This window comes from Sus scrofa, chromosome 3, assembly GCF_054392235.1.
Source record: "Sus scrofa isolate SSC_HxYL_T2T_F1_AM1 chromosome 3, Sscrofa_HxYL_maternal_Yorkshire_Landrace_v2.0, whole genome shotgun sequence".
NCBI lineage: Eukaryota > Metazoa > Chordata > Mammalia > Artiodactyla > Suidae > Sus > Sus scrofa.
The window spans coordinates 62,919,139-63,445,592 of NC_139385.1; the positions used below are offsets into that span (position 1 = coordinate 62,919,139).

The window sequence follows — 526,454 nt, forward strand, 5'->3', positions numbered from 1 at the left end:
CACAAGGAGCTGTGGCTTTTACAAATCAGGAAGACAAAAGAGAAAACTAGTTAAAAAAAATAGCAAAACTCAAAACTCTAGCCTGGCATCAGAGAACTAGAATCATCAGAGATCTCAGACGTCAAGGCATATAAACACTAAAGTGCCTTAAACTCTGTCCAGAGGAAAGTTAAGCAATGAGTGGGGTGGAAACCCTAAACTCAGAAACTTGCCAACTTGTAAGGTCCTGTAATTGGGCCCTTCTCCCTTTGACGCCCGGTCTTGTGCCAGCTGATGCTTTGGGTGCAGGGATGCATATCTCTAGTGAAGGCTGCAAAGCCACTCCTGCCATGGTTCTCTACACTTGACTACGACACCAACAACTGGCCATACCACATGATGAGCTTTGAGCCAGACCCACAGGAACTTTTGGGCAGACGCAGCTTGTACTTCTCCCTATGCCTTCGATCCTTGCTCTAAGTCTGGTGTAAAGCACTGCTATTTTCGGTTCTCTGATACACTTAAGCTTATTTTAACCCATTTTTGGTGTAGCCTGTACAGTCATCAGTTCAATAGTGTATTATGTCTCACAGAGATTATAATAATACATATTTTAACTTGTAAATGGTGTTGTGATTTCAAAATCACTGCTTTGGAGCCTCATTCACTTGTAACTGTAGTGCTATTAACACTATTCTATCAAATATTGATAAGATTCTTTAGAAAATAATGCTATTTCACCCTCTAGGTACTAACACTTGGTCCCAGATTTTCTGATACAACTACTGTGAGGGGTTTTTTTATTGGAGCAAAAATATTCCAGTTTAAATGATAGTGTTTGAAGATTTCTTATTTATTTATGACTAATGAAATATGGTTGGGAATGAATAGTACATGGATTAGGCATAGAAAACATGCATTTAAAAATATTTATTCTAAATTTTTATAATAATTAAAAGATAAAAATAACTCAAATATATTCTGAAAACCACTGTTTTGGTTTGAATTTTTATTTAGTATACACATCCAGTTTATAGATATACTACCCAGGCCACGAAAACATAATTCAAAATAATTCATTATAACTATAAAAATTGCTATGATGAAATATTGGGGAGTTTTACATATAATAAACTGCAATTCTGCAACTTCAGCAAATATAGCTTTTTTGGCCATAATCTCTTTCAGAAATTGTTTTATCATATATAATTTTACATTTAATAATCAAATACAATTGCATTCTGAATTTGCTCAAAGGCTACTCCTAAATAAGCACTTTTTAAATTTTTAAATTTTTTTTTAAATTCACCCTTCTATTTATTTTTTTTTAATTTTTTTTTTGTCTTTTCAGGGCCTCACCCATGGACGTTCCATGCTGGGGGTCAAATCGGAGCTGCAGCTGCTGGCCTACATCACAGCCAAAGCAACGTGGGATCCAAGCCATGTCTGCAACCTACACCACAGCTCACAGCAACAATGGATCCTTAATCCACTGAGTGGGGCCAGGGATCAAACCAGTATCCTTATGGATACTCGTTGGGTTCGTTACCACTGATCCCCAACAGGAACTCCCAAATTCTTAATTTTTAAAGTCTATAATATTCATTTAAACATTCTCCAGCGTTTGGGCACTTAGAAGTTACCAAGTTTTCAATGTTATTCTTACTTGAATTAAAATTCTCAGAGATATTGACATTTCCTAGTTTCCTGTTAGGAACTTCAGCCTGATTCCCTGCTACACAATGAATAATACTTTCACATTTCTGGATGAATGGAACAGAGTGGCCTCGATAATTTGTTTAATATTCTCCCCAGAATGACAGGGGGTATTTCTCTTAAATGATATGATGGACTTTAGTCCTGCAACTTATTTCCTTTCTATACAAAAGAGTTTTTTGAGTCTCTCAGTATCATTCATATTCTTCACACTTCACTGAGTACAACTACACGATGATATGAAAGAAGGATGTTTTCTAGTCACGATAGCCCAAGGTCAGTCAGGTCACTCATGGGGATGTCAATCGGCCAACTGCTTATTGCTGCCAGGAAATTATCTCAGCCTTGGAAAGGGACACTTGTGTGGACACATGTTTCTCAGGTTTAGGCAAGGATGAGAGTGTGGGTTAGAGACCCCATTCAGTCCTGGCATCTTTTATCTTGCTGTGATTAGACATGTTCCAATCCTGTTTTCCTGTTTGTAATAGCCTGTTATCATTAACCAGTGTTATAAGAATAAAAAACATTAGCAGCTTTTTAAAAATTTTTTATCATAATTTCCCCAATACAATTTTTTTTTCTACTGTATAGCATGGTGACCCAGTTATACATACATGTATACATTCTTTTTTCTCCCATTACCATGCTCCATCATGTGACTAGACATAGTTCTCAGGGCTACACAGCAGGATCTCATTGCTAATCCATTCCAAAGGCAATAGTTTGCATCTATTAACCCCAAGCTCCCAGTCCATCCCACTCTCTCCTCCTTCCCCTTGGTAACCATGTCTATTCTCCAAGTCCATGATTTTCTTTTCTGTGGCAATGTTTTATTTTGTCAGGAAATTATGTTTCTAGCCCTTCATTCCATATCTACTGTTTTCTCATAAGTGTATTTTAAAAGTATATAGAATTTTTAAGCCAAAAAATGTGAAATAAATACATAATAAGGAATGACATGAAATAAATTAAAATCTGGAAATAGAACAAATAGGTAGGTATAACAATTTATAGGTAGTAATACAAACCCAGCAAAGCTATAGACCAGAAGAAAGGATAGGAGTTCTCATCGTGGCACAGTGGAAATGAATCCAACTAGGAACCTTGAGGTCGCAGGTTCAATCCCTGGCCTCACTCAGTGGTTTAAGGATCTGGCGTTGCCATGAGCTGTGTGGTGTAGATCGCAGAGGCGGCTCAGATCTGGCGTTGCTGTGGCTGTGGTGTAGGCTGGCAGCTACAGCTCCAATTAGAACTTCCATATGCCACAGGTGCAACCCTAAAAAGCAAAAAAAAAAAACAAAAAAAAAACAGAAACATGTTTTTTGCTGTATGTTCCATATCATGATGAACATATAATTATGCCAAAATCATCACTTGTTGTTTGTCAGAAATTCAAATTTAATCATGTCTTCCCTTTGACCTTGCAACCCTGTTTAAGACCGACTCACTGGGGTTCCAGTATTTTGACAACTAATGCAATAAAAATTTCATTTAAACCTATATTAACCCCTACCTTCCTCTCTGTATTCTTTTGAATACAATACAGTCAAATAATGACAGCAGCACGTATCGCTTTCATGCTTTTTAAATTTGAATTTATCTTTTCCACAAGTTTTACACTTCCTCGCATTATTTGAACTTATGAATTCACACACACACACACACACACACACACACACATGCAACCATACATGTGTATTTATAGAAGCTAACCAGTTATTTGCAATATTTTGAATATAGTCCTAGGAAGAAATCTATCCCTGTGATTGTTATTGCCTAGTTATTTATATCAGAGGGTTTACAAAAGGTCCTACTAAATAATGAAATGTTAGATGGCTTGTCTGATTCAAATAACCAAACTTTAAAAGAAGCTTATTCATTATTACATATAAAGCATTTCCCCAAGAGCACAGCTGTGCAATTTAATTCTATTGAAACCTCCTCCCACTTAGCAAAATATTTAGATACATAGACATATAGATAGAGCATCATAATAGGGCAGAAAGGAAACAGACAATGATTAAAGGATACATTTCACTTGCCACAACATATTTGCATGATCTGTCCTTCCCTCCCCCAGTCTATTGCCTTTGGGGTGTTTTGTGGCAGAAACAGCAGAGTAGTTGTAGCTGAAGCACATCTTTGAAAATGGTTTATGCCTTGCCTTTCTTCCAATGAACCCCCTGCTTTTTGCATAAAAATATTTCAGTCAAATAATCCATCACACATCAGTATTAGTGAACAGTCACCTTTCTTTCCTAAATACTATCATTTTCAGCCCATAGAGCTGCTCGGCTATAACAGCTGTGTTACAGGAAACAGAGAAATCTGAACAAAGGTCAGTGATACTGATGGCGCTTACTTAGCAGGTGCATTGGCAATCAGTTTTAATGAATTGGAGCCATACTCATTTCTGCTGCTGCTGCTGCTGCTGCTGGTCTATTGAAAAAAAAAAAAAAAAAAAAAAAAAAAAAAGATGGCAGAGGTGTCAAAGACGCCTTAGGCACAGACTTACTTCCTTGATAAGCTTTGATTTAAAGAGCTAAGAGGCAAAACCCAAAATAACTCCTGATGCGCGTGTTTCCGAGACAGCAGCGGTTAGAAGAGACTGAGGAACCTCATCTTCTTTGAGTGATAGTCAGTAATGACTCAATATGACTTTGACCTCATTGTTATTCCATTAGGCACACCTGCAAAGTGCATCCCCAAGGTACAATTTGAAGTGACTATTTTAATCAAGCAGTGCCAAATGGCAGCAACATGGAGACTCACCATTGAAAATTTTAGAACTCCAGTGCCATTTTCAGACAGTCTTATTGTTCCGCTGCAGATACAAGTCAAAACCTGTGTGTCCTGCCCATGGTTGGGTTCTTTATGCTGTTCGTCAATTTCTGTTACAGCACCACGGTTTTCTTAGGTGACGTTGATCGGGGCAATCCATGAAAAGTAGAGTTGTGAGTTGCCACTGAATCTGGTTGTGAGAGCCAGAAAGCATAAAAGCAACAGGACAAGACTTATTCAAACCCTTGCCACTGCAGGAGCAAAATCAGGAGAAAAATCAGTAGTACAGCTGATGAAAAAAACAATGATAGGTACAAACCTCCATGCTATGTACTCTCTTTAGCACATGCATTCATCCGATCAATTGTTCAAAATGATTATTGGAACATTGTGTGCATATGTGTGTGTTGTTTATGTGTGGTAGGCATGCAGTTTGCCAGTAGAGGACCCCTTTGCCCTCATGGAATCTGGTGCTAAGTATGTGTTGACTTCTGTGAGCTAATATAAATTTGTGACCTGCACTGATTAACTCTTTTCTTTCCAGTAATATATATATATATATATTTAAAAATCATACAATTTTAAAGGTTACACTCCATGTATAGTTATTACAAAACATTGGCTATATCTCCAAGTTGGACACTACGTCCTTGAACCTGTCTTTCACCCAATCGTTTGTAGCTCCCATGCCCCCGCCTATATTGCTCCTCCCACCGGCAACCACTAATTTGTTCTCTATATCGGTGGGTCTGCTTCTTTTTGTTACATTCACTCATTTGTTGTATTTTTAGATTCAGTATTTGTCTTTCCCTGCCTGACCTATTTAACTTAGCATAGTGCCCTCCAAGTCCTTCTGTGTTGCTTCAAATGGCAAAATTTTGTTCTTTATTATGGCTGGGTAGTATTCCATTATATCTGTGTGTGTGTCTTCTTTACCTATTCATCTAGGATGGACATTTAGGTTACATCCATACCTTGGCAACTGTAATTAATGCTGTTATGACCATTGAAATGCGTGTTTCTTTTTGAATTAGTGTTGCGTTTTTTGGGGTTTTTTGTTTTTGTTTTTTGGGGGTTTTTTTTTGTCTTTATTTTTAAGGCAACACCAGCGGTATATGGGGTTTCCAGGCTAGGGGTTAAATTGGAACTGTAGTTGCTGACCTGCATGCCACAGCCACAGCAGTGTGGGATCTGAGCCGCATCTGCGACCTACACCACAGCTCATGGAAACGTCAGATCCCTAACCCACTGAGCAAGGCCAGAGATCGAACTAAGGTCCTCATGGATATGGGTCGGCTTCGTTAACCACTGAGCCACAACAGGAACTCCTCGAATTAGTGTTTTTGTTTTTGTTTTTCAGCTATATACCCAGGAGTGAAATTGCTAGGTCATAGGGTCGTTCTACTTTTAGTTTTTTGAGAAACCTCCATCCTCTTTGCCACAGTAGCTCCCCCAATTTACATTCCCACCAAGAGCTGACTTTTCAGGAGTTCTGTGATAAGACCTATTCAGTTTAATAGTGATTTTATATGGATAATTGTTTGCGGATGGATAATCTTTTGTGACCTACTGGAGTGTTAATTGCTGTTTAGTAGATTACCCCGGACCCAAAAGCATGTATCTGAGTCACTTTCTGAGGTGAAGAATTCCAGTGTGAGTCTGACAGCCCTCTTCCATTTTGTCCCCTCTCTGTTCCTTTAAGCTCAAGCTGGTATAAAATTCCCATGAACCTTGTGGGGTTTGTGTGAATTTCAGAGGGACTCCCTCCATAAGACAGAAGCCATGTCTACAAATCTTTATGAGATAATCCCTTCCCTATCTTTGGTTTCTGCTGCATTGGCTGAGGGTCTACACTGAAGATTCCTGTGAGCCTTCAGCTTTGTTAAGAAGATCTGTGAAGCACATCCCTAATCTCTTCAAAGAGCCTTTTGTGTGATTCAAGGAGCTGATCTTTTGATGTCTCTGAGGACTTAGTAAAAAGTTGCCAGGCCACAAATTTAGCTTTGACTCTATGCCACATTTTTTGGAATGAATCCCTTAATTTTATTGTTTTTTGCCATCTGGATAGGCCAAGAATTTCCCAAGCAATCATGCCTTGGTTTCCTTCTCTTTAGCCGTTTTTCACTCAAATTATCTCTCTCCCTGCACATTTCACCATAAACAGCATGAAGAAACTAAAAAATCCTTCATTTGGCTTGGAAATGCCCTCAGCTAGTTATCCAAGTTCACCTTTTTACAAGTTCTGTTTTCCATAGAATTGCAGAACAAAATCCCGTTGAGCTTTCTGCCACTATATAATGATCTCCCCTTCCTTCCTTTCCAGTAACATGGTCCTCACTTTCTCCTGAGCGCTCGATAATAGCATCTCCAATGACCATGTTTCCACTAACAGTCTGTTCATGACAATTTAGGTATTATTTGAGCTGATGTTGATTTTCCCTCTAATTTTTTTTTTAACTGATTGAAGTCGTTATGAATTTATGTTGAAACTGGCGTGGTATATTTCACAAAATAATCTCTCCTTTCAGAAACTCAGTGATTTTATAAATACAGCCCTCACATAATGCTTACCTAAGCTCTATAATATAAATTCATGTGCACTATTCCTTCCAGTCTTGACAGATAGTGTAACTGATAAAAGAATTCTTTCTTTCTAAGCCCAAACACAACCTCACCATCATGCCAAGCAGTGCATCATTAATAACGGCTAAGTTTCGACATGTGAAAGAAAACTATTTGCCAATTATTAGTATTTCATTGTATTATCTGACCTAATCATTGTAATAATAATAACCAGAAACATGTCTAACAATACCAAACCAAAATAATTAAGATGGCTTACATTATCGCTTAATGTAATCCCTTGTTTTAAATTCCTTTATACAAAGTAAAATACTGCGTATGTGTTTTACTTTTAAATTGATTTTTTTAATTTTATTTTTAATTTATTTTTTGGTTGTGCCCAGGCTTGCAGAAGTTTCTGCACCAGGGATTGAACCTGTGCCAGAGCTGTGACCTGAGCCACAGCACTAACACTGAATCCTTAACCTGCTGTGCCACCTGGAAACTCCTATTATTTTTATTTAAAAAAAAAATATATACTCACTACCAAAAAACTTAAGCAAACATAATACCAGAAACAATAAATCAGAAATATTTCCTGCTACCCAAAAATGAACACTCTCAACATTTTTTCTATCATTTTGAATATTATATCCATATACATGAATGGATGATAGATGAATAGATAGACGGAATCATAAATAGAAAAGAAAATTGCAAAAATAAAACACTGTGCATATGTTTCACATAAAATACTAAATTGTATTTTATTAGGAAAACAAAAAAAGAAAATTGAAGCAGTTGTAGATGTTTATTTTCCTAATAAAGTTTATTTTATTTTATTTTATTTTTTTATTTTTACTTTTTGATTTTTAGGCTGCACCTACAGCATATGGAAGTTCCCAGGCTAGGGGTTGAATCAGAGCTGAAGCTGCTGGCCTACACCACAGCCACAGCAACACCAGATCCAAGCCACCTCTGTGACCTACACCACAGCTTATAGCAATGACGGATCCTTTATCCACTTAGCGAGGCCAGGGATCAAATCTGAATCCTCATGGATCCTAGTTGCATTTGCTACTTCTGAGTGATAATGGGAACTCCCCTAATAAATTTTAAAAGGAGACTTCTAATTACGATTTTAAAAAATTGGGGGGGAAGGATTTAAGGTCATGTGCCTTTTTTTGGTAATTAAGTATTTCAACTTTAGCAGTATTTAAGATAACACTTTGAATCACATTTTCTTATATCATCTGGCCTCATATTTTCTGATTTCTGAGAGTTGTAGGTTTATTTTAGATTATCAGCATGTTTAATACTTAATAATATATTGTGTATCCACAGGTTTTAGTCATTTTAAGAACTCCATGTTCACTTTCAGCTCTTGCCGTAGAGTTTAGTTCCTGATTTGATCTATTGGTTGGTTGAATTCCATCCTCAAATAGTATTTTCTTTACTCCAGAAAGGATTATTGATGTCAGTCTGGGGGGTTGAACTTAAAGGAAGTTCCAACTGATTATATAAAATCTTTGATATATTTTTTGCCTCAGGTATTTGTTGACACTTATCTACAAGAATTTAGCATTGTTATAAAGAAGCCTAGCTTAAAATAATGCTGGTTTGTTTTTCTGCTTAATTGTTCATATGAGGCTTGAAAGTAAGTGACTTCACCAGAATTAAATTTAGCTGGTGTTTTGTTTTAACTGAAAAAGAAATCTCTCTTTGGATCTGTAGACACATTTGGCATTCAAAAAAATAACATTTTTCAAAGGTATCTTAATTATTTTTCTGTTCTTTCTTCAATTTTATTTATCGTAAACATAAATTATCATATGTTGACTTAGGTTCAATCATCCTAATCTCCATGTCATTTTTGATTTCACTTCTTTTATATAATTTCCTTAAATTTGCCTCCACAACCCTAAATAATTATATTTGTTTATTTAAATGTATATTTCACCTTCATAGTGGTATTACTTTTGCCTCCTTAATCTTTTCTAAATTCTACCAGTTCACTTCTACTTTACTGTGACATAATTTACATGAAGCAAAAGTCAATTATTTTAGCTTACTGTTCTGTGAGTTAAAAAAAAATGAATAAAGTTGTATAACCACCAATGCACACAAAGATATAGAATAATTAAATCATGCTAAAAGTTCCCATGTGTTTCTTTGTAGGTAAGCCCTCTGCCCACCCCAAGACCCTGGCCACTGCTAGACTTACCTTGTACCTATAGTTTTTCTTTCCCCAGAATAACATATTAATAGAACAATACAAGATACTATTTCTTTCACTTGGCATACTGCCTATTTGACCTATATGTTCATGAAATATTGAGTTTGTATTCATGCAAATTGTACATGAAAAATTTTCTATAGGAGTTAAATTAATATCTTCTGACTTGAGCATCTCAAGGAAGTCTGAGGTCATCCTAAGGGTTGTGCCTTTCCAGGTAGCTTTTTGGGTTTTTTTTGTGGAGGTGGTGTTGGTGGTTGCTTTGCTGTGTAGCTAATTTGAATGTTTTATTCATTCACAGAGATTATATAGTTTTATTTAACTTTCATTCTTAGGTAACAGTTTCAATTTGGGAAAACATTGTTGCTTTGGCTATTGCTTTGTGGTTCTATTGTTATAACTTATTGGTCAGAAACACATGCAAACCTCCACACACTCTTCCCCATGTCTCTAGTCTCCACATACTCTTTTCACACTAGTCTCCATCTGTTCCCTATGAGAGTTCCTCCCATTTGTTCTTCACATTTCTGATTCAACTTCCAGTAGTGTCAATTCTGCTCATATGCCTACAGCACAGATTTCAACATTTAGCTTGCATTGTCACCTGTGCAACTCCTATTCCATCTCACACATTAGCTTTCCTCCTAGATTAAATGAGCTCACACATTTATGCTCTCGTTTTATAGGGGCCTCCTTTTTGTATGCTAATGAAAACATCAATAGCATTTATTACCATTATATTATCATTACAATCATATTCCTCTGATTTCCATATTAACTTCTTTCCACTGGCCTTTTCTTTCTTTAACTCCTGATGCTTTGATTATGTGATTCCTTCATAATATTTTTATAAGCCCCAGGTAGGTAATTTTGGTCCCTTAGTCTTGAATAAGATCTCTCCAGACAAAGCCAACGGACCTATTAAGTGGATTGTTCATATTCCAGTTCTCAACCTTCTCAGATATTTCTGGAACCTCTTCCCACATTAATCTATAAGTAGCACGTTGAATTCCAAGTTTCTAGACAAGTGCACAGCCTTGGGTAGGCATTCCTCTTGTTCAGTTGTCCTACTCTTAGATGGGTCACCTTCTAACCCATTGCTTAAATCTCTGACACTTTGAGAGGTGGAATAAGAAAACTATTTTATAATACTCAGAACCTATGACTTTCAGTTGAATGCCTCTTCACGCTTTTCACCTTTCCTTAACTTGTTTTTCTGGGAAATATGCACCCCTAAATTCAATGTACCAGTGCTGGTCTCCTACGCTCACTCAAATCCTACTATCCTAAACAGTCAATCACTGGCACTTAAAGTTTCTTCACTATCTTTTTACCACCAGAGAGTTACTGATGCATTTAGAAATTGCCACAACACTGACTAGCAAAGCACACTCACACCAGGGGCAGACAGCTTAATATGTGATTTATAGACTTGGACTTTCTCAGCAAGAGACCTGGAAGAGGAGGAAGAATCATTAACAGATTTTGCTCTTTACTGTTAGATGAGCAAGCTAGCTGCGGCTCTGGCAGCCTGGCACCAACGGGTTACATTCAAGGTAAATGTTTCCTGGATCTTGGCAGCATATTTTTCACCTTGTCTTTTTTATACCAAAGTTGGGTTTAAAGAAATTATTACAGTATTAGAGAACATTAGCCAAAGTCACTTTAAAAAGACTTTTGTGGAATTCCCATCATGGCTCAGCAGAAACGCGTCCGACCAGTATCCATTGAGGATGCAGATTCCATCCCTGGTCTCGCTCAGTGAGTTAAGGATCCAGCATTGCCATGAGCTGTGGTGTAGGTTGCAGATGTGGCTTGTTTCTGGTATTGCTGTGGCTGTGGTATAGGCTGGCAGCTGTAGCTCTGACTGGACCCCTAGCCTGGGAATTTCCATATGCCACAGGTGCGGCCCTAAAAGAGACAAAAAAGAAGAAGAAGAAGAAGAAGAAGAAATAACCTTGTTACACCTGAAATTAATGTGATTATAAAAAAAGAAAATTTAGGATTATAAAAAAAGATAATTTAGGATTATAAAAAAAGAAAATTTAGGAGTTCCCGTGGTTAACGAATCCGACTAGGAACCATGAGGTTGCGGGTTCGGTCCCTGCCCTTGCTCAGTGGGTTAAGGATCCGGCGTTGCCATGAGCTGTGGTGTAGGTTACAGACGCCACTCAGATCCCGCGTTGCTGTGGCTCTGGCGTAGGCTGGTGGCTACAGCTCTGATTAGACCCCTAGCCTGGGAACCTCCATATGCTGTGGGAGCAGCCCAAAGAAATAGCAAAAAGACAAAAAAAAAAAAGAAAAAATTAAAAATAAACAAAAGAAGCTTATTTTTATTAGATGTTTTTATCATAAGCTCTGACTAGTTCTTCTTTCATATCATTTTTTGTAAAGGAACTAATTAAATGTTTAAGTAAATACCCTTTATTTTCTGCTAATACCAGCACTTACTTTTCTTGTATTAACATCTTCATATCAACCCCCAATTTTTCCTACCTCAGTTACAATGTGTTTTTGTCTTTTCCCATGGAATAACGAGGTGAATATTTCCCTGTTCTGCTGGCATTTCTATCTCCAGTTTCACATCATGGCAAATCAATTACACTGTATATACTGAAATATTGACGAGCGCTTAATAGGATCCCACAGCAGGCAGAGGTGGACTGGAACACTGTGCTACCACCTCCGTCCAGCCAGTTGAATCTTCAACCTTCCAGATAAATTATTTAGAAAATGCCATTCCTCTTCTCACTGGGAGCCCAAGGTAGGAAGAAAAATGAAATCAGCATCTCTGACTACTCACTTGACATTAATCACTCTTTATTTTGGGCAAATGGACCATTCACGAGGCTGCATTGGAGTTAATTATTTCTCTGTAATATTAGAGAGTCTTTCCAAGGTTTGTATATGGAAGTTCCCAGGCCAGGGGTCAAATCGGAGCCTAAGTTGTAGCCACCGCAACAGCATCACTGGATTTGAGTCACGTCTGCCACTTAAACCACAGCTCACAGCATTGCCAGATCCTTAACTCACTGAGTGGGGCCAGGGAATCAAACTTGCTTCCTCATGGATACTAGTAGGGTTCATTACCACTATGCCACAAAGGGAATTCCAAGTATTTTTAACCTTTACCTGTGTTTGGCTTCTGCTCTAGTCTACATAGAGACGAATCATAGGAAAGAAGCAAAACATGCAGAAGAAAGGAGAAAGGCAATGACACGTGACTTTTCATGATGACCACTGCCCATCCTTTTGGGCTAGAGATTCTTTTGTGTTTATCTCAGAGCTACTCCTGCTGTTCTTTACTTCTTGACAAATTATGAGTTGTCATTGTATTGTAAATAACAGTTGGGGGATATGTAATGGAAAATCTCATGGGCCAAGCAAACATCACATTATTAATTTGTCAGAAATGCTATTACCTAGAGAACCTGTTTCAAATTGTAGCTTTTGTTACATGGCATCAGAGCAACTCACGCTGAGCATTTAGCAATACTAGGAAATGTATTGGGAGAGCCTGACCCAAGTTTTTGCTTTTGTTTTTGTTTTTTTCAGTAATACCAATAATGCCTCATTTTTTTTTGGTGTTTTTCTTAACAATATAAAGACACCAGTGATTAAAAAGAGAAAAAAAATATTTTCAGAAGTTTTCCCAGTTAGAAATCCAGCTTTCTTATTCACATGTCTATGGTTTAGGCTTTTAACCAGGTAGAATTGCTGATATTTGACCAACAAGAAAATAGTGAAGAAATAACCCTATGTTCTTGACTATTCTCACTTTGATATAAATCACATTTGCCTACTTCTAATGAAATATATACTAGTCAAAAAGTAATGAAGCATGTTTAGACTTAACAGAACAGTATGACCTGATAAGAATAAAGTTAAAATATCTGGAATTTTGTCATTTAGCAAATGGTACTCCGTTCTTGTGAAATGCTTTATTTGTGCTCATCAAATGTATATGGGGCCATATGGCAAGAGGTTCTCATAAAAGACAGACAGTTCCAGAAGATCCTTAACCTGACTCCTTTCTGGATGGTCGATGGAGATTTCAGATGATGGAGTTCAGGGGAAAAGGGTAAAGTGCAGGGAGTAAGAAAGGACTCCTGACCTACCAAAGGATACTCAAAGACCCTTGGGACATAGACTCATGAGACCAGGAGAATTAGCTATCTTATATTCTATTCAGGATTTCTACCACATCATTTAGGGTGTAGGGATGCTAAGGGATATTCAATCATTGTTTTTGTGTGTGTATGGGCTGGGATAAGCACATATTCTACCTTCACAAAAGTCTATGGTCATAGTTACCATTGTGGAGCGGTGGAAACGAATCCGTCTAGGAACCATGAAGTTGTGGGTTTGATCCCTGGCCTCACTCAGTGGGTTAAGGACCTTGTGTTGCAGTGGCTGTGGTGTCGGCCAGCAGCTGTAGCATCAACTTGACCCCTAGCCTGGGAACCTCCATATGTCATGAATGGGGCCTTAAAAAGCAAAAAAAAAGTCTGTGATGGGGCAAAGAGATAAATTAGGAGTTTGTGGTTTATGTATACACACTATTATATATAAAACAGATAAACAACAGCACCTACTGTATAGCACAGGAAACTATATGCAACATCATATATGTGTGTGTGTGCATCACTCTTCTGTACACCTGAAAGTAACACAACTTTGTATAGTAACTATACTTCAATTAAAAAAAAAGGGAAAAGAATGAAAAAAAATTCTGATCTGGACACCACATTTGGAGATGTCCTTGGAACTGTGTTTACAACTTCTTAAGAGTCTTAAACCATCTGAAATGAAATATATGTAAAATCTACTATAAAATATTGTAACTTTTGCCTTAACATTTTGAACATGTAGCCATTTGAAGCTATTATGATACTGATTAAATATGCTAATGTAGGTGAACTAGAACCAAAATAAGACCCCTTCAAATATGCCCTAAAAAAGGGGGAGTCTTGTTTCACAATTGAGTTAAATAAAACGCATGTTACAGTTTAGGAACCTTTCTTCTGCTTTGATTTTGGTGAATATAGAAAAACAAGATTGCGTATATTTTGTGTCAAAGCTTTACTGAAATTGGTTATCTTGGAGAATACTGATTTTTATATGAATTTCCACAGAACAAAAGAGAAACATTAAAAACACTGTTTGGTTTTTTTTGTTGTTGTTGTAAGTCACTTTTCTTAATCTAAGCTGGTAATTTCTAATTTCCCTTTGTTGAAGGGCAAGGGGGAGGGAGCTTAAAAACTGTATTGTATATGACAACAATAACAATAAATATTGCTATATTTCTTATCATCAATTTTTACCTTTTATTTCAACCCCCTCAGGAGGAAAGTTATAAATTCTATGACCCCACTACTCTTGATGAGATTTTTTCATTTTGTAACTCTACCAAGTATAAAACTTGCAGAGACATAAACTTAAGTATCAGTCTTTACAAAATACTCCCAATTAAAGGTTCCATTTGAAGTAGGAGTGTTCTTATGCTGGATCCAAAAGACCACTATTTAAAAATATATTTTAAAAGGGTCTTGGAGGAGAAGAAATTTACCTATACAACACACAAAAGAATCAAAACACGTAATGCTTTTTTGGACTTTGATTACATTTGCTTGCATAAACAACATGTTAGATTTACTCCTTTTGCTTTAAAAAAAATTTTGGGGGGGGGTTGTCTTTTTCTAGGGCTGCACCCATAGCATATGGAGGTTCCCAGGCTAGGGGCCTAATCGGAGCTGTAGACGCCAGCCTACACCACAGCAATGTGGGATCCGAGCCACTTCTGGGACCTACACCACAGCTCAAGGCAATGCCGGATCCTTAACCCACTGATGGGAGGCCAGGGATCAAACAGCAACCTCATGGTTCCTAGTCTGATTTGTTAACCACTGAGCCACGACAGGAACTCCAAGTCCATAATTTTTTTTCTGTGGAAAGGTTCATTTGTGCCATATATTAGATTCCAGATACAAGCGATATCATATAGTATTTGTCCTTCTCTTTCTGACTTACTTCACTCAGTATGAGAGTCTATAGTTCCATCCATGTTGCTGCAAATGGCATCATTTCATTCTTTTTTATGGCTGAGTAGTATTCCATTGTGTATATACACCACATCTTCCTAATCCAATCATCTATCACTGGACATTTGGGTTGTATCCATGTTTTGGCTATTGTGAATAGAGCTGCAATGAACATGCGGGTGCATGTGTCTTTTTCCAGGAATGTTTTGTCTGGATATATGCCCAAGAGTGGGATTGCTGGGTAATATGGTAGTTATATGTATAGATTTCTAAGATATCTCCATACTGATCTCCATAGTGGTTGTACTAGCTTACATTCCCACCAACAGTGCAGGAGGGTTCCCTTTTCTGCACACCCCCTTCAGCATTTATTATTTGTGGACTTATTAATGATGGCCATTCTGATTGGTGTGAGGTAGTATCTCATGGTAGTTTTGATTTGCATTCCTCTAATAATCAGGGACATTGAGCATTTTTTTCATGTGCTTGTTGGCCATCTGCATATCTTCCTTGGAGAAGTGTTTATTCAGGTCTTTTGCCCATTTTTCCATCAGGTTGTTGGGTTTTTTGCTGTTGAGTTGTACACGTTGCTTGCATATTTTAGAGATGAGGCCCTCATTAGTAGCATCATTTGAAACTATTTTCTTCCATTGTGTAAGTTGTCTTTTTGTTTTCTTTTTGGTTTCCTTTGCTGCGCAAAATTTGTCAGTTCAATTAGGTCCCATTGGTTTATTTTTGCTTTTATTTCTGTTGCTTTGGGAGACTGACCTGAGAAAACATTTGTAAAGTTGATGTCAGAGAATGTTTTGCCTAATAATTCTTTATTGATCCAACAGGGAGAGATTAGCCATCATTATGAAACACACCTAGAGCATTCTCCATAACAAATGCATATTCTAGAAATGAAAAACATCTAATATTAATACTATAAGATTTCACTTTAGAATACTATGGAAACAAGAGCAAAATAAATCTGAAGTGAGCAGAAGATAATAAAGAAGAAAAATAGAACAGATAGATATCAATTAGTTTGAATACAGGGAAAAAATAGAGAAAAAGACAAAACCAAACCTGATTCATTGAAAACTCAAAAAAATTAATAAATGTATAACCAGACTAAGAAAAAAAGAGAGATTAAACAAAAAGTTAATATCAGAAATGAAAGAGTAGTCATCATTATTGAGTCCATGGACATTAAAAGGACAATGACGGAATATTATGAAAAATTCTATGCACACAAAGTTTATAATTTATATGAAATTGACCAATTCCTTGAAAGATACAAACTACCAGACTCCCACAAGAATAGATAATCTGAATAGCCTGACATACATTATAGTAATCAAATCAATAATTAAAAATCTTCAAAAAAGAAAGGATAATATCAAATAATTTGATTAAAAAATTCTATCAAATATTTAAGAAAGAAATGACACAAATTCTCTACAATATTTTACTTAAAATAGAAACATAGAGATCACTTCCTAATTTGTCCTGTGAGACCAGTATTACTCTAATACCAAAATCAGATGAATACATGCAAAGAGAGGAAAGCTACAGGCCAATATACATTTTACAACCATAGATGTAAAAATCCATGAATGCAGATGTAAACAATCTTAACAAAAGAACAGATCAAGTCTACAATGTATTAAAAATTGTAAAACATGTTCCAGTGGGGCTTATTCCCATATACAACTGATTCAACATTCAAGAATCAATTAATGCCATCCATAACATCCAGAGACTGAAGAAGGAAAACCAGATGATCATATCTGTACATGCAGGAAAAGTCTTTGACATAACCTGACCCCTATTCATGATTAAAAACACCTAAAAAAATAGGAATATTAAGGAATATCTTCAACTTGGCAAAGAATCTCTTAAAACCTACAGCTAATAAAGTTAATGGTGAGATTCCAGATGCTTCCTGCCTGAGATCAGAAACTAAACAAAGATGTCCTCTTTCCCCTCCTCTATTCATCATGGTACTAGAATCCCTAGATACTGCAATAAAACAAGAAAAATAAATAACAGACAGATTGGGAAAGAAGAAATTAAACTCTCTTTGTTTATAGATGGCATTTCTGTCTGTGTGATGCCATGAAGTTGACTGAAAAATAGAGAAAGCAAACAAATAAAATAGTGCTGGATTATTGAGAGTAAGATAAATAAATCATGATGAAAATGCTTGAATAACTAGAACTTCTTTGAAGAATTCCAAATAATTTATGTAGATATGAATGTACTGCAACCTCAGTGGGGGGGAGGCTATACTCCCCCGCTTTTTAAGTGAGTTGCACATAGAAACTCCCTTCCAACAAGTAGAATTGGAAAGAGGGAAACAATCTCCTTATAGCTGAGAGAACATTACCTCAGCTGGGTGGTCAAGATTAGCATCATGTGATTTTTTCACTTTTCTTTTGTTAATGTGGTATATGATGTTGATTGATTTACATATGTTGAACCATCCTTGTGAACCTGGGATGAATCCCACCTGGTCGTGGTATATGATATTTTGATATGTTGTTGGATTCGGTTGGCTAAAATTTTGTTGAGAATTTTTGCATCTAAATTAATCAAAGATATTGACCCATAGTTTTCTTTTTTTGGTGGTATCTTTATCTGGTTTTGGAATTCAGGTGATGGTGACATCATAGAATGTCTTTGGGAATGTTCCTTCTTCCTCAACATTTTGAAAAAGTTTAAGGAGGATGGGTATAATTTCCTCTTTGTATGTTTGGTAGAATTCTCCTGTGAAGCCATCTGGTCCTGGACTTTTATTTGTAGGGAGTGTTTTTATGACATATTCAATTTCACTTCTAGTAATTGGTCTGTTCAGTTGATCTATTTCTTATGCACCTGTATGTTCATTGCAGCTCTATTCACAATAGCCAAGACATGGAAACAACCCAAATGTCCAGTGATAGATGATTGGATTAGGAAGATGTGGTATATATACACAATGGAATACTGCTCAGCCATAAAAAAGAATGAAATGATGCCATTTGCAGCAACATGGATGGAACTATAGACTCTCATACTGAGTGAAGTAAGTCAGAAAGAGAAAGACAAATACTATATGATATCGCTTACATCTGGAATCTAATATATGGCACAAATGAACCTTTCCGCAGAAAAGAAAATTATGGACTTGGAGAAGAGACTTGTGGTTGCCAAGGGAGAAGGGGAGGAAGAGGGAGGTACTGGGAGCTTGGGGTAAATAGATGCAGAATGTTGCATTCAGAATGGATTACCAATGGGATCCTGCTGTGTAGCACTGGGAACTGCCTAATCAATTATGATGGAACATGTAATGTGAGAAAAAAGAATGTATACATGTATGTATAACTGGGTCACCATGCTGTACAGTAGAAATATATATATATATATATATATATATATATATATAAATGATAAAAAAAAAAAGATTAGCATCAAAAGTGATACGTCAGGTTGGAGTTCCCACTGGGAAACAGTGAGTTAACAATCCAACTGCAGTGGCTTGGGTCACTTCAGAGGCATGGGTTTGATCCCCAGCCTGTTACAGTGGGTTAAATGTTGCAGCATTGCCATGGCTGTGACCTACATCTACAGCTGTGACTTGGATTCAATCTCAGGCTGGAAATTTCTGTATGCCAGGAGTATGGCCATTAAAAAAAAAAATCATGGACTTGGAGAAGAGACTTGTGGCTGCCTGATGGGAGGGGGAGGGGGAGGGAGTGGGAGGGATCGGGAGCTTGGGCTTATCAGACACAACTTAGAATAGATTTACAAGGAGATCCTGCTGAATGGCATTGAGAACTATGTCTAGATACTCATGTTGCAACAGAAGAAAGGGTGGGGGAAAAAATGTAATTGTAATGTATACATGTAAGGATAACCTGACCCCCTTGCTGTACAGTGGGAAAATAAAAAAAAAAATATTAAAAAAAAATAAAAAAATAAATTAAAAAAAAGTAATAATGATAGGTCTTGTTGATAGTAGGTGCAATGCCCTCAAAAGATGTAATGAGAATGTCTCTTAGCCTCTGTGGTCTTCTTCCCAACAACTCAAAACCATAGTCTACCCATGAGAAAAATGTCAGACAAATTCCAATTTAGGAACTTCCTAGAAACTACCCAGACAGTATTCCTCAAAATCCCTCAAGGTCCTAAAAACGGGGGAAGTCAGGAAAGCTGTCACAGCCAAGAGGAGTCTAAGGAAACATAACAAGTAAATATAATTTGATGTTCCGGATGGGATCCTGAAACAGAACAAAATGTGGTAAAAACTAAAGAAAGCTAAATAATGTGTGGGCTTTAGTTAGTCAATACTTGTTCATTAATTGCAACAAATGTATTATAGCAATGTAAAATGTTCCTGACAGAGGAAAATGGGTGTGAGGTACATAGGAATTGCTACTATTACTGAATTTTTTTCTTTAAATCTAAAAAACCTAAAATTAAAAAAAAATTAAAGAGGTAATGGCAAATATCATTCTGGACCCTCGTGATCATTCCATCAATCAGATGTGAAATGGTTTGAGATATATGCATTATTGAACAGTAAATCTGATAGAAGGTGACTGGATGAAATTTTGCAATCTATAACTAATGCAATTTTATTTCTAAAGACCATTTTGAATCTGTGTATTTTATCCACAGTCATTACCTGGATATATTTTCACTAACCTAGTGATCTGATGTGTATTTACTGAAAACAGTATATTAAAGGCACTTTAATAGACCCTAAAGAAATTAAAATATATTTCAGACAGGTGTTTTATCCTCAAGGTACCTCTTTAAACCAGATCTTTTTTTTTTTTTTTTTTTTTTTTTGTATCCAACAAAAGCCTTTTTTTTTCAAAAGCTGTGCATCATATTTTGCCTATACCAGCACTCTTTATTATTGGGATGATTCTGCCTCTTTATTGCAACAAGCATCCTCGCAAGCTAAGACAATGTATAATGTGGATCACTGTTTTTTGTTTGTTTGTTTTTTAAACCAGTAAAACCAAGGTGATTTTCCCAAGGTCAAAGAAAAATAAAGAAGAGAAAAACTGAATGCCTATGAATTCATTCTTCTACTCACTGCTGGCTTAGTTGTTTCACATGAAAGTGATTATAGCATAATTAAAAGTCCAGCAGGATGGCACACTGTCCTGAAAAGAATATATCCCTTCTGAAGTTAATCGTAGTTTGTCGTATTTCTTTTTTTAAAAATTGTAGGCAGTGAGTAAAACAAAACTCTAGCAAAAGCATTTTTCATTGTTAATGCATTTTAAAAAGAAAGTATTCCATGTACAAGAAAACATTCATGACATTTTTCACTTAAAACGTGGCACTATGACAAAGTAGAGGTCTACATCTGCTGATATTTTAGAGTTAAGGAAAATCAGCAACTTTCCTGAGAGTCTTTCTAGACTTATGTAATTCAGATGTTTTAAGTAATCCAATCATTTTGTTAACATTCTAACCACACATTTTCTACCTCCTGGAAAGGGAAACTATGAAAAACTACAGAAATTTGTCATTTCTGTTATTGAAACATTGATTCAGTTTTTCCATGATTTTCACATGCATATGGCACCCTTAAGGAAATAATGCCTCTTCCTACATTTCAACATTCCTATTCTTTTGAAGCCTCAGGTGGGATCATAAGCCTTTCAACCATTTGGTTTCTCTGAAATACAGGAATCTTGAAAGAATTCATCTGAATATCACAAGCTAGGATGCTAATCCAGGGCATGGAAAAGTTTAGAAGCTGAAATAAAGATTTTTATTGTAGCCATAGCCATACCGATAAAAACTCAGGTCAAAACACGTTTAATAAGGGAAGGCTGCGTTGAGCATTTTAGACTATTTCCCAAAGTAGTGAGGAAGGAAAGTGACTTGTGAACTGTGTTGTTATCCTCCCTTGCAACCTTGGTACAACTTTATTTTGTTCAAATCTCATAATAATTATAATAATCTATATTATATGTAATCAAATGATTAGGAAGAATAAGGCATATATCTATCAATTTGTTTTCTTGATTTGAAATCTTTTTTAAAATGCTTTATATACACAGTTGGAGAGAACTGATGGGTGTAAGTCCATCATAAAAAGTGAACAGCATGTAGAATTCTCACAAGTTAAATATTTCATTGAAAAATTACTTGGTTCAGATCACTGTAATTTCTGCCACATTAGACCTTGGTGTCCAGGAAATACTCTTCGTGTAGTTTGCTCGCATCGTTCAGTGATTATTTCTGGGTCACAGATTCCTTATTTGTCAAATGGGCTTCACATCAGGGATTTATAAAATAGAGTCACTGTGATATGAAGTGAGCTAATACATTCCACATTTTAGAACAGTGCCTGACACAGAATAAACACTCAGTAAGGGTGAGCTGTTATGATTATCATGAGGTACAATACATTTTTCATTGAGACCCACATTAATTGATGTGTTATGCAATTCTATTTCATGACAAAACGTGTGGCAATTAAGGGCAACTTGTCTTTAAAAAGACTTTAGAAAAAATGTTAAAACCGTCAGAAACCTAATTCCAAGTGAAAGCTAATAAGCATATTGCTGGGTTGCCAAGATTCCAACATGACTTCATACTTTTAGCAGAAGAGGAAAGGAATGAGACCTCACTTTAAAGTGTTCTTTAAAGTTGTAAGAATGAAACTTGTCATAAATTAATTCCAGTATTTCAGGTTAGAATAAATTTCATATGATAACAACTTTGCATCTTTTCATTATTAATAAGATCATTGGACTCTTTCAAACCCCGTTGGATTCAGCTTGATCTTGTCTTCTGTGCCACACGACTCTCCATATTTTGATTGAATGGCCTTTCAGAAGTGATTTGTAATTTTCCTAAATTAATACGTTTTATGCAAACAAAGGACACGGTGATTCTTTGAAAATTCTGAGACCAAAAATGGCTTTCCCTTTAATCTCTGGCTTCCAAACACTGAGTGATCAAAGATATTTTATTTAAAATGAGTCATGTAATGCACCAGGCCACCAGGTACATTTTAGACTGTCCATTGTCCTGACTTATGTTTACATTTAAAAGAGTTAAATAAATGTATCTATGGATGTAACATAGAACTTTCACATTAGAGTCCTACTTTGTTACTCTTAAGACTTGTGGGATTTTCTTTGATTTCCTTTTTAAGATACACACAGAAGGGTCATGAACATCTAAAGGAAGATCTTTCAGTTTTTTAATTCTGCACCCTAATTCCAAACAAAATTAGGCTGTTTTGAGAACACTTTCTCCAGCTTTCCTTATTCATTTTGTCTCTGTTTATTTACATTTTCCTGTTCTTAATTAGTTTTCCTACCTCTTATCCCCAAAGCTTGGAATTATAGATGGAGGAAATTAAAGGATAGCGAGAAAGTAAAGTAAAAAGTTCTGAGGATATTTTCAGTCAGAATCGGGGTTGGGGGAGAGATTTTATAACTGCCTCATAAACAATAGAGGTCAGGAAGCAAAGCTTTTTTAGTTGCTATCCAGGAATATCTATACCTATTGATCTATTTATCTACCTGTCATCTATTATCTATCATCCATTCCACCCCTTTCATTTTTATCTTCCATTGACCTTCCTATTAAATAGACCTACTTAGTGACAGTGTGTGGTTCCTTTGACCTCAGCATGTTCTCCTTCAATATCTTCTATTTGGTATGTGAAAAACAGTAATATGTAAAATTTACTGATGCTGAACAATGGAAAAAAGACAAAAATTTGAGCACTGTTCTGAGAGCTCCTGAGAAAGGATCTTTCAAGAGCACACATCTCTGGGTCAAGAAAACTGTCAGTGGCGGCAAAAAAAAAAGCAGTTTTGTTGATATATAAGCCTTATCAACACTGTTTACCTTGAGAGCCATTCAACAAATATTTATATCCTTGGAGTTCTCATCATGGCTCAGCAATTAACGAACCCGACTAGCATCCATGAGGATTCGGGTTTGGCCCCTGGCCTCGCTCAGTGGGTTAAGGATTTGGTGTTGCCATGAACTGTGGCATAGTTCACAGATGCGGCTCGGATCCCCATTGCTGTGGCTGTGGTGTAGGCCAGTGGCTACAGCTCCAATTGGACCCCTGGCTTGGGAACTTCCTATGCTGCAGGTGCAGCCCTAAAAAGATGGAAAGACAAAAAAAAAAAAAATTTATATCCTTGTTTTCAGGCTGCTTCCAACATATCAATAACCACCCCCCGCCAAGACTCTGCAAGCCACATTCTTCCTTTTTTTTTTAAGGCCTAGTCCAATACCAAGATGATGGTCTCAGCTATTAGAAAAGCAACAAGGATTGGAATACTTGGTATTTTTTCATTCTTCAATCTTTTTTTTTTTCCGTCTTTTTGCTATTTCTTTGGGCTGCTCCTGCGGCATGTGGAGGTTCCCAGGCTAGGGGTCCAATTGGAGCTGTAGCCCCCGGCCTACGCCAGAGCCACGGCAACGCCGGATCCGAGCCGCGTCTGCAACCTACACCACAGCCCACGGCAACGCCGGATCCTTAAACCACTGAGCAAGGGCAGGGACCGAACCCGCAACCTCATGGTTCCTAGTCGGATTCGTTAACCACTGCGCCACGACAGGAATTCCTCATTCTTCAATTCTTTTCTTACTTGTGTTCTTTCCCCAGAAGGTTTAATTTATCGTGGTGTGTATTTGAATGCTTATGTGTGTTTTCTCACAGATCACATACGTTATCTTATAGATATTGAACACTATCTATAATATAGCAAGATATAATTTCAGGCTTGAGAAAATAGAGCTAACATCAGGAAAGAAAAAATCCTTGGTTCTGAAGTTGACTGAACATCAACCATTCCACCAAAACAATATACCTTTGGGAACAAAAAAATGTTTTCTGAAAATAATATTTTATTAAGATTATGATACATGTCATTATACATTTGTCTACTGAATCTTCAATACCAAGGGTGAACCCTAATGTACACTATGGACTTAGAATGATAATAATGTGTCAGTGCAGTTTCATCTTTTGTAACAAATGTACCATTTTAATGTGGGGTATTGATTAATGGGGGAGCCTATACACATGGTGGGGTAGGTGAGGGAGGCTATGGAAATCCTGTACCTTCCTTTTGAATTTGCTGTGAACCTAAAACTGCTCTTTTAAAAACATTTTTAGTAATAAAAAGACAGAATCTTGTTGTTTCTATTTTAAAAAATAATTAAATTAAATTAAGATTAAGAAAAACCCATAAAATTGAAGTTTTCCTATGAGATGCTGCATCAGTCATTCAATATTCAATGTTGGTTGGATGTGTGGTTAAAATGCAATTCTACTAAAAATGTGCACATGCTCATATAACCCATTGTTAAGATGCAATGAATAAATTAGATTGATGCTGCAGTCCACTAGCAGGTCTGTACGATTATATTGCAGTCCACACATGCCAGGGATGAAATGGTTAAGGATCACAGGAAAGAAAAACACTAACACCAGAGAGGAAATGGAGCCTAATCAGTTGTTTCTGAGTCATGTAATCTTGAAGTCATAGTCAGCTTGAAAGGGCTTAGCCTATTGTAGGTGGCCAGTAGATCCTTATTGGATGAAGCTACATCTTCTTATCAGGAGTCTAAAACCTCTCTTAGTACCATGAATCAGCTTGGGTGGGGGTGGGGGTGGGGGGATGGAGGCAAATAAAGGCCACAAAGAAGAAAGAATACCATTAAATGAATAACTGTGGCTGACATTCGCAAAACACATGTAAGAATCAAAATAAATTTTTCAGTTTTGAGAAAAATTTAAGTAAGGAATAAGCAGTGTTTCAGGCATATTGAGTGGATGGTGATCCCAGCTCTGTCCGTCATGGAGAGTGATCCTGAGGATTCAAAAGTTTACTCAGTGTGTCAAGACATGTGCTCTGAGCAGGATGCCAAGTAACTGTAGTAAAATCCCCAACACAAGCAAACGACCATTTTTATAGTAATTACCATGGCACAGAGATTTTTTTTTTTTTTCAAAAGGTGTGGAAAAAACCACCAAAAGTTGCAATGGAGTCTAAAAGACTGGGATATTTCACTTGGCTGCACTTAGCTAAGACCTTCAACAGTAATTTACAGAAAAGGGACTGGACATGAACCTGAAGACAGCAATGATTGTAACTGGCAGCTTAGCATCTATATAATTATGCATATGGTCGTTATTTAGGAAATTGTTCCTAGGCTGTAGTATGCCATCCGTTACAAGCAAAATTTTTGTAATTAGAATTTGGCTCCGGTTAAAGAATCTCTCTCCAGCATTCTTATAGATAACTACCTGAATGAGCTTTACACCAGCTTATAATTTCAGGGAATATATTGGTACCCAATGTATTTAGATCACATATGGAGAGATGGTAAAATATTATACCTAGAATTACAGACTCCAGGACCAGATTCTTCGAATTCAAAGCCCAGCTGTGTCACTTCCTAGCTGGGTAATTTGGGACAAGTGAATTAGACCCTCTATCTCTGTGTTTCCTCCTCAGGAAAAAAATGGGGAAAATTGTCATTTCCCAGGAGTGACATTACTGGTAGGAGCATTAAGTTGTTACTGCACAGAAACTTAGAATAGTGCTCCATATATGCCAAGTGTTTGATGCATAGAGATTCCCATTTTTATATTACCATGGAACACCCATGTGGATTCCAATAAAGCATAGTCATACTGGCATGTGCGAAACACTAACAGCAATGAGTACAAAGTACCACCAATAGAAATAAAGTTTTCCATTTTTCTTTAATCAGATCTTATGAAATCACACTAGATTGAATGTATGTCAAGAAATTTGTAAAGCATTCACCTATTTATAACTTTTTTAAAGAGTCACTTCCAAACGTGTTTCAAACGAATTTCCTATTTTAAACTAAACTTTTGAGACTTTGTATGTATTCAGCACCCAGGGCAGGAAGTAATGGAACTCAATTCCTGAGTCTTTGATAAACCGCAATAGAAAGTATACTTTGAGCCTACCATGAGCAATTCATATTTAACCTGGCTGTTTTTGGTCCATGGGGATGGGAGTCCACCTGGATTCCTTAGCAAAGTAATAGACTCAGACAGCCTTTCAAGCAGTCAAAACCTCAAAGACTTGCTCAACTAACGCAATCTAAGGAAAAGGAAACAGAGATTCAGAGGGAAAAAGTAAAAACAGCTATCATCTAGTGGGTTAATTCAGAAATGAGAACAGAAAAAGCCGACTAGTAAGAGGTTCTCTACATCACCCCACTCTGCCACTAATTGTTCTCTTACGTCATTGTCACATCTGTGCTACTAAAAGTTCCCAATGGCAAATTTGATAAATTTAGCATTACTATGAAGACTTTTGTTTATTTTTGTTCATTTGGTCACAAGAGCAGAGTTTTGATACAATGACCATTCGGATTCAGATTAAGAACAGAAGGTCAATTTTAGGCATGACCACATGCTTTCATTTTTGATGATATAATTTTAGTTAAACTCAATGATTATTAGCATTTAAAATATGATTCATTTGATCATCTAATAAAAATAATAGATGGTTGCTTTCTAATGCATTTAAACCAATACATAAAGGCCAGCAGGAAGTCCCAGTCACACTAAATTAGGATTGTGCATTAATCTTAGTTAGTTTGGCTTTATACAGTGTAGTGGACATGATCATTTTGCAAAATAAAAACAAATGCCTACAGTTGACCTATGACTTATGCTTTACAAAAACATACACAATTAAGAATGTAATTGGACAACTTTTCAGCTGCATTCATCTAGCCATCTGTCCAGAATTCATGTGAACCTCATTTGTCTCCATATTGGCATTTATTTTAATCCAGATTATTTTTATTATTTGTACAAAAGCAAACCTTAGAGTCAAGTTTCATACAGTTTTTTTACATATGCATTGTGTGTTTAGAAACATATGCACCTTATTGTGGAGCACAAAAAATGTCACCCTTATTTATTGTTATCGGTTCTTCTGTTTCCTCAAACAAGAGAGCAAAGTGATAGGAAATGAAATAATTAAGCATTCTGACACATACTGAAAAGCATTAGTAGGTATAACATGGATATTTTTCTTATATGCCATGTGACTGGGGATGCATTCTCCAGTTTTAAAGTCCACATTAATAGAAGTTTTAAAAGTTCCCCCCAAAAGATATTTAATGTGAGATTGGGTTTGTTTCTCTTTTATATTTCAGTGGTAGCACCAATACATTTCCTTGGATCTGATATGCAAGGAGTTTTGCTTACTTTATTCCTGGATTTTTTTCTGAAGCACCAGAATTGACTTTCAAGAAGTATTTTTTCCTCTAAGTCCACACTATCAGAGAAGCATCTTCCCTTCTGATGCTGATTAATTAAAAAATTAAAATCATTTATGAAAGTTATCAGTGTCCCAGGCTTCTGGTTATCTTCTTCTTTGTTTATCTTTTGCTCCAAACAATGCTCAAAGTGTCCAGAACAAGATATTTTTACTTCTACACCCTCCTTGTGTGAGCAAACCCAATAAGGTACAGAATTAAGGCCAATGATTTCCAGTGGAAATTCTCAGCTCTGATACCTAGACCTACAGTAAACAATAAATGAAGCCTAATTCCTAGTTAGATAAACATGAAATCTCAAACTAGATGCCTATTTACCTCAGTTCCTTTTAGCCAGTAAGTCATGTCTAGCATTCAACAAAAAGCCATAAGGCATGCCAAAAGGCAAAATAACACAATCTGAAGAAGCAAAGCAACATCAGAACCAAACTCAGATATGGATGCTGGAATTATCAGACTAGGAATTTTAAAAAAATGATTAAGATACCAAGTGTTCTAATAGAAAAAGGGGAAACATGCTAGAACAAATGGGTAATATACAAAAGAGGTGGAAACTCTTAAGAAAAAAATCAAAAGGAAATTCTAGAATTCAGAAATAATGTAATAGAAATAAAGAATGTTTTTGATGGGTGCATTAGTATGTTGGACACAGTTGGGGAAAGAATGAGTGAGTTTGAAGATATGTAAATAAAACTTTCCAAACAGAAAATCAAAGATAAAATAAAAAAATAAAAAGAATATCCAAGAACTGTGGGGTAACTACACAAGTATAACAAATGGATAACATCAGAAACAGAAGAATGAGAGAAAAGAAAAGGAGAAATATTTAAAATAATAAAGGCTAATGATTTTCCAGAATTAATGACAGACACTAAACCACAGACCCAGGGAGCTCAGAGAACACCAAGCAATAAAACAGGAAAGAAAATAACAGGTGTATGTATTAGGGAGGAATAAACAGAAATGTATTTGTTCACAGGTGACATGGTTGTCTGTGTAGAAGATATAGAAATGTGCCAACATACAACTCTACCATGCAAAAGTCAATTACTTTCCTCTATACCAGCAACAAACAATTAGAATTTTACATTAAAAACACGTCATTTATAATAATGAATAATAATTTATAATAATGTCCCAACAAAAATTTTTGCAACATGTGTGGAAACGCAAAAGGTTCTGAATAGCCAAAGCAATCCTTAGAAATAAAAATGGAGCTGGAGGAATCAGGCTCTCTGACATCAGACTGCACTACTAAAGCTACAGTCATCAAAACAGTATGGTACTGGCACCAATACAATAGTGTCTCAAAACTAAGAGAAGATACAAATTCAACAAAGTATGTATCATATCTATATGAGGAAAACTGTAAAACTCTGGTGAAAGAAATCAAAGATGATCTAAATAAATGGAGAGATATTCCTGTTCTTGGGTAAGTAGAATAAAAATTGCATCAAGTTATTTTTTGCATGTCGACCAACTATTTCTAAAGTTTGTAAAAAGGCAAAAGACTCAGTCAATACAATATTGAACAGGAAAAAGTAAAATTACAAACACTATCTATCTTCAAGAATTACTGTAAAAGTACAGTAACCACAATGGTGCAGATTGGTGAAAGAATAGGCAATAGATCAATGAAGCAGAGTAGAGAGCCCAGAAATAAACCCACACAAATAGAGTGAACTGATCTTTGACAAAGGATCAAAGGCAATTTTCAACTAAGAAGTTTTTCTTTCCAATACACCATACTGGAAAACTAGACACCTACATGCCAAAAAGTCAATCAGACCTTACACTTTTTCACAGAAATCAATTCAAAATAGATCACAAGCCTGAGTGTATAATATAAAATTTTACAACTTCTAGAACATAATATAAGAGAAAATCTAGGTAACCTTGGGTTTAATGATGAATTTTTAGACATAACGCAGAAAAGCATAACCCATGAAAGAAAAAAAAATGAACGATTTGGACTTTATGTAAAAAAGAAAAAATTTAAGTCTGCACTGCAAAAGCAACTCATTGGAAATAAAAAGACAAACTCTATCCTAGGAGAAAATATTTATGAAATACACATTTAATAAAGGACTTGTAACCTAAATATACAAAGAACTCTAAAGCTGAACTATAAGAAAACAAGCGATTCAGTCCCAAACTGGGGAAAAGATATGAACAAACACCTTATCAATGATATAGAGATGGTAAATACGAACATGGGAATTTGCTCACATATATGTCCTTAGAAATTTGCAAGATAAATAACGGTGAGATACCACTATCTACCTATCACTTCTACTCTAATGCTGAAATCCAAAGCAGGTGTAATACCAGGTGTTGGCAAGGATGTGGAGAGACCGCTACATGAATTCATTGCTCTTGGAAGGCAAAATGGTACATCATTTTGGAAGACACTTCCGCAGTTTCCCCAAAGCTAAATATCATCTTACTTTACAATTCAGCAGTCACACACCTTGGTATTTCTCCAAATGAGCTGAAAATGTACATCCACACACAAAGCTATATACAAATATTGACAGCAGTTTATTCAGAATATATTCATGATCTTATAATGCCAAAAATTGCAACCAAGATGTCCTTGGATAGGTGCATGGGCAAACCAACTATGGTCTATCTATACAGTGGGGTCATCACCAACAATGAAAATAAATGAAATATCAAGCCTCAAAAAGACATGCAGGAATCTTAAATGCATATTGCTAAGCTGAAGACAGCAGTCTGCATAGTGCTGTGTAACTTTTTTGGAAAAAGAAAAAAATACAGTCATAGTGAAAAGGTCAGTGGTTGCTGGGCATTCAGAGAGGAAGAGAGTGATTAATAAGTGGAGCACAGGGGACTTTAAGGTCAGTGAAACTCTTCTATGTGATGTTAATGATAGGTACATGACAGTATGCATTTGTGAAAACCTCTATGGTACAACCCAAGAGGGAACCCTAAAGTGAACTGTGAACGTTACTTACTCATTCTTCCATTGTAACAAATGTACCACATTAAGATACGATGGTAATAACAGGAGACGCTGGACAAGAGGCAGCAGTTGTCTATGAGAACTCCTTTGTTTTCTGCTCATTTTTCCCGTAACTCTAAAACTACTTTAAAATTAAAGACTATTAATTAAAAATTAAATATAAAAATATGAGAAAACACTGCAAAGCTTTATTTATGGGATGTGTGGGTTGTTTCAATATCAAGGGTTTCTAGATTGGTGAGGGATGGCATCTTTATTAGCGCATTCAATTCCACTGAGGCAGGCGTTCATTGATTCTATATATTCACAGCTGGGTTATCATCTGCCAATATAGAATATCTCCTATACTCTGTGGTGGCATTGTCCATTGGTTCATTTTTCAGGTATAAAAATGTATTCACCTTCTGTATAGTTTATATATATAATATATGTCACTAGTTCTTCACACTCTAGACAAATTGATCCTGGAACAGCTGCGAGAAGCCTTAAATACATCTTGCGCCCCCAAGGGAATGAATATGACTCATTTATAAACAGACGCTTTATTTTAATATCTAAACTCCCTATCAATTTCATGGCAACTATAAATAACCATTAATTTACAACCCTAAAACTAGTTTCTTCGATTATGCTTCATATAATTATATATATTTTAAATGCAAATATTTGTTTATAAATATTATTCAAAGAACTAATAAGCTCTTTTAAATACCAAAATATCTCACTTTCTCTAATTATGATAATTTTATAGCTGGATAAATAGCATGTCAGACTGTTTGCTCCTCCTTTATCCATTGTGGTAAGCTCAAATGGGAAATCTAAAAGATAAAGTCTGTGGCTGATTTTCCAACTGCTTCTGGTGTTGAACATAGAATGCTAAGAAAACAGAAGGTTTCCTATGCAGTCACTGTACATACAGGGCACTTTAAAATATAAGGTCCTTTATTCTACCACACAAAAGATATTTGTGATGGTTTATCTAGCATGTTTTATTTTATCTACATTAGTTTTCTATCGTTTTTTTCAAACTTTGGACCCTCTATGAGAATGAAATAATTTTTAAATTAAAAAAATATTCTAGATTTCCCTTTGTGGCTCAGTGGGTTAAGAACCTGGCACGGTGTCCGTGAGGATGTCAGTTCGATCCCTGGCCTCACTCAGTGGGTTAAGGATCCAGTGTTGCCAAAAGCTGTGACGTAGGTAGTTCACAGATGTGGCTCAAATCTGGTATGCTGTGGCTGTGGTATAGGCCTGCAGCTGCAGCTCCAATTCAACCCTTAGCTGGGAAACTTCCATATGTTGCAGGTGCATCCATAAAAAGAAAAAAAAAAAGAAAAGAAAAGAAAGAAAAAATTCTGAAATGGAACTTCAGAGTAAAGAGCACAGAAACTGCCAGTTGTGGAGTCCTACAGGGCATGCTGCTCCCTAACCTGTGGAAATTCACTTCTAGTGGAAAATGGAAGTACAATTAAATTAACTTTGCTCAGTGTTGCCTCCTTTGTCTAATATCTAATTGCTATAATAGAGGTGCAAACTTCTTTGGGAGTATGCAAGCAGAAAACTTAAATATATATAGTATTCATATTGAATTTGATATATTCAATCAACTTAGAAAGCTCTGTTCCTTGACTGTTCTACCCTATCCCTCAGGGTTACCCACCCCCAATATTACCTCTTACTTCCAATGACATAGTAGTTGACAAAATCTATTTCTGAAATTTAGCGCTGTGGTCCCTCGTCCCAAAGCACCCCATTAATTGTTAACAACTGGCAGATCGACTAGAATAGTTATTAATCTCATTTTTTGCTCAATGAATTTATATTTTTATTATTTTTAAGTATAGTTGATTTATAATACTATATTAGTTTCAGATGTACAGCTTTGTGATTCAGTGTTTTTATAGATTATGCTCCATTATAAGTTATTTAGAAATAATGGCTATAATTCTCTTTACTGTACAGTGTATCCTTATTGCTTGTATGCTTGATACATAGTAGTTTGATTTCTTAAGCTATACTCATATCTTGCCCCTCCCCATTTCCCTCTCCCCACTGGTAACCACTAGTTTGTGAGCCTGTTTTTGTTTTGCTATATACATTTTTTGTTTTGGTTTTTAGATTCTACATATAAGTGATAGCATACAGTATTTTTCTTTCTCTACTGATTTACTTCAAGATGCATAATGTTCTCTGGGCTCATCTACCTTGCTGAAAAATTGTAGAATTTCACTCTCTTTTATAGGTGAGTAATATTCCATTGTATATATGTAGCACATTTTCTTTATCCATTTGTCTATGATGGACACTTGGGTTGTTTCTTTATCTTGGCTATTAAAATGATGCTCTGAACAATGTGGTTCACATTTCTTTTTGAATTAGTGTTTTTGCTTTTTCCAGATACATTCTTAGGGGTGGAATTGGAGGATCATAGGGTAGTTTCGTTTTTAGTTTTTTGAGGACTCTCCTTATAGCTTCTCATAGCAGCTGCAATAATTCGCATTCCCACAAATAATATACAGGTTTCCCTTTTTTACCACAAACTCGCCAGCATTGTTATTCATAGATTTTTTGACGATAGCCATTCTGACAGGTATATCTCTTTGACAGATATCTGACAGAGACTTCATTATTGTTTTGATTTGCATTTTTCTAATAATTAAAGATGCTGAACATCTTTTCATGTGCCTGTTAGCCGTCTATATGTCTTCTTGGGAAAAATGAATAATCAGATCTTCTGCACATTTTTCAATTATGTTTTTATTGTTGTTGTTTCTGATATTGTGTTGTATGAGCTGTTTTTATGTTTTGAATATTCACCTCTTGTCAGTCAAATTATTTGCAAATATATTGCCAAATTCCATAGGTTGTTTTTTCTTTATGTTGATGGTTTCTTTTGCTCTGCAAAAGCTTTTAAGTTTAACTAGATCCTATTTGTTTATTTTTGCTTTTATTTTACTTTTTTGCCTTAGAGGACAGATCCAAGAAAAACATTGCTATGGTTTTTGTCAAAGAGTGTTCTGCCTATGTTCCCTTCTACGAGTTCTATAGTTTCATTCTTTCATTTAGGCCTTTCATCAATTTTGAGTTTATTTTTGTTCATGGTATGAGGAAATGTCCTAATCTCACTCTTTCGCATGTAGCTGTCCAGCGATCCCAGCACTATTTATTGAGGAGACTGTCTTTTCTCTATTGTATATTCCTGCCTCTTTTGTCATGGATTAATTGACCATAGATGCCATCCTTTAAAACAACGTGACAGTTCATCAGTCAAATTTGTGTAATGGAGTCAAGTATTTCCACACATAGAGGACAATTGAGCATATTCCAGTTATAGTATAATTATATCTGTATGTCAATACCTTCTTTAGTTTATTGAAGCTAGAAAAAAAAAAAGGCTATTTAATGGAAAACTTAGAAGTATCTGCATAGATTTGACATAAAGGATGAATTTAAATGCTGTCAATTTTCTATCCTTTGAAGACCCAATTTTCTATTAAAAAATTATTCCATGCGTATAAAGAAGTCACAAGAATAAATGTTTTAAAAGTTAATTTTATTGATAATTATTTTAAAAATTGATGGCTCCTATATGATAGAAGTTTCTGATGTTTTCTCTGGTTACAGGATCACAGGTCTTTTATCATAGAACTATTAGTACTACTGTTATTAGTTACTAATTAGCAGAGGGCATTATGTTCACACATTGAAATATGCTCTTGCTATAACAGGTCGTTTTTCTAAAGTTAAAAATCAGTTAACACCATCTTCTCTATGGAAATTTTGTTCACAATAAGGCCATCATGTTATTTCTTCTCTACATTCTTGTGTACTGCCTCATATTTTCCTGGCCTCAATGACAGTATCTTTCAAAGTTTGGGCAACCCACAAAGTAGCAAAACTTTGCATGGAGCCTAAACACAATCTGTGTCCGTCTGTCTCTCTCTCTGCCTGTTTCTCTCTCACACACACACAAACACACTTTTGTGTGACACAAACATTTCCCAAAGTGATATTTTAAACTCAGCATGTACAAATGCCATGGTATAGTAATTAAGTAAATTAGGGTTCACGGAGCTAGAACATGTAACATACACTGACACTGTTATAAGACACTAAACTTAAGGTAATTTGTTACACTGGTGATCGGAAACTAACGTATGAGGGATTTCAACAAATTTAGCTCAGGAAAGGGACAACAAAGGTGAAAAGTCACCTGGAAATTCCTGGATGAGTCTCCAAAATTGCCCTAGGTTTTGTGTGTCATTACAAGATAGGCAGTGTTTCTTACCTCTGACCCAGATTCTTGCTGCTTGCCTTCAAGGGCTAATTGCATTTGATAGTTCTAGTTACCTTTGGAATTGTCTCTCAGCCCTGACCAAGGAGGTCACATAAACACAGCCTTCTTGAGATCCTGTTTTCATGAAATGTGTGTGTGTGTGTGTGTGTGTGTGCCTCTTTGCATAAACTCAAAGTGAAGAAAACCTGCTTTAATGGAATAAATGTTGGAGTTGGAAACATGAAAGCTCACTTCCATTTCCTACTTTAGATTTTTCTAATGAAAAGTAGATTTATGAGAGTCCCCGCTGTGGCACAGAAGAAATGAATCCGACTAGGAACCATGAGGTTGCAAGTTCAATCCCTAGCCTCGCTCAGTGAGTCAAGGATCCTGCATTGCTGTAAGCTGTGGTGTAGGTCACAGACGCAGCTCAGATCTGGCGTTGCTGTGGCTCTGGCCTAGGCCCACAGCAACAGCTCTGATTAGACCTCTAGCCTGGGAACCTCCATATGTCACGGGTGCGGCCCTAAAAAGACACAAGACAAAAAAATAAATTAATTAATTAATAAAATAAAGAAGAGTAGATTTATGAATAATTTACACACACATGCATTTAAGTAAAAAAGAAATATGCACAGTATGTACTAAATTTAGATTCTAATTTTATTTTATTTTTGTCCTTTTAGGGACATACCTGCAGCATATGGAAATTTCCAGGTTAGGAATCAAATCGGAGCTAAAGCTGCCGGCCTATGCCACAGCAACAGCAACGCCAGATCCAAGCCACATCTGTGATCTATACCACAGCTCATAGGTATGCTGGATCCCCCGGGCCCTCCCCACCCTCATCCACTGAGCAAGGCCAGGATCGAACCCGCATCCTCATGAGTACTAGTCGGGTTCATTACTGATGAGCCACAATGGGAACTCTTAGATTCTAATTTTATAATCTTATTAATGTTTCGAGATATATCGCAGATATTTCAAAGCCACACTACCAACCAGAAATGCTGGCATTTTTCTGCATGGCCTATGTTTGGGCCAGATGTCAGGATTCAGCTGTGTTTTTTTGACTGTGGGAAGTCAGAATAAGATGTTTTTTTCTTTTGCTTCATCAATAAACAGAACTGAGGGTAAATTGTGGTTCCATAAACCTCAAAATCATATGTTCTCTTAGACAAAGGCAAGTATTGGCAGTTTCATATGGTGCAAACTAATACTTTCTTGCAGAATTCTTGCAAGTCCATCGTGTGTCATTTTATTAAGGTGTGGGCATGGATGGACCCACACTGACATTCTTATTATATGAGGGAAGGCTCTGACAGCTGGGTTCTTTGGTGACAGATCAATGAAGAGGCCTGTAAAGATGAGTGTAATTTAGGCAGCCAGAATCAGCATAAACAAAATGAAAGGAAGAAAAAAAAAATGCACCCAGCCACTGAAATGGGGCTTATCTATTTACTCAGTAGTTGATAAAGCCTGACAAGTTAATTAAGTCACTTTTATTAAGGTTGCAAAGCCATGTGATACTTCAGTGATAATATACTTAGCTGCTAAGGACAATATTTAAAAAAAAACACTCCTTAAAAAAAGATCAATTAAAAGTTACTACTTTAAAATCATTTAAACCGAATGACTTAAATTCAATAAAATGAATTAATAAAATTTTGTTTATCAGGCTATTTTTAGAACATCAAACTGTCCTAGAATGATGGCAGAAGATCAGGAACGGCTTGACAGATTCAAAATGGGAATGAGAATAAATATTTTATCATATAATACAAAGGTATCAATATTTAAAAGCCTTCATACTTTACAAAATTCTTAATGCAATTGATGTTTCTCCAATGATGATATCAGGTTGATACATTTCTTTTCAGATATTTTAGCAGACTGAGGGTATATGTTTATTATCTGAAACCCATCTTAACGAATTTCATTCTCAGGGTCAAAAACTTTCTGAAAATAACTGCTTGGGGATGTTCATTATTAATAGTGTTCCTCTCTCGTTAATAGTTTATGGTGAGCTTCTCAGAATATTATGAGACTGTAAAAATTCTATCCCAATAAATGTGTCTATAGTAATAAATTGAATATAAGTTATAGTCTATGAGTTTCACACTGATTTATGCTCCTTGTAACAGGTAGCTGTGCATGGTCTGTACAACCCAGCAGACTGCAGCATATGGTTTACTATCTGCAGGTGCTTAAGATCCAGAAATAATCCCAGGTTGGAGAAAATAAGTCTAAAATGATATCAGAAACTATTATTCCATTTCTAAACCAAACCTGGGTATAGAAAACCACTTCTCGATCAACAACTTATTTCCCCAGAGTTCCCTTTTACTTGAGATAGGAAACCAGAACGCAAAAGAATGGGCTTCTGGAAGTGATTAAGGGTTAAAGGTGAAAGCCATGCAACAGAGATCTGGGCTTCACGAATTGCTGTGCCCACCCATTTGCATTTGGTGAAGCATTTGCCTGCTTCATAAAACCCTGCATCCTATCTTTTCCCGTGGTTCTGTTACACACATCACTCCAACTTAGGTCAAAATATCAGGATAGATCTCCAAAATATCAGTTTATTGTCACCATACTCTTAAATGTACTAATGGTCAGTGTTTTCATATTGAAGATAAAGTATCAAGATGGTGTATTATTTTTACCCAAGCTTTTTTTTTTTTTTTGTCTTTTTGGGACCACACCCATGGCACATGGAGGTTCCCTGGCTAGGGATCAATTCAGAGCCACAGCCACTGGCCTATACCACAGCCACAGCAACACCAGATCCACTCCAGCTCACGGCAACACTGGATCCTTAACACACTGCGCAAGACCAGGGATCAAACCCACGTCCCCGTGAATACCAGGTAGATTTATTTCCACTGAGCCACGATGGGATTTCTTACCCAAGCTTTCTGATGTATTCACTCAGCTTTGCTTAGTGGCTTTGACATAGTATCCCTTCCCTCTCTCAAACAGAAATGTGAATCAAAATTAGCAGAAGCCCTTTGGCTGAATTTTTTTTTTTTTTTTTTTTTTTTGGTTTTTTAGGGCCACACCCGCAGCATATGGAGGTTCCCAGGCTAGGGGTCAAATTGGAGTGTAGCCACCAGCCTACACCACAGCCACAGCAATGCCAGATCTGAGCTGTGTCTTCAACCTATACCACAGATCACAGCAACGCTGGATCCTTAGCCCACTGAGCGAGGCCAGGGATGGAACCTGCATCCTCATGGATGCTAGTCAGATTTGTTTCCGCTGAGCCAGGATGGGAACTCCCACTTTGAATTCTTTGACATTTAACCTTGGCTGTTGCCAAACAAAGCCTTTTAATTTCTAACCCTATGAGAATGGAAATATTTGTCTTTTTTATATTTATATAAAAATTATATATATATAGATATATGGATATATATCTATATATATATATATAGATATATGGATATATATCTATATATATATATATAGATATATGGATATATATCTATATATATATATATAGATATATGGATATATATCTATATATATATATATAGATATATGGATATATATCTATATATATATATATAGATATATGGATATATATCTATATATATATATATAGATATATGGATATATATCTATATATATATATATAGATATATGGATATATATCTATATATCGATATATAGATATATGGATATATATCTATATATCGATATATAGATATATGGATATATATCTATATATATATATATAGATATATGGATATATATCTATATATCGATATATAGATATATGGATATATATCTATATATCGATATATAGATATATGGATATATATCTATATATATATATATAGATATATGGATATATATCTATATATCTATATATAGATATATGGATATATATCTATATATATATAGATATATGGATATATATCTATATATAGATATATAGATATATGGATATATATCTATATATCTATATATAGATATATGGATATATATCTATATATATATAGATATATGGATATATATCTATATATATATATATAGATATATGGATATATATCTATATATATATATATAGATATATGGATATATATCTATATATATATATATAGATATATATCCATATATCTATATATATATATATATATATGGATATATATCTATATATATATATATAGATATATGGATATATATCTATATATATATATATAGATATATGGATATATATCTATATATCTATATATAGATATATGGATATATATTTGCCTTTTCTAGGGCCGTTCCCACGGCAAATGGAGGTTCCCAGGTTAGGGGTCTAATTGGAGCTGTAGCCACCGGCCTACACCAGAGCCACAGCAACAAAGGATCAGAGCCGCATCTGCAACCTACACCACTGAGCAAGGCCAGGGATCAAACCCGCAACCTCATGGTTCCTAGTCGGATTCGTTAACCACTGCACCACGACAGGAACTCCAATATATTATTTTTAGCATGCTTTTATATTAGATCTAAAAATACCATATTGATAAGTTTAAATGACAGAACATATTTAAGTAAGGATGTAAATTGTGAGATGAATCCTATAAAATATTTAAATAGCTTCATACGGTTTATCTTCAATGCAAGTATGTCATACTATAGTCGCTAGCAAGTAGATTCTTTCACCCATAGGTGAGAGATGACAAAATGTAAAGCCTATTGAACACAACACAATTTCACAGTAGGTCAGCACAAATTTATACAGCACAGGTGTTTCTGTAATTGAGGTCCACTGGAAAAATGCACAGTATTCCACACTCAACAATGTTCGTTCACAGTTCCATCTGGGACTTTGCTGATCTCATAATAATATGCAACTTATTGAAATGTAAAAAATAATATGCGTAAACTCCAGAATTAATTATCTGAAAAATGCTTTGCCTTCCTGGATAAAGATATTTTTAGATCTCTAGTATATGTAAGAAAGTACAATTTGAATTATCTACAAATATTTTTATGAAATTTTGATGGGCGAATGATGTCACATTTCGAGAATAAACTATATTATTTAAATAGTGTGACATATTGCTAGGAAAAAATGTGTAAGATAATTTTAAATCTTATAATCGAAATCCTATTTTTTTAAAAAAAAGATTAGAGGAGTAACCCTGCTTTCTATGTAGGTTGTGTGTGTGCATTTCTGTAACCATTTCTGAGAATTTTTTGTAGCATTATTCATTGATTTTTTTTTTTTAACCCAAACTATGCCTGCTCTTCAGAAAATGATGGCATTGGTCTTTTGCTTTTTTGGAGTCTTGGTTTATTTAGGTTTTTAAAGGGTGTCAGTACACAGTGCTTCTTTCAGAAAATAGAGTTTCTCACAAACCAAAGATGAGATGGTTAATTATTAAATTCAATGGAAAAAAAAACATGATATTTGAGAAAGAAAACATACTCTACAAAATTATCTGGAAGTCCAAGGACACGCCAAGGTCTGAAAGCTGATATGTTTTGTTGGAATTAGCCCACTTCAGCACTGGTCGTCTTCGGAGTCAGGGGGAGTTAGTCTAATCAACCTATAGATTTATTTGATAGGCATAACTTAAAAGGAAAAGTTTGTCGCACCTTCCTTGGTTTTAAATTTGTCATGATGGGCTAGTTTCAGTTCTCCCCTGTGTGTGTCCACCCCCATCTTCCCTCCAGGTCAAGGTTTGGCTAGTTCTGCTTCTGGACTTTTCTTGATCAGAAGACTCCCCACATCTTTGCCCAGGTCAATTCAGCGAGACTGTTTATTTCTCCTCATGGGTCAGCAGGATACAACCCATCAAATAAACTGGGAATGTTGAATAACCTATAAATTATAAGGCTTAAAAATACGGCAAGGTTCTGACTTTACGGATAGCACATTTTGCATATTTTCCAGACATCAACATTAAAAATTAGGCCCTTTAGACAATAGGAGTAGAAAAAACAAGCATCCATCCACAGTGGGGGATTTAGGGAGCGGGAAGCCCTTGTGTGCCCACGTTACTGCCATAAGCAGGTGGTCTGGCTGGTCAGAGGCCAGAACGACCTGCACCTTCAATCCTACTTTGCTGTCCTTGGATTACAGGCTTGAGGCCTTCGGTCAAACAAAGAAGAAAGAAAACACAATCCAGCCCTGGAGTCCGCTCCAGACCAAACTTTTTCCTGAGGTTAAGTCACTTCTGCGCATTTGCATCCTCCTCCCTCTGGTCTTTTCTCTCTTCTCCCATGGTCCCTCCTTCAGCTGCCTGTCTGACAAATATCCACAGTCATGACTGCACTCTCCTCATATGTGAACACTAGCAAGTATTTCAGTCAATAAATATTTCCCCCCCAAACAAATAACTTAAATTGCCAGAAAATAAAGGCTGGGGTTCAGCCAGTGAAGGAACATATATGAATTTATATTTGGAATTGCATTACCTGTGTAAATCATAATTCCTTGACATCAAAGCCATTTTTGTCCCCAACACACTCAGAGATGACAAAAACATGTTTCCTAAGCAATAAATAGTAGCATTAAAAGCAGTGACCCAGGAGGTCCTTTCCTGGCGCATCAGCAACAAATCCGACTAGGAACCATGAGGTTGCGGGTTCAATCCCTGGCCTCGATCAGTGGGTTAAGGCTCCAGTGTTGCCGTGAGCTGGATCCCGCGTTGCTGTGGCTGTGGTATAGGCCGGCAGCTGTACCTCCAATTGGACCCCTGGGAATCTCCATATGCCATGGGTATGGACCTAAAAAGCAAAAAAAAAAAAAAAAAAGTGGTGACCCAGTAGTAAAATAATACCTCTTTTGTATCTTTGAACTACCAAACACAACCATAGAAGCACTATTAAATCAGACCGCATTAAAGTGGCGATGCCTATTCTGGAACTGGAAAATTTTTTCAAACCACATTTGACTTGTACACACCATCAAGAAAGGAGTGGAGGGCTTCACAGACTGAGCCCATTGCCGAAGAAATGAGAAGATGTGGTAACAAGTTAAACTCCAGAAACCCTTGGCCGACCCCACCCCACACCTTAAACTCACAGCCCCCGGCTGAGGTGCTGGGAAGGTGTGGGAGGAACACAGAAGAAGAAGGGTTTCCATAGTGATACTTTTTTACTAATTTATTGAATAACTTAACATTTGCTTTTATTCCCAGTTTTCTTTTGCAAGTACTTTGAAATGTCTCCCCTTTTAAACTTTATAATTATCTTGAACAGAATTAAGAATTATCTGTATCAATGTGGAAAACTGAACACCCATCCATGCAGAGCGACATTTAAAAAATAGTGGCTGGAATGACGTGAAAAATGTGACTTGAAACCCCCACGTCATAATTTGCTGATGTCACTCGTAAAATAGGAAATAACATAAAGTTTTTATATTTAGCGAAGATATTGTTGTAAAAGGTTAATGAAAGTATACTTAGTTTGCAAAATTTTTTTTAAAAGATAACAATGGAGTTCCCGTTGTGGCTCAGTAGCTTAAGAACCTGAGGTAGTGTCTGTGAGGATACGGGTTCCATCCCTGGCCTTGCTCACTGTGTTAAGAATCCTGTGTTGCCCCAAGCTGAGGCAAAGGTCACAGAGGCGGCTTATCTGGCATTGCTGTGGCATAGGCCAGCAGCTGCAGCTCCAATTCGCCCCCTAGGCTGGGGACACCCATATGCTGTAGTTGCACCCATAACAAAATACAACTAAAATAAATAAAAGATAACAACCTTAGGTAGGTATGAACCCTTCATAACATTCAGAGGAACCAGATTTAGTATATAAAAATTGTATTGTTAATATGGTCTTGCTCATTCTGATTATTATGTCTTCTTATACATATTTTAATATAAAAAACTATCTATAAACCCTGCTTCTATACTATGATAACACTCAATTAAAAATGTGGATTTTCTGAAGCAGCCTTTCTGCTTCCTTCTAATAAATCAGAGCAAAAAATGCTCTTAAAGTGTACATTTTGCATCATTAAATTTTTATTTTTCTAACTGATCTAAATAAACCTTAGTCTACAGAAAAGCTTTGTAAAAATGCTAAAGAACATTTTATTTGATATTTTTGTTACCCCTACAAAATCACAATCCTACTGCAAATAACAGAGATCAAAGCACTCCTTGTGATACCTGTGCATTAACCTTATTCTTGTATAGGACAAGGATAGGCTGGCTGAGCTAACATGGATTTCTGAGCTCAGTTAACTCTCCTGCCTCACTGCAAAATCAGATTTCTGAGCACATGAGTTTGGGTATACAAGTGACCTGCCCATGCCAAAACTCAGGGGTAGCCTTGTGTTCAAGATTGCAATTGCTTTAGGAAGCTGATGTCAACTTGCCATCCTACACATGGACTAAAAAAATTCCCTCTCTGTAGTTCCGTAGGTGTGAGACATGCCATGTTCTGATTTTTACCTAACTTCCAACAATGATCATTTTGTGTGTGTGAGTTTCCTGTAAGGTAGCAAGCACCGTGGTTGGAATTGAAGCTTCCAGATGCTCCCAAATTACAACAAAGTTGTGCTCTCCTAAAGACTAGGTCCTCCTCAAGAAGAATGCTTCAGGAATGGTGGGCTTCTGTAGCTAGCTGAAGGGGATGAGGGCTGATTGAGTTATTCCTCTGACTTCCTAAATCGGTGTCTCCTTGAACAAATTATTTAAACCACCCTGGCTATTGAAGCCTCCTGGAAAGGCGATGCAATAAAATGTTAGCCTCCCTTGATGAATCAGTCACATTAGCTGAAGCAGACATCACTCTGTGTGGGTAGATACACTTAAAGATTTTTACACACCCTATAATGATTGAGCATGTGGTAGGTCTAGGCATTCTTTGCTGCTATGGGAAATTCATGGAGAGAAGAGTTCTCCACCTACACTATGGGTGGGATGGGAGGCAGGGCTCCTAGGAACTTTGATGGCAAATGCTTGCTCAGGTTGGAGTTCACTTTCCTGGTAGTTTTACATTATGTACACTATTATGTTTCAGTGAGATGTTTTTACCTCCAGCCTTATTCTCAGGCTAACAGTAGAAAAGATGAGGAGTTCCCATTGTGGTTCATTGTGTCTCTGCAAGGATGCAGGTTTGATCCCTGACCTCGCTCAGTGGGTCACAGATGTAGTTAGGATCCAGCATTGCTGTGGCTGTGGCCTAGGCTGCAGCTGCAGCTCCAACTCCACCCCTGGCCTGGGAACTTTCATATGCTATGAGTGCAGTCCTTAAAAAAAAAAAAAAAAAACAGTAGAAAGGAAAGAATGAATTTCTCGTCATGTCAGGGGATGTGTTGACATGAGTTTTAGAGACTTTCAGCAAAATTGCCTGATAAAAATGGAATTCACTCCAAGCTTCCAAGCTTAGAAGGATGCAATCAAGCTGAATCAGGATTCGTCAATAAATTAAGCATAAAAACTTCAAGACACTTGCTGTAGAAAACATGCTCTTTTAACAATTGTAAAGGACTTAGGTTCTCTTAAGAAAATCCATTTTGGAAGTCTTAAAGAATCTAGTATCCTTGAGAATAATTCTTGCTTTAACAAATTTAAATATTTTAATTTTTTCCTTTTAAACATTAAGGCTTTGCTAGCATGAGCAAGATTGTATTCCTGTGATCTGAGGAAGTCATGATAGTTGTTAGAATGCCTTAGTACTTTTCTTTTTCTTTACTTCCCACTCAGAAGCATAGAGATTTCTTTGACATCTACATGGAAGTTTTATGCAGTAAGTTTTATGCAGCCTGTGGTCCATTATAATAGCTGCTTATTTAAGAAAGGAATCAAATTTAATTATTTTTGGTTTCAGAAGAAAAATTTCTGTTGTAGTCTCCTTCTCATGTTTATCTTCTTTATAATACACCCACACTAATCTAAGAATAATTAGGAATCTGTACTACAATTTATGTTCATTGATTTACCTTACTTTGAAAAAAATAGATATTGAATATTCTAAAGATTCAAAGGTCAGAGTCTAGTAGCAATTTAGTTCTTAAAACAGGCTTCTTGTAAACAATGAAGTTAGATTTTTCCTTGAAAAAATGAACTCAGGATGTCATTTATTTAGAAACAGGGTTAAGCTCTATCAAATCTAAATCCTTCCTTATTTGGGAGAAAATACCCTATAGGTTTAAATATTATATGTAACTGCTCTTTGGGTTTGATTAATAATGTGTAGATGGATCTGGGTACAGGTAAGTCTAATCAAGAGGAATATGAAAATAAATGAATGGGCAATACAACTGTCGTGCATAGTTTTTGTCCTCAAACACGTGTGTGTGTGTGTGTGTGTGTATGTGTGTGTCAGAGAGACAGAGTCAGAGATACCCGAGAAACGGAGAAAGAGCAGGAGAGGCAGAGAGCGAGAATTTTCTGTACTGTAGAAAGGTGGGCAATACAAAAATAAGTGGTTACGTTTTCCAGTAAAGTTCTTTTAAGAACTCAGGGTCCAGAGGTACTGTACCTGGGAGCAGGATTATTCATGTTCCGTAAGCCTGGGCTTTTTCTCTACATGCAGAAGCTAAAAGATGGGCCTGGGATAAATAATATTTAAACCTGATTCTGAGAATTCCTTAATTCATTGTACAATCTAATTACAGCTTGATTTCTCAGAGGGAAAATATATTACCCTATCTTCTCAAGTTACTTTTTGATTATTATCTTCTCTGGCTACTGCAGCACTGGATTACAGCCCAGTTACTACTTGCACTTTCGTTCTCCTGGTATCGAATACTGAATATCGCAGAAGATCTGATCATACAGCATTGCATATTGATCGTGGAGACCGGCAGATAGGATGTAACACATTCACAACACGCATTCACAGTAACACGCTTTGGTTATTAGGGTATTCAAGTTGTGCAGAAGGGTTCACGTCCAAAACTCATTGGGGTGACAATCATAGGATGATTATAGAAAAATAAAACACTCGTCAGCCCCTTTTTTTGAAAACATGTTTATATACAATTATCATTGTCAAAATATATATATTCAACCTTGGATGTTCTTTAAAGCAGGGTACTTAGAATTTTTGCACAAATCTTCTGTGCTGCCCTGGTTAATGATGAGGTGGATGCTGACAAAGGAAGTGAGGCAGGGGCTTCCGTCTCAGAGGGGAGACCGAGTCTAAGCAAAGAGATCAAAACGCAGAGGAAAAACCCTTGGAATTCCTTCTGCTCCTGCTCTCTCTTTTTGATCTCTGAGCCTCTCTTTTCTACCTCCCTGTGCAGGTTTCCAGACCTGTCCCTTCTCTTACTGCACCTCCCTATATAAACTCAGACACGAACACTTCCAGGGCACTGAAGAAGGCCTCTGATGAGCTGTGCACCCTTCACTGTCCAGAAAACACAGTCAATACCACGAGGTGTTCAGGGTTCTGTCTGCTGCCCCTGCCTCTGGTCCCCTTTGCGTCTGTCTTCAGAACCATGCCCCAAAGGTGGCTCTGAGGACTTGGGAAGGCTAAGGTTTCTGCCTGGGAAACACACAACTGCCGGAGTGAAGCCGTGGTCTAACCACCGCCTAACGAGCCTTGAGATCCTGCCGAGGACCTGTGTGCCCCCTGCCACCTGCAGATCACCACCTGTTCCCACTCTGGTGACTTGGATGCAATGTGGGACTCAGCTGGGGTCATGGGCCAGAGGGACTTCCTGGTTTCTAAGGTTTCCAGTTACTCAAAGGTATCTTTATCATAAAGCTACTGTTTTTCTTTTTAAATTAAATTTGCTACCTTTATTTTTTAAGTTAACAGTCAGTGATCAATTTGGCTGTGCTTTCAGAAAGGCATTTTGGCGGGAGAGGGGGGTAGGGGTTAAAGACATAAAGCTAAATATATACCACTTTTACAGACACTTTTTTTAATCCATTTGGGCAAGATTTTTCAAAATTAATTCCAGTTGTGCAAAACATAAAACTTGAACTTGCTCATGCCTGCACTGCAGGAACTTGAGATTACATTTGGCCCTCCAATGATAATTTCAGTTGCCACAGTTTGCTGTGCTTGACCAGAGTCAGAATCTCTGCCCTAATGGAACTGAAAACATCCAATAACTGCTCTGAGACCATTTTTAATTCACCTTAAAAAAAAGGAGGCTTTGATCAAAAAATCGGAATTTCTGTCTTAATCTCTTTGAACTGCATATGGAGATCCACCTTCGAGCTTATTTTTCCTCCTTTTTCAGAGAAAACTCTAAATGGGGGTACATTATGCCCTTTTTAAGTTCTTTAGAATGCTTTAAAGGAATTCTCCATGAACTGAAATTTTATTGCATTTCTGATTGGAGATACAAAGAATAATCAAGCTAGGTGCAAAAAGAAAAGAAGGAATTAATGAAATCCTGAAGAGGCCCAAAGTTGATTCAGTATCACAGGCAGATGAGATTGCAGTGGGGTGAACAGAAAATGAGGCAACTGACTTTTCTCACAAAAAGAAGGGGGGCGGGTTGAAGACTTCCATATCTCCTGTCCAAAAACTCCATCCACACTCCAAACTGGACAAGAACGCCCTGCTCAGGTTGACATGGGTTTGAAGAATTTTGGAGGCCACAACACTTGCCTTTCTCACTGGACACTTTTTTAAGGCTGATTCCTATCTTGTTCCATACATAAATAGAAGCTCTTTGCTATCGTTCAACACAAGTATTTTTGACCTTACAAACGCAGGTATGTAAAAAAGTCTTTTTCTCTATGAAAGACTTTCACTGAAACCTTTGGTTTCATTGTATGCATTAAATCTGTGTTAAAACACCACCACCCCAATGTTAACGAAAACTGTAGCAAGGGACCTCAGATTCACAAGCATATTTTCTTTTAATCAAAGACACCTGGGTCTTTTGAAGCTCTGCCTCCAAATGATGGAAAATTTTTTTTTTCTTTCTCTCCTTCTTATTTTTACTTATTTATTTATTTTTGAGCGAGAAGACCTTCGTTTCCTATAGATGTACCATCAAAATGCATCAGTTCCCTCCATCCCCCAAAGCAAAGAAGTAAACAATATTCATGTAGGGAGAATACAGCTTAGGCATTTCACAGAGTACACAAACATTTATTGGTACAAAACCTGCAACATGAGTGTTTTCTTTTGCTGTTGTTTTGTTAAATTTTTACAGTGTTTTCTCAAATCTTCAAAGCTCGCCTTGATGGTTTGCTGAAGTAATTGAACCATTCTTGAGTTGTTTTATACAGGACATCTTATCTTTCTTTCATTACCCAGGCTGTGGTTTCCTTTTCTATTCCCATGAAATCCATGTACACACTTTAGAAGCTCTCCTGAACATGCCTGCTTCTAACTTTCACAGAGCCCTTAGCACCATTTGAATACGAAAGAGATACTGAATAAAAAGCTTTAATCTCTTGTCTGTTAGGCTGCTTTCTTGCCTCTCTTCATCTCCTCCTCTTCCAAGGGCTTTTCTGTGGGAGGAAAGTGAACACTTTCTGTTTAAAATGAAGTGTAATGCACCAGAAGAGGCATTCGGCAGGGCTGAGCATCGGAAAGGGGCTCCTGTAAATCTCTTCCCTGTCAACATCCAGCTACGTTCCTGCCGCACTGCTTTCTTTTTAAGCCTTTGCAGGTAAAAGATTAGTAAAGAGCCCTCCGTGAACAAAAATCATTCAATCAGCAGAACGGACAGGGAGTATCAAATATGCCCTCCACCTCAAATACTGCGGGGCTCTCCCCTCTGATACCTCTTCCCCTCGGTGAGCTGGAACTGCTTGAAAGGGTTTTCTGTTCTCTGCTCGCTTGTCAATTTGAATGCCAGGAAATGAGCCCCCTTTGTGAGATTAATTAATAGCAGGAGCGGATCGGTCGAGCCCAATCGCCACGCAACCGAGCTGTAATTGCTACTTTGTGGAAAGGAAAGAAAAAAAAAAGGGAAAAAAAAAAAAGTTTGGGTTGCAGTTTAAGAAGAGGGTTTAAGGAAAGTTCTTTGAACTAGAGGTCTCAGTGCACTGGATTAAGGCAAGAAGCAAGGAGGCCTTTGAAGTTTGCTAAGAGGTTTTGGAAGGGAAAAAAGTTGGGTGGCAAATGGGAGCTGGCTACATCAAAAGCGCTCGCAAGTCTCCTCACCTGCTCGGCTTCGGAACAGGCACCACGGGCTGGAGGGCAGCGTGGCGGGTCCACGCGCGGCGGGAGGGGTAGGGTGGGTGGGCGGGTGTGCATTCGCCCTGTTGGTCTACCCCGTGCTGCACCGCATGGGCCAATGTACAGGGCCAGAGTCGAGTTGGGGGTGCGGTGGAAAACGAGCTGGCCAAGCGCCTGCAGAATGAACATAAACGATTGCAAAACAGGTTTCTCTCCTTCCTCCGTGCCACTCTTTCTCCTAAGATCTTTAAAGATGTTTTCCAAAAGTTGCTCTGCTTATCACTTAGCCAAGATGTATTGATAAGAGGAAAAAGAGAAATCACATCCCTAGCCAGTCTAGCAATAAGAATGAATAGGGGCCATCTACTCTCAACAGGGGCAATACCGCCCCCAAGGGGGAAAATTGATTCCTGGGGCTGAAAGAAAATCCTCACTATGTAATGCTTTGTGGTTCTCTCAAAGTCCACAGCGCATCAACATATACGGGCTACGTCTTTGCTAATAAGATTCCATGGGGAAGAAACAATTAGAAAGGGGGAAAAAAAAAACCTAAAACGGGCTCCCTAAAAGATACCACAGCTTTTTTTTTTTTTTTTAACCACACTGAGATTGACTGCTCTGTGCAATTTTTTAAAAAGTCTCAGGAATTTCACTTTATATGAATTGTGTGTTAACCGGAAGTTAACTCAAGACTGTGAATTCCATATCTTGATTTTGAGATACTCCTATGTCAAATATTTTTATACTTCTAAACCTCATTTAGTGTTTTTATTATTTTATTGTTTGTCAGGGAAAATAGTGGATGAGAAGGGCTGCATATTTTAATTGAAAAGTTTGAACGGATTTCAAATCTCACCATTACAGTTTGTGTATAAGCTCAGATAGTTTCGAAAAAAATAATCAAATTAATTTTCTTCAGGGTTTTTTTGAAATATTACAAGTTCTAAACTCAGGATTTTAAAAATGACCTGGCAGATCTACATGTTTTATAAATACACGTTATGCTCTCCATTCTGACCTTGTACTTTTTTTCTAAATGAACAAATTAGGAATTAATTTCAAATGATAAGTAATATTTATGGAGAGAAGTTAAATGCAATGTATCCTGTCATTTATTGCCTGGTAAGAATACTTGAGAAGTTTTCAGACCCTGAAAGTTGAGTTCCTTTTGAACTCAACTTCTATGAGACATACATAAAATTTTAATTTAACCAAATATGTAAATATTTAGGGATATGCCTTAATAATGAGAAAATCTTGAGTTCCTATGCTTTCAAGCTATAACTCTGCTGTATTTTTCTCACATTGTAATGACAAAGAATGTTTGAAAATCAATAGTCATTCTCAGTCTGGGCTGAAAGAACCAGGAACTTTTCTTGGCCTGCATGCTAGAGGACACATTCACCACCATTCAGAGTATTTATTCTCCATTGACCTTGAGAAAGACATTCAGGAGGCTTTGCCTTAAGGAAAATTTATATACATAGCAACATGCATAGGAAGCCAGGTCTTCTCTTTGCTGGTGCCTTTGTCTTTTTACTTTTACTTTAGCCTACTTTTCAGATTACAGCTTTTTTTTTCTTTGGTTTTTGCTTTTATTTTTAAATTTAAAAAAGGCGGGGGGTGGGGGGTGCTGTGCCCTCAGCATGCAGAAGCTCCCAGGCCAGGGACTGAACACTCGCCACAGCAGTGACCCAAGCCAGTACAGTGACAAGGCTGGATCCTTACCTGCTGAGCTATCGGGGAATTCTAGTACCTTTGTGTGTTGTGTTCAGAAAGATACTCAGGAGAGCAGCTGTCCCAGCCAAATGTACAGGTGACATTTCAGAGCCTCCTCTTCATTGACATCCAATACCAATTCACGCTACACAAGCAGATTGGACCAGCCCAGCCTTCAGCCCACAGCGAGCAATCAATAAACACTGTTGACTGAGTTGGTGCACCCAACACATCAACCCATGGACTTGCAACCTCATTACGGCGCCATCTTGGGGGACCTGTCATTTTGAAAGTTTAACAAATATTTTTAATACAATGAGTGAGAGAATGAAGTAGCTAGTAATTATGAGTCCATTGCCAGAATTCCCAATCCCCAGTCCTTCCAAACTTGTAAGAGCACGTGTCCCTATTTCAAACGAAAGTCCATGTCTAATGGCTCACCTCCCTTAGAGGAGGCCTTTCCACTCCACGTACAATTGAAATTAGGTAAACATAGAAGTATGCACAGCATGATTTTCTTGAAATATATTTCTCACAGTCATATCTAGACCCTAGTCTACGAGCTGTCAAAAAGCTGTACATAATTATGCTCATTAAGAAAAACAGACATATATTCAGTTACCTTCCTGCTGCCAGTATAGGAAACAAAATAGTTTCCTCTTTTATTATATCAAATATCCCAGGGTAGGCCACGTATGTCAAAGTTTACCACTCCTCGAGGCTTGCAACTGCAACGTTTTGTAGCTATCTGGAGGATTATAATTGCATGCACACATCCATTACGGATTGGATTCAGCATTTTCAGATCACTTCCCAAATCACAAAGAGAGCACCGCAGTCTCCTGGCATTTCCAGGCCAGTTTGATTACAGGTGTAGTACACGCAGCCTTGTTAGTTCTCCGTGATGAGGGCTTCCTTGCCTGCTGGGTCTCTGGGAGAGGCACTGACCATGGCTTCTCACTAACAATTTCTTCCCTTTCCCCAGAGATGACTTAATGAGCCCCTTGGACATGGCCAAAGGCAATCTTGTTCTCTGGGCCAGTGAGGTGAAAAGCCAAAGCTTTACCTACCAGGCAAGCAATAATTAATAAGGTGTCTTTGATTCATGTTAATTCATTAACAAAGTTATAAGTTTGGCGGCCTTAAGGAGCGTGGCGTAAGTCTGTCATTTCATTTACAAGTATTGAATGAAATGCGTGTGCCAAGGTATGTTAAAAAAAATTAACTTACAACGAAAATAAATGAATGTAGAATACTAATTGGGAGAAAGCAACTGACAGATACAGCAAAAGATTGATTTTAGGGAAAACGGAGAAATCTGTTTTCTGTTTATTTTAAGGACAGGAAATGAATACTGATTAGAAATGTATAGGCAGTTGCGTTAGGCAGCATTTGGTAATGTTTTCACTGGATATTTGATTTGTCTAAGTTTTTCCCCAGATTCAAGATTAGATGCCAGTTATCAGAGTTAGCTTGGGTCTAATAGTTAGTTAGATTTTCTTGGCTACATGACTCTTCAGTCACAAGCATTGCTATGGCTCCCTGCGGGAAAGGAACTAAGCCGAAATGCCGTGTTGTCACAGAAAGAAATGCCTACTTTAAGTAGGGAAAAGGTGTCTGGGTGAGGTGGTTGAATTTCTGCTGGTCTATTTTTTTCCTAAGAAACTGCTGTGAACTTGAGAAATATTACCATTTTGGATTTGTAGGAATCTAAAAATGCTACTATTTTATTTCATAATTGTGTTTCTCTCTATATATATGTTTGTGTGTTTATGTGTGTGTGTGTGTGTGTATATATATATATATATATATATATATATGCATATGTATATGTATATATTTCCTCTTAGCTGGGATAGGAGCACACGCACAACAAAACGAAAGCCATGTTCCAAAATAAGAGGTATTTGCTTTTGAAGATCATGTAAGAATGAGGCTGCCCAGAGGAAGGAAAGGACTATTGGTGACTCTGGGTACAGGAGAAGCTGTTCCATATTCTTGCCATTCCCTGGAGGTGGGGGAGGGGGCTTCTCCTTGGCATCTGTTGTGTTACCATCTTGCTCCAGGCCTGTCTCCCCAGTGAATAAGGTGACTGAGGAAGTGAACTTGTGGCAGGCAGAAAGGCTATGGCAGAGTCAAGCTGCTTCCCTAATCAGCTTTGCTGGGACCACTGCATGATAGCCTCTGTGAAGAAATTTCAATAATCATATACAGCATCTCCTGGAACCATTGACAGTGTATGTGGGCTGGAGTCAAACTCTTCTAATCCTTCCTGGGACTTGAGGAAGTACAGCCGTGAGGTTGCAGTGACATCTAAAGGCGGACTCTTCAACTGGTGCTGCACTTCTGCCCTGCTGGCCCCTTTGCAGAAGTGTGATTGCAGCTTGGGACAAATTTCTCTTAGAATCTGCAGGAAGAGATTCATCTGGGGTCTTCTCTTTGTTTAGTACCTTTTAGCCTGGGGATGCCCTTGCCTCCTGGGAAAACCTCTCCTGTGTTCTGCACTCTATCTCTGCTGACACGGCTGCTATGTTATCTTCTCCTCTGCACCTGACACTCTTAAAAACATCTTTAACCGTATGTCATGAAGCCAAACTAGGCTTAAGTACACAAATCACACCTTGAGTGAGAGCCTCCACTGAGTTGGGGCCAAGATCTAGCCACCTTCTCCTGCCTCTACCTCATTCTCCCTCTCCTACTCTCCTAAAGCCGACAGGATGGTGCAGAGCTTATATGAGTTTCCTCCGAAGGGAAGGCACTGGCCAGACCAAGCACAGCTTCTGTGGCTAGGATATGAATGTCCTGCCAACCAGGATAAGGACATGTGCATGTTTAATGATGGATGCCCACGTCTGAGCTGCAACCTTTACTCCTCCTTGCAACAAAACAATCTTCTCCTTCATCAGGTCGGTGGGCTTCTTTTGCTGGTCCCATCAGAAATGGCAGGGACGTGCCTTTGTCATCCAGCAAGGGAGCCAGCCTCCCACCTCCACCTCTCCAAGCATCAGGGCCTTGGACTTTTCAGCCACCTCCTCTCTCATTTCAGATGTGCCCCTGAGTCTCTTGTCGAGCAGATTCATGAATCTACAATGTCTCGTGCTTTGATTTGGCTTTACCGATGCATCATCGCGTCGGTACATTTGGACAAGGGCAGGGAAATTAGGCCATGTACACAAGGCAGTAGGGTATTTTGCATGCAGGTGTTTCCTAACAATGTTAGAACCTGAATGTCTTTTCTTAGCTCTCCATTGAAGGGATGGGAGTTTTTCTTTTCCTTTCTTTTTTTTTTTTTTTTTTTAAATGGCCTTGATGAAAGACCTATAAAGTTGAATTGAATGGTCGGAAGATAATAACGCTGGTGGTAAAGGTCCCTGCCTTCGTCTACCACCCTGCCCTGGCAGTAATCCTGGCTTTGGAGACCTGAAATTTCCTAAAGATGTATTAGTGTCGTATACACATGTGCTCTTGTACGCTCATAATCCCTTTCACTGGCTTCTTAGCTGCATGCTTTGTATTTAAATTTTCCTTCTGACCAACTAAATCCCTTTGGATGAAGTGACAGGATCTTTTCAGCACCCATGGCTGGTGACAGCTGGTGGAGAGACTCTGAAAGCCTGCAAAGTGTTCCTTCCTTGCTTTCTTCAAGACTAGTGCCAGCCACCAGCTGAGCCATTTGTTAGCCCTCCCTTCAGGCATCCAAGAGTTGAAGAGGTTCACAGTAAATGCTAAAGAAGTATAATAGATATTAATCGAAGAGACAATATCTATGCTTCTGCCTTAACCATGTCTTTTAATTAGGTACTTATTTATTATAGGCGAACATGGAACCTTTTCATTAATTCCTGGGTAACCCTTCAGTAATATTGTATGAAGTATACACCGGCATTTAAAGTGCAGTGAAAATTCGACTTTGAAAGAAAAAATTGCCAATAACCATTGAAAGAACAGCTCCCGGGGCCAGATGTGTGCTGTTTCCCCTCCTTCACTGAAATTTCCTTGTGAAGATCTAACTTGTAATACATTCTGTTGTTTTAAAAGAAAATGGAAGGATGTCCTTTTGAGGAGGGGGCGGGGGTCCTCTCTAGCCAGTTGCCATTGTTAAATTAAGTAATGAGGTAATGAGAAAGATTCAAACTGAGTAAGAGAGTAGAGTTTGGATTAATGCAGGCGTTAGCAGTCGGTTGGCCCTTATGTGGAATTATTTCATTTCAAAGAGTTATCTAACCCAATGTCATTTCCATATTTGCTCAAAGAGCATTGCAAAAGAATTCTCTCAGGGAACAAAGGTTATTAACCATTTAAAAGCAACACTTAGCTGTTGTGAATTTTTTTGTAAACTTAGATCCCTCAGCTCCATCTTTCTAGAAATTAAAAGTGTGCTCACATCAAAAGCAAAAAGAAAAAGGAAATTAATATGTCACTTCTAAAGCTGTCTGGTTATCGATTCACTTTAACATAGCCCCCATTTGTTTTTGCCTTAATTATTCTAAGTGTGAAGAGAGTTGAGAGAATATTTTATCCTTTGCATTACCTATAAATATTCCTAGAAATCAGGATTTAAAGGAGGAGGAAAATCTGTTGTTGTGTGTACTATATCAGAGAGTATAGACTAAATCAAAGGGATGATGGAGTTCCCGTTGTGGCTCAGTGGGTTAAGAACCAGGTTAGTATCCATGAGGATGCAGGTTCGATCCCTGGCCTCACGCAGCAGGGTAAGGATTTGGCATTGCTATATCTGTGGTGTAGGTTGCAGATGCAGCTCCGATTCAACCCCTAGCCTGGGAACTTCCATACGCTGCAGGAGCAGCTATAAAAAGCAAAAACCAACCAACCAAACAAAAGGTCATCTTGGAACTTGAGAAGATCTGCTGGAGACAAATCCTTATTAATAGCAGGCACCACCATCATCATTCTGGTGTGGCAACTTATAAAAAGAAATAAAACTGAAAGCCATGAAGAAATGTGCCTATATATATATACATAATTTTCCTTTTGCATTTCTCATAATTTTAAATTGACAGAACTTTCTATGAAGTGATTCTGACATCCTGAGACTATTTTAAGGAATACTGTCTTTTTTGCTATGATTCCGTTTTACAAAAGCTGTTGCACTTGAAAATGTATTAAGTCAGAGATAAGAACATTAGTACAGAAATAAAAGGTAGGAGTCATCTTATTTGACTTTATAGTTTGGGGTTACTAACAATATGTTAGCAGGAAAACTGATTCTGTGACTTTTAATGAAAGAGCTTGACATGCTTTGGGATTTGCAAACCCGCATTTCCTTTTTTGTCATTCTGAATTTAACATTCCAGTTTTCCTTACCTCTGCACCCCTGAGTGGAGGGAGGGGGAGGCGCACAGAGTGGCGGGGGTGGGGGGGAATTGAAGACTTACAATTATACATATGCTGTTGCCAAACACCCCAAACAAGTACTTCGCAAAACATCAAATGATGCCTTTTTCTGGACTATGACAAAAACTGCTACACTCAATCATCCTAACATGCTAAAAGGACATTAAATAAGATGTTGATGAGTAAAATTTCTCCTACAATCAATTAAAAGCAAGCTCTCCGTTACTAATACAATTGAAATCTGAGCTTGTTGTATTGTTATTGGAACCAAAAATGCCATGGACTTTCAAATATTCCAGTACTACAACACTGTTGTTTTGTTTTGTGTGTGTGTGCCTGATGAATTATTAATTCAGGGCTTATTCTGGGCTCGCTGGTTACTCCTGGATCCCTATTAGTAAGTCACAATTTGATGCGTCACAAGGGTGAAGGGGATGCCTAATGAGACCATCATCTATCCATGGTGAGCACACACTGCTATCTGTTTCTTAATCTACTTCCTTTGGTGCTGGGTAAATGATTTTAAATGGGCTTTGTGTTTTTATGTAAGAAATCGCTGGGGGTTTTTTGTTTCTGTTTTGTTGGGGTTGCTGTTAGGGACCTGTGTGCATGTGTGTGTTTTAATAGGCAGTTTTAGGTGCTGTAAGTTTTTTTGGTACTACTTTACAGCAAATACTCAAAGGCAGCTATACACACACATATAAGGACTGCATACCTGTATGTGTGGTGTCTGTTTACATTTTCTGTCATGTAGTCATTAAGCACACAACGTAGCCTTAAAGGATGTCAAAACTGACAGCCCCAGCATGATGGATGATGCCGTGCTAGACTGATTCTTACCAGGTGTGGTGTGATGGAAATTTAAATGTTCTTCAGAGCTCTTATTTGTGTTAGTAAAGTTTTGCTTTTCTGTACATTTTTTTTTTTTTTTTGAGGGGGGAGAGCTTCTGAACTTGTAACCTTAAACCCTTTTGTAAGATGTTTTAAATATTTGGAGGAAAGAAAAATATAGAGGTTCCTTCCACTAAGTATAGCTGATGTGTGTTATCCATTTTTAGATCACTTCCTCTCTAACACACATCTAAGCAGTCGCAAGGTATCAGGATAAATATTTTCAAAGATGTAAAATGACTGATCCTGTTGTCTGTCTTCTTTGGAGAGGACCAATGGTCCACCGACCCTTTTCACTGGGCAGAGTGAGTACTACCTGCCTGAGTCCATGAAAACACCAAGGCCAAATTAGGATTTCATTTAAATATTAATAAAACATTGGTGTACATATTTTGAGCCAGCCCACATTTGAAGAGACGAATGCAACATTCTCTGGTCTCTCAGCATGCAGAGAACTAAATCTGAGAGCTCAGAGCTCAGATTACTGGGGAATCAACACAAAAGAGTGGGGACTTGCCTGCCTCGTGGTTGTCCCCACCCCCACCCCAGCTCACCAGGTGGCTAAGTGACACTGTTCCCGGGGTCATCCTGAGCATGACCTAGAGATGAAGCTTCCTCATTTTCCGCAATTGAATTCAATGTCTTCTGATAAAAAAAGAACTCTCCCTTCCCTTTGACCGTTTAAGTTGGGAATGACAGAACTACATAGGTGCACTGAAGCTCTGCACAATCACACACAACGGGATGACCTGCCTCAGGATGTTGTCAAATCCAATCTGTCATCAACAGAGGGAAACTGGCAACCTAAGTAATCAGTGGACCTCAGAGACAGTGTTCTAACTTCACTCAGGTCTTGATCCATCTTCCTAACACACACCAGCTTCACGCAGCCTTTGAGGATGGATGGTCTCAAAGGCTTGTCCAATGACCTGCAAGAAAGCATGTTCCTCACCAAATTCCCAAAGAAAAGCATAACACAAAACAACTCACCCAACGTCTAAGGTCTTTACTGCTCTGATGTGTCTTCAGAGTTTCATATATATATGAATACATGTATGTCAGCAAAGCATATACCTAAGAAAAGAGGCAATTCCTTCCGACCAAAATACATTGGTGCTGTTTATGAAGGTCCACCCTGTAGCTCTGACCGTCTTTCCTCAGCAGGGGATATAACTGTTTTATGGACACTATTCTATTCCGGTGGTCAGATGTGGAGAGAGATTTTTAGCAACTGTAGTTGGACAACACTCACTAATACAGACATTGCTTCTTAAATTTTTTCTGCTATGTACCTCCTCTTTGGAGGACTTGTGCATGACCCCTCGGAATCACCTGGTCACCATCAGAATTTCCCATTACATGTTTTTTTTTACTATTATTTATCTTGACACTGTTCTTTGTGTGTGTGTGTCTTTTTAAAAAAAAATATTGTAGGAGTTCCTGTCGTGGCGCAGTGGTTAACGAATCTGACTAGGAACCATGAGGTTGCGGGTTCGGTCCCTGCCCTTGCTCGGTGGGTTAGCGATCCGGCGTTGCCGTGAGCTGTGGCGTAGGTTGCAGACGCAGCTCGGATCCCGCGTTGCTGTGGCTCTGGCGTAGGCCGGTGGCTGCATCTCGGATTCAACCCCTAGCCTGGGAACCTCCATATGCCGCGGGAGTGGCCCAAGAAATAGCAAAAAAAAAAAAAAAAATTATTGTAGTTGATTTACCATGTTCTGTCAACTTCCACTGTACAGCAAAGTGACCCAGTCATACGTATATACACGCTTTTTCCCACATTGTCTTGACTTTGTTCTTGATCTTAATCCTGCTACCTGATACATAACCGCATGTGCCCAACCATGCTGCATCCTTAATCCCATGATTCTATTACCTGTTTCTTCAACACTTCCTTGCCGATTCTGTTTCCTTCGCCTCCTCGCGAACATTTCCCTCCCTGTCCCATCACTGAAGTAAGGAAATATCACAATAAAGTGAGTCACATGATTTTTTTTTTTGGGGGGTGTTAAGCCAAAAACCATAACGTAAAAGTTATGTCTACCACATACTGTGGTCTATTAAGAGGGCAAAAGCATTATCTCTTAAAACAAGTGCACACCTTAATTAAAAAATACTTTATTGCTAAAAAAAAATGCAAAGACAGTTACAATAGTGACATTGAAATCATGGATCATATGTCACCATAATAAATATAATATGGCTCAGTATGTTCAGAACCCGGCTAGTATCTGTGAGGATTCAGGTTCCATCCCTGGCTTTGTTCAGTGGGTGAAGGATCCAGTGTTGCTGCAAGCTGCAGCGCAGGTTGCAGATGTCGCTCGGATCTGGCATTGCTATGGCTGTGGTGTGGGCTGGCAGCTGCAGCTCCAGTTCAACCCCTCGCCTGTGAACTTCCATATCTCACAGGTGCAGCCCTAAACAAAAATAATAAGCATAATGCTGGTTGTTGGTCTTGAAAACTGAAAGTCAATGACCTGCACTTCCAATGTTATGATTATGTGTCATTCATTAGAGTATTATAGATGGGTTTTTGGTGACATGAGTGTAAAGTTAAGAGAAAATATGTAAACATTAAATGAGAAAATGGTCTTCTTATTATCACATAACCAATAAGATTTAGAGTTTTCTAGAAACTTTCTCCAAAGTTATAGTGAGAGACAGAATTGGGAAGTCTCACTCTAATTCTAACCCATGGATGTGGAACACAATGCTATACAGTACATTATTATTTTTACCTTCTGGTCTTAATAGATTTTGGTTTAGTAATCCAGAAGATTATTATACACTAGTCATAGAAAAACAATTTATGTTCACAGCATTGTCAGGCCATATTGAGATGCTCCCATACATAAAGCCACACCAGAGTCTGTGAAATATAGAAATATACTCATGCTTTTCATTTGAGTTTGCTTTTAGAAAAAGAGATTGTGCTATGCATATTATTTTTAAAAACAAAATGACTTTTTGATGAGATCCAGAGGTATTACAGACAGATCTTGCATGCCTTCTGCCTGATCCCCTAACGCTCATGTCTCATTCTCACAAGAGTGGGGGCTCTTCATCAAAACTAAGAGTTAACATTAACTAAATAATAGACTTTCTTTGATTTTCCAGGGTTTTTTCCCCACTAATATTCATTTTCCTGTTCCGGGATCTGATGCAAGCTACCACATTGTGTTAATTTTCTTTAGTCTCCTCTAATCTGTTATAATGTCTCCATCTTTCTTTGTCTCATGTGACCTTCACACTTTCGAGGACTCGAGGTCAGTTATCCTGTGGGATGACCCTCAACTTGAATTTGTCGGACATCTTCTCATGTGTAGGCACATTATGGCTGTAGGGGAAGAAGGTTAGAGAGGTGACATGCCCCATTCTGTGCATTCTATCAGGGAATACTTGGTATAATCATGATTTATTACTGGTGGTATTAGATTTGATAGCTTGGTGAAGGTGCTGTTTGCCGGATTTCTCCATAATGGTTACCTGTTTCACCTATTCACACTCCGTTCATTAAAAGCAACTCATTAGGTCCAAGTCGCACAAAAGAAAAGGGAAATTAAATTCTACCACCTGAAGGGAAGGAATTTCAAAGAAGCTTTGGACCCATGTTAATAGCAATGGCATCTATGTCTTTGTTGCTGCTGCCTTTTTTTTTTTTTTTTTTGCTTTTTGTTTTTTAGGGCTGCACCCACATCACATGGAAGTTCCCAGGCTAGGGGTCCACAGCCACAGCAGTACAGGATCCCAGCTGCATCTGAGACCTACACCACAGCTCATGGCAACACTGGATCCTTAACCCACTGAGCAAGGCGAGCGATTGAACCTGTATCCTCATGGATACTAGCTGGATTCGTTTCTGCTGCCCCACAGCAGGAACTCCGTGCTGCTGCCTTCCAATGGTAACTTTCTATTCTCCTCATTCTTGGGTTCCCCAACATCCTGATGGAATTTATTTTTAATATTACATACAATAAAAGTTATTTTTATGGCATAGAGTTCTATGGGTGTTAAAAACGCACAACCACATGGGTTAAGAACCCTACTGCGTTGGCTCCAGTCACCACAGAGGTGTGAGTTGGATCCCCAGCCTGGTGTAGGTTGCAGCTCTGGCTCAGATTCAATCCCTGGCTTGGGAACTTTCATAAACCACAGGTGTGGCCATAAAATAAAATATGAAATAAATATGAATAAAAGGCACAGTCATGTATCCATCTTCCAGTACAATATGGCAGTTTCATTCTTGTGAAAATTCCCTTTATGTCAGCCCTTCCATTTTGCCTTATTCCTGGCAACCACAGATAGATTAATCCTCTCTACAGATTGCCTTTTCCAGAATGCACGATAAATGGAACTGTGGGATAAGCAGCCTTTTGTTCTGGCTCCCTTCTCTTATCAAAATGAATTTAATATTTATCCATGCAGTTATATAAATTTGCAGCCTCTCCTTTACATTGCTGAGTAGTATTCCATCCTAAAGAGGGGCATTGTTTACCCACTTGTTGAAGAACATCTGGGGCACTTCCTGGTTAGGATTATCATTAACAAAGCTTTTATAAATATCTCTGTATAGGCTGGATAAAAATGTTTATTTCATTTGAATAAAAACTAGGAGTAAGAGGGCTGGGCCCTATAGTCAGGGTATGTTTAACTTTATGGGGAACATGCCAAATTTATCAAAGTGGCTGTACCAATTTGTCTTCCCTCCAGAAACAAATGAGGGTTCCTTCAGCTCTGCATCACTGGTACTTGTCGAGCTGTAATTGCTGTTGTAGTTGTTTAGTTCTCTTTTGCCATTTTATTAAGTGTGAAATGGTATCAAATTGCAGTTTTAATTTTTACTTCCCAATGACTAATGGTGTTGAACATCTTTTCTTATGCTTATTTGCCAAGCATATACCTTTAATGAAATGTCTCTTCAGAATGATTTTTTTTCTCATTTTCTGTTGTTTTCTTTGTGTGGTGCTTAAATAAGAGCTCTCACTACCCTCTGAAGACAATTCTTTATCAGATAGGTGATGTGTCAATATTTTCTCATGGTTTATAAATTGTCTTTATTTTCTTAACAGCATCTTTCACAGAATAAATTATTTTAATTTTGATGAATTATAATTTATCAAGGTTCCCCCCCCCTTTTAGGATTTGTGATTTCGGTGTCATGGTCAACAAATCATTATCAAATCCCAAATTATATAAATTTTCTCCTATGTTATCTTCTAGAAACTTCACAGCTTTATGATTACTTTTAAGTCTAGATCCATTTTTTTTAGTTAATTTTTGTATAAAGTGGAAATGTATATTGAAGTTCACTTTTTTACATATGTATATGTCGACTTGTTCCAGTACCATTTGTTTAAAAAGACTGTCATTTCTCCATTGAATTGTCTGTGCACCTTTGTCAGGAATCAGTTGATAGCATTGGTGAGGGCACATTTCTGAGTTCTCTCTCCTCTTTCACTGATCTATGTCTATCTTTTCAGCAATACCATGCTGTGATGGTTACTCCACCTTGACAGCAGGTCTTATAATTTTAGGTAATGTGAAAACTTTTTGTTCATTTTCAGAATTGTTTTTAATATTGTAAGTCACCTGATTCTCCATATAATGTCAAAATCAGTTTGTCAATAGCTACAAAGAAATCTTATTGAGTTTTTCAGTGGGATTGCATGGAACCTATAAATCAATTTGCAGTATACTGACAACTTAATTATACTGAGAGTTCCAATTGATGAACATAGTACATATCACCATTTATTTAGATTTTTTTTATTTCTTTCATCACTATATTGTAGTTTTTAGCATACAGAACCTGCATTATTTTGTTAATTTTTAGCGTATTTCATTGTTTTAGTGCAATCACAGATAGTATTTTAAATGTCATTGTTCATTGCTGCTCTGTAGGAATATGATTAAATTCCAAATTTGAAACTTGTTACTTGACAACTTGCTAAACTGCTCCATTCTTGAAGCTTTTTGTATATTTTTAGGACTTTTTTCATAGACAGATGTTACTTGTGAATACAGACAATTATTTCTTCCCTTCAGATCCTTATGCTTTTGTTTTTCTTCCTTCTTATATCATTGCACTAGTTACCTTCCAGTATGATGTTAAACAGGAATGATAAGAACATATATTCTTCCTTGGAAGAAAACATTCAGTTTCTTTTCATTCAACACCATTTTAGCTATAGGCTGTGGACCATGCCCTTTGTAAAGATAATAAACTGCTTTTTATTTTTATTTTGCTGAATTTTTTTTTACTGTTATGAATATGTTTAATTTATTAAATAATTTTTTGCATCTGCTAACATAATGTATATTTTCTCTTATTTTTTACCACTAATAGGGTAACTGGAACTGACTGATTTTTAAATGTTGAAGCAGCCTTTTAGTATGAATCCGACTTGGTTGTGATTACACGTTATTAATTTAACTTGCTAACACTTTTGGAGATTTTTACACTTATAAGAGATTTAGATCTACAATTTTTGTTAATTTTGTCTTCTTATGATGTTTTTGTCTGCTTTTGGAATGAATTAGGAAATATTTTCTTTCATTCTATTTTCCGATTGAGAGAGTAGATGATTATTTCTTCCTCAGATGTTTAATGGATTTTATTTGTAGCAGGTTTTTGACTACTAATTCAGTTCTCTCAAAAGTATAGGACTATTCAGATGTTCTGTTTCTTTCTGAGTGAGTTTTGGTAATTTTCGACTTCCTAGGAATTTGTCTATTTCATCTACATTGTCAAAATCATGGGCATAGAGTTTACAATACTCACTTTATCTTGCAAATACCTGTAGAATCTTCCAATCTGTGCTGCTGGGTCTTTGGATTGGAGCACGTCTGCCTTCGGTGCCCTTGCAGGCAGTTTATAGTTCTGTTAGCCTGGACATTCTGCTTGCTCAGAACCTCAGGGTTAGCCGGAGGTGAGAGATCACCTTGACAGGTCTTTCCTGGGCACCTGCACAGTTGTGTGCATGGCTGTCTGGATTCCCATAAAAATATTGTAGCTTTTAAGTCCCATTTGGACAATTGCTGCTTTTAAGCTTTTTTACCCCACATTCTTGTTCTTGTCATTTTCAACTTCTAGAGGCTTCTTTTTATTCCTTGACTTATGACCCCTTCCTAGATCTTCAAAGCCATGAAGGTTGCATCTTCAACTCTCCCTCTCTCACCACTTCCCCATTTTCTTCCTTTTCTGCTTCTGTGATCACATCTTCTGTATAACTGACCCTCCTGCCTTTAAGTCTGAATTCTTCCAGGAAAGTAAACTTCCTCCTAATTTATGTATCACCTTGATATAGTCAGCAAGGGCCTCTTCTGTATCTTTAGATTAGAGATGTCTCACAGTGATCTACAAGTGTGGTGGAATATCAAACCCCATTAACCCTTGGGTTGAAAGGGAATTTTTTAGATGAGTTCAAGACCCACAAATAAGCAAGACACAGAGAAAACAAAAGAAAAGAGCAACAGAGAAGCAACAGGCAAACCTATTACACTTAGTAAAATTAAATATTAGAGTAACTGATTAATATGCTAATACTTTAATTTTTTGATATTAAAATTCTTATGGAAGAAAATGGAAACTCTAGAACTATAAAAATGTATAATGACAACAATTAGGATACTAACAAATGAATTTAATAGTAGGCTGTATGCAGCTAAAGAGAGAATTAATAAACTAAAAGACAATTCCATAGAAACTACCCAAAGTAAAGCACATAGAAAAAGATTAAAATGGAAAATAATGAAAAAGACATAAAATTATATATAGGTTATGTTGAAGAGTCTAACGTGCAATCAGAGTCACACAAGAAGGGGAAGAACAAAGTAGAAGTAATACTTAGAGACACTGATAGAATTTTTAAACCTAGTGAGAGACATCAAATCACATATTTCAAAAGCACTGTAAACTTTAATCAAAATAAATACCAGAAACAAATTAACAAAAAATGTAAAAAAGTAAAATAAAACTTTGTGAGCACATAAGAATGAAGTGATGGCAATCCAAGAGATGGAGCACAGCTTGTGGTTGCCAAGGAGGAGGGAGTAGGAGGGACAGGGAGTTTGGCGTTAATAGATGCAAATTATTGCCTTTGGAATGGATAAGCAATGAGATCCTGCTGTATAGCACTGGGAATTGTATCTAGTCACTTGTGATGGAGCATGATGGAGGATAAGGTGAGAAAAAGAATATATATATATATATATATATATATATATATATATATATATCACTGGGTCACTTTGCTGTATAGTAGAAATTGACAGAACACTGTAAATCAACTATAACGGGAAAAAATCGTAAAAAGTAAAATAAAATTCTTCTGACCTCCAAAAAGAAAAAAAGAAATAAAAACATGATCCAACTAGAAAGAAAGAAAGAAAGAAAGAAAGAAGGAAGGAAGGAAGGAAGGAAGGAAGAAAAGAAATATAGACAAAAGATTTTTTCAGGAATGAGTACCCAGGAGTTTCCTGTGGCACAACAGGATCCATAGGGTCTCTGCAACACTGGAACTCAGGTTCAATCCCCAGCCAGCACAGCGGCATTGTCACAGCTGTGGTGTATGTTGCAACAGCTACTCGTATCTAATCCTTGACCCAGGAACTCTATATGTAGCAGGGCGGCCAAAAAAGAAAAAAAAAAATGAGTACCCCAAAAAGCATAGATTATTTAAGTAACTCAGGCAATTGAAAACCTCAAAGGCAAATAAAATTCTCTATTAGATCTTAATATCAGCAATAGAACAGCTTCTTCATTGGGAACTGTTGAGATGCTTTCAATAAATGAAAAAGAGAAATAACAACTCCTTGATTTGAACTTTACATATCTCTTTTAAGATCAACACACTATTCTTCACACTAGAAATGTTAGAAAAATTGTCATTTGCATCCTGTGAGAAGAAAGGAGACAGACTAACTTACTCCCAGAATCACTGATAAAAATCTTTCAGAGAAAAGTCCTTCAAGCTAAATATGGAAGAGGCTAAATAACCAAATTCTCAAAGAGGAAAATAAAGCATGTTTTGGAAATTTTAGAATGACAGATTCCTCCCAAAATGCTTAGTAGATAATTTGTGAATATTTGAAAAATATAAAGTGATCACAAGTAAGCAACATAGGTTGCATAATTAAGAAAAACAAATCAGCTTTTTCTTTTTCTTTTTTTGGCTATACCTGTGGAATATGGAAGTTCCAGGGCTGGCAATCAAACCTGTGCCCTGGCAGCAACCCAAGCTGCTGCAGACAACACTGGATCCCTAACCTGCTGCAGCACAGTGGGAACACCAGCTTCCTCTCAGCTACGTGAATAAAGGATGTATGCTTTCTCTACAACAGTAGATCTTGAATTCTGCAATACATCTGACAGAAGCCTATCATGATATGCTTAAATGCATGTGATTCAGGAAGGTTTGGGCAAAACCCAGGGAAGGATGATTTGCTCATGCTATTTCAGCTAGAGTAACTCATCATACAACATTTTTGGTGCTATTTCCTAATATTTATCTGAAGTAAGATTTCAATGACTATGAGGAGGAATTGAACATCATTGGGTTAGATCAAGGGTTAGGAAATTACAATTCATGCACTAATTGTATTTTGTTTTGTTTGCTTTTTAGGGGCGCCCTGTGGCCCACACCACAGCCACAGCAATGGTAGATCCTTAACCCACTAAGCAAGGCCAGAGATCTAACCTGCGTCCTCATAGATACTAGTTGGGTTTGTTAATTGCTGAGCCACAAAGGGAACTCCTCATGCACTAAATTTGGTTTACCACCTGCAAATAAGTTTTATTGAAACACCGTATCTTTGGTCTATGAAAATTTTTTCTTATAGCAACAGAGTTCAGCAGTCAGGACCAGGACAGATTTTCTGGCTTTCTAAAATATTTACTTCTGGCGTTTTATAGTAAATGCTTGTTGACACCTGGGTTATATGATACTTGTGGTGCAATTAATATTTTATTGAACAGCCAAGCTTTTTTATTACCCAATATTTACATCCATGATTGGGAGTAAAAGGGTGTCTGTTTAAAATATTATTAATAGAAAATAATAGAAACACAACTGATAATGGCTAAATTATGCAAGAAATTATCTTTTTCAAGTAACATCCTGTCTAGATGCAATAATCCGTGGCTGGAAGTTGTGAGCCAAGACCTAGGCACCTTCTAATTTCTTGCTTTGTCTTATTTTTTTCAGTTTTATCCTCAGAGTCACAGGTGGTTATTGTACCTCTAAGAAACCTTTCACATTCCAGATAGGAAAAAAGAAATAGGATTTTCCTCTGGGTTTTATCTTTTTACTTAGGAGACAAAGACATCCACAAGGACTTTTGCCCACATTGCATTTGTCATGGTGGACAGTTACATATACTGTTACACATTACAATATATGATAGTAATATATTAATATTACATATTAACATATCCAACAATTAATTATTGACTGTCCACCAAACTAAGCACAGTGCAAGATACTAATGGGATAGTAATGAGTAAACATAAACCAGCTCTCCCATTAATAAGATTACAATTTACAGATGGAGGCAGATGGTTAAATAAGTAATTATAATAAATTGGAACAGATTTTATGATCTCGATGAATGGAGTTTAACGGGAGAATGAAGCAATGGTTCCCAGAGGAACTGAAGTCCAAGTTAATCTTTGAAGGATGAATAGGAACAAACATGTGCTAGACTATCCCTGAGGTGAGATGAGAATAGTGTATCTGGGAAGAAATCAGAGAAGTGAATTATTACCGGAGTGTAGAGTCTACATGGGGTGGAAGAGCAGCAGAGAGAGGACAGAGAGGCATCAGGGACTAGATGTGGATAGGACAAGCCACCCGAAGGAGCCACCCCTTCATCCAGAGCAGGGAAGTGATCAGATCCCTTTAGAAGGACCACTCTGGCCACACTAAGCGATAGGAAGGCTAACAGCCCTGGAGGGCGTCCTTGGGATGATTCAGACGAAAGTTTAGATGCCTGGATGTGGGTTCAGTGATACAACAGGCAGAGTAGAGGGAAGGAGGCAGACAGAGGAGGTTCCTAGGAATTGACTCAGGAGGAGTTGGTGGTAGGTGACTGTGGAATGTAGTGCTGGTGTCTGTCCCTAGCAGCTGGCTGTTCACTTTGATACCAAGAAGACATGTGCTAAGGGACCCTCACGGTTTAGTCTGGGAGGTGTAATGGGGGGGGGCTGTTCAAGCTGGGGAATCTGTATATTCAACCTGGGGAATCATACGATGTCTGGATATCAACTTTGAAAACTGTGAGTGGTTAGAGAATGGAGCTAGCATTCTGGGAGTCATCGGGGACTAGCTAGGAATTAAAATCCCAGGAGGAAGTGACTCTCTCTCAGGGTAGCCTTGTGAATTGAAGCTAGACCAGGGCTAGGGGGCAGAGCTGGCGAACACTAACTTTTAGGCAGAGATTCTCAAGGGATTGTCAGACTTAGAATCAAAATGGATGCTTGTGAAATTTTCCAAAGGAAAATCGCTTATAGTGAGACCCCACAGGATTTCGATTGACATGACAGCTTGGGAACCCATGATCTGAGGGAACCGAGAAAGTTAAGGAAAAACCACAGAGAGTGAAATTGTTTCAAAAAGAGGTCACGGTCAATAGTGACAAATGTGTTAAAATGTTTGAGGCAGTAAAGGTAGGGAATTTCTATTGCATCGAACCCAGGCTTTTCATTGGTATCCTTGAGAAATGCACTTTCAGAGGCATCAGGAAAAGAGAGACAGGCAGCCCTCCGTAAAGTGTGGGGATGGAGCCTCCTGTCTGTCCCCCAGTTGCCAACCTCTCCCCACTCCCTCCACCTTTTACATTCTTATTAAAGTTACCTGCTAAAAAAATAAAAATTAAAATTATCCACATCACTGACCTGATGTTAAAATGCTGATTCTTTCTGATTAGTTGGTATAGAAACTCAAATTCTTTAGCTGAACGGTCCCTATTTTAGCCACACTTATCCACACTCCTAACTCAATGCTTTCCCACCACTCAGACCCTCCACCACACTCGTGTTCTAGCCACTCCCCACTCTAGCGCCCCTTGTCTCTGCTTCTACTTAAAATGCCCTTTACACATTCTTCTTCTCACAAATGTCTGCCTGTCCTTTAAAATCCAGATCAAATATTGCCTCCCTAACGAAACTTCTCTCGTGTCCCCAGGCACTAGGACATCACATCTCCGTCCTGTCACTCATCATGGCGCCTTCTTATTTGCCTTTGTAATCACTCAAGCTGTTCCTCAAAGCAGGCACATTCCTCCCCCGTCCCCCACTGTGTCCCCAGTACCTAGAAGTGTCATGTCCAATCTTGGATTAATTTGCTAAGGCTGCTGTAGCCAAGTACCACAGACTGGGTGGCTTGAACAATGGGAACTGACTGTCTCAGAGTTGTGGAGTCTGGAAGTCCATTCCAGGTGTCTCTCCTTGGTTTGTAGATGGCCATCTTCTCCCTTTGCCTTTTAACATCATCTTCACTCTGCACATGTCTCTTTGTGTTCAAATGTCCCCGTTTTACAGGGACTCTAAACATATTGGATGAGGGGCTCGCCTTATTTGGTATGACCTCATCTGAACTGATTGCACCTACATGATCTCTGTTTCCAAAGAAGTTCGTGTTCTGAGGTCCTGGGGGTTCAACCTATGAATTTTAGGAGGCATATTTCAATCCAAGACAAGTGTGCTGGATGGGGTGTGTGCTGACTAATTAGTGAATGAGAGCTTGATGAAGGAAGAAATGAATGAAGTGTGGTCACTCTGTCTTTTGAAATATACCCCATAGTTTCCTTTCTTTCCAAATCCCACCAGCTATGTTCTTCACTCTTACTCAAATAATTTTTTATTGATCTCTGCTATATTGCTCTATTTTCCATTCTAACCTTCATATTGCTATCATATTATTCTTGTTATTTTGGCTGCATTCATGACATGCAGAAGTCCTGGGGCTAGGATTGAACCTCACTATAGCAGTGACCCAAGACACAGCAGTGAAAAAGCCAGTTCCTTAACCCACTAGGCCACAAGGGAACTCCTCTTATTCTTTTTAAAAAGTTGCTTTTTATACCAACTTATTTATTTGATTAAGAGTCTACCATGGACTAGGAGTCTGGGGTTAGTAGATGCAAACTATTGCATTTGGAGTGGAGAAGCAATGAGATCCTGCTGTATAGCACTGGGAACTATATCCAGTCACTTGATGGAGGATTATATCCAGTCACATGATGGAGGATTATGTGAGCAAAAGAATATATATACATATATGTGTGTGTGTGTGTGTCGGGGTCACTTTGCTGTATGGTAGAAATTGACAGAATAGAGTAAATCAAATATAATGGAAAAAATAAAAATCATAAAATAAAAAAATAAAAATTTTTTTTTTAAAAAGTCTACCATGGCTCACTTTCTCCCTTCTAAAACCACCCCACCTTCTTTCAAGAACTATTGTAACCTAACTCTATCTTATTTATTATATTTTAGGCAATGTTTGGCTTGGCCTGTATGATCTGAATTAAGCTGAAGGAGTCGTGAGAGGAACCAAGATCTGAAAATCAATCATGTATTTTTAGGTGAACAAAATATAGAAGTAGAGGGTCAGCAGGTCAAGCAATGTGTCAGAAAAACTCGTTAATGACTAAGGGGCAAATGCACACATAACATTAGAAGCTCTACCAAAAGTAGCAATGAATCCCAACAGGTGGGTAGAACCCAGGCATAGGAAATCCAAGGACAGGTGATCTTCTGAACTGCAGGTGAGCTGGCCACAGAGGAAAGTATATCCGTGGGTTAAAAGACATGAGCCACTGGGATGCAGTTTAGGAAGAGGCTCCAGGTTTTCTGAATGAGTCATTAGACCCATGAAAATAAACAAAATAAAACTTGGGGATAGAAGGATTGAGCACCAAGGAAATGAGGGAAGAGCAAAGAGGACATGGGAACCAAACTGGTCAGCCCCAGTCCATTCAAGCCAGGAGCAAGAACAATGGATCAGCACAGGAATGTGATGAAAAACTAGGTTTATATAGTCCTCCACTCCCAACAAAATAAAATATATACAAATAAAATATTATTTTGTTATTATCCGACAAATATTCTATACATCAACCAAATAGTATTTAATATATTTAATGTTATTTAAAGACTTAAATGTAAGCTCTGAAACAGTAAATCTTCTTGAAGGAAACACAGGCAGTATGTTCTTTGACTTAGGTCTTAGCAATTGTTTTTTTGTTTGTTTGTTTGTTTTTGTTTTTTTGAGATCTGTCTCCTCAAGGCAAAGGAAACAAAAACCAAAATAAACAAATGGGACTCCATCAAATGGAAAAGCTTTTGCACAGCAAAGGAAACCACGGACAACAACAAAAAAGGCTGCCTACTAAATGGGAGAAGATATATCCGATAAGGGGTTAATGTCCAAAATATACAAAGAATTCATACAATCAATATAAAAAAAAATGAACAACCTCATTAGAAAATTGGCAGAGAGTTCTCTTGTGGCACAGTGGGTTAAGGCTCCAGGTATTGTCATTGTAGTAGCTCAGGTCTCTGCTGTGGTGGGGTTCCATCCCTGGCCAGAGAATTTCCACGTGCCACAGGAGCCGCCAAAAAAAAAAGACAAAAAAAAGAAAACAAAAAAGAAAAGAAAGATAAATTGGCAGAGGATCTGAATAGATACTTTTCCAAAGAAGACTTACATATGGCCAGCCAAAAGACACATGAAAAGATGCCCAATGGAGTTCACGCTGTGGTGCCAGGGGATTGGCAGTATCTCTATAGTGCCAGGACATAGGTTCAATCCCCAGTCCAGCACATTGGGTTAAAGGATCTGGTATTGCCTCAGTTGCAGTGTAGGTCACAACTGTTTTTTTGGATCTGATCCTAGCTGATCCTCGCCCAGGAACTCCACATACCATGGGCAGCCAAAAACGAAAATAAATAAATAAATAAATAAGATGCTTAACATCACTAATCATCAGGGAAAGGCAAGTCAAAAGCAGAATGAGATATCACCATATACCTGTTAGAATGGCTATTATCAAAAAGACAACAAATAACAAGTGTTGTTGAGGATGTGGAAGAAAGGGAACCTTGTATACTGTTAGTGGGAATGTGAATTTATGCAGCCACTCTGGAAAACAGTATGAATGCTTGTCAAACAATTAAAAAACACAACTACCATACAATATAGCAATTCCACTCCTGGCATTTATCTGAAGAAAATAAGAACACTAATTTTAAAAGATATATGCACACCTAATTTCATTGCAGCATTACAACAGCCAAGGTATGGAAGCAACTTAAATACCCATCAACAGATGAAAGAATAAAGAAGATGTGGTGCATATATTCATATGCACAGTGGAATATTACTCAGTCATAAAAAGGAATGAATCTTGCCATTTGAAAAAATATGGATGTAACTGGGGGTATTATGCTATGTGAAATAAGTCAAAGGCTGTCTTTCACTCATATGTGGAATCTAGAAAACAAAACAAATGATCAAACATAACAAAACATAAGCAAAGTCACAGATAGAGAGAACAAACAAGTGGCTGCCAGAGGGGAGGGAGCTAGGGGAGGAGAGAAATAGGTGAGGGATATTAAAAGAGACAAATTTCCAATTACAAAGTAAACGAGTCGTGGGTATGAAATGTACACTGTGGAGAATACAGTCAGTACTTGTGTAACATCTTTGTATAGTGACAGATGGCAGCCAGAATTACAGTAGTGATCATTTTGAAATGTATAGAAATATCAACTCATTATGTTGCTTACCAGGAACTAACAATGTTGTAGGTCAGTTATACTTCAAACACAAACAAACAGATTCATGGGGAAAGAGATCAGATGTGTGCTCATCAGAGGTGGAGTGGGGTGAAGGGGAAGGGGGGACCAGATGAAGATGGTCAAAAGATACAAAACTTGCAGTGATAAGGTACACAAGTCCTAGGGATGGAATGTACAATGGCCATAAGCATAATTAACACCAATGTTTGTTATATGTGAACGCTGTTAAGACAGTAAATCCTGGGAGTTCTCAACCTAAGGAAAGGTATTTTTTCCTATGTCTTTAATTTTGTATCTATGTGAGATGATACATGTTTACTGAACTGATTGTCGTCATCATGTCAAAATAGATGGAAGGCAAATCATTCTCCGGTACCCCAGAAATGTGCTGTAGGTTAGTTATAGCTCAATAAAACTGGAAGGAAAGACAAAAGACATTTGTGGCAGATTTTGAAAAGAGCCACAGAGGTTTTGTCCTTTACCAGTTTTGCGACAGGGTTAGGTAAGTGTTCCCTAAAATACCCAGAATTTTTCCTTGTGAGCAAGCACTGCAGGTGGAGAGGTAGCATAGAGGGCTCTGAGAAGTGGACACAGTTTCCAGACCACCTTCCCCTTTTCCTGTATGAGCTCTTAAGCCTGAGAAGGGCCGGGGCTCCCCTCTGCAATGAAGGTGACAGCTCCCAAGTGGTACTCTTACCTTATATGGCTGTCTTAGCGGCAAAGGAAGGAACATCTGTGAAAACTGCTGTGTTGACTGGGAGGTGCTTTTCAAAAGCATGTCACCATGTCAGCATCATGGAGAATAGCACAGCAGTAGATAATGGAACACAAAAGCAACAGACTAGTAGTAGGAGGACTAGTATTTAAAGTCTTTGCCGCTGCAGGAAAATTTGACCTCAAAGAGGTATGCCTTCCCACCACTCTCCGTGAGTCCTACGCCCTTTGGCCCCCGTCCAAGAGGAGTCAAGGGCAGCAGGGATGGCAGGAAGATGGCGAGGGCAGGAGGATGCTTTCCTCCCCGCCCCCAGCCCCCTGGGTGCCTCTCCCCGCGGCGGGCTCAGCTCCCCTGCCAGTACATCAGTGACAATATGAGATTTCGCATCTGAAGAAGCACAGCCAAATATTTGATTTGGACGATTACACTGAAGATGCCTCATCACAACTGTGGGTGTGCAGATTACCAACTCCGTGCTCTTGGCTTCCGTACACTCTGCAGTGAGTACAAACTGCACGGAGAGCTCATTACAACACGGATGGAAGGGATCCCAAATGGCTGATGTGGAGTGTCTTGTTTGGGGAAGAGTTCACTGATGAGGAATAAGCTGAGGAGGCAAGATGCTGTTGTTTTTCCTGTCAAGGCAAATGGTACTAAGAACATGGCAAGCGTGTTTTCTTTTCTTTTTTTCTTTTTTCTTTTTTTTTTCCCCCTTTCTAACTTGGATTCAAAAATCCTTGGCAATGAGAAAGCAATTCCTTTTCAGGGACAAGTCACAATGGCGTTTACCCTTCTCTCCTTGATGTATGACCATCGCCATTTCAGTTATAGCATCCGGAAGACCCAAATCTCAGCCCTTTCTCCCCCTCCCCCTCCAGTATTAGCTCTTTCTGACAGGCTTTTGCGTTCCTGTTTGGATTTGATTGAAAAGTAAATAAAACCACTGTGCCTAATTGGTGGCAAGTAATACCTCCTTTTTATTTATTTACTTATTTTTTTCATTGAAACATAAATGATTTACAGTGTATACAGCAAAGTGATTCAGCTATAAATACCTATATAGCTGTTTTTTTTTTTTTCATTCCACAAGGGCTAGGGGATATTTTAAATTTTATGCAGAAACCCTTAATGCCCTAAAGACGAAAGGAGACTAGGGCTTCAGATTGCCCCACATCTGCTTGCAAAATGAAAGATACACTGTGCTTTTATTTTAAAGGTGTAAAAGTGAATTTCTCATCCCAAGGTCTCCAGTCTTTCTGTCATTCTTTTCCATGATGATAGTGGTAATTAGGAAGCCCAGGAGGATGGCTGGGATGCAAGATTAGTGAGACTTTGGTCATTACACACATACCTACACACACCGCACACTCACAGAGATTAATTATGTGAAAACATAAATAGATGTGCATGCATCAACACACATCATGATGAGGTTCACATTTTATTTCCAGGGTTGTTTGTCTTTGGGTGTATTCACATGCATTCCTGCATGCATACAAACTCAAGTATACCACTCGCCAACTTGTGTATATATACCTTAACTGAAGTTTTTAGAATGATCTAGAAAAAGGATTGACAGGCGTGTGTATATTTTAATGGACTTTTCCTCTGGATTTTCATAGCTTGTCCTGAAAGAAAAAAAATCATAAGAGAGGATTTAGGATAAAATGCTTCTGCTATGGAGTTATAGTTTGTTAACCCCATGCCAATCCTGCCAAGGTCCTGGGTTTGGTCCCCTGGCAGGCCATTAACATCTGCTGTGCTCCAAAGCACCAGACTGCATTTGAACCCCACATCCGTCTGGAGCTGCATGCACCATGAAGGCCTGAGGTTTAGAATGTGAAGTCTGGAATAGACTTCACAGATTTAAAACCCAGCTCTCCACTTCCTGGATATGATTTCAGTCACCCTGAGCATCCATCTCCTTGTCTGTAAAATTGGAATAATAATGATACTTCTCTTCTCAAACTGTTGCGGAAACTAAATGAGAACACGCATAGCGCAGAGCCGAAGAACCTAACAGACAAGGACCACTGGGAATGGAGGCTGGGACCAGGTAGAGGTGCTGGCATAATCGATCACTTTGTCACAGGGGAACTAAGCACTTGCGTTGATCAGATCATATAAATGCCTCCTAGCCATCACTACTTAGTAGGCAGTTTAAAATGCAGGATCATGAGTTTGAAGCATTTGCTTTCTGCAAATTCAAACAAATGGCACACTAACTTGCTTATTTCCCAGCTTTCTACTCCTTGATTATTATTTGAAAGGTTTACAAAACGGATTCCGTGGCTTAAAGCCTAATTAAACCTTCTGTGGAAAAAGGGGGGGGGGGGGGGAAACAACATCTATAGTATATAAACTTCAAAAAAAAAAAAAACCTATATAGTCGACTCGTCAAGGAGAAATATATGCATTGTAGAAAGTTAATTAACTGTATTCTCTATGCATTACTATTTTAAATCTACTTCTCTACAGTCCTTTCCGCTAGTATTGCTTTTATAATTTTACTGAGTCCTGCAGAAGAATTTTCCAGCAGAACATAGAGTCAGATTTAATTACTTTATCCAAGTTCTAATTGATCATAACTATGTTAGTACCATAAATTAAAAAAAAAAAAAACTATGTGATGAGCCTACCTGTTTTTCAGGGGCAGTACACAGTTTGCCTATGTGATGATTTACCTGATAGCCTTAAAACTAATTCTAGAAGGATGCTCAGTTGGAAATGTACCTTGAGTCCCCGACACCCCTTGCCTTTCCTGTGTTCACTAATGTTGTGATTTCTTCTCACAGTATTGGTTTGTGTTGCTTCTCTGGATGAATTTTCCCATATGTTTTTAATTCGGTCTCCAGAGAAATCAAGGTCACATAGAAACAAAACCTCAACTTGTTGAAAAGTAGAAAAAAATTAAACCAATTATTTCCTAGCATTTCCCAGCTTTCTATTTGTTTCTCCCACCAGATAATCATCTAAATGAATTAAACTCATGATACTGAAATGGTCCATTTCATAATTAGCTGTAACATAACCTAAATCTTAAATAAATAAATCATCTTAGAGCCCCTCAAGCATCTCAGGGCCATTTGGACGAAATTCTTTTTTAGCACTTACCAAAATCTTCTCACAGAGAATCCAAGAAAATCATTAAGTGTCTCCCAAAAGCTCCATCCAATGTAAAAGATGTTCATGTTGCTGATTTATTCTACATTTTACATCTACATGCAGTGTTATCATTATTTACACAAATTCATCTTTATACTCCTTCATCTAAATTTTCTGTAAATTTCTGTTTATTCAATCTTTCCCTTCTTATATCAAAATAAAATGAAAATAAAAAAACCACAAAACCTCTACTCTCTGTACCTTTAATAATGCCAAATAATGAAGCTGAATTTAAATTATCTCCTCACCTGATTCTAAATATCAAAATGTTCAAATCAGGCCTAAAACAATGTGTACTAAAGGATAGCACCTACGCTGAACTCAAAATAGTATCTCTTACCTGTTAGTTAATATCATGGAATTACCACTAACTGGGGGTTGTAGCAAGAAGAAAATTTTCCAAATATGGGTTCACCTGAATTTTTTAATAGAAGGAAAGAAATAAATAAAACTACTGCGAGATGTTGTTTACTGAAATGCTGGTTATTCCTCTTGGGAGGTGGTTTTTTTTTTTTTTTTTTTTTTTGACAGTTTAATGAGGCTTCCTGAAAATAGCATCTGGCCTAGAGACCTACACTGACCACACGGCAGAACAAGAATAAAACATCGTGGGGTACAGTGGACCAAATTTCTCCCTTCTTTCTTTTTGCCCCCCCCCTCCATGAATCTCTGCCAGAGCTTAGCTAGCAGGGCTGGTAAATATCTGCCGTCACCCTGTAGGTATGCTCTGAACGCTTTAAGGGCACAATCAAACCAGAGCCCTGTCCTTGTATTGAGTCCATGTGATAACTTTTTTTAAATTTAATTTTATTGAACTATCATTCACCTACCACATTGTATTAGTTGCAGGTGTACAGCAAAGTGAATCAGGCATACATACAAATATATCCATTCTTTTTTTCCCACGTAGGTTATAATGAACTATTGAGTAGATTTTCCGTGCAATCCAGTCAGTTCTCATTAATCATCTATTTTATAAGGTAGTGTTTGTGTGTTATTCCCACCATTCTAATTCTTCCCTCTCCCCAACAATTTCACCTATGCTGACCATAAGATTGGTTCTAAAATTTGTAAGTTTGTTCCTGTTTTTTTCAAATAAGTTCTTTTGTATCATTTTTATTAGAGTCCACATAGAAGTGATACCACATAAGAACTTGAAGGTGTTCCCCCTGCATCCCAGAGGCCAAGCCACAGCCCTTCCCCTCTTCTTTGCTCAGGCGGCCAGAATTTCCCGGTGTGGCTCTATGTGATCTCCCAGCTGTGGTGTATTAGGAGGATGGGAATACACCCAAAGAACCCTTTGATGAAGAACCAGGGAGGGCTAATCTGGAGGATGGAGCAAGTAGGAATCTAGTACTAAGCAGTGCCCTTTCCACTGGGCCAAGACTAGGAAGCACATCATTATTTGTAGCAACCATGGAGTAAATTGTTTTCTGGTTTCATGCTTTGATTCTTAACCCATTAATGTTGCTCATGGCAAAAAAAAAAAAAAAAAAGAATAGATAAATAAATAAGCAAGTAAGTAGTCCGAGAGCAAGCATGAAACCACAGGACAGGTGATGAGGCTTCTCTGAAGAAGTAATGAGTGCTGAGGGTGGATTCCACTTGGGGAAAGAAGTCAAGGGCAACTGAGGAGATGTTTTCTGCATCATCAGTGGCTGGAGTGGCTTCGTATGGTCCTCCCCGCCATCCAGGACCTACTATATTTTGATGCTCGATAAATATTGATGGGACATGAAAAATGCATGAAGAGACAGACAGGAGCCTAGTGCCGAGGAAAGGAGAGTGCAAACAGGGAGAAGCTTTCACTCCCGTTTCAATCTGGATAAGTAGAAGGAGATGGAGGAGCATGAGGAGATCCTCAAAGCTGAAAGGGGGCGGGGAATTGATAATGATTTTTAATTATTCTAAACCTGCTCATTATCCAGTATGGGCTTTGAAAGGCACTTCCTAATGACTTATTCCTTTCAACAATACGGAGGAATTAAATAAGACGTGGGAAATCGAAGTGCAGCAGAAATTCAACATTGTAGAGGCATAAGAAGTTCAGCTTTGGGAAAAATGTAATTAAAAACGAAAAAAAAGGGAAAAGAAATGCATAAACTCCTGAAACATAAATAAGATCTGTGATGCAAACACCAGAGAAAAAAAGAGAACATGCGACAAGTTTGCTTTTGGTTTTCGTCTCGCTTTTTAAATTGGTATTAGAGGCCGTGCTTAATGAGATTGGTTGGGTGGGAAGAGTTTACTGCCATTTCATGCAAAAGAGAGACCTTGCTAGTGATGGTATTGCCTGCAACCAGACCATGGCATCGTTTGTTGAACTTCTGAAATTCTGGGTGTTCTAGAGTCCTGCACCGGTTTTGTTGAAGCCACCAGGGGAGCAGGGACTTGAGTTACTGAGTCTCCATGTTATAAGATCATGGCTAATTCCTTCCTGAATATGCTTGTCTTGTGTATAGTTGTTTGTTTTTAATAAGTTTTTTTTTTTGATGCAGGAAGAGTCATTGTACAATTATAGACGGAGAAAAAGGAAGGTGGGAGAGAGGGCAAGCAGATAGCCTTTAATGATAACAGAAGTGCACCAATGAATTCTTTATTTTGGTGAAACAATTATTTGGATAACAAGAATAACAATAATATTATTATTTATTGTTCCAACATGTCATGAATCTTCAACCAAACTACCACTGTGTTCTTTGCATGTACCATTGAATACTATAAAAATTAACCAATTTTATTTGTTTATTCACTCATTCATTTATTCAATTTATTTTTTTGGCAGTGCCAGCAGCATGCCAAAGTTCCTGGGCCAGGGATTGAATCCATGCCACAGCAGTGGCAATGGCGGATACTTAACTCCCTGAGCCACTTGGGAACTCTAAGCCAATTTTAATTTAATTAGCCAATTCATTAAATGATGAGGGTGATGCCTTTTGTAGATAATACCTATGAGGGGCATTTTAATGCTGGAAAAGTAAAACTACTGGGGCAAAGAGTGCAGAGTTGTCACTGATGTGGGAAAAGGGAAGATGTCAGAAATAAAGCTTCTTGAACATTAATATATAAATAACACACCAAAGCAGTTTTCTAAAGCAATATATTTCCATCCACTGCTTGTTACTAGCTTGCAGTCACCACCCCGATCCCTGTGGAGTTTATCCTCTGAAGACTTCACTTGATCCCTGAAAGCAGCAAGACTGCCTGTGGCTCTGTCCTGGCCCCACCTCTCTCGGATGCCTGTCCTGGGTTTTGTTTGTATAAATCATATCCTACTTGCATGGATCCATAATTCCTTCCTACTTCCTTAGGAGGAATTCTGTTATGTTTTGAATGGGAAATTCTGTAAATATTATCAATGATTAAAAAAAAAAAACTTTGGATATGTTAAAAAGAAAATTAGCTTCCCAAGTCAAAAGACATTTCCCACACGTGGATATGGATAATAACTTTAAAGTGTAACTACTCACCTTATGAATAAATAAATCTAAGCATATTAAAGAATATGGTGTATCATCTTAAATATATAGCTGACATTATAAGAAGGGAAGGAAGAGCTATAGACAAACTGACAACCCAAGTGATGAGTGGGTACTGATGCCTCAACAGTCATGATGGCATTTGCTCATCTGTGTAATCTAGCAGTGTATATTTCTTTTCCTTCTTTTCCTCTTTCTTTCTTCCCTTTTTTTTCCTTTCAGCTTGCTCTTTTTTTTTTTTTTACTGAAGTATATTTGATTTACAATATCGTGCCATTTTCTGCTCTATAGCAAAGTGACCCAGTCATATATATATATACATTCCCTTTCTTAATTTCCACCATAGTCTGTCTAAATAGACTGGATATAGTTCCCTACACTATTCAGTAGAACAGTATATATTTCTAATGCCAGAGAAGTTAAGAAGAAAAGCTGGGGAGATAAAACAGAGAATGACTTAACACTGGGTCTGTGTTTACATTTAGCACAAAGGTGCATTAGAAGAAAACAATGCCTCATCCAATAAGATAAGGGAGTGAATGAAGCTTGTCATAGTCAGTACCTTGCCTGGAAAAAAAAAATTGTCCTCTGGACATTCATAACCTTCACGCTACCTCCACTAGGGTTTGGGGTTCAAATTTATAATACATGCAGGGTCCAGAAAACCCTAAATTGAGAACTTAACATGAAAATCCATCCTGGATTTTAACAAAACTAAAGACATACAGAAGCTCCCCTCCCAAGAAGTTCATGTATTGGAATGTTCAGACACAAATTCTAGAATAATTATTAGGTAAGAAAATTAAGATAGGTTCTAGGAGTTCCTGTCATGGCTCAGTGTTTAACGAATCTGACTAGGAACCATGAGGTTTCGGGTTTGATCCCTGGCCTTGCTCAGTGGGTTAAGGATCCGAGTTGCTGTGGCTGTGGCGTAGGCCGGCGGCTGCAGCTCTGATTAGACCCCTAGCCTAGGAATCTCCCTATGCCACGGGAGCGGCCCTAGAAAAGGCAAAAAGACAAACAGAAAAACAAAAAAAAAAAGAAAGAAAGAAAATTAAGATAGATTCCAAACTTGAGAGAAGAATTCAGTGTTATACATTAAACACATTTGAAAAGGAACCAAAGAAAACTTCTGTGAAAAAAATATATTTCATTAAATTGAAATGCCGAATGTATGAGTAAAACAGCACATTAGTTAGACACAAGGAACAGAAGATTGGTATTTCTACAGATAGATTTTTTTCTTTATAGAGGCACAACGGTCAGAGAAAATAAAAACCACTACTTGAAAGAAGGCCAAGTTAGGGGATTTGCCCTACAAGATAACAAGATCTATTTTATACAGCCATATCCCACATCAATTAAAATAGAATAACATTAGGGAGTTCCCACTGTGGCTCAGGGGTAATGAACCCAACTAGTATCCGTGCAGACATGGGTTCAGTCCCTACCTTATACCTCACACAGACATCAATTTCAGCTTCCCTTCCTGACCTTTCCCTACTGCTCTCTCCTCCTTCCCCTTTAGGAAATACATTTTTAAGAGAATTTGGTTTATCCTGATATCTTATTTATATCTTTTAAAAATATAAATAAATATATATTTATACATACATAATAAATAATAAATTATAAGCATGTATTTGCTTATACATGAACAGTATATATGAATATATATATTGTAGTGTATTGTGTGCCTATATATTCATACTCCTTTTATGGGAGGGCCACACCCAGGACATATGGAAATTCCCTGGGCTGAGGATTGAATCTGAGCCACAGCTTTGACCTACGCCACCACTGCAGCAACCCTAGATCCTTAACCCACCACACCACAGCAGGATCTCCTCATTTTCTGTCTCAGAAAAACACTCATATGCCTATGAATGTCTAATGTCTACCAAGAAATTTAGAAAAATACACAGTCACCTGCATAGGAAAAGGGAAATCGTGGTTTATTCAAATAAAAGAATATTATGCAGCTCTGAGAGTGGCTGAGCTCCCTCGTGTGTAACCTTAGATAAAGTAAACTAAATGCCAATTTCCTTCATGGTTAAGCCATGCTTATAAAAGTTGATAGCAATCAAATAGAATAACAGAAGGGAAATGTTTCATACAATACCCATCACAGATTATGTGTGGTAATTATTGGTCCTTGATGGCAAAGGGATCTGGTAGAGTCTGAAAGAGGGGTGATGCTTATTACACAATGGAAAATAGTTGGTAAAACAGTTGCTTCTATCTCGGAAGTGATGTGCATGTTAGGATTCCAGCTCTCAGGGAGGAGATTGGACCATGGGATGTTAGTACCTTGTGTTGGTGACATCAACTATGTTTAACAGGTTGTCAAGAAGAAAGAGATGAATTCACAAAAGAACTGGTCATTTTGAGTGAAGGGGAAATAGATACCAAGAAAGCAGCATTTACAGGGCTCATGGGGAAAGTTGCTCTCTGTGCCCAGGGAGTAAAAGATAAAACAGATGAGGTCTTGAGCAAGGGGGTCTGTTAGAACTTAAACTTTCAGCAAGAAAAAAAATCAAGGGACTGACTTCCTAGTCTGAACGTCTTAAGGTGTTTCAGAGTATAGACACTCTTTGGCTCGGATGCCCAGTAAATCTGCTCAATTGGACAAAATATTTCAGAGGAGAAAAAAAAAATAGTTTCAAGTGTGGTTCTGAAGGATGGGTTCATAGGTCCAACAATTAGGTAGAGAACAACAGCATCATATAAAGGAGAGAAGAGGGAGTTCCCTCGATGGCCCAGCAGATAAGGATCAGCATGGTCACTGCTGTGCTTCAAGTTTGATCCCTGGGCTGGGAACTTCCTCAGGCCACAGACATGGCAAAAGAAAAAAAGAAAGAAAGAAGAGAAGAGCAAATCACTAAATGTGTCTAGAGAGGAACTATGGGTGTAGCTCTGGAGCCATTGGAACCAAAGTGTCAGATGACAAGTTTACATATTTTAAGGAAGTTTAAATCCAAAGAAGTCATAAGTCTGACTCATCACAGATTAGTCAAGACATAGAAAGTCCAAGGTCTCCCACCATTTCTTGGATGGGAACCCCTTTGAGAAAATGTTTTACCTGCTAGGAGAGCAGGTTCTCCGACACCCGTTTTAGAGATGGCAGAGGGAGTGAAACTGAGAAGGAACAAACTCCCAGCGGGCAGACCTTGTGGTCCATGCCCTCAGCCACATGGAGCTCTGGTTGCTCCCTCAGGGGGTGGCTGAGTGTTTTATGCTCTTTTAGTCCTGAGAGTGTCAGGCAGGGCTGTACGACGGGTGAGTGGTGAGCAGACAAGACAGTGCAGGGTGCTTCGGGACCAGAGCCACAAGGTGCAGCTGAAATGCACTGCTGGACCTTCTGACCATAGAGATAACCACAACTATAACACCCGGAGCCCCGGAGCTAGGAGACCTGGGGGAGAGGCCCTGAATGAACTGTGTCCACAACTCACGTAAGTGAGAAATTAAATGTGCTTGTTTCAAAGCAGGAAGAAGTCCAGGTTGTTTTCCACCACAAAATAACCAGGGCTCTTGTGACTTATTAGTCAGAATGTGGTACAGTAAACAGAAATTATAATAATGAAAATGTTAATGAGTAATAATGCTGATATACGTCTCACTAATGAGAGCCTCCTATCTTACATTACTAAAAGTTTGCATTGGAATGGATAATGGATGAATATATGTATACATGTCTTTTTTAGGGCTGCACCTGCAGCATATGGAAGTGCCCAGGCTAGGAGTCAAATTGGAGCTGCAGCTGCCTGCTGCAGCCACAGCCACAACCACTCCAGATCTGAGCCATATCTGTGACCTACACCACAGCCCATGGCAACACTGGATCCTTCACCCACTGAGGGAGGCCAGGGATTGAACTGCATCCTCATGAACATGATATCGGGTTCTTAACCCACTGAGCCACAACAGGTACTTCTCTATATACATATGTGTATTTAATGTCTTCTTTGTTTAAATGCACCATTTTCCCCCTCTCAGTCTAGTCTCTCCCAAGACCTCCTTTGAGCCTGATCTTTTCGCCTTCTATCTAAATATTAACAACAATTTAATGTGTTCTTCTTCCTTCTGTCATCCCCACTTTACATTAATCCATAGTCTTCCTTGAACAAGGGGAGAATTTTCTTTGTGTTATCCCCCCTTCGGTGTTTTTCCACCAACAAGGAGAAAGTCTTTAGATGAATTCCACACCAACAGAGGGTTTGCTTGAATTCCTTCTGTCCCTCATCTCTGCTGACTGGATGAGGCTTGCATCTTCAGATAGAGATGAGATGTTTGGCGTGCCCCCAGCCTAAAAGGCCAGCTCTTTGGAGGTCAGATATAAAACAGTGTGTGTGTTGAGGAGGGGAGTACAGATTCTTCAAACCCCTGCCTGATTCTCTGACTCTTTGGAGAGAACTGCCTCATTTGATGAACACCTGGACCAACACAGCAATTTCCAGTAGCCCTCCTTCCCTCCTCTTTCCTCCCTCAGTGAAACTCCAGACTCTCTCCAAGGCATCACTTCTTATCCTAAGTCCCTGGCCTTAGGGGAGACCTGTCCTTTTCAACTCTAACTTCCTTGCTCCCGACAAAACGCACAATCTCACACTCATTTACACACAGACATGCACTCATGCACATACACACTCATACACCATGTATATTTCCTGCTCAGCTTTCAGAAGATAAACTTAGGATGACTGCTACTTCCCTCCTGTCTTTCCTATTGCAACTCAGACACAGAGAGGTTATGTGATTTGCTTAAATTTAAGGCATTTGCTCAAATTTATTAAGCACAAGATTGTGGAGACCAGAAAAAAAAAATCACAATGCCCCATTTCTCATTGTGACGCTCAGTGGTAGACTTTAATGTCTCTAGACACCATTCTTGCATGAAACACATTCAATAAATAGAAGGATGAGATCACCTTTGACTGCACAAAATAATTGTACTCGATTTCTTAAGAACCACAAGGAAAAAAAAAATAGGGAGGGAGAAAGAAGCCCTGAGAAGATGTCATTGGCGGATGGTGTCACGCTGTGTCTCTACTACTTTTTTTGTGAAGGCTGCCCTGATAGAGTGTCACTGCCTGACAGTAAAATGCCTCTTGCCATGTAGGACTGAAAGGAAAAGATAACCAGGCGACTGTACACTATGTCAATGGCAGGAAAAACTGTATCTCTTTCACCCCCAAAGCCTGAAAGCTCTTTGAATACTTGAGCCAGGATCTCCTAAGAGGAATCTATTTTCCATGTAATGGTGTGAATTTCCCACATGGAAACTAAATATTCATGACTTCATGAAAGAGCTAAGCTTCTGTAGGAAAAAAAATAAAAAAGGATTCTAAGTCCGTTTTATACATTTTGGACAAGCTAGGATTTGACATACTCTATATGTTCTGAATAGTATTATAATTTCAAATAAATCTCTACTGACATCATTTCAGTTGTGTCAGATCCTTAGAAACCATCTGATAGGTGAAGTGCCCTTTTGTGGATGAACCAAATAGACACATGACAAAGGGAGTAGAAGAGGGAAGAGAAAGCAGGTACAGCAGGCTCCCTCTCATGTTCTGAGCTGGGATTGCCCTTCACCTCAGAGCTGCTTCTCTTTCTAAGAATCTTAAGAAAGTCCTTTGGAACTTCTTTATGGATCGATGCCTGGGGCAATTCTCAACACAGTCAGAACTTTTAGCAGGAAACGTTATTCTCGCTCCCTTTCTCTACCTGGGGAAAATATTAAGCAAAGCAGATGACATGGGGCTGTCTCCTGGACAGACTGAGCCAGGTAGGGAAAACAGGTGCATCATAGGCACGTGGTCACTATGATTCTTTGAAAACAAATGGCCTTATAAAATGGAATAGACCTGGCCAAACCTCAGGAGTATGTTCTCTGTGCATGGAAAACCATACCTGCTTCTCTATGTAGCCTCTCCCTCCTCCACCCCTCCCCCGGAACTCACCTCTAACCCACACCAAACATACTCACTGATTTTGTCCAATAAGATATAAAAGCCGCTTGAATGAGAAATATCATCCTGAGTCTTTAGTTGGTGAACACATCAGTCTTTAACTCTATTTTTGAAAAATAACATCAAAATAACTAAGAAAAAATATATTTTTATGTTTAAATTTAGGAGCAGGGGAAACCAGTAAACCCGAAAAGCCATTGTTCTTTGCTACTTCAGCTGAGCCCTGGTAAACCCCTCAGCCAAATCAATACGCATTTTTCTAATAGCCCTGTTTTATGACCAGTTTTTCTTCAAAAAAGAGTGCATTCCAAATTTCTTGGTTTCCCATAAAGCATTCCATGGACTAGAAGTTGGTCAATGATGACAGTAAACCAAAGCCAGTCCTCACATTAAATTAGGACATAGTAAGGGGGAGAAATAGGGAAATGGTAATTACATTGCCAAGCGAGGAGCGTATATGGGAAATAAGAGGAGACTATTGCCCTCCAGGCTCCAAGCTTGAACTCTGAGGTTTGGCCAGTGTGAAAGGAAGGATGGAAACTTGAGCAACCTGCCCACAGCTGGGTCCTAAGAGTCCAGCTCTATTCTAGACCAAGGCCATCCCCCTGCAGACAGCTGAAACATTCTGCATTACTGCAGCCCTCCCATGCCTCCCAGGCAAAGGTTTTCCTGCCATTTCTCCCAGTCCCAACTTCTTTCTTAATCATCTCCTTCCCAATCTTCCAGAGTAGCCAATATTCCCTCCAAAACTCTTAGGTCTCCAAACCAGGATAGCATTCAGTAATTTTCCCAAGATCAGGGACCATGTGTTTGAACCCCAGATATCCAAGTTAAGTGTCCCAGTAGAGACTTGGGGAAAGGAAAGGCAGCAGTGTGTGAGCAGGAGTGGAGATGGAAGCAGAGGCACCTGATCTAGGCTGCAATTTCCTTTACTCTATGAGAATTAGAATACCATTTTTATGTTGACTCCAGAAGGAAGGTTTTTCATAAATAACCCTTATCAGGTCAATGTGATATCATTGCCACCTGCCTCATCGCAAACCATGAAGTTTTCTCCCAGGAATGTAGTAACTCAACAGCTTTTGCCACAAAAGAATCCAATGGCTAGCATAGCCATTGTGGACTCCCAGGTGATTTCAGTCCATAGGTTTTCATGTGTGAAGACAGCAACCTCCTGAGTCTTTCCTGTTCCCTCCCTCCTGCCTCTACCAGGGTTGGGGCCTCACTAGCAGCATCCCTGCCTGCTACTATTGTACACTTGCAATAAACCAGCCTAGACCTCAGCATTGGTTCCCATGAATGTGTGTGAACTTAGAGCTGTCCCCACCTCAGCTGTGCACCTGCACACTGCTGGCCTGACACCTGTCATAGGTCTCCATGCGTATGTGGGGATGCTACGCACCTACAGGAGTGCATGCCCACAGCCAGGGTTCTTGCAGCTGCTTATGGGCCTGGATTTGGCCCTGTCTTCTATAACTGGCTGTCTCCCAGGGGCTCACTTATAGCTAGTCCTTTGGCTGTACAGCTGCACACCCTAGACTTGACACCTGACCCAAGCCTCCAATGCCACATGCCCTTGGTGAGCCAGCATCCACAGCAGAACACAGCAACAACCAAGGCTCCTGTAGCCAACAGAGTGCTCACAGTGGGCACCTGACATTGCTGTTGAGGATCACAGTATATTGAAGAAAATCATCAATTTACAAAGAAAGACAACAAGCAAATAAACTATGCAACAGCCAAAAACCAATTTCCAAGATTACAATAGAAATTCCTTACATATCAACAATTACTTTAAATGTAAATGGATTAAATTCTCCAATCAAAAGGCATAGAGTAGCTCGGATAAAAATAAATAAATAAAATAAAATAAGGGAGTTCCTGTCATGGCTCGGCAGTAACAAACCTGACTAGTATCCATGAGGATGTTGGTTCAATCCCTGGCCTTGTTCATTGGGTTAAGGATCTGGCATTGCTGTGAGCTGTGGTGTAGGCCAGCAGCTACAGCTATGACTTGAGCCCTAGCCTGGAAACTTCCATATGCTGCAGGTGTGGCCCTAAATAATAAATAAATAAATAAATAAATAAACTCACCTGTAGGCTACCTCTAAGACTCACTTTAGCTTCAAGGCACACAAAAGCTCAAAGTGAATGAATAGAGAAAGATATTCCTTGAAACAGGAAACCAAAAGAAAGCAAAGATAGTCATACCTTCATTATATAAAATAGACTTCGGGTCCAAAACTATAACCCAAGACAAAGAAAGACTCTTGGACAATACTCCCTTGAGACTTCAACATCCAGAAAGTAAATAAAATAAGCAAACATTAGACTTGAACTATATGTTAGACAAACGGACCTAACAGACACATGCAGAATATTCCATCCAATGGTAGCAGAATACACATCCTTCCCAAATGCATAGAAGACACGCTCTAGGCTATATTATCTGTTAGGTCACATAACAAGTCTTAGCAAATTTAAAATGATGGAAGTCATATCAGATATCTTTTCCTACCACAATGGGATGATACTAGAAATCAATAACATGAGGAAAACTGAAAAAATTCACAAGCATGTAAAAATTAAACAATACCCTTCTGAACAACCAGTGGGTCAAAAATATAAAGGTTAAAGTAAGTCAGAGCCTGGACTGCAGTGAGCAAATGAAGTGCCTACTTTGCAAAATTTTAGGACTCACCCACCCTTAGCTCATGCAAATACAGTGGATCCCAGAAACGTCCGGAGGCAGGCTGTATCCAGAAAGCTTTAGGAAGAGTCTGATGCTCAGTGTGCCTGAAGCTTGGATCCAATAGGAAGGCAGTTAGCTGAGGTCAGAGGTGTGAGGGTGGCACTGTTAAGTCCTAGGTATTGGCAGAAGTTGGGTTTGATATGAGTAAGCTGAGTAGTCATAATATTTTTTTGATGGCAGAGCACTCTGATATAACTTTAAAACAGAAAAAAAGAAGAAGAAGAAAGATATAAAAGAATGAGATATAACTGCCATTATTTGCAGATGACATACTTAGAATGGAACATCTAACAAAATCAACAGAAAAAAAGTTGGAAATCAGCAATAAACGTGGTTGTCAGATTTAAGATAAACTTATGAAAACAGTGGTGTTCTTCAATGACAGGAATAGCAACAAGAAAATATTCTAGAAATGAACATGTGATTTTTAAAATAAAATTTTAAAATCTGTACATTATTTGGGCACAACCCCAACAAAAATGCCCATGGTCTTTATGGATAAAATATGAAAATTTTATTGAACACATAAGGCAAGATTGGAATAAACTGATATGAATCTTATGTTCAGGATTTAATATTTAAAGACATGAACTCTATCTAAAGAAGTCAATACATGTAACACAAAAAAGAAAATACAATCTTTCTCTTGCAGAGTTCGGGTAGGCTCATTGCCCATTATAAAAGATTTAGGCTCCTTAAGCCCAGGGTTCCCCTCTTAGAAAACAGCTCACCATGCATGCAGGCATCCTCTGCCTTCTTTGCATTGTCCTCTGGGGACTGGGGCTTTGTGAACAGGAAAAAAAAAAAAAAATGATGACATTCTGGTTCCTTCTAAGGCTGCAACAAATAAGATATTCTTTGTCTATGACCCAGTAGTCTAATGTCTTCTGTCAGCATCTGTGCTAAAACAATTTGTTAACTTGCAAGGTGGCAACCCATATGGGAGAAAATGAAATTGGATTCCTACCTTAAGACATGCATCAAAATTGATTTCAAGTTGACCAAAACTTAAATAAATGCAAAAGCCAAATAATAAAAACCATAAGAGGGAGTTCCTATTGTGGCTCAGCGGTTTAAGAAACCAATTTGTATTCACGAGGATGTGGGTAGGATCCCTGGCCTTGCTCAGTGGGTTAAGGATCTGGCAATGCCACAAGCTGTGGTGTAGGTGGCAGATGCAGCTTGGATCTAGTGTTGCTGTGGCTACGGCTGTGGCTTATGCCTGTAGCTGCAGCTCCAATATGACCCCTGGCCCAGGAACTTCCAGATGCTGTGGGTGCAGCTGTAAGAAGAATTAATTAATTAATTAATTAATTAATTAAAAAATAAAAACCAAAGGAAGAAAATCTTCATTATATCCAGGTAAAGAAAGATTTTATGTCATAAAAATTATAAACTGTAATGAAAATTTATAAATTTAAATCATTTCATATTGAGAATTTCTGCTTATAAAAAGGCCATAATGAGATGGAAAAGAAAAGCCATAAGCTGGGAAAAGATACTGCTAATACAGATAATTGAAAAAGGATTAGTATTCAGAATAAATGAGGAACTAAAATTATCAGTAAGATTAAAAACAAATCAATGTTTAAAAAAAGAAACAATGCTATTAAAGATTTCATAGAAGATATGTGAAAAGCTTATGAATATCTGGAAAAACGCTCAATCTTATTTGAATCATGAAATACAAATTATAGCTACTGTGAGATACCTTTCCCCACCCTCAGAATTGTCAAATATTTTCTTAAAGTCAGTTTACATCAAACATGGATTAGAACATGGACTATCAGATACATCCTTATGCTATTGATGGGAGGTAAATTGGTGCAACAATTTTTGGAAAACATTTGGCTTTACCATTTAAAATCTGAAGATGTGTTTACCTTTCAATCTTCCAAGTCCAGTCCTAAGTATATACCTGGAAGAAATGGTTACACATATGAATCAAGAGACATTTAAAGAAGGTCCATAGTAACATTAATCAGAATGGTAAATTCTGGAACCAACACAAATAACCTATGTACTAACAATGGTTAGGTAAATAGTATCCTAGCCACACAATGAGATACATCATTAAGAATCAATGAACTATTCTGCATCTACATGAGTGGATCTCAAAAGCTTAAAATATAATTACATGCGTAGAAAGTTCTAAAACAGGTGACAATGGATAAAGTAGTGTTTGGGGATACACATCTACAAATATAACTAGAATGAAAAGAATAACCCCAAATCAGGACAACATTATGATTATCCCTGTGGGAAAGGGAGCTAATCACAATATTAATCATATTGATGAGGGCATAGAGGGAACTTCTAAGGGCAGATACTGCGTTTCCTAATCTCGGTGGTGAGTACAAATACATTAATTTTATCTTTATTCTTTAAAAAGTATAAGAATTTTATAGGCATATCCCATTTTGCAGTAAAATCTTGAAAGCCTTTTTAAATGTAAATAGAACAGAGTGCTGACCCCTTCAACACATGCAGTGTGATGTAGAGAAAATCGAATGTCCTTTGTAAGCTAACTGAAATAAATTATTCTTTTTAAATGATGTATTCACATCACTGTTCAAATACCTCTTCGCTAAGTCACTTCCCACACTACTGTAGCCGTTATATCACACATTCTTCTTGTTTCCAAAAATTGGGCTCAATTCCACATTGAAATCACCTTTGTTCTGTTATTTATTCTTTTTTTTTTTTTTTCTCTTTTTGGCGATAACAATGAAATTCTAAAATACGTGTTATTCGTCTGGCAAAATGTAAAAGTACTTCCAGTTCTAATGATTTGGGCTTTTAAGGGTGTCCACTTTTCTGTATATAAATTTCACAATGAGTTAACCTAATCAAAGTGGGTGTGTTTTGGGAGGGGGTTGGGGGTGTTTTTTGTTTTTTTTGGTTTTTTGGTTTTTTCTTTTTTTGGTTTTTAGGGCTGTGCCCGCAGCATACAGGGTTCCTAGGCTAGGGGTCAAATCCTAGGGGTCAAATCGGAGCTACAACTACCAGCCTACACCACAGCCATAGCAACATGGGATCCAAGGCATTTCTGCAAGCTACACCACAGCTCAGGGCAACGCTGGATCCCCAACCCACAGAGAGAGGCCAGGGATCAAACCTGCATCCTCATGGATGCTAATCAGATTCGTTTCTGCTGTGCCATGAAGGGAACTCCCCTGTCAAAGTTGTTTTTTGTTTGTTTGGTTTTTTATCTCACTGGTGATCCTGGTTGACACCTGAGCAGAGAGCAAGGTAATGCCACCCTCAGAAATGGCATTAGCTTATGATATTTTTGGAATGTAGAAATATACTTCTCCAGCAGAGACTTCAACTCTCAACATAAAGACTTCTCCTTGCACAATATATCTTGTCATTTCCCTTTGACCTGAGATCTATTCTTACTTTCGCTTATGCATTCATACAAAGTCTAAAACCAAGGGGTTAAATGATGGTTAAAGTACCTGTGAGAGAAAGAAATAAGGGAAAAGCCACTGGATTGTTCAAACGAATTAGAAATGTTGATTACTACTGCTCTAGGCCCGCAGTGTTTGTGGTGTTTCAGGCCCAAGGGTGCCAGGCCAACTGTGGAAAAGACAAAATTAATTAATGTTTTCTGAGATTAATTAGAAAATTAAATGGAAGTATAATGAAAAACCAGCCTGGCTTAGCTTACTGGATTTAAAACCCCATGCCCCTAAATTTTAGAGTTGTTCAAAAGTTCTGTGTATTATTTGAATAAAAATGTAGTGACATTAGCTGTAGGTAATCATTTGTTTTTTCAACTCTAGCACCTAATTCTAAACAGAACTTCACAGCATTATAAAGCATGGAATCTGAGTTCAGTTTCTCCAGAGTACCTTTATGTGGTATAAATTAAAATATTCCAACTTTCAGGTGTAATTTTGGAAAGTTGCCACAGGTTACTCTGTTTGCCTCACAACTGGGTGGTTCTTCTGGATTCCATGGACCTTGTTCAGCCACAACATATTTGGTCTATGTGTGACATCGTCCATCAACCAGAGGACATGTGGGAAAAAGCATAGCAATAAATGCCAGTGGAGGTGTGGGAAGACCAGAGTACGATGACCTCATATGTGCGGCATGGAAGTCACATGACACGTATTCTTCTTTTTGGACACTGCCTTGTTTTCTGTACAATGCATGTATTTTAAATAGTTTCCCTATGTCCACACTGACCTGTCAGATCATCAAAATAAAGTAGGAATTAGCCAATTCTTAAGTGATATAGTCCCATCAAGGGGGACCTTATTCTAGTTTAATCTGGCCAGCATTTAAAGATATTCAGTAATTGGAAATTACTTTTAGGTGCATATAATTCTGAGCAAATGCAACTTTCTTTCATTTGACCTTGGCAGCATCTTATCTTTCCCATTAGTGTTACTAAAGTCTTGTTGCAACCACCACTGCCCACTTTCCAAAGCCACCTCCCCTGAGCTTGTATTTTCACTAGTCTGTCTGTTGCTTGCACCTCTTGATACCATGAGGTAGAGTGTAAAAGTGGGATAAACAGAAGGCAGCCAAGCTTACCTGCTTGACATCAGGAGGCAAGCATCTCACCTAGGAAGATGCAATAGATAATTGACTATGGAATGTGTTATGCTTCAGAATCCTATCATTAGCAATAGAGCAGGAAACTTCACCTGTTTTCACACCTACCCTTCTTTTCTTTTTGTTTGGGGAGGGGGGGAATAGTTTAGCAGTAGTTTTATTCTGTTTTGTTTTAAAGCACATCTGGTAGGATATCAATGATGGTCACCTCGAAAAATGTTCTTAAGTATTGAGATGATGAGCATTATGCAATTTTTTAAAAAAATCCATCCTGTTGATTTTTAATGTCATTTGTAATGTCATTTTATCTTTCTTCAATTACTGAGTTAAGACCTCTTAAACTCATGCCCCTGCCCCAGCATATGGAAGTTCCTGGGCTAGGAATCAAACCAGAGCCACAGCAGTGACAACTGTTAGATCCTTAACCTGCTAAGCCACCAGGGAACTCCTATAGCCTCAGTCTTTAAATAAAGAAGTGTTAACTTGAGAGTTTCCTGGTGGCTCAGTAGGTTAAGGATCTGGCAGTTGTCACTGCTGTGGCTTGAGTTCAATCCCTGGCCCAGGATTTTCTGTATGCCATGTGGGTGGCAAAAAAAAAAAAAAAAAAAAAAAATTGAGGTTATAAATAAAAATTAAAACTTACCTCCTTTTAAATGGAATAAAGTTCTTTCTCATGAGTTCTTATTAACATTTTTAGTATTAAGATTGTGTTATCTAAAGAGTCCTTAGGGGGACCTCTTTGATAAGATGGTCCTTGAATAACTGTTTTATTATGAAATAAATTAGGGAAATTCCACCTTCTCTTGGATCTGCTTAGCACATGAGAAAAGTAAACCCACAAGAATTCTTGCAAGAAGGAAACTGGTCTCAATTTGTATAAACATACTTATCTTTACATAAAATTTTAGTTTGATACCTATTTAGATCTTTAGATATTGATTCAAAATTTGTGTTCCCCAAACAGGAATGGGACAAATCTTATAAGATTCCTACCAGAGTTCCATGGGTCCATAATAAGTCCTATTGGGTGAGATTTAGGTTCCATCATTCAAGTTTACCCTAGATTATTAAAAAGGGGATTGTAATGCCAAGACATGTGAAGAAATATGATGATATTCAAGCCCCCCATCATAGGTCACATCGCATTGGCTACCTGGACCCTACAATATCCCAGAATGAGTCTGATGTCTAATAGAGTTTTTTAAGGCATTTGTATGTCTCATCCCCACAATAAATCCATTGTGGCTCTTGGGCTAATTCGCCGTTGTTCTCAATACATTTAGAAGTATGGGTAAACGTGGCAGTGGCTGGCATACATTGGAAAGGCAGCAGGGCCTGAGGATTCTCCTATTTCCAGATTCCTGGCCTCTCTCCTCATCTGCTCTCCAGATAATTCTAATAGGCGCCTTGTTTGAGAAGTGCTCAATGTTGAAAAGAGTTTTTTCTTTTTGTTCTTTTATTCTTCAGCTCCCACGACATATCAAAGCCCTGCACCAATACATAACACACACCAATAATACAATTGGCAAAATGCCAAACTACAATGGTGACAAAATTCTCCCCACACATTCCAGAGGTCTGAGATCTTGTGCAAGGAGTTAGTGATACAACAGGAACTTGGTTTCATTGGTAAAACTGCCCCACCCTCTCATCAATTAATAACAGAGTTTAATGCCTGAATGACTTGTTCTGTTTTGTGTCAACCACTCCCAGAATGATGACCTCATCTGTTCTCAATCTAAAGCCCAGTTCAGGAGTTCCCTGGCGGCCCATCAGGTTGAGGATCCAGCATTGTTACTGCTGTGGCTTGGGTCACTGCTGAGGTACAGGTTCCATCCCCAGCTCCCCAGCCAGGAAACTTCCACATGTCATGAGTATGGCCAAGAAAATAAAGTCCAGTTCAAAGATGAGGGTGAGGAGAACAGGCTTCAGTCTTCAAAGAAGAGTGGCTTCAAGGGCAGACAAGAGCAAGCAGCCCAAGCAGGCTGGCTCTATTAGCTCATTGACACAATGGGACATAGTGGCCATGTTCAGCAGCCTGGTGCCCCAGGACTACAGAGCCTGGGGCTCACACCAGCATGAAGGAAAACAGGTGAGCTGAAACTTCGAGTGGAATAAAAGGAGAAAGGGAGTCATTTGTTGTCACTTTCATGCACATCTAGTTGGGTTTTGCCCTCACCTGAAAACGTTATGAGACTCGCTTACATCCCCTACCCAAGGAGGAGAAGTTACGCCCTCACACCCACGTTCCTCTATTTAGGAAGTGAACCCCCAGCTTCCTTGAGTGACTGAATCCCTCACAGGCACCTCATTCTGGTTTATAGGGAAATGAAACATCCCAGTTAGCCTAAAACCTCTTCAACAGGGAGCCCTTCAACAGCTTTGCCAAGATATCGGTGCTTTGATGAAATAAGACCCACGAGAGCTTACATAAATAATTTCAAAAATTCTTCCAAGCAAACTTTCTTGTTTGCAAATAGGATGTAACACCAACAAAAAAAAGGGGGGGGGGGGTTTCCTGCAGCTTTCAAATTATAATGTGTTTTCAAAATTACATGTCAGTTACATGCATCTGAGAGGTAATTTTCTTTTTCTTTCCATCCTCCCTCCCTGCTCCCTGGTAGGACTTTTCTGTGCTTTTATTATTGTTCAGGTAGCACTGTGGATAAAGACATCAGGGAAAAAAAAAAAAACAAATCGCTGCCCAAGACACTTTGATGGCCTTTTCACTGTGTAATTATACTCACTCTTGATAACCCTAAAGGTGCCCCTTATTGGTGGTGGCAGTGAGAGCTTCTTTTTCAGAGGGAGATGGATTGTTTCTGTGGGGGCCTTGATGGTCTGCAAATTATCTGAGCACAGAAAAGAGAGCAGAGTGATTTTTATTTTCACTCATTTTATTTCTGAATTTATTTCCCAGTAGCTAGGAGGTGGTGACTGCCCCAGCCGTCAAGTCAATTGTTTTCTGTGGGACTTGATTAAGTTTGGACCCCATTGCTCATTTTGAGCAAGACACAGTTAATGAGGAGAGAAATGAAAAGTGCGTGGAGACCCAGTGTGTTTGCGGTAATTTGTGACACATTGACTCCCCGGTTCTTTGTTTATTCCTCCCCACTCTGCACAGGTTCTGTGGGAAAAGGAGCAGATAAGAGAATTCACTGGTAGACAGTTAAGGATGGGCTAGGTAATGAATCTCTCGCTCTCTCTCCATCTCCATTGTTGGCAGTAATTGGGGCACCGTTCATCTCTACAGTAAAATGCCAGGGAAGCTCATCTTAACGAAACATCTTTTTTCCCCCATTATCTCACAACATATTTTTTATTGACACTGCTAGTTTCCATTTTCACTACATCTTTTTTCTTCTTTTTTTGGGGGGGGTGCTCATTGCCACTTTTCTAAATAATAGTCCATTAAACAGTTCACAGTGTGTGTTCTGAAGAAATGTAAAAAAGTGATTGGATGATACTAATTAAGGAGAGATTTCGTTTCCACTTACTGCAGATCAATGGTGGGTTACATTAAAGCTGCATTTTGTGATGAGTTTAACACAAAAGAACAGCTGTGCTAAATACATATTTCAAGACGTACAGGTAGGTCAAATAAACATTCCTTTCTTGGAAAAGTTTATGTGCAGAACTGTGGGGAGACATAAAGGCTAATTATTCACTACAATTATTATTAATTTCAGTAGGAACTGTTAAGGATAACATTCAGATATGTTCAGTTACTGCTTGTTCTACGTTAATCTGGGTTCTTCAATGCATTGTTTTTACTGCAATCATTTTCCAGTCTGATTTTTAACAAAATTTCCAACTGAATCAGATTTTCTTTTGTCTTTTTTTAATAATAATTTTGAATTGAGGAGGAAACATGTCAACACATTTTTGTGACATCACCATAACTGCCCTCGTGATTTTCTTTACTGGGTAGTAGGACTTGCTTGTTCTCAAGGAATATGATTGTCCTCTATACAAGTTTGAGGAAATAGGGTTCAGTTCTGTACCCAAGTTTGAAGAAATACAGTTCAGTTCTGTGAGTAACAATCAACATCTGTTAAAGAGTATAATACATTCTGAGGGACACAAATACTTGGATTAATATAATAAGAGAGCAGAGAAGAGAAAAAGGAAATATTTCCAACTGACACATAAGTTTAGCCTGCAGTAGCTTCATGTCAGAGTGAATGCACGCAACGTAGATTTATACACATTCCTCTCAGGAAATGCTATTTTTATAGAAGGATATTCTTTGTGCTACTTTTTTGACATTTAGAGAAACACAATAGACACTTTATAGCAAGCATGTCCTGCTCCAACTGTAGTCACTTTCTTGCAACAATGTTTATTGCAGCTAAAGGTTTACCTAGTTACAGATATTCTCATACATGCAGTTTTGCTATAATTTCAATTTTTATCAACCAAAATTTCTGCTTAGGTTTTGGCTTAAAGCTTGTATGTTCTAATGGAACAGGATTAGTTCAAAGGCTTGCAAAGGAGGAGAGCTCCGAGATCACTTTCCTGCTTCCACATCTGACTTACCAGGTGACTTAGGGCCAGTGGCCCTGCCTTCTGTCTAATCATCACTAGAACCCTCCTTAATGGACATGAGAGGTACACAGGAGCCCAGTGGACAGCTGGCTTCAAAGGGATCACATCTCTTGAGGGAGATGCAAACCAAGCTGACAAGTTAGGGGAGCAGGCTGTGAACGAGAAAATTTCTCTCAACATGGGATGGAAGCCTCTGGAGGCTCTGGTTGGTTATGGAGTTTAGCTTTTCAGAGGATACCACAGTGTTCATATTGGTTCTGAATTAAAGGGAATGGTCCTTCACATTTTTTATATTCTAGCGAAATAAGATGAGACCAAAAATGAAATTCCCTCGTATAATGTAAATAACATTGCATTTGTGTAGATATGACTATATCTGTTTTATGTATACTTTCCTACATCAAGTATATCATATTTTTCATTACCTCCCAGACATGTGAACTCTGCATCTCAATTACCTTATTTATAAAATCAGAAGTTTACTCTCCTTACCCCAGACTTCCCATGAAGGATAAAAGGATCCACAGATAATGCATGGGAAATCCTTTGTGACATACACAGCATTGTTAAGTTAATGCTGTCAGTTCATCATCGCATGACTATGGTGGAAATTGGCACTGCTTGTACATGAGACAGTTGAATTGATTTTTTTAGGGCCATCCCTGCTGCATATGGAGGTTCTTGGGCTAGGGGTCAAATCAGAGATTCACCTGTAGGCCAGTGCCATAGCCATGGCAACACCAGCTCTGAGCCACATATGTGAACTACACCATGGCTTGTGGCGACTTGGGATCCTTAACCCAGGAGGGAGGCCGGGAATCAAACCCACATCCTCATGGACACTCTGTCCACTTTAACCCACTGAGCCACAGTGGGAATTCCAACTGAACTGATTTTAATTGCTGTTTTCAACGAATATGTATTGAGCAGTTTTTTATAAGATAGGCAAAGTGTTTGGCTCTTGGGATACAGCATACAGGTTCACAAAGCAAGCAAATTGTACTGCCCTCAGGGAATTGATGTTTTTACGCACATCCCTGCTCTTAAGATCATCTCATTCCTTCAAGAGGCAGAAAATGGTCCTGTTTGGATTTGTGTATGCGTTGCAACTGAAAAAAAGGAGCAAGCGCAGGAAAATACTGGCTTTTTTTCAACCCTAACTGAGATTTGAGTGAGTGGTAATAAATAAAATGAACATGAAATCATGTCAGAAACTCTCAAGTCCAGAATTGCCTTCTCTTTACTCTGTGTTCTTATGAGGTATCATCAGTAATTCCATATTCCTCCTTCTTTTCAGACAGCTCCCTGTAACTTGTGTGTAGGATGGATACACTTTCTTACTAGACTGGAATGAGAGATTGGAGAATCTCTTCTCTGCAGCTCAGCATCCTGAATCTAGAGATTGGTACCCAGTTGTGCATCAGAAAGGTCTCTGTGTCCCTTTGGCAGGTGTTAAGGGCCAAGATGAAAGTGTGGCAATGTGAGTGAGGGTCCAGGGATCCTGGGGAGGGGATGATGAGTCCATACAGAGAACAGAGACATCAGTCACTAAGTCATGTTACCACTGGTTGCTGAGGATTACTGGGATATTATTATTTGGACCCAACAAATGATTGACCATTTCCACAAGAGAGATGAGGATTGCCAGGTATGAGAAATAGAAAAGCCACAAATGTCAAATGGAAAAATCTGGAATCGGGTATAAATTCTAATCTTTGCTATTTGACTCACTAGAGCTGATTACTGAAAACTCTGACTTTCATTATTTTGATCTTTATAAAGGCAGAGACATCTCAAAGTTATAAGATAGCTGCTGCATAAACCTGATGTCTGCATCCTGTCAAATTCATATGTGGAAATCCTAACCCCCAAAGTGATGGTGTTTGGAGACAAGGACCTTGGGACATGATCTGGCCATGAGGGTGTGAAAGGCCAGTAAAAGAACAATCCCCCTCGTCCGGGCTCGGAAGAGGCGACACCCCAAATCACTCACGAGAAGCGGTCTTGATGCAAACAGCAAGAGGATTTTTATTCCAAGCGCGCTGGGGCCCACAGTCGTACACCACGCAGGGGTAGAGGACTGCGGCCCCGAGTGCGGAATCGGGACAGCTTTTATGGGGTTCACAACAAAGCCTGTGCGTCACAAACCAATCATTTTAAAATATCGAGAGCCCGCGCTCCGTGGACCAATCATTTTAAAATATCGAGAGCCCGCGCTCCGTGGACCAATCATTTTAAAATAGCTCCGGAGGTCCGCATCTGCGTGGGCTCCTGGGCAGAGTGACAGATTGCAGTTGAGATAGGTCACTAGGGCTGTCAATGTGTAATCAATTCTTCTATGGTGCCAGTCAGTTTTACAGAATCCAGATAAGCGATTAGTCAACTCATTTCCTGTTATCTTACTTAGGCCAGGATAGCAGGCCCTGGAACAATAGGAAGTGTGACCTTCTACCTATTTACTGGCAGCCAGCAGGGTCTGGAATTCGGGGGCATTTAGAGCTTTTTATTAACTTCCTGGGTTCTGGGAGGGTTAGGTTGCATTTTCATCCTTTCATTCCCCACTTCTTGTCTTGTTAATAGTTCTAATCTTAGAACTGGGAAGGCTAGAGGTCAGTTTCTCCTTGGCTCAGAAGGCCTTGGTACTGTTGCCTAAGTACCATGATCTGGACTGCACTCACTCGTTCTCTAACAAAGGCAACAAACCTATTAATTAAGCAAGGCCCAACTGTAAGTAACAGGAGCAGGACTACTAGGGGTCCCGTCAGAGCAGAAAGCAGGGTGGTCATCCAAGGAGACCTGTTGAACCATCCTTCAAACCACCCCTGGTCAGCCTCTCTTTCCCTTCGACGCCTCTCTAACCTTTCTCTAAGCTTGCTCATGGAGTCTCTGATGGCTCCTGAGTGATCTACATAGAAGCAACATTCTTCTTTTAAGGCTGCACATAACCCACCTTCTCTTAGAAACAGCAGATCTAATCCCCTCCGGTTCTGTAGAACCACTTCAGACAAAGAAGTCAGGGACTCTTCTAGGTTGCTAACAGACTCCTCTAAGGCTCGGAGATCTTCTGTCATGGCCGCATGTAGTTCACCAAGTCCTTTCTCTAGCTGCTGTGGTCCTGTGATCAGGGCAGCTGTCCCTGTTCCTACGCCAACGGCCGTCCCTAATCCGAGCATTACAGCTAGGGTAAGGGATACGGGTTCTCTTTTTGGTCGGTTATACCGATAGTCATATTCATCAAGGACCACTTTCTCAGGATGGTAGTACACTCGGGGGACGATTTGGACCATGACACAGAAATTTTTGGATTGGTTGAAGACTGAGGTGGAAACACAGGGGGTTAACCCAGTATTGCATGCCCACCACCTGTTATAACCAGGTACTAAATACTGATTTTCTGAGGCCTGCTCATAAACCACAGTACTATAGCAAAGGTGTTGGTGGGATGGGGGAGCTTTTCCTATGCATGTCCCCTTCCCGGAAACTTCAGTGAGGGTAAGCTTATTTTGGGACCCCCATGTACATTGATTTCTATGCTCTTTGGTCACATTGAATTTTCCTTCTTTAGCCATCCCCTCATAATAAGGAGGCCCTGAGGATAGACAAAGCCAACAAGAAGAAGTGGCATCAGGGTCGGTGGAGTTGATGGCTTGGAAAGCTCCCTGGATGAGACTGAAGAGTCTCTGTCCTGTCTTAACAGGAACACCTGGGGAGTTTCTAGGCGTGTTGGTAGGAATCAATCCAGTGGTACCGTTGCTAGGCGGCTGTGTTATGTCAGGCCGCAGCGAGGTTAATTGGGGCACCGGCAAGTTATGCGGTGGCTCCAGGGCCGGGGGCCCCTGTTCAGCCAGTACTTTATCGGGTCCCACTGCCACAGGGGGTTCTGTCCCCGTCTCTATCCTAAGGCGAATGGTTAAAGTGGACCCTGCTCCCCCGCCATATTTATAAAAAACTATTCCCCAGCTCATACCATTTATCCACTTTTGAATATTTTCCTGTTTTCTTTTTTCAGTGAAACTTATCTTTAGATAATCTAAGTCTGATGGGGAGCAGCTCTTATCTTTATATAGTTTCATCACTTTGTACTTGCCCGGGCCGGAATTGACAAAGGAGAATTTTACCCGGTCCTGGAGAGAGATCGGCCATTTCCAGTCTCCATCGTTGGAGGTGACACAGCTCCATCTCCTACAGAAGGATTCCCCAGAACCCCCACAGTATTTCTCTTTCTCTGTGCCTGGGCAGCAATAGAACCCATAACTACGGACTAGGTTGGGAGGTGTGCTTTTAACAGCGGGGTTAATCAATCGGAGGCAGAAATGCAGTTCAGGCCACCAGGTGCCTCTAGGAGCAACACCTCGAGTGCTATTTACAGTGACACCCGTATCAGGGTCAATAATCAGCCAGGTAAGGGATAAAGGTCTATGGGGGTTCGAGCTGTCTATAAGGCGTTTACTACTGGCCTGGGGAGTTATTGTTAGAGTAAGGAACCAGGCGATGGAGGCGAAGCTTAAGGGGATTCTCAGTCTTTTCGGCTCTCCACCCCGAGTCGGGAGGTGGCGCCAGCTTAACGTGGGATGCATGGATCCAGGTGGAGATTCCTTCGACTTTCACAGCCGTTGGTGTGGTCAAAAGTACGAGATAAGGGCCCTTCCACCGAGTCTCGAGGTTTCCTGCACGGTGGCGTCTAACATAGACTGAATCTCCCACTTGGAAGCGATGTGGAACTTGCAAGTCTCCTTCTCCTGAGTAGGCCTCCCGGAGCTGCTTCCACGCTCGTTGCCTCACCCACTCGAGCGCCTTGAGCCTAGAGAACAAAGGCTGGGAAAGCAGCACATCAGCACTATGTACAGAAGCAATTTCTACCAACGGGGGGGGTCCCCCGTAGAGCAATTCATAGGGGGTCAGCCCAAACTGTCCAGGGGTGTTCCTAACCCTAAAAAGCACAAAGGGCAGGAGAGCTATCCAATCATTAATGCCAGTCTCTGTGGTCAATTTGGTAAGGGTCTCTTTAATGGTTCTATTCATCCTCTCTACCTGTCCTGAGCTTTGGGGTCTGTATGCACAATGCAGTTTTCAATCAATCCCCAATATCTTGGCCAGTCCCTGACTTACCTGGGCAACAAAAGCTGGACCATTGTCTGACCCGATTACCTTAGGTATTCCAAATCTCGGAAAAATTTCCTCCAGTATTTTTTTAGCCACCACGGTTGAAGTCTCTTTCTTAGTAGGATAAGCCTCTACCCATCCTGAAAAGGTGTCTACAAAAACCAATAGATATTTGTTTCCGTATTTAGCCGGCTTTACCTCAGTGAAGTCCACTTCCCAGTGAGCGCCTGGGTGGCTTCCCCTTAGTCTCTTTCCTGGAGGTATTCTGGAAGGATTAGCATTAACCAGCTGGCAGGGCACACAATGTTTGACCACCGAGTCAGCCACTCCTGGTAGCCTCAGAACATGATAAGGGGATGTTCTGACCAACTGCTGCAGGTGTTTAGTTCCTAGGTGGGTGAGACGATGTATCTGTTGGACATATTCTAACCCTTCTTTGTGGGGCAGGATTTCCTTCTCATATGAGGTATAGCAGGTCCCCTCCGGAGTCTCAGAGAACTGGTCTATCTTTTTTATCTCTTGCCAGTCTTCTAGGGTGTACTGTCGTCTGGGTTCTGGGGCTTTGGGCGTTTCTATTATAGGCAGAAGGTTAACAGCCTGGGCTGCCTGCTTGGCAACCCGGTCAGCCATCTGGTTCCCTCTAGATATGAGATCTTTGGCTTTCTGATGTCCAGGACAGTGTATAATAGCTAGCCTTTTTGGCAAATGTAAGGCTTCTAATAGGCTTAGAATTTCCTCTTTGTTCTTTATTTCCCTCCCTGCTGAGGTAAGCAACCCCCTTTGTTTATAGATGGCCCCGTGTACGTGTGCAGTCGCAAAGGCATACCTGCTGTCCGTATAAATGTTTATGGATTTCCCTTCGGCCAGCCGCAAAGCTTGCGTGAGGGCCATGAGCTCAGCCTTTTGCGCTGAAGTTCCTTCCGGCAGGCTGCTGGCCCAGATCGTGTGGGTCCCGTCCACCACCGCCGTCCCAGCCATCCTCTTACCTTCCACCACATAGCTGCTTCCGTCAGTGAACCAGGTTAGCACTTCTCCAGTCAGCGGTATGTCTGTAAGGTCCTTGCGGACCCCAGTCTCCTCAATCAATAGTTGATGGCAATCATGAGTCACTGGTTCATCAGTCTCTTCAGGCAGAAGAGTGGCAGGGTTGAGAGCGGCTGGTGGAGCGAAAGTGACCCTCTCTGTGAGAAGCAGGCTTTGATAGTGGGTCATGCGGGCATTGGTCATCCATCGGTCTGGGGGCTGCCGAACGATGTTCTCCAATGCATGGGGGGCTATTACAGTTATATTCTGTCCCAAAGTCAATTTGTCAGCGTCCTTGACCAGTATGGCCACAGCTGCGATAGCCTTCAGGCATACGGGCCAACCACTGGCTACAGGATCAAGCTTCTTTGACAGGTAGGCAACAGGTCTCCTCCATGGTCCTAGGGTTTGGGTTAAAACTCCTCGGGCTACTCCCTTACGCTCATCCACATAAAGGGTAAAGGGTTTAGTTACGTCAGGGAGGGCCAGAGCAGGTGCGCTCAGCAGGGCCTTTTTGATAGCATCAAATGCCTTCTGGTGCTCAGGAGCCCAGGAGAATTCCCCTTTTTCTTTGGTTAGCGGGTAGAGTGGGGCTGCTAAGGTCGCAAACCCCGGGATCCACAGTCTGCAAAATCCAGCTGTCCCCAAAAACTCTCTCACTTGTTTGGCTGTGGTTGGGGCCGGTATCTGGACTACAGTTTTCTTCCGTGCCTCCGTCAGCCATCGCTGCCCGCCCCGCAAACTGTACCCCAAGTATGTTACCTCTCTCCTGCAAATCTGGGCCTTCTTAGCAGAGGCTCTGTAGCCTAGGTCAGACAATTTCAGCAGTAGTGCCTTCGTACCTTCTAAGCAGTCCTGTTTGGTGGCTCCCGCCAGAAGCAGGTCATCCACGTACTGGAGGAGGGTCACCTGAGGGTGTTGGATCCTGAAGTTGGCCAGGTCCCTGTGTAGGGCTTCGTCAAAGATGGTCGGGGAGTTCTTGAACCCTTGGGGCAGTCGGGTCCAGGTGAGCTGCCCGGTTCTTCCCGTACCTGGATCTCTCCATTCGAAGGCAAAAAGCGGTTGGCTAGTGGGGTGTAATCTCAGGCAGAAGAAGGCATCTTTTAAGTCCAATACTGTGTACCAGTTCCGTTCAGGCGGGAGGGCGCTCAAGAGGTTATAAGGGTTCGGGACCGTTGGGTGTATGTCCTGCACCCTTTTATTGACCTCTCTCAAGTCCTGTACTGGTCGATAATCATTGGTCCCAGGCTTCCTAACCGGTAGCAGGGGAGTATTCCAAGGGGATTGGACAGGAACTAGGATGCCCTGTTGGATTAATCTTTGAACATGCGGCCAAATTCCTTCTCGAGCCTCTCTACTCAAGGGGTACTGTCTGACTGATACTGGTGTAGCACTGGCCTTCAGTTGAATAACCTGTGGGGGAACTTGCTTTGCCAAACCCATCCCTGTGGTTTCTGCCCAGGCTTGGGGAAACTGCTCCAACCAGGACTGTATATCTTGATCAGGCTTTACTTGGGGAGAATATAGTCGATATTCATCATCTAATTGGAGGGTCAACACAGTGATGGGTTTGTTATTCACAGACACTTCTGGTCTTCCTTGTTCAAAAGAAATTTGAGCTCTCATCTTGGTCAGTAAGTCTCTACCTAGAAGGGGTACTGGGCACTCAGGGATGACCAGAAACGAGTGGGTTACCCATCCCACTGCCAAGTCAACGGTTCTTCGGGTAGTCCATGGATACTGCCGTTGCCCTGTGGCACCCATCACCCAGGATTTTTTTTCTTTTAGTTTTCCTAATGGTTGTAGCAGCACTGAATGCTCCGCTCCGGTATCAACCAGGAACTCAACTGGTTGCCCCTCCACCTTCAAAGTTACCCTGGGCTCGGGGAGGGGGTCCGAACCCCGTCTCCCCTAATCTTTATCTTCTTCTAGAGCTAGGACCTTCGGTCCTTTGTTTCCCTTCTTGGGGCAGTTCCTTGCCCAGTGTCCTTTTTCTTTACAATACGCACACTGGTCCTTGTCGAGTGGGGTCCTATTGCCCAGGTTCCCTGACTGTCTAGGGCCTGACCTAATTTTCCTAAAATCTCTCTCTCTCTCCCTGCTGCTCTTCCCTTCAACCACTGCGGCCAAGATCTTAGTCAAATTCTTCTCTTGCCGTCTATCACGTCTTTCCTCCCTTTCTTCTCTCTCCTTTTCTTTTCTCTGTTCCTTCTCCTCTTCTGTCTCCCTTCTGTAATACACCTTCTCTGCCTCTCTCACTAGATCACGTAACTCAGCCTCCTGTAACCCTTCCAGTCTCTGAAGTTTCTTTCTGATATCCAGAGCCGACTGCCCAATGAAGGCCAGGGCCACTGAGGCTTTCTGGGCCTCCGAGGTAGGATCAAAAGGGGTGAACCGCCTGAAGGCTTCCATGAGCCTCTCAAGAAATACCGAGGGAGGTTCGTTCGGTCCCTGCATCACCTCTCTTACCTTAGCCAAATTAGTGGGCCGTCTTGAGGCGCCCCGGAGACCCGCCACCAGAGCCTGGCGATAGATTTTCAAGCTCTCCCTACCTTCAGCCGTGTTGTAGTCCCAACCGGGGCGAGTCAAGGGAAATCCCATGTCAATCTCATTTTGCAACTGCGTGGGTCGCCCGTCGGCCCCAGGAACATTTTTTCTAGCCTCTAACAGAATTCTCTCTCGCTCCTCGGTTGTGAAGAGTGTCTGCAGCAGCTGTTGACAATCATCCCAAGTAGGCTGGTGAGAGAACATAAGGGACTCCACCAACCCCGTGAGGCGTTGGGGATCCTCCGAGAAAGGGGGATGGTTAGTTTTCCAATTATAGAGATCTGCAGAAGAAAAGGGCCAATACTGGAGGGGCTGCAATTGGCCCCCCGGCATGGGAGGGCCATAGGTGCGCAGCGGTAATATCGCGATCTCGTCTGTCCGCTCCGGGGTGGCGCCTCTCCGGCTCCGAGTCCCGGCAGCAGGTCCCTCCACCACCGGAGCTCCAGGAGGGGCAGAGGGTCCCCTCACAGCACCCTGTGCTGGATAAGGGGGTGGGGGAACAGGTTGGGGTTCCGGCCAAGTCGGCGGCTCCTCGATCTCGGGGTAGATACGAGGAGAGGGCTCGACTTTTTCGGCCGAGTGTTTGTTTTTCTCTCCAAGAGCCAGGATTCGGGGACCTGGCTTTCTTGGTTTATTTAGCCATGGTTTAACCCATGGCGGAGGATCTTCTGCCAAATCTTGCCACGTAAGGATATAGGGCTCCTGATCAGGATGAGAGCTGGGTCCAGTCTGAAAAATGATTGCCTTAACAGCCAGGATAATTTCAGAATTAAAGGTCCCCTCTGATGGCCATCCAACATCGAATGTTGGCCATTCAGAGGCACAGAAAGTCTGCCAAGGTCCCTTCTTAACCTGAACTGACAAATTATGAGCCCTGGATCTAACTTCAGTCCAATGGTCGAGAGTCAAACTAAGGGGGGTCGTCACCGTCTGTCCCATATTAAAACTGTAGACAAGGACGCACAAGACAAAGACACACGAAACAGAAACCAACAGATCCAGACACACGCGACCCGTCCGCGTCTTCCACAAGCAGGCAAAAGAGTCGGACGGCCGCGGAGGGGGAAGCTTTCGCTTCAACAACAGAACTCGGTCCTCTGACCGACAGTAGGAGACCACCAGGCGTCCCTGGCTCTCCCCACCTCCCGGGGCGTCCCCCAGGGTGGCAGCCTGTGATCCTCCTAGCACGTCTGCTGATCACAGTCCTCCAGTCCTTACGGTCTGAGAGGACAGCTGCAAACCGAAAGCGCGCATCACCGAAAACAGACACTCAGAACAGAGACGCCGGCCGACACACACACGTTCCAAAGGGGATCCCTTTACCTCCAAGTCGGTTCTCGGGTGTAAGGGGTGGTCGCAGGGTTTCCCGGCCAACGCACCAAATGAAAGGCCAGTAAAAGAACAATCCCCCTCGTCCGGGCTCGGAAGAGGCGACACCCCAAATCACTCACGAGAAGCGGTCTTGATGCAAACAGCAAGAGGATTTTTATTCCAAGCGCGCTGGGGCCCACAGTCGTACACCACGCAGGGGTAGAGGACTGCGGCCCCGAGTGCGGAATCGGGACAGCTTTTATGGGGTTCACAACAAAGCCTGTGCGTCACAAACCAATCATTTTAAAATATCGAGAGCCCGCGCTCCGTGGACCAATCATTTTAAAATATCGAGAGCCCGCGCTCCGTGGACCAATCATTTTAAAATAGCTCCGGAGGTCCGCATCTGCGTGGGCTCCTGGGCAGAGTGACAGATTGCAGTTGAGATAGGTCACTAGGGCTGTCAATGTGTAATCAGTTCTTCTATGGTGCCAGTCAGTTTTACAGAATCCAGATAAGCGATTAGTCAACTCATTTCCTGTTATCTTACTTAGGCCAGGATAGCAGGCCCTGGAACAATAGGAAGTGTGACCTTCTACCTATTTACTGGCAGCCAGCAGGGTCTGGAATTCGGGGGCATTTAGAGCTTTTTATTAACTTCCTGGGTTCTGGGAGGGTTAGGTTGCATTTTCATCCTTTCAGGTGGAGCCTTATGAATGGGATTAGTGCTTTTATAAAAGACACCCCTTCAACTATGCAAGGGATCAAAGATCAAATCAGCTGGTGTAGGAGAAAATGTCCCAATAAAATGTAGAAAGGAGAGACCCCAGCCATGATGACTAAGCAAAGTCTAGCCAACTGCCCCAACCAGTCCTCCCCCATGCATCTGCTTCTGTAAATTTGTTTCCACATCTACTACCTTGCCTGACATCACTCCAGTCCAACTAGCCAAGCTTGGACCCGGAAGACGTAGCCCATAAAAGCCTTGTGAAACCCTTCTTCCGGGCTCAGACTCTGGAGAGCGATCTCCTCTGAGCCCGCCGGCGTAATAAACCTGAGTTCTCCAACTCTCCGAGTGCTTGCTTGGTTTCTCACCGGGTAAAAGAGCTGATCCACTACAGCCACAGAGCTGCTGGAACTGGTATGCTACAGCACAGGGCTGCTGGGTATCTGCCGTAACACTGGCATCTTAATTTTGGACTTCCCAGCCTCCATATTTGTTATAAATAAATTTCTGTCATGTATAAACTACCTAGTCTATGTTACTTTTATTACAGAATACTGAAAGAACTAAAAATGGTTGTAAAGAATAAAATATGCGTGCTACCACTTTATGAACCATAAAGCAGTTAGAAGTTGTAATTTGTATACGGTCTCATTAGCATATGCTTTGATGACATTTGAGTCAGATATATGAGATGGCAATACATGGATTTGGAGCAAAGCTTCAGATATTTGGGGGAAAAGAAATATCAACTTTGATGGAAGCATCCCCATGTGTTTGAATACTCATTTTATCCTAATATCTTTCTTCCCTAACCTACCTATTGTTTCAAAGGCTGACTCCTATTCCATTGAAGGTAAACTTACTAGAAATAAGCCCATTAACTCTTAAAGCATCTCAATAATTTCTTATTTTAAATAATAAAAGCATGAAAACTATGGGTTCTGAGTCAATGACTATTTGTAAATTTTATGTCAAGTACCTATGAAAGATAATGAAAGACCTTATATTGCAGTTTTAACAAGGGATAATATGCAGTGTTTCTGTTCTTATCCATTTTGCAGCCACATTATAACCCTGCTCACATTGATCCTACTTTTTTCCTTCTTATTCCTAATGGGGGTTTTCTTATTCCTTTTTTTTTTTTTTTAATAATAGAACATCCTGGGATGCATTATAATGATAAAATTAATAAGACCTTTTCTTCCCCTGAAGGAGTTCCCTAGACTATAAGTTTCTCCAGGGCGAGTATGATGTGGTTTGCTCCTCAGTCACTGACACATTTGTTAGCATGCAACATGCGCTTGACAATCTCTGATGAATGAATGAGCTGCAAATCTAGACATGTATTTTTTAAAAGGAGTAGACACTGATACAAATATCAAATTGCTATGTCGAACTCTCAAATTATTTTAAGACACATTTATTATCTTCATGTAATCATATGGGATCTCTTATTTTAAGCATAAACTGGGTCAGAACTTAGGTTCACTTGAATAAACACGGCACATGGTAGCCAAGTGTGGAATATTAAGTGCGGACAAGTCAAAAATCAACATTCAGTGAAAGTCTAGCATCACCATCATAAGATGATACCATGAGATATAGGAATAAATAGGAAGATTTTTTTCCAAAAAATAATTATTATTACTATTTGATTATGAAAATTGTCGTTGAATTTTAGGTTGGCATTAGAGGACCAGAACAAACATTTGACACTCTATCAGCTTTTCCATTGCTCTTATGATCTCTGTACTTTAAATTCAACTGAGATTCATTTTCTATTAAGATTAAAGAAAGAGTGAGATATTTTGACGTTAGTACATACTGCCTGTGAACTGAAGTTTGGCCCTTACCATCAGCCTCTACATGGAGTAAAACAGGAGCCACTGCAGCTGCCAATGCACAGTATCCCCTGTAGTGGAGCTCAGGGTGGAGACCAGGAGGGAGGCACTCTGTGCTCTGGGAAAACTAGAACAGGTCTCCAGATAGATATTTTTAGGAGAAGATTTCATGCGCCCAATTCTTGCATCTCCTCGTTTCTAGAAAAACACTAAAATCCTTCATGGTGATGTCTGCTCCTTCTGACGGGTAGTCGCCTTCAGGAGATCAGCAACAAACTTGTAAAATGTGTGGAAGCTGCATATACCTCCCCCTCACCTTTATCACATCCTGATAGTTCCCCCTTTTCCTCCTTGGGTGGTATTTTAGCCCAGTCTGTAGTTAAGGATAAAAAAAAGTCACAGTTATCAGTGAATGCCGTCACCTCCAAGGGTGAGAGCTGGTGAGTCCTGCAGACTGTGAAACTCAGGATACTGGCCCGATAGCAGAGGTGCATATCAAAGGAATGATTTCAGTGAACCCCAGGGCTCTTTTGTTCCTGCTTCCTGCCTTGTTGCAAAAACTCCTAAATATCCTAGCTCCTCCCCCATCGCCTTGGGAGCAGTTTCTCAGGGCTACCTGGGATGCTGCCTCCAGGGCTTAAGTTCTAATTTTGCCCTAAATAAAATTTAACTCTCAACTTGAAGTTGTCCATTTTTTAAGTCGATATGCCCAAATAATTGAATCTTTTGTTTACAGTGAACTCACACTATACATTCTTTTTTTTTTTTTTTTTTTTTTTTTTGTCTTTTTGCTATTTCTTTGGGCCGCTTCCACGGCATATGGAGATTCCCAGGCTAGGGGTCCAATCGGAGCTGTAGCCACCGGCCTATGCCAGAACCACAGCAACTCGGGATCCCAGCCGCGTCTGCAACCTACACCACAGCTCACGGCAACGCCGGATCGTCAACCCACTGAGCAAGGGCAGGGACCGAACCCGCAATCTCATGGTTCCTAGTCGGATTCATTAACCACTGCGCCACGACGGGAAATCCACACTATACATTCTTTATTGTGTCTGGATGAAAGATGTTATCTCAAGAATATTGTGCATGCATTTTTAATAATATGGTAATTTTACATACATTATACACATGTGTAAGTCCATCGACTTTTTTATGTCTTTTTAGTTTTTATTTTTTTAAAATATAGTTGATTTACAATGTTGTACTAATTTCTGCTACACAAAGGGACCCAGTCACACATATACATACAAGTGAAACTGTCTACAAAACAGAAACAAACAGACTCACAGACTTTGAAAGCAGACTTGTGGTTTCCAAGGAGAAGTGGGGAGGAGTGGAATGAATGGGAAGTTTGGGGGTTAGTAGATGACTTTGGAGCATTTCTTCTCAGAATGATTTTTGTAAGGTTGGCCTAAAGGAGGAGACCCGAGTTCAGGCATAAAAGACTTTATTAGTGGGGTATACTGCCGGACTCACAGGGGAAGTCAGCAGTCAGCTGTCCCAGGAGAGAGGTTATATGTGGGTGCCAAGAAAGGGGGTCTCTGTGCAGAAGCTGATTGGCTATAGGGCGAAAAGGAACAGACCAATATGGGTACTTTCAACAAACTATGTACATATGGTGAAAAAGGAACAGACCAATCAGTTTGGGAGAATTGTTAGTAGGATATGAACAGAAGTTTAGACATTCTCCTGGGTAGTGGAGTAGTCTTTAAGATTGGGTGTCATGAGTTTGGGGAAGACTTAGTCATGTCTTAGTCGTGTCTCTCTAGGAGTTAGGCAAGAGCCTAGAGCTAAGTCTTGTTTTTCCCGGGATGAACCTCGCAATTTTTCTCTTCACTTTCAAGTGACAAAACGGATCTTCTACTTTCAGTTCATTTTCATCAATGGTCAGGGATTCCCACAAATTGAAAGGCTCATTGACCAATGGAACTAAACAAGTGAAAATCAGGAATGCAATCAATTCTCAGAATTCAAAGTAGTTTCATTCTGTAAAGTCACAAGAAAAACTCTGAACCATCATTCCCAGGGGAAATCCTGTGAGCCTCTGGTCACAACATTTTCATCAGCCTCATCTTATGTGTGTTTCTGTTTAAAGACACTGTTTAATACATAGCATTGAGTCATCAACACTGAACTCAGGCCAACAGCACCATAGCTCATGCCAGAAGGAAGTTAATGTCACAGGTATTTTTTTTTTTTTTTCCCATAAGGCACACTGCAGCCATTTCATTCTTTTGAAACTTAGGAAGCATTTCAGCTCTGCATTTGGGAGCTCTTCTAAAGGGTGAATCCAGAGTTCCCTGGTGGCTCGGCAGGTTAATGATCTGGTGTTGTCAAATGCTGCGGCTCTGATCACTGCTGTGACATGGGTTGGATCCCTGGCCCTGGGAATACTCTGTGCCATGGGCATGGCCCCCCAAAAGGGTGAAACTGATAGGGATGGAGTAGGCACAGGTAGCTGTAGAAGTCCCAATAAGGCACCATAGAGAAAGAGGGAAATTTAAGGGATGTTGGGAGATCACTGTAAGTTCATTATTACTCCAGAAAGCCATCAGCACAAGGCAGGCTTGCTTGACTAGTGGAGGCATGAGAATTGCTCAGGTCATTGAGTGGGGGATGGGATGAGGCCTGCATTCAGATTCAGACCAAGGACAGAAATTTGAGGACTGCCCTTTTGCTGATTTGAATCCAGGAGCCTTCCCAGGTACCAAGGAGGAGCTACTACTCCCAGAAAGGAAGAGGTGTGCCTTTAATTCCCACACCCCTCGGATGATAAAACTGTAGCCCACCTGATCCTCAGATCCTCTGGGCAGCACTTCCTTGCCTGTCTACTTGCATCAATCACAAGCATCCTATCTTAATAAATCTATTTCTTGCCTATCACTTCGTCTCTCGCTGAATTCCTCCTGTGTGGAGGTATGGAGAACCTGAAGCTCAGTGAGTCCAGACAGAGGGTGAGTGATTCTAACTTAAAATGAGGGTTCAACCCCCAAACGTGGTTCTGGCTAGGTTCAGGCCATTAGTGCTGTCAGTTTTAAAGTCACCAGTAACAATCACGAAAATGCAAAAAATAAGGTGCCAAATAGGCCATGAAAAGGAAACTTATGTACTATATGTGAGCAGAAACAGTCAGACCAGACCCTTGTTCATCCTCAGACGGGAATCTATCTGTAAGGTGGCTTAAATATTTCGTTTCACTCCTCTGTTTGCACATGACCCTGAAAGTGCAGGCTTCCCATATTGATTCTGGAGTTACAAATAAATTTTGGCATGTAGGCAAATTTGCAGATATGCAATCCATGAGGAATGAGGATTGATTGTGGTTTCATATATTTTATTTGTTATGACAATGTGGTTTCATATAATATTTTATTGCTTGTTGTTTATTTGTTGTTATGACTCCTACTAGCAAAAATAAAAGTGCTACAAGAAAATAAATATAAAAGGGGAGTATAATATCACTTACAGTTTTGTTAGCACGTTGCTCAAAAAATATGCATTCCTGAAATTAGTGAAGTCATTTTCATCTAGTTTTAACTGTTATTCTATTTCTTTATTTAGTCATCTATCTGAGAGTTCCTAATAATAGGTTCCTGTATAAAATTAATAGTTTTCACAGTTGTCATAAATTATTGCGGAATTCTCTTTTGTAATTACAGCTATACCTTATACTTCAGTGGAATTTTACCACCTGCAACACATACAGAGAATGTTCTAATCTTTTTCTTATTTTCCGAGAGAATCGCAGTGGCATGTCTTGTTTATATATCAGACACTGTGCTAAGTAAATATGATAATTTATGTTCAATACGTGACTTCAACATTGTTGACAGTATAAATTCAGGGGAGCCCCAAATGATGGCCTTTTCTAAAGGAAATGGGAAAATTCAAAGCCAGGTTATAGGGGTTAACCCAGTACTAAGAAAAAGCCAAACACCAATGGATCCCCATTAAAATGCTGAGCCTTGGAGCTACCGTTGTGGGTTAAGAACAAGACATAGTATCCATGAGAATGCAGGTTTGATCCCTGGCCTCACTCAGTGGGTTAAGGATCTGGTGTTGCCATGAGCTGTGGTGTAGGTCACAGAAACAGTTTGGATCCCCCTTCGCTGTGCTGTGGTGCAGGTCAGCAGCTGCAGCTCTGATTTGACCCCTAGTCTGAGAACTTACATATGCCACAGGGATGGCCCTGAAAATATAAAAGAAAAACAAGCAAACAAAACCTCTGAGTCTCTTGGTTCTGATCCATTGTTTCTTCCTTTATAGGTTCCTGCCCCAGCTCAGCCCTACCCTCCTCCTTAAAGAGATCCTTAATTGTATTCAGTACTAGCCAACGTCTTACAATTTAAAATTCATTCTTGCATGATGAGTCCTTTGTATATGAAACAGTTTCTCATCCATGAAGAAATATTCAGATAGTTCCTTGCCCTCAGGCTGGAGACAAGGCAAACTTGGGGATGCAAACCAGGGGAGTTTGCTGGATTTGTTCCACTCCTTTCTTCTGAGAGGCAGTAAAACATGGATGTTAGGCTCACATGCTCTGGAGTCAGACTGCCTAAGTTGGATCCTGGCTCTACCACTTATTAGCTGTGTAGTCCCAGATGAGTGACTTCATCTCTTGGAACTGGAACTCAGTCTGAGTTCCAATTCCTACCCATCAATAAGATGTCACAGTCCCTGTTTTGCTTGCTGTGAAGAATATATGGGCCAATATATGGAAATAGGGTCTGGCATGTGATATGCACACAGTGAGTCTCAGCCATCATTTTATCTCCTCACCAAAGCCCTCATGGCTTCTTCTGCAACCTCAACAATAGTCAACCTCCTTCCTCAACCTCATACCAGTCTCAGCTGAGACCTCCGTTACAGTGAATTTTGTGCCCCCAAATTCTGGCTGAACATTTAATTTTGGTTAGGTCATACCATGTGACAAAAGTAATGAGATAATCACTCCTGTGATTGAGTTACATTTTGTGACTCCATCTTAGTGGAGCAAAGAATGGTTCTCCGGCTGGCATTAAAAATGCTGTGTGGCAAGATGGTCATGTGGGCATATGCAGCATCCAGAAGCTGAGAAAGATCCCCAGGGAACAGACAATGGGAGAATAAAAGCCTGAGTTTACCAGCTGCAGGGAACTCAAGGATTTGAATAACCTGAGTGAGTGCAGGAAAAGGCCTTGCGCTTCAAAGGGGAAGGCAGTTGTGGAGTCATCTTAAACACACTTGGGTAACCCTGAGCAGAGGGCCCAGCTATGCTGTGCTTGAATCCTGACCTACAGAAGCTGTAGGATAATAATAGGTGCGGTTTTATGTGTGGTCACTTATTGCACCACAGAGAAAACTAATACAATGGCCTAAAAAGTGGGAGGGAAGTTTTGGTGACAAAACTGTGGTCACATTGAACATATTCCCTTGTTAGACACAGTCATCAGGTACATAGCTTTGCTACTCAGAGTGCGGTCCATGCTGGTAGCAATAGATGTCCTTTTTCTTATCTGGAGACTTGAACTTGAGGTTCTGTTACCTATTTCTCAGTCCCAAATGCCACATCACTGTGTCTTTCAAGAGAAAGTAAAATATATATTTATATCGATGGCCATGCCAACTTGCCAAATTAGACATCACCCCTGGGCAAGAGCTATAGATACATCTTGGTATTTTGAGCCATAGAGGAGGATGTAACATGGCTAAAGCATCCCCATCACCAAATTCATTTTATACACAATATATATACTGCTGACTTCTCAGAGAACGGACGTCCGTGGAGATAAATGATAGGTTTTCTTCCTTCTTTTTGCCTTCATCCCAAGGAGAAAGGCATGGCTCTGTATTGCCTACAAATGCTCTCTGAACTTCCCTGTCAAAACACTCTGCTACTATTTAAATAAAGGACAGTTTTGAAATGCTTCCCAACTTAAGGTTTTCAAGGGTAATATTTTCTTTCAAGTTGACAGACAAAGCCTTCATCTGACAAATGAATGTGCTCAAGAGATTATATCAATGGCTAATCCAATTAAAATCTTTGATGTTGGGTGATCTAGCTGTGAATTTGATGAGCTGTAGATTGCAGAGAACTGAAAGTTATATTGACTTTTCACTTACATCTGTATTAATCATTTTCGTATTTAACTTTAGGGAAATGATAAATTCTAATTATTTTTTCTTATCTTTAGAATGAAGATGTTAACAATAAAAAAATATTTCTACCCCAAGTCTGTCTTTTGTTTTGTATTACTTTTTCCTTGGTTATCTTCTTACTTGAACAAACTCATTTTTCTAAATCAGTGGATAGAAACAAAAAAGAAACACCTGAGTGGGGTCAACCAAGTGTTCTTTGTGTATAAACGTGTGTGCGTGTGTGTGTGCGCGCGCGCACGCACATGTGTGATTAAAGATACACCTCATGATAAAGCACCATTTCATTAAGTTGACTCAATTTCCAATTAGGTATTTTGGGATTCTCTACACACAGCAGCAAAGTACATGGTCTGTGAGATATAATTTTAGACTTTCAGAAACATTGCAAGAAAAATAGGATAATAACTCAGGTTTTCAGTGTAAGAGCATGGGCTTTGATGTGTTCTTTGATATGACTATTGATTAACATTTGTGGCATAAGGGCTCCAGGGAGTAACAGCCCCACAGGCCTTGCTTACTATAGAGAGTGTGCCTATGCCCAGATGGACATTAATCTTTAATCCCCTGTGACTGAGTTTATAGGAAGAGGTGGGCACAGAAACCTTGAGACTTAGGGGCCATTTCCACCTCTAAAACCCCTATTGGACAAGAACTGATAAAGGGAACTGGGCAAGGCCAATGGGAGAAAACTACATCTTTCTGGACCCCACATTGTTACCCCCCCCATCTTTAAGGGATAAAAACCCCTATAGGACAATAGAGAGGGGGACTCATCTTTCCCTCCCAGCTGTAATAAAGATTTTGGTTGCTTGCTTGCTAGAAAGAAAGAAAGAAAAAAGAAAGAAGGAAAGAAACATTACAAGAAAAATAAGCAATAATCATTTTGGAATAAAAACTTTTTAGGAGTTCCCTGGTGGTTAGCAGGTTAAGGACCCAGCTTTGTCACTGCTGTGGCTCAGGTTGCTAGGAACTCCTGTATGCCATGGGCATGATGGGAAAAAAAAAAGTCATTCAAAATCCTTTAAGAAGTGAAGATATTGAGAAAGGATGGGAACGTGATGACAGAGAGGACCCTTCCCCTTTGTCCTTTAGACAGTGGGGTTTTGCTTTCTTGTTGCTGCATGATTGTCTTAGTGTGAAAAAATGGAAGGGTCAAGCAGTATTTTATTTCATTTCATTTTATCTCATCTTCTTATATTTTAGTTTAGATTTAGTATAGGGAAGGCCAAACCTCAGATTTGTGGTGACTTCCCTTTCTTTCTTTCTTTCTTTTTTTTTTTTTTTTTTGTCTTTTCTAGGGCCATACCCACAGCATATGGAGGTTCCCAGGCTGGGGGTCTATTCAGAGCTGTGGCCGCTGGCCTATGCCAGAGCCACAGCAATGCAGCATCTGAGCCGCATCTCGCTGGATCCTTAACCCACTGAGCAAGGCCAGGGATAGAACCCACAACCTCATGGTTCCTAGTCAGATTTGTTAACCACTGAGCCATGACGGGAACTCCCCCTTGCTTTCTTAAGAGAGTTATTTTTCTTTCTTTTTTTTTTTTTTTTTTGTCTTTTTTGTCTTTTTGTTGTTGTTGTTGTTGTTGTTATTGTTGCTATTTCTTGGGCCGCTCCCGCGGCATATGGAGGTTCCCAGGCTAGGGGTCGAATCGGAGCTGTAGCCACCGGCCTACACCAGAGCCACAGCAACGCGGGATCCGAGCCGTGTCTGCAACCTACACCACAGCTCATGGCAACGCCGGATCGTTAACCCACTGAGCAAGGGCAGGGATCGAACCCGCAACCTCATGGTTCCTAGTCGGATTCGTTAACCACTGCGCCACGATGGGAACTCCCAAGAGAGTTATTTTTCTGATTTACAAGATGTTGCAAACTCTCTCCCAAATCTTTTGATAAATACCAAGATGAGAAGATAATGCACCATAAGAATGCCAGAAGGCTTATGACTCTGCACATCTCCTAATGGCATCAGGGCAGCCTTGCATTCTGTTTGAGAATTTCCAAACTAGATTATGGCATCCAGTTTTCCAGCAAATTCAGTCTACATTAAGGAAAAAACTGATCCTCTATTTCCGCCTCAAACCCTGTTTTTACGTTATCAATTCTACCTTAGAAGGTGTTACAACCAGAAAAACCACATTCCAGTGCAAAGGGTTTCCTTTATTAAGTGCTTGCTCCATGGCTATGACAAGAATTCTTTCCTCCCCCTCGTTTGGCGATGGTAAACTTGGCCCTTCTTTCCTTTACATCCCTAAAGCTCTGCATGTGTGATTATCATAACTCCCTTTTCTGTGGGATTATGTGTAATTAAGTTTTCAATCAATCTGACTAATTAAATGGAAGCCCTGTCTGTGGGCTAGATCGGGAGACTAGAAATCTGGGTTTCTGGGTATTACCACTCATTCACAGTGAATACAGCAGGTTATTTAACGTCTCATTCCCCAGTGTAGGGAGGAGAGGGGAAGTAGGCCAGGTACACAGCTCCCAATTTTTCTAAGAGCCCCCAAATGCTTATCTCTTTCTCCTCCTGCTCTCTTAAGCCTTAAGTTCAAATTCTCTCTTTGCCGGAGTTTGGAACCTCTCCAGGTCCATCTGAAAGGGTAGCCAGGAAGGGTTAGACCATCCTGACGGGTGTGGCAAAGCTTGGCCGCAGGTGCTGAGGGCCATCCTTGCCCTGGACTGGGTAAGTTTCGAGGCTCACAGGGTAGTCCGCATAGGAAGGAGACTGCGTACAATTCGGCAGCAAGGACGTCGACTTTCTCTCACCTCCATTAGGCATGAATTAAGTACGGTACCTTTGCTCTATTCATGTTTCTGGCTTTGGAATAATACAAAATAAGAGGAAATCAGTTCCCGGCGGTGCCTTAGAGACACCCCAGCCCAGCCTCCTTACCTGCAGAGGAGGGAAAAAAAAAAAAAAGGATGGGTTGATCCCACAAGGAGCCGGAACCCCATGCTTCCTTCCCAGCGCTCTCCCTACTCCGGAGCACTGCCACACGTCAGGTACAGCTGCCATGGACAGCCACAGCTGCTTATGCCATCAAGCATGATGTTACTTTGCCAAAATGAGGCAATATTTGAGCCCACGTGACCCTGCCCAGCGGCAGGGCAGTTGGCCACCCTGGAGCGCCAGGTGGGTGGGTGTCCAGAGAAAGAGGATACTCGGGAGCCAGGTAAGACAGATCTGCCATCTGACACCCGCCCCCCGCCCAACCCTCCTTCTATCGCGTTCCCCCAGGACACGGCCTTTTGTCACCCTGTGGAGCAAATGAGGGCAGTGGAAGGAACCCTCATTGGACGCACGGTAATTCCCCAAAAGATAAGCAGCTTTTAAGTGAGAGAAGAAGAATCACCTTCAGGGTATCTGGGGTTCAGTAGCCTCCAGGCTGAGATGAAGAAAGCTTGCTCTTGGTTCTAGTTCTCCCTTCCCCTCTCCTCCACCCCGTCTTTCCTCTAAACCCCCCACCAGCCCTCCAACCTGTAATGGCATCCCTTAAGTCATTTCACCCACCCTAAATGCTTATTTCCTTCTAGGAAAACATCTAAGCTGATCTGAGCTTCCTTTCTTGGCTAAACAAAGCACCGTATCCCTTACTTTAAATTCTTCATTATTTATTTAACTAATCTGCTCTGCACTATCATGCATTATTAGTACGTTGCCCTCGATATGTTCTTTGGCTATTTCTATGTGTTTTCACATCACCCGCAGTATCACAGTTTCCTTGAGGGAGAGGCCCTGACCCTTTATGTGTTTCTAACCACTTAATAAGCACGCATTGAGTTTACATAAATTTCCACGGGACTTAAGAAAAGGGTGAGTGTGTTAGCTTGGTTGTTTTCAGCCATTCTTTCAATGTTCTTGTCATAGAGAAACAAGAAAATAAAACAAGGGCTTCTGGGGAGTATAAACTAGCTCACTTCCCAAGCAGCAATTCATTAAATGCATGTCTCATTTCAAAACAAGAAAAAAAATTTTAAGTGGTTTAATTTTGAAACTTTTTTTTTTTTTTTTTTTTGGTCTTTTTGCCTTTTTTAGGGTCGCTCCCGTGGCATATGGAGTTTCCCAGGCTAGGGGTGGAATCAGAGCTGTAGCCTCTGGCCTACACCAGAGCCACAACAACACTGGATCCGAGCCACGTCTGCGACCTACACCACAGCTCATGGCAATGCCGGATCCTTAACCCACTGAGCAAGGCCAGGGATCAAACCCGCTACCTCATGGTTCCTAGTCAGATTCCTTAACCACTGAGCCACAACCAGAACTCCTGAAATGTTTTTAAAGTTAAAATTTAATTTTTAAAAATTGTGGATTATAGAGTTTCCACTGTAGCTCAGTGGGTTAAAAACCCAACTAGTATCCATGAGATTATGGGTTTGACCCTTGCTCAGTGGGTTAAGGATGGGGCGCTGCCATGAGTTGTGGCTTAGAAGCTGGCCTCACTGTGGCAAATCCATCTTCCATTCAGCCCCTGCCCCAGGAACTTCCCTATGCCACAGGTGCGGCCCTAAAAGGAAAAGAAAAATTTTTTTAATTTAAAAAATAAAATCATGGGTTATGCATTCCTACTTTGAAATTAAAAGTTTAATGTAGATAGATCAATAATTAATAAAATTTTGTAAATTGGTTTATAGTGACCCCAGAATCAATAGTTTTGATCTAGATATATGATCTATCTCTACACTAGAAATGAAACCATCTTGCTTTTCCCTGCTGAACTAATTCTTATTCCGTCATGCTTACTGCTCACAAATGTTTCAGGGAATTATATATATTAGAGCTATTAGGGACAGCTCTGCAATGTTAAGTAGCAGCAAGTCAAAGATGGCAAGTCTTGTCATTTAACGTGTCAAGGATCAGATACTAATATTGTATTAAAATTAAGTGATGTGCACTCAGTCTTCTATTCTCTTTGCCTGTGAAATGTCAGCAGAGGACCAGCAGGAAATAGCAGAATGTGGGCGACAAAAGTCAACTTAAACGATGGCAGCGAGACAAAACAGAAGTTTGTTCTGTTGAAACAATGAATTGTTTAATTAAAAGAAATTCATATCTCCTCTTCATTAAGATAGGCATCATTGGGATTCATTTTAGAATAAAAAATTTAATATCTGCTTGGTAACTTCAGTGATAGTTTTCCATACTGTGTTTTTCAGAATAATACCAGCTTATGGGGGAGGAGGACAAAAAAAAAAAATCTGCATTTGTGTTTCCCTCTGTACTGAGGATGTGCCATTGTCTCCAATAAAATTAACAACTTCAAAAGAAATGCACCAGAGATGATGATTAATCCAGAGATAAAAAGGGAGGCGAGAAGACAAACGACTCAAAAATCTTGAAAGCTTTAAGATTCAAGACTCTGAAAATTTACACTCATCTCTACTGAATGGTGACGGATCAAGGATTCTATAGAGAATGCTGAAAGTGGTTGGCACCTTAGGAACTGCTCTTTTATGGAAAAATTGAGGAGTAGAATTTTTCTAAAAAATCACTATTCAAAACAAAGTTGACCACTGGAGGAAAGAAACTGATTTTATTTTATTTTATTTATTTATTTATTTTGGTCTTTCAGTCTCTATTTAGAGTCAAACCCACGACATATGGCAGTTCCCAGGCTAGGGGTCTAATCGGAGCTGTAGCCGCCAGCCTATGGCCACAGTCACAGCAACGCCAGATCCAAGTCGTGTCTGGGACCTACACCACAGCTCATGGCAATGCCGGATCCTTGATCTCTTGAACAAGATCAGAGATTGAACCTACAACCTCGTGGTTCCTAGTCAGATTCATTTCCACTGTGCCATGACAGGAACTCCAAGAAACTGATTTTAGGCTATGAAATTCAACCACATTTTTTTCTAATTCCATATTGGTTGAAGATCTTCTCTCTAGGATCCTGGTAAAGAGCCATCCAATTTAGTGGTGTGCTACCTGTCTCCATTAAATAGAGTAATGTCCCAGAGAGGAAGAGGACTTTAAACACAGTCAGAGACTTGCCAGTTGACTGGAAGGAATGTTTCCTGACCTGACCATCATTGATGGGACTATGATGTGTTATCCCAGGAGTGGATGGTCTAAAGCATTAATTCATTAGTCTGTTTAATCTTCATGCTTTGCTATGAAAGAGATCCTCCTTGATTTAAAGGCTGTCAAAGCTGTCATCTCAAGAGCCTCCCCCAATCCCGTCATTCTCTCCATCCACAATCAAAGAAAATGACACTGAGCCCTGTTACAAAGAATTAGCACCAAGAATAAAGCGATATAGAAATGGAACCTGAAATTTTCAGCTAAGGACGTCTGCATTGCTATCTCTCCCTACTTTTATTCCCACTGTGATTTTCAGTCATTCAGGTAGATATTTTTCTATCCTCAGTATAATGACAACAGGTTTAAAAAAACCTCTGGGAAAAAAATATATATATGGATAGTGTTGAGTTGATGATCACAGCTTTAAGACTAATCTTAGATTTGTAATCATGATATTACCATTTAGTTTTAAGTTTTTTTTTGTTTTTTGTTTTTGTTTTTTTTTTTTTGCTTTTTAGGGCCGCACCTGTGGCATATGGAAGTTCCCAGGCCAGGGGTTGAATCAGAGCTACAGCTGCTGGCTACACCACAGCCACAGCAGTGCAGGATCCAAGCCGCATCTGCGACCTACACCACAGCTCATGGCAGTGCCAGATCCCTGACCCACTGAGTGAGTCCAGGGATCAAACCCACATCCTCATGGATACTAGTTGGATTTGTTTCCACTGGGCCACAATGGGAGCTCCTGATACAGGAACCCAGACACATTACAAGGAAAGTTGAGAAGAAAGGACTTTGTTGGTGGGAGAAACAGAGAAGCGGTAAAGTTCAATCAAGCTAACTGCCGGCTGCTCTAAATTAACATTTTTGAATAGACAGTGTTGGGTTGGATGAAATTTCACATTAGTTTGAGTACTGCTCTGAAATTTCAGATATATTTTACCATTTCTTAACATGTAGTTTATTAAGTGTCCAAGGTAGGTGTTCCTCCTGTGGCACAGTGGCTTAAGAACCTGACTGCAGCAGCATGGGTCCCTGCAGAGGTGTGGGTTAGATTCCCAGCCTGGTGCAATGGGTTAAAAGATCCAGTGTTGCCCTAGCTGTGGTGTAGGTCGCAACTGAGGCTTGGATTCAATCCATGGTAAGGGAATTTCCTATGCCATGGATGCAACCATAAAAATTAAAAAAAAAAAAATAGTCCAAGGTAAAATCGACACATCTCTTAACTGAATTAATAGTATGAAAATACTATTTTTTTTTTTTTAGCTATACCTATGGCATGTGGAAGTTCCCAGGCCAGTGACCCAAGCGGCCAATAACAACACTGGATCCTTAACCCACTGAACCACCAGGGAGCTCCAGTATTTGGTGTTTTTAATACCAGATGACAACTTTTACCTGGCATGGTAACATTGTAAATCTGGGCAGATACCCATGTTTGTGGACAATCATATTTATACTTGCATGATTATCTTTAGTTATCACCCAGATCATATTGATTGACGGTTAAGATGTGTTCTATTTCACAGATTCCAGGTCCCAATCATTGAATTTGCTGGTGTGATCACTCCACTAATTATGGGCAATGTATCAAGTGGGGATCCTGAACACTAACAGGATGCTCTTGATGGTAGGATTGGAAAAAAGATGCTGAGTCCAAAGGGTTCGTATACTTCTGTGACTGGTGCAGAGTCGTGCACTGTGTTAGCTGGAAGGGAACGTTCCTTCATTCATTTCTGTCCATCTGCTTCTCAGTAGCGTGTTCATGAGATCCTGTCTTCTGTGATCCACATCCTGTTCCCCTTTGACTAGCCTCAGGCCTGGTTGGGATTCCATCTTCAGCCTCCTTCCACCACACCTAAAAGCACTTCTTGCCCACCACCCAGTCTACCTTAGAAATATACCTAGGGTCATCATTCAACATTCTGCACATTCAATATGCTCGTCTAGGCTATTCAAAGGACCTAATTGGGCCACCCATCTTCAGTTTTCTTCCCTTTCTAATTCTTTGTCAGATACTTGTCAGATTGAATGCCACATCTTTTTCCCATTAAATGCCCTAATGCACAATTCTTATCGTGGTTCTCTCCTGTTTAAATATCCTGCCTCCCTCACCACTATTGCCCATTCCATCAAATGCACACTCATCAGCTGGATTATCATCACTGCAGCCCTAAATCACGTAGATTAATTTGTCTGCACAACTTCATTCTCCCATCAAAATGGACAATGGGCCATGGCTACCTTCCCTCATTCTTGCTCTCTTTCCTGCTTCACCTCCACCTGGAAGTGCTCTCTCTTCCTGGCAGCACGTCCTAATTATGTACATGTCAAAGCCCAAAAAGAACATTCTCCTCACTATTTATATGACTCTCTTAACCAGAAATAAATATTTGCTTTTTTCCCCCCTAAACTCTCAAGTCACTATTTCCTGGGGCTTCATTTATGAAATATTACTTGGGCTATCTGATTTAGTCATTTCCATATTCACTCTGAATTCTTACAATTGACAAACATGTCTTCAAGGCTTTCTGACTCAAAAAAGCCACTGATATGCAGGTTTAAGGTGTATATCATCATCTAATGCATGGTTAATTACGAATATTTCCTACAATTTTATTATTATTACTCTCAAAGAAGTTTCAATCTACCCAGACTGACAGTTTTCTGTCATTACATATTTATTCCTGATCTTTGACTCAACTTGAAGAAACAGAAGCGTATTGGGGGGAAAAAAGGGTGTTTCTATTAGAAGCACATATTAGCAAGAACATGGAAGATGAATTTCTTTGGGAGTTGTGGGGGTGAGGGGGCAGAGGGCTCTATATACATTTTTGAAAAGCCTGTGGGTCAATGGAAAAAGCCCACTTTTTCCAAGATGAAAATCAAAGTGCTCAGAACATTCCTGGATTGAAACTGCAATCACTCAATGCCTGACCAATTCACGATGTAATAAGCTGTCATTCATTGTGTTGGGGGTTTGTTGAAGAGGAAGTGTCAGCTGATGCCACCACAGACTCTAGTGTTACACCCAGAAAAATGAACCTCCCCTAAAACATTGTGTTTGCGTAATTAGAATAACCACTGCCAGGTTGGGGATTTTGAAAGGAGTAGATGGTGTAGTACTAGCAGGTGATACTTGGAAGTGGTCCCAGGGCAAGAGGAAGAAAGTCAAGTGACATATACCCCCTGGGACCCCTCCCTTCCTCTTTAAATATAGGACTAATGACGTCAAGACAGAGTGCTTGAATGGGTGAGGTGAGCTCTGGATGGTACCCAACAGGGCTGAGTTGTCTATAGAAGAGCGAGGTAGCCTACCAATGGTGGAAGAGAAGGGAAGATAGTCAAAGGGTATAGTCACCTCGTGTGAAGAAATGAAGTTGAGGGGTTCCCGTCATGGCTCAGTGGTTAACGAATCCGACTAGGAACCATGAGGTTGCAGGTTCGATCCCTGGCCTTGCTCAGTGGGTTAAGGATCTGGCATTGCGGTGAGCTGTGGTGTAGGTTGCAGACTTGGCTCGGATCCCACATTGCTGTGGCTCTGGCATAGGCCGGTGGCTACAGCTCCGATTCAACCCTAGCCTGGGAACTTCCATATGCTGCAGGAGCAGCTCAAGAAATGGCAAAAAGACAAAAAAAAAAAAAAAAAAAAAAAGAGAGAGAGAGAGGAAAGAAAGAAAGGAAGTTGACAAGTATTTTACCTTTTCCCTAAGATTCTCATTTCTAGGAGCTCCATTTTAAGATAAAGATAAGGAGAGCCAACCAAGGAACTGCAATCCTATCTTTTTTTTTTTTTTGTCTTTTTGCTATTTCTTTGGGCCGCTCCTGTGGCATATGGAGGCTCCCAGGCTAGGGGTCGAATCGGAGCTGTAGCCACTGGCCTATGCCAGAGCCACAGCAACGTGGTATCTGAGCCACATCTGCAACCTACACCACAGCTCCGAGCAAGTGAGGGCAGGGACCGAACTCGCAACCTCATGGTTCCTAGTCAGATTCGTTAACCACTGCGCCACGACGGGAACTCCCTGCAATCCTATCTAGATAGGTAGTCATGGAAAGAGATGAGAAAAAGACCTCTAGAGTGTATGGCCCCAGAGAGCTCACACCCACCTCTGACCCCAGCCATAGGCCACAGGCCTGACACAGGAAAATAAGGTTTTTAGACTCATGATCTTTCCTCCCTTGAGTATCTATGAACTCTATGATCTCTGCTTTCATCTCTTCTCTTAGGATCTGATTTTTGCCATTTCCTTCAATCAAGTAGAAATGACAGGTAGGAGCTTAAAATGTCATGCTTCCCATGGATAGCTATATTTTAACAAGGGATTAATCTTTAAGCTTAAGTGCCTTCAATGATGTTTCAAGCAAACTCTGCAAAATGACGTACCACTTAAAAGATATCTAGGTTTCCACGTGATCCCTAAAATCCCTCCTAAGTGGCCACACGGGGTAGCAGATGCTACCCCAGCTCTACCTGTTTGAAGAAGGCGCTATCTTTTATGAGCCAAAGAACAGTTCCTTTTCTGAGGATAATTAGCTTAAGAGCTCTTTGCAATAACTTGGCTTCTTTAAATGCCTTGTTCACTTCAATTTCATGACTTACAATTCATCTCCTTTGTGAGACACATTATTTGTCCCTACTTCAAAAAAAAAAAAAAATTAAAGGTTGCTTTTGTGCAATTGTCACTAATAGGCTGTTGAGTTCCACACAATTCATTTCCAGATAAGAATGTATTAAATATCTTTAATTGACCCTTGTAAGGACAGAAGGGTTTAGTGTTTTTTATAAAAGGAGTTTACAGGAGGAAGTACCTTTTCCAACTCCTTTCATACACTATCATTGAAGGAGGCTGATTTGCTAATTCATCGTAGAAAGTATGATGTTGTAAGGGTCATAGTTGTGGCACATATAGAGACCATCATCTATGCTATGTTCAAAAACAAAAACAGGAGTTCCCGTCGTGGCGCAGTGGTTAACGAATCCGACTAGGAACTGCGGGTTCGGTCCCTGCCCCTGCTCAGTGGGTTAATGATCCGGCGTTGCCGTGAGCTGTGGTGTAGGTTGCAGATGCGGCTCGGATCCCGCGTTGCTGTGGCTCTGGCGTAGGCCAGTAGCTACAGCTCCGATTAGACCCCTAGCCTGGGAACCTCCATATGCCGCGGGAGCGGCCCAAAGAAATAGCAAAAAGACAAAAAAAAAAAAAAAAAAGCCTTATTGATGGCCTCCTACAGGGCAAGCATCATAGCATTTTGCAGGAGAATGCAGCAGGACACAAAGAAGCTGACACTGCATAGGGAGGTTGAGGTCCATTCAGTCCTAGATGAATGAATCCTAGATCTTCTCTGGCAAGTAGAATAGTAACCAGATTTAGACAAATCAGAAACACCATGCTCAAGACTCCACATTCTTTAGTAAGTGCTGGACAACTCTGCACAATAATGATTCACATCCAAAAGTTGAATAAGTATCTAATCTACTGGCTGAATGAATAGATTTTGAATGTTCACCTCTTTTCCTAGGAAGGAATAACATAATAGGCATAAGATCCCTAGACGCAAAGGCTTAGAACAGTACCTGGAACTAAAGTACATTATCCCATTCCAGTCAATTAGTTCTTAGAATGCAAAATCAAGTATTTCACCAATAGTGACATTTTGTTTGTTCTGTGAAAACTGGACAAGATGTGAAAAAATCATGTTTCAACTCCATCCTCTGATGCTTCCTATTGTTTTATTGAAGAATTAACCAAGACCCAGGACCATATCAACAAAAGTTGAACTTTTCTTTCTCTGTAATGTACCATGATTGATCCAGGTTTGATTGAAGGAAAACGGACATAAAAATGTTACATGTTGGTGTTCCTGCTGTGGTGCAGTGGTTAAGGATCCAGTCTTGTCTCAGGTCACTGCTGAGGTGCTGGTTTGATTCCTGACACAGTGGGTTAAGAATCCAGCTTTGCAGCAGTGGTGGCATAGGTGGCAGCTGCAGCTTGGATTCGATCCCTAGCCTAGGAACTTTCATATGCAGAGGGTGCAGACAAAAAAACAAACAAAAAAAATTTACAAGTTAATATAATTAGCATTATCAGTTAATGTGCAGTTACTTCGAAAACTTATCTTGAGAAACAATAAAATGATGGACTATAATCCGTAATCACTGTGGATGAGAGGAAAGAAGTCGTCCGTAGGCATTGCTACAGAATGAACGTCCACCTGCTGTGATCAGACCAGGCTGCTATTCCTGCTATTCCTGCCTGTCTTCTGCTGCTGGATTCCCAGCTGCAAGGTAGTTCATATTCACAATCACTCTGGGTTCAACATCATTCATGTTCACTGTCAAGTCACCACAAATCCCACATTCCCCTCATCTCTCAGGCTTAAAAAATTCATTTAACACCAAGGGCTAATTAATTAACTGGATTTCCTTATATTTAATGGAGAACATTCTAAGCCATTTGAATGCAGCCTTGTTCAAATTTAGGTCACTCAAGAGTTCTACAAGAATGCCTGTCAAGAGAAAACCTAACCATTTTCCCCCTGATTTTACTTTATTAGTAATCGGGTTTTGGGGGGAAAAAAATTTCATGTGGAAGCAGAACAGGGAGGGATGTACTCTAGAATGATTTCATAATTCCTGTCAGCATCCAGGTCCTTATTATCAAGTTGCCTTTATTTTACACACAAAATAAACTTCACCTTTAAAATATGTAGCATCATTAATTTCTGAAAATAGTGTGAACACCTGATGTTAATGTTTGTGTATATTTGATTACAGGAGAGTGCCTCGTTGTCCATGGCTTAAGGCAGAAAATGAACTTCGAGAAACAACGGTTGTCAATTATTTCTATGTTGGAGTTGTCTGATCCAACATTTTAGCTATTCTTTTATTTGAGGCTGGCAAGCTCCTGATAGAAAACAAAAGCATGAAATAAAATAGGGATTTATATCAGTGTATACAAATAAAGTGACCTTATTCTGCAAAGCTTCAAATTTGCAGATATTAGCATATCAGTTTTCATAAACACCTTACCTCTGAAACGAGATCATTTCTCCAGTGCAAATCTAAGGCCCGTTTCCTGAGGACGAAAAATTCAAGTTCACTATTGCCATCAGAAATGTACTTTCTTTCACTTTGTATTACCTGCTCAGAGTTATTTAAAGATTGTTTTCCAAAATAAAACCCAAATGCAGCCGAGGTAAATTCACAGTAGAAAGATTCGATCAAGAGCTAAATCATTTTTTTAGAGATTTGTCCTCACGGATATGAATGAATTCTTCTAGCCCAAGCCCTCTGAAATCCTTTAGGTTAAATCTGATGACAGTAACCAAATCTGATTTCCAAAAATGTTAATTCCCAATGAAACTGCATTCTGAGAAGGTCAAAATAATTAAGAGCTGGTTTGGGATTTTTTTTTCCCCCCAGTCTTCCCCTAGAAATGTGGCTGGAATATTTTTTGAGGTTAAAAACTCCTCAGACTTTCATTTCCTAGGCAAGATCCTTTCTAGAATGAAGAGGAATAGAATGTAGATATCACAGAATAATTCTATCTTATTATTCAGTGAATAAACAGACTGCCCGCGGACTATGTTAACTCACAGTTCTCTCCTATGAGCAGATGTTCATTCCAGAAAATCCAGACACATGTGCCCAGAGCACAGATGTTCTCAGCAGCTCTGGAACATAAACAAACCTAGGCTCCTGTGCAGCTGAGTGGCCAGGGAGGCTGGGTCCGTGACCAGGGGGCTGTGGCTTTGATCAACTCCATCATTTTCAGCATAGACAATGAACCATAAAATTCTCTCATGCCTGCCATGAGAGCTTCATGACGCTTACAGGAAAGGCAATGATCCCAAGTGCTGAAGGTGGTTTTCGAGAAGGTAGCTGGCTTGTGAATGGGTCAGTTCTGCAGCTGATGGTGAGTCTCCAGGTCTGAAGAAATCTGAGCCTGGGGGGAATCACCTTGGTATGTCTGAAAGCCCTCGATATTCCTAACAAAGTACCATCACAAAGACCAAGCACCAGAGGCTGAAGATGCCACAGTTTTTGTCACTTCACTCATAAAGTTTATTTAATAGTGACACTGGGTGACCTGAGTGAAAGGAATGAGATTTTGAGGCGTGCAAGAGCAAATGGACTGCTAGAATCCAGCTTCTGTTAAGGGGACCCTCCTCTAGCTCGCTACCCTTTCATCAGGAGACGTAAATGTTTCTGCAGGCTGTAGACCTTCTAGGACTAAGCATGCTTAATATGAGCGAGCCAATGACCTCCTTTCTGTAAATGATGTCATCTTTCAGGGTAGGACCTACACATTTCTTGATCTACTGAACAGGTATTCCTTATATACTTATTATTACGTTGAAAAGTGAATAAATACATGAATCCATTACTAAAGTAATAATATTCACCCTATCATTCTTTGCTATCAATTCTCTGAAGTAGCTGCAATCACCACAAATATAGCACATTTGTACATTATAGAAAGTCTTAATCCAGATAACGCTTCTATTTAAATTCCTGATGCATGCAATAGGATTCTATTAGTAAGTGTGATTTAATACCTTCTTATTTATTTCATCATGGAATTATATTTGAAAACAAAGTGTAAGTTGTTGCTACCAAATAATACATCTTAACACAATTTGTATATATCCTGAATAGTAACATCATTTAAAAGATGACGGTATTGAATCAGTTAACAATCCAACACTATGAATGCTAAAATCGGTAAAACAAATATTGGATGGGATGGCTGCTAAACTATTTCAAATTTTAAACCCAATAATATTTCAGCTAGAAATCACATATTTACATACAATTGCTATATTTAATTTACTCACATGACTTATTGTGAGAGAAACTAATAATTTTCGAAAAACTTTCTTTCTTCCACATAGTGATTTCTCCAGATATTCCATATCACACTCAAAAGCATGCATTCATTTTTAAAAAGGGAACAATAATCACGGAGTTCCCTTGTGGCTTAGCATCCTGTGCATCGTGACGACATGTCTGTGAGAAGGTGGATGCGATCCCTGGTCTTGCTCAGTGGGTTAAGGATCCCTAGTTGCCATAAGCTGCAGTGTAGATCAGAGATGCAGCTGGGATCCAGTGTTGCTGTGGCTGTGAAGTAGGCCTCAGCAGCAGATCTGATCCAACCCCTAACCCTGGAATATCCATGCTGAAGGTGCAGCCTTAAAAAGAAAAAAAAAAAAAAATAAAGGTGATCAATAATCCTACTACAAGCACTGTGACATTACCTCTACTTTGAAAATGTCATTATAAACTAAAATATTTCTTAAAACAGGGAATTCCTGTCATGGCTCAGTGGTAATGAACCTGACTAGGATCCATGAGGACATGGGTTCAATCCCTGGCCTCACACAGTGGGTTAAGTATTGAGTGCTGCCATGAGCTGTGATGTAGGTCACAGACATGATTTGGATCTCGTGTTTCTGTAGCTGTGATGTAGGCTGGCAGCTACAGCTCTGCTTCAACCCCTAGCCTGGGAACATCCATGTGCCTCAGGTGCAGCCCTAAAAAGCCAAAAAAAAAAAAAAAAAGAAAAGAAAGAAAGAAAGATTTCTTAAAACAGTGTCATGGACCAATTTACATATATTTCAGAGGTACCTGTATGTCAATGGGAATTGCACGTATTTTAGATATCCAATCCAATATAATTAATTATTCAGTATTTGAGACATATTCGTGATTCATTCCTTGCTAAAGCAGCGTGACTTTTTCCTTTATCAGTTGTTTGCTCTCCAAACTGCCAGAGTGAGAGTACAAGAGGAAACTTTACAGAGCGAGTGGGGATCCTCTTAGCACACATTTCCAAAGTTAAGTCAGGGTACAGTTGCCTCGGCTCCACAGAAGATGAGAAGTAGGAGCAGGAAGACAGAGGCAGAGTGGGAGAAAAGAGCCCACTGATAGAGATGCCTATAAAGCCCACAAGGGATCCAGCAAAGCAAAGAGGTGAGGAAGGAAAAATGGGAGTGGGGCGGTATCCCACAAGACAGGTGAGGTGAGGCTTGAGGTGAGGTGAGGCTTGAGGTGAGGTGAGACTTGAGGTCAGACCAGAAAAAGGCAGGTGAACCTAGTCGCTGCTCCTGAATTTGGTTTCCTTGCTGGGGCTCAGGCTGCCTCTGCCAGGCAAGGGTTGGAGTTGAGGTTACATTTTATAGGGGAACAACTCATATTGGAATTATTAATAGGATTTTTGTGATCATTTCATTTATATTATCTTTAGTGCCTATCTTTCTATGTGACCATTGGCCAAAAGTAGCCACTCTCATTACTTAGGCTTATGTTCTTTGTCTTTATGTACTTTGCTTTGCCTAATTTGTGGGTACATTTAAATATCTGTAAGTACATTTTAATGCATTTTCAATAGTACTAGTCTTAGCATTCTGATCACAGTGTCACAACGCTCATGAGTGTGGCATTTCCTTGTGCCTCCTCACGCGTGCTTCCAGCAGCATGTGCCTGGGATCCTGAGCACACTCTGTATTTCTCATGAGACCTGATGCTGTACTAGGCAGTTAATGTCTTTCAATCACATGCCCTCAGTCTGCTAACTGACATTTTCCATCATACATTTAGATGACACTTATTTTCTAATTTCCTGCACCAGGAATTTCTAATTTCTCTATTTTTGTATTGTCTTCATTCTTTTTTCATGTCCAAGTACTCAAGGGTTAGAAGATTTGGTGCAAGCCATCACCATGTCCCTGTTACAAACCTCCTCTTTGGGGTGTCCGCCTTGCTGGTACCATTTTTAGGACTGAGCCCTTTCTCTCTATTTCAGGTCCCCACCCCCATAAGAAGAACTATTCTGTCACTGAATTGCCCCTGGCTTGTTATAGAGACACAGAAACTCAGTAGTACCATTACTTTCCCATTTGAACAGGACCCCTGTCTACATCCTGTTGGACCATCACTGGGAAGACCCAAGGTTTTTCCAGAGTCTTTTGGTCCTTAAAAATTAGCCCAAGACTTCTCTTGTGGCACAGCAGGTTAAGGACACAGTGTTGTCACTGCAGCAGCTTGGGTTGCTCTGTGGCCTGGGTTCAATTCATAGCCTGGACACATTTCACCATGTGTGCAGAAAAAAAAAAAATTAGCCTAAATCAATCTGCATGCCAAAGAGATATAATTTGAGGTGGCGAATTTTGGCCCCCTAAATGTATTCAGTCGCTATGAAAAACAGGGTGAAGATTCCTCAAAAAATTAAAAATAACACTAACGTATAATCCAACAATTCTACTTTTAGGTGTATATCCAATAGAAATGAAAATAGGATATTAAGAAAATAGCTGCACTGCAATATTCATTGCAGCATTATTACAATAGCTGAGATATGGAAATAAACTGCCTGTCAAGGATGAATGGATAAAGAAGATGGAGGATACACATGCACGCGTGCACACACACACACACACACACACACACACACAGGAATATTATTCAGGCATAGAAAGGAGGAAATAATGCCATTTGCAACATCATGAATGGACCTAGAGAGCATTATGCTGAGTGAGACAAGTCAGACAGAAAGGAAAATGTTTCTTATATGTTGTCACTATATAAGTGGATAATCCACTATATAATGGAATCTGAAAAAGTTGAATTTAGAGAAACAGAGATTAGAGTGGTTACTAGGGCTGGGGCCAGGGGGAATTGGGTAGAAGCTAAAGGGTACAAATTTTCAACTAGATGATAAATAAGTCCTGGAGATCTACTACACAGCACAGAGGTTGCAGTCAATAATACTGTATTATCTACTTCAAAATCTCTAAAACTAGGTCTTAAATATTCTCACCCCCCCTACACACACACTCAAAAGAAATGATTACTATGTGACCTGACAATGGGGTTAGCTAAAGTACCCATTATATTGCAATACATAAATGTATCAAAATCAACAGGTTTTACACCTTAACCTTACATAATGTTCTACGCAAATTATATACAAATTGTAACAAAATTTAAATACAGAAAAATAATTAAGGTTAGAGAGGAGAGTCAGAAAACCTAAGTTCAAAGCACAACTTTTTTTTTTTTTTGGATTATTTTTTTATTTTTTTTATTTTTTTTGTCTTTTTGGCATTTCTTTTTTTTTTTTTTTTTTTTTTTCCCACTGTACAGCAAGGGGGTCAGGTTATCCTTACATGTATACATTGCAATTACAGTTTTTCCCCCACCCTTTCTTCTGTTGCAACATGAGTATCTAGACATAGTTCTCAATGCTATTCAGCAGGATCTCCTTGTAAATCTATTTTAAGTTGTGTCTGACAAGCCCAAGCTCCCGATCCCTCCCACTCCCTCCCCCTCCCATCAGGCAGCCACAAGTCTCTTCTCCAAGTCCATGATTTTCTTTTCTGAGGAGATGTTCATTTGTGCTGGATATTAGATTCCAGTTATAAGTGATATCATATGGTATTTGTCTTTGTCTTTCTGGCTCATTTCACTCAGTATGAGATTCTCTAGTTCCATCCATGTTGCTACAAATGGCATTATGTCATCCTTTTTTATGGCTGAGTAGTATTCCATTGTGTATATATACCACTTCTTCCGAATCCAATCCTCTGTCGATGGACATTTGGGTTGTTTCCACGTCCTGGCTATTGTGAATAGTGCTGCAATGAACATGCGGGTGCAAGTGTCTCTTTTAAGTAGAGCTTTGTCTGGATAGATGCCCAAGAGTGGGATTGCAGGGTCATATGGAAGTTCTATGTATAGATTTCTAAGGTATCTCCAAACTGTTCTCCATAGTGGCTGTACCAGTTTACATTCCCACCAGCAGTGCAGGAGGGTTCCCTTTTCTCCACAGCCCCTCCAGCACTTGTTATTTGTCAATTTATTAATGATGGCCATTCTGACTGGTGTGAGGTGATATCTCATGGTAGTTTTGATTTGCATTTCTCTTATAATCAGCGATGTTGAGCATTTTTTCATGTGTTTGTTGGCCATCTGTATATCTTCTTTGGAGAAATGTCTATTCAGGTCTTTTGCCCATTTTTCCATTGATTGATTGGTTTTTTTGCTGTTGAATTGTATAAGTTGCTTATATATTCTAGAGATTAAGCCCTTGTCAGTTGCATCATTTGAAACTATTTTCTCCCATTCTGTAAGTTGTCTTTTTGTTTTCTTTTGGGTTTCCTTTGCTGTGCAAAAGCTTTTCAGTTTGATGAGGTCCCATGGGTTTATTTTTGCTCTAATTTCTATTGCTTTGGGAGACTGACCTGAGAAAATATTCATGATGTTGATGTCAGAGAGTGTTTTGCCTATGTTTTCTTCTAGGAGTTTGATGGTGTCCTGTCGTATATTTAAGTCTTTCAGCCATTTGGAGTTTATTTTTGTGCATGGTGTGAGGGTGTGTTCTAGTTTCATTGCTTTGCATGCAGCTGTCCAGGTTTCCCAGCAATGCTTGCTGAATAGACTTTCCTTTTCCCATTTTATGTTCTTGCCTCCCTTGTCAAAGATTAATTGACCATAGGTGTCAGGGTTTATTTCCGGATTCTCTATTCTGTTCCATTGGTCTTTCTGTCTGTTTTGATACCAGTACCACGCTGTTTTGATGACTGTGGCTTTGTAGTATTTCTTGAAGTCTGGGAGAGTTATGCCTCCTGCTTGGTTTTTGTTTCTCAGGATTGCAAAGCACAACTTTGTTACATCTAAATGGAAACAATGAAGTCCTTTAGCTGTTTTCATCCTTGTTTCTTCCTATGCCAAACAATTAGACCAACACTTGCCTCATAGAAGTATTATAAAAATGATTGAAGAAATGTATGTGAAGTCATACTTTTAAGTACAAGCACTGAACTGTATGATAGTCAGCCTGTGTTTCTAAGTAACATGATTATATTACTGATTATACATTGTGAGTCCTTCCAGTCCAAAACCATCAGAAGTACACGTGGATTTGACCAGTTGGATATGTTACTCATGGAGAAGGGAAACACACATGGCAGGAGCTTCTTTCTAACACCCTCAGTAGATGCTATCTGAAAGGAGGGTAGACTCCAGGGCAGCTCAAGTTAAGCAGCACTGAATTGCTCAAGAAGCAATGGTCATTCATAGGAGCCAAAAGACTGGGGTGTTTGGCCATTTTTGTGGGTTAGACAGTTTATGGCTTTGCTGGAGTTCAGCCATGATTATGCAATGGTCTTGTTTTTGTTTTGATCCATCACAGAGGGGTCTTGATCCATCACAGAGGGATCTTGTCTGATGCAGGTGTTCTATAAAATTGTTTCCATTCAGCAGGAGAACACCAAGCCCTGGCTCTGAGTCCCAGGCCAGGTCCTGGGTGTCAAGAGCTGCTTTTCTCTTTCCTGATGTAAACATGCATATGTGTACCCATGTAGAAGACCCATGTCAACTTCAAATTTGGTAAGACTGAATAAATTCAGTTCTCAACATATTTGCATTAAGAGAAATGAAATCCTTTCCATCAAAAACAATCAAACTAGCTCTTTAAAATTTGTACTTTATATACTTCCTTTATTTTGTTTGTTTAAGATTAAAGCATGATAATATTGCACCAAAAATATACATAATTGTCAAACGGCTACACATGGTATGACAAGTATAATAAAGTGTTCAAAAAATAAGCAAAAATAATACTTTGCTTTCAAAAGGGAGAAAATTCAAAACTTGGAGGAGAAAATGGTACATAAACAAAATTTAAGGATGTTTTCCTGTGTCCTAGGTTTGATCATGTCTTGAGCTACCCTGTCCACCCACTGCCAGAAAGAAAATATATATATATATTTGTGGGGCAAAGAAGAAATAATTATTATTTCCAAAGCATATTTATTCCAATATGCAGCCCTGAATGACGCTGCTTAAACAACCCTACAAATCATCCTTATTCTCCACCATGCTTGCGTTTTGCATGGAACTATCTATGCCAAATGGTCATTTTTCTCACATTTATTATGTTAACAGGATAAATGCCAACATTTGTCAACATCTTGTAAATGATGAGTCTTAATGAGGCAAGCTACTGTTTCACTCCTCCGAGGAATTTCATAGCAGAATAAGCAAAATATCAGGTTAAAGCAAGTGGGAGGGAATCCCAGAGAGCAAACCTTCTCCATGAACGTATATTCTTTGAGGTTTTGCTTAGAGTGTGTTCTAGGATCCAGGCCAATTTGGCCTAAACCTTTATACAACATTTTAATTATAATTTTAACAAATCCTGCAAAATGAGGTTCACGTGTTGATTCAGCCAAAAAAAAAAAAAAAAAAAAAAAAAAGCAGTATCTACAAGCTGCACAGAATGCAGGAGAGAGGGAGTGATTTAGAGATGTTGCCAAAACCCAGTGAATACAGGGCTTTCATAATATCAGGCCACGTTCCACTCACATTGGGAAAGGTAGAAAGACAGGTGGAGCTTATATTGCTGCTCTAGAATAAATAAAACCAGTAAGTTTTTATTTTACACATGTGTGCTAGACTGAGAAGTAGAAAATGTGGCATTTACAAAAACTTGGTGAACATCCTGAAGATGAAAGACCAGACAATGTTAAATAAGATAACGTGTAGGCTTGCCACGATGCAGAAGTCAACAGGAGGTTATGACTAATGCCATCGGTTTCCAGGACAGAAATATTAAGTCTTTGTGTTTAAGTCCTGACTCCAGTAATGACAAAATAAATACACTTGGACAAATCATTTTATTTCCCTTAATCTCAGTCTCTTTATCTGGAGACTAGAGATAGTAATGCCTACTATATAAGAGTATTACAATAATGAAATGTGATAATATACAAAGAACAGTGCTTATTCAAAGATACATGCACCCCAAAGTTCATTGTAGCACTATTTACAAGACATGGACATAACCAAAATGTCCATCAACAGAGGAATGGATAAAGAAGATGTGGTACACATATAAAATGGAATATTACTTGGCCATAAAAAGTGAAATAATGCCATTTGCAGCAACATGGATGTACCTAGAAATTATCACACTAAGTGAAGTTAGACAATGAAAGATGAACATCATGTGACATCACTTACATGCAGAATCTTTAAAAAGGATACAAATGAACTTGCTTGCAGATCAGAAAGAGACTCACTGACTTTGGGGGAAAAAAAATCTATGGTTACCAAAGAGGGGTCAGGTGGGGGTGGGGGTGAATGGACTGCGGGTTTGGGACTGGCCTATGCACACTGAGGTCTATGGAATGACGGGACAATAGGGACCTGCAGCATAGCACAGGGAAATCTACTCACTATTCTGTGATAATCTATGTGGGAAAAAAATATGAAAGAGAAAGGATGTGTGTACATATATAACTGAACCACTTTGTTGTACAGCAGAAATTACCACAACATTGCAAATCAACTCTATTTCAATCAAACTTTATAAAATTTAAAAAAGCAGTTATTGTTACCATTGTATCAGCTAATGAAATAGAAAATTACTAATTCCTGGCATTAGGACTTTATGGAGGTGGCAGGCTACCAATGGTTCTGTGAAGAATAACATACATCTTATTGTATTTAGGTTTGTGGGTTGTAGGAAACAGAGCTTCCTTTGAGAAACCTAGACTCCTTCACAAAGTAATGAGTACAGATTTCAACATCTTTATTCATTATTCAACTCATGGATGTATTTCCTAGTCACCATTCTTAATCTGCTGGTAAAGAAAGATTTGGCAGTGGGATTGACAGTGATGGTAAAATCTTTACCATTAAAACAATTATCTGAAAGTCAAGGTGGCTGCTGCAGCTCTAGGATTTTGTCCAAATACATGGACAAAATGTATTGAAGAAGTAGCATGGCAATTGTATCTAGAAAATAAAATTGTCACAGAAACCATAAGCATATTTCCACATATATATCACATGGCCACTGCTAATTTGTGTTTGTTTCCTTTTGTTTTAAGTTGGACATTCACAACTACAAACAAAACCAGGGCTGTGTTAGTAAGGAAATTAAATTATCTATATTCATCACAGAACCAGAACAAAGTATTTTAAAACTTTTATGGAAACACAAATGACCCTGAATAGCCAAAGCAATATTGAAAAAGAAAAGTGAAACTCATGAATTAGGTGCTCTGACTTTAGACTACACTACAAAGTTACGATTATACTGTAGTATACTATACTACAAAGCAACAGTATGGTACGGGCACAAAAACAGACGTATAGATCCATGGAACAGGATAGAAAGCCCAGAAATAAACCCAAGCACTTATGGTCAACTAATCTATGACAAAAGAGGCAAGAACACACAGTGGAGGAAAGATGGTCTCTTCAATAAGTAGTGCTGGGAAAAATGGACAGCTACATGTAAGAGAATGAAATTAGAATACTCTCTTAACACCATACCCAAAAATAAATTTGAAATGGATTAAAGACCCAATGCAAGTCCAGATATTACAAAACTCTTAGAGGAAAAAAGAGGCAGTGTGCTCTTTGACATAAATTACAGCAATACCATGTTTGACTTCTTGGAATAATGGCAATAAAAACAAAAGTAAACCAATGGGACCTAATTAAACTCAAAAGTTTTGCACAGCAAATGAAACCATTAAAAAAATAAAAAGACAATCCACAGAATGGGAACAATCTTTGCAAGTGATGCAACAGACAAGGGTCTAAATTCCAAATTATACAAACAGCACTTAACAACTCAACAACAAAAAACAAACTACCCAAATGAAAAATGAGCAGGAGCCCTAAACAGACATTTCTCCAAAGAAGACATATGGATGGCCAACAGGAACATGAAAAAATGTTCAGCATTACTAATTATTACAAAAAAGAAAATCAAAACTACAATGAGGTACCACCTCACACCAGTCGGAATGGCCATCATTTACAAGTCAACAAATAGCAAATGCTGAAGAGGGTGTGAAGAATAGGGAACCCTCCTACACTGTTGATGGGAATGTAAACTGGTACAACCACTATGGAAAACAGTATGGAGGTTCCTCAGAAAACTAAATATAGAGCTACCATATTACTGTGCTCCCACTGTGGCTCAATGGAAATGAACTTGACTAGTATCCATGAGGATGTGGGTTTTATCCCTGTCGTCACTCAGTGGGTTAAAGATCTGTTGTTGCCATAAGCTGTGGTGTAGGTTGCAGATGCAGCTTGGATCTGGTGTGGCTGTGCCTGTGGCATAGGCCAGCAGCTGCAGCTCTGATTCAATACCTAGTCTGACAATTTCTATATGCCACAATGCAACCCCCCAAAAAAAAAGAAAGAAAGAAAGTGCAGCCATATGAGCCATGTGATCCAGCAATCCCACTCCTGGGCATATATCTGGACAAAACTTTCATTCAAAAACATACATGCACTCCTATGTTCATTGCAGCACTATTCACAATTGCCAAGACATGGAGACAACCTAAATATCCATTGACAGATGAAAGGATTAAGAAGATGTAGTACATATATCCAATGGGACACTACTCAGCCATAAAAAGGACAAAACAATGACATTTGCAGCAACATGGAGGCAACTAGAGACTCTCATACTGAGTGAAGTAAGAAGAAGAAAGACAAATACCGTATCACTTATATGTGAAATCTAAAATGTGGCACAAATTATCCTATCTACAAAGTAGAAACAGACCATGGATACGGTGAGCTGACTTAAGTCTGCCAGGGGGCGGGGGGGGGGTGGGGAGTAGGTAGGAAGGAAGTGGGATGGATGGGAATTTGGGGTTGGTAGATGCAAACTATTACATTTAGAATGGATAAGCAATGAGGTCCTACTGTACAGCACAGGAAGCTATGTCCAATCTCTTGGGGTAGACCATGAGGAAAGATAATATGAGAAAAGGAGTACACATACATGTATGACTGGGTCACTACAGGGTTAGAAACTGACACAACACTGTAAATTAGCTATACTCTAAAAAAAGTGCTAAAATAAAATTAGCTAATATTGCAATTAAAAAATAAAAGATAGGAGTTTCTGGTTTCACTCAGTAGGTTAAGAATCTTACATAGTCTCCATGAGGATGTGGGTTTGATCCCCAGTGTCACTCAGTAGGTTAAGGATCTAGTGCTATTGCGACCTGCAGAATAGGTTTCAGATAAAGCTCAGATCTGGTGTTGCCTTGGCTGTGGCATAGGCTGGCAATGGAAGCTCCCATTCGACCCCTAGCCCAGTAACTTCCATATGTTGCAGGTGCAGCCATTATATAATAATAATAATAATGTATATTTGTAGTTAGTAAAAACACACCTTGTATATGGGATAAATGGTGAAAAGATTGACAGTGGAAAGGAGAACAGAAGCAACAGAGAGAGAGCGTTCAAAACCAGTGATGCTAATGAAATTGTCTCTCCTTAAAGTTCTGGAGAAGCACAGGCATGAATAGAGAGGTCTATGCTTTAGAAATATCACTCTCCACACAGTGTAAAAAGTTGGACTGGGATAAATGATGGAGTGTGTAGCCATCCATTCACTCTAGTGAACATGTTAGGGGAGATCATGGCTTAAGTTTGGGGCACATGGAATGTGAAGGTCTTTTTAGGTCTTCCAAGTGGAGATGTTCAACAGCAGTTTGGATAAATATGTCCAAAGGCCAGAGAAAGATGTGGCCTGTAGACAGAGAGTTGGCAATATGTAGCATAGAGAGACCCAAAGCCATGAGCATAGATGGGTTTGTAGGAGGAGAATGAATACATTCTGAAAGATGAATGGAATGAAGATCATCTACTCAGAGAGATGTTTGGAATTATACAAATCTTCCCTCAGAATTTTTAAAAATTATTTATACATTTGAAGTTTATTATCTAATTAGAATACATAGTGCAGATGGGACAATAAATGAATTCTGAGCTTAACTTATTTTCCTATTTTTCAAGAAATATTATTTCTTCTGTGTGCATACTCTTATAAAGAGTAAGAGGAAAGCATTAACCATGCAGCACAGGAAAGGCATACACTGGTTAAAGGAGAATGAGATACTGAGGCATTAGCCAAAAAAAGAAGGCTGATAACATCAAGTGTTGGTGCAGCTGTTGAGATTGTATCTTGCTTTATAGACTCTCAAACAAGGCTAATGGAATTATAATCTACTGCAGCCACTTTGGGGGCATCTTGGCAGCATCAGGTATACCTGAAAAGGTGCATGTCCAGAAATTCCACAATTCCAGGAAGAACCTCCAGAGAAAGAAGAAATTAGGTCAATAATCAAACCCTAGCAGGTACATTCCTCTTCCTGAGCAGTGTTCACGGAAATTTTCAGAGAAAGACCACTTTCTGGGCAATTCTGAATGGCACTATACCGGATTAGATATAGTATGGCATTATAGTTACTGTCTTTTTATTTTTTTATGTCTGGACCCGTGGCATAGGGAAGTTTCCTGGCGAGGGATTGAATCTAAGCTGAGGCTGCAACTTACGCCACAGGTTTACCGTTTTTATTTCAGGTTTAGATATATGTTCTTTTCCTGGCTCTGGAATTTAATTAACAGATAGATGTTGGGCATTGGATAAATTACCTAATTTTTCTGTCTTAGTTTTCTCACCTGCAAAATGTCAGCAATAGTAATAGCCACTACATAGACTTATTAAAAGGATTATTTAAGAAGATGTACGCAAAGCATTAAGCAAAGTTCCAAGACGGAGTTAGTACTTGGTTAATATGGTTCTATGGATACAGTGATTAGTATACAGGCTTTTTTTCAGACAAGCTCCTTAAGCATGTTACCTACAATTTTTTTTTTAATAGTTAAGTATTTTTTCTAGAAGGTAAACTACCCTGAGCATTTGGACCACCTGAAGAAAAAGGCATGGCTGTTAAGGGAAGCAGAAGTGTGGAAAGTCAGCATCCTCAGCCACATAGACAGCACTCTTAGTTGAAGACTAGAAGATGCCCACAGCAACTATAAAGCTGTCAATTGCTGTTGTGTTTTTATTTATTTATTTATTTGCTTTTTAGGGCTGCACCTGCAGCATATGGAAATCCCCAGCCTAGGGGTAGAATCAGAGCTACAGCTGTGAGCCTACACCACAGCCACAGCAACACAGGATCCAAGCCACATCTGTGACCTATACTGCAGCTCATGGCAACTCCAGATCTCTGACCCACTGAGTGACAACAGAGATTGAACCTGCATTCTCATGGATACTAGTTGGATTTGTTTTCACTGCACCACAACAGGAACTCCTGCTGTTGTGTTGAGACTTGTGTGTAGTAGATACCCAGATAGAAGAAAAAGGGTTACAGAATGTCTCCTTGACCACTGCACACAATTCCTGAAGGAAGAACTCAAGTCAGTCAGTAGGAAAGTAGAGATGATGATGGTAATGATGATGATGGTGATGATGGTGGTGATGGTGGTGATGATGGTCGTGATGGTGGTGATAATGATGGTGGTGATGATGATGGTGATGATGACGGTGGTGATGATGATGGTGATGATGACGGTGGTGATGATGATGGTGATGATGGTGGTGATGGTGGTGATGATGGTCGTGATGGTGGTGATAATGATGGTGGTGATGATGATGGTGATGATGACGGTGGTGATGATGATGGTGATGATGACGGTGGTGATGATGATGGTGATGATGACGGTGGTGGTAGTGATCATGATAACAGTGCTGCTGATGATGGTGATGATGGTGATAATCATGGAGGTGATGATGGTGATGGTGATTATGATGGTGATTATGATGACAGTGCTGATGATGATGATCTGTCACAATGATGACAGATCTTACTACATGCCAGCCACTGGTCCAAGCACTTGACTATAACTCCCTCATTAACCCCATAACAATCTTCCAAGGTAGGTACTATTATTAGCTTCACTTTAAGGATAGAGTAATAGAGAGACACTGAAAAGAAATAAGTTGCTCACAGTGACCCAGTTATTAAATGGTGGAACCATACTTAGATGGACTGGCTCCAAGTTTCCAGGCTCTTAACCACCAACTCTGGGTGTGAAATCAACAATCTGAGTAGAGGCTAAAAGGCACGGTTCTGTGACAATACCCACTACACCATCTGCCAGATATATCCTGGGAAAGAGTAGTTAAGCTATAGGATAGAAGGTGGAAGATGGTTGTGTTGAGTCCAAGCTGTGTTTGAGTGAGGCCATTTTACTTTTTAAAAAAAATTTTTTTGGTCTTTTTGTCTTTTTAAGGCGGTACCCATGGCATGTGGAGGTTCCCAGGCTAGGGGTCTAATTGGAGCTGTAGTTGCCGGCCTCCGCCACAACCACAGGAAGGCAGGATCCGAGCCACGTCTGCCACCTACACCACAGCTCACGGCAACACCAGATCCTTAACCCAATGAGCGAGGCCAGGGATCTAACCCGCAACCTCATGGTTTCTACTGGGATTCGTTTCCGATGCTCCATGACAGGAACTCCGAGTGAGGCCATTTTAAGTACTAGTGTTCAAGCATGCAAATCAATGTTAGAGTAATTTAAGCTTGAGCTTAACAGGAGCATCTTATTCTGATATTGCTGTCCTCTGGGAGAGAAAGAGTCTTTCTGCATTCTTTCATATGTACAAAGTAATTATTTTAGAAAGCGGAGTGAGCAGAAGCCAAATCTACAGTTTATTTATTTTTTTTCAGTAATCACATTAACTGGGCTCTTGCAAACCACTTAGCTGAGGGGAGGTCCTCACACACCGATATTATTGGTAATGTCCTCATACATTCTTGGCTGATTTCTTGTATTGCTCTGTGCCCCCAACTGCCCCTATGAGCCTGCAATTTCCATTGACTTCATAGAGAGAATTGCAAGCTGGTTGGCTTCTTGGAAGCTGAGAGGCGAAAGGCTCGAAACAGATCCTTGGCTGACACAGAAGGAAAATAATGCTGATAATGGGGTGAATAATAACAGCCCTATTTGGAAGAAGCTGCCAGAAAATAGAAGCAAACAATCCTAAGATGGGTCAAGGCTACTTTCTGCAGAGAGTGGCATGTTATACTCCCTGATGAGAGAAACGCATTTGTTTCTTTTCTCCAGTGCCTGCTGAATTCTGTAGGATTGAAAGGATTGGAAGAATAGGGAAATTCCTGAGATGCAAGCCGAATAGCACCAGGAAGGGGCACTGCACAATTCCAGAGGTTAGGATGTAGAGTCTCTGGCCAAAGGCAGACTGTTTTGCAATTGCGTACACTTGCAAGGGAAATAATGGCTTTCCATTAGTTGGTGTGAGTAACCCTGACAATATATGTTTGAAAGGCCTTCTTTAAAAACCACAAGGAGATTGTTTGTTAGACTGAAACACTTAAAAAATCACTTTTAATAATATGACATAGAGTAAATTGATGGGTTTCATGCCCCCGTATCACGTTCCTGATTTTTCTTTTTCTGTCTCTATGAGGAAAACCCAACGCTGGCATCCTGATGCTTGGATGTTCAGGAGGGGAGAAAGAAGGACCACCCAGAAACTCCAGGAATATGTATTTAAAATCAGTAAAATACTGAAGCATGCATTAGACCAAATAATATTATTTAGATCAAGTAAAAAAGGAAATAGGATTAATGGTTCCTATCCTTTTTTCTCAAGGTGATAATGTGATTTTATAGTGATTTACCAGAAAGTTAACTTTTATTTTGTTGATCATGAATAGGACCAAATTTTTAACTTTTAATTCAAGTTTGTCTATGAAAGGGTTGGTATAAAGAGACATTTAATTTTTAATCAAATAGATGAATAATTTTCTCTATGATTTCAGTCATCACTTTCATACTTAGAAACAATTTACTCATTCTAAAAATAGTTAAATTGTCACTTTTTTTCTTCGAAGTTTTAGTGCTAGTGATATTGATGGTGGGGTTTTCATAGTTTACACTCATTTTTTTAATGTATCTGAAATTCTATCATCACCCATGCTTATTTAAAACAAAGATTTTTGGATCACATTTTAAAAAGGGGAGGGGGAGGAAGTAGGATGGACTGGGAATCTGGCATTAATAGATGCAAACAATTGCCTTTGGAATGGATAAGCAATGAGATCCTGCTGTCTAGCACTGGGAACTCTATCTAGTCACTTATGATGGAGTAGGATGGAGGATAATGTGAGAAGAAGAATGTATGTGTGACTGGGTCACTTTTCTGTACAGTAGAAAATGGATAAAACACTGTAAACCAGCTCCAATGGGCAAAAAAAAAATCAAAAAATAAATAAAACAAAGATTTTTGGATCACATTTTCAAATACATCCTTGTTGAATTCAAAAGAGTATTGATCTAGTTTTTTGTAATGACGACCATCAGCAACTTCCATCCAGGTGATAAACTTTGAACAACAACAACACAATCTGCATTGTTAAGCATTTTTCCTCAGAAAGCCTTTAACCTTTTCAGACATTCTCTAAGAAATCCGATCTATTTGAAACCCTAAGAAATATCACAGAGCACTTGAAAGATTACACTTATTGTGTGATATGTCATTACCAGTATTTTTCACCAGGTGGCTATAGTTTAAAAAAAAAAGGAACACTGCTAAATGTTGGTCATATTAGTGCTTTTTTGTGAGCTATTCTTTGAACCCTTAATACAAATCCTTAACCCTTGTCTTCCAGACCATGGAGTGCATTGTTTGCATCACCACTAACCCCTAAAACAATAGCTCCTGAAATTAGAGCAGCCTGGTACCCAGATTGCAAACTCCCCCAAGCCCACGTGCACTAGTGCACACAGAAGTAGGCACAGCTTTTGTCTTCAACAAGAACTGAGAGAGCACAAGAAAAAAAAAAAAAAAAAAGAGAATTGCAGCAATGTCAGGCTGTCCCAGACCCTAAAGTAAATCTCTTAAAAAGTGTCCCTCACATTAGACTACCCCTTTTTCCACAGGAGGGGGAATAGCTGTTTTATAGAGAACAAAATCTTAAATGATAGAAAATTCACCACCATGCCCTCAATAGTCCTAATGGACAATTTTTGTTCTAAGAACATAGTTCACTCCATTTTTACATGAAACCCTTAATAAATTAAGGGTGTAAATTCTTTTGAGGGAAGTACACTGGACCCACCTTAGAACATTATATTACATTCAGAAAAAACAAGATTTAAATCCATATGAATAAAAAGTAGTTAAATGGGAATGACCTGAGGCTGTCAGTCACATAATCCACCAAAAGAAATTGAAAATTTATACAGAGAAATCCCATATAGCATTTGCGGATTGTTGTACATGCTTATTCTTTTTTTTTTTTTTTTTTTTTTTTTTTTTTTTTTTTGTCTTTTTGCCTTTTCTAGGGCCACACTAGTGGCATATGGAGGTTCCCAGGCTAGGGGTCTAATCAGAGCTGTAGCCACTGGCCTATGTCAGGGCCACAGCAATGCAGGATCCGAGCTGCATCTGTGACCTACACCACAGCTCATGGCAACACTGGATCCTTAACCCACTGAGCAAGGCCAGGGATCAAACCCGCAACCTCATGGTTCCTAGTCAGATTCGTTAACCACTGCACCATGACAGGAACTCCTACATGCTTATTCTTAAATTATATGTTATATGTTAAATATACCTAGTTCTCAGGAGTTCTTATTGTGGAAACGAATCCAACTAGCATCCATGAGGATATGGATTCGATCAATCCCTGGTCTCACTCAGTGGGTTATGGATCCAGCGTTGCCATGAGCTGTGGTGTAGGCCCGCATCTGCAGCTCCTATTCCACCCTTGGCCTGGAAACTTCCATATGCCGTGAGAAAACGAAGCCCAAAAACAAAAAAACCTAGTTGTCTCTCATTAGTGTAGATTTATTTCTTCTCAACAAACGGTTTAGCTGTCATAAACCAATATTGCTATTTTAAGCAAAAGAAGAAAGGAACCTTTGGCGAGTGTAACTATAACCAAGAGCAATTACTATGTCTCAGTCTCTGGTCCAGAAGAGTCCTTCTCACCTCTTGCAGTCTCTTGGCAAACCAGGTGGGCGGTTTTCCTTACAGCATCCTTCCATTACAATGTTCATCACTCTGGGGTGTGAAAACACTGTATTTGTCTTCTCCTGGAATTTAAAATGTGAGATGAGTATGTGGATGAGTTAGTAAATCTCAGAGAGCAGTTACCTGGGCTTTAGGGATCTAAGGCAGCCAGTCCTGGAATTAAGTCATTTCTAAAGCCTCTTTGAAGACAGTCACTTGGTGAAAGAGGCAAATGGCCACGGCAGATGATGTGACAATCGCACACAATAGCGGCAGGAAGTTCCAGAATGGAATTGTTCTCACATGAAATAGCCATTGAAGCGAATCATTTGTCTCCCTAGTCATTGATGCTCAGAGGCACACCAGCTGAGGAAATTGCAGCAAAATGTTAGGAGAAGAAGAAAAATGGGATTTAGTTCATTTTTTTCCCATGAACATGTTTCCCCTGAAAGGTACTCAATGGCCCCCAGATGGATTTCAGAGATATGGGCAAACGTAGCATCGCACGGGGATGTCTGGTCTCCCTGTGTGAATGGGCTGTGGCTTTGATCCAGGCGGCCCCCTCCCATCCCAGGAAGATGCAGGTGCAGATAAAGAGAAACTCTGCACACACACTGGCTACAATGCTGGAGTCTGGGAGAGCTCCAGACTGCTCCCCTCCGCAGTTCTCTGCAGATCGGTGGGACAAAGATTTTCTGCTTGACCAAACTCTACTCAGGCACGTCTGAACTTTCTTCTCAAAGAGGCCCTGTCCAGGGAGCTTCATGATCATCTGTGCATTGTCCAATTTTAACAAGAATCCTGCTTAGGCAGTTTAGCAGAATCTCCTCTCCTGGCTCTCTGGTCAGCCTTTATATGTGAGCAGATTTCTCCTCCACCCCCATCGTCCAGTTTAGCCAGAATCCCTCCTTATCCCCAGTGCTTCCTCTCAGTAAGTTTCCATCCACTGACACTGCCCCCCACCCCACGCCCTGCCCCTTAGGTATAAATTCCCACTTTTCCTTATATTTGGAAATGAGCCTCATCTCTCTGTCCCACACCAAAACCCCACTGCCATGTTTCCTCCATGTAGCCCGAGAGCTCCCCTTGAATAAAGTTTGCTGCTTATTTTTTTTCCAAGAAATCTTTTAAACAGGGGAATGAATTTGACAGACTTGACCAAATTACTGAATACACAGTCTCCCTCATACCCACCATAAAGAACTTTCTGGAAAGTGAATGCAGAGATGCTGATCACCTGCGAAGCCACTACAGCTTGCAGGCAGGTGTTGGAAGTGGATGGATAGTACATAATTGAACTCATATTCTGGAGAGAAAAAGAGAGATAGGGATTCTGAACTCACTAAACTTTCTGAAGAATGAGAACTGCTTTTCCCTGTTTATTTTCTCTGCATAGTTGAATCTAAAAGATACAACAAAGCCTGAACCGTCTTTTTCCTGTTAATATCCAGTGAGTACAGAGTCTAGAATAATCTTCATAAGCTGCAGTGGAGACATACCAGATCTGGTGGCCAAATGTCACATGAAAACAAAGGAATCTGAAAGGATGGGTTGTCATCAAGTAGGGGCAATTATTTATTTATTCACTTGGAAATTTCCAGAGTTTTCTGGATCAGGGCACACAAGCTAAGATTGGTTTACCAAAATGCTGTTAAAGATCACAGATGATTTTGAGGGCTTGTGTTGAAGTCAGTGTGCTTGGTAATTAAAGTACATAAAACATTTGTTTCCAATCACTTCTCAGAAGTTACAACTCCTGGGAGTTCCTGCTGTGGTGCAATGGAATTGGTGGCATCTCTGCAGCACCAGGATGCAGGTTCAATCCCAGCCCAGCACAGTAGGTTAAAGGATTTGGAGGTGGGTTAAAGAATCTGGTAGTGGGTTAAAGAATCTGGTATTGCCACTACTGTGGTGTAGGTCACAACTACAATTCAGATCTGATCCATGGCCCAGGAATTCATATGTCATATGCCACAAGGTGACCAAAAATGAAAAAAAAAAGTCACTATTCATGCAGTTAGATATGAATAAGAATAGGGCCATTTAGTGATACCAACTGCCTACAAAGAATATGTATAAGGAACTTATACTAGATCACTCATGAGAACAAATTAATAGCAAAGGGTAGAAGGAAGCTTGTTACAGGTGTACAGTGACGTGGACAATGCAGCAGAAATAGGAAGTCAGGGAGTTCCCTTCATGGTTCGGGGGTTAACAAACATGACTAGGATCCATGAGGATTCGGGTTCGATCCCTGGCCTCACTCAATGGGTTAAGGATCTGTCACTGCTGTGAGCTGTGGTGTAGGTTGCATATGCAGCTTGGCTCCCACGTTGCTGTGACTGTGGCTGTAGGCTGGCAACTGTAGCTCCGATTCAACCCCTAGTCTGGGAACTTCCATATGCTGCGAGTAAGACCCTAAAAAGAAAAAAAAAAAAAATAGGAAGTCAGAAGACATGCCTAGGAAGAAGAAAACTCATCATAAGGCCTGGGGACCAGGGAGACAGGTTGGGGTCAGGCTGAAGCCACAGGTTAAGATCAGCTGGTGTATAGGCTGGCTTTGGATTTACTGAGCGTTGACTCTATCATGTATTAGCTATGTTAAAAGAAGACAAGTTTATTCAGATGCTACAGGACTCAGTTTACCTATCTGTGGTCAACCAAAATAGTACACTTATTTCACAAATTTGGTTTAAATATTAAATGCAGGAGTCCATATGAAGCATTGCTCACAGCTCCTGAAACTTAGGAAAATGTCCCCCAGTGGAGCCAGTGTTGTTACACATTTTCTAATCAGAAAGGGAAGCTGACCCTGGAATAGCACTACTTCCTGACTCTAAAGATTTCCTCTTGCTGTGCCCTCTAGCTGGAGAATAGGGCGTCAACGTATAAATTTTGAGGGGGACACAATTCAGTCCACGGCGCTGTCCTAACCCTGTTTAATTGGATGTGCACCTTTGCAAATAATTTTTGGCAGTGCTTTTGTGGGGCTATTTTGGAGTTCTCAACTCTGGGTTTCTATTTATCTGATAATATACAACTTTGGCTTCCATGGTTATAATAATAGCACTTCATATCTAAACAGTGATTCATCTCACTTTATTCTTTTCCAAGATTGTTTGAACTACCTTTTCTACTGCTCATTTCCTTATTTTTTATTTTTATTTTTTATTTTTCTGCTTTTCAGGGCCACAGCTGCAGCATATGGAATTTTCCAGGCTAGGGGTTGAATAGGAGCTGGAGCTGTCAGCCTACACCACAGCTACAGTAATGCAGGATCTGAGCCACGTCTGCAAACTACACCACAGATCATGGCGACACTAGATCCGTAACCCACTGAGCAACTCTAGGGATCAAACCAGCACCTTTGTAGATACAAGGGGGTCAGTTATGGCTGAGTCACAACAGGAGATCCTCCATATTGATTTTAGAATAAGTTTGTTTAGGTCTACAAAACCCTTGATAGAAATTGCAATAAATCTATAGATTCCATTTACTATTTGAATCTTCCAACCCACAAACACAGTGTATGTCTTCATTTATTAAGTGTTCTTTGGCTTTGTAATCTTCAATATCTAACAATATCTGTTTTGTTAGCATTATACTTAGCATTCCATTTTCTTTGGGGTGTTTATAAATAGTATGTTTTCAACTTCGCTTACTACATGATTGTTGTTAATATATAGAAATGTGATTGAATTTTGTATGCTATTCTTGTGTCCTGGGATGTCATAGAAATCACTGATTAGCTCTGGAAGAGTTTTTGCTTATATTTTATTCATTTGGGTATCTGTTGTTTAGTTTCTTTTTTAGATTTCCTTGGGATTTTTTACATAAACAAATGTCAGCTTGAAATAGGAACGGTTTTATGCCTTTTTTTCTAATCTGAAACTAATTGAATTAATCTAATCTTTTTTGTTTCTTTTTCTTGCTTTATTGCAGGTGCTAGAACTTCTAGTACCATGATGAGTAAAAGTAGCTAGAGTATGTGTACTTGCCTGGTTCCTAGTTTTAGAGGCAAAGTCTTTCATCATTAAGTGGGATGCTAGGTGTAGAAATCATCTCCCCACTGGATTCTGCAGTTACCAGAGGGGTGGGGAGGAGAACTGAAAAGCCCAGCGTCCAGCCACCTTGTTAAGTCTTCTTGGTGGTAGGTGGAGATGGAGGCTCAGCCTGAGGCTACATCCTGCTTCCCCTATGAGGGCAGGGGGACTCTGAGCACACTTGGTTCCACATGCCGGGGGGGCAGTGAAAGGTCAGTTCCCAGCTTGGTCTACCCACACTGCCAGATGATGTGGTAGGAACGCACTACTTCTTTCTTTTTCCTCTTCTTCCTCTTTCTTCCTTCCTTCTTTTTTTTCTTTGCTTTCTTTTCTTTGCTTTTTTTCTTTCTTCTTTTATTTTTTTTGGAGGGGTCATACCTGTGGCATATGGAAGTTCCCAGGCTATGGGTCTAATCAGAGCTACAGCTCCTGGCCTTTGCCAAAGCCACAGCAAAGTGAAATCTGAGCAGAGTCTGTGACCTACACCACAGGTCACAGCAACACTGGATCCCTGACCCACCGAGCGAAGCCAGGGATCAAACCCACATTCTCATGGATACTAGGTGGTTTCATTTCTGCTGCACCACAATGGGAACTCCGCTACCTATTTCTAAAACAGTGTAGTGAGGATAGAGTTTTCATGGGTATTAGGATGAAGGATGGTTGGGGGGGAGGGGTGTTGCCTGAAAGGTTTTCTATTGATAGGTCTCCCTTTTTCAGTCCTTTGGTTAAGAGGAACAGGCTTTTCTTGGAGCTTTATTTTTGTTTTTTATTTTTGGGGGTCAGTGCCTATTGGTCGTTCTAAATGGAAGTCCCTGAAGAATACTGTCCAGGACTTATAAGAACAGAAAGGAAACCCAGAAAACTCACTACAAGCTACTCTGTTCCTCATGTCCCAAGGACCCCAAATAGTGTGCCTCTTCCCACCCTATTTCAGAGTCTTCTTGGATGGTTTGGCCTCGTAGGTCCATCATTTTTATTTGTAAGAAGGAGTTCCTGAGAAGTATAGGCTACTCTGTTTGGCTGCAATGGGAAATCCTTCCCAGTGTCCTAATGCATGGCTTCCTCCTACCTCTCCAATTTCATCCCCTGCAATGCCCCCTCTCGTTCATTTTCTCCTTTCACTCATTTCCTCCTCACTCTCCCTCCAACATGCTGAGGAAACGCCAACCTCAGGGCCTTTGTAGTTGCTGTTTCTTATGACTCGAGCCAACTCCCTCTAGATGTCCATGTGTTTTCTGCACTCTGTTCACGTGGTCCCCTCCTCAGGACCCTACTTATTAGTGACCCTCATCCCAATATTTGGGGCCCCCACTGCTGTGCTTTATTTGGATTCATAGCAATCACTGTTATTGGACAAGCTACATCTTTTCTTGTTTATTATCTGTCTTCTGTACTAGATTAAGGACAAAGACCTTGTGTCTGTTCATTTTGCCAATAACATTAGTCCAGTGAACGAATACATGAGATAGAAATTATCTTTCCCATTTGCAAATAAAAAACTAAAGTAGAAACATAAGTGAGAGAGATTAATTGACCTGTTCGAGATCAGCTTCTTTGGTAAAGAATTATGCACCCCACACATATAAAATAAGACTCTTTCCTCATTCCTCCTTCACAGATATCAGTCACTTGACCGGACAATCATAAGCTGAGTGTGTTTACAGCATCACCCTGACAGTTGTGCAGGATATGTTCAAAGTTCCTGGCTCCCACACTCAGCAAAATCTTGTCTAGACTTCCCCCTACTGAAGCCATCTTAGAAAGACTCAGAAAGACTCGAGAGAGGATTTTGCCTGGGGGAATTCACACTGTTTCTCAGGCACGTGTTTGACTGTTTAATGTCAATACTCAAGGATCTATGTGCTACCTAAGCTTCATTACTTTATAATTATATTTCAATTTCAAAAGTGTTCATTCTATTTGTTTTCAGGGAATCTCTTTTGAAACTTGTCAAGTAATTAGTTGATCAGCTTACCTTTCAGCATCAAGTGGTATTTTATCTTAATCTAAGATGTCTTTAATAACAAGGTATCAGTGATGTGATAATTCAATTTAGAAGCCTCGGGAGACTGACTTACATTATATTCGTCATACAAAAGCAGAGACTTACTCAAGTGGAATGTGAATATTCAGTTATATTTAGCCCTGCATTGAAGGTATAACAAGGACTCCTAAACATAACATGTACAATACCTGAAAGTAAAATGTGTAATATTTATTAAATGTAATCATACAACTATTTCATGATATAGATCCTCTTTTGCCATAGGTTCTGAAGATCAGAGTCAAACTTAATTTAGTGATCAATTCATTTTGGATGTCTACAAGAACCACATCTTCTGCACCTTTTTAAAGGGATTTTACATGGTTATACTCTCTCTCCCCCTTTCTTTCTCTCTTTCTTTCTTCCTTCCTCCCTTCCTCTCTCTCTTTCTTTTCTTTCTTTCCTACCTTCATTCTCTTAAACTTCTCAAACATCTTAAACCCTCTTAAATCTTTTTTAAACACATAAACATCTTAAATTCCTCCAGTGCATTATTTTTACTATAATATGCTTACTATATTTTATGTCTTTTTTTGTCTTTTTTGAGGGCCGCATATGGAGGTTCCCAGGCTAGGGGTCAAATCGGAGCCGTAGCCACCAGCCCATGCCACAGCCACAGCAACGAGGGATCCTTAACCCACTGAGCAAGGCCAGGAATTGAACCTGCAACCTCATGGTTACTAGTCGGGTTCGTTAACCACTGAGCCACGAGGGAACTCCTTACTATATTTTATAGTAAATGCTATAAATGTAATTAAAAAATGGCTCTACCAAACAATCCCATTTCTTTACAGAAACCTAATTTGACCAAGTAGCCTTGAAGGATCAAGCAAACCCTCACATACCTTGCATTGTTATTTGGGGTACCAAGAAATAAAACCATCTGATAACCTACCTCCTTTATCTTAGGGAGCTTGTGCAGACTTGCAATATATACCAAAGTATAATGATTGTTTAGTCTATTTTCCATCCACATATTTGGGATATTCTCTAAATGTCTGCATCTTTCAGTAAGGGGATGTGGAACAAATATTCGAACAGGTATTAGGTGTTTATTTATAATCCCCTGTCATTATTGACACTTGGGGAGTTCCCATCTTGGCTTGGCAGAAATGAATCTGACTAGCATCCCTGAGGACATAGATTTGATCCCTGGCCTCGCTCATTGGGTTAAGGATCCAGCATTGCCATGAGCTGTGTCACAAGTTGCAGACGTGGATCGGATCTGGCATTGCTGTGGCTGTGGTGTAGGGCAGCAGCTGTAGCTCCAATTCAACCCCTAGCCTGGGAGCCTCCATATGCCATGGGTGCAGACTTAAAAAGATAAAAAAAAAAAAAGAAATGAAACTTGGGATTTGAAAAATTATTGCTAGTGCTAGGTCTGTTTATTAACACCAGTAAGCAACAGAGACTTCCAAGAAATTATATAAAACACAAGGGAAAGAGGCAGAAACACCTGCATGTATCTTCATTCACGACACCAGGACCTTAGACAAGGTTTCCTTGGGTATAACACAGATCTCATAACAGCAGCCAGTTCATGGGACTGATAGAAGGTTTAAATGTGATAATCTTTGGAAAGCACTTGGAATAGTGCCTGGCAGGTAAGTGCTAGCTGTTATCATTTCTGAGCAGAGGTTGACACTATGTTGCAGCAGCATCTATGGGCCAGGAAACCTCAGTTACATTACCTTATAATCATGCCCCTCAACTCATGGCAAACAGAATAAGAATCAGAAGCTACTGAAAATGTCTAAGGGAAGGGATGGCACCACCACTGTTATCAGTTTTTAAGTAACTGTACTAGTTCTGAATCTGCATCTTGTTCATTTCTTTACCGAGTATTATCAGGAATGCTTTTACTTGTGTCTTCATTCATTTGAAACATTTATTTTACTGGACTAAGGTAGGTACTCTTGTAAAATCAAGATGTAATAGATTCTACCTCTAAAGGTGTATGCCTAGTCTCCTAGGAAAAAGTAGAAAATTAGAAAGATAGATGGGTAGATGGATGATAGAGAGATGGCTGGATAGATAGATGATAAACAGATAAGGATCAGGTCTAAAGATAGAAAGATCAGATCTTCAGCTATCTATCAGGATAACCTAAGACAATGGTTTTCCTGCAACTTGCCCTACTCCTTAGGAAGTTCTTAGAAATATCTATTTGTTTTTGTTGGTGATTGATCAGTTTTCACCTTTGATATTTCTAATGGTCTATTTATGTTTAGCTAAACCCTGCAAGCTGTTTGCTTCTCTGTGGAGCTATTTTGCTCAATCGATGCTTGGATCCTGTCAGCAATGGGGAGGAGGCATGTCTTTGCTTTTGTAAACACTCTAAGCCCCTCCTTCCCTCATGGTTGGATTGTTTCGGGATTATTGGCAGAGCTCCCCTGTGTCCACCCAAATCACACCCCCTCCCAGCTTCACCCCTGCTTGGCTTCAGACCACAGGGATGAGTTGACTGGGTGCTCACACACACTTCACCAAGGGCCCTAGTTACCAATTTATAGATTCTTATAGATGATGACTCATCAAAGAAGACATTTTGTTTATTGGGTGGGGTCGGTTGGGGGAGGGGGTTGCCAGCAGATGCATTTGCTATTTTTTTTTTAATTTTCCCACTGTACAGCAAGGAGATCAAGTTATCCTTACATGTATATATTACATTTTTTTTCCCCACCCTTTGTTCTATTGCAATATGAGTATCTAGACATAGTTCTCAATGCTACTCAGCAGGAATATTTGCTATTTTGGCCTAATGTTTTAATGCAAGAGAATTTCCTTGCAGCTTTCTCCCAACACAGCACTTTTCTTTGCCCTCATGTCCCCTCGCCCCTGCTTTTTTTTTGACTCTGCCCCCAGTATGTGGAAGTTTTCACACCAGGGACTGAACCAGCGCCACAGCAGTAGCCAGAGCCACAGCCGTGACAACCCGGGTCCTTAACTCACTGAGCCACCAGGGAACTCCCCCTCCTGCCCTTTTTATTTCCTTACCCTGAGGACTGCTGCCTCCTTGTTGGGCACCGATGCAGCTCCAAGAAGTCTAGTGCCTCCCAGGCCTCCCATAGGACACCCAGCGATGGCAAGGGGCTGTTCTCCTTTCTTCCTTTCTTTGTAAATCTTAATGATCTTTGCTTTGTGACTCCCATGCCCAATTATCTTCTCAAAAGGCAAAGTCTGTGCATATGTACACAACCCAGAGACTGTCTTCTCCTTGTTTTTCTTATGATTGTGCCTGTGAATAAAACCCTGAAATTATCAATTGGATAATAGAGCCATGTCGCTCTTCCAAATGGTTGAGTTAAATTGGCTGTGGCTTCAAGTAGTATTATCATTAATAATAATAGCAATAACCCTCCCACCAATGGAATATTTACTCACACATAATAGCATAGTAGCCCCCTATTGGGGAAGTTTCCAGGGGATTGCTGCCTGGCCAGAATCCTCCAGAAAGGGGGTGCCCAGAGGAAGCCATCCTGTCCACGTTCCTCATGCTGCTGGTCTTTCCTCGAATCCCAGTTCTAGTACCAGTTTCCCTGGTGACTCAGGCCCTTAACGACCCCTCCCCTCCTTGGCGGTATTTATTACCTCTCATTTGTCACTTTACAACACTGCCTTAGATAGTTATTGATCTCTAAAGGGGTGTCCTGTCCCTTATACTTTTTTCTGGCTGCTCCCGTTCCCGCCTTCTACTCCCAGAAGATATATATTTATCAGAGGTAGCTACTGTCTCTCAAGTGTCTTCTAAGTGTCTTAGTTAACTCACATAGTTCCCTCTGCACCTTCCCTTCAAGGTAGGGTCCACACATCCAAAAGAATTTGCCACCGCTGTCGCTCTTGCTGACACAATTCATCGTATGATCAACATCTTCTGTGGTCTGATTCTGTGCCCAGGGGCACACTGAGTCTCTTGAGGGCATTATCTGCTCAACCCTTGTAATGGTATTAAAGCTGATGCATTTGATGAGAGGGGAAGCCCCCCACCACATTATGGATGTTGTAACTAAAGCTCCAAGAAGCCGAGTAAATCCCTCAAGGTCATGCCCCTGGTAATTTTCAGAGCTGATCCAAACCCAGGTCCAGGGTTTGTATGTAACTGGGATGATGATGATGAAAGGAGGATGTAGGATGCATGTCCCTTGAAAACGGCTATTCCATGCATTGTGTATTTCTATCCCATGACACTGAAAAGAAGAAAACAGGGCAGACTCTGTGAAGGAAAAAGTGACTCTGCACATCAAGAGGTTGGGAATCATTGTCGGATTCCTCAGGCCTCAGGACAGCTGGCACAGCGGCCGCCGCTAGTGTGGAGGTTGTTCGAAGAACTATGGAAGCAAAACCAGAGGACCTCTTTCTATGTTTAATTCAGTGGGTGACAGGACCTCTGTTCACAGTGTTGCGGCGGCCCCACATTGCACCGGGCTGGCGGAGGAGGGACGGAACCCTCTTCCCCTCCCAGCGCATCCTTGTTTTTCCCTGTCTACTGCGTCTGCGCAGTTCTGCCTCTTAACTTGACCTCCCTCCTGACAGGGAAACGCTCCAGTTTCAGGGAAGTACTTCCAAAGAAAACTCTTTCATTAAACAATACTTAAATTTATCTAATCCCAGCCACACTTTTCTTCCTATAAGTTACGCCTCACAGGCATGGTGTCAGCCCCTTATAAGCTTAATAAACAGTATTTTTTTTCCCCCATTACAGTTACATTATCGGAGGTCCTCAGTGACACGTGCTTTCCTGGTATTTATCCCAGCACTTTTGTGGCTATCGTACTTTAAGCTTTCTCTGTATTCTGTTACCTTCAGCTGTGTGTCTCTATCGCTTGATTGAATATACTGCCTTCGTTTGGGGCCTATTGTTGAATGACAAGGGGATTGATCCTTCAGCGATTACCTACTTATAGGGGCCAAGCGAGGTCAGGGATAGCTCTGGAAATTTTTTAATGCGGTTAAAATCGAACCAATAAGAATCCCTTGTCTGTCATTTTCCCTTCGATATTAAATGATGAAATTAAAGAAAATGTGATTGTGCCGTTTTGGATAATTGACAATGTCTTCCTGCGACTCCTCATCACGTCCCTATTGTTTCCTGGGGTTTTCCTTTGTTTTGTTGGCGTTGCTGGGTTTCACTGCTTGGCCTTAAGGTCCGTTTGGCTAAAATCTTCCTTCCTTCTCCTCCACAGACGCATCCGTCATGCAACCCACTTTTCACTTTTCCTGCTTTCCCTGGTTCACATTTTCTACAAAGCCTGTTGCTGTTCTGAATTGGAGACCAGATTTCAAGTTCCAGCACGCTCAGAGTTAAACTGCCTTGAAAAAGGTAGAAAAGCAATATATGGGAAAAACGTAAAGATTTGGAAGAAGAGAGAATGTTTGGAAGGCAGGTATGCTAACCTCTATACCACCAACCAGCAGAGAGAATGTTTGTAACCATGAAACAATCCCGTGGCCCCAAGCCCAACCTTCAAAATGCATCATCCACTGAAGTTAGACCATGAGGTTTTCCTCCTTTCAAAACTTTCTAAAACTCACCTGTTTGCTTCCTAACCTACTGATTGTGATCCAGCGCGTGCATATCTCGCCTTTATGATCATGATCATCATTGCAATTCATATAGAGTTAGTTACACAGGAAAGAAAACACTTGTGGGTCAGGAAACATTCCCTCTAAACTTTAAAGACCTTAAAAACCATGTGGCATATTTGAGATTTTGAAACAGAAGTGAAACCCATTACTCTGAAACCCTTTGCGCAGCCAAATGCTCAATTCAGCCTTAAAACAGAATGAAATAATGCCATTTGCAGCAACGGGGATAGACCCAGAGATTATCTGAGTGAAGTTAAGTCAGAAAGATAAAGACAAATATCATAAGATATCACTGATATGTGGGATCTAATAAAAAAATACAAAAGAAGTTATTTATAAAACAGAAACAGACTCAGATTTCAAAACCAATCTTATGGTGAAATCATTGGGGTGGTGGGGGAGGGGGGAAGAATTGAGAGGGTGGGAATAACACTACTGTATAAAATATATGACTAACTGTATAAAATAGATGATGAGAACTTACTGTACAGCACAGGAAAATCTACTCAATAGTCTGTAATAACCTAGATAGGAAAAAAGAATGGATATTTGCATATGTATGACTGATTCACTTTGCTGTACACCTGAAACTAATAAAACCAATAAAGTTAAAAGTAAATAAATAAATAATCCCTTTGTGTGTATCTGACAATATCCAAATGTCACAATTTTGGAGACTCCTATGCTCTTTGTAAATTATTAGCTAGGGAGTTCCTGTTGTGGCTCAGCAGTTAAAGAATCTGACTAGGAACCATGAGGTTGCAGGTTGGATCCCTAGCCTTGCTCAGTGGGTTAAGGATCCAGTGTTGCCGTGAGCTGTGGTGTAGGTTGCAGACACGGCTTGGATCCTGAATTGCGGTGGCTGTGGTATAGGCCGGCAGCTGCAGCTCCAATTAGACCCCTAGCCTGGGAATCTCCATATGCAGCGGGTGCGGCCATAGGAAAAAAAAAAAGACAAAAAAAGAAAAAAACAAAAAAGACAGATGACCGCCTATTGCATTCTGAGTTGACAATTCTTGAGTCTCCATATGTGACCCTCACAAACACTTGCAGTGAAAACTCCAAAGTGCATGCCCACGTTAAAAGAGGACTTTATCTTCAAACATAAGTGTGAACTTCATAAACGAGGTGAACTGTGTGATTCTACATTGATGTCACACACACACACACATACACGCACACGCACACCACACACCTGATGCCCCTCATGATTGGTTTGCTTTAGCCTGTTTTCTGCTGCTGGGGTTTAAGAATATTTTCAGACTTGTCCAAACGTTTGATTTTTGTAATTATTGTTGGAATTTTTTTTATCTTGCTCTACATGGAAAATAAAATTGTGATTTAGAGAGTGTGGTCCCAGCGGTCCTGTCTGCGTGGCAAATGGTTCCATGTCACTCCCTGCATCACAATATGGGAGCCACCGAGCTTGGCGGCAGCTAATCCTCTGAGCCCGTTAATAAGCTTAGGAGCACGTTCATTGAAGGCTGACGCGCTGGGCACAAACAGGGAGAAAATATCTACTGGGGGAAGCTGAATTGGTTTTAATCATCTGCTAATCACCAGTAATGAGACCTACTCTGGGGAAGAAAAGAAAAACAGATAGTCGAAGGGAGGTTTTGTTCTTCACAGCAGAGTAACAGGGAATGAGAGGGCAGCTGTTATTAGGAAAGAAAGGATGGAAAGAAAGAAGGGATTTGGCCAGAGCAGATGAAGCCTCCTCGGCAGCTCTCCGTTTTGTTAGCTGAGTGTTTCTGTCATTCAGTCTCTGAAACTCCAGATCCCGCAGGCTCCCTGACAGCCCACCTCTAAGATATTGCTTCTTGAAGAAAGGAGCCTCCCCCTGGTCTCCCTCCCCCTCCGTTTGCTCCTCTGGCATCCTAACTGCAGCACTTTACAGGCTGTCTGAGCTTGACAGGAGAGAAGGAAAGGAAATGATACCCAAAGAAAAGTGGGGTGTGCAGGGGAGAGGATGTGAGCAGAAAGCTGGGTGAGGGCTGTGAGACCCCTTGTCATGGGGCACATCTGACAAGGAATCCAGAAAGGAAGAGTCAGTTGCAAAATGTCATCCTATGATCCAGCAGTCCCACTCCCTCCTGGGCATATGTCTGGACAAAATTCTAATTCAAAAAGATACATGCACCCTTGTGTTCATAGCAGCACTACTCACAATAGCCAAGATAGGGAAACAACCTAAACATCTATCCACAGGTGAATGGATTAAAAAGATATAGTACATATACAGAATGGAGTACTACTCAGCCATAAAAAAGGAATGAAATGATGCCATTTGCAGCAACATGGATGCAACTAGAGATTCTTATACTAAATGAAGTAAGTCAGAAAGAGAAGGACAAATGCCATAAGAAATCACTTATATGTGGAATCTAAAATATGGAAGAAACAAACCTAGCTACAGAATAGAAACAGACTCACAGACATGGGGAACAGACTTGTGGTTGCCAAGGGGGAGGGGAGAGGGAGTGAGATGGATGGGGAGTTTGGAATGGGTAGATACATAATATTACGTATAGAATGGATAGAAAATAAGGTACTACTGTATAGCACAGGGAACTATATCCTGTCTCTTGGGACAGACCATGGTGGAAAATAACATAAAAAAAGAATGTGTGTGTGTGTGTGTGTGTGTGTGTGTGTGTGTGTGTGTGTGTGTGTGACTGAGTCATTTTGCTGTATTAGCAGAAATTGACACAAGTATAGTAAATCAACTATACTTTAATAAAAATTTAAAAATTAAAAAGAAGTCATCCCAGCCAAATTGGGTAGATGGTCTTTGTAGGTGCTAGCTCTGCTGTAGGAAACATAGGTGCACTTATGACTTAGGCGCCATTTTGGATGCTATGATTCACAGGCCCTTCCTTCAAAAGTTCAGACTCTTGCAGTTGCTAACACTACAACAATACTGAAAGTGGCAGATTGGGGGAATGCTCTTCTCCATCAGACCCGTGTTCTCCATGCTCATGCGAGCAATATTTCTAAAATAATTAATATCATGACTGATTTATTCCCAGAGCTTCCCTGTCCACAATGGCTCGTCTTTCTTCAAACACTCCTGTATGCTGTGCCAGAATGAAAACCACAAAGCACAGCATCTGTGCTTTGCTCTCCTACCCTTTGTTTCCAGTTCAACAATGTTCATCAGCTTCTAGAAACCTTCATACTCAAATCTCAACCCTGTCCCTGAGTTCAGGTTTCATTGTCCCCTGCCCCCTCCTCTTCTTTCAGTCACATGGTCCATACCTCTGCCCACATGTCTCCATTTCACCAAGGCAAGGGCTTGCTGTCCTGACAGCATGGCTGTTATGAGTACTTGCACTCTTGCTGTCCCCTTTACTAACTGTTGCGTTTACCTTTACTAATGTCTAGTGGTTTGCAAGGAAAAGTCTTTCCCAGCCTGAACAATTCTGAGCTGTCGTGATAATTTGCTTTCAGGCATCCTGCAGCACCAACTATGTTCTCTAGAATCATGGTGCTTTCTGTGCCAATCTCTCCAACTCCCGGGCAGTGCTACTTTCCTTTGCATTCCTCACACCATCTCTAAGTGGCCAGGAAATGGGAAATTCTCCATGTGTTGGAATATACTGAATATGAAGAGCTTTAGCAGGAGAAATCAAGTTAAGATGTTTGCATTTGGTAAATATGTGTTTAAACAGTTAGTCGGAACTCTGGGTAGAAGAACTAAGACAAACTTGAATGTTCATATTTATTTTTATTTTTTTAGCCATTTATATTCATTATTCCAGCTACAGGCAATGAGGTGGGACTGAGGATCAGCCAAGGAAAACTAGAAAGCATATTTTTAGAGAAAAACAGAACAAGCAACGTTGGTGGAAAACATTCACTGAACATTTGAGTCATCATTTCAGAAACCTCTTTATAAAGCTCTGAGCTTTTGAGAGCTGACGGAATGCAGGCTCTGCCTTGGGGGAGATCACGGTCTTAGAAGGAAAGGAAAACACTTAAACAAAATGGTAGCAATCAGAGCGATCATATGGCAGGTGCCTGCAAATACCCAGCAGCCCTAGGAGGGAATCCTCCCTCTGGCTGAGGGAGGTCCCTAAGGGAGAGCTTCGGAGAAGAGGTGACCAGAAAATCACAGTCCTGGATGCTAAAATGTTTCCAGCAGAAAGCTAGGACTTCCCAGAAGAAAGGTAGAGGCATCAGATGAAAGATGTCCCTGTTTGAAGCATCCAGCGTGGGTCGAGGGGATTTGTAAAGCCATAACCACAGTTCAAAGAAGCAGTCACTGGATCCAATATTAAGTTCTATCTCTGAGCCTGGTGATGCGCAAATCCAGCAGGGAAGATGGAAAAGCAAGCATGACTCCCCGTCTGATCACTGCCCACGTTTGCTACTCTGGAGTCTGTTTTGCTTTTGTTTTTTTGTTTTATGTCTGCGCCTATGGCATATGCAAGTTCCCAGGCTAGGGTCAAATTTGAGCTGCAGCCAGCCTGCACCACAGCCACTACACTGGATCTGAGCCGCATCTGAGACCTATGCCACACCTTGTGGCAACACCAGATCCTTAACCCACAGAGTGAGGCCAGGGATTGAACCTGCATCCTCACGGACACTATGCTAGGTTCTTAACCCATTGAGACACAGCAGGAACTCTTGGATTCTGTGTTCTAAGGAATGAAACCAGCCCATAGTCTTTCGAAAGTGTGTGATACAGACCTCAGCGCATAGTGAGCATTCAGTTTAAGTGCTTGTCACTAACATCATCGTCATCATTTGTTTCCAACACTAAGACACACTGAAAAAGTAATTAGCCCCATTCCTTTACTTTAAAGGAGGGGATTGTGGTCCCATGAAAGTGACTTATCAAAGATCAATAGTAAATGGTAGTGATAGCTTCTGTGAGCATAAGATATTTTAGAAGGCAGTGACATCCATTCTCTGATGTAGAAAAGGCACAACAGGGAGGGCGTGACACTGCCATTCCCCTCAACATGCAGGTGACATCTTGGGTACCCACTGCTAATGGGAGGCCAGGCCAAGAGAGAATCTGAACTCAGGTCTTGCCCCAGTCGCTGCATCTCCCTCTCTCACTATAGCGGCATCCCTCAGCAATCGAAAGATGAGTTCTAGCCACCTCGGTATTCAAGGCATCCCTATTTAAGTTAGTAAGGAGGTCACTTCTAAAATGAACCATTTAAAATTCTGGATAGGTTGGTGACATCTACTGTTTTTAAACAACGTGCTGCCAGAATACTCATTCTAGGACTTAACTTCTGTGTAGTGGCAGCAGACTGCTCAGGCAACACAAGACCAAGAAGCCCCAAGGTATCTCCTGGTTCAAGCATACTGCAGATTTGAGAACTGAATTCAGAGACATGAAGTCACTTTCCCAAAGTCGCACAGCAAGTGTTTGGAAGATGCTTCCTCCTTACACTGCACCTCCTGGCCTGCCTAGGAGGAGACGAACAGAGGATGCCATGCACAAAGAGCAGCACTGTCTACCAGAGCAATTAAGGGGATCCAGTAGGAAGAACACCCCGCTTCTTCAGGAAGAGCATCTTGAAGAAAAAGGGGGAATGCCCACAGCACCTTCAAAGTCTAGGCGAAAAGAAAATGCCCAGAAAAACACAGGATTTAGAAGCCAAGGCTGTTGACTTGCTCATATCAACCAGTTTCCTGTGCATGGTTCTTAAATGGCCCAAGCTTCAGTTTCCACTTCTTTAAAATGGCAATAAAAATAACACCAGTCCTACCTACTTTTACTGGGTTGTTGCGAAGCTGTGAAGTAACCCTGCAAAGAACAATGTAAAAATAAGCCTGAGGAAGGAGCAGGGGTGGAAAGGCTGAGCTGAGGGCCTCAATGTGATTAGACGTGAGAGGGAAGAAGAGTGGCGGATCCCTGTGAATCCCAGGGCAGAAAGACCTGTGCAAAGTCCCTTGAGGGAGACGAGAGAGAAGGTGCCCGGAGAAAGTGGTAGGCTGGCCCTCACCTAGAGGGCAAGCTCAGGGCAGAAGGGCTGGGTCTGCTGCCAAAGGCTGAGCTTCAATCCCACAAGCTGGGAGGTATCTCTGGAAAGTGTAAACTGAGAGGCTGACTTTAGTCTCAGGTCTTTACAAAGATCCCTCAGACAACAACATCAACACTGAATTTGAAAGTCCATCTTTAGGAGGCCTGAGGGAGACATCTACTGAGAAAATGTCTATGGAAATGGAGGGAAACTGCCAAAATTGGGAGCAATTAGGGAGTCTGAGTCCTCAGGATATGCCGAGTGACAGAAAGGAATGACTCCTGATTGGCTGAATAACAGGATTATGCTGAATTGAAATATCAGAAGAATGAGTTGGATGCAATCAAGTGGAATTACATTTTGGACCTCCAGGTGAGGGAGTTTACCACCCTTTGAAAGAAATGGACTTTGAGGTCAAGATGAGTTTTAATCTTGGCTTCATCACTTTCCACATGTCTGAAATAATGATGGGATGCCTGGAAGATAAGCAGTACCACATAATTCAGGCACAGGATGATGGCAGTGGTGGTGGTGGCTGTGATCAGTGGTGGCACAGCCAACAGTTTGTAGAAGGAGAGAGCTCCTGGTAGAGTAGGTCCCAGTACACTTAGCACATAGAGAGTGATGAAAATATGCAAAATAGATAAATCACCCATGGGTCTGTACAGAGTTAGGAGAGAAAATTGGGAAAGACAGTGGAGAAATTTGCCTTGAGAAACGTGGCGGTGGTATAAGACCAGAAAGTGTTATTGAGAGAAAGATGATGATGGCAGCTTCCTACCTCAAGTCTACTGTTCTTGAGGACAAGGACTATGTAACAATTACCTTTGTGCTGTTAATCATAGCACAATGCCTGAACTGGTGTAGGTGTTATATAAAAACCTATAGAGTAAATGAACTTAAGTAGCCTATCATGTTTATTATGGGTCCCTTACTGGCCTCCAATGTTCTGATCTTAGTATTTCTGTATCCAGAAAACAGAACTCTCAGTTCAGTGGTTTTCAAGCCTTGTCATTATTTTTTTGGCCCTAGGACACAGGCAACACTTTGCAGCCCCAAATGTGGGTATGTGTGTTTGTATGTAACAGGGATGCGAGTACATGAGTGTATTTGGTGTGTTTGGTAGGTAAGGATGATATACATAAAAAATAGAATTATTTCCAAACTTTTGAGGGAGAGAGAACTAAAATAATGACAAATTTGGTTTGCATATTAAACATAGTTCTACACAAAAAAGAGGTATTTGTAATGATGATAGCATACGATAAACAGGTAAAAAGAAAGGAGCTTTAAGAAAGTCTAAAGGTTCATTAAGAAAATAGTAATAAGAATATTTGGAGGGGTGTGGGGGGAATAGGTAGGGACTTTGCTATTGCCATTGTCCTTGGAACTCAGAAGTTCTTTAGGGTCAGTTTTCAAATGCTTCTATTATCCCTGCTCAGGTGGTAGAAATCCCACATTGAAAAATTCAGAATCTTAAGATTCTCCTACAGAGGAGCACTGTGATTGTGACTCTGCTGGACTAAGCACAGAAACGTAGATTTGGGGCTTGTAAAAGCATAAGCAGGGTAGTTCCCCTGTGGCCCAGTGGGTTAAGGACCTGGCATTGTCACTGCTGCAGCTCGGGTCATTGCTGTGGCATGGATTCAGTCCCTGGCCAGGGAACTTCTACATGCCACTGATGCAGCCAAAATGAAAAAAAAAAAAAAAAAAAAAAAAAAGATTTAAGCAGGTCTTATATCTGTTCCCTGAGTTCTAAGATACCTACATAGTTTGCCTTTGCAGGAGGGCGAGGTGATACAAAGCAGAAAACTTAGATTTTTAGAGCCAAATATGTGAAATTTCAAAAAAGCAACTGTATATCCTGGGGCAAGTTGTTTATTTTTTTCTGTGCTTCCTTTCCCTTTTTGTGTAACAAATGATGAGATATCCACATCTAACCTCCCTTTTCCTGGGAGCCCAAAGAGAAACAGCTTATTAAAGCATCTCGTGCAATGTTTACAATGAAGAACACATTCAGTAATTTCCCTTTGATCCTTCCTCTCTGGTCTGGGTATAGTAATGAACCAAATGGTTGGTTGCTGATGTGTAAACCCAAAAGATGTATGCAATTTGGTTACCAGAAATAGTTACCTCTGTGGTTCTACAGAAACCACAGCCTTTCATCAGAAAAAAAGATCCAGTTATGCTGCAGTAACAAAATAGGCCTGACATCAATGGCCTACCATGACAACAGTTTATTTCTTGCTCGTAGTACATATATCTAAGTGTGCCAGCTCCACCAGTTCCTAGCAGACTCAGGAAGTCAGAGCTGCCCCAGTTGATAGATGGCTCAACCATCTGAATTCCAGACCCTGCACTCACCTCAGCAGGAGAGAAACCTGGAAGGTCCCTCTTAAATGTTTTGACTCAAAAATGTCACCTGCCCTCAGCCAGCCACAGCATCCTCTCTGATTACACCAAGACTTGAAAATTAGGAAGTCTATGGATCTTTGGTGAGTAGTAAACATCTCTGCCAAAATCACAGCATGGCACAAGGCATTCAGTTGCTACTACAGACTCCCTGCATTGGAAACTTCAATTAGGACTTTTTATGTATTTCCCACCCCATCCATGACTTTTTAAACTGCAGCCTTATTTCACGCTCAGTTCACAGTGAAAGGAGATTTCTGGAACATACTCAACCAAGCTTGCTCACTATGCTGGGCTTGCTTCTGAGTTTAAAATAGTGAGTTGCTTCTGAGGTTCTGTCCAGCTTTAACCTTTCAGGGCCTCCCAGAAGCTGCTCTCAGTGACCGTGGCTGCCCTGCCCTTCTTCCCCCATGGCTCCTCCTCACTCCTCTTTCCATTTCCCCACTAGTGCTTCTGCCTCTGCATTTTATCTTTCTGTCTGTCAGGCCGATTAGCATAGTTTGACAGATTAAAAGGCTAAGGTCAAACCAACAATCCCCTAAAGAAATACTGCTAATTATTGTCATATGTTTTTTAAATACTCTGCTCTTCAAAGAATTTAACGAGGAATAAAATTCAACTTTGTATCCCAAGGGGTGGTTTAATATTATATTACAAAAATGAATCCCTTAGCTTTCCATGTTCTGTGTTGCAGGAGAGCAGTGATGGGTCAGTGGTGGTCACTGCCATGTCCCATGAGTCTCTTTCTAAAGTGACACACGAGACAGACAGCGATAGTTCAATGAAACAGTCCAGGGAGATGAGACTGGCCATGCGTCCATACATAACACCCAAGGTTAACATCAAGGCAAAAAGTGTAGCTGACAGCCTGAGAGATGCTGTGGTGTAGTGGTTAGTGTTTATTGCCACTCACTAATTTTTTTAAATTTTTTTGAAATATAGTTGATTTACAACATTGTGTTTGTTTCAGGTGTACAACAAAGGGAATCAGTTATACTAAATATATAATATTCTTTTGTTTTACATTCTCTTTCATTACACAATATTATTGAGTAGAACCCCCGTGCTATATAGGAAGTCCGGGTAAGTTATCTACTTTCTATATAATAGAGTGTTATATGTTGATCCTGACCTCCAAATTTATCCCTCTTCCCGCCCCCTTTTGGTAACTGTAAGGTTACTTCCAATGTCTTTGAGTTTCTTTCTGTTTTGTAAATAGGTTCCTTTTTTTTAAGATTCTGCATATAAATGACATCATAGGATATTAGCCTTTCTCTGTCTGGCTCACTTCACTTAGTATGATATCCCTCGGTCCTTCCATGTTGCTGTAAAAGACAACATTTCATTCTTTTTGGTGGCTGGATCCCAGTCTCATCCGTTGTGAGCTGTGAGACACTGCACTCCATGATTCTCCCTGTGCCTCAGTTTCCTGACCTGTGAAATGGGGGCTTGGGGGCCACAGTATCTATCTCATCGGGTGTCACGAGCATTCAGGTGACCTTGAAGAAGGTGTGGAACTGCAGAATCGTTCCACTGGAACTTCCTTGACTTGATATCCCCACTTTCACATGACCACAGAGCAGCTGACCCCTTCAACACTCAGAAGGAAAAAAGCATTTTTTAATTCCTAAAGGATGAGTCATGGGTTGACTGGTGTGCAAGGTAACAATGCCAACCCCACTTGCTGCAGGTAAATCATGCTGTGTGCTGGTCATGCTCGGCCCTGCCAACAGCGGTGCCTGGGACAGTTGAGTAGGGTCTGGAATGGAAATGTTCAGTTTCCAGGCACCCATCAGATTTTTAGGAAATCAATTCAGAAGATAATAATTGAGTCGTGCTGATTGAACTGCCCCTCCAACGGCTGTGGCATCTTGGTGATGAGTTCTGGCTCGGTCCCAAGGGGCTGGTGGCAGGGGGGTGGGGGCTAGGGCTGGGGGGAGTTCCAGAGGAAGCAGGGGAGGGGGGGGAAGGGGGAGAGGAAGGAGGAAGGAGCCAAAGCACTAAACTCAAAAGCTCATTATTCAGCATCCTTTGAAAGACAAGAACAGGACAGCCTGTGAGTAAGAGGCATCTAATAGCGCAGGAAAGTCTCCAGCGAAGCTGTTCACGACAGGTGAAAGGCCAAATTACCAGATCAAGTGGCTACATTATCAAACATTATTCTATTGATTTCAGGGGGGTGTGTTTTCCCTGAGATGATTACCAGCCTCTAAAACCTCCTTTCCTGCTGATTTGGAGCACGCAGCCCCGTCTCCAAGTTTCAAGTTGTTCAAGATGCTTATGCGCCTGTGGGTAAGGGCAGGTCGGCCTGCTGTGAGAGTCTAGTTAAAACTGGCTCAGAAAGGCAGGCAGCCACCCTGGTTCTCAGGGCCAGGGTCTTTGTCACTGTGAAGAAATTTGATGTGGTGTGTGTCCTTTGCACAGGGAATGTTCTCTGTTCTGGCTTTTGGGGTACCTTTTCTATACTGGATCCTATTTTGGGGAAATGTCCCCAGAACTCTTAGGGGCCTCCCAAATTCCTTTGGTCATGGCTGGAAAGCAGAAAGACCAAGTATTTCACTTTACACATCATAGACCCTGCAGGGTGGAGATGCAACAGAGTCCAAGCTGGTGGGCGGTGGGGTGTGGGGAATAGAAGTATTTCTAATTCCATCAAGATTATCAGCTGCAGTCCTTGTCAGGAGAAAAGAGCATTTTAATTGAGATGTAATTGTCATGCCACACTGTATTCATTTTAGGAGTAACCAGCGATATGATATTTGTGTATATCTGGTGCCATGACCACTTAGAGTAAGTTTAGTCAACATCCAGAGAAAAAGGCAAGTTAACAGAACAAAGCTCCATCTAACTGAAACAGGAAAAGAATCTTAGAAGGGCATCCACTTTTTAAGAGGAAAAAACTGTTCTCCCTACAAGTCTGAATATAATGCCAGTTTAATAGTTCGGCTGGATTGTTTCCCAAGAGTGATTTCTTTGGGGCTACAGGGATGGGTGGATAATGCCAGTGGATAAAAAGAGTCACAGATTCTGCCTTACAGCATCGAAATTCTTCTCCCACTTTTCTGACCACTGTTATTGGATTCCCAGTGAGTTCGTGTAAAACCAGGCTAATACGGGGCATCTTATAGTTTCTGCTTGAACCAGAGCCAAGAGAAAGCGTCTTTCAGGCGTTGATGAACTTGCATCTTAGGTGAGTCCAGAGAGCGCCACTGTGTTGTTCATGAATCCGAGCATCGAGGTGGTGGTGCCCTTGAACTTGAAGCCAATTACCCCTACATTTGCTCTCCCTGGCCTGCCCTCTCCTTCCTGGGACCCCTTGGGCTGATGCCGAACACATTCATATCTTCCCCTTAGTCCGGGTTGCTTCTTCTGTACTGTTTGAACATTAAATATGCAAATAATCGTCATTACACTTCCAACAATTACACATGTTTGCAGCACCTCGTCAAGTGCTGGCAGCAGAGCAATCATTTGTGAAGACGGATCTTTCCTTCCAAGAGAGGTCATGTTGCTCAGAAGATTCTTTTCCGCTCCTTCCTAAAGTGAGCTAATGAAAGGGCCAGGGCCAAGCGGCCAATAGCTGTAGGGCCCTCCCCTCAGCAGAGCAAGTGCCAATCACCCACCCCATCCCCGTGGGAGCCCCTCAGGCCAACTATGACCCTGTTCAGTGTGTCCAGAGCGCTGCTGGACCGACAGGCTTCCAGGAACAGGGGCGGGGCCTCCCCAGCCCCCCCACCCCCGACTCCCTCAGCCCCTCCCCCGCCCCCTCACTTCAGAAGGGGCCTCGGGACTCCGGAATATTTTAATCCCTGAGTTCTGCCTGTGCTGTCATGTGTTTATAACAGATGAATTGTCATTTGTCGCTTGGAGGTGATGGGACAGGCTGCCTGAAACCACAGGCCGAGAGCCACAGGGGGGCTGCGCTCTCCACCCCCCGGCCCCAGTTTTTCTCTCTCCTCCCTTTTGCCTCCCTTCCCTTTGCTCCCCGCTCTCCCCCTCCTGAATCTTTTCGTCGTTATGGATAATTTTCCCCCGTTTCCTTTTATCGCATCCAAAGTGGCGGCTTAGAGGGGTCTGGACTGGAGTCAGGACTTAATCTGGCTTCTCCCAAAGTCGGAAAATCCCAAGTCTTGCCGGGCCCAATTGATAACCCTTGTGCTGCTTTTCCATGAAAGACGGATGACTCCGGCAAGCTTGGGAGTCTGCAGATAATGGGATTGACTTGGTACTTAAATCTCAGTGAACCAGGACAGCATAAGTAATTAGTGAATTGGATCCATCCTGGGGTGCTAATGATGGCTAAGTCTGCCCCCACGCCATTCGGAAAACGGCAAGAGGCACATCCATCTCACACAGATAAAAACCAAAGGGACACTGCTCACAGACACCATTTATTCCTTCTTTAGTGCACCATTTATCCCAGGAGGGGAAAAAAAAAAATCTCATTTTCCTCCAGTGATACGCAGAAGACCGAATGACCACGCTCCCACCAGAGTTCATTCTGATCACAACGCTGCTGCTGTTTTTAATTAAGAAAGGCTAATTAAGAGAAACTCGACATTTATCTTCTTATCTACTTGTCTGCACAGACTCGCAGACATTACCCATATTTGTTTACAATTTGGTTACTGGCTTTCTATCAGGGATCCGTCAAGGAACCTCCCTTTATATCTGGGTTGCTGCATTTGAAGGCTTTCAAGGGTGCAGAGAACTTTCAGCAAATCAGACCCTGGTTTGCAGACACATGCATACGCACATATATACATATACATGTCCATGTATATAGAAGCACAGACTTGTACACATGCTGTGTGCAGCTTACCCGTGTATGTATATGAACACTGATTACACAAGGAATGCTTGTATTTTTCCTCAATTAATGCAAGGGTAAGGCATTTAGGCATTTGTGTACAGACAAGCCTTCTCTCCCATTTTTCTTCTCACACAGAGTGACGGCACTTTATGAGGATAATTTAGATAAATGTCTCTTCGTGGGGTTCACTTATCCTCCCAGCAAACCTGATCCACAAAGAGCCACGAAAGACTGATGACACTACATTTTGATCCAACATGTATTCTGTCAATGAAGAAGACTTCAAGGCAAGCACCATCTTTTTTTATCCACCCCCTGCTCCATCGGGTGTGATCAACATTCCCAATAATTAAAATATCCACAGAATACACACTAGTGAAGGCAGTCAGGGACTCTGAGAGCTGAAAGAGAAAGAATGAAGCAAAGGCATTTGCAAAAAAAGCAAAAAGCAAAGCTTAAAATTCACAGCAATCAAAAGAGTGGGTTGATCAGAACTCAAGGTGAGAGTGTGAACCCTTGTCCTTGGCTTCGTCTCTGTCGTAACGGTAACAAAGGGACCTTAAAGCCAAACACGAGCTCTGCCTCCCTGGTCCCTTTCAGCCCCTCTCTGCAGTGACTGCTATTCTATGACCCTTTCACTGGAAGGGCTGGAGCGCTCAGTCAGGAGATGAGCTGAAAACATTGGTCAGCGAGAAGCTGGCTTGTAACTAAAGTTCCTCCCCATCGCCTCCCCCCATCCAATCCTTTTTTGGTCTTATGTGAGAGGTTTCTTTCCATGCTTTTTAGTTTCCCAGTGGCCAGCTTCGCAAAAGGTGAGTTTGCGTACATGTACAGATCGCGTGCACATCAGTACAGGATCCTATCAGGGCCCAACTGCCCTGAAAACTTTCTTAATGTTTGAGAGAAAGCTGATGAGGGGGTGCTCCCTTTTTCCTCAGGGCTGTCCCTGGTGGGGAGGTATTTAGACTAATGTCAGCGGAACAGCAGGTAGGGTCTCCCTGCCATGAGCATAAAGGGAGAAATTTAGCTTCCTCCTAAGTTCTGATTTGAAGGTTTTTTTCCTAGAAATGGATTTTCCTGCATTTCAATCTAACTAAAACTTGACTTTTATGTTCAAACCAGTCCAATCTGTATGAATAGTCTCAGTTCAAATTATGTCTCTCTCCCTTGAGCAAAGGAAGTTGATGTTGATGGTATGTTTTGCTTAGAAAAGATCTTGTGGATGTGCTCTGTATGTGTGTGTGTGTGTGTGATATTCATATGAACCCTCTCCACTAATCAATGTTTTATTCCAAAAATATTTTGTTATTTTAATTATTTTCTATGTGTACCATGTACCAAGGAATAAGGTAGACTGATTTTTTTAAAAACTGCTTTTTTTTATATCAGTTCTCATCATGTGAACCCATGTGTCTGGAATCTCATCATCCTGTACAATTAAAAAAAAAAAATAGGGAGTTCCTATTGTGGCTCAGCAGGTTAAAAACCTGAAATAGTGTCCATGAGGATGCAGGTTCAATCCCTGGCCTTGCTCAGTGGGTTAAGGATCTGGTATTGTCATGGCTGTGGTATAGGTCTCAGCTGCAGCTCGGATTTAACCCTGGGGCCTGGGAACTTATAGGTGCGGCTGTAAAAATAAAAACAAACAAACAACAGCAACTGTGTGTGTGTGTGTGTGTGTGTGTGTGTGTATCTTAAATTACTTTGGGAGAATATGTTAAAAATGTTCATTTTAAATTTTAAAAATAGCAACATATATCAAGTGGACTTAAAATGATGAGGGAACTACTCCTATTTCTGATAAAACTGGCACTTGTACAGGATTTTTTTTTAATTGGATATTTTTTAGGATAAGGCATATATCTAAATTAGCTAAGAAAAGTCCATTTAAAAAGTTATGAGATACTGGGAGTTCCCATCATGCCTCAGTGGTTACAAACCCAACTAGTATCTATGAGGATGCAGGTTCCATCCCGGGCCCCACTCAGTGGGTTAAGGATCTGGCATTGCCGTAAGCTGTGGTGTAGGTCAGACACCGCTTGGATCTGGTGTTACTGTGGCTGTGGTGTAGGCCAGCAGCTGCAGCTCTGATTCAACTCCTAGCCTAGGAACTTCCATATGCTGCAAGCGTGGCCCCAAAAAGCAAAAAAAAAAAAAAAAAAAAAAAAAAAAAAAAGTGGAAGAAGAAGTTATGAGATACTGAAAGCAAATATGTATTAATACATCACAGCAAAGTGGGAACACAGAGGGTGTGGCCCCCTGAGTGCTAGGTGTCAGCCGCATTACTCACTCGCTGTGCTTTCAATTTCCCTGTCTGTGAAATGGGGATAGTAATAGCATCCCCATGTAAAGCACTTTAATAGTACCTGGAGCAGAGTAAGCATGAAAAACCATTATGGTTTTTAAGAAAGTTGTGTCTTATTAATAAAAATAAGTTTTTTTGTTTTTGTTTTTTCCCTTCTGCCTAAAGGAGTTTATGTGTCTACCAGAACCAGTTCTGAGGAGTTCCGCTTGCTATGGAAAGAAGCCCCATCAAGATCATCTTGAGCAGCACTGCCCCCGGCACTTCTCAAAGCTGGCGAGAAGCCAGAAGGCTCAGGCCAGGCGAGGGCTGCATCAGCCATCCACCTGCTGCAATGCTTTGCTCACAATGTTCGTTTAAAGTCAATCTGCTGAGCAGTGACTACTAAACCTAGACTCCTCTCCTGCCCCCTGAGTCACAAAACAACTCTTAAATGAGAGCTGTGATGAAATCTGATTCAAAAAGAAGCAGGTTCCTGCTGTATAGCACAGGGACCTGTATCTAGTCATTTGTGATGGAACATGAAGGAGGATAATGTGAGGAAAAGAATGTATATATGTATGCGTGACTGGGTCCTGTTGCTGTACAGTAGAAACTGACAGAAAGCTGTAAACCAACTATCATGGAAAAAATAAAAATCATTAAAAAAAAAAAAAAAGAAAGAAAGAAAGAAAGAGGCGTTCCCGTCGTGGCTCAGTGGTTAACAAATCTGACTAGGAACCATGAGGTTGCTGTTTGATCCCTGGCCTTGCTCAGTGGGTTAAGGATCTGGCTTGTTGCCGTGAGCTGTGGTGTAGGTTGCAGACTCGGCTCGGATCCCGAGGCTAAGGCTCTGATTAGACCCATAGCCTGGGAACCTCCATATGCCACAGGAGTGGCCCTGGAAAAAGGCAAAAAAAAAAAAAAAGAGACTTTCCCTTCCATGGCACCTTGTGAACGATGACCCATGCTAACTGTGAGATCCCGTGTGTGAAATCAGTGTAGGGTTACGTGAGGCTCACCCAACAGCGGTTGGAAGTTCATGATGGGATGGAAGGCAAGGCCTTCAACGGAAATCCCGTTTTTGTGTGTTTCTACCTCCCATTCCCCCTGGAGGCTAAATACTGGCCACTTAAAAGGTTTTCTGCTCTCCTTCATAGATTCATTTGCATGTGCTAAAAAAAATCTTTTGAGTATTTGGAAAATTTAAGGACAAAATATTTAATAAAACATAAATATCTTTTGGTATGGCCGTTGCCTTGCTACCATTTATTATTACGTTTCGGTGTTGATATTCACTCTGGAAGACTTTCCGCTGCCATGAGGGTCGTGGAGAAGGGATCCTGTTGGTATTTGAACCTCCCCGGTCCTAAATGGAGAGTTCCTTTACTTCATGAGAAAAAGGAGTCTTTCAATGGGATCTGGCAGATGGGGTAGCCACACTCTCTGAGGAGTAGGGTTACATGGGCAGCAAAGATGAAATCTATGAGGTATTCTTTCTCTGAAAGAGACTGGGAGAGGGGAGCTGGGGAGAGTGGGAGTGAATGATTGAATGAACTTGAGGAGCATTTTTATCTGAGAGACAAGTGTGAAAGGAGGAACAATAAATGGCCTCTTGCCTTTCTGGAAAACTCTTGGTATCCATTGTCTACCCTGGAAGCCATCTGATGGCCCATACCATCCACCAATGGGCATAGAAAAGTCCACAAAAAAAGCAAAGGGGTCAGCTCAGCAGAGAGAAGAGGCTTAGCCAAAACGCACCGAAAGGCTTCATGTCACCGAGGTTTGATTAATGGGATATTAGACGCCTCAGACCGTGAAGACAAGAGCTAACTAGCCTCCAGCAAACTGTGCTGCGAATCACACTTCACACATCGAGATGGGAGGTAATGAGATTCTCAGAAACGACTACATTTAGAAACAACCCTTTAAACTCGAACACACAAGTCCCCCGCTCCTGCCAGTCGCTGGCACGATTCCACTGGTGAAGTTGGAAAGGAAACTGGGCATTTTTTTAGGGGTACTTTCTGTTTGTTTGTTCTTGACCAAAGATACCCTGATCGAGCAGCTGGTGTGAGAAGAAAGGAAAATATGTGTGTCCTGGCAGCAGAGATTTATAACACGGCGCGATTATTCTCTCGGAGTCTCAAACACCAGAACGTATGGCTCAAAAATAATAATTTGCATGGACTGCTTTACAACTGCACGTTGAGGTTCATTTGCTGTTGTTATTGGATGTGGGATTAAAAAAAAAAAACTCCCCCCCCAAAGAAAAGATGAGTGTGAATTTGTGACCAACATGATTCATAATTGATCAATCTTGAACATTTTAAATTTTTGTTAAGGATCTCAAAGCCATCACAGGCCTTTTTGAGCCGGGAAGTGGGCGCTTGATAAACCCACATCGCCACCTAGTGGCGATAGGGACCGTTAATGACTTTAAACCACAAGATTGAGTCATAGTCTGAAGCCAGCATCGAAGACCAGGTCGCTGAGTCGCTGAAGCACAATATTTAAAGATAACATTTTAATCTCAGGATATTTTTTTACTTCCTCTCCGTTCCCCATACTTTCCCTTTCCTCAACCCTAAAAGCCGACATTATTACGTCGCAAAAGAGCTGAAAAATATTCCTCCCACTCCATTTTTTATTCTTACACTGTGCTCAAAGACTTTGACCAAAAACTCATTTGGGTAGCAAAGGATCATCTTTTAAGATCCCCTCCCCCTGCTTTCTTATTCTTTGCCAGCTCACTACTTGGCAGGCGTCTCCATTGCTAGAGAGTCCAAAGTCAAGTTTCTCTATAGATGTCTCAAGGCTTATTCTCAGTCGGCCTGAGAAATAACATGAGGCTCCCTCAGCCTTCAGATTAAGGAAGGTACCACCTTGGCACGCCCGGCCTTCGTTCATCTCTAACAGAGAAGCCACATCAAAACCAGTTTCCCTGTAGAAGCCCAGCACAACCCTCTCCCATTAAACCCTGATGCCCCCTCCCCCATCCCCCCATGCTTGCAAAAAAACCCCTTCACCACACTGAGGTATCTCTGGTTTATATGATTTGAATAATCAATAAACAATTAAGAATGTTTTGCTTCTTTAATACCTGAAGGACAGTCGAATCTGGTCACGTTAACAGGAAATTGTTTGTTTTGCCTTTAATTTGATTTGCAAGATCGCAGGGCGACTGCTCCTGGGAGATGTCATTTCGGATCCTGCTATACATTCTCTTTCTCACTGCTGGACTCATTGCTGGTATCATTTGCACTGTAGTAAAATATGAGAGCCAGGGTTTTTCGGCTAGTAGAGGTCTAGAAAAATTAAAGCCAACTATGAGAGGCCCCACTTGCTAATCCCTGTAATTAAACGCTCCTTGTAGGAGGGTGTATTACACTGATTGAAGCTGTTCCCACTGTACTGGACCCCAAAATGTTTCATAATCCTACCCTGCGATGTCGAATTCTTAATACCTATTAATTAACACCATTCACTTCTATAGAAGACAAAAAGAAATAAATGTATTGAGTGTTAGTTTGCTTCTGCCCTTACCTATCTTTTCCTTAAAACTTGGGTTCTGGCATACCGCTCCTTCAAGGGCAGAAATGCTCCATGTGCAAAGAAATATATGGAGAGAAGTTTAGAACAGCGGAATTCTTAGAGCTTTCCAAACTTCCTCCACTTCTAGAGTGAGTGTACACAATTCTTTAGCTCAGGTGTTTAAATTCTCCAGCTACCCTCCAAGACTGATGGTGCAGAAGCCCCTCCCCCCTCCCCCAGTCGCTCCCATTGACAGGTGGGGGGGGGGATTCACTTGGTTAGGTTGTTATGGCATTCTCAAGATTATTCTCTTCCAGTAAGAAAGAACTGTAGTTTACCACCTTTTGGGCAGATATGTCTGCAATTACGTAGAAATAATCAGAACAACCTCTCTCCATCCTTAAACACAAGTGCGAAGTGGGGAACATGAAACATTCAAATCAAGGACAGGAAGCTTCTGCAGAAGGGCCAGTCTAGATGAAGGAGCAAAGAACCAGATTCTCAGAGATTCTGTCACATAAGGAAGACAGGATTTGGCACAAAGGGTAAGAAAAAGTATTTTGAATATGCCAGGTCTCCACTTGGGTGGGGGCTTCCTGGAGTTGGTCCAGCAGCCACATTGGCAGCAGACTCTGCACAAAATCCAGTCTCTCCTGGGCCCACCTATGACTGTGGTGCTTCTGTAAAATGAGCCAGAATGAGCTAATGATGTGGGGACATGAGAGGGTTTCCAATGGTGCCTGTAGTGGGGACACACACACACACATGTACACACGTACACACACACAATGGTCCATCAGCCTCATGTTCAGTGACTCCCTAAATGAATGAGAACCCTGCATTTTAACACTGTTCAGTACCTAGGATGCAAATAAGAGATGTGAATATCACTCTATGGGTGACCTAAAGCTTGGGCGGAAGGAATTGTTTCTGGAATCTCACCGCTTCCTCGCAGATCCTGATGCCTAATGATCTAAGAAGTCAGAAAGGAGTCCAAGTTCTGCAGCCAAACCAGCCCATTTCCCAATGCTGCTACTGGCAGAGAGATGTGGAGGTGTGCTAATAACAGTTCAGAATCCAGGGTTAATTATTGCCAAGGTGAAAGTCCTTCTGATTTAGTCACTGCCTTTGGCCCCTGTGACAGAGGTCACACCAGCTCCTCTGTCCCAGTTGCATAAGGATGGGTGCAGTCTGGTGGGCACTTGTCCATCACAGTGCAGGTGCCCTGGCAGTGAGGATGCTGGGCTTGGAGGCTGAGGCTCTTAGGGCACCATTGCCATGGTCAGCCTCCCAGCACAAGGTAGCAATGAGTAATGAGCAAAGCGCTTCTACCCCCAGCCCACAGGAGGTGGAAGATGGTTGAGGAGGACCCACCCCCAGCACAGACCCTCCCCCAGCACAGACCCTTTCCCTTCATATGTCAGGGAACTTGAACTCCCCACTCTGGGCTGTGACACTTCCTCTCCAGACCCTCATTCCAAGCACTCTTAAAAGGGTAAGGCTTCAGCCAGTCAAAACGCTTCCATCCTGGAGTTCACAAGTGGCTCAGTGGGCTAACAATCTGGTGTTATCACAGCAGGGGCTCACGTTGCTTCTGAGGTACAGGTTCAATCCCTAGCCCAGGAACCTCCACATGCCAAGGTGCAAAGAGTGAGTTATCGTCATTTGGGTAACAAACAAGAGTCTCTTCCAATAGCCAAAGGAGAAAATCGGTGCTTAGAGGAGAGATGATTCCATATCTTCGCCCAAATGTGCCAACCTTGTGACCTTACCCCGAAAGGCCCTGGTTCTGTAATATACATTGCATTATTCTCTGCTCATGCTCTGATTCTCAGTAGCTGGGTGGAACTTAAGAGTGTCATGAAAAGAAGATTCTAACAGCACGGCTCTGCCTGTCCCATTGCCTTCAGTACAAAATGAGTGGCTTCGCTGCTCCAGTACAGGAAAGGTCTGATCCAGAAAGGACTGTGGGCCTTTGGGGTCTGGTCCTGGGAGGGAGATCCTGACACGGGTCCACACCAACACTCTTCCTTAGCAATCCCTCCAATTTTGTTTGTTTTTCATTTTATTGCTAAGGAAATATGCACCGTCAATAAAGGAACACAAGGGAAACCCAAAGAATCAGCTGAATAATGAGCTGATATCTTTTAAAAGAGGACTTCCCTATGTGGCTCAGTAGGTTAAGAATCCAACATAGTATTAGTGAGGATGCAGGTTTGACTCCTAGCCTCACTCAGTGGGTTAAGGATCCAGTGTTGCCACAAGCTGCAATGCAGGTCACAGATGCAGCTCAGATCCTGGGTTGCTGTGGCTATGATGTCGGCCCCAACTACAGCTTTCATTCAGCCCCTGGCCTGGGAACTTCCATATGCTATGGGTGCAGCCATAAAAAGAAAAAAAAAACAAAAAAAAAAACAAAAGCAAACAAACAAACAAAACCCACCGTTCTGGGGCAGGCCATAATCTGCTAACATAACAGGAGGACATTCAAGCTGGAAGATCCAAAAAACAAAACAAAAAAAAAAAACCAACCCAAAAAACAAAAAAGCAAATAAGAGATGGTGTGGAAATAAAAGGGAAGAGACTGAATTTATTTCTAGGACTAAATCTTCTCTCAAGGAAGAAAGATGCTTCACCAAAAAATACTTATTGTCAAAAGCGTCTAAAAACTATCCACTTCACAAAATCAGGGATTTGTTCCTCAAGTCCCACACCTGATTTGAGTAGGTCCATGGTGGGGGGAGGCCTAGTTTTCCTCAAGTTAAGTGTCTTTTTCTAAGGAGGGACTCTCAAGCGTCAATTTTCCTTTCAGTCCACGTGAGGCAGCTAGAGCCTGGTAGAGTGTTTAGAGAAATCAAATAAGGTAGGCTCTTCCTTCTCTTTATTCCCTGAGTAGTCCTTCAGCCCCTCCAGAATTTTAAACTCTAATATGTTTGGAATCACCAGGTGGAGAGAAGGAGAGAGAAGTTCAAATTGCATGATCCCCTTTGAAGGCAAACTGTGTAAACAACGCTCGCCTGGCGTTTCTGGCCACCCTCCAGGGATCCATTGCAGAAGTGCCAGCCAGTCTTTCTCAGGGGTGAACAGAGGACTTCACAGGTAGCTCTCTCATGACGGTCTTGCCATTCCAGTGTTTAAATGATAGAAATACCGTCACCAGCCCCAAACCGGATCTCAGGGTCTAAAAGCGGGCCATAGGAAGAAATTCAACATACACAGGTAAATTCTATAGTTCTCTGCTCTGAGTTGTAGAGCAAACTACATTCAATGCCGTTGAGCCCCTCTCTACGCCCCTGGTTGATGCCTTGTAATGGATTGATGGCTGGTAATTATCAATGTGTCCTCTGTTCATTTATCCATCTCCTTGTCTACATTTTGTTTTAGTTCCAAGAGACAATCACTTCTTACCCTGGAATCTCTCAATGTCATGGCCACGTGTGGCTCAGGGTGGAGGTTCAGCAAGTTGAGTTAACTGTCCTTCATGAAAATAAGATCTTGGGAGTTCCCGTCGTGGCTCAGTGGTTAAAGAACCCGACTAGGAACCATGAGGTTGTGGGTTCGATCCCTGGCCTCACTCAGTGGGTTAATGACCTGGCGTTGCCGTGGGCTGTGGTGTAGGTCGCAGGCATGGCTCAGATCTGGTGTTGCTGTGGCTGTGGTGTAAGCCAGTGGCTACAGCTCCAATTAGACCCCTAGCCTGGGAACCTCCATATGCCGCAGGAGCAGCCCAAGAAAAGGCACACAGTCAAAAAAAAAAAAAAAAAAAAAAAAAAGGAAAAAAAGAAAAGAAGGTCTCAACAGCAGTGACTCTCATTCACTGCTGAAATGTGCCACTTGGTTGTGAATTCCTGCGTGTACTTCTATGTGAATGTGGAGTATTTAAAGACCCTTTGTTGGCCTCCTAGGAATCCAACAGGACAATGTCAATGGAGGTCTAACAGAAGAGGGATTAGAATGAATAAATTCGCCACATCGAAGAATCTCTCCATCATTTCTCACATTCAGTTATTTCAGCGGGTCTATGATTTCATGAATCAACAGTCCTAGGATCGCAAGAATCTGATAGTTTTAGATGAGGTCCAGGCTCAGGCTGGAATTTCTTCATGGAGAGTTCCCTTCATGGCTCAGTGATTAATGAACCCGACTAAGATCCATGAGGATGCTGGTTCAATCCCTGGCCTCGTTCAGTGGATTAAGAATCCAGCATCACTGTGAGCTGTGGTATAGGTTGTAGATGCAGCTCAGATCCTGCGTTCCTGTGTCTGTGGTGTAGGCTGGCAGCTGCAGCTCCGATTCAACCCCTAGCCTGGGAACTTCCATATGCCATAGGTGTGGCCCTTTTATCAAGGAAGTGCCCTGAGTTTTAAGGATAGGGCCTCAGAGAACAGAACAGCTCAGAACGTGCTAATTCCACCTCTCAGTTATCTGAAAGTATACAGAGACCCTTGTATCGCTGCCCTCGTCCAAGGTGAAAATCCTAATGAAGTGGTTGATTTGCAATTGTCTTTTATTTATTTTATTATTATTATTTGCGTTACCTCCAGATCCCCCCCTTCACGCCCAAGGCCCTCTCCTGTCTCATATATTCCTTGATGGTACAGTCGCCAATATCAAGATCTGGGGAGCAGGGCTGGCCCACAGCATCCTCCCCTTTTCTTCTTTACACTCTCTTTTACCCCCATTTTTTTCAAATCAGAATGCAGAGAAGTAAGCTGCTTTATTACACACAAGCCCTTTCTCTTTTCATCTTTTAATTATGGAAAATAATACCAAGCGTGGGGGGTGGGGGAAAAATAGGGTGGCATTAGCACGGGAGGGGAGGCATTTGGGGAAAAGTAGGTTGAGCACCAGCGGCAGTGAAGTGCAGCAGCTAGGACCGCTTTGCAGTGCAGTTACAGCCCATTGGCTTATCTCCTAGACTCCTTGTCTTAAAGAAATGAAAAATGTACTCACTACTCAACTGCAAAGATGATTTAATGAAATGATGCATATGGAGCACCTGGTTCAGCCTTCCTGGGCTGGCAATGCCCGCCAAGAAGACAGCAGTGAGCGTGGTCCTGCAGGAGGTGAGACGGCCAGGTGGCAGCATCCTATCAGACCTCCTCCCACCCCCTCTCATTGCCATCCTCCTGTCCCTTGCCCCCTTCCTACCTCTCCCTCTTCTCTCTACTCCTGATTCAGTTTGGTCGTGGCACACATAAAGTATTCTGTTTCCTTTTTCAATTCAAAAGGACCATGACTGTGTTTGTGTAGTGACTTAAATTGGCTTCCCAGTGCTTCCTCATCTAAATCCCTAGATACGAGCAGACAGAGCCCCAAGAAACACGGATGAAAGCCCTCACCACAGTTGGCTAAAGAGAACAGCACCTTCTACGCTGCCTTGCTGGAGAGCAGCAAAGTTCTTTTATCAATAATAAAACTGTATACCCATCATTCTAGCATGCCAGGAGCTGTTCTAGCTACAGGATCATTTACTACGTACACAACCAAACCATGAGGACACACTCGGGTCAGGTATCAATCCTCAGGTAGGTCTCAGGATGACTCTCTTAAGAGTCACTGAGAATCACCAAGGTCACCAAGGCCACCTGAGACAGAGGATAAAATCAGGTCATTTGGACTCTAAAACCCCCAACATCCCCTATTGCATCTTTTGAAGAAGAGATTAATATCTCAGGGGAAAAAAAAAAAAAGATGTTCTATGTAATTTCTAGACTCCTGAGTATAGATTTCCTTTCCTGAATCCACTGAACATGCCAGGGATGTGATATGAATCTGACATCCTGGCTTTGTTTTCATGGAACAAACTTTTTACCACTTATTGACAAACTCCAAGTGGAAAAGCCAAGCATGGCTGACAGCAGGTGATCCTTGAATGCAGTGGACTGATGTCTGTGTAGCATCTTTATCACCTGGACAAGAATCCAGGGACCCACCTACACGGCTACTGTTCACTGGGTCTCCCTGAACTCTTTCTCCACGCAGGTCAGCCAGCCCAGTGCCTGCCACCCACCCCTGCCCTTCTTCTTCTTCTTCTTTTTTTTGGCTTTTTAGGGCTGCACCTGAGGCATATGGAAATTCCCAGGCTAGGGGTCAAATCGGAGCTACAGCTGCCAACCCACAGCACAGCCACAGCCATGCAGGATCTGAGCCAGGTCTGCCACCTACCCTGCAGCTCACGGGAATGCCTGAACCTTAACCCACTGAGCAAGGCCAGGGATTGAACCTGCATCCTCATAGATGCTAGTCAGATTCATTTCTGCTGAGCCACAACAGGAACTCCAGTGGCTCTTCTTTCCTACATTTTCCTTCAGTCATATACTCATGCTTTCCATCCTTAATTATGGCTTAAAAACATAGCACTGAGCCATTGTTGCAACTGCAATCCATCAGCGCTGGGAGGCTGTGGGAACATGTCCTCACCTCCCATTGGCACTTGGAATGTGGATTCTTGTGCTGTTTAGTTTTCCACAGTCTTTATGAAGTGAAATGCAATATTAGTTTCTAAGGCTTTCCTAAGCAACTGTCTGCTAATGGGAAAACTTTAACAAAAGTATGGATTGCATGCCAAATAGCTAACCTCACTCATAAATATTTATATTTTAGGCAGAGTCGAAACACCCTTTGTAAGACGGATGTGCTTCTTTGCATTTCCAACAAGAAAAGGCCTTGCAAGCTGAAACGGTTTCTCCCATAGGCATGAACCCTCAGTGGTGGGCTACAGGGAGAGAACACAACCACTAAGTGTCCCAGGATGAATTTGTCACAGAAGAAACTCCCCAGCGTCACCCTTTTTCCACTAAAGGAGAGGATGAAAACATAAGAACACTTGTAGGGCTTGGAAGGACCTCAAGCTGCTATTGGAGGGAGCATGTAGTTAGCTCAGTGCAGTGACCACTTCCCAAAGTGTGGTCCCCATGCCCAGTATGCCAGCATCTCCTAGGGCTCCACTACAGACCTGTGGAGTCAGAACATGGAGTGGGGAGATGGGAGGTGTTCTGTGTTTAACAAGCCCTACAGGTGATTCTGATGCCGCTAGATTTTGAAAAACATGGCAGCTTAGATTTTAGAAAAATCTCAGTGTCAATTCTGCCTCCAGGACTACACCTGTGCCCTTTGGTGCATGACTCGGCCTCTTTCAGCCTCATTTTCTTCACCTCTGAAAAGGAGATATGACCTCCTAGAGTTGAGGTAATTCAATGATAAAATCCATATAATGTGAGAATTTACTGATAAAATCCATGTAAATCATTAGTAACAGTGCCTAGAACAAAATAAGCAGACAATATTAATTATCTATTATAATTATTACTGTTGTTACTAAATTCATACGGTTTAATTGAATGATCTAGGTAATGTCTATACCTCCAACAGGTGGATGGGAAAAAAAAAGTAACAATTTCAAACAATGTATTCGCAAAAGTTAAAGCAACTGTCTTTGGTGATTAAATATGATGATGAAAAGTAACCTTAAACTTGATGATTAAAAGTAAACACTTGAGGAGTTCCCTTGTGGTGCAGTGAGTTAAGGATCCAGTGTTGTCCTTGCTCTGCTGTGGCAACTGTTCCATCTCTGGCCCAGCAACTTCTGTACACCACAGGGATATAGAAAAAAAGTAAAAAAAGTAAAAATTTGATGATGAAGTTTAAACTTGGTGATTAAAAGTAAGTGCATATACCGAGTTTCTGTCGTGGCTCAGCGGAAATGAATCTGACTAGTATCCATGAGGACGAAGGTTCAATACCTGGCCTCGCTCAGTGGGTTAAGGATCTGGCATTGCCGTAAGCTGTTGTGTAGGTCGCAGACATTGCTCAGATCTGGTGTTGCTGTGGCTGTGGTGTAGGCCAGTGGCTACAGCTCCTATTTGATCCCTAGCCCGGGAACCTCCATATGCCACAGGTGTGGCCCTAAAAAGACAAAAAAAAAAAAAAAAAAAAGTAACTGCATAGGTAACAGCAAAGCCCTACTGTATAGCAAAGGGAACTATATTCAACATCTTGTAGTAAACTATAATGAAAAAGAGTATGAAAAGTATATATATGTGTGTGTATATATGTAATTGAATCACTTTGCTGTATACCTGAAATCAACACAACACTGTAAATCAACTATGCTTCAATAAAAAGTGTTTAACTGCATGTGAAAATCAAATTTTGCTCTCCTATCAAAACGAAGATGCTTTTTGAGGGAGCATCCAGTGTGATGGGCCACCCCTTGAGGGCCACTGTAAATCCCCCAGGGCCCTTCCTTCCCTCCAGCCCCTGTTGCAAAGATCACATCCCAGCAGGTACCTAGGCTCTGGAGGATGCAGCCCTCAGTGCATTACACTCCCTCCCAGGCTGCATCTCTGCTAGTCACCAAAGTGAAATCTGGAGTCCAGGAGAGTTAAGGACCACAAGGGCACTGCACTGATAGGAACAGGAGCTGGTGGTTCACATGTCCTCCTTCCATCTGCCAGACAGACAGTCCTGAGACATTTCCAAAGATCCTTGGAAAAACGAGGTGCCAGCTCAATAAGACAGTCTTGGGTTAGATTTCTCTCCTTTCCTGTTGCAATCCCCACTTCTCCTGGCCTCCTGCCCCCCCCCCACCCCCCAGGCTCACTTCCAGAATAAGCCACCTGCATCCAAAACTGAGTCTCAACCTCTGTTTGGGGGTCTGGGCTAACAGACAACTTCATCCAAAAGTAATAATGACATAAAAGTTGACTTTTTTTAAAGGTTGCTCAATAATTTTGGATATAGAACAAGATTGTGTAAGCTGAGATCCACTCAGGGCCTTCAGGTTCTGTAGAGCAACTGAATTGTTATCCAAATTTTATACATGTATGTTTTTACTGTATTGTATCTGCAAAAGCGGCTTTTCCAAGGAGTCCGTGACTATGCAAAGTTAAACGGTTTTGTACAGGTCACAGGACAAAGTCTACTATAATACATTTGAATAACTCTTTAAGTCCTTTGGGTACATTCAAACTTCAAAGTTTTAAACATTGTTTAAAAGGGATGGAACCTCAATTAATTCTTGGTTTCTGTTTGATTGATGATTTGATTGTTCCTTTAAGAGGTTCTGAGTCACTCCTTACTCATTACTCATCCCTCTATTTTGCAAGGTGGTCCTTTAACTAGAGGAAATGCATTTGGGGCTGGAGACAGTCTTGGGGAGTCAACTACATATTGAACCCTCCAAAGCTGCAAGGCTGACTTTAGGGACAAAAGAGGAAAGTATTCATGTATGAAAAGGGAATGACTGGGATTGGAAATAATTATGATATCGGTTGTATCTTAGCCTGTTTGGGCTATTATAAGACAACCTGTAGACCATGTGACTTATAAATGACAAGAATCACTTTTTTTGTGATTTATTGTAATTTATTCCACACAATTCTAGAGGCTGGGAAGTCTAAGATCAAGTTACCAGTAGATTCCGAGTCTGGTGAGAACCTGCTTCTGGGATCTTAGAGGACCATCCTTAGACAGCAGAAAGGAGAAGGGATTGTTCTGGAGTCTCTTTTATATGGACACTAAGCCTATTGATGCGGGCCCTGCCCTTATGACCTAATCTCTCTCTCTCTCTCTCTCTCTCTCACACACACACACACACACACACACACACACACACACACTGAAGGCTCCACCTCCAAATACCATCCTAATGGGTTAAAATCTCAACATATGAATTCAGAGGAACACAGTCTAAAGCAAACCGTATATAATGGAATCCTGTTTATTCCCCTGCATATAGTTTACTGACTAAAAAGAATAAAATACAATAATCGTAATCCCACATATTTAAAATCACAAAAAAGTGTCATATCACTGTGCCCCTCAGATTTTGAACAAGGGCATGGTAAAGTAAGATGATGGCCCTTAAGTAACTCAAACTCATCAGCCTTCAAACTTGGCCTTCATAACCCGAAATACTTATGGAAGGAGGTGGCTGGGGAAAGGTAAGTTTTCACACATAAACCATTCTTTCTCTGAAATTTCAGGTCAATTCACCCTAAGAGGAGAGAATCTTGGTACCTTACTACATTTTCTTTATTGTGGGGAGCAGCCACTGCATGTCCAGGATTTGGGTCTAGCACAAAACTCTACTACCGCGTATTTACAACATAAAAAACAAACTGTCCCCTCTCCCCGCAATGTCCTCCTTCCTCATGTGGAGGGTGGTGACTGGTATTTTTACTTAACGATGTGATCGTGGTGATTTCATTTCAGCAATCAATTCAGTCGCATGGCGCTGTCATTTGAGAAGGGCTTTATCTACCTCCACCAAAGAGCTTTCCCAATAATGTCAATTACTTTTGAATTAAGGGAAGATCCCACCTAAATAAGCACTTTTTTAAAAGTTTCCCCATTGCATTATGTGATGTCGTCTTTCCAAGACAAGTACCTTATCCCTCAAAGATAAAAGGCAGTTGTTGGTGGCATTTTTGCTTCTTATCTATTATTTATATGGGGCACAGGTGGAGGTGCAGCCCACGGTGGCAGTGCTGGTGCACAGACAGAACAAAGCCAGACTTTTCCCCTGGAGGATTACTGTATAAACTCACACAAGGACACACGGGACAGCACAACGGGGCTGTGATGCAAGGATGTGGTGAGTGGTTATTGTGATGGAAACGCTTGGCAGAGCAGATGGTTCATAAGGAGGTTTGTGATAAAAGAAAGTGAGGGGGTTTGCTGTACTTGAACAGGGGGCTGTTGGGGGATTCTCGGGAGGAGAGAAAAATGTGGCCATGAGAAGGAATTTCTTTTCCCCTCCGCAGCTCACGGTGCATCTCCTCAGCTCCCCTGTTATCCACATGTCATCATTAGAAAGAGGGCACTTGACCAGAAAATATATTTTTTCTAAACAGAGAAGAATAACTCATGGGATGGGGGAGGGGGAAGAAGGTGGCAAGTAGTCTCCGGGCTGAGATTGGACAAACCTGAGCCACATCTTGGCAGCTGGGAGTCCCTGGCCAAGGAAGGTGGCAAATATCAGTTTGCTGATTTTCAGATGATTGTTAGGGGTTCATACACCCTTGAAGCCGGATGTGTTTTGGAATTCCAAAAACACAATTTGCACCGGTAACATGATCTGCATGGCGTAGGACAGACCACCTGGTACGGTCTGGGGTAATAAAGCACGGACCTGATTTTTCTTTTAGCCAAAGAATCCAAGCAGGTGGAATAAACAAAGACAACAAATCAGTTCAGCCCGGGGCCTTTTCTGCCCCATAAAGTCCTATTCAACTTCACAGATCGGGGAGCCAAGAAGCATTTTTCAGTGTAGAAAACGGAGGCCCAGCACGCAAGTGAAAAAAAAGAGCGGGTCTTAGGCAGCTGAATCAGAGCAAAGGCTTGCGAGATGCCCACTCTTGACGCTTGTGTGTTCTCTGACCCTTCACGCAGAACACACGGTCTTACTCCGCTGCCCTCCTCTTAGCTAGGGCAGCATCAGCACTCCAGGCCAAGTCACCAGCTTTCCTCAGGGTCAGCCCTCCACAGCCACCCAGGCTCCTGAGTCTGCTCATCAGGAGGGGCCACTCTACGAAGCTGTGTCCCTGTTAACTGTCCCCCACGCTGGAGTCCATGTGACCCCCCACCACATGCAAATCAGATACCCCGCCCCTCCGCCCCGGAAATCCTGCAGTGATGCCCAGTGATTCCCAGGGCAGTGGCCCAAGCCTTCAACAAGGTCTACCAGACCAGCCCCAGTCAGGTGGCTCTCAGGTGGCTCTCAGTTCCTGGCTCCCTCTCCTGTCTGAGCCCTTTGCCCTGGCTCATCCCTCTGCTTGAATGCTCCTCATCCTCATCCCCTCTTCCCCCAGTTTCCCATCCTCTTCTTAGAATTTGAAGTTCCAGTTGCTCTGTGCTGCCCCCACCTGGCCACGCTGTCCTGCACCACTGCCCCCAGCCTTCTCCCCCTGAGATCCTCTCCACCGTGCTCAGTGACTATTTCTGGGCTTGTGATCACACAATCCCCGGATAGGAGATGGAGCCCATCTTGCTGGCTCTTGGATGGCAGGGCTCAGCGCCTTGCTTGGCAGTCGGTACCCTGTCAGGCAGGTGCTACCATCACTTTGCGGTAGACTTAACTGCCAAGTCTGAGAAAGATCAAGTAACTTACAGGGCATCGAGGTGTGAGCCCAGGGCTGGGGCAGAGGCTGCCTCCCCTCCCCACACCTCCACCGAGCCAGTGGAGGGGTGGGAGAGACTGTAAATGCACCTTGCAGATTCAGGCCAGAATGAGATGGGGCAGAATTTAACTTTCAAACTGAAGTGAAGTGCTGGTTCAGGACTGGGGGGTGGGGAGGAGTTGCCTAGAACAACTGCTTATCATTAAAGCATTAAAGTGCTTCCTGTCAAGGCAACAGAGCTTACCAAAAAAATAAAAAATTAAAAAAAAAAATTCTTTCTGGCCTGCTACCACCTTGAACCCAAGGCCGGTGGATTATCTGGATGGATTAAGCCTGGCTGAGGCTGGCAGAACTACAGTGCAGTGGAGCCCCAGTCCCATCACCCTAAAACCCCTTCCCCACTGAAAACCCAGGATTACTGTGGCCCTGATGGTAAACATGGTAAGCTCTTTTCACCCCCAACAAACTTGCAAAGTTTATCTTTTAGGGAATTGTCTGCTCTGAGTGAGGTTTCTTACATGAGTTCAGTCAATGTTTCAATTTTGTATTAAGGAATAGTTAGTGATAGTCATTTAATCTTTAGTAGAGATATCATAACAATTACCGATTTCTTTACCCAAATTGTAAAGGTCATACCTCCTATTACATGCATACAATAATATTTAGAAAAGTTAGAAATGTATATGAGACCTAGACATCAAAAAAAAAAAAAAACTCATAAAAAGTTGTTGACTAATTCCTCTCAATTATCAGACTCCTATGAGAAAAATAATGCATATTTTTCATCTTGAAAGAAAAAAGTAACCAGTGATTTGTTGCCTCTTTGGCTCTGTGCGTAGTTCTCAAATCACGTTCTACATTGTAGCTTCTTTAAGAAGACTTATCATGTTTTAGGATGAACATGTCTGATGGTTGTCATTTGTCTAAAGACATGAGCACGAAAGGAGATGTAAAAATAAAGAAGTGTCTTAACAAGCAGGGCTGGGAAAAGCAAGGGGAATTTCATCTATTTCTAACGGTAGTTTTTGGTTGAACAAAGAATTTGGATTAACCCTGAAATGAAGGCTCATGACATTGAAATGGTTAAAAAAAGATGGATCTCAAGTTAGCACAAATATTATGGAAAGAAATTTTTTAAAATACAACTTAATGATGAATATGCCAGAGCTTTCCTCCTGTGTAAGTTGTGATTTTGGTCCTGCCTCCAAAATCAGACAGCTCCCTGGTGTCCCCAGGCTTCAGCTTCATCCCTTGCACAGAGGATAACAGGGCTACTGTCAGAATTAAATAAGATCACACTCACATCCGAGCACTAAATAAAGTGATAGAATTATCCCTTTATAGAATCTCCCGTAATTCCATATATTAGATGATTGGGGAACTTTCCTATTGAAATAAATTCTAATCATTTCATGAACTTGGGTTCTGCCCAACTACAATGTGAAAATGAGAATTGCAAGGGTCGACTGGCCACGACCTTTCCAAATAGGCCTTTGTAGGAATGACCCCTTTCCCCACTACCCAGTCTCACATTAAATTAAAACCGTTATGTTTTTATATATTGGCCCCACTCCTGGTCCCAGTGGATCGATCCAGTGCTGGGCAATTGAGTTAAACAGGCCCAATGAGAAGCTTTCCCCCCGAATTTGTGGACATGGAACCAGTGAGAGCATAATTGAAGTTTCCCCCCCAGGGGCTGAAATAATAAAATGTGAAACGGAGGAGATAAAGAGAGCCAAGATCCAGCCACCTGGGGTGCTTTTGCAGTGAGGCTGAGGGGCAGAGAGAAGCTCTGAGGGTCAAACGCCTGTCACTTGCAGCCCCTGTGGCTACAATGTCTTTGGCAAATGGAGAATCATTTGTGGTCGAATGATCAATGAATTGAGACTATTGATAAGGCTTTTAGGATGTGAAGACAGCATGTGACCAGCACTACAATTCATGTAACTTAGTCTCTTGATGTTTGTATAAATCATCAGATGGAGAGATTTAAACACTTATTTTGAGAAACATCAGGAAATCTGGTTAAGGTAATACCCCGAGGTGAGAAATGAACACCAGATGAGCGATAAAACATTATTCGATTCTTCTTTTTTAAAATGAAAGTGGTTGATTTTTATAGGTGAGCCAAAGAGGTAGTCATTCTTTATTTTTCTTCTTTACCTTAATTATTGATGATCTTTTTTTCATTATAAAAGCTTTACATCCACTAAGATGTAGCTAAACTAGGCACATAGAAAGATTCTAAGTCATACGTAATATATTTGTGGAAAAGTATAGTGAGCCTGGTAACATATTTTCTAATGCTCTTTAATTTAGAAATAACACGGGGCCTCTTTAGAGAGGTAAATACAATGAAATCACTCTGAGTTATGTATCCAGAATTAAAAGCACAGCACATAATATGTGAAAGTTAATTATATCAGCATATAGCTCCCAATGAAAGGAAGTATACTTTATATTAAAGTGAAACACCCAGGGTATCTGTGTGGTGGCAGAAGATTCTATGTCTATACTGTTGCTGAAATCCATTATACTCTTCAACTATAATAATAACCACAGTCATAGTAAGTGGCACTTAAACAGCACTTTTCAAACACAACATCACATGACTTTGCATTTATGTAGGCATTTACAGTTCACAAAGCGCTTCCCTACGTGGTGCCTCATGGGAGATACAGAAGAGGGCCCGTTGAATTAGGCTGGACAGAAAGGATGGAGGCTGATGATGTTCACACAATGGTTTTTTACACAAGCCTGACCCATGGTTAGGTTTCCTGGCAGTGTCAACATCTATGTGGGAAACAAATAAACCCTACACATTACTACTCCACAGAGGACACATGTGCCAGTTTACAGGAAGGATGAATGAGCTGCGGGTGCTTGAAAACATTCTCTTAAGGAGTTCCCGTTGTGGCTCAGCGGTAACAATCCGGACTAGTATCCATGAGACTCAGGTTCAATCCCTGGCCTTTCTCAATGGGTTAAGGATCTAGCATTGCCCTGAGCTCTGGTGTAGGTTGCAGATGCCACTCAGATCTGGTGTTGCAGTGGCTGTGGTGTAAGCCGGCGACTGCAGCTCCAATTCGACCCCTAGCCTGGGAATGTCCATATACCACAGGTGCAGCCCTAAAAAGAAAAAAAAAAAAGAAAGAAAACAAAACATACAAATAAATGAAAACACTCCCTTAAAATGGGATGCCTCTGCTTACACCCATTCAAAATGAAGAATTATACTAATGATTTTGAGTGTGTTTTTAATTTCCATGGCAACTTGCCATTTACAAAGTGTTTTCCTATACCTAATGTCACTTGAACCTGACAACTTCATCATCGGACAAAAGAGACAGATCTTCTATTCCAATTTTAGCATAAAGGGAAAAAGCCTAGGACCAGAGAGGCTGACTAGATCATGAATGTTTTTTTAAGCTTGGAATGGCCAAAGGAAAACGCAGAAGAGGTTTTTTTAAATAAACACAATGTGGTATACAACGCCACTTAACCTCTATAAGATATTTATCAGGTGCCAACCATGGGCTGGGATACAGAATGGCAGGTATATTTAAGGTCACAGAATTGCTTCTCCAAGTCCCGTTTCTAACTCTGAAGCTGCTTCCTTCAATTCCACTTTCCAGATGTCCATGGCCACACCCCTGGTGAAGCAACAGTGATTCTGGAGCGACCGCAGCCCATGTCTGAGTGTCCACTGACTTGAATTTCAGTTGTCACTCTGACCAGCTCTGGGACTTGCACTCCTTAGCTCCTGTTTCTCTGAGTTTTTGTTTCCTCGTTTTACAACTGGAAAGACAATCTCCACCTAACAGATGTGTTTTTTGAGTATTTGGTGAAATAAAGGATGGAGCATCCACAGCCCAGGGCCCATAGATAATAAAACTTTCCAAAACAGTAGCCTTAAAACCAAAGAGCCTTTCTTTCTATGTCATGCTTAAGGAAACAATCAAGCCCTTTCATGAATCAGAGAATCCTTAAAATTCACAACTGAATTCTTATCTGGAACCAGTTTTCCCCACAGCCCTATTTCTCCTTCCACTCTCCAGGTCAGATGAGGCACCTGTCTCCTCAGCAGCGTCTTCACTTCCACCCCTACCCTCCTCCAGCCTCTCCTTCCTGCCCAACAACCAACTACCATGTACAATGTGGGATGAAACAAGGACCAATCAAGTGAGAACAGCAAACGCTACTCATTTAGACCTGGAAAACAAGGGACTCGGCTACCACCACCTGGGTTCTGGCAGGGACTCATAGACAGGCAGAAGGGTGGGAAGAGATTTAGGATAGAAAACAAGGGTGTTTCATACCTACCCCGACTGGAGGCTGTGGGCTTTGGCATCTTAAGGCAGAGAGCCAGAAGTACCACAGCCCATGTGACCGATGAGCGGTGCCTATTTGGCTTTCTCCAGGTCATTCTTAGTTGAAGTAGGAACAACATGTAGGTTGAATGTCAATTATTAATCAAGTCCTGGACATTTGGGGCTGATTGGCATTGGGGTTATTGTTTGTTTTTTTTTTGGACTGTTGCTAGAGATCATGGTTGAGAGCAGGGTGGCTCCCTGGGCTGGTTACTATAGATAATGGGTCGGTCTCCTGGGCTGGTTGCTTTGGATTAGGAGTCAGGGTTCTATTCTTATCTGTGGTCTGGTCCCTGTCCATTTGTACACTTAGCCTCTTGAGTTTCCCATGAATTCTTCCCCCATAGAATTTATTTTGTGGGCCTTCATCCATCCCCTTACTCACTGGCCAGCCTGGCCTCATGCATACCCCACTTTTGTTTACAACTCGTCTTGCCTGCAGTCTCCATCCTGACTCCACAGTGTCATCCCATTGGCACGGAATAGAGGTCTGGAGGACCAGGGCAGTAAATCCTGGCCAGCACGGCTTCCAGCAAGCACCGCCCCTCTCCAGACACCAGCTCTGCTTCCACAACCACCTCTTCTTCCTTTTTTTCCATTGCATATCATCCATCCAAAATCCCCCACATTTCAGAAAATGATAACATTTCAATAAAGACTTGTAGATCTAACTTGCTCCTGGATATGCACTTTGTTATTAAGTCCCCATGAAGATAATTAAACACTTATCATCATTGTTTAGAGAAACATGCTTTTCTGTCCAGGAGGGTTTTTGAAAAGATTACCATCAACCCCATGGAAGCTGTAAGAGGCTCTGCTCTTTGGGAGGTTTTTGTGAGGAATTTCATGGGCCCCTCTGGTCCTGGCTTTCCGCCCCATCCTTTCCTGTAGGCCCTGCAGAGATGCCCTGTTGTACAGGGCTCAAGACCTCTGGGCAGGAATGGGTAACACAAGGCAGCACTTTAAAGCATCTGACATTTAGGAAATTCACTCTGACCTTCAGCTTCCTCTTCCTCAGAGATAGGGTCAAAATCCCTGCCCCCCAAAACACACCTGTTGGCAACAGATGGGAGAGGAGGTCCCCAATTTATGGCACGTCATTGTCTATTTCTTAGGGCTCCTTTGTGTAAGTGATGGAGAGGCTGAAGGGAGAAAATGGGGGTTGGGGAGATAATGAAGGCAGGGGGAAATACTTTGAGGGTCCAAGGTCATTGTTTAATGTGACAAAATAAGACATTTTAATTGTAAGGAATTAGGCCATTTCTGTTGCACAGGAACAGCTCTTCTCTGGGAAAGGAATGTTGATATGATTCCTTTCGGTTTTAAAATGTTTCAGGGTTTTCGAGACACATGCTGAACACTGGAAACAGCATGGCATCTGCATGGCCCAGAGCCCAGGTCCGGGTCACAGTGCTGCCTGCAGATGCTCCCAGGCTCCTCCTTGGGACTTGCTGAGTCAGCCTGGAAGAAGGTAGTAGCATGAACTAGTGTGTTTAGTGCCTGAAAACCCAGAGTTCCCTCTCCTGAGTGAGGACTCCTAAAAAGATGTTTAACCTGCATGGGAGATGCCCTATTGTTTCGACCTTCACGACAATTGGGTGTAAAACTTTGAGTAAACACCTTCCTGACACCTATTACAGGGACCCTGCGGGAGGCGCAGCCATTAATCAGAACAGCCGCGGGGGGCAGGGCTGCTGTTGGAGCCCCAGAAAGATGGCTTGGTCCCCTGCAGTTCTCTCTCTCTTGCTTCAAATTAAAACCCAAGGAAATCGAGGAGGAGAGAAACTCCATTTGGTTCCTGCTCGCCTCCCAGAAGCAGGGGCAGTTGCAACCTGCCCAGGGGGGAGGAGTTGCGGAAGGGATATTATTGCAGCTTGGGTTTTAAAGTCTCAGGTAGAGAAGAGGGAACGCAGCCCAGGATGGAGGGCAGATCAGGCTCATGTGATAGGGCCAGGACCTTTCCAAGGACACACAGATGTGCAGGAGGGAGTGGGGGGGGGGGCACCGCAGGGACGGCCCCCTGCAGAGGCACAGAAGACGGAGAGGAGACAGCAAAGGCGGGACTGTGACCTGGTAGGTGAGGCCCCGCAATGCTGGTGGCTCCTTCTCCACCTGCTGCCACCTTGGGCCACAGAGACCCAAGATGAGAGCAGGGGCTCCAGACCCAGGTGGTGGGTACACCGACCTGGCTCTGGCAGTGGCTCTGGCAGTGAAGGAACTGACCTCACCCAGTGCCCTTCATTTCCCCATCTAGTAAATGGGTTTAATAACACTAATAACTAGCAATTAGAATTTTTGCAATGTTGCCTGTTATGATGAGAATCTCTAAAACTCAGCCAGCCAGCAAGGAGTCATTTTTTGTCCGGGTCATTCCTGAGGCCAAGAGAATGAAGCCTGTTATGAAGGACTGGTGTTCTCTGAATTAGTGGCAGGAAAGAAAGAAAGTCAAAAACAGCTACTAGGGATAAATATCGTCCTTTCACTCTTCCACAGTGAAGGGAAAACATGAGTGCTTCGATTTTGTAAGGGAGAAATGAATACTGTAGTTGCCAAGGATTAAGTTAGCTGGCAGTGTAGAGAGCAGAAGAAAAGCCCAAGTTTAAGTCTGAAGGGCTAAGAAGCATTTGCTATTCAAAAGCATCCTCTGGAAGGCCTCGGAAAAGTGAGCACTACTTTAAAATGCCTCATTTTCTCAGAACTTGACTTTTTAAACCCCTAAGAATAAGTCGTCAAAAAAGAAACTCCAGTACAGTTGGAATTACAGGAAAAATGACAGGAGAGGAATTAGCTAACTTGAACTTGGGTTTCATATAGTTTGGGAGGTTCTCAGTTCCCTCCATGCCAAGTAACTGTATCCAGTTGAGTCCACAACCATAGGGTGCTGGTCCTTGTCGGTGACAGGTGACCCTGGACTGTTGCTATTGGCTGTGGTAAGGGATACGACCTCCTGTCCACTGTTGGGACTGTTCCTTCCACTAAGATAGCACCATCCACTATTTGCGCTAAGGTTAAGGGAACAAAATCACTCATGTAAAGTTTAGGTTTCTTTAACTTCAAACCACACACCCATTTTTTCCTAGAAAAGAAGATGAACACTTATCCAGATCACCTATAATGATTTGATGTGTGGTAGTTTATTAATAACAGATGTAAATTGTGAGCAGGTCAGATACACAAATGTCCATCAGTAAATCTGACTGAGAAACTAACCTCTTTATTAATAAGACTTTCTATCTGTATATATCTTTTTTTTTTTTTTTTTTTTTTTTTTTAGTTTTTTTGTTTTTTTTTTTTTTTTTTTTGTCTTTTTGCTATTTCTTTGGGCCGCTCCCATGGCATATGGAAGTTCCCAGGCTAGGGGTCGAATCGGAGCTGTAGCCACTGGCCTACACCAGAGCCACAGCAACGCAGGATCCAAGCTGCGTCTGCAACCTACACCACAGCTCACGGCAACGCCGGATCGTTAACCCACTGAGCAAGGGCAGGGACCAAATCCGAAACCCCATGGTTCCTAGTCGGATTCGTTAACCACTGCACCACGACGGGAACTCCATATCTTCATTTTTAATTGTTGTTCTTGCTGCCTTGTTATTAGCCTCCACCCTTAAAATAAATAACTTTAATAAAAGCCACTGCCACATTTCCAAATATGTCTGTGAATCTAAGCATGGCCCTGCTTGGAAGCAAAGCCATAAGAGACCCACCAGGCTGGCTTCTCATAGCCATTCTCAGATCTCTTCCTTCCTAGGTCCTATCAGAGAGGCTAAAAGCCAGAAAATTCACATCAGCTTGATAGGGGCCAAAGGACTCAGCCCCAGCCAGTGAGGGAAGTGGGGAGTTGTGAGGAGAATGTTCCTTTTTTGAAAGAGTAAGGAGGAGGAGGTCCCTTGTGGCTCAACAGGTTAAGGATCTGGTGTTGTCGCTGCTGTGGCTTGGGCGATGCTTGCAGGTTGCAAGTTGATGCTTGCAGGTTGATCTCTGGCCTGGAAACTTCTGAATGCCACAGGCAAGACCAACAAAATATTAAAATAAGATAAAATAAAATAAAGAAAGTAAGGAGGAGTAATGGAAGCATCTCTCACCTGAGGGCTAGCACCTGGCCTCTCATCTACTATAAGGATATGATGGCTGTAGTCATGGCTTCCATCTTCTCACAATGAGGAAGGAAACTTCTAGAAAACAAAAATGCCCATCCTGCTGAAGTAGCCCCAGCAGACGCACGGGCAGCTCTTGAGCCTCCAGGATGCTGAGCTACCCACACGCTGGGACTCCCAATCCAGGACTTCTTACCAAGGAAATAATATATGGACTTTTTCTACTCTGGTTTTCTAAAACTCAAAGCCAAAAGCAATCTAGGAGTTCCCATCATGGAGCAGTGGTAAGGAATCTGACTCGTATCCATAAGAATGCGGGCTTGATCCCTGGCCTGGGGGGTTAAGGATCTGGCATTGCCATGAGCTGTGGTGTAGGGCAAAGATTCGGCTCAGATCTGGTGTTGCTGTGGTGGAGGCTGGCAGCTGCAGATCCAATTTGACCCCTAGCCTGGGAACTTCCATATGCTGTGGGTGCAGCCCTAAACAAAGCTAAAAAGCAAAACAAAAACAAACAAAAGCAATCTAATTGATACGCTGGCCTTCTTTTGTGCTTCAGGTTTAAAACTCAAAGCCTGAAAAGCAAATATATTGTTATCAATCCATCCATCACCCATCTTTGTGTGTTTGTATGTAATGGGCCATCCCCACATCCTTTTTTTTTTTTGTGAAAAACAGGTTTGCATTTAATTTTAGGTAAACTAGAGTGAGCACAATTCCTTTGTATCGGTCCTCTGAGACTAATGGAAAATACTCATCCTTTCACCTCCCAGGTGGAGCTGAGTTCTGCATGGAACGGATAGCCATGGGAAAGCTACGTAAAGTCCTAGAGGAGAGATTGAATGTAAGTGCAATACACAAGCAGAAGAGAACATGACAGGTTCCAGCAAGACAGAAACCATGGAGAAGAGAGGAGGGACACCGATAAGGCACCAGCAACATCAAAGACCACTTTAGAAACTAGAGGACAGCACGGTTACAATCTGGGCAGAAGTGCAATGTTGGGAGGGTTGTGCAAAGGCATATGTGGAGATGCTGAGGTCAACAGGGCTTCAGAGCTGAGACCCTGATAAACACACTGAGAGTTGAGGACCACATCTGACACGACTGTTAGAAGGTCCGCACAACTGAGTGACCTAGGGATAAAACAGGCGTCACAGGGACTTAACCACTCTTGGAGACGTCAATGTCCAATGATTGGATTGTTCTCTGCTTGCCTCACTGTGTGACTCAATGTGCAATGGCAGAGATGTCTGAGAAGTCAGAGACTTCTCTCATCTCTCTAAGAGAAGGGGAGCAACAGCACTGGATGTAAATCAGGGCAATGACTGTGTTTGGAGCCTGGCTAGCACCTTCTCTCCCCGATGACAGGTCTGTTTCTGGTGCTTTTGCAGATGAAAGGTACGAGGAGAGTTGTGGATATTATTATTCTCTGGGAAACTTTGAGAATTTGGCACTTTTCTTTTCCCCTTGGCCCTGCTGGCTGACCTGTGGCATCTCTCCACCAGTCTGGTTATAATTAGTGTCCCCGTGCAATCCAGGCAGCCGGCTCTGCAACCCAGGTGCGCCTGTTCACACATGCTGTGCCCATGTGTGAGATGAATATGAACAAATGTTGAAAAAGTTAACTGTTCCCTTCTTTTCTCACCCTCTCTCCAACACATATCATCTACCTCATGTTCAGTACTCTCTTGCACACACTTTTCTGATTACCCCAATTTTAGCCACCAAGAAACATCCATCGGATGTTGAAATTACAGACACATAATTAATTGTATTGTAAAAGGTTATAAACTAAAGTCCACTTTCCACTTTTTCTTCTTTCTCTTGGGGATGTTGACTTCATGAGCTACGGCCTTACGAACACTGGTAACTCTCAGTTTTAAAAAAATTACAGAAAATGAGCATTTTCCCCCAAGAAGTAATCTGATGAAAAATAAAATCTTGAAATAGAGCAGTGAGATTTCTGAGTTCCTCAGAAATGCATGATCTAGCAAGGGGTTTCCCATTCCCTCCCCAAACCGACCAGGCTTTCATTGAACCTTCAGACACAGATCCCATATGGCCTGCAAGTAAAAGATTAATGGGTGCTCTTTTTGGAGAGCTTTCAATCTCTCAGTTTAGAGAGGTTTCTCCATCTGCCTCTCTCTTTCTCTATCTATCTACCTGTCTATCTACCTACTTATCTATCTTTAAAATTTTTTTTTTTGCTATTATGATATTTAAAAGCCACATTTGCCAAGAAAAGTCTATCCCCCAAACTCCTCCCTCACATAAATGCTTCCAACAATTCCTTCATGATTCAGGTACAGTTGGATTTGGATTAAAATTGTCTACGTAAGTGTTCCTAATAAAAGTACTGGAGAACTTTCCAAATGAAGTTGCATAAGAGGTATGAGCAAAGCGTGTCATAATTGTTCAGCCGAAATGCGGTGCCAGGTTGAGAGCAAGTTCATCTGCTTTCGCCAGTTTCCTCAAATAATCAGATTTAAAAATATAGTTGGATCCACAATTGCATGAGTTCTATGTCTATCCTCCTTGAATTTTCTGGGGGAAAGGAGAGCTAAATAACACTTTGCTTTGGGCTGTATGCAGTTGTTTTTCTTATGTCTATGTTTGTTGTAATAGGACATTATGAATATACCTGAAAACATTTAATAGAGCAGATTTAAGACAAAAGTTTAAATCATCTGAGAAATGACCAACATTTGCCCTATAAGTGAAGTAAAAGTAAAAAGGCTAAGAGATGGCAGCTTACATTTATTTCATAACTAATAATATGCTGAGAATGACTTGCTGTCATTGAAGAATCAGCCACAAACCAATCAGTGGAATTAATACAAGACTCCTTCAATAAATTTTATGAGTTTTGACAGAAACAAAGACCTCTTGCAATGGACATAATTGTGATCAATATTTTAAATCATTGATCATCACCAAACTGTGGTTGATCTCCCTTATACAGTGCAAAGTAAGTTTAATGGGAAAATGATGTTACTGGCATATTTCTTTAAATATTTAGAAATATAGTTTTAGCCTTTTGTTAAATTCTTTAAACAACTAGAATCTTTATCCATAATTAGATGTGATTCAGAGAAAAAAAAGATGTCTTCCTTCATCAATTTAAAGAGTTTAAAAAATCAAAATCACCAAAATAATTTTTAATTTAATGTAATATGTACATGCTATACCTACGCTATTAAACTAGGCTTGAAATTCATATATTCTTAAAGTCAAAGGAGAGAAACATTATTACTTTTTTAATGTCATTGGCATTTCTCATGTCATAGGGAAAGGATTATTAAAATTGATTGAGAATATCCTACAAATTTCCATAAAAGAAATGTAGATTTTTGACATACATCGAAATGTAATGTGTCAAAACTCCCTCAATTTTTATTTTCTTTTTAAAAATGAAGAGTATATATTTAAATGCATAAATGCAAAGAAAATTGAAGTCATAGTAGACTGTTATAAAACACGGCTTTAAATGTTCACTTGAGGAATGAATTTTAAACATAAAATTCAATGCTATGTGTATTTCAGTTACAAGGAGTGTCATTTGTAATCTTCCAGCTCATAGAGCAATGAATGCTCTGAGAAGAGTTATATCTTGTGGATAAAGGGTGTGGGAGGGTGTTAGGCGAAGCTTGTTTAACACTTGTTCATGTTTTATAATTCCAAGGACAAAAATGTACATGTCACAATGCTCATTTAACAATCCATGCCCAAATCATTTGAAAATTGTAGAATCGATCTTTTTAATTATACAGTTTACTCCTCTAATGGTTAAGCATTCTGGCTATAATTCATTTACTCTTAACTTTTGACAAGGAATCACTGGATTTTCTTGCTTGTTTCTGTAATATGTATAATGCTATGACAAGGCTCAGGTTTCTTCAACCCATCAGAAAGGGGAACGTTTTATTCACTTGGGGTAAAAGTCATTTTAGTCTGACAATGTTTGGATACTTATTTTTAATGAATTTGCAAAGCATCTTTAACTCAAGCTTTGTAGAAACTCCATAATCCAATTTTAAATGATTGAAACATACAGTGGGGAAATAAGAATGATATGTAATTTATCAACCAGTAAACTTAAGCAGCATTGTTATCCTCCAAACCACAGGTTTCATCTGGTGCAATGCTGCTTTTATCAGAATTGTGATGTAGCTGGACCAGGATGGGAATTGTCCTGGCTTCTCCTCCCTCATCTGTTTCCTTCCCCTCCGGGAGGCCACTGCCCCACTACCACACCATCCTAATCCCCACATTCTGAATTGAAATAGTCACCTGTACTTAAAAATGGAAGCTTTTCAGAAAATTTTCATTATCCCTGTCATCAACTACTCAAATTTCAAAACTTAATAGTTTCTCCATGAACGCACAATGGTTGTATCTAACGATCTTGATGTTTATTAACTGTTTTTCAGGTCTCAGCAGTCCTGGGTAGTACTTTGAAACTGGATCTGTGAATCCCTACTGTCTATTAGGCAGGGGCTGACCCGTCTCCATCTGAGCTGTCCACCCACCCCGCTCCTTTTCCTGGTCTGCGGCAGGCCTCTCCTCTCAGCAGGAAGATTGCAGAGTCTACATCCGTCTTAGGACACCACCCCTGCCCTCCCAGGTCATAGACCACATTACTGTTCCTAGAACAAGTTCAAAGGATCCTTCCCTGCCTGCCACTGTCCAGGATTTTATGACTTATTCATGTCCTATGGAAGTTACATTTATTTAAAATGAAGTTAAATGTATATATAAATTGTGGCAAAATACGCATAACCTAAAATGTACCAACTTAACCACTTTAAGCATATAGTTCACGGGCATTAAGTACATTTGCACTGTTACCCTACCATCACCATCATTTATCCACAGAACTCTTCATTTTGCAAAACTGAGACTCTACCCATTAAACACAAACCCACTACTCCCCCACTTTCATGAAGCTGAATTTCCAAGAGTGTAATACGCTGACAGAGTCAAGGGAGTCCTTCTAAAAAATTTCCCATAAAGCAGTCACACTTCCAGGTGTGACCCAGCAGACCACAGTAAGAGTAAGTGCCAATGGACCCATTTCCATCACATGGGACACTTGGTGGCAGACACAGTGGCAGGCACAGAGGCACACGTTCAGGTCCTCTCTATTTCCTGGATGTTCTGTCTTCCTCCCTCCCCTACCAGAGCCCATTCCCTCCACCCCAAATCATAGTTGTGTTCAGAAAAATCGCTTAAAATTTTACTTGTTAAAAATGTTTACAGACGATAACATCGTTACTGCATTTTTTCACAATTATATAACTCCTTTTATCACCAATTCCATTTATAGAAATAAATATTAAGTGGTATTTGACATATGAATAAAATATGGCATTCTTTTCTCTTTTTACTAATGTTTGAGGAATACGAACAGTTTTTGGATTAAGCATACAGAAGGGAGGGAGGAATTGGAGAATAAAATGCCTTCATCAATGCTAGGAGTATGTTCCTTCGCCTATTACTAGTCTGCTATATCCCAAAATGTAACAAAACTTTTAACACTAGTTAAGATCAATGCTACCTTTAAATCTAAGATGATATATTTATATATGGTATCTGTTTAAAGTTGAAAATGTAATAGTGATTCTGACCTATACACTGGCAGAAAAAAAAACAAACAAACGTATGATGTACTGACAAAACAAGGCTGATATGTTGAAAGGTATCAAAATATTTACTTGGAATCTGTGTATAACATATAGGCTTTATATAATACCAATAATAATAAATTTAATTGTGCAGGAGGCAATTCAAGATCATAATTAAATAATAGGAACGAAGACTGATTGAAAGAGCTCCAGATAAAGGTACAGCTAAAACGATAAAGTTAAAATACCATAATCTCTTAGCCACTGTGTTTTACTTTGGAATCATATCATTTTTATACCACGTTTATATCAAACTGCCAATTCCTGACAAAGTGTTATTACCATAGACTCTGACACATAACATGCTACTTCCTTAGGTAAATACACATTTCCTTTGTGAAGCAGCATTTACCAGTCTGGTTTGGTATAAAATGATGAAACTTTTGTGTCACTATATGGATGTTGATGACTTCTTAGTTTACAAGGTCATCAGATTCAAATGCATCCAAAGAACATCAGTAATATTTTAGATGTATGGTTGTAAAATATCACTATATTCTTATGCTCAAAATTTTAAACAAATAATGCTTATAGCTTAAGCTTCAAATCTAGTTGCTGATTTTACTTAACTGCTCCATTTCTTTTTCTTTTCTTTTTTCCAAATAGTGTACAACTTGTGACTTTCTTTTGTTATTTCTCAGGTCTGGTTGGAATTTAACCATGAAGTAGCACTTTCTCTGGTTAATATAGTTTAATATTGCTTAAGCTAAAAAAGCATCTATTTTCCCTTAACAATTTGGTGTATGTTTCTCCAACAACCCAAATCATTCCACGAAAAATGAGCCTCATTTCACTCAAAACAGAAATTTATAAAACCATTTTAAAAGGTTAGACTTATGATTTCAGTGTGTTTACATGAAACACAATAGGAATTAACTCAAAACACTGATAAAACATCGCATAACATTAATGTCAAACAATATTTCTTGTCATGAAATGATAACCTCAAAACACCTCTCTCAGATTGTAAGGGTGACTGCAGCTGAAGGCTGTGTTTCACTTTTCTACATGGAAGAAACATTTTTATCAGTTGAGAAAGAATTAGTTTTTTTGTACATAAAGTTTATTTTGTGTACTCAAGTCAGATAAAGGTTCCAAGCATTTTATTCATAATTTTCTACATATATATATATATACTGACCTTTTTTTTTTTTTTTTTTTTTACTGGTTTCTTCTAAGTGCTCCACATGAGGATGTCAAAAACTGCTTGCAGAAATAAAAGTATCCTCATTATGCTAATTTAGTTTCTACTGATAGGCATGTTCTGTTTTATAAATTACATCCTCTTGTCAGAAGTCAAAGTGTATTTGAATAACTTCATGGAAATTGTCACCAAGATTTAAAATTGTGTGCCTTAGATGCCATTGTTGATTTAATCCGGGGGCTGAAAACTGGAAAGATATTTATTTTTAAATGTGTGCATGATTTTACTGTATCACAAATGTTATCTAAATGAAACCTAGATGCAAGTGTAATTTTTTATGTATATTTTGATAAAGTTTTGCATGTTATAAATGTAGTTTGAGTTTCAGGTTTAATAAGATATGCTAAGTAGTATCAGTTGCTGTATATTTTAGTGCCAACAAATTTGTTTCCTACACACTTGGAATTTTCCTAAAGGGTAAAATAAATATACATGTTTTCTCAAAATTATTAAAATATCAAAAATTAAAATGAAAAGGAGATTTGATTTATGAAAATGATTTCCTGTTCACCAAGAAGAAAAACATTTCCAATTTGCATTTACATGTCATATACTGGAAAACAAAATGTGGTCTCATTGAAATTGAGAGTATTTACAAATATTCAAACATCGAATAAGTGATTTTTTTAATGTGAGCTAAAAAAAAACTAATAGTTTTAAATTTACTACTTAAACCATCAAAAGAAATCTGGAAAAGAACTGAAGGCATACATGACATGATCATTTTATTAGAGGAAAAAAATGTATTACATTTCCTTTTCAACCATTCCTGATAAAAGATCAGATTTCAGTTAAAAAAAAAAAAAAAAAAAGCATGTCCTTTCCAGAGCAGTTGAGTTTGGGGCTCATTTGATTTTCCTTTCCAGAATGACCAGGACCACTGTTAGAGTAATCTTTGATGTTACAAAAAGTGGAAAAATCAAAGTGAAGAGCTAAATCTGTTCGTTTTTTAAACATATTAATCTTGTCAAGATAATACATAAAAATCAATCCTTGAAATTTTTTCCAGAGCTCTTCTCCTCTCTTTTATCCAAAATATGAAACCACTTAGGAGGATAAAGCAACATAATGTGGATGACTTCAGAAAAACATCCTAAGTTATATTTTGGCTAAATATACTTTAAAATGGCCCAAGCGGACCAAGACGGCATGGTCAGAAATTATGTTGCCTCACCATTGACATGCGTCCTTATGTGCTCAGCTCATATGTATGGCAGACTGAGGATTTCTAATACTGCTTTTTTAAAAATTCAACTGAGTTTCAAGCCCCTGACAGTAACAAATACAAATTGCACCAGCCCCCAAAAAATTGTTGGGGCTAATTTTAATATTAATGAATTCTTTACAATCTCAGTTCAGCGGTTTCGATTAAGCTTTAATTAGTAGCCAGAGGGGAATCCAAAACAAAAATAAGGAGTTGAATTGCTAATTAAGTTAGTTTGATGAGGTAGAGTTTTAGTAAAAGACTGGTTGTTGTTAGCTGTGCAAGTTCTGACAAGCTAAAAATACTAAAGATTATCATTATTGTAACTAACATTCTATATTACCACCAGCTTTCTACACAGAGCAGACAGTTCATTAGAATCCAGTGCTTTTGTCTGCCAGTACTGGAATTAAAGCCTTGTTAATAAGAAAGCACCATACAGGGGACAAGAGCCCAGGACAAGCCCGTGGAACTTTAACTCTGATTGGTTATAAATTAACCAGTTCCTACCCCCAACTGAATATATTTACCCACTAACAGTTCTTGTGCTCATGTGGAAACTACAGTTTCCACAAAGATCTCAGTTATTAGATACTGATGTTGCAAAGGAATCTGCTTTCTACTGTTGATGGTAACTCTCTATTTTTCTTTATGTTTTGGTCCTGAACAACTTCCAGAATTTCACCCTTTCTTAACGAATTTGAAATTTGAGAGTGGAAAACAAGAGCCCACCTACTATTCCCAATAAAATGTACATCTTCATATACTTCTACTGATTCTCATTTTACGGAAGCAATACTTGACTTTTAAAAAAATATTTGAATCCTCTCAAAAGTTGGTTTTGCTTAAGAAAAATAAATAAATAACATGGGTAATGATTATCTCAGACCTGGAAATTAACCCTTTGGTAGAGCAGCCTATTCCAAGTGCAATACGGATGCTCTCTGTGTACCCCAAAGACTGCTAATTATCCCCTTGAAAGATCTCTGGTGACAGGGATTCGCCCAGACTGCAGCAGAGGAATGTGAACCATCTTTTTCAGGATTGTGGAGAATGTAATTTGATTTCTCCATACTCCAATGTTTTCTATAATTTGTATTTTATCCTTTTGCTTAAGGTTTCAAAGCCTGCAAACCCAATAACTTAGGGATAAGAGAAGACAGAAAAATAAATGATATTGTTTCTGAGGTATTAAATGTAAGCCTGGCTATCGGAGCTTCCTGGCACTCACGAATCGTAATCAGGTACTTTGATTTAACACTGTTTTGTTTTATAATAAGGTGGTTGCCATATGTTGGAAAACCTATCTGCCTATATCCGAGGGGCTCCATACCTCTGTAACAAATCCAAAAACTCATTTTATAATACCTTAAATCTACCCATTGTGATGTAGCTCCACAAGTGTAAATCCACATCAAACTTTGCTCATGAATGTGGCTGGAAGATTACGTATATTATCACTGAAAGCAAAAGGGAAGCAGTGCATTAGAATGCAGTGGATCTAGCAAAAATAACTTTCCGTAAATCTTCTTTTAATGCATAGTTTACAATTTTCTTTTGCTCAGCATGAAACTGATTAAGATCCCCCTTCTAAAGAATAGTTTCCCCCTCACACAGACGCATTGTTTAATATAGTTACATCCCCCCATACTTGACAAATCAGAATTTCAATGCCGCAAATGTGATGCTTGTTTAACAGCAGCAGAGAGTATTAATAATTTATCTATTTGAATGTAGAATAGGTTCCAATTATAGTATTTCACATGGTGCAGCAACTGAACACACTTTCTCTTAGAGGCAGAGAGAAATCTTCAGTGTAAGCAAGCCATTGATAACTGCTGGAGGAATTCATAAATTGATACGCGCTGTTAAATGTTTCCATCCATTTTCACTTAGTTACATTTTAAGTGACTAAATAGTAGATGTTAGCATTTAAACAAGTCAAAAAAAGGAAAATAAAATGAGAAAACTTTTCTTTAAACCAACACTCTCGGTTAAGAATACTAAAGAGGTATTCTGGAAGTCTATAAAATTAAGGATGAAATTTAATCTCAGTGTTGACTTTTTAAAAAATATTCTTTCCCCAAAAATGCATACTACAGTTTGATACAAGGTATAAGGACAAAATAATTAGAACAGTAACACTCTTGCTTAAATATCTCACTCACAACAATCCACGGTTGTGTTTCTGAGATGTGAACGTTAATTAGTTCAGTGAGTCAGAGTCAATTAAAATATTAACAAACAAAAAAGGCAAATTTAGTATTGAAATAATCTTTTTAAAAGGTACTGAGCATCTTATTTTACTAAGAAATTATTTTCTGACATTGGTATAGATAAAAATCATAAAAATAAAAACTGATTTTTAAAAGTAGAAATAGGTATCATTTATTTTTTTCTTGATTTTAAAATATCTCAAAAAACTTAGAATTTCAATCTTTTTCTTGCCATTAAGATACTAAATGATATTTCTTCAATTAGGGTTTTTTTTTTTTTTCATCTCACAGGAACACCCCTCACTTCAACACATGAAGTCAAACTGCGGGCCTCCCAGGAAAGAGATATTCTTGGACTTGGATGTAAAGAATATTAAAAATATGGTAAGTCTACGGTGCTATGGGATTTCTTTATTTTTTGGATGCTGTTAATATTTTCTTTCATCTTGTGAAATTCCATCTTTTCATGTCATTCGTGAAGATAACTGATAAGATAAGAATAAAAATATTCACCCACTTAGAAAAAATTCAGATGTGCATCGTCCCGGTGGGGCATCATTGTCCCAATGGGGCATCAGTAGGGCAGAGAGTATGCTCCCTCCTATCCACTCAGTGCTCAGAGGCTTCACCCTGTGGCTCGGGGTCTCCTGTTTCTCACCCTCCTCACCAGAAAGTCTCAGAGTGGACTTCGGGAGGTAGATTCACTTTTATGTTCAAGTGTCTTCTTAAGATTGGGTTGTTTTCACCATTTTAAAAGTAGAGAGATCATTGAGAAAAGAAAATGATAGGAAGCTTTACATTTCATTTGCAATGATTACATGATACTTTCATGTCAAGAACTTGTTCAGGCATAGAGAAATTAAGAAAAATTAGCCCTTTCTCTTTCTTCTTGTCATCTAGCGGTATAAACCTAAAAGAAGCAACTGTTCTCTTTTGTGGGGATATATTGTTTTTAGATTTCTGAGGAGCAGATCTTTGCTGTGATCCCAGAGACACAAACCTACATGAGGTTTTAAAAATGAGTATTATGAAAATAATAGAGTTGCTGGCTGCTTAGCTTTAATGCTTACTTAATCTGTCCTTAAGTAAATAAGACAGCAGCAGCATGCAAAAAGCATCCTTTAAACATAATCACCTGTTTTATGAAACCCCCATAGGTATTAGATTTTTAGCAAAGTGAGAGCAACAAGAATTTTGATTACTATATCCTGATGTTTTTAAAGAGATTTTGGCATTCTTGTATCTTAAAGGTTTATTTGGTCTATAACTTGATAACAACTTAAATATTGTATTGAATTTTTTAACCTATGTTGTTGCATTTTATTTTCAAACCATGGGAAAGAATGATACTAGCATTTTTTAAGCATTTACTGGTGCCTAAATCTTTCAAAGATTTTGTTCTGTTGCTTAGGAGATGTACACAAAAACATAGGCAGCCTGCTGCAAATACCACCTAGAAAATCCAGATTCTGAGTCTTGAATGGTCACGTTACTGTCCGTGATTGCAGTCACCTTCACCCAGCTACGCAGACCATCACTGTAGGACCTATTCTACACAGAAAAGAAGTGAAGGAGGTGGTTCCCAGGAGGGATATTTAGAGCATGAAAGATTTACTTTGCAATATGGTGGTAAAGGTGGAAATTAAGTCTTCAAAAAGATTTTTTTTGCTATTCCATTTCAATATTGGAGAAAAGGAGATAAACAATAGAGTCTTATGAGCCTATTGGTTTTCCTCACCAATATCTGGTGAAGTGTCTGGCACATAGTAGGAAGTTCATAAAGATTTGCTGATAAATGAATGAGTGAATTAAATGAAGCACCTCCCGCTGAAACCAACACGTTTCCACACAAGCACAGGCACTGAAAATGCTACCCTTCCCCTGCATAAAGCAAAGCTAAGGATTAGCATCTTTGGTGACTGGAGGATCAGGCCAAGGCTGGGGGAGCAGCAGAAGAGGCACTTCTAAGTGATGAAGATTGCTGAGTAACCAGGAGTGTTGCCCAGAAGAAGGGGGCTTTGGCACAAACACAGTCTCCATCTATGGAGAAGATCAGCCATCTCCAGTAAGACAAGGCCCTCTTAGTGCCCTGTGTCCATGCACAGAGCTGCAGATGGGGTAAGCAGAGCATGGGGCTTTGATTGGAAGCAGTCCCTCTTTGAGTTGGGTCTCCGTCAAGAACAAGCTACACCTGCCAATCATTTCATCAACTATACAGTGAAGCAAAGTTCCAACCTACCTCAAAGTGGGTTTGAAGGCTTGCTTGAGGTGATATGTATGGCCCATTTATTAAAAGATCAAGTTCAATAGAAATATAATAATTCTTCAGTCAACAATTACTGGGAGCCGTAGAGCCCTGGATAAGTATAGTATCTCACAGACCTGGCTTCCATGCCCAGGTTTTCTACTGCTGTCAGGGTGGCATTTAGCATGTTACCAAACCTGTTTTCTCATTGGTTTAACAGGCAACATGTGTCTGGGCCATTTGTGAAGATGCAGTAAGAGAATGTCCACCCATGCCACAGCCTCTGGACAAATGCTGGCCATGCTGCTGCATGGAGCATATCCTGTGCACCAGGTAGGGAGATAGACAATAAGCCATGGGTGTGGATTACTCTCATGGCACTCAGCACAACCTGGGATGTGGGACCACGTGCATGTGCTTCCCAGGTGAAAGGACAGAGGAACAACTTCACACAGGTTACAGAGGGGTGAAAGTTCTTCTCCTTGCCCTTTCTTTGCCTCTTTGGTCCTTCTCATCACTGGATCATACTTCAAATATGCCTCCAGCCTGGAGAAAGAGAGCAGCCTCCTTCCTTCTCTACTCCTTCTAGAATAACATAGCATTCAGTGTTGTCATTTTCCTACAAGGTGGAGCCTACACTGGAAAAACCAATGATGCTTCCCCTTCACTGAGGGTTCCTTAAGGGGCAGCTTTTACTTCTAGACTGACTCATTCTCTCTTTGCAGCTCACTTTCAGTGACAAGCTCACTCAAGGCCACAGCTCAATACACCTCCTGCACTTAGTCACCAGCCTACCCTCTGAGACTGGATTGTCCCATATCTACTGCTTCTTTCCCCAAAATGTGTGTAAAATAGGGAGAGAGAAAGAGGGTGGGGGGGGCGGTTATTGTCAGCATCTTCACCAATAATTCCTTCAACCTTACAAAGCTGGTGGTGCAAAAGCAAAGGGATCTGTCAGTGAAAGGGGAGAGATGGACAGGAGGAAAGAAACCCTGGAGAATGGAGACTAGATGCCCACCTAACACTTTCAAACATCGACAGGAAAAGCCTTTTGCCTGCATGTGAATTCTCATTACTTAAGACACAAACACAATGCTTAGTGATGCTGTCCTTTCTCAAAACTGCCACCAAGTGAGCCTATAGAACAATTATCTGAAAACAACAAGCTAAGCAACACCACATACTGTAAATCCATGTGAACCATAGGCTAATGACATGCTGAAGTCTATGGTGGGTTTTGTTTAACTTGCTCTATTCAGAAAACTGCTCCTATTTTAAGAAACACCAACATACTAGTTTCAGAAGGATACATGGGACCTGTATTCATCATGGCCTCTCTAGAATCTATGATTTTATTTGAAACGAGACAAGCATATTATGAACCACAATTATGCATCTTCTTTCCAAAAGAGGAGTTGTTAGTTATTGTGGAACTGATTACAAGCAAACATTCTCATAGATCAGTGAAAACTTCCCCCTCCTGGGTTTGTGGAACCAAGGGGTGGAGGGCAGTGTGGGGTCCTCCTGATAGAGGAGATTACTCACACAGAGGATGGGAACAGAAACATTTCCATTAATCGTTTAATGAGCTATGCCATCCCTTGGCTCTAGATAGAAATGGTCTGAGAAAGACAAAAGACATTGTTCTTTTGTCCTTTTTCACAAGCTCTCAGACCCTATGTCTGAAAATTAAGGTCCAATACAATTCTTATTCAGAGATAATTAGCCAACAGTTCTGTGGCCAGGGATAATGGGCTGATGCGCAGCTTCAAAGCTGAGCTACCAGAAGTGTGAAGGGATAGGTCCTGAATTTCCTTCGGAGGTTGTGACCTTTCCTAGAACTTACAATGTAGCAGACAAAATGCAGCTTTCTTACCTGTTGTGATTTTAAAAGCAGCTGAAACCAAATAAATTGTTTAAATCCCTCCTTCATGGTTAAGAAAAATCTAAAGTATATTATTAGTAATAAATGATGACTTCATGAGAATGTTTCACATAACAGGTTTAGAGAAAAATGTGTCAATAATTGGCAAAGGTTTGCTGATCATTAATTAACACCTCTGTATGAATACAAACTTGTTATCCTCACGTATTATAGGTGAAAGATTATCATTAAAATAAGCCTTGACATTTATGAATATTGTTTTTGAACTCTTATAACTTATATTTAATAGGACAAGTCAAAGCCTTTTTGAAAATCTGCACTTAAAAAAAATATTCTCTGGGTGAAAGATGATGGTATCTTAATAGTTAATGCCTGTAACAAGCCCTTAGGAAGAAATTAGATAATTTTTTTAATATATAAAATCATGCTAATTTTAAATTTGCTTTCATTTTCTCACCTGTCTTTGTAAAAAGAAAGCATGAATGTTGTCTACTTACAATGTGTCATTCAGGCTGTTTTTCACCAGAATTACTCTGGCTGACTAACGTGAAATGCTAAGCTCTTGCCAAGAGGAAACGCCAGTCAGAAGAAAAATTGGTAAGTCAAATTCATTGCAAAAACTTCAGTACTGTTTTTTTAAGTCTGTCACAAGTGAACAGTTTAGGCTAAAAGGTTAATAGAAACATAAATATTATTTTCCTGATAGTTACCTCTAATCTAATTTCCACTCAAAAAATAGAATCAAATTCCCTTTTCATATTACTATCCCTTCTAAAATAATACATTTTTTTCATTAAGGATATATTTTGAAGGAACGAGGGATTCATTGTCGTTTGAAATGATTGGGCCAGGATTAAGTGAACAGGAGAAATGACTTGCTATGTTGATCTATTTCTAGTTAGGACAAAGTAGAGCGTTGTTTGCTGAAGGGTGAAATCCCATGTTAGTAGTATCTCCAAGAAAGGCAAATAGAGAAGGAATAATTATGCGGTAAGATTCAAATCACTTGTTTTCCTAGGTAGGTTATTTCTAAGTTTCAGTTTGTTGACATGGAAGCTGGCAAGGCCTCATGTGTGCTTGTATTTAAAATTTAAAAAATTCAAAATTAGAATCACAATGGCTTTAGTTCCACTGAAAATCTAAATACATGGCAAATATCCACAAATCCATCTAAGCGTTGAATTTTGTTGAATTTTTAAAAACGTAGTTTCATTATCAAGCACTCATATGATTTAATGCAAAAATACATGAATTCATGAATCTAAGTCATGGGATACATAAATTACTTATTTTAAGTAATAGATTATTTTAAAAATAAGTGTATATTCTGAAGAGAAATTACAAATAGTCTATATGAAAGCCATATAGGTCTTTAAGGCACGTGTCTCATTTAGGGAAAAGAATTTACACCATTTGTGATTAAGAATGTAAGCTAAAGAGTTCCTGCTGTGCGTCAGCAGGTTAAGAACCAGACATAGTATCCCCTGAGGATGCAGGTTCAATCTCTGGCCTCCTCAATCAGTGGGTTAAGGATCTGGCATTGCCGAAATTTGCAGCCTAGACTACAGGGTGGTTCAGATCCCACATTGCTGTGGCTATGGTATAGGCCTGCAGCTGCAGCTCCAATTCAACACCTAGCCCAGAAACTTCCATATGCCTCAGGTACAACCTTAAAAAGAGAAAAAAGAATGCCAGCTGATGTGAGAACATTGCATATAAATATATACCCATGAGTGCATTTGTGGAGGAATTCTCCACGGCCTTGTTCAGATTACACGGACTTAATGCCACCTTCTATCTTTTCTAAATAATCTGGTAGTTATGTATATATGTTTCTCACTCCATCTTATGCTATACGTTTGTACTAATCAAAATAACAAGATAGGCGTTAAGGACCTGCTGAGTCATTTTTAATTCTATGTTGCCCACATTGAAAGATTAACTCTCTCAGAAGTTTCTTTTCCATATTTGACAACCCCAGTGCTTCATACACGGTAACAATACACCCTGGACTATCTTCAGGATTTCAGAATTCTACCCCAGCCTCAGACAGGCCGCATGTTCAGTTTTTATTTGGAGAATTTAACATAGATTAATGTAGGGTTAATAATTTGGTTCATGCCAGAAGGATTTCCTTATACATTTACCTCACTTGGAATAAATAACTAAAAGAAAGTTTAGAAATTTTCTTAAAATTTGTTTGTTTTTCTTTTTGGCTACACCCATGACATGTGGAAGTTCCCAGCCAGGAATCAAATCCATGCCACAGCAGCGACTGGAGTGGCGCCAGTGACAATGATGGCTCCTTAACCCACTTAACCACAAGGGAACTCCATTTTTTTTTCCTCTTAAGAATTTTTGGGAGTTCCTGTCATGGCACAGTGGGAAGGAATCCGACTAGGAATCATGAGGTTGCATGTTTGATTCCTGGCCTCACTCAGTGGGTTAAGGATCTGGCATTGCTGTGAGCTGTGGTGTAGTTTGCAGATGCGGCTCAGATCCTGCGTTGCTGTGGCTGTGGCAAAGGCCGGCAGCTATAGCTCCAATTAGACCCCTAGCCTGGGAACCTCCATAGGCCGCAAGTGTGGCCCTAAAAAGACAAAAGACAGAAAAAAAAAAAAAAGAATTTTTGATCAATTTATTTTCCTTTTTTCATTTTTATCAAGTTTTAGCAATACTTTCGGTTTATGGTTTTATATTTGGGAAGATTTGCTACCATTATTTTGTTATTCCATATAATAAATAGCAGACATTGCATACTATATATCATACATAGTATTACATACACATTATATATTATAGAGAAACATTACCTATAATGAATGTTTTATTCTATTAAATTGTATAAAATCACTTCTCTAAAATAAAAGCAGAATCTTCAAGTCTAACTAGGTAAAAATGTGTATTATAAATTCTGTAATAACATCAAAGAATAGCCTAGGAAATATAGTTTGAAAGGACAAGTTTAAATATCTATGACATCTAATTTTACCAACTTAAAAGATATATAAAATCTAAAATCTTTTTTTTTTCTTTTGTCTTTTTAGGGCCACACCTGTGGCATATAATGTTGCTGTTATTTTCACTAGTTAATATAAATGTTTAAAATTTAGTTTCAAAGTAAATGTGGATTACGCACTTCTTAAAGTTTTTACAAATTTGCCAATTTCTGTCATATTCTAGCTCCCTAATTTGCAAAAGTTAACACAGCCTTTGCACATAGAGACTATTACAACTTTAAAATTAGCTTGCAGAATTTTTTTCTATGAAGATGCATAAAGATGAATCCTTTGTCTAGGAAAATGTTAGTGAAGACACGTGCCTAGATCAACACACACAAATATTAATATTAATTTTGTGTATTGATTATTAACTATTTGTATGCTAAACTATTTTATTATGTTATTGATAATTTGGCAATTTATGTTACAGCACAGAAAATTTCCTTGTTATTTAATGGTCATGGTTTGGAAAGAAAAACAAAGTGGTGAGAATTTTTCTATTTAATTATAACTAAATTATCCAGCTATAGCTGGAATATTTTGGCAAAAATCTCCAAAATTTAAGCCATATCAAGTATAAATAAATATCCGATATTTAAAAATCTCATATTTTTACAATGCTTCAAGAAATACCTATTAGGAATTTCTAGTTTGAGTTTCAAAGATCCCAACACAACAAGATGGCAACAAGAAATTAATGTTAATACTCTTTAAAGCGTTTGAGTTGGGAATGAGTATGCTTATGCTACACATAATAGATATTTTACTTACATTTCTGTGCCTTCATGCTTATATTCCATTATATGTGATTTTTTGCATTGAGGTATAGGATCTTGGTTACAGCTCTAGGTGCTCATGCCCCTGTAAAGCAATCTCAGTACTTCAGATTATCCTTAGAAATTCACCACTGTGAGTGTGAGGAGTGGGGAAGGAACACCAACTTCTTTGGGGTCCAGCTTCTTTTCTTTGACAGGGCAGAAGAAATCCACTGAGCTTTTATTACTGCATCTGTAAAACTTGTTAATAATAGCTTCCCAGACTACTATGAGAATCAAAGTAGATCATGCATGTTCAGTAGGCTTTATGCTAAAAAAAATTCTAAAAATGCTATAGATTAAGAATTTAATAATCATTTTTTATTAATAAGTATATCCAAACCTTTAAAAATCCCATTTGTATTTTCAGATTGCTGTGTTTCTTTGGGTAGAGTATTCCTTGAGTTTACTACCTCTGTATAAAATGATTATTCTAAAATTGCTTTTTCAAAACTGTATATGTATTTTATGAGATCATTGATCAAAAATCTGCAGGCAGTCTAGAGTGATTATTTTATGTGATATAAAAGATCACCCACTAGATCTATTATATTGGAAAGAATCTCACTTTAAATTAAATACAAAATGTCAGTATAAAATATGACTATGTTTGAAAACAATCAAACAGAACCCAAAATCAAAGTAAATGCTGTCTTAACTAAAAACTTCCTTGTAATTCCACATTTACCCTAATAGTGGTTTTGCTTTAAAGATTTTGAAACCCCTATATTCTGGAAATGGCTTTGTACTTTATTCAATATTTTTGATCCAGGAGTTCCCACTGTACTTCAGTGGTAACAAGCCCAACCAGTATGCATGAGGATACGGTTTTGATCCCTGGCCTCGCTCAGTGGGTTAAGGATCCTGCGTTGCCCTGAACTGTGGTGTAGGTTGCAGATGTGGTTTGTATCTGGCTTTGCTGTGACTGTTTTGTAGGCTGCCAGCTGCAGCTCTGATTTGACCCCTAGCCTGGGAACTTCCATATGCTGTGGGTTGAGGCCCTAAACAAACAAACAAAAACAAATAAGAAAGCAATATTTTTGATCCAGAAAAGAATCAGTTAGCCATGTTGTTAAATTAGTCAATCAAGGTCAAATGACATTTTACTGTTTAAAATGATTTTTTTTTCTTTTTAGGGCTGCACCTGCAGCATGTGGAAGTTCCCACGTTAGGGATCAGATCTGAGCTGCAGCTACCGGTCTATGCCACAGCCACAGCAATGCCAGATCCAAGCCTTGTGTTGCTGAATGAAGGCAAACATGAGATGAAAGAATTCTGGGAATATTTGGTCTGGTTGTAAGATCAGGCTTTGAAATGACAGGTGGGAACTTCTATCCTAGGAGCTAATGTACTTAGTCCGACTAAACTCTTTTTCAAAGTAAAGGTGAAAAGAACTAGAAATTTGAGCAAAGTCTTTGGGGAAAATACTTCAGAGGCCACTAAACTATCAATTACACCAAGAAATAGTTGAGCCAAATATGAATATCATTAGTAAATTACTTTTGTTGCCAACATTCTGAATATTGAATTTAAGGAAAGCATATTTTATAAAGATTTGGAAACTCCTTTTGCATTTAAAGTTATCTCTATGTCTCTAGGCAAAAATCAAAGCAAAACAAAAAAACAATTTCAAATTGATCATGGAAATGTCTTTTTGTCTCTTGCCTACATTTCTATCTTATCAATAATAAGTTTACTGACACTAAACCACAACACATTAATTGTTTTATGAATATGATAATACTAGATTAAAATAAGTTACAAATGAGTTAAGATATGTAATTTGGTATCTCGATATAAAAAAATCAAGTGGGGATATTTTATAGCTTTAAGTAGATATTGTCCACTAGAATAAACTGTATTAATCATGGTGTTAAATAAGAAATATTAAATTAGGTTGCAATTCAGTTCTTGGCATATGTGTCTGACTGCCCTGAGAAAGTACAAAGAATGACTTGCCTTAATTGCTTCTCATTTACTTTTTTGACCAAACCTAAGTCAGGGTGTTGATTTGGGGTAAGAAACTACTCACTTTTTGTAATAAAGTCATCTCACCAATTTGCAAGCTATGCTAATACTGCCTTGTGAGTTCGAACAATACCAGATTCAGTCTAAACCTCAGGACCAATACGGATAACTCAGGATCCAAACATTATTCACGGACACAAATGAACAGCTCCTTTATTTCTTGTCCATTGTAGGTAAGCCTAGACTCTGAAGGGGAACCTATCTTTAGAGAATACAAGCACTCCGAGTCTAGCTACCATTTGACAAATGGCATTTACAGAGCCAAAGAGCCAAAGCTGGTGTCCCTCAAGTCTCTCAACTTCGAAAACACTGTTGAAATTCTGAGCTACCAGATGAGACCTCATTACCTTTGATTTGCCAGCGAAGATTACTGTCTGGATGGGAGTAAACTGCAGACGGTGGAGAGATACTAGCATTTAATTAGCTAAATAAGAATTACCAAAAAGTGATATTTGAGTCTGCTGTTTAGAAATAAAAAAACAATGCTTGTTGAAGTTAAAGTATTGAAGTTACTCATTTTTTTTTCAGTATGTTCAAAACAAGATTTGCTTAAAAACTTTCCTGGTACCCCAAAGTCCTAAGAAAACCCTTAAAACCAGATAGAAATATGTTAGAATAAAGAAACTTAAAGAAAAGGACTAATGCACAATCTGATGAAATAGTGCACCCTCTAAATCAGGGTTTTCATCTATTATCAATATTGTTGTATATGATGTGTATTATTTCTTAAAGGGATGACAGAATTTTTACAATTCGGCTACAATTCAAATATTTTTGTACTCAGTGTGGATGTTAAATACCTCATTCATCTGCTGTCTTCCTATGCCATTGTTCTAGAATCTTGACCATACGATGCTTTTCAAATGGCCAACATCTACAATGTTGAGATCTGCCAACTAGCAAATCAACCTTTATAATTAATGTTGACAAGCTGACAAGAAAAATGAGGGTGTACTTGTATATATATACGAATTTTTATGTCACATTGCAGACTGTACACTTGTTTGCTTTTTGTCAATAGCCGAGGGCTCATTTCTCTGTACCAGAAGCATGTTATATTCCAAGGTCTTCAGACAGCTCCCCTTCGCCCTAGTGAGTCTGTTGATTAATTTTGGATACTTTTTTTAATTAACACCCCAAAGGAGATCCAGATTATCTAGCCTATAGTCCATGAAAAACAAGTGAATCTGAAGAATAATGACCCAGGGAGACAGGCACACTCTCCCCAAATAATGTTATAAGAACACGGGTCTCTCACAAGTCAAAATTGTGTCAGGCAGTGCCTAGGGAGGATGTAAACCTTTAATCAGGGCAAAAATAGAGATTTGTATTAGTCTAATTTAATTTTCTTTTTGACAAGGAGAGAAGTGATAGATGCCCCTTGACAGATGAAACATGGCGCCCCAACATAGTCATGGTTGCCATTGGCCTTGATTAGTAATGGGTCCCATTTTGACCTCCAGGCAGATGAGTTGATGAGTGACAGAAAAGAGTGGAGCAATTAAAATAGTAGGATGAAGGAGGAAACTAGCTAATTGTACCCAAACCTGTGAAACCTAATCATAGAACCAAGAAATGCAATGCTCATGGCAGCTTTCATAAGTATGTCCGAAGACATTAATCCTTTACATGTGAAGATTACAGATGAATAACTCTGACAATACTAGCTCCAGAAAGAAAATGTGAATTCATACCTTTAAAATAAGACCTTTTCTGAGGAGCAACTTTGAGAGTTGTTTGTTAAACCAACTGTTGCATCTGTCAGAGATGACAGGATTTACAGTCCTCCTAACTTCCAGACCACATCAAAAACAAGTGGAAAAAAGTCTATCATGATTTTTAAAGCAAAAAATTTTTCAGTAAATCGAATTAAACCTGACATCCAGTAAAAAAAAAAAAAAAAAAAAAAAAAAAAAAAAAACTCCAATAAATCTAATATATTAACTACAGCTTTCACTGTATTTCATAATGATTTTGCATAGTGTAGTTAAGGAGGATTTTCAACGCTGAGTCATCCAGTTGCTAGTGTCTTCTTAGTTGTACTCAGGACTGAACAGCTCCACATTTAGAAAAGCATATGCCATCCTATCTGTTCCTCTTCAGGGGGATAAATCTTTCAGTTGATACTATATATTCCATTTTTACCCTTACTAACAAAAATGCTGAAATTGTTTCTTCCTCATCATTTAGATGTTTAAAATTTCTAACCTGCAAAAGTCTGTTAAGTAGTCTATTTTTATCACTCTGCCATGATGAAATGTAAATGCATTTTATTGAATTTCTTAATATAAAATAAGAATGAATGGCCATAACTTAAAGTAACAGGCATGTTACCATTTAAGGCAGCTAGTTTAAAAGAAGAAGACAAATAATTGTCTATAAAGTTATTCTTCGATTTGAAATATGAATGTCTGCTTTCACGGTAGTCACTCGTCCATTCTTGTCAGTCAGTTAGGGAGCAAACTTTTTGCTCTTTGGGCGCCTTCTATGGATCAAATGCTGTACAAACTGCTCTGCCTACAAAGTGAACATGGTAACTCCCTAAATGGCTCCAAATCCCCACCTCCCTGTATGCTGTACACCCTCTTTGCAGTTTGATTTTGCTGCTCTTATAAAATAGTGCCATCTATGTCTCCACCCCTTAAATCTGAGATTGACTATACACCTTACTGCGGCCAATGGGCCATCAGAAAATTGAAGCAAATAGCCTTGACAAGCACTTTCCCATTGGTACTGAGAGAGGGAAAACCTGGAACACCAAAGTTTGGGTGTTGACGGAGGAAAGAAGGATGTAAAGGAGACTAAGAGATGGAGATGTCGATCACACTACTGAATTAACGAGGAAGGCATGAGGGGAAAACTCTGACACTGGAGTAGGGATGGAAATAGTTCCAAAAGCCAACCATCCAAAACACTGACACTCTAAGAAGCCAAAACCTAGTTAGAATATTGGAGATTCTCTCCCTCCTTCACACACTCCAACCACACTGACAGGCCTCCAGTAGCAACAGCAAATTACAGCTAGAAGAGCTGTGAGAGTCACACTGTCTCTGAGAAGCAGTATAAAGACAAATCACAAAGCCAAGAAGGGAAGACAAAACAAATTGACCAGAGGAATTTGAACACTCTGGTATTGATAGCTACAATAAACATTAAACATATTCATGTCATAGCTGAATTCAAATAAACCCTAACACTAAAGGTCTATTGCTTCAGGACCATCTTTCAACAAAATGTCCATCTTTCAACCGAAAATTACAAATGCCTTGAAAAAAGGATATATATATGTATATACCCATACAGAAAAAAAAATGTATACACAGAGATAAAGCAACATATATAAAAGGATATATACACACACACACAGAGATAAGTATGTAAACATATAAACACACACACATATATGTATGTATATACACATATGTATATACAGAGATAAAGCAGTTGTCACACCAGTAATAGACGTAACCAACAAAGTCAAAAGCTGATTCTTTGGAAAGACTCTTTGGAAAATTAACAAACCTTTAACTAGACAGAACAAGATAGATAGGGATAGATAGGGAAAAATTAGAAATGAGAGAAGGATAAAAGAATAAGAGAAGTATTATTAAATTATCCTATAGAAATTTAAATTGTCATAAAATAATACTATAAATAATCATATGCCAATAAATTTGATAACCTAGATGAAGTAAACAAATTACATATTTTTACCTAGAGGAAGGCACAAACTACTGACACTGACTCAAGAAGAATTAGAAAATCTAAATAGACTGATAACAAATAAAGGCATTGAATTAGTCATTAAAACATCCCAACAAAGAAAAGCTCAAGGCTAAACTGGGCTCTACTGGTCAATGTTAACAAATATTTGGTGAAGAACTAAATTTAATGTCTTACAAATTCTGCCCCCCAACAGAAGAGCAGGGCATACCTCCTGATTCATCTATGAGGCCAATATAACCCTAATACCAAAAATCAAACAGCAATATCTCAAGAAGAAACTAAGACCAACATCACTTTTGAATACAGAATCAAAAGTCCTCATCAAAATACTAGCAAACTGGAGTTTTCTTATGGCCCAGTGGGTTAAGGATCTGGTGTTGTCACTGCAGCGGCTCAGGTCACTGCGATGTTGTGCGTCTGATCCCTGGCCCTGGAACTTCCGTGGGTGCAGCCAAAACATAAAAAATAAAAATACTAGCCAACTGAATGCAGCAACACATAAAGAAGATCATAAGTCATGACTAAGTGGAATTGGTTAAAATTTGGTTCAAAAAGCAAAAATCAATCAATATAACATGTCTTATTAAAAAAAGGATAAAACCCATATGATTGTATCAATCGAGGTAGAAAAAAAAGCTTGTCACAATTCAACACCCTTTCATGACAAATACATTCAACAATCTAGGAATAGAACAGAACTTGTTCAACATGATAAAGGTGTCTTTGAAAAACCCATAGCTAGCATCAAACACAATGTTTAAAGATTAAAAGACGTTCCCCCCCAAGATCAGAAAGAAAAAGCTATCTGCTCTCATCACTTTATTTACTACTTTACTGGAGTTTCTAGCCAGAAAAATTAGGAAAGAAAAAGAAATAAAAGGCATCCAAATTGAAAAGAAGAAAAAAATAACTTCATTTGCAAATGACACAGTTTTATATATACAAAATACTAAAGAATACATACACATATACACACAAGCTATGAAAACTAAAAATTGAATTTTCTAAGGGTTGAAAAATATAAGTTCGATAAATGAAAGTCAATATATTTATTGATCAAGTAATAATTGCCAAGAAAACAATTAAATTTTTTAGATTAGTCAGGATTCTTCCAAAAATAGAGTTAATTGTGTGTGTGTGTGCGTGTGTGCGTGTGCACGGGTGCGTGTGTGCGCACGTGAGACATTGGCTCATGTGATTATGGAAGTTAAAAGCCTCATGATCAGCCTTCTACAAGCTGAAGACCCAGGAAGACCAGTGGTGAAGTTTGAAGCTGGAGATCCCATGGTGTAGATTCCAGCCTGAGTCTGAAGGCCTGGGAACCAGGAGCACAGAGAGCAGAAGAGTGTTGTCCCAACTCAGTCAGGCAGAGAGCAAATCTCCCCTTCCTTCACATTCTTGTCCTATCCAGGTCATGGCTGCCCAGAATGTGCAAGAGCTTGTGCTTTACTCAGTCCACCAATGCAAATGCTAATCTTTCACCCAGAAACAGTGTTTAATAGATATCTGGGCAACCCAGGATTCAGTCAAATTGACATATTAAATCAACTATCACATTTTTAATAGCATCATAATACCATATATAATACAATATATATTACATATAATATATAATATGTAATATAACATAATAATATATATGCTATTATATACACACATGTTTAGGAATACTAACAAAATCAGCAAACCATTTGTATACTGGATACTACAGAGCACTGTGGAAAGAAATTAAAGAAGACCTAAATCAGTGGGAAAACATCCATGTTAATGGAAGGGAAGATTTAATTTTCTTAAGAACACAATAGTCCCCAGACTGATACACAGACTTACGATGCTTAAGATCAGAGACCATTCCCCAATTTTCCAATATAGCTTTCCACTAAAGAATAGCAGCCTCTTCATGGAAATTTACATTTGAGCAGAGTAAAATTTAATCTGGGTTCCTTTACCTAGTGTGGGATAATTTCAGAATGGTTCAGAAAAGACCAATAAATTTCTCTTGAAAGGCAAGAGTAATGACTGTTTTAATGTTTTGTATGAGAAGGGAATCAATTTCCAGACATAAAATTGTGTACAAGAAAGTGTGTTCATTTCGGTTTGGGGATGAGTATTTAACAAAATTGCTCAAGAAATCCTGTGTTCCCAAAAGGTTAAGAGCCATTGATCTGAATAGTATTTATCAGAGGATTTTTCACACATTTTAAACAACAGCATCTGCCACAGTTTCTCACCTCCCAGTCTTTTATTATCTTTAATTAAATTTTCTAAATGTTTATATGTCGTTCTTATTTCATTTGTAAATAGGGTTAACTTTTTTTTAAAGGAAAACTTCAAAAGTCAAACAGAACCCTTTACTACTTAAATTGGAGATTAGAGAGACAAATGATAACATGATAAAGTGCTAATTGCATGTTCAGTTTTGATCAAAAGAACATATTCTGTTTGGCTTTTACTTGGCACAAATTTAGCCATTTCTCATATGTCAGTAACATTGATATTTCTTCTAGGTGCTAGTCGTTGTTAAGTGATCACAACAAAACACTTCAGAACATTTCATAACACCGATTTCATAATGGTAACTGTAATTCTTACTAATGCAGATAAAAACAGACTTTGTGTCATAATGTAATTCACTATGTTCAAGCTAAAATGGGATTTGGTTTGGCCTCCGGTTAACCAAAGCCCCAGCCAGGATCCTAACTGCTATGGGATGATGTTGGTGGGATAGATGACCTTTGAATGCTGCAGGGGTCAAGCAATACTTGCTGATGAAGACAGCAGACCTAGAAAAGTCACTGGGTTTGAAAAGATGGAGTAAGTTTGTTTTATGTTGAGTGAATGTTGTTTTTGTTGCTTGGGTTTTTTTGGGGGTTTTTTTGTTTGTTTTTTGTTTTTGTAATGGACTTTCTGTTGAAATTATGCTTAATCCCTAAGCAGCATCCTCATTCAGAGATTTTTTTGAGGGTTATCTATTCCTGGATGATTCATTAAAGAAACAGAGAAAAGCAGACCTCCCCCACACCACCACCACCCAGGCTGGGACACTCTTGAAATCTACAACCTTTGAATGCCTCTTTATTCTTGGGCCATATCTTTCCATCATTACAGATACTGGAGAGTATTGTAACTGGATGCAAAGTGGTACTTTCTAACAAGAATTTGGGTAAGCATTATATTTACAGTACCACAGTACTGGGTACTGTGCACTAAAACAGAAGACCCTTTCACAACTTCAGAAGTTCCTTTCTGTTACACACACACACACACACACACACACACACACACACACACACACTCAGACTTCTTAATATATGATATGCAGCCTTGGCTGAATAGAATATTAAACCATGTTTTCCGTCAGTATGATATAAAGAAACAAGAGGCCTCATGTAATTTGGATTTTTCTAGGTATCTAATTTCAATCTAATGTACTGTTGTGAAACTAAGCCAGTAAATCTATATGGCTGGTCCATTTGGGGACTTGGTCTGCTATCTTTGGTCTGTGACAATTTCTGGTTTCCATTCCTTGTTCAGGGATGATAACAGTGTGATTTACAGGTATAACTAACAAATGAGATCAATTAAAATGTCTAAAAGTGGCACCTGTCTGAGGATAGGGTTGCACTAAATGATTCCCACAGCTTCCTTTCCTGTAGCTCTACCATCTGCAAGCCCTCTCCACATGCAAAGTAACAATGAAAGGTTGTTTTCTAATGGGCATGAACCAAGAAAGCAGGCCTTATCCTATGGCCTGGCTCTATGATTATTATCACCAACTGAAAACAACAGGTGTATTTTTCAACTCCATTTATACAAACGATCCCTGTGTTTCTAGCATTCATTAATATAGCTTCTTGAATTGCCCAATTTGTTACAAATTTGTACTGTCAGCTGCCTTTGTGATTGAATTTGTAATGAAATGGAAGCTACCTTTCATTTGTGTACATTATTGAATACTTTGATCATTATAAGACAAATTTGATGCTTTTAAAGTTCCTTGGTCATGAGAAGGGGAATATGTTTACCTTTAGACAAAGGTTAACAACTGGATAAAACACACCAGAATATTTTCACATTTATTCTACTAAAGCTTTGTGAAATAAATAAATAAATAATGGACACATGCAAACTTTATGGTCATAAAGCATTATGTTAAGTAGTATGTAGAAATTATGAAGGGGCAGTTACATTTTTCTTATTAGATTTGAATACAATTAAAGCGTTGAGTTGAACTTTGTAAACATGCCTCTTGCTTTTTGTTCTCATTTGGGGACATGAGCTAGATTGTATAATGAAAGGTGAAACTTTCTGTTCCATGTTATATTTATGAAGTCACAAATTTCATTTATGAAATAAATTGATATTGTGAATATGCATGAAACTATCACTTAATGGGATTCTCAAAAGCTAGCCAGAGTCTCCATTCCTAAAGGACATAAACCTCAAAATTAGAATATACCAGAGAGTGTGAATAGAGAGGTTTCTGCAGTTCTCTTCCTCAAATATCTAAGCTCCCGTAAGTTTGATGGCCCCACATGCCACTGTCCCTGCAAGGGTCCCTGGTTAATGCCAACTGCACATGCATACTTTTCAGTTAGCTCCTTTGATCCTCACAAGTGGGTTTGAAGAACTCTTCATACAGATGTCTGACTTGTAAATCTAACAAAATAACACTGTTAAAGTTAGTTACCTCTTATTTAAGGAAAATAACATCACAGTTATAAAAATTCAAGTAAAGGCACTAATTCAAATAAGCCACTGTTAGACACAAGTGATTTCCTTTTTCTATGAGGCAGCCAGAGCCCCCTCAGCTGTGTAGACTGTGACTTCAGAGATGCTAAATATGATATGATTCTTATGCATTAATGTTCCACTGGTTTAGTCCTTTAAAAACAGTCACACAGAATTGCCATTTAATTATCAATCCCCACATACAGCCCTACACCATATCTTATTCAGCAACAAAGAATAAAATACACGGGAAGGAAATCTAATTATGCCTTATCTCTTATACCATTTCTCTCCTACAGGTTGCAGACAGTAGGATTTCAACCACAGAATCAAAGCTACTCTAATCATTTCTAGCATGAAGAGTGGTATCCACAAAGTTTATATCACAAAGAGAGAAAATGCCCACACATTAAATTTTTAAAAACATAGGCAACTGAGAAGATGGTCATAAACATGCAGGAAATGGTGCACATCTGGGGAAAGTGTCATGCCATTGAAAATCTTATTACAGCTACATCTAGATAAATAGATAGACAGACAATAGATAGGTACATACATCATCTAGATAAATAGGTAGATAAATATAAGATAGAGAAATAGATCCTTTGCATAAAAAAATAATATTGCTGACATTGCTTGAGTCTTCCAGAAACGTCTTAGCTAATAGTGTGTTGGAATAGATAGAATTTGAGAAATAAAAAGGCTCTATAGCTTCCAATAAATCTTAGATACATAGATTCAGAGAGATTAATTTACTCAAGGTCATGGAGGAAGACACTTTTAGAGTTAGGGTTCTGGCTTTTCCTTTCTTTCCTTCCTTCCTTTTTTCCTCCCTCCCTTCTTTCCTCCCTCCCTCCCTCCCTCCTTTCTGTATCTTTCTTAGGCATCTTGGCACCATAGCCCTCCCTGCTGCCTTCAGTGTGTTCAAGGGGCACAAGTGTGCCTCATGTTTATGGGAAGATGACCTGACCTAATTCACACCAAATTATTTATTCTGTGTTTGGTGAATTTAGAAGTTTTTAGACACCTTCATAGCTGGTAAGTGTTTGCTCTAGATGGAGATCTTGACATCACACATTGATTCCTTCACATTCTCAGCATCCGCATTCATGAGCCCCTCAGGAAGCACTCACAGGGAACGGTGGGGATAACTCTTCAGAAGAGTGAGAAGTGACTTAGTTAAGTAATGGCAAAGAAATACCAGATACTAGTAATTCCATCTACTGTCAATGTTCGAAATACAAATCTTTACAACTACATTTGCTGCAGTGGGCTAAGCTTGTAATGTTCTTCACCCTGTCCTCTCCATCTAGACCATAAGCACTTTGAGAATTGAGTCAGTGTTTTATTCACTTCAATTCATCACACCAGGCATGTACTCTGATAAGTAAATATCTAATGGATGGATGGATGAATGGATGGATGGATGGCAGGCAGAACATTCAATGGGACTAAGGTAATTTGATAAAGAGTATTTTAGGAATAATAAAGTTAAGGAATATGAAAAAATAATAATTCAGAGAATTATTGAAAACTAGTATAAATTGAAGTGAGCTTTTGTAGAGCAAACAGATGATGCAGAGAAGGACGTATCACTGAGGACTTTGGATGCTGGACATTTTTTTTAAATGAAACTGAGGAAGCTGTTTAAAGTTCTCAACAAGGGGAGGGAAGAGATTTGATTTGCATATTTTTGAGGTAGTTGATCCAGCAAGTGGATATACAATAATTGTCTCCAGGTTTATTTAAATGTAGGAGAAGTGAACTATGAATGATATTTTCTAGAAGTGTAAATACTATATTAAGAAATTCTATGAGAAATGAGTCCAAGTCAAACAACCAGAAGATTCTTGTCCTGTCTCAATTGGTCACCTGCTTGCCCATGAGACCTAATCACTAGTTGTGGAAGCTCAGGCCTGGATTCAGAGTTTGGGATTTCACAAGCTAGGCCTACACATGCAGCCATCCAAGCATGGCAGCCATCCAAGCATGGCAGCCCAGGATTTGCAAACCCTTCAGGCACATTTCCATCTCAGGAATAGACCTATTATCTTAGGCACCAGTCCTTATCACCTTCTACCAAGGAAAAAGAGAAGTCAGAGATAATAATTATAGCTCATCATGGTCATGAACAAAACAAAATTCAAGATTTTTTTTTTCTCTTTCCCAATAGACTAGCAAGTAGGATTTGCCATAAGTGGGTGATGATTATTAAGGAATAAGAATGGATAAGCAATGAGATCCTACTCTATAGCATAGGGAACTATATCCAATCTCTTGGGATAGAGTATGATGGAAGATAGTGTGAGTAAATGGGTTACTTTGCTGTACAGCAGAAATTGGCACAATTTGTAAATGAACTATAAAAAAAAAATAAACTGGAGGGAAAAAAAAGGAATAAGAAATAGTGTTCTAACAAGGGATTCCAATGTGGGCCATCTGCGGGTCTTAGAGCTACAACTCGTAGGAAAATCATTCTTTCCTCTTGTGAGTCTTTTTGAATCCAGGCGATTAATGTTGTGTGTTGTTCTATTCGGGCCCTGCGTTTTAAAGCATTGTTTACCATCACCTTGTAATCAGCGTCCTCAGCAACCTCCTATTACCCTCCATAACAGTGTGGCTGCAATTTAGACCTGAAAGAAATAGGTCTCAGCTGGGCCCTCTGAAGCTTAAAGCTACTCTGAAGCCCTGTTATCTCCATTTGTAATTTGTTTTCAAGAACAGTGATTTACATTTCAGTTGGATTACACCTTTAATGCATCACAGAGGTAAAGTGGCCACAGTGCAAACCTTCAGCTCTGCCACATTTCAAATGATGTATCTGAGCCACTGTGGAGAGGGTTACAGTTGCAATTAAAACCTAAAGTGGGACAGTTCTTCTCATGGTGTGTCACTGACCATTTGTGGCTGATAGAAAAGGATGTTAGTGCTGTCCACACTGCTATTTTACAGTGGCATGAGAAAAACAACGCTGTTCGGGGAAGTGTTTCCATGACCCCAGCCACCACTGAACAAGTGGAAATGAGAGCGCCTGATGATATTCTCACAAAAACTAAGTAAAGATCAGTGTGTGTGTGTTGGGGGTGGGGGTGCTGCTTCACATTACCTAAGATAGATCAACTTCTGTTCATAAATATATCCTACTAAAAGACCAAATTAAGGAGTTTCCATTGTGGCTCAGCAGAAATGAACCTGAGTGGTATCCATGAAGATGGTGGTTCAATCCCTGGCCTTGCTCACTGGCTTAAGGATCTTGCATTGTGTGAGCTGTGGTATAGGTTGCAGACATGGCTCAGATCTGGGTTGCTGCGGTGGTGGTATAGGCTGGCATCTGTGGCTCAGATTCGACCCCTGGACTGGGAACTTCCATATGCCACACCTACAGCCCTAAAAATAAATAAAATAAAAGACCAAATGAAGCCAAAAGTGAGATAGCAGAGCAAAAATAATATCAATATTATGACAAATTATTGTTTTCAAGAGTACTTATTTATAAAGATATTTCTTAAATGTATTCATATACACTTCATTCTATAATTAAGATTATTCTCTATTTTCAGCTTTATTAAGGTATAAACAATGTAATAAAGTCCATCCACATTTGGTGAATATTGGCAGTTACTTGTAGTCACATAACCATCACAATCAAGACATAAAGTAGTTCCATGGCCACCGGTGAGTTTTCTTGCGGTCTTTGTAATCCGTTCTCTCCCCGACCACAAGCCCTAGGCCACTGTTCATCTGCTTTATGTCACCATATTTTCACCTTTCCTAGAACTGCACAATGAAATTATATAGTATTGTCAGGTCTGGACTAACCTTAACCCCAAAGATGATTGTATTCGGTAGTGGGGCCTTTGGGATGTGCATGGGTCATGAGGGTGGAGCTTTCATGAATGGGATTAGTGACCTTATAAGAGAGATCCCACAGGGCTCCCTAGCCACTTCTGCCAGGTGAGGACACAGCAAGGAGTGGGTAGTCTGCATCCCAACCATGCTGCCCCCCTGAACTTGGATTTCCATCACTAAGAAATGATGTTCATACAGTATCTGGTCCACAGAATTTTGTTATAGCAGCTGAACAGACTAACACAGGTAGTTGGCACCAGGAATAGGGTTGCTGCTATAACAAATACCTAAAAATATAGAAGCAGCTTTAGAACTGGGTCAAGGGCAAAGGCTGGAAGAGTTGAGGTATGTGCTGGAAAAGTCCTGTATTGCCATGAATGAACCATTACAGTGCATCTCCTGAGGGCTCAGAGGAGGCCAGGAGGCCCGTGGAGAAAGCCTCAGTCTTTTTAGAGAATCCCTCTGTGGCCGTGAACAGAAGGTTGGTAGAAATATGTGTGATAGGGGTCATTCTGATGAGGTCAGTCTCAGATGGAAATAAACATCCAGTTGTTGGAAACTGGAAGAAAGATAATCTTTGTAAAAAAAAAAAAAAAAAAAAAAGGTAAAGGGAATGGCTGAAGTGTGCTTGTGTTCCAGTGTTTTACGGAAGGCAGAACTTGTCAGTGAAGAAATTGTGTGCCTGGCTGAAGAAATTTCTAAGCACAGTGTGGAAAGAACAGATTGGCTTCTCTTTAATTCTTATAGAAAATTATGAGAGGAGAAAAATGATGGAGGATGGAATTGTTCATTAAAAGGAAAGCAGACATTTAAAATTTGGAAAATTCTCAGCCTATCCATGTTGCAAAACTATGAAAGCATGTTCTGAAAAAAGTACCAAGGGTGTAGTCAAGTGACCTTTTGATAAGGAGATTAATATGCTGTGAACCATAGATTTAGTCACTCCAGCAGAAAAATAGCCAATTTGAATGGAAGAGGCTGTCTCTATGACATTTCATCCCCTGACCAAATCATGTCCTTTCTCCAAGGTTCCCATAGCACCTGGCAGCCTGTCTCTGTCACGGCACTCATCACACTTCACCACCACCGAAGAATTATCTCCCATGGCAATAAATAACTTTTGTGGATTTTGCAATATAGATACCATAGAGTTAAACAAGAAAGAACAGACTGAGAAGCGATGATCTCAAATGAGAAACTAGAGGGGTTCATTTGGTTCATCCACACAGGCAATTTTTATTTATTTATTTATTTATGTCTTTTTGCCATTTCGCGGGCTGCTTCCATGGCAGATGGAGGTTCCCAGGCTAGGGGTCAAATTGGAGCTGTAGTCGCCGGCCTTCGCCAGAGCCACAGCAACACTGGATCCGAGCCGTGTCTGCAACCTACACCACAGCTCATGGCAACGCTGGATCCTTAACCCACTGAGCAAGGGCGGGGATGGAACCCGCAACCTCATGGTTCCTAGTCAGACTTGTTAACCACTGAGCCACGATGGGAACTCCCCACACAGGCAATTTTTAAATTTCCAAAAATTAATTGAATAAACTTTTTTAGAGCTCCTTCACTTAAAAATTCACAGCAACAAAGGGAGACCTTTGTGAAGAAAAAAACTGCTAAATATGAGTAAGAAAGTATTTTGGCATTTTTACTTACTGGGCTACCACCCTTCATTCCACAGCTTGGCAGTGGCTGTGGGGACATCAGTCTGCATTCCTAACATGGCTTGCTGGGGTGAAGGTGAAGGGGTTATGAACCTTGTTCTCTGAAACTTGTGGTTGTGTGTTTTGACCTGTCTGTTCATTCCCTGAGGGAACAACCTTTGATTCTCCCCACCCCACACACCCTGGTTCCCCAGGGTGGTATCTGTTGAAAGCATTTAAAAACATATGCTACCCATAGCTATTAGGACAAGAGACAGAAGACAGGATAAGCAGAAGATAGACCAAAAACCTCAGAAGAAGGAATCTCAGGAGGAAGATTACCAGGGGAATAAGGGCTTTGAAGGGCTACCACAAACACCAGGGAAACTAGAGTCTAATACATGAGTCTAGGGCTGGACGCATCCACAGAAATGACCAGAAAGGACCCTAGGCTGGCACCTCTGGCTGATCTTTGGGTTCTGCACAAGAAGAAGCTAATGGCTACGGCAAAGGTGTAAGTGGCCTGGTTAAGTGTTAAAAAGCTGCCCCAGCTCAGAGCCAATCTACAAAAATTAGGAAAGTATTTGTTGTTTTCTTTTGGCTACAGTCACTGAAGGAAATCTCTTCAGGTCACTGACTTATCACTGAGATGATGGGACAGAGGATGCAGAGACCCACAAGACAAGGAATATTGCCTTTGCAAAAATAGTTAGAAAAATTCAGTAAGTAAATGATAAGTGTAGCCCTTGAAAAGGGGTGAAATAGAAACTTTAGGAAGTGGTAAGACTCTGATTTCCAGAGTAACCACACTGTAATATTCAAAATGTCCAGTTGTCAACAATAACAACAAAATCCCAAGATGTACAAAGAAAAAGAAAAGCATGGCCAGTTCATAGGAAAAAACCAAATTGACAGAAATCACCTTTGAGGAAAAATAAAGAATAAAGACTAATAATAATAATAATAATAATAATAATAATAATAATAATAAAAAGTAAAGAATAAATAATCATCATAAAATAAAGAAATCTTTAAAAAGGAAACAAAATAGAAAAAGCTGAACCATACCAGAGAATAAAAAGTACAATAACTGAAATTAAAATTTTACTAGTATTTCAATCATAGGTTGGAGCAGGCAGAAGAATTAGTAAATTTAAAGAGGAGACAATTGAAATTGTGGCATCTGAGAGGCAGAAAGAACATGAATGAAGAAAAACAGAGTCTACAGGACCTGTGAGACATCAAAAGTGTATCAATATTCATATGACAGAAGTTTCAGAAAAGGAAGAGAAAGAGAAAGTGGTGGAAGGGACATTGAAAAAATAATGGCCGTATTTTGGTGACAGAAAAAAATCTACACGGTCAAGAGTGAAAGAAAATTCAGAATTCCAAGCAGGATAAACTCAAAATGATTCAAAATAAATAAATTTCACTCAAACTATTTAAAGACAAAGGCAAAGAGAAAATCCTAAAAGCAGTAGATGAGAAACAATTTGTCACTAACAAGGGATTCTCAATAAGTTCAATGGCCAAGCATCATCAAAAACCATAGGGGCCAGAAAGCAACAGGATGACATATTTGAAGTGATGAAAGAGAAGAAACCTGTCAAGCAAGAATTCAATATCCAGTAAAACTATGCTTTACAAATGGAGAAATTAAGACATCTGTAGGCAAACAAAATATAGAAAGTTTGTTAGTAGTAGGGCTGCTCTGCAATAAATGCAAAAATGTGTCCTTCAAGATGAAATAAAAGGATGCTAGCCAAAGCCACACAAAGAAATAACACTAGTAAAGATAATTACAATGGTAAATATAAAAGGCAGAAATATTGTGTGTTTGTTTCAAACCCCATTTTTGTTTTCATATATTTAAAAGACAAATCATAAAAATACAAATTTATGTTAATGATCACACAGTATATAAAGATACAATTTATAACAACAATAAATAAAGGAAGAGAGGGAAGAATTCTGTTGAGGTAGAGTTTGTATATGCTATTGAAGCTAAGATGGTATTTATTGAGGATGGATTGTTATAAAGTTAGGATTTTAAATGTAAACAGCAAGTTAACCACTAAGAAGACAAGGTGAAAACATACAAAGAAAGACATGAGGAGAGAAAAATATAAACACACACACAAAACACACACACACACATACACACAAAGAATCAACCACAAAGAAAAAGTAGACAGTATTAGAGGAAGAGAAGAATAAAAAGATATGGCATATAAAATAATAGCAAAATGGCAGAAGGCCTTGCTTATTAATAATTACTTTAAACATAAATAATTTAAACACACCAATTAAATGCACTGTCTACAAGAAACTCACTTTAGAGCCAAAAATACAAGTAAGCTGAACGTGAAAGAATGGAAAAATGTATTTCGTGCAAATAGCAAAGAAAAGAGAGTTAGAAAGCTGTATTAGTATCATACAAAATATTCTCTAAGTCAAACACTGTTAAAAGACACCAAGAAGAACACAATATATTGATACAAGACTCAATCCATCAAGAAAATATAACATTTATATCTGTGTGTGTGTATGTACACACATATATGTACCAAATAGAGCTGAAAAATATATAAATCAAACATTGACAGAATTAAAATAGTTTCACCATAATGTTTGGGAACTTCAAGACCCCACTTTCAATAATGGATAGAAGATCCAGACTGAAGGTCACTAAAGAAATAGAAGACTTGAACAACTCAGTAAATCTAATAGACCTACAGGCACTCTGCACAACAGCAGCAGGATACACATTTCTCTTAAATACACATGAAACTTTCTCCAAGATAGACCATATGTTAAGCTACAAAATTAACCTCAATAAATTTTAAAAAATTGAAATCATATGAAGTATTTTCTTTGACTACAATGGGAAAGTTATAAATCAGTTAACATAAAGAAAACTGGAAAATTCACAAACTTGACAATTAGACAGCACATTCTTAATCAGCCAACAGATTAAAAAAGTAATCTTGAAGGAAATTAGAAAATTTTAAGATGAATGAATATTAATGGGATGCAGCAATATCACTGTTCCAAAGAAAATTAATAGCTGTAAAAGCCTACATCAAAAAGAAGAAAAATTTTGAATCAGTAACCTAAGATATCTTACAAATAGAAATACAAAAGCAAACTTAACCCAAAGGTAGAAAAAGGAAGAAAATAATAAAGATTACAGTGGATATAAACGAAATAGAGTATAGGAAAATAATACAGAGAACCACTAAAACAAAGAGTTGGTTTTTTAAAAGATTTACAAATACTGGCAAGTCTTTCGCTAGGCTGACTAAGAAAAAAATAGAGAAGATGAAAATAACTAAAATCAGAATCACCATGACCGAGTGAGATTTTTTTCCCAGTAACGTAAGGGTTGTTTAGCATTAAAAAAGTTAATTGATGTAACTTACCACAGTAATATAACAAAGGAAAAAAAACAACAGGTGATTATCTAAATTGATGTGGAAAAAGCATTTGATAAAATTCAACACATTTTCATGATTTAAAAAAACACTCAGAAAACTAAGCATAGAGGAAACTTACTCTTTATGATAGAGGACACTTATAAAAATTCCACAGATAATATCATACTCAGTTGTAAAAGATTGAAAATTTCTCCCCTCATATCAGAAACAAGGCCAGGAAGCTGCCATTCATACCATTACTAGTCGACGCTGCACTGGAAATTCTACCCAGAGAAATTAGGCAAGGCAAAAATATATATAAAGCATCCAAAATTGAAAAAAAGAATTTAACTACTTCTATTTTCAGATGACATGATTCTACTGAAAATCCCAAAGAATTAAAAAGAAACTAGAGGTAAGAGAGATTCAGCAAAATTACAGTTTACAAAATTTTTAAAAATTCATTTTGTTTGTAGACACCTGCAAGGAACAACCCCAAAAAAAGAAATTGTAAAAAATATATATATATATATATTAATATTTAAAAGAATAAAATGCTAAGGGATAAATTTAACCAAAGAGATAAAATTCTTCTATACGTAAAACTAAAAAAGTGCTGAAAGAAATTATGAAAGACCTAAATAAATAGAAAAGCATCCTGCAGTCCTGGATTGAAAAATTTAATAGTTAGGATGATAATACTACTGAAAAAAATTAAACGTAATCTCAAAATCCTTCTTAAAATTTCAGTGACATTAGATTCTTAGATATGACACCACAACCATTAGTGACCCAAATACATACATACATACATACATACATACATACATACATACATAAATAATTGGACTCCATAAAACAATGGTCAGAAAGTTTTGGATTATATTGTGTGTGTGTGTGTGTGTGTGTGTGTGTGTGTGTGTTTAGGTATGACTAGGAGTGCTGGGAGTGTTCATCTTGAAATAGCCACCTTCAGCAATCCCATTCATTCTCTCTGGGCATTTGAATTCCCTGACTGTACCCATCAGAACTCCTGTTAGGGATATTCTCAAAAAGGTAATATCAAAAGAAATAGAAATCTGTTCCAGGGAAAAACAGAAAACGTCCCTGGTGACTATTATTGCAGGAAATCTATCACTCCTGCCAGATCCTACCAACATCACCTTATTTAATGTTCCCCCAAACATGCCAGAGAGTTGTATTATTTCAATTTTACTGAAGAGTAAACAGACATTATTTTGCCCACTGTTACAAGCTAGTCAGCAAGAGTCAAGCTTCAAACTCAGATTTTTCTGTTTCCAAATTCTCGCTGATTCTAGGCTATCAGAACTATCCTCAGGGCAGGTCAGGGGGAGATAATTGTGGCTAAATTTGATGTGATTATGACTTGAACTCAGCATATGCTCCCGGCAAGCAAGGGGTCAGCATCCACAGAGGGATACTTTTTCTCTAGTGCTGCAGAAACGCCCTCTTTTACCAGCTCCCAAACCATCTATTTTACAAATCCTGAGCACCATGCTAAGCACTCAAAACAAATACATAAAGGAAAAGCTTGGGACAGCCTTTTTCTTCACGAGGCCACGCCAAGTATTTGGAGAGATGAGAGAGGCAGAAACTTGAAAAATATAATTAAATACCAAGTTATATAAGGCTAGCAGTTCCTAGAAGGAAGAACCATGGGCTCTGGGGATATCAGACTCAACAGTGGGGCTGAGCACTACCCGTTTCTGGGCACCTCAGCCCATCCTGCACCATTTCTGAGCACCAGATGGACACTAGGCACCTGCTGGGTGTCAGGAGGCATCACCCTGACCTCAAGGTGCTCACAACTGTGCTACGAGCTTGAGACCCACTTTGTGCTGGGATGTGGAATGTACATATTAAAGAATTTAGATGAAAACTGGGGACAAGAGAGCAGGATCAATCCCGATGGTGTAGGGCAGGCTCATCAGACTCAGTATTATGGCATGATCAGACTCAGTTGTTTGTTTTTTGGTAAGTTCATGCCTGTTGTAACTCAAACGTTGGTAGTTTCATGTGGTGTTCAAACGGCACCATCTTGCCAATTTCTATGTAAGCTGAACCCCAGAGGCTGGCACTCCTGGAGTTCCCGTGACTGGGAAATATTGAGTATTGGCAGAAAGGAAAGGAATTGGCTAGCATTCATGCCATTCCAGTTTCATTCTTTGATGAAGCAAAATATATTTTCAATGTGCTCAATCAGAAACTCTCTTGTAGAAACATTCAGACACAGGCACACACACATTGCGTTTTACTCACCTAACTTGTACTGAATGTAGTCTGCCTTCTGATCTGAGAGTAATTTACAGTAAAATGCATTTCAGAAAATGGGTCTCTTCGTGCCTTGTGGCCCCTGCAGATTTTGATGCCTATCTCTGGTATATTCATTGCTATTTTTTTCCAGGGGAACCGACATTGTTTCTTTGGTCATTAACTCTCTTTTCCACGCAGCATAGAAATCCTACGTCTTCTGCCTTCACTCCTTTGGGAGAATTTTATTGATCACAATTCTAGATCATGCTCATTTTTTTCTTTGCTTTTTTTTTTTTCTTTTTAACCTTGCAAAAAAAACCTGTTGCCCAGGAAGGCTTTCCTGCTCTCCTGAACATCCTTCCCCAGTCACTCTGAGAGCTGCCAGACCCAGACTCCAGGACTTAAAGATGGAAAGTGGCGGTGGTAGAGTATTCCACGTGGGCTGCTGGTCTATTTAAGCCCTTTATCTGGAAAGCTTAATTTGCAGAAGAATTCTCAGATCAATCACCATTTCAACAGTGTACAGGCAGCCACAGCCAGGAGGGGTTAAGAACAATCTTTGAAGTGAGGTTGGATAGAGAAAAGGATTTTTTAAAAAACTGAAATATTTTGAAGGTGTTTAAGTTTGCTTATGACATGTCTTTTTCTTCAAGGTAACTGCTTTATATATGGTTGAAATTCTGAAATTATGCCAATTGAAATGTAAAATAATCAGAACTTCCTGCCCCATTCTTATTTGAATAAACCTTATTACATACTGTTTCTCCCCAAGACTAGGTGATGGTGGCATGGAGTCAAAAAGCGTTCACATGATTTAGATTAAATTACAGTAGTGTGGGGCTCCTTTCTTTCTTTCCTCTCTCTCCTGAATCTAAACTCACCATGATTTTCCTTTGGCTGGCATTTGCTCCTTTGACTTTCCCCCATATTCACGAGATGGTGTATGCTCCAAACACATAACATTATCAACTTTAAGGGCTGCAAATGATTGAATATTTTGACAAATATACCTCTCTAATTCCTGAAGCCATATGGACGTGCAGGATATGCCATATGGAATACAGCACTCTGCCTCATGAAATGATCCAAAAGCATTTTTTTTATTAGCGGTTATTTCCTTGAACTGAAAACTGATTAGATTTTGAATATTCCATCACTGGCGACAGTAATCTAGCCAACTCTATATTCTTAGCAGCATCTTCAGTGATGGAAGTAGATTGCTGAAGGAGGAGTCCTCGATGGGGGTCACCACATTTAAAACATTTCAGGGAATGGGCTACTTCCACATTCTTTGTATGTCCTTTAGGACTCCCTGCAGAAAGCAACAGAAAATCTGCAATTAGCTGTCTAAAACAATGAGGAAAACAGTATCATCTTGAATAAGGAGACGAGACGTCTCGGGCATCACAGTGCAAGGGTTGGTTAGTCAGAGGCTCCATGATGTCGTTGGGAATTAGCATTCTTTCTGTCTTTGCACTGGATCCTCCAGGCATTTCACCTCTGCTCTCCAGTCAGCTGCCTTGATGGTGGCAAAATGGTTAAGTCAACCTTGACATGACATCCACATACGACAGTGTCCAGTGGAAACAGATAAACAATCTCTTCCTGACTATCTCCTTTATAAGAAGAACTCCTTTCTCAGAAATAATTCAGCAGATACTCCCTCCCAGCTCCTTTTGAGTTGTCACATGCTGGTTTCAAGACAGAGCATATATAAGGAAAATGAGATTTCTGTGACTGGCCTAGTGAAGTTTGTGGCTGTAGGAGAAAGATAGGGACCCTGAATCAGACTAGTGCTCTCTGAGACAGGAAGCCAGAAGGAGGAGCTAAATGGAGAGCCTTGAAAACAACAAGATTTGCTAACTCTTATGTGCCTTTATATTAAGAAAATTGACTCAGACCCACAAAAACCTGCTAGGTAAATTCTTTCACATGGAGTAAATAAATGAAATTAACCCCAAAGGCCATCAGAAAAATAGTTAATTGAAATCCAAGGCAGTTCAACCAAGGGTATTTGATAAAATTGACCTTTCCAGGGCTACGATTTCTATTTCTTAGAGATCATCTTACCGAAAATAAAAGATCTGTGGAATTGGTTTTCGTCTTTGCTAAAAGGTGGTAAGAGTGTTTTCAAATCACTAAACTCTAATCTGCAATTCTTTTTCTATTTATAGAATATGATGCTTTTGGAACATCTTCTATGAAATATAAATACAGTAAAGTGAGATGAAGGGTATTGATGAAACAATCAGAACTGGGGCTTATTTTGGCAGGTGAAGCACCTGACCTTCCCTGCAGCTGAAGACACCGACACCCTAGCCCCCACATCCAATCCTAAGTCAGCATGGTGACTCGAACAAAATTCTGATTTAAAAAAAAAAAAAAAATTTGCAGAAAGTTTGAACTGGCCTCACTCCCTAAGGAAGTGAAATGTTGGCCGCAGAGTTTGGAATGAAAGGCTTGCAGTTTGGAAACCCTAATCTGTACAGGATCATTCTCTGACTCACTCTGTGAACAAGACCTTATACAAAGTGGAATTCGGAGCTCTTATGCCCAAGGCAGGGGTGGATGAGAATGGTTCTCTGATTTCTGAACAAAAATTCAGCTCTATGGCTCTGTTACTGTCATCTGAATTAAAATAAATAAAATGTCCCGAAAGATCAAATGGAAGCAAATTACGGTGCCCAACCCAACCTCAAAACCATAGGTGATCACCGAGTAACAGTCTGACTCTTGCTTTTGGGCAAACATAGGAAGAAAAGTCAAAGTTTCTGTAAACTACACTTTGCAATTAATCAATTCCAACCCAGGATGGATTTCTTAGACTCTTCTTGCCTCAAATGTTAAAAACTTATTTGTTGGTTTGTTATCTACAAAATCTGACCTTATTTTTGGCTACAAAGTATTCTCTGGTAAGAAACCTAGGTTTTAGAGGTAAACATACAAACAATTGGAAGCCTCTAAAGTTTAGCTTTCCTTGTCTAAGACTGTCACTGAGCAGGACCCTAGGGGGCCTTCCCAGAATAGAGCCCCACCAATGTCTTCTGCCTGCCTTTTGTCTGTAGAAAAACTCTAGTCAAAAAATAAACTTAATCAGAGAAGTGCGAAAATACAGAGAGTAAGGCAAATAGTCAACCAAGACAAAATAAAAATAATTTAGCCATCAAAGTCAAGGACTTTTCGTTCTTCCTCAAGGACTATAGATAATATTCTGAGCCATGTCCTTGGAGCTCTTTTGCAGGCATCATAGCCCCCACCAGGTGGAAGAATTTAACTCTATGCTTCCCGCAAGCACATAGACCCTAGACAGGTTGGAACCAGAAGGTTGATGACGCTGACTCCCGATGACCTCACTACCCACCAATCAGGAAAATGTCCAGGAGCTGACCACTCCCTGCTCCTTGAACACTATTAATACTCCTCACTACCCTCTCCAGGAGGTGGACACGGCTTTTTGAGTCACTAGCCTGTTGTGGCCCCCTTTGCCTGGAAAAGCAATAAAGCTATTCTTTTCTGCTTCATTCCAAGTTCTGTCTCCATGATCCAATTCATTGCAAGTGTACAGAGGCTGAGGTTTAGCAAAAAGATTAAAATCAAACTTCTATCTCTAAAATCTAAGGTAACAAAAGGAATATCCTACATCAATACAATATAGGAGAAAAAGAGACTGTTTACAACCTATTTGCATGTCATCTACTCTCATTTTTTTTGTTCACAATTCATTTTGATTCATCTTCATGTTATGTATTGAATTTCTTTTATCCCATTAACACCCTTTCTTTCAAAAATCTGTAAATGAAGATAATTAAACATATTTTTTTAAGCACAAGCTTCTAAAATATTCATTATTAACCTGCTGGCTACACTTGTCCCTTTTCATATTTATATAATTAATTAAGTATCTCTTTTAATACACACATTTTCAAATAATTTATTAATACTATTCAGGTTTTGACTTGTCTCCTTCTTTCTGCCTTTAAAGGAAATGTTTTTTGCTCATCAGAATCTCTCTCACCTTTTAATTTTCTAGTAGCATTGAAGCACTTGAAGACAGTGAAAGCTGGACCATTTTTCTATTTTGCTAAGACAGGAACATGGCAATACATTTAAAGAACTTGAGGAAAGGAATAGCACTAAATATAAATGTTTTATTACAGAAACAGAAGATGCAGGGCCCAGATGTTATGGGGTTTGGTTAGTGCCAGATCCACATAGTCAAAAGATTGCTGCTTTTAAATAGCATTTGAATTCTAATTTTGTTTGATGAGACCCATCCTCTAGTTTTTCACAGATGATTTAATATGAATAATTCTTGTAAAATGTCCAAGTTCTAATTTTCTCTGTTAGAAAAAGCAGTGGGCCAGGGCTAGTCATGAAGCCACGCCTGGCTCAGAGGATGAACCAGCATCCTTCAGCAAGCTGAGAAAATTTCATCGAAGGATCCTCAGCCCCTACAAACCATCTTAAACTGCCTGGAGTCACTAAGGAAGCACCCTAGTTCTATCACAATTGTTTTAGCAACAAAATAGTTGCTTTTGGTATTTTCATTCAACTAAAAACAATATAAAAAGAGGAAGTAGAGAGCTTGGCACCACTTCTCAAAGTGTCCTCAGAACTTGAGTTTTCTTGAAATGACTACATTACTATGGAAAATTCATTTCATGCTTGTTTACTCTGCAAAATCCCTTAACTGGATGGCTAAGAAAAATGAAACTTGGGCATGGTCATGGTGTTGCCAAAAGCTGCAGCTGATTTTCCTGAATAGGAATTTCCATATATAAAAAAAGTCAGTGAATTTTTATACATATTTGCTGATTCTAGTGAATTATGCTGTCAGATCGAGCCTGAGAGGAGTTATCAGAGAACAATCTAGAGGCACCCAGGGAAGCCAGCTAGGCTCCTTGTTCAAAATATCAAAGAATTACATCAGCCTTGATACTGCATATCTATTGTGCCGCAAAATAATTCTTCCAATTTTTTTTAAAAAGGTATATATCTAAAACTGCCTGGATGGAACTTGTACTCTCCTCCTTTCTTCCAGCCATTTATTTAGCTAATAGTCATTGAATGCATACCCTGAGCCAGACACTAATGTCCCAGTTGGGAGAGACAAATAAGCAAAAAGTAAAGCAATAATGTCAAGTCTTATTTGTTTGCTTATTTGTTTTTCTAGTGTGGGTATGATCAGGCCCAATTGTGGGGCTGACCTTTGGACAAGGTGACAGAAGAGATGCCATTTAAGCTCAATCTTGAATGACAAAAATGAATAAGCCAGTGAAATATCTAAACAAAGGTTCTTCCAAGGAAGGAAATAGCTGGTATGAAGGCCCAAAGACTGGGGAGAAAACTGTTGGTGTGTTCAAAGGTATCAAGAAAAATGTGTGGAGTGAAGGTTGTACTTGGGTGAGGATGGGGGAAGGAAATATGGTAGGAGATAAAATCAAGGAATGAATCAGAATCCAGGTCGGTGGAACCTGTAAGCTCTGCCGAAGAGGTGGCTTTAATTCTAGTGTGATGGTGAGCCGCAGGAAGTATTAGGTAAGAGAATGTGTCATGAATTTTAAAATCCTTCTGACTTTACAGGGAAAGATGACTTATACAGGAACAAAAAAGGGAGAGAGTCCCTTACAAGGCTGCTGCGTATAATTGAGGCAAGGAAAATGGTGACTTAGATGGAGGTAGTAGACATAAGTTGACAAGCATTGATTCAGGGTACATCCTGTAGCTACTTTAGGAAGCACTGGTGAGGAGTCGAATGTGGAGAAATGAGGTAGGGAGGCTCTCATGCATTATCTGGGGCTTTAGCTTGAGATCTTGCTTGCTAGGTAGTGCAGCTAACTGCTCTGGAGGAGGCTGAGTTGTTGGGAGTGTGGGGAGTGAGGCATCTGGATATCTTTCCATTGAATAGACAAAGTTTGGGATGTAAAATAGCCATCAGAGTCCATACTTCAGTAGTTGGTAGTCGGCCCTGTGACTCTGGAGACTTAAAGAATTGAAGTATGGAATTTTAAGTTTAGAAGTTACCAATATTCAGAAAAAATGTTCCCTCATGGAACTAACTGAAGTTACCTGGACCACAAAGTGTAACTGCTCAACATATTGAGGATTCATCGAGGAGGAAGAAAATGAGATCAGAAGTTAAGACAGACTGGCCAGGCAGGACGAAGGGGGTAATTAGCCCTAGATCTATGCATTTAAAGCAAATGCACACATTTCAAATTCTAGGACATATTGGCTGTTACAGAATCTTCATCTGAAATAAAGCCATCTAGGAGTTCCCATCATGGCTCAGTGGTTAATGAATCCGACTAGGAACCATGAGGTTGCGGGTTCGATCCCTGGCCTCGCTCAGTGGGTTAAGGATCTGGCATTGCCATGAGCTGTGGTATAGGTTGCAGACGCGGCTTGGATCCCGTGTTGCTGTGGCTCTGGCATAGACTGGCAGCAACAGCTCAGATTAGACCCCTAGCCTGGGAACCTCCATATGCTGCAGGTGCGGCCCTAGAAAAGGCAAAAAGACAAAAAACAAAAAGCAAAAAAAAAAAAAAATAACAACCCAAAAAACAAAATCAAGCCATCTATATAGTTTTAGTGTGTGTGTGTAGGGGTATGTGTGTGCACTCATTCATGCATATCATAAGACATACTTCAATATAATGAAACATTAAGGAGGGAAGGTACTATGTCTATTTTACTTACCATTTATCTTCAGTAATTAGCTGAACAAACAGCACATACTACATGCTTGATACAAGTGAAGGGATCAATGAAGGAAATGGGAAATTTTTGCCGTGTTGACAAAATTCTCTTGGGGGGTATATGTATCTTGTATGTAGTTCTGAACTTCCAAAAGCTTGATCTCCAAGACCTTTCTCTTATTCAACAATCCTAGTCTCCTGAGTGTTCCCATGATCTGTGATGGCGCCTCGGAAGGGCCATGCAGACATGCAGCCTTCTCCCACAGCTGGGGGACTGATTCTGCCATGACGATGTGTCTGGGATGCTCTCAGGTCCACGGCAGAACCTTTTCCCTCTAGGCCACCTACAATTTAATTTTCCCTCTTTGAAAGTAAGTTATGAGGAAAGCTCTTCCAGTTTGGTGCCTTATTAATATCTTGCATGGGCATATACACCTATCTACCATGTATTTATCACAATGTTCAATCTTTAACAGAGAAAACAAATCTCTCCCTGGAATCCAGACTTCCTGCACTAGGGAACAATATTTTGGATAGCTGGGTGATGTAAAGCACCCTGTCGCAGGCTCTGCTCAGCTCACCTTGGACGCCATCTGGGACTTAGGCAGACGGGTACTCAGGTGGCAGGCAATGGTGCTGCCATTCTGGTTTGTTAAAATACAGAACTGAACCACTTTCATCCAGATGTAAAGAGCCACTGTCCCGAGCCTCCCAAAATAACTTTCCCCCAGGCCTTCATATCTCCCCAAGATGCTGGAAAAAAGGGTTAAGATCTTCAGCTCTGAAGCCAGCATTCATCCAGATGGGTCTGACTGGCCAATGCACATTTTGAGACTTCATCCCTGGATCTCTGACATTCAAACCAGGTGAGAGCGTGAAAGAGTTTCTATTTTAAATATGACTGAAGCTCAAATTCCCTTTTATTTAAGTAAAATAAATAGACAGGAATTAATTATCAAGCTCCCTCCCTGAAGCTCACTTTAAGAGCTCTGGACTTCAGAATATTTAAGATTTCCTTGAGATTATACAATAAAATCTTCTGTGATTTTATAACCCACAAATGAAATTCTTCAAAATCCGAATTACATTTTGAGTGTTACATACACAAAATTCCACTTTATGGACAATCTTTTTTAGAAATATAGCTGCTCTAAATATATCTCCTGATACTTTGATGTGCAAAAACTCTGTTCATATAAACAGGAACTAAAACATGGTGTATAAATTCACATATGATCTTCATTGCTTAGTCTTGTCAACCTGATAAAGAGGAAGCTCAAGGTCACATAATTAAGGATAATTCTGAATATGGGAACTCTCCAGCAGTTGATCATATTTACACATTTGGACTTTCTATTTGGCTGCATACATGGTGGGCAATTTTTCTACTTCTGTTGAATTAATTTAATAATGTCACTGCTTGAAATAGCCTAGGATATAGAAAAATGTCAATGATTTTCAAAAATGTCACCTTTCCTATGTAGAGAATGGCATTTTGTTTTCTTAAAAAAAAAAAGAAACAAAAATAAAGCATTTGTATTAAAATATTCTCTCTGAAGGCGCCTAGAAATCTGTGTGTTCCACACTGGTAGAAACTAATTGATCTTCAAGTGGGCTCGTTGGCCTTCCCAAATGAGCAGAAATATGTCGGACCATCAAAATCTTTAGGGTGGTTGTTTTTGACTCAAATATAGCCGCTTGAATAAAACCCTCCCAGAAGGAACTCATTATATGTAGAACTTCCTCTTTTTAGCTAAGGGACAAAAACTGGAGTTTATTGAAGGCCATCAAATCTTCCAGTTTCTAAAGGGACTGAGAAGATCAGCTAATTTGGAACCCCAAACAGGCCACTTTGGTGTATCCCACTGAATTCGGTTGTTATGACAGAGGATTGGCAAAGAGCATAAAGGTTTCTCTCTGTGCAAACACATTTGAGATTCAGAAAAGTGAAAGCCCCAGATCAATTACAAACCCCCCTCAAACTAGCCCTAAAAGCACTAAGGACATCAAAAGCGATGTCTGGTCCACACATCAAAACAAAACAAAAATCAAATAAAATCCTCCATACGTAGTGAGGTTCTGTTTTAATGAAATAAACCATACACACCACTGTGAATTACACAAATGCGGGGTAAGTGCATTTAAAATTTGTATTTTAACTGTGATTTTGATATCCATAAGCTAATGGAGTAAAGAAGAAAGGATGGAGTGGTACCATGTACCCACCTGTAAAGGGAAGCAGGGGGAAAAAAATGTCAAAACCACATAATAGTAGAGAATGCATTATCAAAGTTATTTTTTACAGTGCTACACTTAGTCCTTCCAACTATGATAAGCGTTAGGTATTACTATGGACCTCATTTTATTAAGGGTCATAGAAACAAAATATATTGTCCAAGGTCAAGCCAGCATGGAGCAGGGATGGAAATCCAGGTCCATCAAGCCATAGCTTATGCAGGCAATCAGGATTTCATGAAGAAAGAAAGATGCTCTCTGCTCACTTGTGCACTTCACAAACTTTCCACACCTATCGTGTCTGATTTGACCTTCGACATTAATCTTTGTCCATGTGGTTGGAAGTTTAAAAGTATATGTTGAAAGAACAAATGTAGGCATGGAAAAGTAACTGCATTTTATGCCTGGGCCAGTGCTGGGAGGACAGAAGGAACCAGCCACAAAAAGCAGAAGCCAGAGGTCAGACCCAAGGTCACTGGGCTAAATGCAGCATCAACACCCACGGCCCAGGAGAACGTCATTTCTACTATATATGGGATACACATTAGAACATTTTTACTTATTCTTTTTTATGATTTTTATTTTTTTCCATTATAGCTGGTTTACGGTGTTCTGTCAATTTTCTACTGTACAGCAAAGTAGTCATACTCTACCCCCCACACACATATACATTCTTTTTCTCACATTATCCCCCATCATGCTCCATCACAAATGACTAGATGTAGTTCCCAGTGCTAGACAGCAGGATCTCACTGCTTATCCTCTCCAAAGGCAGTAGTTTGCATCTATTAACCCCAAGTTTCCAGTCCATCCTACTCCCTTCCCCTTCCCCCTTGGCAACCACAAGTCTAGAATATTTTTACTTAATGCTTAAAAGAAAGGATTACCTCAACAGGCAGGAAGACTTGGGAACATCCAGACATCTAGGTTTAACAAATGAGCTAAGAAAAGTTGATGAAAGTTTGACACAGGTCTTCCTGTCCCTCAATGACGTTTTAACAACTCAACTCTGGTTCTGTTTTCTTTGACATATAAGGTGTTTTTGGAATTCCCCGCTGGCTCAGCAGGTTAAGGATCTGGTGTTGTGACTGCGGTGGCACTGGTTACTGCTCTGGAGCCAGTTCAGTCCCTTGCTTGGGACCTTTAGCATGCTGCAGGTGAGGCCAAAGGAAAAAGTATTTTCTACTAATAAGTTTAACTGAGAATAACTCAAGAAGTATTACCCCAGATTTAAGAATAACACCTTTTTTTATTCTTAGTCTAACAGAGAGCATGTAGAAAAATAGTACTTATTAGTCCAATAGTCACCTTATTGGAAGAGCAATTATAATATCATTGCATTAATTAATCTTGGACACTGGGGCACCATTTGGTCTTATTTCTATACATCATGATTTCCCATTAATTGTAACAGTTAGGCTGCATTTGGCTGCAAGCAACAAGAAACACAAAAGGAGTAAACTAATCAGTCTAGAGCTTATTTCTCTCCAGGACAAGAAGCCAGTGGAAGAAAGGGAATGCAACGGTCTCTTGGCTTCATGATGCCATTGGGAACCAGATGCATAGAGGCTGTTGCATCTTGAGCATCACATGCATATTCAAGGTCAAAAGGAGGAGACAGGACGACAAGAGGATTTTTGTCTCAAGCAATTTTGTCTTTCCATCCAGGAAAGAAATTCCTCTCCTCCAACCCATCCCCTGTCTCATCTCCTTTAGCTCCTCACCCCCTAGTAGAATCCCTTGTATGTCTCATTGACTGCACTGCTCACTCTTTAACCAGTCATTGGCCCATGGGAGGGACAATGAGGGAACTGATTGACATTCATCAGTGTTCACCTCTGGGCTGGCCTGGAAATTCTGCTCACCCCGACTTCAAGTGCTCTCAATACAAAGCGCCACTTATAAGGATGCTCTGTGGGCAGGGGATGGTGCATAGGGGTAAATGACTACTTAGCAACCACTAAGCATCTGCATATCAACTGCAGAATTTTCAGTCCACAAGGGACAGTGGTTTGATTGAAATTGATGCAAATTTCTTTATCTAAAGAGAATCTGACAAAAATTCATTTTAAAACATCTATATTTACCTTTACAAATGAAACACACACTGGGACAACACATCTTGAAGGTAGTTGAGACAAAAGTGTAATTTAGGGAGTTCCCTTCACGGCTCAGCAGGATCCATGAGACTGTGGGTTTGATCCCTGGCCTCTCTCAGTGGGTTAAGTATCCGGCATTGCCGTGAGCTGTGGTGTAGACCGGCAGCTGTAGCTCCGATGCGACCCCTAGTTTGGAACTTCCATATGCCTTGGGTGCAGCTCTAAAAATAAAGCAAAAAAAAAAAAAAGTAATTTAGGATTTGTGATTCTCTTTCCTTTAAAATTAAATGATGTGTTATTTCAGACCAATACATTTTATTTTTTGGCTATGCCCACAGTGTGGGAAAGATCCCTGACCAGGGATCAAACCCTTGCCACAGCAGTGACTCAAGCCTTTGCAGGGGCAGCACCAGATCCTTAACCTGCCATGCCACAAGGGAACTCCCAGACCAATACATTTTAATCTGCAGTTTTGAAATATACCAAGTGTCCCTGAGACTAAGAAAATGGAATGATTAATATAACTACTATACATGCTGCTTCCTATTTCTAATAAAACATCAGTTTTCTTTAGTGTCACCAATGTGCACCATTATTTCAAAAGGCCATGAACTATAACAATACATTTTTGAAAACAAAACCCTAGATGGCAATCCCAATGTGTAAATGTGCTCATTATATATAATGAAATGTTATTCCTAAAAGGCAACCATAATTAAATGGAGGAGGGAGAAACTGTACTGTTAGATTGCATTTACTTGTGATATACTTCAATAAGACACCATTACTTATTTAATGGTTTAAGGAGTTGATGAATGTTTTATTATCCTTATTAGAAACACCAAAGTGGTAACGTCAGAGAATAAATGTTTAGAAAAAGGGGAGAATATTTCAAATAGCCTGAGTTAAAAAAAAAAATCTGCTATTTACAGCTTAATCATTTCAATTCTGTGACATTAATAATTTATCAGAAGCTGCAGCCTGGGGGGCAGTTCAATACATGTAATTTATCTTGTGGAATCGCTGCTGATGGTCAGTTAACCTAATATGTCCTGAGTGACTCAGCTTGTTAGAAGATAATTTAGTAACCGTCCAGCAGTAGGCTCCCTTAGAAATTCCATCATCTGCCATCCTCCCCTTAAAGTTCCAAGACAGTCATGCTGGAAGCAGTGGGGGCTTAGATTAAATACTAAATCGTACACAGGTAGCTCTTACATAAATACACAATGGCAATGCCAGATGTTTCCTTATAGCCACATACCAAGAATGCACAATTACGGGCTCTATTAGGGTAATATGTTTTTATTCTTAAACTATGCAAAAACATCTCCTGCTTTCAAGACCAAAGCTGACTTGTTTTTATAACTTGAGAACCCTGTGCTTCATAGAATTTCATGTGGTATTTATTCTAGGCATCAATCTGAAAGTGTCTCTTTCAATTTAGAACTTGCATGTATATCAGAACCAGAATTTTCTCATAAAAGACTAAAAAGGCAGGGGGAGGAGGCTCCAACTTTTACCAGTAGCCTTTGAGGTGTGACAGATATCAGCCAGGAAGCTGAGAAAGAGGAAAAAACAAAACCAAAACCAAAATAAGCAAACAGGTTGAGATCTTTAAAAAAAAAAGCCCATTTGTAAGATAATTAGTTTTCAACCTTGGTAATGAGTTAACCATTAAGAAATTTCACTACGAAGGAAGCTAGTCTAATTTGGAAACACATTACTTTCATCGGATAGAACAAGAAATTTGAGAAAGCCGTTATCAGAAAGGACATCTTTCCTAGACGAAGATAAGGATCTGGCTAGTCTGTCATCAGAAATCACAGCTTGTTATTATTTCGCAGCCTTAACTGAACATTGGCGGCAAATAACAGAGCACCCTATCACGCAGGGGGTTATTTGGGCTGGATTTTTACCTAATAGTCTGAAGAAAGCATTAATCCTTCCCTTCAGTCCTGAAGGGTGAGGCTGGGCTGAGTTCCTTCTCTCTGGCAAGTCTGCAGGGTAAGATGCAGAGCATCCTTTTGAGTCCCATCTCTCCCAAACTTCAGCAGCACAGGGGATTGTGCACTCTGATGGCTTGACTGGTTGGAGCATAAACTAACTGGGAAAATCCTGAATGGATTTTTCCTCCTTAATCCTTGAGCCAGTTCATTTACATGTACGTGTTTTTAATTTTAGAAAACTGCTCAGGTTTGTTCTTGGAAGCAAGGGTGTCACAGAAACCATGAATAGTTACTAAGTCACGTAAGCCGTCACTCTCTCTAATGCTTCCATCATTTCTCTTTCCACCACACACCTGTCCTGCTTATAAAGTAGAGACACTGGTCTGCATATTTGCAGAGGCTTCAGGAAAAAGGTGGTATTGTGTCTTTCTCGATTCAATTGCTCATGATTTGGAACGTCAGCATATAGCAACATTTTTATCACTGGGGGAAAAAGTTTTAAAGGCATTGCAATACTTATAACCAATGTTTTGTCTATGGTTTGGAAAATCTTTTGGAATCATTCCACAAGTTTCAAAGCAAACCTCACGCCACTGTTTTTTTTTTTTTTTTTTTTTTTTGGTCCAGCAAAAATAAATAAATAAAAGAAGAGGAGGAGAAGAAAGAGAATCTAGGCATGGAAGGAGTTATGTAGGAGAAAGGATATGGAGGAACAGGGGGAAAAATGTGTGAATACAAACAAAAAAGACCAGAATTGATTCACTGAAGAATGAATTGAATTAAAGCCCCAGCAAGAGCCTGAGGTGGAGCAGGCCGTCCTCAATGTGTAAGAATCTTGCCAGTGAACTTTGCAAGAGTCTCTAAAGTAAGAACAGGGATATAAACGCCCACCAGGAACCAGACACAAGGAAAACACTTTAAAAAAAAAATCCAGAAAAAGAAAGAAATGATATATTTAACACGCACCGACCGTCTATATGGTGCCAACTGCGTTCAAAAGCTCATCTCTCAAATCAAAACCATGCTTGCTTGGACTCTGCAGATCAAACAAAGCTGTTTGAAGATAATTACGCTCTAATCCATCTGTGGTCTCCTTGGAGGTGTTTGGGAAAGTAAACTCAACATTCAGTAGGAGAATTCCCTGACTCTTTGGGTGACCAGGGTTGCCAGCTAGAGACCGGGGATTGGGGAACACCGAGCCGTGAGACTTGCTAATCTCTGCACTTTTAGGACCTTTGAGCTTCGCCTCTTTTCTGCCTTTTCCTCCAAGCTGAGATCAGAAAGTGCTTTTCTGTCTCAGTTGTAAGGGCACTTCTCTTTGGACACATTGCCCTGAAACATTTGAGGCTTATTCATGATCCACGAGGTTATGGTTTTCCTCTCTCTGTTTCCTCTTTGCCATATTTGGCGAGAGAGGATTGTCAAGGTGTTCTCTTTTCGGTGTCCTTCTCCCATCAAGGAACTGATGAGCACGTTTTTTTGCCAAGAAAACGGGCTATCATTAGTTCTTAATAATCAGTATATTTTTGCTCTCTCAGCATGCAGTCTCCAAGCCTATGATACTTAAAAACGGTGCTCCATAGCACAGGGATGGCACGTATTAACTTTGGGGCAAATATAGCTTTTCGAATAATGTTTTGAAAGCAGCCCCCTGTAAATAGAAGGTGGTATAGCACCATATGGAGACTGGGTTTCTGACATATGGCTTGAATTAACAAGTTTAAAACTGTTAGGATCAGTTTTTCTTTCACTGAAGGCAAAACCACAAGATTCAGAAGTGAAATATGCTCCAGTCACTGATACAAAGGCTCACCAAAAGCTGGGCCTCTTGGGCTAGGTTTTTTTTGTTGGCAGGAAGTACAAGTTATCAATAGTAAGACAAGTTGTAACATGACGAGGAATTGCAAGGCTGCCAAGGCTTCGAATTTCACTTCAAATGGCGCTTACGTGGGCCCACACCACACTCGCTAGCAAAGGACACTGCCTCTTTGAAAGTGGCTTTTGAATTATGATTATTACATCCTCCAAATAAATGGTTGTTCCCTGGTTGATATAAGAGATATTTGAAAAGACAAACTTGAGTGACAGATGGAAATGGCCCAGGGCGCTGTTCCTTCTGATCTCTCCTAATTGGACCTTGGTAGGATGAATTGAACAGGAAAAGTTCAAAGATCCAGGGTCCGTATTACACAAATATTGTTTCATTTCATCGAAACTGTCTTTGAAGTACGGCACTTGTGGGCCACCTGTAGCTTTGAAATTTAAAGTCATCTAAGAGCTTTAGTAATGCTGAAGAGGATAGTATACAGCTACAGTAAGCGGCTAGACCAAAAAAAAAAAAAAAAAAAATCAAGATGGGAATGAAGGCGGTTTTCATATTCATGTTTCCTTTTATTGCCCTTTTATTTTGTTCAGGGAGCAGAGCTCTCCATAGTTGTAAAGAAAAGCATTATTGCATGCAGACATCCACAGGGCTGATTGTCATCCTTGCAAATGTGTTTGTTTGTGGCTCAGCCTCTCAACTAGAATTATTCCAAGCTCTGCATTATCTGTTCAGAGTTGAGCCCAGCTCATCTGAGTTCACTTCCTCCTCACTCTGCAACTCCCTATAGGACAGATATTACCAATTGTCTCTCTCACAGAAAACAGGCAATAGGGCTTCCTTTTAGAACTTGATTGGAGTGGCATCAAATATAATAGTAGCCAGAATAGGAAACCCCTACAAAGGAAGGATAGTCTCCTAACTAGGGCAAACGGCCATTGTATGAGTATTTCATAATGATTACACAGTTTCCAAAGTACTCACGGGCATACCGCAGAATCCAGAGAGCAGTCTAGGAGACAGTGGGGCTGCTTCCCATTTTATGGATGGGTGAAAAAAAGCCCAGGGCTCTGAAGATGTAAATGACTTGCCTAGTAGATCACCGCTAGTCAGTACCAGAAGGTGGACTTGAACTTGTCCCTTTGACTTGAGGCTCTGAGCTCTGTCCAGCATATCCCTTCCCACAGGCTGGTCCCTCAGGGTGGGAGCGCTGCCTCCTGTGCTGGGCATCTCTCACCTGGAGCAGGAGAGAGACGCACTTCAGGCCCTGCATGAGTGAGCTGGTCCTTGGGTTGGAGGACACGTCCCACCATCCCTGTTGTCCCCTCCTCTGGCTGCCCTGGGAAAGCAGGCAGGGAGCAGGAGCAGGAGGGCAATTGGGTCCCATGAAAACTGTGGAGCATCCTGGGGTCTTGCGTGATTCATCAGGAGGGCACTGATCATGTTAAAAAATATTTTTCAAGTGAATTCATTTCACCTATGGGCCTTTCTTCTGTAAAAGATTTCTGGGTCATTCTTTCTTTCTAGGTCTGTGCACCTTTTTCTCTGTGACCTTCTGGGTCAGATAGCAATTGCATGTGATTCCTCTTGATCCCAAGACCCTGTTCTTTCATAAATATCTTCAGATGGAGGCCTGGAGGGAATCTGGTCATGATTATTATATTTTTCCAAACATTTGTTTCTGCTCCTCTATAACTTTTTCTTTTAGCCTAGTGAGAGAAATTCCACTTCACCCTCTAGTCTAAAAATGAGGAAAGCATCAGAGAGCAGAGAGTCATCTAGGAACGCCTGGTCCAATGCAGTTGTCAGAAATGTGAAAACTGAGGCTGAGAAAGTCCAAGTGACTTGCCAAAAAATCACAGCACTGCAAGGGCGAGCCCCCAGGCCCCTCTCTCTCTGATTCCAGGACCTTCTTAGTCAAATTGCCTTGCCCAAGCATTTGCTACTAAAATGAGGAACTGACAAAGAGTGCATTTCGGGCATTTCAATCCCTCACTCCCCTGCCATGTTCGACTCATCTCCTTAGCAGATCCACCACCTGAACTATCACACATTAATTGTCTGTTATGTCTCTCCCTCCTTCAGGAGGATATAAAGAGCAGCGTGCTGTAGATGCTTAACAACCAGCTCTCTGAATGGAAGGAAAACAACATGACTCATTGCATCCGTGATTTCTGAGGGATAAACCCACCCACCCGTGGCTGATCTTGAACATGCAGCCTGGCTGGACACAGTCAAGGGAGGAAGTGTGGGCAGTAGTCTAGGTCGCTCCAGAGACCGGGGACGTCTGTTACAGAAGCTCTGGTTACTTCCCAGGGTCTAGCACAGGATGTGACACATACTAGCAGCTCCATCACTATCCGGGGACCTGCCTTCCGTGAGTCCTAAAGACCAGCTTTCTGAAAACTGCTGCGATTCTGCTGCCTCTGTGTTCCTCCTACCAAGCAAGGCAGCAGCACCTCTTTCTTGGGGAGAATTTCATTTTCCCAGCTTGCCTCTTTCTGGTTGATGGACATTGGCCAGATTCTGCTTTAACTTAAATTTGAAATGGAAGAAAGCATAAAGGGTTTTTCAGGTGAAATTCTACATGCAGATTGAGAAAAACTGCATTATCATAATGAGACTCTGGTGTTTGGGAACATAGCAATAATAATGTGATTATTCTTCTGTTGCTGTTTTCTCTCTCTCTCTCTCTTTTAATGCTGAGCATGACATCATTCATTCCCTCCTTTGGGGATGCTGGTCAAGCCCCTGGCAGGCATTTCCATAACCTCTCTCTCTCTCTCTCTGCAGCCACTGCCCAGGAGTTTCCTGCAGGAGGCATTAAGCAATTGAGAACCAGGGCCTTTGTAGCAGGATAATGTAGCCCTTTATGACTGGAGTTGTATGCTTTAATAATGAGAAAAGGAAATCCCAGTTCTGCTTTGGTAATTAGCGTAACTGGAACTTAAGTCAAAACCAAATACAGGGAGGTCTTTGCTCAACCATATATGTTTGACATTTTTATCTGCAAAATGCTTTGTAGGAAACACGGCCATCGTGAAGAACATGTCCAAGAATTTCGATGAACCTCAAGTCAAAACATCCATGATGATGTGAAAGAGGAAAAGGGACATAAAATGCAGAAATAAAACTCCCACACATCTCCTGTGTGGGAGAGGAGAGAAGTGTCTTCATATATGGAGCTTCTTTTTCAAAGGGTAGTATTTTTTTTAACCGTAAGTTATGGTGTGTTCCATAGAGAATTCCAACAAGTGACCAATGGGACCTAACAGAAACATAAATCTATGTATCTCACACACAGATACATATATTTTGCATGTGTGTTTTATAGGATTGATGGGCGTCTTTTGCCCTTTTCTCATTATGGCATGAATATGATTCCTATGAAACTGCACACAGGCAGAGAAAATCAATAAGACGTTTAGCACAAGGAGTTTCAGTACTACAACAGGCAGAGGCTACCGGACATTTACACATTCAGGAGTCTCAGGGAATTTAGCTCTTTTAGAAATTTCTATGTTCAGAAATGTCATTCCAGGTCATATGTTTAATTCAGCGGAGTGATGTGAGAGGAAATGGCTTTTCCCAAGGAAAAGTCTTTAGCAATATAAAATCCAGCAAGCAGTGGCTCTCTATTAGGGCACCTTGAATACCTGAGTGTTCACACACTCCTTGGGGCCATGCTCAGATCTGAGATATCTTCTGTCTTCCTCTACCCACTGTCCCACCCCCCTCCCCCCCCTGCATACAATGAGTGCTCAATACCTGCACACTGGTTAGGAAGAAGGGAAAAGACCTTAATGGACTCAAACTGCTAGTGGAAAGCTAGCCCTAACAATTCATAACTATATTGATGGGGGAAGACATTCTGGATTGATTCTTTAGAGGAAAGGCCTACCTTTCTTTACAAACCATCTGACTTCATCTGTATTAGTCAGAGCAACGTTGACTTAGAGCATTTTAGACACTTGCCATTCTTCGAAGCCAGCCCAGTTGGGTTGCCTATTTTGGTTCCAATGGGAACTGGAATATTCGTATTTTCCTCTTCCCTCTAATGAATATCTTGGGCAAAATCTAGAGCATGTTGGGCCATTAAATGAGGAAAGTGATGGAAATATTACCACAGAAGGGTATTTTTCCCCCTATTTACACGAAACTGGCTAATAGCCAGACAGTCTGGTGTTTCACTTAAAACACAGAGTCATTTACTGCACAGAGCATAAGCCAGCGCCTTACCTGAGAGAACCCTGCGCCTTCCAGAGCTGTACTTGGAAGGAGGTTTATTTCAAGCATATTCGTCATCAGCTTCATAGGGTCATTAGTATAGTTATGTGAGGCAAGGAGCAACCCAGTGATTAATTACCAGTCCATCAAAACACTATTAGTAATCCACCCCTAAAAAGAGCAATGGCTTGTTTAATGTGCTGAATGAAAAATGTTGAAGCAGTAAAAATACTTTACAGGCAAGTTTTAAAACATAGATTATCCTGTAACCAGAGTTTAATTCTATGTTTCAGATACTGATGCACAGCAAACCAAAAAAATAAAAGGATTAAAAGAGACACACTCAAGGTTTTCTTATGAAAAACATGAAGACTAAATTCTACAGGTCTAAGAACTTGAAGAAATCCTATTTAAAAGTGATCTTGCCATGAATGAAGGCGATATTAGACATTTTTGGAATTTCTGCATCTTAAGACACCTGTTGTGGGGGACAAGCGTTGTCAGTAACAAGACTGGGGCCATTTTCTATCTTGACTTTTTATACTCCCCTTGGCTGATAATTTTTTTAAAAAAAGTTGTACTTTGAGAAGTTTCAAAGCAAAAAAAAAAAAAAAGTAAAGGTTAGTCCCAAGAGGGATGTATTTAGCCTAAAAATAAATGACCCTTCATAACTCAGATGAAATCCTCTCTCCCTCTTTCTCTTTCTTCCCCCCTCCAACACCCCTTACAGTCGATTTCAGGCAAACAGCTATATTAATAGTCACCTCATAACCACATCATTTTGCTAACAGTCACAGAGCTATATTTAAATTCAGGGTGTTGCTGCCATGAATTCTACAGTATCTTTAATAAGCTTTTTTTAAAAAACATTTGCTTATGCCCATCATCTTTGATCTCTGGGGACTGCAGGGGTCTTGCTGTCATCTCTCCTTCTTTCCCACCTTCCTTGAGAGGCTGCAGGTGGATGTGGCCACAGGTGGCCCTTGCCCTTGACAGAACAGGAAGCACACCCAGGGGTCTGGGATCCAACCTTATCTCTTTGGCTTCCCGGTCAGCCGATTTGGAGGAATTCTGTTTTTTTGAACCCATCACTTAGAAGGCACAAGAGTTTGCATGAAGGGATCTGAAAGGTTGACCCAGGACGGCTCAAGTCCTTCCTGGCTTCCAGTGTCCACCAGCGCCCTCCGCCTGCAGCCAGCCACACATCCATTCACTGCAAGATAATTATGCAAATATATACTCACTCGGCTTAGTTCCCTACTTAGACTTCCTTCCCACTCCCAGCTTCCTAGCATGGGTGCTGACAGTGTTTTGGAAGAGTCACTAAATAGCTGGAAGGCTTTCTGAATATATCTATCCTGGCCTGTCAAAGCTAGAACAGCGACGGTCCATCTGGGCCTGGAAGACAATTTCCATGGTGTAAAATACTCTTTCAATTCTTTCCTACCAGAGACAACCAGCTGGTGCTACAGCAAGGCAGCCAAATCCGCTGTGTGTAGACCTCGGCTCCAAGTGGAAGAGTGGCCTGGGATGACCCTGAAGTCGCATCTTTGGAGCAGCGAGCAAAAGCCATCATAAGGGAAGAAAGCGGTGCCTGGGTTGGTGTCACTGTCTCAGGCTGACGCTGCTGAAGGCAGCCTCAGCAGGATAGCCAAAGCTCTTGAGCAGTTTATACAAATGCGTTTTTCTCTCATCTTTCTGGATATTAAGTGTAGGAAAGGATTTGGGGGAAAAGAGCCTGAAGTTTTTCGAACAAATGCCTGACTTTCTGAGTGTCTATCTTAGCCAGAAGGCCTTTTTGGCACTATTCTGTTGTATGATTGTATATACCATTTAAAAATCATAAACAGCATTTGAATTTGGATACGTGGGAAGAGTGGAGAGAGATGGTTCTCTCTCCAGAAGTCCTGAGATTCTGCTTACCCTCCAGTTCTTCCAAAAACATGGTTTGTGAATGTGTTTCAATCCCAATCTAGGTCTATACAGAGTATTAAGAAGCCACGTGGACCTCCCAGTGACTCAGCCCCTCAGTGCAGATCTCTGCCTTTGTCTGCAGTTTATCTTTTGGGAAGGGTAAGAGGCATAATCCTTTCCTGAACCACCAAGGCAGGGCTGAGAATTTGGTAAATTGTCACAAAGAACCAACTACATTGACTCACTGAGGTTCAACAGTCCTCAATTCCAGCCAGGAATCCGAAGTAAAGGGCCTGAGGAAAGCAGGTGTGTCCACGCAAGAGCCAGAGGTGGTATTAGTTGGTCAAGTCAGTTAGAAAGGGCAAAAACTAACAGAAACACAAGTTGGTCTGCTTATTTGCTTGATAAGGCAAATAAGGATCAAAAGGGAGGGGAAATTTCTACTTCTTGGACGAGGGGAAAGTCATCACAGCATCCCAGAGGGCAGAGAATCTCAGAGACCATGAAAAGGCAACTTAGCTACTATCTGCATTGCTTCTCTCTAAATCCTGCAGTCTCTCTTTTGATCAAGGACACTGCAGGAGATGGCATGCCCCCTCTGGTTGTTAATATCCAGGAGAAGAAATATCCAAGCAATAGATTCTGGTTTAATCAGAAGCTTAGCCAGTTTAGATAGAACTTTAATTTCTGTCAGGGTGGCCAGTGAATTTCTTACCACCCTTGGAGGGGTAGTTCAGGGCTCAGCCAGTGCCTGGGAGAACCTCAGGAGAGGCAAAAATTGGCTGGATTTGCTCCCATGCTCTTGCTAAGGTTATAGAGAAAAACAGCAGAGACTGACAATGTATGTAACCTCACAACGTCCTTGATGACTGTGGTGGTGAGAGCCAGGATGGAGGACAGGGATGGGGTGGCTCAAGCTAGTGATGCTTTTGGACTTGGAGACATCACCTGTTGCCAAGAGTCCACCTGCTTGTTCACACTCAGTCAATAGTGGTCCTTGCCCTTGAAAGTCAGTCTAAGGGAACTATGGCACCCTTATGCACAGTAACAGCTCTGACATCCCCAGAACAATGGATGTTTGAGTTCAGGCTGCTTAAAAAAAAGACTTGCAGGGTAACCACAACCCAAGTCTGCATGGATTCTCACAGCATCGTGGGACACAGTATTAAAATGGGTCCCAGGATAAATTGTAATTACAATGAGATGTCGCTACATATCAACTAGTGCTGTTAAAACTAAACGTGAAAATACCAAGTGATAGTGAGAATGGGGAGCAATTAAAACTCTCATATACACATGTGGAAGTGTAAATGGGTACTACAACTTTGGAAAACTGTCTGAGGTGAATCCACTGAGGCTCAAAGTATCCATATCCCGTAACCCTGCAGTTTCACTTTGTGTACATAACCAACGGAAATCCCCAAGCATATCCATTAAGAAAGAGGTATACAAATGCTTAGCCACAGCAACCAGACAAACAAAAGAAATAAAAGGTATCCAAATTGGAAGAGCAGAGGTAAAATTGTCACTATATGCAGATGACATGATACTATATGCAGAAAACCCTAAGGACTCCACACAAAAACTACTCAAATTGATCAACAAATTCAGCAAAGTAGAGGGATACAGGATTAACATGAAAAGAATCAGTTGCATTTCTGTACACTAACAATGAAATATTAGAAAGGGGTATAAAAATATAAATTTTTTTGGCCCTTTTGTCTTTTTAGGGCTGCACCCATGGCATATGGAGGTTCCCAGGCTAGGGGTCTAATTGGAGCTGTAGCTGCGGGCCTACGCCAGAGCCACAGCAGTGCCGATCAGAGTTGCATCTGCGACCTACACCACAGCTCACGGCAATGCTGGATCCTTAACCCACAAGCAAGGCCAGGGATCAAACCCACAGCCTCATGGTTCCCAGTCGGATTCGCTTCCTCTGCGCCATGAAGGGCACTCCTAAAAATATAATATTTTCAAAAATTGCACCCTCAAAAATTAAATACCTAGGAATAAACCTTACCAAAGAGGTGAAACTCTTATATGCTGAGAAGTATAAAACATTAATCAAAGAAACTAAAGTGGATTCAAAGAAATAGAAAGATATTCCATGCTCCTGAATTGGAAGAATTAATATTGTTAAAATGGCCAACTGCCCAAAGCAATCTACAGATTCAGTGCAATCCCTGTCAAATTACCCATGATAGCTTTCACAGAACTAGAACAAACAATCCAAAAATTTATATGGAACCATAAAAGACCCAAAATTGCCAAAGAAATCCCAAGGAATGAAAACCAAGCAGGAGACATAACTCTTCCAGACTTCAGGCAATACTACAAAGCTAGAATCTTTAAGACAGTGTGGTACTGGTCCAAAAAAAAAAAAAAAAAAAAGACACACAGACCAATGGAACAGATAGAGAAACAGAAACCCAGACACCCATTGGTCAATTAATCTTCGACAAAGGAGGCAAGAATATAAAATGGCAAAAAGACAGTCTGTTCAGCAAGTGGTGTTGGGAAAACTGGACAGATGCATGTAAATCAATGAAATTAAAACACACCCTCACACCATGAACAAAAATAAACTTAAAATGGCTTAAAGACCTAAACATAAGACAAGACACTATCAAACTCCTGGAAGAGAACATAGGCAAAACATTCTCTGACATCAACCATACAAATATTTTCTTAGGTCAGTCACCCAAGGCAATAGAAATACAAACAAAAATAAACCAATAGGACCTAATCAAACTGGCAAGCTTTGCACAGAAAAACAAAACAAAACAAAACAAAACAAAAAAACCCGAAGCAAACAAAAAAACCCATAAAAAAAGGATAACCTATAGAATGGGAGAAAATAGTTTCAAACGATGCAACTAACAAAGGCTTAATCTCTAAAATATACAAACAACCCATACAACTCAAACCAAAAAAACAAACAACCCAATTGAAAAATGGGCAGAAGACCTAAATAGACATTTCTCCAAAGAAGACATGAAAATGGCTAATAAACACATGAAGAAAAATGCTCGACATCACGAATTATTAGAGAAATGCAAACCAAAACTGCAATGAGGTACCACCTCACACCAGTCAGTAAAGCTATCATTAATAAGTCTACAAATAACAAATGCTAGAAAGGGTGTGGAGAAATGGGTACCCTCCTACATGGTCAATGGGTTTGTAAATTGGTACAACTGCTATGGAAAACACTATGAGGTACCTCAGAAAACTAAATATAGAACTATCATATGATCCAGCAATCCCACTCCTGGGAATCTATCCAAACAAAACTTTCATTGAAAGAGACACATGTACCTATATGTTCACTGCAGCACTATTCGCAATAGCCAAGACAAGGAAACAACCTAAATGACCGTTGACATATGAATGGATTAAGAAGATGTGCTACTTATACCAGATAGAATACTACTCAGCCATAAGAAAGAACAAGATAATGCCATTTGCAGCAACATCGATGGAACCAGAGATTCTCATACTAAAATGAAGTAAGTCAGAAAATGAAAGACAAATACCATATGATATGACTTATATCTGGGATCTAATATACGGTGTAAATGAACCTATCTATAGAAAAGCAACAAACTCATGGACATGGAGAACAGATTTGTGGTTGCCAAGGGGGACGGGGAGGGAATACGATGAATTGGGAGTTTGGGGTTGGTAGATGCAAACCCCAGTGGATAAGCAATGAGATCTTCCTGTATAGCACAGGGAACTATATCTAATCACTTGTGATGGAACATGATGGAGGATAATGTGAGAAAAAGAATGTATATGTATGTATAACTGGGTCACTTTGCTGTACAGCAGAAATTGACAGAACATTGTAAATCAACTGTAATAAAAAATTAAAAAATAAACAAATGCTCACAGCTGTATTATTCACAATAATCCCCAAAATATGGAAAAACAAATAAGCTAATGATTGTCTATGATTATGCAAATGGATAAAGAATTATGAAACACTCAAAGAGCCACCAACTATCCCAATTTGCCCAAGACGGAAGACCTTCCAAGAACACAGTACTTCAGCACTAACACAGGATGGTTCAGATTTCGGGGTTTAGCAGGTAAGAAACTTAGAAGCTGCCACTCCATCCTAAGAAGTAAAAAGCAGAACAAACAGAAGAATCACCAACTCTTTTAGGAATAGAGAAATAAGTGAGGCTACAGGCAAAACCACTGCCCTAAAACTGGGGAGACCTATAGGCAAAGACAAAGAATTATAACTTACTAGAGCAGGAACCAATGAGTTGAAACCTCCACAGGAAACAGAACCAGGTAGGGAAACATGAAATGAAACATACTGGACAAATTGCTGGAGGCTTAGTGTGTACAGATCTGAGAGTGAAAAACTCTAGGGGGCACCTAGTGATACATGGCCCCTGTGTTTTTGTGAGTTTTCTCTCCAGGAATCCTGTAACTGTCTCATAGCAAATCAGAAAAAGGCCCTCCTGCTTCTTAGGAGGGTGGGGAGGAGGAGGGAAAAGGAAACATCTTGAAATATAACAGAGGTCTCTTCTTCCTAATAAGGCCTGCCCTCAGGAGAGGCTTTATCTGATGAGATTTTATAGGCTTCTAAATGATCTGGAAGAAGGGAAATATCCAGCTCCAGCCTTCTCTAGCCATCTTGTTACACGTAACAGAGGTGGAGTCTGGCAGGATTAAGAGCTCTTGTGAAGATTAGAGTCCAGATGAATGGACTTATTAAAAGACTGAGACCTAATCAAGGACTGTAAAACACTTCCCCTGACCCCACACCATGCCACTACATTAATAAGACCTATTTATTACAGTTCTCTTTACCTAGCAGATCATATCTATCTTCTATAACAAAAATTATAAGGCATATCAAAGGTCAAAAACTGCAGTTTGAAGACCCTGAACAAGCATCAAAACTAGAGTCAGGAATTCCTGTTGTGGCTCAGCAGAAACGAATCTGACTAGGGTCCATGAGGATATGGGTTTGATGCCTGGCCTCACTCTGTGGGTCAGGGATCCAGCTGTGGTAGAGGTCATAGAGGCAGCTTGGATCTGGTGTTGCCGCCTCTGTGGTGAAGGTCAGCATCTGCAGCTCTGATTCAGGCCCTAGCCTGGGAACTTTTGCCAGGTAAGGCCCTAAAAAAAAAAAAAAAGAAAGAAAGAAAAGAAAGAAAGAAAAAGAAAATAAAACTAGAGTCAGATATGGCAGGGATGTTGGAACTATCAAACGAGGGATTTTTGAAAACTATATTAATATGCTAAGAGATTTAATTAAAAAAGTAGAAAACATGCAAGAACAGATGGATAATGTAAGCAAAGAGATGGAAATTCTAATAAAGAATCAAAAGAAATTCTAGAGACAAAAAAAAAAAAACCTGTAATAGAATAAAGACAATCTTTGATAGGCTCATAAGTAGACTTGACACAGCTGAGAAAAGAATCTCTGGGCCTGAGAATGACAATAGGCACTTCCAAAACTGAAGAGGAAAGAGAATAAAAGACTGAAATTAAGAAGAGAATAGAAGACTGAAATTAAGGAAAGAACAAAATATCCAAGAACTCTAGGACAACTATGAAAAGGTATACCATGTGCATAATATGAACTCCAAAAGGAAAAGACAGAAAGGAACAGAAGCAATATTTGAAGAAATAATGACTGAGTATTTCCTCCAAATTAATGTTGGAAACCAAACCACAGATCTAGGAAGTTCAGAGAACACCAAAAAGAATAAAGGCTAAAAAATTTCATCTAGGCATACTATATTCACATTTCAAAAAGTTAAAGGTAAAGAAAATATTTGGCAGAGGACAGAAATGGAAAAAGAAAAGAAAAATAGTTTGCCCATAAAGGAGCAAAGGTAATAATTACACCAAATTTCTGCTCAGAAATCATTCAAATAAAAGGAGAGTGGAGTAAAATATTTAAACTATTGAAAGAAGAAAACCACTGACCAATAATTATGTACCCAAGAAATTATCCTTCAAAGAGAAAGAGAAATAAAGGACTTTACTGACAAATAAAAATTGAATTTGTTCCCAGTATACCTGTCTTGCAAAAAATGTTAAAGGAAAATCTTCAGGAGTTCCCGTTGTGGCTCAGTGGTTAACGAATCTGACTAGGAACCACGAGGTTGTGGGTTCGATCCCTGGCCTTGCTCAGTGGGTTAAGGATCCAGCATTGCTGTGAGCTGTGGTGTAGGTGGCAGATGCAGCTTGGATCTGGTGTTGCTGTTGCTCTGGTGTACGCCAGCAGCTACAGCTCCTATTAGACCCCTAGCCTGGGAACCTCCATATGCCATGGGTGCAGCACTAGAAAAGGCAAAAAAAAAAAAAAAAAAAAAAAAAAAAAGAAAGAAAGAAAAGAAAATCTTCAGAAAGAAGGAAAATGATTAAGAAAAGAAACTGGGATCTTCATGAAAAAAGAAAGAGTATCAGATAATAAACAAACGAAGACAAAATATAAACTTTTATTTTTCTTATTCTTAATTTATATGAAGGTAACAGTTTATTTAAAATAATAACAGCAACAATGTTTTAAATTATCTTCACATATATATGAATATATATCTATATATACAAAAGTATACATATATAATTATGATTATGTATAAGTGAAATGAATGACAGCAATCATACAAGGGTAGAAGAACTAGGACTATTTTATTATTATAATGCACTTGCACTATATGAAGTAGAATACTGTTCTTCAAAAGTGGACTTGGATTAGTCATAAATGTATGCTGCAAATTCTAGGGCAACCACTAAAAAAAGTTGAAAATGAATTATAATTGATATGATAAGAAAGAAGAGAATATGGAATCATATACAATGCTCAATTAAAACTACAAAAGGCAGTTCGATCCCTGGCCCAGGAACTTTCACATGCAGTGGTGTGGCCAAAAAGAAAAAAATAAAAAGGAAAAGTGTGTAAGAGAAAAATAGAAACAAAGAAGAAGGGCAACAGGCAACAACAACAAATATAGTAACAAATATAATAGATATTAATCCAAATATATCAGTAATCACTTATAGTAAATACACTAATCGAAAGACAGAGATTGTTTAAGTGGATCAAAAAATACGATCCAACTATATATTATCTTCAGGAAACCCACTTTAAATATAAAGAAGCATATAAATTAAAAGTAAAGGGAAGAGATGGAGTTCCTATCGTGGCTCAGTGGTTAATAAATCCCACAAGGAACCATGAGGTTGTGGGTTCAATCCCTGGCCTCCCTCAGTGGGTTAAGGATCTGGCATTGCTGTGAGCTGTGGTGTAGGTCGCAGACACAGCTCAGATACTGAGTTGCTGTGGCTCTGGCATAGGTCAGCAGCTACAGCTCTGATTAGAACCCTAGCCTGGGAACCTCCATATGCTGTGGGTGCAGCCCTAGAAAGAGACAAAAAAAAAAAAAAAAAAAAGTAAAGGGAAGAGAAAGAAATACCATGCTAATACTGATCAACAGAAAGGAGGAGTAACTATATTAATTTTGTACATAGCTGATTTCAGAGCAAGGAAAGCCATCAGGGATAAACAGAACCACAACATAATGATAAAGTGGTCAATATTCCAGAAGATACTACAATCTTTAATGTGTATTCAACTAATAGAAGACTGAAATACATGAGGGAAAAATGAGAAAACTTCAGAGATCATTGCATAAATCAACTATTACACTGGGAGACTTTATTATCCCCCTATCAGAAATTGACAGATCCAGCAGGCAGAAAATCAGTGAGGTATAATTGAACTCAACAGCATCATCAATCAACTGAATAAAATTGACACTTAGATTACATCATATGTGATCCAACAACAGCAGAATACATATTCTTCATAAGTTTACATGGAACATTCACCAAGATAAACCACATTCTGGGCCCTAAAACACATCTTAGAAGACGAGAAATCACACAATGTCAAATCTCAGACCCTAGTGGAAATAAACTATGTATCAATAACAGAAAGATGTCTAGAAAATCCCCAAACACTGGGAGGTTAAATAATATACTTCTAAATAACATATTGGTCAAATAAGAAATCTCCAAAGAATTTTAAAATTACATTGCACTAAATCAAAACAAAAATACAAATTCTCAAATGTGTGGGATGCAAAAAATGCAGTTTCAAGGAAAATTTATACTATTGAATACATATATGAGAAAAGGAGAAAGATCTAAAATCAGTAATTTAAGTTTCCACCTTAGGAAACTAGAAAAATATAAATTAAATTCAAAGTAGCAGAAGAAAATAAATAATAAAAACTAGGGTAGAATCAAAGAAAGTGAAAACTGGATATCAATAGAGAAAATTAACAAAACCAAAAGCTGGTTCTTTGAAAAGATCAATAAAATCAATACTTCTAGTTAGCTAACTAGGAAAAAAGAAAGAAGGCACAAATTACTAATATTAGAAATGAAAGAGAGGACATCACTACATTTTCTATGGACATGAAAAATATAATGAAGAAATATTTTGAATAATTCTATGCCCACAAATGTGATAACCTAATGAAGTGGGCCTATTTCTTGAAAGACATAGTCTGTCAAAACTCACACAAGAATAAATAGTCGGGAGTTCCCGTCGTGGCGCAGTGGTTAACGAATCCGACTAGGAACCATGAGGTTGCGGGTTCCGTCCCTGCCCTTGCTCAGTGGGTTAACGATCCGGCATTGCCGTGAGCTGTGGTGTAGGTTGCAGACGCGGCTCGGATCCCGCGTTGCTGTGGCTCTGGCGTAGGCCGGTGGCTGCAGCTCCGATTTGACCCCTAGCCTGGGAACCTCCATATGCCGCGGGAGCAGCCCAAGAAATAGCAACAACAAAAGACAAAAAGACAAAAAAAAAAAAAAAAAAAAAAAAGAATAAATAGTCAACCTGAATAGACCTATAACTATTAAATAAATTCAATCAACAATTAATAACTTTCCAAAATAGAAAGCACCAGGCCCAGAGGAGTTCACTGGTGAATTCTACCAGGCATTTAAAATAGAAATTATATCAATTCTCTACAATCTCTTACAGAAGATACAAGCAGAGAGAATACTTCCTAACACACTCTATGAGACCAGCATTACACCAATATCAAAAACCTAACATCAAAATGGAAAAAGACAAGAAAGTTTCTCTCAGAGATCAATTTCTCTCATGAGCGACGTAAAAGTTCTAACAAAATATTAGCAAATCAAATCTAACAATAAATAAAAAGTAAGTATACAGCATGACCAAGTGGAATTCTTCTAAGTTACACAGTTGTCCAAAAATCAATGAGTTTAGTCCATTGCATTAACAGGCTAAAGGAGAAAAATCACATGACATATCCAAAGATGCAGAAAAAGAGTTTTACAAATTCCAACACCAATTCATGATTAAAAACTCTCAGCAATAAATTCAAAGCTTTTCTGCCAATATCAGGAACAATTGCAGGATGTCCCATCTTGTACTGGAAGACCAAGTTAATGCAAGAAAACATTAAAAGGAAATATAAAGACTATATATTGAGAAGGAACCAATAGAGCTGTATTTTATTGCAGACAACATGATCACCTATGTGGAAAATCTGAAAGCAAGAAAAACCCTGAAACTAATAAGTAATTATAGCAAAGCTGCAGCATACAAAGTTAGTATAAAAATCCAATCGCTTTCCTGTATACTAGCAATGGACAAGTGCAAGTTCAAATAAACGCATAAAACATATCCTGGGTTCAGTTCCAGACCACCACAATAAAGCAAATATTGCAATAAAAAGAGTCACAAAATTGTTTGGTTTCCCAGTGTACATGAAAATTTTGTTTACACTATACTGTAATCTGTGTGCAACAGCATTATGTCTAAAAAGACAATATACACACCTTAATTTAAAAATACTCAGTCACCAGCTGTACAGTAGAAAAAAAATAATGTGTTGGGAAAATTAAAAAAAATTAAAAAATAAACTCTACCACTTCCAAGCTAAATGATAAAACAAAAAAATGAAAATAAAAATAAATAAAATAATGAATGCAAAAAATAAAAATGCTCTTGCTAAAAATTGCTAACTGTCATCTGAGCCTTCAGCAAGTCATAGCAGTGATATCGAGGACCACAAACCACCGGTCACCATAACAAATAATAAAAAGCTTGAAATATTAAGAGAGTTACCAAAACATGACACAGAGGCACAAAGTGAGCAAATTCTGTTGGAAAGATGCTGCCTATAGATTTGCTTGCCACACTCCTTCATTTGTTAAAAAAAAAAAAAGCATATCTGTTAAGCACAGTAAAGCAAAGAGCAATAAAATGAGGTGTGCCTATATTATCATTTACATTAGCACCCCAAAACTGAAATATTTGGGTGTAAACCTAACAAAATAAGCACAAGATATACAGGAAGGAAACTACAAAACTGATAAAGATAACAAAGAAAAATTAAAAAAAAATAAAGTGGAGTGATATTCCATATTCCTGTATAGGAAGACTCAATTTTTATCGCCAAGATCTTGGTATTTCCTAACTTGATCTATAGATTCAATGCAAATCCAATCAAAATCCCATCAATTTATTATGTGAATCTTGTCAAAAGTTGACTCAAAAGTTTGTATGGAGAGGTAAAAGACCCAGAATAGCCCACACAATACTGTAGAACAAAGCTGGGGGACTAAGGCTACCTGGCTTCAAGGCGTACTATAAAGCTACAGCTATAAAGTATGGTATTGGAGAAATATCAGACAATAGGTCAACAGAACATAATATAGAGGCCCAAAATTTACCCACATAAATATAATGAGTTAATCTTACAAAAAGTGGCAAAGGAAATACAATGGCACAAACAGAGCATTTTCATAAAAACAATACTGGGAGTTCCCTGGTGGCTTAGAGGGGTTAAGTATCTGGTGTTGTTACTGCTGTGGCTCAGGTTCTGTCCCTGGCTCAGGCTCATGCTGTGAGTGTAGCCAAAAAGAAAAAAAAGAAGAAAAAAAAAACACTGCAACAACTGGAAATCCACATGCAAAAAATGATATAGACACTGACTTTACGTCTTTCACAAAAACTAACTAAAAACGGATGATAAACATTTGTGTAAATGCAGGAGTTCCCACTGTGGCTCAGCGGGTAACAAACCCGACTACTATCCATAAGGACATGGGTTTGATTCCTGGTCTCATTCAGTGAGTTAAGGATCTAGCATTGCCACGAGCTGCGGTATAGGTTGCAGATGTGGCTTGGATCCCGTGTTGCTGAGGCTGGCAGCTACAGCTCCTATTTGACCCCTAGCCTGGGAATTTCCATATGCTGCAGGTACGGCCCTAAAAAGCAAAAAAAGTAAAATTAAATTAAATTAAATTAAAAAAGATAAAGGGTCTCATCTGGTTAAAAAAATTAAAAAATAATAATTCTTCATGTAGGACTTCTCACCACTTTAAATACTTCTGATACCAATTTTGACCTTCCAGAGAATATTTGCTTCATTTTACAAATTTATTTTGCCACTTCCTCTCAAACCCCTTTCTCTCTCTCATGACTGATCCATGGAGCACCGTTTGGGAAATTCTACCTAATTTCCACCTACATGATTCTCTGGATATTCACTGAACACAGAAAATAACAAGAACACAGCCCCTCCCCACAGACGCTTCAGCTAGTATCCTCCTCATTGGAGCATAAACCCAGGTGAGGGGGCTCGGAGAAAACTGCCCCTCAGCAAACACCACCAGGCTTGGTTTTTGCTCTGTGTGTTTTTCTAAGAAAAATTCAGAACCTTACCTAAGATTATACTTCAAGGGCAAAAGGCTGAGAATCAAACCGATTTTTAAATCTATACACAGAAACATCTCAGTGACCTCGTTAGTAAAAACCTTAGACCTGGGTGCCCACCAGAATTTCCTACAGAGCCTTTTAAACACACAACCCCCACCTCTGGAGGTTCCAGTGCAGGTGGTCTGTGTTGTTTTGTGTTGTTTCGAAGTACCACGTGTCTAGACCACAGAGCTATGACCCACCGATGGAGGAACTCTGCTTCACTGAGAGCAAAGATAGACCAGTAAATGTTTCCCAGTATTGCCCTGGAGTTCCTCTTTAAAAGGATCATTTTGTGAAGAAGTTGGAAATACCCAAAGGCATGAGAATAGATCATTTATCCAATAAAATGTGGTACATCCTTACAACCCAATGCCATGTGGCTCAGCAGGACTCATGTCACTGAAGAATTTAGAGACTCAGTCGTCCCAGCCCCCAGCTTTCTACCCCAAGTGAGTCCGATCCTTGTGACTCTCCTCTGACCTACTTGCCAAAGTCACAAGTAAATGCTCTCTTCTCCCTTGGGTGCAGGTGGAAAACTCTGGACCTTCTCCAGTGTCTTCCAGCTGACTCCGAGAGGGAGCCCAGATCCCGTCCCCTTGACTTTCCCAATCCCGAAAGAGCTCCCCCCTACTTCCTGTTCTGAGTCACCTCTCTCCATCACCTATAGGAGAACCCAAGGGTGAGATCCACCACTTCTCCATCTTTGTGTGGGTTTTTGTCCTATAGAAACCCCTTCCTTTCCCCACAAAACTTGACCCTTAAAGACACAGCTTTCCTGAAAAAAGAAAATGAGCTTTGAGACTTTTCAGCAGCCCTGGTCTTTTCCTCTTGGCTCCTCCCCTGTACCCTGAGCCTCAGGACTTGGCCTTGGCTCCAGAAGCTTATAGGGAAACATGATGTAAAGAGGAGAATTAAAAGATAGTCTATGTGCAAAATATTGGGTGGATTATAATTTTTTAAAACTTCTTTTTATCAAAATGCAGCTTTACCGTCTGCCCACCTGGTCATTTTCTCACATGGCTAGAAACCTCTATCTCTTCTTTTTCCCCTGTCACAGCAGCACAGGGGGCTCAGGTAGGGCCCGTGGTCGAGGTACTGGCTTGTCCAGCAGGGTTAAAGAGTTGGTCTCACTCTGCAATTCAGGCCACAAGTGCAGGGACCACCTGCTGACTGGGGACAGTGGGTCATCGGGCTCCTGGGGGCAGAGGCAGAGCCCTGTTTCATGTAGGATCCTAGGCTCCGGGCACACAGATTGGATACTTTCAGGGGTCTTTAAACTTACCCTCAGCATCGGCTTCCGAGTTCAAACGATCTACTTTGTTTTGCCCCAGACCCTTATTTTCCGTTTCCTAACTGGGCTATTTCCTTTCTCTCCCTCTTTTTTATCCTGTCCATCTGATGACCAGGTCCAAGGCAATACAGAGCTTTATCATCAGAGGGGATATTGGAATGTACTTGGATATTCCAACCAATCACATCATTACGCACCTGGAAGGCAGAGCAAGACCAGTTCCTTTACATTGCCAGTTGACAGTCAGAGAGGTTTTCTGACTTCTCCGGGGTTACACAGCAAGCAGCAGCAGTATGAAAACTAGAAATCAGGTCTCCTATTGTTTTCTCCAGTCACCCTAATGTGTATTCATGGAAGACAAATACATTTTAATATCAAGCAACGCACAGAGTGCCAGATCTGCACACACACTCACAGGCTGCCCTCTCGAACCGCACATACATGCTTTTGATTATCTGCCTTTAAAAAAAAAAAAAAATGTTCATTTCCTTGCTTATCTTCCACAACTGCATGAGCTCAGATAACTAAAAGTTGACTCCATATCTACATTTTTAAAGCTCCCCTTCTTAGAAGCATTGCCCATTTTGCAACAAGCCTACACATATGTGAAAAATGTCATGCTTTATATCATGTGGTGCCTCTGGGCATTTTGTCAAATTATTTCCATTTTTCTACTCCGGGTCCTAATGATCCTAGACACTCACTCTGCAAGGGAGGGAGAACTGTGCCCTGCCTCTCTCCCCTTGAAATATTCACCCTGGCAAGTAGGAAAGGGCTTTCCAGCTGAGTATGCTCTACTCAGATGCATCACGATCGTCCTCGTCCTCTCTTCCTGTGTGTGACTCTGTTTGTGCTATTATCACATCTACATTAGTGCCCTGATCATCTGCAGCCTGTCTTTTCTCCTTTGGAACAATCTCTGTTCTTTCTACCCAAGCTGCCAACCCCATGCTTTCATTTTGCAGTTCCCACTGCTACTGTGCTAGCTGTATTTGTATCCATGATTGGGAGCAACTAGCAGGAAATAGAGTATATCTGTTCATCATTTTCCCCCCATGGAAACAATAGCAGGGCCCCCTCCAGCCTCATGTAAGACCTCCATTGACAAAGGCCTCCCTGGGTTCCAAAGGGAAAGGCACGCCTACCAGGACCAATCTGGTGGGGAGGGGAATAAGCACGCTCTTCCTTTAATTCTAGCATTCTCTTGCTCTGTTGGCATAGTCTACAGATCTTTGAGCACAGGCAGAAATCAATTCAAACCCTTCCCAGGCTGCAGCAGGTCTCAGGAGGACTGGGGAGCCAGTAGAACCCGGTTTGCTCAGGCTCAGAACTTCTGCTAATTGCCATCTCTGGGTCTGGGGTTGGCTCTAAGACCTGCTTTCAGTTAAATGTGCTAGCGGCCCCCTCATTCTGAGAGGCTCTCTTTAGAATTGATTAGAGTGTCCACAAAATAGTTCCCATAATGCAAAATAGTTCTATTTTCTTAGGATAATGAAAGCATTACCAATCAGATGGAATATATTAGCAAATGGAAGAGTTCAAAAATTTCTTTTATTTCCAAAATAAAAAAATAACTTACTAGGAAAATCATAAAATACTTCATCATTGGTAAAATAGAGGGGATAATGCAAAGTTCCCAAGAAGAAATAAGGGGGAGTTTGCTAACGTCGAGGTCATAACACTCAGGGATGCTTGTTTTTGCCTCCTCTTAGATTCTACACAGGATGCAGGATAGCTGTCCCCCTAGACAGGATTTCAGGGTCCGGGAAGGCCTCGCAGCTGACAAGGGAAGGAGGGAGGAATTCTCTTCCAGCCATTGATGGGAGCTGGAAATTTTACTCTTAGATAGAGATCAATTTTAAAAATTTAAATATCCATGCTCTGCTAAAATGCAAATGACCCCAAGAGAATGCAATATTCCAGGAAGTACTGCTTGTTTATACCTCAGAGTGAAGGATTTGTCAAAATCTTCACTTCGAGTCAACTTGACTGTGAGGGGGTACCGAAAGAGAGTATGGGTTTAAGAAGGGGGAGAAAGATGCTTACAATCATGAGGCAGGAGGCAGAAGGGGAAGACAAGCCAGCACGTGAATTTTGAGTCAGCTCCCCTGTTTGCCACATCCAGAGTTTCAGAGTTCCCTGTCAGTGGAAGTGTTCTAGAATGGGCTGGCAAGAATGCCCCAGACAGGATTTCAATACCATGTGTTGGGCTGGACTCCATCCACGTCATCATTAATTTAGCAAACACTGACTGTGCACCTTCCACCAGACGCTGCCATAGGATGCGTCCGACATCATTGTGTCTTCTAACCGCTCACTGTCTATGTCAACAGGTAAATCCCACCAGCTCTGCTCACCGGCATAATTCCTCTTCTTCACGAAGTCTGCGAGTTTAATAACATTTTTACTTGAGCAGTGATGTTAACTGAAGGCTTTGCTCAAGCCGGTTTAAGAGAAGCCGGTTAAGCAGCACAGGCTGCCAAGAGAGCAGCTCATCATTTCTTCTGAGAGCTGCCTGAGCAGAGAGCCTGCAGGACTCTGTGGAAAGGGACCTGATGAGGGATGTACAGCCTATGACTAATAAAGGAATTCCGTACCTCAGATGTTCAAAGCATCTTCCCAAACAGAATCCCAAAGAGCCGCTTCTTAAGAACTATTTAAATAAATAATTTGTTGAACAGGAAAGACAAATATTCACCAGACGTAATTGGCTTTTAAAAAGTAAGTGATTCAAGAGAAAAATCAAAGTCAGAGCCAGCCTCTTTCATTTTTGTTTACAACTCTATGGAGGGGCTTCTAAATCGCCAGCGTCCTCCTGTGCGTCCTGGGGCCCCCCATGGGGAGCACCAAAGAGGTGGAGGGGTGATCTGAGTGGAACCAATGAATCATACTTGTCTTTTGTTGTTGTTTCAAAGAATTTTCCCTTTTGCCACCCCAGTGCTTGAGGTGAGACATTTCTATAAGTTATCTTCTTGTCCTATATAGGATCTGAATCTGGCCGTATAAGGAAGGCAGACTGATCATTTTCTCAATGGACAGGTCACCAGTGATTCATTGAGTTAATGATGCACCTGCAAATGAAGACTGAAAAGGTACACCGAGGTTGGAAGCAAAGGCATTTGTTCAAAACTAAATATTACCTGGTGATAACATAAGGATGTTGGTAATAAAATCATAATAAAAGTAAACCAGAAATCCATCATGACTACTTCTTACAAAATACAGGATTCCCAGTGATAATAATGTTGTGCTTTTCAAAGTATTTTCACATTCATCATTGAATTTAATCTTCAAGCAAAAAATTAGGCTGATGTATTAACTCTGTTTAAATTATGAGCAAATAGTCTCAGGAGGTTTACGTTTCCACAGCAGATGAGTAGGCAGAAGACAAAATTTGAACTAAGACTTAGGACTCTAAGGTTAGTGTTCCTTCAGCTAAAATATATACATTCTCTAAAATATTAACTCTCTTCCTTCCTTCCTTCTTTCCTTCCTTCTCTTCCTTCCTTTCTTTCTTCCTTTCTTTCCTTCTTTCTTTCTTCTTCTTTTCTTCTTTCTTCTTCCTTCCTTCCTTCCTTTCTTTCTTTCTTTTTCTTTCTTTCTCTTTCTTTCTTTCTTTCTCTTTCTTTCTTTCTTTCTTTCTCTTTCTTTCTTTCCCTTTCTTTCTTTCTTTCTTTCTTTCTTTCTTTCTTTCTTTCTTTCTTTCCCTATACTCACAGCATATGGAAGTTTCCAGGCCAGGGATTAGAGATGAGCCACAGCTTCAACCTACACCACGGCTGCAGCAACAGCAGATCTTTAACCCACTGTGCCACAGTGGAACTCCTAAAATGTTGACTTCTGACAATTTAGTTATAGGCATATAGAAAATTCTTTCTTCATTCTGTAATTCCATCAGTCTCTCCATTAACAGACATTGTTCATAAGGCTGACAAGTGGAATACTCTAAGAAAACTCAGAAATGTCTTCTATCTTCAAGTGAGACAAGTTACACGCAAAGGAAAACATAATCAATTATAAAGTGAAATACCAAGAAGCAAAAGATCCATGAGGATTGCAACAGTTAGGGCAGGCTGAAGAAATAGGTTGGACTTGATAAGGAATTTGCTGAAAAGCCCCAAGGGAAGGAGAGACTGAATATGTAGAGAAGGCAATAGATTTCACCTGCAGTCAAGCATACTCTTAGGATTTTATATAGTTCCAGGACACCAGCCCACAGGGTAGTGGGAATTGAGTCCTGGATGGAGACTAGGAAGTAAAGTGCCAGATACACACAATCTGGGATTTGAGACAAGACAATAGTAACGGCCAAGATTCCCAGGGGCTAAAACAGGAAAAGCCAAGGTGCTGAACCAATGGAGTTAAAGGAAAACAGTGTCTTGTGGACACTTAGAAAAATTAAAGCACAGGTGCCCAGTCTACAGCAGCCACACATGGTCCACACCCACCAGTGGGCACTGGCTCTTGACTTCCTGAAATAGTGCACTTGCTCAAGCTTGGCTCAAAACAGCAGGTTAGATGGGATGTCACTGAGTTCCAGCAGCTGAGCAGGGAGGGAAATGCAGGCTGTGGCTGACTGATGGATAACTGAGAAAACTAGAGACAAAAAAAGTCAGTGATTATGAAACATAACAGCACTTACACATAACTCAGCTGAGAGGGACCCGTGGATCTACAATATGGCACCACTCTTTCAGAAAAGAGAATTTCCATGTCATCAGAAGGTCGCTATCTTGTAAGATACTTGAAGGAGGTACAGCGAATTGGAACCTATTATTATTATTACTGTAATATCAACAGTATTATTCACAAGGCACAGTAGATTGTATCTATGTACTGTGTTGACTCATAATAGATCATATTAATAGTGTTATTTACAGTGCACACAATAGAGCATACTTATAGATCATGTTTGTAGAGTGATCATATTTACAGAGTGCAAGCCCTGGGCTGAGCACAGTATACACAGTATAGAACAACTGAACACACAGCGTCTGTCTCCATCCTGCACATCCAAAGACTCTTATCTAAGGAGGGCTAGAATCAATGTTCCTACCCCACTGTGGCTGATACAGAGACCACATTCTTAACCATTATGCGGGAAAGGTAATTTTTCACTAAAGATTAAATTGTAAATGTCAAGGGAAGAATTCCATTCTGCATTTAGGAAATTTGTGGTCCGGTGGGAACACCAGGTCGGAAAACCCCCAGAGAGCAAATGAGAATGTGGGATTTGTTGAATAACCTGTGGCTACTGCTTGCATTTCTCCAGGTGAAGAAAAAAGCAGTCCTCCTTGAAACTCTGTCTTGTGCCCTGATATCATGAGTCTGCACCTCCTGGGATGTCCTGGACCTCATGGAGACAGGGCTTTCTCATCTCTTCTCCCTTGAGCTGATAACTTGTGATGGAGGACAAGCTCCTTCTTCCACCTGGCTGAACAAGTAGACTCCCACACTCCCTGCCTCCAGCTCCAGGACCTTACACCAACTATGGAAAGTTCATGGGATTTTCATTAAGGACATGAAAGCCTAAATTCTCATGCAGAATTTATTTAAAAAATTTTTTTTCTCTCAACCTGGCATTTGTGGTATAGAAATGAAACAATTCATTTTGACAAGTTGCACTAAACTGAGGCCTGAACCACACTGTGAGAACCTCTCTGTGGATCCCATAAAATACTCAGGAAATACGCACTTGACATCTGGTTTGCTGGATTCCTGCTGAGAAATAGAGGCTTTGGTGTGAGGCTGTCGGTCCGGACTGGCAGATTGGCTGTGCATATAAACGTGCACGAATCCACACAAAGGGGTCCTGCCCAGGCTTTAATTGGGCAGGTTCCAACAGAATCTTAAGGAGGCACATGAGCAGAGACTGAACAGTTAGATTCTTGTGCAGAAAAGCAGTGGTAACTTAGGGATGGGAATGTCAGGCATGCAGCTCTAAGAAATATAGACTATGAGGTGCATGTTGCAAAATACAGTTCAAATACCAAGATGCTTTTAAGCATAAATACTTAGGGAAAAGAAAGGGGGAAAATGATCAGGACTGGAGAACCGTCAGCAAGATTGCCAGATTTCATTCCTCAGTGTTTTCCTGGGTAGGATGGGCAGCTAGCTAGTCTCCTTGGAAATGTTAAGCTATTCGTTCTTGTTTTCATTCAAACAACATGCACTTGGCCTTGTATAAAGTGCTAAGAATACTCATAAATAACAACAAAACACACAAATCTTACCTTTAGCGAGCTCACCGTCTAGTTTTGGAGGAAGTAAATCAGTGCTTATAATGCAAGATATAAAAAATGCTCCCCTGGAAGAGGGAGAAATATCAAAGAAACACTGAGGGGGCGCCTACTTGAGTAAGCTGGGACAAGAAGGAAATGCTGAGCAGGAGCAAAACGGCGGAGAAAAAGAAGGACAGTGGCTGCAGCAGAGGACAGATGGGCAGAGGGAAGGAAGTCACCACAAATGCCCAGTCTGCTGGCATTTGTGTGTCTAGAGAAGGGGTGTGTCATCACCCTCACGAGGGGAGAAACCATCCCTTAAATAAAGGCAGGGAGTTCCCATTATGGCTCAGTAATAATTTACCCAACTAGTATCCATGAGTACATGGGTTCAATCCCTGGCCTTGTTCAATAAGTTAACGATCTGGCATTGCCTTGAGCTGTGGTGTAGGTCGCCGATGTGGCTCAGATCTGGCATTGTGTGGCTGTGATGTAGGCTGGTGGCTATAGCTCCAATTCAGTCCCTAGCCTTGGAACTTCCATATGCTGTGGATGTGGCTAAAATGACCCAAAAAAAAAAAAAAAAGAAGAAGGCAAAGGCAAAAGCAATGGAGAAGGTTCATTCAAGAAATCTGGGGAAAATAAGAATCTAGGATATCTCCTCTGTGTCTAGATAGGCAACTGGGTGGGTGGCAGGACCACCCAGGGAGGAAGGAATAGAAGAGGGATTCCATGTTTGTGTGGGAAGAAAATAAATCATGTTTTGATGCATTGTGTTTGAGGTAGCTTTGTTTACCTCGGTGAAAATATAGAAAATAAGCGAAGTCATGGTTTTAATATTCAAGAGAAATCTGGTCTAAAAATACGAATGTGGAAGACCTTGAATTTAAAGGTGGCCAATGGGTGAAATGGCCTCCAGAGAGTGTGCTGGATGAAAGGACATTTCAGCAGAGTATCTGTGACCCCCTGTGTTTAGTGATGGCATAAGAATTGTTGCCAGTAAAAGAAATGAGAAGTGGTTGCAGAGAGGAAAGAAGAGCAGTGATATTCAAGAAGAAAAGAGCGTGGTGAAAGATGCTAAATGTTGCTCCTCTGGCTTCTGAATCAGGAATTACTATTAGCATGAGAAAGGACCATCCTGGATGGGGCACAGGGATAAAAAACAGATTTCAGTGATTTAAAGAGGTGAGCCAAGACATGGAAGCAACCTAAGTGTCCATCAAAAGAGAGTCAGATAAAAAAGATGTGGTACACATATACAACGGAATATTACACGGCCATAAAAAAGAATGAAATAATGCCATTTGCAGTGACACAGATGGACCTAGAAATTATTTTCATACTAAGTGAAGTAAGTCAGACAGAGAAAGATAATATCATCCCTAATATGTGGAATCTAATAAAAAAATGCTACAAAAGAACTTAAAAAGCAGAAACAGACTCAAAGATTATGAAATGAAATCCATGGTTACCAAAGGGGACCTGTGGGGCAGGAGGGATAAATAAGGGGGTTGGGATTAACATATACACACTACTATATAAAAAATAGAAAACAAACAAGGACCTACTGTATAGCACAGGGATATCTATTCAATACTGTGTAATAACATACATGGGAAAAGAATCTGAAAAGGAACAGATATATGTATATGCATAGCTGATTTACTTTGCTATACACCTGAAATGAACACAACTTTCTAAGTCAACTATACTCCAGTAAAACATATTTTTAAAAATGTATTAATTTCAAAAAAGAAGAAGAAGGAGTGAACCTGTGACAACTGCCAGTGTAGACTTTCAGGAGGCCTGGCCAGACAGTGAAGGACAGAGATGGGGAAATAATGGCTACAAAAGCTACGAGATGGATAACCTTTTAATGGTGGGAGATACTTGAGTGTGTTTGTGTAGTGCTGGGACTTAGATAGCAGAAAAGAGGACATTAAAACCTTGAAAAGAGAGGAGCTAATTGATGAAGAAAGGTGTGAAAGGAGATCAAAAGAAAAAGCGGGCTCTAGAGAAGAGATGCAGTTAGCCTTGCAAAAGTATAGAAGATATTTCTCTGTACCTTTGGAGAAAAAAGAAGTACAGAGAGTAAGATGAGGGAGGGAGGGGTCAAGGACAGTCTGCGTAAACGCATCCTGGGGGTGGGGACCTGAGGTTGAGAAAACTGGAGCCTGAGTAGTCTCTGTGCCCTCCGGGACGAGGTCAGCATCTGCTGAGCATGAGAGGGGAGATGGTGGAAAGAAATCTAAGAAGAACCAGAAAGCTTGAAATGGGCAAGAAAGTGACCATGGACAGGTGGGCTGCAATGGTGTCTTCGCTCTGGGCTGTTCACCAGCTCTGGAGGGATCTGGTCTGAGGGGAGGCTGCACTGTGTTGGAAAGGGGAGGAGCGGGGACATTAAGGCTTTGGGAGATGCAGATGAAGTGTCTGCATGGGATCCAGGCTGGATGGAGAAGTCGAAAAGCTAAGAGCAGTCTGGAAGACTGGGATCAAAATAAAACAGCCTCAGATCGAAGGTACCTGGGGGAACATAAACCCCAGAGGAGAAAGTAAAGGAATGAGAGCGCAGTAATTATGGGTAATAAAAGGTTCAGGGCAATGAATGCTTAAATAGAGTAGAAGCAAACCCTACCGAAAGTGGCAAAGTACAGGATTTTGTATTTGTATTTTAAGAGGTTGAGAGTGGCATGGACAGTTGTTAATCACACCAACCAGGAGCTGGAGGGGAGACAGCGGTGGTTCTGAGTTAGCAAGAAACAGGCTCACTATCCTCCTCCACCGTGTTGGTACCAGATGGTTTTATGTGTTACGGTCTCATGCAGGATCTGGGCCCTTTAGGGTGGTGGTCTGCAACATGATCATGCTATATACTTTAAGAATTAATCATGCCACATCTGTGACCTTGCTCTTCAGGATCTCAACAGCTGTTTCTGAGATGAAAATGCAGACTGTATGGGAATTTCACAGGAATGGCTGTAGAGTGACCTGGGCAAAGTGCTGGTATTGACTTCATCTTTGAGATTACCACCTCGCAAAGGGCATAGTTACTTTTTCTTTGTTTGCTTGCCCTGTTATGGCTCTCGACAGCTGCACCCATAGCATATAGAAGTTTCCAGGCTAGGGGTAGATTTGGAGCTACACTGCTAGCCTATGCCACAGCCACAGCAACACAGGATTTGAGCTGTGTCTGCAACCCACACCACAACTCAGGGTGATCCAGGTCCCCAGCTGGCTGAGTGAGGTCGGGGATTGAACCCTCCTCCTCATGGATACTACTCAGATTCGTTTCTGCTGCACCACAACAGGAACTCCCAAAGGCCACAGTTTTAATGCTTAGTTCCCAGAGTAGGGACCAGTCTGCAGCTGCAGGAAAGTCTGTGCAAGGCTGTATAACATCCCAGTTACCAAGCACCTGGATGACAGCCTGCTCTCCCTCTGGCCAGGAAACCAATCGTGGTGCTTCATGTCTGCACCAATAGATGATTCTGTGTGAGGTGACCGTGACAGTGGGGCTGAGTCCTATTTCTGATTTTGGTATAGTTCCCAGGACTGCACGGCTTCCCTTCAGTCCCAATGAGGAAGAATGGGGAGAACGAAGAAAGATGGGTGGAGGGACATAGAGGGAAATAGCCAAGCAAAAAGCAGAATTTATGAAGCAATGAAACTATAAAATAAATTTGAAAATCCACTGCAACAATAATGTGAGATTTCACTGTATTTCTTTGCTCTTTTTTTTTTTTGAGCCAGAGAACCCCAGTCAAGCCCATTTTCCTAATTGGTCTTCCCTACCTTTTCCAGACTCTTCTGCACTCGGCAAAATGTGCCTCTGAAGTCTGAAGGTTAAAAGTACCCACATTTCCAAAACTATTTATGTGGGAAATCAATTAATCAATAAAAAGCATTCACCACAAGCCCGCTTCACTCACCCAAGGCATTCCTGTAAAAGGCTTCTCGGTGGTTCTCAGATTTGCATAGCATCTCCCACTCCATTCCCTTAAGCAGGTTTTCCTGAAAACTTCCTAGATATTCAGCATTAAAGAACATAGGCTCTGGAGCCAAGATATGTGGGCTCAATTGAGGCCAGTTTGACAAGTTAACTTTAAAAACTTTTTTTTTTTCAGTTTTCTCACATGAAAAACAGTACCACGACATCAAAGATTGTTGCAAGCATTGAATGATATGCTATGTGGAGAGAGGTTAGCACATTGCTTGGTTGACAGTAAAAAGCCAATCAATGCATGCTACTGCCATCGATGCTATCAAGGGTTTACAAAGTGTATTTTATGAATATGCTCCCCAGTGTTCATAGCACTGTTTACAAGAGCCAAGAAATGGAAACAACCCAAGTGCCCATCGATAAACAATTGGTTTAAGAAGATGTGGTACATACATACAATGGGATATGACTCAGCCATAAAAAGAATGGAATGCTGCCATTTGCAGCCACATGGATGGACCTAGAGATAAGCATACTAAGTGAAATAAGTCAGACAGAGAAAGACAAATAATAGATGATATCACTTATAAGTGGAAGAAAAAAAATAATACAAATGAATCAAAACAGAAAGAGACTCACAGACATGGAAAATAGACTTACAGTTACCAAAGGCAAAAGGAAGGGGGTAAATTAGGAGTACGGGATCAACAGACACAAACGACTACACATAAAACAGATAAGCAATAAGGATTTACTGTATAGCACAGGAAACTATATTTAAAACCTTGTAATAATCTATCATGGAAAATAATCTGAAAATATGTATTTGTATTCATTTTGATTCACTTTGCTGTGCACCTGAAACTAACACATTATTGTAAATCAAATACATCTCAATAAAAAAAGCATATTATATAACTCTTGCCCTCAGTCTCATTTGGAGAGAAAAGAGGACAAAAAAAGAGGAATAAGTGACAAAAACAGGTGTAATGTATGCTGAAGCATGTAATATGCTGAATGGGAAAGAATGGGTGTTAGCAGAGATTTCCCATGTGATATGAACTCACAAGCACTGGAAGGTCTTAGCTAAGTAAGAAGGAAAAAAGGGACATTGCAGGGAAAGGATTTTAAATAAAGAGACCAGGATGTTGTCAGATAGGAATGATTGTCTCAGACAGAGGGAAAGACCAAGAACCAGATGAGCTCCAAGCCACCTGCTGGAATCCAGGGAAACTGGAGGGAAGGGCTGGCATCCCAAAGCAATATGCAGGAACACAGAAATGTTGTAGCTCCGTCTTGGTGAGCACAAGACCCCCTCTCTGGTGTACTGGGAAGGAAGTGTGGTGCTGTGATTCCTCCTGTGAACTTCCTCCCATCTCCCACCACACCATGAACTCCTGAGAAGACCGTACCCTGTATTTCATCAAAACCACAGCGCCTCGCTGAAGCTGACATGGAGGAAAAATTCAATAATCTGTAGAATTCCGAGAAATGAAGGGGAAATGAGAGGGGAAAAGGAAAAAAGAGAGGGAAGGACGGAAGGAAAGAGAAGGACAACTTTCCTTGTCGGGGCAAACAGACAGAAGGTCCTGCTCCACAGATCCCTCAGGCAGCCCACCCCCTTCAAGGATACCCATGAGTTTTCACTGAGAGTCGACGGTGTAACTCACTCTTTTTGCCGCTGATTGAGTTTGGGTTGCAAATTAGACTATCTGCTCCTGTTTCCCTTTTGGGGACTGTTCCAAGGCATTCCCTCCAGGATGAGTCCCAGTCCTAAGGAGGCAGGTCTGTGCACCAGGCAGAATATTAAGTCAGCTATTTTTAACGTCATCAACCAGTGATGTGCTAAAGACAAGCTAAAAATAAAGAGTGCAACTGAGCAATGAGATGAAAGCTGAGTAACCTCACATGGAAAACAAGTGTAGCAGAACGGACTTCCCCTCTTTTCCTTTCTCTGTAAATATGAAATGTACTAACACTTCGACTTGCCTCAGATAGCTGCAGAAGGCTTGACATATATACATTGCGGCTGTGAGACTGGGTGACAGATCGCAGGGCTTAACTGCAGTTCCATCAGTAAGGATCACCGGCAATTGTGATTGGCCTCTGTGAAGAGGAATGGCTGCTTCTTTGGAAGAGAAAAATTTTACCGAGTCATTCCAAGAGCAATGTGGAGAGTGAGGAAAGAGAAAAAAACCATCTCCCTGTGGAAGGCTTTCTGCCTCTTGTGGAGGCAGATGATGGAGTGGCCCTTTTATGTTTGTGAAAATGAAGAATACAGAAACATTCATTCAACTTTTGCTTAACCTGGGCTTGGTATCTTTCCTATTTCAGAAGTTTCACATCTTGGGAGGAGGTGGTGGTGGGGATTAGGGGTTGGGGGTGGTGAGGGCAACAAAACCAAACTTCAGCCTCAAGTGTTTCTTTTTTTGCTGTGGTTTTTTAAATAAAGTTGCAATTGGCCTGGTGCGATCTGCTAAGTGTCTTATTATAAACTTGAACATTCAGGGATGGTTGGAAGAAAAAAAAAAAAAAGATGAGACTTTCAACTTACAAAAAAAGGAAAGAAAGAAAGAGAAAGGATCTGAATGACTGGCAGTTCCCATTTCTTTACAAGTGTTACATTTCAGTCCCTTGCCACTACCACATGTTTCCTGTTCACAGATAATTTGTACAACATATTTTATCATTCAGTTTTAGACACAGTTGAAAGGCTTTTGCCTAAGGCTTGGAACACTTTGAAAATTGTATACCATTTGCAAGGTTTTCTTCTGCTTCACTGTGCAATTAGGTGACTGTCTTTCTACAGACGTCGAATTTATCATGTACAGGATTGTGAGTGTCTGTGTGCGTGTGCTCAGAGCCAAGGTGAGTTAGAAAACGAATGGGAATAACCTCCAGATGAGGAATGAAAAAGCACCACGAGGATTTCAGTGCGTGGAAAGACCCGAGTTCTCAAACAGCAAGTGGGTTTTCTTTCACCAAGTTAGGTTCTAGAAGGTTTTAGTTCCAAAGATTGTTTACATATTTACTGGGCTCTACAGTCTCGAGTTGTAGTTAAGTCCCTGTGTAAGGATCCCAGAGAAACGCAGTCTCATTAATCTGTGTGAAAGTGACTGCGGGATTCGGGGAGCTCCCGGCTCTTCTCTGCCCTGTCTTGCCTGAGTCTCGCAGTTTGCCCGCAAAGCACTTGACGTGCTCAGAGCTTCCCCTGGTGGAAGTTGCTGGCAAAAGGTGTCTTAGCCGAGGAGGGTGAATCTGGGCCTCGCTCCCGGAGCGAGGCGGCTCCGCGGAGTGTTCCGACGCCCAAGAACAGAGAGTACATGATGTGACTGGAGCTTTTGATTGAATTTCCTGTGCGTTTCTGTGTTTTACATAACCCAAATTTTAAAGTCAGATTTGATAAAAGATAACGTATTCCCATCATTATGCCACTTTGTATTTTTCCACTGAATAATGCAAAGGAAAAGAGGGAGCGAAGGAGCCTGATCCAGCCCTCCCAGGAAGAACTTGACTTTCCTGGAGGTTGAATTCCACATCTCTCATTATGCGGCCAGGCGGCACTTCTCCCGTGTTTAAAAACACAGCAATAAAACGCCCTGGAAGAATCTGAGCAGCATTTACTTTTTTTGCTGGGAGAAGATTTTTAGGCCTCCAGATTCACATTAAAGAAGGAGGCAAAGTTTCCATATTAATTTCACTGATCACCTGTTTCTATAATATTTGTTAGCCTTTAAGTCTTAAATATATTGTATATTTTGGGTGAAAGATTTCCAAGGCAGTTTTGTTTGTTTGTTTGGAGGAGGGTTTAGAGAATTGAAAACAGTCCATCATTAAATGTGGCCACTGTCCATAATGGCTATAGGACAACAGACTTGAAATTTATGTCAGTGGTGGGAAAGAGGCAACAGGATTTGAAATCTATTTAGAAAATTGTCACCAATTCAAACTAAAATTTAGCCTTAAACAGCAGGGGGCAGGGGGAAGGACAGAGAAAGCACCATGCTTCATCTGGTACTGTTATTTGTTTCAGGAGACATTCTTGGTCAAATAACATTAACTTTGGGGAACAACTAATCATTAGATTTAAATATTTTTATAGTCCATATCATTCTGAATGCTGCTAAGCAAGCTAGACATGCCAAAAACGTGTTCTGATATAAATCTATTTAAATAATTGCCTCTGTAATACAAAACAAAACAATGCATGCACAATGCACAATCATACTCAAAGATCAAGTCCACCTAACAAGTAAGTGACCCTGTGAATTCAGAAATAACACCTGGACCACAGAGAGCTCGTGTTCACAGAGGCTGTTTCATTCCCTTGCTTCTTTGACAAAACATTAGGGGTAATGTAAAATGAAGCCACTTAGAGATGCTATGCTCTAAAAGTAATAGGATGATTAAAGCTGCACCGACACCTGCTAGATTTATACTTGTGCCCAGGGCCAAGACCAAGGGCTGTGGGTCAGTCTGAGCGTCACTGGAATAATCATTTATGGAGAGACAGAGCAGGCTGAAGCTGCAAAGACACCAACACTGAAAGAGCCATCCTGAATAAAGTATTCCTTTTGAATTCCATCCAGGACCCTCTGCCACAACACAGACTTTTGGACAGTTAAGGAACCATTTTATCAAAAGCCTGCCGTCCCTAGGGAGACCTGCCTGCTGAACGCAGCCACCTCACAGCTCATTCCAGTTTCAGGAGGACAGTGACCCAATTTCTGGGCCTGAGCTAGAATACTTTTACTTTTCTTATCAGCTCTGCTCATCGGGCTTGCACGATGGACCCTCTTATAGGCCAAAGAGGCCCTGATAAGCCAAGAAGGGGGTGCAGAAAATTCAGGATGGGGGGTGCTATTTTAACCTCTGGCTTCTCTGACATATGGCCCAAGTAAGAGCAAATCCTGAGAGATGGGGAAACAGCATATTTTAAAGATCTGATCATCTTACCCAAGCGGAGTTTGGAGAAAATCTTTAGCCATGGCAGTTCAAAGACACCCTGCACCTGATAGGCAGCATCTCCTGTGCTGAGTTCACGGGTGCACAGGAAGTGAGGACCAGCCTTCCCAGGCACGTGAGCCGCTGCATTCATGGCAAGAATTGCCCAGGAAATTGAGCCACCGTAGGCTGTGTTTAAAGAAGAATGACTTTCAAGATTCTGAGTTGAACCTGTTCTTACCACTGACTTTCTCTATGACCCTGGACAAATCATTTAACCTACAGGTGCCTCCTGGTCTAAGATGCAATTTCCAAACAGAAACTCCATCTAAACTTTTCTTCCCTTTCCACTGCTGTGATCTCATCCTGGCAACACCCTTGCGGTGCATTTTGACCGGCCTGCCTGCCCATAGTATTAGGAGGCCTCGTTCCTTCCGCTGGGCTGACATAATGGGCACCAGGCAGGGAGAGGGCTCTTTGATGCTGGGACAGGCTGGCCCACGCCCCACGTGCAGGTGTGTAGGCCTGGGTTCCTTTGTGCACTTGACTGTGCTCCCCTGCCTGGGTCATCAAGCCCCTGAGCCGAAAGTCCTGGGGTCAGTCCACATCTTCCTCTGCTCTATGCCTCACTCAGCCCCAGTGCTGCTGGCACACACAGAAACCAGTGCCATCATGCCTCCCAAGGGCCCAGGTCAGGAAAGCATCTTGCTTGCCTTTGCTTTGGTGGGAACACCTCCGGGTTCCAAGCCCGTCACTGCCCTTTACCAGGCATGGGATCTTCAAGTGTCCTCGTCTCTTCTGTAGTCAGATGGGGAATAGCCCCAACCTCATGTGTGATGGGATTAAGTGATATGACATGCAAAGTGTCTGGCGCCTATGTGGTACCCAGTTATCTCCGGCTTATATTTTTATACATTTTGATCATCCCTGTATCCACAGCCTTTTTGCACTCAGACCTCAACCCCATGGGGTCATGGAGACCAGGATTCTCTAGCCTTCCCTCTATAGCTGTGAAAATGCAACAGTGATGCTGGAGGAAGCATGAGAACTGGTCTCGCAGTCTCCATTTACTGCTCTTTTCCCCAAACCGTGTGCTGCCCTGCCCTGCTCAGGCCTGGCACGCAGGGTTAGCTCATGCTCCAATCTTCTGCCCACCCCCATAGTCATGGCTACTTAGCAGCTCAGGGCTCCATTTTATTCTTACATCTCATCTCTACTAGTCAAAACTTTTCTGTTTGGTTTTACTTTTTTTGCGTTCAGTAGAACAAGCTTCTGCTGGACTCAGAAATCCTGGCATGTGAGCCCGACTGTGGGGTAAGAGACAAGAAAATGGCCTGGAGACTACAAACAGCAGACTTAGGATCACATAGCTAATGAATGGGGATTCGAGCCCCCCGGCCTATCCGAGCAAAGCCTGGTCACTACTGTGGGGTCAGATGTTAGACACACAACTTGCCTAGAAGATTCCTAGATAAGATTTGGACTGCTCTGTATTTGCAGGTGACACTGAAGCACAGAGAAGGTCCATCAGTCCTCCATGTAATTTGTTTTACATGGATGGCTTATGAGCTGAGAGCCATCTAGGTGAATAAGAGAAGGAGGTGTGATGCAGGAGGGATGGTGATGGGGACACAGAACAGCATGGGGGTGGGGCGGTGGATAGAACTCCCCACGGGCAGTATGACTCAGTCAGGCAGAGGGTCTCAGGCTTTGGCATGCACCAGAATCACCAGGAGGGCTTGTTAGGACTCAGGTTGCAGCTGACTCTTGAATGTCCTATTCTATGGGTCTTGAGTGGGCCCACGAACTTGAATTTCTAACAAGAGACCACATTTTGAGGGCAGCTGATATGCGCTTAGAAGTGATGAGGAGAAAGTTGGGCTGTAGAAGAGAAAGGACTGCACGTCGTCTTCCCAGGTAGAAGCAAGGAGAAGGTCCCTCCTTCTCTCTTAACATGCCTTTCTCTGGTCCTTGTGTCAGCCCACATCTTCCTCTGCTCTGTGCCTCACTCAGTCCCAGTACTCTGTTGGCGGCAAGAGCCAGGTGCCCCAAGCTTCCTTCACTTGTCTGAGTGAGGATGAAAATTCTAGCAGGACTGATGCTCCAGGATGCAGTCTTGGCATGACCTCCCCCCTGTGCCACGAGGATCCACCAGACATCTGCCAGTTCTCATGGCTGCTTCAGGAAGTGGTGACTTGGTGCCACTTTAGTCTGGGAAATGGGGCGGGGCGGGGGGGGGAGTTACACTGCATCCACCAGAGATGTGACCTATTCACCAAGTCTCAAGCACTTAGTAAGTTGAACTCAAAGAAGTTTGAAACAGTTAAAGATCTTTCTAAGAATGCCCTGTGGAAGCCAGGTCTATTAATCTTAGCATCTTCCATTTTAGGTGCCTCTTTCAACCAGTTCACAGATTTTTTTTCCTCCCTATTCTGCAACTTTGATTACTTTAATAGTAATCAATTTGTGGGAGCATTATTCTGATAAAGGATTTTATACATTGTTATATTAAATTTTACTGTTGTTTCCCCCTAAATACAATCTTTCCTGCTAACAGAACTTAGAGAAGCTATGAAAATTAACAGTTTTTCAAGGAAAGTGTTCATCCAGTATCGCCCACTTTGTCAATTCTCATTGGCTGTGTGACAAAACTAATCCAATTTTTCCTTTCTTTCAGTATTTCTTTGATTACTATTCTTGGGCTTTATAAGGAAATGATTAATAAAGTGTCTTTTTTCCCCATGGGAGATGCAATAACTCACACTGCATTGCACAAGAAAACAGAGAGAAGTGGAAACATAAAAGCGACCTAATACTTTAATAAAAGTAGAACCCAGTGGTCCTTATAGTCCTTGGAATGCTCCCCCAAATCTCCCAAGTTCATTAGAGGTCATGTCCAGTGGATTGCATTTTGTACTGTTATACCCTATGTATCTTTAAATTCAGACGGGATGCATTCAATGCATTTCAGGCTGAGAATGAATTCCAACTCTATGTTTTTCTCTCACATTTTCTCCATACAATCACTGAAGTGTGATCTTGTTGGGCACCTTTGACCTCTTGGTTGAGAGGTCAACATTAGTTGAATAATCCTAAGTAAATGCTTCCTAAGAACTCTTTAAAACACACAAAGCTGAGAAGGGAGGTAAACTGATTCAGAAGCTTAGGTGCTTCCCCAGCTCATGAATTTCAGGCTCATGTCTTGTGTTTTTCAATATTTTATATATATATATATTTTTTTTTTTTAAATTTTTTGTCTTTTTGCTATTTCTTGGGCTGCTCCCATGGCATATGGAGGCTCCCAGGCTAGGCGTCTAATCAGAGCTGTAGCTGCCAGCCTACACCAGAGCCACAGCAACACAGGATCCAAGCTGCATCTGCGACCTACACCACAGCTCACGGCAACGCTGGATCGTTAACCCACTGAGCAAGGGCAGGGATCAAACCTGCAACCTCATGGTTCCTAGTCGAATTCATTAACCACTGCGCCACGAAGGGAACTCCTCAATATTATATTTTGTGCTAGAAATTTCCCCCATGTCTAGGGAATGACTGAGACAATTCCAGGCAATAATGAGGTATTAGAAAACAACAAGTAAGGTTTGGTGGGTAGAGAAAGCACTCCGAATCAGAAAATTCTCCTCTGAGCTTGCCATCACCCTTACCAGCTGTGCCCCAGACAAGCCCCTCCAACTCTCCAAGACAGTGTCCTCATCTCACAATGGAAATGATATGAAAACAAGCCTCACAGGGGAGTTCCTGACGTGGCTCAGCAGTTAATGAACCCAACTTGTATCTATGAGGACTTGGGTTCGTTCCCTAGCCTCGATCCCGTGGGTTAAGGATCCGGCATTGCTGTGAGCTATGGCATAGGTCACAGATGCGGCTCAGAATCTAGCATTGCTGTGGCTGTGGTATAGCCTGGCAGCTGTAGCTCTGATTCAACCCCTAGCCTGGAAATCTCCATATGCAGTGGGTGCAGCCCCAAAAAGACCAAACAAAAAACAAAAAAACAAAAAACCAAAAAAAAGCCTCATGGGATATATATACACACACACATGTATGTGTGTAAAAAGAAAAGAAAGTTTATGTGAAGAGCTTTTAAAAAGTAATTATAAGGTAATTATGAATGTAATAGGTTATCAGACTTGCCCACGATGTCGAAAATCCAATGTGCTTTAGAAATGTAACACACTCAGACAGATAGATGCTGCTTTTGTTGTTGGACCAGAAAAGAGATTCTAAGTATGAATTTAGTCCATACTTCAGTTTTCTTTCATCCCTTTCCTATAGGTAAATGGAGATCATCTCATCTCTGGGAGTCAAATGCAGCATATGTGAAAATACCTCCTGATCATCTTTCACAGGAATTCTTTCCAAGTGAGAAATCAAGGGATGGGGTCATGGGCTTTCTGGAGGAAAACAACCCAGGTTTGCCAGTGTGATTTTGATTAGTCAATTCTGTCCCCAGTCTTACTGAATGTCAGTAAGCTGCACTCTCTGATCTCACGCACATTCTGAAGGAACCAGAAGGAGACTAAGCAATAGGTGTTTTAGAACTGTTCATGAGAAAGGATTCTGGGAGTTCCCATCGTGGCGCAGTGGTTAACGAATCCGACTAGGAACTACGAAGTTGTGGGTTCGATCCCTGGCCTTGCTCAGTGGGTTAAGGATCTGGCGTTGCCGTGAGCTGTAGTGTAGGTTGCAGATGTGGCTCAGATCCCGCGTTGCTGTGGCTCTGGTGTAGACCGGTGGCTGAAGCTCCAATTTGACCCCTAGCCTGGGAACCTCCATATGCCACGGGAGCAGCCCTAGAAAAGGCAAAAAGACAAAAAAAAAAAAAAAAGAAAAAAGAAAAAAGAAAGGATTCTGAAATTCCCAAGGAATCGTTTTTAAGACAGCCTCCTGCCAATCCACACCAGGCAATTCATCATAATGCAAATGACAAGTCACGAATTAATAGTGCAGCACACTTCGGCATCACAGGTTATTATCCTTGACACACTCACCTTCTTCTTCCTCCTCTTCATCACTCACGGCAGGAAAATGTGGGTGCACTGGTCTCTTCTGTTCTGGTTCTTAAAAAATCCAATCCACACAAATATCAGCCGAAGCCAAGCTTTCTTGCAGGTTTCAAATGATGCCGAGAAAGATATCTATTGCTTCTCACCTCTTCTGTAGTTTTCAAGTCCTGCACTAAAGCATTAAGCCAAATGAGCTTGAGAAGGCATAACAAAGGCACATATCCAGCAATTAAACTCAGGTGTTCTCGAGCCCATATTTCCTCCCATTCTCCCAGATGTTTACTAGAGGGGCCTCCATAATTCATGGTGGCATTCACAAAAATAAGAAATATGGGAAGTAAACCTGTTTTTTTTTTAAAAAAAAAAAACAACTTTGATTTAATCTGAAGTCTTTAGCAAATTCTGAATTAACTTTAGCTATTCCAAACTTAGATCTCATCTGTAAATCATTAGGGTAGATTTTGGAGCAAAACCAGAAGTTTTTGCAATACCTTCTGATTTGGCAGAAATCACTCTGCCTATACGTTAATTTGAGTGGTACTGCCATCTAGTTATTTGTGGCTGGATTGTATAGAGCAGCTAGGAGAAAAATTATGTTCTCTTGGCGAATAGGAAAGAAATGTTCCGTGGCAATGCTAGAATAACAAATTGGCTGATAATTAAGCTGGTCTGGATTCAGAGTGTCTACAAAGGTCTGGGATTCAGCACAACACAGTCTTTGTCTCATTTCTCCATGATGTCTAAGAGCTTTTTCCTATGAGACTAATATGGGAACAGAATTTGGTAGATCTGGTTACAAAAATGTACATCTCTGGCACATAAAATATCTTTAAGTACTAATTCCAAACAAAGTAAGTATGTGAGCCACGTAAAGTGATATTGAATAGAGGAAATGATGCTGTGAGTCAAGCCACAGTAAGAGGCTATTTGCATAAAGTTTGACATCTGCACACATGCACACACATGTGTGCACACATTTTTACACACTTGTACAGGTTGAAATCTTGCACGCCAACCTCTGTGGGTGAATTATCACTCACTAACACCCCTAGACCAGGGGCCAGAAGAATTGCTTTCTCAAGGTAGTGATCATCAGGAACAGCAATGACCTAAAACATACCAACCAAGTCACCCAACCTGAGTCTCAATTTCTTCCTCTGTAAATTGGGGGTAAAACACATATGAGTTAAGGTGGTTGTGAAGCTTTCATGAGATAATGTTCAAGGAGTACCCCAACCTTGTGGGTGGCCCATGGTGGGGTTTAGGAATTGGCACACTCCATCAGCAATGCCTGCCTACTCAACATGTGTAATAGTGCAGCCAACTGCCCAAGGGAGGAAGAAGTTGAGAGTGGGGGCAGAATGCAGTTCCGACTCATATAAAAAAACTCAGGGAGTTCCCATTGTGGCTTAGCAGGTTACGAATCTGACTAGTACCCATGACGATGCAGGTTTGATCCCCAGCCTCTCTCAGGGGGTTAAGGATCAGATGTTGCCATGGCTGTGGCACAGGCCCACAGTTGCAGCTCCTATTAGACTCCTGGCCTGGGAAACTCCCTATGCCACAGGTAGAATCGTAAAAAGAAAAAAAAAGAAAAAAAAAAAAAAAAAAAAGGTCCAGAAGGCACAGCTAGAGAGTTCTCTTATGGTGCAGTGGGTTAAGGCTGTCACTGCTGCAGCTCAAGTCACTGCTGAGGCTCAGGTTCAGTTCCTGGCCCAGGAACTTCCACATGCCATGGGTAGAGCCAAAAAGAAAAAGAAAAAGAAAAAGAAGCAGTCCAGAAGACAAGGCAGAGGCATGACTCTTCACCTTATTTCAAAGTAAGTGCCAACCTCTATTTACCAGAGAGTAAATCTGATAAGTCACAAACCTATGAGTTACGTGCTATAGAAATTAAAGGAATTTCATTTTTTTCCCCATAAAATTGTGCAGTAAACTGGGTGGATACAGCAACTTACCATCTCTAGGCTAAAAGTGAAAGCATCCATGTCCTAGAGCCCAAGCTAACAGGGAAGTCCTATCCTTGTCTCCCCACCCTTCACCCTCCGGTTCCCCACTGTGCAGACAAAATTTCGGATCTACCAAAGTCTTGAGAGCTGGCGTTGGTCAGACACCCAGCATCGTGAGCTTTCAACCGCATCGCTACCCTCCTCATCCAGATGACCTCTGTATTTTAGCCTATAAAACAAGTCCCTTGATCCCGCTTAGGATTTCAACCCTTTCCAATTCTTCGTGCTTTTACTTTTTCTTTTTGCACCCATTAGGTTTTTTTTAACAGTTTTTTCCCCCCTTTTTAGGGCAGCACCTGCTGCATATGGAAGTTCCGGGGCTAGGAGTCCAATTGGAGCTACAGGTGCTGGCCTACACCAAAGCCACCGCAATGCAGGCTCCAAGCCACATCTGTGATCTACATGACAGCTCACAGCAATGCGGGAGCTTTAACTCACTGAGCGAGGCCAGGAATTGAACCCGCATCCTCATGGATACTAGTTAGATTCATTTCTGCTGAGCCACAAGGGGAACTCCGCTTTTAACAGTTTTAAAAATATTTAGAGGAGATTGCATCTCTCTATACTGTTCCTTCTAGTCTGCAATAAAGAGCAGCGTCTGAGGGCAGTGGGTCCCACACTCTGACCCTTCAGGAGACTATTGAACATTCATGATAACATTTAGGATACTGAACAATTTAATCACACTCAGGGGATATCATTTCCTAGATGGGATGTTTCCTTCTGTTTGGTTTATCCATTATTCTGTCATTTCACTGTATCTCCTCAAAAAACTCCAGGGAGGACAAATAAGGAAATTTAAAAGAAAAAAAAAAAAAGAAAGAAAGAAAGAAAATTTCACGACCTAGATTCCAACTCACTGGATTTGGAAAAAGATGTGCTCCCCTAAATTGGCCAGGATTAATGAGGACCCCTTGTGTTAAAGGGCAAATTTCATTCCTAATCCTTCTCTTTCAACATTTGGAATGTACTAGGTTGAAAAAGTGACTTCGAGTTTGATGTATCATCTGCTATGGAGCAGAGTTCCTGTTGCTTCGACGTTGGAGCCTGGTGTGTTTTATCTGGTCTACATCTGCCCGTGGTTTTAATAATTCAGTCCGCTCTGAGTTTGGGGCATGTATGCTCACCAAGGTTCTCTTTTGTTCAAAGGGATTTTCTGTGACCCAAGTCGCAAGTTCTTCCTTTAGCTGTGTCCTCCCAGCTCCACAAAGCAGACGTCATATTTTTATTTATAAGGATCTCCTCAGCATTCCCCCGCCCTGGGGCAGAAATAGAGGTAAATTATCTAATCTTCAAAACTGTGTTTTCCCAATGTTTTAACATTATTATGTCTGATGTCTTTCACTTAAAATGATCTAAAATCCTATGGCATTGGGATATTAATCCTATTTAGGATCAAGGCGTGTTTAATGATCCAGTCACCTGATTTCTCACCAAAGGTCTCCAGGAGTCGGATTTATTCTGCAAACCACTATCCAAAGTCATTACTTCTCTTGTACTATTTAGGAGACTCTCATGAGATTGATTCTAGGACCTCCCCAAAAGGAAATATAATTTATCTGAGAAATTAACGTTGATTGGCTAAATCTCCATGGAGAGTAAGAATGTTGATAAGCATGAAAGCAAATGCTTCCTCCCCATTCCCTTTTTTCTTCTTTTTAATTTGATCTTACTGGAATATAGTTGACTTACAATGCTGTATTCGTTTCCCGGCACAGCAAAGTGAATCCATAGTTTCCACGAGAGGGTGTTGACCCTAAAGACCCCGACCTTCTGCCTCAGCCATGGCCCCTCCTCCTGCAGGTGAAGTGAATAACCTAACTCAGGATCAGATGAGCAAGAAGGTGAGGCCAGCCCTCCCTCCCTCCTTCCTCCCTGGGGCAAGCCCCCACCAGAAGCAACCTTCCTCCTTGGTTCTCCTCTGCTCTGTCTTATAGGTGCAGACCCAGCAGGGGCCCACACTGCCTGTGACCACCAGGGCTCAATGGTGGACAGCCCACTTTGCTGCACACCCAAGCCCTGTTCTCCAAAATCAACTTTAGCAACAAGAAAGGAAATCTAATAATCATGGGCCCCATGAATGCCTTCTCCCTCATAAAATGCTGCCCAAATCCAAAACAGGCACATCTCATTAGTGACCTGCTGGTCTTTTCACTTTTCACTTCTTTACTGCCCAGTTGATCAGCAAACCCCAAGTCTGGACCCAAAGGATGCATCTAGAGTCATTTGAGGTTACAAATGGTCCCAATTTTTACAATACTTCCCAACATCTAACCTATGTCCCTCCCCTTACTGCTCAGGGTGTGAATGAAGTTAAGGCAAATAAAAAGCACAGGGCTTTCAGCACAGAATAACATTTGGCAAACCCACAATAATGAAACAATAATGATAAAAGGCATCAAGTTTCCTGGGACTGTTGACCCAGATGGCTAAATATTCTGGAGTTCAGTAGAAAACCTAACAGCAGAAAGCCAGAATTCAGATCTAGGCTCATCCTTTCCACCTGAGAGATCTTATAAAAGTTACTCCCTACTTTAAGACATTTAATTAAAATGGAGAAAACGTCTAGCTTATTCTAAAGATCAGATGAGCTTTAATAAAGATGAAAGGATGTTACTATAAGTCATCATTTAAACAGTCAAGATTTAACACTTCAAATTAATAAAACTTTACTTAGTTCATTATTACTTTAATTCTAATAATTTGGCAACTTTTTAGATTTTTCTGATTTTACAACAAGAACATACTTATTGTAAGAAATTTAGAAAATAAATAGCATAAGAAAGAAAGTTAAAATCTCTCACAATTCTACTATTCAGAAATATACTCTTAACACAGCAGTCTCAATTTATCTGATTGTTTTATGATTATAGAACATAGCAGACAGTTTTTGTCTGGCTTTATGTTTACCTAACCCATGGTTCTCAGATGGACATGATTTTTGCCCTTTCTTCTCCCAGGGGCATTTGGCAAGGTCTAAAAGCATTTTCTTTGTCTTGTGTGTATGTTGCATCCAATGAATAAAAACAAAAAACGCCACTAAACATCCTATCATGCACAGGACAGCCCCTCACAGTGAAGAACGTCTAGCCTGGGAGTTCCCCTTGTGGCTCAGTGGAAACACACCCAGCTAGTATCCATGAGGACGCAGGTTTGAACCCTGGCCTTCCTCAGTGAGTCATGGATCTGGCGTGGTGTAGGTCACAGACGTGGCTCGGACCTGGCATTGCTGTGGCTGTGGTATAGGCCAGCAGCTACAGCTCTTGATTCCATCCCTAGCCTGGGAACTTCCATATGCCTCGGGAGTGGTCCTCAAAAGACAAACAAACAAACAAACAAACAAAAAAACCCCAGCTCCCAAGAACCACTCTGATGATCTCAAATGGTTGCTGTGAAGGAACTCTTCAAACAAGAAAATGTGTTTTTTTGCTGTTAACTGGCATGAGTTGCTTGTATATTTTGGAGATTAGTCCCTTGTCTGTTGCATCATTGACAAAGATTTTCTCCCATTCCGTGGGTTGTCTTTTCTTTTATTTCTTTCTTTTTTTAAAAATGGTTTCCTTTGCTGTACAAAAGCTTTAGAGTTTGATTAGGTCCCATTGGTTTATTTGTGTCTTTTTGTCATTATTCTAGGAGGTGGATCAAACAAGATGTTGCTGTGATTTATGTCAAGGAGCGTTCTGCCTATGTTTTCCTCTAGGAATTTTATAGTGTCTGGCTTTCAAAAATGGGCAGAAGACTTAAATAGACATTTCTCCAAAGAAGACATATGGATGGCCAACAGGCATATGAAAAAATGCTCAATATCACTAATTATTAGAGAAATGCAAATCAAAACTACAATGAAGGACCACCTCACACCAGTCAGAATGGCCATCGTTAACAAGACAACCAGTAATAAATGCTGGAGAGGGTGTGAGAAAAAAGTAAACTCCTCCACCATCAGTGGGGATATAAATTGGTACCACCACTACAGAAAACAGTATGGAGGTAACTCAGGAAACTAAATATAGAGCTACCATATGATCTAGCAATCCCACTCCTGGGCATCTATCCAGACAAAACTTTCATCAAAAAAGATACATGCACCCCTATGTTCATAGCAGCACTAGTCACAATAGCCAAGACATGGAAACAACCTAAATGTCCATTGACAGATGAATGAATTAAGAAGATTCAGTACATCTATACAATGGAATATTACTCAGCCATAAAAAGATAAACTGGTGGGAATGTAAACTGGTGGGAATGTTCACTATGGAGAACAGTTTGGAGATACCTTAGAAATCTATACATAGAACTTCCATATGACCCTGCAATCCCACTCTTGGGCATCTATCCGGACAAAGCTCTACTTAAAAGAGACACATGCACCCGCATGTTCATTGCAGCACTATTCACAATAGCCAGGACATGGAAACAACCCAAATGTCCATCGATAGATGATTGGATTCGGAAGAAGTGGTATATATACACAATGGAATACTACTCAGCCATAAAAAAGAATGACATAATGCCATTTGCAGTAACATGGATGGAACTAGAGAATCTCATACTGAGTGAAATGAGCCAGAAAGACAAAGACAAATTCCATATGATATCACTTAGAACTGGAATCTAATATCCAGCACAAATGAACATCTCCTCAGAAAAGAAAATCATGGACTTGGAGAAGAGACTTGTGGTTGCCTGATGGGAGGGGGAGGGAGTGGGAGGGATCGGGAGCTTGGGCTTATCAGACACAACTTAAAATAGATTTACAAGGAGATCCTGCTGAATAGCATTGAGAACTATGTCTAGATACTCATGTTGCAACAGAAGAAAGGGTGGGGGCAAAAACTGTAATTGCAATGTATACATGTAAGGATAACCTGACCCCCTTGCTGTACAGTGGGAAAATAAAAAAAAATAAAAAAAAATAAAAAAAGATAAACTGATGCCATTTGCAGCAACATGGATGGAACTAGAGATTATCATACTAAAGTGAAATAAGTCAGAAAGAAAAAGACAAATATCATATGATATCACTTATTTGTGAAATCTAAAATATGGAACAGATGATCCTATCTAAAAATAACAAACAAAGAAACAGAAACAGAGCATGGCCAAGAAGAACAGACTTTGGGTTCAGGAGGGGGAAGGGGAGAAAGTGGGAGAGATGGGCATTGTGGGGGTTTAGGGGACACAAACTGTTATATATGGAATGGATGGGCAATGGGATCCTACTGTACAGCACAGGGAAATGTGTGTGATTGGGTCACTTTGTTGTACAACAGCACTTGATGAAACATTGTAAATCAATAATACTTTAATAATAATAATAATAATAACAACAACAACATAAAAGAAGAAAATATGTCTTAAGTTCCTGGGAAATTTTGAGCTACCAGACAAAGTCTACAAAAGTGAAAGTGGTATGCTTGCAGCAGGCACCATGGAAAATGACCAGATGATCTGCATTTCCCAATACTGGGGTCCTTGCATAGCCCCCTCCAACCTTTGAGGGTGGGTGAGATATTAATTCATGTCTAAAGATTAGAATACAACCAGAGAGATGGGATGTCACTTTAAGAATTGTTATAAAAAGACAATGGCTTCTGTCTTGTTCCCTCTTGGGTCACTTGCTCTGGGGGAAAACAGACATCCTGTGAAGTGGCTTTGTGCAAACATCCACACAAGCCTTCCAGATGCCCCATGAGCAAGCATGGCAGCAGCCCCTCCACCATTTAAGCCTTGAGACCCCCGCAGCCCCAGCCAATGCCTTTGAAGGCAATTAGATCTTCAGACTAACTCAGCTGAATTTTGCTTTTTAACAATAGAAATGAGACAGATCCAAGGATTCAGGAGAAGAGGTACAGAGGGGAGATTTTTTTTTTTTTAAAGTCCTATAGTAAATTTTCTGACTCACATCCCTGGATATCTGATCACCATATCATAATATTGAACAGACAAGGTAAGGCGTTTGGTACTCCTGAACAGAACAGAAGGCAACTCATTTCCTACTGGCATGCAACTTCTGAAATTTTCAACAATGATGTACGTTTGATGAAAGAGACGGTTTTTCGGCCTTTATGCTGCTCTGTATTAACATGGCACACTTGGCACTGTGTCTGTATACTTCAGTGGTAAATGGCATTCGTGCAGCTTTCCCAAATGCAGAAGGAAGGATAATTAAAACCAAACATCTCATCTCAGAGATGTGTGAAGATTAATAAAATGATTTCTGTAAAGGTCCCTGAGCTTTTTGGAAAGAAGAATACAGAATACAACGTATTACTATGTAGTTTAATTTGTAGTTATGTGAGACAGTTTATAAGCACTTTACATCAAATGAAAAACATAATTAGTACTACATTAATGCTTCAAAGGTTATTTTATATATAAGGCAATAAATGTAAAAGTTGAGGATTTAATCATGAATTAATTTATTGCACAGCATATGTTATGTATACTAAGAGATATATTTTAGAATTTAACTAATAATAAAAATGATAAAATAAGAGCGATGCAGGTAAGCTACATCATTTTCTTCAATTCAAAACTAGATGAAAAGACTTTGAAGGATCCTTTACTGCTTTTTCTCTTTCTTTGTGAATTGCAAGTTAAGGGCAGATTTCTACAGACAGTAGAGTCAAAGGTGGAAACCAAGCTTCAACCTACATCAAAGCAGTGGCAATGCCAGATCCCTTAACCCACTGTGCCCCAGTGGGAACTCCCTGTTTTTGAATTTTAGTCTAGAGGCATTGGACGGGCTGAACTGAAACTAAGAGAAGGTTGAGGTGAATAGATCACCTCGGTTAGGACTCGAATCGATAGTCAGAACTGATGCAAAAGTTCTCGTAACAGGTCATGAGGGCTAGACTTTGATGGTGATGGTGGAAATGTGAAGACTGAAGAAAAAGAAATGTCATGAAAGAATAGTCAGGTCGTGTAGCTGACTGCACAAACAAGAAAGTGTCCTTTGGCTCTAAAGAAACGGCCAGTAGGAAGATACGGAAGAGCGCCCAGTCCATTCTGGCTAGAACAACAAAGCGTCAGACTGGGGGCTCATCTATGTCTCCCAGTTCTGGACACAGAGAAGTCCAAGAACTTGGACTAGGGGGTCATCTCTGTCTCCCAGTTCTTGGACACGGAGAAGTCCAAGATTGCGGCACCAGCCGATTGGGTGTTTAGTGAGGGCTTCTTGGTTCATACACGAGGACTTCTTGCTGTGTCCTCACAAGGCAGAAGGGGCCCTAGAGCTCTGGAGGGTCTTTTATATAATGGTATTAATACCATTCATGGAAGGAAAACCACAGGCCCAGAATGGCTTCGCTTGTGCTAAATCTGAGGATACCAAACCCAGACTTCATATCTGACTTAACTGCGGTTTTGACTTTCCCCAGTAATATAATCTAAATTATCCGTCTGGGATTTTCTAGTCAGCAAGGGTCACATGGGCCCTCTCCCCACTTCTTCCTATAAAAACCACTCATTTTGTACAACCTCTCAGAGAACCCCTGTACTAGCTAAATGCAGTGATGCTTGATTCATGAACTGCTTGATAAAGTCAACTAGATCCTTCACAGTTGAAGTTTGGTTTTTAACAGATTGATGGTGGCAATGAGATCTGAAGTGAATGGTCAATGGCCTTTGGGGACAATAGGACACATAAACATGGCACCAGCAAACCCTATTTAGAGTTCAGTCTTTCTAGCTATTTCCAAGGGCCTTTGGTAAGTTTCTGTTGGTTGACCTATGTTCTCCTTGCATCCAAGCTCTCCAACTTTTTTTTTTCTTTGTATGGCCACACCTGTAGCCATATGGAGGTTTCCAGGCTAGGGGTAAATTGGAGCTGCAGCTGCCAGCCTACACCACAGCCACAGCAACTCAGGATCCGAGCCGCATCTAGGACCTACAACACAGCTCGTGGCAATGCCAGATCCTTAACCCACTGGGATCAAACCCACATCCTCACAGAGACAATGTCAGGTCCTTAACCTACTGAGATACAATGGGAACTCCCAAGGTCTCCATTTAATTGTCTTTTCAGACCACAATTCTCAGATTTTTGAGTGGGAAACCTCACTCTATTCCTGGATTCCATGTTGGAAACTGTGGACAGTTTAGTCTGCAGTTTTCCAATTGTTTGACATCAGTCTGCAATCCACATTCTTTGAGGTCTACTGGTTCAACACTTTCCTCCAGCCTAATGGATCATGGAATTGTTGATGGTTACCAGCCAGAGTTAGATCTGGGTCTGATGTAAAAACCTGACTGCGGTGGCACAGGTTTGATCCCTGGCCCAGGAACTTCTGCATGCTACAGGCATGGCCAAAAGAAAAAAAATAAAATGTGTTTCTCATTTGGGGTATACCTTCCACAATCTCCAGTGATAGAATCACCTGCTTCACTGAGCAAATCATATGAGCCTTGGCGAAAACCTTACAAATTTCTGGGAACTATCACTGTCCCTGTCACCCTTGATCACCAGGCAGGGTTGAGAGAACTGATGGAAAAACTGGACTCAGGCAGAACAAGAATTAGTAACATGGGACTGAATGAACTGAGGAGGGTGATACAGTGTTACAACATTGTGTTTGAAATATTGCTGGTTCTGTATTTTCTTTCCCCAAAACTTAAAGAAATATTTCCTCTTAAGCCATCAATAATCTGGTGAGATATATGTTTGTAAATAAAAGATAACACATTCACTTTTTCTTCCTACCTGATCCTCCAGAATTCAGAAACTCTCAGCAGGTATTCTTATTTTTGTGACAGTGTATCTATTGCATAAGTTCAATAAGAATTTATTTGCCTTATGACAGAACACAATTAGAAACCCTGGCTGTATTACCAAGGATTTCACTGAAATATCATATTCAAAATATGCGTAGATGCAGATATGACCTGACGGCTTCAAGGAACTGACTGAAAAAATGGACCTAGTACCTTGCTTATAAGGTTCCAGCAAAGCAACCTTAGAAAAGGACTTACATGGTCAGTCATTATCCAACTGTCTCTGAGGTTTTGTTATACTTGTAAACTGAACAAAATCATGTATTCTTCTATAATTTCCTCAAATATCTGGTTAGGACTCATCAAATTAACATTTCCAGTTTTCTCCTACCCTACTGATTTGGAGTCACTAGGTATGAAGGCAGCCCTTGTGCCCCCTTGGAAGGGACTTTACTAAGAGCTCCTGACCATTGATGCTGTCGAAAAACCAGAAGGGATTCAGACTTGGGTACCTGTCTCACAGCAAAGGAGAACCCCAAATGACATCTAGTCCCATACAAATGCTAGAGGTCTAAGAATCACCTTGCCTAGAAATGTAAATAAACTGGAGTTCCCACTGTGGTGTAGTGGGTTAAGAATCTGAATGCAGTAGCTTGGGTCACTGTGGAGGTATGGGTTGGATTCCTGCAGTGTGTTAACAGATTCTGCTTGGATTCAATCCCTGGCCCAGGAAATTTCATATGGCATGGGCCATTAAAATAAAGAAAGAAAGAAGGAAGGAGAAAGAAAGAAAAGAAAGAGAGAGAGAGAGGAAGGAAGGAAGGGAGGAAGGAAGGAAGGAAGGAAGACAGACAGGCAGACAGACAGAAAGAAAAGAAGTAGCCAACATTGCTGTAGACGGCGTCTAACCAAGATGACAAATTAAGACTTCATACTCCAACTAAACATGAAACCCTTTCTTCTTGTCTCTCCTTTATTGTGACATGTAACACCCTGTCTTCACCCCACATTCCCATGGCTAACTAGATCAGACTTGTCCCCACTCACTGAGAAATCTCACCAGCAATACCCATCTTTGAGAGGCCTTTAGGATAATTCTTTATTTTAGGCTAGAACATTCTTTTCTCACATGTGCTAAAACCCTGACTGATCCCTGTCTTATATGAGTAAATGTAGCCATCCTCATGAGTAAATCTATTCCCTGGTTAGGAGTGGATTAGAATGGGAAAATGGTCAGAAGCCTCTCCTTGACTCTAGGAGACACTGCACTAAGTGCTAAGACCCTCGCCGCATAAATAAAATCATTCAACTTTCTGGCCAAGATTGTTCTTGAAAATAGGATAGCCTTTGATTATCTTTTAGCTGAGCAAGGAGATGTGTGTGTGTGTGTGTGTGTGGGGTGACCAACATCCCCTGCTGTACCTGGATTGACACTTCTGGGGAAGACAAAAGTCAGTTACGTAAGATCCCTGAGAAAGCCACTTAGTTTAAAAGGGTGATTCCTTCAATGGGGTCTTCCTTTGATTGGTTTGGGTGGGTCTTGCAGACCATGGCTCCAAAGAGCACTTCAAATGTTAGGAATTTTTCTGTTAATTATAATCATACTATTCCCCCTGGTGCATTGTATTCTCTCAAAAAGTTTAACTAAATGCATGTTCACAGCACACTAACCACCAAGCAAATGGCCTCTCTAAGAGGAGAACATTAGAAAAGCAATGAAGAGAATGACTGACTTAAAATCTGTGAACCCAAGACCGTGATCTGTGAATAGCACAGAGACTAAGCAAAAATGTCATGCCACATGTCACACCAAGGATCAACAAAACTGCAGAGTAGTAGCTGAGAGTGATGCTGCTAATACTCTTTTTTTTCCCCCATTCTGCAGCATGTGGAGTTCCTGGGCCAGGGATCATATCTGAAATGCACTTGCAACCTACACCACAGCTGTGGCAACACAGGCTCCTTTAACACACTATGCTTGGGCCAGGGATTGAACGTGTGTCCTGGCACTGCAGAACCATTGCTGATTTCATTGCTCCACAGTGGGAACTCCAATATATATATTTTTAAATCACATCTCTAGTTAAGTTAAGCATCTGTGTGGTAAAGACTTCTGATATTCCCTTCCCCCCAAGCAGAAGGTGTTCTGACCTAAAAATAATCTTTTTTTTTTTTTTTTCCTTTTGCCAGTAGATTTTTGTCCTCTTTTCTTATCTTCCATCAGTTCACCCTTCTACTTGCTAGATGGGATGTGGCTTGGTTCAATTCATAAAGTGCCTAATAAAGCAAATTAGATCTTTGATTATTTTCTTCCTTTTCTTTTCTTTTTTCTTTGGCTGTGCCACAGCATGCAAAATTTCCTGGGCCAGGGATTGAAATCAAATGCACTCCACAGAGGCTACCTGAGCCACAGCAGTGACAACACCAGATCCTTAACCCGCTAAGTCACATGGGAATCCCCAGATCTTCGAATGTGCTCAGTTGAATTTTGTTTTCTAATAGGGCTGGGCCCTTATGACCTAATCATCTGCTAAAGGCCTCACCTCCTAATACCATCACGTTGGGCACTAGGTTTCAACATATGAATTTTGGAGGAGTAAACACACTGAGATCATAACCTTCCACTCCAGGGCCTCCTCTCAATTCATGTTCTTCTCATATGTCATAAACTCAAAAGTCTGAATCCAAAGTCTCATCTAAAATATCATCTGGAGTTCCCATCGTGGCGCAATGGTTAACGAACCCGACTAGGAACCATGAGGTTGCGGGTTCGGTCCCTGCCCTTGCTCAGTGGGTTAACGATCCGGCGTTGCCGTGAGCTGTGGTGTAGGTTGCAGATGTGGCTCGGATCCAGCGTTGCTGTGGCTCTAGCGTAGGCTGGTGGCTACAGCTCCGATTTGACCCCTAGCCTGGGAACCTCCATATGCCGCAGGAGCGGCCCAAGAAAATGGCAAAAAGACAAAAATAAAATGAAATGAAATGAAATAAAGTAAAATAAAATAAAATAAAATAAAATATCATCTAAATAAGATATGGGTGAGACTCTAGCTATGAACCTATGAAATCAAATAGATATGTGCTTCTGAAACCGAGTGACCCTCTCAGGTACAAATTTCTTCCGTGTCCCCCATTTCTTATCTGTAAGAAATCGTCTTCATTCAGCCTCCCTGACCTTCCCTGAGTTCCAAAAGGCCGATGCAACCACGTGCTGGTCAGAGAAGGGAGGGGATAGTGAAACATAGGAAGAACAGTCAAGAAACAACAGTGCAGCCATGGGGCAGGGTCCTCTGCCCTCCTTGGAGAATGTACATAACAATACCTTTGGGTTCTTGTGCAGGAACTAAGGCTCCCACCCAGATGGAGGATGGTAACTTTAGGCTGAGCACAGGATCCTGACACCCACCACCCTGTTACCTCACCACCAACCAGTCAGAAGAAAGTCTGCACACAGTGTAACATAAGCAAGACTCTGACCTCCTCTGCAAATTAACTGCAAGTAATTGATTAACTGCAATTAACTTCCCCTTTCTCCCTTTAAAAACTTTCATGGTCAAGCAGAATTTTGGAGTTGGTTCTTGAACATGAGTCTGCCTTCTCCTCAGGTTGCTGGTCTCCCGAATAAAGCAAGCTTTCCCTTCCAACCAGCATTTGTCTCTGGAGGACTGGCTCTCCAGTGGTAGAAGCTAAATCTGAGTTCCATAACATTTCCAAAATATAGTAATGGGACAGGCGTGGGGAGACTTTCCTGTTCCAAAGGGGAGAAAGAGAAAAGAAACATCAGTAACAGGTCCAAGGTGAGTCCAAAACCTAACGGAACAGACAATAAGTCTAAGTCTCTAGAGCTTGACTTCCAGACCCACTAGGACAAGAGTTGGACCTCGGAGGCTCAAGGCAATCCTGACCTCATGACCCTGCTGGGTGCACCCTCCACCACTGCATGCATGCATTCCAATACCTGCAGCTCTCCTAGACTAGAATCGCATGCCAGGGACTCTACAGGCTGTGTGTTGGGGGCTGAGGGGTGGGGTTGGCCCTGCCCCCATGGCTCTGCTGGGCACTGCCTTAGGGCAGGCTCTCTGAGATGACTCCACCCCACAGCAGCACCCTGCCTGGGTTACATACCAAGCAGCAACCCTACTTGGGTTGCATACCAAGCAGCAACCCTGCCAGCTGGATCAATCCTGGGTGGCTCCAGGCTGTTCTATCCTTTGAAATCTGTCTGGAGAAGCCCTGCTCACATGCTTTGCTGGACTCTGCATATGCCACACAAGGGGCTGCTGGAGCCTCTCCTGGCACAGCAGAGGAACGCAGCATCAGAACCTAGGAAGTACAGCCTGCAATGTGAGGAGGTGCCCCATGCAGCAGTTTTTCCTCTGCAATTGTTCTGACTCCCAGACCCTTGCATTCAGAGCCTGTGATGGAAGGGACAGCCCAAGGATCTCCAAATTGTCTGTACAATAGGTTCTGGCTTTCATTTAGATGGATGACCAATCTTCTCAAAATCTAGATGAATAGCTCTTGGTTTCTGTTGAGATGGCCAAGCATGGTCATATCCTTATTAAATTTGGCCAAACCTTCTCTATTCTCTCCCAAAGGAGCTTTTTCATTTCTTTCCATATGAACAGGCTGAGAATTTTCCAAACTCAAGTTATGCTTCCTTTTTGTTTAAGAATTTTCTTTTTTCTCTCGTCTCACATTTTACTATAAGCATGCAAGAGAGGCTGGTGATTTGCTTAAATATTAAAACTTATTGCTCACAAGTTCTACTTTGCACAAAGCACTAAGACATGAGTGCAATTCAGCTTTTCCACTTTAAAATAAAGATCACGTTTCCTTCATTTTCTAATAACGTACTCCTTATTTCTAAGACCTTGTCTGAATGGCCTGTACCACCAAATTTCTACCAGCATTCTGTTCACGACTGCTTAAGTATTCTAAGAATAGAATGTATTTTCTTCCAGCTCCAATCCCTTCTAGGCTTATCCATTACCCAATTCCAAAGCTGCTTCTACATTTTTAGGTGTAAAACTGAGCAGGATCCTGTGGGGCTCCTGGGCACACAAGCCTTTCTGTGTCCCCTGTTTCTTGCTTATAGGGAATAGACTTCTGCCTCCATAACCTTCCCTGAGTTCCAAAGGGCAGGTTCAAACAGTTGCTAATCAGGGAAGGGAGGGGATGCAGAGACCAGAGAGGAACAGTCAGGAGACAACAGTACAGCCTTGGGGCAGGTCCTGGTTAATTCCCAAAAAATATACATTACAGTATCTTTGAGCTCTTCTACAGAACTAAAACCCCCAGCAAATGGAAAATGCTAATGACTTGTTAAAGGATTCTTCATTCTAGAGAGAAAGTCACAGTTTGATAACCTCCAGAACCACAGAAGCTTATCAGGAGACCCATGAGGCCAGATTAAAGGAATACAAGCCCTGCACACAGCTTATCAGCAACCCCACCCTTGCACTATTGCTATAAAAATCCCCACCAAATCCTCTGGTGTGGGTGGGGAGGGCACACAATTTTTGAAGGCTTGAGCCCACTGAGTCGCCTTTGGTCTGGCAAAGCAATAAAGTTGTTTGTTTGTTTGTTTGTTTGTTTTCCTCCTCACCCAAAAGTCTGTCTCCAAGATTGAAGTTGGCACACAGAAACTGGATTTTGGCAACAGGTGTGCAGCATCCTTACTTCTTGATTCCAATTCTCTGTACTAATCAGGGTTCTCCAGAGAAATAGAACCAATAGGAGACAAAATATATATAGGATATCATATATATATATATATATATGTATATATATGTGTATGACTATAAATAGGATATATATATATATATGACTATAAATAGGGTATATATATATGACTGTAAATAGGGTATATGTATATATGACTGTAAATAGGATATATATATATGACTATAAATAGGATATATATATATATGACTATAAACAGGGTGTATATATATATATGACTATAAACAGGGGATATATATATATATATATATATATCCTTGAAAGAAAATGAACAATGCTAAGAGTGGAGAGTTGAATTTATTCAGTGTCTTTCTAAGGACTATAGCCTAGGAGACAAACTTTCGGATAATGCTGAGAAACTGTTCTTTCCAAGGAGTTAAGGGAAGGTCAGTATGCATGTGATTTTGGTGAAGGGGCACATGCAGCCAGACACACGTCTCAGTAGAAAAGCATTTTAGTGCTTTTCTACGTATTGGGAGATAGGAGAATCCAGGTTTATAAAAAATTGCTCCTAAAAATATCTAACTATCTGGTTTCCTGTTCTGCAAGGATTCTGCCTGTTCTCAGAGCAGAGTGCCTCATTCCTGCTCTCTGCTCTGAATTCCTTTCAGGCTGTGTTGAAGGTCAGCTACCATAGTAGCTAATGACTTAATTCTTTTAGGACTGAATTTGGGGCAATACGTAAGAGGAGAATAATTACAGAAATTGGCTTGGGTGGTTACAGAGTCTGAGAAGTTCTGAGTTACTCTCTTCAAGCTAGAGAACTAGGAATGCTGGGAATGTAATTCGGTCTGAGCCCCAAGACCTGAGAATTGAGCAGCTGCTGGTATAAGACAGGATCTGAGTCTGAAGACCAGGAGTGGTGACATCCAAGGGCAGAATAGGACAGATGACTCAACTTGAGAGGGAGGGAGAACTAGACCTTCCTTGGGTTTTTGGTTCTATTCAGGCCATCAACGGACTAGCCTACCCGTGCTAGAGAGGGCCATCTTCTTTACTCACTTGACCAATTCAAAGAGACTCGCTAGTCTCTTTGGAAAATACCTTCAAATACACACTTAGAAATAATGATTTACTCGCTATCTGGGCATCTCTTACCCAACCAAGTTGGCTCATAACATTAAGCATCCCAAGTGCCATCCAAAAGAACTTTCTGTGATGATGGAAAGTTCTAATATGGCTATCATATTAGAACTGCACTGTCCAATATGGTAGCCCCTAGACACATGTGGCTAATTTTTTTTTTTCCTTTTTTAGTCATACCCACATCCTATGGAAGTTACTGGGCCATGGACTGAATCCAAGCCACCCCTCCAACCTATACCAAGGCTGTGGCAACACTGGATCCTCAACCCACTCTCCCATGCTGGGGATCAAACCCATGCCTCAGCAACAACCTGAGCCACCACAGAGACAATGCCAGATCTTTAACCTCCTGCACCAGAGCAGGAACTCCCACCTGTGGTTACTGAGCCTTTGAAATATGGCTAATGCCACTGAGGGAGGCTGAGCTTTTCATTACATTTTATTTCAATTAATTGTGGTTTAAAATTTAAAAGTCCCTTGTGGCTCATGGCTACCATATTGGCCAGTGCAAGCCAAGAAGCATTAATAGCCTTCTAAGTACCATTGGTAGGAAAAGGGATGGCAGAGGCAAGGGTTTGCTTGGGAAAAGGTAGGGAGCACTGAGAGTGCATGCGGGTATCACAACAAGAAGGGAGTGCACAGCAGCATCACATGGGGGAAAAGTGGGATAAGAACTACAAACAATCCTTTAAAAAATGTAAACACCCATTCTTAGCGTTCTTCAGGATTCATCATTTACAGGCTCTTTTTCTTTGTAAGTATTACCCTATAGTACATATTCCATTCACACCACATACTGACAGGTGAACACATTACCTAGGAGGTCACGTTAGGCAGGAAGAATTCAGACCTCCAAAAAGCAGATCCTAAAATATCAGAGGTGTAATTTCTTAAAGACAGTCTATGCCACTTCCTTGAGGCCATCATACAGACACTTACTATGTGATTTCATTACATGAACCCTGAGCAGTCCAGCCTAGTCAGAGTTGATATACGGAATGAAATTCAGAAAGCTGTTAACAAAGGCTTTTCCCAATTGCAATAATAACTCATAAAGGGACAGACTTATTTAGTGCGAGGAATGTTTTAGGTTATAGGTGCTAACCTAACAAAATATGAAGGTAACTTGCTTGTCTTCCTCCGGTTCCAGATTTCCAAAACTGCCCCATATTAAATACAATGAAACAGTTTACTATCTACTAGAAGTTTGCATTTTTTTTTTTTACTTTAGCTACTTTCCAAGGGATATATAAAATGTGGTCCTGTATTGTATTTGAGACATCAAATAATACGTATATTAAAAATTAATGCGTGTAATGGGAAATTTTCAGGGTGTTTTTATCTCAATGGGTTTTATAAAGGAATAAAGTATTAGATCTATGTACTCGGTGACAATTCATTTATACCATGAACAGGTTTATACATCAGTGGATTACCTCTGTACTTATTGCCTTCGGATCGGGAGACAGTTTTCTGGAACCGGCATACCTTAGCAGTTTGCTGTTACATGTAACCATAATAATGAAACAGTTTACCAAGTTCATCCCAAAGGCATGAGCTCTCATCTTATACATGATTAGGGCTTTATCATGACATGATGTTTCAGTTTAAGGCCATTTCTAGCTTGCATATTCTATGAGGCTATAATATTTAGGGAAGGAGACTGCCACACTTTTCTTGTTAGATTCCAAGAACAAAAATGTTTACTAGATTTATTTCTACACTCTTCTTGGTTATGATGCAGAGGAATGATGGGTTCAATTCACCCTGTGCTCCCATAATGGCAGATCCCATGGACACCATGGTTTCCGTATGTCTGCAAGGTGTTAGGGGAACATGCTTTGGGAAGGAAGCTTCCCAGCTTTTTCCTCAACCCAAACAGTTTGGTTTTTATGTTTTATCTGTTGACATTCCTTGTGAGATTTTGTTTGAAAAGTGGTTCCATTATTACCGCCAAAAAAATGTTGCAAACACACACATGCACACAATTCACTGTACATGGATGTATGCATGGTCAACATGAATCTGTGATGAGGTTGTCCCCCACCTGTTCCTCCCGGTCCCCTCTCTGCCCATCTACACCCTGCCCTGGGCTCCAGGGGGCTAATCTTTAGGGATAAGTCATGAGCTACTCTGTGTGTTGCTCCCTGGCTTCTCAGAGATTTAGGCAACAGGAGGCCATTCAGGAGCCTTCAGAGCAGGAGAGGTGGAAATTAGATGTTTATTTCTCCTTCTGTCTCCCTGAAAAATCCTGGGGGCTGGCTGTGTCCCCAAGTGGCCAACTCCACAGAACTATCCTCTCCAAGTTCAAACCATTCATGTCAGGACCATGCACTGCCTTTTCTAATCCTCTAAACCTGCCCAACTCTGTAAAGAGTGTCGCATTAAACTCTCCTTGAGTGACCTAGTATGGGGTGTCATTTGTTTCTTGCTCAGACTCCAAGTAATACACACATGTGTACTTGTGCACACACACAGTAATGTGCACACATGACTGTACACATACACACATGCACACATGCACCTGTACACACAGAGAAAACCCACACCTCCAAACTACCGCAAAATCAGCATCACAATAAACAATTCATAAAGGAAAAAGAAGATTCTCATCTCTCCTCTTTGTAATTTTTTCTGGAATTACAGAGAAAATTATACAAAATATTTTTTTTGGACATGTCTGAGGCATACAGAAGTTCTCAGGGCAAGGACTGAACCCGAGCCACAGCAATGACAAGGACAACCACCAGGCCGTTGGGGAATTCCGAGACACAGTGTCTTTAATGTTAGAATATGAGTTTATTTAATTGTTCAGTTGGTTAAAATTACTCCTTACTACAATTGGAACTGGACATATCCTTCAAATCAGCAATAACACTTCTAGTAAACTATCCTTTGGAAATGCGCAAGTGCCCACAAATGTATGTTTAAGGATGCATGTCAGAGGGGAAAAAGCAACACTATATAAAATGTTTTAAATTGAGAAAATTCTTTTTTTTTTTTTTGTCTTTTGTCTTTTCAGGGTTGCACCTGCAGCACATGGAGGTTCCCAGGCTACGGGTCGAATTGGAGCTACAGCTTGCGGCCTACGCCAGAGCCACAGCATCTCCAGATCCAAGCCACATCTGCGACCTACACCACAGCTCATGGCAACGCCAGATCCTTAACCCACTGAGCGAAGCCAGGGATCGAACCTGCAACCTCATGGTTTCTGCAACACGACGGGAACCCCTAGATTGAGAAAATTCTTAATGGCGATCTTTAGGGAAACAAATTTTGGTATATTTACATTATGCAATTCTATGGAGAGAATAAAAAGAATAAGAATATGATCTGAAATGGAAAGAGGTTAAAAACAAGTTGAACTACAAATAACTCATATGGTGTTACTCCTTCTTACAAAATAATTACACATGCCAGGCATAGTTATACATGTAAAGTCAGGCAGGTGGTTCTGGAAGGTGTTTTGCGTGTTTGTCTCTCGAAAGAAAAACTGGACAGTGGCGGCAGTGTGAGGAGCAGGTGGCAAAGGACCCTGCATTCAACTGTAAATGAGAGAGAAGAGCTGAAGTTATTTGGTAGAAAATACATCCAACATATGAACCAACACTATATATTGCCAAACACTACTTCTCCACCTCTTGATCTTTTAGTGTAACAAATATCAATGTGGACAAGCACATACACCTGAACTTGTCTGTATCTGTTTTTAGAATTGTATATGTGAAAGGTTTTCCTGCAGTCTCACATGTTACTAATTCATGTTGCCAAAAGCTCCTATGGGTGTTTTTTACTCACCAATTTTTGGAGGGGAGTGTAAACATCCTAACGTATTTGACTATTTTGCCATAGTTTAAACTTCATATTTATCCAGTTATACATATATCCTCTTTATAAGTAATTATTAACTATCATTCAAGTGTGTATTTACAAAGAAAAGTAAAAGTTCAGAGGAATAACTGATGAGATCATCCTGATAGATGATTCTCTACCCTTTAGTTAATTTTCAAGTGTTTTTAAATTATCCAAAATATTTTTCAAACAATAGCAAAGAGAACATAATAGGTATGCTTTTGTCTGGCTTAGAAGTTTACATTTTCTTCCTGCAAAGTACTCTATCAATGCTACTAGCTTATCTTGTAAGGTTAAAATACAACCAAATAGGAAAATCAGATATCATTTGTTATGAAGAAATTAAAATATCAAGGCAACATATTTTAGAAAGGAAATAAAATTTCTTAAATCCTACACAAAAAGTTGTAAAATAAATAGCTTAGTATAACATAGTCATTAACATGTGAACGAGTGTGAAATATTTATTTTAGGCTTATTTATTCTCAGGTATTTTATATGAAGTTAGAGAAAACATTTAAAACATAGTTAAATGTCCCCTCCCCGTAAAAAAAAAAAAAAAATCCAAATTGGCAAGATTTTTGTTGTTGTTGCCTTTTTAGGGCCACAGGTGCGGCACATGGAAGTTCCCAGGCCAGGGGTTGAATCGCAGCTGTGGCCGCTGGCCTACACCACAGCCACAGCAACACCAGATCTGAGCTGCATATGTGACCTGCACCACAGCTCACAGCAACACTGGATCCTTAACCCACTGAGCAAGGCCAGGGATCAAACCTGTGTCCTCATGGGCACTAGTCAGGTTCATTACTGCTGAGCCACAATGGGAATTCCAGCAAGGTTTTTTTAATATGAGCCAAAGAAATAGTTGCAACAGCATAGAAACAAATAAATGAAAAGGTGACCTGGGGCACATTCATAGAAAACACTCAAAAAAGTTGATGAAAAGTCTGACAGGTAAAACTTTAAAATGCTTAAATTTTTTGAAAACTTCCCTACAATTCTTGGAAATGCCCATATGTAAAATTTAAAAAATAGTTTTTTTGTTTGTTTGTTTTGCTTTGCTTTGCTTTTTAGGGACACACATGCATCACATGGAAGTTTCCAGGCTAGGAGTCGAATTGGAGCTACAACTGCTGGTCTACACCACAGCCACAGCAATGGGGGATCCAAGGGATGTCTGCAACCCATACCACAGCTCACGGCAATGACAGATCCCCAACCCACTGAGTGGGGCCAGGCATCAAACCCGCATACTCATGGATACTAGTTGGGTCTGTTTCCACTAAGCCACAACGGGAATTCCAAAAGTTGATTGTAAAATATTATTTTACATGTATTTATTAGTAATTTCCTGGTACGTCATCTACTTTGAATCTCTGCGTGATTACGGAGGATTCAGGAGAGATAAGAAGAGAAAATCAGACAAGGGTCACATGAACATCGACCTTGAATACCATTCTAAGCCATAATACCATTCTAAGCATAGGGAGGGTTATTGGGGGATTTTGTAAGTGTGATGGAGGTTATTTGGTGTGCATTTTGAAATGATTTCTTTAGCATCAAGTGGAAGAAAGGTGGGGACAAGATCAACATCACACATCAAGTTAGGAAAACATTAGGATAATTCAGCAGAAGGAAAACAATGGACAGAGTTGAATGAGCAGAATGAATGAGATTTCAGTGCTGGGTATTTGGGAAGGGAGTCTGTTGTAACTTCTTGAGCAACATGTGAGTATCAGAAGAAGGGCCTCCTGGGCCTTCAGGATGCCATTTTCCACTATCCTTTCGGCATCAACCTCTCCCCATAGAAATGCAGGTCCAATTGTGGCTGGAGACCAAGAATTTATGGTTATGCCTGTGCTATCCTAAAGTATCTCCTTGGCATGTGGATTATTTCATGCATACTGAAACAACCAAAGCCCCAAAGAACACAGGAAATATTTCTTTTACTCCCCCCAGCTGCCTAGGAATTTAGATAGAGGGCCTACTCCTGGATAGACTGTCACCAGTGACTCCTGCACAAAAATGTAGGCTGGGAGTTCCCCTTGTGGCACAGCAGAAACAAATCTGACTAGCGGGATCGATCCCTGTCGTCGCTCAGTTGGTCGGGGATCCTGGGTTACTGAGAGCTGTGGTGTAGGTCGCAGATGCGGCTCAGACCTGGTGTTGCTGTGGCTGTGCTGTAGGCTGGCAGCTGTAGCTCTGGCAACTGTAGGTCTGGTAGCTCTGATTCGATCCCTAGCCTGGGAACTTCCATATGCTTTGGGTGCAGCCCTAAAAGAAAAAAAAAAAAAAGTGGGCTGGATGTGGAGGGGGGAACCCTGAGAAATGAAAGTCCTCTCCTGCCCCATTGTCTCTGCAGGGCCCAGCAAACATTTCTTCACCAAACATTGTTCTTTCTCAGGTCAGCTACCGTCCTCCCTCTTTCCACAGCCAACACCCTCCTTTGCCTTTAGTTGAAGATGGTGTGAAGGGGAGGGTTTCAGCCACTTGGCGATTTACTCTTTTCTCCTGAGTTTCCCATGTGTACACGTTATTAAACTTTTCTCACATCGATTTAAGTCTTAGATCAGCCAGAAGGACCTAGACGGAGAGAGGAAATTCTTTCTCCCTATTAACTGGCAACGAGTATGGGGGGTAGCTTTATTGGCTGGACACTGATGCAGTTAAGAGATCCTGGGAGCACTGAAAAAAGCATTCAGAAGGGGAGAGGTCTTACCCATCCCCTGCCTCCTGGAGCCTCGCCTGCAGGGTCTGTGGGAAATAGGAGTGGTAAGAGGTTTTCTCTCCCCTAAAATTAAGTTGGCCGGAGAAAATGTGTGTCAGGCTAGCTCCTTGGAAATTTTGTTTGCTTTCCTCCTGCTAATCTGTCCCATGTCAATTTAACTCTTAGAACAGCCAGAAGAACCTAGAAGGGTAGGGGGAAATCTCTTCCTCCCTGACACCAGTTATGAAGGTTAAACCCTAAGATAGTCAGGCTTTGCCTCCTGGTGGTTTCTGAAGAGGACAGAATACCGTCTTGCCCTGACCACTTGTCAGGATCCTTTCTGAGACTGTGACCCCCAGGGAACAAGTGTCAATCACAGAGGTGGCACTGATGCAGTAGATGTGTGGCCCACGTTTTAGCTCAGGAAGCATAGTTTCTGAAGGTCGAGCAAGGTAGGCAGATGCAGAAAGCACAGAATGTCTCGAAAGAAGTACTTCATGCTATTTTGGTCTCAGAACACAGGTGTATTAGGTAATCCAACAGCAGGAAGAGGCACCCCAACTGAAGGGCAGAGCTGAGTCCAAGGAACCCCAGCAGAAACAGGAACTTGGACTAGGAGTGTCTTGAGTCAATCAACGAGCCTCCTACTGCTGGTCTGTCAAGCTCTGGTCATTCCACGGTGGGTGGAGAAAGCAGCCAAGAAAAGTCAACGTTGTGAACAAACATGTCTAAGTGGACTAATCCACTTTCCAGCATGATTAAATAAGGAAACAAATAATACTAGGGAGACAGAAAAACAAGCTCCCTCCCAAAGGACGGGGGCAACAGAATAGCATCCAGAGGAAGAACATTCAGAAAAAATGGCACGTGATAGCAACTGGAAGATTTCAAGATGAATCCTCAAGAGAATGAAAGAAGACAGTGGAAATAGGTTAAGCTAATAAGCAACAAGAATTGATAAAATAGAACATGAATTGGAGTGGGATTATACAAAGAGGACTAACAAGAAAACTAAAAAATATAAACTAAAATAAAATCCAAGCTGAATATAATAAAGAACAGAACTATGACGATAGGAATGTGATCAGCGATGGGACAAATCTGAGAAGCTTTCCAAAGCACAAGAAAACTTTAAAGAAAGGAAGTCTGATTAGTACAGAGATCATTTCTGTTCTTGAAGAAGAGATGAAAGCAAATAGATCAGAAGCTATAATCAAAGAGATGAAAGAGCCCTAGCCAGACAGATTTACAGTTGCTCACCTTATTGGAGGCAAAATTAATTAAAAATATTTCCACAGGTGGTACTCCTGAACAGAGAGAATTAAAAATATGTCATTTTACTTTCACTCTGAAAGTTAGAGCAATAGAACAATAAGGATAATATTCATAATTGAAAAGTATTACATTTATTGATATCTTAACATTGTGCTAGTGATGCTTCTAGACACCTTATGGTTAGTCATTCATTTAATCATGTTATTGTTTCTGATTTGCAGATAAGGAAACCAAGTCACAGAAGGGGCAAAGCAGCTTGACAAAGATCACACAGCCAGCATGCATCAGAAGCGGAATACAAAGCCAAGGACTCTGGTTATGGGTTCATATTGTGAAGACCATTTTAGAAAGTAAAAAGCAGTAAAACATACAACAGATTATATAACTTCACAGCAGCAAAGAAGATAAAAACAACAAAAACAGTATGTGTGCTCCAAAAGAAGCAAAAGCACACAAGTGAGTATATACGCACACACACACACACACACACACACACACACACACACACACACTGGAAGGCACAAAAATGACACAAGTACCACTGAATGCAACATTGTAATAACAAATACGAACCAATTAACTTTCTAGAACAGAAAATTTTTTTAGGCAAAAACCGAATTCCAACAATGTTCATCAGCCCTTTGGTATCGACAGGGGACTAGTTCTGGGATCCCGGCAGAGAACAAAGCCAGATTCTCAAGTTCCTTATATAAAATGGTGTGGTATATGCATATTGCCTATGCACATCTCTTGTATGCTTTAAATTATCTCCGGATTACTTACAATATCAAGTACAATGTAAGCACTATATATAAATAGCTGCCTGCACACAGCAAATTCAAGTTTTGCTTTTTGGGAACTTTTTGGAATTTTTTCCCAAATATTTTTGATCTGTGGATCCAGGTTGAATCTGTAGATATGGAACCTACTAATATGGAGGACTGACTGTGTTTCTTTGGAAAAATACAGCAAATACAGAAAGATATTTTAAAAATGGAAGGAAGTGACAGGATAGGAAAAGATAGATCTAACAAGTGCAGTAAAAGGAAATCAAAAATTGAAGTATTAACATCAAAGAAAACTGAATTCAAAATTTAAAAATTTAGGAGTTCTCGTCGTGGCACAGTGGTTAACGAATCCGACTAGGAACCATGAGGTTGCGGGTTCGATCCCTGGCCTTGGTTAGTGGGTTAAAGATCTGGCCTTGCTGTGAGCTGTGGTGTAGGTTGCAGACACGGCTCGGATCCCGAGGCTAAGGCTCTGATTAGACCCATAGCCTGGGAATCTCCATATGCCGCCGCGGAAGCAGCCCTAGAAAAGGCAAAAAGACAAAAAAAAAAAAAAAAAAAAAAAAAAATTTAAAAAATTTAGAAGAGGCGAGGGGTAATTTTTTCTAAACGGTGCAGTTGTTAAAGGAGATATAATTCCTATAAGCTTGTAGGTGTCACATACATTTTTACCAAAACATATTCATTATAAGCTACCATTATTTAACACTAAGAGAAAGGAACAATTAAGATGATGTTAATAGGCTATCATTGAATAATCTAGTCAATGAAAAATAATCTAGATATAATGAATAATATTGAATTAATTATGTACATTCAATTTTGCGCTCAGCAGAGAAAATTCACCTTACTTTTTGACATCTTTGGGCATTTGTAAATTTGATTATTTATGAGCCACAAAGTGAAGTCCAATAAGTTCCTATCAATATGAAGCATTGACATTGTCTCTACATCAGTGTAGTAAATCTAGTAATAAATAAAAGATAAAAACTTTTTAAAAGAAATATGAAAATTCTTATGTAAAAAAAGAAATAAAAACTGCAAAATGTGTAAAATTATACAGGTGCATTAAGGTAATTTCACTTTCTTCTTTTGATCAAAATTTTGCACTTTTCAAAATTTCTGACAAAGAACATATATGTATTTTGAAACACCCTCAAATATAATTTTTAAGTATAAAAATAGCAACATAAAGAAAACAAAATATAAAAACTTCTGAAGTAAGGCCAATGCAGTATTGAAAAAAAAAACATAACTATATGTGCTTTTAATGGGAAAAAGGCTAATAAAAATTCATATGTAAACATTTACCACAGAATCAATAAAAATTTTAACAAAAACTCTAGGAAAGCATGATGAAAGTATTAAGAAATAAAAAAGAGTGACTTAGTAATTAAAAAGAATTTAATGGATAAATAAATCCAAGAACTGTTAATTTGAAAATGATAATTTACTTAACTCGGCTATAGTGCACCTGGCAAAAATAATAGCAAGAAAATGAAAGTACATATGTATTCCAACCAACAAAAATAGAAATATAATCACAGATTTTAATGACATTTTTTCAAGTATTATGAGGTACTTCAGACAATTTTATGCTAATAAAATTTAAAATCTGGCTTGAGGGAGTTCCCGTCGTGGCTCAGTGGTTACCAAACCTTACTAGTAACAATGAGGTTGCAGGTTCGATCCCTGGCCTCGCTCAGTGGGTTAAGGATCTGGCATTGCCATGAGCTGTGGTGTAGTTCAAAGATGTGGCTCAGACCCCAAGTTGCTGTGGCTCTGGTGTAGGCCAGCAGCTACAGCTCCAGTTGGACCCCTAGCCTGGGAACTTCCATATGCTGTGGGTGCAGCCCTAAAAAAGACCAAGAAAGACCAAAAAAAAAAAAATTAAATTAAATTAAATACATAAATAAAATATAAAAAAATTGACTTGAAAGTACAGAATCTAAGAAATCAATAACTAAAATTAATACACATATATGCATCAAAACTGATTTAACATATTAGTTAGCAATGAAAGGAATTTTATTTCCCAAATAATATTGATATCAACATCTGACAAAAGTAATGATTGAAATAAAATGCAGAACTCCTGAATATAGTACTAGCAAATTAAATTCACCAATGTATTACAAGGATGATAATGTGAGCACCTTTGCTCAGGAACGCGAAAGCCTTCCACATTAGAAAAATCAAATATGTGACACACCGCATTGATGGTAAGAAAACCTGTCCAATCTAAGCAGTGTAAGGGTTGGGAGGAAGAGATCTCACTTAGAATGATAAGTGCAGCCCTCCTGCCCAGAAACGCCCCCAGCCACACATACATGCACACACAATGGACTACACAGTGCCCAAGGCTTTCTTTCAAGAGCCATGAAAATGAACAGAATTTGATTTCCATTCTTAATATTTAAAAGAATAGCAGAATTCCCCTTGTGGCTCAGTAGTAATTAACCTGACTAATATCCATGAGAACACAGGCCCAATCCCTGGTCCTGCTTAGTGGGTTAAGGATCTGGTGTTGCTATGAGCTGAGGTGTAGGTTGCAGACTTGGCCCAGATCCTGTGTTGCTGTAGCTGCTGTAGCTGTGGTGTAGGCAGGCAGGAAGCTGCAGCTCTGATTAGACCCCTAGCCTGGGAACTTCCATATGCCACAGATATGGCCCTTAAAAAAACTAACTAACTAAATAAAATTACTATGTCTAGTCACTTATGATGGAGCATGATAATGTGAGAAAAAAGAATGTATACATGTATGTGTAACCGGGTCACCTTGCTGTGCAATATAAAATTGACAGAACACTGTAAACCAGCTATAATGGAAAAAATAAAAATCATTGTAAATGAGAAAAAATAAGTAAATAAAAATAAAACAATAGCAATCTTCCTAATTTACTCATAGAATGATACATCCTCAAAAATTGTGTCTAATGGCAAAAAACAAAAAGGATTTGGTATTGTAGTCAGAAATACAAATATATATAATATATATATATATCATTGCAAATTTTTTGTTCTAGCCAGTTTAATTAAACTACAGAAATAAATGAGATATAAATAGTACAAATGAGATAAAATGTTTATTTCTGATGATTAGATTGCATGCCTAGAAAATTGTAGACTTATCTGAAAAACAAATAAAATGGATAAGAAAATATATGGCCAACTCTAAAACATACACACACATAACACACACACATGCACACACACACACAGAAGCTTTTTGTACACCAGAAATAACTAATTAGAGAGCTTCACTCTTCACTGAAAACAATTCCATTCACAAAGGTAAAACAAAAACTATCTGGGACCAAATTTTAAAAAGTGAAAAATCTCTATCAAAAAACTTTAACATTTAAAGTTGGGAATACAAGACTTCAGTAAAGGGTTGATATATCATTCTTTTTGATGAAAAAGCACAATTTTATAAAGCTGTCAAATTACCCCCAGGTATTTATAATTATATTTATAGTTGTTACCCAATGATATAATGTAACATAATTCATCACTATAATTCAAAATTTCTAATATAAAATTATAATTGTGAATGTAATTCATGGGCTGATAAATCAATATTGCCTTGAAATGAGCCCTAATACATAAAGACATTTACCATATGAAAATGATAGCACTGCAGATGCATAGAAGAGTTAGAAATTTGAAAAATGGTGTAATGACAATTGGCTAATCAGATAACATCATCTTTCATGGAAATGTTTCCATTCACAAAATCAATACAAAAAATAATCAAGGACCAAAAATTAAAAAGTACAAACCTATTTTAAGAATACCATAAGAAGACTTCTGAAATAAAAAATAAATCCAATACTGTACAAAATTTAATGCATCAGAATTGAGAATGCCTTTTCAAGCAAATGGCCAAGCCACATTTACAAAATGCTTGCTGTGTTACTAAATGAAATTTTAAATGTTTTTGCAAAAATATATATCTATGTGTGTATGTTATTAAAAAGGTAAATGATGAAAGAAAAAATGAAGTAAAGTATTTGCAATATTAGATTTCAAATGATTAAATAATTTTCATAATAAAATGGCATAACCTTTTGGGAGCATAATTATACAAAAGTATCAAAACCCTTAAAATCTTCATAATATTTCATCATCAATTCTCTTCCTAGGAATTTTTCCTAAGAAATTAACATACATATGTTCAAAGTTTATCTACTAGGACATCCATTGCAGCATTGTTTAGACTAGTTTTAAAAAATAGAATCAATGTGGTTATGCTATATCAGTGATTAGAAAACGTTTAGTATCACTGTGCACTTTTTGTTTTTGTTTTTGTTTTGGCTGTACCTGTAGCACAGGGAAAGTCCTGGGCCAGGGATCTAACCTGAGCCTCAGCTGTAACCAGAGCCACAGCAGTGACAGCACCAGATCCTTCCTTAGCCTGCTAGGCCACCAGGGAATTCTACTGCTTGCTTTTTCTATGAGAGTGTGTGTGTGTGTGTGTGTGTGTGTGTGTGTGTGTGTGTGTGTGTGTGTGTGTGTGTGTGTGTGTGTGTGGCATCCCCTATCGTCATCCTCTTCAATTTGCCCCCAAAGAATCTCCAATACAGAATCCACTAAGGTCCTGTAGTTGAGATGTCCAGCCCCCATTGCCTGTCTCATGAATGCGTCAGTTTTTTTTTTTTTTTCCCTCTATAGGTTATTTTCCCATATAGGTTATTTTCCCCATAGAGCTTACAGCAAAATATGGAGTCCACTTCCCTGTGCTATACAGCAGGTCCTTGCCAGCTATCTATTTGATACATAGGAATGCGTATGTGCTAATCCCATCCCTCACGATTTATCCCTCCCCTCCATAGTTTCCCTTTTGGTAACCATAATTTGATTTCGAAATCTGTGAGTTTGTTTCTGTTTTATAAATAAGTTATTTTGCATCATTTTTATTAGATTCCACATCTTATTAAGAATTTTAAATGTTCTTAATAAGAATTCTTAATAAGAAGAATTATATGATTTTTATTGTCATCTATAAATTTATGTTTATATCATCCTCAAAATGTAGAAGTTATGTCATAGACACACACACACACACACACACACACACATTTTGTTAGCCTCTGTGTAAAATAATTAGACAGGGTATTTTATCCTGATTCTTAGTCATGTTACCCACTAAGGTGTTTATTATACTTTGTAATATTATTTAAACCCAAACTTTAAGAGAAAAGTAAATATTATCTGCATACTATACTGGAGTCAGTCACAGGTTTTATCTACTATATACAGTATAATCTCTTAGCTTAAAATAGTCATTTCTAAATCAATTGGTGGAAAGAAACATATTTAATGGATATATTATTTCTAACCCACTTTTTAAAATATCTAAGACATAAGAGAGAACTTTAATTTCAGCATATTTACTTTTGAGATACAATTTCTGTAGGTCTTCAGAGGAAGAAATATATCAATTAAAATGTTTATTATATAATTTTTGTCTAGTCATGGTAGTAGATTCTTTGGTGAGTGTATAGTAAGGAAATAAGCAATTATAAAAAGAAGAATTCTGTAGTTACTTTTATTCTCTGGGTTTGAATAATATTTTACATTTACATAAAGGATGATGTACACATCTATTCTTTGTGACTTATTCACTTTTATCTTTAAATTCCAAATTTTAAAATTGCTGAGAAGTCAGACAGGGGATATTAAGTTAGAATGAATATAAAACTTCAAAATATTGTAACATAAATTCTTAAACTTGAGGTGTTATATGAATACTTTAGAAGCAATATATTTAGACTTTTTGTATAATAATTATCACGGTGAATCTGGCATCACTGAATTTAGAATACTTCTAGATTATAATACATTGTATAATATTTGTCCACAGATTCAATAAATAACCTTTACTCCAGATACAAATATCTGTCTTTATTTTACATTTACAAAAACCTATGCTTATTTGCATGTACAGGCCGAGTTTCTATTTCATCTAAGTCTATGATCAAATTCTGACTTTTCCATTTTTTTCCCCACTTTGTAAAGAGGCAAAAAAAAAAAAAGTGACATCAATGTCAAAATCCTCTGAAACAGAAATATCCAGAGAGCTGGCAAACTCGACAGTCATGGGACCAAGTTCAATCAATTATCTGAGGAGAATTGCTAACTATGTGTAATTATTTTAATATGTATCATTAGGCCATATTTTTGTAGTGTGCAATTCCACTTTTACATTGTTTCCTTGTTTCCAGCCCAAGGACATATTTCAGTATTATAATTTGTTCCTCTTAATGTGACGATTATTTGTGTTTTAGGAGTGATTTGTAGATTTTTTTGACAAGGGACAGGGGGATCTTCATATTATAAATAAATTACAGAAAATTGGAACCAAACTACCGTTACTTATTGTTATGCTGACAGTTTAAAGGATTCACAGTTCATGAGCTTTGCTACCAAAATTTCAAGACCTTCTCTCTCTGTTAGAAATACCAGTATCTCCATCATTGTTGACAGCATTTTCTCTTCCATATGGCTTGTTTTGTGTATCCACTATGTCTGCCCTGCCCTGCCTGCATTTAAAGAATAATAAAGCTTTTTTTGGGGGGGGGGCGGGGTCCATCTTCTGGCTCAGACCATCCCCCCAAGGTCTGAGCAAACCAGAACCAGGAGGATCTAGAGTTGTTGTGCAGACTAACTAATTTGATCCATATAAGGTTCTCTTGCCAGCAGCATTTTTTAGATGGGGAAAGGGGGCCAGAGACAAAAATAACCTGCCTGGGGAGCAGCCAGGATCTGAATCCAGGTTTCTCATCTCCAAATCCTTGCACTTTGCCTCCACCACATTGGAGGACAAGGTGCATTAGTAGTAAGTAGAGTAAGGTTAGCCTTTTGTCACCTGAAGTTGCCATTTTTGTTGGATCAGCCAGGAAGGTAGTCACAACAGGAAGTTCAGGACCCCTGACACCCCACAGTGGCACCAAGACGTTATGATCTCAAGCATGCCCATCTCAGTGCGTCGGAGGTTGGAAGTACCACTCGGCATCTGGGGAAGACAATGCTCCTTCCTTGTGTGTCTAAAATAACGCAGAGACGTTCTTACCTCCTTTTATTTCATCTTTCTCAGGTGAAGGTCTGAGTGCCATTCTGTCCTGGGGAACAGTGACAGCTCAGGGCTGTCAGCCCCAACAGAAGGCTCTGTTGATGAGTATGACATCTTTTTCATAAGAATTAAAGATCTAATCTGACCAGAGCTCCACTGATGCTGATCAGAGAGAGGGTTTTCTTCAGAAATGGAAGACACATGATTGCCTTTTACGGGCGAGATATTCTAATTATTCAGTGGGGATTCATTCCAGGTTGCAGGATTTTTATTGGAAACCATTTAATTTTCAGTACCTGTCATTCCAAGTGGACAATGAGGAGGCACATCTAAGAATTACTGAAGCACAAGGCCAGGGCCTCTGTCATTTGCATGCACCCATATAATATAAGTTTTATCTTCTTTTCACATAGGAAGGCAGTGAAATTGCAGATATCATCCACAGACTGCTGCAGAGCATATTGGTCGTAGCAAAACTGTTAATAGTAATAATAATTTGGGAAATTCAATTTTAGGAACTAGCTATATTTACCCACACAAGGAGAAGTTTCTCAGACATTAACTGGAGCAAACCCAGGGGAAAATGTGTATTTCCCTCTTGCTCTTCTGTTGTTTTACTGTTCACCATGTTTGAAATGAAACCCAGGGCATTCTTTCCCGAAGCAACTTGGTCATTTTCATCATGCAGAGGAAACAAAAAGCAGACAGATGAGTAAGAAGAAAAGAAACTGTAAGCAGATAAGCGAGAGTTGAAACCTCTAAATTGTGTTGCTAATGTTTACTGCTGGTTGATGTGGTCTACTAAAGCAATCTGTGAAATATTACATTTGGCCTGCACAGCTGAGGAGTATGCCCAAGCCAGCCAGGGATGTTCCCATGCTAAGCTCTTACGCTCATGCTGCTCACATCTGAAGAGATGCTGTTTGTCACCATTCAAATCAGGCTTCTAGAAGACACCTTGTCTTCAGAAAATATCACCTTGTCAATACATCTGTGTTTTATACATTGCAAAATTCTTCCAGGAAGTGCTTTCAGAATGGTGTTCTTACAGCACTGCCTTTCCAACTGTTTAAGATTCCCACAGCTTGGCCTTCAAGTCTTCTCAAGCTCCCTCCACACATTTGTCATCGGCTCACAGCATCCTCCCAAAGCCACCACCAGCACGGCCAGGAGCAGTCAAATGAGACCCCTGTGATCTTAGAAAGGTGGGCCAAGGAGCTGTTCTCCTCTCCTGGGGAGGAGCTGCGGGCTGCCCTTGGAGGAGGCGCTTGGGAAACTTAAACGAAGGAATGGGGGACAGAAAGAGAGCTGGAAAGGCAGCAGGATGGTGAAGAATGGAGCTGGTGATGAAACGGCTCCGGGTTCACAGAGCAGGAGGAAGGAGGGTCCAGGTAGGATAATGGGTGTGGAATGGGGCTTCTGCCTGGGTTCCTGCAGTTTTTACTGTTCTGCCCTCGATTCAAGAAATACTAATTAAGTAAGTGGTCATTAGAACTAATTGTTTCTTTAATGGACTCTGTCTGATATAAGCTTCAACACGTCCTACAAATCAGGGCTTTGGGGGGAGTTCCCTGGTGGCCTCGTGGTTAAGGATCCAGTTCATCCCTGGCCTGGGAACTTTCACAAGCTGCAATAAATAAATAATTAAATAAATAAGGGGCTTTGAGGAGCATATAAAAATTAGGAACCCAACCACGAGAAGAAGGCAATAAGTTATGGCCATGAGTCAAAGGGATCTGGTGCCTTTCTAATGAGTTCATTTTCTGCTCACTGAAGGCCTCAGAGCTCTTCTGGAGTTTCTCTGTTGCCAGCTCTAAAGGTAAACTCTGATCAACACACTGGACCAGTGGCATCCAGGTATCCATAAAGCTCCATCACACAGCATCTCAGGCTTTGCAATCCCCACCCAGTGCCGAAGCCTCACTGTGTAGCCCCTATGAGCCGGATTTAGGGAAAGTGATCTGAGGGGAGCCCAGTGTCAAAAAATTCATCTCCACCCTTGGATCACAAGCAGCGTGGGACCAAAAGTTTTTGAACAACAAACCATTTGAGAGTGTGTAACGTGCTTGTGAAAATATTCAAGGCATAATTAGATAAATAACAGATCCAGTGTCTATTTTTACTTTGCCTTGATGAGAAGCTTTGCAGGAGAGACTGCTGGTAGTTAATTCTCCTTAACAACAATCTGTGTAATCACAAACCCCAATTAGCCGTGCCTGTTCTGTGCTATACAAACTATTTCCTTAGCGCTTCACATCACTACTTTGTAATTAGCTTTCATCTACACGAGCTTTGACTAAAAAAATATAAAAGAGTGTAAGTGATTGTACTGCCACTCAGTATTCTGAGAAATAATCGCCTGCGATTTCAATCAGATTAATTTTATCACCCGTATTAAGGAAAATTACCTCCCTCTTCACTCTCTACAGCTGAGGGCTATTTCATTTCCTGAGATGTTCATAAAAGCATAATATAAAGCAATCTGTAATTGTAAATATCCTTCCCTAATAACTTTGAGATATTTCCTTAATACATCTTTACATTTGGAGTTTCCGTCCCATAAAATACAGTAACAAGTGCTCTATTATGTTTTAAGTGTGTGCTGTTAAGCTGGACACCTCGGCGCTGTCCTTCCTGTTTTTACATAGGGTTATATTTAACTTGCAGATAATGGGAACAAGGTTTAAAAGTGATGGAGCGGAATAATGGCGTTACAGCAATAATATATCTTGCCTTTGTGAGGAATAGAACTTTACAGCCCTATTTCAGGTCAGCCAACACTGATGCCATTTTTCACAGCCTGACAACTTTCACCTTCACCCAAACTCCTAACGCATTCTCAACACCCTTTCCAGCCAGGACACAGGCCTTTTGCTGGTGGTGTTCTTCCTTGGGGACCCCTATAGAGATGCATTGAAAAAAGAGAGAAAAAAATGAAAGAAAAAAAAAGACTGTACTCGCTGGTCGAGAAATCCTGGGGCATTGAGAAATCCCACAGGCAGCGAGGCAAAGGGTTGAGACCTTCCGCTGGGAGTGAGTGATCACAGGTAAGGTTTCACTCCTGAAGTGCAGGCAGCAAGAGCTTTCCTGCTGCACTGGGCGCGTTACCATGTTTGCCTCTGCCAGGCCCAGGATGGGACTGTGGTCCTGTTGAGGTGGCAGGGGCGGCCGTCTGTGCTGCACCGAGCACTGCACTGCAGCCCACTGATTCCCTGACAGCACGATTTATGAGGTGGGTTATTCCATCAGAGTTGTAACTGGCAGGTGGATTTTAGAAGTCCTCAGGATTCTGAGCTCAAAAGCATGTCAAAGCCCCAAAGCTGGGGACCCCGGGGGTCTCCTAGAAACCTTGCTGATCATATTAAAATATAATTTGTATCCTGAGCCACCAATCCATAGTTTCATGCATAAGAAGTCTCTCGGTATCTAGGACCTGGCATACCTAGCCAGCATGCACAACTGTATCTGTCCTGGTGGGCACAGGTCATTTAAATTTGATAAAGACCATGGGGGGCAGGATGGTGCAGAAGGGAAGTTCCATTGCTCTGTGCAGTGGACCTTGAATTGCTCTCATACAGGCAGGCCCCATAGGGAAATGAAGTGTTCAGATGGCTTTAATCTGCTCCCTGCAGCAAACACAGTAGCTTTTGCCAGCTCAACTCAAAAGCGTTCTCCCTTGCTTAACATTCTTCAGGCTTCCTATCTCCTGGTGGGTTTGTAAAGTTTGTTTTTGTTTTTTTCGTTCCCCCTGCAAAATAATATAATGTGGACCAAAGCTTTGGCATTAGAAATGGGAACGGGGGAAAAAAGAAAGGGAAACCATTTGTTCTTTTCTTGGTCTTCCAGTGCAAGAGAGGGCATGGCAGAGGCCCACTGTTTGGGGTGGGGGCATGGCCAGTGAGAAAGGTTCACAGCACCCACGGCCCCATTGCCATCTTCTGTAAACAGTGCTCATACCCCTGACTGCTGATGGAGGCGATGCTTTGGAGCAGCAACTACGATCTGGGGCAACCGTAATATCTCACTGCCTCTGAGGAGAGGCCTTCCAGGATGGGAGCAGTGGATCAAAACTGAGACTCTGCAAACTAATTAGCCTCCCTTGTCTTACTTCCCTTGCTGTCTGCGCTGGCAAAAGAAAGGGCTTAAAAACGAGTTCTTGCCTTGTATATATTAATCTCTCCATCAAGACAAGTCTTTTTAGAAGGTGGAGATGTCATGTGCAAATATGAGGAAGACTCGGGTTTGAGCATTTCACAGGGAATCCAGCCAGCGCCTCCCCCGCCACCCCAGACACTCTGCTCTGGGGCTGCCATCATGCAGGATTCATTTGAAAACACCAATGAACTACATCATGTTAGGGTCTAGAATAAACTTTTAACCCTGACCAGGTAAGCTCTGCCAAATGATATCCAAAGATGTAATTTCTACTCTTAGTAACGATATCTCCCAATATTGCAAAAGCTAATGGATTATGGAAGGTGAAGTAAGTTAGGGCCAAGTTAGAGACAAAGAATAATACACATTGTACAAGCGGATGGTTCAAAAAAAAAAATGCATGTTTTGAATACCTCTCATCAGGTATTAGTGACAAAATAGTCTCCTGGAGGGAGTTGGATCTCTTGCTATTTTCAGCTGAAATTCTAAGATGTAAGGAAGAGCCAGCAGGCATACACATGGTGACGACCGGGGCATATGTTCACTGGAGTGAAGCTGATGAGCTAGGGTCAGCAATGAACAAGAAAATATGTGGCCAGTCTTGTGGGGCCAGCCACACTATCCTGTTAGGTGGACATACTTGGGAAAAGCTCAACTGCTCCCTGATTTTATGGAGATCATATTGCTTGATTCATTAAAGATTTTTCTTTCACAATGTAAGAAAAAGTTAATTTAAATATTGAAATGCTTCCTAACCTGTGCATTTTAAAATCTTGTAAAGGACAGTTTAGTTTAAAACCGTCACTTTTGCTAAAATGAGGGAGCAGCTCACACCAGTCGGAATGGCCATCATTAACAAATCAACAAATAACAAGTGATGGAGAGGGTGTGGAGAAAATGGTACCCTTCTCTACCATCAGTGGGGATGTAAACTGGTAACATCACTATGTAAAACAGTATGGAGGTACCTCAAGAAACTAAATATAGAACTACCATATGATCCAGCAATTCCATTCCTGGGCATATGTCCAGACAAAACTTTCATTGAAAAAGATACGTGTACCTGTATATTCATCACAGCACTATTCACAATAGCCAAGCCATGGAAACAACCTAAATGTCCATTGACAGATGAATGGCTTAAGAAGAGGTGGTACATATATACAAAGGAACACTACTCAGCCATAAAAAAAGAAATGAATGCCATTTGCAGCAACATGGATGGAACCAGAGATTCTCATACTAAGTGAAGTAAGTCAGAAAGAAAAAGACAAATACCTTATGATATTACTCATTTGTATAATCTAAAACATGGCACAGATGATCCTATCTACAGAACAAAAACAGATCACAGACAAGGAGAGCAGACTTGTGGTTCCCAGGAGACAAGGGAGAGAGAATGGGATGGATGGGCAGTTTCGGGGTTTTGGGATGCAAACTATTATATTTGGAATGGATGGGCAATGGGGCCCTACTGTACAACACAGGGAACTGTGTGATTGGATCACTTTGCTGTACAGCAGAAATTGAAGGGACACTGTAAATCAACCATACTTTAATAAAAAAATAATAAAGTATTTAAAAAACTATCATTTTCAAATTGCACTTCAAAGAGTTATAACCATTCATTTCAGACTGAGTTAACTTCTTAGGCATTGGATTTTTATCAAGCCCACTTATTATATAAACACTTGCTACATACTGATGCTACAACTGGCTGTTGGAGGGTCTATTTTAAGAGTCAATGGAAAGAATATTCAAAACCCTTTCTTTCCTTCTCTTTTTTTCTCTTTCGCTTAGTCACTGTTGCACAAGTAACTAACTTGAGGAGGAGATGCAAAGACTGAAAATGCTGAAATCTTTTTGCAAGTTTTTGCTTCACATTACCAGGAAATATTCCCTAGAGAGGCTCAGGGTGGGGAAACTCAAATAACCTATAGCACATGTAAAATGCACACTTTTCAAGAATAAAAATAACAGAAAATAAAAATATCTATGCTGATTCAAGTTACTAATTTGAATAAGAAAAGTCAGAAATGTTTAATTTTATTTTGGAGTGAGCGGACTCAGGGAAAAAGACCAGCTTCCTTAGCAGAGAAACATTTCCTTCTGAATGACCCTGACTCCCATCCGGCCTGGGGGCCTGGAACCGAGGCCCTGTCCTCAGCTGGTGCCACCTGTGGGGACCAACCAAAGGAGGGGTGGGACAATGGCAGCCACAGCCCCTTCAGTTTATAGGCAAGAAACACAACCAACTCACCTCCACCTGAGCACTGCCCACAGGAAACGGAAGCAGAAACAGCAGTATCAGAGCAACACCCACTTAAGCTGAAAAAGCAAAATGTGGGTTTAAAAAAGAGAGAGCAGGAGGCCACTGGGACTGCACTTTCTCTGGGTTCCATGGGCTGGTGTGAAGTCCCCTTGGCCCAGCCTGACTGCAGAGAGAAGGCAACTGCAAGCCTGGTCCAGGTAGAGGGGAACATGGTTCTAACCCTGACAGTGATGCCAGAAAGCAGCAAACCTTCCCCGAACTTCAGATGACAAGGTCATGGACAAGAGAGGCTCCTGGTTTCTAAATGCACAGCTTGGGTTGTCCAGGGTTGGATTAGTCTCTAGGGCAGCTAGAAATAGTGCCACAGCCTGGAGGCTAGAAGTTCATGGTCAAGGAGCCAGTGGGGCTAAGGTCTGGAGACCTTTCTCCTTGGGGGACAGGCAGCTGCCTCCTTGAGTACCTTCCCCTGGCTTTTCTCAATGTACACACACACACACACACACACACACACACACACACACATCTCGGGTGTCTCTTACAGGGACACCCATCCCATGGATCACGGGCCTCCCTTGCCCTCTCACTTAACCTGAAGTACTTCCTGAGAGGTCCTGCTACCAAAAGCAGCCACACTAGCAGGGTAGCACTTTAAAATATGATTTTTCTGGAGGCACACCCATTCAGTCCACAACAAGGGAATTTTACTAAAACAAATGGCTCAGGTGAGATGACCACAGCCTGATTGTCCCAACTGCCTGAGACACCACCATAAAACAGAGACAGGCGACTGGGAAAGGGCCTGGGCGGGTGAGCTTAGCTACAACATACACGCCAAGGCTCAAGGCTGCTTACCTGGACATGACTTAGCACCTGCCCTGTGCTGGGCATGTGACCAGGAGGAGAAGGAAGCATGGCCCATGGGCTCACAGGGCTGCTGGCCCCCCTCTGCCCTGTGGGAACGTATGCTCAGAGGCGGGCCCTGAAGTAGCCCCTGCAAACAGCAAGATCCTGCTTCGCCCTGCTTGTCCAGAAGAATCCTTATTTCCCCAGTCTATATTTCAACACAAACATGACATTTGGACTCTTTTTGGGGGAACACTCAGATGATCAGCCCAGGCTTAGTGGGAGCTCTGTCGTCTCTCTTCTTTGCCTGATACAGCAATGAGCAGGCATGTATTAACACTCATATGTTTTTGAGAAATGATTTTAAGAATAAACGGATAACTTGAGTCTGTACACAAAAACTTCAAATAAATCCATATACAGTTACACTCAGCAAAATCTCTCCCTGCTAAATATCTTCCCATAGGATACCTCTCACTAGCCTACTTTTTGCTTTTTGTTTTTGGTTTGTTGCTTGTCTGTTTTGTTTTTAGGTATGTCTCTTTTTTTTTTTTTTTCCCCTTGAGAGACTGCGCTAGCATCTAAAATATGCATCTTTAACTTAAGAATTTATTTACCTTAAAATAACACTATATCATGACATATAGGCATCTGACAAAAATACAATTTCCCCCTTCCCAACTTCTGCACCATTGTTGTTACCTATTTTCTTTCATATGTTAGAAACCCCATGATATGTTGTTACTAGTTTACTAGCTTTAGACAGTCAATCCTTTTTTTTTTTTTTGTCTTTTTGTCTTTCTAGAGCAGCACCTGCACCCGCTGCATATAGAAGTTCCAGGCTAGGGGTCAAATCAGAGCTGTAGCTGCCGGCCTACACCACAGCCACAGCAACGCAGGATCCAAGCTATGTCTGAGAACTACACCACGGCTGACAGCAACATCAGATCCTTAAGCCACTGAGAAGGACCAGGGATTGAACCCATGTCCTCATGGATGCTAGTCGGGTTTGTGAACCGCTGAGCCACAGTGGGAACTCCAACAGTCAATCTTTTAAATAACTGTAAAAATGAAAAAAAAAATTTAACATCTTCCCATATATATAACATCTTTGACATTCTTCATTCTTTTGTGTAAATCCAAGTTTCCATCTGGTACTATTTATATTTAATCCAAAGAACTTCCTTTAATGTTTCTCGTAGCACAAGTCTGCTGAGGACAAATTCTCTCCTTTTTTGTTTGTCTTTTTTTTTTTTTTTTTTTTTTGTCTTTGTGTCTTTTTTAAGGCCGAACCTGTGACATATGGAGGGTCCCAGGCTAGGGGTCTAGTCAGAGCTATAGTGGTCAGCCTACACCACAGCCACAGCAACGCAGGATCCCAGCCACATCTGCAACCTACACCACAGCTCACAACAACACCTGATCCTTAACCCACTGAGTGAGGCCAGGGATGGAACCCGCAACCTCATGGTTCCTAGTTAGGTTAGTTAACAACTGAGTCATAATAGGAACTCCAGTTTTTGTTAGTCTTAAAATGTCTATACTTAAACCTTATTTTAAGGTTATTTTTTCCCTTTTTTTACAGGATATCGAATTCTACATTGACTTTTTTGTTTTTTCAGCATTAAAAAATGTTTCTTTAACTTTTGGCTTGCAATGTTTAACAGAATTGTCACTATTTTCTTCATTCCCCTTTACATGATATACATTTTTTTTCCCACCAGATTTCAAGATTTTTGACTTTGTTTTTAGGAACTTTATTATCATGTACCTTACTGTTTATCCTACTTGAGTTTTTTTAGTTTCTTGGATCAATAGGTTAAAAAGCTTTGTTATACTTTTAATGCCATTATTTCTTGAATTATTTTGTATCTTCTTCTCTCTCTTTTCTCCAAATACACATATGGTAAGCCACTTAGTATTGTCCCTCAGGTCTGTCCACTTTTTTAGCCTTTGTTTCCTCTGTGTCTTTGTTTGGATATTTTCTATTATCTTGCCTTCAAATTTACTGATCTTTTCTTCAGCATCATCTAATCTGCTGTTAATCGTATACAGTGAATTTCTAATTCTGGATTTGTGTTTCTCAGTTCTATGGTTGCAATTTCGTCCTTTTTATTGTTTCCATTTGTATCTCCACTCTGCTCATGATTTTCCTTTAAATTCTTAGATATGTTTATAATAACATTTCAAATTTCTCATCTACTAATTACATCATCTCTGTCATTCCTGTGTCTGTTTCTATTGACTGATTTTTCTCCAGATATGTCATATTTTCCTGCTTCTTCAAATGTCTAGTACATTTTATTGAATGCTACACATTGTGGTTGATTGCTTGGTTCTGTGGCCTTTATTATATAGAGTTTAGGGCTTTGTTCTGACAGTTAAGTTTTTTTGGCAGGTTATTTTTATCATTTGGAAGCTTGTTTTTAAGCAATATTACGGTGGGCTAGAGCAGTCTTTATTGTTTAGTACTCACAAGGCCTCACCCTGCTGGGGTCTGTCCTGAATACCCTGCAGCAGAATTTCTTCATTCAAACTGGTTGCAACATGATTGCCTCCCAGCTCTGTGTGAGCTCTGGACATACTCAGCTTATAGCGCACTGGTGGTTATTTTTGGCCCAGATCATTGAGTGTCACTCTATGCACGTGCAGCCTAGTATATAGTCAAAGTCTCAAGAAAACTCCCATAAGATTTCTCTCCTCTCTCTCTCTCTTTCTCCCTGCCTCTCTCCCCTTCTCCCTCTGACTCTTCTTTTTCCTAAGTGGACTCCACTCTGGAAATTCCATTCACATGAAACTACCCATTTTACAGTCTCTGCCTAGTCAGCTCAATAAGCCCATTCCTTTCTGTCTGAATCCTCCCTCCTTACGCTCCAGTCTAGAGACCCCTTCAGACAGCAAACTGAGGTCACCTTAGGACTCATTTTGTTTCCTTTTCTTCAGTATCCTAGTCCTGGGGTTCCTGGTGTTCAATGTTTGAAAAAAAAAAAAAAAAAAAGATTTCCTGGAGTTCCCATTATGGCTCATTGGAAACGAACTTGACTAGTATCTATGAGGATTCAGGTCTGATCCCTGGCCCCATTCAGTGGGTTAAGGATCTGGCATTGCCATGAGCTGTGGTGTAGGTTACAGACGCAGCTCGGATCTCAAGTTGCTGTGGCTGTGGCGCAGGCCTGCAGCTATAGCTCCTATTCGACCCCTAGCCTGGGTGCCTCCCTATGCCATGGGTGCAGCCCTAAAAAGACAAAAAATTTAAAAAAATAATTTCATAGATTCTGTCAATTTTCTAGGTGCTTATGGCATGAGTGCAGGTTGGTTATTTCAATGTGGCCAGAAGCCATCCTCCTCTTGATTTGTAATATTACAACTACATAATTTATCTTCATCTATCAATACATATTCGTGGCAAAGGTTTACATGGAAGTATTATTTTTATATGGCCAGAACTCAATACAATGTATGTAACAAAACATCATGCAGAAAAGTCTTGAGTTATGTTCTACATGCATCTCAGAGAATCGTGGGTGGTTATGTTACAATTCACACCAAGGGCATCAGAAAGGATGTGTACTTCAAATGCTAGTGCTAAAAGAGGCCATGGAACAGCACACACACAGACACACACACACACACACACACACACACACACACACACCAGCTATTGGCTAACAACCTAGTTCATGTATCAGCAATCTGAAAGTAGTGTTCCCATTATGCATTTTAATATAGTGGCTTATGACAGGTATGTGGAGGGTTAGTGTACTTTCACAGCAGTTTAGGTCATTAGCTAGGGATTTGGTATTCATGTGGAAGGCCATCATTTTTCCCATTTAAGGTAATGGAAAATTACCATCTAGTGAGTGTTTCCAGGCATTACCTGTTTTTGTGCATTGGACCTCTGACATGGAGCATTGGCCAAGGTTTCTTCCCAAAAGATTCCAAAGCTTCCAGGGGAGCACTGTCTCATCCTTAGCAAAACTCAATTCCTACCTAAAAACCTGGAGAGTAGTTTCTGAGCTCCATTTGAACAAAATCATAAACAGCTTATTTCAGGACTGTCTGAATCCTGACATTTGCATCCTACTGAAAGATGAGTAATTCAACTCTTCAAGCAAGTTCATTGCCAAGCTGACTTTAGTAAAGAAAAGAAAAAGAAAAATTCAAGAGAAACCTAAAAACTTTTGATCTAAAGAAGTGTTAATAGCATGAGACACTCTAATGATGGGTGTACATGAAAAGTCCTTATTAGAAAGAGGATGACTGCTTATTAGACTTTTTTTTTTTTTTTTTTTTTTTTTGGTCTTTCTAGGGCCTCACCCAAGGCATATGGAGGTTCCCAGGCTAGGGGTGGAATCGGAGCTGTAACTTCTGCCTCCACCTCAGCCACAGCCACATCAGATCCAGGTCACATCTGCGACCCACACCACAGCTCATGGCAATGCCGGATACTTAACTCACTGAGCAAGGCCAGGCATCAAAGCCGCAACCTCATGGATGCTAGTCAGATTCATTTCTGCTAAGCCTCGACAGAAACTCATTAGATTGTTAGATGAACTTCCTGATGTATAGGATTAAAATAGAAAACTCCCATACTGATGACTCAAAATTCACAGAATGATTATTTTTGACCAAAGCTCATTGATTTGAAAGGGTTAAATAAGATAGAAATCTTTTCAAACTCAAGCACCCAATTTACTAATGATTTGTTCCTATGCGCAAATCAAATTAATTGCCCTATTTCTGGAAATACTGTAAGTAGAAAGGGAGATCTCACATTCATCAAACCCATTTAAATCCATTTGGAACCCTTTCTGAGAGGCATTAAAAAGATGGAGCTGCTTAAGGAGGGAGCAGGGCTATTTGGACACAATTATTTAAAAGTATTAAAACACACTTCTGATCCTCCTTTCATTTAGTAGCATGATGCCCAGGACCTCTCTGAGGCATGGAGTCCTCCATAGGCTTGACATTGGCCTCAGTTGTTTTATTTTAGCAAAGATTCTGGCATCATAAGAGCCCAGGCCACTTTCTCCTTCAGAAATATATATTATTAAGCCTCTAATTAGAAAGGAATCAAGAAATAAGCTGTCAGCTGAAATTTATGATTCCTTATAAAATGCTAAGGGCCACAGCGGTTCATTCTAAAATGCTGGCTGCCACTAACATTTCCTTCCCTTCTGCTGCAATCACTTAACAAAGAAAAAGCATTTCTGAGCCACAAAAATTGCATCTAAGAGTTCACAGGAGTGATGTCCAATGAAGTACTTGTAGGACAGAAACTAATCATTCTGATGGGGTGGGGTTTTAGTCTCGCTTACCCAGCCTCTGTTTTATAGCGCCCTCTAGACTCCTGGGGGGAAAATGCAACCATTCCCCTAATTTTAGCGGCATTAATGGACATACACAGGTGAGACTAGGAGGGGGCGAAGTGGATGAGGGAGAAAGGCACGCGGGATGCTTTGTGTACAGAGCAGGCGCGTTTAACAGCATGCCTGCCATTCCTGTTAATGCAAATCAGGCGGTTATAGCCCCGTTCACCCAGTGGACAAGTACAGCACCCCGGCTTCTCATTAGAGAACAACTGCACACGTTAAACACGGGCTACACTTCGTGAAAGAAACCGCCCAGGTCTTGGGCCGGTGATTCGGCTCCAGCTTCAACTGTTTGCCACTGGGTGGAGCGGCCTCTGCTCCGGGGTGAGGTGACATGTATGGGCGGCGGGCAGCGGGCAGCGAGTCTGGACACGCCAATCACCGCCCTTTCAGAAGGGCGGGCTCAAGGGTCCAGGTGGGATTAGCTTTGCCGATTGCTTTATTCCATCTGTTCCTAGAGACCCACTCACTACAGTCATTAACAAAAAGATTTCCTGCCACATTAAAATAAAGAGCCCAGCGATATTTTTTAGATGTGTTTTGCAATGGACATAAATCTGAAGAAACTATGCAAACATGTCTAATGCCAGAGCTGAGCCTTTGGTGGTTTCTACTTTTTTAAACCTATTGTCCTAGTTTCAAGAATATTTTACATTAACTTTTAAAAAATGGCTTTATTCTTAGCACGACATGGCCCCAAATAGGCTGAGGAACTTTTCATGATGCCAGAATGTTAGGCAGAGTTCCTGTGCCTAACAGATCGTTTTCTCTCTCCATCATACTAGTTTTTAGTGTGAAAAGGTCCCAGTTGATCCCCTAGACTGCATTCTGATCCCACTGCATCTGTGCTTGTGGTCCTGGCAGTCAGGCTGCCTTCTAGGAATAACTTCAACACCTCTGCAAGGCTCAGGCTGTTACTAACATATCCTCCTACCCAATGTGCTTTATCTCCTTGCATTTGTTGATCTTCAAAAGCAGGGAAAACATTTCCACTCTCTGGATAGGGTCAAACATCATCTTGCTGGCAGAGTCAGCCTAGGGCTCTCCAGCCGCCCTTCTTTCCAGCATCTTCTCCTCCGTGAACAGCCCATATACTGCCCCATTAAGCACTTGTCCTCAATCCCACTTTGAGCTCTTGTACCTTTGTCCTACACCCAAGTCTCATGTGCCCTGCCCTGAGGTCCACTACCTTTCTAACCCTCATTCTACCTCTACCAAAGCCTAATGCTCCCCTATTCCTTTGCTGCCTTTTTTTTTTTTTTTGAAGTTTTGTAGAGGTACAGTTGATTTACAATGTTGTGATAATTTCTGCTGTACAGTAAAGGGATTCAGTTATACATGTACACACATCCATTCTCTTTCAGATTCTTTTCCCATACAAACTATCACAGCAGGTCCCTGCTGGCCAGTCATTCCATAGACCTCAGTGTGTTTAAGACAAAGATTGTCAGCTTACCAAAAGCAAATGCCTAAACTGGTGCTCTAACTGAAGGAGATACAGACACCAAGCCAGGCATGGTCTCTCAGCTGCGCCCTCTTCTGGCTGCCAGCCACTTCTGCTGTGACTATTGCCCCTGCAACAGAAAAATTAACAACCAGTACTGCTGTCTCCTTTGGGGACAATGCTATTCTGGATTACCTGTCTTCTTTTACCTTCCAGCTTAACCTCCAAACTTTTTCCTCCCCTCCCTTGACAAAGGGAACAAGTGACATAAGTATCTTATGAGGAGTTTGGAAGCCATCTAGGGATGGTTAAAAGGAAGGACTCATCAGGATGCTCCATCCTGAGGAGTCCACAGTCGACTGAGACCATGGTGGAGACACTTGAAGGCATCCGAGTGAAGCCCTGGGGCAGAACATTCTGGTCACCTTCAGGTGCTTACCCTGCTGGAGCACCGTGGTTAGGACACCTCAGTGCCAAAGGCAAGGACCTCCCATTTGCGGGAAGGGTTCAAGCATGGCTGTGAGTGGAAACCTATACTCCATACCTGCCGGGGCTCTGTGGTTTCACTATGCATTTTCACAGTAATGACAACAGCACAAAGGTTGCTGTTGACCTTGAGGCCACCCACAGTAGTAGCCAGCCCCTGACCACAACATCTGTGCCCACTTCAGATGGTGTGTATTTTCTCACACCAGCCAAAGGGCTGTTGTTTTCCTGACCCTCGGGTTTGGCTTCCATTTTTAGCCTCTATTCTTTCGGCTTCAAACAGCAATGGCCATCTTCCTTCATAAGGATCAAATGATCACTTTGTAGGCAAAAAAACTACTAGGATATAGGCTATTACAATTTTTTTTTTTTAATTTTGAGAGGAAGTGGGGAAGTAAAACAATGCACACATTGCCAGGAAAAGTGATCCCTCTGAAAAGGAAGTAGATTTGCTTTTAAAATACAAATAAAAAACCCACCCAGGTCCCATGCTGAACACCAGTACCAACAAATGAAGAAACTTTCACCTTCACAGCACAAATGGTAAAAGTCTTGACATGTAGGTGCAGGAAAAGCCATCACTATATCCATTTAAGACACAGACACCTGATTTGTAAATACGAATACATATTTTTGTATCCACAGAAACTTATATGTGAGAAAGAAAATCACACATGCAAACACATTGGCTGCTTCCGAAAACTTGGCCCCGAAAGTCGACTATATTTTGCCATCGGCAGATGTTGTTGTTGTTTTTATCATTGGAGACGTCGGTATTTTTACACACTTCAGAAAGGATCCCTGAAATCACGAGTGCTTTTTAAAACAAACTTAAAGTAATCATTTACATTCAGGGCCCAAAACAAGGTACCAGTGGGAGCCGGCCCTCTAATGAGATTTTTTTTTTTTTCCCTCTCTTCCCTAAACAAATGCAGAATGATGTGTGATGCACTTTTCAAGCCAGGTCACCTTTAAGAGCTCAGGGATGGCAGTTGCCACTGAATTACCCGCCAGCCCTCGCCAGAGATGTCTGCCGTGCAAAACCTGTGACAAAGGACTGAAATGACAGCACTCTGACTCACTCCTACATTGTGTTTGTTTAGGAAGGTCCTAGAAATTGTATTTCACCAACCACATTCGCTATCAACACACAATTATCTGGCTTAATCATGTGGAACAGTGGCAAATTCACCTGGGGCTTAAGAACTAATGACATTCTCGTCTGAGCTGCTTTAGTGAAATGGCCTAGCACCTGAAGCAGGAACAGCAAGATTGCTCAAGAAAATTTGGTTTTCTGTTTTCATTTCACAGCATAGGGCCTCTGCTCAAATCAACAAACACTCCTGATTAAATAGCCGTGGTAGCCGACTTCTCCACACTCCCGCGCGTGGCTCGGAATGCACATCGGGCTCCCCAGCCTTTATAGGCAGAGAATTGTCTGTGACTTGTTGGGGATGCATTGTCTTTCTGGCAAGGGGAGGGGGGGCATAAATTGGCATTGCATAATTTGGGTCTGATTACAGTTATTAGCACCGGCGCAAGCCCTGTGTGGCTGAAAGCACCTCTGGCCCAGTAGCCCCAACGGCCCTTGAATACGCTCAGGTGTATATTTTCATTTCCTCTTGCCATCTGGGGTGAGGGCATTAAGATTCCGCTTACTCCTGAAAAATCCAGCCCTCCCCTTGGCCTTAACCCCCAGTGTGCAAGGGGCTTCGTAGAGTCATTGCTGACTCGGCTGCGAAATCCCAAGGAGGGGAGAGGCCAATTTTCAAAAGCTGGCAGGGGCAAGAAATGGAGTGTTCAAATGCTTTAAAAAAAAAAAAAATTAAAGAAAGAGAAAAAAAAAAAAATGGGAGCAGGCACGGTGCTCTTCCTGAAGGGTTGCAAGAGGAAGGGCCTTCATTTATCAGAGAGATGACTGATTTTTATTAGCACTCAAAGGCCAACCAAGAGGGCAGACAGGATTCCCGCTTTCCTTCTTGGTGTCTGTTCACGCCAAATGTCCTTTTATTTATTTTTTATTATTTTTTATTTTTTTATTCTTTTAAGGGCCACACTGGAAGCATATGGAGGTTCCCAGGCTAGCAGTTGAATCCAAGCTGCAGCTGCCAGCCTACACCACAGCCACAGCAAGGCCAGATCCTTAACCCACTGAGCGGGGCCTGGGATTGAACCTGCATCCTTATTGATACTAGTAGGGTTTGTTTCCACTGAGCCACAGGGGGAAGCTCTGTCCTTTTATTTTTATTTCTGTTTCATCCCCTTCCTTAGCATGGGGCATGGGGCTAGGGGGTGAGGGGCAGAATGGCTTTAACTTCCGTGCAGTGTTTTGGTATCACTGCTGGCTCTGGTGCTGGACAGCCTGCATCACAGCCCAAAGGCTGCTGTTTAGAGAGATTCTGGGAAACCTCAGGTTTGCCTGCTGTAAGTGTGGCTCCATGTGTCCTCTCCCTTTCTGCCTCCCATCTCACAACTTCTACCACGAACTCACTACCCCAGTGAATACTCAGGGATACATACACTGGGATAAACAGGACTCAGAGCAGCAGCCACAATAATGACAATAAACTCAAAGCAGTGCAGGATAAAAAGAGAAAAGCCCAAGTCTGGTTAAAGGTTAAAAATTAGAAGGTTTGTGGTCATACTGACTTTGAATATTACATTTTTTAAAAAACAGGTGGCATTTTTATTGGAAAGTCTTTCAGTACTTGACAAATGAAGGGTCTTTTTAACTGAGCTCCAGAAGTAACCTGCTCATAATAAAATGGCTAATGGCACTGCCAGCAGCTGCCCCAGGTTCCTGAGTGGGTCACTTCATCACGTTCTTTCCCACTGGCCAAAGTACATGTGGTTTCTTGGTGGACCTCCCCGCCAATGTGACTGCTTCAATTGCTGTAAGACAAAGTGTAATCAGCCTTCCTTGTACAGTGCAAATAAAGTTATTACACACTCGTGACCAACAGCACAGGGCTGCCCATCACTGGCCAGAAGCAGCACTTCACTGACTCTGTCAGAAAGAGACCTCGATAAGCCCATGATGACATGAGTTACAGGGTGTTTCTCTTGATAAGGAGGCACTTGCAGAGGAGGCAGGCAATTTACCTACGAGGAATCGGGGCTCAAATAGGAAATAACACTAGCCCAGAATCAACTGGCTTGGAGAAGCATGGCTGCAGCTGGCCTCAGTACTTCCATGGCTTCTATGATGCCTCAGAAGTGAAAATGACTTAGAAAAACTAAAACCATCTTCTTTCAAAATAGTACACATCCGGAAGTCCCTTGCTTTGGTAAAGAGTCTGGCATTTTGCTGCTTTTGCATCTGCTGCAGCTTCAGTCTTACCCCTGGATCTCTGTTTTCCCCTGCCCTTCCATCCACCATCCACACTGCTGATGCACCTGCCCTGCATCCACCACTCACCATGTGAGAGGGACCTGAAAGTTCACAGGACATGATTCTGCCAGGAAGGGGACCACTGTGTGGGTGCCACAGGGCTGTAGAAAATAAAACTAAGGTGCTTTCAGCATTCACTGTAATTATAGAAACATATGTGAGGGCTTAAGGAACACAAATGGAAATGACCATTCTACTAACAGAGGAAAGCACAGCAACTCTTCACAATGGAAAGATGACATCTGCACAACAGCACTGAGTTTTCTTTCAGTATCTCGAGAGGAAGGATGGGGGCGCGGCCTTCCTGGTGGAAGAAACAGCATCCGTGCCCTGGGCCGCTCTTCCATTCCCTCAGTAATAATTAGGATTTCTCTGGGCACCAAAAACAGGACTAGGGAAAGGATGCCATCTCTGCTCTTGTGAACTGGAAAGCTCCTGGGGAGACAGGAAATCACTAAATGGTTACACAGCCACAGACAGTGCAGAGTAGCAGGAAGAAAAGTAGGGACAGCTGTTCGGAGCAGTCAGGCCTTTCTGAGGAGGTGACAGTAAGCCTAGACTAAGGAATGAACCTGAGAAAGGAGCCTTGCGCACCAGGCTGGGTTGGGGAGAGGACAACAGATCGAGGGGAAGACCTCCGCTAAGAGTGGTCACAGTGATGCCTAGACCAGTTAAATCCTGATGATTGGCAAAGAGTCTAGACCTGTGACCCAAAATGGATGAAGCCATGTCAACAGCCTGCATAGTGGAATTCTGGTTTTATTTTCCTTTCACCACAGCATGCTACACATGACCACGCGTGTATCATTTCCCTTCCATGCATCTGCTTCTACACGGATGAGTGAGAAAAGACAAGGCTTGAACCTGATGCTAAATTAATAATAGAAAATCACTGGTAAAAGTTTATCTCTTGAAGGCAATGGTTCTCTCTTGACATTACAGCCTATTTCCTTCCTCCCTACAGAAACGATCTTTCCTGCTGCCTCAAAGTGAAAAGCTTTCACCATCTCCCACAGAAAGCTGGACTATAAAGCCCATCTAACCACTCAAATCTACATGACATACTTGTCTAAAAAATAGTTTATGTCGTTCATAATCCACAGGTTTCAGAACTTATCTCACAATTTTTAATCAAGTGGGAGGAAGTAAAAAATACCCAGACGAATTCATTACTAAAAAGAATCCTATTACTCTCTGACCTTAGAAGCATATTGTTAAGTTGCAAAAGGAAAATAGCATTCATGAGCTACATGCTAAGGACAGCTGGGTACATGGTCAGGATCCTTTATAAATGAGAACAAGGGGGGAAATTCCATGTTTGCCAAGGTGAGAAAACTCAGGAGTACGAACACACAGAAAATTGGACTCTGCTCAGCTGCTGACTAGCTGGTCTATCAGGTAAAATCCTCCAAATTCCCTATTTTTTTTTTTTTAACTTCAGATCCTCCATCAGATGTAATTATCCTTAGCAGTCTGAACTATTTAGGCAATGAGAAAATCAAATAAACTGCTCTGGCTTTAAAAATTTTTTTTTAATTATCTTACATGTAAGTTTATTTTACTGTCATTACAAATGAGCCTCCTCGGGCATTCAAAGATGGTAACAAAATCTCCCATCACTCTATGTGAAAACAAGGACAAAGGAAACCATCATAAGGATAATGAGATATCACAGAAAAATCACAGTACCAGGAACAACCCCAAACCCTTATCCTCATCAGTTACCTCTAAAGGACCCAGTACATTTTCCAAAACAATCTCTGACCCTTTACCAAAATACCCCTTTGCTTCTTGTTGTAAAATGTTAACACTGGACTATCCTAATGTTTCTTCTCAGGAGATTCTAAGAGCGCTTTGCTCCTTAGAAAGAGCTAGGGGGATGCCTCTCAGTCCTCTTTTTAAAGATTCTGATTCAGCAGATCAGGAGAGGATCCCGAGGATCTGGATGCGAACACACACTGCATGGGGTTCTGCTATCAGGCAGTTCCGAGAAACACCCCTGCAGCCAGAGTGAGCGACTGAAGAGCTGTAAGCAGGAGCTTGGTGACCCCCAATCTCTGCTAAAACCAATTCGCAAATGCCTCATCTGGGAGCTTTCTACTTTGAGTCAGAGATTGGCTTCTTGAAATCGGCAAGGGCACTGTTCAAAATCCCAAAGCACAGGCCAGAGCACCCCAGGCTAATTACAACAGCAGCTAGGGGGCACAGCATCTTCAAAGCCCTCCAGGTGATTCCAGTGTGCAGCCAGGTTGGAGTGGATGGAATTCTGAGCCCTATCCACCTGGCTCCTTCCTCTAACACAATGACCCGCCTTGCTCACTGACAGGCTTTTGGCTCCGGTAATGAAAAGTCAAGCCCCATTAGATTCGCTATGTGTGTCACTTGCTTTATTTTTCTTTGTAGAAATTATTACAATCTAACATTTTAATATACTTTAGGAGCATTTAAAACACACACACTGAGTCTATCTGCCCCTTTAGAGTCCATGTTTCATTAGATCGAAGACTTTTTCTGGAATAGTAGTGCCTAGTATATGGTTAAAAAATTTTGTATTGTTATTGAAGTGATATATATATATATAAAATATCAGTTGGCAGGGAGTAGGGGAGGTAAATATTGTTATTAACCAATGCAACCTTAACACAGAAGATAGATTTTTTTGGATGAAAAGAAAGAAAAAAAACTGTGAATTAAGGTCTTATTGGCAGTGACAATGGAGAGATCTTACATTCAGCAAGAGAGGCTGTCAAAAATGTAGGTACACTACTGATAATATGGGCACATTAGCAGTGAATTTCCCCCTCCTTAAAAGGAAAACTTCTCATAGATAGACAACCATCATTAAACGTTTGCCTCACAAAGTTATTTAAATAATACAAATATTTAAGTAGTTTACTCTTTATGTTCACAAGCTCTTATACTTCTATAAAGCTCAAATCAAATGCAAACAAAACCACAAACCAATAAAAGTTCATTTAACACAATTAATTTATGATGCTATCTTACAAAAACAAAAATGCCAATTTCGCATTTAATAAGAAAGAGTTCTGGGACTTCCTGCCTGTTGTGGCTCAGCGAGTTAAGATCCTGACTAGCATCCATGAGGAGGCAGGTTCATTCCCTGGCCTCGTTCAGTGGGTTAAGGATCCAGCATGGCCATGAGCTGTGCTGTAGGTTGCAGATGTGTCTTGGACCTAGTGTTGCTGTGGCTGTGGCATAGGCCAGGAGCTGCAGCTCTGGTTAGACCACTAGCCTGGGAACCTTATATGCTGTAGGTGTGGCCCCAGAAAGAAAGAAAGAGAAAAGAAGGAAGAAAACGTTCTATTTGTGTTTTTCCTTTTAACTTGTCCATTTGTTTCTTATTTTGAGCATAATAGAACATCACCTGATCTGCTTTGTTGAACAACTACTTTCTTTTTGAATAATAAGTTTGTATTTTAAAGGTAATCCTTAACTTTAATGAGCACGTATATTTAACAGCGCACCTCAAAATATAATAGTGACATGTAGAATGCCAGTTTAATCGAGCTCGTCAGTGTGTGACAACCATGATATTGACAATAAATGACAATAAACCTGTGGAGATGGGATCCCCCACACTGGAAATATGAGGCCACAGAGCGGGATTATTTGAGTGCAATAGAAGAATGTGGGTAACGAAATGACAATAGGTAACATGCTTATATGTGCATATTTTCAGATAAATAAAAAGGAAAAAGAAAGACTGAAGTATTGTAAAAGGCAGTTACATCAGAGTAGTGAGACAGCTGTCTGAGAGCAGACAAGGTGCTCTTGGAGGAGCAGGAAAGACAAATTTGCACCTGTGCCCATCCCACTCCCCATCGGAGCCTTCAGATGAGACCACAGCCCCTGCTGTCGGCTTCACCACAACCTCAAGGGAGATATTCTCCTCTCAGCCACCAATCCTGATCCACAGAAACAGATCATAAGCATTATTGTTTAAGCCATTAGATGTTGGCGTATTTGTTATGTGGCAATAGATAACCAATAAAATGTAGCTTTCTTTCTCATTTAAAATATAGGAACATATTTCCTTTATTTTATTTATTTATTTTGCTTTTTAGGGCCACACCCACAGCATATGGAAATTCCCAGGCTAGGAGCAGAATCAGAGCTGCAGCTGCCGGCCTGCAGCACAGCCACAGCAACACAGGTTCTGAGCCACATCTGCAACCTACATCAGAGCTCACAGCAATGCTGGATCCTTAACCTGCTGAGTGAGGCCAGGGGTCGAACCTGTGTCCTCATGGATACTATCTGGATATACACTGCGCCACAACAGGAACTCCCAGAACATGTTAACTTGAAAATCAGAAGAAGAATCTTGGTCAGTTGATTTTCGTCTTCTGTGGGTTTTTCCTTTCTTTCCCCCTTTTCTTTCCCCCTTCTCTTTCCCAGATTAATATGCCTAAGTAGGATTACTCCAAATACTAGGAACCTAACCTAACCTCATGTGGCCTTTGGCAACACTACATTCAGGCTCCCAGTCTCTGGTTCTGATTTTGATCATACCCACCTTTGTCATTTCCCAATCTATACTTATTGAAATCGGCACAAAGTACTTTTTCATAGACTTCAGACTATGTCAAGAGGTCTCCACGTACTCCTGGGAACCCTGCTCTTGGACTGGCATTTCCCTAACAATAAACCCCGCCTACTTCTTGAAACCATCTTTGGGTGAATAAATAGAAGAGTCTGGCACTCAGCTGTTGCCTTGGGATGGCTCCTCCTAAAGATAGAGCAGCCAGCTCTCGACAAGTAACACAATTAATGGGCTAAACACTAAATAAATACATCTTCTCCCTGCTCTAGTCAGACGTCTTAGAGACGGAGCCTCAAGGATGAAGAGGAAACAATGGAAAGTAAGAGGGGCCCAGGGATGTGACACCTAAACGGAGGTATGCAGGCACCCCGCTGTGAGCACGTCTTCTGTCATGAGCACATGTTTCATCATGAAGAGCACCGAACCCCATTTCTTGCACAGAAGCTACTGCATACACAGCACTTATCACATTGAGGATCCCAGGTTCCAGACAATGTGTCTGAATCAGGAATAATTTGGAAACTTTTACAGTCGCGGAGTGGAAAATATTTATGGTGTAGCAGCTGAACATGTCTTTATGCCACGATCCAAAAAGCATGCCACAGGATGGAAGCAGAAACATTCTGAATGAGGTGTGGACCAGCCCCCGAATTCCTGCTTCAGGAGCCAATCGCTGGTTGATAGAAAATGCTCTCCCTGTTCATCAGGGTCGTGAGCCTATGGTACACTCACTTAAAATCAATGGAGAAATAAGTGGACTACTGAGGAGTACTCTTTGGGGCTCACTAAATGTAAATGGGCCAAAATATGAGATTCCCGAGTCGCCTTGCACCCTGGGCTTTGCGGGGCTACCACCCTGCCAACCCCTGACCCTGACCTCTGCAATGTCTCTTCTCTTCCTCTCTCCACCACCCCTGGCTGCCAAGACCTGGGAGCAGGAGTCCCTGCTCTGCGTCTTTCTGCCTCCTCCTCCCCACCCTCCTTTCACCTTTTGTTGTGTTTCTCTCTGAGCAGTTCTGTCCATGTCTCTGTTGCTCTTTTATTCACACCTATAAAGCAGAAACAATACCAGCAGGCTACAGAAAAAGCTTGTGTTTTCTACTGGCCCAGAACTGAACATGTCTCTTGATTCCAAATGTGAAGAAAATGTAAATTTCCTCCTCTTACCTCATTTAGGCACTCAAGTTCCATTTTCTGCGCATACGATTAGACGTCATAAAGAGGTAAGCTGAATTACAGTGCCCTCAGTTCACTGTAGCCAATACCCTTTATTTCTAAGGGATTCATTTAATAGCAAATGTACAATTGGCAAAAATGGCCATGCTCCTCATCCCTCCCTCTATCCATGCCCTCTGTCATGTGACTTTGGAGTTCTCATAAAGGCAGAAGATATTCTTCCAACCCTGCTGTTTGGATTGGGCCCACAAAAGGGAGTCGGCATGCCAGTTGCAGGTCAAAACCTCAGAAGCCTCTGGTTTGCACTTTCTCACTCTGACAACTTTGCCATCGACGGGGGACACAGCCAGGCTAGCCACCTGGGGGGTGGAAGACAGGTGGAGCAGGGCCCAGCCACCCTACCTGTCCCTGACCACACTAGCCACTTCCCAGATAGGAGGTCAGGCCTATCCAAAATCAGCAGAGCCGCTCCACCTGCCCACATCTGACCTCAGACATATAAGCAATATATCCTTTTTGCTATGTGCATTGAAGTTTTGTTCTCTTGTTGGATAGCGCTATAATAGTTATAATAGAGCAACAGATAACTGATACTCTAGAGTTTCAGTATCTCCTCTCACTAAAAATAAGGCCCATTCTAGAGACTGATTTCAGCAGTCAACTGGCACTGAAGCATTGTTAGGGTGTTTGTGTGTGTGGAGGCGGGGGTTGGGATGTAACAGAGAAAAAGGGCACAGTTGAAATTTCTCTACCCAAATAACTATAGACTATGTTTATTTCTTTAATCACAACATGACACTTGGTAATGTGCTCACAGATCACTCATTCATTCATTCATTCATTGACAAACTTAGTAGTTATCTATCAAGTAGCTATCGCATACTAGACATCAGGGTTGTAAATGGAATAGACTGTTGTCATGGCTTTGAAAAAATTTTGATGACACTGGAAAATAAAACAAAATTACTGTTTTGCCTTCTCTCTTTTGCAAATGATAAACATGAACTAATGTTGCACTTGAGCTAACTGTTCTTAGCTTTTATAAATACTATCTATCTTCTAATTTTCTCTGAAAAACAACATGGTCCAAATGAAAGGAAAGCCAATTTGTTTATTCCTCAGTTTGTAATGTCACACCTCAAGGTAAGACTCCCTTTAAAATATGAAACTCTTGACATCGGCAGTATGAAAAAATCAAGTACATGTCGCTCAGTGGGTGCCAGGGACCTATATTATGTCCTACTGTTGGTTACAGAATTTTCAATATTTCCTTATCCTTTTTCACTCATATGAACTGCAGCTTATAGCAGTGGTAATCATTTCCTGTGTTTGAAAAAGAGATGAAAGCATTCATGGATGAAAGCAAGTTGGATTTAATCTCCTTCTCTCTCATCCAGTGCACTGTACTGATCATTTTCCAAAAAAACAAGACTTAAGCTCATTTTTGTCATGACAAAACTAGTTTCATAATAATCAGATGGCAATTCCTAGTGTACACAATTCTAATATAATTACCAGGAGGAAATGTGGAGGGAGTTGCAGGTTTGAGATAAAGAAAAGCCTGTGAATTTTGTATTAATGTCTCAGACTCTCTTATTTGTGCAAGTAATCAATCTTTCGGGGAGTAGAATAGTAATTCTTTGTGAAAAAAAATGACAAGAGTCAGAGGAAGAAAGAAGATAATCTGAGTTCCATTCGGTACACAGCGGGTCAGCTGTGATTGACAAAGCTCATCACAAAACTATAGCTCACAGAGTAATCCCAGTAGCAGAGTCTCATTTGCAGCCCAAGCAGTGTTAATGACATGTTTAACAGCTGCTTGTTGAAGTTTGGAATCTGCATTAACCCGCAGAGCAGTGAACAGAGAAAAGAGGAAAAGTATTGAAATCAAGCCTTCATTATTCTGACAGCCCAGGTGAAAGGGTGTTCTGAGGTTATGGAGAGGCGGGGAGGCAGGCCTGGAGGGTGCAGGGTTCAATAGCGTGTGAGGGCCATCTCCAAGATGACAGGGGCTGGTCAAGAAATGCAGAGGACTACAAAAGCATACAGACCTGCTCCGCTGGAGACCATGCGGCAGGAGAGGCCGGCAATGGGAATGGAGTCCTGGCTTGGGACACCAGCTATTAGGCTGGCATGACAGTTGCTGAGGATCAACCAAGCATCAGCTTCCACTGGAGGCTGTCGCCCTGGGGACACCAAGCAATGCCAGGTCTTCAGGCTCCTTTACCCCCAGGAAGATTCTTTATTCAGCCCAGCTCCAAAAGCAAAAGGGTACATATATGTGCCATAGCATGTTTCCTAGACTTCCCCAAAGGGAATTTGTGGAATTGGCTTAGATGACGGACTAAACTTGCTTTCCTTAAATACAGCTCTTCATAGTGGCCCACTGGGCTGTAGACATTTCTCTGGCCTTGCCCTTGAAAGAATGAGGACTCAGAGGAAGAGCCAGAGGATTGAGGGCAAATCCCGGCTTCTCTACACTTTTTTAATTTTTATTTTGGCTGCACCCATGGCATGTGGACATTCCTGGACCAGGGGTCGAACCTGTGCCACAGCAGTGACCCAAGTTGCTACAGTGACAACGCCAGATCCTTAACTCACTGTGCCACAAGGGAACTCCCATTCCCTATGCTTTTTTCAAGTAGCCTTCAGCAGCTTGTGCAAAAGCCCTGCGTTCCAGTGGTCTTACTTATAAGATGGAATAATAACACCTACCTTACAGGGTTATTGTAGAAATTATAGTAACATGTGGAAATCCCCCACCATAAGAAGACCCTTCATCTAGAGTCACCATGATTTTTACTGGAGATAACCCCCATCATGCCCCATAAGTGGCTAGTCTGCACAAAGGACCTCACTGGTCAAAACTGCCACTCCCAACATACACCCCTCCCCCCGGAAAAAGGTCAACTCCATGAGACTAGTGCATTTTTTCTACTTTGTTCACTGATCTATAACAAAAAGCTAAAACACTGGCTAGCACATAATTGTCACTCAAAAAAAAATGTGTCGGTGACTAAGCCTGCTGTCCCAATTTGAAGTGTCTTTTGCTATGTTGCACATTGCTTCTATATAAGGCTTTCTTCATTTAAAAAAGAAGAATGCTGAAGTTACCAAATTATAGCATCTGAGCGTTCATTTCATCAACCCCTTCGTTTTGCACATGAGGAACCAACCAAGACCCAGAGAGAGAGGTTGACATGCTCTAAGCAAAGTAGGCTAAAGGATGAAGATTTCGCAAGCTCGTGTGTTCAACCCGGCTGGCGGATTCCTTTGCACATGTCTGGGATATATTCCCTTCACCCAAAGCAGCAGGCGGTTAAGTTTTCTCTGTCACTCAATCATGAGAGCAGGCTTGCACTCAGCCATTCTTTCTTTATTTGGCCTCAAGCCATTTTCACACCTCAGGTTCTCTTATGGAAAATGGAGAGATTGGGGAAGAAGCCTTTGTTTTCAGGCCATTTTCTGGGGAACTTGGTTGTTCTGGGGAAGTGCTATGCAGGGGGCTCTAAACCCACTTCCATTCTTTATTCCCACTCAAAAGAGAGCTCCTCTTCCTGAAAATCCATTGTATATTCAAGCTTCTATATACGATTTTTTTAGATTGGGAGCTCCTGTTGTGGCATACCTGAAACGAACCCAACTAGTGTCCATGAGAATGTGGGTTTAATCCCTGGCCTTGCTCACTGGGTTAAGGATCCAGGGTTGGTGTGAGCTGCGGTGTAGGTCACAGATGCAGCTTGGATCCCACATTGCTGTGGCTGTGGCATAGGCTGGAAGCTGTAACTCCGTTTCAGCCCCTAGCCTGGGAGACTCCATATGCTGTGGGTGTGGCCCTACAAAGCAAAAGATTTGTTTAGGGTTAAAAACAGTTTCTCCAGCTAAGTAACACTTGAACAGATGATGCCTAGGCTTCCTTAATTCCTGTCCGTCTTGAGAACAGAAAGAGCAGTCAATCCAGTGAGAAGTCACTGGCTTCTGACTTCAACACTCCCCAACTTCTCCTTCCAGAAGGAGGAGGGTTCCAACAGGGAAGGCAGGAGAAAGAGGGGGAGGGGAGACAGAGACCAGAAGGAGCAGGAAGATCAAGAAGTAAGAGGAAGAACACAAACACTTCTGTAGTACATCCAACATCTTCTGATCCATGTACTTCTCTATCATCTTACTCAATCTTCACAAAATTCTGGGGGTAGAAGTACCCACAGTATTAAACTGAAACACTAGAGGGAATGAGATAAAGTCATCTTACTCAGGTTGCTTCCTTAAGGGAGTTTGTCTTAACATATTTACTTATTTATTTATTTTAATGATTTTTATTATTTTATTTTTTGCATTAAAGCTGGTTTACAGTGTTCTGTCAATTTCCTACTGTACAGCAAAGTGGCCTAGTCAGTCATATGGATGTCATTAATATGTTTAGAAAACAAGCAAGAAGGCAGCTTACATCTTTGAGGGCTCCCAAAACAGCCAACACTTCTTTCCCACAAATCCCGGCAGGCATGTGTCTGGAACAGCCAAACATCTTCAGAGACCTTGCACCGCCCTTGCCCTCAACACAATGCGTGCATTCTTCTGCATTGCAGCTAGGTTATGAGTGCCCTGTTGCAGCTATACTAGCTACACTAGCTACACTTAGCTATACTAGCTACACTAGTTAGTCATGAGGCCAATTAACAGTTACCCAGCAGGAGATGTTGTACTCAACTCCTTCTGTGGCAGGCAAATGAGATAACTAGACATCCTGAAACCATGTCAAGCGCCTGGAGCTCTGAGGTTCCTATAACTGGTTCAGGGACGTTCTGAGATTCTCACCATCCCACCACTCCCCACCCTTTCCTGAGACACCCCTACCCTCTCCTACGACCTGAGCCCTTTCTTAAAGTTTCCTAAATGTCTTTTGCTGTTGTTGTTGCCTTTTGTCCTTTTAGGGGCACACTCAAGGCACATAGAGGTTCCCAGGCTAGGGGTCTCATCAGAGCTGTTGCTGCCGGCCTACACCACAGAGAGATGAGAGTCGAGTCTGTGACCTACATCACAGATCACAGCAACGCCGGATCCTTAACCCACTGAGCAAGGCCAGGTATCGAACCTGAAACCTCATGGTTCCTAGTTGGATTTGTTACCACTGAGCCACAAGGGGAACTCCTTAAGTTTCCTAAATGCCTTCAAATGCAAATTTCTGTTTGTTTTGTTTTGTTTTGGCCACACCCAGGGCATGTGGAAGTTCCTGGGCCAGAGATGGAACCTGCTCCACAGCAGTGACAGTGCTGAATCCTTAACCACCAGGCAACCAGGGAACTCCGCATGCAAATGGTTGTAATTCACTTTTCACGTATACCTACACAGATGTTGGTAGGTATACGTGAAAATATTCATTTTGCACATTTACCTACATGTATGTATTTTAAAATATACCTACAGAGGTCACAAACCTCAGTTCTTTATAAAAACCAAGTTCCAGGACCACCTGGGAAAGTCCTGGGGTCTCCTTTACTTCCCCTGCCCTGGTGCAGAAGCTTCTCCATGAATCAGCTTATCCCAGCATCTCCCACTCTCGGCCCTAAAGAGTGACAGCCCCCTTTTTCCCCCCAACTTGGTAGTAACAGTAAGGCTAAAGAGCACCTGTTATGTGTCAGGCACTGTACTGAATGTTTTACAGATTCTATCTCCTATAATGCTCCCCCAAAAGGGAGAGTTCCTAGTAATAGCTGCCTTTTATAAGAAGTCTATATGTTAAATCAATGTCTAATGATCCATGCATACTAAGGGAAAGGACTGTTATTCAAATCCAGGTCTAGTTTTCCCTAAATCTTGCCATATTGACTATTATACTGTGTTCCCTGCGTCCCACGTCCTTGGGATCTTCCTGTGGAAAACGTGTTCTTAATTCCTTGAACACGTGTTTATTGAAGGCCTCCTCTCTGGCAGACCCTCTTCCAGGCACCTCAGATCTGGCAGCAGAAGAAACTGACAAAAATCCCGCATGCCTGGAGCTCACACTCTAGTGGGGAAGACCAGCAACAGAAAAGAGCAAATCTATCGCACTAACTCTTAGAGAGGAGTAGAGTTGAATCCATTACAAAACGAAGGATTGTTTGCCTTTCCCCATAGCCTTCTGGGGAGCTTTAGGCCTGGTTAAAGAGAATGGCTTTTAAAGGGGGTTGTAGGCACATTGGCAGGCAGGCTGGGGCATCCCACAGAGCTTTGGCAGATCACACTTGCCAACAAACAGCTTCTTGCACAATCCCTGCCGAAAATAATGCTCCTACTTCAAAAGTCTGGAAATCACTCTTTTTAAATACATGCTGTCCATGGAGTCCTAAGGACTCAGTGTCAAATGAAAACTGGGAAGGATTTCGGAGCGCACAGATTTAAGATAAAGAGTATCTGTATGAGGCATTCGGGGGACACTATCAAGACTTTCCAGAAGAAAGTGCATGTGTACTGACAACACCAAACAGGAGTTTACCACTGAGATGCGGGCACCTCCTGGGTTCCTCCCAAGGGTACACAGGACACCTGGTGATGCATCTGGTTAAAGAAAAACATACTACTTCTGCCTCTGAACCGCATTAAGATGAAAGACACAACCCAAGCATTTTTACAAAAATAAAGTTCAAGATGCAATTTACCAGAGTTACCATTGTGGCTCAGTGGGTTAAGAACTGAAGATGCCGGTTCAAGCCCTGGCCTTGCTCTGTGGGTTAAGGATGTGGAATTACCACAAGCTCAGGTGTAGGTTGCAGATGCAGCTCAGACCTGGTGTTGCTGCAACTGCAGCTCTGATTCAACCCCTAGTCTGGGAATTCCCATATGCTATAGGTGTAGCACCGAAAAGAAAAAAAAAAAATGCAATTTACCTTATTCGCATTACTGACGACTCTTCAGAAAATTAGTTTGCTGAATGTTTGATGCTCTGATACTTATTTTAACATAATGAAGTTGACTGAAAAAGAATACTATTCAAGTTCACCTGGCTAAGAAGTCCAGAGATTCTAAATTCAGTTGTTAGAGGCCCTGACAAATTATTACAATAGAATGAGTCCGCCAGAATATACAGGGCATGTTTATTTTATGCCACCAATAGATAATTGCTTTATCTTGTATACAGTAATGTTTAATTTTTCTTTATATGTTTCAAAATATACAAGTATTTAATTACAATAACATTTTCTCACAAAATGGGACAAAAAGTGCTGGGGTCCAGCCCCAGCAGCCAGGAGATGATGAACAGGAGGAGGGGCTACAAACAGGCGCGGAAAGAATTGGAGCCAACTCCCTCAGCAAGTGCTGCAGATGACCCGTTTATTGAAAGGAGAGCATCAGCTTTTATACATTTTACTTTTGTGCATGATTATACAAAACAACAATATGTGCTAATTTATTATTCCAAACTATTCTTTTAGTTTTAGATTTTAAATAAAGATTACATAGAAAATACGTACAAACTGTACTTTTATTCTTAGAAAATAAATGTTTAGCAAGCAGAATAATAGGTATCTAATTTTTGTTTTAACAATGATTTGGCATAAGGTGATAGATATTCTTGCCTCAGTCTACCTATTGTGCTCCTATAGCAGGCATGAACAGCCATTAATGGGGAGTGGGGTATTCACACGTGCTTGCTTTTGAGGTCAGGCTGACCTCAGACCATTAGCAGATTGTGGGAACATAAACTGTCTTAAATAAACCTTATCTAAATAGAAATCTTTATTAATTATCAAGTCTATATATCAAAGAATCTTGTCAATTATAATAACAATTTCCACCTGCTGGGTCCCAACAGGTAGTGTTAATGTAGAAAAATATCTCACCTTATAGTAGCCACAATTGTTGGGCCATGGGCAATACCCAAACCACACCCTAATCTGTCTCCATGGGGACGGACCAAAGTCCAACAAAAATCCCCAGGCTTACGTGGCAGTTCTGCGTAATAGTAATATTTACTATTACTCCACTGAAGGGAAACTTCCCATTCTTAGGAAAGTTCTTTATGCATAGTTCAATTCTTTTTAACCTATTTGACAAGGGCTTAGGTTTATAAGTAGGTAATGGCCCATACTTGGGTGGAAGCTCAGGAATTTGAGAAGGTTCCCATTTTCTGAGCCAAGAATGACTCACAACACACATAAAGGTCAGACAGGAAAGAAGCGCAAGAATAGAAGAGGAAATCATATTTCAGGAATTTTTACTAAACAGGATCAGCTGGGGGATTCTTCGAAACTGCTTTGCAGCTTCAGTTTCTTTAGCCTCTGCTGTAGCTTTGCTTACAGTTAGGCCTCACGCAGGATTATTCTTCTTAGCCACTTTGTGGCTCCCAGCAAAAAAGCAAACTTCCCATCCTGACCATATTCTCATTAAATTCATGTTCTTGATCTCTCTTCACAGAAGCAAAATAAAATTCATCATGAGATATTCATTTTTTTAAAAAAGTTGAAAAACATATCACGTGCCTGACAACAAGTCAGTTCTTTCAGTTCAAACTTGAAAAAGGGAGTTTCAAGAGCTCTGTGATCCTCCTAAGCTGCTGTGGCAGCAATGACTGCTGTTCACTAAGTGCTGTCCAGCCCTCTGCCTCCCAGGAACACAGACGGTTTCACTTCCCTGCCCTCTCTGAAGTAAGCCATACCCATCTGACTAGATTGGGCTAATGAACTGGAAGCAGACTATGTGCTTCTCGGTGGCAGCTTTAAGAACCTGTACACAACTCAGCATCTTCCCAGCCCTCTGCCGTGGCAATCTGGAAGAAAGTGTGGAAAGGGATCCTGAGTCCCTGAGAGACAGGGCTTCCTTGCTGGTCCCCAGTGGGCACGCAGCAGCATAAGTGAGATAGAATCTTTGATGGGTTAAGTCATGCACAGGTGAGGGCTACCACTTACCACAGCACAGCCTAGCCTGCCCTTACAGATTCAGCTCAGAAGTATCACATGCCCTCATGGTCTAAAAGCCAACATAGGGAAGTTTCTGCATCCGATGGCATCAGTATGTGCTTTAGTCCTCCTCTGCAGTGCTTGTTGAGGGCGGGAGATAAAGAGTGGGTGCACAGACCCAGGAGCCCTCTGAGTTCTAGTTGAGAAAGCTCACCTTACACCTTGCTTCAACCCACCGGCTGGTGCTCCTGAATCCCACCTCATCCCCACCATGAGACGTTGATATTGCAGCAGTTCCCATGTGATCATGTCTTTCTGCATGTGGTAGCAATCAAAAAACTACAATGAAGTTAACCGTGCATGCTACCTGCTCCCTTTCTAGTATTTCATAGAGAAATGAGGAAAGGTGAGTGGAAAAAATGGAGGCAGTGAGACTGTGTGAAGCAGAGCAGGTTGGATTTAAAATCCATGGGTTTTAGGAACCTAATTCCTGAACATAAGCATAAGCCTTCATTTCCACTCAATATATAACTCAATAAAATAGGGAGAAATTATGTCTTAGAGTTAAGGTTTAGCTCTCTTGTAACAAAAATATACAAAAGATCACCCTACTGCCTGCCCCCTTGCCTGCTTCTGGCCCAGGATTTGCTGGAAGTTGCTCGTGCTGAGTCTGCTGGCCTCTTCCAACTCCAGAGAAGCTGCAGGGGTTTTAGCACTGACTGGTGAGAAGGAAATCCACAACGTGATCTCAAATGAGCCATTTCTCACGGTCCTGGTTGAGATCCCAAAGGAGAAGAAGGGATGGAGACCACTGCCTGCTTTAGTTTCAAGAGCAGTCAAACCATTTGTATCAGTGTTCCATTCCTGCTCTAACATATTACCACAAATTTAGCTGTTTGAAACAACACCAATGTGTTATCTCATAGCTCTGTCGTTCATAAGTCTGACAGGTTCTCTCTCTGCTTAGGGTCTCACAAGGATAAAAGGAAGAGCCCAGTGAGCTGAGCCCTTATCCGGATGCTCTAGGGGAAACTCTCCTTCCAGGGCACTCAGCAGGTTGGTGGATTTCAGTCTCTGCCTTTGTAGATTGGAAGTCCCCCTTTCCTTGCTGGCTGCCAGCCAGGGGCCATTCTCAGCTTCTAAAGACCCCCTCCCTTCCCTGGCTGGAGGGAATAGGACCTTAAGACCAGCAGAAATGGGGTGGATTCTTCTCATACACTGAATCTCTGTAGATCTCATCTTCTACCTCATCTCTCCTTCCTCTAGCTAAAGGTTCTCTCCTTTGAAGGTCTCATGTGACTAGACTGGACACACAGGAAGAATGCTGGATTATGTCCCTATCTTAAGGTCCATAACCTAACTTCCACCTGCAAAGTCCTTCTAGCCATATGCTGTAACATCCTCACAGAACCCAGGAATGAGATCATGGACATCTTTGCTGGGTCATCCTGCAGGGAGTGCACCATCTGTCTTGGTTTGGGCTACCATAACAAGCAGCTTCTAAACAACATAAGCTTCTAAACAACACATCTACCTCCTGCAGTTTTGGAGGCTGAAATCAGGGTGTTAGCATGGTCAGACTTCGGCGAAGAGCCTCTTCAAGGTCCTTGTGTTCTCATGTAGCGGCAAGAGATCGAAGTAACTCTCTGGCTTCTTCTAGCCCTAATTCCATTCATGAGGATTCCACTCTCACAACTTAATTACCTCCCAAAGGTCTCACCTGCTAATACCACCACATTGGGGATTAGGCTTCATCATATGAATTTGGGGTGCACACAGACATTCAGTCCATCACACCATGTATATCTTGCTAAGCTAAGGGATGATGTAACCCCAATTCTGTGGCCTCTACCAACTGCCATCCATCAGCCTCTATACAGGAAGACTAGAAGCTGACTGGAGAAGAGGATGGGATGTGGACTGAGAGAGAAAAAGCTTTACTTAAAAAGCTATAGTCTGGCATGTATCTATAGGGAAGAGGAGTGTTTTGCTACCTTAGGGGAGGGCATATAAATATATTCAGTCCTGTATTTGAGCCTTAATTGATACATGTTTGTTCTATGCACAGACCTCTGGAAATTCTGAGAAAGAAATTTTGGAATATTTTCCCCACTAAGTACCTTATATGCTAATACATCAGAGTCTTTGCTCGACTCCAGGAAGGAACACTTGAACATGTTCGTTGGATTACATCTAGCATTCAGAAATGTTTAGATATGTTCAAGGCAGTAACTCTATGCCTACACGAGTGATTGCAATTTAGTTTCTTATTCTTTTTGAAGATGCCAAAAAAGACATCAATATTTATGGCATTGTGAGCTCTCTAAGTAGTACCTAATCTCTTGCATTCTCAACTTTTTATTTTTTAATCAATAAAATGGAGACATTAATGCTGAGCTTACAGGAAATGCTGTTAGGATTAAATGAAAGAAAATAACATCTATAAAGGGTTGAGCACAGTAAATGGTGGGTACTCAAAATATGACAGTTACTAACATGTACAATTCTCTGCTGAGAAATAGATGGAGATACTTTCATTGCCATAGTTGCAAGACGGGCATATTGAAAGCTAATTCGTTCCACACACTTTTATTGTGTATCTAGATGCTATGAGTATAAAGTTGAGGATATATAGACTCTATCTCAGGACCCGTAGACAGATCATTTATTCTGAAGAAAGAAGCACAGAATATCTGTTTAGTTCATCAGGGAATTGGCTTGGATTGTAAGCTGGCAATCCAAGGCAGTGTGACAGTTATCATGTACAAATGTACAAATTACTCAGACTCTCATGGGAATGATGAAGCTTTGTGGGGCACTGGAAAGGTCGTAAAAAAGTAAAAAGAAAAAAAGAAAGGAATCTCAGAGACAAGGTTTCCATGGAGTCTTGAATATGGACCAGGTGGACACATGGAGAACCAGTGACCATCAATGATGCTGTGACAGAGACCATCACTGTTTGAAGGCTAATTAGCATTGTGGGAAGTGGAGAAAATCACATTTTACAAGTTTGGACTCTTGGCTAAGTGAGAGAAGAATCTTCCAATTAGACTGTATTTGGATATCAAATCCCTACTTTAAATGCACTGGTCCCATTAAAGGAATGTCAAGAAGACAGGCCAACATGATCGTCTATACAGATCACTCAGTGAACACTCAGTTACTTCCCCAAAGGGTGACTGCTTAGGCTGTTTAGAGTCTCCAGGAGTGAGAACACTGTTCCTGCCATGAAGATGGTCTGGAGCTGCCTCTTCAGGCACATGTCCTGGCAGGTTCTGTAGTACTACTGCCCTACTGCTGCAATTGTTCTGCTGAGGTTTGTACAGAACAACCTTTGCTTTGAGTCTAAATAATACATGGGTCCACAAGAGTTACTTCCAGGTTACCCCTTAGATGCCAATGATTAATATGTATCCTGTTAATAATTAGTTCCTTGTGCAAAATCCTTTACTTCCAGCTGCCAAATAGGAGAGTTTTTCATTTAAGGAATTCCACCAGCAAAGAAGTCATTGACCTTCCGTCTTCCATAGAATTAGATGGTGTGCCTCTTACCCAAAGGGCTATTTGCTAATTGTACAGAAATTGGAAGTGAATTCTTTGTCCCCTTAGGTTAGTTATCAATTACAGGCTAAGATACTGACTACAATCTGGGAGAAGCTACATTATTAATTGCTTCTTAGGTAACTGGGGTGGATTTTACTACTGTGCAAAATATTCACTATATTTCCTTATGGGAAGATTAAATAGTTTCAAGCCCTTGCAGGTTTAGTCATGTGAATTAGAATGCCACTCCCTACAAAAGGGTTATCCCACCCTACCCTCCTGACACCAGTCTGGGTCATAGGACCTCCTTTGGCCAGAGAAGTATGAGAGGAAGCAGCTCTTGACACTTCTGAACAAAAGCTTTAAAAATGCACCTGTGGCTCTGTCATATTTTCCTTTCCCTCTTCCACGAAATGGACAGCTTCAAAAGGGAATTTCTCCTTTATCCTGGGTCCAAGTGTTGTAACTGTCATGTAATGGTTGTGTAGCGTGGCCCAAAAATTAATTTTGATTTTTATAGGGCCCTGAGAGTTGGGGATGTTTGTGACTATCATATGACTTGGCCCAAGATGACTGATACAGACCTTGAGACCTGATGCCAGCTTGCAGTCTCATGATAATTGAAAAACTCGACTCTCAGAAAATATATCTCACCAAAGACCTATAATACTGATTAGACCACACTTTGTAACATAATCTGCAGAGAAGAAATTTCAAGATATATCCTTCAGAGTGCTCCTGCTAGTTGGCACTGCCAATGAACCTGTCCCAGACAATCAGGGAGGAGAGAATAGAGAAGTTCAGTGCCCACAAGTCAGGAGTTCCTGGTGTGGCTCCGTGGTAACAAACCTAACTGGGATCCATGAGGATGTGGGTTTGATTCCAGGCCCCGCTCAGTGGGTTAAGAATCCGGCCTTGCTGCAAGCTGCCCGAAGATGTGGCTCGGATCCTGTGTTGCCGTGGCTGTGGTGTAGGCCGGCAGCTGCAGCTCTGATTCCACCCCTAGACTGGGAACTTCCATATGCTACAGGTGTGGCCCTTAGGGAAAAAAAAAAAAAGACAAGTCACAACAAGCCAGGCCAGACATCATCAGTCAAATTCTGTCATGCTTATATTCAGCCAAAAAAATTCACAATGCAGATACTATGAGTCTTCGCACAACGCACTGGCCTTCCTAGTGTTGTGTCTACAATATTTCAAAAAACACCTTTGTATTACTTAAAAGTTATCACCAAAAGAATAAAGATGCTGTATTACTTTCACTTAAATCTGTGCAGTCTTCTTTCAAGTATATGCAACTGTTTTCTTAGGGATAATAATCCCTAAGGTGAAAATCTATTGCTGATACAGTGGAATTGTTATTGTTTTAATCTTGTCTCACTCAACAAGTCCTGAGGGCACAATTTATTGCAGTAACACTGACCTATTCAAACATTCAATCATGAGTCAAAAAAGGTTAAATACATCTTTGAATGGAGTAGCTTTTATTTTTTAATTTTTTCTGCAACTTCATTTTAAAGAAATGAAGTTTATTCATGTATCTAGATGATATCTCTGTAATCATATTTGTATGAAATAAATTTTATCAAGTTTATGAAATAATAATTGCCTATATTATATCTTATCTACAATTTGAAGAATTACAAATACTTAAGATATTTCTGTTGGTATCTTTTCCCTTTTAGAAGTACTTTACTACTTATCCTTCTGGCTGGGAGCAGAAAGTCTATGACTTGGGAAACACAACTGTGTGTCTACTAAGAGTAGTGGAACTCACAGAGTTTGGCCACAAGAAGCTGTATAGACTATTGTTAGTCTACATACAATTTGAATTGATGACTTACTTGAAAATTACCAATCAGTTGGCCAGAGGTCACAGGATATTCTTTGGATTTATTTAATTCTACAATTAAAATTTACATTTCCTTGCAGTTCTGTTTCAATTTCAAATGGAAATTAACCATAATGTCTTTTTTTTTTTTTTTTTTGAGGGCCACACCACACACCACAGCATATAGAAGTTCCCAGGTTAGAAGTTGAATCAGAGCTGTACCTGCTGGCCTATGCAGCTACAGCAACATGGGATCTAAACTGCATCTGAGACCTACACCACAGCTCATGGCAATACCAGATCCTTAACCCACTGAGCAAGGCCAGGGGTCAAACCCACATCCTCATGGATACTAGTTGGATTTGTTACCACTGAGCCACAAGGGTAACTCCCATAATTTATTTCTTTATGTATCCAAATCTTCACTAATATCTATATGACATCATATGTAACAATGTAACAAGTGCTGATTGTCACTTAGTAGCACAAAGGTGTGCTCTTGATCACCTTTCTTAACTCCTTTGGGTCTCTTATCAGCAATGTGGGGCTAATAAAAGCTCCCCTGGGAAACAGTGGTGACATGGAGAGAAGCAATATCATGTAAAGCACTTACTTAGCCTGGTGCCAGGCACATAGTAAATAAATACTAGCTTTTATTATTGCAGTGGTTTTACCACGATACTCCTAATAATTATCCCTTAAGGTGTTTCAAAGAGAAGGCAGGGAATGGAAGGAACAGAGTAGAGACAAACTTTGCCCTTTGCCAGAGTAGATTCATTCTTGGGCCCCTGGAGAAGTGCTGGCAGTGTCTGGTGTGTGCTTTCCAGATGCTTTATTCATTTTTCCTTTTATAGAGGAGGACACTAAATCTGAGGGAGGTGAGGGATCTTACCTCAGTCAAGAGAAATCTTGAATGGGAGCAAGAATTGAATCCCTGCCTCCAACACCCCAGGCACTTTTCCATTACAAATAGCTTCCAAACTTTTACTAAGAAACACACAAAAGCATTGTATAGTCTATTTTGATTTTTTTTTGAAAGTTTGAGTTGTTATATAGACAGTATGTTCATGGTTATAAATTGAGAGAAGGGACAAAGAAAAGGAATACAATGAAATAGCAGATACTTATTGCTTATGTCCTAAAATGGCAAATAAAATCAGGGAATAATATTATTAGAAAAAGGAATATGACCATAAAATAATAAGTACAAAATGGATGTTTATCATTGTGCTAAAAAATAGAAATTAAGAACCTACTCCTTCATAATTCTAAAACTAGCCATGTTTTTAACAATCATTTTAAAATTGTCACTAACATTCAGCATGTTTATGAATTTTCAACAGAAAATGGAACTATGTGCTCCCTGGAAGTTTCTTTGCTTATTGCATGAAGGGTGATTTGAACTGACTATTCTCTTCTAGAGTCTTTATCAATTTGCAGTGTCCCAAAAAGGTAAAATAAGAGAAATTTATTTACATACAAAAAAAGTAAAAAGAGTAATGTCCAAAGAAGGAATAACAGTAAACAATGAATTTCAAACCAGCAACAGCAAATCCCAAACAAGAACTTCTGTGAGGGAAACATAGTATCAGGTGAAGCCTTTTGCCTGCTTCCTGCTGACCACAAACTTTCAAGACTGCCCACCTGTCTTGTTGCTCAAACCATCCTTTCCCTCCTCTTGGGTAAACATGCTTCAGGCACCAGGAATGCCTTCAAAACTGAATATTGTGATGGCTCCATTGCCCTGCACTAAATACCAAAGTGGTGGGATATTTTCAAGCCACCTCTTCTTTATCCAAAAACAAAAACAAAAACACCACACCAGGGAAAGGCAATTGAATTTGTCTTGGGTGTATTGATAGTAGAGGGAAAATAATCCTTTATGACATATCCACTTTGCTGTAAAAATTCCATGATGATGTGCACCTCTTTGTTACTAAAATATAAAGATATACGGCAAAGGGAGTTTTGTTGTTGCTGCCATTAGTTAAAGTGTTTTGAGGGATCCAAGTCCTCCCTTGAGGGAAAGGAACTTCAGCAGTTGTTCATTTCCACAATGTGCTTTTAGAAGCATGGAGCCTAGGGTCTGGCTGGAGACAGCTCTCTATACCTGACTGTGGGTTTTTTATTACTGAGGCCACCTAGACTGGACTAGGTTTACTCTCATAAGGTTTTCATTTGTCCTTTTTGGTGGTCTGAATTGTGTCACCTCAAAACTCATATACTATCTCATAACCCAGAATGTGACTGTACTTGGAAACAGTACCTTTAAACAGATACTTAAGTTAAAATGAGGTCTTTGGGGGTGAGCCCTAGTGCAGCATGACCGGGGTCCTTATAAGAAGAGGTTAGGATGCAGATGCTCACAGAGGTAAGACTACATGAAGAAGCAGAAAGACTGACATCTGCATACCAAGGAGAGAGGCCTTGGGAGACACCAACCCTGCCCACACCTTGGTCTGGGACTTTCAGCCTCCAGGACTGAGAAAATACATTTCTGTTGTTTAAGCCCCATTCTGTGGTAATTGCCATGGCAGCCCTTGCAATTAATATATCCTTCTTTGGCAATTCCCCCTAAATAATATTTTCCTAATGAAAGTCCCTAAGGCTAACATTTACTGAGTGTTTAACTGTGTGAGAGGAGCACCACTTGGTATCTCTATACCTTCATGTTTATACCCGTAAAATAGGTAGATTAGTTCTTTGAGGATTGAATTGAATAAGCTCTTTTAACTGCTGGGTTACCATTATCATCCTTACACCCACAGAGCAGTCCTGCGACGTATTTTTATCCTCATTTTACAGATACCTAAGCCCAGGATCCTACTAACAAGACCAATGCGTGAACTGAAACTCATACTCCCCCAAGTATTTCAATAATTAAACAACGCTGTTAAAGAGGAGGGCACGGAAGCCAAGAAGCAGCCAGGGTGCTGGGCGTGAAGAGGCAAATGGCCTGCTCAGGGTCACACACAGCCCAGCAGGTGGCTGGTGGCTGTTAAATGAAGGGTATGACTCCAGACCGCACATGTTAACCATTACAATTCACTGCTCCCTCCTTGCCCGTGTGTGGAGTTGTCACCTGTGGTGACCTTCAACCACCAGGAATCACTGCTGGAACACAGTACATCAGAGTCTACAACGTCATGCTTAAAACCCAAGCCTGGATTTTTACTCACCTTAATTTAAGCCATTCGTATTTTTTAGTAGTGTCACTTATTCTCAATTTTCTTCTTATTGACATATTTATCTGTTGAATGAATGAGTCCGGACTTCTCACTTTAGCTTTAGGTATTTCAGAAGTTATCATCACCGTCACTACTCCCGTTGAGCACAGGAGTTTTCACACAACAGAATTAGATCATGAGAAACACCTTTGCCCCAGGAAAGCCTATCTCATGTCCATCTGCTGTGAGGCTGGAGGAGAGGCCCTCCTTGATATGCAGAGAGAATTTACTGTCTTGTTTCTAACATTCGGCCTCTATCCCATTCAGAAGTGAAGCGTGTCTGCAGAGCAGACCCAGAGCACCCAGGCAAGGTGCAGGACCCCAGGCTCTGAGCACTCACTTAGGCACCTGTTTTTAGGTCTCAGTTGAGGCACAAGCTGCACTTCCAGCCTACCTCCTCCTGGTGTAGGCCCTTCCGGGTGGGGTGGGGGTAATAACTGGAAATACCCATCTCCTCACTGGGATGGATGGATAGATAGAAGATAGAGAGATAGATAGAAGATAGATAGAGAGATGGATGGATAGATAGATAGGAGAATAGATGATAGGTAGATAATAGATGATAGGTAGATAGATAGAGGATATATAATAGACGATAGAAGATAGGTAGATAGATGATAGATAGGTAGATAGATAGATAGAGATTTGGATATAGATATATTTATTTTCCAGGACAAGTTACTTTAAAATATTGTTCATTTAGGAAACAGGACAAAAGAACATGACTCCGATCACTTTATTGCACAGCCTGAACACTTCTAGGCTTCCTGAGGAAATGCCACTGGAGGCATGTAAAGAAAGGAATTTGTTGCTGTGTCAGGAATGGGCCTGAACCTTAGCTGGCTCACTAGCGCCCTGAATGTGACACCAACATGGAGACATTTATAGGCATGGCCTGGTCCTCTGGAATGTCAGACTGACACTAGTGCCAACCCCTGCCCTTACACTGGGCTCATTTAAGATGCGAACAGCATAAATGACAAAGCCAGGTTTTAATCCATTGGTATAAGCATTCTAAAGATGAAGTGAACTGAGAATCACAATGACAAGTGGAAAAATTTAAGTATTTATCTGATCACGTCAGGTTAAAACTACGTTTTCCCTATTTCCCCCTTGAAGTTAAAACCAAAGTGAACTTGGGTTGTGATTCTTTTAACTAATGAACTATTTGACCAGCAGAAGATTTAGCCAGAAAGGGACAGGAACCTTTTTAAGTTTTGGAGGTAATCCTCTCACCATGAAAGAAAAAAAATCCTCATTCTTTAGAAAAATCTTATAACCGTGCACGTGATAAAATTATAACTAGTATCCTCTAAATTCAACAACAATCTTGGTTGTGTATTAAGTAGTTTAAAGGGCTTTCTCTAGGTGTGTTTTTTTTTTTAACTTCCATAAAATATTAATTTTTTTTTTTACCCCTTTTAAACATTGTTCCAATCAGCTTGGTTAATGTGATGAGGCGCGTGTGGTCGGGTAAAGAGAGTTGTGTTATTACCACCAAACGCTCCACACGACATAGCACAGTCTTTCAGAAGGAAAGGGCACATTGAAATAAAATCACCCTGAAGTGTTCTTATATGTTTATGTCTCACAATAGCAATCACCACCACAGTGCAGGGCGTTTCTGAGCAAGTACTGACTGGCTGAGGTTAACTGCCCAGAGTACAGCTGAAGGCCACCAATTCTTCCCAGCTACTCATTAATCCCCAGGAAATCTCCTGAACCCTGAGGGTTATTGTTCAATCCTTTATAGGCCATTTTCCGAGTATTTTGAGTACCTGTTCTTTCCTGAACACCTACAGCCGACCAGATCGTGTTTGTATAAAGAAATACTCATTTTCTGAAAAGTGGATTGAATTTCGGCCTCTCCATAAAGACATCTTAAAGGCCAGTGGCTCAGGAAAAGCCACTTGAATTTCATTTTGCTTTTCCCTTTTTCTAAGGGACCAAGAGAATGGAGAAGCTGAGGGAAGGCGGGGGTGTGAGGAGGAACACAAGGATGTGCAGGACCCTGGACACCAAATCCTCCGTCTCCCAGGAACCACCCTGGGAAGGACAGGACAGCAGTGGGGCTGCTAGGGAGCAAGGAAAGGCCCAGAAAGAGTTGGTCAGCACCTGGAAGCAGAGTACCCCCGGTCAGAGCCACAGACACCACCCCACCAGCTACACAGCCAGAGCCAGGGGAGGCCACCTAGAGACCAAGGCTCGGCTCAGCAGACCGGTGGCAACCCTGCTGCTTCCTTTCTGCAAAACTGAGAGATTGCTACCTAGAGTCCCAGGCCTGCATGTTTTAATATTGTAAACAGTTGAGCTGTATACTGGAGTTCCCTTCATGGCTCAGAGGTTCACGAAACCAATTAGCAGCCATGAAGATGCAGGTTCGATCCCTGGCCTCGCTCAGTGGGTTAAGGATCCGGCATTGCTGTGAGCTGTGGTGTAGGTCGCAGACATGGCTTGGATCCTGAATTGCTGTGGCTGTGGTGTAGGTCAGCAGCTACAGCTCCAATTTGACCCCTAGCCTGGGAACCTCTATATGCCATGGGTGCAGCCCTAAAAAGCCAAAAAAAAAATGAGCTGCGTAGACTAACTTGTCAATTTATGGCAATAAATACAATTTCAATTCTGTCTGCTTTGCCAGGAAAGACTGTATCTTTCACATCAGTATTTACTATCTTTTAAATTCAGTGTCTGATATTGAGAAGTTGTGTAAATAACAGGGAGTATTTTAAAACCACAAATGATAGTTGTACAATGTTAACTTGTTGGGAAGTTTTAAGTGCTATGTATGTTTTCAGTATCATGTTGTGTGTGTGTGTGTGTGTGTGTGTGTGTGTGTGTGTGTGTGTGTGTGTGTGCGCTAAGAGAGAGGAAGGGGAGAGAAAGAGAAAGAAAGAGGAAAAGGGAGAGATGAAAAAAATTCTCCTTCTGAGTGAAGTGACCTCGTATATTCTATAGGTTAGTATCCTTTCCAAATCATTTCTCTACCACTATGAGTGTCCTGTAAGGAAAAAAAGCATCAAATGAAAAGAAGGATCTTCTGAATAGATATTGTTAAAAATAAATGCATCCCTATTATCACTTAAAACTATTGGGTTCTCTTTCTAGTCATTTAAAATCAAAGACAAAGCCTGGATACCTAGAAAAGACACATATGTTGTTTATAAATTTATAAATGTTTATTTGTTTATAAATAATTTAATAAAAATGTATAAACAAAATAAATTTATATACTTTTTTTTTTTGTCTTTTTGCCATTTCTTGGGCCACTCCTGTGGCATATGGAGGTTCCCAGCTAGGGGTTGAATCGGAGCTGTAGCTGCTGGCCTACACCAGAGCCACAGCAACTCAGGATCCGAGCCTCGTCTGCAACCTACACCACAGCTTATGGCAACGCTGGATCCTTAACCCACTGAGTGAGGCCAGGGATCGAACCCACAACCTCGTAGTTCCTAGTCGGATTCGTTAACCACTGCGCCACGATGGGAACTCCTATACAAAGTTATAAACAGATTTTAATAAACAAAATATACATTTTTATAGAGAAGATATATTTCAGAAACAAGATAAATTAAAAAAAAAATAAAGCCTATCTCAAAGCACCTGTAAACATTCTAAACTCATATTGCAGGAAAATCTTCACAGATTTTTCCTCTGAATGAGAGACGAGAGGAAAGCATTTTCATAATCAAACATAGACCAAATTGCCCTACATCGACATACGGGAGATCCCCAGTTGCCCTACAATCTAGTGGTGGGCTTCCCAGTATAAATTTAGGAAACATTTAGATTAAATCAGTACAACGCAAGTCAGCAAGCTGTGAATGGGCCTCCGATCTGAGGCGAGTCTGGCCCCCTGTACTTTTATGAGGAGTGTAAACTACACATTGATATTCTAAATGCAAAAGGCATGATGGGAGTTGCCTATTGAAATTGGGTAGAGCCCAGGGAAATTTCTATTAAACATTTCCTCATTTGAAAATGTCTACACAAGAAAAATTAAAATACTGGCAAAGCAGATTCCATTATTTCTGCATCTTGGACATTGACATAAACACATAGCAAGTCAGCAAATTCAGTCAAACAAAAGTAATGTTGGATCCAGACTTTCTGAGTTGATATCTGGCATGGATTTAATCTTAAAATACCTCAAACCAAACCTGGAGCCAAGAATATGGGTGGGAAGAGCTGTCCTGCACCATCAGCCTTTAGGACTTCTAATTCAGATAGAAGCAAACAGTTTAGCTCAATTGTACTTCCTTCCCCCACCCAAAGACTCTGGATCCCTGGAGTGAGGAGAAATGCTGTCCGCGGCAGACATGAGCCCTGCTCAGAGCCTGTCCCTGAAGGCCACCTGGTGACTAAATGTAGCAGAGCCTGTTGAGACCTGCAAAGTTGTGATGAAAACAGTTGGACCAGGACTTCCACAATAACTGTGTGGATGGGTAGGTACAGCTACTTATTATGTTTCTCTTCACCATTTCAGAATTCATAAACTCTGCCTCAAGGTCAGGGCATGATTTCTCTGTACTTTTAACAGGTCATTTATTCTTAAACTTTTTTTTTTTTTTTTTTTTAAGAGAGTGAAATACCTATGTAACTCCAGGGAAAAAGCAACAGCTCAATTGGAAGAGATAGTAAATACCAAAAATATTTGTTTTTCTTAAGTATTTCATTCATTTGTCATCCTGGGATTTTTTTTTAAGTTTCATGTGTGGAATTATTATTATATATCAGGTACTTTGCTAAGAACTTTACATATGTTATCTTCAGTTTTCACAGTAACCGTATGAAGAAAATATTTCATTACCATTCTCATTTGACATACTGTGAGCTAGAAAATTTGAAAACCTTTGCAGGGGTCCTGTAACTAGTGAGACACTGAGCTGAGATGTGAATTCAGGTCTGTCTGGACTCCAAATCTCTTTATCTTAATTATTGCGTGGGTTTGAACCAAACTGTATTTTTATGTGGATTGACTCAGATAACGAAACGAGATTTGCATTTCCTCCATGACTATCCCGTTCAGTCAAAGGATGATTTTTTAAAACACCATTTTAGATATTTCTTGCCTTGTCATTTTCTTTACTTTTGCTAAGAGTCTCATGAAATAAAAATTTTCATTTAAAAAGGCAGTATTAAAAACCTCAAATGACTCCTTTCCCAATTCTAATTCATCTTTTTAAAAATTTTTTTAAATTTCTCCAATACGTTACTTTTTTATATTGTACAGCATGATGACCCAGTTACACATACATGTATACATTCTTTTTTCTCACATTATCATGCTCCATTGTAAGTGACTAGACATAGTTCCCAGTGCTATACAGCAGGATCTCATTGCTAATCCATTCCAAAGGCAATAGTCTGCGTCTATTAACCCCAAGCTCCCAATCCATCCCACTCCCTCCCCTTCCCCCTTGGCAACCACAAGTCTATCCTATTTCATCTTAAGGGAATCTTGTATAATTAAAGAAGACATTGGCTACCCCCACCCCCAGCCATTTTCACCCAAGCAAAGCTCTTCTAAACCACTAGAGCTTGGTAGTGACATGTTGATATTATAATGGCTGGCGATTTACCCTGATGTAGTACTAACACTTTTAATCAGAAAATTCACATTATTGATGTAGAAATGCCATATTATTAATTCAACCTCTGTGGTCCCCTTGGAAATGTTTAACTGTTTACATTTTGTAAATGGAGCTTTCATCTCTTTCATTCCCCAGAATCCATCCAAAAAATTGTGCCAATAGCATCACCTTCCCGAGCCCACTACATATGCACGCTCACGCATTCACACACACACACATACACACGCACACCAATCTCACTCTTGGAGAAATAATGAATAGGGTATTTGAATAAGCAGCTGATTAAATGCACTTAGCCTACACTACTATCAGCTTTCTATTCAGCTTAATGTATATTCTTTTACCTATGTAATCAAGGACTACACCTCAGGCTGTCAACACCTCAGCCCAAATAATCAAAGCAGCTCCTGGATAAGAAAGAAACAATATGCAAACAAAGTGTATCTATACCCTTATGAATCTATGTATGGCTCCAAGTTCTTAGATATTCTATGAATTTCTGATTGTCATCATTCTATCCCTCCAAAAAAGAAGGAGCTATCCATCAAGTTTCTTAAGCCAGTTTTGCCATTTACTTATAATCTAAACATTTATTTAATAAATATTTTATGTAATTTTAAAAGAATCTTCATGAAACAATGTAACAAAGTATCATGCATAGAAGAATGAAAGAAAACATGTTCTCTTTTAAAAGGGAGTTTTTAAAAAGTTCAGATATATTCTTTAAAATGACTGGTTCAGCCATCTGAATGTTTCTTTCACAGGGAAACTGGTAAATCCTGACTTATTTCACAAAATGTATTTCACATTGATACCAGATCACTCTCAGTCTGGAAATAATTGTTGTTTTACCTACTTTCAATAAACACGAAATGATCCTTAAGGAATAATGCATAATAAATATCAAATTGTAGTTGCCTTGCTTCCCAAATGCAAACTTGTTTATCCGTGACCCGTTTATACACCACAATTCTGAAAGGGAGAATTAGGTCATGGATGGATGTGGCTAAGAAACAGACGTTGAAGAAAAAGGTTATGACATTTCTCAACCACGTCCAAGGTATTATGAAAATATGTAATGCAATGTGATGTCCTTTCTCATAAAACAGTGCCCAGTACAATTATAATAAATATACCCATGTCGGTGGTTAAAGGCCAGGCAAAAGAGTCACAGGGAAATTACTTTCTTAGAAAAATAACACACTGAGGATTTATACTTATGTATTTTCACCAGAGTTGATAATAGGCTGAGGTGTATGTACACTGCAAACATTCAAGGTATAAAATCCTTTTAACCAGACATGCTGCGTGCCAAGGAAAAGGAACATTAAAAATGTAAATCAGGAAAAGGTGCTGATTTTGAAAAAGTTTAAAAATTCATTAACTTTTATTTTTTAATTTTATACTAGTATACCAACATGTTAACTAAAAATTGAAACTATCGATGTAAAAATGTTGCGGTATTAAAAAAAATCACCTCTTACAGTTTTAATGTGATCCAATATCTCTCTTAGTAATACAGCATTTATAAAGTGCCAAAATTTATTGCTTTGGGAAAATATAATAGACTATAAATCAAGCTACAATAACAACTATGAAATCTTCTCTTCCTAGTCTCCACCTCTAGGCTTACCTCTGCCTGAGGAAGATCTGGAAACCTTTCCATGCAATAGACTGTCTGCCCAAATATTTATTTCTCATACCCTGTGCTGAGCCGGTTGCACCATGCAGCAAAGTGTCTGGAGACTTGATTTCTCTTCACTTAGAATGATGAGAACAAAGGGAACTTTGATTCACTAGGTTGGAATGAAATGTATCCATATCATAGCAATATTAGGACCTTTTAATCGTCTCTCCATGAGAAAAGATTAAAATGCCTTAGTTATGCAAGATTAAATGCTCATTCGATAATTGCAACGGACAGTATGCTTTCAGAGTGGGAGAATTAAATTAAAAGAAAGACAACTCTGGAAAATGTACTACTGGTAGAATTAGAGAATGTTTCATCAGATCCTGATGTCTCTGTAGTAATGAATCTGCCAAAGGATAATAATATTTTAGTGAAAGGTGTGATTGGATAAGTCACATTATTTATTAACTGTTACCCTAAAATATCACTTTTGTCTTATTATTAAGAACGGCTCGAGGGCAGCAGGAACGCCTGACACAAAGCATTAGGGATGGATCGAGTCCGTCACATCCATGGAGGTGTGAGCTCTGAGCTCAGTGCTAGCCGGGCTCACAGCCCAGGGACTGGAAAGGGCTCAGTCAAGTCCCCAAGACCAGCCAACTATCCGCCCAGCCCTTTCCAACGGCCTAAACAAGAGTTGTTCTGTAATTTCTAAACCTGCTTGTCAAGATATTTCAAAGAGATACATGTATTTGAGAAGGCTGTTGGAGACCAGGAAGATTACAGTTATAAAATTTGGTGGGAAAATGCCCTCAAAGACGTCTCTGGAGGTTAGTGGCTTTCTCCTGGGGAGCAAACTTTCCTGGCTGCTGAATTTAACTACTTAGATTCCAGAGAGTATGTGATAAAGACTATGATGGTGAAATAGATACCACCAAAGAGCAAAAGAATATAGACTACTTCAAGCAAAGCAAGCCTGGAGGCTAAGGAAGCAACAGGAAACCAGTCCCTCTGCCCTGACTTCCCAAGGGCTGCCATGAACACCTTGCAGGGGAATATTAATCTAAAGCATAAACAGTGCTGACAAATTGACAGGCATCTAGCTGGTCATCCAGAAAAGGAAGAAGAGGAAGAAGGGAGAGGGCTGGATAGAGAGGAGCAGAAGGAGGAAAGAAAGGGAAAGCACAGACTAGACAAGACAACTAAACACCCCAGGATTCCCCTTCATGAAACACGGGGTAGGTGGGAAACCGAGGGGACTTCCTAATAGTGGGGTGCCTCTTTCTTTGAGGGCCACATTAGCATGCCAGTAGGATGGAGAGAGGTCCTTGTGTCCTAGAAAAATGACCCACATTGTCAGCACAATTCTGTTTATAGTCTTTATGTGGCCTAGAATAGTAGAATGAAAGGGACATTAATGGACCCCAAGCTTAGCTACTGGGGCTTACAGTTCAGGAAGAGAACCCCTTCTCAAGGTTGGCCTGGCTGCAGAGTTGGAGCCAAGGTCATGGTCACCTGTACCCTGCAGGCACAGCCCTGCTCCAGCACAGTCCTGGCCCCACCATGAACTGCATGACCTGGGAATGAGCCTGCTTGGATCCTTCTCCACATGTTTCCCTGGGGTTTTGTTACGTTTCATTCAAAAACCCTGAAATGCAACTCTAGCCCTCTTGGGTCAATAGGCTGTATTTATTAATAGTATCTCATCATTTTGGTTTTATATTCATTCCTACTTATCACAATTTAGAACACTGTCCTATGGCTATAGTTGCAAAAACTCTCCATAAATAAAATGCCAAATTTCATTAAATAGAACTTTATTTGGTCAGGCTACATTGATAGGACACCAGTGTGATATCCAACCCAGTGAAAAATCCCCCCTATACCCACTTCCCAAGGGTGACCCAGAATGTTAAATATTATGAATCAGTATCCACCCTCCAAATAGTGATTGATTAGAATGAGGGAAATGTGATCTCCAGTGGGGAGATCTGGTGCCCTGGACCAGAGTTAGAACGTGGTGAGCATCCTCAGTCCTGACTCAGCCTTATGTCCTAAGCCTCCTGCATCCTGCGTCCTGAATGGTGCAGTGACCACTTCCCAAAAGCACTCCAGAGGCAAGGAGCATTTTGGACATGCTGGGTCATTGGTGGGAGAGCCCTGAGGAAGCAGGACTGCCCTGAGGGGTGAAAGGTATATAGAGCACAGCGTTGGGCCCTGGCAGCCAACATCATGGCCTGCAGCAGACCTGAGCATCTTCATGGCTGCCACGCTGTGGGCACTAGGCATCGGCTCCTGGTGTCCCCACCTGGGAGAACCACCCTTCCTGGAGGTCTGTGTTGCAAAGGGTGCTTCTCTCCTTGGCCTCCAGGAACACCAGCATCTGCCTATGAGAGTCCCAGAAACAGAGAAAGCCACCCAGCCCTGCACAATTCAGCTTTTTTTGTCTCAATCACTGAAAACTCCCTGGGGCCTCTGTTGCACTCTCCTAAATCTTACTAGTGCTTAGTGAAGTTTTCAAAAACAGAACCTGATTTTTATGCAAAACAGAAACTATCCTTTAAAAAGCTCAGAAAAATAGAAATCCTAAATTAAAAAGAATATCTCTCCTCTGTTGGTTATTCCAGAGAACTCTGTGAAGCAGAACCAACAAAACATGTGTATGAGTGTGTCTGTGCACATGTATGGATTCACAAATACATATACATACATATATGTATAGACACATATATACATATACACATATATATATATTTGGAGATTTGAGGACTTAGCTCATGGGATTGTGGAGATTCAACTCCAAAATCTGCAGGACAGTCTGCTGAAGACCCAGGGAAGAGCTGCAGCTCTCATCCCTGGGCCATCAGCTGTCAGATGCTTTCTTGCTGGGTGAAGGTCAGTCTTTGTCCTACTCGGGTCATCACCTGATTGGAAGAACCCCATGTTCATTAGTGAGAGTCCTCTGCCTTACTTAGAGCCCACCCACTTAGATGTTAATCTTCTTAAGTGTAAACTCAAAGGAAGGTCTAAAAAAGAATGAGTCTGCATGACTCGTTGACCCACCCAGACCTAGACCTGCAGTCTCCACTTTATCAGACCTGCAAAGGCGAAATAACCAAGCCCATGAAGGGTTGACTTCCCAAGGGCAATGACATCCCCAAGGAGAAAGTTAAATTTTATACCATGATCTCAACCACTATCCCAGACCCTTAGAACTCAGCACATGACCCCCTGCCTATAAAACCTGATTCTCTCCCAAAGGCGGGGTGGGGGGGTGTGGGGCGCTCTGAGTTCCTCTTGTTCAGTGCTCCTGGCCACCCTGCTGGTCAATAAATCTTGCTTGAGATCTCACTGCTCCAAAACTGTGTTTCTTTCCCTAGCACTCCTAACAAATCCTATCCCAAAACCACCTTCACAGAAACATCCAGTATGTTGGACTAAATATCTGTCCAATGTAGCCTGGCCAAGTGGTTGCAGAAAACTAAGCCCCGCAGTTTCCAAATGGACTTGTCACTTAAGACTTAAGACTCAGGTGACTGAATTCCTGGGCAAAGAGCCATGACAACCTTTACAGAGAAAAGATAACATCTGCAGATAAACATGGACTCCTCCAAATTTCATACATAAAGAAGAGAAAGAAGTCAGGGTGGGGCTGGTTGGAAAGAATGACTTCTTCATATAATAAAATCATTTCAATTTTTCTCAAATTGGGCCAAGTGAGTAACTATATGACAAAAACAAAAGTTTTTTTTTTTATTTTAAATAAGATAGTAAATCAAACCCATGTATAATTATGTTACAGGGTATGCTGGTTAGTCTTATGTTAACTTAGTTATGTTATAGTGCTCAACTGTTTGGTCAAACACCAGTCCAGATAATGCTGCTAAGGTACTTTTGGATGTGATTAACATTTTAATCTTAGACATTGAGTAAAGCAGATCACCCTCCATAATGTGGGTGGGCCTTATGTAATCAGTCGAAGGCTTTAAGAGCAGAGTCTTAGGTCCTTAGAGAAAGAAAATTCTGCCTTAAGACTCAAGATTGCAAAATCTTGAGGTCTGCAAAATCTCCAGCCTGCTCACTGCCCTGCATGCCTGACTTACCAGCCCCACTCACAGGAACAAATTTTAAAAATCTTTCTGTCTCTCTCTCTGTCTCTGTCTGTCTCTCTCTCTACATACACACATCCTATTGGTTTTGTTTCTCTGGAGGACCCTGAATAATACAGTGGGGAGGGTTTTATGGTACAAATGGACCCAGTATCTAAAGTACTTCTCTTGCAAAATAGCTGTGCTGGTCTATAAATAATTCAGATTTTTTTTTTTTGATCTTTTTGGGGCTGCACTCATGGCATATGGAGGTTCTCAGGCTAGGGGTCAAATCAGAGCTCCAGCTGCTGGCCTACGCTACAGGCACAGCAATGCAGGATCTGAGCTGCATCTGCGACCTACACCACAGCTCACGGCAACACTGGATCTGTAACCCACTGAGTGAGGCTGGGGATCGAACCCACATCCTCATGGATACTATTTGGGTTCGTTAACCGCTGAGCCATGACAGGAACTCCTAGATATCTTATTTTTTAAGTGTATATATCAGTGATTATTTAATTTTGTGTTACAAACTTTAAGATACACTTATGTGTTAAATTCATGGTTGATCAGAACAAAATTCTGGGAAGAAGAAATTAAGGTTGCCTGAGATTTGTTACTGCATCACACACAGCAAGCACTTTTGAGTGACTCAACTTACCAACTAATCTCTCTGCTTTACAAGGAGTGTGTTTTGCTATCTCTACACTGTAACTGTAACCCAGGGAGACAAAGAGCTCTGTACACTCTCCAATGAACCTGCTGAGCCATGAGCTCTGTACACACAGTAGATGGGCAGCTTTCCTTAGCCAATAACCAGAAAAGGAGAAACATCTGGTTGGCTTTCACCAGCCTCCACTAGTCCCTGTCTCATATCCAGCAAGTTTTAAAGAACTCCAAAAAAAAAAAAAAAATCTACTAACTCCCTTAGTAGCTAATTCTGGAATATACAGCACCCACCTGCTGGCTAGAAATTATGTTCATTGGATGCAGGCTAATAAAGTAAGTCCTAACTTAGTTAACAACATGATAAAACCAAACATTCACATGAAAAATTATTTTAGATTTTTTTTTATGTGGGACTCTGATATTTGCCATGAATATTCCTACAATTAAAAATTGACAAACTGATTCTCAAACTAAAAAAAAAAAAAAAGATTTTTGTCCCCTTTCAAAATCAGTTTCAAGAAACCCTTGATAGAATCAGCTAATTAATTATTGGCCTCTTTAACTAACACCACATTTGAAGTCATGTGCTAGAAATCAGTTTCAGTTGAGATATTAAAATCAGATTATAACAGAAAAGCCTTGTAAATATTTGCCTCCAAATGAGTTTAAGAATAAATATATATTCAGTAATTCATCCATATTTAGCAGATATTAATAAGACAAAGCATAGCTTTAAATTCATTTATCATTCAATACAAAGGAGGAAATAGGGAAGTGGGCCTGATTAGCTTATTTGTTCTTGGGCTTGGTAATACCTTATTAAAATTTGAAGTTCAAAACTGATATCATCAGTCAAATGTCAGCAGAAATATTTATTCTGTAAATGAAGCTTTAGTTAATAGAACTTTCATTTGAAGTATTTTACATTTTCTTTTGCTCTATAAGGAAAAAGGAAAGGGGGGGGGGGAGTCCTGATGGAATGAAAATTAACAGAGGTCTGAATTTTCCCTCCAGATCTGTGCTGACACTAGAGGTCAGCAACCTTCCAGAAATGATGTCTCAAATCGTCATTTACTCACTGGAATTTACGGTTTTGTGTGTGACAGAAAGAACACAGCATTTTAGGTCAGGAAGTGGTCTTACTAATGACCTAATCTGCAGTCTTTTTAGAGGAAAAGAGAGTGAGGTCTAGTGAGGTCCAGGGCCTTGGCTGGCCTTTCAGTTACAGCAAGGCAGGGCTGAGCTCAGGATGCTGGGGGCTGATCAATAACGCTTAGCACTGGGGATTTTCATAGCCTCCAGATCCAGAGAAATTAGGTGTGATGTGCTTATATATAAATTTGGAAAATTGTGCAAGTTAATACTATTGGAAGAGACAGAGGAAGGAGAGAGGAGTAGTTAGAAGCTTAGAAAAACCAGGAACCTTATGGGTTCCTGGGGAAAAGACAGGGAAGGAAAAGCTAAGAGCCTGCCAACAGCTTAGGGATGTGAACTTCAGAGTTTCCACTCCTTCTGCTCTCTGGACCTCCTCTCCCCCTGGGCCTGGAGCTTGGCATCTGCTTCTCTTCTTTCTAAATTCCAGTGAAGACTCCCACAGAGGAACTTTCTCCAGCTTCTAATTAATCCATCTCTTCACTAGGTTCATGGCACTCAAAACCACCTCATGATCTGCCCTTGGCCTTGGGCCGGTACATGCCCACCCTGATCCTCATTCTCAGCGTGGTCTGGGGCCAAATAACCATGGGGCAGCCCACCAGACATACCATCAGCGGGAGGCAGTGTGGAGACCAGAGAACTCTGGGGAATTCCTGCCCTGCCAGTAGCTTTGTAACTTTTGGCAAATTACTTAGCTTTTATAAAAAGCTTATCCTAAAATGGAAATTATATTGGTTCTGGCCTCCCACGTTTTCATATGTGTTGTCAGATGTACAAAGGGGCTTGTTTATAAGGAAAGCTATTTGACTCAAACTGTCTTATTAAAAATAGAAAGTGGACTAGGGTATGGAAGAAATGTCTGAGTGTGTCGCTGCCAAGGCCAGGGTCTGCCCTTCTCACTGCAGCACTTCCTGGACTCACCAACACCCCCGACTGAGTCGTTAGCATCCCCAGGTAAACCCCAGGACTCCTTCTATCTGCCCTCATCTTAGGCTGCTTCTCTAGTTGATAAAGAGGGGAAGGGATGAAAGCCCAACTGGTACATTTCTTGCTTGGCACCTGGCTAAGAGTTCAATACATGCCACCTGCTCTGCTTGTTGTTGTCATTATTATTGGAAGTCACATTTACCTACTTCTTGCTTACTCACAACAACCTGTTTGGTTTTACAAACTGACTTCAGTTTTGGTGAATTGCCACAAATTTCTCAAACGAAAAAGTTTTTATGGACCAAAAAAAAAAAAATTTTTTTTGTGGCTTTTTAGGGATGCATCCATGGCATAAGGAATTTCCCAAACTAGGGGTCAAATCAGAGCTGAGGCTGCTGGCCTATGCCACAGCCACAGCAACACAGGATTTGAGCCATGTCTGCGACCTACACCATAGCTCAGGGCAATGCTGGATCCTTAACCCACTGAGTGAGGCCAGGGATCAAACCCACGTCCTCATGGATACTAGTCAGGTTCGTTACTGCTGAGCCATGACGGGAACTCCCAAAAAATTTTTAAGTGTTTTTGTATATCATAAACTCATCAACATCTATCCTCCTTTTTTCTCAATAATAATGTCATTTAAATTTTTTAAAATTATATTTCAGTAGAAGTAATTTATCTGTTTGCTTTTGTAGTATTATAAATGAGAAAGATAAGAGATTATAATGAAGCAAGTCCATGATATCTTGCAATAGGTTCCATTTTTTTATGGAACTCTTCAACCCCATAATTTTTAAGTTTATATTGACACTAGTATCAGGTATTATTTTACTCTAAATCTGTACCTCCACAAGCATGACCAGTTTTCATTAATACCCACAAGATTTCCTCTCCTTCAATTCTATTCAACGAAGGTTTTTAAGAATGTTTACATGACAACATTCTAGGTAATTATATTAGGTTAATGATAAAAAGAAGTTGTTGAGATTCTTGTTGGTATGGTTTTACCCTTAATATTTGTACTACTTTTTTGACAACGTACAATGCAAGTTCTTCATTAGGCATTAATATCACAGTGAGGATAATGGAATAAAACCCATTTCATATTGCTTTGAAGATTCGTGTTTGACCCATTAATGAGATTACAACTTCAGTTTTCAGTATACACATGTCCAGTCTTCATAAAACCTATCGGGATATTATGCTGAATGCTCAGTACTACATGAAGCACATGAGACCATACAATGTCATGGTTGGTAAAGTCGACTGAAATAGAGCATTACAGTCATCCTGAGCATGTGTCAGGAAAGTTCTCAGGGCTGGAACAGAGTTTGCCTCCATGACACATCCTGCTTGGCATCTAAATCCAACCAACCATTCAAAACACGCCTTGATGTTCCCTGTATTACTCTTGTTCCACTGAACTTTCCTTCTCTGAATTCCAATAACACTTTTGCCCCATCACTGGTCTTCAAGGCAATGATACATGGCATTACTGCTTTTAATTGTCTCCAGGGTGGAAGGCTAAGACACAGGTCTTTTCCTGCCCTTGGACAGGGATTTACACCATCAGCTCCCCTGGTCCTCTGGCCCTTGAACATGGACTAGAACTACACCACAGGCTTCTGTGGGTTTCCAACTTGCAGAAGGCAGCTCATGGAACCTCTCAGCATCCAAAATTGCATGAGCCATTATGTATATATTTAAATATCTACATTATGGACAGAATATAGATAGATAGATACAGATGATACAGAAACAGATATTTCTCCTATTGGTGCTATTTCTCTGGCAAACCCTGACTAACAAACAGCTCATCTTTTTTTTTCCAGCTTAATCACAATGTGAGATCCGTGTACTAGTCTGCTCAGGCTGCTATAAATACCACAAATTTTGTGGCTTAAGCAATAGACATTTGTTTTCGCATAGTTCTGGAGGCTGAAAGTTCATGATCCAAGTGCCAATAAATTCTGCTTCTGTTGAGGATGCCGCTCCTGGCCTGCAGATGGCTGCCTTCTCACTCTGTCCTTACATGGCCTTTCCTCTGTGCATGTGGTCTTCTTTTTCAGATAAGGGCACCAATCCTACTGGATTAGGGCCTCAGCCTTATGACCTCACTGAAGTTGAATTACCTTCCTAAAGGCTTCACATACCATCGCTTTGAGGGTTAGGGCTTCAATACATGAATATGGGAGTGGGGAAGGACATAATTCAGTTCTTAACAAGACATGATTGCTTAGTGTCAAAACCACACTTCCCAAGTAGGTCAGACAAACATCATATGGTATCACTTATATGTGAAGTCTAAAAAAGGGATACAAGGGAACATATTGGCAGAGCAGAAGCAGACTCACAGACATTTTTTTTTTTTTTTTTTTTTTTTTTTTTTTTGCTTTTTAGGGCCACACCTGAGGCACACGGAAGTTCCCAGGCTGGAAATGGAGCTACAGCTGCTGGCCTATACCAGAGCCACAGCAGTGCTGGATCCTTAATCTACTGAGTGAGGCCAGTGATTGAACCCACATCCTCACGGATCCCAGCCGGGTTCATGACTGCTGAGCCATAATGGGAAACCCAGACTCGCAGACTTTGAAAACAAACTTATGGTTGCCAAAGGGGACAGGTAGGAAGAAAAGGGATGGACTAGGGTTTGGAATTGGCATATGCACACTGAGGTATATGGAACGATTGGCCAACAGGGACCTGCTGGATAGCACAGAGAACTCTACCCAATATTCTGTGATCATCTATATGAGAAAAGAATCTGAAAAAAGAATGGATGCATGTACATGTACTGAATTACTTTGTTGTAGAGCAGAAATTATCACAACCTTGTCAATCAACACTACTTCAATAAAACTTTAAAAAATTAGAAAGAAAAGAGACTACATTTCCCAGCCTCCTTTGAAACCAAGTCAGTAAGTTCTCATCAATGAAATGGGAAAGGAAGAGTCAAGAGATGGTTTCAAGGAACCCACTTCAAGAAGCAGCCCTTGTTCCTGCCTCCTCAGCCCTTCCTCCATCTTGAAGCCTGGCACAAAGACTGCAGAGACGAAGGTCACACCTCGGGGATGGATAGAAGGACCCTGAGTGCCAGGTGCATTGGGGAGCAGAGCTGCCAGATTACTCTGGGCTGCCTGGGCACTGACTTTTATGGAGGTGAGAAATAAATTCTATTTAAGTCATTATTCTTAGAGGTTTCTTTTCTACTTGCAGCCCAATGTAATCCTAATCAATATACCAGATTTGCATAGCTGGAGTGAAGCAGAGACATCTCAAATGTCTTAGGAAAAATTTGAGTTTATACTAGAAAGTGGGAAGACACTTTCTGTTTATTTAATGCAGGGATTTACAAAGTAGAGGTCCATTGGCAAAAACCAACATAGTGTTTAAAATGAATTCTGACTCTTTTAATTGGGGTTCATATTCTCCATACCTCAGGCTCAACTGTAACAACTGCACAGGCCTGCTTTCCACAGTTCAGTACTTATGTTTACCATGAGGCACTTCCTCTCGGCACTCAGTTTTTATCTCACAGATTGAGGGACCAGTGAATTACATTCTCAACTCTCTGTCATCTCATATCACATTAGTGTGATATCATTTTAGTCTATTAGAGAGCCGTGACAAAAAAAGAGGTGTTAGAGCATGACAGCACCTGTCAGAGTGTTGCAAATACTTATTTGAAATATTGGATTAAACTTGTGTCATGTGACATTAGTGGTGGGAACTTGTCCCTGTAGACTAAGTTCATTTATTTGCACTATGTAAATGAAGGTGTCACATGCAGGCTATCATTAAAGAAAATGTCCCCTCAAGGAGTTATAGAATCAAAAATTCTAGCATGGAGAGGAGCATAGTGACCGTGAGAGACCGTGCTATGGCATTCTGCTGCTAGACGGCTGGCCATCCCCTCGTGTTTCAGTGTTAAGCTCACCAGTCACCTTGTCCACAGGGCTTGCTAAGCTTCTCCACCCCTGTGAGTGACTATCTGTAGTACTTTGATTTTTTCCAAATAGGGCTTTGAAGAATCCCAGCCTGCTCTCTAAACTACCTGCTTCTGAGTTTCCTATGTTTCCTTGACTCCCTGAACAAGTATGAATCATCTCGACCTGTTCCTCTCCAACAGTGACCCCAGCATCAGCCTTTCATCAGACCAAAAGCACAGTGTCGACTGCTTGAAGATTTAGTGAAAACTTAGTTTTTAACCAATGAGGGAACCAGTCAACATAAAAGAGTTATTCAGCAAGGGACAAATTATTTAGTCACATTCCTCTGAGCTCATATGTCCGTATTGTACAGAAAAACAGCCTCACTCCTGATTCACAAGGATATGAGCAGACCCTAGTTTAAGAATTTAAGATTAGGCCTTCAGGAGTTCCCATTGTGACTCAGAGGTAACAAACCCATCTAGTATCTGTGAGGATACAGGTTCAATCTCTGCCTCGCTCAGTGGATTAAGGATCCAGCATTGCTGTGAGCTCTGGTGTAGGTTGAAGGCATGGCTCTGATCCCACGTTGCTGTAGCTGTGGTGTAGGCTAGCAGCTGCAGCTCTGATTCAACCCCAAGCCTGGGAACATTCAAATGCCACAGGCGTGGCCCTAAAAAAAAAGTAGAAAAAAAAAAATAGGTCTTCAAATATAAAAATGGGATGTGAAGTTATCCCTCTGGAATTTGTGAAGACTTCAGTTAATAGCAACATCTTACTACTAGGTGGCCGAACACAAAATCTTAAAATTTCTTATATCCCAACCATGCTCTAAATTGGTGATGAAAGACTAGGAAGTATCAGCTCTTCCAGGTAACAGGGTATTTGGAGAATACTGTGGGGTAATACTGTTGGTGATGGCGACTGTGGTAAGGACAAGGATATGGCAACATCAGTCATAGAAAAGCTCAAAGGCCCACACTGCCATCAAAGAAGAGTGAGCCCTACAGGAGAATTAAAACCAGCTTCTAATGTTGGTGTTGTAACAGCCTCTTTCCCTCTGGTTTCCATTTCTCTAATGTAGGATATGAAAGTTTCAGAAGAAATAATTGTGATGTCCTGTCTGTGCTCTAGGGTTCAGTGAACTAAAGAAGAGCTTAATAAATTGAAATAAATAAATGCGATACAACCTGATGAATAAACAGAATATTGCATCTCCTCAGAAGCCCCCTCCCTGCCCTCATCAAAAGTGACCACTGTCTTGACGTTCATGGAAATCACGTCTTTTTTTCCTTTGTATTTATAAAATATTAGCATGCATACTCCTAAATACTATGATTTAATTTCATCTGTTTTGCTGTATTCCAAAAATTAAATATCTATACGGTAAGTTTGTTATTTACCTTAAAATTTTAATTATGATTCTTTTGCTTGGATACATAAATTATTCAGAGTTTGTTGTTATTTTCTCACCTAATTGCACTATGGTCAAAAAATACATGCTGCATGGTATCAAACTCTTGAAATCCCTGATGCTTGCTGTGGAAGAATGCAGTGTTGCTCAAAGCATTGACTGCCCTTTCTTCTGATGCTCCTCTCCATAGTGGAATGATACTCCTACACCACTGATGTTAATCTTAAGCCATGAAACCTGCTTTGTCCAACAAAATATAAGTGACATGAGATACTTCTGAGATCTTTTCCCTCTACCAAAATATAGTCAGGTTTGCAGATAGAGGAAGTTGTGCTATCCTGAGTCACAGGATGAAGACACAGAGAAGAAGCAGAAGCATTCTTAAGTCTATCTGGAGTTGTTGGAAACCGCAGCATAATCTAGTGTTGTAGGTAGATGTAGGGATGGCCCTCTATGACCTCTACCTCCTGGAATCCATGCCCTTATGTAATCCCTCATCTTGAGAACTGAAGGACATGTTTCCTGGAAATAGAATGCAGCAAACGTGATGGGCTATCACTTCTGAGATTAGGTTACAAAAAGACCATGGCTTCCATGGTGGCCACCTTCTCCTATCCTCTGGATCTCTCTCTATCTTTCTATTCTTTCTTTCTCTCTCTCTCTTAATCTTTCTCATCAGCAGTCACCACATCATGAAAAAACCCAGGCAGCTTATGCAAGGACCCATATAGCAAAGACCTGAGGCTGGCCAGCAGCTACATAAGTGAGCTTGGAAGCAGATCTTCTATTCTAGCACATAAGTGAGCTGGGAAGTGGATTCTATAGCTCCAGTTGAGACTTGAGATGACCGAAACTCCAGAAAATATCTTGACTGATGCCTCATTAGATTCCCTGCATAGCCACTCCTAGACTCTGGACCCACAGAAACTAAGGTATAAGAAATGTTTTTGGGGGGAGTTCCCATAATGACTCAGTGGTTAATGAACCCGACTAGTATCCATGAGGACACTGGTTTGATCACTGGCCTCGCTCAGTGGTTTAAGGATCCAGTGTTGCTGTGAGCTGTGGTGTGGGTCACAGATGTGGCTTGGATCTGACATTGCTGTTGGTGTGGTATAGGCCAGTGGCTACAACTCCAATTCAACCCCCGGACTGGGAACCTCCATATGCTGTGGTTGCGGCCCTGAAAAAATTAAAAAAAAAAAAAAGTTTTTTGATGTAAGACTCTAAGTTTTGGGGTAACTTATTGTGTAGCAATAGCTAAATAATATATATTTTGGTACCTGTAAGTGGGGTGTTACCATTAAAAAAAGTATAAAATGTGGGAGTAGCTTTGGAAAAAGACATTTGGTGGGAGTTGGAAGGATTTTTAGGAAACATTAGAGAAGCATAAATTTCCTTGAACAGACTGTTAGTAGCTCTAGATTTTGAGGACACGGAAAATGAAGATATAAGGAAATGACAAACATATTTTTGGAAACTAGAGGAAGGGAGATCTTGTTTATATAGTGGTGGAAAGGTCTGCAACATTATCACCTGCACTAACATGGAAAGTAGAACATATGTCAAATAAATGAAGGAGATTTCCAAGCAAATTGCTGAAGGTATCAAATAGTTTCTTTTTGCTGCTTATAGTACACTTAAAAGGAGAGTCATAGGAGTTCCCTTCATGGCACTAGGGAAATGAATCTGACTAGAATCCACGAGGATGCGGGTTCGATCCCTGGCCTTGCACAGTGGGTCGAGAATCCAGCATTGCTTTGAGCTGTGGTGTGAGTTGCAGATATGGCTCAGATCCCGCAGTTGCTGTGGCTGTGGTGTAGGCCAGCAACTGTAGCTCCAATTCAACCCCTAGCCTGAGAACTTCCATATGTGGTACATGCAGCCCTAAAAAGTAAAAAGAAAAGAAAATTAAAAAAAAAAAAAAAAGAGAGAGTCATAAATTGTGAGAAGGACTGTTAATTACAAAAGAGTCAGGACTTGCTGGATTTGAAAGTTCTCAGATCCTCAAGATGACAAATGGTTATTTCTAATATTAACACACACACACACACACACACACACACAAAAGGTTGAATCCAGGGCACTATCAGCAAAATATAGTCTAGAGATGAAGCTGAGGGTGGGAGCATAAAATCTTCCATTAAACCTTCAGAAAGACCAAAGTTGATGTCCCAGAGTACTATTCAATTGCACAAAAGGCCCTTTAAAATAGTCAGGGGACACATCACAGAGCCTCTCAGTTGAACAATAGGACTTCTAAAAAGCTTAAGGTCTTATTATAAAGGGATTTGGAAGTGTGGCTTCTGTTCAATGGAGTGAACCACAAAGAGAGTCTAAGGAGGCCCCCAAAGTTTTTGAGACAATTTGGTTAGAAGAGACATGGTCAGCACAGAATGAAAGAATCAGAATCAGTACAAAATGAAAAGAAGCCTGTGGACCCACAAAATTTTACTGGCAAGATGCAGGTCGATAAAACTACACAGCTGCAGACAAGTGCTACATTTTGTGAAAAAGAAGGATGATTTTTAGGATGGAATCAAGAGTCATGGAGTCTTCTTTACAGGCCTTCAGACCTAATCAAGGAAATTCCAATATTTTTCCCAACTAGATTTCAAAATTGCTATGAACCACTGAGTTTTTGGGTTTTTTTTGCCCCCATTTTTATCATTTTTCAAAAATGTCTGCTTCAATATTACATGCTGGATATGCTGGGGAGGCAGAATTTCCCTCCTTATTTCACAGATTTACAGATAGAAATGCGCTCCTCATCAGGACTGTACTTAAGAATCATACTGAGGCATCTCATTCATGACTGGACTTGATTATATATAATGGCATTCTGAACTTGGAGCTGAGTGCAGAATGGGATGAAGCTTTTGTGGGCCTTCAGAGGGTGAGGGTGTATTTTTTAGGTAAAAGGGGTAGGAATCATTGGAGGCCAGAGGGAAGATTGTGTTAGGAAACCTGTAAGATGGCTCTCATTTATCACCAATTCTCAGTAACTGCATGCTTCTATAATCCCCTCCCCTTAGTCTGGGCTGGATTTAATGACTACTTCTACAGCATAAAACAGAGTTGGCAGGATGTCACTTTTGAAAGTATGGTGCAAAAAAGGTGGTAGCTTCTATCTTGGGCACCCTCTCTCATTCTCTTGGTTGCTGCTCTGAGGATACCTCCTGCCTTGATATTGAGGCCCACACCTTAAGAGGTGCACATGGCAAGGAACATACATCTGGCCAGAGACTTGCCAACAGCCCTGGAGTGGATCCTCCCATGGTCAAGTCTTGAGATGATTTCAGCCCGGCCTATGCCTTAAGTGTAGCCTTGTAAGTCTCTGAGACAGAGGTCCCCAGTCAGGCCATTCCATGATTCTTGATCCACAGAAACAATAAGGTAATAAATATTTGTTATTGTAAGCCACCAAGTTTTGGGGAATTTATTACAGAAGAGTAGAAAATTAGTACATCTAGGCTAACTCAAGCTAATTGAAAATATTGCTTTATGGCCTAGAATACAGTAATTTTTGTTAATGGTACATGCATGCTTAAAACACACACACACACACACACATCCTGCAGTAGTTGCATGATTTTTGAATCTGCAAAAAACTCTCAGTCATTATCTTTTCAAATTTTGCTTCTGACCCATTTCTTCTTCCTTTTCCTATAGCATTTCAATTAAACATTTATTAAAATTTCACAGTGTAAACTCTATGCCTCTTACCCTCTTTCCTATTTTTTTTCCTAATCTTTTGGTTTTCTGTGCTTCAATATTCATGATTTCTTGTAAGCTATCACCCAATTCATTTCTTCTTTCTTTAGCTATGTCTAATCTGGTCACAAACCTATCCACTAGGTTTTCAATTTTAGTTATATATTTTTAAATTCCAGAATGTCCATTTGTCATGACATCGCCAATATTCTGACCTCGGGTCTGTCTTTTTCTTTGATGTTATGTTCAGGTTGTCTTATATATCAATCAGATAAGTTTCAATCAGCTAAATTAATCAAATTTTTACTGTTTTCTAGGTAATATATTCCTAAAATAACATGCAGAAATAAGTCCAGGCCTTCATAGATATTAGATATTTGCTTGTCCAAGAACATGGGGATCATACTTTGGGGCTGACTCTAGTTTTAGTGATTGAGGTGCCATCCTCAGAGAGATATTCCTCCCCAGTTGTAGCCCTTGGAAGTTCCAACCCAAAGCTGAGGTGGGTCACCAGAGCACACCCTCTTTTAACAGGTCATAGATACCAGTCCTTGCTGTCTTAGTCCCAGATATTGTCAAAAGCAATGCTCAGTCTCTCCTTCTTTCAGCTTCTTCCCTATGAACTATTAGTTGTCTTTTGGAGAAAAGATGGTCAAAAGCTAATGTCAACTTTGGGGACCTCTGCCCTTCCTTTAATCTCAAACTGTAATATAAATGACTAGTCATTATTAAAACATTAATAGAAGGCTTTTTGGATCATAAAGAGGCAAGGGGATTGGAACTAACATTGGTGAGCAACTTCTAAATGCTACATGTTTAGCATATGACATCACATTTTGCATCACTTAAAAAAATGGTAAGGGAGGTCCCGTTGTAGAGCAGTGGTTAATGAATCCGACTAGGAACCATGAGGTTGTGGGTTCGATCCCTGGCCTGGCTCAGTGGGTTAAGGATCCGGCATTGCCATGAGCTGTGGTGTAGGTTGCAGACGAGGCTCGGATCCTGAGTTGCTATAGGAACCGCCGTATACTGCAGGTGCGGCCCTAGAAAAGACAAAAAGACAAAAAATTAAAAAATGAAATAAAATAAGGTAATTCTTTTGTCTCTAATTTTACATTAAAAAAAACTGAGATTCATAGTGATTAACGACTTGCCTAGGATTAAGGTCAGCAAGTGGCAGAAACAGAAATTACATACTAAGTTTATCTGACTTCAAAGACTCAGTTTCTACTACATTCTCTCTCTATGCTGCCCTCTCATGAAGCTTCTGTTAGAATTAGAAAGGATAAATATTTTAACATTTTTATATGCAAAGAACACAATAAGCAATAATGCACCCTTATATGTCCTCAAGTTTTCAACTTAAAAAAATAAGCAATAATGCACCCTTATATGTCCTAAAGTTTTCAACTTAAAAAAATATTTATTCGATAGCTTTACATTATATACTGTTCTGGTTTTGCTGAGCCTCTGACAAACTGATATTTCTGCTTTCTGTGACTTATGCCATTCATAATAAAGGGAGAGATAAAGTCATAACTGTAGAATCTGATCAAGAATAATCTATACTCATGCTACTCAGAGTCACCCACAGACAATCTGGTCTGCTGGCTATTACCAGTATATGGGCACAAAAGGACATAAAGTAAGTTGAGACTGAGCATCCAGAGACTGGTACAGAACTATGCCATTGCCATGACATCCAGCTATGTGGCCAGGGTCTCCTCTGCTTGGACGGGATTCAGCCGTATCTATGTGTTGTGGAGCCTGGGCAATGAGTCACATGTGACATGGCACATGCCAGCCTGGAACAGCAGGACTCAGAAGGACAGGAGTCCATGAAACCAATATTTTTTTAAGTATGTCTTTCACAGCAAATTATTTGAGAAGTCCTGATCACTGAGTCGTGTCTATTTATGTGCTACTCTGGGTTGGCACCCTTCCTTTCCTCTGACTGGAGTCCCTGAGCAATGGCTGAATCTTGGACTGGTCCATTCTGCTGAGAACCTATAGACCTGGGAGCCTGTGCATGGTGCCAGCTGCCCTCTGGCAGGCTTATGTCCATGGAGGCTGGTTCTCCAGTGGCTGCCTGGTCAGAAAAATGGCACGATCCATGACTGGGGGGAACACCCCCTGAGAAACCATTGATAAATTGGAGATGAAAGACTAGAGAGAGCTGGTCAATAAGCCCTCTGCCCTGCTCTCTCCAGGCACTGAATGAGTTGTTCCAATGTGAGGGCCAGCTCAGCAGCTCAACAGCATCCTCCTTCATATGGGTCCCCTCTCCTTCCTTGCTTCTTGTTTCTTGTGTCTCTCATACCAGCTGCCCAGGGCTATACACCCCAATACGTATTAGCATATAAGCTTTTGCTTCAGGGTATGTTTCTAGAGAACCTGGGCCAGGACATATACTATGTAAAATGAACCTGTGAGATTCTTTCTAATATTTAGACCAGTAGTTTTCAAGGCACAGGTCCCAGAGCAGCAGCATCTGAGAAATCACTAGAAATGCAAATTCTTACATCCTACCTCAGAGCTAAAAAGTCAAAAACACTGGAGATGGGACCCAATAATCTGTACTAACAAGCCTTCCAGTTGATTTTCTTGCATGCCAGTTGGAGAACCACTGCTTTTTAAACTTGCAATTAGAACTGGAAAAGTTTCTTCCTTTTTAAAGTGTACCTGTATGCTAGGACCTTAGCTTGAGGATGGATTATTTCTTCTGTGATATTCATGACGCTCATTTGATAATATCATGATGGTATATAATCTAAATATAACATTTCTGCCAAGTACCAGATCAACTGAAAACAGAAATACTGCATATCAAATTTGTCATGATTTCTATATTTTAACCCCCACTTTCCTTTGTTTTGGTTCTGCATAATTAAGACCAGCACAGAAAAAAACTAGCCCCTCTGGATCAACACTCCCACCCTTTTAGAATGGGACCATCCTTTGCTTGGGTAATTTATTTATTTTCCATCTTACTGCAGCCTCCCTGCCTATTCTACCTCTAAGAGCTATCTAAAATTGTTGTGTTTTTTTGTTTTTGTCTTTTTACGGCCGCACCCACGGCATATGGAGGTTCCCAGGCTAGGGGTCCTACTGGAGCTGTAGCTGCCGGCCTATGCCAGAGTCACAGCAACACTCGATCCGAGCCACATCTGCGACCTATACCAAAGCTCATGACAACGCCAGATCCTTAACCCACTGTGTGAGGCCAGGGATTGAACCTGCATCCTCATGGATGCTAGTCTGATTCGTTAACCACTGAGCCATCAGGGGAACTCCTACAATTATAACTCATGTTTTAAGTAAAGCATATTAAAATTAATTTTTAGACTTTCGCAAAAAAGTCCTCTATAGGACTCCCCTGGACTACTGACAGCATCAGGATTTGGAAAGCCACCCTGATCAGTACCCTGGGTGCAAGTCAGTCACCTGGGGCGCTTTTAAGGCATAGTCATGCATTGACTCCCCCAGCCCCACCGATGCCCCTGTGCCTCAAAGTGACTGATTTAGTTAGTTTAGGGGTGGAAATAAGTTGTCCATTTCAAAAGCCCTGAGGTGGTATTTTAATGCATAACTGGGTTGGAGAAACACTTTGAGGCCAACTTGAACTCATAGAGATCTTGCTTTTTGCTCTTTGACCCCCTAAGCCCTGGGCAAACACTATTTCACGTGTTTCTGCCTTCCAAAGGCAATTTAAAGAACAGTCTCCACCACCAAGACCTTACGATAATCATGGAGAGTTTTTCTAGAAAAATCACATTCTGGAAGCTAACGTCAAAGAACAAGTCAGAGTTCATTTAAAATTACACTCAGACTGCACCTCCAACAGATATTGGGCTTTAGGGGTTTCATTAAAAATGGTCTGCAATCCTCTTATGGAATAGCCATTGCCTCCTGGATTCCCTGCCCCATGCTGTTTTCAGAGCAAACTCCAGTCCCAAACAATCCCAGACCAGGACTGCAGCCTGGATCTCTCCAAGGTAGATGGCTCTGTGGGAGGAGGCTACGGGATAGTCAAGAACGAGAACTACCCAGCTCCACAGAGCTCCTGGATGCAGCTTCAGTGGGCCAGGGGCTAGCTCCCAGGTAGGCTTCAAAAACACAGACCCTCCTGAGCCAACACCCCAGCCTTCAGCCTTATCCTACGGGTTGGTTTGTGCTGAAATTTCTGTTTGATTCTCACCTTCTATTCCCTTAGTGAAAATCCCATTATCTCTAACAGCTGTGTGTCAAGAAAAGACATGAATTTTGTGTAACAACAGAAGGATACCAGACTTGTTTTTCTAGGTAGCCTTAGGCAAAACGATTTTAGTTCACTTTCTTCACTTATTACATAAAGACTTAAACTTCATGCAGAAAGAGGGGAGTTACTCTAGGGTGGGAAACTTTTGAAAAAAGGAATTCGATCTTATAGCACAGAAGAGAGTTTACAATGATATTAAAAATAAAAAGCCTGGACAAAAAGATGTACAAATTTGCTACCAAAATATTATTTGCAATGTATCGCTTCTAGATAAATTCATAAAGTGAAAGGAAGCCAGGAAGGTGACATACACTGCTTGTGTAAGCCTTGAAATTGATTCCAGAAGCATCAGCGTTCACTACAAAAGAACTTCACAGTTTAATTAGGATGGCTCAAGTCCAGCGTCTATATTTAGGATAAGCTGGAAATTACAGTGTAGAAATGAGAGTCATCCAGCAACAGTCTAAATAGGGGGGTAAAAAATCTATGGAAAAAACACAGCTTTTCTCAACTAACCATAAAATCTCTTCACTTTTGTTTTTCAATGGACACAAACAATAATCTCTAAGGATTTTACCTCATTTCAAGCTGAGGAATGCATTTTTATTAAAATTCTCTAAATATGAACTTTAAAATCTCCACCTATACATATTATCTAAATTCTTTCTAATACCTGCATGATCTGTTAAGCACAGATAAATTTGGCATTTAACTTATGCATATCAAAGGAATCTCATTAAAATTCAGAATGTATATAAACATATTTTATACCGCTAATATTTTGGCTTCTTTTTTTAAGTGGTTGGCAGAGTTCTCATGGCACTCTATCATTAATTCCTTAAATATTCCTGTTTTCTTCTCATCTTTGGTATATCATCAAATAAATCAGTTCAAACCCAAGATGTGACAGAAAGAAACATATGATTATTTTTTTTTTTTACTTCAGGAAATGTTTGAAATAATCTTGTACAAGTTATATTGGCTTCACATCCAATACTTTATTAGAGGAGCACATGATTATTTATGATCGTAATTATATTTTTTGGACGTCGAACAAGGATGATTTTCTTCTTCCTCTTTCTCTTCTTTACAGTGACCTGGGTCTGGGTTTATATGTGCTTGTCAGCAATTTCCCTAAAAGCAGTTTGAATGCTCTAAATAATATACTCAAAATTGTTAAGAAAATAAATCGCTTGAGCGAGCTGACCTTGGCAGCAAAGACGCTCTAATACACCATAACTCTAAGGCCAGAAAGACACAGGGAGATATTACTGTCTCAGGAGTGGAGTCTGAAATTCGTTCAAATTAAAGTTACTTGCCTTGGCTGAAGGTTTAATTTTAAATTACAAGGAAGGAAATACTCCAGGTAAAACAGCTCTTAGCCAATTGCAGCTAACACATCAATTGCAGAGATCCGGTGTAGAGACAGTGTGAGCACTAGGCACATATTAGTGAATTACTTTCTCCTCATTTATTAATTTTGCAATAGTTCAAACACTGCCCTGCTCTATCAGGGAACGTCAGGCCTCCCATTCACCATGATCATTCAAATTTCTGAATGGCCCAAAAGACTCTGAAGACCCAGTGTAATTAAGTTGCGTTTCCTTGCTTGTGTGTTAATGTAAATTGACATCAACAACTTGACAGGTACGCCAATTAATTCACAGAACCCCCCCCCCTCACTTAGGGATAGGGGTTCACATGCTGAAGATGAATAAACTAAAGGTAAGTATGAGTGTGTAACCTGGTACCAGAGCCTTAACATAGAAGCCTTTCCAGGTCAGGGCTGTATTCCCTGTGCCGTCTGTGCCTGTTACTGTTCCAGGGTCCTGATGGAGCAGTTTTGGAGAGATGTCCTTGATTCCTGCAAGAGGTGTCTGATGTTAGAATGAAAAAATGAGCACTTGTTTCCCTGAAACTGTCTAGGAACTGAAGGTGAAACCAACAAAGTCGACTGTTCTCTTTTTAGGGAAGCGAGAGTTGGGTAAGGAGATCATGGCTGAAATAAGCATCAGGGGCTGCCATTATTTTCTGCCAAGTTAGCTGAGACATCCTGAATATCCTATTGCTTATTTTAACTCAAATTAAAAGCCTTCAGTCTCCAATGAACAAACTTCCTTATACTTTAAACTAACTAATCTGAGGGAGAGGTGGTGGTTTCGATGACAAGGCGGGCAAACCAGGCTGGTCAGACCTTGTCAGCCATCTTCTTTAAGGCACAGGCACTGAACAGCCCCCAAGGAGAGGGGCTTTGGACAAGATAAGCTGCCAGCTGGCTTGAAGATATTCATTTGCTTGTGCATGTGCTCCTGTGGCTGGCAGGCCCCAGGAAAATGCAGAAGATCAAGGCAGAGGCGGAGCAAGGTCACTTAGTACGGGAGACTCACCCAAGAAGAGGATGTTGTGCCTAACACTGCCACCAGGTGGTCGTTCCTGGGAGAGACATTAATATGAAAACTACCTCTGAGTAGAATCTAATCAAGTCTCCGATCTGTCATCGGTTTGGAGTCAAGTGGCACTGGAGGAGTCAATCAGGCAAATCCAGAACGCTGAAGCCGCAGGACAAATAACCCACTTTCTTCAACATGTGAATGGCAGGAAGAACAAAAAAGAATGAAATGAGCTTGTAAGAAGGTGGAAGGAGAGGGAAACTGCTTTAAAGGACACTTAAGGGATTCACAGGTGAAATGCATTGGACGTGTTTGCTCAGCTCATTCGGATCCTGAGCCAAGCAAGTCAGCTGTAACAAGAACCTCTGAGCCATCCGAAGACAATTCGATTCAGCCTGGATATCAGATATTAAGGAATGAGGACTAATCTTCCTGATAACAGCACTGAGGCTTATGTGTAAAAGAGGGGCGCTTTAGCAAATAGATAGTATCCATGGGTGAAATACTATGGTATCGAGGATTTTTTTTTAACATAGTTCAGAAGAAAAAAGCAGGGTTGGGAGGACATGAAAGGAGATTGGGAGAATGTTGATATCTATGGGATCCAGAAATGAAAACCTGGGGGTTATTATTCTGTTCTTTACACATGTGTTTGAAATAGCTTCAATAAAACGCTGGCTTCAAAAACCTGCTAATTTATAGGAAAAATTATTGCTAATTCTGAGTTATATATAGATAGATACCTATATCATATCTATCAATCATCCTTCTATTATCTTTATATCATCTATCCCTATCTATCTATCTATCTATCTATCTATCTATCTATCTATCTTGTTTTATCTATCCTCCAGCAAATTGTCTTGAGCTTATCACCTTTCTCTGCACATTCACCCCCACTGGGTGGAAGAAGTTAACTCTATGCTGCCCACAAGCACGGAGACCCCAGACAGGTTGGAACCAGAGGGTTGATGATGCTGACTCCCAGTGACCTCACCACCCACCAATCAGGAAAAGGTCCAGGAGCTGATCACACCCTGCTTCTCAAACCCTGTAAGACTCCTCAGTACCCCCATCTTTAAGGCACTAGCCTGCTGTGTCCCCTCTTTGCCTGGCAATTAAAGCTACTTTTTCTGTTTCCTCCATCTCTGTCTCCACGTTTCGATCTGGCATCGGTGTACAGAGGCAGCAGATATTTCCGCGACAGGTACATGTTCATTCTATGATGTAGAAGGTTAGAAAACAGGCATATGAGATTGCTATTTCTCTTTTTAAAAACCTCATTCCTTGAACACATCTTAATATATTTCTCCACGACTGGGCGGGGGGGGGGGCAGATAAAAATCTTACCAGATTTAATAACAATATAGCAAAGTATATGAACTCAAGGCCAAATAACATTTTGGATTCAAACTATATTTCGGATTCAACTTTTTTGTTGTTGTTGTTAGTCACAGTAAGGTCTTATTTACACATCTAGGAAATAAAACAAATCTGAGCAATTCTCATGAAATTGGGTACCAGTTAGCTTAGATTTTCTGGTATGAATTTCATAAGAACGAGAACCACAACATAGTGCATTCATTAGTTTACAAAGGTTAGAGATATGAACAACAAGGAAAACTGTCCAAATGGTAAAGATAACAGATATTTTTTACTCTGAATTTTTAAAATTTTACTTTAAAGATAGTAACAACAAATATTTCATTCCTAAAACAGTTCTTAGTTTTGCTTCTTTGCTTTATTTTGCTTGGAGGGTGGCAGGGGTGAAATATAAGTAAACTTACCAAAGAGCGCCAGTGTAATAGTAACTCTCCTTGTTAATAATGCATTGTATGTTTCTGAATCGTGAACATCACTTCAGGTGATTAAAAGATGCCAAAAAGTCATTGGATATACTTCAAGGTTCCCCAAATTGCCATTTCCCTCAATAGGGATTAGATTTGCATCACAGCCTTTGGGAAAGTCACCTTCTCTGATCATAAACGTACCAGGTAGACTTGCAAGCTGCCTGGTCAGCTGGCCACTTGTTTGAGTGCAGACATGACCTAGCATTACCCAGAGGGGAGGGCTCTGTCCTCAGTCCAGCCTCAGGGTCCAGCTCAGCCCTTTACCCAGGTGCTGAGCAGAGCAACTATTTCATCTGTTTCCCCAGTCTTAAAATGGGCTTACATCCGGCCATTGTCGTGAGAATCCAGGCAGCTCTACCCTAGGGGAAACAATTCTGCACAGCAGCGCCCAGCTCACCCAGGCTCCAGGGCACAGGGCCCCTGCCTCCGCTTGCTGGTCCTCCCAAGTCCATCCTAGCAACTTCCCTTGCCCTGCCTAGAAATCCTCTCCCCACTCTGCCCCCTGAGCCAACTCCTGCATCTCCTTGGGGTCTCAGCTTCACCATTAGCCCTTCCAGAAGCCTTTCTTTACCTCAAACTAACCTCTGAGCAGGTGAAGTCTCCCTGACCATCTCCTTGCAATTCTGAGGTTTTCAGTATTTAAGGTTGTTATTAAACTAAACACCTCCCCTCCTAGATTACGTTCCAGTAGGGAAGGACATTGGCTGTCTGCTCACTGCTCCTTCTGTGTCCTTGGCATAAGAAGTCCAGATTACCCTGTGGGACAGGGATGGGCAGCCCATGCAGACACACAGGACCTCACGGAATCCACCCAAGGGACAGCCAACCCATCCCACTGGGAAGTGCTGGGAGGGGGAAGGGCTGGGAGGGAGAAGGTGCTGGGGTGGAAGCCCTGGGAAGGGGGGAGTGCTGGGAGGGGCTTCCAGGAGAAGGAGGTTCTTCTCAATTAGTTACACAGAGATGCAGAAAGATGAGGGAAGCCGTAGCTGGTAGCTGTAGTTTATAGCTGCAGTGTGCCCAGCACTATTCTAAGCCATCATCAGATACTAATTCTCCTCATCCTTACTGCCATCCTGAGGACTTAGGAGCTACGATTGTTCCCACTGTACTGAGAAAACAACCGAGATACAGGGTGGTTATATGAATGTTCAGGGTCACCGGGCTAGTGGGCCATAGAGCCACTGGTGGACTAACTGGACAATCTGGGCCCGGCCCACCTGACCAGGACCCCGCTGCCCAGTTCCTGTAAAGGTGCCCATGTCTACTCAGAAACCTGCAGCTGCAGACATGCCTGCAGCCCGAGGCACAAATAACAAAGCAGGCTGGGGAGAAAACGTTCTGTTCTCCTAAACTATATTGTGTTTATCTCTTTTTTTTTTTTTTATTGGGTAGTTCTTTCAACTTGTGGAAAAGGCTACATGTTAACAGGTACTGAATAAATAATTGTCAAATCATCAGGTAGAAAGCTCTTACCTCATACACTGCTAAATTGATTTCTAAAATATAACTGCAAGATTTCTATGATTACCAGGAAAATGTTGATTATGAAAAGTACTTGCAGGAATACTCTTATTATTCTTGTAAGTGTTCTTGTTATTCTTATAAGGATTCTTATTGTAAGAATAGGAGCTGTGCAACTTTGGACAAGTTACTTAACTTCTCTGTGCTTCAGGTTCTACCACTGCTAAATGGGATTAGGAAAGAGTCCCTGCCTTGCATGGCTGCTGTGAGGATTAAGTGGGAACATCCATGATCACATTCAGCCCAGCCCAGCAGAACTCGGTTCTACCCCCTGCTACACTATTCTGCTTCCCAGGACCAGTGCTCCAGCGGCAGCAGGTACCCAGGACACAGGAAGACAGGAACAGCCTTGGATGACAGCCCTCAGGCTTTTCCAGGGAACACACCCTCCAAAGCCATGCTTTCTCTGCTCCTAGAACTACATAGCCTTCCACCCTAGCCCCAGCCACTGCTGTTTTCTTCCTCAAAAGTTGTTACTTTCCATCAGGTAACCAGGACAGTTGTAGCCCAGAACAACTTTGGGGTCTCAGAGGGACAAGGTGAGTGCCAGCAGCAGCATGCAGGGTGTACCTGTCAGGGTGAAGAGCCCTTCAGTCTTAGTGGCTAGACCCTAGGTCAATGCCAGAGAGTGGGGGAGCCCTGGTGCCATCACCCTCTGCAGCCTCCCAGCCCTGCCACCAGCTTCGCCCTGCTCAACCAGCACAGAAAACCTCAGCTCTGCTGAGGTGTCAGCAGAAGGCAAGGCGGGCCCATGCACAAGACAGCCTGGAGGAAGAAAAGACATTTGGTCCCAAGCAGTGGCCTGGCTTCAGGCTGGAGGGACCTGCCCGTTGCCCAGTCAGGAGGCCCTGGTAAGCAAGTCAGGCCTCCCGCCTGGATGCAATTAGCCACAGACAGGCTCTGGGAATCTGTATGCAAATGTATCATAATGCAACCTTAGTGTTTTTCCAAAGCCATAATTTTGTTTTTAAAAAAACCTCATGCCGGGATAGAAATATCTGAGACAAGCGGCCTCTGCTGACCACCGGGTCACCACAGAGGTTCCTGGTCACAAACCACTATCCATTAATCACCCTGACAGGAGCAATTACAAAGCGGACATGCTGCAAAGGGAAAGTTGCATTTCCCTGCTGCATGTGAACTGATGAGGGAACGGATAATTGGAAGCATTTTTGGAAAAACAAATACTATAGTCCCCGGCTCCCTTTAATTATAAGTATAAGCAGGTATTCGTTTCCTCCATTCGTGCAATAAATATTTATAAGACATGATATGGTAGGGGAGAAACACTTAAACAAAAAGCACTAGGAATAGAAGTAGTAGCGAAACATCTAAGCATTTAAGAGAAAACATTTTAAAACAAATTTAAGACTTGTTCTCTGCTTCCAACCAGCTTGCAGCTAATAGGGAAGAAGTATTACTTACAAGTGGAAAAGGTACATGGCAACCTATATTCAGATGTGATAAATATTCAGTGAATGGTTTATACCAGCAGTGGGATAAGAGCTTGGAGGAATGAGGTACCGAAGGGCAGAACCCTATGGTCTCCCCCTCTACCCCATGTGCTCCATCTGCCTTTTGTCTTTAGAAAAAGCTTAGCCAAAGTATAAGTTGAATCGGAGAAGTGGGAAAATGCAGAGGCAAAGGAAAACAGTAAAACAGGACCAGATAATAATAATTTAGTTATTAAGCAAAGCCAAGGACCTTTAGTTTCTTCTCAAGGGCTGTAGATCCTATTCTGAGCTGTGTCCTGTGAACTGTCCTGTAGTTACTGGAACCCCCACCAGGTGGAAGAGGGTTAACTGCATGGTCACCAGACTGTAGCCACGACACAAGCTGCCATTATTCTGAGAACTGGTCTCAAGGAAATGGGAACAAATCAATCCTGGAACTGAAGGCTAGTTGTACTTAATCAAGATGATGCTGGAGTTCCCACTGTGGTGCAGCGGAAACGAATTCGACTGGGAACCATGAGGTTGCAGGTTCGATCCTCATTCAGTGGGTTGAGGATCTGGCGTTGCTGTGAACTGTGGTCTAGGTCACAGACACAGTAGGGATCCCGAGTTTCTGTGGCTGTAGTGTAGGCCGGCAGCTGTAGCTTTGATTCGACCCCTAGCCTGGGAACCTCCATATGCTGTGGGTGTGGCCTTAAAAATAGCCCCCCCCCAAAAAAAAGATGCTGGTCAGACCACCACTGACCTCTTTCAGGATGACTGTCAGAGCTGACCATACTGCTTCTGCAGGCAGCCCCCTCCCTCTGCCTGCCCCCCCCAAAAAAAACTCCCCTTTAAAAACTTTCCCCCTGGTTGTCAGTAGAAGGACTTGGACTCTGGACACAAGTCTGTCCCCCTACCCCAATTGCCAGCCTCTGAAATAAAACAAACTTTCCCTTCCACCAGCCTGGCCTCTTCACTGGCTTTAGAGTGGTGAGCTGCGTACTCCACCATCAGTAACAATAATATTGAGGACTAAAGAAGTTTCTGGAAAGGGACGGGAGGGGAAGGCTTTGAGAGACTTGAGTAACACAGAGGAAATCCCAAGTAGAAAAGAGTTAAATTTAGTAGGAGAATTGCTTGGTTTTAGAGAAGAGATTTCTCAGGGAATTGTGAGAAATAACATGATTGGAACTATATCATGAGCAGATTAAATCTCCAATACCATATCAGATTATACTCGGTCATTTGTTAACAAGAGAGACTGAATCTGGGTGACTTGAATAAAAAGGAAAAAAGACCAGTAGGGGGATGTCAGGAAGATTGGGAGATGTCAGGATATCCTACGAGGGGCTGACCTCAGCAGCGGAGGCTCAGGTGAGCAGAACCCAGCCTCCGTATCAAGGGTTCTTGAGGGAGGGGCTGCCATTCATGGGACTTTACGTGCATGACCTCAGAGCTCCGAGTCTCCGCAGGTAAGGCTTCCTATTCCTTGACAATAGCATCCTGCTGCATCCTTGCATCAGAAGCCTGCACTCTGCATCAACAGCTGTGCCTAGGGGCATTACCAGGGGGCTTCCTAGGTGTCAGGACCATCCTGGGAGAAGGGCAATGGTTGTGACCCACTGAGAAGTGTCCACAGAAACTTCGGAGTTAGTGCCAGGTACTTGGCTTTGCGATGACATCTCCTATGACCTTAAGTCCATCCTCTATGAAACAGGAAATCAGGAAGACACGCAGCAGGGAAGGAACACAATTTAAATGTCTTCAAGAAGCATCTATGAGTGAAGTGCACTTTGGATTGAAAGCAAAGTGCATTTTAAATTTAAAGGTGGTCAGAGGCCTATGTGACCGTCTTCCCCAACAAAATCTGGAGTGTGTGTCAAAGCCACATCCCCCTGGGCCCCCCACTTGGGGATTCTGATGGCATGGATATGGGGGGGCCTGGAACTGGTGCTGGGGGGGAGCTCCCCAGCATTCTCAGGGGCTACTGAGGTAGGACGCCAGACTAGTAATCCTGCCAGCAAGCAATATCAAAGAGCAGCAGATGGGGAGATGCTGCAGCCTTTGAACATGACATTGCCAGTTCAGAGGTCTGCTTCAAAATGGAACAGAGTGACTGAGGAGAAGCTGAGGTGATCCCCACAATTCAAGGCCAGGGATAGGGGGCAGCACTGCCAGATGGAATAACGAGAGCAGAAAGGATGCTGGACCATATAGATAATGATCTGGTATTGGTGTCCCAGCAGGCCACGTGAGCAGAGGCCGTCAGTAGGCACTGGCGCCCAGATGAGAAAAGCAGGTGATCTTCCTAGAGGTTATAATCTATACATGGGTAACAATGTATGAACAGAATCTATTCAAAATGAAATTAAAATATTAAGATAATAATGCAGTCTAAACAGTATTTCAGCGATGCGTCTGGATTCAGATGTAACTAACCGTATGAGGTGCTTTCATGAATATTATTTTATTTAACCTTCGCAATTGCCCTGTCATGGAACTGAGCCTCAGAGCTCTAAATTACATAAATTATCCGAGGTAACACACAAGTGGGGTGGAGAAGCAAGAATTTGAACCCAGAGTTTTGGATTCTTGAGACATGACTTTGTTACTTCTTCCTGTTAAAAAAACAAAACACCTATCCAGACAGCCAGCAAAGAGGACAAACATTTAGATCGTGGCGGACACTCTGTAGTGGATATATCTATCTTTTTATGGTCCCTCTGGATGATTGTGTTTCTTAAAACTTGAAAATACAGGTGAACTAAAGAGATCAAAGACAGCAGTCCCAGCAGACCCGCTGCCTCGCAGTCCGTGGACGGAGTGTTTCAATTCCTCTGTGTCATTGCTTCGTAGCCTGGGTGCAATTGTGGTTCAAGGTCTTTGATTTGCGGCTCCGCTCACACGCAGCGCCTTTTCTTCTCCCTATATTAATAATTCCACAGTGACACCTGCTGGGAAGAAAGCATGGCTCAGCCCTGTTCTCGAGGGGGTGGGTCTCCCCTGCCCCCCAAGCAGCTGCTCCTGCCTATGGTGAGGGCGGAGCTCTCAGGCGCAGTTCCTACTCCAGGTTCCTGCCCTCTGAGTTGGGTCTCCAAGCAGCAAGACCCCCAGGGCCTGGCACGTGAAGGGCACAAGCTTCCACCTCCTGGTCGCTGTGTGACTGGTCCAGCCCCCTTTCCTGCCTCCGCCCGCAGTTCCCTCCATCACACCCCTTCCGTGACACCATCCGTGGGTCTCGGTGATACTTAATAACAACGTGAAATTGAAAAAAAGTCCCCTGGCATAACTGAGAAGATGACTTCCGCGGAAAGTGCCAAAATGTTTTAGAAATAAACGGCAGACAACAGAGTCGTTGCATATTTCACTAGGCAGGATAGTAATTTATGTGATGTATTTTTAACTGTGAGAAGTGATGGGGGAAACCACTTAAATATAATGTGAGTTGAAGATTTGTCAGTTACACAGTTCATGCAGTGGCAGATCTGGAAAATGTTATAAAAATTGAAGGATTACCAACAGAGAATGCTACAAGCAGAGCTCTTATTTGCCTTCTGACTCCCCCTATCGCTAGGCGTTTTTTCCTTTCTGGGAATATTTTGCTTTCTTGGAAAGAAACTGGAGTTATATACTGTCTGTCAAATGTTCTTTTTTTAATCTTTCTTGATTTTTTTTTTTTTTTTTTTTAGTCTTCAGATCTCTATTTCTTCCTCTCTATGACGTTGAGATGGCCAGACACTAAATCACTGCCCCCTGTTTTCTGTGCCCAAATAGCATTTTCCTGGCCCAGAAAACCTCCTGCATCCACCTCCCACTCAGTCTTAGACAGAAAGGCCCAAATCTGGATCACCTCCACAGAGGAGTTATATTAAATAGTCTTTAATTTGTCCCTGGAATATGTGTGGTACTGAGCCCACAACGATCAGGAAAATACAGCCTCTAAGTGGCAGTGACTTCACGCGGGGCTATCCAAGGATAGAACACTATGTCACACACTCTTTTCCTCCCCGCCCACCCCCCACCACCTTTGAGACGTGCCTGAGAGCCTTTGGGGAAGTTCCTAGGGTTTCCGACGGAAAGATTTCTTCATAGATGAAGCGAGCCCCCTAGTGGCTATTTTGCAAGTTACAGCCTCTATTTTAAGATTTTTGAGGATGCAGGTTCAGTTTCTTCTTTCTTCTGAAGAGGCAGCCAGGTCTAGTTCTCACCATGCATTGATGTGAACGCTATTCCTTGTTACTTCTCTTCCCCAAGACAATTCCTGCACTCCTTTTCCCAGTTTTCAGCATCCCTGAGAGTCTTTCTCTTGTCCATTGTAATCTGTGGGGCTCATCTCACCCATCAGTCTGGATCCTCTCCCCGTGTCTTTTTCGGCTGTAGAATTGCCAGCCTCCTGACTTCACAAGCCACGTGCTGAGATTACTAACACTACACTGGCCATCTGTCAGCTGGACGAGCAAACGCTTTCTCTGAACAATTTGGCCATGAACTACAGCTGGAGTGCATTTGAGTTTCAAGGTGTTTCAATATTTACCCCAAAAATCACCCCGTCTGCTGTGTTGGTCATATCTAACACTACACTTCTGCTTTTATAGTGTTCCAAATAAACTGAAAAGACACACTTTCACTCTTTAGGATCTGGTGGTGAGAATCATGCAAAGTCACTAAAAGCAAAGAAATCAGAAATCGGTGCTAACTCTGATGTGCTCTGCGGCTATGGAAAACTGCAGTCTCCTTCTATTCCAAGCATTTAAATCAACAGAGAAAATCCTCATAGCCTCTTAAACAGCTTTGATGTTCTCTTCGGGATCCCAATCAGTCAGAAAATGGCATGTATTTAGCACCCACCATTTATGCCGCCATGTGAAACAAACATAATTACAAAGGCAAAAGGAAAATTCCTAGTGACCAGATTGCTCATGGTCAAATGAAGAAGAAAGCAAAACAAACTCGAAAATCAACTGAGAAGCGAAGCCCATCAGAAATATTAAACACAAGCACAACTGCAGCTCTATAGAGTACGCCTAAGAAGCAGGCCTATTGTTCCTTCCAACGGACCAGGACTTGGTTTACACCCTTGGAAGAGAAAAGCCATCCTTGACTTCTCTCCCCCTCATTTCTTACATCGGCCATCTGTCTACACTCAGGCTTCCAGTGCCATTGGTGTGGCTGAGCTCTCAAGGCCTCTGGGCCTAAACAGCTGTGAGCCCCTTGTGGGCTCAAGTCTTCCCATTCATTTCATCTGATTCTGTATTCTCCATAGAGCTCATTTCTAAAATGTACTCCAGGGGGCATTCCCAATGCCAACCCCATCCGTGACCCACTTGTCCTCCACAACTCTTTGCAAAGTGGGGTCAGGATTGTGATGCCTTGGGATGTTACCACTGACAAATGAGAAGGAGTGGCCATCTAGGAAATGACAGTGGTGTCTTGCGAATTACGAGAGAGGTGCTGGAGAGAGACGGGACAGTTCACGGAAGTTTCTGCCCTGGGCTCTGGACCCCTCTGGACAGCCTTCCCCGGCCGCCTGCGGCTGAACGAAGCCCTCTGTTACCTTCATATCCTAACATGTATACCTGCCCACCACACAGTCACACATGTTACAAAGGAGCCCTTGAGAGGAGGACCGTGTCCAGGGCATTGGGGGCCCAATGTACTAGGCAGCGGAACTAAGAGAAAAAGCAACATCTTTCTGAATTAACAAAGCTAGGCCCTCTCTTCAAACAAGAGTTTCTGTCAAAAGTGAGAATGGAGCTTCATGGTTTTCTGCTTTGAAATTTAAGACTCAGGACACCTAACCCAAACTAGGGAAACAGGAACACAATGCCATTTATGGAGGCAGAACTGGATAATCAGGGAAAGGGAATAAGATTCTGTGAATGTGTAACTGGTCATCTGAAAATATTAACTAGCATTTCTTACTAATACTGATTTCACTGTGTACTAGGGGGTTTAGTCACCTGGTGACTAGAAGCAGGAGAGAGTATGAAACCAAGTCCTCTGGGGGTGCTAAGGTCCCATCCTGGACCCATCCGCCCCACTCTGCTTCCTGGTGGAGGGCAGCTCAGCTCCCCTCACAGCCTTCCTCCTCCAGGCCCCACCTGGCTCTGTAAACAACACTGTATAGGCGGGCTCTCAGTGGTTCCATCAAGGTGGCATTGCCAGGCTCCAGAATCCCAAAGAGCCCGCTCCCAGCATCATCACAAAAAAAGAAAAAAAAAAAAAAAAAGACTCCAAAGGCCTTCTCTTGCCTCTTTCACCCTAACTCTGCCATCAGTTTTATGAGTTCTCATACTCTCAAGACCAGAATCACCTTCCTATTAATAACAGCACATCATTCTACAGGAATCTGTAGAAGACAGTCGGTGCTTTACAGTTTATGCTTTTCTATTCTCTAATTCAAGTTAAAAAATAAATGATTTTTCTTATTAAATGGGCAACTTTATAATTGACATTTTTGGAATTACAGCCCCCTAAGTTGAAAAAATCCCCACAAACGTCACCTTCTTAAGTCTACCATTTGTTTTTAAAATTGAATTGGGTTGGAACTAATGTTCTAAGAATTCTCCATTACGTATGAAAAAATTAGAAACACCACAGGATAGCACAGAGCTGGGAATGCAAACTACCTAAGAAAACAATTAGCGTTGGAGGGAGGTCCCGTAATAATACAGAGCGCTCGTCTGCGCCTGGTGTTCAGCGCAGGGTGGGTAACGTATTTCACGCAGATAGCAAGGCGATCCTAAGTTATGTGTTGCACTCGAGAGAGGTCTTCCGTTTCTAATCTGAGCATTAAATTAAATTAAATATATTCCAAATAAACACGAGGTTTGAGAAGCTTGGAATCGCTGGCATAGATCAGGATTCCTCGGTATAAAGCTGGGGACTGCATACATTGTATTGGAGGCCAGTCTTGGGACATGACTGATGCCTGGGAAGCTGGGAGTGGTCTAGGGGGCGGGGCCAATAGAAAAAGAGTTCTTTTCCTGTCTCTAAATAGCAAGACTTTCCACGAGCATCCAGAGATCTGGAGTCCATGTCCTTGTAAAAGGAAGTTGTGGAGGAGCAGCCCAGGATTGGCACAAGATCCGGCTGCTTCACATTCCCCGGGTGATCCTGGGGAGCACGTGGCTCTGTGCTCGCTGTTTAGGGTAACTTGTTTATGGGCAACTTAGGTAGCTTCTCTGAGCTTTCCTTTACTTCTATGTAAGATGGAAAGACCAAGTCACAGCACTTACTTCTAGGACCTTTGCAAGGGTCAAATGAGATCCTCATTTACAGTGCTTGGTCTTGTGTCTGATACACAGCGAGCCCTCCAAAGCTTTTAGCAGCATGAGATACCACCACACACATATTAGAACAGCGACAGTGCTGACCACTGACACACTAAATGCCAGAGAGGATTAGAGGGACAGGAATTTTTATTTATTGCTAGCAGGTATGCAAAGTGGTACAGCCCCTGTGTACCACTGTAGCTATTTCTACAAAGCTAAACTTACTCTTTACCATAGGATCCAGCAGTCACACTCCTTGGTATTCACTCAAAGGAGCTGGAACCTTAGATCCATGCAAAACCTGCACACAGATATTTCCTGCGGCTTTATTCACACTTGCTAAATCTTGGAAGTAACCACGATGTCTTTCAGTAGGTGAACAGATTTTAAAAAGCAAAACAAAGCAACGCGGTGGTGCATTCATACAATGGAATACTATTCAAAGCTAAAGAGAAATTAGCTATCACGCCAAGAAAAGATGTAGGAGAAACTTAAATGGGTATTACTAAGTAAGAGAAGCCAATATGAAAAGGCTGCATACCGTATAATTCCAACAATACGGAAAATGTAAAGCCATGGAGACAGTAAGAAAGTCAGTGAAGGCCAGGAGTTAAGGGGAGAGTGGGATGAAAAGGCAAAACAAGGAAGTTTAGGGCAGTGAAACTGCTCTATACGATACTACAGTGGTGGGTGCCCGTCCTCGTACATCTGTTCAAACCCCTGTGATGCTGTGGCTAAGAGTGAACCCTAAGTAAACCATAGGGGAAAATGACATGTCAGGGAAGGTTCATCAGTTGTGGGGGATGTTGCTAATGGGGGTGGCTGATGGGATCATGGGACGGAGAAGTATATATGGGAAATTTCTGAACCTAAAACTGCTCTAAAAAAATCAAGTCTATTAAAAAATTAGCTGTGGTTATTATCTAAAATCCCTTCTAGCTTTAGATTCTCATGGTATATTAGCTAATATATATTTGTTGAATGAAGTTCATGTTTACCCAGCATTTGTGTTACCCTGGCCTCTGGTGGTGAATCTGCAGAGATGTCATAATTCTTACTTCCGCATTTAGCATTTCCACAACACTTTTCCCCGATGTTGGTCTTTCCCGAACTGTTACAATTTCTGAGCCTTTCCCACCCCCAACCCCTACAACAGCTTTGTGCGCAGCTGATTACTATTATTATCTTTAATTTCCAAAGGAGGAAACACACACAATGGGCTCTCATCTAGGAGGTGTTATTTGGGCATAAATAACACCTCGGGTGAAACAGGTGAGGTGCAATTTGCATCTTGGCATTAAATTAGAAGTAAACCCCAGGAATATTTTATTCCTGAAATAACAACCACCAAATGGGAAAAACTAGAGTGATTAACTGACATTCCTTGGCTTTCATAATAACTCTAACAAACTCAGAGTTTGAGCCACCTGCTCATGGACTGGACTGGCTCTTGGGCTGGAGGTTACTGAGTGTCCAGGCAGGTCAGTGGTCTAAATATCAGAGAACCTGGCTCCCATCACTGTCGTTGTACTGCCACAGCCCTCTAACCTTGGCAAGTCCTTGAACTTCTCTCAGCAGCAGTTTATCAGTTTGGGGGTTTTTGCTTTTGCTGTTTTTCGATTTGTACAGTGAATGTAACACTAATTTTTTTCCACCTGGCAGGGTTAAGGAGAAAAAAGGATAATTGTGGCATAGCCAGATAAAGGAGACAACAACTCAGATGGTAACTGGATCAGCGCTTCTTCCTGTAGATGGGCTGTTATGTATCATGCTCATGGGTGGCTAATCCTTCAGCCTCAGAGTTAAGACTAAGGCAGAGTGGGGCAGGGACTGACTCATTGATGTCTACAAACAGCCACAGTATTACCAGAGATGTATCCAAACCTACACACATCATGCTGGTTGAAAATCACAGAGCAATGAAGTAAAAAAGGCAAGCCCAACACATGCCTCAAAGCGCTGACTACTTCCTCAACACATAAACATGCAGTTTAAACTACATGTCTTCTAAACTCATACTTAACACAAGGTTTGCTAAGTTCCTTTGCTAACTGAGGCCCCATTCACAGAAATGTCACTGATTTTAGCAGGCCCTCCACCTTCATCAAGGTCACACCACCAGCACTGGGATGGGTTCTTGTCCTGAACCTCGTGATGGGACAAACAGAGGTGGGTACATCATCTCTGTGATATTCTTTCTCCAAATCCATAGCTCCAATTTGTCAAAACGTCAGACAAAACCAAAATGAGAGACATGTGACAAGGTAATCAACCAGTACTCTTTAAAAGTGTCAAGGTTGTGAATGACAAGGAAAGACACAGATTGGAGGATGAGACTGGAGGATGCTGTGAAAACATTACAAGGAAATGCCACGTGGGGTTCGGGTATCAGGCCTGGAGCAGAGAAAGACTTTGGAGGAAAGATTGGTGAGACCCAAAAGGGTGCAGTTTCAGTTAGAGGCACAGTTAATGTCTTGAAAGTTACGTTGTGGCTTCTCTCTTTATAGTTGCACCTGTCCTGAAGTTTAAGTTCATTTAAAAAAAGAAGTTTTTGGAGTTCCCATTGTGGCTCAGTGTAAATGAATCTGACTAGTATCCATGAGGACACAGGTTCCATCCCTGGCCTCACTCAGTGGGTTAAGGATCCAGATTTGGGAGTTCCCATTGTGGCGCAGTGGTTAACGAATCCGACTAGGAACCATGAGGTTGCGGGTTCGATCCCTGGCCTTGCTCAGTGGGTTAAAGATCTGGCTTGCTGTGAGCTGTGGTGTAGGTTGCAGACTCAGCTTGGATCCTGAGTTGCTATGGCTCTGGCGTAGGCCGGCGGCTACAGCTCCGATTAGATCCCTAGCCTGGGAACCTCCATATGAGGTGAGTGCGGCTCTAAAATGACAAAAAATAAATAAAATAAAAATAAGAAGTTTTTGAAACAGCAGGATGCTTGATGCTTGTGATGTCTCAGTGCACAAGGATTCTAAGGAAATACAAGAGCTGGGGTTGCATGTGGTGGGGGAGGGGACCATACCTACAGATGTGACACCTGCTGAGATCAATTCCCCAGGGGGATCAAAATGGACATAGTCACTATTTCTCCAGATAATCAGTTTATGCCAGACTGTGAACAAATAACAGAATTGGTTTGATAAGTGCCTGGCAGCAACCCTCTTATTCCCTAACCCACCAGGCCTCCTCCAACCTCTCACCTGCCTGAAAAAGGGAAGTTGCCCCCTGAAATCATGGCCTCTTCCAGTTTTTGTGTCAAAGGCACCAACTCTCTTTTCCTTGCATTGTTCTCCTGAAGAATGCAGTGAAGGGTTCAGAATAATAAAGAGTGCTGTCACAATTAAGCTCTGGGATGCATTTCAAAGACTCACGGATGAGAGACGAGGAAGAGCTAGCAGGTCACACAAGCCCATCTCCTGCCAGGACACGAGGACTGCGTGGAATCTGGCAGATGTGTCATCAGCTCTAAGAATTCTAAACTATTCAAAAAATCACCATGTTGTATACATTATGATAAAAAGTTTACCTTATTCCTGGATGATTCTTGATGACAGGAGGGACAAAAAAAGGAAATCATGAATAGCTTCCTAGAAACAATTACTGTCCTGTTTAGAATACATTGTCCAAGGTGGAAATGTGGTTATTTTCCATTCAGTGTGATAGCTGGTGCTGATTGTTATGCAAGAGTCGCCTCTCTGCATTTGATAAATGAAAATTTAGCACTGACCCCAGCTGTCTGTCCCTTAAGTGGTATTATAAATGCGGTCTGCCTCACTTCCAACTTCTCCTGGTTTACGCCGAAGTGCTGGACCTGAACAGAGTTGTGTGTGAGTCTACCGTTGGCTCAGACATCCTAGCCCCAGTGTTAGCATCCCCTGAGAATGAATGCTGCCATGAAACCCCCTACGGGCCTCCAAAGAATGATACTCAAGAACAGCAATTTGCTAACTTCTGCTCTGTTCCAACTCTTTAAAAAATAGCTTTCCTTTTCCTAAGTGACCATAAATATTTGACAGAATATTTGTTTAATAAAAACATTGATATGCTGCTTCTGTTTCCTCTAAGTCATCCATAAAAGTGACCTTGCTCACAGCTCACCACAGCCAGCTCACTTCCCTGTACCACTCAGTCCTTCACTCATTCAGGCAACATCTACTCAGCACCTATGGTACAGACTCAGTCACTCAGGGGCTATTGGCAACAGCCCTTTGCTTGGCCATCACTGGGGAGACTTAACTACCATGACCAATAGGTAATCTTGCACCAGAACCCAAAGGGATATCAAAATCATGACCAGTTTTTTTGATGGATGGCTTTTTTGCCAAGGTAACACATGACAACCTAAGGCAGAAGCTGGTGACCTGTGTTCCAAGCTCTCTCAAGGATGCTTTCAGTTTCACAGAAAAAATATGGAAGGTCTTTGCTAAGATCACAAGCTATATCAGCCATGAGTGGAAGCGGTGTCCTCACCCCCACTTTCCTCCCATAAATACTAGCAATTCCATGGGTTTGTTCCATGGGATAAGCTTCTATGATGTGTGACCCAAGACACAGTTACACCCTTTGATGGTTCATGAGGCCAGGATTGGATTTCTCCTCTCTGGTTAACAGCTGCCCAGAGCTGTAACTCCTAACCAAGTCACAGTCCAAAACATTTCTATCCTCTAATCCTAAAATCCCAGGTCACTGTTATTCAGTGTATGTATTAGCCAGATCTTTCTGCAAGTTGCTTGTGTTTCTGGAATATTGTGTTTGTGGAATATAAGTACTGTATGATAATGAAGGTAAGACTTAAATCTGCTCTTCTAATGCTCAACACTCAACCGCACTTCCAAATCTTATCTGAGGCTTCTTAGGTGGTGGTGGGGAGGGGGGGCAGGTAGGATGGTTGCTTTCCAAGAAACAATCTTCCAAGATCAATGATGCACAAAGTACTTCAGTTTGAAAAGAGGAGAAAGAGGAAAGCCAGGTAAAAAGCAGCTCAGACTAGAGGGCCTTGAAGCTCGGGGATTTTTTTGAAGTTGTTCACAGATGCTGAATCTACCCTTGACAGGTCATTTCATCCCATTTAGCACGTTTTATTCTTTGTGTTTCGAAGCTCTTAAGCAAATGGAGAAGGGAGAAAAGCTAACGTATCTGATAATACAGTTTATCAGACTGACAACCTAACTGAAGTTTCCCTGTGGTGCAGGCAAGACACAGTTCCAAAAAGAAATAATGCAAAAGAAAGGAAAAGCAGGATCAGAGAGATCGTGCCTTCAAATTTAATTTCAGAGAAGAAGAGGTGATGCTGACTCCTGTTTAGATCACTTGTGTACCAGTTGGAACACTGGTGCCTAGCCCTGCAGTGCCGTAATATGAGCTGGGCTTTAAATAGCTGCCAAATAGCCATGTGGTGGCTGGCAGCATGCTCCTGTTGCAATGAGAGCATCTGGTTCAAAGTGAAGCCACATAACAACGGGGCAAGTAGGGCTGCTGTGTGGGAGAGCCGTTTTTCATTATCTTTCTGTGTTTCCCTTTTTATATACATTTAAATGTACCCCCTCCCTTTTAAAAGGGCACTAATTCAATTTGGATTTTTTTTTTTTTTTCCTTTTTGGTTGGCCAACCACATATGGAAACTCACCCCAGGAACTTCTCAGATAACCCGTCTTCTTTGGCAGTCTATTTTCTCTAAAGGGGACATTATGTTACCATTGTCCTCCTCCCTCCAGGTTTTTCTGGCTCTCAACACACTCCTGGGCAATCTTGTGCGAGCTGAGGCTGTGGGATAGAAGGTGTTCTCAAGATGAGTGTAGGAATGAGGGAAAAAGAAATGGTCCTGGAAACACTATATCCATGATCTCTGACACGTAAGGCAAGAAGTCTTGGATCAGCAATGATAGAAACATGTAAGTCAAAACTAGCATAACAAAATCATGATAATAGAAATAGTAGAGAGAATTACTCTGTGACAGGTACTGTTCTAAACACTTTGTGCGAACATTTTCACTTTCCTTCGTGAATTAGGAGACTGAGGCAAAGGGAAGTGATGTAATGGCTTAAAGTCGTACTGCTATGGGATTCTGCTGTCTAGCACTGGGAACTGGATCTAGTCACTCATGAGGGAGCATGATGGAGGATAATGTGAGAAAAAGAATGTATATATGTATGTGTGACTGGGTCACTTTGCTGTATAGTAGAAATTGACTGAACACTGTAAACCAGCTATAATGGAAAAAATAAAAATCATTTAAAGACAAAAATCATACCACTAATAGTGGAACTCAGATTCCAAGCTTGGCTGTCTCTTTCTCTTTCTCCCGAGACTTCTCTCGTAACTGGAAGGCCTCCACCCCTCCCACCCTAGTTGGTGTTGAGTGGGAAATCTGCAAAAGCCTGGATATTGTCCTGAGAACTTTGTCCAGTCACTGTTGTCACTGAGCATGTCACAGGGACCTTGACATCTTGCACCATCTCATTTAATGCTTGAAGCCCAAAGACTGAAGCAGAAGGCATGGTCAGTGGAGGATTTAAAGTAGCTCACTTGGTGGTTTTTCATTCATGCAACGAATCCAACGCTTAGCCCTAATCACTCACAGAAATCTTTCTGTTTCTACTCAAATATGTTCAAAATATTTCCCCTCCACTATTAGAGAGAAGTCAAGTGGTATCAGAGAAAGAGCATGGTGATTCAAACACCTAGCAAACCCTCTCCAAGCCCTTCCATCTTGTGTGGCCCTGGGCAACTTCCAAACCCTCTCAGTTTCAGTGCCCTCAACACCCCACAGGAACGGCACCGCCAAACAATGTATAAAAGGCAACTGGAGCACAGGAGGTGCCCAGGAATCAGTCAGCCCACTGCTCATCTTGTCTGCATTTCCATCCAGTGAAAATCTAGAGAGTACTCCATATTTGTCTAACATAATTTGCAGCTTCCACAATTATTTAACTCACAATAACCGAGGTGGTTGGTCACTATAATTCCTCCCTTGTAAAACATTCCCAAGGAGAAGAGCAAAGTGACTCAAAAGAAGTAAGCTCTTCAGAGTCAAATACTCTAACAGAGACCAGGCTGGCATGTGTCTGAGCAGTGCTGGCTTGGTTGCTATTAAAAGAGTGTAGATGATCTTTGAAATACTTAATGACACACAAGTATCAGCTGTCATATTAAGTCAAAATCTAAGTTTACAAAACATTTTTCTTTCTTTTTTTGCTTTTAAGGGCCGAACCTATGGCATATGGAGGTCCCCAGGCTAGGGGTCGAATCAGAGCTATAGCTGCCGGCCACAGCCACCTCCACATCAGATCTGAGCTGAGTCTGCAACCCACACCATAGCTCATGGCAACAGTGGATCCTTTTTTTTTTTTTTTTTTTTTTTTTTTTTTTTGGTCTTTTTGCCATTTCTTGGGCCACTCCTGCGGCATATGGAGGTTCCCAGGCTAGGGGTTGAATCGGAGCTGTAGCCACTAGCCTACGCCAGAGCCACAGCAATGCAGGATCCGAGCCGCGTCTGCAACCTACACCACAGCTCACCGCAATGCCGGATTGTTAACCCACTGAGCAAGGGCAGGGACCGAACCCGCAACCTCATGGTTCCTAGTCGGATTCGTTAACCACTGCGCCACAATGGGAACTCCCAAATCTGGATCCTTAACCCACTGAGTGAGGCCAGGGATCAAACCCGCAACCTCATGTTTCCTGGTCGGATTCATTTCCGCTGCGCCATGGGAATTCCAAAACATTTTTCAGTTGGACTCTTTTAGTCACCTGTTATAACTGTTTCTACCACTTGACTCTAGTGGTGGAATTACGGGTGACATTTATTTCTTACTTTCTGCTCATTTGTACTTTCTGAATTGTCTAATGAAGATGTATTGCTTTTGAAATGAAAAAAAGTTTGGAAAATTAAATAATTTTTTAATGTCTTTTTTTTTTTTCTGTCCTATTGTGTCTGTGAATAGAAAGTAACAGACCTTGGAAACTGTATTTTCCTGAAAGCTTGGTAGGCAGTGAAACTGGAGGCTTTCAGGTTCACCATTTTATGATTGAAACAACATTATGAAGCAAAACCATATTAATTAGAAACACCTTGCTACCATGTGGATAGGCAAAAGTATTACAATCATAAACTGTATTGATAATGCTATCGATCAATCAAAAACTACAGTATCTATGAGTGTAAGATGTAGCCTGTGTTCCCATCAGCCTGGAGATTGTCCATTTGTTGGTCCATCCGTTGTCAGGCCAAGTATGAAGAGAGCAGTGAAAAACGACAAAAGCAAAACTCTTCTTTTCTGTTCCCTTTTTAAAATAAACTCCTCTCATCTTTGTACTGATGAATTAAGAAATACACAAATTTTTTAGAATCCAAACTGAGCCAATTTTTAAAACCCTCTTTCCGATCGCTTTATCATCCCTGTTTCACATACAGTATTTTCCTCTCATCTCAGCCTATTTTTCCAGATCCAGAAGCCAGAGTCCAGATCCAGGGTTCCAGTGCAGTATTGGGCATGTCTTTGGATTGTCCTTAAACAGGAAGCCAAGTATTCCCCTCACACCAGTGAATGGCTTTCTCACACTCACCAGAATTCTTCTGGAATGGAATCAAACTAATGCCATCAGATATAAGCCAGAAATCTCCTCCTCAAACACTCTCTAGAGAATCAAGTCAGGGAGTACTTAACTTCCCAGCGTCACTACAAGATGGAATCTTCTAGACAGGTAGTAGGAGCCTGACACCCTGTGGCTCTGAGTCTGTGTGGTTTTTGCAGACTCCCTGGGTTATGGGTACGTGCTCGGCTGGCAACAATGAAGAGTTTACATTCAACCTAAACAAGCGGATGTGACAAACTCCCTGTGAGCCCAGCATCTGCTGTGGGAACCAGTGCATGGTGAATGTACAATCGGATCTTTGCTTTTGTCCAATTTAATGTAATGAGTGTTCCTTACATTCTGGGCATTTGGGGTACAGACCCCCGTTTAATGTTTACCGTGAGCCCTGGCCTCAAGGCACACTGGCATGCTCTCTGAGACCCCTTCCCCCATGGTCCACTTCTTAGAACACAACAGTTATCGAAACATGCCAACTTGCTCTCATCCTCCTAAAGGCTTAACAATGCTTTTTCTGGCCCTCATACCCTCTTCTACCCAGATCCGGGACCTGGCTCTCCTTCAAGGCGCTCTGCTTTTAGACGTTGTACAACAAGCTTTATCCACCCTCTCACCTCTCATTAACTCCTCAAACCAATCAAACCTGGCCTCTGTTCCTACCACCACACCAAGACCCCTGCTGTCATTGTCACGAACAAGTCCCAAGTGACGTGGAAGGTCACCTTCCTTTCTTGTCTTAGTCACCTTCCCAGCAGTCCCTTCTCAAAAGAGCCCCCCGTCTGGGCTTCCACCAATTCCTCTAGGTCTATTTCTGGTCTCACTTCAGATTCAATCGTCTACTCATCCTCTGAATGCTGGGTCCTCAGTCCCGAGAGTCACTCGCTCTCTAGCCATCCTCCCCGGCGGTCTCAGCTCTCCCAAGTTTGAAATTTGAAGACTCTCAGGTGTGAGTCTCCAGCTCAAAATGTTCCTCTGAGCTCCCGACGGCCACATCCAACATCTACCACTGTCTCAACCTTCACCTTTTACAGGAGTCTTACCCATCACATCATCATATGAGTAATGAATTCCTTTCTCCCCAAGCCTGTGCCCTTCCTGTCTTCCCTCTTCCAGTCTCCTCCATCTACACATTCGCTGAATCTAGAAATCCTAAAGTGACTATGTGCCCCTCTCCTACCCTATGTCCAAGCCAGCAAGTTCTTTCAGTTCTACCCTTCAGAATACACTACAGTGGCTCAAGGGTTCTAAATGGTGAGGCCTTTCTTACTACTTCCCCAAATTTATCACAAACTCTCCCCCTCTTCAATGTCCAGCCACCACATAAGCCACCTTGCTGTTCCTAGAGCACATCAAGCTCTTCCCCACTGTCAGGTCTTTTCTCCCCTGAGTTTCCCTCCCTGAAATCTTACTGCCACCTTTCACTCAGATAACCCCTATTTTTCATGTATCATAATACTCAGAATTCTCTCCTTAGAAAGAACTTCCCTGACTATCCAATAATCATGGTTTTATATATCATTGTTTTTTTTTTTTTTTCTGTCTTTTTGCCATTTCCTGGGCCGCTCCCGCGGCATATGGAGGTTCCCAGGCTAGGGGTCTAATCGGAGCTGTAGCTGCCAGCCTATGCCAGAGCCACAGCAACTCAGGATCCAAGCGCGTCTGCAACCTACACCACAGCTCACGGCAACGCCAGATCTTCAACCCACTGAGCAAGGGCAGGGATCAAACCCGCAACCTCATGGTTCCTAGTCGGATTCGTTAACCACTGCGCCACGACGGGAACTCCTATGTATCATTGTTATCTTGTGTATTTTTCTTTAGAGGAGTTATAATTTATAATCACATTTATATTTATAATATATATAAATTATAAATTTATAATTTATAATCACAATTTATAAACTCAAAGGTTTTTTTATTCACTTTGTTGTCTATATTTCTTCTTTGAATCCTAGTTCGAAGAGTGAAAATACCATGTCTGGGGTTTTTTTTAGTAATATACACACAAACTATGACACAGAGTATGCACACAATTACTATTTGCTGAATAAACTAGAAAATGTTTTAGATGAAGAACTCACCAAAATAAGGTGTAATAACTTTTCAAACCAAAAGTTTAAAATCCTGAATTGACAGGCAGATCTTTAGACACAGATTTATCACTTTCCCCACCATACCATCACCTGTAGATTCTCCCTACAGGTGAACCAAACAAGGAATTTATGGGGAATCCATTCAGCTTAATGTTCTTTAGGTGGACTGAATGAAGGTGTCAGTCAAGGCATGCTGTTTTGGAAAGGAATGCTTTTATCCAATAAAGTTAACTGTTAAATATTCACCAACAGCTAGCAATTGCTAGGTACCAATTGCTAGAAGATGTCCAAGACAGAGTCGTTGCAATTAGGGAAAGACATGAATAGTCCACTGCACATGCATCACCACGAATGCTTTGGATCCAAGGGAGAGAGACCATGACACTCACTGAATCTCTCCTGGACCCTCCCTTGCCGTGGGAAGAGGCATGCAATAGTTTGAGAATGAAATATGTCCACCTGTTCAGCACACCTTAAGAGCCTGAGAAGAGACAGACAGATCTGTGGATATGTCCATATGATATAAATGTGGACATTTCTTATAGACATACATATATACATTATAGATATAAAATATTTTATAAATGTATATATATAATAAGTAAAATACATATATGCATAATACATGTGCATATATATTCAGATATATATCTATTGACAAATACATATATACAATTTTATCCAAATCTGTATCCAAATACAGATGCATACACAGCACATGTGTACACACATAAAAACATACAAACACACATACACAGATTAATCCAACTTTCTGCTTGACATCTCTCTAGATATTTACATATACCCATAAAAATCTTGAGAAAAAAATGCCTCTTGCATTTTTGGGAGGTGAAGACAACACAGCAATATTTTTTATAATGTCTTTATATGTGCCACACCAAAATCTGAAGCAACAAGCATTATTCTTTACATATCACTCTTGTTTAAGCAATATTGTTTAAATATCCATTTGTTTAGATAGTTTGCAATGCCAGTGCTATCTGCAAGCATTGGTGAGGTTTTTTTTAACAGTAGCAGTCTTTTCTTACAATTAATGGAAAAAGAAATGCTAAGAGAAGAAAAACAAGAGTTGTCATAACAAAAGAAGAAGTATTAATTCCTGGATTCCTGGAAAAATGGAATGTTGAGTTTTTATTTTATTCCAAGGAAACCCCCTCCCCAAAATTACAGAATAACCAGGAGCCACTCAGGCTGCCAATTACTCCAACTTGTTTGATAAAGCCAACTTAGATTATAGCTGCCATAGGTGAGAACCAGAAATATCATCACTTGAAGAATTAAAAATCATCCTAAGTTACTTATTTATAGATACCTTCTATATAATCATACCCCTACCCATATCTGACAGTTCCACACTACAAATTGAACCAAGGATTTAAAATATTTGAAACATTTTTCAGGAAGTTTGAGAAAATAAAACAAATTTGCCATGCTACCAACTCTTTACAGAACATCTATATGGTTTTAGGTATTAAAATTAATCTAGAGATGATTTAAGTATAGGAGGATATGAGTAGGTTACATGCAAATCCTACAGCACTTTATGTAAGGGACTGAGCACCTATGGATTTTGGTATCTGCAGGGGTCCTGGAGCAAACTCCCCACAGATATGGAGGATCTTAGGGATGACTGTCTCTTCCCAACTCTCTTTACATATATATACACACATTCCCCCACATGCATATGAAGTAGAATTATTAGCTATACCATATGATTCTTTACATCTAGAGGTGGATCACTTCACAAAGTTCAACTATCCAATTGTCCCTTCAATTTTCCATGGTCATAAGTGCCTGTGAGGGGAAAATGAGCCTTCAAAGCCAGAGGTGGAGTTCCCATCATGGCTCAGTGGTTAACAAACCCGACTAGGATCCATGAGGATACAGGTTTGATCCCAGATCCTGCGTCAAGGATCTGGCATTGCCTGGAGCTGTGATGTAGGTCACAGATGTGGCTTGGAACCCACATTGCTGTGGCTGTGGCGTAGGCCAGCAGCTGTAGCTCTCTTTCCACCCCTAGCCTGGGAAGTTCTATATGCTGCAGGTGTGGCCCTAAAAAGCAAAGCAAAACAAAACAAACAAACATCCAACCCCCCCAAAAAACCCCAAAACAAACAAAGCCAGAGGTGGCTTCTTATATCTCCACTATCATTTGGGACTTGTTCTCTCCCATACTCTCCAGCCGCACAGACTAGCCCAGGCTGGTCTCAGTGGTCCTGAACATGGAGCTCCTAGCATCTGCCTTGGTTAGCTGGTTCAGAAACTCTTCAGCTCTAACTGGATGGATTTTCCTCCTTTCCTGCTAGTCAGATTAAATGTTCCTTTGTTTAGTTTATGCTTACTATAATGTGCATGATGTTAACTATTTCCCCACCCTCCTTGGTTTTTAACAAATCCAATATACCCTGTTCCTCAGTTGGTTGGAATTTCTCTGCCTTCACTTGATCATCCCTGAAGACATGTCTCCATATATTTAACACTGTCAGACAATCAATACAAATTTCATTTCTATTTCATCTCTTTTAAATGAGCTCCCATCCATGGCAGAGCCCACCAGGGAAATACAACTATTTTACTGTCCCTGAGAAACTGAATTTGTTAAAATTTGCTTCTCAAATATACTGATTTCCACTATTCATGTGATATCTTTCTACCCAAACATATAAACACACACACACAGATGTTGACGCTAGATGGATGGGTAGATAGGTAGACAATTACTAAATACTGACATTTTTTTTCATCGTATACATATATAAGAGTATACATGAGTATATACATATATACATATACACACACACACACTCTTATAAGTGGATTTAATCTTCAAATTCAATAAATATATTTCACAGATTAGCCATAAAAGCAGCCAGGGACCAGTAAGAGCATACCTAATAGTGTTTTTGTTTTGTTGTGTTTTTGTTTTTGTTTTCATTTATAATGATTTTTATTTTTTTCCATTATAGCTGGTTTACAGTGTTCTGTCAATTTTCTACTGTACAGCAAGGTGACCCAGTTTTTGTTTTTTAGGGCCACACCCACAGCACATGGATGTTTCCAGGCTAGGGTCCAATCAGAGCTACAACTGCTGGCCTACACCATAGCCACAGCAATGCTGGATCTGAGCCATGTCTTCAACCTACACCACAGCTCATGGCAACACTGGATCCTTAACCCACTGAGCAAGGCCAGGGATCAAACCCACATCCTCATGGACACTAGTCGGGTTCATTACCACTGAGCCACGATGGGAACTCCCCTAATAGTATTATTTAAAGTCCTACTCTCAACCCCAAACCGAACTGCTTCATTCAGTGTCTTTGTAGAGTAGTTCCAGCCAGTTTCCTGCACCCCCTTGCTGCAGGATTGCACTAAAATTAGTGGGTAAATACAATATGGAGAGATCACAGTGTTCACCCAAATCCAAGGGCTTAACTCACTGGCCTTTATCTCACTCTTTCCACAAGTGTGTTGCCCAAAAGATATCTGTTGCACTTAAATCCTCTCACAAATATTTTAACACCTTGGAAACTTTTGAAAATAAATTAATATACCAAATGAGAAATAAAAGGGAACATGCTATCCCAAACTTTTGAAAATAAATTAATACACCAAGTAGAGAAATAAAAGGGAACATGCTATCCCAAACCAGATAGAAGGCAGTTACAGGAATATATCTCTGCTGCTTTGAAGTCTGCTTTATTCACTGACATAGAAACACAACTCACCTTCCTTTCTTCCGTGGATTACTGGTCTAACAGATAGGAAGTGTGTTTTGAATTAACGTGAAATACTTCCCAAGTGTGGATCTGTGTAACAGTGTCTTGTACATCAGATATTCCATCAATTCCCTCCAGATAAATATATGGTAGTCACATCAGTATTAAAAAGGAAGATTAACCATCTGAAAACTACAAATATTCAAACTTTTACTAAAAGCAGCTTGCCTGTGAGATTTAAATGACATATAATACACTAGAAGAAGGCTCCATTCCAAAGTTCTACAAAAAAGGAATTGTATTTACAGATGACATGAACTAATCAAATACATCAAGCATTGTCTGGAAAACATCATGGCATGCACAACTTAATATCACAGTCAATATGCATAACAGAACACAAAATTATTTTTCTAATAATCAAGCCAAAAGCCAAGACACAGATCAAGCAATATAAAAATGAAACAGAAAAAGACAAAGGAAAATATGATGAAAACATTTATGATAAAATTGAAATGCTTGAGAAACTACTTAAGCCCCTGAAGCTCTTTAAAAAAAAAAAAAGAAAAAAGACAAGTCTAGTCACTGACCCCTAAAATGCCCTGGTGATGTGCAGATTCCTCAGATTTCCGCTTTCCCTCCAGGGTGCCCTCCCACTGAGACAAGGGTTAAGGAGAAATACAAGGTGTGCAGAAAAGAGTCGGCCAAGCTCCCCATCACAGGACCTGGGGATGAAAGCAGCAGAACCTCCACCCACAGAGGCTTCTGGGTGCTCACCCTTTAATGTGCCTCTGAGCCAGGCCTTAGGTGTTCACCACAGCTGCGGAGTAAAACCACTGTGCGTGGAACAGTCTGCACACCACTGGGGTCTCTGTTCCCTAACACGACTCCCCCATCAAGGAGGCTTTTCAGATGGATTTGATTTCAATCAAAATTAGAGCCAAACAAACATCTTTGATATGCAAAATGTCTACTCTAGGAAATAATAAAGAATCATTTCCATCCCCGTAAGTTTTCTTCCAAAAGGTGAAAGGAAATAGCCGATCTCTAAATGTTAATGAATCTGTTGTGAAGATGAAGACTTGGAGAGACAATAGTTAAGGGAATCAGATGATCAGAATTGCAACCCATAGATTTGGGGGAAAGTTAATATTTCAGTCTTTAATAAAGCAAGGCTATCATCATCCTCATCTGGAAGTATTTTGAAAGTTTATAGCGAGTGCATATTAAAAGCACATTTCATCAATAAATGTTCACATGCTGAACATATTAGCAATATAATTTTTAAATGGAAATTTTAAAATATCAAATAGAATTATGTACAAAGCAAAGATGTTCGTTTTTTATGTATTTTATGTATTATCAACGATATTACATAAACTACTTTAAGTTCATAGAAATCCAATCTGCATTATATGTGATTTGGTGTAAGGATTTGTTTCTTGTAAATCTAGTTTTAAGATTTATGTAAGCATGTACGATTAAGTGAATAATTTCAGGTAACCAACCTAATTCTGGTAAGAAAGTGGAATAAGTGCACGTTAGTTTTGTTGTGGCCCATTTTAACTGATGAGTTCACGTGGTTCCTGCTACAAGAACAACTGCTGTCTATTTTTAAATAATGAATAATCTGCTCACAGGAGTAAGTACATACATACATGGATATGTTTATGTGTAGAGAAGAAATGGACAACATTTGTTTTCTGTTCTTAATTATTCTCCAAAGATTTTTTTTTTTTTTAAATAGCAGCAGCAGTGAATGCCAAGAAGGAAGTTTAAATCAAATCATGTCTTGCCCCTGGTGATGGTATTATGCTACTATAAAGGCCTTTGTTACCTGAAAACTCTAACAAGTGCAGTGAAGGGGAGGCCCTGTTACCTGCTCCCTAAAAAAAAACTAGGTTCTCGAGAGCACACAGATTAAGATGGAAGTATTCTGGAGTCTGGAGAGATCCTAGAACTTTCTTATTAGAGAAAAGCATAAGTAAAATGGTTGATTCAAATAACATCTAAAAAGTTACATCAACTCATGCTATGCTAGGATCATGGAAGCAAAATGAAAAAAAAATTCTCCATTTTAAAATCTCTCCAGAAAATACTGGCGGCAACAGCTTGATTAGTGATGTATCTGAATATGCCGTCCAACAACTAGAAATAGTAATCCAGCTAGCAAAGAAAAAAATATCCCCGCTGGGGCCAGAAAAAAAGACCAGCCATACAGCACAGAAGGGGTGAAATCCAAGCAGTCTTTCATTCTCATGTTTTTGTAGCTTTCCATGTCAGCCACTGCCTGGACCCAGATGACATACAGCATCACCACCAGGGAAAACAGGATGCCTGAGAAGGACAAAACAAAAGACCTTTAGCCATTCTGAAGATGTTTGCCCAAGAATGCTACATCAGACCAATCATATGTCTGGTTGCTCTATCTCTCAAAATACGATTCTAGAAAAATCACCTACTGTGTGTCTTTTATTATGTGGACATCATTTGTCTTTTAATTGTCAAAGCATTGTGCTCTAACTGCAGAAGAACAATGGCAACAGCTGACGTGTATTTATTGAGTACTTACTGTATGCCAGGCCCTGGATTGGGGACTTGTAAACATAAGAGTCAAAGATCCCTGCCTGGTGGAGTTTGTTTTCTAACATTTATCCATCTTTACTGTACGTCTGGTTTGCGACAAATACTGCAATACATTATTTCTTTCAAAATATACAATAAACTTGTGATACAGTTACTACTAACTGCCAGTTTTTCTTAGCTGATTTTCAGCTTAGGTCCTTCTGACTAGTATGTTATCATTAACATAGCTAACCAGTGCTGCAATTAAATGTGGCAGTGAAACTAGAAGCCAAGGTAAGTACCAGACAAGAACAAAGATGGAATGACTGAATCCATGTAGGGGAATATACACCATCCTTTCAAAGAGATTCTATGGAATATAAAACTTTAGGTTTGAGATCAAGAGCCTTTTTAAACAAAAGAAAGCAAGAAAGAAGGAAATAAGGAAGGGAGGAAGGAGGGAAAGAGGGAGGGAGGGAGGGAGGGAAGGAAAATGCTTAACCACTAACTGGAAAGCAACATCACAATTTATCAACCGTTTCAATGTAACTGCAATCCACCTATTTAAAAAAATACTGTTGGAATTGTAAGAGTAGAAAAGGAATCATATCGTGGTGTTGGGCTCTTGATCTTCACAAGCAATGTGACAGTAGAGCTTTATGAAGCTAAAATTTGGTAACACTATTAAGTATACGCTTTTCCATATAATTGTTATTTACCAGCAGAGGGAGGTGACACTGTGGCACTGAGCTGCAGACCCAGCAGAGTCTGCTAAGCTGGTTCACTAGCAAGTGAGTGACAGGTCCCCATATACAAATTTTCCCCAGACCAAAATATATTTGAGGTCACTTTTGGTTTGTTCAAAAGTTCAACACAAACTTGTAAAGGATCAATTACACTTTTCAAATTAATCGACTGAAGCATCAGCTATAAAATCTCCATATTCTAACTGCTGTTCTGCCCAGAAGGTAAAGCATCTCACTGTGATCCGGAGCAGAGGCCTAGGAACATGGGCAGGGAAGAGTTATTTTACAAGCCCAGCCATCAGTCACCCTTGCAGAGTTAATGGGGCTCCTATGGAATTTAGGATGTCCCCTCTCTCTGGGGTCATCAATTTCATAAAGAATCTTGAGAAGGGAACACAGAAAGAAAGAAGGGCTCATATGTATGTCCAGGTATGACAGCATCAGAGCTAAAACTTGCTCCTAATCAGAACACAAGCTACAGAGCTGTGAAGAAGCAATGTAGCTGCTTCACGAATAAGAACCGTCTTTTACCCTGTGGTCTATAATGCAAATACTGGAGCACGAAATAGAGCAATTTAACCACTGAAGGACAACTACATCACAGAGAAATAGTCAAGTCATAGCCGGCGAGCAAATGCCTCTCAGAGCTGTACCTCAGATTTGATAGCAATATGGCAAGGCCATGTGCTGTCTAGCAACTTTGAGCATTTCCATACTTTTTTTTTCCGGCAAATATACAGAGTATGCTCTGCTAATGCAAAGGTTTGGCTTGGTGATTTGCATACCATTTGCTTTATCCAAACACATTGCAAATCTTCCTTATTATTTGTTGATACGTTTTTTCATTTTCCTCGCATAACGTGAATGTCTTATGCTTTCAGGTATTTTTATTTAAAATTTCTTATTTCTGAAACATCAGTAGTCTTGCACACTTTTTTTTTTCAAAACTTGTAAAACCCATTACGGAATTCAGAGTTGATTTTTTGTTTTTGTTTTATTTTTTGCTTTTTAGGGCTGCCCCCACGGCATATGGAAATTCCCAGGCTAGGAGTGGAATCAGAGCTACAGCTGCTGGCCTATACCACAGCCACAGCAACTCAGGATCCAAGCTGCATCTGAGAACTACATGGCAGTTCACAGCAACACCAGATCCTTAGGACCCGCTGTTCAAGGCCAGGGATTGAACCCACGTCCTCATGGATACTAGTTGGGTTCCTGAGCCACGATAGGAACTCCCAAATTCAGAGTATTTTTAAAAAGTATTGCAGGTCATCGTGTAGATGATTCCTAATAAGGAAGAATTAACTTATACTTAAATACTGCTGTTACCTGAAGAGCAATTACAGCCTGAAAGCAATGAATTGTAGTTATTTCTATCACTCCAAGTCTTTAACTTGTTCACTAGTTGGAGAAATAGTCCACTTAACTTCTGATTACAGCCGCGGAATAAAAGGATGCTTCCCTAGCAGCCCCGCCCATTCATTAAACTGCCAGCATTTCATACATACACGTGTGTGTGCACACACCAGTGCACAAACAACACTGAGAGAGAAACAGACAGAAGGAAAATGACCTAACAGACATGGTGAAATAGTTATATCAAAGGCCAATGGCTTAGCTGATATGGCAGCCAGAATTTATAATGGGGGCCTGTATGAAGTAAATGGCCAAAAGAGGACTCCAGAGACTATTACGTATAGCCAGACTAAACACACAAATACGTGTATTGAGGCTGATTGGAATCAAGTTCTTCACTGCCTGAAAAGGGTATTACAAATTTGAAAAGGGGGAAGCTAGAATGAATTCTATGGTGATTATTTAGAACTGACTGTATGAATTTATGGCTTTAGATAGAGAAATAGATTTATAGGTGGAGAGACAGATAGATAGATATGGATAGATAGATATGTGAGTGAAAAGCATGTGTGGGGTTTTTTCTGGTTGTGCCTGCAGCATGCGGAAGTTCCCAGGCCAGGGATCAAGCCCATGGCACAGCAGAAATCCAGGACGCTGCAGTGACAACCCTGGATCTTTAACCCCCTGAACCACAAGCGAACTTCTGAGTGGTTTTAAAATATACCTTTGTGTGTGTATATCTAGATATATTTCCTGGTTCTATTCCCTGAGAGCACCTGGGAGCAACTATACCCCAGAAGCATGGAGCACACCAAGTGTCAAGATCTTGGCTTCTAAATACCAGGAACCTGGTCCTCTCTAAGAAATAGTTGAATACAGGCTGGGACAGAAAGAGCAAGATGAGTTTGGAACACCATGTTACACCAAAAAAGTATGATGTGCTCAAAGAATAATGTGGGCTTCTCATAAGCCAGATTAATAGGGCTTTCCCCCATCCAATTCTGAGAACATTTGATTATAAAACAAATAATGATAGAGGCCCACTATAGCTCATTGAATAAAACAGGAATCCATGAGTGCACAGAGATACAAATAAGTGAGTGGATGAGTAAGTGGGCAGAAAGGAATGCTTTTTATTACAGAATGCTAACAGAAGAACATAGAAGAAATGGCTGAATTAGAAAATACCATTTGGCAATCATTTAAGTAATAATTCAGGCAAGAAACACAAATAGATACAAAAACTCAAGGATAAAATTTAGATGAGAACTAAATATTTACACAGGTTCAAAGTCTCTTCCCACAGAACAATTATTAGTTGTAAAGAAAAAAAAACGGTAACTTTATTAAAGGATCCTCGCAAATCCCACCTTACTCAAGTGATCAAAGTTAATATCACCAAGAACATGATAAATTGGTGTCACCACCTCATGAGATGCAAGGAGAAGAACACAGCATCACTGCTATGATACTGCAGCCAAAAACGAAGAGCCTAAATCCAGTTATGAGGAAACATCAGACAAACCGATTCAGGGACATTCTGTAAGATCACAGGCCGGTTCTCTTCAAAAGAGCCAAGGTCATGAAAGTCAAAAAATGATTTATTCTCCCTTGATGGAGACGCAAATGATATAACTAAATGCAGAGCATGTGCCAGGACTGAATTCACTTGCTATTAGAGACATGTTGGGGAAAATTAGCAAAATTTGAATGGAGTCTCTGGGTGAAAGAATTTGCAATTTCTATCTATGCCTGAAAATATTTCAAAACAAAAATCAAAATTAACAACTCAAAAAAAGTGTGGCATAAGTCTGTGGCTATGTGTGTTGGAAAGTACTTACAGTGGAGAGTGTAGGGGGGAGCAGGGGAGGGGAGCATATTCACACACCCAGAAAGACACATTTTCTTTTGATGGGTGCGGGGAGCTGAGAAAATACAAGAAGCCAAGGAAGGGAGCTTGCCTGAATGGTACAATTCCGAGGGCAGTCTCCTAATCAAAAAAAGAGGCCTGCCTGAATGGTGCAGTTCTGAGGACAAGCTCCTAATCAGGAAAGGGGGCCTGTCTGAACGGTACAATTCCAAGGGCAGGTTCCTAAACAAGGGGATGCCTGCCTGCACGGCACAATTCCAAGGACAGGCCCCAGAAGACAATAAGGCTCGCCTGCTGACATAGGTGGAAAACTAAGTTTTCCAGGAAATAATTTCCATTTTGTGTTGCTGAGTGGGGATTGTTCCATGGATAACTTAGTCCTTTCTGTAATACACTTGCTATTCAGTTTTCCTCAGTCTTTCCTGATTATTTACTTATTATTCTTATTTCCCAAATTCTTATTTTCCTGTGGTGATTTGTGATTTAACAAAATTACAACAATAATATAATAAGAATTTCATCCTGAAGGACTTTCCTCTATTTAAATCCAACTTAGTTAAAACATAGCGTTTATCTATTAATTAGTTATACAGTAAACTTTAGAGTTAGGATTTTAATGAGGTTCATAGAAGTTAGACATATATTATTCTTGACCAAAAGACACCTAGCTATGAGTTATAGAAGCTTTTAGTGATATCTAGTTAAGTTGGTTTATATTTTCTTACACTGTCTCCTTGCTATAACGCTTTAAAGATAAGCACCAGTCTAAAAACAAGATTTGTGAATGCCCAATTCTTGTGTCTCTGACCTCTTCAAATTGTAAAGACTGGCTGGCCATGGGATGATTTGTACTGTCTCCTCCTTTCCACACGATGTATTGTACCTAATTGCCCTTAAATTGTACTCACTAAGTTTAGTTAAGATAGAGATCTTAAAACATGATGTATTGTACCTAACTGCCCCCAAATTGTACCCACTAAGTTTAGTTAAAACAAAGATCTTAAAACATGATGTATAGCTGCTATACCATGTAATAGTTAACCAATGTACTTTTAACACTGTGATGTAATCTGCAGCAAAAAGCTGTCTATATAATCAACCACTTATGCCAATAAAAATTTGAGCAGTCCAGCACCCTGAAAGAAGGGACAAAGAGGCTGTCTCCATGTTGTACATTCGCCGACGCGTGTCCCTCTCTGATCAGCAAATGCACGCTCCCAGGCTGCCGGAGCTGGCCTCCGGCATTTGGGATATTGTTACTATTAATGAACAGTAGCAGTATTATTGATTTGGTCTACCTATCTAGTGAAGAGTCTCTTCTGGGGCAATACTATGGAAAAACTGTAATTGTTATTCCTTGCTATCCTAAGCCCGCATTCACAAAAACATAAATAATAACCATCTTGAGTAACAAGTAAGTTACATTTCAAACCCACTCACCACAGTAATTTTAGCAGGAATAGAAAATATCACTAATATTCAGATATAATTTGATTTAAATTAGATCACATATTTTGAAAGCATAATTTATTCCAATTGAATTTTATAATTCCTATTTTTTGAAGTCCAACAAAAACTCATACAGGAGTTCGCTGGAGGCATAGTTAAAATATGGCCCTAAAGCCAATGAAGATTTGTGATCACAACAAAGCCACAGACAAATAATTAAGCCTCAGGAGGAACATGTTGGGTCTCTTGAGCCATAGCAATGACAGCACTGAGTCTCTAACCCCTAGGCCACCAGGGAACTCCCATATTGGATCTCTTTTATTGGCAGTGTGAGGAAGAACAACTTGGCTTATGATTTTGCATAGCTTCTCTTACAAATGTCACGAATTCAATTTGGAAAGCATTTTTAAACACAAAGGTCACGTAAAAATTAGTCACAAATGGCCATTAGGAACACAATTGCTAATGATTGCAAAAAAACATGGAAACATTCACAGTATGGAAATAAAAACAAAATGATTTCCCCAATGCCAAATCACAGACTGAGAAATAAAACTGTGTGTCTTCAATATTTCAGATACAAGAATGGAAAATAAGACATACTACGAAGATATTTTATACAGTATTACAAAAGTCAGATTTAAAAAAAAAAATCCTAAGGAAAAGTTAGCCACAGAAATGAAAATTTTCTTCTTTAAAAGATAGGCAAATGCCAAATCTCAGCATTTTTGCCTAGAAGTACGTAGACCTGCACTTAAAAAACAAAAGCCTTTGGAAATACTGAGAAACATTAAACTTGATCTTTAGCTGCTCCGATGTAACTGAATTGCCCTTGAACAGCTTGAATCATAGACAGTTATTGGTTACCTCGGGAAGAATCATAAATTAGGATGATGCACTGGCCTCTTTCCTTCCACACAAATTCAGTGGCAACACATTTTAGCTTTCAATGGACGCAGAAAATGCCATAGATTTCCACAGTCAAAAAAATGTGTCATGAAGGAGGTTAAAGTGCCCAATAAATTAGAGTCAAATCTTTTCTCTATTTGGAGGACACAGACAGTCTAGAGAGACGGGGCAGTTTTCAACAAAGGCATCTACGTAGAACTAGAAAGTAAGCTTCTTGAAAATTTTAGGGCTGATAACACTAACGTATTATCATGCTTATTTTCAAAAGACAAAAATAGTTGGCAACAGTCAATTGTCTACCAAGATCAAAAGTTTAGTCTGTGGCATAACTCAAACTGACGCTCCAATAGCTGATGTGACACTTTAGGCTGAAGACCTTCCAAAATATCCTAACTAGGTAAAATATTCCAAGGAGGCAGCAGGAGACTAGCTGACTTCTCCAGATGGAGCTGCCTGGAAGGCTGGGGAAGAGTTCATGCTAAGTACAGACAAAAAGAAAAAAATCTGGAGCATGGGTACAAATGCAAGGACAGCAGCATTCATGGAATGGTAAGCCTCAATCTGACATGCTCAGAAGAAAGAAAACAAGGAAACTTGACAAGCTGTGTATTTACTACCATTCTAAAAGGAAGCATAGCAAGTCATGGAGAAATATATGAAAAATGCCTTCTGCAGATCTGCATAGGAATATTAAAGTGCATACCCAACAACATCCTTACTAAGGGCTTGTGAGAAAGAGACATAAATCGTCTTCATACAAACATTTCTTACATTAGCCACTAGTAATATCTGAAGGTATTACATCAAGCTCCAGCGGTTGGAAGGCTTTTTTCTAATGGGCGAAAAGCACTGCATTTATTGTTGTTTCTCATTATGTTTTCATTCTTTTTTTTTTTTTTTTTTTTTTTTTTGTCTTTTTTGTCTTTTGTCTTTTGTTGTTGTTGTTGCTATCTCTTGGGCCGCTTCCGCGGCATATGGAGGTTCCCAGGTTAGGGGTTGAATCGGAGCTGTACCCACCGGCCTACACCAAAGCCACAGCAACGGCTGGATCCGAGCCGCGTCTGCAACCTACACCACAGCTCACGGCAACGCCGGATCATTAACCCACTGAGCAAGGGCAGGGACCGAACCCACGACCTCATGGTTCCTAGTCGGATTCGTTAACCACTGCGCCACGACGGGAACTCCTGTTTTCATTCTTTTAATTGAGGTGTAAGTTAAATAGAGCCAAATGTATGGATTTGAAGTGTACAGTTTGACGAGTTTTGATAAATCTAAACATCATTAAAAATAGAACATACTCATCACTGCCCCTCCAGAGAGCTTGCTCACGGCCCCCTCCACTGCCCCACCCAAGCATCTATCACCATAGCATAGGGCTGCTCTGAGAACCTGATAGAAATGACATCCCAACAGGGTGCTGCCTTTTGTCTCTGGTGGGTTTTACTCAACATAAAGACCAAGAATCCATCCCTGTTGTTGCTCGTGTGAGCAGTTCACTCCTGACAGCCGAACAGGATCCCCACTGTATGAATCTATCACTATTTGTTATCCATTCAGCTACTGAGGAACACTTGGGTTCTTTCTAGGTTTTGGCTATCATGAATTAAGTGCCTATGAAAACACTGATATATGATGTTCTAATTCAAACATTGAGCATTGAAATGATGGAGAGCATATCCTTAGGCAAATGGTTTTGAAAAAAAAAATTGGTAAAAAAAATTTACAAAACATGATCTTATTCCAAAAAGAGAAAATGGCCCTGGGCTTACTGATGTTACAGCAGTGACCTGGAGCACAGCTGTTCGGTCTTAACCCCTACCCACCCTAGCAGACCTACTACACCCTAGCAGACCCACTATGCTCTTCTGAGAATACAGTTGTTTTTTCTTACATTCTCTTCCTCAAACCTCAATTTTGCCAATAAAACTTCTGACGGTCATTCACTAGTGCTCACTAAGAGGCTAACACTCCAAGTGCCTGGAGCACAGGGATTTTTTTTGTGACCAGTTGTTTTCAATTCCCCAATTATTATTATTATTATTTTTGGTCTTTTTTAGGGTCATACCCACAGCATATGAAAGCTCCCAGGCTAGGGGTTGAATCGGAGGCATAGCCACAGCAATGCAGGATCTTTAATCCACTGAACGAGGACAAGATCAAACCCTCATCCTCATGGATACTTGTCAGGTTCATTATCACTGAGCCACAACAGGAACTCTAATTCCCCGGGTTTTTTTTTTTTTTTTTTTTTTAAACAAATCTTTAACTATGTGTTATTTGAAACATACAAAATCTGACATAAAAATGAATGCCGGAGTTCCCGTCGTGGCGCAGTGGTTAACGAATCCGACTAGGAACCATGAGGTCGCGGGTTCGGTCCCTGCCCTTGCTCAGTGGGTTAACGATCCGGCGTTGCCGTGAGCTGTGGTGTAGGTCGCAGACGCGGCTCGGATCCCGCGTTGCTGTGGCTCTGGCGTAGGCCGGTGGCTGCAGCTCCGATTCAACCCCTAGCCTGGGAACCTCCATATGCCGCGGGAGCGGCCCAAGAAATAGCAACAATAGCAACAACAACAACAACAGACAAAAAGACAAAAGACAAAAAAAAAAAAAATGAATGCCATGAAATTTCATTATAAAATGAGCCCCTGGGAAGTGGTCCCCAACCTAGGAACCAGACTACCACCCCTGAACTACTTATTTCGGGGACTCCTTTGGAAAGAGTGTTTGTTGCCTCTCAGATATTTAGGAAGAATCACTAAGCTTTAAGCAGAAGATAAAAGTTAGTGGTCTCCCTTGAGAACCTCATGGAATCACAGTGCCCCCTCATGATATGGTTGACAGTGGGGTCTATTAGGATTATCTGATTTAAGCCCAGGATTTATATAAGACTTTGGACGATGACCGAAAAATAAGTTATGTGTAGGGTCACTACCTTTATGTATGTATTTTAAAAGTATGGAACACTGACTTATCAAATGTAAACACTTGAAAACTTCACAATGTATGCAAACTAGTTTTGACATACATTAACTTTTAATACACTAGGAATCTTAAAAATAGCAATGTTTGGAATCCCCATTGTGGCTCAGTGGTAACGAATCCGACTAGGATCCAAGAGGACACACGTTCCATCTCTGGCCTCGATCAGTGGGTTAAGGATACATCATTACAATGTGGTGTAGGTTGTAGACACAGCTTGGATTCCACATCGCTGTGGCTGTGGTGTAGGCCGGCAGCTGCAACTTCGATTTCGACCTCAAGCCTGGGAACTTCCATATGCCACAGGTGTGGCTCTAAAAAAAAAAAGCAAAAAAAAAAAAAATGTTTGATGCCCTTCTCAACTTCTCAGAAGCCCTCTGTGTCATGTCATTCCTTTAGGAGGAAACACGAGCATGACTGCAGGCTGAATCTATTGAACTTATGCTCACAGGCCCATCCAGAGTTGAAATGTCTACTTATTTTTTCTAAACATTACATAATGGGGAAAGGAAATTTTTCCAATTCTACATTTTCTAAAAGTAATGATTGTCATGATATTGTAATAGACTTTCAAAGTAGTCTCATGTATATTACATATTTCACTCATTAAAAAATTAGTTTTTCTGTATACACACTACTGCACATAAAATAAATAAGGACCTATTGTATAGCACAGGGAACTCTACTCACTGTCTTGTAATGTCCTATAGTGGAAAATTATCTGAAAAAGAATCTATTTGTACATTTATATATGTATAACTGAATCACTTTGCTGTACACCTGAAACTAACACAACACTGTAAATTAACTATACCTCAATTTTTTAAGAATGGTTAAAAAGGAGAATCTAGGATAGTACCTATATATGGCAGGCATCAATATTTTTTCAGTGAAAGGTGTTGGGTCAATAAAAACACAATATATACGATTAAAAATTCATTTTCTGAGAACACTAACTAGAAGTCCTTAAAAATAATCTAAAATTATGTATTTGTAATTGCTTGTTCTTCTTTAACATGCATTGCTCTCTCATAATTAAATTATGTTTCTCTTCACATGCCATATTTCAGAAAATGTAAAACTACTAATATATAATGGTCAACTATATGATCAACCATAAATATTCTTGGGTTTATCTCCAGTCTTCATTTTCTCAGACTCATTTTCCACTGATTACAATTTTCTGAGACAGCCTGAATAAATTATAAATTATAATTTCATGACTATATATTTTCATCACACCTACCTGATTTCCAAATATTCCTTGATTCCTTCACTTTATCATACTATTTTCCAAATGCATGAATTGTCTCTTCCCTTTCATTCTCTGGCCTCATGTTTTTATTTAATGGACCAAATCTATATAATGTCTATCATCTATCAGATTTTTCAAATATTTATTACTTTCGTAGATTGACATAACAATTTTAGGCATTAAACACCCTGTACATTCAATACTCTGTATTCTCTTGAAAAATAACTGATAGAGAATAATCATGAGGTTAAATCAACTCTATAAGAAAGTAGGAGTTTAATTTGAAAAGCAGTTTCATTTAATGTCAAGGAAAGTTTTTCTGATGGTAACTGAGTTCTAGGAAGTATGTGCTGGTTGAAGAGCACTGGCTTGGAATCTGTCTGCCCTAGTCTAAAAAGATTTAAACTTTACAAGCTGAAATTATTAAAGAACTGCAGATCAAAACCACAATAAGGTACCACCTCACACTGGTCAGAATGAGCATCATTAATGAGTCTACACATGAATGCTGGAGAGGGTGTAGAGAAAAGGGAGCCCTCCTGCACTGTTGGTGAGAAGGTATATTGGTACAACCACTATGGAAAACAGTATGGAGGTTCCTCAGAAAACTAAACATAGAACTAACATATGATCCAGCCATCCCACTCCTAGGCGTGTATCCAGACAAAACTATAAGTAAAAAAATAATAATAATACATGCACCTGTATGTTCATAGCAGCACTATTCACAACAGCCAAGACATGGAAGCAACCTAAATGTCCATCAACAGATGAATGGCTTAAGAAGATGTGGTATATACACACAATGGAATACTACTCAGCCATATAAAAAGAATGAAATAATGCCATTTGCAGCAACATGGATGCAAATAGAGATTCTCATATTAAGTGAAGTAAGTCAGAAAGAGACAGACAAATACCAAATGACATCACTAATATATGGAATCTAAAACATGGCACAAATGAACCTTTCTACAGAGCAGAAACAGACTCACAGACCTAGAGAACAGACTTGTGGTTGCCAAGGGGGAGCGGAAAGAGTGGGAAGGACAGGGAGTTTGGGGTTAGTAGATACAAACTATTACATTTAGATAGATGGGCAGTGAGGTCCTACTGTACAGCACAGGGAACTATATCCATTCGGTCTCTTGGGATAGACCATGATGAATGATAATATAATAAAAGGGAGTGTGTGTGTGTACACACACACATTATATATACATACGGACACACACACACATTAAAACTGGATCACTATGCTGTAGTGCAGAAATTGGCACAACATTGTAAATCAACCATACTTTAATAACAAAAAATACAAAAACAGTGCAATGTAAACTTTACTAGCTGAGTAACCCTGAGCAAGTTTTTGGCTTCTCTGTGTCTCTGTCTGTCCCTGGTAACATGGAGATAGTACAAGTGCTGACCACAGAGAGCAGCCAGGAGGAATGAGCAGGGCAAAGCACTTAGCGAGAGGCCCGGAAGAGGCTAGCACAACAAGTGCTGGCTCCTTTTATTATTAAGCTCTGGCATGAGCTCTTGCTAATAGCTAGAAATATTATTCTCTGAAATCTTCTAAAGTGTCAGAGCTTCTCATGTGATGGGGCTATTTCAGGACTGGCCAAGAGACAAGGGAATCAACGTGCCACAAGGCCTTGCAATTCTGAGGTTGCATGAGAGCAGTGAGGGAATGACTGCTTGGAATGTGCCTGTCTATGTCTCATGGGCCTTCTCCACCAAGTGGCATCCGTCACCTCACAGCCCCACCAGGGAACACTTAGGAAAGAACAGCAGGTGAATCCAGACCAGGGTTTATTCACACTAAGGACATTTTCTGTTTCTTCTGTCCAGTCAGGCAAACCTCCTGCCTCTCCTCAATAGCCCCTTAGCTACAGGGAGTAAAAGTTCTTCTTAGGAAAAATTCAGCCTGTGTTGATCTGATCCTTCAGGTGAATCTATCCCTGATGTGTTTTTCTTTCTACATAAGAAAGTACACGTATTTTAAAAAAAGGCCTCTGGAGTTCCCACTGTGGCTCTGTGGGTTAATAACCCGACATAGTGTCTGTGAGGACGCGGGTTCGACCCATGGCCTCCCTCAGGGGGTTAAGAATCTGGTGTTGCTGTGAGCTGAGGTTTAGGTCACAGAGGCGGCTCAGATCAGTGTGGTTGTGGCTGTGGTGTAGGCTGACAGCTGCAACTCCAGTTAGGCCCCTAGCCCAGGAAATTCCCAATGCTGCACATGTGGCTGTAAAACGAAGAAAAAAAGGTATCAAAATGTGGAACCAATATGCCTTTCCTACTCACTAATATTTATTTTTGAGCAAAGTGATAGTTTGTGGGAAGGGTGTGGAATGAAACAATATTTGCCAAAAAATTCAATCTCTTCCAGCACCTACTAAACAGAAAGTGTTTATGATATGTGTATACCAGAAAAGGAGGATGAAGCAGAGGGGAACTCATTCTGCCTTTCCACATGGCAAAATTAACTCTAAACCAGGGGTCCTATTTATAGGCTAGGGAGAGTCCAGTCACCTCACACATCTGAAGACTCCCTTTCAAGGGTGAAGAGTAAGGATACCTCATGGTGAGTGAAATCATTCATTTGTCAAGCCCATTGCTCTTGTTCTAAGAAAAACTGCTCAGATACATTTTTAAAGAGGGTGGGGAGTTTTTCGTTAAGTCTGAAGTTCCAGTTTTTTTCAGACAAGCTCCTCCAAAGCTACCACTGAGGGGGTCTCTCACACTCTAGGCTCGCTGGGCAGGATCCCCTCAACCCAGGCTGTCTGGGCAGGGATGGTCTGACAGGTGGGGCTGCCGCAGAGATGCAGGGCAGGAGACAGCTCCCTCCAGAGAAACAGCTCTGTCCCCTCTCCCCTTCACACCTTCCCTCTGTCACAGTCCACAGCTGCTGTCATCACCTGGCTGAGATGGTGGACACTCAGGAACTGGGGCGGGGTGGGGAGTCCCTTTTGAAATCTCCCTCTGGGACTTGTCCCCTCACGTTAGTGTCATGGGCAGGAGGGCTGGTTTCACTGCACTTTGCTTTACTGCCCTTCTTGGATACTGCATTTTTAACATATTGAAGGTCTGTGGCAACCCCTGCACTAAGCAACTCAGCTGGTGCCATTCTTCCAACAGCATTTGTTCATTCAGGTTTCTGTGCCACACTTTAGTAATCCTCACAATACTTTTACCTTTTTAATTATTATTATCTATATTAGGTGATACAGGATCAGCAATCTTTGATGTTACTATTACAAAAAAATTACAATGTGCTGAAGGCTCAGATGATGATTAGCATTTTTTAGCAATAAAGTCTTTTTAATCAAAGGATGTACATTTTTTGGACATCATACTGCACACTAATAGGCTGCAGTATCACGAGTCTGGAAGCAAACCCACAATACCTCTGAGGTGTGTCCGTGTTTAGCATATTGGTTCCCATTCAAAACCAAGTCAGGAAAAGTCTGATTCTAAAAGCCTGTTACACATATTTCAACTGATAAACAATATAGAGAAAAATAAACTTTCAAAGAAATATCTGAGAGTAATAAGACTTTAAAATGTTTTTGTAAATAAAAACTATCTTGGAGTTCCTGCTATGGTGCAGTGGGTTCCTGATCCCATGTTGCCACAGCTGCAGCATGGGTTCCAGCTGCAGCCCTGATTTGATCCCTGGCCTAGGAACTTCCATGTGTCATGGATGTGCCCAAAAAGGAAAAATAAACAACCAAACAAAAACTCGTCTCAGCTCTTTCGTATTTAATATTAACCGAGGCTGACTTATTCTAGATTTGACATCTATGAAACAGTATCAGATTGAAGATGTTAAAATTTCACATCATAATAGTTTCAGTACCTAGCAAATAATTTTCCTCCCAAATATGATACCTGAAGGCACAAAGCAAGTGCATAAAGCAAGTAGTTTTGGAAACATAAGAGGGATCAGCTCTTCAGTTCCTATCTGGAAAGCAGAGCAGTATACCTGAGCCTTTAGACTGAGCCCAAGGGAAATCCAAGCAGCCATTCTGCATTTCACAAAAATCAAGGACGCTAATTCTACTATAAAAGTACCTCTGGCTGGCTGATGTGTCAGTCACACATAGTTTTTATTAATCACTTTTTCTTCCCATAGCCCACCTCCAACAAAGTCCTAGACTTTGGTGAAAGACACAAGCTTTAGGGAAGCCTGCCTGACAAGCACTCACTGGCACCACAGGCCCATTCCCCTCACATGGAAGCCTCCTTTGCCCCTCCTGGGTCCATGGTTGTTTATAGTCTGGATCTTTCACTGTATAGACATGGAGACAGCAGGTGTGAGGGGCAGATTCAGTTGCCTATAAGTTTAGAATGCTTGCGTCTAGGCTGTCAGCAATTCTTCCCGAATCCCTTCCTGCTCTTGCTCTGTTTCCTCCATGTACTCTTCCACTCCAACCACTGTGCATTCTGCTTTCTCTGGAGGAAAATGTGATGAGCCAGGCATGACTCCGGTGCCTCCCGTGAGCCCTGTGTTCAGTCTCAGTCGAAGGAAAATGAACTTCTGAAATATGTCCCTGGGCTTCTATGAGCTATTTTTTCTAGGATTAAGGCAAAAAGTCTGGTATTATGCGTCCATCACATTGATCTTATGTAGAAATGGATGTGGTTTACCATGAGCTACTACAAATTCCACTGATCTTTTAAAGAAAACAAACAAAAATTCTGAGTCAGTTTTACTGTCTGGAGGTAAAAATGTTATCTCCCTAAGCTACATGTTTAGGGGTTCATATGCCTATGCTCTTAGAAGGCCCTGCCCTCCAGACCAGAAAGCGGGGCTGAGCCAGAGGAGGATGTGTTCAGGCTGTGTGACCACGTGGCAGAGGGTTTACACAACTCACCCCAACTCACTCTGCTTATGTCCCTGGTGACCAGCAACGGCTTGTGAAACAGCTGTCTGGGAGAGCAGTACAGCCTGGGGCCACAGAACAGGGCAGGGGTCAGACCACGGCTTTGCCTCCATCACCTTCCAAGGGACTAAATTCCCTTGCAAAGACGACCTCTCCTTCAGTTAACACACCCTGAGCCTGGGGAGTGGGCTTCTATGATCCTCGGATTTACAATATGAGATGCACACATTGTCTCATCCAACATGAGACTCTAACAAGGCTTTTAACCAGATTCAGAAGCTTTCCAGGCCCCTCTACCCAAGGGAGACTTTGTCTAGCTCTACACTCTGCAGAAAAAAAAAATGCAATCCCAGTTTGTCACTCAAGAAAAGGTGATTTCAATTACAGAAGAAAAATCTTCCTAACCTGATATGCTGGTAAAATACGAACTTGGAGGTTTTATGGCTTATCAGCCAATATCAGTTTCCTGGAACATCCAGACCCCATCATTATTCTTCCTTGTACACTCAGAGGTCTTACTCATGCATAGTCATTCCTGTATTAAAGTCGCTTTGCCAAGGCAGTAGGAATATTCAGCCATACAATAACTTTCTGCACATATTTCAAATGCTCTATAATGCCCTATGCCTTCTTGCACCTTTCCTATCACATCCAACATCACAGGGTTAGGAGAAGACTCAAGTCAGCCCTTTGTATCTGAGTCCTCATGGAATCCACATTTAAAATTTCAGCAATTGTTTAGGCACAGGTATGGAGTGAGACACACTGAAACAGACTTGGGTGTCATAACATGACAATGGCTGTGTGGAAAGTAACATAATGTCTCTTCTGTCAAAGAAAATCTTGGTTACTCTATCTTGCTCTGGTTTCGGCTGAAACGCCTTCCTGCAAACCCCCTCCTCTTTCCCTCTTCTTTGTTACAAATTAGCTAACCAAGAAGAATGTGCATCCTGACCTGACCAATGGAAAGGGGACAGGTACATCACCTGCGTTAGGGATAAACAGGGAGGGTCTTTTCTTCTTTGAGCGTGCTTTTTGAGCACCTGCGCCCTTCTGCTTAAGTAAAGAGCCTTGTCGAGATCTCCCCGTGTTCATGTGTCTCATTTTCCGACACTGACGATCCAAGCCATGTCCCCAACATCCATGTACTTGGTCCAGAGCTGAACTTCCTTGAGGAACACAGGGCCCAGCCTGAGGCGTCGTCTGCCTAAGTGCAGCAAGTGACAACATATGGCCTCCAGACCTTGCTCTGAGCTGCTGACAGGGCCAGAGGAAGACCAGGGACCCCACCCTTGCTCACAGTGACAGCTGTGACATCAGCATGCCATGGCCATGAGTGGAATGCCCCAAAATAATCTTCTTGCTGATGCCAAAGAGTCTTTCTATGTGCACACACCCAGCAATGGCCACTTGGAATCTAGTTCTGCCCTGTCCTAAGGCCATCTGTCCAAATAAAGAGACAGTGTCCAATCTTGTTTGTGGCACTGACAAAGTAGCCACAGCAACTGTGGGCCCAGGCCACACCTGTTCCCGGCTGAGTACAGCATGTTGGCAACAGGAAGACGGTGAGGCAGGAAGGACAAGGCAAGGCCTACAAAGAAGAGATTCTGGAATACTCGGCCCATGGAAGGAGAGCTCTTTGTTTTGAAAACATAATATCTAACTAAAGAAAGCATGATAAATTCAATCCAATTTAACTTAGTAAATGTTCTATATTAAATGTAGTCCAGGAAAATGTTGAGCACCCAAAAACCCTAGCATCTTGCATATAATTCCTTAGTGTTAAGATAGAATATCATGTAAGTTTCCACACCAACTCTGAAAGGACTAGTTGCCTATTAGCATTATCTCAGGATGTTAATAATGGACAACTGAAGATTTTAAAAATTCTGTCAATAGCATTCAGGTTGAAGGGTGAGTTATTGGTTCCACAACTGCTGTAAAAGATTGTCATGGTGGAAACTGCTACTAGCCAGTTAATTCTTTTATTTATTTATTTATTTATTTATTTATGTATTTGCTTTTTAGGGCTGCACCTGCGGCATACGGAGGGGAGGTTCCCAGGCTAGGAGTTGAATTGGAGCTGCAGCTGCTGGCCTATGCCACGCCACAGCCACAGCCATAGCAACACATGATCCTTAACCCATTGAGCAAGGCCAGGGATCAAACCCACAACCTCATGGTTCCTAGTCAGATTCGTTAACCACAGAGCCATGACGGGAACTCCTAGCCAGTAAATTTTAATTATTCCTGAGAACATCGCTTTCTCTGTCCAAACAGATAAAAGTAAACAGTAATTTTTTTTTTTATCTCATTCAACAGAATCTCTCTCTCTGTTCTTGGAAATAAATGGTCCTACACAAACAATAAAGAATTGTGCCATGAAGGAAATTCAAAGTCAGACTTGAAAAGCAGTATCCTCATAATCATCTGGTTGAGTGGCTTTCAGGATGGGCTCCCAGAACACCATAGATGCCTCTCAACACAAGGGGTTTTTGCATAAAGACCTGAGCCAAGAGGACCTCAGTTCTCCCATCCACTGAAGCCAAAAATTCATTAGATATGCTATTTCCCCAAAGAATAAAATGGAAAAATTACCAACAATTTTCTCAAAAGCACTACACACACACATTTCTCTAGTAAAGATCAAATCCAAGATCAGAGCATTTCTGAATTTAAAACAATTATTTTGCACACAATGTTAACACTAAATTATAGCTAATACATATTCTTTTTATTGGCAAAGTTTTAGAAGATTAAAAAGCAAAGAAGAAGAAGAAACAAATATTTACACATTTTAGTAAAGAGCTATTATTTCTGTGAAGACCATGGAAAAACATGCACCCTATCTAGATCTTTGAATGAAGTGAGAGTAAAATGTGGTTTGGAGGAGGAAAAGGTATTTGGTGAAGAAGGCAGATAAGGGGTTTGGGCTTATGAAATTATGAAGTAAAGAAGAGAGATCAATTATGAGATCCAAGAGAAGGAAGCCAGACAAAAAGGTCACATATTGTGTAATTCCACACATATGAAGTGTCCAGAACAGTGAAACCACAGTAACAGAAGGTATAGCACTGGTTCTCAGGGCCAGGAGTTGGGTGGAGGGGAGGGCGGGGAGATAGGAGATGAGGGGGTTTTTTTGTGGTGGGACAAAAATATTCTGGAATCAGATAGTGGTGATCTTTGCCCAACTCTGGAAATGTAAGAAACAAAACAAAATAAAAAAAACATTGCATTATACACTTTAACATGGTGAGTAGGTTGTGGTATGTGAATTGTATCTCAGTGGTTCAATGTTATTTTATTTTTTTTTATTTTTTATTTTTTTGTCTTTTTCTAGGGTCGCACCTGCGGCATATGGAGGTTCCCAGGCTAGGGGTCTAATCACAGCTGTAGCCGCTGGCCTACGTCAGGGCCACAGCAATGCAGGATCCGAGCCGCATCTGCAACCTACACCACAGCTCATGGCAATGCCAAATCCTTAACCCAGTGAGTGAGGCCAGGGATTGAACCCGCAACCTCATGGTTACTAGTTGGATTCGTTAACCACTGAGCCACAATGGGGAATTCCAATGTTATTTTAAAGATTATGAGTTCAAATAGGTAAACCAGTCCTTGTTAAAGGCCCTTGAAACTAAATGAAGAGAGAGTTGAAATAAAAGATGAAAGAAAGACAGAATAGGTTAAATAAGACCCTTCTCCCCATGGTGGGTTTTGGTTTGGTTCTGGTTTTGGTTTTGGCTGTTCTGTGGGGGAATTTTTTAAGCTCTTTGAGCAGAGGATCTACACTGGATTATTCTTTTTATTCCCCCTGAAAAATTAAGTATGATATTATGCAGAAATAGTGCTTAAAGGAACTGTCTTGTTAACTGACCATTTTAGATGATGCTGGGCCATGTCATGAGCCAGCTCTGCAATGAGTAGAGAGACAATAGAGCCGCCCACTCTGGCCCCTTCCTTCGGTCACTGCAATCCAAGGCAAGACACCTGGTCCTTCTCATCTGATGCCACAATACAGCAAACTCAGGTGCAGTTGGATCTTACTCAGACAGAAGTTTGTCTAAATTCCTAGAATCCTTAGGTTTACAAAAAAAAAAAAAAAAAAAAAAAAAAAAAAAAAAAAAAAACCTGTGCATACGTTTTCAAGTTAGTGCTCTGGCTTTTACTTCCTAATTAAATGAAAAACTCCCCAAATTGACAAGACTTACCTATTCAATTATTTTTCTATTTATACTATGATCTTCAGCAGGAATTAGAAAGACTGGTTGGAAAGCTGACTAAAATAAATGCAGGTTTTACAAATCAGAGTGTTTAGATAATGCCCATAAACCACAATTAAGAAAACAGAATGATGTTGTAGAAAAATGTGCTTTTTACCTATAATAAACAAATCATGAAGGTTTGTAATAGCATAAGGGATTGTCTTCGTAAGCATACACAAAAAAGCTACACCTACACCCAGATATTACAGACAAATGTGTTATAACCCCCATTTTACAGGTGAAAAATTAACAGGATAAGAGAGATTAAAAGGCTTGTACAGCAGAGCTTTCCTGTCTAGTGTCTTCATTCACATAACGTAGATACAATGAGAAAATGGAAAATAGAAAGTCCATGGAAAAGTGTGTGACATATAGTTATTAGCACTCAAGAAATACTGTATGTGAATATTAACTACTACTAGAAGCCCCACCCCAGAAACTAGAAATAGAAAAGATGAAGAGGAAAACCGCTGCTGGAAGACATACCCATCATACTGAACATACCTGCCGCAATATAGGAGCCTCCCCCGACTTTGTAGAGAAAGTGGCTGGCAAAGGGGGCTGCACAGATGATCAGAAAGCTCGCAGTCACCACGGCGACTACCCCCAGGAGCATCAGAACCGCCCAGAAGCCACGGTAAACTGCAGACCCCCAGGAGAAAAGGAGAAAAGAAAAGCACACTTAGATTGTGAACACAGCAGACCGTTGTCGTTGTGTAAGTTTCCCTACTCTTCATTTGGTTCATTTCAGCCCTAGCACTGCCTGTGAATCCCAGGCTATGGTCCTCAGTTATCTTTACAAGGAAGCCTCATCAGACAACTTTTGGATGCAATGATGCTGAACATGTATCAACGCAAGCACAGTATTTACCCTACACACAGGCTGAATATACTCTGGGAGCTCATTTTTCTGACCAGACTATCTGTTTCACAGTGCGAACAGCTGAAGTTCTACAAAGACTCTACTGGCGAAACTTCCAATATGGGTCACACTTAAGTGTTCACACCAAAAGGACAAAGACATAAAAAGGCATTCATATTCGCTAACACTGCCTCTTACTTCTTGCCAAGCTAATGCTTATGGCACACTGATCCTTTAGAAGCCAGTAAATTCACCCCAATCTCCTAACAACAACAACTATATATATATACACACACACCTATACGCACACACACACACACACACCTCTATTTAGATTGAGATTCTACTGGAAAATAGTCTTCAGGTAATAAAAATGGTAAGCAAAGCAAAAAAAAAAAAGGTTGTACAAACTGAGATTTAAAATCAGATATAGGGAGTTCCCGTCGTGGCGCAGTGGTTAACGAATCCGACTAGGAACCATGAGGTCGCGGGTTCGGTCCCTGCCCTTGCTCAGTGGGTTAACGATCCGGCGTTGCCGTGAGCTGTGGTGTAGGTTGCAGACGCGGCTCGGATCCCGCGTTGCTGTGGCTCTGGCGTAGGCCGGTGGCTACAGCTCCGATTCAACCCCTAGCCTGGGAACCTCCATATGCCGCGGAAGCGGCCCAAGAGATAGCAACAACAACAACAACAACAACAACAAAAAGACAAAAAGACAAAAAAAATAAAATAAAAATAAAATAAAATCAGATATATTTAAGGCTTACTATTTTCTACTAATATTCGTTCTCAGAAAGATTTAAAATAGAGAAGTTATAGCAGTCTCTTAGGCAAGGGCCAGCAAGTCTGGTTTAATGGATGCAGCTGCTGATAAATAAATTGTGGATTTGGTGACATTTAGTAATCAAATAAAGAAGAATTCTAGTGATCATTTTTGAATGGAATAATTACCAATCTGTTAAACAAATCCATCATTTCCCAAAGGCAAAACACTAAAATAAATTCCTGTATGTATAAATGAAGGAAAGCAGAGTGAATTATATTCATCAAATTTCAATTTTTTATGAAAATACAGAAACTTTATAAAAAAGTAAAGAATGATTTTTCTCAACAAGCCCACCTGGTAAAGAGAAAAAAAAATATGTCAGTCCACTGGAATCTTTAAGAGTAAGGAAGATGGGAAGATGGAAAATTAAGGTGAGGAATCACTGCAGTTAAATGGGAAAAGAAGACTTATATTTTCACCTGAATAACTCGGTCTTGAAGACAGGACCCAAAGGCATTGCCAACACCATTCATTTGGCAGTGGCTGCCAGGCTTGCTGTGTCAGGAAGTATGCTATGGTTGTATCCAGGCTCTGCAGGGCACAGAGCAGTAAAATACAGAAATGCTCTGAGTGCAGGAAGCAAGAATGAAGGGCTTTGAGCCAAATATTTGCCATGCCTGTCCTACCAGAATTTGACAGATAACTGGGGAACCTCACATCTTACATTGTCATTCACCTCTTTTACTTCAGTGTCTATCGCACGGTGGTGCTGTAGCAAGTGCTAGGAGTACAAACTTTAGTAAGATGTGGTCCAGGGGAAAAGGAGCCCATTATATGGTCCCTCTGATCACAGCTAAAACTGGACCAAATAGCAAACAACTATCTTGAGAAGGCTTTGAGAATCAAGATACAGTATAAAAACCACCCAAGTACCAGAGCAAGTCAAAGTGGTGATACCCCAGGGCAGGCCCAAACGGTGCAGTAAAGACTATGAGGACTGAACTGACATTGAAACTACTATTTTTTTTTTTAATTTTATTTTCCCACTGTACAGCAAGGGGGTCAGGTTATCCTTACATGTATACATTACAATTACATTTTTTCCCCACCTTTTGTTCTGTTGCAACATGAGTATCTAGACATAGTTCTCAATGCTATTCAGCGGGATCTCCTTGTAAATCTATTCTAGGTTGTGTCTGATAAGCGCAAGCTCCCGATCCCTCCCACTCCCTCCCCCTCCCATCAGGCAACCACAAGTCTCTTCTCCAAGTCCATGATTTTCTCTTTTGAGGAGATGTTCATTTGTGCTGGATATTAGATTCCAGTTATAAGTGATATCATATGGTATTTGTCTTTGTCTTTCTGGCTCATTTCACTCAGGATGAGATTCTCTAGTTCCATCCATGTTGCTGCAAATGGCATGATGTCATCCTTTTTTATGGCTGAGTAGTATTCCATTGTGTATATATACCACCACATCTTCCGAATCCAATCATCTGTTGATGGACATTTGGGTTGTTTCCATGTCCTGGCTATTGTGAATAGTGCTGCAATGAACATGCGGGTGCATGTGTCTCTTTTAAGTAGAGCTTTGTCCGGATAGATGCCCAAGAGTGGGATTGCAGGGTCATATGGAAGTTCTATGTATAGATTTCTAAGGTATCTCCAAACTGTTCTCCATAGTGGCTGTACCAGTTTACATTCCCACCAGCAGTGCAGGAGGGTTCCCTTTTCTCCACAGCCCCTCCAGCACTTGTTATTTGTGGGTTTATTAATGAGGGCCATTCTGACTGGTGTGAGGTGGTATCTCATGGTAGTTTTGATTTGCATTTCTCTTATAATCAGCGATGTTGAGCATTTTTTCATGTGTTTGCTGGCCATCTGTGTATCTTCTTTGGAGAAATGTCTATTTATGTCTTTTGCCCATTTTTCCATTGATTGATTGGTTTTTTTGCTGTTGGGTTGTATAAATTGTTTATATATTCTAGAGATTAAGCCCTTGTCAGTTGCATCATTTGAAACTATTTTCTCCCATTCTGTAAGTTGTCTTTTTGTTTTCTTTTGGGTTTCCTTTGCTGTGCAAAAGCTTTTCAGTTTGATGAGGTCCCATGGGTTTATTTTTGCTCTAATTTCTATTGCTTTGGGAGACTGACCTGAGAAAATATTCATGATGTTGATGTCAGAGAGTGTTTTGCCTATGTTTTCTTCTAGGAGTTTGATGGTGTCCTGTCGTATATTTAAGTCTTTCAGCCATTTGGAGTTTATTTTTGTGCATGGTGTGAGGGTGTGTTCTAGTTTCATTGCTTTGCATGCAGCTGTCCAGGTTTCCCAGCAATGCTTGCTGAATAGACTTTCCTTTTCCCATTTTATGTTCTTGCCTCCCTTGTCAAAGATTAATTGACCATAGGTGTCAGGGTTAATTTCCGGATTCTCTATTCTGTTCCATTGGTCTGTCTGTCTGTTTTGATACCAGTACCACACTGTTTTGATGACTGTGGCTTTGTAGTATTTCTTGAAGTCTGGGAGAGTTATGCCTCCTGCTTGGTTTTTGTTTCTCAGGATTGCTTTGGCGATTCTGGGTCTTTTGTTGTTCCATGTAAATGTTTGGATTGTTTGTTCTAGTTCTGTGAAAAATGTCATGGGTAATTTGATAGGGATTGCATTGAATCTGGAGATTGCTTTGGGTAGGATGGCCATTTTCACAATATTGATTTTTCCAATCCAGGAACATGGAATATCTTTCCATTTCTTTACATCTTCTTTGATTTCTTTGATTAAGGTTTTATAGTTCTCAGCATATAGGTCCTTTACCTCTTTGGTCAGGTGTATTCCGAGGTATTTGATTTTGTGAGGTACAATTTTAAAAGGTATCGTATTTTTGTATTCCTTTTCTAATGTTTCATTGCTGGTATACAGAAATGCCACTGACTTCTGAATGTTAATCTTATATCCTGCCACTTTGCTGAATTTATTAATCAGTTCAAGGAGTTTTGGGGTTGTGTCCTTAGGGTTTTCTAGGTATAGAATCATGTCATCTGCATACAGTGACAGTTTGATCTCTTCTCTTCCTATATGGATGCCTTTGATTTCTTTTGTTTGTCTAATTGCTGTGGCTAAGACTTCTAAAACGATGTTGAAGAGCAGTGGTGAGAGTGGGCATCCCTGTCTTGTTCCAGATTTGAGTGAGAAGGCTTTCAGTTTTTCCCCATTGAGGATTATATTTGCTGTGGGTTTCTCATAAATGGCTTTGATTATATTCAGGAATGTTCCCTCTATACCCACTTTGGCGAGGGTCTTGATCATGAATGGATGTTGGACTTTGTCAAATGCTTTTTCTGCGTCTATTGAGATGATCATATGATTTTTGACTTTTTTTTTGTTAATGTGGTGTATGATGCTGATTGATTTGCGTATGTTGAACCATCCTTGTGAACCTGGGATGAACCCAACCTGGTCATGGTGTATAATTTTTTTGATATGTTGTTGGATTCGGTTGGCTAAGATTTTGTTGAGAATTTTTGCATCTATATTCATCAAAGATATTGGGCGATAGTTTTCTTTTTTGGTGGTATCTCTGTCTGGTTTTGGAATGAGGGTGATGGTAGCCTCATAGAATGTCTTTGGGAGTATTCCTTCTTCTTCAACCTTTTGGAAGAGTTTAAGGAGGATGGGCACCAATTCCTCTTTATATGTTTGATAGAATTCACCTGTGAAGCCATCTGGTCCTGGGCTTTTATTTGTAGGGAGTGATTTTATGACCTCTTCAATTTCATTTCTAGTGATTGGTCTGTTCAGTTGGTCTGTTTCTGCTTGATTCAGTTTTGGCAGGCTGTAAGATTCTAGAAAATTGTCCATTTCTTCCAGATTGTCAAACTTATTGCCATATAGTTGTTCATAGTATTCTCTTATGGTTTTCTGTATTTCTGTTGTATCCGTTGTGATTTCTCCCTTTTCATTTATAATTTTGGTGATTTGGGTTCTTTCTCTCCTCTTTTTAGTGAGTCTGGCCAGGGGTTTATCAATTTTGTTCACCTTTTCAAAGAACCAGCTCTTGGTTTTATTAATTTTCTCTATTGTTTTTTGAGTCTCTATTTTATTGATTTCTTCTTTGATCTTTATAATTTCCTTCCTTCTGCTGACTTTAGGACTTTTTTGCTTCTTCTTTTTCTAATTCATTTAGGTGGAGGGTTAAGTTGTCAATTTGGGATCTTTCTTCTTTTTTGAGAAAGGCCTGTATTGCTATAAATTTCCCTCTGAGCACTGTTTTCGCAGCATCCCATAGATTTTGAGAGGTTGTGTCTTCATTATCATTTGTTTCAAGGTAGTTTTTCATTTCCTTCTTGATTTCCTCATTGACCCATTGGTTTTTTAGTAGCATGTTGTTTAGTCTCCATGGAGTAGGTTTTTTCTGTTTGCTTTTCCTGTGGTTGATTTCTAATTTCATGGCATTGTGGTCAGAGAAGATACTTGAGATAATTTCTACGCTCCTAAATTTATTGAGATTCGCTTTATGTCCCAATATGTGGTCGATTCTTGAGAATGTTCCATGAGCATTTGAGAAGAATGTGTATTCTGCTTTTTTTGGATGTAGTGTCCTGAAGATATCAATTAAGTCTAACTTTTCTATTGTTTCCTTTAGGATCTCTGTTGCTTTATTGGTTTTCTGTCTAGAGGATCTGTCCATTGATGTGAGGGTGGTATTTAGGTCTCCTACTATGATTGTATTCTCATCAATATCTCCCTTTATGTCTGTTAATATTTGTTGTATGTATCTGGGTGCTCCTATGTTTGGGGCATATATGTTGATGATAGTAACATCCTCTCCTTGGATGGATCCCTTAATCATTAAATAGTGTCCTTCTTTGTCTTTCTTTATGTCTTTTGTTTTAAAGTCTATTTTGTCTGATAGGAGCGTTGCGACTCCTGCTTTTCTGTCATGTCTATTGGCATGAAATACTTTTCCCCAGCCTTTCACTTTCAATCTATATGTATCTTTTGTCCTAAGGTGAGTTTCTTGTAGGCAGCATATTGAAGGTTTTTGCCTTTTTATCCACTCAGCCATTCTGTGTCTTTTGATTGGGGCATTCAGTCCATTGACATTTAAGGTGATAATTGATAGATGATTATTTATTGCCATTTGAACCTTGTTTTCCAGTTGATTCTATGGTTCTCCATTCTTTTTTTTTTTTTTTTTTTTTTTTTTTTTGGTTGGATGGTCTCCTGTTATTATCTGCTTGAGTGTATTTTTTTTTTCATTTTTTGCAAATGCAATATTTGGTTTTGGCTTGTGGTTGCCCTGTGAAACTACTATTACAGAAGAAAAGGACAGAACCATGCCAGCTGGGTACCTAGTCAAATAAACAATCAGTATTCTCCAGGGAATTTTTAAAAGTATGCAGAGTCTAAGAACATAATATTTTTTTTAATTTTTATTATTTTTTTTCGTCTTTTTTTTTGCTATTTCTTGGACCGCTCCCACGGCATATGGAGGTGCCCAGGCTAGGGGTCAAATCGGAGCTGTAGCCACAGGCCTACGCCAGAGCTACAGCAACGCGGGATCCGAGCCGCGTCTGCAACCTACACCACAGCTCACTGCAATGCCGGATTGTTAACCCATTGAGCAAGGGCAGGGACCGAACCCACAACCCCATGGTTCCTAGTCGGATTCATTAACCACTGCGCCACGACAGGAACTCCACAACATAATATTTTAAATGTCCAGGATATAATCCAAAATTGCTTGATATACCAACAACGATAAAAATCCGACCAATTCTCAAAGGAACAAGCAATCAGTAGATATCTCTTCAAACATGATCCAGCTGTGTGAATTATCAGACCAACTCTAAAGTAGGCTTTAGAACCATCTTCTATGAACTAAGCTGAACAGTCTTGAAGTTATAGAAAGGTAGAAATTCTCAGAAGAGAAATATAGTCTATTAAAAAATGATTAAATTGGAGTTCCTGTCATGGCTCAGTGGTTAACAAATCCAACTAGGAACCATGAGGTTGCCGGTTCAGTCCCTGGCCTTGCTCAGTGAGTTAAGGATCCAGCGTTGGCATGAGCTGTGGTGTAGGTTGCAGACACGGCTTGGATCCTGCATTGCTGTGGCCCTGACGTAGGCCAGCGGCTATAGCTCTGATTCCACCCCTAACCTAGGAGTCTCCATATGCCGCAGGTGCGGCCCTAGAAAAGGCAAAAAGACAAAAAAAAAAAATTAAATTGAAATCTTAGCATTGAAAAATACAATAAGTGAAGTAAAAACTCATTAGATGAGCTCAATAGCAGAACAGGGATGAGAGAGGAAAGAGCAAATGGATGTGAAGCGAGAGCAATAGGAGTTATCCAAACTGAAGAGCCAAAGAAAAAGCGACCAAAAACAAACATGATTAGTCTCAGGAACTTGTGGGACAACATGAAAAGGTCTCATATCTGTGTCACCAAAGTCCCTAAAGCAGAGGCAAAGCTATTCGTGTGGAAAGGACAGTTATAGAAATAATGCCTTTAAATGTCTTAAGTTTGGTGAAAGACAAATTTATAGATACCAACAACTCAGCAAACTCTAAAGAGGAGGTATGTAATAATAAAATTCCTGAAAACCAAGCATGCACACAGGGCTATTGGGGTGAGAATGACATATTAGAGATACCAGAACATCATTTTCAAGAACTATAAGTTTCTCATCAGGAAATGATTGAGGCCATTGCCTATGTTAGAGTAAATATTGTGAGCTGGGGGCATGTAGTCACAATCACCACAAAGCAAAGGAAAAGCATTGGTGGTAATGAATTGGGCTGCTCCCTTTCATGATCACAGGGGGTGCCTTTGAAGAGGGGGTGCTCAAGGGCTGAGGGCATGTTGGGGACAACAGGGACTGAATCACCCTCTGTGAGCAGAGGGCAGAGGACGTCTGGGAGTTTCCACCTGCAGGTTTGGAACCCTGCAAGTACACAACAGTGAGTATGCCACAACAAATTATAGCAAAGAAACAAACAAACAATTGAGACCAGAAGGCAGTTAAACAGTATTTTTAAAGTTTCCCAAGAAAAAGACCTATCAACCTAAAATTCTGCCTCTAGTGAAATTATCTTTGAGGGATGAAGGTAAAAGAAAGGCATTTCCCAAGTGGAAAACATAGAATTTGTCACCAGTAGACCTGCTCTACAAAGAAATGCTAAAGACATTTATTTAGGCTGAAGGGAAATGACACCAGAGTTTCCTTGAAATTTCAGAAATGAAGAAAGAGAAACAGAAAAGGAGGATATCTGTGTAAATACGGTAGATTATTTTTCTTATCTTAATTTATTTAAAATATACTTGTTGAAATATACACACCACACACACACACACACACACACACATATAATTTCAGTATAATACAGTAAAGAAACGTAGGTTTTAGATTCAGGCTGATCTGAGTATCCAGTTACTTAAACTTATGAACCTATAAACTATGGATATTTCTGAACCTTCACTTCTCTAAAATAGGAAAGTATGTGTCCATCCTTTAGAGCTCTTGGAAGAAATACTAATAATGAATGTGAAATGTGTAGCACATCACAAAAGACCGATGAATGACATTTATTTTGTGGTACCTTTTACTGTTGTCGTTAAAATTGCATTAACACGACACAGCAAGTGGTACTATATTTAGTAAGAGGAAAGTGAATTCCTTTCCCCAGAGAGCCTCACATACTGTTTATGTGCCGCTGACATTAGGAAATCCCTTTAGATTATGGTTTACAGTACAAAAGTTGTGTTTGACAATCCATAAAGTCCCACAGAGCATTCATGCTGCCTTCCACGGGAAGCCTCCCCATCTACTAAGAAGGCACTGGCTATGTTTTACACCACCTGCCTCCCAAATACCCAAATTCCAAACAAACAGGGTCAGAGACCAGACACAAAGAACCAGAACACGGTAGCCTCTGAAGTGGGGCAAAGACTCACTGAGCTAATCAGTGCCACCCCCTGAGAACAGGAACACTGGGGAAGTGAGGGGATGTTGGGTAGAGCTGAAGCCACAAGGAAGCAATGGTAGCTGATCCAGAGGAACCTGGACCGTGCACAATCAGAGGTGGGAATTAGGACTCAGGCCACAGAGAGGGCAGAAAAAGCAGAGGAGGCTCTCTGCACAGAGAGAAGCAGAGGGACGGCAAGAAAGAGAAAAACCAAGTGAGGGGGAGCGAGAATAGAGAACCAGACAGAAATGGGGGATAAAGTTTCCCCGGAACTTAAATCCTCGGACCTGCTATTTCCCGCCCTTGGTTTACTTCAGCTAAGCAGCCCAACTTTTCATTCTGAATCCCAGGTAAAAGGCAGGAGCAACAGATGTGTATTGAAGGGACGGGAAACCTGGCCATCTGAATGTTGTGACCACACAGACATGGCTTCCAAGTGCAATCCCTTACTGTAGTCACCACATGCTTTATTTTCTGCCTGTGCTTCAACATTTAAAAAGTGCACAACTTCAAGCCTATTTCAAAATTTCTTGGAACTTCCTGTTTCCTAGCTAATTATATTACCTAGTTTGCATATGTGGCACACTTTGATTCCAGAATTGAAATGTTCAGTTGTAATGAAGGCTCGTTTCCTGGAACTGGGTAGTTGTTTCACTGTCTCAAGTGAAACCAAGACAATCAGATTTTTCAGCACAAAATGAACTAAGAACACATGCGTTGAGAGTCAAACATGATTCTGGGGCCCCTCCACTTACTGTGTGACTCTGATAGACCAGTTTTCTAATAGAGAAAACACTATCCTTTATATAAGGTTATAGGAAAGCTAGAGAACATACATGAAAAGTAATACATGTACCAAGGACTCAAATATAGTTGCTATTACTGTTATTTTTACACACTTTGTAATAAAATGCTCTTGTCAATAATATAGTTGACAAAAGATATCTATTAATCTTATGGATCTAGGATGCAGAGAAGCTCTTAGTTCTAGTAGGTAGACACCTTTAAAATTTTAAAGGATGTTCTTGTTTGGCTAGTTCTTATAATATTGTTTAAGATGCCTAGATTTTGAATGTATCTCTGAGAATACTTAATTCGTTTTCTTGTTCTTAATAGGAGCCCATAAAAACTGCAAAGATTTGTCTTTGAAAGCTCTGGGCTGTGCCAAGTGAAAACGTCTCTAAAAATCGATTTCTATCATTAAATACAATTCAAAGCTTAACTTAAACAATATTGAATTTCTATTAATTCCTTAGAACATCAAGCAAGATTTACAATGTAAACAGATTTACATGTAATCTACATCACTGCAATTTGGATTAATTAAAGGAAATCTTTATCTGAATCTGCAAAAGGCCAGAGGTAACTACTGTTTTCAAAGAAATGAAGTTATGTAATTCTAGACATATCTAAACACCTGACAAAGTGGTCCTTGGTCACATGTTGTAATGAGGAGGAGGATGAGTAATTAGTCTAAAAACAGATTCTATGGAAATCTGTTCCCTTGGAGTACTCAGCTTACTTTCCTAAATTGATTAAATTTTTACTTTTACAGTATGACTTTCACTACCAATTTACTTAGTAACTTCATTCTAGTAGAACTTGATTGAAAATCATTAGCCCGGAATATACTGAATTGTCATATCAATATATTCTGTGGAAGTGTATTATTTCCTATTTTAACAGTATTTCTATATATATATATAGCACTTTCTAGTTTTCACTTGAGGACTATCCTGTTGTTTTTTAATAGAGAAAAGAGACATCAAGGCATTAGAGATTGTCAGGTTTGTTAAATAAGAGTGTATATGGGATGTAAAAATATGTTCATGAGGTCTCAGTTCATTCATAAAAAGTGGATGACATAAAGAATCTTAACTGCACTGCAAATTCAAATTTCAGATTCAAACAGATATCAAAGGATCTCATGTTTTGGGGTGTACCCCAAAGTTCAAATTCCAAGCAACACACATAGGAAGTATAGGAAGATATTTATTAAGAATGCTTCAGGTAGGAAACATACAAATCACCCAAAACGAGAGGAGAGTGAAAGTCCTGAGATAAAGTGGACTATTAATTACGCACATCGATACGTGTGCATGTGCATGTGTGCGCGTGCACGTGTGTGTGCGCAGATTACCACAGATAGGAAACCAATGGCAGAATTGGCATCTTTTCCAAATTTGTCGTAAAGGTTAGAAAAATAAAACCCTACAGAATTTCTTTTCCACTAAGAATGTACTGAAATGCATTGAAACCTTACTAGTTTAGGCGATGCGCAAAAGCAGCTTGAAGTGTTAACTGTGGATTATTTTAGAATAAGTCCATTCCAAGTCCATTCCATCCAATAACTCAAACTGGTGTCTCCCAAGAGACCTCTACACAGAGCCCTGTCAAGCTTGTCTGGTGAATGGGCACGTTGGTGACAACCAGAAGACACTTAATTTAGCAAACATATTTCAACAGCTCTCTAGGTGCCAGACCCCAAACACTGCTAGAGTAAGAAGCCTTGCCCTCGCAAGTTCAATCCAGTGGGAGAAAAGCAAATAATTTAACAGTGTGTTCTGAATGCCCTATTGGAGGGGTACACAGAATATCACTAAGCCAAATGACTCCTGCAGCGAGGCCACTATTCGCTGAAAGGCAGTGAGGGAAGGCCTACCGTACTGGGTAGAGTTGAACTGGGTCTTGATGTTTGCCTGGGATTTCAGTAGGCAGAAGGCAGGAGGAAGGTGTTTGGGAGAGGAGGAGGAGGATGGGGAGGAAGGGGAAAAGGAATGGGAAGGAGAGGGAAAGGGATGGGGAAGAAGGGGGAGGGGGATGGAGGAGGGAAGGCAGCTACCTTCAGCTGCTGCCCAAGCTGATGATGAACCTAGGAAGGAAGTGGCGTTCTGAGCCACTCAACAGAGCTGGTACTTTACTGGACTGTCCTGGGGATCCTCGGAAGGTCAACGATCAGACCTTGTAGCTACGTTTGTATCAGAACATCACTCCTATAACTAGATAGAGAACAAACTAGCAGCAAAAGTGTAGAACAAGGACAACTAGTTAGGTAGTTACTACAGCAACCCTTGTAGGGGCTAAGGCTTGGCAGTTGAGAGACAGGTGAAATCAGCTTTAGTAATTCTCTTGATACAGGTAGTGAGAAACCAGCAAGAATGATGGCTGTCCTCATGGGTTTCATTTTATGCCCAGTTTGGTCTGTGATGATACTAACAAAGCTCATCTTGATTTCGTAATATTTTAATTGATACGACAAACCCTCATTCACACACAGTATAGAGAGGAAAGTCAATCCAAATGATCACAATTCCAAATTCGTAGTGTTTTGATAAATTATTTTGTTGTGCATATAAGAACGTAAATATTGTATTTGCAGTTTAAAGATAAACTTAAGTGTTATTCATTTTTTAAAACTTGCTATCTTGCCTCAGACACCTCACAAAGCTAGTTCAGAAAGCTAATCCTCTGTTTCGACACATCCTCAAGCACACACAGTGTGAAGTGCTACAAAACGTTCTAAATGAAGCCAAAACAAAACATACCACCCCCTCCACCATCCCCGGCAGCAAATGAGGGCCTCCAGCATATGCTGCCTTAGCTTTAGGCAAGACGCTTCTGCTACACAGGCCAGCAAGCCTGCCCCGCATCTCCATACACTGCTTGTCTTGGCGATGTCGGGCAGGTCTAAAAATACAGTGATGCCTGCAGCCGAGCAGAAGGCCAGGCTGCACAGAGCTCCATGTCTGAGCTCCACAGCCGTGGAGGAGCCAAGCCAAGTCACGTGCTCTGCTCTGTCCATTGATTCTTTTAGGACAAAAAGAACACTGAGAGACCCGACACAGAGTTTATTCACTTCCCTAGGGTATGCCTGATGGGGAAGGAGTAGCTGAGAGGCAATGAGTGCCTTGGGAAGCAGAGGCAGGGCTCTAGCTGTCCATGCTGGCTGTGACTTTGGGAAGGCCCTGAAGCAGGAGAATGGGTTTGGTCACAGGGTTGAGGGCGCTCCAGGTTTGAGAGCGTACCCACTGCCATTAGTCATTTCCAGTTTGCTCCTCCTAACAGCACTGGGGAGGGACGGGACCAGGAAGAGGCTTGCTGGGTGCCGGACAGAGTGGCATTGCAGGAATGGAGGTAGAAGAGGGGCTGGCATTCTCAAGGTCACAGTAGAGAGGAAAGCGAGGCTCCCAACAGGGAGGGGAAGGGGACAGATCACCCCACACTTGCCAGTCTGGTATAAGGATTATTTTGAGCTGGGAGCAGATGAGACTCGATGCATGCAGCAAGAAACCTAGGTGTTTTCCTCATCTGACCCTACAGAGAAACTTCGGAGAAACAAGGACTTCCAAAAGAGTTTTTTTGGCCACAGAGAAGACAGGAAGTCAGCACCACGATGGGTCTTCCCATAAACCTACTAAAATAATCCATATCTTCCATCAGTTCCTGGCATATATTTCTCCTAGTCACTTTCCCACCATTAACCACCCAATGGTCACCTTCCTTTGTCTTGTCACATCTCCAACCAGTTTCATTCTTTGCTAAAATGCAAAGACTTTCCCGGGCTGATCTGCTGCATTGGGCTTTCACTCTCCTATGAAAGCCTCTATGTGCACACATCATCAGATCCTTTCCTGAGAAGACTTGCTCTCCTTTAATCAGGCCATAAAAGGAATAGTTTTGGATCTCTTTATTATTCATATACTTTTTTTTTAAACATTCAGTGTGGGCCTGTTTACCCGAAGCTTTTGGTAGGCAATTGAAAATAATTACAGCAAAGTCTTGCTTAGTTAGTTTTAAGTATTCTATTGTAAGTATTCTAAGCCCCCTGAGTCTTCATTTTCATATCTTTCAGATGATTTGCCTCCACAAGTCTCTAACACCTTAGAAAAAAAAAATTTCTCTGAGGAATTTTATGTCTTTTATTACAACCTCACATCCAGGAATCTTTCTAAGGCATGTGACTCAAAAGTAGTTTCTATATTTCTTTATCAGAAAAGTTAGTTTAGGAATTGCACAGCACTAAAATGACTTGATAGTTCCTGTTTTTATCATAAAACACCAACCAAAAAAAAAAAAGAGAGAGAGAGAGAGATTAACATCTGAATTGAAGTACACTCTTTCATTCACCCATGCTCAAACATTGGTAGAAAAATCTACCTTACATCGGGCACTGGCTGGATAAGCACATACCAGAGATATGCCATGAAAAAGTACAATACATGCTATCAAGCAGTCTAACAGGAGAGAAACACACAATCAGATGACTATCAGCTATGCCAAGCACAAGGGGAAAATTCTAGTGTATCTACACACAAAAGTAGAGGAAGGGTACTGGACCCAGTCTCGGCGTATTGCAGAAGGCTTCTTGGATGAGCTGACGATTCTTACATGGGAGACCAGTAAGGCAGGAAATGGAGGCAAAGAGCAGAAGGCATGAACAGAAAAACAAGAAGCGGAGTTCCCATTGTGGCTCAGCAGAAACAAATCTGACTAGCATCCACGAGGAAGCAGTTTCGATCCCTGACCTCACTCAGTGGGTTAAGGATCCTGCATTGCCATGAGCTGTGTGGTGAAGGTGGCAAATATGGCTCAGATCCCAAGTTGCTGTGGCTGTGGTATAGGCCAGCAGCTACAGCTCTGATTGGACCCCTAGTCTGGGAACCTCCAAACACCGAGAGTGTGGCCCTAAAAAGACAAAAAAAAAAAAAAAAAAGAAGAAGAAGAAGAAGAAGAAGAAAAGCAGGTGTGTGTGCGAGTAGCTTAGTGCGAAGGAGCAGAGAGTGAAAGGCTTTGGTGTTGGGGAAGTGGTGAGAGAGAGAGAGCAGATGGCAGATTTCTATGGTCCTTGTAGAATTTAGTTGCTTCTCAGTGGAACAACTGGCCCCACATTACATAAAAATTTCCATACAAGTGATAGGAAAAATCATTCCTTAACTTTTAAAATAGGTGTTTTGTCTACATGAAGCTTCAATCTATGAATAATCAAACGATTGGCTAAAAGTTTTGTGGGTGGGGAAGTTTTCAGCGAGAAAAAGAAAAAAGGAGAGTAAAACATATACTCCCTTTTCTTTATTATACAAATTTATATTTTGATATTTTTTCTTAAAGGGCAAAATACTTAGACATAAAGACACACACACACAAAACTAACAATACTTCATAGACACTAGTCTGTATTGTGAGGAAAATAAAATGGGCAACAGACCTTATCAAGGAATTGTAATAATTTGGGGGAAAAAAAAGTAAGTTAAAAAGCTTCTAGGAAGAAAGTAAAGGTATAGAGATGAGACCAAACATGGTCTGCTGGGATGAGAGTATCGTGCAGGCAAATAGTGGCCTGATCCAGCCAGCAAATGCCTTGGAAAAATACTTAGCCAGCTCAGAATCTGGACCTGCATTGTTCAGGATGTGAACCACGCATGCAAGGAGTGCTAGCGCGGTGGGTGTGAGGTGACTGTCTTCGGGGCACAGACCAGACAGCTGGGACAGAGCTGGCCTCCCTGGTGGGTCCAGCATGCTTGGTTTACTACAGAACAAACATTCACACTCCGCTTATTCAGCAACAAACTGAGTGTCACATCTTCGCCCCTGAATAGAACACATGGTCTTTGCTGTTCAAACTCAGCGTTCACCGAGGACCTAAACCCCTCGCAGGCGCCTCTGGCTGATTTGGCTCCTTCTAGGCCTCCGAAGTCTGAAGGGATAGAGTAAAAATTCCTACTGGCAGCCTTGCGTCTTCAATGACCTGCCTGCTATTTGCTCTGTGTTCTTAAGAAGTGAGTCACTAATCCAGCCTCCTTAGATTTTGTTTGTTTCCTGATAACAAGGTAGAGCCAGCAGTCTCAGAAGTCTGCCAACACTTCTGGTCAGAGCCCCAACCAGCAGGCAGTCAGTACTTCCCTTTGATAAGGAACTGCAGAGATTGAACTTGGAAGTCTCCACTCGAAAAGACCAGCCCTCTAAAACTGCCCATTTTAAGCAGATCATTGAAAAGATCAAACATGCGTTCCCACAGCCACTCTGAACATGGTCTAGTGGGGATTTGGTCTTATTTATCTGCAGTGATAAGATATATCTTTGGAAGATTTCCCTCTCTAGCTACTCAACCCAGAAAGCTGTGAGGGCAAATACCCCTCCTATTGTATAAAACAGCTGTTGCTCTGGAAACAAGTTAACACTTTGCTTTCCATAAAATGTGTCACTTCTCTTAACAATACCAAATCAATGCTCTATTGATGTGAATAATTGCCATGGCCACATACAGTCCTGAAGCAATGAATGTGAGTAGTAGAAAAAGCACTTTAGAAAAATCAATCATATTTTAAAATAACCATATTTAAAAGTCACTTTAATTTTCTTTCTCTACCCCCAGATGTGTTTGTAAAGAGTAATAAAAAGTAATAGAAAAACTCATATTGAGTCGTCATGACAAAACGAAAAAGTAATATAATAGAACTCAACAGTCCTCCCCTAATTAACAAATAGATTGTGTTTTAAAGTATCTATTGCCTGTTAGAAAAAGGAACCATAATTTCCTGCACAATGTTATCAAGGAGGTGATTATGGAAATGGAGGCAGCTCACTATAGAACATGAACTTTGAGTTGAAAAACCTAACTGCTATCAGTTTCCTTGGCTTTGAAATGGCAGCAACGAATTGGACCTCACAGCGCTGTCATCAAGCTCGAAGGAAGCTATGTTATCCAGAGTAGGCGGGCTACCAAAATGATTGCACATAATAGGGGCTTTTTGCAAGAAACAAAATGTCATTCTGTTGTGATATTAATGATTTTTATAAAATAAATTTTTCTTTTTTATATATTTGCCAACAGATTAGTAGGTTTCAACATACAGAAACAAGAAATAAGGATATAATGAATAGCTCTGAAGAAATTTTGATGGGGCTTCTGAGTAATTTATAGCTTCAATTATTGATAAATTGACTAGATTTAATCCCTAATGCCAGCACTGAAATTTATCAAGCAGTACTTATGTTTATCACTTATATATTATCACTTAAAAGTAAAAAGAAAAAAGAGATTACACAAGATAAGATTTGTTAAAAGGGAAACAGCAGTAAGTGGGCCCAAGAAGAAAGAAATCCAGGTTGCAAAACCCAACACCCAATTGCTGTGGGCAGCCTGCTAAACTCAAGGGTCAGCTCTCAGGCCATGCCTTCCTCTACATCTGGGTAGTATCTGGCCAAGCTTATCACTCCCTTCTCTGAGAAAAACTTTCTCTCTCTAGTTCCCAAAACATCACCTGCTTCTGGTTTTCTTCCTGCTTCCCTAGCTGCTGTCCTACCTGGGTCTCCTTGGTGGGTCCCTTCTCTTCTTCCTGACGGCTGAACAACAGAGCTTCCTAGGGCTCTGTTCTTGCACCGCCCTCCAACCCCCCATACTCACTCCCCAGATAGTCTTCTCTTGCCCTATAGTTTTAAATATATCCCCATTCAAGGACTCCCAAATGCACAATTTCTGCCCAAACCTCCACCTTTAATTCCAGACTCTGTGATCCAAAAGCCTCCACTAAGTGTCCTCAACTTACTATGTCCAGAAACTACCAAAGCTTCCTCCTAAAAGTCATCTCCACCTCCAAAAACAACAACTTCATCCCTCCAGTTGCTAAGGACAAAATGTGTCATTATTAACTCTGCCCTTTCTCTCACACCTCTCACTGACCATTAGCAAATCCAGTCAGCTGTTCCTGAATTCAGAACATAGCTAGATAGCATGAACTTCTGCATCTCCAAGGAGATGACGCAGGCATAATTTTCCCTATTGCTTCTTTTAATCACATATAAAATCCCTGGAGATTCTATGAAACAAACAGAAGAAGATTCAGAAAGGGAAATAAGAAGAGGAAGACCAACAAGGAAACTTGGAACCCAAGGAATGATGTGATGATGAGTTCCCTGGGTTTTTGTTTTGCTCATTCATCCTGTACTTGGAGCTAGAGGACCCAATAACCAGGAAATGGCAATAGACATAGACAACAGCAGGCACAACACCCACCTGCCTTCCCCACTGGACAGTGTCAGAGAAGGAAGGGAGGAGATACTTCTTTTATCACCACCAGGCAGGAATGTTCAGCCTTCATCCTGTGGGGTCAGTGGGAATGGAAAAGCCAGAAATGCCAACAATCACAGTCAAAGAAAGTCCCTACGAAAACTGTTTATCCAAAGAACCAGGTAAGGGGCTACCTAGCAAAGCAAGAAACTTAGAAAATAACCACTATACTAGTCCAACACCACAGAATAAAATTTTGGCCCCATTCCCACTCTGATCAGCAAAGACTGAAAGGGGAGCCTAGTTTTTACTCCTGATAGGCTGTAGTGGGTGGCCTTTCCCCACTACACACACACACACACACACACACACACACACATAAGGATGTATCAGAGAAAAATGAATAAGGAGGCAGAACTTTCATCTCTGCAGGGATAACAAGGCCATCATTCACAATGACAGTAGAGACCATGTAGGAAGCCAGGACTTCCACCCCTACGAGGTGGAAATTGGACATCCCTGCCCCCCTGGGGTAGTATCAGAGGAGGCCTACTGGAGATTTAGGACTTTCACCACCACCCAGTAGCAACGAGGACACCTTGCATACCCACCATGTCAGCGGAAATCATGGTTAAAGCTGTAACCCCTCCTGGTCAGGACAGTATTGACTGAAGCATAGTGGAAAGCCAGAACTCTCACTACCGCCCAACAGTACCAAGGAGGGCTCCTTCTTACGTCATATAGACTAAATGGGGAACCTGGAATTCCACCCCACCTGTTTTTATTAAGGAAATGCCCTCCGTCTCCTATAGGAGCAGTATCTAAACACCCAACTGAAACAGATGATCCAGAGTCTCATAACATAATGCATCCAAATTCCTGGTTTTAATTTTTTAAAATGAGTCACACCAAGAATCAGAAAAATCTGCAAGTAAAAAAAAAAAAAAATGGAGTTCCCATCATGGTGCAGGGGAAATGAATCCTACTGGGAACCAAGAGGCTGCGGGTTCAATCCTTGGCCTTGCTCAGTGGGTTAAGGATCTGGCATTGCCATGAGTTGTGGTGCAGGTGGAAGATGTGGCTCAGATCTGGTGTTGCTGTGGCTCTGGCATAAGCTGGCAACAACAGCTCCGATTAGAACCCTAGCCTGGGAACCTCCATATGCCGCAGGTATGGCCCTAAAAAGACAAAAGACAAAAAAAAAAAAAAAAAAAAGAAAAGAAAAGAAAAAATCTGAACTTTGATGAAAAAGATCACTCAGTAGATGCCAAAAGATGAAGCAGAGGTGTTAGAATTATCTAACAAGGATTTCAAGTGAATCAGGATAAAAATATCTCAAGGGAGTGAGTATGAACATGTTTTTTTATTCAAATTGAAAACAAAAGTTATTGGTAAAAAAAAAAGATATAAAGAAAAACCAAAAGGAAAATTTAGAAATAAAAAATATAGAAGCCCCCCCCCAAAAAAAAACACTTAGTGGATGGTTTGGACAGTGGAATGGTGTAGAGAGAGTAGATATATACTCTAAAACACTGTAAATAAGTTAAATGGAATGGAATTTTTAAAAATTCAAGTAATCTATAGAAAGGTAGGATAAGGAAAACAGAAAGGAAAAACAGACAACAAATATAAAACATAAATTAAAATGGCAGAGTTAAGGCCTTACAGATCAATAATGACATTAAGTATAAAAACAGTATAAATACACTACTTAAAGAGCATAAATGCATATTTATCTAACAATAGAATATCAAAGTATGTGAGGCAAAAACTGATAGAACTGGTAAGAGAAAAGGATGAATCCACTGTAGCAGCAGGAGACTGAACACCCCTCTATCAGAATGGACAGATCCATCAGGCAGAAAACCCTATCAGTAAGGATAGAGCTGGATTCAACAACACTATTAATGAATTGGATATACAGTTGACCCTGGAATAATGTGGGTTTGAACTACATGGGTCCACTGATACTTAGAATTTTTCCAATAAATACACAGTTCAATTAAGCTCAGATCATGTATTAATTATGCAGTCCACAGCTGGCTAAATCTTCAGCTACGTATTGCACAGGTAGAGAGGGCTGCCTACGGTACTTGAGCATTCATGGATTTTGGTATACCTGGCAGATCCTGGAACCAATCCCCAGCAGATCCCCAGAGACAATTGTAATAAATACCTATAGTTACTCACCCAACAACAGCAGAATATGCATTCTTTTCAAGCTCATATGAAACATTCATTAAAACAGACCACATTCTGGGCCATAAAATACATCTCAACAGATTTAAAAGAATAGAGGTCAGGCCACAATGGAATTAAATTAGAAATAAATAACAGAGAGGTTATAAATAAATAACAGAAAAATCCTAATACATGTGGAGATTACAAAACACACTTTCTAAATAATACATGGATCAAAGAGAAAAATCTCAAAAGAAATTTAAAAATAGTGGTTTTTTTGGTCTTTTTAGGGCTGCACCTGAGATATATGGAAGTTCCCAGGCTAGGGGTTAAATCAGAGCTGCAGCTGCCAGCCTATGGTACAGTCATAGCAACAATGGGTCAGACCTGTAACTACAACCTACACCACAGCTCACAGAAACGCCAGATCCTTAATCCATTGCACAAGGCCAGGGATCAAACCCATGTTCTCCTGGATACTAGTTGGGTTCATTACCACTGAGCCATGATGGGAACTCCAAAAATAGTTTTAATTAAATGAAAATTAAAACAAAATTTATCAAAATGTGTAGGATGCAGAAGTGCTTTAGAGGGAAGTTTATAGTTTTGAATTCCTATAACAGAAGAGAAAAAGCTCTAAAATCAATAATCTAAGTTTCTACTTAGATCAAATTAAAAAGCAGATCAAATTAAATCCAAAATAAGCAAGAGCAGAGAAATGATATAAATTAGTGCAGAAATCTACAATTTGAAAACAGAAATCAAAACATAAGACCAAAAAAAAAAAAAAAAAAGCTTATTTGAAAAGATCAGCAAAATGAATGTCTCTAGCCATGCTACCTAAGAAAAAGAGAGGACAAACTGCTAATATCAAAAATGAAAAAGGTAACATCACTACAGAGCCTGTCGACATTAAAGAGATAATAAAGGGATACTATGAACAACTCTATGCCCACAAATTTAATAAAGCAGTTGAAGTGGACCAATTACTTGAAAGACACAATCTGACAAAACTAAAACAAGAACAGGGAATCTGAACAAAAATATGTATTTTAAAGAAACTGAATCAGTAATCAATAAACTTTCTAATCAGAAAGCACCAGGCCCAGATGGGTTTACTGTTAATCCCTACAAAATACTTATGGAAGAAGTTATACCATCTCTCTACAATATCCCAGAGGAAAGAAGCAGAGGTCATGCTTTCTAACTCATTCTATGAGGCCAGAGTCATCCTAATACCCAAATCAGATATTGCAAGGAATTTATAAACTATAATCAATATCTCTCATGAGGGAGTTCCCATCGTGGCTCAGTGGAAATGAATCTGACTAGTGACCATGAGGATGTAGGTTTGACCCCTGGCCTTGCTCAGTGGTTTAAGGATCCAGCCAGCATTTCCATGAGCTGTGATATAGGTTGCAGACATGGCTTGGATCCCCTGTTGCTGTGGCTATGGTGTAGACCAGCACCCATAGCTCTGATTTAACTGCTAGCCTAGGAGCTTCTATATGCCACACGTGTGGCCCTAAAAACAAACAAACAAACAAACAAAAAAAACCTCTCATGAACACAGATACAGAAATAATCAACAAAATATTGGCTAATTGAATATAACAATGCATAAAAATAATTATACACCATAATCAAGTTGAATTTATCCCAGGTATACAAGGCTGCTTCAACATCCAAAAATCAGTCAATGTAATCCATCATTATCAACAGGCTAAAAGAGAAAAATCACATGATCATATCAGCAGATGCAGAAAAAAACATCTGACAAAATCCAACATCTTTACTTGATAAAACTCTCAGTAAACTAGGAATAAAAGGGAAATTCCTCAAGTTGATAATGCATATTTATAAAAACCCTATAGCTAATATCTTAATGGTGAGAAACTTGAAGATTTCCCACTAACATCAGAAACAAGACAAGGATGTCCCCTCTCACCACTCCTTTTCAAATATAGGAAATCCTAAATATGCAATATGATAAGAAAAGGAAATAAAAGTTATATATATTGAGAAAGAAGAAATAAAACTATCTTTGTAGATGACATGCTCTTCTCTGAAGAAAATCTGAAAGAATCCTAAACAAACAAACAAACAAACAAAAACCTCCTGGAACTAATGAATGATTACAGCAAAGTTGCAGGATACAAGGTTAAGATACAAAAGTCAACTGATTTCCTCTATATCAGCAATATCAAGAAGTGGAACTTGAAATTAAATATGCTTACATTCATGCTCCCCCCAAAGGAAAATGCAAATAAGCATAGAAAAAGATGTTCCACTTTAAATGTCATCAGGGAAATGCAAATAAAGCAACAATGAGATACCACTCTACATCTATCAAAATGACCCAAAACCAGATGTTGATAATGAAGAAGGCCTTCATATATGAGGGCAGGAGCTATATAAGAACTCTCTCTACCTTCCTCCCATTTTTTTCTATGAACATAAAACTTAAAAAAAAAAAAAGTCTCTAAGTAAAAGGGGGAGAAAGAGATAGCTCTACAGACTTGAAAAAAAAAAAGGTATCCCATTAAACATCAATCCAAGTTAGGAGTGGTTGTACTAATATCAAATAAACTTTATTTTATGATAAAGCAAGTTACTTGCAATAATACATATTAATACAAGTATCACTCTGAAAAGAAGGCATAGCAATACTAAATGTGGATACATCTGACAAGAGAGCTGCAAAACATGTGATGCAAAACTGACAGAACTGAAAAGAGAAATAGATAAATCTATAATTATAGTTGGAGACTTCTATACATGCTCTCAATAATTAATAGAACAATCAGGCAGAAAATCAGCCTGTATAGTGAAGAACTCAACAACGCCATCAGCCAAGAGCTTCTACTGACATCTCATAAAACATTCCATTCAACAACAGAAGTATACACATTCTTTTCAAGTGACTTGGAAAATTTAGCAAAAGAAATCATGCCCTGGGCCACAAAACAAACCTTATCAAATTTCAAAGTATTTAAGTCATACAAAGTATGATTTCTTATCACAATAGAATCAAACTAAAAATCAGTGGCAGAAAGATTAAAAGAAAATCTCCAAACTCTTAGAAACAAACAAACAAACAAAAACCCTCTAAATAACCCATGAATCAAATAAGAAATCTCAAAGAAAATTAAAAAAACACAGTGGGCTGGAGTTCCCATCATGGCTCAGCAGAAACAAATCTGACTAGTACCCATGAAGACATAGGTTTGATCTCTAGTTTTGCTCAGTGAGTTAATGATCTGGCGTTGGCATGAGCTGTGGTGTAGGTCATAGACAGGCTTGGATCTGGCATTGCTGTGGCTGTGGCACAGACTGGCAGCTACAGCTATGATTTGACCCTTAGTCTGGGAACCTCCATATGCCATGGGTGCAGCCCTAAAAAGTCCAAAAAAAAAAAAAAAAAAAAAAACACACACACACACACAACGAATTGAATGAAAATGAAAACAAAATATATCCAAAATGTAGGAAGAAGCGAAAGGAGTCCTGAAAGCAGAATCTATACTAGTAAATGCTTACATTAGAAAATATTTTAAAAAATCAATAATCTAATCTTTCACCTCAAGAAACTACAAAAAGAAGAGTAAAACAAACATAAAGCAAGCAGAAAGGACATAATGGAGATAATAGCAGAAATCGATGAAAATGAAAACAGAAAACTAAAAGGAAATATGAAAAAAATGGGATCTTTGAAAAGTTCAATAAAATAATAAGACTCTAACAATATTTACAAAGAAAAAATAAGACCAAGGAGTTTCCATCGTGGCTCAGTGGTTAACGAACCTGACTAGCATCAATGAGGATGCAGTTTGATCCCTGACCTTGATCAGTGGGTTAAGGCTCTGACATTGCCAGGAGTTGTGGTAGGGGTCACAGACGCAGCTCAGATTCCACGTTGCTGTGGTGTAGGCCAGCAGCTACTTCTGCAATTCAAACCCTAGCCTGGGAACCTCCATATGCCACAGTTATGGCCCTAAAAAGACAAAAACAAACAAAAAAGACCAACATGAGGTATCCCACCACAGACACACACACATAAAATCAGTAAATACCACAAACTATCACAACTCACTTTATAATAAATACATAACTTGAATAGTCCTACAACCATGGAGAAAACTGTATACATAATTTTAAATTCTTTGAAAATTAAATTTCCTGCTCTAGATGGCTTTATTGGTGAATTCAACCAACATTACAATTAAAAAAAAATTACGGAGTTCCCGTCGTGGCGCAGTGGTTAACGAATCCGACTAGGAACCATGAGGTTGCGGGTTCGGTCCCTGCCCTTGCTCAGTGGGTTAACGATCCGGCGTTGCCGTGAGCTGTGGTGTAGGTTGCAGACGCGGCTCGGATCCCACGTTGCTGTGGCTCTGGCGTAGGCTGGTGGCTATGGCTCCGATTGGACCCCTAGCCTGGGAACCTCCATATGCCGCAGGAGCGGCCCAAGAAATAGCAACAATAACAACAACAACAACAACAGCAAAAGACAAAAGACAAAAGACAAAAAAAAAAAAAAAAAAAAAAAAAAAAAAAAAAAAAAAAAAAAAAAAATTACTACCAATTCTCCACAATCTCTTGCTGAAAACAGAGGAAGAGAGGACATTTCCCAATTTTCTTTAGAAGACCAATATTACCCTGATAATAAACCTAGCCAGAACTAACATAAAAAAGACAAACCACAGACCACTATTTGTCATGAATACAGATGCAAAAATCCTTAATACAACAAAATTAACAAATAGAATTTATAAATATATGAAAAACTTATACACCATGACCAAGTGGGGTTTATTCCATGGATAAAGGGATGGTTCAAGAGTTGAAAATCAATAAATATAATAATGATATTAATATGCTAAATAAGAATAATCTCATGATCATAGCAATTAATGCATAAAAAACACTAACAAAATCCAACATCCACTCATGACAAAAACTTCCTGAAAACTTGAAATAGAGGGGAACATACTCAGTTTAATTAAGAATACCTGCAAAAATCTACTGCTAACACCATACTTAAGAGGAAAGATTGAATGGTTTCTCCTTAAGACTGGGAACAAAGCAAGGATGTCTGCCTCACTGCTGCTATCCAACAAGATACGGGTTGTTATACCTAATGAAATAAGGCAATAAAAGGAAATAAAAAGCATATAAATGAGCAAATAAGAAATAAAATTGTTCTTTTTTTCCAATGGTATTACTGCCTCTGAAGAAATCCCAAGCAATCCACAAAGAAACCTCCTAGAACTACTAAGTGATTCCAGCAAGGTTTCAAGATACAAGGTTAAATATTAAAAATCAATCATTGACATATGATTGGATTAAGAAGATGTGGTGTATATATATATAATGGAATACTACTCTGCCATAAAAAAGAACAAAATAATGCCATTTGCAGCAACATGGAACTAGACACTCTCATACTAAGTGAAGTAAATCAGAATGAGAAAGACAAATGCCATATGATATCACATATCTGGAATCTAGTATATGGCGCAAATGAAACTTTCCACAGAAAAGAAAATCATGGACATAGAGAATAGACTTGGGGTTTCCGAGAGGGAGGGGGAGGGAGCGAGAGGGACTGGGAATTTGGGGTTAATAGATGCAAACTATTGCCTCTGGAATTGATAAGCAATGAGATCCTGCTGTACAGCACTGGGGCTATGTCTGCTCACTTGCGATGGAGCATGATAATGTGAGAAAAAAGAATGTATACATGTATGTGTGACTGGGTCACCTTGCTGTGTGGTAGAAAATCGGAAGAACACTGTAAATCAGCTATAATGGAAAAAATAAAAAACATTATTAAAAATAATAATAAAAAATAAAATAAAAGTCAATTACAAAAAAAAAATCATATTTATACTATCAATAAACACATGAAAACCACAATTAAAAATACAATAGCAGCTATAATTGCTCAAAAAGGAAATACCTAGACATAAAACTAACAAAACACATTCAGAACTTGTAGGCTGAAAACTACAAAATGCTACTCAAAGAAATTAAAAACCTACATAAATGAAGAAATATCTTGTGTTCACAGATTGGAAGACTCAACATAATAGAGATATTAAATTTCCTCAAATCGATATACAGGTAATTCTATCACCCAAGAAAGATTTTTTAAATAAATACAGACATGACTATCCTATAATTTATACTGAATGGCAAAGGATCTAGACTAGCTAAAATAATTTTGAAAAAGGAGGACCTAATGGGAGTGGAGTCATTCAACCCAATTTTAAGACAAATAGGTAAAGCCATCAAGATGGAATGGCTCTGCCAGAGGGACAGACACACAGGTCAACAGAACAGAATTCATGATCTAGAAACAGTTCCACACAAGTACAACCAACTATATTCTCACATAGATGAAAAAGCAATTCAATGAAGGAAGACAGGCTTTTTTAACAAATAGTGTTGGGACAATGGAACATACGTTTGCAAAAATAACAACCCTTACATCCCATTAAGAAAAGTTAACTCAAAATAGATCATAGGTTTAAATGTAAAACATAAAACTACAAAACTTTTGGAAGAAAACAGGAGAAAGTCTTCAGAAGCTGTATGACACCAAAAGTACAATCCATAAAAGAAAACTCCATAAGGGAACTTCATCAAAATTCACACCTTCTACTCTGTGAAAGACCTTGTTAAGGTGATGAAAAGATAAGTGGAAGATTAGAAGATATTTGGAAAAGACATTTCAAATAAAGCACTCCTCTAGAGTATATGATGAACTTGCAAAACTCATAGTAATAATAATACTTCAGTTAGAAAATATGTTGATAATGATTGAAGCTGGGGAATAGCGATGCATGGGTTTATTTTACTCTTTTATTCATTTCCATGAAGACCTAAAATTTTTTATAATAGTTTTTAAAGATTAAAATAGGGGACGTTCCTGTCATGGCTCAGTGGTAGCAAACCCAACTGGTATCCATGAGGCTGCGGGTTCTATCCCTGGCCTTGCTCAGTGGGTTAAGGATCTAGCACTGCCGTGAGCTGTGGTTGCAGATGCGGCTCGGATCCCACATTGCTGTGGCGTAGGCCGGTAGCTACAGCTCCAACTGAACTCACAGCCTGGGAACTTCCATATGCCATGGATGCAGCCCTAAAAAGATTAAAATAAAATAAAATATAAAATAAAATATAAAATAAAATATAAAATAAAATAAAATAAAATAATTTAAAAAGATTAAAAAAGGAAAAAAATGAAATTCAGGTCTGATATCTTAAGTTATGTAGCAGCCTGGTCATTCACTTTTTTGTCTCACTTTGGTTTAGTCTGCTTTGGTTTGTTTACAGGTGGTATCCATTTGATAGATTTCCTTGCTGATTGTTAAACAACTTTATAGGACTATACCAGAATCAAGCCCATTTTCACCTTCTAATATCCTGGTATCTGGAACATAGCAAACCTCCCAACTGGGCTCTGTAATTCCTTCCCAGTCTGTACATCTGTTAATAATGCAGCATCTGCAGATTCCCTATACTATAAATCAGGTCTAACTCCTCCTCCATTTGCCCCCCCTCATCTCAGAATATGCAATCTCTGGTCCCCACACTATCTAGAACACTCTTCCTCTGAATATCACCAAGTCCATGCCCTCACTTCCTACAATTCTCCCCTCCAGGCCACTTTTTCCAAGGCATGCTTCCTGGTCACGTAATAGAGCTCATCTCTCCCCCACCTTCACCACTCCAGGCCCCTTAGTCTCCAGCCCCTTCCTATGTCTTCTGTTTCACTGGACACTAGTCACCTTCCAACCTACTATAAAATTGGCTTATTTATGTTTCTGTGTTTGTTCCCCCTCACTAGACTGGCACCCCCCAGGGCAGGGGTTTCCATCTAGTTTGTTCACTGCTATTCCCCAGAACCTAGAACAGTGAATGGCACACAGTATTTGTTGAGTAATTTTTTTAATGTTATTTTTCTGCTTTTTAGGGCTGTACTCTCGGCATATGGAAATTCCCTGGCTGGGGGTCAAATCAAAGCTATAGCTGCCGGCCTTCACCACAGCCACAGCAACACAGGATCTGAGCCACACCTGTGATCTACACCATAGCTCTTGGCAACGCCAGATCCCTGAACCACTTAGCAAGGCCGGGGATCGAACCCACATCCTCAGGGATCCTAGTCGGGTTAGTTAACCACTGAGCCATGAAGGAAACTCCTGTTGAGCACATTGTAACCAATATTATCATATAAATAGTAGCAAATCTTGGACAGTGTGGATGGTAATATTAACTATCATGTACTAAGATGATGCAGATCATGATAATGAGCATTATTTATGAAGCCCTTACTCTTTGCCAGAAACTGCCAAATGCTTATATGTCCATACATCCACACCCACACACATACCCACACACCGCCCCCCATACACACACACCCCCACACACACTCAGAGAGCAAGAAGCATTCTACTAGGGAGAATCTAGGATGAACTGACGTGCCTTAGGCATGACTTATTTTTAGTGTTCTAAATTGGCATAGCATCCTAAGAATAACTGACATTTATTGAATACCGGCTACATGGCAACCACTATGCTAAGCATTTGTATTATTCTGTCTTCATTTTAACAACTGTATGAGGTTGATACTACACTTCTCTCCCTTTCACAAATGAGTGCAGTGAATCTGGGGGGAGAGCAGAGGTAGGAAGTCCTGGCCCCAGAGAGTGAATGCAGACTCTGGCTGAAGCCCAGCTCGTAACGCCTATAGAACCCTCGCCAAGAGCCAGACACCTGGAGGGAGGTTTCATTCCCATCAGCCCCTTTAGGAGGAGGCTGCTTTCTGAGCTCTCTCAGGCAAAGAGGAAGAGGAAACCTGGGGTAGGACTTGGCTTTTAGGAGGATCAGGTGACAGAATGTCAGGAAAATGGAATGACTCCCTCCCTGGAGAGGAAAGGCATTGTCACCAAAAGGGGGCAGGGCCCTCAGGTTCGACCCAAGGGGATAGGTCATGGGCAGAAGTGGGACACAGAGCAGAAGGTCTGGAAGTCTCAGACCAACCCAGCAGGGCCTGTGGGTTTATATCAAAGAAGAGCTGCCGTTAAGGGCCTCTTTATGGCCCTTGGTGGGAAGGGAGCTACCAGGGGCCCCCAGAACTTTGGCATCATCAGGGTATTATCCAGCTGCTCTTTGTTCCCTTCTCATTCTCATTCACTCTGCACGGCATCGAGGACCAACCACCGTGCCTCTCTCAAGACTCTACCCCAGCTCCTCTGACAACACATCAGCCTGCCTTTTGGCTTGCTCCTCAATGCTTCTCTCTCTCCTAACTGGACTCTCCTTGCTTCTTTCCTTCTCTTAAGTATAACTGACCTTTTACCACCTTTTTCCCTATGACATTTTTTCTTAAAGATTATATCCAATATCAAAAACCATCTCCGCAATTTCCCATTGTGCTAATTAACGTGTTTGGATTTAATTGTCAGTTCTACACATCGAGGCTACTTGCTGAATTATTTCAAACCGGTACTCCACCAGCAACCCAAATGTAATGTCTAAATCCAAACTAAATCCACATCCTCCACTACAAAACATGCCCCCACCTCCTGATTCTCATATTTCTGTCCTCCCTACCAAGTTTTCCTAGTTGTACTAGCTCACAGTTCATGGGTGTTATAAAGAAGAACCTGGTCTCCTCCAAGCATTTGTGGGATATGGGGCCAGCAAGAAGGACTTCCTTAGGAAACTGAAGTTTAAACTAGCTCCTGAATAAACCTGCTTTGTTAAGGAAATGCAGGGAGAAGGGGTCAGGGAAGAGGGCTCCAGCATTTGGGGAGGTAGGATGGCACATACAAGGGCCCTGAGTCAAGAGGAAAAATACTGATTCTGAGGAACTTGAAGAAACTCACAGGCCTGTGTACGTATGTTTATTTCAACTCAGCATCTATGTATTCTGCTTCAGAAGAAAGCCAACTGTGAAATTTAGTTCTGAAAATTTTCCACTTGGAAAAAATAAAGTTAAAATAATTTATGGATGAAAACACAAACTGTAATTTTTGCATTGCCATTCCATACAAATATTTATATCCTGGTGATATAAATATGAAATTATATTCTGTGCCTGTGGGAGTTGCAATAAGTAATGAAGAAACTAGAGTTCCTTTCGTGGCTCATCGGTTAATGAATACGACTAGGATCCATGAAGTTGCGGGTTTGATCCCTGGTCTTGCTCAGTGGGTTAAGGGTCCGGCGTTGCCGTGAGCTGTGGTGTAGGTCACAGACACAGCTTGGATCTTGTGTTGCTGTGGCCGTGGTGTAGGCCGGCAGCTGTGGCTTCAATTCGACCCCTAGCCTGGGAACTTCCATATGCCTCGGGTGCAGCCCTAAAAATCAATAAATAAGTAAATAAATAAATAATGAAGAGACTGAATAAACACACAATCACAGTTAAGTTCAAGGAGCTCTCTGACGGGTGTGGTCAAAGCTATGGAGGCGGCAGAAAGAAATGACCGATTCACTTGCGGGCTGAGTTACCTTGAAAATTAATCTATGTTCAGTACATTATCACCAAACTTATGAAATTAATGAACTGTGATGGAATTTAAGCATGAAACAAACCAGAAAATATAAATGCTGACAGATATCAAAAGGTAATGAACCTGTTTAACGGACTTCAAAGTACACGATCCTACCTCAGAAAACAATGCTGAGAATTAGATCACTGTCTCCAGACCTGGGCAACCATCCAAATAACCAGATTTGAGCATAAATGGATTTGAGAATATGTGTTTTGAGATTAAAACAAAAATAAAGGGAACATGGAATTAAACCAGACTGTATACACCAGTCAGGATCAGATAGAAAGGCAAAAAACTCCAACAAAAGTTGAATTCACCCTTTCATTGAGATCCGACTAAAAGACCTGTACTTAAAAAGATTTAATAGTAAGAACTAAAATCAGCCTTTTTGTTCACTGTAGTTTACAAGATTATTAATAAACAAAACCCGGAGACCTGCATTTGCATTTCTTCTGCCAGGGATCAGCTGTTTGAAGACAGGACCACATGGTTTCTCTGAGTCTCAGTCTCCTTATCATGAAAAAGAATAATTTCATCAGTAAAGTCCAATAATTCCAAAATATTGTTTCCAGAAAAATCACTCACTACTGCATCATTTTCAGTGATTTCAATATTGACTAACTGTAAAAACTCAGGAGAATACAAAGCCATTTTACCAATAATTTCCCAGGCCACAATACATCCAATTTTACAAACAACATTTTGAATTGACCCAAGATAAGTTGGCATATGTATAGTGTCTGATAATCATGAAGCTATGAAACCAAAGCTCCGAGTCTAGTGAAGTCTACGTGGCCTCATTAACTAGGAAACACACACTTTCCATCAGGTGGAATATTTTTGACGAAATCTATGTCCTTTTACTAAATAAAGAGACCAATAAAATAATCACTCAAATATGTCAGACATCACTGTACCATAGTGCGAAAATAAGGGACACTTGCATACACCATTTCTGTTGTAGGACATACCTCTTCCCATGTCAGTCATTTTTACTGAAAGTCTTTGATAAAGTTGCTGGGAGTAAATAAGTGTATTACAATATGCGTGCCACAGGGGAGTTTGACAATTTTAAAAAATAGAATATGGTTTTGTCACTAGATCCAGAAAATGACACAGTAATTATATGTAATGCCACATAATAATCCTAAATGTAATTGCAGTGTAATTTTTCTGACATGAATTTACTATTTATCTCCATCATAATTATTAGGTACAGATAATGTTACCTTGTTTTTCAGGTTCTCCTTGAGGTGCAAACCTTTCAGTCCTGTAGGGTCATTTTTAAATATATGGCACCTACGGTATACATTTGATCACAGGCCATCAACATATGAATACCAACTACAACAATACTGAATGTTCTGGAAAGAATGACCAGGAAGGGGCACCGTTTTCACAACATTTTGTGATATAACTTTTGGTAACTTTCTGTAATATAAATGGTTTATCCCACTCCTCCTATGCTGTCTCTCCTCCATCAGGGGCCACGTCACACATGATGGAAGAGGGTCTGGGAAATGTGAATGAGATGCCTCACACAATTTTTTTGAAGGCAAAGAGCATCTGCACTGCACACATTTTCGAGGCCAAAAGCCACAGTCCCTCTGAACACAAGCAAGGTGCTTGGTGGACAAGGAAAGCTGCAGGTCAGCTCACCTCTTCATCTATCCAGACTCCACACCTGCTCCACAAAAGATCATGTTAATGATGTGATACAAGCAGATTCTGCATCCTTTGACAAACTCGAAACAACCTGATAATGTCTGGAAATACATATTTTAAAGAAAGATGAAAAAATGGATGAATGATGTACAAATTCACTAAGTTCTGTGACGATTAATTTCAGTTGTCAGCCTGGTTAGACTATGGTGCCCAGTCGTTTGATCAAACCATAGTCTAGATGAAAAGACATTTTTTAGATGAGATTAGCACTTACAATCAGCAGACTATACAGTCAATTACCCTCCATAGTGGAGAGGGGAATAAAGACGAAGTAAAGGGTTAAGAGCAAAGACAGGTTTCCTGAAGAAGGAACTCTCCCCAAGACTGTACCCTAGAAATTCTCCTGGAGTTTCCAGCCTTCAGGGTCAGGACTGCAACCTCGTCTCTTATGCAAGTTTCCATCTGCAGGCTTGCCCCACAGATTCCAGACTCGCCAGCCTCCACAACAGGAAGAGCCAGTTCCTTAGAACCTCTCCTCTCCCCCAGTCACGCTCAGTCTCCCACCCTCTGCATGCATGCGCGCGCACACACACACACACACACAAACTCTTACTGATATCTGATTCTCTGGAGAATGATCTTGAATAATACACATTTATTAAGAACATTCAGTATATCAGGCATTCTCTGAAAAACGGGTATTTGGGGATTCTATTCATGACATTGGTAAATGCTGTACTAACTCTTAGTTCTAGGGTTAGGATAAACACTATTTATAAAAACCTTATGAAGCCAGCTGGGAATAGAGTTGACATATTGCACTTATGCATTTTCTATACATTAGATTTGTGTATTATATATTGTGTACTTTCTACAGAAACTAAGTTTTTGTACTTTCTATAGAATAATAGAATGAAAACATGAAAGAAACAAGGTAATCATGACTCCAGGGAGGGATACCTGACTCTCTCTCCTCTGTGGTGTATCACACAAAATGAAGGTCAGTGGTTCTGCAGAAGTACAGTAGCATAATTATATTCTTACGTGCAATAGTTGCCAAAAATATTTTAAAATTAGGGTGTGTATTATAATATTTTCCATTGTAAGACTAGCTTTACATCAACTAAACCCTTTGGGAGCAATTCTTTCTGATGAACACCACTATTTTCATATCAGAAAACACTTTTAAAATTTTACCTTTATAAATACCAATCAAATTGCAATGCTTTACTTTAAAGGCAACGTACTTCATTAGAATTATAAATGGTGTTTTAAAAGGAATATCTTGGGAGTGCCCAAGAGGATGCGGGTTCAATCCCTGGCCTCGCTCAGTGGGTTAAGGGTCCAGCATTGCCGTGAGCTGTGGTGTAGGTCACAGACATGGCTCAGATCCCCTGTTGCTGTGGCTCTGGTTGTAGGCCAGCAGATACAGCTCTGATTCGACCCCTAGCCTGGGAACCTCCATATGCCATGGGTGAGGCCCTAAAAAGCAAAAAATAAAATTAAAAAAAAAAATAAAAGTGACTTATTATTTTAAATATAGCATATTGATATCAAAAACTTGTTGAAATGATAGATGTTTAATGCCTTGTTTAACTGTCCTGGCAGCAACTTCCAGAAAGGCAGGGCCCCATCAAAGGCATCTGAGGACAGAGGTACTTACTCACTGCAGAGTCGTAGGAGGTGGCGTTGTGCTCACCTCTCATGAAGGGATATGGTGACAGGTAAGCGTGGGTGCAGTTCTTGGATGGTGGCTGATTGGCTAGGAAGGAAAGCAAAGCAAACGTATTGGTTATCAAGAAGCTGAGTGAAGACTTGTTCCTAATAGATGAGAAATACTGGACCTAGGGGTACACAAGCTTAATAAAACTACTGGTTATATCAATAAATTCAGAGAATGACTGGGTAAGGGAGGATGATTTCCTTAAAAACCTTATATGGAAAAGCACAGGGGACCTGGAAAGTGGATTCATCTAAAACATGTAGCTCATGACCTAATTCAGGAGAGAGAATGCCCTTAAAATCACTGTAAAATTGAAAGCACCAGATTTCATTTATTTTTCACAACCACATCTTTCAGTTCCTAATATAATGCCTAGCACATGGCAGGTGTTCCAAAAATAATTGTTAAAAGGTCTAATAAACTTAGATTTAAGCTTGATTGACTCTCATTTATATAAAATGTTTTTCTATATTGTATTTTAGGGAAAAGATGCAGATGATAGCACATACAAGTTAATAATTTGAGTACATTTTTTAGCATTTGAAGAAACCATGAAAAAGAACTTTAATGTTTTTTGAAAACTTGAAGATTGCATTAAATATCCTTTAAGGAATAAAATATTCTTTCCTTTTCTAGGTCTTGGCAAAAATCTCCCTCTTTCAGAATTTGACTTACTCTACTTTACTAAAGTCTAAATAATTTTCATTGGCAGGTGGTATGCTTATTCTCACCTCCCAAATGACAATCAGATAGTCTATGAAATAGTTCTCTCAAAATGCCATTTCATCATTACTATGTTCCTCTTACATATGCCAATTTACCGTTGGCTTGTCTTCTGCGATCTCATATTTTTATGATATATTTCATAATCTTAACTATTGTATAAATACCATATTTTGATTTATCATAGGAGTACTTTGATAGCAAGACTAACAATTTCAATGCACAATAAGCATGAAGATAATAAACAGTCCTTTCATTGTTGGATGCAATTAGATAAAGCCTAGCTATTTTCAATGAATTGATTTTCAAAGACTAACACAATATAGGAAATACTGTTGAAAGAATGCATCATATTTTTAAGGAGCTATTCTACTTCAAAAAAGAAATTTAAAGTTTCTATGAGAGAATGGAAACATCAAAAGCAAAGCATTTATTTCCTGCCCACAAACTTGATTTAAGCCCAAAGAGAGCAAGCTTTCATCTGCCACTGCTGATAATTGTTTTGCTATAAATTTTTTTTTTTTTTACTTTGAAGCTATTCACATAAAATAATACATCTTCTAATTCTGGATTTTTGAATTTGGGATTTCAAGGGTTTGTGGACAAAAAAAATTAAAACTTCTATTTGCAATATAGCAATAATTGACCCTTGATAAAATACAGATAATATCTGTCTTGTTTAAGGTTGGTGTATTTTAAACATGAGCAAATAAATGGCAGGTTATTCAATTTTGCCAAAAATATTCAGACTCCTATTTTATGTCAGAAAATAAAATATTTATTCCTATAGCCATTTCTACCTCCTGAAAAGGAATCATTTCATGAACCTTTGGAAGAGATCCTATTGAGGTTCTGAAAGAATCTAATCCTACTTTGTAAGTGACATGCACCAAATAAGAAACTATTCAAGCTATTCATTTTTATTTTTTTATTTTATTTTATTTTTGTCATTTTTATTTTAAAGCCAAACAGGGAAATAAAGCTGAAATGCACTTACTGTACCAGAACTGCCAGATATTGGAATCATTCTCTTCTACAATTCCATTAAACCAACATCTCCAGAAGAATCCTTCATGGTGGAAAGTGACATTTTCTATCTGCACAGAACACAAATGAAGCAACTTGCCATCAACACAAGGAACATAATCTAAGTTAATTCCATCCAGGAAGATTTTAAAGCATTGCATTTTTCCCAAGTAATAATGATCCACAGCTTTCTACATATCTCTTCCATGAAGAAATAGACATTCCACTACTATTTTTGGATTTCAAGAGGATACATAAGGCTGTCCTCATCACTAGCAAGTACGGCAATATTTTGAAAAAGAAACGCACATTCTGTTCACCTGAGCACTTCCCCACTTCAGTCACAAGAAGCCAATAATCTGATCCAAAAGACACCAAAAAGAGTAAAACCCCCAAAGCACCAAAGAGAGCCCCAAAGAAGATGGCGATATTTAGTCTCATTTTCAATTCACGGGTTTCCCTTGAAATCAATTAAGGAAACAAAAAAACAGCAGACACCTAGCTCCTCAACAAAAAAGCATAAAGATTTCGAAGTAGGCAGAATCTTCTTGAGAAGCCTCTCCTAGCTCAAGTTTCGGTGGCTTCTCACTCGCACCGGCTGGGGGATCTGAGCTCCCTCTGCTCTCCCCTGGAGGGCCTCCAGCCCAGCAGCTGAGAATGGCTGGCTATTTTAGGATACTGATTGAGGAGCTGTCTCTCTCCCAGGGGGATCCAAAATTAGCTGACCTTCCCCTGACTGTGGAGGGGAGTACTGGGAACTGGCCAGAATGATCATTCCTGCTGCTGGGTAATCCATAGAAGTGGAAAGAAAACGGAATGGTATGAAGTCACTGACAGTATTGGCCCAAAGTCTTAAGTGTCTAAATAAGTTCCTCTTCATCCAGAAAGACCATTTCACCCCCAAACACACTTAAGACTCTCTTTGAAGACAGAGAACCACAAAGACCTTTCTTGAATACAATTGAGGTCATAATTAATTTCTTAATTCCTTTTAGATATTTTGGGGATATAAAACAATTAGTGGGTCAAAGGATCTAACGAAACAGTGAGTATAGTTCAGGTTTATAACGTAGATATTCATAAGTGTATTTAACAGATCAAAATATGGTAACAGAAACTATTTAAAGTAGAAAAAGTACCTTTATGTAGCATAAACTATTGTCATAAAAACAGAACTTTATATAGCAGCTCCCGTATCTTGTACAAGTTATTCCAAATAATCATCCCAAAGGTGGACTTGTGGGGAAAAAAGTCTCATAAATATATTATTTTCTGGATTAGGGTGAAATAATATGGTCTACTTTTCTTTTGTTTCCTTCATTTTAAATATTTAACTTCCTCACAATGTGGGTCTGAATAGCAGTGAATCTACACTTTTTTCATGCTTCATTTCTATAGCTCATTTCTTTGTTTTCTCTCCATGTCTAAATACCCCAAAGAATAATTTTAAGTACTTGTGTAATATTTAAAAACATGCACTATTCCCATGGCTATATTTTCTTAATATTCTTAGTATAGCGTGGGTCACTGCATCTTCTGAAGAGCATCTGAACCCTACCAGCTTCTTTCACCACTTTTGTTTGACATGGGATGGATCCCTAGACACAAAATTTAGTGACGGCAAGAAGATGGCTCCTTAGTAAGGATGTGGGGCCTTGGCCAGCTCCAGCTACATGCAATCAGAGGTGCCCAAGTGCCATGAAGGGAATTCTAAGTCATAAAATCAATGACTGTGAGGGTTAAATGAGAACATCTGAGCCGATTTCTCATCTAATGCTCAAATCTCCTTGATAAGACACCACATATCGGGGAGATCCCATCGTGGCCCAGTGGTTAACGAATCCAACTAGGAACCATGAGGTTGGGGGTTCGATCCCTGCCCTTGCTCAGTGGGTTAATGATCCAGCGTTGCCCTGAGCTGTGGTGTAGGTCACAGACGCGGCGGATCCCGCGTTGCTGTGGCTCTGGAGTAGGCTGGCAGCTACAGCTCCAATTCGACCCATAGCCTGGGAACCTCCATATGCCGCAGGAGCGGCCCAGGAAATGGCAAAAAAAGACCAAAAAAAAAAAAAAAAAAGACACCACATATCAACAAGCCATGCCATTTTCTGCCTGTGGCATTAAGGATATCAGCATTAGCCACGGGTCTGCCTTAATTTCTGCCCCTAGTTGCTTTCCTAAAAGTTCCTGTACTAGTGATATTCTGTTCTCTGAGATCGTACAGCACACTTAAACTTTCTATCATACAATGGAACCTTCTGATATTTTGAAGAAGCAATCATCTTGTGCCTCCTCAAACTGCAACTTCCACTCCACCCCTTAATATAGGTCTTAATTTTTCTGAGCTAAACATCCCATTCCTTTAAACAACTCCAAATCCCCTTGCAGTTCTACAATTTTTAAATACTTGATCAAAGTGAGGAATAGTAAAATATTTTGGGCATAGTCTAACGAAGTTAATGCCACCACCTTTCTTATTTGGATTCTGTGATAAGCAGAATAATGGACCCCCAGAGATGTCCACACCCTAATCCTAAACTTCACCACATACTCTGTGAATTTGTTAGCTTACATAGTAATTGCCTGGATTATACAGATTAGATTGTGTGATTAGATCCTTCAAAGAAAAGTAGAGAATCTTTTGTGACAGTAGTCAGAGAAAGAACTGTGACTACAGAAAAAGGTTCAGAGAGTTGCCAGTTTAAAGATGAAGGAAAGAAGCCACAAGCCAAGGAATGTAGGCAGCTTCTAGAGAATGGAAGATGAAAGAAAACAGCGAGGAGCCGTGGGGTGGGAATGCAGTTCTACCAACACCTTGGCTTGGGGATTTCTGACCTCTGGAACAGCAGGATAGTGAATTTGTATTGTTTTAAGCCACTAGCTTTGTGTTAATTTGTTACATTGTTACAGCAGCAATAGGAAACTAATAAAGATGCTATAAAACATCTTTTAAGTGGACTTCCAAACAAGTCCACCTTTGGGATGATTATTTGGAATAATTTACATAAAATCAAATTAAGGGGTTTTTTTGGGGGGAATCCATCTTCCAGAAGGACTTATTAACAACTTCTGAGGGTTCAGGCCTTTTATCAGATACATGGGCTCTGACCTCGAGAAGCTCGTGCGCTAGTAGGATTCATTAGAATGGGTGCATAGAGGTTGTAATAATGAGCATCTGGCCACTCCAGACACATTCTCCTGCTTATCCACAAACTCCCTTCCAAGATCACTGTGGGTGTGGTTGTGCAGTTTTATCATAGGTGACAAAGCTGTTGTTTGGAGAAGAGAAATCTTTTTTGGGGGGGGGCCACACTTGCACCATAAGGAGGTTGGTTCCCAGGCTAGACAGAGGTCGAATCAATCAGTACTGTAGCTGCTGGCCTACAGCACAGCCATAGCAATGCCAGATCAGAGCCACGTCTGCAACCTACACCACAGCTCATGGCAACGCCGGATCCTTAGCCCACTGAGCAAGGCCAGGGATTGAACCTGCATCCTTATGGATGCTAGTCAGATTTGTTTCCACTGAGCCATGATGGGAACTGAAAAATCTTTTTAGGAAGGTTTTATTTATTTTAATTTACATCTTAATTACATATAGTATAGGAATCTATGCATTAATACTAAATCTTTAACACACATTGAGAAACAACTAGATTTTTAAAATAAGTAGAAAAGAGTGTAGGATTTTGTTATTGCTACAACTCAGCCCCATTTTGGTCTTAGTCTTGCACGCGCGCACACGCGCACACACATGCACACGTCTTTCTGGACAAGGTCCATCAACTAATAATGTTTTTTTTTTCACCATTTTTGGTTTATCCAAAAATGTATAAGCATCACTATAGAAATGTACATTTATCAAAGCAGCTATTAATGTAACCAATCTAAATGCTTCCAACCATTCACTCATGGGCATCGATTTGAGAAAAACACCACTGACTACTTCTGTCATCATAGAACTGATCTCTTTTAGCTCAATTATCCCCGATGATTATCATAGTGCTTGACACACAAGAGGCACTAAAATAAAAATCCATTTGTATTAGGATTCTTGGCAGTGATGCAAATACATGGCCTCCTGAGCAATCCAAGTGGCAATCCATCCCAGAAGTGCCCTGATCTGACCTGTTCTTGGTGAAACGTGGAGAAAAGGATCTTAGCAAGTCTTTGCTTCCTCTGCAGATGCTCACGAACCATCTTTTTAAAAAAGCCTTAGTAGACTCTGAGAAATGAAACAGAAATTACCTTCTAAGGGTCAAAAAAATATCTTGCTTCCTTAGAAAATCAGACCCACACTTCCCTATCATTGGAAACACTTAACTTTCCATGATCCCTAAAATATTCCCAAGTCATCCAGTATCTCTTCCCCAAGTTCTCTCAGCAGCTTGAAACACTGTCTCTACTCTGGGCGATAGTTAACCAGCTGCTGTGTTCTTGTGATCCCTTTACAAATTCAGACATTGGATCTTCTCCCTCTCCAGACTCTTTTCTAGCGAAAGACCAAGAAATAAGGGGAGACAGACATACTGAAGCACCAACATCAACTCCCACTAAGTCTACAGAATAAGTCCATTACTGCTGTCTGTGTTCATTCCTTTGTGAATACCGAATCTATTTTGTGTTAGCATGACTGTTAAAATGAATCTGCAAGGACACAAGCATTAGTGGTGTCTCAGGTTCAAACCTGTGGAAGACCTTAATGGTCAGGAAGAAGCGAATAATAGTAATGAATATTCATGAGCATCTTCTGACTCAGCTTTATTTCAACAGACTGGCTTCTCACCAAGTGTCCCCAGCCCTCTTCACACCCGAACACACCATCCTCCCTCCCAGTGAGCTCCCCAGATCTTGGTCTGTTCTGCTTCTCTCCAATTAGGAGGCCCTTCTCTTCCACCCATCTAATGACCTCTTGGTTAACCTATTCGGCAAACATTCACCGTTACCTACTGTGAGGGATATGTTCTTCTGGGTGTTGCGGTGCCATCAGCGCTCCCCAGGAGACTGTGTTAGACAACCTAGACCACGTTCTCATATTTATTTAATTACACTCCAGCTCTTCTAGACAGTTGTGAATTCCTGTGTCTTGCAAAAATGGGTCAAGAAATTCTCTTCAATGAATACATTAATTTAAAAATGAATGGACAAACGAAAGTCCTATGGAAAATTTGCCCCATTATCCTTCACATTCCTGGGGATATGGGTCCCTACACCTACGGTGTCCCATTATGAAGATCAGGAGGAAATTTCTGGATGCTAAAAAATGCTGTTTCCACAAGGCATGACTGTTATTTTTAATCTTAGAGACACTACACTTCTTATTTCATTTACCAAATACGTATCACTTGCCTGTTCTAAGACAGAGTGCTGTGTCCTAGAACTGCGACAATGAATAAAACATGCTTTGTGACCTCGGTGAACATATATTCTCATGGCCCTGAAGGTATTTCTCTCTTCATTTTGTACATAGAAGGCTTGGAGGCAATTGTGAAAAAGGTGATGTCCCAGCTTCCTGCTTCCCTCCCAAACTTAGTTTCCTTGGTTTCTTCTCTGTGTACCCCTGACTTTCTTGCTCACACACTTTTTAACCTATTATTTTCCATGTTTATGGAAGCAGTTTCAAATACTTTTGAGAACAACAATAAAGACTCCACGATAAAGCAAACAAACACAGACATTTTGTGAAATCAGTTATTAGAAGGCACAATGTATCTGGTTTGATTCTATTTTTCTGTCCTAAAAGATTCTTGAATTTTCTGGTCACCCCTGACTTCTTCCCCCTCATCCTGGCTATTTCCGTCATAATTTCATTTGGTGATCATCCTGACTTTCTGGAAATAATACCCCTTTTAGTGTGTCTTAGCATTGAGAGAAATTGTGGTAAAAATGTTTTTAATTTAAATTTTCAAACTAAAAAAAAATTCAATCTTTTAAAATCTGGAGGATACAAAGATCATTAGCATTCCAAGGTAGTGTGGCAAATTTCTCCCTCAATAAAACTTGACAACCAAAGCCTAAATGACCATAAACAATAGAAGGCTTTGCCTATTTTGGCTGATTTTTTTTTTTAGTTAATGGTGTTTTTTCTTGGTAAATATACTGAAACTTAGCAGAAATCCCTGGTCATATTTAACTTGTGAGTGATAAGGAACACATCATTTTTTTTGCAAGAGGTCATAATTCCCAGTCCTGATACTGCAATAGGCTTAATTATCTCAAAATTTCTAATGAAACTACCCACTCATTCTCAAAACAAAATGAATTCTGGTTTACTTTAGATTTTAAAAAAAATACAAAAACGGCAATATTGGGCACACAAAAGTGCTGAATAGCTGGGTAAACGAATATAGAAATCAAACTTTCAGAAAACTTGAATTTTTAGGAGATTTTAGGGTAGATTCTTTTTTGTCTTATAAGAGTATATTATAAATCTATAATACTTATCTGCTATTCCAATACTCAGAATCTCTGAAAAGCAAAAGCTTTTGGCAAAGCAAACCTGACTGGCACGAGGATGCATATGAACTCTAGTGTTAATTCTCACACAGCTGACTGCACATGCGTGCATGTATTTGAGGACAAGGCCCACCAGGTTCCACTAGGGGAGTTAGGTAATACGCAATATATGCATATTGCTACTTTTCCAAAACTCCCAAAATTCTGAGTTATGAATACACCTGGCCCGTTACAAATAAGGGATTGTGGTCCTATAGTCCTAGATGCAAGATAATAGTCCAAGCGATGATCCTACAATCAACTGTTTCTCTATGATCATTATTGAAACACATTTTTACTGCCCATGAACCATTACTATATGTCTCTGTGACCCTAACAACCTTTTTAATCTCCGTTGTGTATTATGAGTCTAGGTTCTTGTGTATCATTCTCCCTGCTACCTCCCCCATCTAACAATATGCCAACAGGACCACAATCTGTGAGATTTCAAGAGATTATTCACAGGCCTTCTCATCTCACACATAGTACAGGAACAACAAATAAACTCTAAGGGGATGAGTTCTAAGAGGTTCTGTTTCTGTTTACTGCTACATCCCTAACACCTAGCATAATGCTTTATGTAGGTGCTCAGTAAATACTTAGCTTACCAAATAGCAATCTTACTGAGCTGAATTAAATTGGGTTGAACACTGCCATCTGCTGGTCATAGGTAAAATCTGCATCCCATGGTAAGCTATGGTCCTTTGTTGGGATTTTTATATCACACAAATATTGTAGTGTAAGCATTTGCAATTTTCACAGGAGCTCATGCTGAAAAGCCTCAACTACGATGATGCCATCAAAGTACCAAGGTTCTGATGAACAGCTTACATTGAACACAACCGTATCAGGGTCCACTGGCTCATTCAACTCATTAATGTAGGCAGTTTATACCCAGTTCAACTGAGACCTACTTATACAAGTGACTCACAGAAAGGGAGTTATATTACAAAAATATCCTTCACTTTGAAAAGCAGTCCAATGCCTGTTCCAAGTTCAATTCCATACAGAACTATTTTGGTACATGTAAGTTCATTAACTCTTGAAAGGGGCAAAAAAACTTTGAACTTATTTTTTTAAATCCTACCTTCAATTGCAGTCAACACACAATAAAACATTTCAGAATCAAAACTGGGGACTAAGGGGGAAATTTTTTTTTCTTCCTTTTTTTTTTTTTTAGGTCCACACCAGCGGCATGTGTAGGTTCCCAGGCTAGGGGTTGAATTGGAGTTGCAGCTGCCAGCCTACACCACAGCCACAGCAACACCGGGTCTTTAACACAATGAGTGAGGCCAGGGATCAAATCTGTGTCCTCATGGATACTAATCAGATTAATTTCCACTGAGCCGGATGGGAAGTCCTGGGAAATTTTTTGATACATGAAAGCAGAAATGAAAATTAAGTAATTTATAGGACTGTACCTATTATATAAATAAATACACAATTAATGACTATAATTTAGATGGAATTTACTCATCCCTCTGTTGTATTTCTTTCTGAGTGTACACATTATACTCCATATACCAGAAGCCTTCTGAATGAAAAGGTTCCCCTTTTCATGCAAGCACATTGCATGAATCTGGTGTGCATGACTTAATTTAGAAAAAGACATTTTTATTTACCCTTATCCCTGGGATGTGTTGTTTCCCCTCCAATACCTTTGCCACTGGCTCCTTTATCTTTAAAGATGAAGGAGTTCCCGTCGTGGCGCAGTGGTTAACGAATCCGACTAGGAACCATGAGGTTGCAGGTTCGATCCCTGCCCTTGCTCAGTGGGTTAACGATCCGGCATTGCCGTGAGCTGTGGTGTAGATTGCAGACTCGGCTCGGATCCTGCGTTGCTGTGGCTCTGGCGTAGGCCGGTGGCTACAGCTCCGATTCGACCCCTAGCCTGGGAACCTCCATATGCCACGAGAGCGGCCCAAGAAATAGCAAAAAGACAAAAAAAAAAAAAATTAAAGATGAAGATAGGCTTTTTAATTTCCATCCCAATGACTTTTCCAAGGAGGGACTTGTAAAAGGCTCCAATGAGCCCAGAGTCTGTGAGCCAGTTCAGGTGCCCCTCCATCCAAGAAAAGACAATCCAATTCATGAGAAAATGGGGGTGGGGAGACACATCTGTGTGACCTTAGTGTCCCCAGGTCTCTGTGGAGGGAAGATAGCTGGTGTAGTGTTGGTGTGAAAAATACAGTCAGAAGAATCCGGATTACAGCAGGTGCTGTACCTTCTCTTCACGCACTGCTCAGCCAAGTCCCTTAAATTCCGATTAACTTCATCACACATGTTGTGATGCAAAAATTAGAATCACTTGAAAATTAGAACCCATCAGGGTACTCAAAGCAAAAAAGTTAAGTAACAAAAATGACAACAGCAACAAAATTACAACACCTAGCACTTACAGAGTACCCACTTTCCTGAGCACCTTTCTAAGTGCTTTGGGCTTACTAACTCATTTAACCTCCAGAGTAAGTCACTGGAATAGCCTCTGCCGTGGTTTCCCCCATTTCATCAACAAGAAATCTGTCCACGGCAGAGCTTCTTCCTATGGTCTGATTTGTGTGCTGCCCAAATCCATATGTGACTGTATTTGGAGTTCTGAGTATTAGGAGGTAATTAAGACGAAACAAGGGCACAGGGTGGGGCCCTAACGTGTCACCACAGAACATGGAAACAAAGTCAGGAGTTAGATGCTCTAGGCAGATCTCAGTTCAGCTTCAGTTGTTAAAGCAGTATGACAATGTGAACAAAGTAATAGGGCTTCCATTTTCATCTTGGAGTTGAGAGGGCTGGAGAAAGCACTTTGTCACCTCTTCAGCAAGTAAAAGGTTACACAAACTCCAAATTTATGACATTTCTTGATTCCATGGGAGAATTGAGGTTTCAGGTAAACAATCAACCATTTTTCTGAAGAAAAACAACTGCCCTGTAGGAAGAAAAAGGACCCAAGCATTTGCTAACTTAACAGTGGAAAATGCGAAATGGCCGGTATATAAATTCCTAAGAATATTCAGCTAAAAATTCTAATGAATCAATATGGGCCAAGTATGGTTAGCAGAGATTGCCATTACCAGTAAAAGGAGATTGGCATCAAGTTACTTTTTCTCCACAAACCATACCAGGGGCTTACAGAGAAGACTGGGGAGAATGGTTTTCCATCTTGGTATTGGCTGGGGGAGCAGAAAAGCAGCCACTGCCAAACTCCGCACCCATCTCCCCTATGAAACAAAAGCCTTCGTCTGCACTGCACAGGGAAGGGCCACAAAACCGCCACCTTAGGGCACTGATGGAAATCCTTTGTAACTGAGCAAGACAAGTTAATAAAACCAGAAAGAAAGGGATGAAGAAAGGAAGGAAGGAAGGAGGAACTTCCTTCCCTGAGGGGGAAACAGGAATATGGACAGAACACACAGAATTTTTAGAGCAGTGAAACTACTCTGGATGAATCCATAATGATGGATACATGCCATTACACATTTGTCCAAACTCACAGAATGTGCAATACCAGAAGTGAACCCTAGAGCTAACTATGGATTTGGGGGATAATGACATGACGGATCAGTGTAGGATAACTGACTATTCCACTGTGTGGCAGGATGCTGATAATCAGGGAGGCTGTGTGTGTGTGGAGGCAGAGGATATATGAGAACTCTCTGTACTTTATGCTCAATATTTCTATGAACGTAAATGTTCTAAATAATAAAGTCTAAAAAAAAAAAAAAAAAAAAAAAAAAAAAGAGCAGCTCTGTCCCTAAGAGAAGAGCTGGAATAATGCCAGGCCCGGCACAACAGCTGAAAGTGGGATGGTGCAAGCACTTGTTAAGGCCGCATCCCAAAGACTCGGGTTCACAGATTCACAGTGCCTATCTAGGACAGTGCCTGGTTGAGACATAGCTCTCAGAGAACATGCCCCCGGGGCCAACCACCGACATGCTCACATGGGTCAAGTGCAAATAACAGTGGAAAATACCAAGAACTGCAAGAGAAAGAGTGTCTCTGAGGTACAGTGCAGAGGGAAGACCCAAAGCAAAGTTGGGAGCAGATACAATGAAAAACGCTCTAGCAAGCTAGCTCACACCTTAAACATAAGGCAGCGTTAGAGCAGTACTTCCTAGCTTCAGCACTATGGACATTAGGTAATGGATAATTCTGTCTCGGAGGGCGGGGTGCTGCCCCATGAGTTGTCGGATATTCAGCAGCATCTCTAGTCTCTACTCACTAGATGCTGGTAGTAGGACCCCAAATCCAAAAACATCCCAGGCAGTGTCACATACACCCCAGGCAGTGTCACACATACCCCAGGAGGCAAAATCACCCTCAGCTGAGAAACACTGCACTAGAGCAACATCAAGCCTATGGGGCACCGAGGATAGCAATGGCAACGACAACCTCCAATTTCAGACCACTCCTGACCAGACATCCTCCCACTGAAGGACCAGCAGCAGGAGAGTATGTGTACATATATGTAATAGTATGATCTCACTATCCACCTTCCTATAAAACATGCCGAGCCTTCAACAAAATATGACAGGACATGTGAAAAGCAAGAAAAACCAGTTTGAGTTCTACTTCCAGAATGGCAGTCTGGATGGTTCCACGGATCCATTCCCCAGTGAAACAAGTATAACTTGTGAAACCTATTTAAAATATCTGACCATTCGGGAGTTCCCATCATGGCTCAACAGAAACAAATCTAACTAGTTTCCATGAGGATGCAGGTTCAATCCCTGGCCTCACACAGTGGGTTAAGGATCTGGCATTGCCGTGAGCTGTGGTGTAGGTCACACACCTACTGCCTCTGATCTGGTGGTGTCGTGGCTGTAGTGTAGGCCAGTGGCTACAGCTCCGATTTGACCCCTAGCTTGGGAAACTCCCTATGCTGTGAGTGCATCCCTAAACAAACAAACAAACAAACAACAACAAAAACTGACCATTTTAAGTCTAAGGAAATTGTCCTAGAGACAAATAGCAAATGAAGAATTATTAATTTAAAAAATATACTTAAATTTTGATATGTACAGCAAGAGTCCTTGACATTTTAGCCATAGCCCACTCCCTCCCTATCTCACAAAATATACAAAAATAATAATAATTTATAATATATCACAGGCCTATCACAGCTGGAACTATAAAACTCTTGGAAGAAAACATGGGTAAAACTATCCATGATCATGGATTAAGTAATGAGTTCTTAGATATCACAGCAAAAGCACAAGCAATAAAAATTTAGATAAACTGATCAATGCCAAAATTAACTTTTGCTCATTAATGGATACTATCAAGAAAGTGAAAGGATAAGCTTCAGAATGGGAGAAATAGTTGCAAATTATATCTCTGATAAAGGACTTGTATCTAGAATATATAAAGAACTCTTACAACTCAATAATAAAAAAATAATCAGTTTAGAAATGGGCAAAGTATCTAAATAGACATTTCTCCAAAGAAGATATACAAATGACCCCTAAGTACATGAAAAGATGCTCAGTATCATTAGTCATTGGGAAATATCCTACCCACACACTCGTTAGATAATAAGCATTGATGACGATGTGTAGAAATCAGAGCCCTCCTACATTGCCAGTAGGAATATAAAATAGTAGAGCCACTTTAGAAAACAGTTGGATGTTTTCTAACTTCAATGTTTAAACGCAGAGTTACCATATAACCCAGAAGCATTCTCTTTGAGAGAAATGAAAGCATATTTACACAACAACTTGTACACAAATGTTCATAGCGGCATTAATCATAATATCCCCAAACTGGAAACAACCCAAATGTCCATCAACTGATGAAGGAATAAATAATAAGCGGCATACCCACATAATGAAGGTTATTTGGCATCCATGCTGCAATATGAGTAAACCACAGAATGCTTTATGCTGGAGAAAAAAGCCAGTTACAGAGGAACACATATTGTATAATTCCATGTGTTCTGAAATACCCAGAATAAACAAATATATAGAGGTTGATAGTATATTAGTGGTTGACTAAAGCAGAGCAGGGCTGGGGGTTTGGAAAGAAATGCCTAGGATGTGCAAGTTTTCTTTCTGGAGTGATTAAAATACTCTAAAATTTATTTTTGGTGATGGTTGCACAACTCTGTGAATATTTTTAAAGCTACTGAATTGTACATGTTAAATAAGTCAATTGTGTAGCATGTGAAATATATCTCAATAATGTTAAAAAAAAAACACAGTTTGAAGAGACAAAGCAATCATCACAGCCAAACCCCAGATATGACACAGATGTTGAAATTAACAAACAACAGAATTAATTATGATATATACATCTAAGATTACATTGGAAAAGGTAGACAACTTTTAAGACATGATAGGCATCTTCAGCAGAGAGATGTAATCTATAAGAAAAAAATCAAATGCAAATTTTAGATATCAAACCACAACAACAGAGATGGAGATTCTCATTGACAATTACATCAGCAGATTAGACACAGGCAAGGAAAGAATCAGTAAGCCTGAAGACAGATCAGTAGAAAGTATCCAAGCTTAAATGCAAAGAGAAAAAAAAAAGTGAAAGAAAAAAAATAAACCTAACACATCATTCAAGATCTAATGGGCAACAGCATTAGATCATAACTGTTGTATCACTGAAGTTCCAGAAGTACAAGACAGAAAATGGGGCAAAAGCAATATTTGAAGAAATATTAGAGACACAACAAATAACAGGTTAAAAAAAAAACTCAGAAAATATAAACCTGGATTAATACCAAAATAGAAAAAAAAAGTAGGCTTATCATATTCAAACTGTTGAACATTAAAAAAAAAAAGTTAAAATATTAGGGGCAACCAGAGGGAAAAAAAAGACAAATTTCCTGCAGAATACAGCAGACTTATCATTAGATAATATACAAGGATGAAGACAACAGGGTAAAATCATTTAAGAATTGAATGAAGAAAAAACACACATATCATTCCAGAATTCTATACACTAGCCTAGTCACACAGTAAAAACACACAGTAAAAACAGGGGCAATTCATTGCCAGCAAACATGATAAAAAAAATGTTAGGGAGTTCCCGTCGTGGCGCAGTGGTTAACGAATCCGACTAGGAACCATGAGGTTGCGGGATCGATCCCTGCCTTTGCTCAGTGGGTTAAGGATCTGGTGTTGCCGTGAGCTGTGGTGTAGGTTGCAGATGCGGCTCGGATCCTGCGTTGCTGTGGCTCTGGCGTAGGCCGGTGGCTACAGCTCCGATTCAACCCCTAGCCTGGGAACCTCCATATGCCGTGGGAGCGGCCCAAGAAAGAGCAACAACAACAACAACAACAAAAGACAAAAGACAAAAAAAAAAAAATTTTAAAGTAAGTTCTTCAGGAAGAAAGAGTGTGATATAGATCAGAAACTTGTTTCAAACAAAAAATAAATAAATAAAATTGTTCTCAAGTTTCCTGAAATGGAAGCATAGATTATTGATTTAATCTTTCTTCTTTCTGATACATGCATTCTATGCTATAAACTTCCAAGAGCCACATCTGCTGCATCTGAGAATTTTGATAAGTTGTATTTTCATTCAGTTGATAATATTTTAAAATTTATCTGGTGAGCTCATCTTTGACTCTTTAGAACTGTGTTGTTAATCTCCAGGTATTTCTGAGTATTCTAGCTACCTTCTGTTTCCAAATTTTAGTGTAATTCCATTGGGGTCTGAGAGAATACTTTTTTACTTTTTTCTTTTTTCTTGCAGGTTCCCAGGCTAAGGGTCTATTCAGAGTTACAGCTGCTGGCCTATGCCACAGTCACAGCAACTCCAGATCCTTAACCCATTGAGCGAGGCCAGAGATAGAACCCACAACCTCATGGTTCCTTGTCAGATTCGTTTCTGCTGCACCACAACGGGAACTCTGAGAAAATACTTTATATTGTTTCATTTTATTAAAATTTGTTAATGTCTATTTTATGACCCAGAATGTGATTAATGTAATCTTGACAGGAATGGTCACTCTGCCGATGATAGATGAAGTATTTCAAAATTGTCAGTTAGATACAGTTGAATGCTGATTGTTCTTTTACTTTCTGCATTTTGACTATAACGTCTCATCTAGGAATTGTGGTATTTATGCTACTTATTGTTCTCCGAGCTTCCTATACCTGTGGGTATGGTGTCGGCCATTAATTTTGGAAAATCTGACGCCATTTTTACTTCAAATAATTGTTCTCCCTTTCTTCTTCTTCTGGTATTCCAATTATGCATATCTTATACCTATTAAAATTATCCCATGGTTCTTCAATATTATGATTTTTTTTTTCATTATTTTTTCTTTCCTTTTCAGTTTGGGATTTTTCTATTGACTTATCTTCAATCTCAATGATTTTTTCCTTGGCTGAATCCAATACACTGATGAGCTTATCTGAGGCAATCTTCATTTCTATTACAGCGACCTTGATTTCTATCTTTTCTTTTTGATTCTTTCTCAGATATATCATTTCTGCTTGCATTACTCTGTTCTTACATGTTGTCTACTTTCCATTAGAGCTCTTAACATATTAATCATAGTTTGAATTCCTTATTTGATCATTCCGTGTCATATCTGAGTCTGATTCTGACACCTATTTTATCTCTTAAACTGTTTTTCTTATAAAAAAAATTACAATTTTTTTCTGAAAACCAGACATGTATTTACACATATGTATCAGGTACTTGGGCTTTTAGAGTGAGGATTTACATTAGTGTGGTTGGAGCTGTACTGTCTTTAACTGTCTTTAATATTTTCATAGCTGTCAGTGCCAGAGGCCCCAGTTTCCTCTTGTTCCCCCTTCTTTCCCTCCCTGCTGTTTTGGACTTTCCTAGAAACTCATTCTTAAATAGGGTCTGTCTTACATCTTTCTCAGCTATAATTTACTGTATTATAAGAGCCCTGTTAATATTTTTATAAAGAACGGGGAAAGGGAAAATTTTTATAACTTTATGATTAAATTACAGTGTTTTATGGGTTTGAGTCCTTGGATTGTGACTTCCAGAAGCACTTCTTGGTGTCTTCCCACTCCTGTTGTGCAAGACAAAAATGTTACAGGATTCGGAAGTGATCTAATTATCCTTTTCCCAGGTCACATTAAGACTCTGGTAAAGAAGTTTCCCTGGAGGACAGACCTCTTTTATGGAGAATATCCTGAGTGTATTTCAAAATAGTTAATTTCCCCTGGATGTATTTTGAAAGCCTTATTTTTCTCCTCTCCCTGCTGGAAACATTTGGAGACTTTACCTGAATATTGACCATAAGAATCTGATGGTTTCTGGTGGTAATTACTATGAAAGTAGAGGTGTGCCTAATACTCCCCCAAAATGTTTAAATCTCATGCCAGCCCACACTCAGCCTCTAGAAATTATCAAATTACCATGGAAGTGTTCCTATTGGTTACTGGTTCCAGGAAATTCTATGACCATTAAGCAGATTTGACTGTAATTTCCTGTATTACTCTTTCCAGATTTCCAAGTGACAGGTTGCCCTGTGACGTCCATCATCTGATGGATCTGTGAAAAGTTACTGGTTTTCAATTTTCTGTCTTTTTTCCTTATTTTAAGTGGGAGAGTTGCAACTTCGAAGCTCTCTCCATATTGGAACTGAAATCAGAGTTCTCTAAAATCTTTATATGAGTGGAATGATACAGTATTTATTCCTCTTCATCTGGCTTCCTCAGACAACACAATTATTTGGAGATTCACCCACGGAGAATTATACGAATTCTTACAGTCCTTTATTTTCATTGCTAAGTAGTAGAAAACTATATGTTTTCCAATTCATCTGTTGATAAGACTGTCTCCAGTTTAGGGCTACTGAAAACAAAGCTTATATGAATATTTTTGTACAAAACCTTGTCTGAACATATGCTCTCATATCTCTTGGGTAAATATCTCAGAGTATAACCGCTGGTCATATGGTAGGTGTATGTTTAACTGTTTCACTTTCTAAGAAATTTCCAACATCTTTTCAAAGGGACAGTGGCATTATACATTCCCACTAGAATCACTGTTCCATATCCCACCAATTCTTGGTATATTCTTTTCATCTGTAGCCATTCAAATAATGAATAGTTGTATCTCAATGCGGTACACCCTAAATGAGAATGCTTATCTCAATAACATACTGTCTTCCAGTTCATGATCATAGTACGTCTATCTCTCTGTTTATTTAGGTATTTTCAAATCTCTCAGCAACACCATATAGTTTCGATGGTCAGTTCTTTATTGAGGCTTTAATTTGATCTTACCACATTTAAAAATTAAGTTAGCTTAACACAGTTTCATAGATGCCAGCAGAGGACATGAGAGGCCTGTGTCAGGAAACTAAAGGCTTTATTACTCATAACATAAGAAGCAGCACAAATATCAGCATGTTTGCATCTGTTTCTCTTGCCTCCACACCCCATTGGAGTGATGCTGTTGCCCTACATGGATTCAGTACCTATAGTGGTTTTTCCTGTCAAGTGAGAAACACTGAGCTTGCAATATCTATCATTTTTTTAAGCTATAAGTAAACCAGTGAGGATATGTTACATCTTTCAAAGTTACCGCTTGTGTAATCAGCCCTGGAGAAAATGGCACAAATAAAAGAATGGTTAGAGGCTCTGCCTTGACATACCCTCAAGAAACATTAATAGATCCAAAGAGGATTGCCTCTTTGCACATTTGTTGGTCAAATGTAGCCCTATTTCATCTTTAAGTTAGCAAAATGATTTTTAAACTCCAATGTCTAATTGTTTATTGTAATATATGTTAAGTAAATTATAATTTGTATATTGATCTTGTATTCTGCAATCCCAATGAACTTAATTAGTTTTAGATTTTTTTGTAAATTCTTTAGTATTTTCTACATACATGACCATGTAGTTTACGGATAAAGACAGCTTTATATCTTCCTAGAAAATATGGATATCTTTACACATGCTTCTTGCCTATCCCATTCATCCAAGACACGTATGAAATTCACTGGGAAGCCACCAATGAGGTGCCTGAGCAAATGGCTGGGAAATTACTCACTAAAGCCCTTGGGAGGTTCACCTTGAAGCCAGATGGGATGCCCATGGAACTAGTCACCTGAATGGGTTCCAAAGAAACTTGCTGAGGGTTAAGAACCATTAGATGTCTCACACTCTTATGGCTGCCACACATCAGAGAAGCAAAAGACAGCAACACACACTAGACTGGAGGACACTTCTTCATGCAGTGTCTCTCATCACCGTCTACAGACAGTTTAACATCATGCCAACTAGTAAAAGAGATGTGTTAAAAGGGTTCAGCTCCAGGATCACAGGGTAGGGCAATATGGTGTGTATTTGGAGCTGACAGCAATAAACTGTTAACTGACACAGACCATTCTTTGGCTACTTGGTTTTCATTCTTTGGCTGTGCATCTTTCTAGTCACATTTCAATTTCCATAAAACAATTCCATTTTTCCACCTAACAAATGGAAAAAGTCTCAACAGTCGTCGCACTAACTTCGGCTGTAGAGATGACTCGTATACAATATCTTACTAAATTTTCTGTTACCCAAAGACTAAATTGCAGAGTTAAGCTCCAATTACCTGTATGTAAAATTACCTGTATTTAGACTTGGAAGATGACAGAAGAAAACAGTTAGCATACGCAAATACCCACAGTTGTAACAGAAGAAAAACATGCAAAGTTTCTAGTCCTAACTTCTGTAACTGGGTCCAAGGTCATAGCTGGTCTCTAAGGCTTCCTTCTTTTGCTCTCTCTCTCTCTTCTTAAGGCTAAGGTTCTTTACCAAAAAGAAAACTTTTCTAGAAATTTCAGAAACAGTAATAATGTTAATGACCTAATGCAAATTGATGAAGGCATGAGAATTAACATATAAACTTCATAAGTCTTTAAATGAAGCTTGAAACTACATATCCCTTAATTAACTTAATGCTGGAAATAGCTGTTATAGGAATAATAAGAGACTGATGCCAGAAGTTAATTTTTTTTCTTTTTTGGGTTGGGGGGGGCACCTACTTCTTCCTTCACCTGCCCTCAGCCTAAACATCAGCTGGTCAAAGTTCTTTACCTCATGTGAGGATGAAAATCTTCATGATTTCATGAAGAATCATTCAGGAATTAGTCTTCCATAGTCCTATCTTCTTTTGTCCCTCTGTTTCTGGAATTTTCCACACAGAGTCCTTCCTCACCCCAATGTACAACCACCGCCCAGTTTCTCCTCACTAACAGGATCGTCAGTCAGGCCAGCCAGGAGAGGGAACCCCTTTTGCTTCCTGATGGTTTCAGGGGCACAGGGAAACCCAAAGGTGCAGGTGATAGTCTCATGTCCTAATTCAAGAGAAACTTTGTTGGGCTCATTGGCAGAAGTTCCACTTCTTGGGATCAAAAGCCATCAAGACCAGGCAGTTCAAAGGTGCCAAGATGGGCAAGGAGTGTTCTAGAATTGAGCTCACGTCGCAGCCCCAAGGAAAGTGCTCAGGTAGCATCTGCAGAATCCTCACAGCTCCAGGAGGCTCGTCTACACTACTTCCTCCTGTGTTTCGAACAGGCAAAGGGCCCAAAGAATTCTCCTGGTCAGTCGCAGCCGTCTAGGGCCCTCAGTCTGCGTGTCTTCCAGCTGAAGCCAGGGACCACCTCGGCCCACCCCCTACCACTTCAGCGGTGAAGCTTATCACAATTCCCTCCAGCTCTCCAATGGCAACGACAGCGGGTTCTTTACCCCCTGGAAACGCAGAACGTCACCATCACCATCACAAAACTGACGCGTCGGTCACACACGTCTCCCTCCCCGCCCAGGGCGCGAACCCGCGGTCACAGACTGACGGCGGAGACGGAACCATATCACCCACACAGCCGCCCTCAGCGCCCGGTTTTGCGCAGGCGCAGCCGCTCGCTTCCGCCGGAGGCGGGGCCGGCGCGCGTCCGGCGGGTCCCCAGTGCTCAGTTCCCTGTGCGCGTGCGCATGGAACGCGGGGACAGCCGGGGCATGGCCCCAGATCGGGGTCTGGTCTCGGCGAGACAGAGGCCATGGCAGGATCCTGGGACAGGGACTCAGGTGGGGGATCCTGGCCTCGGTCCCGTCCGAGCCCGCCGCTTCCTGCTGTGTCTCTACGTGGTGGGCTTCCTGGTGAGTACGTGTGGGGCTGGGCGCGAAGTGCTGGCTCCATCCTGACCTGGAACCCGATGAAGGGTGCTTTTCTTTGCAGCTCCCTGGGTGTTCCTAAGGCTCAGCCGGGGCTGGGAATCTGCGATCTGCCTGGTGATGCTTTCTGCTTCATAAACCCCTTCATTCTGCACCTGGCCGAAGGGAGGCTTGCCCCTCGCGTGGGCACTGAGCCCAGTTCGCGACTCTCTCCTCCTCCCCATCCCCAGCTCGCGGTTTAAGACGGTGCAGCACCTGCCGCAGATGTGACTCGGTGGCTGAGCCTCGCACGAGGGGTGACCCCGGGTGTTTGATGCTGTAGCAGGTGCATCGCATGGCTTGGAGAGCAGGGATTCACCGGCAAGCCTGGGGAAGCCCAGCTGTGCAGAGGCTGCGGGTGCCCTAGGAACACAGAGGCTCCTTTTGCCAGGCTAGGTCGGGAAGTCGCTGTTGGTGACCCCACTTGGACAGAATTAGGCATTTTCCTTAGGGTTCCTGGTAGACTGGCATGTTTAAAAATGCAAATCGCAGTGAATGACACACATCTGCCTTTCGACAAACTGTTTATTCGTGCACAACGCAGTTTTGGTTTTGTTAGGACTTGTGTGTCCTGGTTTAATAAGGACAATTATTAATTTCCCGACTAGAATGGAAAGATTAGAAAACTAAGTGTATGGTAGGACAAGCCATCCAGTCGAGGGCATCCCTCCATTTATTTATGGAATTTCTGAAATCCATTATAGGGTAAAGGCTGTGGAGCTCCAGTTGCTGTAATACACAGTCCCTGCCTTCGGGAAGGAACCTGTAGTTGTTCTGGTGGTTTCTGTGCCATTATCTGCAGGAACCCTACATCTGCCTCTTCCCTTTTCTCATCCAAATAGAGGCCTGGTCTAGTTGCCCTGGTTGTGACCTAATCCACCTTAGGATGGACTTGAGACAAGGACCCAGTAGGGTTTCAGCTTTGTTGGGCCTATTAGTTTATCTTGAGGCCAAAAGGAGCTGATCAGGTTAAGTGTCAAGGAGAGAAGCCTGCCTTCTAGGGCCTGAAGATGGGCCACCAGCCTCCTTCCTCCTTCCTGCTTTACTGAGACTTTTGGTTTAGGTCTGAGCTTGTAAGACTGTAGAGGGTACATGGGTTGCCTTCCTGACTCCAGGAGGAATTTCATATTTTTGAACAAGTGATGCTTTGCTAAGAAAGATACATTATCCTTGTGTCCTTTCCCATTTCATTACCTCCCCCCCCCTTTTTTTTTTAATTTGTGAAATGTCTGTAGCACATCTTCCTTGCAATGACAGAGAAGCTAAAGTTAAAATGAATTCTAGGTCAGGGTGATCCAGGCATTTATAAGTGGCCACTGCTATTACACTTTGTATTTGGATCCCTTGATCACTTTAACGTGATGAGTATGGCTTACCATAGAATATAATGTGTTCTTGTTTGCGCAAATCTTATTTATTTATTTTTAATTTATTATTTGTTTTTGAGTGCACCCGCGTCATTTAAAAACTCCTGGGCCAGGAATGGAACCTGCACTAGAACGGTGGCTGGTGCCACTGCAGTGACAACACCAGATCCTTAACCCACTGAGCCACCAGGGAACTCATCATCAAAATTTTAGAGATTGGTTTTGTTTTCTAAATCCATTTATCATTAAGATCCCTACTTTAAAAACACCCAGGCCTCAGTTTCCAGTTTGAGTTAATCAGCACTTTGTTGTTTAGGATTTGTTGGGTGTCAGCATGGTCGTCCCTTTACTGAGCCACCAGGGAACTCATCATCAAAATTTTAGAGATTGGTTTTGTTTTCTAAATCCATTTATCATTAAGATCCCTACTTTAAAAACACCCAGGCCTCAGTTTCCAGTTTGAGTTAATCAGCACTTTGTTGTTTAGGATTTGTTGGGTGTCAGCATGGTCGTCCCTTTACTGAGCCTTCACGTCAAGTCTCTGGGAGCAAGTCCAACCGTGGCTGGGATAGTAGGTGAGTGATTGATTCTGCATGTTTGTAGAGCACTGAATTTTAAAACCCCAGAACTGAGAACCTGAAAACAAATGCCTCTTTTAGCTAAATGATACCCAAAGGTAAACTGAAAATGGGGATAAAATGGATTTTCAGAATATTTCAGGATAGGCCCCTGGAGCAAATGTATTTCATCTTTTCCTAGACTGCCTGTATTTAGAGGTTTCCAGGAATAATATCATCCTTGTGTCCCCAACCTCCAGTGACATTACAGGTCCTTAGTGAGCCTCTCCAGGGAGCTGGCCATGCGTGCTAGGGGCTAAGCATGGTGACCTAATGTGAGACCAGAGAGATTTAATCTATAGAAATCAGAGTATGAGGAACAGGACCAGATGAGCCTTGACCACTTGGCTTCTGGCTTTCTGCATCCCCATCAACACATCTCAGAGGGCTTCTCTTCCTGCACAGCATGAAATCTCCATCGAAAGCCATTGATTTACCAAAGAGGCAGGCAAGAGCAGGTCTTAGGCCTCTGCCCCTTAATGAGTAATTGTTCAAACTCACAGCCCTTGGTCATTAACACACTGGATGAGCAGATGTGCTGCAGATGTGTTTGGTAAGTCCCAGGCCATGATTTGTATTTCCCTGGAACAGTGTACTAAGAGTTATTCTGGCCCACTGAGCAGCAGGGAGGGTTCCGTGAAGAGAAGGAATTATGATGGAGTTAAAAGCACTCTGTAAACCTTTGTCAGTTCTTAGAAGATAGATACTTTATAAAACTGAAGTGTTAGAGACATGAGATGGTGTTAACATTTTATAACTTAGTAGGGGGATTCAGATTTCTATTCCTGGGAGTGCACATGCCTCATGCAGGGTGAAAGGGACTTTCTCAAGGCCCCTAAGGGTGACCTGTGCCTTCAGTCTCTCTTCTGCTCTCTCTTGATTTTATTTTGAAGGCCTTTGATTAAAAATCTATTACTTTACTCTTCCATCTGAAAAAAAATATTATGGGGCAATTTCCTTTTTAAAAAATGGTCCTTTTGGGGAGTTCCTACTGTGGCACACTGGAAACAAATCCAACTAGTATCCATGAAGATGTGGGTTCCATCCCTGGCCTCGATCTGTGGGTTAAGGACCCAACGTTGCCGTGAGCTGTGGTGTAGGTCGCAGACTCTGCTCAGATTCCTGAGTTGCTGTGGCTGTGGTGTAGACTGGCAGCTACAGCTCCGATTCGACCCCTAGCCTGGGAACTTCCATATGTTGCAAGTGCAGGCACCCCCCCCACCCCCCCAAAAAAAAGAAAGAAAAAAGGTCCTTCCTTATTTTTTTTTCCCTGATGTTTTTCTGTTAGTTTAATCCACTTCTGTGATAGGTCTAGCTGATTTTCCTGAGTTATGTTACTTATGTTTTTTACAGGCTCCTCCTATGGCATTTTACAGCTCTTTTCCAGCACATTGGTGGTAAGTTCTCTTCCATCTGGCAGCACCTCTGGGAGGCATAAGCCATATGCCTCCGAGGGCTGCCCATCACAGCTGTAGTGAAATCAGGCCTTGAGGTTCGCCTGAAAGGAAATGTGCAGATGGTGCGGACATGTAGTGTCACTAGAGCGAGAAGAAGCCCCAAGTCATCTATTCCCCTCGTTGACGTCTCAGGAGAGACAGGGGTTGGAGGGCTGGAGGGGTTGGAGGGCTGGCTCTCAAAGGACCTCGCTGAGGCAGAGTGAGAGCTCCCTTTTTATTTATTTTATTTTTGTTTGCCTTTTTGTCTTTTCTAGGGCTGCACCTGTGCCATATGGAGGTTCCCAGGCTAGGGGTCTAATCAGAGCTGTAGCCGCCAGCCTACACCACAGCCACAGCAACGCTAGATCTGAGCCACATCTGCAACCTACACCACAACTCACGGCAATGCCAGATCCTTAACCCACTGAGCGAGGCCAAGGATGGAACCCACAACCTCATGATTCTTGGTCAGATTCATTAACCACTGAGCCACAGTCGGAACGCCTCACTTTTTAAATTGTACCTTGTTCTTCCTGTGAGTCCCTGCCAGCTTTTACTAGGAGAAAAGAAGGTACACAAAAGTCATTACCAATTCTTTCTGTTTGAATGAAGTGACAATGATTGACTCCATTCATATCCTGGTGTTCTATTTGAAGTGGTGCCTTTCGAACTACACAGCTTGTTAATTATAAAACTTAAGCTTGCGAACAGAGGAGCCACTAGAGTGGTGGGTTGTATGTGGACCACAAGGACTGGCAAGACCCAGGGGCCGGAGTGTCATACTCACTTCTGACTACGCAGTGGTTGGAAGTTCAGCGTCCTTCCTGGGTGCACCCCTTCCTTCTCTTTCTGGTGTATGCTCTGCTGTGGCCCCTCTGGTCCCAAGATCTCAGCATCCAGAGGTTCAGACAGTTCAAACGGAACAGTCAGTGTAGTCACAGATCGATCTGACCTGACCTTGGTGTAGAGTTGTGACCTTGGGCTCATAGTGAGTGAACACCATGCATATTTAGCCCTGTGTTTCCCAAGAGTGGTTCACGTGTGAAACACATTTTAAAACAGAAGAGAAATTTGATCAGATTCCATCACAAATTCTTTTTTTTTTTTTTTTCTTTTTTTTTTGTCTTTTTGCTATTTCTTTGGGCCGCTTCCGCAGCATATGGAGGTTCCCAGGCTAGGGGTCCAATCGGAGCTGTAGCCACTGGCCTACGCCAGAGCCACAGCAACACGGGATCCGAGCCGCGTCTGCAACTTACACCACAGCTCACGGCAACGCCGGATCGTTAACCTACTGAGCAAGGGCAGGGACCGAACCTGCAACCTCATGGTTCCTAGTCGGATTCGTTAACCCCTGCGCCATGACGGGAACTCCCCATCACAAATTCTTAGGTAACTAAGAGCTACTCCCTGATTTATCTATTTTGAATTGTTTCATATTTTAAATTGACACAACAAGAACAGTCTCATTCTCATTTAGTTGCTAAATGACCCAGGAAAGTAGCTGTGTCTCCCTTTTATGCAGGAGGAAATTAAGACTTAGTGTAAATAATTGGACCAAGTCACCCAATCTCCATATCTAAACTCTAAGTACATATTAATAATTTTACCATACGTCATCTGTCTTTGCCATAATCATCTAAAGAAGTAAATAGATAATGAGAATCAGATTGTATAAGAAACTAATGCCCGTGCTTGTAGGGCAACACGTCATAGTTCATGTGTTTTCTTTTGAGAGAAGATTTTGGGGATCATCTTAGTAAAAGCATCTTTTCTGTCATATTTGGACACTCACTCCCAAAATATGTGGGGTTTGTATATACATTAAATCACCTAAGTCACAGTGTATTTTCATTTTTCAAGTGCCTTTCTCCTGCTGGACTCTGACCCCCCTGAGACTTAAGACCAGGCTTGATTTATGTTTATCAGCAGCACTTATCAGAGCACCTGGATATAGCAGCATGTGAGGAATTTTTATTGCCAGCTATGGCCCATTGCTCTTTTTCACATTAATCCTGTGCTTTCTTATGTTTGTGCTCACAAAGCACATTTTATATATCTTATAGCTGTAATTGAATGAGAACCTTCCTTAGAAACCCTTCAGATAGAGAAATCCCTACGTGAAATGTCCTTTTTAACCACTACTTTTGTTTGTATTTTTATTTTCTTTTTACGGCCACACCCGCAGCATATGGAAGTTCTCAGGCTAGAGGTCAAATCAGAGCTGCACCTGCTGGCCTACGCCATAGCCACAGAAACTCAGGGATCTGAGCCACATCTGTGCCTATACCACAGCTCATAGCAATGCTAAATCCTTAACCCACTGAGCGAAGCCAGGGATCAAACCCACATACTCATGGATACTAGTCGGGTTCATTTCCACTGAGCCACAAGGGAAACTCCAACCACTACTTTTATAAATGCATTTTAATTAAAAGATTGGGGAAAACATTTTAATTTTAAAAACAAATCTTTGTGAAGAAAAGATTTACCAAATCAGACTTTTAGTAAAAATAACTAGCATTTATTAAGTAGTTATTATGTGCCAGGCCCTGTTCTAAGCTCTTTGTTACATTTAATCCACATAATAACTAGTCTTAAACTAGTCTTCAACACCAGACTGGTGGTTATCAGGGTTTGTTTTTTTGTTGTTGTTGTTTTTGGTTTTCTTATTTCTTTTTTAAAGTTTAATTGGAGTATAGTTGATTTACAATGTTGTGATAATTTCTGCTGTACAGCAAAGTGATCCAGTTATACGTGTACACACATTCATTCTCTTTCAGATGCTTTTCCCATACACGTTATTGCAGAATAGTGGGTGGAGTTCCCCGTGCTATGGGTTATGGGTTGCTAATGACTCATGTTACACAGAGCATATAGAATGTACATAGAGTATTGGCAGTGGGGGGAGAGGAATCTCTGAGGCAGGTATTATGATTGCTTCTATTTTATGGTGGAGAAGCAGAGCACAGGGCTATGCCTCTGTGTGTGATTATATTCACTGCACACGTGCATGTGGAGTGATGAGAGTTCGAAGCTGAACCCAGACAGCCTGGCCCAGCGCCCAGGGCATGGCCACCACATTACATCGTGACCTGTGGACACATAGGCCAGAGATCTCTCACCCAGGTCGAAAGGGTGTGGAGAATTCCTCAAATCCATAAAAATGAAAATTGAGGAAATGGATTGATGCCATTTTTAGAAGGATGGTAGTATTTTGGAGGATATACTCTCAAGTGTCTTATAAAGGAATTTTATTACAGTTTATACCCTTATGGAAAGAGATCTTTGGGGTCCCTTTTAAAAAGACATGCCTAACCCCTAGCCTGGGAACTTCCATTTGTTGCAGGTGTGGCCCTAAAAAGCAAAAAAAAAGAAAAGTAAAGAAAAAGATATGCCCATCAATAACGATGGGGAAAGGGGACAAACAGGCATAGTTGGCTTTTGTCCAGGAAGAGAGGTGGGCTCAGGTGACATGTTGGTGGGAGAGGGTGGGAACCAGGCCCTGAACATCAGTGAGGATGCTGTACTGCTGCCTCACAGCCAGGTGCAGGAGCCAGGGGTCACCTGGAGGGTGGGTCACAGGGCTCTGGACACCCTGTTCTTGACTTGCTCCAACAGTGCTCCACACTGTCATGGTGTTTTAGCATTTTTTTTGTTTTCAGGCGATGATGTTTTTTTGAAAGAGAGAACCTCGCCCAGGACCTCAGGACATAAAACAAGTCAGTCTGGAGTTGATGCAGGTGGACTGGGCTTGTCAGGCTTCTGTCCCTCTGCTCAGAAAAGAGCGCTTCTGAGGCACAGAAGGGAACGAGGCTGACCACCCTCCACCGTCCAATGTCTGAGGGGCTCCTGGAGCCCTGGCATGGCCACCCCGAGCCCAACGGCTGCGCAGTGTGCAGTGGAGGAATGTTCAGAGCAGAGGAACGAAGGGTGAGGAGGAAAATGCAATTTCCACCAGCCTCCCCCACCCTCTAAGGGTCTGTCCCAGAGGCCTCACCCAGGACAGCTGGTGCTTAAGAGTGAACTATGGGGGCAGCTCTGGGCTCTGCTCACTTAGCTGCCCTTTGTCTCCTGGGGAATCCGGGACCCTGGGGGCTCCATGCAGCCCCACCCCCACCCCCCCACCCCACCCCGCCTCCCTGTCCGCTCTTCCTCTTCGCCTTCTGCTCCCTTCGGGCTCTGCCCTCCTCTCTGGCCTCATGTTCACACTCACAGACGTGTGTGCAGGGCTCAGCTGGTCACCGTCAAGGGCATCGTTCCTACTGGGCAGCTTCCCCCTGGGCTGCCTCAGGGTCTTTCCAAACCTGCTTACCTGCAGCAAGGATGGTTCAGGAGGGAGCCCACACCTGGCAGGGCTCAGGCTTCTGGATGCAGGAACTCAAACTGGCAGACTTTGAGACCTAAAACCATAAAACCTTTCGGAAACCATGAATCCAGGCAGTGTTGTTTCAGATGTGATGCCTAAAGAACAAGCAGCAGAATATAGAATAAACAAGTGGGATGATGTCAAACGGAAAAGCTTCTGCACAGCAAGGGGAACCATCAACAAGATGAACAATCTGTGGAGTGAAAGAAAATATTTGCAACTCATATATCTGACAAGGGGTTGACATCCAAGATATACGAACTCTTACAGCTCCACAGCAGGTCATCACAGATGCTTTCTTTGGTATCTTAGGCTTTTTTATCTTTTTTGGGGATGAGATACTCCATTGTGTTTTCCCACCCAACATGTGAAAGACCAGAGAACACAACTTCTCTGACAGATGACAGAATAGAATTGAGCACCCATTTCAGTTTCTAGAGATTTTCTACTGTGCATGTCTGCAGTGGCTCTTTTCCAGGGAGTCAGAGGTTTCCTGTGCTCCTTGCTTCCCCAGGGCTGCTGGAGTGACGTCGTGGGAAGACGGCCTTCCTTGCTGGTGTGCCTTCTGTGCAGCGCCCTGGGTTATCTCATTCTTGGAACATCGACCAACGTGTTCCTCTTTGCCCTCGCTAGGGTCCCTGTGGGTGAGTTCTTGCCCTATGCCTACGTTTTCATTCAAAATCCATCAAAGTGTAGGTTTTGAGAGAGCCTGTCCCTGCTTGGCAGCAGCGCTTTGATTAAACCTTATATAAAAAGATAGAATGACAACAGCAGTTACAACTGTAGCACCAGCAGCCACTGTGATGGGGCACTTAGCATCTGTCAGCCTTTGCTGACTTGTCCAGGGCCACAGACCTTGTGTGTGATAGAGCCTGGAGCCCTCCACACCTGTCTGAACACCTGCCCACAGCAGCAGGACCTGCCTCCTTCCTGTCTACCTCTCTCTGCCTCCAGAAGAATTCCTTAGTCAGGAAGAATTCCTTAGCTGTCTTTGGCCAGCAGTGTGGTTCCCATGCTTTCCCTCAGCAAACTTGCCCTTTTGAAATTGGACTTCTTGACTTCACATTGCAATAATCCTGGGTAGCTGTCCTGCAACCTTCTGTAAATCCACCTGCTACTGGGGCAAGGATTATAATATAGTGGCTCATGGGTGAGTTTTCTGTTTCCAGACTGGTCTTGAATGTGTCAGCCGTTATTGAAATGGCTTTCACCCCATCTATTCATTGAAATATCCCATCCATTCTTTGAAACACCTGAGCGAATGCGCAGGTAGTTACTGCAGTTCTTTATTCCTGTGTTTTCTTTCTTGGTGATCAGAGCCCTGGGGTTTCAGTGATTTTTTTTTTTTTCTCACCTTTCTCAACCAAGCTGAGGGGTCAGGGGGCTTGGTTCAGATGTTGGTAACCAATGAGGATTATGGGCTCGGACCAAGAATCCAGTCACTGAGGGACCTGCAGGCCTTGGAGGGTCAGAGCTCAGAATGCTATCAGGGATGCACATGAAGCACGGGTTCTTGGGCCTTGGGGGGGGAGGTCATAGGTCAGAACTCCATCAGGGATGCACATGAAGCACAGGATCCCAGGCCTGGGGTGTGGGGGGGGGTCAGAGGTCAGAACTCCATCAGGGATGCAGATGAAGCATAGGATTCCAGGCCTGGTGGGGGTCAGAGGTCAGAACTCCATCAGGGATGCTTTTGATCCAGAAAACATACAGACCTGTTTCTCATCCTTTTGCAGGTATTTTTAAGCACACACTCTCCATCTCAAGGGCCCTGCTCTCTGATCTGGTCACCGAGAAGGAGCGGCCACTGGTGCTCGGCCAGTTCAACACGGCATCTAGTGTGGGCTTCATCCTGGGCCCTATGGTTGGAGGGTATCTGACAGAACTGGACGGTGGATTTTATCTAACAGCCTTCATCTGCTCTTCTGTCTTCGTCCTCAATGCGGGTAAGTTGACACTGAATCATTACAAGATGGTTTGGTTGGTGTGTTCACCCCAACCCACCAACCTGCTGTCTCTCCTCACAGCGTGGTTCTCCGAACTGGGCAGACCTGTCATTCACAGATGACATATCCCTTTATCTGCTGATGCAGATTCTGCAGCAGCTCTCGTGGCACCAAATCTCATGTGACTGCGTGTGTGGGGGGGGGGGGGTGGTGAGTGAGTGTCTCTCACTGCCTGTACCCTCTTCTTCCCCCCCACCCTCTTCCCTCCACCTGCTCCAGCCACAAGGGCTTCAGCTTAGGGAAGCCCTGAGGTGGGGGCAGATGAGGCAGGTGCCTCCCCTCCCTGCAGGTGGTTACTGTAAAACTGCAACCGTCCCCATTCTGTGCCCGCCCCCCACCCTCATCCTGTCATCTTGTTCCCTGTTTACCTGTCCATACCCCCTTTTAGATTGAAATTCCTTGAGGGCAGGGATTTTATAGATCTTGTTTGTCAATACGTCCCAGTGTTTAGGACAAGATTTAGCATTTGGAGAGCATGTCTTCCATGTTTGGAGGGATGAAGGATGATGACAGTGGTGGACAGAGAACAAAAAGGTGCCATGGGGAGAAGTTTGCAGGTAACGCATGAAAACTTAGATGTGAAATAACAGGATATGGAAGCCAACATAGGCCCCTGAGCTGGGCAAAAGAGTGACTATTTTGTAGGTAGAGATTATTTTCTTCTGAATTCTCACATCAAAATGGAGTTTAAGTAGCTGTGGGAATGGTTAAAAACAGGATCAAAATTATAGATCAGGGAGTTCCCTTTGTGGTTCAGCAGTCAACGAAACCAACTAGTATCTATGAGGACGCAGGTTTGATCCCTGGCCTTGCTCAATGGGTTAAGAATCTGGCGTTGCAGTGAGCTGTGGTGTAGGTCGCAGATGCACTTGGATCCAAGTTGCTCTGGCTATGGTGTAGGCCGGCCACTGTGGCCCAATTAGACCCCTAAACCTGGGAACTTCCATATGCTTCCGGTGCAGCCCTAAATAGCCAAAAAAAAAAAAAAAAAAAAAATTGCAGACCAGTAAATGAACTAACACAGAAATACAGAGTGGTAACCAGACACACACAGCCCCTTACTCCTAGGGGCCACGCATGAATTCTGTGCCTTCGCCTGCATTCATGGATCTACTGCGGTTTTAACAGGTCTCGTTTGGCTGTTTCCGTGGACCGAAGTACAGCCCAATGCGCAGAACGATGGCCTGGGACAGGGGAAGAATCGAGCACTGTGGGGAAAGTCAGACTCTGCCGTACCAGCAGGGACTACAGCGGGTGACAGGACAGCCGGGCCGCCCTGGGGAGAGGTCTTGGCCACGCTGCAGGGCCTGAAGAGCCTGACGCGCCCCGGCCTGTGGGACGTGTATCTGATGCGCTTGCTGATGGCCGTGGCAGTCATGCTTTACCACAGCAACTACGTCCTGGCCCTGGAGGAGCGCTTCGAGGTGAGGCCCAGGACAGCAGGCTACCTCATCAGCTGCAGCAGCGCCCTGGGGGCCCTGTCGGGCTGCGCCCTGGGGCCGCTCCTGCGCCTGTACAGTCACTCCTCGCAGCGGGTCCTGCTGCACTCCAGCGCGCTCACATCTGCGCTGCTGCTGCTCTTCTCCACCGCGCGCAGCGTGGGCGTGGCTGTCGCCTGCTCCTTGCTCCTGGCCTTCTCCACCTCCATCGGCAGGACATGCCTCACCGACCTCCAGCTGACTGTTGGTGGCGGTGCGCGGGCTGGCGGCACCCTCCTGGGCTTGGGGCAGTCTGTGACGGCCGTGGGTCGCATCATCGCCCCCCTTCTGTCCGGGGTGGCCCAGGAGCTCAGCCCCTGCGGCCCTCCTGGTCTGGGTGCTGCGTTAGCCTTAGTGGCTGTCGTCATCATGTCACTACACAGACCTCACTCTGGTGGTGACAACAGGGACGCTAAGTTAAAAAGAGAGTAGCTGGATCTGGATAGGACGAAGGGGCGAGACCAGCGGTCTGTGAACGGCAGCACAAGTGCTGTGGAAAGGGTCAGAAAGTTCTTTGCAACAGGCGGTGCTCCGCCGGGCGTCCATCAGGCCTGTGGGAGGAGCAGAATCCACAGTACACAGGAGATGCGAGCTGGGCTTTGCCGGAGGGGGAGGTGTGCAGTGTTTTCCTAAGACTCTCTTCTCCTGGCCCAGCGAGGTTAGCATTTTCAAGGGGACGAAAAGCTGCCCAGGGCAAGACAGGGAGGTGATGGGGAGGCTAACAGAACGTTTGTGAAAAGGAGGTGACTGCAGGGATGACCCTGCTGAGTAAAAACAGGGTTACCGGTGAATAACACTCTTTTCAGCTGAGCATAGGTGTCAGGTTCAGTTCCACTGCTGAAAGGATCCTCTTCTGCTGTCCAAGTCCCTGAGATTAAAGAAGCTGCTTTATTAAAACCAGCCTGTCGCTTTCTCAAGTCATAACGAGGTTCTGTCCAGGGAGCTGGTGAGAACCCAGATGCCTGGCCTCATCCTGGGAGACAGAGCCTGTGAGCATTGGCGAGGTGCAGAAACCTGGTGCTTTTAATGAGCTTCTCATGGCGGTAGAAAAAGGATCATCCTGAGACCTCCCGGTTTTGATTAAAGTAAAAGCCAGAGACTTCGTGGTTTTTATTTTTTCATTATTTATTTATTTTTTTAGGGCTGCACTTGGGGCATATGGAAGTTCCCAAGCTAGGGGTCAAATTAGAGCTACAGCTGCTGGCCTACACCACAGCCACAGCAGCAGGCCAGGGATTGAAACTTCATCTTCATTGATACTAGTTGGGTTCATTTCCACTGCACCACAATTGGGAACTCCAGTTATTTTTATTAGTATCTAATCAGTTCGGACTGTCTGTTAAAATTGTGTGATCACTGTTAGGCTTGCCCCAGCTCTCGGCAGTTACACTCTACACCAGAAGAGCTGGGCTTCAGGGCCTCTTCCCTGTGCCTCTTGCCCCAGAGTGCCCCCTGCCCTCCACCCTGCCAAGGGCCCAGCCCAGCAGTGACCACATCTCCCTGGCACTTCTGCTTCCAGAAGCAGTGCTCAGCTGGGCTTCCTCTGCCAGGTGGTGAGAACCCCACAGAGAAGCCAAGGCTGTTCAGGTGGGCATCTTATTCAGCACCAGAGAGTCTGGGGTCAGAGGCCCCATCCAGTTCCACAGAGTCTCGTGTTGAAAGTCATCTCCTTTCTTTCATCTTAACATCACTTCTGGGGACTGAAGAGCTATGTGGACCTACAGGGAAGGTTTCGGGTCTTTCCCCAGGTCTAGGCTGCCCTGCTGTTCGAAAAGCAGTGCCCAGGGGCCCTGGGGAGGGTTAGCATGGATACAAAGGAGGCTCCACAAGTCATGGGCACTTTGGGTGACATCAGTTATTGGTAAAAATGGTTTAGGGGGTCCCTCTCTTCCTTCACAGACCCGCCAAAGCTCAGCTTCCTTCCAGCCCCCTTAATTAGTTCACTAGGATAGTATTTCCTTTGTCAACCTCTGTATAACTGCAAATGATACTTTAATACACCCACTTATTATAACCTTAATACTTAACACACGTAGAGCAGGAAAAAAAAAATGTTTCCACAGTTTTAGAATTTGTGTGTCAGGTAAACTCAATTATTCCTGACCAAGCAATTTTCACCAAGTTTGAAAATTGTCCTTTTTTTTTCCCCATCTAGCTACAAGAAAAATAATTAACATCTCATTAAGTGTCATAATGATGAACCATTATACAAGTATTAAGAGCTTTTGAGGAAACCAAAATATGATATAAAACGGCCTCGCTGTCAGGGAGCTTAGAGCATTGTCATGGACATTAGACTCAAAGGGACCAGATGTAATTGAGGGTTTGTGCACTGAGGGAGGATTTCAGAGGAATGTTTCCAAAGATTGTCTTTTCTTTACTCTCAGAAATGAGACAGGTTCCTTAGAAACTCTTAAGTAGAGGTCTTTTTAGAAGTTCCTGCTGTGGCGAAAGTGGGTGGATGATCCGGCCTATCTCTATGGTGGTGTCCTTTGATCCCCAGCCTGGCGTTTCTGCAGCTGTGGTGTAGGCCGCAGCTGTGGCTCAGATTCATTCCCTGGTCCAAGAACGTCCATATGCCGTGGGTGCAGCTGAAAAAGGAAAAGAAAAAATAAATACGGACTTTTTATTTTTATTGCTTTTTTTTAGGGCCACACTTGCAGCATATGGAAATTCCCAGGCCAGGGATTGAATCGGAGATACAGCTAGCTGCTAGCCTACACCACAGCCACAGCAATGCCAGATCCGAGCCGCATCTGCAACCTACACCACAGCTCATAGCAATGCTGGATCCTTTAAACCACAGACCCAGACCAGGGATCAAACTCATGTCCTTATGGATACTCGTCAGGTTCATTTCCACTGACAGGAACTCCAACATTTTTATTTTTTAAATCCTAGCACTTTATATTTGAAGTTAGATAAAAGCTTGTAAACTTAATGAGGCTTTATAATGAACCAGACACCCGGAAATACTGAGAACCTTAAAGGCTGATCTTACTAAGAGAGGAGAGACACATTTTTCTTATTTTCCACTATTGATTTTAGTATTTTGCTCAGGTGATTTTTTTTGGATAAATATTTTCTTATAGTTTCTCTTAAAATAGTCTACTACATTGCTACTCAGAGTGTGGGCCAGGGCCCAGCAATGTCACATCTGGAGCTCCTCAGACAGGCAGAGGCTCACCCACCCCAGCAGAAGTACCTTCACAAGACACCCTGCTGCTTTGTTTGCACACTAAACTTGGAAAACTACTAGTCTGATGGACAGTATTGGTATAGTTGATGGACTATGACCTCAGGGAAATTAAATCTGCCCAGAGTTGGTGATGTTTTTGTTTTTTTAAATTCTCTTGAGTAGGAACTTCTGTAATCTTTTCCAAAGTGTTAGGTTGAGCCACATGAAATTGCTATTTTTGTAAGTCAAAAATATCTGAAGTTACATCTGGTTCAACTTACTGTTAAATGGAATCTTCCTTAGAGGCATTGAACTTGGCCTGAAAAGTTTATAAAGGAAATGGCCCTCTTTCCACTGTCCTGCCAGCCACCGCCAGTAAGTGCTGTGAAGCAGCCCAGGCTTGGGGTTCTCCAGTCTCAGAAAGCCTTGGCCTCTTCCGATTGGAAGGTGCACCTCTGCTCATGTCCAGAGGGTGGAGCAAAGAGCAGCAAAGGAGTAGGGTAGTCCCCACATAACACCTGCAAGGCACCAGGCCTGGGGTCTGGAGAAAGTTATGCCTGGAGCAAGATGAAGGATCAAGAACCTGTGCTTCTCTGCCCGGCTGTACATTAGTCACCTGATGCCCAGAGCCTCCCCTAGACCTCAGGAGCCCCAGGTGCCCAGTGCATGTCCAGGGTGGAGCATCATGGGGTTAGATCATGAAGGGCTCACCTGCCATGCTCAGGGGTGACCTTGGGTGCCCATGGACGACAAGGAACCCTAATCATCCATGCTGGGAGTGCTCCAAGGACCTTCACGTTTTAGAAAGACCCTCTGGCTGCAAGAAAAGGATGAACTGGTAGCCAGGAAAGGAGCAGTCTGGACTTGGGGGCAATAATCCAGAGGAACAGAGGAAGAGGTGGTGGTGGGACTGGAGGGAGCAGGTCGAGGAAATCTCAAAGGCGTCAGGGAGGCCCTGGTGTCTGGTCTGGCAGAGCTTAGCCAGCTTAAAGGGGCTGGTCTGAGTGTCCAGCACAGTGCCCGGGCTGTTACCTGGCCAGGAACACCTGTGGGCATTTAAGGGCCCTTTGTGGAACATTTAGAACATTAAAAAGGCATTTTTTCCTAAGGACATTTCTATAAGATATTTAGAAATCTGTTGGGGATGAGAGGCAGCCCACTTCAGGGAAATTTTGAGGTATTTGGGCAACTGTAGTGAGAGAAGAGTGTTTTATTTAAAATGCATGGTGGGAGTTCCTGTTATGGCTCAGTGGTAATGAACCCGACTGATATCCATGAGGACTTCGTTTTGATCCCTGGCCCTGCTCAGTGTGTTAAGGGTCCCGAGTTGCTGTGGCTCTGGCGTAGGCCGTCAGCTACAGCTCCAATTAGACCCCTATCCTGGGAACCTCCCATAGCCACGGGAGCAGCCCAAGAAATGGCAAAAAGACAAAAAAAAAAAAAAAAAAAAAAAGAAAAGATTTGCACAGATCTAGCTAGGATGATGTATAATACAGCTCTTCGTGGAACAGGGTGATAGGTTGAAAAAATATTTTTTATTTCTGAAGAATTTGCCAGTTACGTGGTAGTGGTTTTTTAATAATAGAATTCCTGGGAGTTCCCGTCGTGGCGCAGTGGTTAACGAATCCGACTAGGAACCATGAGGTTGCGGGTTCCGTCCCTGCCCTTGCTCAGTGGGTTAACGATCCGGCGTTGCCCTGAACTGTGGTGTAGGTTGTAGACACGGCTCGGATCCCGAGTTGTTATGGCTCTGGTGTAGGCCGGTGGCTACAGCTCCGATTCGACCCCTAGCCTGGGAACCTCCATATGCCGCGGGAGTGGTCCTAGAAATGGCAAAAGGACAAATAAAATAAAATAAAATAAAATAATAGAATTCCTTTAAAAATGTAATAAGGTGTTGTTTATTCTAATAAATTATAATTTTCCCAAGCCGTTGTTGTGTCCTTGGGCCTGAGCAGAACCCTTGCAACCCCCTACCCTCAGCCCTTAGGATGACAGAGTCATAGATTTAGTATCTGATGAACATTCCTGAGTTGTTTTATAAATACTGCAACTGCCACCAGAGGGAAAAATCTACCTGCATGATGACCAGCCTGTAGCCATGACATAAGCTGCTCTGTCCTGAGCAGTATGGAATCTATGGCCAGCACAGTTCCCAAGGACTGGTCTCAAAAGAATGGGATTAACATTATTATGCGTAATAACCTATACCTGTGTGGGTACCAAAATAATTGTACCTTATTCTACCCATAAGGAGGCAGCTAAAATTATCAGCAAAGAAATGCTACAAACCATGTCACTCTTCCACTCTGAGAAAACAGAGTCCTATGTCAGCATGAAGAAGCTACAGAAGATGGGGAGCTCCCGTTGTGACTTAGCAGAAATGAATACACTTAGTAACCATGAAGTTGTGGGTTCGATCCCTAGCCTCGCTCAATGGGTTGAGGATCCAGCATTGCTGTGGCTGAAGTGTAGGCCAGCAGCTAAATCTCCGATTCAACCCCTAGCCTGGGAACCTCCATACACCCCAGATGCAGCCCTAAAAAAGACCAATAATAATAATAACAATAATGACTTAATTATAGGAATGAAGTCACTAAATGATTTAACCTAACTGCTGACTTATCCTCTCCTAGATGGACACCATGCCTTGTCTAACCTGTTGATCCTTTACCTAGATAAAAAGAAGTAAGGAATTAAGACTCAAGCAGTTAAAAAGAAAGGACTAGCTCTCTACACCCAGCAGCCCCCTTAGCAATCCTGCAGGCAAATCATGCAGGTAAGACCACCTCTGAAGAGAGAGGCGGCCAGTCTGCCTGCCACAGAGAGGGATGCAGGACCCAACCTCTTGTCTCAATGATTCATTGAGATTCTTCCCCCTTCTTTTTGTTTAAAAACTGTCATGGCTCAGCAGAAGCTTCAGAGTTGGTCTAAGGGCGCAAGTCCACCTTCTCCTCAGATTGCTGTCTTTTTTTTATTATTAAAGCACCAGGAGTTCCCGTCGTGGCGCAGTGGTTAACGAATCCGACTAGGAACCATGAGGTTGCGGGTTCGGTCCCTGCCCTTGCTCAGTGGGTTAACGATCCGGCGTTGCCGTGAGCTGTGGTGTAGGTTGCAGACGCGGCTCGGATCCTGCATTGCTGTGGCTCTGGCGTAGGCCAGTGGCTACAGCTCCGATTAGACCCCTAGCCTGGGAACCTCCATATGCCGCGGGAGCGGCCCAAAGAAATAGCAAAAAAAAAAAAAAGCACCACTCCTTTCTGCTGACACTTGCCTTTCAAATTATTTGCTTTTTACTTTTTTTTTATAAAAGTATAGTTGATTTACAGTGTTGTGCTAATTTCTGCAGTACAGCATAATAAGCCAGTCATATATATATATTTTTTTTCTTATATTGTCTTTCATTATTGCCTATCCCAGGAAATTTAGCTCCCTATGCTGTACAATAGGACCTCATTGCTCATCAATTCTAAATGTAATAGTTTGTGTTTACCAACCTCAAATCCCCAATCCATCCTGCTCCTTCCCCCTCCCCCTTGACAACCACAAGTCTGTTCTCTAGGTCTATGAGTCCTTTCTGTTTTATAAATAAGTTCATTTGTGCCATATTTTAGATTCCACATATAAGTGATAGCATATAGTGTTTGTCCTTCATTTTCTGACTTACTTCACTTAGTATGAGAATGTCTAGTTGCATATATATATATATGCATATATATATGTTCTTAATCCATTCCTGAATCAGTGCTTGAAAATTTCAGCCTTTCATATGCTAAAACACACCTTTAATAGTAAAAACACTAAGCCTTCAGCTTTTAAACCATATAATACCAAATACATACATAATCTGAAATTTATTTTATACTTCTGGTGAGCAGATCATTTCAAGATAACATGTCATCAGAGTAGAATTCATTCCTGATTAATCAGGTGCACAAACTTTAGATGTTTTTCTCAAACATCATCTAAACTCAGCATTTTACAGGTAATGCTCTGTGAAAACAATAACAAAACCAAAATTTCTATTGTTTTCTGGTTTCGATACATCATAAGAAATGGTGCTAATTCTTATTTTGAAAATGGATACTCTCAGTTTGCATTGTTCCTCAAGGGGTAAAGATAATTATAAACATTAAAGAGTGTTAATTAGTGCTAATTATTACTAACCTACAGCATAAAAGTGAACTGGAAGGATCTAGTTAGAACAAAGAATTGTATTTTGATCACTCTTGACTTAAACGATACAACATTCTGATAAATAAAAATTCTTTTTCCAAAGCACACTGGAGGAAAACAGTACAGCTATTAATAGCTACAATTCACTGTGTGGGTTGGGGCAGGCTTGGCTTTCAGGCTTCTCAAAGAATCTCTGACCCATCTCGATGGCTGGGCCTCAGGTTATCATCCAGAATGAGAACTACTTCTTCCTGTGATTGCTTCACATCCTAAACCCCTCCTGAGTTTGCAAATGAGACTGAGTTTGCTTAGTGACATCACATAAAATATCCAAAGTGTACCTAATGTAATAAAGTCCAGCTGCTGACCGTGGGGCCTGGCCTCTGAGGGTCCGTGTGCACGTAGCTGGGGGCAGGCTCTGTGCTCAGGCTGAAGCACAGGCCTGGGTGTCCTGAAGTCCAGCTTCCGACAGTGCCAGGCGGTGGTGATGTCACTGACAAGCTGAGCATTTTCTCCTATCACCTTCAAATCCCCTTCACTGAGCCATCTCTTCGGAATGAATGACACACTGAAATATGCCAAGTTGTGACTGCTCTTCATAATGACTTCCTAACTAAAGGTAAGAGATAATAACCTCTCACTGACGGTAAGAGGTAGTAATTAAGGTAGCAAATATAATCAGTGGTTTTGATTGGGTGCCCATTGGATAATGAAAACCCAAAATTTGGTGGGTTGACATAACCCTGCATAACCTTTAAAAATCACTGAGTGGGGAGATCCCATTGTGAGTCAGCGGGTTAAGAATCCGACATAGTGTCTGTGAGGATGCAGGTGAGCACTCAGCCTTGCTCAGTGGGCTGAGGATCCCATGTTGCTGCCAGCTGTGGTATAGGCCCCAGCTGCAACTCTGATTCAACCCCTAGCCGGGGAACTTGCATATGCCACAGGTGCAGCCCTAAAAAGAAAAAAAAAAAAAAAATCACTGCATAAGACAATGGTCGGTATTAACCTAAAGCTTATTCTCAGGTTGGCTTGTGAAGCAGCAGTGAATATTTCAAAGCAGATTTTATCTTTGAGCCCTTGGTGACAGTCTGTTTACACATAGAAAATTAATGGACAATTATAATCTTTATTCTTCTAACAGGGTTCTCTAATGCAGGAACAATGTTAGCCTAGTTGACATATTATAGGTATCTGAAACTAATTCATTACTCTTAAAATCATCTTTCACAAATTCCAGCAACCATGACACCATTTGGTACAAATCAGAATAGTTTTGATGTATAAATATAAAAATTGGCATTTCCTGGTTTCATGTGATGTATTATTTTTCTCTGTAGTGGTTAGTTAAACATCTCCATGTAATTTAATATTTAAACTTCTGTACAACATTTCGCAGAAACTAGGAAAATGCTCCTTTGTCCATGTACATGTCTAAAACTTCTGTTTGGCAAACAGAGTTACTATAACTGGAAAGGCAGAAAGAAACTCATTTAAATTATAATTTAGTTAGTTCTTATACTTAAGACTCAACAGGACCCAATGAACTGGAAAAAAAAAAAAAAAGGAGCAAAACGTTTGAATATATAATTGAAGGTACTTTGTTAGATAAATGAAAATCAGAGAAATCACCACCAGGAGGTCCAGCCTTATGTCCATGGAGCATTTTGTGGAGGGATTTTCTGCACTCCACAATAGAAGGGTCCCCATGGAAACTCCATGACAGACTGAAAGGTCCTAAGTCACCCAAAAGAACTGCTAAGTCCTGCTGGTTGAAATGTGATCATCCTTTACCAGTAGATGTGTTAACTCTGCACACAGACAAATTCATTTCCTGACTGGACAGGTACAGAATTGACCTGCAATTTATTGACTATTCTTTGAGTTAGGAAAGGGGATTTTACTCGAAAAAAATTGTAGAAAATTAGAAATATAAAAGGTATCAGAAAATGATGTGCCAGCAGACACAGAAGATGCCCAACAACTCATTAACCATATGGGTGTCTGGCCACAGGTCTGCTGACTTGGGGAGCAAATGGTCTTGGGAAGAATTCCATAAGGAGGTGTTGCCTTTCATGGATGAGAGTGATGGTCACTGCCAGGCAGCCATTACTACCCTGGGCTCTCGCTTGCCTTACAGGGGGTTGAATAAAGGGCCTGGTTAAAATATGGGATACAAAGTACCAGCAAGCTACATGTTTTGCTCTAAAAGTGGAAATAAAAAAAAAAAAAAGAAAGAAAGAAAAGAAAAGAAAAAGAAAACAAACAAAAATGAACCAGAAAACCCCAGATCATCAGACAGTTCTGAGTCATGAGCCATCCTTTTCAAGTTGATGAAGAAAATCAGTATTCAGTGTTCAGGCCTCAGCAGATAATGTCACAGCTACTACCACTGCACAAAGCAACCCTTTAATCACCCGTGAAAGAGTAAAGTTGAGTATGAACTTGGAACTAATAAAACATTACAGTTCTCATACCTGTTTGTTTGTTTGTTTTTGTCTTTTTAGGGCTGCACCCATGGAGCAGCATATGGAGAGTCCCAGGCTAGGGGTCTTACCAGAGCTACAGATGCTGGTCATAGCCACAGCAATGCCAGATCCGAGCCGCGTCTGCGACCTACACCACAGCTCAGGGCAACGCAAGATCCTTAACCCACTGAGCAAGGCCAGGGATCGAACCTGCAACCTCATGGTTCCTAGTCGGATTCGTTTCTGCTGCGCCACATGGGAACTCCTCATACTTGTTTATAACATGCCAGTTTTAACATAAACATGATTTGGGCAAAGCAACACATGCAAAACATGCTGGGACATGTAATACATAACTCTGCTTCTCATCTTCATATAAACAAACATGCCCCTGCCCCAAGTAAAACAGTACATCCCCCTCCCACACACACACACAAAGCTTAGCAAAAGCTGAAGAGAATTTCACCCCGGATCTTTGAGAGCATATACAGCAAATACACGTTACTAAAAAGTGTCAGACTTTGAGGCCCATGTCTAGTTGTTTGCTAACTGATACAACTGCTCACAGCAGTTGACCTTAGCATCACAGATAAAGAAATAAGCCCTGGGAGTTCCCTGGTGACCCAGCAGGTTAACTATCCAGCATTGTCACTGCTGTGGCTCAGGTCACTGCTGTGGTGCAGGTTCAATCCCTGGCCCCAAAACTTCAGCCTCCTGCAGGTACAGCCAAAAAAATAAATAAATAATAATAACAATAAGCCCTGACCTTCATTTGTAAATAGTCCAAATCAAATTTGTTTCAACAAACACCAAAGACCTTTCAAAATTCCATGGTCACATTGGAAGTCTGGTTGGATCAAGTTTTGTTTGAAACAGGGAATCATTTCCAAGAACAGGGGTGTTTCTGTACTACAGAAATTTAGATCATTATGATATTTAAAAGGTTTGAATGCCATACCCTCTCCTGTAGTGTCTAGAAGTTAATAATTTCATTAAAAAGAAGAAAGCACAGAGAAAAAGCTAAATAAAGTCAAATTTATTTTTCATCGATTTTATCATTCCACAAATAAGGAAAAATTTTAAACTGATAATAAAGATACAATGACATAAGTGCTCCATTTTAGAAATTTACATGTCTTCCAAATTTTTATCTGACTTTTCATTAGTGAAATCTGAATTTGGTCTACATGCTTAACAAGACGTATCATAATAAACATTTTCATATTTTCACCTTCGGTTCCAGAAAATTAGGCTCCTTATAATATTTATTAATATGAAAAAAATAAGGAAACAATTAAAATTTTTCTTTTCAGATTTCATAAACTGCAACTTTTCAAATTCTCAAAAATAAACATCACCTCTCTTGATGAATCATAGTCTTATAATAAAAATTCTAAATTAAAAGTCAGTTTTAATTTATTTCCAGTAGATGAAATACATATATTTTTATATAAATATTTCCATTTAAAATTAAGAATTTTGGCACAGAGTCCTAAGCTTGTAGATTTTAATTGTGTCTACACTGCTTTCCACTGATCCACTTGGAAGAGTTTGGGAAAGAAACTGTGCTCTTTATGAACTTGTACCTCGTGAGTTTCCCCTCCCCTCTCAGGCCCAACAGTCTAGCGGTATGAAAAGATTTCAGAACACGAGAAAGAAGGATAGATTTATTTCACATTGATGAGGGCAGAAGAAAAGATTAAGCTCTATGGCAGAGGATTTCTAAGTACTGGATCTTTTTGTTTAATTTATTCATGTTTGTCCGGCAGTTATGCTGTGGCCACTCGTATTCTCTGCTGATTCTCCAATATGAATCCAAGGAATTACACGAGTGGCTTTATCTCACTTCTAAGCCCAGAAATTGAGTCTTGTTCAAGTCAAGTTTTAAAGGGTTTTTTCAAGGAAAATGACAAGCCAATAAAATCTATAGTTGGAGAGATTCCAACATTTATCTTTAATGATTGCATTCCCCTTCTTGACTTTCTGCTGTACTTTCGAAAGTACTCAGACTCATAGAATCAATTTTTATATGAAGAGCTGGAGCTATTAATGTATTGTGAGGGGAGAGGTAACAACTACGGATGAGTGCAAAAAAAAAAAAAAAAAGAAAAAAAAAAAACCCTCCCACATTCTCCAAAGTGCTTCCTGCATAAACTTCAAAACCTGAACACTCCCCAGTTTGTTAAAAATCAGAACATGGTTTATATCAACCGTCATCCTTATCTGCTAAGAGCCGCTGTCCTGGAGTCAAAGTTCTAGAATGTTCTGCAGAGAAGTTCTAAAGCAGGTGGTCGCAGATGGGCATGACAGGAAACCTCCTCTGCCCAGTTTCACCAGCCAGGTGTAAGCAGGTTCTGCCCTGTCTATGGACCATGGCTGAGGCCCACACGGGGGTGTGGTGGCGGTAGGGGTGTCA

The 526,454-nt window shown here is 40.7% G+C and overlaps 2 protein-coding genes across 20 annotated transcripts; one reads left to right on the forward strand and one right to left on the reverse strand.

Moving 5' to 3' along the window:
- Window positions 1–131,163: 131,163 nt before the first annotated feature.
- TMEM182 (transmembrane protein 182) lies at window positions 131,164–483,924 on the reverse strand. 18 transcript variants are annotated; one of them, XR_014839658.1, is made up of 13 exons: window positions 483,625–483,924; window positions 483,287–483,386; window positions 481,507–481,605; window positions 447,343–447,480; window positions 341,202–341,319; window positions 333,519–333,586; window positions 314,839–314,951; window positions 297,553–297,657; window positions 296,988–297,119; window positions 293,998–294,018; window positions 293,837–293,905; window positions 288,840–289,016; window positions 284,054–285,670 (listed from the first exon to the last, which is right to left on the reverse strand). XR_014839658.1 is itself a non-coding variant. In XM_085016106.1 (7 exons), exons 1-6 carry the CDS (start codon window positions 483,754–483,756, stop codon window positions 293,861–293,863), a joined length of 540 nt encoding a protein of 179 aa, XP_084872232.1. In that variant the 5' UTR covers window positions 483,757–483,924; the 3' UTR covers window positions 157,695–157,822; window positions 293,837–293,860. The 18 variants fall into 18 exon arrangements, 8 of the variants coding, with proteins under 8 accessions (XP_084872232.1, XP_013851360.2, XP_020942779.1 ...); XR_014839659.1 differs by lacking the exons at window positions 284,054–285,670; window positions 288,840–289,016; window positions 296,988–297,119; window positions 314,839–314,951 and adding an exon at window positions 255,501–255,745 and having other exon boundaries at window positions 293,998–294,023; XR_014839660.1 differs by lacking the exons at window positions 284,054–285,670; window positions 288,840–289,016; window positions 296,988–297,119; window positions 314,839–314,951; window positions 333,519–333,586 and adding an exon at window positions 255,493–255,745 and having other exon boundaries at window positions 293,998–294,023.
- Window positions 483,925–502,725: 18,801 nt separating this feature from the next.
- On the forward strand, window positions 502,726–515,315 carry MFSD9 (major facilitator superfamily domain containing 9). Of its 2 annotated transcripts, XM_003481140.5 has the most exons (6): window positions 502,726–502,892; window positions 504,801–504,888; window positions 506,284–506,327; window positions 511,247–511,376; window positions 512,469–512,678; window positions 513,867–515,315. In XM_003481140.5, the coding sequence occupies exons 1-6, from the start codon at window positions 502,728–502,730 to the stop codon at window positions 514,646–514,648; spliced, it is 1,419 nt and encodes a 472-aa protein (XP_003481188.1). In that variant the 5' UTR covers window positions 502,726–502,727; the 3' UTR covers window positions 514,649–515,315. The 2 variants fall into 2 exon arrangements, with proteins under 2 accessions (XP_003481188.1, XP_084872231.1); XM_085016105.1 differs by lacking the exon at window positions 506,284–506,327.
- The last annotated feature ends 11,139 nt before the right edge of the window (window positions 515,316–526,454 follow it).

What these genes read in the sequence shown, in the direction of transcription:
- TMEM182 (XM_003124864.5), bottom strand. Translation starts at nt 483,756, where the DNA reads ATGAGACTAAATATCGCCATCTTCTTTGGGGCTCTCTTTGGTGCTTTG. An exon ending in TATCTGGCAGTTCTGGTACA is followed by an intron (nt 481,606 to 483,286) that starts GTAAGTGCATTT and finishes TTTCCTTCCTAG; the next exon opens with CCAATCAGCCACCATCCAAG. An exon ending in CTCCTACGACTCTGCAGTGA is followed by an intron (nt 447,481 to 481,506) that starts GTAAGTACCTCT and finishes GGGGGTCTGCAG; the next exon opens with TTTACCGTGGCTTCTGGGCG.
- MFSD9 (XM_003481140.5), top strand. Translation starts at nt 502,728, where the DNA reads ATGGAACGCGGGGACAGCCGGGGCATGGCCCCAGATCGGGGTCTGGTC. An exon ending in AACCGTGGCTGGGATAGTAG is followed by an intron (nt 504,889 to 506,283) that starts GTGAGTGATTGA and finishes TGTTTTTTACAG; the next exon opens with GCTCCTCCTATGGCATTTTA. An exon ending in CCTCGCTAGGGTCCCTGTGG is followed by an intron (nt 511,377 to 512,468) that starts GTGAGTTCTTGC and finishes ATCCTTTTGCAG; the next exon opens with GTATTTTTAAGCACACACTC.